The 576716-nt window shown below is 42.9% G+C and overlaps 9 protein-coding genes across 37 annotated transcripts; 4 read left to right on the top strand and 5 right to left on the bottom strand.

The window, feature by feature from the left end:
- Positions 1-34548: 34548 nt before the first annotated feature.
- On the bottom strand, positions 34549-42235 carry LOC146762591 (uncharacterized). The gene has a single exon (XM_085547862.1). The coding sequence runs from the start codon at positions 37885-37887 to the stop codon at positions 36370-36372; it is 1518 nt and encodes a 505-aa protein (XP_085403988.1). The 5' UTR covers positions 37888-42235; the 3' UTR covers positions 34549-36369.
- Positions 42236-74145: 31910 nt separating this feature from the next.
- On the top strand, positions 74146-119747 carry KCNE2 (potassium voltage-gated channel subfamily E regulatory subunit 2). Of its 5 annotated transcripts, none has more exons than XR_014946200.1 (3): positions 74146-74270; positions 75677-92444; positions 116665-119747. XR_014946200.1 is itself a non-coding variant. In XM_085547866.1 (2 exons), exon 2 carries the CDS (start codon positions 116680-116682, stop codon positions 117055-117057), a length of 378 nt encoding a protein of 125 aa, XP_085403992.1. In that variant the 5' UTR covers positions 92234-92444; positions 116665-116679; the 3' UTR covers positions 117058-119747. The 5 variants fall into 5 exon arrangements, 2 of the variants coding, with proteins under 2 accessions (XP_085403992.1, XP_085403993.1); XR_014946205.1 differs by having other exon boundaries at positions 76084-92444; XR_014946202.1 differs by having other exon boundaries at positions 76087-92444.
- Positions 119748-119961: 214 nt separating this feature from the next.
- Positions 119962-128147, top strand: SMIM11 (small integral membrane protein 11). Of its 4 annotated transcripts, XM_085547887.1 has the most exons (5): positions 119984-122177; positions 122271-122463; positions 123747-123862; positions 125375-125554; positions 127954-128147. In XM_085547887.1, the coding sequence occupies exons 3-4, from the start codon at positions 123842-123844 to the stop codon at positions 125540-125542; spliced, it is 189 nt and encodes a 62-aa protein (XP_085404013.1). In that variant the 5' UTR covers positions 119984-122177; positions 122271-122463; positions 123747-123841; the 3' UTR covers positions 125543-125554; positions 127954-128147. The 4 variants fall into 4 exon arrangements, with proteins under 4 accessions (XP_085404010.1, XP_085404013.1, XP_085404018.1 ...); XM_085547884.1 differs by lacking the exon at positions 122271-122463 and having other exon boundaries at positions 119962-120005; XM_085547892.1 differs by lacking the exon at positions 122271-122463.
- Positions 128148-135215: 7068 nt separating this feature from the next.
- Positions 135216-136128, bottom strand: C1H21orf140 (chromosome 1 C21orf140 homolog). The gene has a single exon (XM_015882036.3). It carries the CDS (start codon positions 136111-136113, stop codon positions 135352-135354), a length of 762 nt encoding a protein of 253 aa, XP_015737522.2. The 5' UTR covers positions 136114-136128; the 3' UTR covers positions 135216-135351.
- An 18561-nt stretch (positions 136129-154689) lies between these two features.
- On the bottom strand, positions 154690-172009 carry KCNE1 (potassium voltage-gated channel subfamily E regulatory subunit 1). 2 transcript variants are annotated; one of them, XM_085547910.1, is made up of 3 exons: positions 170835-172009; positions 170651-170752; positions 154690-157287 (listed from the first exon to the last, which is right to left on the bottom strand). In XM_085547910.1, exon 3 carries the CDS (start codon positions 157242-157244, stop codon positions 156864-156866), a length of 381 nt encoding a protein of 126 aa, XP_085404036.1. In that variant the 5' UTR covers positions 157245-157287; positions 170651-170752; positions 170835-172009; the 3' UTR covers positions 154690-156863. The 2 variants fall into 2 exon arrangements, with proteins under 2 accessions (XP_085404036.1, XP_015737535.1); XM_015882049.3 differs by lacking the exons at positions 170651-170752; positions 170835-172009 and adding an exon at positions 162917-163049.
- An 11196-nt stretch (positions 172010-183205) lies between these two features.
- RCAN1 (regulator of calcineurin 1) lies at positions 183206-221873 on the bottom strand. Of its 3 annotated transcripts, none has more exons than XM_015882068.3 (4): positions 221613-221873; positions 189093-189266; positions 187984-188143; positions 183206-185935 (listed from the first exon to the last, which is right to left on the bottom strand). In XM_015882068.3, exons 1-4 carry the CDS (start codon positions 221838-221840, stop codon positions 185772-185774), a joined length of 726 nt encoding a protein of 241 aa, XP_015737554.1. In that variant the 5' UTR covers positions 221841-221873; the 3' UTR covers positions 183206-185771. The 3 variants fall into 3 exon arrangements, with proteins under 3 accessions (XP_015737554.1, XP_085403886.1, XP_015737568.2); XM_085547760.1 differs by lacking the exon at positions 221613-221873 and adding an exon at positions 198902-199039; XM_015882082.3 differs by lacking the exon at positions 221613-221873 and adding an exon at positions 191350-192507.
- A 9285-nt stretch (positions 221874-231158) lies between these two features.
- Positions 231159-258527, top strand: CLIC6 (CLIC family member 6). Its single transcript, XM_015882093.3, has 6 exons — positions 231159-232784; positions 252221-252330; positions 252782-252907; positions 253986-254092; positions 254477-254658; positions 256588-258527. The coding sequence occupies exons 1-6, from the start codon at positions 231330-231332 to the stop codon at positions 256747-256749; spliced, it is 2142 nt and encodes a 713-aa protein (XP_015737579.2). The 5' UTR covers positions 231159-231329; the 3' UTR covers positions 256750-258527.
- Positions 258528-273677: 15150 nt separating this feature from the next.
- On the bottom strand, positions 273678-421365 carry RUNX1 (RUNX family transcription factor 1). 9 transcript variants are annotated; one of them, XM_085547776.1, is made up of 8 exons: positions 421030-421362; positions 420720-420833; positions 341232-341485; positions 337355-337511; positions 321636-321740; positions 306414-306605; positions 281371-281550; positions 273678-279009 (listed from the first exon to the last, which is right to left on the bottom strand). In XM_085547776.1, exons 2-8 carry the CDS (start codon positions 420772-420774, stop codon positions 278516-278518), a joined length of 1437 nt encoding a protein of 478 aa, XP_085403902.1. In that variant the 5' UTR covers positions 420775-420833; positions 421030-421362; the 3' UTR covers positions 273678-278515. The 9 variants fall into 9 exon arrangements, with proteins under 9 accessions (XP_085403902.1, XP_015737598.2, XP_085403890.1 ...); XM_015882112.3 differs by having other exon boundaries at positions 281371-281532; positions 421030-421353; XM_085547764.1 differs by lacking the exon at positions 421030-421362 and adding an exon at positions 353305-353429 and having other exon boundaries at positions 420720-420978.
- Positions 421366-489111: 67746 nt separating this feature from the next.
- Positions 489112-555210, top strand: LOC146762592 (uncharacterized). Of its 11 annotated transcripts, XR_014946168.1 has the most exons (7): positions 489112-489266; positions 499932-500053; positions 507691-507754; positions 509912-510029; positions 513480-513588; positions 549857-549935; positions 551017-555210. XR_014946168.1 is itself a non-coding variant. In XM_085547813.1 (6 exons), the coding sequence occupies exons 2-6, from the start codon at positions 500040-500042 to the stop codon at positions 551021-551023; spliced, it is 273 nt and encodes a 90-aa protein (XP_085403939.1). In that variant the 5' UTR covers positions 489112-489266; positions 499932-500039; the 3' UTR covers positions 551024-555210. The 11 variants fall into 11 exon arrangements, 4 of the variants coding, with proteins under 4 accessions (XP_085403939.1, XP_085403935.1, XP_085403927.1 ...); XR_014946170.1 differs by lacking the exons at positions 549857-549935; positions 551017-555210 and adding an exon at positions 507136-507207 and having other exon boundaries at positions 513480-516722; XR_014946171.1 differs by lacking the exons at positions 549857-549935; positions 551017-555210 and adding an exon at positions 507136-507207 and having other exon boundaries at positions 499935-500053; positions 513480-516722.
- The last annotated feature ends 21506 nt before the right edge of the window (positions 555211-576716 follow it).

Genomic DNA, 576716 nt, shown 5'->3' on the forward strand with positions numbered 1-576716 from the left:
ACCCTGCCCCTCTAGTCAGTGCAACATCAGTTATGAACAGCAATGTTGAACTGGCTGACACTTCCTAGTCCAGACTTGACTCATTGGATTTGGGGTTACACTGTGTTCAGAGGTTTTCTTTTAAAGCTGTTTTCATGCCATTACAGCCCAAGAAAGCAACAAGCTTGTAAGACGGATGATTCCATAAGATTTAACATTGACTTGAACTCTCATCTGACTGCTAATGGGATTTGCAATCCCTGAACTCCATAAATACTTCATTCTGATTCACTTTTGACCTAAACCTTATCTAGAGGCCCGAATCCTCCCCTAGGCGAGCTCTCTGCCAAACTCAAGCAATGGAAACTTTAGGTTACTTGGAGACATGGATATGGATTCACCGTAGCAGCAGACCAGCACTTTATTCCTGGATCTGCCTCTTTTCATTGAAGGCTGCAAACAAGACTGAAAAAATAAGGCTGTCCTTGGAAAGGATGTGTGTTTCTATTTATTTGTCCTTATCTTCACTAGCATAGCTGCCTGATGTCCAGAGAATGATCTCGTTCTTTTCAAAAGGATGCTTGTGCTTTCTTTTACAATGGCTTTCTGTTGCAGAAAATTCCCCAGTCTGGCTCTGGAGCTCTTTGAGAATCACTTCCTTTTGCTAGTTCCAAATCTATGGGACTGTAATCTCATCAAGTGTGTGCTTGTTGCTCTTGTGTGGTATTACGGTGCTTGGTAACATGGGTATTAATGTGGGTATTATTGTCTTCTGATCAGCAACAAAGCACAAATCTGTTGAGTAGCGAATTATTTTCTCCATTTGAATGGAGTTTTTCAATCTTTCTGTAATCCCTGTTTTAAATCTCATCAACCAGAACAACATTTTTTTTCCATTTTTAAAATTTTTTTTTTCATAAATTATCATTTTTATCTAGAAAATTGAAACCTAGAAAATAACAGTGACAAAATGCCAACAAACTGCAATAGTTAAGTGGGACCAATGTCATCTTACACACTTGTGCATACTCATGCCTCTCTTTTCAAACAAAGTATCAGAATGGACGTCCTTAATTAATTTGCTCTTGATTAAACTTGCAGCTAAATCTGTTTCTGATCAAACTGCATGGGCTAGAGGCAAGCTGTCTGGAATGCTCTGCACTTCAAAAAGGCCATAAAGAGCAAATCTCAATTTTTGATGCAATTGGATGTGAAATTAAACAGTAGGTTCAGCTCATTGCAATGTCATTTTAATGGGGAATAGGTCAAACAAAGAAAGATCTTCTGAACCCAAAGGCTTAAGCTAGGTTTCTGTTCAGTCAGAGAGCTTGTTCTCTCCTGTTTGTACATTAGAATTGTTGGCTTAGATGTGTCACATAAAATAACTGTGAAAAACCTATTCTGACATTTAGATCAGTTATGCATACAGCTTCTCTGCTGACTGAGAACAACTCCCGGGTAATTTCAACCATGGTGTAAATTTCATGTCAGCAGGGAGTAGAAGCTGACAAAATTGTCATAGTGAGCATGATCCACTGATTTTTCTTGCCCTGTTCTATGACCTTGCACTGGTTGTTTCTGTTTTAACTCAATCCTTTAATCTTTACAATACAGTAAGTATAACCAGTTTGGATTTATAGCATAAACTCCATCACATCTGTGGTCTGAGGCCCTGAAATCATGATGGTGAGCTACCTCCAGACCTGGATCTAGGATTTATCAAAACAGTGCTCTCTTTAACCTGGTGTATTGCCTCCAGCAGCTCAACGGCCATTTAAAATGCATGTAGGGATGGATTATTCATCAAACTTGCTATGTGCAATGACAGTGGCAGTGCCTGAATCTCAGATAGTTTCTTTCACCATAGTTCTCAAAATGCTTCATAGATGATGTCAAAATTAATGTCCTTTTTCCACAAAAGAGGAAAGGGAGACTTGGGGAAGTAGACAGCTTATCTGCACTTGCCATGATGGTATGGATGGCAACAGAACCAGGCTTCAGTTCACTCAGAAGTTAGGCATGGCCAGATTCAGTGCTGCTGACATGCCTATCTTGTGCAAATATACAGTGCCATGCAATGGCATCCTGCAGAGTTTTTAAACAGAACATAGTCTGTAGGGTAGGATTAATCCTCCAGAAGTGAATCATGCTGTAGTGAAGGAGACTGCTGCATGGAGACTCATAGAATGGACTGGGCTGAAAGGGACCTGAAAGTCAACCCAGACCCACCCCCTGCTGAGGGCAGGGCTGCCCCCCACCAGCTCAGGCTGCCCAGGGCCCCATCCAACCTGGTCTTGAACACCTTCAGGGAAGGAGCACCACAGCTTCTATGGGCAGCTGTGCCAGCGCCTCACTGCCCTCTGAGGAGAAAATTTCCTCCCAACACCTAACCTAAATTTCCCCTCTTTTAGTTTAAAATCATTCCTCCTTGTCCCATTGCTATCAGACCATTTTAAATGTCAGTCCCCCTCCTGTTTATAAGCTCTCTTTAAGTACTGGAAAGCCACAGTGAGGTCTCCCTGGAGTCTTCTCTTCTTCACACTGAACAAGCACAGCTCCCTCAGCCTGTCTTTGTAGGAGAGATGCCCCAACCTTCTGATCATCTTCATGGCTTCTCTGGATCATCTCCAACAGCTCCACATCTTTCTTGTTCCTTCACTTGTTACTGATGTGGGAATACCAGGTGATGGTGGGCAGCTGCTGGTATAGAAAAGCCTCACAGTGGCCTGCCCTAATGCATGCTGTTTCCTATGTTCCCTGCCACAGAGCCTCTAAGTGATCCTGGGACAATCATTCATGCAACCATAGGTGGTCATGAATGGCTCTTTCCTTAATTCCTGAATTACTGGCAAGCCTCGGGGCTCATTTGAGACGCATGCAGAACTGCTGCCAATAGTATGCTACAGAAAGCACATCCTGCCTATTTCAAATTAGGCACCCATTCTGACCAGACACTTTCATTACTTCAGTTTCCTAATGAAGGAATAATATTGTCTGCCCTGCCCTCCGGGAAGTGTTGTGAAAATAAATGAATTGATGTTGTGCAAGCACAGAAAGGCAGTTTTTCAAAGGTGTTTATTCAAATACAGACAAATATTTAGGGCAGTATACTCCCAGAAATACTGGTCCTAATTATTTAAAACTCTATTTAAACATCTGTCTGCATTCTTGAGCTCCTGAAAAAGCTATGGAGTCTTTAGGCCTTGGAAATGCTAACACTGTGAGTGCCACAGAAAAGGAAATGAGTAAGGAAGTGAATGAGGATATGTTTAAGGATATAAGCTGAAGGAAATTACAGTGAGATAATTACTTTTCATAGGCAATTTGAATTGAGTGTAGTGGATAATGTTTGCCAATGCAGTTTCACAAAAACAAACTATTGAACAGATATATATATATATGTATAATTACATATGCACTAAGAAAGTGAAGTGAAGAAGTGAGAATGGCATGTGGCTGTGTCATTGAAAGTTGTTCTCTGGGCCCAGAGATGTAAGAAGGGTAAATGATGGTTCTGCAGCAATGAGTTGCAGGTTCTAAACATAGTAATTTCATCTACAAATACCATGGTACCCTAGGAAAAAAAAAAGGAAAGTAATCTTGTTTCAAGTCCTCTGAATGCTAAGACCAGGTATTTTTGCAGCATGAGCACCTAGACTAACGAAGAGTAGAGGCCAGCTGCTGCTCCCCATAAAGGCCAACAACAATGTGCTTCACAGGTGTATGGAAAAGGCAGGTTGTGAGCACCTTCAATTCTGTTCAGTGCTCAGCTACATGGCAGTCCTTTCATAGAATCTTTCAGAGAGACATAGAATGGTTTGGATTGGAAAGGAGCTCAACCCTGCCGTGGGCAGGGCTGACCCTACCAGCTCAGGCTGCCCAGGGCCCCATCCAGCCTGGCCTTGAGCACCTCCAGGGATGGGGCACCACAGCTTCTTTCCTCCTATTCAGCTGTTTCTCTGTCTTTCAGTGGCTCCAGCTCCTGCCCTTACCAGACCCAGATCCTCTCCCTCTCAGCCTTGTGGCTGTATCACACACTATTTGCCCTGTGGTCCCAGCTCTCTCCCTTCCCACCTTGTCTCCATCACCTAATCCAAAGAGTTCTTTTCTTGATGTGCTTCAGTCCATCCATAGAATCATAGGCTGCCAGAAACATCAGCTGGCCAAGTGGAGGAAGCCTCTCCTAGGAGTGGGTGAACTGCAGTTTCTCTTAAGATTGATTGATGATGCAGAAGGTGCAGCCATAACACAAATAGGCTACATTTTGTCTTCTAAATTTTAACATTCTCTCCAAAGAATAATAAATCTCTTCAGTGGGAAGTTTATTAGATTATTATTATTATTATTTTATTTTTATTATTTTTTCTTTAGGCATTGAGATAACTTACCACCTCCAAATCTCATCCTGTGAAAGAACACAATGATTTTAGCTAAGCATTTTAAAATAAGCAACAGACAGAATCTCACCTTTGCTTAATGTTTGTTGTAGACAGTTCATCCCAACTTCTTAAAGTTGGTCTAAGTGTTCTGTATACAAAAGCAAGGTGTTCCCTTGGCTGTGTTTTGCTGAATCACTAGCTGGCAGTTCCTGCTAACCTCAGTTGGAAGTTGTTAATATTGTTTCATTTTCTAGCTTTCCCCTTTGCAAAACTAGTAACATTAGAATCGCATTTTAGAATTTGGCCTTCAAAAATCGTGGCACCAAATAGTACTGGCTGCCTACCAGGCGATGTGTGTGAGATTTTCTTTCTTTCTTTTTTTTTTTTTATCCTGTTTGGAATTTGGTAACTTTATAAGATCTCCCCACACCCTTTCTCTGCAGGAGTCACTTAATTTCTTTGTGAGCTTTGCTGCTAAACTGTGCATAATTTGGGGTTTTCATTGTTCTTACCCTGCTTTTGAAGTTGCTTTGTGATTTTTGAAAAGATGTTAATTTTTCTTTTGTTGTTTTCTGTTGGCCACTTAATCCTTTCCCATTCTAATTGTTATTCTTATTGGTCTCCTCAAACTTTTCTGTTGTTTGAAATGTCTGTCATCTAAAACTTGCCTTTGTTCTTCCAACAATGATTTTGGGAGCCTCCCTGCTGAGTTGCATTCCAAATGTGTGTGTGGCAATGGATGGGGGGATTTTGGCCTTCCTTGCTCTTTGACGCCTCTCTTTCCTATATCTGGGCTATCAACAAATGCAAGCAAATGCTCCAGTTCTGCTTCCTTGGACACTGATTTCCAGACAGCACGGAATCACAGAAAGTCAAATGTCACTTTCCAACATCTGTTGCTATTGGGTTAGACTCTACCTTGGTGTATTTATCAGATCTGTCCATTTCAACATTTGAGAGCAGATGAGTCTGACTGCAACTTAACTCAGACAATCCTGTTAGAAAATGAATTTCTTTTTAAGCCTCTTGAGCCTCCCAGCTGCTGCTCAGCAGCTCTGCAAACATTTAAGAGCAAAGCACTTATCCTTGCTGTGAAGTGGAAGCAAATCAAAATTATGAATAATTTATTTCAAAAGTAGTTTAATGATATAAAATACCTGAAAATGTCCCTGGAGTTTGCTGAAGGGGTTAGTGACTGGCTGACTACTGGCCTAGGGCAATGTTTGCTGGGCTCAGTGAGCTTTATGGAACAGAAAACAATGTCATGATGGCCAGGTGGCATACACAATTGAAATTTCAGTCCAAAATGTTTTATCTCCTGAGCAGGAAGTCCTGGGATTGACTAGGGAGGTTCTGTAGGTATATGTCTTTTGACCAAAATATATTGGACAGGAAAAATCCCAACCCTGAAGGAATTCTGCAGAACACTGAACATTTCATTCAGGGTCACTCTGAATATGGCTTGTTTTAATTGTATTGCTATATTAAATGAGAAAGCTTCTCTCCCACACTAAGGGCAACTATCAATCATGGGAGAAATCCATGGCAATTATGTCAGCAGTTCGTCTTGCTGGGATATGGGAGTTCACATCTCCTGACCATTTCAATGGGACGATGGCATAGTCAACTTAGTCATACCCCAGCGCTTCCCACATCTTCACAAATAGCAGATAAATGGAAATCTACCCTATCCTGTCTGCCACAGAGAGAGGTCATCCTGTTCTCTGTAAGTGTGCCAGTTTTCTAATGAATTGCCCAGTCCCAGTTTGGGCAATGGTCTGCTTTCAGTTCCAGGTATGGAACAACTGTCTTCCCTATGCGATAGATACACTAACATCTTTTTAACATGATGGAGTCTCTTGAGCTGGTGACAAATGGTGCTTTCATGAAGACCAACTAGTAAATTCTCAGCAAAGCTGGTTTGATTGGAGCTGATTTGCCCGGAACATGTTGCTAGGAATCAGTAAACTGCTCTATTTCAGTAGTCCATCTTTGTCAGATATGATCTTTACTTCAGTAAATTCATTAGCCTTACGGGGCTGCAATAACACAAAGACTCCTTTTTGACAATTAGGACCACAGGGGAGGGCTTGGAAAGATGATTGCTCCCTCCTGGGAAGAGATAAAAGACTACAGTTGCAAAGAGAAGAGATTTTTCATTATAGATCTTAAGATTAAACCTGAGGGACTGCTTGTACTGAAAGCCTGCCTTATGTTTTGTATCAATAAGTGAATTTCAAATGCTTGGCTCCTGGTCATGTTTTAAGGTAATGGTTTTCTAGTTTAGCTCACTCTGATTTCTTGGAGGTGGATTAGTACATAATTAAATATGTGGAACAGGCGTAACGAAAAACATGATTCTATCAAAGCAAATTAATTGCCAGGTCTGGTTTTGAACTTAGAATCACTACAAACAATGATCTTCTCCATCTTTCCTAAGTACTTTCCCACTGCTCTTTTTACTTCAGAGTCCTTGGTATTTACTGCAAGTAAACATAATAGTAATAATTTTCTTGGGGGGGTGGAGGGAAGAAAAGGGATTGGGGGAGACCAGCCTCTAATGGGTATTAAAGCTTCTGTGTCACCTGACAGGTACAGGTTGGTTATAAATTATATTTAAGTCCCTGATAGGCAACTATGGAGGCATATAATGGAGCCTTCTTGGTCTTGAAAACCAAGTCATTAATCATCTGTTTCATTTATAAACAGAGGGGTTTTTTTTGGTTTTTTTTTTCCTCAGATGGCAAAGAAACCACCAGGGCTGGTCTAATCATCACAGAATATTTGCTTTCATGATAAGTATTTCATGTGGAGATGGAAATTAAGCAGAAATCTCAGCCAGAATATGAGTCTTTTTGGTCGGTAGTTCTATGGGCAACTTCATGCTTAACCTGGCACTTTTCAGGCTTGCAAAAAAGGAACGATATGCTGCCACTATTCAGTACAAGGCAGGGAAAGGTATCTGCTAAAGGCATAGTTATAAACAGGAGAAAGGCTGAAACTTCAAGCAATGACTATGTTTGGTTTCTATGCTAAGAGGCTGACTTGAAGGTAGGTGAGTCTCCATCTGACTGGTATTCTGATTGGTACATCTTACACAAAGGCTGAAGGGTAGAGAGAACAGAAGAGAAAAGAGGATCTGGCTCCACTTTTGATTTGGATTGATTTTGATTGCTGGGATTTTGTGTGTACTTATGTACAGTTTTTAAGTGTGAGGTGTTTGTAATATATTAGCGTACTTCCTTGCATTTGGTTTCATTACCCCCCTCCTTTTCCCCCCCTTTTTTGGGGGTGGCTTGTTTCAGTTATTTTAAGCAGGAGGAAATGCTTGACTACAACAATGTGAGCCCTGTAACAGACCTGTTTAATCCCCTATACCTTGTGCATCAGTGCTGTGAACAAGAAGGGGCAGAGAGCCATCCTCCTTGGTTGCTGCTGCTATTTGACAGTTCTTGGCATGGCTGCTTTCCCAGAGGAGCAGCAGCCCAACTATTTACACTGTGGTTGAGTCTACAGTAGCATATTTGAGGAAATCTCCCATCGTTAGACTTCTGGCAAAGACAAGTAGCAGTGGGAGAGCTATCATTGGCAGGGTATTGGAGCTTTTAACCATATAACGAACTAATCCTCTGGCTATTCTTTATGCCTCTCTAAGTGAAAACTAGGGCAAGCAATCCAATCCAGTCCTGAGTGTGGCTTTGCTTTTCTCAACTTTTTTGCTGGGTCCACTTCACAGGTTCAAAGTACATAAATCTTACTGAATTCTGAAGGCTTTCTGTTGCTTCATTCAAAAAGAGATTTTTCTCCTGAATTTTGTGAGAGCAGAATTAGACTTTGATATTGAAATATTAGCTATTTAGAAGGGCAGAATCGAATTCTATTGATTATTTGCCCTTTGGTATATCCTTCATATATGCCAGAAGTGCAGACAGTTGTTTAACCCACTTTACAGAGCTATGTCCTCCAGCATGGAAAGGAGCAGCACTGCAGTGGTAACTTTTTTCAGCTTGTGGATGGAGTGTGTTGTTTTTCTGCTCTCTGAAAGGCTGTGGAAGTGAGGAGCTGAAAGCATGGCAGCTTACGAAAGAGATTCAGACATCAAATCAATCTTATTCAAGATGTTAAATCACAGCTTTTCCACTCATTTGTCTGATGTTTCTGGCTTGACGATATTTTCTTAATAGTTTATAAGTTTAGAAACCAACTTGTTCTTCAGTAATATCTGGAAGGAGTTGTAAAAGCTCCTTGGATGGAAATAAGAGCTCTTTGTCCCAGGATGTCTTAGTTTCAACTAACATGAGTAACTTCAAAGCCTCTCAGTCTGAACTGCAGCTGTATCTAGGCCCTTCTTCCTCATCCTCCCTATCCCTGTCTATATCTAGACACCCACTTTCCAGTGACTCCATCTGTGCTGTTCTTCCTTGCCTCTCTTCAGAATACATTTTTGGTCACCCCACCTGAGGTACCTTCAAGTCTAATTTTCATAGAATCAGAGAATGCTAGAATGGTTTGGAAGAACCTTAGAGATCAACTAGTTCCAACTCCTTGACATGGTCAGGACCACCTTCCACTAGTTTGCCTGAGGACCCATGTGGCCTGGCCTTGAACATTTCTAGGGATGGGGCATCCACTGCTTCTCTGGGCAGCTTGTGCCTCAGCACCCTGTCATGCTTTTATGATTTTTGCTTACTGGTATTCCACATCATAGCATCATGTAGTGTACTGGGAGTTAAAGTGTTAATGCTCCAGTTCCAGGTACCTGTCAGGAAGAGAAGAAGAACTACATTCCCCAGGGGGCTTTGTGGTCAGAGAGGAGATAGAACTCCTGGCAAGTTTTCGGCACTCTTCTCCTTTGCCTCTCCTCGCAGCTGCCCATCCCGACTGGTCACGTTCTATTTTCTGCCCAGCCTTTATTTTTGCTTGGGATTCTGACCCACTTTCAGGACTTTGTACTTGCCCTTGTTGAACTTCATGATGTTTTGCACAGGCCCACCTCAGAAGCCTGTCCAGGTCTCTCTGGGATGCATCCCTTCCTTACATCAAAGAGAGGGTTCCACACCACTCCAGACCCCTGGTTCAACTGGAGGCTGAGGCAATTACATCATTCCACCAATACACTTATCCCCTGAGAGTCCAATCTGCCTGGTTGGAGAAACTGGTAGCTAGTATGGGGGAGAGGTAGGTATGAGTCTCACTAAAAAGGGAGAACTGTCCATAGATCTATTGTTGAGAGCTCCATCTGTTCCTCATGGTGGTTGGGATGACAGTAGGACCCTATGCAAGAAAAAGATAACTTAGCCCTACTCTTTTGGAAGGAAAATATTGAGATGCTTCAGTTCAGAGGAGTCAGAGTGGAATAGCATGAAGGCAAGTACATCATACAGCCCAGAATAAGGCAGCTGAGCCTTGAGGTAGATGTAGGATGTGAATGTATGTCCTTGGCACTTCCTCTGAGCCATCTAGAGCATCTGTTATCCATTGAATGAACTCTTGTGAATCCTTTTGTAAGGGAAGATCCTTAGGCACACTCTAAAGAGTCTGGTTGCCTAGTTCAATGCTGGGAATCCTACTGTGGAGAATGGCACCCAAATATTAAACAGCTGCAGTATTGAGTGCTGTAGGCCCAGTTCCCTTTGTAATTAGACACCATGTTGGCAACCTAATTAAGAGAAGTGTAAGGCTCCCATTGACATCAGGTTGATTTGGAAGTCTTCAGGATATTGTAGCTTACCAGATTATATACATCCACAGCCCTAACTACATTGTAATTGTATAGTTATATGGGATATGTTGCCTAGGATTAAATGAAAATGCAACTGTTGTACACTGAAGATCTTTTTGCGACATCCCCAAACCTGGGTGCTAATTTTAACAAATAGCGCATACCAGCTCTGAAATACTTTCTCCTCATTTGTGTTACTAATTAATCCAGAGCTAGACTGCCTGTCATAGTCATACACCGTGTGATATACAATAAAACAGAGAATGGGGCTAACATGTCAAAAATATACCTTAAACCAAGTAGTTAGTCAGCTTTTATTATTTCAGAACTAATGTTACAGTTGCTGAAACTTTGCCTATTTACATGTGCACGATGTTCCTAGTAACTAAAAGCCAAAAGCTTAATAGCTCTACTCAGACTCAAAACATCTTTACTGATGAAAATGATGTATGTTAGCCTAATTTGGTCTCCCATCGTGGCAGAAGAATTATTTTCCACCAATGACTTGTTACGAATACTCATTGCAAAGCAATTAATCTACCTTCTTAATGCTCTCCAAATGTTAGTTGCATTTGTCTATCCAGTAAACTAAACATACATTTTTTACAGAAGGCTCCTCCTTCATTCAGCAGATTAATCTGTCTTGAGAAAGTGTGTCACTGAAAGATCGCATAAATCTATGCTTATTGTTTTCTTAGGTCCTAAAAATGATTCAGCATCTTAGATGAGCAACTAGCTGCCAGAAAAGCCAGCCTGAACATGTCAAATTGGCATTTCCCAAGGACCACAATTGCAAAGGTGTTTCTGCTGGGACTTTTTAAATTTTGATTTTCTTATGTAACTACAATGTTCTGCAGTGTGTGTTCTCTGCAGAACTGCTTGTATGGACAGAGTTTCCTATTGCTTAACTACACTGCCAAATCAAAGCATCTATTTCTTCATCTCCTGTCCAGTCTAGGTGTTTATACTGCACCACTGCCTGCAGCAGAAGCCTCTTTAGAGTGTCTTTTCAGTGCAGTTTTTAAGTTGAAAGGTATTTGTTTTTGTTTTTTAATATGAAAACTGTCATGTTAGCCAAAATGGAAATTTCCTTGGTAAAAATATCTGGGTTTAATTATATTTTCGTGTCTTCCATTGGAATACTGAGAAATAAATTGTTCATGTGTCTGGCAACGTGAACTTAAACAAATTGCCGAGCTGTCTTTTGACTAAATGAATTTTTTGAGTTATTTTTTTTGATTGCAGAAAACTGGAAAATATTTTGCTAAGTGGGGTGAAAGTCTGAAAAAAATTGTGGAAGAATGTAAATGAATTATGATATTTGTACTTAGCAAGTATAGACTTCTTTCTGCGTGAAACCCACCTGTTTCAAAGTCAGATGCTTTAAGATAACCTTTGTTGGTATCGCCTTCTGACTAAAAATGGGTTTGATAAAGAACAGTCTTAAAGTATTTTCTAGGAGTGTTGTGATTCATGGAATTAGCTGCATGTTTTTATTAACACGATTAGACTGGATAAAATTGTGTATGTACTATGTATTTGTATGTGTCTGTGTGTGCGTGAGAGAGAGAGACTGTGTGAATAGCTAAATAAGGTTTCTAAACATATTCCCTCCCCAGGAATACATGTGCTGGCTGTCTTTCCCTACCCATCCTCTTGAACTCAATTCTGGTATTTTTGTCCCTTGCAAGCAGTCTTCCCACAGCATCATCACTCCTCCTTTAGCCCCTCTTCCTTTTGTCTCAGAGCTCAGTGCATCCCTTGACATAGTCAGAATGTCTCCATCTCACTTTATTGTGTTTTTCTCCACTTCTCTTCAAACCCTCATAGCATCTTTCACCACTTCCCTTCTATTTCACTTTCTCCCCCACTTCTTTTCAAGACTTTTTTCACTAGTTCCCAGCATCCTTGCTGCAGAAACAAAGCTATATAAGGACCTAAAAGGCTGTTTGTCTGCTAACTCAGCTGCTTTTCTGGCTATGGTTTATTGCTGAGAGTAACCTGAGCCAGTGCAAAGTGAAGAGGGACAAAGATCATTCCATGTGGATGATAAAATAGTTTACTATAGAAAGCAAAAAATGCCTCTATTACAATAGAGAATAAAAAAAGAATCATAGAAAAAGTGGGCATCTTGAACAGCATCTTGAGAGGCCTTTTAGCCTCCTCTCTGTCTTTCATCAAGGGATGTAAAAATAGTTGCATTCTCATCAGATCTATTTCACATTCTGCCATCCTTCTAGAATGGGACTTGTTCAATCCAACCACTGGATGGCCTACAGCAAACAGTTCAAGCCCCTGTAGTATTTGGGGCCTGTTCCTAACTCCTAAGGAGCCCTCCTTTAATTTTACCTCAGCTGTGCTTTCAATTTATAATAAAAGAATGTTTCCATGGGGTAAGAGTTGGGAAATTGTGGATTTTGAAAGCACCTCTGAGTGGGATTGTTTTTAGCATTATAGCATGCAGCAGGCAGTTTTCTCATGCTCTTTCACAGCCTGTGCCATGATAAGATTCAGAAGGGGCATGGTGCTTCCTCTCCAGCAGACAGACCCAGAGTTGGACCTAATCCATACCATCTTTGCTTGGTATCTAGTGGCTAAACAATATCTTTAATAAAAGGCATAATGTCTCTGAATCCACTGGGTCTATTGTCCTTTCTAAGGAGGAATTACATTAGTTCAACACAATTTATTCTTGACAAATAATTATTTGTTATCATCTTCTAGGTACTTAAAAATGGTAATTTTACTTACTAAGTTGTTCTTGATTTCAGAGAACCCTGTTTTGCTGACTGGCATATAATTCATCCATCGTTTTTGGAGAGAAATACTGTGTTTTCCATCTACAAGTCATGCCAGGTGATCACAAAAGCTCTCACATTACCGCAGCTAGTTCCTTATTGTATGAGAGGAGAGTTCCTCAGACCTTGATGATTTGAATATGCTTAATTTGTCATTTTGAAAAGTGTTTTCTATACTGTAATCCTCCTTGACATTTCCTTGTTAATACTAAATCACAGTTAAAATTTTTATGATTACTGAAAGAAGGATGTAATCATATATTTTACTTCTTTGTGGGCTCTTCTCCTTTCCTGCTTGGAAAAATACTACTTTTTCTCATCTAATTTGCTTCTTATTGCCTTTATATCCTTTATAACTTGACATTCATTTTAATTCCTGTGTGCTTTATGCCATTCCACTTCACTCATCTTTAGTTTTGTGCTTTTATTTTCTTTATTTGTGCAAGATCTCTTTGATATTCTGGTAACTGAGGAACTCAGCACTTCAGGCTCAGAGATGGGATCAAGGCTTTGCTCTTGAATCTTGTGATTTGTCACAGCACATTCAGTACAGAATCCTTTGCTAACTCATAGCTATCCTCAGTTATCTTTCTTAGAAGTCTCTACCAGACACTTTCTTGGATAGTGAGATCTACTCTCCTGAGAGATATGATTCATTTTTTGCTGCTCTCATGTTTCCTTCTTCTTAGAATACTGAACTCTGTCATTTCATTCAAGTTATATCTCAGTTTGTCATGTGTCGGTCATAGAATCATCATGGAATGGCTTGGGTTGGAAGGGATCTCAAGGATCAGGGACACCTATAGCTAGATCAGGTTGCTCAGAGCCCTGTCCTGATCTTGGGTGTCTCCAAGGATGGGACATCCATTTCTTCTAAGGGCCTCCTTAAGGATCAACAGGTGCAGCTGACTGTGGCAATTTTTCCATCGCTGCCAGAAGGAGCTGATTAGGATCTCTATTCATTTGGGAACAGAGGCTCCTACAGTGGCAGGAATATTTAGATTCTTCACAAACTTTCCCCTTCTTGGAGATATGAAGAGATGCCCCACATATGTGCTTGAAATCTAAAGACTGTAGATGGATCTACCTGGAAGGAAGAGAAATACACATAATTGACAACATTGTCTACAGCAGCATGAAGACATCCTCTTTCGGTGCGGAGGCAGAGTTTAGTAACTGTATGTGTAAAAAAGAAGCGTGATATCTTCCATTAATCCATGTAAGAACTAAGGTGAACAAAAATTTCAGAGTTCAGAAGGCCAACACTTACAAGTCATGAACTCAAAGCAAGGTTGAAAGTTCTGACTTCACTCTGTCCTACTTAGGACCTTTCAAATGTAGTCCAGTTTGATATTCCTTGTTTCACATGCTCTGAAAGGAAATTTCAATTGTGAACATGGAAGCATTACCCATGCTCCTTAGAGATAACTCAGCTTCTGCCCTGGCAGGCTTTGGACATAAGAATGGTTCTTGTTGACTGCTGTGCTTCAAGACTGTCTAGAGATGGTGTGCTAGGCATCATACAAACACTTCAGAGGTAGTAATCCTTCTCTGAAGGTAAACACGATCCAAATAGCCTAGGCTATCTGGGAATGATTTCCTCAGCTCTACAGTTTGGTAGTCATGATGGGGACAGAGTGTTGTTCTACATGCTTTAGGAAGAGTTGAGGTCTGTGCTGAAGGGTGGCAATGTTTTTGATCTACCAACCTTTGGAGTAGCAGATCTGGGAAAAAAATATCTGCAAAAGGAGAGTTTCTTCTTCCACCATTCTTCTGCATGCTCACAACAAGAAATCACAGCATAGCCTATTTAATATGTGGGTAATCTTCTGAAAAGATCATAGCAACACTGTAGTTCTTTGCCTAGTGTAGACCTCATCATATGGTGTTCTGTGGCTGTCCTGCGTAGTGAGGCATGCATTGTAAGTTGTGAGAATATTTCTACAATCAACAACAATTTTACTGTATGCTAACAGTTATATATTCACACCAGTTTGCTAACACCCAGAAGGATCCTTTCTTTGTAGTGGCTTGTATCTCATGAAGAATTCTGCTGTGAGCCATAAGACATCAAAGTTTTTGGGTTTTTTTTATTCCTAATTCTTTCCCAGAAACCAGTGATCTATGATGTAGACTTCCTTAAAATAGAGTTGCCTTCAGGGCCCTACACGTTCATTATAAAGTATTGGTAGATGAAAGAACAAAATATATTATCTGCTATAATATTATCTGATTATGCATCTATTTTTTCCAATCTAACTTTTAAGGGGAAAAAAAGTAATGGTCAAACCTGAATATGCTAAGGACTACTTGTTTCAAAGCCCATAGTTCTCTAGCCTTTTCACTCCTAGTCTGGTTCAGATCACCCTGTTTATATTCTGGAGCAAAGGTATCAGCATGAGAATTTTTTCTTTGGTTTCTCTGGACTTTGGGCTGGGATAGAGGTAACAAGCCTACAGAGGCCAAAACAAGTGGCAAGACACTGCACCGTGATATAGTTAAGAGGGTAGTCTTAAACCTTAAGCTACTTCTAGTTTCTGAAACCATGGGGGTATCCAGGGTTCAGAACATGATATTAAAAATTACTTCTGCAGCTATATGGAACAATGCAACTATATGGCCTATGTCTGCATCTATATGAGAATGATACATATTTACTGTCTCAGCAAAGGCTAACAGAAAATATGGGAAGCTGCTGTCTGATAGACATTTGTAGAGAAAGAAGGGAGTATCCTTGAGACTGACTTGAGCAATCTTTCCCAGCTCTGCAGTTCCTAAATGCAATCTTGATTCATGTCTGTGTGTATCTTGACGATGCTGTGGGCCCAAGACTTGTGTGCAGGCATAGCATGATGGTTTTTTGAGTTCTTTGGGGCTACGTGAAATTTTAAAACCAGACTATTGGAAAGAAAGTGAATAGGAAAATATCAAAATCATCTGGAAAAGAACCACTAAATGAGGAAAGAGCCATATCCCTCATGGGCAGCAGTAAAATCCATTGTCAGACTTTATGATACAAGACATAAACATTTTGCAAAGAACTAAATCTATTTGTAATTCTCAGTGGGGTTTGCCTCAGTATGCCATCGCAGCAGCTGTGTGGATGAGTGTTGGCCACCTGCTGCATGCATTGCCGCCATATTATGCGCTTCAGCAGCTAATGCAATGGCAGAGCCTCACTGCTGCATCTTCTAGGGTCTCCAGGAGGATCAACAGTTGCAGCATGAGAAGGAGAAGATTAAGGCCTCTAAATGTGCACATTTTTATATATAGTATCCAGTGCTATTTGGTCTGGCAAACATTTGAAGCAAGTGTGGTTCCATGTGGCTCCTCCCACTGTGTCACAGAAGAGGGCTCTTCGTGTGCTTGTGAATATCGCAGATGTTGTGTGTTGGACAAATTTAGCACTCAAAATGGGTTGTGGCACCAGAGCACGTACACAGGGCTTTCCTGGAGGGGAACTGAGAAGCTTGGACTATACTTGAAAGTGTAGGTTGCTACGTAATCCATTTCACTTGGTCTTGTGCTGTGAGAAATATTTCTTTCTGCATGACCTCCACAGTGGTCATGACAGTGAACCAGGAGTACACAACATCTATATTTGGCAGAGCCCATAAAAATGGATCCCATTTTGTTTGACAAATGTCCACTGAGATGGGAAAGAACTTTTCCCTGCTCCTGAGGCTGGCTGGGGACTTCAGCAAGTCTCCTCCCAGGGAATCCTGGTGTTATTCTCTACTGCTAACCTCTGGTTGTTGTATTTTGATTCTCTGTTGAGAATTTGAGCAGTTTTTCCAAGCACTGAAGCAATGTCTTCATGCTTTAATCATCATTATTATTATTATTATTTTATTATTTGCTGTTATGTTTTTAATATGCATATCTTCAAGAGCTAATAATGGAGATCCTATCTTAGCAATCTACCAAATTTGTCCCTTTGAAGTTGCACCTGGCATTTTTGAGTCATTAAAGTAATGAAGGCTTAAGCTGGGAAAGAGCTGGAATGTAAATCTAATTACATTAATGTGAATGTCTATGTATACTGTGAAGAGGAATGGGGAGGAGACAGTGGAGAGCTATCCTTTTGAGACCATGTGGGTAACCAACAGTGGAATCTGACTTAGAATCATTGTATTATCATTGTTGGGAGAGACCTTCAAGATTATGAAGTCAAGCTGCCAACCTAAGCTTGGGAGTCCCACCACTGAACCATGTCTCTTAGTGCCACATCCATGTATTTCTTAAATACCTCTAGGAATGGAGGCTTCACCACTTCCCTGGACAGCCCATTACAGAGTTTCACCACTCTCTTTGTGAAGAAATTCTTTCTGATATCCGATCCAAACCTACCCTAGTGCAACTTGTGACCATTTCATCTTGTCAATTCACTTGTTACAAGACAAAAGATTCTGACACCCTCCTCATTGTAAACTTGTTTCTGTATTAGTAAAGTAAGGACTAGAGGGGGCTTGATACAGGTGCTGCAACTTAATTGAACCTGATCTTGAATTATTAATAATAGATCCTAGGGTGGTAGTTGCAGGGGGCAGTCAGTGTTTGCAGCACATGGAATTAGCTCCCTCAGTGCAAGGACCATTCCCTACAGAGAGTTAGAATGCATCCACCCTGATTTGTAGGCAATGAAAATTTGATGGAACACATGTGGCCAATCTGTTCCAGCTGACCTCAAGGTCAGTATGTGAATCCTGCCAGTATGCAGTTTACTAGTATGAGTGTAGCCAGAGATGCTGTGACAGTTTCTGTAGGTGACATCAAGATACTGAGCTATACAGTTGCTGTAATCATGAGGATTTTCAGGCTCTTTTCATGACTGCCTCCTCCATCCCAGCAGGGTTGTCTACCCCTGCCTTCAACTGACCAGCTTACCTGGCACTGTGGAAAACCCTGCTGGTGGTTACTACTGCATAAGATCCCTTTCTACCTCGGAGAACCAAGAATGTGCAGATTTTGCAGCATATGACTTTTCAGTTCAGCAAGACTTATTTTCCAAGCAGCATAGAGAGAGCTTTCTACAGACTAGACAGTTACTGCAGGGCTGCAATGGTACTTCCCCATCTTGGGTTATGCTGCTATTCTCACTGAAAGCAACAATAACTTCAGCAGTTCATGACTGGACCACACTTCTGGGATCGTCTAAGATGAAAGACACTCCACGTGAGTAGTTATTACTTGTTATTATCCTCTCACTGATCCACTTTGGAAGACAGATGTGCATTCTCTCTCCCCCTGAGAACTGATGAAACATGAAAATCACTTCTTAGATAAGAAACCCCCACAAAGTCAACACGATACATTGTGAGTTATTTGGTTTCTAATCTCTGAAATTGAGCCAGGTCAAACAGACACAGCTCCTCTGATAAATTGTTATTCTTAGAGATTTCATCCTTCCATGGAAAAGTACTGAGCTGGCTCTCTGATCTCTTCTTACACTGTCATCAGCATACAGCCGTGGGCCAGTGGAAAATTGGAGAAAACCAGCTGCATGTAGAGTGTTAAGGGCATTATTTTTAGATGCTTCGTTTCTTTCTGACTACACATACATCCCTGTGGAAAACAAGGCTGTCTATCCTAGTGACTTATTGGCAGCTGCTGCATTATGCACGTTGAAGATGCTTTTTAGAAATGGGATGCTAAAAAAAATAAATGGAAGAAAAAAGAGATACGTACATTTGTGTACAGTATGAGAGTTGAGGCAGATTTGAGGGTGAATCCAGGGGAGTCTATGGAAAGCATGCAAGTCCTCCTTTCAGTGGAGAAATGAATTCGAGGGAGTAATTCTGTTTCCCTTTTTCAATGACTGGGGAATTTCCTTTCTTATTTTCATGAGCTGTTTTGACATTTTAGCAAGTATCAACATTGAATACTGGCTTTCGTCACAAATACTGATCTACTATCATAACAGAGCTGCTAAAAATCTCCAGTCCATATCCACTGAAAACTATGACAACCAAATGCACGAGGACCCTGGTGCAGATGATACACTTGCACATGGGTTGCTCCAATGCTCTTGCTGGCTGCCTGCTCATTGTCCTGGAAAGGCAATTTGCCAGGTAAGCTGGATGCAGTTAGATATACAATTGTTCAACATGCTGAAAGGCTCATTCTCAACCCTTCTTCTGGCCCTGTGTGACCTCAACTGTGTGCAAGAAAGAGGCATCTCAGGGAGTGCCACAAAACTTGCACATCCAACACCAGATCATCCTCTGTATACCAAGAGCAACACCTTGCTTGAAAAAAGAGCAAATGTGAATCTGCAGGAGGAGAGCAGCAGCAACAAGCTCTCTCCAAATCAAAGTGTATATCTTAACAACTCACACTAGTTGTACCTGTTATAAATCTTTGCTCTTTCAGATTCATTAAGGGAAAAGGGAAAGAAGAGTGTAGAGTGGACTCCAAAGGCATGCAGCTGTGGTGGCTACAGGGCTGGATTTGTGGGGCATCCTACAGATTCTTGAAAGGAGTACAAAAAGCTCTGTGATTGTGTGATTTCACTTGTGCATATCTTGGATGTGGTTGGATACAGCTAAGATGATAGCTTGTCAAGGGCCTATTGTTAATTATGGTGCCCGGGAGATTTTTGGTACAAGGCAATGTGTTCTCTTTGCCCCAGAAGCAGTTATTTGTCCTAGAGAAAAATGTAACATTTTTGCCTGACTTCAAAGAAAGCCAACAGTGTGTTAAACCTCTTTGTTTCTTCAGACAGCCCTTCCTCATACTGTTTGGGCTTCTTCATCTACTTCTAAATTGTGAGCACTGGCATTTTGTCTTACCTCTGATCACATATCTTTGTGAGCATCCTGACAGCAAGTGGACATGAAATCTGGATGTGCTCCAGCCTTTCTTGCTACCCCAGGAGTCAGTTCTGATGTGAAACAAGCTAGAGAAAAACCAAATTGGTGCCAGAGCAGAATGATACCTGTTACTGAAGAATTAATTATTCTCTCCTGTGGTGCCCTGTCTGTGTGCATATCTATAGCACAGGTAGATCTCCTGGCATGTTCCAAAGTTTAGACCTACCTATGTTTCACTTTGCTTTACCGGTCTTGAACCATTTTAGTAGGCATTTCCTGGGTCAAGCCTACACTTCAGGTTAATGCATTTGTGACAGACTTTTCTAGATATACTCAGTTATTTCCAGAAATAGAGATAGAGAATACTGTTGTTCTGTCCTCGCTGCAGTAGAGAAAATGTCTTACTGAGATTTTAGTAAGAGACTGGTTTTTCCATGCTTAAGATTTCGCAATGGAATGCCATAGTGTCAGGGGCATGCCTTCTGCTCTTTTTACAAGATAAACTGACTTTCTTTGGCCTGCTTAGCAACTCTTGAAATTTGACAGTTGCAAGTAGTCAGTAGAGATATTTAGAAAACTTGGCACTAAGGCATGCTTAAGACTTGGACTCTAGAAGCTGTGCATAACATTATAGGTAACTGCTTGGTCATGCTGTAGTGCTAGGCAGAGAGACTGAGAGCAGCAAGACTCTTCTGTGGGCTCTCGGTACTCCAGAAATCATGCCAAAGAACAAAATGGAGGTTTTCTGTATTAGTACAAAGAGAATATGTGGGGTGGAGGAAAAGGAAGAGGCTGCATCAGTGAAGTTCACCAAGTAGTGGAGATCTTTTTTCAAAGTATGTACAGGCTACAATAAGCTACAATAGCTGGCCCCAGCATGGGAGATGGTGAGTGTTAAAGATAAGAAGGCAACTTAAGTTTAATACCTTTATGGGAGCACTGCTGAGCACTTGTGTTTATATGGGCTGTTTGAACATGCTCACTTCCCCTGGGACTCAGGCTCCTGGCTGAACAGGAGTTGCGCATAGACCAAGACTGGTTTGGGCTGCAGCTTTGCTTGGAGAGCTGGGGAGTTAGGGACGTTCATTGCCAGTGATGTAAAGGGTAGGAGGCAAAGAAAAAACAGTCTGGATCTCACTAGATGAATGTTGGCTTGGCAATACAAATTATCTCCCTGCTTCTTGAGCAAAGTGGCCAACATCCACAAAATGATGCTTTTGGCTGGAAGAATGTAACACTGAAAGCGTTTTAGTCTACCATCGGTCAAAGCCACTGTCCTTGGTGACAGCAGCCAGCAGCACCCACTCCTTATTTCCATCTCACTTTATGCACAGCAAGCCCATTCTATGCCCAGCTCCCTTTCTCAGTCTGCAGCAGGTAGAATCGATGAGTGGATAGAACTAGAATTCCAGTAGAGGGAGAATCTTGGAACTTAGGGCAGACTTGACCAAAACACACTGTGAGAAGAGTTTAATCACTCCACAGTTGATCACTCATTTGACACTCTAGGCCACACTGAACATACTGGGAGGTGTGGAAGCAGTAACCAAGAGGGATAACAGGTCCTATAAATTCATGGATAAACACAGATAATTCTATTTTTTGTTTTGTTTTGTTTTTCCCTATTTCCTTCGTGTATGGGCCTTCTTTTATTCAGTTTTTCATCTGTACATGGAATAGAAATCTTTGCATGCACAAGGAAACATTATGCACTTCTTGTCCTTCAGTGACTAAACTGTGACCTGGAAGTTATTCTCAAACCAGTTAAAAGCCTTCTTCCTCTACAATGCCCTGTAGTCATCATCTTGAGTTTGGAGAGGACAAAAACTCCATTCAGATCTCTATGGGAAAAAAGTAAAAAGCATCTTATTTATTTAGATGTGATATCCATGCCCTAGTATCTTAGTGTTTTGTCCAACTAGAAAAAGGTTTTAGAGCTCTCTACCTCCAAAGAAGATTCAAGGAGTTCAATACAAAGCAAATCAGTTAATGAAGGTGAGGGGCAGAAAAGACTGGTATTGTTTTGGATCTTATAGTGCCAGAGAGATTAAGCCTGAGCAATGTTTTTGCAGTTGTATCTCCGTGATAAACACCGAGAACTGCTCTTGCTGATAGAATATCTGGAAGACACTTTACTGTTAAAGTGCCCTAGGTCTTCATTTCATTATTTATGGCTTTGCAAGTGGAATATGGAAAGGTGAGAACCTGAGAAAGATCAGGGAGGCCTGCATGCCTCAAGGTTGTTCTGATTTGTTTAGTCCTCAGTGTTATACATACTGGGAACTGATCATATTTCCCTCCCCTTTTTGGTTATTTTTTTGTTCCTTCATCAAATCTCAGGAGCCTCTACCATTGTGTCCTAAGGGCAGCCTCCTGCCAAGAATCTGTTTATTGTGCATGGGTCATTATTTACAGGCCTAGTGTCTGCCTAATATGTCTAAGGCCTGATTTATACTTCCAACTAATGCAAATTTACAGCCCAGTCTTGTTTAATCTTCTCCTGCCAGGCTCACACGATTGTCTGTGTAGGCACAGAACAAATTTCTCTCTGTTTGATTACAATTTCTCTCCAAATTCAGAGCTCTGCAGTGTTCAGCACTTTCTAACTGCAAAAGCCAGAGAGCTGGTTGGATAGGTAGGTGCTAAACTGTTTGATCTCATGATTTGGAAACTTGTTTGGTTTATAATTCTGGGTCTGTCCAACAGCCTGCTGAGGATAATCTCATGTGAAGCTTCTGCTAATCAACAGAGGCAGCAATGTGATTCAGCAATAAAGGGCACTGTACATGGGAGAAGGCGATGGGTTGTGTCCTCTCAGGAGATGATATAACTTGGGAGCTCTGTTTAAATGTTCTCTTTCTTCCTGTGATGGAAATTTTGCCTGTACAGCTCAGACAGAGCTGCCATCACTGTATTTATGTTTCATTTCTCAAGATGAACTGGGAAGAACAGGCAATAATAATGCTTATTTGGTGTGAATTGCTTCTGCAGATCCTCACTCTTGGGAACATGCTTCAGCACATTCTGGCGCAGTGGTGGGGATTGATTCATGCATATTCATCATGCACTTAGATATCTTTCAAGTAAAAGTGCGAGGCGTGCATTATGTTATTTTTAAGATCTGGTGAATACACTGTTGCTATCAGTGCACATTGCTAGGCTGGGCTTTGATAGCCCATGGACTCAGAGCAGCTGGTAACAGGCTTTGGGAACTCACTAGGCAGAGCCGAGTCCTGGCCATGCACATGTGTAGGCCTCCACGTGCACATCCATCAGCAGAGTGCTCTTGGTGTCACTCATCTCTAGTATTTGCAGTCACCTGAAAGGAAATATCTGGCTATTTCTCTCCCTTCCTTCCTTCACATTGTTAGAAAAATGCCATCTCAGTCACTGGGAAAGAGCTAGTAATGAATAACTTCCTCTGGACACAAGTGGTGACTGTGGCCATATCTAAGGCAGTGGCACTGTTCATAAAGCCAGATGTGGGAGTGGAGTTGGCCCTTCTTTGACTGTTGGGCTGTGGAAAACCTAAGCTCTCCACTTGGTTGCTAGTGCTGACAGAAGAGGCTGGGAATTGAGACTCTGTAGGGAAGAGGGAGACTTGGGCCTGGATTTAGATTGTATTGCTAAAGTTCTCCTACTGAATTTGTAGTGGGACACGGTCCAATAGTTCAAGTGTTATGCTCTAACTTTTCCCTCATTTGATCATAGAATGGCTTGGGTTGCAAAGGACCACAATGATCATCCAGTTCCAACCCCCTGCTATGTGCAGGGTTGCCAGCCACCAGACCAGGCTGCCCCGAGCCACATCCAGCCTGGCCTTGAATGCCTGCAGGGATGGGGCATCCACAACCTCCTCGGGCAACCTGTTCCAGTGCGTCACCACCCTCTGTGTGAAAAACTTCCTCCTAATATTGAATATAAACCTCCCCTGTCAGTTTAAAACAATGGTTTTAAACATTCCCTCTTGTCCTATCACTATCAACCCTTGCAAAACATTGTTAAGCATGTTCTGTGATGTCTAACTAAGCAAACTGGTGCTTAATTACCCCCACCTGGAATAAAATTTAAAAAAAACAACACAAAATCAAACACTGAAAATGATATGGCACTGCACAGATGATTTTTGCAAAATTATATATGTGAGTATATATAGATATATATGTCTATAAATATGTATGTAGCATATGTATATATTTATGTATGCACAAACTTAAAAAAAGAAGTGGGATGGCTATTACAATTGTAAATTGCTTTCTTAGTTACATTTACTCTATATTTATAGTAGTACTGTTACATGTACTTTTGGGTTTTAGTGATGGAAGGACACAAAGTCTAGAAAATCTTTTCCAAGAATTTGGAAGCAAGTGTTGGTGGTATGTTGCTTGATCTAACTAGGTCGTGCGCCACAGACCTGACAGCCACCCCATCTTTGCTGCTGTAGAGCGCCTCAAGCTTACGCTAAATTTAGGCAGCTGGAGGAAGAGTTAAAACCTGGGCAGCTCATTTGCACTTTGACACTGGTGAAGTTTGTCTGGTCTGTTGGTCTCTGACTTTAGTGTTAATACTTGTTACTGCTTTTTGCTGCACTCTTTATACTGTTTTAGGACTAACAAGGAACTGAAGATAGGAAAATTTGGGGCAGTGCTTCAAGAAAAAGGTTTTGAGCAGAGAGCACAAGCACTTTTTTCGCTCAGGGATCAATCTGAAATGTTGGTAGGCCACTTCTCCACCTCATGGTTTGACAAAGGTCTGTCTCTTTTTCTAGTTTTCCAAATGAAAGTACTCCAGAAGGCAGGGCTGTTCATCTCTGGGGTGATGTGCTGGTGATACTAAATATACTGTTATGGGCAGGTAGTGCAAGAGGTGAAGAGCAATGCTCTATGCTCCCATCTGAGCTTGCTCTGGCTAAGGCATGAGGCATAAACTTGCATTTCACTGTGTGCCTGATGAGAAGCTGTTGTACCAAACTGGTGATTAAGTGATAATGGCAATATTGTCACTCCTCATTGACACAGGTCTTTTACAAAGAGAGATATGGGGAGGACTGTACTTGTGCTTTGAAATAGGTACCGATGAAAGCAAATTGGCTTATCTTATTAATGGAAAGCTAATATATTAGTGATATCACAGTTCTAGAAACCTACACAAGTAAAATGCGTGAAAACAGAAGTACCCTAATCAGAAGAGTGGCAAATTCACACTAGAAATAAGGTGCTCATTTTCTACAGTGACACTGGTTCTTCAGTTTTACTATCATTTTACATTAACAGAAACAAGCAAGAAAAACAGCTGCACACTTGTACCATTTCACTGCTTATTTCAGTTCCCAGACCACTCCTCTCTTGGAGACTCTGGCCCAAGTATTTTCAAGGCCATAAAGGGAACAGGGCTGGAAATTGCTTTAAGCTTGTCCCTCTCTTAGAGAGGAAAGATGAGTGTGCTCATTTGATTCATCATGACATCTCAAGCACATGGGATGATGGGAACAAATGAGCAGCATATGATAAGAAAGAGTAGCTGGAGGCTAAGGCAAGAATTCTTTTTTATGATCCATTTTGTCTGCCACTCATGGTAAAACAACAGCATAATCCCACCCTGATTCCATCACTTCTCTTGTACTTAGAGGAAAATCTTTATGTCCAGTCTCAACCTGGTAGGGCAAGTTGGTGGGAATCATTCTGTTTCTGTGGTATCCAATGACAAGACTCATACTTGATTCAAAGAGGTGCAACTCCCAGTGGGTTCATGTGTGATTCCCAAGCAGAAAACCGACAGCTGACAGTGACAGTTTCCACCTCATCCCATGGAAGAGGATTGCAGGTAAGAGATCGCTTTTTCCCATGATGGATAGAGGAAACCATTCTGGTATGAGACATTTAAAATAATCCAAGGAAGAATGCCTGAGAATTTACCATCTTCTGCCAAGCAGAGTGTAACAGGACATTAGCACTCCGTATTTCTCTGATAGTCTGAGGAATGACTTCTGACATATTTATTTGAAGATAAATGCAAATGCTCATGTAGTCTGGCTTTTACCCCCCTTTTTTTTTCCATTGGATTCCTTTTTTAGGAACAGAGAAGGATATTGCTTACAAAACAAATACAAAACAAAGTTAAGCCCCTTAAACAAACAAACAAAAATGTAACCTTCTGCAAACTAGAAGTTTTTCAATAATACTTTTATGCTCACCAACAATGAACTAAGATTTTAAGAGGTTGGGAAATCAACATTTTCTGTGCTTACTTGAGATGAAGTCAATTGTTAAAATAGAAAAAAAAAAGAAAAAAAAAAAAGAAAGAAAGAGTGCTTGGGTAATGAATGGTAAGTTATTCATGACTTTTTTGAAGAAGAAATAACAATGTGCCTTCTGTGAATATTAAGTAAAAGTAACCTTAGGGGGATGGGTTGGGCAGTGTGAGTCATACTCAGGTTTTGAATTATTGATGTTCTGTGATTGTCAGCCTTTACAAGCTTGCACTCTATATATCTTAATTCCTCTGAGGCAGGTGGAATAAGTTCCTGCAGATCCATATATGTTTCCACAATAAGGTACTATGACAGCACATGAAGAAATTTATAGTTGTGCTAATTTTTGAACTACCTCTCTGCAAAGCACAGCCTCTCTTGCAACACAGCATGTAACCATGCTTTTCCCAGGGGCAATGCGGGCATGCTTTGTGTGCTCCAGCCCAGTACATTTCCATGAACTACTTCCCATGCGCCTATTTTGAAAACTGTGATTGCTTTAGAAGTGCAGTTTCATTAGCTGTTCCTGAGAGCAGAGTTTGATGAAGCTAATGTTAGTGGTTAACAAGTCTATGCTCTATCACTTTATTGGTATCTTCAATCTAAGAAACCAGAAAATGTGAAGACTGGGACATAAAACACTCAAAAGTTATAAAGAGGAAGAATTAAATTGCTCACGTGTTATCCATTCCAGCTGCTTGTATGTATGCGGTGTGATATGGCTTCCAATTACACACTTGTGTGCTCTATTTTCTGTGACATGATGTCCCCTTTTAGTGTGCTGGCTGTCTGGTGCTCATTGATTGGGTAGCAATTTGTTATTACTGGTTCATTCTCAGCATTCACTGCATGGCCACAGGCCTTATTTACTGCAAACCATCTAAATCCTGCAGAGAGTTCACTGTAATGGATTTCCTCAGCTCCACTTTGACTTAATTTGTGCCACTATACAGTATGTAATCACTAGAGATAAAATTCAGCCTCTGCAATCAGTGGAAAAAGCTAATGTTCTCTCAATGGGATAGAGCTCTCTAAAGGGAGACAGAGAGTAAGTCCAGTGGGCTATAGTCCTTGGACTATAAGCCAACTTCATCCCTGTGTTCTTTGGATTGCAGGAGTGGGCTGGCATCACTGGGCTTTGGCCATTCTTAGGGGAATCAGTGGGACTGCCTGATGTGTGGTGGCAGAGGTCCTGGAGGTCATTTTGGCCTTATGGCTGGTGGTCAGAGAGGCCTGTCCATTGCACGTCAAGTCCTTCAACAGAAATATTTCTGTTGCTGCCAGGGTCTGTGCTGGATACCAGCATCAGGACATGCAGGTGTGGATGAGGTGGAGGGAGAAAGCAGAGGCCGTTGTTATCCTACCGTGCATGCAAGAGTCAATTTATACACAAATAGGTATGGTTTCATTTAATTGTAATTGTCTTAGTAGTGAGGCTATATTCAGGATTTGGCATGAGGTGCTATAAGAAGTAACACGCTCATATAATTACAATTAGAGACAAATTAGGGTAAGAATAAGAGTAGTAATTTAGTGCAGATGAATAGCTAATACGGGCAGCATGTGTCAGCATAGCACTGGATATGCAAAGCAGAGGTTAGGTGATCAGGAAATATCAGAGGTGCAGAAAAGGGCAATTGCCAAGAGGATGGGCTGGGCTCTTTTTGGCTGTGCTCAGTGGCAGGACAAGGTACAATGGATATGAACTGGAACATGGGAATTTTCATCTCATCATGAGAAAGAACTTCTTTGAGAGTGACAGAAAACTGGAACAGGCTGCCCAGAGAGGTTGTGGAATCTGCTTCACTTGAGATACTCAAGACCTTCTGGATGCTTTCCTGTGTGACCTGCTGTAGGGAACCTGCCTTAGCAGGGGGTTTTAATTGGTGTTCTCCAGAGGTCCCTTCCAAGCCCATATGATTCTGTTATTCTGTGATCAGACTGGGAGTAAGATGTTTCTGTAGACCACCTCCTCCCTCCAGAGATCCGGAGCTAGGATCTTTCTGCTCCCTGCCTTGTTCCCCTCATCCTCTTGGTGACAAGCAGTGCCGATGCTCATCTGGGGCCAACTGGAATGACTGGGAGACAGTGTGGCAGGCAGAGCAGCTCTTCCATCTCTTGTCCTCCTCAGCCAGGCTGCCAGCTACATGGAAACAGTGTGGGTATTCTGAGGAAGTTTACTGTTCAGCATGCCACAGGAGATGACCTGAGAGGAGCTGGCGGTCAGTACTCCCCAGCTATTAGCAAGGATGGAGACAGCTTCTAATAGTCTGGACACTCAAGAACATTGATAGTCCGCCTAAAATAGAGTGGCAGGGAGTTTTATGACAATCCTGTAGTCTCTTGGGAGACTCTCATGAAGTAAATGGTTTAATGCAAATCAAAACAGACAAGTCAGGAAGAAGCTTTTCAAGCATAAAATACCAGGCCCAGAAATATCAACAGAAAAATGTGCAAACTTTTTTTTTTTTAATACGAAATATGTACAAAATTGGATTTGCCACTTGTAACTGTTTCCTCAGCCCCCACACAGTAGTATTTGCTGCTATGTTTTGTTTAGATTCAAAGCTTTAATGGACTGTGATCTATCTGCTTTGTGTGTCTATAAAGCTACATATGCATCTTGGGATTTGTTGAAACAGTAATATTAAGTAAAGTGTGGGTAATTTGGGCTGAACTGATGCCAAATGTATACTTCAGAGTCTTGTAAGGTGCTTAGTTAAGTACACATTTGATTTGAGAATGCTTGTGTGTGTAAAATCAGATGACAAAGGTCCAGGTGGGATCCCAGAAAGGAAGTCAGAGGTGTTGTGAAGCTGGTTCTATTCCTATTAAACCCCTGGTGTGCTCTGAAGGGCTAATCTTTTCTAGACTTCTGTGGTGCAAGCCTGGAGTCTTCAATAAAAATACAGATCAAAGTGTCTACTTTTTGCTGAGGTCATTGACAGTTGTTGATAAACTGGGTTAGCTAAAAAGTATCTAGAGGTGGGATCCATGGTACTGAACTTTAAAAGTTTGGGGGTATGTATCTACATTAAAGCTGCTCCCCAGGGCCTTTCTTGCCCTAATTTAGTTACCTGCTTGAGAGTGGAATGAATCATACCCTGCAAAGCACCCCACCTGGCTGACTACAAAGGAAGCCTCACTCAGTGACTGGATACTGCATTGGGGGAAGCCTATTTGGGACAGATGAATCCCGAGTTGGAGGTTTTTATGCACAATTTGATTGATGTTGTAAAGGAAAGGTTTGTTTTCTTTTACCTCTGACAGCATGATGAAGGTGATTGCTGCTCTGGGAAATACAGTATCTTGTGTTTTCCTAGGATGCTTTTACCTTTCTGAGAAATCATAAGGAAAACTGCAACATAATTTTTTTTCCAGGGTTATATTTGAGTTATCATAAAACTTGTCAGAAGACATTTTTATATGGACAGGTACAGGCTAACTTTTACCCAGAAGTCAAATAGTAAGCATGCCTAGACAAAAAGCCATCCTGGAGAGCACAGAAGACCTGAGGTCTGTCTGTACATGTTATGATATTTAGGTTGACTTGTCTAGTGTTCTTTCTTTCATAAATACATAGAGCCATTAGATGTTTGGGTTGTGCTCATGGAAGTGATGGAGTTGTGGAGATGTTCTAGAGCCATGTGGTTGTGGCAGTGACATGTTCAGTGGGCATGGTGGAGATGGGCTGACAGTTGGACTAGGTCATCTTAAAGATCTTCTTCAGCCTTAATGAGATTCTTCAGTTCTATGATTCTGTGTTGACACAGGCACAGTCTGAAGTGATTGTCTGAGGAGAACAGCAAAAACTGACCCCTGCAACTGAGAAAGGTCTGGATCCAGCTTCTCTGAGGTACATACAAAAGGTTACTCACAGAGAAATGCTGGGGAACTAGAAGGGCCCTTGAGGTAGCCTGAGCAGCTATGGTACAGGAAATATTTTAGTGATGAGGAAGTAAGGGAGTAGTTAAGGATGAGAGAGCTGTGGAAATAGCAGAGAAGCAATCTTGGAGAAGCTCTAATAGCTGGACGTTACAGGGTAGCCAGAGTCAGGGCAGTCCAAAGAGGTGCAAAACCAGCATCTAGCTCCCAGTCTCTCTGCTGGCATTTCACTGTTGTTGGACAAAGCGAGTGGGGAGCTGAGCATGAAGCACTCTGGGACTCTCCTGGCAGCTTTTTCTATGGCACAAAATCACTGCTGTGTGATCTAGCTGACCATTCAGAGCCTGCCCACACAACCATGCATTCAGCTGCTACGTGACCTGGCAGTGCAGAGCTTTCACATGACTGAGGGATGAACTATGGCCTCAAAAGATGCAAAGAGAATATAGCATGTGACATTGAGCTGTTTATAGCAAGGTGTTACTGGTTGCCTTAAAGCAAAACCTTTGCTCCATGGTAAGGTCCTGGCACATTGAGATGAGGAGAAAAATAGATGAGGCCGATTCAGAAGTGAAAAAAGGAGAGCTGAGATATTCTCTAATTGCTAAATGGAAGGTCCACAGTCACAGGCAGGCACTGAACACGTGAGAAAAAAAAAGCCAGCTGTTATGTGTGTCATCATGAGAAAAAGCAGAACTGACAGAAGAGGGAGACTTAGTAACTGTGAGCAAGAAAATATTCTGCTGTCATTTGTTTCTACTTTTTTTTTTTTTTCTCCTTTTTTTTTCTTTTTTTTTCTGGGAAATAGGACTTTGTGGGCATACTTTGTAAATAAGATCTCATCAAAGAATATCTCTGATGCTGTCATTATTTTTTTTCTCCTTCCATAAACAATTCTAACAGAAACTAGCTCTGATAATATGGTAAAATGTGCCCTCAGGAAAAAAAAAGTTGCTTGAAGAGAAAAATCTCGGAAATATGATTTGCAGCAGAGCTTTTATTTAGATCCGGATGTAGAATAAGATATATCCATATTTGGCTCAAATTCTTGACATGAGATTTAGAAAAGAAAAAAAAGAGGCCCCATCTGAACTGAGGACCTGAGAAAACTGACGTTCCAGGCACAGCCACATGAGACTTTCCAAGATAAATTAGCAGTGGGCCAATTTGTAGATGTTCAGCTGGACTTAGCTCTGCAGACTGAGATGTGAAAGAAGGAGAAGAACACTTCACACAGCTGTGGAATTTGCCAAGGAAACTGAACCTTCATTTGTAACAGCCCACCAGAAGAAAACAAACAGAAAGGTAGAATTCAATTGCTAGAAACCCTCTTAGCCAAGACTTGCTTCTGGTAGGCATCAGAGACAAAAAGCAATTGCAGCTCGGTCTATGAGATTTTTCATCCCTGGGAAACATTATTGAATTTAATTTAGAAAGCAAGAAGATAATGCAGAAAATTCAGGGAGGCTGTTCATATAATTGCTGTTGTGGTGATCAAGTCATACTGTCTTGAGGATAGTTGCTCTCACTTTAAAGCTGGCCAGGAGAGAGAATCACAGCAGACTGGTGATAGTCCCTTGGAACCAAGATGTTGAAGTTCATCACTTGTGTCTAGTTCATCACTTGTGTCTAAAGATCATAGAATCTTAGAATGGCTTGGGTTGGAAGAAACTTTGAAAATCACTGAACTCCACAACTCCCTGTCATTAGCAGGGCTGCCCCCCACCAGCTCAGGCTGCCCAGGGCCCCATCCAACCTGGCCTTCAGTGCCTCCAGGGCACCACAGCTTCTCCAGGGACTGTCTGCTTCTGCTTTGGGTCTGGGAGTAGCAAGAAAAGTTGTACGTTTGTCTATTGGATGGGCAGTAAGACTGTGAAATGCAGGGTGATGATAGACAACACTCAGAACACAATATTTCCTAGAGCTTTTAGTAGTCCAAGAGAGCAATGTTCCTCAAGACCTTGAGTTCCTGCTGTGTCTTAGACTGCAAGTGACAACACAGTCAGTGTGAAAGATGGGGAAAGGTGTTTAAGCTTCCATGATAAAGCTTTAGGCCGTGAAAGCTTTTATTGATCTATTATTCCCTGTGCTTGTTATAGGCACACTGTTGAAACACCTAAGATTTGGTGGGGCAGGAGTAATCCTGAAAGCTCTGATTTCTCCAGGGTATGCAGTTCATTTCTGCACATAATTGGAAATTGACCATGACATCTGCTGTATCTGTCAGACACCAGCACAGATACTGGCAATTAGCAAACTTTCTCATGCAGTAGCTGAACACACTGTTCATCACCACAGAGGAGATTAGAACCAGGAACCACATGCTCTAGAGTAAGAAATCCACCACTGTATGATGTATGAAACAAGAGAAGTCTAACCTTGCCAGTTCTCAGCTCGCAGAAGATAAACTTGAGCTATTTTCTCACATTCTGAAATCCTGATGTTCTTGTAGGAAGTGGGAGGTCTAGGCAAATGAAAGATTTTAGGCACTCCTATTTGGGGAACACCCGAGGGAAGGACTGTTAGAGTGATTTGTTTGCACAGTGCCTAAAATAAAGGGGCCCTGATCCATAGTGTTAGGGGAATAGGAATAACAACAACAGTAGTCTTTCCCTTTTCAGTGGGGACTCCTTACAGGATGGACGAAGAACACAGTGGACTGGGATCTGACCTATGTCAGACTTGTAGCATTATGGTTTTTTTTTTTGTAAAGTTCTATGTGGACAGACCTTTTTTGACATCTGAATATGACTCATGCTCTATCAATGTGACAGGTGATGAGGAACTGGGAGAGTCAGCTCTGCCTCTGAGCATAGGCAGGTAGGTTTCCATTGAAGATTAAGGGTTGGACATATGTGTCCATGGAAATGTGTCCGTGGAATTAGGAGTAACAAAATTACATCCTGTAAATTCTGCATACGTAGTGAGCTGTTAGGATCTTCTTTTTTTTTCTTCTTATTTTTTCTTTTATTTTTTCCCCCAATGTAACTGCATAGCAAAGTAAATGAGTGCTTTCAAACTGAGCATCCTCTCACTCCTCAGGAATGATGATGCTGTTATGTGTGCTGCAGTCTTTTCCCCTTTCAGCCATGCTACATTGGAAAAGACCTTTAAAGTCATCTGGTCCAACCACCACCAACTACCACCATGCCCACTGACCATGTCCCTCAGTGCCACATCTCCATCATCTCCTCATGCAACAGAGTTCCTGAGTGATGGTTTCATAAACACCTCACCTCGGGGTCTTATAGAGACCAGTCTCATCTCTTAAGGTGGGCAGTATTAGTACTGTGGGCTAATGCTGAGATAAGATGCTCAGCTAACAAGTAGGGAAGGTTACTGCTGCCTTCAGCAAGGAAAAGTATCCTGATATTTGCTGTACTCTGATCCTTTCTGCTTTACCCCACAGCTCACTGAGCACTGATTCCACAGAGGACATCTTTTGCCTCTTTTTTTCTGATTGCTCTGTCACTGAATTATGTAAGTAATGACTTTAATATGGCAATCAAAACGTGAGGCAGTAACAGAGACACTCTGGCAACCAAAACAAGTGAAAACCCCTGTAAGATTAATGTTCTTGTTCTTTCTCCCATGGTAAAATGTCAGTATTTTAGGAGATAAAATGTTTTCAGCTGTGCACAGAAGGGTTTTTATTTAAGTGACCGCAATTTCAGACTTTCCATTGTGTTCTCCTTCTCCTCCTCTCTTTCTTTATGAACAAACTAGTATCATTTATTTAAAATTCTCCCTGTTTTCATTGGAATGTAGTTAATTGACTTGGAAGGAGCATAATCTCTTGAAGAAAAACATGCTTACCATGTAAACAGCTCTTTCTCAAAAGGTTTACAAAAAAGCAGATTATGTACAAATTCTTAGAATGCTCCTCTGTGCCAAATGCTGTTGAATTTTCTTGTGTTGGTCAAGTCCTAGCATCAAAACATGACATCTGTATGATTATTTATCCTGTTTATTAACTAACATATAGCTATGATAATCTGACTGCTAATGATCTTAGTATGGCCATATAAGCTGTTCACAGCAGTAGCACAAACCGCATGCAATTTGGCTGGTTTTGAGTTTAAGCAGGAAAGTAAAAATTACTGGGTTTCATGCAAAACTGTTTGGCCCATGAACCTTTCATCAAATCTGCAAGAATAACTTATTTGTTTTTGGTTCCCCCCCGCCTCTTCTCTCTACACACACCCCTATATTATGGAAAAGCTTAAATGAATGTTGTGTTTTTGTTACGTAACTTCAGGCCAGTGGCTGAAAATCAGGCATATGATAGGTTTCCTGGTTACTGATCTACCAAAATCAGTGTTTTTGTGTATATATAGGCATACCAATGTATCTCACTGCTGTGGCCTGTTCTTTATGAAATGTTGATAAAATCCTTGATGCTATGTGCTTATCAGCCAGACCAAGCTCAACTGGGCAGCCCAGGTGGAACACATCTGCCTGAATTTCAGTGTAAATGTTTGGATTCAAAATGTACTTCCCCTACTAAGTTGCCACAGGGGCAGCTGAAGTCTGAGTTCATCTGCATCTCTGATAAGAAAGCAGTTAAGTTGCTATTTTTGAGCATTATGGCAGTAATACTTTCCTGCTGGGACTTCTATCTCATGCCCAGCCTCCCTGAAGTTCATGCAGTCACCAAGCTGGTGTCTCGCTCCAATTTGTAGGAGGGAGGCAAGGTTCTTTGATATGTGTATACCCGGCATGAGATTAAGAAGCAACGGTTCAAATGTTGGTCCAACCAGTTTATTAAAGTATTAAAGTCCTAGCTATTTTTAGGGAGATGGGGAAGGGAAGGTAGGCGATAGAAAAAGTAGGAAATGTAAGCAAGGAGTCTTTGCAGAGAGCGAAAGAGATAGTCACCACCGTGGGTCCAGCGAGGTACACAGTAGGTCCGTTGATCTCAGGAACTCGTCTGATCGCCGCAGGGGATGGGAGACAGCCAGGGAGCTCCGCAGCAAGCCGGTCCCGGGGGTTCTTCCGACGAAGTTTCCCCCTTAGGGAATTCTCCGTCAAAGGTGTCTTTGGGAGTTTGTCTCCAAAGTCCCCAGTTTAGCGAGGGTCTTTTATCCCCCATTTCGGTGGGGGTTCTTCTTCTTCTTAACAAACGCTTCTTTGTAAGAAGATTTAAAACTAACTTTTCTGACATTCCTGCCCCACAGATAAGCCAGCAAGGGTTGGAGGTCTCTGTTGCCTGACACAAGATTTACCACCTTCTGCAGGGGTCTGCTCCTCCTAACAGCACCCCTGGAAAAGACAGCTTGTCTTGTTCCTGCTTATCTTTACAGTCCTAAGCAGGGATGGTATGATAACAACCATCATTCACCCTCCTGGATAGTTAGCAGTCGCCTGTCAGAGTCTTATCACCAGATAGGCCTCACGAAAGCAAGCTTTGAGACAACAAAAGAAAACCAGTTCTGTCTTTCACACCACCCCGTGGCTCAAAGGTTGCTTGAAATTGATGCGCAAATGACCATTCACGGTGGTGAGGAAAGGAAAAAAAAAAAAAAAAGTAAGCATAAGGGAAAAGCGGGATAGGTGATATGGGGGAATTAAATGTTACACAATTGCTATAAAGGATTTTTTGGGCTTGGTTACAAATGTTGCCCTGATCTGTTGGACTACTTCTTCATCAGTCGAAACAGTCATAAAGTACATAGAGGATACCACGCGCTGTATAAGTGTAATAAAACATGGAATCATACAAGGAACAAACATAAGAGTTACAACAACACATAATAGATAAAATAGAATATGTTTCACCCATGGGCCACCTGGAAGCCAGGAAAAGAGGTCTGTATCTAGGTTTTTCCAGGTTTGGACAGGAACATGGGCTATTTTCCTTATACCCTGGGCAATTTGCTTAACAATTTCACCGTTGTCATCAATTTTCAGACAACAATTGGAATCATTCAATTTGCCACAGACACCACCTTCTTCAGCTAGTAAGTAATCGAGAACCATACGGTGTTGGAGAATCGCTGTTCGCATCTGTGTGGCTTGATCTGCAAGGAGGTCAAGCGCATAAGCTGTTTCGTTAGTAATGATTTCAAGGACTGCCTGTAATCTGATGATGCGGTTCAAGTTATAAATAGGTTCTCGAGCACCGTTAATTATTTCACTGGGATTCCAGGTAGCTGGCCCATAGTATTTGATTATACGTTGAGGGGGCCAATCATCTTTGCCCCAAGTCTGGCCACTACCACTTGTTAGGGAGGTATCAATAGACCTCCGCTGTCGGCTGAGATCATCATATACTTTGATACCTAACTCATTGCCATGGCTTGAGAATGTATGCCACCCATTGCATCTGCTACAAACATTTTCCTGCGAGAAGGGGTTACACCAGCACGGTCAGCATCTTCTGTTTTAATAGCAGAAATTTGTGCTCCTGTATCTACCAGAAATGTCAGAGGAACTAGTCTAGGTTCAACAATACATGTGATTAACAGGTCATTTCCTTTTGTTGTGAGCTTTCTAATGTGCATCCAACCTTCGCCCCCCCGCTCACTTGAGAGGAGCGAAGGTATTAGTTTTCCTGTGGCCCTAGCATCTGGGCTGATTCCAAAGAGGGGGCACTCGGAGTTAGGCGGTTGCTCTTTTCGAGCTTTTGGTTCGGCCATCCATTAACTAACTTCTCTAACCTGTCAGTAGATAATCCATTCATTAAGTCTCGTGGAATGCCCTTCTGCCAGCCTAGTGTCCAAAGATTATTACGTTTATGATCTATATTTCGCCCACTTGGTTTCATAGAAAATGAGACCCCTTTAGATTCATTGTTCTCTAGTCTGGATAGTGGAGGGGTTGAATTGGCCACTGCACGCCTCACTCCTTTTGTTTCAAATTTACTGGTGGAAGAAATCACCGGCCCATATTTTCTCCCGTAGTTAATTAATTCTTGGGCAACCTCCCCCCATGTCCATACTTTATGTCCTGACTGCAGATGGTTAGAGGTTACAACTCCTTCTAATGCTGCCCGGGTTCTTTCTCCCTGAGGCACAGCCTGTATCTTTCCTTGCAGTTGTATGCCTATGGGTTTCAGTGATTCTGGAAGCCCCCTAATTAAAGGAGTCATCCTTTCAGGATCAACAGGCATCATCATAGGTGATTCATGGTGTGGCTGCAGCTTTCTATCATACATCATTTGCAGACAAGCAGCCTTTTGGACACTTTCCACTAATTGATCAACTGTTCCAGTAATGGCGAGGGGGTCTCCCCTTTCTAAAGGGTTAAGACCGCCTGCCCAATAGGCAGCCCTCTGTGTTAGGGACCAGGGAGCACGGTTGTTACCAGTAGTTAAAAATACTCCTGGCCCCCAATAACCTTCAGCTTCCTTTTCAGTTAACATTATTTGGTCTCCTCCAGTGAGACTAACCCTCCATACATACTCTGTTTCAGATTCTTTTGGAGAGCGGCTAAAATCTTTTCTCAGTTTAGCTAATTCAGTGGCAGAGAAGGGAACTTCTTTAACATTCATTTGAGGGTCTGGATCCTCACTGTTATCAAACGTATATTCAGTTTTTATCAAAGGACGCAATTGGGCTGGCAAGTCCTCTAATTTGTTAAGTCTGGACTTTATTTCTTTCAGTCCTTCTAGAGGGTAGATTTTTTCTTGAGGCAAATTATGAACAACACTGTCGGTATTCTCCCTACACCTTAATTGTTCCTTCAGAGCCTCTAGTAAAAGGGCTGCATCATGTTTCTCATATTCTAATTGCTTTTTGAGCTCCTCTGTCTGTTTCTGCAGAGTCCGAACTAATTCTTGCAGAGATTCTATAGTTTGGTTTTCAGCTTTAAGCTGCTGGTCTCGGAATTCTATAGCAGCAACCAGAGCAGAACCCAATACTGCACAAATAAACGATTTTCCTTTTCCAGCTCGGCAACGAGCATTCCTTTGCAGAACACTAATACGGTCTGAAACACTCTGCATGTTATACCAATTTTGTCGTGCCCAATCCACCCCTGATAAAGAGGGTCGAGCACCATGCTTTTCTAAAAGGTCAAATAACACATCTTCACTTTTCGTGGCGACAATACTATCACTCATTTTTCAATACCCTAAAGGACACACACTAAGGGAGGAGAAGGTACACTTAACTGCTTACCCCTCCCCAGGGGAGCACACACCTATTAACCAAAAGTAAATACTCAAATCGCTATTCCTTTTCTTTGTGCGGAGACAAAGAGGCTCAAACAACACTTTCAAAGGGAAACGCTTACACGCAAATCACTCCTCACTTCCCTGCAAGGCCGTAATGAGAACACCAAACGCCACACCTAGACAACAATACACTTCTAGGTTTCTTAAACAACTTTCTAGACTTCAGTGAAAGGGAATATACTTCTTGGAGAGGCACAAACGTCAAAAAACTACTTCCTCACTTCCCCAAGAGGTGCACACACAAAACTTTCAAATTCCAAAAATACGTTACTAGATACTTAAACCACAAAAATGCGAAATAGTCTTCCCGAGGAGGCACACACGTATAAAACAAGAGCAAATAGTCAAAATTAATTCATACGTCCCCGAGAGGTAAACACATAAGCAGTAAAATTTCAGAATATGGAGCGGTCTTCCTGGAGAGGTGCTCACATCTAAGTTACACAAAACTGTCGCTCCTTGCAACTCCAGGAGGTGCACACAGAAAAGTTTCAGACTATGTCTGGGAGGACAACACTCTCACGGCGGGTATCCTGCCGACTACGCCAATAAAAATGTCTCGCTCCAATTTGTAGGAGGGAGGCAAGGTTCTTTGATATGTGTATACCCGGCATGAGATTAAGAAGCAACGGTTCAAATGTTGGTCCAACCAGTTTATTAAAGTATTAAAGTCCTAGCTATTTTTAGGGAGATGGGGAAGGGAAGGTAGGCGATAGAAAAAGTAGGAAATGTAAGCAAGGAGTCTTTGCAGAGAGCGAAAGAGATAGTCACCACCGTGGGTCCAGCGAGGTACACAGTAGGTCCGTTGATCTCAGGAACTCGTCTGATCGCCGCAGGGGATGGGAGACAGCCAGGGAGCTCCGCAGCAAGCCGGTCCCGGGGGTTCTTCCGACGAAGTTTCCCCCTTAGGGAATTCTCCGTCAAAGGTGTCTTTGGGAGTTTGTCTCCAAAGTCCCCAGTTTAGCGAGGGTCTTTTATCCCCCATTTCGGTGGGGGTTCTTCTTCTTCTTAACAAACGCTTCTTTGTAAGAAGATTTAAAACTAACTTTTCTGACATTCCTGCCCCACAGATAAGCCAGCAAGGGTTGGAGGTCTCTGTTGCCTGACACAAGATTTACCACCTTCTGCAGGGGTCTGCTCCTCCTAACAGCACCCCTGGAAAAGACAGCTTGTCTTGTTCCTGCTTATCTTTACAGTCCTAAGCAGGGATGGTATGATAACAACCATCATTCACCCTCCTGGATAGTTAGCAGTCGCCTGTCAGAGTCTTATCACCAGATAGGCCTCACGAAAGCAAGCTTTGAGACAACAAAAGAAAACCAGTTCTGTCTTTCACAGCTGGCTGTACCTAAGCCAGACTCATGAGGCATTTCTGTGCATTGGATAAGAGCTGTGTCTGTGGTAAGGAGACCTGCTCTACTCTTGGATGTGTGAGGGAGGAGCAGTCCTGTGATCAGTGGTGGCATGGGGCTGAGACTTCTACTGGCTTGCACTCTCCTGGCATGGGCAGAGCTGGCATACAGTCAGTCACTGTGTCTGACACTACAGACATACCCTGTAAGACCCCAGCTCAGCTTTTCAGGCAATAGTTAGAGGAGCCCGACTGCACACTGTAGTGTTATTACTATTTGTATATTGAATAGGAAGACCAGGCACAGGCAGCTGTTGGAGGCATTTGGGGCAGCAGTGTATCTGGGAGGAAGGAAAGGGCAAAGTTCCCCGCTGTTCTTTTTGTCAGCTTCAGAAAGACTGGGCAGGATGCTGCTGCTCTTAGGAAGGAGTCTGATTGTCTGGGACTGCAACAATCCTGCCGGCAAGAATCACTGTCCATTTGTCTTCCTCAATAGCAGGACAAGCAAACCCTGGATTTCCAGTCTCTAGCTGATTCTCCATCTAGCGCTGCCCCTTTGTCTGCCCCTTCCCTCCACATGCTCCTTAGCTTTGGGGCAGCAAATTTCAGTTTTGCTGACACAGCTGAGAAGGCTTTAGCTGGCTTTGCCAGGGAGAGGGCTTTTCTGAAAACTGCTGATGGCATCTAAGTCCTGGAGAGGGTCAAGATTGAGACATACTCATGTTTTTGGCACTCCCGTGGCTGGCTCAGCAACCTGCACTTTGTGGCTCTTGCTTGAAGGCATGCTGCTCTCATGCCTCTTTGTGGGAACTGAGGCTCCCATATTTTGGATGCTGCGAAATCCCCATGGCAACCCAGCATCTGAAAATTAGGCATGGCCTTACAAAGTGTAGCAATGCCCTGGAAAGACTCACTCTAAGTCAAAGAATAATGGACAAAAGCAAGTCAGGGAAAGAAATTTGTGATGTTGGACTTACTAGGCTTTGACAGATACATGGTCTTTCCAGTTTTTTGCTCTCTGTTCCTTCAAAAAAGGTTTGCTCTACCATACTTAGGACATTGCATTACTTTTAAGGAGCAACGTAGCCTCGGGGAAATGAATGGATGGCTCAGAAGGGGAAGTTCATTCAAAGAGATGTCTGAGGGGGGAAATGAGAGCACTTGTGCTTAGTTTCTCACAGATCAGGGATGTATTTAGCTGAATTCTGCAGCTCCGCTGTACAAAAGTACACAAACAAACATGTTTTATTCACACACAGAATAACTGAGTTTTGGGTTTTTTTTGTGCAGTTCGGGAGGGAGACGGGCAGGGAGTGGCTGGACAGAGGAGGGCTTTTTGTTCTCATTTTGCCTTTGGCAAATGCTCCGACTCCAGCAGTGCTTGGAGAAGGGCTGAGATTCTCTGCTGAAAGGTGTGGAGGAGTGCTGGGCACTGCAGCCCGTTCTGCTGGCACAACATCCATACGTGTGCAGAGTGGTCCTAGCTGTACAACAGGCAGACTATTAGTACTTTCTGCCTAAAGTGGGGCTGTCTGAAAAGAAGAACAGTGACATTTTTAAACAAATCAATTTTAACTGGCTCAAGATAAAGCAAATTAATTCTACATGTTCTCAGTCCATTGCTTTCTGCCATCCATCATTCAGGATAATGATAGATTCTCAGTTTATAACTCAGTCAGTGTTTGTTGACAATTTTCTCTAATTAGTTTGAAATACTTCCTGGATCTTTGATTCTTTGCAGTTGCTCAGCACAGGGGAAAGGAGGGCAGTGCAATTTGGAAGCTTAGGAGAGACAGAAAGCCATTGCAGATACATCTGGTAGCCATACAAACTTCTGCTTCAGAAGAGGTTTTATTCACCATTTACCAGCCATGGGTACAAGCCACCTCCAACCTCCTGTGCTGGAGTTTTCATGCTGTTCCAGTGTTTAGATCCCTGAAACTGCAATGGAGTTGCCTATTTGCAAGTGTGGCATATGGCATATAAAGTGTCCTTTAGCAGATCCCCTTGAAGTTGGGGAGGAATGCTTCTTGTCCGCTGACAAACCTTTAAACAGTGTCTGCAAAGCAAAGTTTGAGAGCTGCTGCCTGTACCAGGCCCACTCCAAAAGCTGTCAGAGTGCAGTGTGCCACAGAACAGCATCATGTTTGGCCAAGTGGGCCATGAGTGTTCTCAATTTCTGCAGTAGCAGGAGTTCAGTATGGTAAAAAGCACAGCAACAGGTTGTCCACAGTGATAGTGGATTCCCCATCCCTGGAGACACTCAAGGTCAGGCTGAACAGGGCTCTGAGCACCTGGGCTGAACCAGATGGTATTTAAAGGTCCCTTCTAACTCAAATGATTCTGTGATTCTATGAAAAATACCCAGACTGTATGAGAAGGGGACAGCCTTTGCTGGGACAGAGGAACAGAAAACAAACATTTTGCTTTTCAGGGAGAAGATTCCTTACTAACCTGTAGTCTAGGGACAGAGAACAGATGTGCTAGGTACACCAACCAGGCTTCTCTGAGATGGACTGAGCCTGTCATACAAGTCCTGGCATGAGCAGGTCACTTTGAGGATGGGCAGAGTGGACAGAGGGGAGCATCTGAGAGAGGGGCAAAAGGATAAATGGCGGAACAGAAGGAATTAGGGATTTAGGGTACAAAGATGAGTGTTTTATTAAAGAGCAGTGGGAAACAGTACCAGGGAGAAGGATGGAGATAGCTGAGCCAGCCAGGTTGTTATGAGGACTGTAATGTTGCTGTGGAGCTAGCATACCATGAGGGCTGCCTTTTCTATTGCATGCTGCTTCTCTCCCCTTCAAAATTAAGCTTACGCGTGAATCATTTTGAATGTAACTAATGTTTTATTATTAGGTATTTTGGAAACAGAAACTGGAAAAAAAACAGAAAACAAAAAAACAGCAAAATCTTGACCTGGCTTTTCTCTTAATGAGCAACTGAGAACGCGAATAACATTTGCTGTTGATGTACAGCAGCGTGCTGGGAGTCTGTGTTGTCTGACTAAATAAGTAATTTATTGTGTAGGTTCATGGCATGCTGGAGGAAGAGGAGGTCAGGTGGGAGGAAGAAGGACACTGGCCAGGCAACTGCCAGCAAGACCTGAGGTTTTCAGGAGAGGAAGTATGTTGGCATGAGTGCAGCTCCATCCTTGGACTGCAGAATCCTGGCTTTTGTAACAGGATCCTCTTGATAGGTGATAAAACACAGTTTTTATTTGGAGTGTGAATGAACTTTCACAGCTGTGGCTTCCATCTCATTGTGTGCTCTCCAGCTTCCTGGCTTCTCCAGCTGGTCCCCTCCCTGGGAGTCACCTGTGTGCTGCTGCATGGAGATGTGGGACCACCAGTGGGAAAGCAATGAGCAGGCCAGACAGTGGAGAGTGCCTGATTTGTCCTTGTCCAGCAATAAGTCTTTCTTGGGGTGTCTTCTGCCAACCACTCTTTGGTAAGAGCTTTCCTGTGGAAAGGAAGCAGTGGGTCTAGCCAATTCATTCTGAATAAAGGACACAAAGTTCTCTAAGAAGTATGGGCAAGAGAAAGTATTTGCACTACAGCTTACAATGCAAGGACGAATTTGGGAATAATGCTCTCTGAGAACATTCCAGGTGGACACTAACGGACAGCAAATGGAGGTAGAATGCTGCCACAAGCCTTGACAGGCATCAGAAAGTGATGAAACAAATTGGTAAAACAAAAACTTTCAGGGGGCCATAAGGAATAACAACAAAACTATCCTCTGCCTAACTCAGGTGTAGCTTGCTAAAGGCTGAAAGCACATCAAGGAGTTATAATATATACTTCTCTTGTTTTTGTAGTTCTGTCTGGATTTATCCTGTTGGATGTTTCCAGTGCAAGACATTAAAATAGATGGATTTGTGCTCTGAGCCGGCATGGGCTGTTCTTTGGTTCTTTCATGCTCTCAAATTTCTACTGCACTTTTAAGTACAGTACTGCATCAAATCTTTATTAATCGCATCAAATCTTCATGAATTGTTAAAATAGAGTAGAAAAGCCTGTGAAAGAATCTAGTTATTACTATCCTAGTGGCAGAGCTCTGAGACATCAGTGTCAGTCAGTTCCTGCTTTGCTAGCCTCTGTTTGAGCATATATGATATATGTGGCTTGCACTAAAAAAAAAAAAAAAAAGAAAAAATAAGAGAGAGAGAAAAACTCAACCAGATATTGTTTCTAGTGTGCAATGGATGCTGAGGGCAGCTTGATGACCAAGAATCGGGATAAGGCTGAAGTACTGAATGCCTTCTTTGCCTTAGCTTTTAATAGGAAGACTTGTTACTCCCTGGGAATGCAGTCCCCTGCACTGTTAGATAGGGATGAGCAACAGAATAGGCCCTTAGCTGCTCTGATGTTCACCTGGGTGAGAAGGATGGAGCATCTCACAGGGTTGCATGGATCCTCTTAGGACTCCAGGTTCACTGTGCTCTGATGCTTGCTTGGAAATAGACTGTCTTACACCTCCTGTGGAACCTCCTGTGGCCTCTTGTTCCTGGGGGAAAGCTTGCAGCCAGACACTGTGTGGGGCTGCTGCAAACTACTACAGCAGGGGGTGAGCAGCCACTGGAGAGTGTGCCTGGGCACTGGGGGGCTGCAGTGATGCCAGTATAGAGCTCCTTAGGGATTAATTTAGTCAGCAGAGTAAGCAGCCACCTGGGTGGGTAAAGCCGGATGGGTGGAGAAGCAGCAAAATGGCTATTTTCTGCTGTCTATGCCTGTGCCAGAGCCCCAGGGAGGTGAGGCAGGAGCTGAATTATGTGGAGCATGTGGGTCCTGCTGGAGAGCAGGAGGTGGAGAAATGGGGAGCACGTGAAGGCCCTCCTCTGGCAATGGCAGATCTCATCCCTTTGACAGCAGCAGGAAGAATTCATTGGAGATATAGGGCTCTTTTGTCCTTGCCAGGATTGCTAAGTCCTACAGCCTGAGTGTTTGTCCACCCTTTCGTACAAGAAAGATGGAGGTTCTTCTTGCTCTCTTGAACAAGTCCTCATTCCAACAGGTTCAGCATACATTCACTTTTACCTACTGCAGTGGGGGGCCTTGAGTATTTAATGACCAGAAGGGCGTTTCTATATTGCAGAGAACTTGTTCTACCTGAGAACAGTTTGTGAGATCTAAGACCTTCTGCTGACAGAAGGTTCCAGGTTTGGGTTATCAGATTCTGCTGTGGACTTCAGCACCCATTTCATGTCCCTTCATGGCTGGCTGGCTGGCTGGCTGGCCGGCCTTGAAGCTTATGGGGCTTGACAGGATCCCAGCAACAGAAATCTCAGAGTTCCATAGGATTCTGGAAGCCTGTGCTGGCACAGTGAGATGCAGGCTCCCCTGTGATGAGCTCCCTCTTCTGTTGTCTCTGGAAGTGTTCAAGAACTGTGTGGATGTAGCACTGATGGACACGGCCAGAGGTCATGATGGTGATGAGCCAATGGTCAGACTAGACAATCTTAGTGAACTTTTCCAACCTTAATGATAGTAAGGCTGGCATCTGCTAATTGGAGAAAAGCAGCTGTGATGAAAGTGAGAAAAAGCACCTTCCCTGTACCTTTTGGAGATGCTGTGTATTGGCTGTACCAGGCTTATGGGCAAGCATCTAAAGTGGAGTATGTGCTCAAGGGTTTTGCTGAAGCTCTGCTTGCTCTTACACAGAGATGTAAAAAAATATCATATGATTAAGTGATTTTCTGAACCTGAGCACTAATGCCACAAACATATTGGTCAGGAAATAATGGCATTTTTTTTCTTGCAAGGTATGTACTTTGTCCCTCACAGTGTGAAGATTTAAAGCTCCATAATTTCTTGATTAGGACTAATGCAATAGGGCAAGCTGGGCTCTTGAAGAATGTATGTGATTCCCCTGAAAGGTAATGAAAAGTATATACAAGTTGAGTAGTTGGCTTAGCTTCTGAAGTCAGCTTTTTCATACCAAGACGAGTATTGCTGAATTTCTTGCTGAATGGTTTGTAAAGTACAAGCATGCTTGGCTTCACTCAAAAAAAAAGACTGTCCCCAAATTATGATTTATAATAATCTAGATTTATTTCATTTCATCTTTAAATTCATGTCAAATCAGAGGAGGGTGGTAGTAAAAAACAAACATTTTTCTGAAACAATAACAAGGACATCGTTATGATAATTGCAACATAATTTACTCCATCAATCACATAGTTGTGTGGGTTTTCTTCTTTTCTAAAAAAGAGAGGAGGATAAATGGTTAGAAAACCATGCAAAAACAAAACAAAACAAACAAACAAACAAAAAAAACCTCATGAATTTTTAGCCAAATGTTTGTCTGTTGTTAATTATAAGAATCTGAATTTGCTGGCTGACTTATGGCTATCTTTCCACAGAGACTAGCAAACCATATGCCCCTTAACTAGTACTAACCTGCCAAAGTTATGTTTTTTGCTGAAAGCAATCTGGAGTGGCTAGTGCACTCACTGCATCTGTTTTGCAGATTAAGAGAGAGGAGCACAAAGAAAACAATTGTGCTTCTGCTTTTTTTATGTTGGCATGTCATGTAACAGCCGGGAGGAACATCACAATGGTTAAAAACTAAGATGAAAGCAATGCAAACCTGGGAAGACTGTTTTTGTTAAGTTTAATGATTATAAGCCTATTAAAGCCAACACAAAGATCAGGAAGGTGTGAGACTCTTACATTCCTTTCAGTGTTTTCTCCAGTTGGATTTTGTACTTTGATGAAATTCCTGCAAAATGCTGTAAACACGCACAATTTGATATACAGTGAGTGCCAGCCCATGAGTCTGTGGTCCTTAACAAAGGCCAAGAGCATAGTTTTTTCGAGTTTGGTTGCTTTATTAGCTCCTTCACTGTCTCGTATTAAGCTATGGGCTTGACTTTTAATCTGTAACAAAATTCTTGCAAGAAATTTTACTGTCTCACTAAGAAATATTTCTTAGTCTGTTAAATTTGACCAAGGGGGAAATTGCAACATCGCTTAAAAAAAATAAAATCTGTTAACTTCATTTTATAAAACTGCTGCTAAGCATCATCAGTTCATGACAACTGAAAGAGAATAGTCCTGAAAGCTAAGCATGCAACTTTATTCATGTGAATGATTATCCCTCATGTATCAACAGGACAGCGGAGCTCTGATTAGTTCAACGGCGAGATCTGCAGGGATGAGTTTGGGTCCTTGCTCTTACACTGGAGCAGTCTTCTCTTACATAAGGAGCTCCATGAAATCCGACGGCCTCTTCATATAAGTGAGGTCTTCATAGATATGAGGGTCTGTATCTTTGGTGCAGACAGTAGTCAGTCTTGTTTTGTAGGCAGTCAGCAATGGCTTACTTCTAAGATTTTTTCATCTTGGACTCTTCTGTCCTCCCATGTATGTTATCCTTTTGTCTACTTTAAGCATTCTGACATGCTGATCCTTACAGCTTGTGGTGATGTGCATGGCTGTATGGTTTTCTCATGTTTATGTTAGTGAAAGGAGAGGGAAAGCTAGATTTTGCTTGAAAGGATTCAAACAAAGGCTAGCTCTTTAGCTGTAGGCATTTTCTTTATTTTAGTGTCATCTTTCCAAGATTTTTGTGGACCTTCTTGTATCAATACTTAAATGCTGCTTGAATTATATAATTGAGCACAAGGCAACAGAATAAAAAGAGTTTTTTCCACTTTTTAATCTCCATGGAGACAAGTAAGAGGACCAGAGATGTGCTTTTGAAAAGCTCTTTTAATTTTAGTGAAGAGCTTCTTTCCTGTTACGTGCCTCTGGATGGCAGATCCTGCCTCCAGGTTTTCTTCACACTTTTCTGTATAATCACCTCCAACCATTAAGAAGTCACAGACACACTGAATCATAGAATCCTTAAGGTCGGAAAGACCAATGAGAAAATACAAATACAAACACAGACACCCCACCAAACTTAACAGGAAGCCCTCTTCTCCCAGTTTGTTAATGCATTAAAGCAATGCTAGAAACTTCACATGGAAACAGGAGTGACCCATCAAAGAAGCTCAAGGCTGCACTGAGGTGCTATTAAACAATGTTAAGGGTGGATGACCTTTGAACATATTGGTTGTTCTTAGCAGCCTGACTAAATCAGATGCACAACACCTGTGCTCAGAAAGTTCACAAGCTGTTATGTTAGTTTACCTGTTTAAGAGCTCATCATATTCACAGACTCCCACTGGGGAAGTGTCCTTAAACACCACTCGAGAAGATTCCCATCATTATGATAAGCATGCCAGCTGCCTAAACTCTCTTATGTCTTAATCAAGGACTTCTTAGCTCTGATTTTTTATTTCTGTTTCTTAAACAGGATTTAATCCACTGACCCATGATGCTCTGTGCAGGGTTCCTCACCAAGCCCAAAGAAATGACAAGAGTGGGACTGCAAGTAGTAAGGAGGTGGCCTAGTGGAGAGGGTAACATGTGCCATCCCAGTATTTGCTCAACTCCTGTGGTCTGATGGGAATCATTTCCTTCTCACTCTGAGAGAAAGATGGAAATACCCTGATACACTGTTGGAGGAGCATAGTGATGTACTTTTTAGAGTCAAATATACACATGGGAGCTAGGTAATGATTCTCCTTAACAAAGGGAATGATTTCTCTTATCAAAAAACCCAACAAAACTATGTAGGGACACAAACAAGTGGTTATTTGACATACTAGACACAGGAAGAACAGTTTTCTCCGAGGCATGGTTTTGTGAGTGTGGTTTCTCTGGTGTCTAATACTACCTTGAAGTAATTTGCATTATAAGTCCTTCACTAGTCTGCCTATATTCATGAGATACTGGCTGAATGTATTATGTCTGAAACTTCTGTCAAGTTCTGTGAATCGGTCAACAGCTTCAAAGGGCATCAGTGAGAATGGGTAGTTTGTGTGAATATATAAACCTGATTTCCCTAAGAAAATCAAGATAAAATCCACACAGGAAAAAAAAAAAAAAAAGAATTAAATTGTACCTTCAGCAGAGCAATTTCAGCTAAGATGATTTAACAGCTAAGATAAACATGGTGTTTTATGGTTGATGCACTAACCACACTTCTCTAAAAGGCTTTTCTCCTGTCCTGAGTACCTAGCACAATTTTTCTTAGCTGATAGATGTAGTCATCCGAAGAAAATATAATGACAGTTTATGAAGCAAGGTGACATTTACAGCAAGTTTCATAAATTTAAGATACATCGTTGATTTTTCCCAAAGGAATAAAAAGAAGAAGAGTAGTCTAAGAAATTTGCTAAGTCACAGACTTGATGTTTGCCTTGTCTTTGCAAAATGTCTCAATTGTTTTGAGTATAAGCCAGATGGTCTCAACCTCTGCTTGAAAATAGCTTGCAGCAACATTTCATTCGCAAAATAAATCATTAGAAAGATGTATTTTAAAATATTTTTTGAAGGTGAGGGATGATCAGGTTTAAACATATGTTGCTTTTTCTTTTAATCAAATCAACTGAATCAACTTATTCTAGTTAATACTCATCATGGGTAGCAAATAAATGCTTTGTGTTTGTGTAGATTACGAGTAGCTCTTCTAAATCATAGTTTAGTAGAATATGTACACAACTATGTCTACCTCTAAGCAAGTGCCAATTTCTAGTGAAATCATTTATATGCAGAAGGGTCAGCTCATGGTGTTGATTTTTGTTTATCTATTTTTCTACTGGATCTTTGTAATTACCAAAAGGCTCACAAAGAACTGTGATAATCTTGGTAGCAGCCATGTTATAGGAGTTAGCCAATAAATAGCCAAACTGAGCAATACATTATTTAAGTCAACTTGATCATCATCTTCTTCATTTCCTTACTGTTGTAGCATGTGATTTTACAAATGCTTAGGATAACAGAATTAGGATGTATCTTCCAAAGTTTGACTCATGTCCTAGAACAACTGCTTTCTATTTAAGGTATTTACCGCTCACATCTTGCATTTCACCTTATTATTTTAAATAGGAATTGTGTCCATCCGGTTTGTAGGACTGTAGCAATGAACACTTATGTAAGCAAAGAACCTTATTAGAGAAATTTTTTACTTCTTGTTTGTTTGTTTGTTTAGGGGTTCAATTTTTGCCTGCCAGACTATACATTTTGCAACTTCTGTGACATTCTCTTAATTCTCTAGAACAGAGAACATCATTCTCTCCTGAATGACAGAACCAGCTGTGTGGGTGTAGGTCTGTGTGATGGATGAGTCTCGGTCTTACTCTCAAGCAATTTACTTGAGTCAGCATGATTTGTGTTGCAGCTGAGCTGATAGTGCTTTGGATGCTACATTTCCATACCAAGAAGGACACTTTAGAGATTGAAATTAATTCAGCTTTTATAACACAAATGCTTTTCATTTCATACAGCAGTACTGGTATGATGACCTTGCTGAGGCCCACCTGGCCAGCTGTCCCACATCTTGTTCAAATCTTAAAAGAGAAGAAGGATTTTGGTGTATACCTATGTGAAGAAAACAAAACAGATGGGAACACAGAAGGGTCATAAAATAATGAGCTTAATCTGGCCTGTCACTTAGAAGTTCAAATGTAAACTGGGTGTTAAACAGTGCAAATGAAAGCTCATAATGCTGGGCCTGGTAAAACCCAGAAAGGCAGTAAGCAGAAGGACTATTATGCTTTGAGAGAAGTGGATCCTGTAGACAGCTCGTTGCCTTACATTACACTACTGTGCAGAACCAGGTGCTTGAAGATAAACACTGTGCTGTGTAGGGACAAGGGACATGACATCACGCGATACCTTCATCTGTCATAACCCTGGGGCTACAGTTATAAGGCCGGAGCTTGATGGCATGTTTTGCACAGATCTTCAGGCTGCAATATTCTTTGTTTATTTATTTATTTTTTTAAACTTAATTCTCACAAGTTATATTGTATTTGACAAAGAAAAAGGATTAGCTCTACTTAAAGTCAAAGGACTGTTAAAAATCTCCATCATTGTCTGCTGGAGTTTTGTAACTTCAAATGCATCTGAGTACCCCTAGTAATAAGATCCTAAAAGCTTCTTGAGAGCAAAGGGGATATTCCTGGAGGAGCATGGAAAGGTGGATGTGTTTATTGAGAATTTGAAGAGAGTTAATGATAATCAAGAACTACTCCATGCTTGTGTGCATTGATTTGTATATTCATGTGTGTTTTTAATTATATATAGAATCATTATAGAATAATTTGAATCGGAAGGGACTATTAAAAGTCATCTGGTCCTACTTCCCTACAATGAACAGGGAGACCTACAGCTACCTCAAGTTGCTCAGAGCCCTGATCCAGCCTGACTTCGAATTTTTAAATATATTGGGCAAACTATCTTCCATCACGCCAACAAAACAGAAGAGAATAAAAATGTCCTTCTATAATATGAATTGGAAAGGTATAATGGTGTGAGGAATACTGCTTTGTACTTAATGAAGACAAAACCTAACTGAGTTAAAACAAAAACAAACAAACAACCACAAAACCCTCAACAAACAGGTTATTTCACATGTAACTATGTTTCTGCAGCTGCCATTTGAGAGTCACAAGAGATGGATCTTTTCCTGCTGAAGAGGGCAGAAGGCCTCAGTAGCATAAGCTTGAGTACAGGGTGTAGATAATCCCATTGTGGCGTGAGAAGCCTACTGCACACATTTCTTTATTTCTGTTAGAATAAAAGTATAGCTGTGTCATATTTACTGTGCCTCTCTTGAGAAAAGGAAGTGGACTGTCAATAAACAAGGAGAAAAACTGTATGAACCGTATCTGAAAGAAAAGAAGTTCACTAAAGGGTGTGCTGCTGTGTGATTAACACCAGAAGAGATGTGGTGTGTTTTAGCTTTAGGCTGTCATTTCTCAGCAAGACTTCCTACTAGTACAGAGTAAAAAAAAACAATAACACAGGTTCATGCAGTACAGTTACAAAGAAAGAAGATAAAATCATTGGCCTCGTAATTTTTGGCTCCCTTCCCTTCCTTTTTCTGCCCCTTCCCAATTCTCAGATGTGTTTCTGGTCATTGTCCAGCAATTCATTCTTTCTTCGCATCTGTTCATTGTTCATTTACACTCCTGGTCATTTTGCATTCACTTGTCTTTCCTTACAGTCTTACATTCTTTTCCTTGTTTGGTTTTGCTCACTTTTTCCTCCTTGCTTTCTAATTTTGCTTATGTTTAATTGCCTTTCTGCCTCTGTATTCCCCCTTCACTTTTTTCTAATCTTGGTTCTGGACTCTCCCTCTGATTTCCTTATGTGTTAACTTGAAAGTGGAGTCTCAGATAGTGTAAGTTGTCAAATCTGCCCTTCCTCTGACAGAAATCTTTGTGCTCCCTGCCTGAGAAGTCAGCTATTCACATTTCTTAGAAACTGCTATGATATGCTTACTGATGTGTTCAAGCACCTCATGGGAAAATGTAACCTCACATCATTTGTTGGATTCAGTGGAAATCCAGTACTTCATACACACAAAGAATACCTCATACTTCATGAGATTATGAATCACTGTTTAGCAATGAACGATGTTGGAGGCTCCAATTCTGATTCTACTCTGCGTTTTGGAGAGAGAAAATCAAGCAGCAGGCCCAGAGGGTCATTTGCACCAGTTTCTTGATCTGTGAGAGACTAGCAGCATAAAGTCTGTTAAGTTTATGGGAACATTTTGCTTCCACAGTTTGCTTTGCCAATCTCTGTAGCTGTCTCAAAGACAAAAAATTGTGCAGTACTTCAGGTAGTAGTTATCTCACTTCTGCACCATCATTTAAATGTTAGCTATGTAGCCTAAGCTAGTTTATTAGAAACTCTCTGGGGGTCAATAGAGAGAGATAACTCTGTCCTGGGATGCATTTGACTGCCTTTTGGATTGCTTTCTTTCTGTACAAATTACACAGGAATGTAGCTTAGCCTACATCACAGTTGTGTAAGATGTAAGATGAATCTCACTGTTTCCAAGTTGTCTTCAGTGTGATTTTCCTGCTCACTCAATACAATTAAGATTGCTTTTATCTAATTGTTGTTTTTTTTTTAATCATCCTACTGATCAACTGCTCCTCAGTTCTGAAATAAATGACATCTGAAGAACAAACAAACCTGTGACAGAAAAGAGTTTGGTGTTACATTAACCTTGAATTGGGCTTACAGTCTTTTCAGTTTTACAGTGCTTTCCAGTTGCATAGTTATATTTCTCAAAAAATAATATACATAGCTAGTAAAGTCATTGCTGATATCAGCTGGATTTGGGCCTCACTGTTCTTTTCTAGGCCGGTTCCTTGAAGGAATTGTTTCTGGTGCAAAATAATAGTTCTTCTGGTAGGTCTGTCTTGGATGGTACAAAAACTGTAGGAATACCCTTTGCCCTTTTCACTGGTCTCACAAACAGCTCCCAGAGAGTCTGAGCAGGTCTGAAAAAAGCATCAACTCAGATAAACTTCTTGAATAAAAACAAAGCCAACTTAGCAAGGAATTACAACGGGAATGCAATTGTTCTGTGCAGTATTGACAATCAACTTCTCCATATTTCTTTCACCGGAACTTAAAGTTAATGGCATATTGTACAATGGTGAATTCACATAATGATATCACCAAGCTTTCTTGCAATTAATCACATACTTTTCCAAACACACTTCAATGTAATTCTGGTACAAGTTTTGGAAAAGTTCTGGTCATTGTCTGAAAAGCCATTCTGCTGTCATGCCTGCTAATTGTAGAGCAGCCTCCTGGCTGCTGTCCCACCTGGGGAGTCCGGCATGGCTGACTTTGGGCAGCTCCCTGCAGCAGTGAGGCTGAGCTGCTTTTATTGGGGCACTCTCCGCTGCAATGATTTGTCCCTTTTAGTTTTGAAAACTGGTGTTTGGCAAGAGCTAAGGTTTTTTTCCTGTTTTTATGCCTTGGGAGTCTGCTAGATTGTAATGCAATAGCCTCCATTCATTCAGAGCTCCTCTCCACATCTGTGCCCATGTTCAACAACAATAGTAAGCCATGCTTACCTGCTCAAGGCTCAGCCTACAACAATCTTCCTCTTATTTATAAATCAAAGGAACTTAAACTCTGAGAGGAAATGGCTGGCACACAAGTAGGTGCAGCTATCCCGATGGATGCAAACTAAAAATGCCTTGACAAAGGCACACTGCTTGCCTGAGACAAGAAATGCCTGTGTTTGGGGAAAAACCCGAACCTCAATCTGTTCCCAGTAGAACAGTTATCTTGAGGATGAGTGGTCTGGAAGAGGAACTGGATACAGACTTAGATTTTGCCTTCCCACTGTCTGTCATGGGAACACCCCTTGGTGCTTCCCAAGGATAACGCATTGAAGGTCTATTGCTCTGACCCAAAATCTTGTCATTTGAGTCATATCTCTGCCTCCAATGATTGCACATTATACAGACCAAATATGATACTTCCTGCAAATAAGTAAAAGCTCATGTGAATGTCATCGCACGCATAAGTTATATTACATTTGCTGTCACCAGGAAAAAAGTGCCCCGAATACTGATGCATCAGTCTCTTTGGCAGGGACTGGTTTATCAGACCTAGTAGTCTAAATTTTTTCTGCAAAACGACAGACATTGTCCTGTCACTGTGTGTTTCCTTTTGATTTTATTGTACTGGAGGATGGACTTCTAATTTATATTTAATGAATATCTGCTTGTGTCATTGTTGAATGACTCCTCCTTTGGAAATGAAGAAAGTTTTTGTTGAATTCAGGTTGTGCCAATTAAGACTGTAAAGGTTTTCCATTTGTTTCCTGTTCACACCATCTGAGCACGGAAATATAAATTTCTTTAGTTGATGTATCTGAAGGCTTTTTGAAGCATAGATGAACCAGGACTGGCTCTCGCTTTTTCCTTGGTGCCCTTAGCCTTGCTGAAGTTAATGGGATTACTCTTGTGTAACCCAGAGCAGAATTTGGCCTTGCAGATGGGCGTAACTGCCTTATAAATTAGGGCATGATACAATACGTAACCATGACAAATGCTCTATTAGGAGACCAGACCAAAGTTTGGTGCCAAAGTGGTAATAATTTACCATCTGGCTGGTCACCTCAGGCATTTTGCAGCAAATTAAAAATATAAAACTTGTACATTTAATGCTAAGTGCTGGCCTGCTCTATTTGCATAGAAGTGCGTGTGCTGGGCTAACTGCAGTCTGACTGACAGCTGGAGCCTTGCTCTATAAACATCAACACAACATTTTCTCAGCGCTTCTATTCCACAACTGATGGGAAAGAATAGACTTGCAACTATAAAGTCTATTTTAAAGCCGTTTCCTTACCCACTGACCATTCCTTCTTCTGGGATGGGAGGGGTGCCTTTAGTGAAGGATGCACTTCAGGAGAGTGAAGCTCCTGTTTCTGCTGTTCAGGCTTTGAAAACCAGCCATATTTGGTCTGGAGGATCTTCTTAGGAATCCCAGACCATCAGTGCCAAACAGATCTTCTGTCCATGGGTAAACTGAGAATGGATCTACCCCACTGATAATACAAGTGATTTGTTTTTCATTGTCAATTCAACTGATTACAACAGCCCATTTGCTGTAAGAGAGAGAGGTGACCATGAATATCCTAAAGCGGACTCGTGATCTCTGAAAAACTGAGAACTTTTGAAAGAGATTAGAGAGATGATAGAAAGAATTCTTTTGGCAAATAAAAAGAGAAAATAACCCAAGCATTGCAGGTGTCCTGATTAAAGTTCTCCTGGCATTCCCGTCCAAGTCTACAGGAATTGCTGAGCTCTGTCCCACAGCTACAGCAGGAGCCAGGGTACTTCCAAAGGTAAGAATTATTATTTTATGCAAAAGCTTTACACATTTTCCACATAGAGAATGAAGGCTTAGCAGTTTCAGCTGTGTGTTCCAGGTTCTTGCTTCTAACCTTATGCAATGTTAGAACAGTATGTGCATACAGGAGAAAGGGAAAAAAAGAGAAGGAACAAAAAAAGAAAGTTTGGAGAAACAGCCAGCATGAAACTTCTTGATGATTTTAGCTCTGTGATGAAGAAATGGCTTCTGTGGTGATAGCATACCTGCTTGAAGTGACATTTCTTGCAGAGAGGCACAAAGTACCTAAAACATTCTCCTCAACGTGTCAAGTAACATTTTGTTCACATACGTGATGCCATGCCTGTATTCTCAAAGGCAATGAGGCACCATGACTTCCTTTACATCATCAGGGCATTGCTCTGCTTTGCAGTATATACTGACTCTTGTTCTACGTGTTTTTTTGATGGATTTTTTTTTTTTTTTCTGTGTGTGTGTGTGTATTCATTTAAAAAGTATTAAGAGCAACTTGGAAAAGTGATTTGGCTCAGCTAACAGCTACAATAGCTTAATCCAGGTTTTATTATACTGAGACTTCATTATATGAAGTGAGTCACTTTGCAGCAAGAAAGTGAACCTCGAGGAGTTTGAGGTTTTGTAAATCACAGAGTAGTTTGGGATTTGTGAATAGTGAGCCTTTTACCACTGCAAAATTCATCCATTTCTTTCTGCAAGAGAGTGGTGAATTAAAAACCCTGTGACTAAAGCAAACTCAGCGTGTGAGGGAGAAAACACTTCCTCACGGCTATGCTTTCAGAAACACCCTACGTATGATGGGTACATGGCAGTCTTAGATGAGAAGTTCTCTCTTGCTTCATCTTTTTTTCTTTCCTATTCAAAAAAGACATTGGAATAGACCATAGAGGGCCCAAAGGAGGTCTGCAAAGATGATCAAAGGGCTGGAGAACCTGCCCTTTAAGGAAAGACTGAAGGTGTTGAGTCTTTTCACTCTGGAAAAGGGAAGTCTCAGCTGAATCTTACCACAGTTCTCTAGCGTTAAAAGATTGGCTCCAAAGTAGACAGAGGCTTTTTATTTTTTCTCTTAAGGAGCCACATGAAGAGCACAAGGGGCAATAGATACAATCTGAAGTGGGAATGGTGTCATCTTGACATAAGAAAGACATTTTTTGCCATTGATCACAACTTTCCCAGAGAAGTGAAGGAGTCCTTATCTCTGGAGAATTTCAAGGCACAACTGGACAGGGTGCTAGACAGTCTCATCTAAACTCTCTTTTCCACAGAAGGTTGGACCTAATGATGGCCTTTCAAGGTCCATCTTCCAGCCTGGGCTGTTCTGTGATTCTCATTCTGTGTGCACTGACATTTGTTATACCCCCTTCTTGTTCCATTTTTGTCTTTTTTTTTTTTTTTTTCTTTTTTACATTTCCATGCTTTCTTCCAGCCAAACACCAGCTCAGTAACATTCAAACTTATTCAAGCTTATTGCGTACTACTAGTATGCTCACATGGATTACAGCTGAAGGAAAGTGTCTGAGATGAGAGGAAGGACATGACATACAATTCAGTGAAGCAGTTATGTACATACACATGGCTCATGGCTACAGAAACAATCCCAGGACAGAAACTGGACTGAAGCTGAAATACATACCCCAAACATACAACCCCTTTTAACTAGGAGTAAGCCCACAAAGCAGCAGCGTTTCATCCTTTCTTTTGCAAGGGCTGCACCAGCATGGAGAAAGGGATACTGATGAATCTGGGATCTTAGCAAAGTGACATTAACGTGTAGGTTGGAGCTGCCTTATCGCCAGGGCTGAGATATCCAGGTTGCCACTGGATTGAACTTGGGCTGTTGGGGAGCCTGGGCCTCCCCAAGTTCTAGGTCTCTCTGGGTGCTGCTGTGCGTCTCGCTTCTTTCCAAATCACTCCTGATCATCTTGATCCATCTCCCAGCCACTGGATGTTGCTGCAGCTTTGGTGACAGGGATTAAAAGTGCTGGCTGTTTTCTATGGTCTATCCATCTTCTGTTCCTGTGAGCTGGATAGCATGAGGTCTCTAAGACTGCCACTGCAAGAGTTATTTGCCAACTGCTGGATCATTCTCAGGCCCTCTTTTTTACTTCTGTTTAGCGTTCCCACATCTCTCATGAAGTGTCATGTCAAATTCACCCAATTCCTTTAGCCAAAAACACAAACCCCAAATAGGAAAAAAAACAAAACAAAAAAACATTTTGCTTCTACTCCTAAGCTGAAACATTCCCATATTTGAAATTCAGAGCAACAAACAGTTCATAGTGTGCTTGAATTTTATTTAAAAGAAAATGGAGATGTTTCTCTTTTGGTCAAATTAAACATCTCCCTTGGTACACAATGTTTTCTTTCCTCAGTCTTTAGGTTTACTACAAATAAATATGAGACACGATTACTATTTCAAATTGATTTGAAATGATATGAGGATTTTATTATGATCTGCTAGTTAAATGAAGTGTCAGAAATACACTGCCATTCTTGCTTGAAATTCTGGAGGACAGGGCACTGCTGTATTTACAAGATGAAACAAAAGTCTCCCTTATTCCCATCAGTTGCTAAAGCAGCCCAACATGCCTAGTCATCCTTACAGTATCACTCTGAGTTTACAGATAATATGTTTTATTTTCTGTGTTGCTGCCAAATGACCTTCCATTTCTGCTTTTCACTGATTTACCTGTCTGAGTTCAGTAAAAAGCAAATAACTATCCCTGCGGAGCAGAGCTGTTTCTGCTATTGCCAATAGTCCCATGAAGTTCACATAGTATGGAATAATTGACGAAACACTTTCAAGTTCTTCTCACCACATGAGAGAGGAAGCCATAGGGCACTGGTCAGTCATATGTTTTGGTACTTTCTTTATTTTTAGAAACTCTCATAAATCAAATTATTAATAAATAGAGGAAAGACAGACACCACTTTTCTTGTTTTCATTACTTTTTATCACAGTGGGATTCACATACCACGTTTACCCTGCAGGGAGAGAAGACACTGGGGCTTGGTGTAGCCTTTTGTGGAAGGTTTTCTTTCTCAAGTCCAATTCATAAAAGATATCCCGGCCTTGGTTACACACTGCCCAGATCCTTGAGAACTCTCATTCTAGACCTGCATGAGGATGGATTGTTCTCTACAGTGTTAATTCCTACCGTTTTGTCTCATCTGATTTTAAATATTTCAATCAGTAGGGACTCATGCTAATCCTTCTCAGTGTTTACTCATGAAATCCATGGCGGTGTTCTCTTTTCCTTGCAGGCAATAAACAGCTTGGTACCTTCTCTTACGACCTTGCATAGAGGAGAGAATTCTCAGTAGTTGCTGCATCTTCATGATATAGAAAGGCCTCCAAGCATAACTGCAGTTACTTAAGTTCAGTGACTACTGGCTGTGCCAATAGCTGAACATATGCGCGAGTGTTTTACTGTATTGTGGGCTTATTGCTGGCAATTTGAGGAAGGCAATGTAAGTGGGAGGTAAGGTAGTACCAGCTTGAGTTCTTCATTTGTGAATTTCTCTTTCCAGGTCATGATTAAAAAGTGTTAGGTAAGTTTTGTTATGCAAACCTTCAGAAGCGATCTGAATTTATATAGAGAATAAATAACTCTCTCCCTCCCTCCCTTTCTCCATCCTGAACATCAGCTCCAGACAATGAAAATATCCACACAGAGCAATGTATTTCTGGTACATTTCACACAGTATTATAAGGAGAGAGAAGGAAAGATCTAAATGCTTCAAAATGAAATACTCTGTTAAGCAGCACATGGTCTAACACTGATGTTTTAGGCATTGCTAGCCATACAGTTTACATGATGCTAGCTAGTATTTTTCTTTCCTATCTAGAAGTTCTGATACTGAAATAATTTACTGCCAAAAAACACAATTATTTTCATTATATTTTTATGGGAAAAAGAACCAAAACCATATATTTTATTCATGCTGGAACAAATGTTTTACTGTGAGGCTAATGCAGTTGTAATGCATGTATTGCTTTGTGTATTCTTACAGGCATTTTTTTTTCTTGTGTCAAAAAAGGCAGTCATATCTTTTTAAATGAATTTATTGTGCCATGTATTTCTCAATAGTTTGTTATTTTCCAGATGTTCAGTAATTTATTTTTCTTAATATTTGCTCCATTACTGCTAGATACAGCAGTCAGACTTACAAGGGGGTAATTTTGGGGACCATTCAATTTGTTGTTAATTGCTAGTAATTTTTGTTGTTTTTATTTTTAAAGCATCTAAATGCACCACCATGATCAGAACCCATTGTGGAAAGCACAATATGTACATTTAGGAGGAGACATGAGCAAGCTGCCCAGTGTAATAATAGAACCTCCCCTTTTATTGAAAAACTGCATTTTGCTTTCCTCTAGCACTCCAGTTCCTCCAGTCCCTCACAAATAAGGAAGAATTACTGGCATGAGCGATTCATTGAGTAACTCCCTTGATACATTAGCATGAACACCACATAGTGAAGAAAATGAGTTTGTATCTCGCTTAATCTCTCTCACATTCTTTTACAATAGCTTTTACAGCTTGATGAGCACATAAATGGATTTTCTTACCATTTCTAGTTAAACATGAATGTAAGAAGGGAGATTAGCACCTTTTATCATGTTTATGAATTCAGATCTACCTCTTCTGCTGTTGGTACATAGATATATTTTCTGTAGTATTTTCTTACCTCTTCCAGGTTGTCTGCTTGCTTGCATCTGACTTGGCTAGCTTCACTGCATAGCGAGGGGATCTTGTTTCTGACTCATTATTCAAGGCTATCAAAGAGCTTGAAATGAAGGGCACTGAAGAATACGGTTGTCCTAGTAGTGAGCCACAGGGTGATCATAAAAAATGGATGGCAGTGAAACACCAAAGTTAGTTCTGGTTGAGCAGTGTTCTACCTGGCCTACAACCTGGTTGTTCAGGGTCATTCAGGCATCACCATAGCTGTTTGTGATCTGCAGGGCAGAAACACTTTGTCTCTAACACCTTTCTTTAATTTTGCCTTTGCTTTTACCTGAGGAATATCCCCAGGTTACCACAACTGAGACCTAAGCTAGACACTGAGTGAATTTCATTGCCTTATAAAAGAGGGCTGTGACTTTCATTTCCCTAATTTAGAGCTAGAATCCAGAGATCCCATGTAGGAGCTGTTTGGAGTAAAGATGGTGCTGTCTTCCTCCTTTTGAAGCTACCATCCATCCCAAGATGCAGAGGAAGGAGCTTGGAATTGTGCTTCCCACACAATAAGAGATGCCAGTTTGCCCGGACTTGTCCTGAACACCAAGTGAAACACATGAGATTCATACTTGGTCCTTTCGATCAGTGCTCTTTTAGCTCTATCCATGGAGCCCAACCTTCAGCCTGGCAGGCCACAATAACCTTAACTACTCAGTAAGTTATAGTTTGCAATAGCCAAAACAGTTCTTCAAACTCGTGGACAATTCTTGGGCTGCTTCTATATTACTCAGCCCATGCATCCAGGCACGTCCATGTGTCCCTAAAAGCATCCAGGAAAAGTAGGAAGCTGACATGAAATTGCTACTTTGGTCTATTTCTGCTGGAGCAGACTGCGAGAAGTATTCTCATGGCAGAGGCCTGTGTTGGCTTCCCTTTTTCTCCTGGGAGCCTCTTGGAGTCAGCAACCGGGTGCATTGTAAGCCAGATGAATTCCTCTGGCAGTGGTGGTAGCCCAAGAGATTTCCTAGAGGCTCTGTATCCAATGTGTCCCCAGTAAGATGCAGTGGGAGAGGCTAGTAAATACCCCAGGAAGGAGCCATGTGAATCTCCCAGGAGCTGGCTGCAAATATTAAGAATTGTTCTGGCAGGCCATAGATCTTCATATTCTTCTACTGATACCCTCGGTTGTCTTGGATTTCAAACCTGTAATGCCAACAATGTGGGCGAAAAAATACTCCTCCTGGATAAATTTGGTGTGTGTTGACTATTGCTTGGCAATGTACTTGCAAGTGGGACTGTCACCAAAACTGAATGCCTGTCTCAGTATCCCAGTTCTGAGGCTATTTCATCAGAGGCAATGTAACAAACTCTTTCAGTAAAGGGTCTCACTCCACATCTGACCCAACATTAAGCCCACTCTGCCATGGTCCTGGAGAGTCTTTGAAATACGTTTTGACTTGAAATTATGATTAGTCTCTATATTAGCCATGTTAAATGGCAAATGGTTTCTCTTTCTTTCTAAGGTTTCTTTTTCTGAAAGAAGCCCAGTACTGAAGAGTTTCTTGTGGTCCCAAGAACACATTTTCCACATCTATAATTTTCACACAAAATGTGGAGAGGTCATGTAGCAGCACAAGTTTTGTTCCCCACAAGTTCTCAGTGGTGGTTTTACATCCATAATTAAGATGTCTGTTCTTACCACATAACTTGTTATATTATCTGCTAATGACCCAAATATTTCATTTTTCGGACATGGGACACAAGGATATCAGCATTATTATCTATAGAAAGCAGGAAACCACATGTGAGGCCTCAGAAATAGATGGGGTTTCTTCTCAGTTGGGCCTATATTCAAAAGATAAGGGAAAAAATGATTTCTTGTGTTGTTCTCAGGGCCATAAATTAGAGTGACTAAATCACAGGGCTGGGAAAAGCTGCTGTTCCTTATTGACCCAAGTGTGTGGTAGCTTGAGATTTGGGAGAAACTGACAGAAAAGATGCTCTTTTTGGTGTGAAAAGATTAATGGTGCCCATGAGCATCAGAGGCGAATCTGAGTTACCAGTGGTGGAAAAGGACATCAGGAAATACTAAAACTAACAAACTAGCAAATATACATTCCTTTGTAAATTTATTTCAGGACCTTGAAGTATTTATAACAAGGCAATATGTGCATGTAACTTTTTGAAGGGGCCTTGCTTTCTGCTGTATTACCTCTGATACGATCAGTGAGCATTTAGGCCTCATTCCTGTCATACTGTTGAGAGTGGGATCTGCTTCCAGGGTTACCTCTTGCACCTTCAAGAATCTGCTGAAGGTTTTCTCTGGGAAATGCATCTAGCAGCCTGGGATCCTTTCAGCTAATCCACTCTGGGCAGTAGGTATTTTTCTTCCTTGGAGATCTGGAAATGCACTCAAGTGTATGTTCCTTGTTTTGTAGCACAATACTCAGTGCCAAATTCTGCCTGCTTTACTTGTCTCAAGCTGTTACATGTTGCTCTCTAAGGGTTTGGATTAATGTTAGTTTTTAATTCCCCCTTCTTTTTTGTTCTTTATTTCTCTCTTTTTTTTCTTTTTCTTTTCCTTTTTCTTTTTCTTTTTCTTTTTCTTTTCCTTTTTCTTTTTCTTTTTCTTTTTCTTTTCCTTTTTCTTTTTCTTTTTCTTTTTCTTTTTCTTTTTCTTTTTCTTTTTCTTTTTCTTTTTCTTTTTCTTTTTCTTTTTTTCTTTTTCTTTTTCTTTTTCTTTTTCTTTTTCTTTTTCTTTTTCTTTTTCTTTTTCTTTTTCCTCCAACCTGGTTTGGAAGAAAAACAGCCACAGCGGTTAGAAGTATTGAATACCTTTTGTTGTTGTTATTTAGTTATGCAGTCTCTGCACACACTGTTTTAATACAAAATATTTTCAAATAATCGGTGATTAACTCAAGAGCTTATTTATATGTTAACCAACTGGGCTAGATATTGGCAGCAGCAGCTAATTGAGAGATTGCAAGGATATGACAAATACTATGGAGAGGTCATCTGTCTACTGAAATCAACTCAAATTATAGTAACAGCACATAATTAAATTTCAGCTTGCTTTCTTGACATGAATCCCTCTCTGGCTTGGTATTCATCTACTATTTGCCTGGCGTTATGCTTTCAGTGGTTTGTAACCTTGCTTTTCCGTCCGGCAATCACCTACTATTTTTCCAAGATTCTAAAAGACACCAAAGCTGTAAGGACTTTTTCTGGTTGCTTTTGTTTCTCTCTTACATATTTACACTTGTCTGACTGTAGCCAAAGAACCCAGAGTCAGCCTTTTTTCTCAGGGATACTACAAACTTTTGATGAAAGCTTTTATAGGTTATTCAATAAGTTAATTACTTAAAGTTCTACTAAAATAGAGCAACTCCTGAAGCCCTGCCCAGGTGTGCTTTCTCAACCTAATAAACCTAAGACCTTATTGTGGCCTTCCAGTACTAGGAGGGAACTTACAAGTTGGAAGGGAAACAATTTTTTACGTGATCTGATAATGATAGGAGAATGGTTTAAACTAAAAGAGGGGAGATTTAGATTGGGTGTTTGGGAGAAACTTTTCACTCAGAGGGCAGTGAGGCACTGGCACAGCTGCCCAGAGAAGCTGTGGTGCCCCATCCCTGGAGGTGCTCAAGGCCAGGTTGGATGGGGCCCTGGGCAGCCCTGCCCATGTCAGAGAGTTGGGGCTGGGTAGGCTTTAAGGTACCCTTCTACTCAAACCATTCTATGATAAACGGAGGTGGATTTCCTGTTTTTCATTGGAGATGGGTTCAACTAACCCATGCTGTCTATGGGAACAGCTCACCATGTGTGCATAAGCCATCACCAAAGAGCAGCTGAGCAGTTAGAAATACACACCTGGGTCTACATCTTGGTGACCATTACTGTGTATGTCTCCCTAGGTAATTTTAGGACCATGATTTTTTCCTTTTTCCCACTCCTCTTCCCTACACAGGCCTCTTGTGTCTGGGATCAGTATCTTGGCCAGATGTGGAGATCTGTTTTTGGGCTGAGCCTTCCCTCTTTCCACCCCCTCTCCTCTTCACCAGCACCTCATCTGTGTTGACATCCTCAGTCTTTTCTGTCTCCTGTGTCCGAGGCAGCTGACTTTCCTTGGTTTCCTTCCCACTCAAACCACTGGCTACCTTCCTTGCCTCCCCTGCAGTGCAGTGTTGTTATATTTCTTCTGATGTCTGTCTTTCTCCCTGCCTGGGAGAGTGGGTGTTCTCTGAAGGACAGTATGGGATGTCCTGATCCAGACTGGACCCTGCCTTATTGCCTTACCTCCATGGTACTGCCAACTTGGGAAAATACATGCATCACTCTGTCTCCTTCCTTTGCTCAAGGGCTTTTCTTTAACAGCCATCCTGACAGAAAAGCAACAACTTTGTCTCTGTTGTAAAGTTACTGAACTAGCAATAACTCCTTTATAGCTTTGCTGCCCTTGCTGTTAACAGAGAAGTGTTAAGTATCTGTATATTCTCACTTGGCTGCTGGCCATCCTTTCAATTTCTGGTGCAGTTTTTATCCTGACATCAGACCTGCTCATTGTAAAAACAGAACAGGTATGTTATGAGCTTTGGGATAAGCTTAAATGCTACTATCACTGTACAAGGATACTCCAGCCTTTATTAATGGACTTACTGTTTCTTTCCATTGCAGCTGTCTCCCTTTAGTACCTGCCAGTTGCTGATCAGCTCTATGCAACTCTCCAGCTCCAGCAGGAATTTGTTAGGTATTTCCTGCAAAGGGCTGAGAAGAAGCAGGAACAGGGGTGACAAGAGAGACAGGATGAAAGGGACAGTCGGGATGAAAGGGAAAGGCAAGAGAACCTGAATCTGTGGGTGGCCTGGAAGCTGCCTCTGAAGACATCAGAGCCAAGCGTGGGAGAGAAAATGTTTTACTTGATTGTTTGTCTCTGTAGCCTGCTGACATTTTGGACATGCCTGTGAATATCTTCTCATGGTGGCAGTATGGTATGAGGGACTTTATGCTGCAGAATACAGGGAGGCAACTAACCTTTAAAATTAAGATCAGCCAGTGAAGGAAAAACACTACTACTCTAATGTCTCCTAGCATCAACACAGAACTTCATTTTTGCCTCAGAAGTGACACTGTTTGGCTACTCTGATGCTGAGTAAGACTGTAAATGGGACTGGGAAGTTGTGATGAACCATCTTGTAGAATCAACAGAGAAAAGGATCTGCTAGTGTACCGCATACAGCATTGTCCATACCCTCTTCTTTCACCCACCATCCAGGGAGCCTGCAGCAAAACAAGTACAAATTCAGTGATGGTGGGTGCCCTGTGTCTCACTGGGATGAGTCAAAGCCCTTCAGTGCTGCTCTGGAGGGGTTGCTGTAAGACTTCAGCTGCTCCCACTGGAAGAGGTTGAGTGAATTAGTGCTAGATTTTCACTAGCCAGCCAGCTTGTGAATCATTTATAGCTTTTTGTTTCTTTTGTGTATTAGCTGATCTGGCAGATAAACAGGAAATAAATGAATAGTGACACTCCCATATGCAAAGAATTGGTACATCTGTCCCACTCAACATAGCACAGAGGATGACAAGCATTACAGTAGCTCACCTAATGCTGTTCTTTCTTAGATGGCAAAGGGGCATTTTCTCTTATCCAGTGATATAAAATAACTCTCAGGAAATAAATATTTATTCTTATGAGCAGAGATCACTATTATTTAAAAAAAAAAAAAAAAGAAAAAAAAAAGAAAAGAAAAAAAAGGATATTACTTGCATTAAGCTAAACTTTTTATTATTTTGCTTAAGTTTTATGTCCTCATGTACTTTTAGGCTTGTGCTGATTAGAGAAATATTGACAATTTTAGTGGCATTAAATTAACCCAGTTGCCATCAACTACATGAGAATTTGGGTATCTCATAGTTTTAAAATTTCAAGGAATATGTACATAAACAAATGCATATGGTGGAAAACAGGGAAAAAGAAGTATGTGAAAACTGGCTTCACTTCTGTTTCTAATAAGTAAGTGTATGGAGTGGAAGTGTAGGCCTCTCTAATTTACTGGTACCTGGAAATCTCATGCCAGACATCAGGTGTGTGACTTTCATCATCTCTTCCAATATTACATGGACAGGACTGTTGCAATACAGGTAAAGGTGATAAGTTCGAGTGTCACTCTAATTCTCCATACAGAAAGGTGAAGAGACTTAGGATGGAAACCCAGAAACAGTGATGATTTTCTATTCTCGCCACACAGGATCTACATTCTGCATGGTTTCCAAACATGGAAAGCATGGACATATGTCTAGAAGAGGTCATTTTTTGCTGTTTCTGATGTCTGTATTTTTCCGATACTAGGTGTTTCTATAGTACTGGAATGTTTCTAGTGTTTTTGGAATATTTGAAATCAGTAAGTTTCCAATATATGGAAACAGCTCTTATGTGACTGGATTTCGTTGAGTTGGGCACCCAGCTTTAAAAACAATAAAAATCTTCGTTCCACTGGGTAGTCCAAGTTAATTTAATGGAAGTCATGCAGTGTATGTAGAGCCATAGAATCAATAAGGTTGGAAAAGACCTCTAGGACCATCTAATGCAACTGTCCACTTACCACCAGTGTTGCCCACTAAACCATGTTCCTTAGTAACACATCTGCACGCTCCTTGAACACCTCCAGGGACTCCACCACCTCCCTGGGTGGACCATTCCACTGCCTGATCATTCTTTCAGAGAAGTTTTTCCTGTTATAAGGCAAGCAAAAATGATACTAATACTCCTCCTGTCCATCAAGATGGGAGGGGAGAAATCAGTTACATGACCCAGACCTTCAACTGAAGAAGCTTGAATTGGGATGTCTCATAAGGAGCCAAGGTTGTAGAGCCAGATATAATAAAATCCAATGTTATTTTGCTCCCTGCTGCAGTGATTAGAACTAGTCTGAAAGTTTCCTCCCACAGTTGCTTTCAGGGTTGGCTGGCCCATGGACAAGACCTCTGTGATCCAAAGCCTGATGATTGAGTTACTGGCTTGGCATACAAGAAATCTGGTTTCAAGTCCCTGCTTTGCCTGAAGCAGAGCTGACCTTTTTTTTTTCTTCCAAACCTTTACAGTGCTTCAATCGGAGGAACTTGAATTTAGGACTCCACATGCCAAACGCAATACCACAACCATCAGGGTATGGAATGTTTGTCTTGAAATGGAAATATTTCTATTAAAACCTTAGCTTTGCTGACAAAGAAACATACTTATATGAAGTGATATTTGTTTGATGAAGGTCAGTTATTAGATAAAATTAATTTCTTGAGAACAGAACCATTCAAGAGCTGGTACTCTCTGAAATAGAAATGCACTCTGGTCATGTCCTTTACCCTGTTGAAAGCAGACATGGGTTGGAAGAGCTACTGGCACCTGACATTACCCATTGCCCAGGATAATTTTTAAGAGGAGAAGCACCAATCAGCTGCAAGTCAAGTAATCACCTGTTCTTAGGTCATTAACACAGCTTTCTCTTTGTACAGAGGACCAGGCCACTGTACTGTTTATAGCCACGTGCATCGGCCAACTTACTACAGGGTAGCAAAAATAGCAGATAGATGAATATGAAAACAAGATATTTTATGATGAAATTAATTAGTACAAGTCATCTGTCTTAGAGTAAATCATCTCTGGACAGATCCTGAAGACCTGCCTCAGTTTGTTTTGGTTTAGCCTTTAGTGAGAAAAAACTGCTGTTGAAGCCAAGATCATTTTCTTCTCTCAGTGGAAAACTGCAATGATGCCTGGTTTGGCCCAATAAAATAATGATGATTCTCTACAAGCTGTGTTAAAATGATGACCTCAGTCTATTAAAACAATGTTAATCAATCTTCATTACCTGTGTGAGAGCTGGATGACAAGTGAAGATTTTTGCAAGCTAAGGCAAAGAAAGCAAAGAGCTATATCCGCGTCCATATTATGTGCTGCTTTTCAGTCATTTCTGCCAATGATTGATCAACTGACTTCAGCTATCTCTTCACAGTATTGGAAAGCCAAGGAAGAAAACATGAGGAAGTGTATATATATTTAAAAATACAGTGGTGGCTCAGCACATCCATGTACATATGGGTTTCGGAGAAAAATGTAATGATTCAAAGGGCCAATTTTAACTTTGCTAAAAGCAGCTAAATGATGCCCCTGTCCTACATTAAACTATGCTGTGATCAAAGAGGGCAGATGCCAAGTACTTGTGGTTTTACAGTTTTCAAATAAATATTGCTCAACCTCATAAAAAAGAACTTGAGAACAGTGAGTGTATTTGTCCTATTTTTTTTTTCTTCTTCCTGAGTATTTATTTCTTTATTTTCAGTATACTTTACAGGTATAGGGGATATTGCTGCTGTTCCTTCTCATGATTTCTACACAGAATTCAGCTGTGAATGCCACTTGACCACAAACCCAGCTAATTTAGATTGGCACGCTCAATCTCAGGATGTTTTATGGGCTGGCAGATAGAGAGCCCTGGCAGATCTGCTATGGAGCTGCAAAGTTCCGTACCCAACTGAAACTTTTAATTCAACACTGTCATTTTTAAATAACAGTGCAACTGCAAAACAAATTGGCAGGTACTTATGAACTGAATACTGCCTGAGGCTCTGTCTTTTCATTTTGCTGACCAGTGTGTCTGGTCTCCAATTTAGAAAGGCACTAGTGAAACCTTGTAATGCAGAGCTAACTGCGTAGTTCACAAAGCAGGAGATGCTTGCTCTGACTTGTTGATCCTTGCTAATTTCTTAGCTTCAGGAAGATGATAGAGGGCAACGTTTAAAAATAAAAGCACTCAGAAGCATTTATTGTAGTAACCAGTAGAGTATGAATCTTCTTTGCAAAGTTTAAGATTTCTGCCCTAGGTCCTGTATGAAGGTTGAAGGAGTTTTGAAGTATTAAACTAGAAGGGCCCTGTTGGGTAATGTACTCCTAGTGCTCTGCTGTCTTGGACAGCTACTTCCCATGATCTTTTTCGTGGACACTAAGTCACATCAGAGACATGTGGGCTGTCTGCTATAAATCAGCACAGTTCTGCTGAACCTGATCTGTGAAGCTCCAGCTTTTGTCTCGTTGTTTTGTAAAATACCTTGCTTCTTTACCTATGCTTTTGCATTGCTGCCTCCCTAGGCAGTGCAACCAGAAGTTGAATAGGATTTTTAAAACGAGTAGGGGCACACAAGTAATCTCACAAAATCCTGCATCACCATTGCATTAATCTTATTAACTGTCAATCTGCTAGCCATCAGTCTATGAACTAATCAGCTTATACTGCCATAAGGCATAGAAGTTGTATGTAATGACATGGCCCAGCAGCCAAAAATCATGGTTGCTTCACTTGTGCTGTGACAACCCAATGGAGAACACAGCTTTCATAGGTGGGTGTCTTCAATTTTTTGTTCTGTAGGAAAAACAGAAACCCAGAAAGCACCAACAAAAGCATCTTCAAAGGCATTTCCATTGCCATAAATCAGGATGTGTCTACTAGAAAAGAGAAGCAATCTCCAGACTTTGACCTTAAGCAACTTTCACACAACTTGAGACCATGTGCCAATACAATGTGGGCCTGAACCTTACACTGCTTAGGCTTCATTTTCCATTCACAGGATCTACCATGCAGTGGGCCACAGAACAGAGTGCCTTACAGACTATCCCCAGCCACTGGACCGTGTGAGCTACTGACATTTTAAGTGACAGATTACTGAAGATCATCTGGAAACTTGACCCTGCCACCCTTGATGAATGGAAAGGAGAGCATAAGGATGTTTTCCTGCAAAAATGTCTAGAATACAACACTGGCTATTCTAACCCAGGGCAGCAGAGGCAACATAAATGGCTGTTAGTTAGCTAAGAGCAGACTAGAGCAAGTAGAAAACAACAAGAGAGTGCTCTCTTCTCAGTTGCGTAGCATGTCTACAAGCAATGGAGAATCTAATCAGAGAACAGGAGTCTTAAGCATATTTGACACTCCCTAGTTTTTGCTGCTGGTATCTATGTTTATTCTTAAAAAAATAATAACCTACTCCATTTGCAAAACATTCCTTTATGAATCCATCTTGTGTGTGTGTGTCTTCAGGACTGATTTTTCAGAATGGCTTTGCTTACTCTAAAAGTCAATTACTATTAAAATAGAAGTTGAGACAATCAATATCATTAGTTCTACCTCCAGAAGGATGTCCTCCCTAGTCACATGGAAAGGAACTGTATTTGAAAGGAAGCAGATACATGGTTTCCCGACATAGAAAATCCATGGGAATAGGAGATACAACAGGCAAAAGTATCTTAGTTATTATCTTTCAGAAGGACAGAAGAGTTTCTGAGAATATTTGTGCAATAATTTTTCTGGCTGTGTGTGTAGGATGTTGAGGTTTTGGTCACCTGGTGTGTACTTGTCATTTTGCCAGTGCTGAAGGAAATATCCGCATACACTTGGAAGCAGTTTCTTCATTAATACAGTTATGCTTGTCTCTGTAATCATAAAAGTTCATGCAGTATGTTATGACTCTAAGAAAAGTCAAGCAACCCGTTGCTTTTTAAGGCAAAATCCTTTGTTTCAAGGCTTTCTCAGAAATGTGAATCATGTAGCATTGGGTGAGTCTTTTTGGTCACTTGTCTCTGCACATTGACCAGTTCAGCTGATTTATGGCCACACAAACTCTTTTTTAAATTTCTAGCTAAGTGCCATAGGAGTTCTAAAACAATCTTAGAGGTTTTGAGTCCCTCTTCTTCTCCTCTAGGGAAAGGAAGCTTGGGTATATGTGGTTATTCTGGGAAAGTCTGTGGTTTTCTTTTCACTCCCAATGGGTCAGAGATGTCTTCCAAACCTAGTACTGAGAAAAAGGACCACAATTCTACCTCAGGAAAGAAGATGTAACTTGAAGGCTGATCTGCATTTTCTTTCTCCAGTGACTTCTGAAGGAGAAGATACAAAGGGTGAATATATGGAACTCTGTCACCTGAACACTTTCTTTACTTCCCAGGGATCTTTCTTGCCAGTGAAATAATCAAAGCTAGCAAAGTCATTCCAGTGACTCCACAATGAGTGGGAGGAGGGAGGTATGCGAAAATTAGATGTATTATTTGGTAGATTCTCTGGATGCTTCTTACTTTTCTGTGGGGAGGATGGATCTGACATAGTCTGGTCCTATCTATTTTTTCCTCCTTAATCGGTTTCAAGATTTATCTATCATTTCTGTATAAGCAATGTGCTAACTCATACATACAATACCACATGCATTCATTACATTCCTCAGAGAACACAGGGTGAAGCTTGGAGTTTTGCAACTGTGGAATTCTCTTGCTCAGTCTAATCATACAATGAAGCAATTGCTTCCCTGTGCTTTGAAAATAGCTGTCAAAATGTTCTAGGGACTGCTCACCTAATCAGTTCAAATTACCTCATACCTTTAAATGATTGCTTCTCCTACTTTGTTGATGCTCTAAGTGTGACATCAAATGATGCTCGGAAAAGGAGTGAGCATTTCTCAGAAGGTTAATCTCTTTGCTGACTTGGGGCTTTAGGGATAATGAAAAGACCATGCCTATCTTGTAAACACAGGTCAGTTTACACCAGTGTAATCTCTTCTATGAACTGGAGAGCTTGGCCACAGATGAAGAAAATGAGATACATAAGAAAAGTAACATGTACTCAGATCTTAGCAATGAGCAGCTGTAACTGAGGTTGATACCCTTAACTGTACACTGGGGCAGTGGTTCCCTTCTCGCCTGGTGTTGCAGAAGCTACTAATGCAGTAGGTAAACAGAAGTATTAGCCTTATGCTATCCTAACACTGAAAAAAAAATTGTCTGGCCTACGATTCCAATCTCTTCCATCCTTAAAATCCAAGGCACTGACCTTCTCAAATACATGACTCATCTGTTGCCAGGAAGGTGAAAGTCCAGCTATTAATGAGTTGCTTTATTGTATACAGCTTTGAAAGCCCGGGTTCTGTTCAGCGCAGCTGAACGCTTTGGACCTCTTCCCATCACTTGATCCTAATCAAGCATCTGCACCTGGCCCAGCTTTCTATTTGGGACAATATGTTAAAAATTCATTGTTACACTTCTTTTCTTTCTTTCTTTCTTACTGTTTTATTTTTTCTTTTTTTCTTTTAATTGACTTTTTCTTCCTGTCTGAGTTAAATGAATGCTTTATAGGATGAAGACTGAACAATGTCAATGGAATGAATTGTGGAGGAGAGCCAGAGACACCGCTCAGATTTAGGAGAAAGTAGGAGTATTCAGCTGTATCCTGCTCACCCACTTTGATGTCTTTGGCTGAAAGAGTGACACATGATTCAGACCACCTACTCTCCAGGCCCTGGCTCCCTTGGTGGTCAAAGGGGAGAAGAAATCATGAACCCCACAACGCACACCTGTACCATGCCTCCTGCATCCTCCTTCACTGACTGCACAGGGATCAGGTGTCTGGCAGCTCTGGAGACTGTGTGGTTCCATGTGTTTGTCCCTTACTTGATCTTTAGCAGTGTAATATGGGCCATTGTCCAACTGAGACACCGGGGACACAGTCTGAGTGCACCTTGCAGTAAGCACGCTGTGTTTCTGTAAACATTTCTGAATAGGAATAGATGATATGTTTGCTTCATTTACAAGCATTAGGCAGCATCAGGACAAACTCCACTTGGCCTAGGAGGACCAGATCTGGAGCTGGATATGTCAGATGAGTCCAGGCAGCACTTCAACTTTCTTAGATTATCTTGGGCTTTTCATGTTGCTTTGTTTTAAACTCTACTTTTATTATTTCTTTTTAAAATGAGAAAGCTATTAGGAGATATGAGCAGGCTCAGAAAGCACAGCACTTTAGAGCTGATGGACACTTCACTTGTGGACTGCACTCATTTTGGACATCAGTGTGGACTTCAATTTCTGTCTTAAGCATCTCCATGTACTTGCAAGCAGAGTGAGTGACAGAAGTTTTATGGAACCTTCGCTGCAAGAAAGATTTTGAGGCTCTGGAACACATTCAGAGAAGGGCAATGAATCTGAGAGTGGTCTGGAGCACAAGTCTGGTGGGAAGTGACTGAGGGAACTGGGATTGTTCAGTCTGGAGAAGAGGAGGTTCAGGGGAGGCCTCATCAGCCTCTACAACCACCTGAGATGAGGTCATGGCAAGGTGCTAGTCAGCCTCTTCTGTCAGATAACAGCAGTAGGATGAGAGGTAATGGCCTCAAACTATGCCAGGGGAGGTTCAAGTTGGATATTCGGAAAAACTTCTCAGAAAGAGTAGTGCTGCAGTGGCACAAGCTGCCCAGGGAGATGGTGGAGTCACTGTCCCTGGTGGTGTTCAAGAAAAGGGTAGGGGTAGTACTTAGGAACATGGTCAGTGAGAAGAATGGTGGGAATGAGCTACCAGTTGGACTAGGTGATCTCAGAGGTCTTTTCCAAACTTTAATGATTCTATGGTTCTCTTCTATGGTTCTATTTTAAGTTGCTATAACAACTACAGATACCGAGAGAAACTATAGTCAAAGGCAGCTTATCTGCTAGGGCCTGTCCAGCTGCTGGTTATTGTTCCTGTTGCATCTGGCTTTTCACAGTACATCTGTTTAGCATAAATAACCTTTTTTATTGGAGTCCTATGGTACATCCAAACAATGAGCAAAAGAAAAAAGAGAAACTCTAAATAAGTTTTACAGTGTCAGTAAGAGCATTCACATTAAGGGAAACTATTTTGAGCAAATGCCAGTTCTTAATAAATTGCTATTATTCTGGTGTTTTTACAAAGTCCACAAGGGATTAAAAAAAAAAGAAGAAAAAAACCCACAGAAATTGTTGAAAAAATGGAAACGCTGAATGTCAATGTTCAATCACTCCTTTTAATCATAATATTTCTAGGCTGTTCTTCTAACAGATCGAGTGCCAAGATTTATTTATTTATTTATTTTTCTTCTTGTATCTATCTGAAAAGCCAGTGGCATAAAACAAGACCACAACTCACCTGGCTGAGCTCCCTTTCCTAAATGCTCCCTAGAAGGTTGTCTTTCAACCCATATTACCAACCCATGGTCTAAGCAGGCTTTCTGGAACCTTGAGGCTCTCCTGCACAGCTCAGAGCTCTACAGAAATGGCTGTAGTAAATCAGAACCTGCAAGCTCAGCCCTCAGAACAGGTGAGCCCTCCTACTGTTGCCCAGGTGATATATCACACTAAGAGGCAGCAGTATTTCTTAAAGACAGCAGGTTTTGCTAAGTATGCCCATAGTTTTCAGTCATGGCTATTGACTCCATTTTCTCGGTGTGATTTCTTAGAAATGGTTCCTTCCTGCCCACTAGCCCCTGGGGAACTCTGCTTGTTTCTACACTGATCAGGCTATTTTATGTTTGCATCTTTCACAGCTCCTGTGGGTGTCACTTGCTTAATTCCTGCCTGTGGTTATTCTGGGAAGCTGCTGCGTTTCCTTGGGATTTTCACACCTGGAGGAGCCCTTTGCTGATAAAAGCCATTGGCAGCACAAGAGTAGGGTAAGCAATGTGTGGCAGTGAAAAACAGATGCTTCACCTGGTGCTGGAAAATCAAGTGTTAGGCTGACTGTGACAGATGCTGGGTGAGGGTCATTTCCCAGCAGGAAGGAGCAGGGGAATATTGGAGACAATGGCAGGGGATCACAGAATGACAGTATCACAGAATTGCAGGGGTTGGATGGCACCTCTGGAGAACATCAAGTCCAATCCCTGCTAAAGCAGGTTCCTTATAGCAGGTCACACAGGAAAGCATCCAGGAGAGTCTTGAATATCTCCAGAGAAGAGGATGCCACAACCTCACTGGGCAGCCTGTTCCAGCACTCCATCACCCTGAAAGTAAAGATGTCTTCCTCATATTGCATAGAATGTCCTGTGTAGGATGTGGCTCTCAAGTTTCAGCGGTGCCGCCACTTGTCCTTCAACAGTTTGCAAAGCTTGCAAACACATTAACCGCAACAGGTAGCGCTTCCTTGCTGGGGAGGATTCGCTGAGCAAAGTGTCTGTGCATGACACTGAGCTCTGCGTTATCAAGCATCTGCAGATCAGAGGAAGCTGGGCTTTGTTGCAGTGACCAGGCTCTGGTAGGCCAGGACGTTTAGAGGGGGACCATACATTTGGAGCTGCAGCCAGAAAGTTTGCAGTCCTACAGGAGAGGCAGTTTTGCCAGTGGGGGAGGCTGGCAGGAGAGAGGACTTAACCCCCAGGAGCATTTGGGAGCTGGCTCTCCTGGCCATGGCTGGCTTTCCCTACCACAAGTTCACCCAGCCAAGGGATTGGGCCCTGAGCCTGAACCAACTCTTTTACTTTTCGGTACACACAGAAGTGCTTTTATAATGAGATTGGGCCAGAGTCCAGTGAGCCAGGGGGAATTAGAAACATTGTATGTGCTCTCATGCTTGCTTCATGGGGCAATTTTAATGAGTAATTGATTGCTAATTATATGTGCTGCTTTGTGGTGAAACATCATGGTACTTTGATATGGACCGGGAACCGAAAGTTGCAGTTGCTCTTGTTTTTGAAAAACATTTGGCCTGCTGATCTGTATGGGGTATTTTGTGCCTGATTAATTTAATGTATTGTCTTGGGTGAGTGTTGATTTACTTGCTGAATTCAAGATCAATTTTAATGAAGCTCTTAGAGCGTGATGGTTTGGGGACACAGGGTGCCATATTATTGGTTTGTTTAGATTGCTTACTGTTTTGTTAGATTTCAATAAGAAATTTTCTGGCATAGTGACAGCTTCCCACTTCCCTACAATTGAGCAGACAACAACAGAGCTTAAACAGACAACAAACTTTATTAAACTCACATGTACATACATAACAAGTACAAACTTTGGAGCAAGCAAGTCTGACCTATTTGCCAACAGCAACAAGAAATATGTTCCTTTTTAACTCCCAAACCAGGTGCAGTCTGGGAAACAGCAACTGCAGCTGAAGAATCAGACTGGAAATTAATTTGGAAAATAAAGTGCAGACATCGTGGAGGATATTAATACCTTCTCTGTTCTTCACCCCTGCTGTGTTCCTCCAACCTTTCTCTTAACGTTCACCTGGGGCAGGTCATAGAAGTCATCTTGGGAGAAGGATGGGGCAGGGCTCGGAGTACTGGGAAATGTCTTGCAGAGCTCTGTGTAATGAAAGCGTGGAGCTGGGATGCTGCTGGACTTCCAGTGTCCTTGGTGTGCAACTAGCTGTGGCACTACAAATCCACTGTGGAAATGTTCAAACCCAGAATGCTTGCAATAGCATTGCAACCATGACTACCTGTATTGATACAGCAGAAACCCTGGCGTTTGTTTTTATCTCTTCAGCAGGATATGGATGTGCCCCCTGGGTCCACTGCTGCATGTTTGGAAGAATATCCTGCTTCAACAAAGAAGTTAACTAGGACTTTGGAGTTGGTATTGGTTATGCTGGGAGCAGACCAAGGGGAATATTTGCTTTCCAATTCCAGAGGAAACTAAAAGTGGATCCAACTTGAAGGGAGTGTGGTGTGGGAGGACATGCAGAGACGTGGGAACAAGGAGACTCAGGAATGCTGTTGGAGAACTTTTCCACTCTTAAAATGCACGGCCATGGTTAGACTTGGTTAGCAGTGAGGCAAATCATGGCATTCCCAGGACTGGAAAGTACCCGTGAGCCACGCTCACCTTGGATAATGTCACTTGGCCCCTCCAGGCGAGACAAGTGGGTGGTGCTGGCAAGTACATGAACAACGTTTTTTCTTATTCTGCAGGGAAGGCACATACTAACTCGTCATGCTGTCTTTAATTTGATCTTGGATGATAAACAAGTCCAACAGTTTAATGTCCCGTGCAAAATAAATAAATAAAAAGCAATTATTATGTTATTTGAGAGGAAAAAGCCATTTGCTTGTTTGTGTTAGCAAAACATGAATTGGCACTTGCAGGGTCCAAAGGACCACAGATTTTTTGACGGTATTGGCTCCCACAATGCTGATTATTTTATTTTATTTTGTTTTGTTTTATTTATTTATTTTCCAGGGAGATTTAGTAGCAGGATGAGACAAAAGGATGCACAGCATGCCTGTAACATCCTTCCTCTCCTGAGTAGTGTCTGTCAAGGCAATGGGTAAACGCCTCCAGAAGAGGGACCACACCGAAGTTCTGGTGGTAGGTGAACAGCAGCACTTGCCAAGCAAGGCACCCCATTCAGTCTGTTTTCAATGATTTAAAACTGAACTAGAAAATGTGAATCCAGGCAGGGAGCTGCCATTTAAATTAAATTATCCACTTGAGATGACTGAGCTTTAAAAAATGATAATTCTGAGGGATGCAAAAAGAGTTAGGGCATAGAGATGACATGAAAGGAGTCCTTTCATGGCCTGCTTGACATTTCAGCAATTCTTCAAGCAGCATTTTAAATATCTTTTTAAATATAGTGCTTTCTCAGCCAAGTTTGCAGCATGAGAAAGCTGGAGTTTAATCTTTTTGATGTAAGCTGACTTGGTGTAGAGATTGTTCTTTCTTGTATGGTCACACTGCCTCTAGAGTATACACATATCCTCACGTGGCATGAAGCCAGGAAACACTAGGGTTAGAAATGTCACAGATAATGCATTAACTGAAACATTTGACTAAGTTATGTATTTGCATGATCTTGAGTGGAAAGGATATAAGAGGGCTGCTCCAAAAGTAATGCATTCTATTTTTATTATATTGGCCCACAATGTTAGAGGTGGATGTTAGTGATATGGCAATAGAGATTTAACCTTCCCACTCATATTCCATTACATTTTGTTGCCATGCAACAAATGGCAGCAGAAGGGTAATCTGGCAAAATGACATATGATATGGAAGTGCATACAAAATAAACGTGTGTCATTGAATTCCTCCATGTGGAAAAAATGGCACCCACTGACGTTCACTGACACTTATTGAACACTGATGGTGACCAAACAGTGGATGTGAGCACAGTGAGGGATGAGTGGTGCATTTCAGCAGTGGTGACAGTGATGTGAAAAACGAGCCATGTTGCAGGTGGCCATGGACCTATCTACAAGCATGGCATGCAGGCTCTTGTTCATTGCTGATGAAAATGCATGGCTAATGGTGGTGTCTGTATTGACAAATAGTGTTTTGTTGCTGAGAATCTGCTCTATTGAATAGTGTCAATCTGCTAATCCTATCTGTTGTAGTTTCCATGGGAATAAATAGGAGGTATTTTCTATCTCTCTACATATATAGATATACATCTATCTGTCTATCTAGATAGACAGAAAATTGGAGACTAACATACTTTGTATGTATTTACACTATAGGATATATACATAGAGTATATAAAATTATAAGTGCTTTTACAAGTTTTTACAATACTAACTTCCTACATGATTAGTAAGATTAGAAAGAAATTGGTGCAAATTGTCTTGTTCATCAGGAGTAACTTCACAGAATCACAGAATTGTAGGGGTTGGAAGGCACCTCTAGAGATCCCTTCATCGATTTGAAGTAATAATGTAATGAATATATATTAAAAGCAGAAAGATTAACAGAGTTAACCTGGGCCTTAAGAGCTTGGTCTTCATTTCCCTTCACTGTTATATTCTTCCTGTTTGGCTGCTGATTGTGTCAGTTCAGCAACTGAGTATCTGACTGTTAAAATCAGTGGCAGGTCATGCTCTTTTTGGGTGCTGCCAAGGAGTGCAGGAGTGAAGAACATTCAAGTGGTTGCCCAGAATTGTGGGCTGAGATAGCTACAGAATGTTTAGCCTAGAGAAGTTGATGTTCCATCTCTTCAGACATCTAAATCATTTCCTTTGGCGCTTGTGACAAAAAGTCACCTCTCTGCCACCATCTGACCATTATACACAGAGCAGGGTACTGCGCCTCTCTCCTACGCAGTGTCTCGAAGCAGCTAAGCTTCTCAGCCAAAATCAAAGCTCCTCCATAGGAGTCACAGTTTTCAGGACTTGAAAGGACTGCTATACATCTTTTACTTTTGTTATTATTTGTGCTTTATTTTTCCATCTGGATATGCCTCTCTTCTTTTCCCATCTGGAAATGCTAACTTGGCAGGTTCTGAATTTTTCTGAGAGCTTCCAGCTGTCTTGACAGCCAGAAGGTGCTACTTCATTTTGACAGTGTGATCATAGGATAGATCTGCACAAGAGCTCCTTGTGCTATTAGTCAAAATCATGGCTTTGTTTTGTTTTGTTTGTCCTTCTGCATTGACTCTGTGAAAGCTGTGTGGTATATTTCTATCACTTCAGGGTGAACTGGATCTATCTACTGCTTACATTCTGCATGTAAGTGCAAAGTTGAGCACGACTTGCTGTCAAGCACTGAGTAGATGTTGAGGCATCTCTGTCTCATGTTGATAGCTGTAATACTGGTCAGTGGCCATGGATCTCTGTTCAATGCACAAGGCATAGAAAACATCTGGGATTTGGGGACAGATGTCCTATTTGTGTTCTGCTTGAGCCCAGGCACACAGCTTTGTTCCTCTGAGACTCATTTAATTTGCTTTCAAGGCCACTTCCCAGAGCCATCTAATTGTCCCCAGGCTCTCTGTGAGGATCCTGTATGCCCAGGCACAGGGGTCTCAGCATGGGGGAGCCCACAAGCTGTCAGGGCCTCTCAAAGTAGATGTGACCACAGGGAGCGGCAACATGCCAGGGCTCAGCCATATGAACAGCACGTGCACGCCGTGCTGAGTGTGCCTTGTGATCAAGTATGAAAATGCCCCCATCCTTGGCTTTCTCCTTTTTTCCACAGTGGAGTGCCCTTCTGTCTTGGAGGCTGCAGCTCCAAGTAGCCCACCCAAAGGTCCCACCAGTAAGCTGGGTGGTCAGGGCCACTTACAAGAGTCATTGTCTGGTTCTGCTCACATGGTTTACTCTCCAAGTCTATTCTTCTTCTCCTACAGTCCCCCACTGGTGCAGTTTGTGCCACATATAAATTTAGAGAAATAAAACAATTTGCTTTGTTGAAAAGCAACCCATGATAGACTCGTTGCCTCTTCCTCTTTCAGTCTGCACTTGTTCGGTCCTGGCCCCTCTATGCTTTCTGCTCCATCAGCCTGACCACGCATCTTCATTTTTATCAGCATCTAGGGCCCACTGCTAACTCACTTACCAACACACCATCAATGCACAGGGGGAGAACAGAAGAATGTAATTCAGGGCTACGATACAGCAGTGTACTGGGAAGAGATGCTCAGATTGCTGTGGTGTGCCAGCAAGCTGCTGGCAACTGCGCATCATCCACCACACACCACAGCAAGTAGCCCTGCCAGCATTCGGCTGTACTGCCAGTGCTGTAACATGAGGTTACCATCACAAGAGCTTGTAGTAGCCATCTACCCTCGGAATCAGCTGCCTGGAAGATTCACCTCTCTGCTTTCACAGAAATACAGAATCACTTAGGCTGGAAAATACCTCTAAGATCACCCAGTCTAACCCCCAGCCCACCCCCACCATGCCCACTGCCCACGTCCCTCAGTGCCACATCCACACGGCTCTTGAACACCTCCAGGGACAGTGACTGCACCACCTCCTTGGGCAGCCTGTGCCACTGCATCACCCGGGTGCTTGCTGATGCTTTTTGGTGCTTTTTTTTACAAGATGTATGTTCCGCTGTGCATGGCAAGGTGGATTGATGTGGCTCAGCTGTTCCTCTGTTGTTTGACCGAGCTATATCCCACTCACAGCTAACCAGGAAAACTCAGCTCATTTAGCTCCCATGGACATCACTTTTGAATGCTGTGCATGTGAGCTTGAAACATAAGTGGATTTGTTTAAAAGGGAAACCAGAGAAGGGATTGACTAAAGTACTTTTTATCCTCTGTTTGTAAATGCACATACACCAATGAGTGTGAGACTGGATTGGGATTGGCTCCTCTTTGTCTTTGTCCTCATCCACATCCCCTACTGCCCCTGTCTCCTGCAGAAAGTCTCTTTGTTGGCATGCCAACCGTTGTTTCCCAGCACACTTCTCTTAGAAATCCCCGCTAAGTGCATATTGTTGTCTCTCAAAGAAGATATGAGTGTGGCAATGGGCAGTTATGCAGAAAGCCTGTGTGCACAGCAACTCATTAGCTAGGGCTTTTTTTCATAGAATTTTCAACTTTATTTTTGGTTGCTTCATCTGAAGGAAAGCTCCAAGGAAGGCGCAGAGAGAATGAGAAGAGTGTAAAAGGTGGGGAGACTGAACTGCATTGAGGAATCCTCTGTGACTTGCTTGTAGTGTAAGCCCATCAGATGGAGAAGGGGAATAAACAAAAGAATTTTCTTCTCAGCAGCGTGTGCTGGGACCCAGCACTGCAAATAAATTCATTGTTAGTTGGAGTCAGTGTTTTGGTTTCTCCCTTCCTTTGTGCGATGCTGTAGAGGAAGTAGATTAAAGATTGCCAGCTTTCTGGCAAAATATACTGGTGGCATCAGAATGACTTCATTATAGTCTCTAAATGAGCTAACAGACTAATAATATGTTCAGGAAAAAATACACATTATGAACATGCACACAGGTGTAGATTTAACCCCTTCCTTGGCACCCTTTGCTATGAATCCAGCTATTGCAGCTTAAGCCACAATTCAATGCTCTGCTAGCTGGGCAGTAAAGGATTTAATTCAACAGTTGCGTGCCAACTAATTGCAGCTGTATTTTCTTTTGAGTTCATCTACAATGCAAAGAAGATGGCAGCTGTTTGTTTGTTTGCTTGTTTGCTTGCCTGGTTGTGGCTGGGAATGCTGCTGCTAGGTGGAAATGCCAGCACAGTGATGCAGAGGCTCTGTGAGGCCATACAACTCTAATCTTTTATTTAAAATGCTTTCAGAAGCAACTTATACCTCACACCTCTGTTTGTTACCCCTGCGTAATGCCTGAGGTTTTCTGGGTGCAATAACAATAATGATATTGTGTTTCCAGAATGAGCCCATGGAAACCCTGGATGCCCTTGTATGTGCTCAACAAAGCCAACGTTTTCAGAATGTGTGTGATTTTTATTGTGTGTGAAGGTCAACTATCAAGCACTTGTTCAGGCATCTCTTATATGGGTCAGAAGACTGAACTTTGCCTGTCAGGTCATTGTCCTGATAGATGCTAGCCAGGTATCTGTGCTGTATGGTGGAGTATACTCATGTAATGAGTATATCTGTGTATATCTGTGATGTGTATCAGCTTTGCTACTCAGGTCTCACTGCATCTGCCAGAGGTCCAGGATTCCAAACAAACATAGGAAGTCCTGAAAATGTCCTGAAATATCCTAAAAATAGGAAGAATTTCCAGGTGGAAGAAGAGCAGGGGTTCAGGAAAACATGTCAGCAAATCCGTCTTTAACGTAAGCTATCTTTAATGTACAGACATTGCTATTCTGTGCCATGAATTTTTGAACTTATAATTCCTGCTTTCTGATGTATCCAGATGTATCTGATGTATCTGACTTTGGTATGCAGGAAGATGCAATGTTCGATGGAATCTCTTATCTCATGGCAATCATTTGTGTGGCCTTTTCTCTCTCATATGATGTTAACAGAGGGTGTTTTCATACTGCAGCCCATGGATAGTGTGATCAAGGCAAAACCTCTTCAAGGGTCTCAGTCTTCTGCTTGCCCACTATTTGCATAAACTGTTTAGGAGTGTTGTGAGCTTGATCTATGCTGCTTTACCACACTCTCTGCTGTCCTTGCCAGAACTGGTGACTATATGCAGATGTATGTGTAGGACGAGGCATCTGGGATTGGTTTATAAACAGTATATAATGAGCAGTTCTTCTGTAAAACAAGCTATTGTTTATGTAGGACTGCAACACCACTGCATCTTATTTTTAGGGTTTCTGTGAGAAGTGGGCAGTTGCCTTCAGCAAGCACATAAGGAGCCTGGCTGTTTGGTAAAAAATGGAAAACAGAGAAGCTTTTTGATTGAGGGTGAAATAAAAGCTATGAGTGGCTATTATCCATATCTCCTATTCCTCTGAGTTTGCAATAAAGCAGTCTCAGGGGTGTTAAGAGCTGTTGAGCTGGCACGAATGATTCTTTAGATAGTGTTCTGTTTAAGCCTTCACTCCTTTCAAGGTATTTTCTTGCTTTAAAACTGATTTATAATGTATGTGGTTTAGGAGCTATCAGAAACAAGCAGAGAACTCAGACTGCATGCAGGTACCATTCTTGATTCAACAAAGTCACCTTAGAAGAACATATGGATTTTCTATGGAGGTGCAAGGGGATTCTTTAGAAGGAACTCTATTGAAACAGATGATGTGCCTAAAAAGCAGAGAATCATTTTCTGCTGCCACTGAACACACTCAAGCCATTTCAGACATAGTCAGGTATCTGACAATCTGAGGTTACATAGAAAGTGGTGACCTGTATGCTTTAGTTAGTCACTAAAATGGTTGGGAATGAACCTGAATGTAAGTGGCCCATAGCCTGGACTGATTTTACTGGAGTAGCCCAAACTCATACCAGACAGATGTCTGGCTGCAAAAACTGAGTCCGTAGCCATTGATTGTTCAGTTGTTTTTCCTATTTGCTGCCAGGTCTTGAAAAGGCTGGTGGTGAGATCTTGTTCTCAGTTCACGACTGAAACGTGGGTGCGATGCAGACTTGATGGCTCACATCTTCCTTTTTTCCTGATATTTTTCCCCGAACTGTAGAGGAAAAATATAGCACACAATGCATCAGCTTTGTGTTCCAATACTGTGAATGTTTCATGGAGACAAGCCAGCTTTGTTCCCAGTAGCATTTTTGAATAGGATTTGGATGCAGAGTGTTCCTATAGGAGCAAATAATATGTCACCTGGAACAGCAGCTGGTTTGCATATGGTCACAACTACTGAGCTTTTTAATGCCAGAAGTGAAGAGCATGGCACCCCTAAAATGTCTTGTATTCATGCTAGGGTAAGGCTTAGCAGAAGTTGACTTTGCATGGTCTTGTCACCTTTCTGTTTGTCTACTCTAAAGGTAAAACCTGTCACCAGCATGGAGAACATATTCATCAGTGAACATTTATTGACAGGAAAACAATTGAAGGAACTGAACACTTTCCAAAAACAATAAGTGGGCTATAAAGAAGGTATATTTGATGGCTAAAATTCCACTTGTTACTGTGCAACACCCCTTGTAAGCATACAACACCCAGCAGAAGTATGCAGGAGTTAGTGGGAACAGGACTGTGCATGTAGGAGAACATGAAATGATCTTGTAACAAGCTATAATACAATCCTGACTCCTTTGGTGGTGATGTGTAAACTTCCACTAATTCTGAATAAGTTTGGTTGAGTCCTAGAGCAAGTACAAGATAAGCAGTATGGGGAATCCAGGTTCTAGCAATGCAGTCAACTATTTTCTTGGAACTGGAAATCTTTTTGGGAAAGGCTTCTTATTGGCTTTGTGGTTTAACACCAATAGGCATTAGATGGAAATGATTTCATTCTTGTTGGACTACTGTAGAAATTAAAAAACATTATTCATACAGATGAGGACAGTACAGATACTCAAACTCAATTACATGCTTCTACTGAGATGAAAAAGCAAAAATGACCTGAATTAATACTGTGAGTGTTAAGAGGGTATGAAGGAAAGCAAGAAAGCTGAAAGAAGACCTAGATGTACAAAAGTCATATACTTTATAGGGTATGGTTTAAGAAAGAAGTGAAGAACCCAGTGAAGCCTAGCAGAGGGCTGGGAAGATGGCTGGTGAGGGGGAGTCTCAGAAAAGAAAGGAAAGAGAAACTAAAACATTGTTTGGAGGATGTAGGACATCTGTGACAGTTCCCCACTGATTATACACTGTTAAAAATGGCAAGTCACTGGTTGCTTTCTATGTTTGATATTCAGAGGAGATTTTGTCTCTCAGCATTCTTTTTCTGCCTCCGTTGGACTGGCATAACTCTATAATAAAGTCACAAGACATCCTTCTAAATAAAACAAGGACTGAAGGCTTTTTGTTGTTTTTTTTTCTGGGTTATTTACTTATTTATTTTCTCCAGAAAGAGCCTAGCTTTGACCTAGGATGGTTCCCAGTGAAGTCAGTGGTGAAACTCCTACCATCATTTCATTAGAGAATGCCTGTAGTGTTATGGAGGCATTCTGAAAACTCTGCTTGCAAGACAAATCAAGAGCAAACAATACAAAATGGATCCTGCAGATGAACTTGTTTCTGTCACCTTTTCTGGGCCAGAAATGATAGGACATGTGTGCAACCAAAGTTTCAAAGTCTTTCAGAGTTTTCTGATGTTTTCTGATCAATGGACCCCAACAGTTTTTTAAAACATAGATAAAACATAGCATAAGCATACTGTCAGCCATGCTTCCCAGTCACTTTTCCCAGATCCTTGTAAGCACTTTACATGCTGTAACTGGCCTTTAGACCAGAGAATGACCAGTGCTAATAGACTCTCTTATGGCATCTGCCCTTAGGCAGTGTAAAACCACAGTGAAAGTAAGTGATATCCACTGCCCCAGACAAGTGAGAAATTAAACAGGGAAGACCTAGTAAGCATAGGCACAAAGGGGGGAACTTTGAACTCCTTTATTTGGAAATATTTGAAGCAACACCACAACACTAAGTCAATGATTTGTACATTTTTTCACATCCAAAAACTGTCCACAGTCAAGACTGCAGTCTAACATGCCTGAATGTAACTAGGTCGTTCTATAAATATATTGTGAATGGGATCTTGATTTCCCCATTTGTGTAAATACATACCTGTTTCATGTAAGTGCTGGAAATAAGTAATTAATTTATGCCAACAGAACACTCTGAAAGTCTGAAACACTGTGAGTGGCTCATATTACTATCATGATAGGTCAGGTCCTTCAATTCTGGTACATTAGTTGGCTTTGGGCAGATGTGGAAATGCTGCATGTTGTTTTCATTTCCTGCTCTCTTCTGAACATCCTGTCTTCCACTTATACCCCAAGGTGCTCTGCCAGGTAGTGCTGTTGTTTCATTAAGGCTGGCACTTTCATTAAGGCTGGCAGCTGCCTCCTCCTAGAAAGTCAAGATAGCACCTATTAACTGACTGACAGTAACTTCTTCCCATGTGAGGTCAGAGGGTGTTGATCTGGCTGAGATCAGGTCTTACTGGGGAGCCAGAAGCCTGAACATTGTCTTATGACCTACGAACCAGTGACTTCCCATTTAGAGCATCCTAGTGAACCCAGAATTTGCCCCCACAACAGCCATGATAACCACCCTGTGGCCTTCTCCCTAATGCTACCTACCATTTTTCAGGTATGAGGATCTCCAGTTGTTTTGCCAGGAGCCAGCCACTTGAGATCACCCCAGAAACCAATAGACCTTATTTAAAGCCTCTCCAGTGGGATTCCTCTGGATGAATGCCGAGGACGGTTTCTAATAGGAGAGTATCTGTTTTGGAGGGTGGGGTGCTTCTGGCTTCATTTCCCCTTGAAGTTTTCAGGTTAGTGCTTGCACACAGCGAGAGGCTTGAGATGAGATCTCATCCACAGTTGTTCATTTTATGATTCTATTTAAAAAAATAACATGGGGGAATTTTCTAGATTCCATCCAATCCATAATAACTTTTGAAAAGTTAATTTGGTGCAGCTGCTTTATAACTCCTCCTAAGGCCACAACTCAACATGATTACACAACCGCAGTAACTTTTATGGCTGAGTGGAAACACTATCTTGGTTTTGTTGTTCTACAAAAGCCAATATTTGGTTTAAAGTTTCCCTTGGATTTTTAATCCACTTTGCTAGGAAATCTCACTCACCACCAGTATTTTGAGATACTTCACCTGCTTTTGTACTTGCTTCGTACCGCATATTCACTAGGTCTAATGCACATTGGAAAAAAATGACAGCCTTTCTTCTTCCAGGGGAAGTTTCTGAACACGAAATGCATCATATTGATATCTTTTGTTAGGCTGTACCGTGCAGGTCTTTATGGGGACTCGGCTTACGTTCTTTATTCCTTCTTCCTGATAATCCACCCCCCTTGTGAGAATGGTGTCAAACATAGCATCCAGCTGGCTGGCCCCTGGGTATGCTAATAAAAGTTCTGCTTCTCCAATCATCCAGCTTTGCCCGAGGAGTCTGTCAGCAAAAATAAAAAGGGTATTTCTATTTAAATACCATACAGTGTCTGCTCATTGGAAATATTTTTACCGTGGTAGCATACATGCCACTACCAATAATGGTGTATTGTTGTTATATGTTGGCTGTTAAAATTCAGCCAGCACTAAAAATTGCCATAGAAAGTCCTAGTCTAGAAGGTATTTGTTTGTTTTGACAGGTTATTTAAAACAGGGAATGAAAAATAATTAGTGGTTTTGGACTTCTACCTTGCATTTTTTTTCTGTCTAAAAAGGTCTTAGATGATATTTGATGGTGATTGGATCCTAACAGAAGGCTTATATCCTGGGAAGGAGTGGGACTGAAGATCTATCAGGCAAATTCTGTGGTTCCTTTTTTTAGGGGGAAAAAAAACAAAAAAAACACGCTATTTCGTTTTCAGGATGAGAACAACTGCTACAGCTTTCTGCCCAGCAAGTGTTGAGTTTACACCACTAAAAATACAAAAGGGATATTTGATGACAATTCAAAATCAAGTATAATTACAGAGGAGTAATAAACATTAGTACTAACAATCATTTTTGCATTTCTCTGTTTGGACAAGGGATTAAAACATTTCTACCTATAACGTACTGAGCCTCTGAAAGGCCTCAAGTGATCCAAGTGTGCTCCAGGGTCCTCTTCATTCGTAGGTGGAAGTTATTGGCTCAGAGAGATGAATCCCCATATGGTCAGCCTTGTAACTGAAGACAGACGCCTAAATTTGTACATAGATAATTGGCCTGACAGCTAGAGAACACAGTGCTCTTCCCTCAGTTTGATACGAAGTTTGGCTGGCTGTACAGCGTGGCCATAAAGGTGTCCAAACTGAAGACGTATAGGCCAAAGATTTTATTTTTAAATGGCTGCTGAGAATAAGGGTCCTAAATCTATACTTAGACAAACAAACAAACACCTGATTTTCAAGCTGCTGAGCACCCAGTGGCTTGGCCACAGGTTTGAATATTTTGGCTTACGTGACATGTCCAAAGCCACACAGGAAATCTGCTGCAATTCCAGGAATAGAGCAAAGATCCTGTGCTTTAACCACAAGTTGGCTATGTTTTATTTGTCAGCAGTCATTCCCACAAGGAGACTAAACCAGGGATCTCACTGCATCTAAAGTCAGCAGGGTTACCTACTAGCAATGTAGCTAAAAGATATTCCTTGTTCTCTGAGCAGAGAAGCTGTATAGGGGACCCTGGAACAAAGGCTCAGTGCTTTGAAGAATCTGAATCCTTAGGACACACAGAAGTAGACATTAGGGATAAAGAATAGTATGTCTGCATCTGTGACATCTGCATTTCAGACTGCTGCGTGGGTTGAAACTGCAGATTGGAAATGCTGTTGTAGGAGGGAAGGGGAGCAGTAGGTGCTTAAAAAGCTGCTTCTGTGGTATGCAGCAGGACCGAAGATCCACTATGCAAAGCTGATCCTTTTTTGATCAAGGCACATGAAGGTAGCAATCTAATCCTACTTGTGGAAGTGAGTACACAGGACATTGCTTGTGTCCCCTACCTCATATGACTGCAGAGCCAGTATCAGCCTCTGTGTTGCTCTCTGACTTTGAGTCTACTCTGAAGTCTAGTCTTGCCCTCTGCCCACACTGCTTGCATACACATGGCAGCAGAGGTGGACTTTTGACTCTGTAAAGCAGAAGAGTTTGAAGGTCAGTGGCTGGAGCTGGAGCCTACATTCTCCTTTCAGTGGGCTGCATGCAGAAGCACAAAGCGCATCACAGGCCAGGTGTCAAACAAACAGCCCAAGTGTGGTTTCTCCAAGAAGGGCATGGAACAAGTTGCCCAGAGAGGTGGTGGATGCCCCATTCCTGGAGACACTCAAGGTCAGGCTGAACGGGGCTCTGAGCACCTGATGGAGCTGTGGGTGTCACTGTTCATTGCAGAGGAGTTGGGCCAAGTGGCCCTTAAGGTTCCCTTCCAACTCAAAAGGGTCTGTGATTCTACGATTCTATGAGTAGTCCTTGTAGCATGGATGACAAGTGTGCTTTAAGCCAGCCTGTAAGTCCAACTTTGCAATACAGGGATGATCTCCACTACCATCATGCTACCAAGCTGTGAATGCTGAGTGATACTGTGTATACTGAGACCAGTAGAATCCTAAGTCTAAACTGATGGAACTCAGGATTTAGTGATGCAGTACTGCTTTATATCAGCAAGGAATTACTCCTTCTTTTTCTTTTAAATGGAAGAACCAATTGCTGTCTCTCTGCTTACACGCTTAACTATATTTCCCATAAGTACCAGAGCAGACTTGAAAATCTGTTTTTGCACATTGTAGTTTATGCCTATTAGTATGAACTATTTTATATGGAGCTGTTTAGCAGGTGAGAATGTGCCGCAGGAAAGAGGCACTGAGCCATAACTTTTATAAGGAAAATGTTGAGGCTCTCTTCAGGGTATATGCATTTGACATTGTACAATACCAGACGGTGGTTTCTAAATGACATCTTATGTAACTCCTAAGTCAAGTAAGATAACAAAAAGGGCTGCATTGCAGTCAAATTACTATAACTAAAAACCTTCTCAACATGATACTTATATGCTTATTGCTAAATCGATAAAGACAATTACAGATTACAAAGTAGAAAATGTTCAAACATTCGTTACCATATTTTTTATCTCAAGGCAAGCTGCACATTCCTCTTAGACACATGCCAAATGTGTGACTTTAAACAAAACGTTTCTTGAGCTACATACGTATGAAGAGAATACGAGTCATTTTCTTAATTGTTCTGATCATTTGGTTCTATCTGAAGAGATTTTTTTCTCTCTCAAAAGGAAACATATTGAACTGTGGACAGGGCAAACACGGAAAAATTTAGGCCACGCAGTAATATGAATGGGAACCCGGGAATTGTGAGAGACAAGTGGGTTTCATTGGAAGTCCCATCTTGGTTTCAACAATAGGACTGATATCTTGTTACTTGCATTTAAGAAATGTGGATTTCCACATTCTAAACATCTTTCATGAATTACTGCAGATCTGACACATTTGAGTTATTACACTCCTCCTGGGAGATTTCTAAATCCAGTTGTAACAGCAGATTATATGAAACAGCTGGTCAAACAGAATGAGGAACCAGTTCATTGGCATCTGATGAATTAATAAAAACAGGCACAATACAAATTTCAGTGTATCTATTGTGTATCTATTCCCTGTATATATCGTGTACATATTGTATATCTATTATCTGTGTATATATATGTATATATATGTGTATATATATATGTATATATATGTGTGTGTATCTATATCTGTGTACATATTGTGTATCTATTCTGTGTATAAATTTCAGTGAATCTAGTGATTCTCCAGGTGAACAGGGAACAAGAAGAAAAGAGCAGGTACCAAATTACAGAAGCTGTTTGGCCAACAGGTAGAGGGTAACTAGTTCTTCATGGCTAAGGCTTGGAAGACATGTAAGAGATTCCCTGGGAAAAGAAGCACACTTCTTGCAGCTTATGCAAATAATAACAAAAGAACAGTGCTTACATAAGTTCATGCATCAGACAATCTGCTAATGCAAGTACAGAGAAGAACAGGCTTTGTTTTCTCGTAGGGGATGAGTAGCTTTACAGACAGCAATCCTTTGCATGTCACAGATCCAGTGGCAAGAAGAGGGCTGTGAGTTTCAAGACTATTTGAAGAAATGGGGAAAGGTGTTTCACAACAGTGATAGCACTGATTCTGTTTTCTTCATGGTGCTCTGTTTTCTTCATATGGAAGTTTCCATGCAGCATGTTATCTTTACAGGGAATACCCTGAGAAAGCATATTAAGGTGAAATGTTATTGTTCAGCTTGTTCAGAAGAAGCTGAACAAGCAACTTGTAAAATGAATAGAAAGGAATTAGCAGGGCTAGGTGGCTTTTACCCTGGACTGTAAAGGGAAACCACGTGGCAACAACTGAACTGGTGCTTACAGTGTGTGATCTGTCACCACATCTCTGGCATAAAAGAATCATGGAGCATGTAGACATGGTGACTGGGCTAAAATAGGGAAATGGTTTCAAACTTAGAGAGAGGATATTTAGGTCGGATATGAGGAAAAAGGTTTTTACAGTGAGAGTGGTGAGGCACTGGAACAGGTTTCTCAGATAGGAGGGGGATGCCCCCATATCTGGAGACACTCAGGGTCAGGCTGGACGGGGCTCTGAGCACCTGAAGGAGCTGTGGGTGTCCATGTTCACTAAAGGAGGTTGGACCAGATGGCCTTGAAGAGTCCCTTTCAACCTAAGGAAGTTCTATGATTCTATGATTCTAAAAAGACAGAAGAGAGAGCAATAAAGATGATGAGAAAAAAAAACAGGTTTCTGTAGGAGAGGAGACTAACAGATTAGAAAAAGGTGGATAGTAATATAGGTCCATAAAACCATGAAGAATGAGGAACAGGGAAGGATTACTCATTGTTTCTTGTAATAAAAGCAGTAAAGACAAGCTAGTAAAAGTATCAAGTAGAGGTCTTAAAACAGATGAGAGGAAGCACTTCTTAATGCAGTGAGTAATTAAGTTGTGATAGTCTTCATCAAAATGTACTGCGGAGGCCAAAGGTTTAAATCGGTTAGAAGACAGATTAAACAAATTCATATAGGACAGCTTTCTTTGTTGTTCATCAACATTGGCTGCAGGCTCCAGCCCAAAGAGTAAATCACCGATTGCCAGAAATGCGGGTGTGTTAGGGAAAGGAGTGCATTGTATCCGCTGCCTTCTATGCTCTTCCAAGTCATGAGCAAATACTGTGTTTTGGGAAGTGGACTCTTTCCCAAGGTAATCCTCAGGTTGTGCCTATCTCTGGTGGGGAGGTGGATCTTGAACCCTATGCTTGTGGCAGAGGCATGAGAGGGAGAACTCCCCACATTTAAAGAATGGCTGTTTGAAAGGACAGTTTAGTTCAATTCCTGTGGCAAAGTTACCGTTTTTGAGCACTCCACCACTGTTTGAGTGGTTGTGTTCATTTCTAGAGGTTTCTTGGATTGTCTTTTTAATCAAGTTAAAACAGGTAAACTTGTGTCTGTAACCTGTGTCCCAAGCTCTGCCATTTGTGGCTTACATGAAGGCGGTACAGATTGAGCTGGAGCAATAATCACAATCCTTGACTTCATCTGAGACAAATGAATATTAAAGGTTTGTCGGCTTGCTTTACAGGAAATGAATCTGGAGGGTTTGTTATTGAATCTCTGGCATTGCTATTGTGGAGGTAGCCCTCACTGACAGTGAGACTAGTATTAAGACTTCACCGGAGACTTAACTGTGGTGTTTATTACATGTACATTTTCTAGCAGTTCTTGCTTATGCTGCCATTATTCCTTACATTGAAGAAATGGCTGGGTAACAAGGACTGCCTCAGCTGGGGATAACATGTTATTAGTCGCTAAATGCTGAAGTAATCACAGTAAGGAAGAATCACAATACTGAGGTGCATGATGACTGAAGATTTTCTGTTTGTTTCTGTATGCTTCTGTCTTGTTCAGAACTGGGGAGATCCTACCATAACTCTGGACTATCTTTCTGCTAGGGCCAATACACTGGAGCCCTGTTACTATCATTGGTCTTAAATGCATGAAGACTCCAGAGAAACACCTTGGAATTTCTGGCAATTTGTTTAAGTGCATTTAAAGGTGAGAAGACATTTTGATGATAACAGATTTCTTTTTTCAAAGAAACGTGATGTTTTTTAGTTTTTTTGTTTTTTTTGTTTTTTTGGTTTTTTGGTTTTTTGTTTTTTGTTTTTTTGTAATGGCAATGCAGGCTTCTCCACAGTCCTTCAGTATGGTTAGCTCTGATCTAAAGCAAACCAGAGTTCTGCACTACTACTGCACTACTACTTTTGAGGCATGAGATTCTAACAGATGAAATTATTAAAGACTCAACTCAGTCTTCTGCAGTAGGGTACGCTATCATTATTACCTAAGAGGGAATAACAAGTGAAAGAGAATAAAAAGTTGTGTGGGAGTTGAAGTAAATAAACTTCAGGCTATTGGCTCTTTTGAATTCTGCCCTTCAACTGGTAGACATAAATCATCTTCAGGATTAACCTGGAACAGTTTGTTTGGTATCTCAGTGGAACAGCACTCCATCTCCCACCTGCAAATACCAAATGGTTTAGATGTTCTGCACCCACAAATCAAAGCCAAGTTTTCAATGGATCTCACACATATTACTTTTTGGAGGGCAATATTCTTTTTATTTTTCACTAGATGTAATGAGGTTACTTTTTATTCTTTTCTTTCCTTTTCTTTCCTTTTCTTTTTTCTTTTCTTTTCTTTTCTTTTCTTTTCTTTTCTTTTCTTTTCTTTTCTTTTCTTTTCTTTTCTTTTCTTTTCTTTTCTTTTCTTTTCTTTTCTTTTCTTTTCTTTTCTTTTCTTTTCTTTTCTTTTCTTTTCTTTTCTTTTCTTTTTTACTCAGGACTTTCTTAGACATTTTTTTTCCTCGCCAAATACGAATCACATGTTGTGATCTATTTGATAGAACTTGGTTGTGACATTAGCCATTTCCCATCGCCTATCTAAGATAGAAAACATTACTTGTCCCTGGAGTCTGAACTCAGTTAACAATAAACACTCCATTGAAATATCCACAAGATCTTTTTCAACAGGCAAAAGCCCAATAAATTCTCAGCTGTTCAAAACGTGCAAGGATGAGTAAGAAAGTGTGGCATAAAGGTTTTGGATGAAAACCTAAGTATTCTGTTATCATGCTGAATGCAAATTGAGGATTTTCCATGGGGAACTAAGCTGTTTGGCTGATTTACTGTATAGTAGTCAAATATTTCTGGCTTAGAGCCTTTTGTAAAGTTATTTTAACAGATTAAATAGGAATCAGGGAAGCTATTAATTTTTCAGTCATATGATCTTATATTTACTCTTGTAATCAAATCATATTCCCACCCCCACGGTTTTACTAAAGAAATGCGAATCTCATACTCTGCCTGGAGTTCAAAGAAATTAAATTACAGTGAGTTTACTTTATATGAAATTGCTTAATCAGAATGCAGAGTTCCACTAATCATATTTAAATATAGTCACTGTAAGCCAAATATTGACCTTAGGTTAGAAGATTTTTATGGCTTACTTAACGGAGACCCATTTATAGAGCAGCACGAAGAATTCTAAATCATGTAGATGCAGGGCAAAATGAGATGCTTAGAAATGCAACAATGAGCTGCCACAGCCATTGCCATTCTTTGGAAATGGTGTTATTTTAAATTGCTTGAAAGATACTGTAAGTCTAATAAAAATAGTGGGGAAAAGGCAAGAAAAGAATAATTTTTTGGCTCCTGAACAGTAGAGTTTTCTAGAAGACAAAAATAAAATGCAATTCATTTTCACCTTAGATTTTGACATTTCCAGCATAGTCTTCTGGACCATCAACACAGCGTGAGTGAAGGTAAATATGTATGTGTGAAGACATCTGCCCATCTCTGTCTTCTTAATTTTATTTCTTGTGGTAGTTACAGGGTCAACAAAGATTCTCAAGTGCAGTAGTGACAATTAGTGCTCACAACGTAAAGCTGTAGAAAAGAATTCAGAGGATGCTCAGGTTAGGACATACAGCTTTACTGGATGATAGGGCTGCAAGTGAATAAACTTGAACTGGTGGACTCAGTACTCTTGCATGGTGAGTTTCTTATGATGTCTGTATTTCCATTGCTTTTCCTTATGATTGCACAAGTATTTCTCTGGACTTAGTGGCAAACAATGGGCAACATAAGTCACTCTGTCATAAGCAGGACCTATTTTTTTTTCTTGTATACCATTATTATCCATTTTAATCTTAAAGTGTGTACACTTTCACATGCAGTTTTTACAATAGACGCATAAAAATCAAGCTTTCTTGGCACTGTAGCTATTTGCAACAACAAACTCCTTCCTTTGCTCTGTCTTTTTTTTTTTTTTTTTTTTTTTTCATTTCACTTTCAATTTAATACAGTCTGAGTCTTCTTTAAATAACATTTCTGAGAATGAGAGGTAGAGGTGAGTTGGCACTTTCTTAGGTTTAGACACAGTGGAGCAAACCAAGGGGTGAATGTGGGCCAAACAGCCTCAGAACTGTAGTGTTGATGGGCCAAAATGGAAATCCTGCATGCCAGCAGTCCCCTGCAGATGGGCTCACAGGAAAATAGCATTTAAATTCTCATCTGGGTTCAATCAAATCATTACAAGCTTTGTTAGTTCTGACTGTTTTATCTTTCAGTGCAGTGGCCAACTTTTCAAGGCTCAGACTGGCTCCTTGGGGAAGTTCATGTTGCAGCACTGAAACTAAGTGCAAACCCTCTATCTGTCTGTCTGCCTTTCTAGTTCTAAACCAAGATTTTTATATCCCATGTCTCACCGAAGCAGAGCACTGTGCAGAATTTCATGTATCCCACAAACTTGCATGGATGTGAGTAGGCAGAATTTGGCCTTGACCAATGTACTGTGAAGCTGAATCAGCCCTATTTCATTCCAGTCTTTCACAGATTTGTCCACGGGAATGGTTTCTGTTGTTCTGCTCCTCATCCAACCTCCATGGCTTTCTTGAGGCCTTGGGCTGTCATCCATTCATGGAAACAAGAGGCCAAGTTCCTTGCAGGGCTTAAGGAATGCAAGCGTGCAGTTGGTAGCTAATCAGCACAGACGATCTTAGGTCCAAGAGAGGGAAAAGGTGAGAGAGAAGCATGCAGTGTCTCATCCTAGTTTCTCTTCTGTATGGCATGTATGTCCACAGACTGGAAGGACAGTGAGCTGTTACAGATACACTTAGCTGAGATTAAACAACTCCTTGGCCTTTGCAGAGTAAAAGGAATGAATCTTAAATCCAGGTGAAGACAAGAAGAAAACATCAGACACTCCTGGTCTTTTTCTGTGCTCTGAGAATAAGAAAAGTGCTCAGAAAAGAGCTTTCCTCCACTAGAATGGCAGATACCCTATATGGAGCAGCAGCACTGCAGAAAGAAGAGAGTGACTAAGGATGGGAAAAGACCATTCTAAACTGGACTGACAAGTAAGAGCAATACACGTAGATGAATATGGTTAGGAAAGAATGCATCAGGAGGTGCAAATAGGAGGCAAAGGGGTAAATGTGTCACAAGGGGAGTCGCCTAGGGGCAGGGTTCCATGTTCCCAGGGAACTCAAGAAGAAAGGAGTGAAAATGAGCAACTGTAAATGCAGATTCCCAAGTGACACTATTCTTGTGTCCCATGATCTTCTGCTACAGTGGGAGTCAGGCCAGCAGAGACTTGTGCCATTATAGCACAGTGGAGTCCTTTATTCTTATGTCCCTTAAGAAAATCACATGTGCTGGGAAGAGAGAGCACAGGAGTCAGTGTGAGGACAGAGAGGGGAGGACGTCTCCCAAAGTTCTCACTGACTCCCAAGCCTTTCCTGGTTACCCTGGACTCCAGTGATCCACTACCTTCTATTATTTCCCTATTCCTAGAGGTGTTGACTTGAAGTTTGAAGAGCTCTACTGAAATTAATCCACTTTAAGGACTGCAGCATGGGCTGAAGGTCTGAAAGATCTGAACTAGCAAGACCTCTGTGTTAGCATTTCTTACCACAGAGCGATATAGAAACCAAATGCAGAAGAACAGAGCACCTGAAGAAGGGAGCAGAATATACAAGGATCTGCAACAACCAAGAAATAAATAGAAAGAAAAGATCATCCACATCTCAGTAAATACTGACAACTCCTGCGTCTCTTAAAGATAGTCATGACCAGTAGCAAATGGGGAAACCCTTGGTCACTGATGATTAGGAGCACACTGACATTTTCCTTATACAAGTTCCAAGGGTTCTGCTCCTGGAAATGAGATTTCTTGCATGAGGAAGGCTTAGGTTGAGACAGACCTTTCACGTTTCTTTGTGGTGTTCTATCTCATACCTCACTGTTTTGGGTTATTAATTCCCATTTATATTTTCTTTTTTCCTCAATCTCTCTTTCTTATGTCCTATAAAAATTTTCTTCCTGTGCTCAGAATTACCCATCTCCTCATTGTTCAGTCTGGGTTCCTACAGCAATGAGCAACATGTTATGCTGATTCTTGTTTACCTGAAGTAATCATCAAGAAACCATTTTATAAGCTATCTCTCTGCTTCATATTAAAAAAAATATAAAATCAACAGATTTTGCATAGTTGTCACAGCCCTCGTTTACTTCATTTTCTTTTTTCTAGCACTCAAATAAGGAACAGAAGTTAATAATAGTAACATGCTGCTTTGTAATATTTACAGTCGGGATATTATCTGTTAGATGTGGTCAGTGTCCTCACTTCCACAGAAAGCAGCACTAGGACAACATCTGTTCACGTGCAGATATTGACAACGTAGGCATTTAAAACAGGTCACCCTGCACATCCTTTGTAGTCAATAATGACAAATAAGCACTTGCAGAGCACATTTCATCTTATATTAAATCAATCATCTACTTTAGGCCAGATGAGTCACACCCTAAAAGCACTTGTTTCTAGCATGAGTGGTTTAATGCAGGTGTCCATACTGTTTTTGCTTAAGCTAAAGGGATTCATATCCACATATCTTGAAGCTACACAAACATGAATCCTAGAGAAAAAAATCTTTAGTTTTCAAAGACAATTGGAATACTTTTCAGACTAATCATTGTTTTGGACCAGGGTATGCACTTTGTGCATGGCAATCTCCAATTTGTACCAGATGCAAAGGCAAAGATACTTACTACACATGCCCCAAACTGCGCAAATTCCTTTCTCTTTGTGTTCACTTAACCTCAGCTTCCATTCCACATAACTTGTTTCACCTCAACTATGTTTCTTGGAATAACATTGAATTTTGGTCAGTTCATTATTGGCTTTGTTTGTCTTTGGTGCACTGTGCGTTGGCTTGAAACACAAAATACTGTGGTGAAGGAATCCAATATGGTAATACAATCGCTTGCCTACTATTGCAAGAATAGTTTCCATTATGGCCCCTATTTTTCACACTCTTGTAACTTTCCAAAACACTCACCTTTGGAGGCAGTTCTCCCTGCTTGATGTTTGCCTGGAGGTTAAACTTGCCTGTGAGAGCAGAAATTTTAACAAAGACTTCTAGTCACTTTTACATTATGGGAGAGTGGAAAAAAAAAAAACAACCTACATTTTTTTCTGACTTGGAAAGAAAAATGTCTAACCACATTTCTAAGGAGAGCAGCAGTAAAGCTGCTGAGTGTTGTAATTTGACGGATAAAATCAGTTGAGAGCCCAGCTGTATCTTATAGATTCCGCTTTTTTGACTTGTCTCAATGGTCCTGGTGTCCACAGAAGTCTATTTGTGTCTATTTACAGCCTATGGGATCAGAGCAAAAATGACCAGTCATCCCAACTGCTAGCAACTAATTTTTGTCCCTTCTTTCCCATGCAAAATTAGGAGCAGTACTAACAGTTTTGTCTGTGGGAATCTGGAAATTATAAAGTAAAATTTCTATTCATTTCAACTCTGTCTCTCTGAATGCAGGTAAGTTTGTGCCTAAATGAGCTGTTTGTCCGGTTGAATACAGAGAACTGAGTGGTATTGGGAGTTTCTGTCTTTCTTCTGTCATTTCTTTGCTTAAAAAATCTGCATGATCTGACTGAAAGACTTGGGGCTGGATTGTAATAGTTTGTGAATCCTACACGAAGTCTGGCTATCAAGATAGTTATTGTATGACTACATCTGGTTATTGGATTATTACCCATGTGTACAAGTTGTCTTAGCTTAATATTCAAGCCACTAAGGAAAAAAGAAGGAAAGAAATGCAATAGTTCCAGAAGAACAACTTCTTAGTCAACTTATATGAAACTCTTAAAACTATTACCTGTGCTGCAAGCTGTAAAGAAGCTGCATCCACGTGAGTCAAAAAGTCAGTAAGATCACCATCGCTGTTGAAAGAGACCTCACTGACAGTCACTGCCTGGTTGAGAAGGCCAAATTTACTCAGGACCATTACAAGTTTTAGGTAAGATAAAAGTGCAGGTTTCTTTACAATTCTGGGAATGTAAATGTGCATGGAGGCTGTTTTAAGCTTTAAAACTCAACATCATTCTTCTACTGCTGAGAAGACCTTTTTCAGTCCCCTGGGTTAATGAACAGTCGTTAGCAATTTGCTCTAAACTAGTAGATTCCAGTGGCAAAGGAAGTGCTAAGAAGCAGTATCTGGGAACTCAGGCTTGTCTCTGAGCAGGTGCTTGATGAGATTAGAGAGGGGCAGGGCTAGAGCTGGTACCTACCGCAGCTTTCATGCTCATAAGATGAAATGATTCCAGCAGTAATTCCAGTGCAGGAGCAGTGAATGAACAAACCTGCCTCACTCTGGCTTTATCTACATTGCTCTTTAAGGAGCTTCAATGAAAGGCTAGAACACCCTGTCAGTCTTCAGATATCACTAGTCCATAGAGTATGGCATTTCTGCCACAAATCCCTGTAGCATTTCAGGCAGCCCCCCCTTAGTACTTAACCACAGTCACAGCCTATCACAGCCTTTTACTATGCACACAATTTTTAGCTGACCATGTTTGAGAGCAAGGCCTCCTAAAGTCACTTTCAAACTTAACTATATTGTGATCATGGAATCACAGAAATATAGAATCATGAGGACTGGAAAAGACGTGAGATTATCTAGTCCAAACATCAGCCCACCCCACCATGCCCCCTAACCATGTCCCTCAGTGCCACATCCACACAGCTCTTGAACACTTCCAGGGATAGTGAGTCCACTGCTCCTCTGAGAAGCCTGTTCCAATGCATGCTTAAAACTTCAGGCTCAGATGGGATCCGTGCAAGGCTGTTTGAGCAAACCTTAGTTCTTTTGCATCCATATGCACTGTTTGGTTTTTGTATAGCAACAAGTAAACTCACGCTACAGCCCCTTTCTTAACAAGGACCTTCACAGAACCACCCTTGTTTTATCTGGTTATGCATTTTCTTGAAGCTGTTCCTATGACCATGCTGCAGAGCAGGCCTGCTTTCTGATTTTGACACGGAGCTTGGTAAAGAGAATGATGCTGGTGGTACATTGGCTGGATTATTCTTCTGTTCTTGCTGCCAGGAGATGCTGTGAGGGAAAACCTCTCCATTTTTGAGCTCACAGTCAGGACATGTGTTGTCCTCTGGTATTCCTGAATATGGTAATCACAAAATGTTTTCTTGTATTGGGGCTTCTCTGGTCACTGCAGGTGGCAGTGCACACAGGTCAGAAGCATCAGTTGTGTGCATTGCACCCGTACTTCTTGGAAGTCCTCAGCCTGCCACTCGTGACAGATGTTTACTCTCAACTATTGACATATCAGTCTCCACAGTGTGATTATCCCCACTTTCATCTTTATCAGTGCTGTGTGACCCTCCACCCAGATGACCATGGGGAGTTTAGTCACATCCCGAGTTCCTGCCAAATGTGTCTTTGGGTGCCCAAGAGCTGCCAGGGCACTCAGCTGGGTGCCAGCATGGCCAGTGCTTTCTCACTCTGAAGTGAGAGTCTCTTCACCTGGTGCTCCAGGATGAGCAGAGATCCTGCTCAGCCAAAAACAGGGATGGGACATGGTGAGGACACTGTGCTCATGGAGCTGAGGTAAGGGCCCTCATACAGGTCAACGAGTGCAGAGAAAGGCATGTGCTGCAAAAATACTTTATGGTTGTCAAGTGTAAAGCTTTTTCCTGTGGTCATGGACCAGCAAACTGCATTGGCCTCACACAGAGAAGCTTCTGGCAAGAAATCATTCCTGAAAGCCAGCTCACATTATACTGCACTCCTGGGACTGCTGGCTCCATGGACAGAGCACAAGGCCAGGGGAAATGTGCAGACTGGTCAGCCCTTTCACCGCTGCATCTCCCTGGATGTTGTGGACCAGCTTAGAGTGGTGAGAAATTGCAGCTGTTGTAACCCAGGCATGGTACAGGAAGGGAGAAGGTGAGGAGAGGACAGAGCAGCAACAGGCTTGGCATAGAGATCCCCTCACCCCACACACACCACATATGTCTTGCTCAACCAGAGGAGAAAGGATCAAGTCAGCTCAAATTAGACATCAAGTGCAGAAGAAAGCTCCCCATTGATTACTGGGGCAATTTGCAATCCCTGAGATCATTCATCTTCACCGTACCCAGAAGAGATGGGTCATGATGCTGGTAAAAAGGATGTGAACATAATCACAAGCCACATGCTGTCCTGGCCTTTTTTCTTGAAATACAAGTTAGGCCTGAAATCCCTCTGCTGATTGCTCATGACAGTGACTCCAGGCTAAGGGTTATTTGCTTTTCCACATGTTAAATAGTCTGTAGAGTCAGAGCTTGTCAAAGAAGGTGCACAAAGCATCCTTCCCTAAAAATTATAAAAATCAAGAGAACTATAAAATATGAAGCTGAAACAGAATCCCAGGGCCCTCATGGTGCACGGAGCCCCACAGGCTCCATTTCAAGGAGCTCCCTGACCCTCATGGCTTGATTGCCTCTGACTTAAGGGCTCAGCCTTGATGTTGACGGCACACAATTGAGTCTCTTACCACCTTGTCTGGCTGAATTCCTGAAGCTCAAGTCTTGGGGCCTCAAAGAGCATGCTGATGACCTAACCAAAGCAGAACCCCTTCACTCCAAGACCACTTGGTCTCCCTAATGCATTCCACAGCCTGTGAAAAACTTCTGATAGTCAAGCTTTTACCCGGTGAGCAGTTGGGAAAGACAGGATATGGAGTTTCTCTACATTTCACTTCTGGGTGGACATACATTGCCCACAGTGAACAGCTTCTTCCATCTGGGGTAAAACTATATGAAGCAAATTACTTGTATAACGCTAGGCAGGTAGAACAGCTATGATTTTACATTAGGATGGCATGCACAGTGCAGGAATCCATATTTTGCTGTCTCTCTAAGGTGAAAGCCTATGTGCTAATGGGGAGGGTAAACAATTATGCTCAGATCTGCTTTTAGGAGCTTATCTTCTGGCTTTCACTTCTGCAGCTAGTGCTGCAGGGTCATGTCCCATGTCTCTCCACTGGCCTCCTCCACAATGATTCTTCAACAGAAATTTCTTTGGTCAAGCATAACAGGACAGGTGTGGCCTTGAGGCAAGGTGTACATTGCTTTGCTCTGATCCCTCTGACATGGAGACATTGTGTTAAAGAGCAAATGGAAAACAAAACCCCACGTTGTCCCCTTATCACTCATACTTGGAACTGCAGTCCAACAGGGCAATACTAGACAGCCGGGTGCCTGATCTGGTTCAGCACCGCTACGTTCCTGCTGTGTGGTCTTGGCAATGGGCTCGCTTTTCCATCTGTGAAATGGAGCTAGTGGTGCTTACCTTTGTTTTCAGGACGTTTCAGGTCTCAGCACGAAATGTTTTATGCAAACTAGGAGGGTTTCTGGTGCTATTTCTTAGTAATGAGCAGCAGACCTTGAATTTTGACCTTTACATGTTGTTGCCTTTTTTTTTTTTTTTTTTTTTTTTATGATTATCTGTACTCGCCTCACCGGGCCTGGACTGAGTGGACTGGTAGCAACTGAAGGTCAGAATGATTTTCCTGCCAGCTCTAACCATATAAGTGAGGGTTAGAGCTGTGCTGGAGGGGGGTGTATTTATGGCCATGCAGATGCGCTACCACCGCTTGGACGCCTTTCTGTTGGGAGCAGAGGGATGGAAGTGCAGCTCTGTGGGGACACGGTGTGGTCACTCCTGAAAACGGCACCTGCATGAGCCGAGACTCGGGATTTTTCCGCTGTCTGGATCAACCTCTCTCCGAACTTGTTGACAAGCACACTCAGGAGCTCCTGTCAAACAAGAGGGAGAACTGCAGCTTGGAGTGTGCTCTGCTCTCCAGAATACAACAGCAGTATTTTGTTGGCATCCTGGGTCCCTCACTGTGACAGCTGGTTGAAGAAACAGAAATAAAACAAGGAGCTCAACAGCTTGTCAAAACATAAGGGTGAGATTTGGACAGGCCCATCTCACACCTCCTTGGTCACTCAGACAGCCTTTGTGGTTCCCCGTGCCCCTCCCCAACCACCGACCTGAGACTTCATTCCCTTTCCAGGAGGAAAATGAAATATTTCTGTTTTCTCTGGGGTGAAAAGCAACTGGATTTAGTAATAAAAAAATCTCGGTGAAAAGGAATTGCTGTGCTCTGCCTGCTTCTCATTGTGATACTGTACAGGCTGTGATTTTAGACCTCATTTTGCATATGAATTTGACATTGTTTCCCTTATTAGTGTTGATGGTGCCATAAAATTTACTAGGGACATTATTTTTGGGATCCTGGCTAACATACGGAGAGCTCACGTACACACTGATATGTATCAGGATCATATTCTATTGCAAAGGTGGCTCTGAGCTCCTGAATTCCTCTTGCTAAATGGGATAATTGGTTTCAATCTTGAATGGGATAATTGGTTTCAATCCATTATTAATGATACCTGACACAGCATCTGATCTCTAGTTTCACAAAGCTCAGGATTGCTCAGATGAGCCTTTGGTCCTTACTTCTCTCATGAAGTGAGCTTCAGCCACCTTTGATATGATATTTATGATCAATTTAAAATACTGGTTAGCTATAAATTAATACAGGGACCTTCGTGTAAAAGAGCAAGGGAAATTCTAGGGCCCTGTCAGGTTTTTGGAAGCTCTCAAGTGGAATTTTATCATCTGCATAGTATGGATGTTAGGTGTAAGGTGGGGCCTCCTGGGACAGCATACCCAAAGACAGCTCTGTGCTGGTAGCCATGCGTTGTCTCTGGGTGGTAGGTCTCTGCGTCCTTCAGAAACAATGCTCTCACTCTTTCTAAGTCTCATATTGGCTATGAGATGCTGCAGGGTACGGCTCATGCTGTTCCCTCTTGGTGAGATAAAGCTCCCTTCAAGGTTCCAACTTGTTGAAGAAAATCTCACACCACATGCAGTGCGTCTGGAAGCTTCCAGATTGTTTAGAGCCACGTGAGCAAAACCGTATCTGTATTTTCAGCAAATACTTTCAGAAAAGATAGAGCCTTAAAATACATTGAGGTTGTAAAAAGATTCCAGTAAAAAGTGTATAAGACTGAGCTGGTCTTGTGGTTAAAAAACTTTGACACAGAACTATATGTATCACTGCAAGAAATACAAACAAAATGCCTTTAGCTTAATCATAGAACATCCCGAGTTAGAAGGAACCCACAAGGATCACAAAGTGCAACTCCAGGCTCCACAAGGCAACACCCCAAAATCAGATTGTATGTCTGAGAGTTTTGTCCAAACTCTCCTTGAACTCCGGCACTGGGGGCCGTGCCCACAGCCCTATGCATCTCATTCCATACCCACGTCCCTCTGGTGCAGCCCCTTTCCCTGACCCCCAGCTGCCCCTCCCCTGGCACAGCTCCATGCCGTTCCCTCGGGCCCTGTCGCTGTCACACAGAGCAGAGCTCAGCGCTGCCCCTCTGTGAGGAAGCTGTAGTAGAGCATCATTTTTCCCTTTGTTGCCTTTTCTTCATGGCCATTTCTGCATGGCCTGCCCCTTTGCATCATAGTTTGCGTCTTCGTGGAGAAAGAAATGAACAGAACCCATTTTGGTTCTCACTGTAGAGTGCTGACTGACTTTTGCTATTGGCCTGACATCTGAAGGGAAAGATAAGCATTTTGCTATTTTAATAAGACTGCAATTGCCCCTTCCAACAGGAAATATTATTTAGAGCAATAATGCCAGAGGGGTTGGAAGGACCTGCAGCATCTGTTGTGTTCCGTGTACTCGGAGCGGAAAAGAAGGGACATCCCATTGTTCTGATCTATGGAAAAACATATCTCTGGAAGACATTTAATTCACTTTTGCTTCACTGGCAGGCACTCCAAAGACCCAGATATTTTTTATATCTAATTAGCTTCCTTGTCATGGATGATGATGTTCAGCCAGGGTTCCAGGTCAGGAGCACAGCTTTGAGATGTGCGCCAGATGCAGACAGATATGGAGCTTTTGAAGTGAGTGATCTCCTCCCCATGGGTTTGGTCCTCTTGATAAATGGGCATACAGGTGATACACTGCTCTCTTCAACCCATTTTGGAGCACCTTGCTAGTGTGTTGACTTTATGGTAATTCTCATCAGTGAGCACAAAGCTTATCAAAGCTAAAATCTGAATTGAGAAAGCAGAAAATAATCAAGTTTTACAGATCAGTTCTAAGAAAAAGCCTGTCTTTGTTGAAAGGTCAGAGTCTTGCCTTCCAAGAAGATGAAGGAGGAATAAATACAGCTGAAGTTCAGCTTATTATACAGATGTACAGATGGTCTGCAGAATCGAGCCATACCCAAGTTCGGGGAATTGAGGTCAGAAAGGTCAGGTCTGTCCCCATGTGAAGCAATGCACCTGAATTATGCCACAGAATAATTATTAAATGAAAGAAAGTAGGAGCCTAGCTCAAAATAGTGCCTATGGTAAGCATATTAACTGTATCCTGGATAATATATAACACAATATTAGTCATCTTTCTTTAGGATATAAATGCAAGCAATTTTTTGATCATTCTACATATCTGCTGGGCAAAACATAGTCACCCTTTCAGTCCTGAAAACATCATAACATTTCCTTGGAAGTTTGCATGGTACATTACCCTTTACTCCATGTTTCTGGGCAGAGAGAAATTTCCTTTTGTTGAAAATAACCCCCCCCCCCGCCATAGGCCAATGTGGTGTGTACAGCCTTTGTATCCCAGGGCTGTTATCTCCTGCTGTCACTGACCAAACTCTTGTGGCATTCAGGAGGCAGTGAAAGTTCTCATGTTGACTTTAGTGAGAGGAGGCTGAATTCTTGATCTTTCTTTAAATCTAAGAACCCTTTTTTCTTCTGTTAAAGCAATTATTTGCTTGTAGAACTCTTTAAATTGAGGCTGGAGTAACACAGTGCCATGAGGGCTTTGATGTGGAAAGTGAGTAAATATTACATTTAGGACTTGGATTAAGGTTTCAAGGATGCCCCCTAAGCACATTAATGATTTCTAAAGGTTGTTGCTTATGCTGACTTCACTGTAAACGTTCTAAGTGAAGTAAGTGCCCACCAGCAGATGGTGCTTCTGCCTGAGAATTGCTTTCTTTCATGATGGTTGAAAGACCATTTCCTCACTCACATCATTATTATAAATGGTCCACTGAGTGGCAAAACAGTTGCTATTACATCATATGGGTTCTATATTTGAGATAGTTCCTGTATATGCCTTTCTGTCCACTCATCCTTTACCCCTAGTGCTGATTATGTTTGTAGCGCCTTTAATTAAATGGAGAGTTTCAGTTTTAAAAAGAATCCTGTAAAAAGTGCTTATTAAGCAGATGTGGTATCTGGCTACAGAATTTCAGTGGTAGGAAAGACAGAGCAGAATGATGTTTATTTTAGCTTGGGATGCCTTCCTTGCTGCCTTCAGTTGAGACATGTACATTCAAAACTAGGCAGACAAGCTTTTTTTCTGCTGTTACCATAGCAGTAAGTACACTGAAATGAAGATATAGGACCCCTTTAATTAGACAATACATTATCATGTTGCACATAGGTGTCTTGATACACTTCTCCTCCAGCATTTAAGATACCTCGATGGTTGATACATCCAGTCCCATGGTCCACGTGCCACTGTTTATGCTTAGCATATTGTTGCATGTGGCAGCATATAAACTCAGGTTAAGCCAGTACGATGCCAGTTTTGGACTTGAAGGTTGTAGATAACACTGAGCTTGTGGGCGACACTGGGAATGGAGAAGGATTGGTGGTAATGTGAATCTCTGCAAGTACATGAGGTATGGTTCTCCTTGCAGAAGAGCAAAAACCAGGAGTCTGATTCAACGTTTTGAGTTGGATTATGGAACTACTCCTTGTCATAGAGATCACAGAATCACAGAATAGCTTGGGTAGGAAGGGACCTCAGTGATCACCAAGTTCCAAAATCTGCACTAGATCACACATTAGATTAGGTTGTTCAGGGCCCCATCCAACCTAGCCTTGGTACTGAGACCCAAACTTGCCCTCAGGCTGCTGTGCCCTGCTGCATTCTATGCAGCTGTGAACATGTTCCTCTCAGCCAGGAGATGCCAGGATGAGGACAGTGTTACCCCAGTGAGAAGGTGAGAACTCTAAATGGGTCAGGCAGGGTAAGGTATCAATACGAGATGGAAATATCGTAAACTCATTCTTACTTTAACCACAGCAATCACACACTTGCACACAGAAAAAAGTGCATACTCCAATAATGTTGGTCTGCAGACATTCTTGAGTATTATGAATAATCTGATTTGTTTTAGAAGTGATGCGATTGTTATGAAAATGGTAATTTCTTCTCTTTCTCTCATCTCAGAAAGGATGAGAGAAACCCAGCAGTAGATGTGCTAAATTCAGCTTTTCTGAAGAGGCTGCTTTGAGGAACTGCTACGAAGGCCCAAAACTAAAAGAAGGAAGGACCATAAAGCATCCTTATGATTTTGAGGGGATAAATGTACATTCCATGCCGCAATGATTGCAGCCTGATGAATTGATGAAGATGCCAGAGTACGGTTTCTAGAAGACTGGACATTAGCAGATCCAAGAGGCCAATTAATCAGATGGAATCCAGTAAAAAGATTACTCTCTTGTTCTCCAGAGGCTGCTGCATGAACAAAATATAAACATACATATATCAGCTGAAATCCCTCAGGCAGCTCACCCAGAATAACCTTCTTTTGGATCCACTCCAGCTCCAGGCAGAGGCTCTGATTCAGGAAATTCTTGCTGTCCGTGGTAGGTCTGAAACCACACCTGCGTTGCTTCCCAAAAGCATTGTCTGTGGACCAGGCCTTGTGTGGTCACCCATGGGATGCCTACTAATATAGCTGTGTTTGCATGGCTTTGGCTGCTTTGGGTACAGGCATCACTGCTGCAATAGGTCACTACGGGAGTACCTCCAAATGGAGATGCTTTCAGGCACACACTGACTGTGCTTTCTGCTGTGGGAAAGCTACTGGAGGCCTGCTTGGGAGGGAAAGAAGCGCTTTGAGGATGGCTCCCATGGCAACAAGATAAGGCCTTACAGAGTAAGCGTGTGCAGCTCCCAGTGAGGAGTGAACCCTAAATTGAAAGCAGATGAGTGAAACAGGTGACTAATACAGATAAAGCCAGTGCTACTGGAAGGATGGGGAGCCATGAAGAGAGTGGGAAACAGCCAGATGCCATGTATTTGGACCGTGACATTGCACAGGATAGTCTTGAGCTTGCCTTTACACTTAAGGCAGTGATGACAGAGCAACTGGGACCAGTGACCACCCTGTTATGTGAGGTCTGGCACCTCACAGAACAACAGCATGGTTGATGATGGAAAACATCTCTGGAGACTGTCTGATCCAACCCCATGCTCAAGCATGGCCACACACAGCAAGTTGTCCAGGGCTGTGTCAGCTCTCTAACTAGCAGGAGACTCCAACAACCTCTCTGGGCAGCTCATGCCAGTGCTCTATCACCTACACAGTAGGTGATGTTTAGACAGAACCTTCTATGCTTCTGTTTGTACTCATGCCTCTTGTCCTTGCACCAGACACCACTGAAAAGAGCATGGCTCACTACTCTCTTCACCCTCCCTTCAACTACTTGTACACACTGATGAAATCATCATCCTGAGCCTTTTCTTCTCCGGGCTGAGCAGTTCCAACTCTCTCAGTGTTTCCCCACAGGTGAAACACTCCAGTCTATTCACCATTTCAGTGGCACTTAACTCTCTCCAGTGTGCCCACACCTGTCTTGTACTGTGGACCCCAGACCTGGACACAATGCTCCAGGTATAAGACATGTGGTGCAGTACGGTGTCCTCAGGGTGCCACATCCTCCTGCCCACCACCTTCCTGGGCGCCCTGCCCTGTAACCCCAGCCAGCCCAGGACTTCCAGTCCTGTCCTGTAGTTGTAATGTGGTGATGTGGTCAGCTGGCAGGGATGATGCAAGCAATACTATACAGATAGTGTAAGCACTTGATTGCCAGCATGGTGAAAACACACACTTATGAGTAGACTTTGCTTGCCTCTCTAGTAGCATGAGTGCTTGCTTGGTGTGGGAGCTGAAGGTGGGCAGACTGCACAGCCAGTTCACATATCTGGATTTCAGCCATGTAAGTGAATGGGTCCAAGGTCAAGAAAGGCTGAGAAAACAAGAAATGTGACTATGTGCATGCAACACGCACCAGGTTGAATGAGCAATTATTTCTTACCTCATGTGCTGACTCACTTGTTTTCCTTCCCTGCCACTGGACTTGCAATGATCAGTTGTTATTAATTTTTAAAGCTCTTGGGGGGATGTAGGGCCTCAAGATATGTTTTAGCTTAAGTGACCTCAATAGATTGTTATGTGTAGAACACAGATTTTTCTGGAAAAGTAAATACCAGCTTAATATACCTTCCTTTGACAGTGAAGTCGGTGTAATGAAATGATGATATGATATAGGGTTGCGTAGGGCGTTCACTCTGTTTTTCTATTTTAGTAAAATCTCCTGGCTTGGCCTTTGCTTCCCCTTTCATTATCACTCCATGAGCAGTATGAATGGTGACAGAGCTTTATTAAAGTCCCCAGTATAACTAAAGAGAATCTCTACTTGGCTGCATCCAGGCAAACAGGTTGGGAAAAATAAGCAGCATTTTTTTTTTTTTTAATATGCAATGGTGGAGTACAAGTAAAACCCAAAATATACAGTAGTTCTAGGCCTAACTTGACTTTTTCTTTTCAAAAAGCTGAGCTTGCCAGCAGGCTGCACATAGGTCCAGTAGCCATGTGGTGATAGCAGAGCATTTTAACATGACCTTAGTTCACTGCTGTTCTCTTCCTGCCTGCATAATGATAATAATAATAATAGGTTAACATGGTACAGGCACTCAGTGCTGCATGGACCCTGCCAATAACAAAGCTGCTCAAGTGCAACAGGATGAGAAGCAAAGCCCTCAGCTCTTTTCTTCAGTCTTCCTGGGGTGGGAGGCCAGCAGCAGTTCCAGTGATGCTTGCCACTAGGTGCCTGGATGGGATGAAGCTCTGGTGCACTCCGTGGAAAAGTGCATTGGAAGCTGAGCTTGCACTGAGGCTTCTGCACACATAAAGTGGTGAGCTGATCTCTGCATTAATTAATAATTAAACATTATGCTGGGCTCTAGATGGAGAGCGAACAGGCATGCTATTGGGCAAGCACTTCAATTCCCATCTTCTGCCCCATGCACCAGCTCCTGAGGATACTGCTGGGAAGGTGTACTGCTCCAAAAGTGCTTCCTTGCATGGCTGCAGGGAATGGAGCAGCATTACTGAGTGACCTGAGAGATTTCCACAGGGAGCCAATTCTGAGTAGAAGCATTTTGTGTCTGTAGAAGGCAGGTCCTGTTCACTGGCCAAATGTATCTGGTAGGTGTGAGATCAAGTGTGAGATGAGGCAAGTCTTGGTAATGCAAGGAAATGCTTCTAGCAGTGCTTGAGAAGCTCCAGTGTGTCCTGTAATTTTTATGATTTAATCCTTGACTTCAGCCCTCTCTCTACTGAACAGCATCATTTAAAATCAGGCCTTGAAATACATTCTTTCTATAAGGAGCCTCAGCAACCCTCCTGGAGAAATGGTTGAACTCTCCTGCCCCTGTGAATCAGACCGTTTCTTTTGCTGAGGAGTTATAAAAAACAGATGATTCACTCATATGAGCCACTTTTCAGCAACTAGTCCTTAAGTCTGTAGATATGCGAGTTAACAAAATCAAGCCCTGCAGAAGGGGTTTTGACAGTAACTCCAGCTCCAGTTCAGGCCTTCCTTTCTGTGTTCTGTCCAAGTTCCATACCAACTTCTGTGGACTTTAATTGAGCCAGAGTGGAGAACCATCTCATTTATAAACTGGGCTGCTCTGGAGATGCAGCCCTTGGCATCAGATCTGGCCAAAGGAGCCACGCACCTGTGAGCTGATCCACATCTCAGCCGCGTTCTACACTGACATCATCAAAGGGGACACTGGCAAGAACCTCAAAAGCAGCAGGTTGTAATCTCCTTTAATTTTCAGAGGCTCTTCGAAAAGCTCTGACTGCTCCCTGTCCTCTTCATGTTTACATGTTTACCTGGAGCTCCATCAGGTCAAAGCACCATTGCCCCAAAAGGAGGAAGTCTGATGAGAGCACCCTGGTGACATCTACAGCCTTCCCTTTGTGTTCCGTGTTGTCTGCTGGACAGGCTTTCAGAAAGATGACCTCAAAGAGGCTAAGGAGTGAATCTCCTGAAGACATTAGAAGCTAAGTATCACACACAGCTCCTAGTGTTTGCTTTTTCATTTAAATGCTACAAGCAGGCAACACCTTCACATATCCTCTAAAACTTTTGCAATAGCAACATGTAAAACCATAGCAACAAAGCTGCATGATTGCAATCTCTTCCTGACCACAATTTTTCCACCCCTGCAGTTTTTACTGGAGGAAGCAATCCACTGCCTTGCAGGGTGGAAGGAGCTTGTATCTCGGTTGCTGTGCAGTCCTAGCACTAGACACAGTGCCCTGGCTTATTCTTCCCAGCTGTTTTCTTTTAAGCTTTCAGGATTGGAGGAGCTGATTAAGCATGAGTCCCTCAATGCTGAATGCATCCCCATGACATATACTCTTATCTCAGAGACACAATGGGTTTTCCTCTCAGCCTTGCTTATGCTTGTGCCGCATAAAAAATTTTGTTTAAAATTCACTTTCTTTTTGAATATTTTCCTCTCACTTTAGTTATGACTCAGAGATGTTAGTTTGCTTGAATATATTTTTCTTTATTCACACAGGACCATTCCAGATGGGCCATTTCACTGTCTGCACTACTTTCACTCTTCTTATACAAGGCATTAAGAAAAGTGCACCCTAATGTGGGTCTCTGATGCGAGGAGAGAGTGATCATTAAACAGTTATTATAATATTTAAGATAATTTTTGCAAGCTATCGTTTTGGGGTGATCTAAAGACCAAAGCAATAGCCAACAGTCCTCTTTAAATAATGGGCTTTGTGTAAACTTCTGCTCCGGAATCATTACATTGGTTTCAACTGTTATTTCTCTGTGCCCCTCTGTATGTGTGCATGAACAGGTTACTCAGCTCTGGGTGTTCCTGCTGGAAAAGGGGTTGGGCCAGATGGACCCAGATGTCTCTTTCAGCCTCAGCTATCCTGAGATTCTGTGATAACCTTCAGAATCAGGATCATAGAATGGCTTGGGTTGGTGGTGACCTTAAATATAATCAAATTCCAAACCCTCTGCTGTGGGCAGGGTTACCACCCATCAGATCAGGCTGCTCAGGAGCCTCTGCTTTGGGCCAGTACATGCAAACTCCCATCTCGCCAAGAGTTTTAATTTCCAGCTCTAAGACTTATAACCCCTCTGCTTTTATTTAACTTTACCCTTTACCCTTAATCTTTGACATGGCTGGGACTTGAACCTATGGCTTCCTTGTAAACTACCTTGAACTTGACCAAGGTGTTTCAACAAAAAGGCTGTTTCTCTGCTGAAATGACAGGAACAGCAATCCTGTGTGAATGAAGGGAGTTAATACTTTTTCAAACGTATACTCAAAGTGCTATAATAGGTATGACACATAACTAAGACTCAGGTTTTCACAGAAAAGCAGAAAAACACAATCATTGAATCAAAAAATGTATTTGCCCTGGAGCAAAAAAAAAGGCCCAAGAAAATAGGCTAAGTCTGAAAACTGTAAACATCACTCCCTGAAAGATGGAAGAACAGTTACATAAGAAACAAACAATTGAAAAAATGATTACCTGGCTTTAAAAGAAACTCCAACCTATACAGAGTGAGATATCAAAGCAGCTAGTAGTGCTGAAAGCCATGCTCTTTGGTGAGAAAGATGTACAAACCAGAACTACCTTATGCTGAGAAAGAAAACAGCATCCACTGTGCTTTGAATGTGTGCAGAAAGAGCATTAAGTGATAATGAGTTTACTGGAATGACAAACAGAAGCAGAAGGTGGAAAATAGGTAGTTAGCATCTACTGGCCCACTGCAGAGGCTCCTCACTAGAATGTGAGGACCAGGGAAGAGATCTAGAAGACAGGTGCAAAACAAGAGGTAAGGTAAAGAGGCAGTAATTGCCAACAGTGTCATGAGAAACCAGAAGAGATGGAAAATGTCCCAATATGTATTAAAAGAACTGATTATAAAGGAAAATCAATGTAAAGAAATAGTAAGTATATATACATATATATATATACTTACTATATACATGTATATATATGTAAGTATATATATGTAAGTATTAAATGTAATCCTGAGTAATTTTGAGAGAAAAGGCTCTGGCAGTCACAGTTAAAGAAAAACTATAATAACATAACGGCCTTGATAGGTCTCTGTTTAACTTGGGTGATCTTACAAAGAACAATTTGAAAAGGAGCACACAGACTTAGGGATAGAACCACTGATTTCACAAATGGTCTATTAAGCTAATGTATAAGTAACAGGAGGAATCTAGGAGGAAGGTACAAAGTTTGATGCAGTGGGGAAAGTAATGAAATGCTATCAGCACTTTTAAGTATCAGTAGTTAACAATACAGCATATCAGTAGCAAAAGGCTGAAAAGATTGTGGGTTAAGGCTGTGTATACAAAGGTTTGAGGTCTGAAAACAGTGACTAACACAATATTATGATTTAGCCAGAAGAAATACTGAAGGAAAATTACATAGGTAAGTATTAAAGGATACTCATATCTCTTCAATAATGATGCTTAACAACTATATTCTTTTGTTTCTAAGAATTAAGCCTATGCAGGCATTCTTAGAATTCATGAACTATATATAGTAAATTGCAAGGTGAGACAAGGCAAGAGAAGGAAACAGTAAAACTGGCATATAAATACATCTAAATCAGTATTTAAATACATTAGCTGTTGATTACAACTAAAGTGTAAGGTTTGATGCTTTACTTCAAAGAATGCATAGAAACAAGCAATGGAGAATCATCCAGAAGGTGACTGAGCAAACTTCTTTGAAGGGAAATGTCCAAGCTCATGGGACAAAGATCCCATTAATGATCAGTGAACCACAGAATAGCTTGAGTTGGAAGAGACACCTAAAAGCCATCTGGTCCACCCGCCCTGCAATGAACAGGAACACCCACAGCTCCATCAGGTGCTCAGAGTCCTGCCCAGCCTGACCCTGAGTGTCCCCAAGTACAGGGCATTGACCACCTCTCTGGACAGTCTGTTCCACTGCCTCACTACACTTACTATAAAAATTTATTCCTTATATCCAGTCTAAATGTCCACTGTTTTAGATCCGAACTGTCAACCTTTGTCCTATCACAGCAGGCACCGCTGAGTCTGTCCCCTAATCTTGTGTTAATCTTACTTCTCATTTGGTTCAGTTCTCATTTGGTTAACAACAGAAGAAGCAGTTAATGTCTGCTTGACAACATATGCAGCTTTTGTGTATGTATGTGTACCTGCGTGTTTGTGCAAGCGTGTACCTGCAAGCATTGGCCAAATGAGACTGGCCAGGAACAGACATCAGAAGAGGCTGGTTGAAGAGACAGTCTATTGGCAGCCCAGGGTAGTAGCTCCCAAGATTCTCCTCTTGCAGCCTAACCTCCAGGGCTGTGGTTCCTCTTTCAATCCTACAGCTCAGTTCATGGCCCTGCATTTGGGAGCTCCTCTAATAGCACGCTGGTGTCTCCAACTGCCTTCAAACAGCCAAGCAGAGCACATCCCTAGCTAAGTAACAAAGGAGGCTGGACTTGCAGCAGTCTGTCTGGCTCTCAGATTTCACCGAAGCAAAAAGCAGCAGCTTGCCAGCTACCTTGACTTCGAGGGCCCCAGTAGAGGGCACGTGGGAAACTGCCAAAGAGAAGTAGGGGATCAGAGAGGAGGCGTTCCAGCAGCTTGCCTCCATGCTGGGAGGTGTTTGTGTACAGAAAACCATCCAGAAGAAACGATAGCAGTAACCATGACAATGTCAGCATCATGGCACTAGCGGGGCTTCCTCAGGGATTAACACTTCCCAGTACCATGAGTGTATCTCCCTTTTTCTCATGCGTTCTGTTGATTCAGTGGTAGCCTGCGTTTGCTCTTATCTTCCTCAAAGCAGAGCTGCTTGTGAAACTGCTTTCTCTGAGAACTGCTGTGGCAGATCTACCTGTAAAATGCAGATATCTTTTACAAAAGGGTCTGTCCCTTGTGCTTGTGGACCACTTTGTGGACATCTGGAGGTTGGAACATGATTCTTGAGGTCCCTTCCAACCCAGGTCATTGATTCTGTGATTCTGTGATCTGCATCTCCACCCTAATCTCCTCCACTGAATGTTGCTACCAGAGCCGAGAACTACTCCTAACTAGAGCTGAAGTTGTGTCACTTCACTAAGCATGTTGCTACTTCTAAGGTGTGACTCAGTGCTTTTCAGTTAGGTGTCATCACGTACTGTTTGCTAGGAAATAAAATCAACATTAGTTAATTCTTCTCTCCCTCTTTTATAATATAGGTTTTTGTTTACTGCTCCAGATCACGGGTGATGTACACAAACAGCAGAGTTCAGGGATGCTGGCTGTGTTTGCAGACCTGCTTCTTGCAGTATAGGCTGCATGGTCACAGACAACCACAGTCCTGGTGAAAGAAATGGAAAACCAAACAACAGGAGGAAACTAGGAGAAAGGCAGAGAAAGCTTATGTTCTTTGTGTATGGCAAAGGATGGGGGAAACATGAAACAAAGCAAGGAGGAAAACAATAGAGAAAGAGATAGAAGATCCATGTGGGCAACCTAATAGGACTGATAGAGCACAAAATTCTTCCTTTTGGGTGCTAACAGCATGGAAGACCTTCTACAGAGCCTGCTCAGCACTCAGTCTCTTGTGCTCATGTCAACCAAGGAAATTATTCATTATTTTGGAGAGCACCCGTTTACTTTTCTTCTCTCTGTAAACCTCTAAAAATGTTTATCCTTAGCCCTACTGTGTTCTTTTACAACATATGAATTTGCAGTAATAAGAATAAATTAGAGCACTCGGCATCGGACAGGATGACTGATGTAAGCTGTCAGCCGATGTTTGACTTTCCAGGTGAGATTAGATTTAGCATTTACCTTAATATAAACAGAAAGCGTGCAGCAGAAAGCACTTAATTAACAGGCAAGTGCTCGAAACCTTGTGCAGGCTGGAGGCTACTTGAAGAGTAAGATAGCTCTCTTGCTTTCAAGAGTATCACAGTATTATCCCGTGGAGTTTCAAAATCCTGATTGTTACTGGGAGTCTCATCACTGAAGGAGACAGCAAAGGTAAGTTTCTGTTGCTAAGACTTTATTTTCTATCAAAAAACCTACAGATTTTTATTTATTATCTCCCCACTGAAAGGAAAAGCATAGAGATTTTGCACAAAACACAAGTTTCAGGTGAGTCTGGGTTCCTGTTTTCTTACAGCTTGCTCGCTTTCATTAGACTGCCTTTATCCCATATGTTTGACTGTGTGGGTATAATTGTACAGAGATCTACACACATGTGTACCCGAGTCCTTCTGTATGTGAATGCCTGTTCTGTGCATGCTGAAATCACAAGGCTATTCCAAGAAACAAAGGAAGGTAGATGAATATGTATAGCACCCCTTCCTGGTTGAAGAACATTTTCTTTAGTCTCCATCTCAAGAGGAAAATCAGTGTGCCTGGATGCCTGTAATATGTGTCAGATAGGCCCACACTCACTGAACTTCACGGAGGCATACTTGACTTCCACAGACTGCAAATGATCTGAGTAAGGAGTAGGACCTCCTCGGGTCTCTAAACATATTTAAGCACTCTGATACAGGGATTCTCAGCTGGTCCAAAATCAATACGACACTTTTGCTAGTAGGTATTATTATTTAATCCTTATAATGCAGACAAAATGAACCATTGTAATTGTTATAGCATAGATATTTCATTAAAATACATATTGTGTTGTCTCTGGTAGTTGTAACTTGCAAGAATGGCTGAAATACGAAACTTCACGTGGGCAGTGGAAGATATTTTCAAGGAAACTTTCCTCACTTACATGAATGGCTGGAGGAAAAACATGACGGAAGCAGCAAATGAACTACAAGCCAAGGTTGACGCTGAAAACTTTGACTATGTTATCCTTTATTTGATGGTGATGATTGGAATGTTTTCCTTCATTATCGTGGCAATCTTGGTGAGTACTGTGAAATCCAAGAGGCGAGAACACTCCAAAGACCCTTACCATCAGTACATCGTGGAGGACTGGGGCGAGAAGTATAAAAGCCAGGTTCTGAATCGAGAAGATCTCAAGTGTGTGGTCCATGAAAACTTTGGTGCAAGGGACAAAACAAGCCCCGGATCACCCTGACGTTTCAGAAACATCAGCAAAGAGGAAATCTTGAAGCCACATTTAGGGAACTCGCTCGAATTATAGACAGCTAAGAAATTGTTCAGTAGATTTACACAGGGTGATCGCTGAATAAATCAGCATCACTGTTTCCTCTGAGAACTCTGGCACAGCTGCTTTGAGGAACACCAAAGAAAAATGCATGACTGTTCTCTGCTTTGAAATTCTGCTATTCAGGAAAATAAAGTCATGGAGAGAATAACTTGAAATTTTTAGCAATTCTTTGAAATCCAGTAGCAGATCTGGATTACTGAACAGAAGACATCAGATGAACTGTAGGAGTTTTCAAGTGCTCAAAAGTGCTGATTCAGATCCAAACTGTATGACATAAGCCCATCTTAAAATAACAGGAAGCTGCACAATAAAATACCAAGCCCTCTATCTATTGATTGAACAGTGTGTTATGGTATGAATCACAGGAAGTAACCTATATCTACACATGTTCAAGCCAAACTGTTATTTTAATGACCTGGCTCCCATTTCAATTTAATTATTCACTGGCTGCAAAGAATGATTCATGGCCTTCTGAGGAGGCCTGTTTTATCGTAAAAGTATAGCCAGACTAGCAGTCTCATCTAAGAGCATGTCCTGGTTGTCCAGAGCAGCTTCTAGAGGGCCACCGTCTTTCTTGAAGTCCATAGCTGTCCAAATTGTCTCTTCTGCTGCTCCTCAGCTCTCCAGATTGATCTGTCTATCTGGGATGCAAGCTGGGTGATAGGGATTTCTTGCATTCCTATCTGTCAAGGCCCATGCTCCTGCTATGTGTCTTTCAGAGTAGGGGTTTCTATGACCAACTATCAAAGCTATTCCATTGCTGTGCTTCCTAAGGGTTTCCCATGTTGGGTACTAGTATCCATCAGTCAAAAAACAGGTTCTAAAGATGGTTTATCTTCTCCTGTGCTGCGAAAGTACCATGATGCTGGATGTCAGGGAATAATTAGAAGCAAAGACGGTACTACTTCTAGTATTAAAATGTGTTTCTTTTTGTAATTCTCTAGGTTTAGCTTCTATTCATGTTACCAGACTTTAACTGCTCAAAGTTCTCATTCTGGCTGTCAATTGCGTGGGCTTCTTGAATGCTTTCAGAGTTTCGTCTGAAACACTTCAGCCATGTCTGTGACTGCTTTCCTGACAATTTTGTTTTACTCATAGTAAGAGGAAATGATGAAGAAAAGAGTTTCTTGGGAAGCTTTGGCTTGTTTTGGAGCTTGGTCTTGTGATATGGCACAACAGCTGTTGTCGTGCTCCAGGACTCTTGTTATGGCTCTGATCTCCTCCGAGTGGAAGGACACTCCTTACCACTTACCCTTGATGCTCGCAGGCTGTAAGGTAACAGTTAATGTGCCCACCAAGCAGCTGGAGGGACTCTGGTAGCCATCTGGCCCACATGCTACAGCTATGTTTCAGCCATGGGAAGAGCATCTTTAGACATGGTATGGCAGCATGATGTGCCAACATCATGAACAGCTGCACCTGCTCAGGCTCTGCTCCCCACCAAAAATGATAGGCAGCTTCCACTGCTGGCTGTGCTCTGATCCTGGCTGCATGCAGGCATCTGTGACACTGAAATGGGGGCAAGCACCCGAGCTGACTCTGCCCTTGGGACATGCAGGCAATGCCTTAGGTCAGTCATGTCCAACCTGTGGCCCAACCCAGCCACCCCCTGCCCCATGCCATCATGGTGGCAGTTCTGCTCCAGCGAGCAGCCAGGCCCAGCCCTGGGTGCACAGCCATCATCTGACACCAGCCAAACATGAGTGTGAGATCAGTGCTGCCTGGGCTGAAACCAAGGCACAGGGAGGGCACAGAGTAGTGCTAACTCAAGAGATGGCAAATAAATGTATGCATTTTGATACACTGGTTACAAACAGCCCCATGAATGGTGAAAAATATGCAGCCATGCTTTCTGTTTTGGTAAAGGAAGAGTAAAACTTCATCAAAAATCTCTGACAAACACTTGGAGAACTCGCTACAAATTAAAACCACTGCCGTCAAACCAGACTGATGTGTCAGTTTCACAAAAATAAATATCCCACTAGCTTTATGTTTTTGTTGCTCTCTCTTACGCTTTAATAAAAGAAATAAATAAGTTTTGTGGCTTAGATACATTATTACATACAAGAACAGCTCCAAAAGCACTCCCTCCCATTTTATTATGTTGGTCCACCATGTCAGAGGTGGATTTTGGTGGTGTGACAGTAGAGGTTGGATCTTCCCACCCATATTCTATTACATGCTTTGTCATGGGACTGACAGCTGAGAATTTATCAAACAGTGTTATTATGCTCTTTGTATCTGTTGTGGTTTCCCTGGAAATAAGTAGCAGGCTCTACTTCTGGAGCAGCCTAGATAAAGTATATGAAGCCCAAGACAAATCCACAGTCAGCACAGCCCAGGCAAGCCCAAAAGTTGCCCCAGTTCAGCTGAAAAGAGACAGCCCACATAACACACTGTCTTAGAATCATAGAAGAGAATCTTAGGATTGCTCAGGTTGGAAAAGACCTTAAAGATCATCGAATCCAACCACAACCCAACCATGCTACCCTAACAACTCTCCGCTAAGTCATGTCCCTGAGCACCACATCCAAAAGGTTTTTGAACACATCCAAGGATGGTGACTCAATCACCTCCCTGGGGAGCCCGTTCCAGTGCTTAACAACCCTTCCTGTAAATAAGCTTTTCCTGATATCCAACCTAAACTTCCACTGGCTGCAGGCTCCCCGTCACGTGGGGTGGTGCTGCCTTTGAAGCTGTTGTAGGGAACAGCCATGAGAAAACGAAGGCGAAGCTTTCCACGGGGACCTCCCGAAACTGAAGTGCTCTCTTGCAATGTACACATCCTAGCCAGGCGCTGCTGGGAGATGTAGTTCTCCTTGCCGTCCCGCCCACAGCAATGGCCGCCCGCTGAGGTAAGGAGACGCGCTGTTAGGCCTTCCCCCACCGTCCTCTCCCTCTCGGCTCCGAGGCGGACAGGCCGGCAGGGCGGGATGCATTGCGGGCCGGCCGGGGCCCTGCAGCGCGGTGCGGGCACCCTCCCAGCCCGGCCTGCTCCGCCGCAGTCCCGCGGCCTGCCCGGCCCCGCACCGGCCCTGGGGAGCGTGGGGGGCTGCCCAGCGCTTTGGCAGCCGGGGCTGGGTTGATGGCCGCCACCCAAGGTGGAGCCTGCGATGTGTCGCTGGTGTTCTAGGGTGTTGGTTTGGTCAGGGTTTTATTCAGGTGCCACCTGAATGATGGGGGTGAGATGATGGGGGAAGTTCTTTCCTTAGAGGACGGTGAGGCGCTGGCACAGCTGCCCAGAGAAGCTGTGGTGCCCCATCCCTGAAGACACTCGAGGCCAGGTTGGATGGTGTTTCTTTATAGCCTTTGGGCTGTGCCATATTACTGTGTTTTCCGTCTGCCCAGTAGTCATCTTCTTCTTGAGGAGGAGGTGTTATCATACCTTCCAGATGGTAAGCCTGATGCATGATGCTTCAGGTGAAGTGTAGTGGTAGATCTTCCAGTGACTGTCCAGGTGGGAAGCATGCATTTTGTTCCCTGAAAAATATACAGCAAGGGACAGGTGATGAGCTCGCTTCGGTAGCTGAGGGAATATTCAGCCATCACTCCATTTAAATACCTCAGTATGCTGCTTTCCAAGGCCTTCCAGCTGATTACTTTTACAGTGTCTCACAAAGCAGATAAAAAGTGCTCTGAAATCCTCAGTCAATAGAAAAACATCACAGATCCCCTTTTGGAGGGTAGATGAAATTGTTAGTGGGTTGACTGAGGGTCTCAGCCAAGAATGCTTGAGTGGGTTTGTGAGTTCCCAGTTGCCTGGTAGGAGTTTTCTGGAGCATGCAGCCCAGTCAATATTCTGCTGCTGCGTAAGAAAACAATGGCGTTAGTAGCTGGGCTGTGATGTGGTTGCTGTGGTGGAGTACAGCTATAATTCAGTGGCTGAGAAACCTGGATTCAATTCTGTGCTTCGCCACTGACTGGGGCCCAACTCTTCAGTCCGTGTGGGGTGGTCTGTGTTGCACAACGTTGTGCAGAGATCTGGGGCTGGCACCATCTAAAAGCTAGCTCAGGGAATTGCTGCAGCCCTCCTCGGGAGCTCATTAGCCCTGCTGAGGACACAAGCCTCTAGGGCTGTGTTGTGACCCTGAGCACCAGCTCTGGACCCAGCAGACCTCACAGCATTCAGAACTGACAGGATCACTGATCCAGCACTGAGGTGTGGCGCGGGCAGACTCCCCTTCCCTTCCCTTCCCTTCCCTTCCCTTCCCTTCCCTTCCCTTCCCTTCCCTTCCCTTCCCTTCCCTTCCCTTCCCTTCCCTTCCCTTCCCTTCCCTTCCCTTCCCTTCCCTTCCCTTCCCTTCCCTTCCCTTCCCTTCCCTTCCGCAGTAGTTTGATCTGCTTTATGGAGGCCTGAGTGTAAATAGGGTAGTGATAGTGAAGAAAGCCACAGACATATGAGAGTGATGTCATTTTATCCCTGCCCTGCACAGGAGCATATGAGTGTGTGATGGATAGATCATGATGTCTCCAACAGGGCTTCAGGCAGAGCCTAATGCTCCTGCTTCCTTCTCACGTGGCTCAGCATGAGATCTTGCTTGAGAGAAGGTAACAGTGACCTTCTATGGGGCCCACACTCTGCTCCCAGAAGGGCTGTTTGCTAAGGGAGCTTGCATTTTCTTGAGGAACGAACAATGCCTGACCGTGGATGTGTTTTGAACTCCTATCTTTGCCTTATCTGCCTCTGAAAATGCAAACATGAAACTTCAGCTGCTTATTTGCCTGCTTGCTTTTAAGATATCACAACCTTGAAAGTGCAGCGCACGAGCTTTTTACTTCAGAATTGGCAACATCGTCGCTAAGGGGCATTGTTTTTCCAACATGAAGTGAATCCTGCCATTTATTTCTCCTTGCCCCATGCAGCTCCACCCATTCTTTTTTTGTCACGGGATTTCAGCTGTCTCTACATCGGAATGGAGACCACAAGACTCTAGAGGTGAAACTGAGAGAAGTGCTTGACTGCTGGAGGCTGGTGATATTGAGTGTGGGAATACAGAGAGCGGCAGCTTCCGCATTCAGTTTGAATTGTAAGGACAGTACGTAGAAATCTCTAAGCTCCATTTTGAGCATCATATGCCAGATGCATGTTTTTGAGTAGCTGAATTCATGCCTCTTTACAGCATGTCACAAAACTACTTCCATCTGAATCACAGAATTTTGAGCCGTTTAGGAGAAGAATGAAGACTGTATGGTGATGAAGCCCCCAGCAAAGTCAGGATGAAGACACAACCCCCCAGTTGGGCAGTTCAGTCCCTCCGCATCAGGCCAGGATTGTATAACTTGGATTTCTCTCAGAAGCTCATGGCTTAGTGGGTATGGTGGTGATAGGTTGACAGTTGGACTAGTTGATCCTAGTGATCTTTTCCAGCCTTAATAATTCTATGATTTTATGACTGTACACCAAGAGTCACGTCTGATGGTGATATTGGCTGTGCCCATCTGGAAGGGCTCTTTACATTTTAATGGTTGCTGAAATTCTGGAGGAAACATCAGAAGTTATAATGTTTTTTTTGGGGGGGAGATGAAACACTATTGACTTGTTACTTCACTTGTTACCCTGGCATTTTATCAACAGGAGACGGGAGCTACACTACTAAGGATCAACACAGTAAATACCTAACAATAAGCTAGCTGTATTATTGTTTAGATACAGTTAGATCTTGCTAGCAGCAACTGACCTCACAGGTTCTGCTGTTCCTGATTCTGTCCTGGTGAGATATAATCCTGGAACATCCTGCAGTGTGTGCAGAGCCGTGTAGTATTGGACAAGCTGCCATCTTCAAGCTGGGCAATGCTCCTCTCAGGGCTTCTTTAGGAGGACGGGTCTATGGGCAGACAGGAGAGCTTCCCTGAGCAGCTCAGGATGGCCAGCTCTCATGCTGGTGTTGGGCCAAGAGAGCCCTGCTGCTGTCATTTCAGCCATGTACAGTGCTGTCCTGTGCTCACAGATGTCTGCATGCAGGACATGACAAACCCTGGGAGGTATTTTATTCTCCTTTCCCTCTGCAGGCAATCTGGTGCTCTTTTTGATTAGAACTTACGCTCCTTGCTCAGTGGATCAATTGAGTTAAGTGACTAACATGGGATAAGTGGAGAAAAGGAAAGCTCACCGTTCTCAGCCAGGCAATGGCAAGGAGTGAAGCACAGGAGCACTGGGAGAGCATGAGAGCACACCATGCGTGGAATCAATCTGTTCTGACAGACAAAATGGTACTTCTGGGTGCTGTTTGTCTGCTACATCTGAGACATCAGTGAGGCAGCTTGGTGTGCACACTTGCCTTTGAAAGCAGCCGGTGCTTTGTTTTTGATTGGGCAGCTGCTGAGATCTGCTATGTGCAGTGAAAGCACAGCCTCCCCTCTCTGCAAGTGTGTCACCTGCCCTGGCCCATCAAACTCCTGTCCTTCAGCAGCACCTTGCATGGATGTTGTGCCTGTCATTCAGCTCCAAAAAGGCACACATTGGTCATTGCTGAGCCCTGCGACACAGATATCCTGCCACGCACTGAGCTGCAGATGAGCCCGTCAGAGAGTTGCGGGGTGCATGTGCTGAGTACAAACAGATGGGCTAATTCTTTTAACATTTCTGTTTCTTCAAGATGCTTCTGCCCCGGATTGTGCCTTTAGAAGCGTGACACTCGTTGGTGCTGGGTGCAGCTTGCTTCAGGACAGGCAATATCAGCCTTCAGCCAAGATGGTGGCATTTAACTTGAAGGTGAGCATGTTTCATGGTTATAAAACAGCAAACTTCTGATCTTTGAAGGAGTTGGGTTTAAGATGTGGTTGGGTGAGTCTTGTGTTAAAGTTGCTTCCCTTGTCTAGATGATGGTTTCACTACTACACAGTACCTCAGGCTCAGAGGACTTCCAGGCTGGGGCCTCATACACTGAACCTGCTCCTCTGGATTTCCTCTTTCTTGGCTTTTCTCAGGTTATTCTTTCCTCAACTCCTTTCCTTACCAAAGTGTGGTTTCCCTGCTTTAGCTTGTAGTGCACCAGGGCCATATGCATAAGGGTACAAACCTAAGGCTCAGAAATGTTTGAGCCTTGTTCACTGCCAATTGTAACTTGTTCAGTGAGTCTGTTTTATCATAAAAGTAGTGCTAACCACAAGCCTTGGCTTTGCCTTTCACAGAGCAGAGCTGTGGTTTAAAGATATTGCCAGTAAAAATGATGTTTTCTGCAGAATTGGGCTGAAGTGGCCAGATGTCAAAGGTAACATGCAGCTTGCATAGTGGAGTGCTTTAAGAGCCCACTCAGGCTCTATATTTGCAGACTTTAAGGGGGCATGCTAATGGAGTATGGATGCAAGGCTTCTTTAAATTCAGTATTTAAACAATGGGCAAACAATTTTATGAGGTGGTCGAGGTTACAGGGAGCTACTGGGATACTTGCTATGGGACAATTTAAGCTGTGAACCTGCTGTGCATCACTGAAAGGCCAAACTCATCCTGTTGGCCAAATGGCTCTTTGAAACAGGTTATTGGGAAGCTCAGGTACCTTCAGTATCCTTCTGAAATTGACAGCTTTCACTGAGTGCCTCTGCAGTTCTCATTGTATTTGAGTTCACAGTGTTACCTGTTTGCATTTTATTTTCCACCCCATATGCATTTAGAGTAGCGTGCTTTTATAACATTGAAATGTGTTGTGTGATTTTATTGGCTTCAAGCAATAAAAACTGCAGAAACTGAATCATTGCAAGCTGTGCCCCTTTTACATCTTTTGTGGTTCAGAGGCTCGCATCTATACTTAATAGTATAGACCTGGGCAAATTGCAGGACTCTTGGATTAACATTTCTAGGTGGACAGAAGTATATTCAGGCATTTTATCTGATAGCTGATACACATGCTTCCATCACTCCTATCAAACCTGTTCAGAAGCACTTTACCTTTTATAAGCATCCTACAGTCCTCAGTTCTTCCCCTTTCTCAGCTCTAGGTTGTGCCAGCATTACATTCACTGTAAAGACAACCAAAGCAATAAAGACCTGTTCAGAGGAGTTTCATATACAAACTTGAGAGAAATTATTTGGATTTTGGCCTTTTCCCTAGATCTGCCTAGCTTAAAATTCCCTGCAGAAAAAGAACACGCAAGTATGAACAGAAGAACATTACCACTGCTTTGAATAATGCCATTGTTGGAGGAAGCTGTATAGCATCCCTGTAGATTAATTTTTAATTGTCCGAGCGTTCCAGTAACCGCTTAAATATATTGTTTTTTATTACAGGCTTTGGAGAATTTCCCATTGCTGATGTACATCTTGGCAGCTAAAACATTGATTCTTTGCTTGGCGTTTGCTGGAGTTAAAATGTACCAGAGTAAAAAAATTGAAGAAAAATTGAAGAGGGAACGTGAAGAGAAATTGAAAAGAGAAGCAGAGAAGAAGGGTGATTAAAGAATCTCTCAGGTATATAATTCGTTTGATATCCTGGGGTTTCATAATGGCATTGCCATATTAATCCCATTATATTTTGGCTTCAGTACATTTGGACTGTGTGGTTAGAAGTATTACCATTATCTGAGTTCTTCCAGTACATCGCTCCTACGATGCTTCACTGTATTTGCCCACCCTTACCATGCCCATTCTTTGGAAGAAATGAAGTTACTCCCAGACAACTTGTCAGACACTGTTTGGGGTTTAGGAGATCTTAGCACAGTATTCTTTTTCTGTTCTTAATTTCCTTGAATTTTGTATGCCCAACCAATTGCACAGAAAGTCCTGATACATAAAGAAATCATTAAACTTGGGCAAAAACTGCGTGAGAAGCATGCCAGACAGGATGATGTAATAAGGTTCCTTGGCCTTAAGTCACACTGAAAAGAATCTCCAATTTCATGTTAGTTAAATACATGACAAGTTGCTGATAGTTTAGCTTGAAGGGCCAAATCTCATGCCATGAAGCTTCCCAAGGCAATAGAACTGCTTCAGGTTATATATCCATCATATAGACTAATAGAATCACTCAGGTTGGAAAAGACCTTAAGATTATTAGGTCTAACCATGACCCAACCATACTAACCTAACTAAAAGCCCTCTGCTAAATCATGTCCCTGAGCACCACATCCAAATGGTTTTTAAACACATGCAGGGATGGTGACTCAACCACCTCCCTGGAGAGCCCTTTCTAGTGCTTAACAACCCTTGCTGTAAAGAAGTTTTTCCTGATATCCAACCTAAACCTCCCCTGGTGCAACTTGAGGCCATTTTCCCTCATCCTGTCACCTGTCACCAGCGAGAAGAGACCAACCCTGCTCTCACTGTGAGCACCTTTCAGATATTGGAATAGAGCAGTAAGGTCTCTCCTCAGCCTCCTTTTCCCCAGACTAAACAGCCCCAGTTCCTTCAGTCTCTCCTCATAGGGCACATTCTCCAAGCCCTTCACAAGCCTTGTTGCCCTTCTTTTGACCTGCTCCAGCACCTCAGTGTCCTCTCTGTACTGAGGTGCCCAAAACTGAACACAGTACTTAAGGTGAGGCCTCACCAGTGCTGAGTACAGGGGCAGGATGACTTCTCTAGTCCTGCTCACCACACCATTCCTGATACAAGCCAGGATGCCACTGGCCTTCTTAGCCACCTAGGCACACTGCTGGCTCATATTCAGCCAACTGTCCATCAGTACACCATATATACTTCATTGACAAAAGGCAAAATGAACATTGTAAGTGTAGTGACATTTTAGTTTTTCATTTGCCATGTGCTAAATTCCTTCCCACTATCTTCAGAGCTTAAGCAATCATTGGATCGAGTCTGTTAGCAAAATGAGTGTGGTCTAATGCTAAGATTATACTCCCTGAGTTGTTTGGTGTGTGATTTATGTATCAATTCTTTCCGCGTTTCTCTGTTCTGCAGCAAAATGGGGATTCTATTCCTGCCTGCCCTTTGTAAACTCAGTGGGAGTTCGCTATAACAATGTTGCACTTTATTAAAGTAGAAAACTTTCTCCTTTTGAGGTCATCACCTCACATATGAAGATGGTTTCAGTTTCTAGCAATGTTTACTAGTTTTGATTTCAAACCTATCACTTTTGTTTCGTGCAACGGAGATTGGAAATTGTGACTAGAAACGGGGACTGAAAATAACCATGGGAACAGAGTGTTTCATTCGCGTAGGGAAAACAAGAAATACAGAGGTGTTTTTCAGGCTCCTGTTTACATCATATTGAGGATTTATGCCTGTGCAGACCTGTGTCATTTTAAACTTGTAATTTAAATTGGTTCAGGTAGCCACTGGAACATGCTGTGAGAATCCTTCTTTCAGTTTATGTTGAATAAGTCAGAGTAAGTTACAAGGGGTTTCAGTGCTAAACAAATGAGAGGTGGGCACAAGGGCAAGCTGATCTGCAAATGAGCAAAGCTGCTGCTTTTAATGAGCAGATTTTACTGTGCTCCATGTGCAGTGTTAGGCCCCGGGTAGTTCTGCCTGGCAAAGGCTGTAGCCTGGAGGATTGCTGCACCAGGGTAAGGAGCTCATCCCACAAGACCTCGTGGTCTGGCATGTGATGCTGACCTTGTTGAATGACTGGCATTAAAGCAAATCTGACCGAAGTCCTCTTAGTCACCCAGCGTGGCCCACCAGAGGCCAAGTCTTTCCTAAATTCTGCCATTTCTAGGACTGTCACTAAGTCTTTCTATAACAGGACTGCAAGAAGAGGTGACTTCTCCTGCCCTAAAAATGTTCTCCCGTGTCAGTACTGCAGAGCTGTGATTAGCTCCGATTGCAGCCTGCCACGTGGGCAGGCAGATTTAGTCCATGTGCTGCTAGCATATCATGCCTGCTGTTCTCACTGCTGTTTCCCCACCCTGCAGATTCTGTGACACTTGGCAGCTTGCTTGGATTCCTTTCCTGGGAGAACGAAGGCTTCCTGTAGATGAAGGATGTGCCAAAGGAGTAAAACCCTCCAGAGTAACATTCACTTAAACTGTATCTCAACTTTTTGTATGTACAGCGAAATATCGAAGCTTCTATTTATGCAATAAAGAAAACGTTTGTTTAAAAGTAACGGCCTTGGTTACTGCTTACTTCAATGCTACAGTTAGAGCTGCTGAGGAGGCAGCTTTTAAATATTAGCTGCAAGGAGGAGGCTGATTTAACAATAAGTAAAACACTGGGTCCATTATGGGTGTATACGGAGTTCATGGACAGACAGAAGGAACTGGAGAGGTCTCTGTGCAGCTTCTTCAAGTGACTGCAGGGGTACAAACTTAAGGCTTGTGGGCTCTCTACTGAATCCAAATGAAGAAAACAAAGAGCTTCTCAGAGCAGTCTCTTCCAAACCTCTTTTCATACCTAGCACTTACTTCAGAGTAATTTTGTTCTGTGTGGTGTCTGAGGACTGTGTATGGCTCTCTGTTTACCACTTGGCCTAGAAAATAGAGACAGTTTAATTACCATTACTGGCCATTCCTGCATGTTCAATAACTTGAAGTCTTAAAGAGTGAGCGCACTCAGTCACGGTAGGTTAATCAACAGAACAGGTGGTTTGCACATAAACAAAACCTTAGGAATGTGCAGCAGTGGTAACCAGGTATGTTTGCCTTCACATTTCCTTTATAAAGCACCTCTAGATCCTTGTGTTTGCTGGAAGTGAAGGTGAATGTGAAATCTGACAGTGGAGTGAACGGGAGAAGACTTGAGAGCCCAAAGGTTGTGGGAGGCCCTTGGGATGGCTCGCTCCTGCCCTCTCCCTGTGGCTACAGGCTGAGGTACCTGGTGTGGTCATGTAAACGTTTACTGCCGCAGTGCGTGTGTCACAAACATTATCTGGCAGTGCATGCAGCTGATACAGCTAATGCTCAGAGAGCTTTTAGTGCAGTGGAGTTACTCACCATGAACTGTGGTGATCTGTAAAGTCTCACCGTTCATGCAGTCACCTTGGTGACCAGAGAATGTAAGTACTGCAGAAGCCTTCCTGTTCCTGGAAGAGAACTATTTTTCCTATGGCAGCTTCCAGACTATCTATCTGACTGGGGAATTCGTAGTGTCATTGCAAATCTGCACTTTACTGTCTCAGCAGTCATCTGTGTATGCAAACATGGAACTGAATAGCAATTTAATTAAATGGCTCTGTGGTGTTCAGTGAGAAACAGACTCTGCTAACCACTTCCATTAAACAGCTCTTGAGTGAAACACACCACCAAGAAGCCACACACCCAAACTGCACGAGGAAAATGTCAGGCTTTTGCAGTGTTCACCAGCATCAGAAGTAACGTGTCGACTCCATGAAGCCAGGGATTGCCTCTAAGTATTGGCCTTACTTTTGATTTTTTTCAGTCTCAACCAATAGTAGATTTTTCTAGACCTATAGTTAGAATGTGTCATGAATTGAAAGTGAGGGATTCTCCCTTTCAGTACAACTACCCTGTAACCAGAATCAAAGGGACACTATCTCCCTTTAAAGCAAGTCATACAGCATCAAAGCAATTGAGCTTCATTTAGCACCCAAAGAAATGAAAACTGTTGTTAAAGCCTGAGGGGGACATAGCTTGCTAAACATACACAAGAAAGCAATTAACACCAGGAGTCTTCTTTGTTCTTCAATTGACTGTGGGCAAAAAGCAACTGAGTCTCCTCAGAAGTCCTCTATATCACCAGCTCTTTGCATCTACAGGTAGCTCAGAAAAATTCTTTGTATATTTAAGACTCCAAATCTGGTCCAATCTGGCTGTTTTTTTCCCCTTAGCTTTGGAGTAGCACTATGGCACAGAAAACCCCTGGAGGTTGTACTGGGTCTCGTAGCATGCTGATATTGTGGAAGTTCCAAAATACGATACCAAACCTCTTCCCAAATCTGAACCAATTTCTCTTCCCCAGTATATCTGGGTGGAGATTTGATCTATGCTACAAAGGCTATCTGGGAAGGAGAACACACCTGTGTTTTCCTTCACTGGGTAAGTTGCAGCAGGTCTCTTGACCCTTGGGCATGGTATGTGCCACAGTAGCAGCCTTGAACATGAGAATATGCTGACACTGGGGGGAGACAGCAGCTCAAATTTGTTTCAGTTTTCAGTTCAGAAGACAGCTGAGGATCTCGAAACCCGTTTCTTTTTTTACTGAAGGAAGAGTTGTATGATTAGTCCAGACAAATTTAAAAGAGGAATAGAGAATTTGATTCTATTGAGTTTCTGCAAGTGCAAGAAATTATTATCCATGTTAGACATTATTTGAAAGTAAGTCAGCTTGATTTTAGTTCCACTTAACGCTTTTAGTCTGAAGGCCATGAGTCTTTCACCCAAAATGCAATAGTAGTAGTTTTGGGGGAGACAGAGGTCTCAGGTCTCAGACTACCAGCTTCAGGAACCTCTTGCTATTTCCAGCATTTCCTTCCTCAGTTTTCCTCTTGGGGATCAGCTTTTCCAGCTGTTTTGTATTGCTTTTCTTACTGAAGGCACTGTGAATTCTCTATCTGGTTTTGAATCCTTCATATTTCTCCTTGGGTCCCAACTCTGTGACACAGTGTCTCCACCAATATCTGCTGCATTCATGTATGGAGACAGTTCAGATAACATTTCTGGAACTTGTGTTTACATCCCCCCTCAGAAAGGTGCCAGAAGCCATTTTCAGATGGGAGAGCTATAAGAGGCCACCTGGTCTGGGGTCTCAATGGTGGCTGCATGTTTTGTACACAGTGCACATCATTCCACAGCTTGGCTTTGACTATTCAAGCTGGTTCATCTTGGCTACCAAAGCAAGCTCAGTGTACCATCTAGGCACATCTGGACCTTGACTGCCATACGTGTGTATCAAACTTCTATCATGGGTATAATCAGAGCACCAGCTGCTCCTTTTCCACATCGTGATAGGGATACCTGATAGTGACCAGAATAGTTATCCCCATAGTGATGGATTTTTTGTATGTTCCTGTAGAGAAAAGAATTGTTTGGGCACAAATAAATGATTAGGCATGTATTCATGTGCATCTCCATATGGCATCAATTTCTTCCTCTCTGAGTCTGATAAAAGAGCTATTGAAAATATCTGTGTGTAATGGCATTAACAACTATGCCCCTCTATGAGATTAGTTCCAGTTTGACCAAAGATGGCTTTCACAGAGCAAAGAATGCACATGGTTGCTTCCTTTCAGACACTAGAAACACAATATAGATGACTGTCTTTTTTTCACTAATCTTTTTTGTTTTGGCAGGCTTGTTCTGTTTGTGTGGCACTTTCCCAGGTCCGTGGCTCTTTTGATTTACTATGACTCATATTCCTCTGGCCCAGTCACTGATTAGCAGAAGTTTAGCGCTAGCCAACTAGAAATGTCAGGCACAGTCAGTTAAGAGGTGTTGAAGTCATATAATGAGCCTGGCCTTTGTGTGTATTTGTCTTCTAAAGCAGTTTTGTTTTGGTTTTTCACAGAATCACAGAATCACAGAATGACCCGGGTTGGAAGGGACCTCAAGGATCATGTAGTTCCAACCCCCCTGCCTGGCAGGGCCACCAAACATACACATTTACTAGATCAGGTTGCCCAGGGCACCGTCCAACCTGGCCTTAACACCTCCAAGGACGGGGCATCCACAGCCTCCCTGGGCAGCCTGTTCCAGGGCCTAACCACTCTCCTAGTTTTTCTTATGCTTTTCCTGCATTGAATATTGTTGCTGTATTCTTCCTCCTTGTCTTGTATCCCAACATTACATCCTCCACGTGGGCCTCTTTAGGCCCTTGGCCTAAAAACATTTGCCCTGCCAGTGCTCTGGGTTGCAGCACACTACTAGTACTAGTGGACTTATGAAACTGTGTTGAGCTAACCCTTGCAGGCCTGCTTCATAGACTGGAAAAAGATAGATGTTTTTTTCCGTGAAGATGAATCTTGGAAAAGCATTTAGAGGTAATTAGTCAATGAGACGTCATGAAAATGCAGGTGATTTGCATTCCGGCTAGCTTAGAGCAGAGGGACATCTGTTATAGCTTCCTCATCAACATATGCATTTGCATCTGCCTCTCCTCTTTATGCAAAGATACTTTAATCATTTTATTCTAGTCGTGCATTTCAATCAGATTTGGGAGAGGGAACGAAGACATTTGTTTTGACATACTGAAATGGTCAAACATACTGGGCCTCACCACAACAGCTACTGCTAAAAAACCTAATAAAATGATAGCTATTAAAATACTATCAAGAAGATATTGGGCTCATGCATAGTATTCCAAATGCTTTTGAACAAGGTGCGTGCTATTTGCTAACATCCTCCTATTCAATTGTTTAGTCATATGTTTTTACTTGTCATCCTAAATTATCAGTTGAGTCAGAACTGCATGAGCCACCATATTTTTCTTCGGTACAAAGCGCTATAAAGTCTTTTAGAAAACATGGGTTGTAATTACCCTTCTGCAGCAGCAGAGGGGGAGGGAGGAAGGAAGGACTCATCTCAGAGGATTTTATACAAAATACCAAAGTTCATTTAGTTTCAAACTTAGTTCTTTTCCTACCCACAGGTTTCCATTCTCATTAGATATGACTGAGTAGAAAAGTTTCACCAGCTCTCAGCCTCCCAGGGGAAGGCAGGGAAGAGTGGATGTTGCCTGGGAAGCCTTCCCAGCCCTTCCCAGACCTCAGCAGGGAAAGGATGGTTTTTCATTTTTCTCCAGAAGGTCGGCCACCAAACACCTCTTCCCTCATTCTCATTTCCATTTTACCAAATCTAAAGTAGGACAAACAGATAAACTCCTGTGACAGACATTACTTCCTCACTGAACTTTCTTGTTGCTGAAATGGATGGAAAGCAGGTGATTCTGCACCTGGTCCCATGGCCTCCACTGCAAATTACAGATGACAGAAGACACTCCCTAGCAGCAGGTTTTGCAACAAGGCTCTCTTGTGTAAGACAGTAGAAGCAGAGACCCATAACACTGAGCTGTGGTGAGGTGGCAGTCTGGGACTCTGCTCTGTTCACTATTGATCTCACTCTTTTTCATGAAGTTCCAGAACAGAACAATGAAATCATCAGGTTTTTGTTGATTTGACAATAGCTGGCATTAGCCTACTCTTCTCCACAGCTTCATGCCAATATTATAGTGTGGGGTCATCAGGTGAAGGTAAACAGAACCAGTGCGAAAATGTGTCGTACATCATCTGTTTGTTAAGAAAACCAAGCTAGTGTGCAATTGCTGCTCATCCTTGTGATAAAGAGGGATCGGATTTATTTCTTTTCTTATGATGATTTCACACCACTTTGTATTCATTGATGTTCAGTGGCACAGTTCCTGCTTCAAGCCAATATGAAATTATGTTCAGGGCCATGATACCAGCACAATAAAATTCCTGCTCCTCTCTAATCTTTTCCCCTTTTCTCTCCTACTCTTTCATCCCTGCATTTGAAGCATGTAATTTTCCATTCTCTGCGACTTCCATATTTATAAAAACGAGCAGATGTTTTTCCTGATGAACATGAAGCTGAGAAAATATGGTTATTTTCTTTTGTATATTCATATCTCATCTTTAGGGAATTACGTGCATAGATTCTTCTGAAGGTAGAGACCTCTTTTTTGAGATATCTTTCTGCCACACCAAATTACAGTGCTCAAAAATTACAATTTTGATGATTTCCACACACAGGAGAAAAACAGCACAGACTTCCCTCAGTGTATCGAAACGTTTTAGTGAACTTGTGAATCATAACATTTCTTTCATGTTTCTTGGTTTTCATTGTCTGTCTTAAAAGTACAAAATAAAGACATACAAATTGAAGGGCTACATGGACAAAGTAAACTGGGGGCTACTTTATAGGGATGAGAAAGCATTCCATAACCTTGAAAAGCACCACACTGAAAACATGACTTTGCATCACTCATAAATAAACTTTTGAACTCAACTCTGAAATAAATCTTTACATCTCAGTGCCCAGCTGGATTTAAACGAGCAAATCCATGTCGGGAGTAAAGAAAGTCTCCAGTGATGAATGCCATGTTCTATTCTGAAAGACTGAACTCTTCATCCTTTAAAGCCTGAACCAACTACTGATTGTTAGGCTTCAGAAAGGAACTTCCCTTTTAAAAAAGATTACATGTCATTGGAATGTTTATTGCAGAGCATTGTTAGAAGCAAGGCACCAGACATAATGAATTAATGAGCTGATAACAGGTGAATGTCTGTATTATGGGAAAGTCTCATAAACCTTCCATTATCTGTGGTGTCTGGCTCAGTCACAGACCAGCAATACTCTGCTCTGGAGCTACATTTCCATGTGTGTCAAAGATAAGTCTGACATGCAGAATTAATTTTGCAGTATAAACTTTCTCAGAATGGAGTAGATTCACAACTGTGCCATGGTCTTATGATTCCTATGACAGAGGACTGGGCCTTAGGCATGCTTTTTTCACATTCTCATGGAGGAAAAGGATCTAGAGGTGTTAGTTGATACCTGTCTGAACATGAGCAAGCAGAGTGCCCCAGTGGCCAAGAAAATCAGTGGCATCCTGGTTTGTATCAGAAATAGCGCGGTCAGCAGGAGCAGGGAGGTGATTCCCCTGTACTCAGACCTGGTGAGGCTGCATCTCAGGTACTGTGTTCAGTCTGGGGCCTTTTGCTAAAGAAAGACATTGAAGCTCTGGAGCATGTCCAGGGAAGGGCAATGGAGCTATGAGGGATATGGAGCACAAGTCTGATGGGGAACAGCTGAGGGAAATGGATTTGCTCAGTCTGGAGGAGGCTCAGAGGAAATGTTATACCTCCTTACAGTCACCTGTAAAGAGACAGTGGTGAGGCAGGTGTTGGCCTCTTCTCCCAGGTAACAGTAACAGGATGAGAGGGAATGGCCTCAAGTTGCATGAGGGGAGGTTCACATTGGGTATTAGGAACAATTTCTTCTCAGAAGGAATGGTGAGGCACTGGACCAGTCACTGTCCCTAGAGGTGTTCAAGAATCATGTGGATGCGGCACTGGGGGACATAGTCAGTGGGCATGATGGAGATGGATTGTTGGTTGGAGGAGGTGAACTCAGAGGTCTTTTCCAACCTTAATGGTTCTATGATACTGTGATTTATTTGTAATAAGAGAAATTAACTGTCACTTCCTGGTGCAAGTGTAGCACATATCAGCCTAGTCTTGGAAAACATCTGGAATATGATATTCAGATTTAAAACGATCTCTTTTATTGGTACAATTGACATTGCTTTTTAAAGTTTAAATCCTTTGAACAAAAGGGATCACCAGAGCAGGAACCAGTATCAAAGCGCATCTGAGGCCTGAAAATAGGCAGAACCATTTAAGAAAGTGAGTCAAGGTAGTAGTTTTCCCATTTCTTCACTCTGTTAATCACTATCTTCCATTTGTTTGGGGTCATCTTCTCTATTCCTTTAATGATCAGATCACTGAAGAGGATACATCTGTAGGAGTGGGTATAGTCAACAGATCTCAGGGCAAAGTCCTTCCTGTTGTTTATAATAAACCATTTCAGAGAAGACCAGGCAACATCCATTGGATAGAGGTAGGTGTAAGATGGAGGCACAGCAAGAAGCTCATGGCCATTGGCTCTAGCAGTCTCAGGGCAACACTTGATGCTGGACATGTAGGTTACTGGTGGGACTGAAGTCAGCAATCCCGTCTCCTGCTCCTTGTTGTTCTTTGCCCCTAGAGCTATCAGCTGCCTTTTATCTCTTGTCACAATTACGCATTTCCCATAGCACGTGGTCAGAGAATCACAAAGCTCCTGAAAGACACCATTCTGATTTTGACTGAACAGTTCATTTCTTAACAGCAGTTTGTAATTCCATGGCACCCACCCTTGGCTGCTGCCGGCATGAACAACTGTCCATACTGGCCAACGTAGCCTGCCCTCCTCAGCTATTTTTTCTCCTGTTATAAGACTTTCTGAAATATCTGTTTCCCCTAAGAAGATAGTGTTGAAACCATCACGCTGCAGCGCCTTCAGAGCTCTTAAATACTGCAAGCACTGTGTCTTTGAAGCATCATCAAAGCATCCCCTAGTAATTGTGTGCCTGAGAAGCGGGTTTACAAAGCGCTGCATGTTGGCTTCCAAAGGGATACAGGAGTTGGAAGCTGCTGAGCTCACAATGTGTGTGGTTGACCTGATAGTGCCTGTGATGTCACACCCATCCAGCAGCAGCTCCGGAACTTCCTGGTGGCAGATCATAAAGCCACTGTCTTGTATGCAACAGGTATAGAGTGCCTGGAGCTCAACACTGCAGCCAGCCAAGGGAGGTCCACCATGTTCAACCTGCACATCTTCAGGCTTTGGAGGGGGAAGAAATTATTGATGCCTCAGACACCACTTCAAGGTGATGTATTTTTAGAACTAATCTGGTTTTTAGATTCTTTTCACCTTCTCATTTGGTGCACAAAGGTGGAGAGTGAACAAATGGCTGTGAGGTGTTTGGCCTTATTTCTGGGTTCAGCAACAACAAAGATGAAGGGTTTACCCCCAGAAAGAAGCATGCGTGACCTGTCCCAACTCCAAACAGGGTCAAGAAGCAGTAGTTTTCTGCTGTCCCCAGTGGGCTCCCCAGGAAATGAAAGCTGTGGTGCCCAACTGATTTCTGTGCTCTTGGGCTGCTCCGTGATGCAAAGCAAAGCACAGCTGCAGTCATCAGGAGGCTTGTCTCAAAAGCATGGTCATCCTCTCAACTGGACCACACATGAAGGTATAACTGCAGTTGCCTGCGAAAATTGGGTTTGATCTTCCTCAGATTAGGATCCCTACAGAGAACAGTCCTGAAAGTGTTCTTCTGACTCTCCAGGCTCTTGTATTTTTGCAATATCGGGTCAAAAGCTAAGGGACAAAGGCTATTTTTGCTTTCATGTGACAATGAAAGGATTTAGCAAGATGGATGAAGGAGCGACAGGCCAGCCTTTCTGCTTAGGAGGATGAACAAGGTCTGTGGCTCTGCCTTTTGCTGCTGCCCCAGGACACTGTGTCCCTCCCAACCTGTCAGGTGGCACCACTGTGCCTGTGACTCTGTTGAGCCCTGCTTCCATCAGTCCTCACAAACTGGTCTGTGCCTTAGTGGATAAAAAGATACAAATGATAGTGCTAGCTGCTGGCATTTAGTGAGACAGGAGTGATGAACTGCTCTCACCTCCTGCTCAAAAGAATTATTTGAGAACTGGGTTCCACTCTGTTCCCATCATGAACTCAGAAACCCATCTGCTAACCTGCTTTAAAAAACAATTATTCACAATCCCAGCACCTCAATGCTATTAAAAACACTTGGAGAGCAGGCAGAAGGCGGTAGTCTAAGACACAAACCCACATCTCTGTGGGCTGTGGATTGTTTCACAGGGCGTCCAGCCTCAGCGGCCTCCGGCTCCCCATCAAAAGAAGGTGGAGGCCTCACCTTTCTTCACACTCTTTCTGGGCGCTGTACAGAGCTTAATTGTTCTGCTTAGCAAAGTGACAAATTTACCAATTACCCACAAACAAAGTCCCTATTAACGAAACAATTAGGATAGCGATTATCGGTTACGCACCAATTACCCATTTCAGTAGTAATTATGTCATTAGGTTACCAGCCATCACATTTGCACGAGTTAAAAATCATCACAAATCTTTTATTTTGAAATCCAGAATAAAAACATCATGAAATATGGAACATAATGAAATACAAACAGCGGTGGGTATGATGCTAGGCAAACAGCAGGTGTTTCTGCTGCTATTTTCCACTAATATGCCATTCCCAATTTAAATAATCTGTTTTCACTTGTGGCTGCCTGATGGCATACTGAGCACCAGCTAAAGTCTCACACCGAAGCAGTGCTTCTGATATCAAAAGAGAATCTCCAGAAGTATGTCATTTTAGCTCTGGATCCATGATGGAGCCAATAAGAGAAGTACTTGCCAAAATCAGTGATGGCCCAAGGATGGAAACACAGGGAAAGGTAGAAACTTTGGAAAACAAATGGGGCCAGTATCTCAAGTAACAGTGCCAGATTTCTCAGAACAGATTTAGTACAACTGCTGGGGGATTCCCACAAGGAACTGTGAGACACCTTGTGAAAACTGATGAAATTTAGTTTTCTGCATTAGGGATTCTCCACCAAGGTTGAGCTTAGAACTTCCCCATTGCTAGCATCAGAGGCACAGCTCCCTCTATTGCCTGCAGTGTGTAGGAATGGGGCATCTTCAGCTGAACCTCTTTAGCAGATGTGGCTGAAATATCATGTATTGCAAGAGAAGATGATTGTGAGCAGGAACAGGCTCTCCCAAGGGGAAACCCAAGAGTATATCAATAAACACTACAGCCATACGTTAGCAATAAATTAATTTCCAGAAGCTGAGTTTTAGGGAGACAAACGTCAAGTTGGAGTTCACCCTCTATTCTGGCACTTCCTTTGCATCAGCCTGTCATGTTTTCATGGCAGAGGCCACTGCTGAAGGAGGTGAAACTTCACTGCACAGAACTCTGTGCAGTGATGAATGTCTGAAGCTTCTATCAAACACTCATGGAAAAAGGGATTTGATACTGCTTGCTGACACCATTGTGACTGGAAAATAGATAAATTGAGTCTACAAAGCAGGAGAAATTGTCACTGCTGCAAGAAGCCAGGCTAAAGCCTCTTCTCAGTGCTGGCAGCAGCCAGCTATTTATCTTTCTTCAAAATGGACTGCAGTGTTTGCCTTCTTGTGAAAAACACCCATGCTGAGTAGAAGGAACAAATCTGGAACTGCAAGTGCTTTTTCCACCTTCAAAACACCTCTAATTTTTAAGATCTGAATAGCTAAGTTGTGGTAATGGGAGCATGGTTACCAAGCGCTGTCAAGAGCAGTAAGCATACATAGCAGATTATGGTTCAAAGCACGCAGCTATTAAACCAGACGCTGCGATGAAGCCAAAGGTAACGGGGACCAAAACTGACAGAACTGCCTAATTAGTCACTGCTGGAGGTACTGTGTGAGGAGAATATGCACCTGTCCAAAAAGGAGATGCCTGCACTGGAAAGCTGAATCTCTGGAATTTAAGCAGGAAGTGCGGAAAGCCAAGAGAGTGGTATGGATTTCATCTTGGCTACCGGCTGGAAGCATCAGCCTTGAAATTTGTCTTACAAGATCAGGCTGTGGAAATTCCCTTTAAGGATATGGGCCACATGAAGTAAATTATTTCCAGGCAAAAAGTAGCAACAAACTCACAATAATAACAGTACACTGTGGCAGCAAATGATTAAAAAAACAAAATAGCAAACATGAAGCTATGGCTTTAGTAACACCCTGCTGAAGAAAAATTAGAGGAGAAAAGGAAAGGAATGCTTTTTAGAGTACCAAACTTCCTAATAATAACAAAAAGTAAAAACACACGGATACACAAAGGTGTATGAGTAGAACCAGCAACATCACCCCCACAGGATTAATAGGATTTTTGCTTCAAAATGCCCTCATGTTCTCAGTGTACTTTCACTACTAGTTTCCAGACCCCTGAGACTTTTCCAATGAATGCAAGGACCAGTAAATGCAAGCTGAAATCTGCTGCTGATGAGTGCCTCTCCAAAGCTACTGTCCTCAGCACCTGTGTGCCAGGGCTCTGCAGGACTTGGGATCAGCATCTTCTTGTGCCTACTGAGGCTTGGTCCCAGCATCAAGGCAGAAAGAACCCTCAAGCTGCCATGCCAGGCTCCTGCTTACTGGCTACCACCAAAGGAAACAGCAGAGGCTGGGGGCTTGAAGGATTTCATGTTGAAGGGATCAGCGCTAGACTGAAGGAATCAGTCTGGGATTACCGATGCAACAGCAGCACAGCCCTAAGGCTGTGGCTCTTAAGTCCTGATGTTGGAAAGGTAAGTCGTACTGGAGGCTTTGGGGAGACATCAGGATGTCTTGGACCACCTCATTGTCCTGGGCTATGGGAAAGATTCAATGTCTAGGAAGAGCGTTGTTGAGAAATGCATGACCAATGTCAAAAACCCACTGCAGACCAAGCCTGCCAAGCAAGGAAATAAGTTCAAGTTTTGTGTGTGCTTCCAGGTCCTTGAAGTAACCTCCTTTCCAAGAAGACTGAGCATGGGCTTAGCTCCATGGCTGCCCAGCACAGTGGTGTGTGTGGATGCAGAGGCTGCTGCAGCTCTCTCTGCTTGCAGAGCACAAACCCAATGGGTTCACTGACAGCTCCAACCTCCCAAATAAATAAATCCTTAATAACAGCAAACAGGCACAACAGCAATGCCCCAACTAAAAAGAATGCCCTGCTTCAAGCAACAGTCTTCCATTTTCCTGAGAGGGAAGTTAGAAAAGCACACGATAAATGCAGCCATGAAGGAGGTAGGCCAGTAAGGACTTCATTCCTAGCCTGTCCTCCAAAGGACCAGGGCTGAAATAGCACAGGTTGCTTGTTGTGCTTGGGAACCTTCACAGTTATCATGTGAGAAGCTTGCACACGACCAGTCTGTATCTGCCCTGGCACAGCTTCTCCTTTCTCACTTCCATAAATGAAAAAATATCCTTATTGGAGCTCCTCATGCACAACAGAATAGTAACAATAAAAAAGAAGTTTCATACATTCCTCAGAACTGCATCTGTGCTCGTTGCCTCCAGTCCAGTGATATACTTGATGTCCTGCTTTTGCAGATCCATTAAGGCAGCACTGTTGATGATAACGAAAGTGTCTTTGCTCTCCTTTCCTGAAAGCTCCACCTTGCTTCTCTGAGGATTAAGCTTTCCAGAATAGAGATAGTCAATGTAGTTTTCAGGCTTGCTGGAAACAATGTTGCTGAGCATCATGACAAACAGAAGGAAACCAAAAAACCCAACAATAATGAGGATGTAGAAAGATGCCATTATCTCTTCCTGCATCTCCAGGGCTGGGTTGCTGTGGTTGTTGAATCGAAGTGTCTTCTTTTGCTCTACATACATATGGAATAATTTCGGCATGATCGAACTGCCATTTGTGTGGTTGCTGAAAGCCATTTTCCCTTTACACTCTGGCTGCAAATCTAAACAAAACAGAACAAATAAACCAAATCAGCTGATTAAAGCACTCCTGATGTTTGTGTCCGCAAGCACAGGTCTTGCACATTGTTCCCCTCCTCTGTTGTGTAACTATCTGCACTCGGATATCTACTGGCTGCACAGCTTGCACGCATAGAGCTACTGTGAAAGTCAGTGGGAAGTTAACACAGGAATCAAGAGAATTAAGCACTGTTGTCCCCTGCATGAAAGATGTGCATGCACGTACATGGGCACGTGCTACTCCTGTATGCTGACTTTGTGTTGCTAGTGACGTAACATCAAAATCAGGACTCAGGAATAACACTATCAGTTCCAGCAGCTATCTCAGGGGAAAAGGGATGACTCACTCTTAGGTACCACCATAATTCAAAAAACATTGCCACAAAGGTGTTAGAGCACTGGCTCACAAGTAGAGAGACATTAAATCATCCTCAGTAAAAGAAGCTGAACTGAAAAAGAGCTGTTGCAATGAACTAAATAAAACCAAGCGGATATAAGTTTGTTATCTTGCTGAGAAGGAAACTTGAGAGATAAATAATTTCCTGCCAAATCACATTTCATAGGGTTGACTTCTTTACGATCTTCTTAAAAGTAATCTGCAGCACAAGAATGACTTAATATATTGCATCTGTGCAAATCATGAAGAAATTCTATTTTCAAAAATCTAAAATTTTGACTCCATTTCTCAACACCACATCCAAATAACAGTCATTTCTTTCTTTCTTCTTCTTTTTGAGAAGCGTATGTTAATCTTGGAAGAGCTTTGTGAAAATCTGCCCATAAGGTTTTTCCCTGCTGTAAATAGAAGCCAGGAGTTTTATCCCAAATATGTAACTTCCACTAATTTTAAGTCATTTACTTTCCTTATTTCTCTTTTCATTACTTTGCAGCCAGCACTGGCTGACCTACTAAGCCCTTCTGTTGCAAAGGGTCTGAACAAACTGCAACTCTAGAACTCTGGGGACTTACAATACTTGAAGACTGGACCATTTCCATAAATCTCATTCAATCATTTAAAGAGCTGGATGTGAATAGCAGAATAAAATGCTCTGGAAATTCTCTGATGAACTCTAGAACGTTACCCATGGAAAATCTCATGGCCTAGGTTCCCACCTGGCAACCTCCTTTCTTTTCTCATCCTGGTTGCTCTCTCCAGAGTGGGCACTGGTGGCAGTGGACCTTTTGTCCTTGCGCCTTGTACTGGGATGGTCAGTGTTCCTGACTCAAGGAAGGAAGGCATTTCCTCTCCATCTGGCTAGGATGAGCCGGTCACCTGAGCACTGAAGAACTGATTGGGTGTCTGCAATTGCTTGAACATCCTGGATTATTTAAATAGCTATTCCTGGTTAGGTTTCCTCCTCTTCGTAACTATTATCTTCTAATGAAGGTGTTTACTTTGCTGGCTGGGAGGTGACTGCTCTTCCTGGAATCTATTAATAGCCAGATAACTACCGTGGGCGGTTCCATGAGTTGAGCAAAAAGTTTATAGGAGACCCACTCAGACCCACTCACAGAGGCAGGTGGAGATTTACCACTGCAGGGTGAGAAGTGGAGATGTGGCCAGGGCCTCTTCAACCTGTTCTGTTATGCCAGTTGCCCTCAGTTTTGTACCTAATGCCATGGTGAACTGCAACACCTGCAGAGGACCAAAGCTCAGGGTTATACTAATGGCCCTTCCTGTGTGTGACAAAGGGACTCTCTATGACTGCAGCTGAGACTCTTGGCTCCCATAAAGATTGAGTCCAACTTCCAAGAGCACCATCCAAAAACGAGATGCATGTTGAACTCCAGTATGATTGCGTTCTGTTGCTGTCACACAGAGCAGAGCTCAGCACTGCCCCTCTGCTCGCTCTGAGGAGCTGCAGCCTCCATCAGGCCTCCCCCTCAGCTCCTTTGCTCTGGGCTGAACACACCGAGGGGCCTCAGCTGCTCTTTTCCTTTCCAGTCCTCTTACCACCTTTATAGCCCTCCCTTGGACTCTTTCTAATAGTTTTGTGTGTCCTTTTTTTGTACTGTGGCACCCAACAATACCGTTCTTTGAGCTCTCAAGAAATGAAGCTAATTAAACGTTGGATTGGCACTTCAAGTGTCTACAAGGAAGGGTATCACTGAGCCATGTGCCACCTCAGCACAGTAAAATCCTGCATGTACAGAAAACTTGTGTGGGGGATGCATTTACGTGTTGTAATGTTTTTTCTTCCTGTACAAAATACAACAGAATAAAACAACACGGCAGGTACCTACCCTCAGAAAACAATAATGAGAGGCCTGAGGCAAATGACATAACGAGCTGAAAGGGCAGAAAGTTGCCCGCTTGCTTTAATGGCCACCAAATTCTCCCCAGGCCAAGCACGCCGTACAGCGGGGATTTTTAACCAGCAGACAGTGGGGGCCAAGCACAACTGCAGCACCACAGAAAAAACAGAACCTGAGTATTGACCCAAAAATGAGAAAGAGGAAACCTAGAGTAGGATCTGCCTTTGGTGGTGGCTAGTGAAGGATTTGTGTCTGTGGTTGTGCCACACCAGGCCTGTAGGAGAGAGAAAACAGGTCTCGTGCTGTGTACCTGGTCTGCAGATCCATATACCCTTAAAGCCTCTGCTCATCAGCACTCCCCAAGACCTCAAACATCTGTATCTCCTTCCCAACCTTGAATTAGGACCAAGGATAGAAATCTGCCTTTCTTTCCATGGTGGGACTCATTCCCTTTCTATCCATTCCTCTCCCTACTGCTTTTCCACACCTTAAAGGCTGCATTATTTTTCATTTTGACCATTTTCTGTTTGTGTGGAAAGTTTTGATCCACACATACCAACTGTATATACAGGCTTCTGTCACCTGTCTCGTAAGCAGGCATAAATCCGTGCACAAAAATGCACATACACATACATGGGCTTAAACTTCTCCTCTCCCCACATACACGAACATACAAAAAGATACAAAAACACTGCGAGAACTGCATGCACTATGCCATATCTAGCTAATTTTCTAAAGTTTTTCCAAAAACAACCAGTATCTTAAGTGATAAACCTATTCGTTTTGAAGAGGACAGAGTTTTAAGGGAAAAAAAGATCCAGTGAGTGTACCCAGAATACTTGAGAAATCAAATTTCAAGCAGTGCCTATTTATCACTACACAGAGGACATCAAAACAACAGCTATGGAACATTGTACCTGCCCAGACAGCTTACTTACATGCAGCCTTTGCTCAGTCCTGGGAGCAGCACCTCTTCCAGATGTCAGGCTTGCTCCCAGTTGACCAAAGCATTTAACTATTTAAGGAGCAGAGGAGAGGAGTGGCTTCTGCTTCTTGCCTCTGGCAAGTAATCACGGACACATTATGCATGAGGGAGTGTCAACAAAGTAATGTGGTAACAGGATACTGTGTGCATAGAAGGCTTGTAGGATGTAGGGGCTCAAGGCAACTGCCTATCTGTGTACCTGTACCTCATCTTGCAGAGAGTGCGGGTAATGTTGACCAGGACTCAGTTGTCTCAGTATGGGCCACAATAAAGCATGAAGACTTTGAGGCAGGTGCTTGCTGCTAGACAGAACCCGTGTAACTGTAGATGTGGGCCTGGGGTGATTTTCAGTTATTCGTCATAGGTCTGTCATTTTAAAATCTGGCAGGAGTGGGAAGGAAAACAGCTCTGTACCTGCTACCCCCCACCCCCCTCCCAAATGTGTTTGGCTTATGCCACCTCACCACGCCAGAGGGAAGAGGCTGTGTAGTTATGTCTGCTTGTAGCGCACACCTACATCCCTGTTCTTCCTGCTCTACCCTCCTGGTGAAAGGATGGGGAAAGAAAGTAGATGGGAATAGGAAAGAGGATGCTGGATGAAGCAACCTTGCTATCTTTCATATTGCATCCTCCTGCTGCAGCCTCCTATATCCTGTTCTGCCAGCTGGGCAGGAGTGTTTTATTCCAGTCATTTCCAGTCATCCACCCTCCAACTGGCAAAACAGCACAAGCTATGCCCCTTAGCAATCAAGTCCCCCTCTAAGATCAACATACACCACCAGCCACAGCTTACAACATTGCAGATTTAATTCAGGCTTTGTGATGGGGGCCAGAGACTTCTGTCACTGGGTTGCTTTGTATGACCAGAACAAAAGTGAAGGCACTTCTTGGAAGAGTTAAGCTCATGCTAAAGTAGGCTGAATTTCCTTCCATGCCAAAATATGGGAGGGAACAGGAATGTTAAAGGCAATGGTAAGAAAGACCCCATGACAGCAGAGTATATCTGCCTTCAGCGGGCAGCAGCAGTTAGTTATTGCTATTAAATTGCAGTTAGCTTCATAAATCTTGCTGCAGAACTCAGTTCAAACTATTGGTTTTTTCATGTTTAATCTTCTCTGGATCAAACACAGTGCTTTGAACGTATCAGCAGCTTGTTAGATGAGCTGTACCTTTGGCTAACAAAGACAGAGCCAGAAATAGGAAGATAATCAGAAGCAGGGAGCTACTAGTTGGGGAAAAAGAGATCTAAAGGCTCCAAGAAGTAAGGCTGGGATGAGCTCCTTCCTGTGCTTCCCCTCATCCATGTATTACCTGCTTTGCTGCCAGACTGTGGGAGCTGTTATCCAGATAACTGCCAGCTCCAGAAGTGAAACATGGCACTGAGGGCACTTCTGGTCCAAAGTCATGATCTCTCCGTAGAACAAAACATAGTGAAGAACACAAAACACCCACAGGGATGTTTGTCTTGCCCTGCATCAGGCTGAGCTGCAGATGTGTGCTGGCTGTGTCCCGACCTCTCTCTCAAGCTAGAACATGGAGCAGCATTTGATGGCCCTTCTTCTTGGAAACAAAACCAAATGGAAACATATAAACACTGATAACATCTCCATTGGTGATTACATCCATCTGATCCCCTCAACAATATGGGACTGTGAGTGGGACAGGCTCAAATCTACACCAAAGGTGGGTTTACTTCACCCCCGGTACTGTGTTTGGAGCTTACCTGCTAATTGGGAGAGAAAGGTAGTCCCAAAGGCTAATGAGTCCATCCCTTAGCACAGTTTATCCTCCAGAAGGTCTCGCTTTCTAGTGACTATGATTAGTGTCAGCAGTAAAAGTGCTGTAAGACAGACACCCCTCATCCATCATACCAGGGCAAAGGATGTATGATCCCTTCTTGTCCTTCCCAAGACAGGACAGCAAGGATATCATGTCACTTGCAGGAAGAATTCAGGTACAATTCTCTATAAAGACAACAAAGGTGTTGAAGTAGACTAGATGTTTAGGTGAGGAGAAGGACGGGAGTGCTGGATCCCACTGTGGTGCAGATGGCAAGAGGTGGGCATGTATACAAACTTGTTCCTTCATTAGGAACAAGCACTCAGCACCTGCACAGGTGACATCTTCCTTCCTCCACCTACAGACCTAAAAGTCTGTGCTGACACCAGATAGCACCATTCTTTCTAAAAGGAATGAAGGGAAAAGGAATAGGTTTGGAGCACAAACAAAACAACAAGGCTGGAAGTATTAATTTGGTAGCAGTGAAGGCATATGGACCCCCAGATAAGCTAAGGCATATCAGCTGAGGATCTGATCCCCTTGTCACTCAAATTTCATTATCTTTAAAGAAAGCATAAGAAAATAATATGAATTAGTAAGGCTATTCTAGTCATATTTTTGAATTTTTATGGCATTTTAGTGTCACCAGCTCTACAGTGAGAATCAAACTCCCAGAGGCCGATTCAGTGACTGGTGAAAATTGAAATAGTCTCTGTGCTCCGAGCTTCCAGCATCTGAGGACACCTGGAAGTACATTATCAAGACTGCCATGACTGGGAATGAGTCAGGAATGGAAGATTCAATGTGCAATTGAAGCACCTGTACAAGCCCAGGGGAGCTTTGGACTTGATGCAACTCCACTGCACACTTTCCTCTGCATCGTGCTAGCTTATTTTCCACGCTGTCATCCCTGTGGTATATAATGTGGATCATGTCTTCAAGCAATATTTCCTGTTGAGCCAAGGTGACCTGCCTGTCTGGGAGGAAGTGGGATAAAGGAATGTCTGGATCTAAGATGAGCAACAGAACTGCACTGGTCATTGAGGACATTGGGGTACTGAGGATCTCATCCCCACATGATACCTCGCACACAAGCCCTATGACTTCCCCTCCCCAGAAATCTGGGTCATGCCCTGGCAGAAACAAACCAACATGAATTTACTTCAGGAATGAACCACCCTCAAGACAGGGAAGTTGAGATGTGCCCATTCCGCAACAATCCTCCTTGGAGGCCAGAGGGTCCTGATGTGTCTCAGGGAAAGGCCAAGAAGCACAGTGCCCAGGAAGCTGATGTATTGCTGCAGCACCAAGAGGAACCAGTACTGGAGGAGCACTATGTTGAATCTGCAGAGAGTTAGGCAAAAGCTGAGGAGGATTTGTTAGGAGTACAGAGTTATTTTATGTAGAAGAATCTTTTCAAGTACCATGGATGAGCAGGGCAGCCATCTATGTCCTTTTTCCAGCTTACTTGTTGGTGGCCAAGTCATCCTGTCTTCCTGGTAGATGCAGAGTTTGAGGGTGGGAGGTGCAGGTAATGGACTCATCTCAAGGCAGTACATACAGACTTGCACAGGTTGCAGCAAGCCACAGATTGCATTGCCCAAGTTTCTGCAGCTGAAGATGAGCCAGAGCTTTCATTTTGCTATTGCAATAACAGGCCTTGGGCTAAGACTGTCTTTCTGGTGATCTCTTTCTCTCCATGCCCAAGTGTAGGTGTGAGAAAGAGCTCATCTGAACCCCCGTTTCTGCAAAACACTGTTGCAGCCCTGCTCATATACAGTCTGTACTCATATCTATCATTGCCCAGCTCTAAGTGCAACAATTTGTGCTTGACCTTTTTGAACCTCACTGGGTTCTCATGGGCCCACTTTTCAAGTCCGTGATTCTGCTGATAAGTCTCAGGCAGTGAAGTTTAGGTTCCCAGTTGTACATTTACTTTCATCCCTTTTGGTGGCTTTTCCAGCATTTATTGTCTGATCATCCTAAGTGCTTTTAGATTTCTCCATACTCTAATGCAGAAGACCTCCACAATCTTTGGTGCTCTCCCACCCTCCTCAGACCCTTCCCTTGCCAGGAAGTTTCATTTCCTAATGCTATCTGAGTGCTGCACATTGCTGGGAGACACTGAAAGCTGCCGGGACCCATCCTCTCAGCACAGAGTGTGCTTCAGAACAAGGCATCTCACAGTACTGCTGCGTTATCACTTATTTCACGCGCAGTCTTCATGCAGTTGCAACCGCTTCAGGACCTGGTTGTACCAGAACCACATCTAGGTCTTGCTGCCTACAACTCACCTACAGGCAGTAAAGTCCTGCACCTGGGAAGCAAAAAAAATCCACATTTATTGTGGTCCAATGTTCACGTTTCTGGCTCCCGCCCAAAACACACAGTAATATGATTTGAATAGTATCACCTTCAGGACAGCAATAAAAGTAATTGCCACTCCCATCCTGTGCTTCACATCCTGTTTCCACCACAGGCTACACATTAAGGAGCTCTTGCTGAAGACAACATCACCCTGGGACAACCCAAGCCAGCCCGCAGCGGTGGCTACTTGCTGCTGGTGGGAAAGGAAGATAAGCAGTGCCCTCTCCATATGAGGAGAGCTAGATCAGGTTAAACCGAATAGTGCTGAAGACCAGCACCACCTGAGGTGAATGCTGATAGCTTGAAACCATTTCTCCTTATCCTATCACAACAGACCCTGCTAAAGAGCCTGTCCCCTTCTTCCTTACATCTCCCCTTTAGACACTAAAAGACCACTGTCAGGTCTCCCAAGAGCCTTCTTCAGGCTGAACAGCCCCAGCTCTTAGCCTGTCTTCCTAAGGGAGTTGTTCCATCCCCTGGACCATTTTTGTGGCCTTTCTCTGATCCTGAGTTGGACATTTCTAAAGCCATTAGCTGGGCAGCTGATAACTACCAACAAGAATGTGTACCTAAAGTCCCAAAAAATGGAAGAAAGAAGTGTTGGTCGAGGAGATGCATTTGTGTCAGGCTATGATTTAGAGAGGCACCCAGGCACACACACAACAGCAGCAGGCCAGGCAGTTTGACAGGTTACCCCATGTTGTCCCAGCCACTGTAATTGCTCATTTCCTCTTCCCCCTCCCCTGAAGAGTTCCAGATATAATACATTAGCCTGAAACACCTGCTCTAGGGCTTAAACATGTTTTCTCAGATGAGGCAAGGAGTATGCATCCATGCGGCAAGGTACTGACCGGAATACACTGGTCTGCTCCCTGCAGTAGGCGTGTGCTCGCTCTCCTTGTTGAGTGGAAACTGTAACATGTAATAAAGACACAAACACATCTAATAAAACCACAGCCAGGTTGCAAACATCCATTTTCTACTTTATTATTATTATTATTATTAATTTTAACAGGCTAATGAGTTCTCTGATGATCCCCAGAAGCACCAACTTCTCCTATGGATAAAGAAAGAGGGTAAATAAAGAGCATGCAGGGTATTACTCAGCTTGTTTCTCTTCTCATTGAAGGAAGGATGAGAGGGAATAAGTTTGCCTAGATCTGGAGGAAAGAAGGAAGAGCTGGTGCCACCGGTGTGGCTGTGATGCTCCTAGTGCCCTTGATCCTGGCTGTTTCAGAAGGAGAGCTGGGCAATAGGTCTGGTGTTTTAGCATGGCTGTTGATCTCTGTGAGCAGCTTCTAGATGGATTCACTGCCAGTTAGCTTGCCCAACAATTGTCCGTGCTCTTACTGTGGTTTTACCTTGGCATCCAGGTGCTGCACTGCAAAACACTGAATGCATACCATGGCAAAGTAGTCATCCTCATTCTTGTACACCAGCAGACCACAGGGGATCAGTTTTCCCCATGTAACGCCATTCTTTATACTTTTTGGGAACCATACAATCAGGTGACGCCCTTGTCTTTGATCATGGTGAATCCTAATTGGATGATGGCAACCCATTCACACTGCATCCAATGACAGCAGAGCCAGCAGTTGCTGCCACCTCTACCTGTGCTCAAGTCTAGCCAGGAGGGCCTCTGAGGAAAGGAGCTGCCCCACGCAGTCAGGGTGGATGTGGTCATGTTTCATGGGAAACCAGAAGAAAATAGGACAGAAATCTGAGCTGGGTCAACCTGCCCTTGTGATGGCGTGTACCTACCCAAGTCCTCTCCCAGGCAGTGGCACCAGTGAGTGCTCATGGAACAGGTGAGAAAGAAAATGTTGAGTTTGCCACACCAGCCTGTGCTACTCAGCAACTCATGCCCAATATGCAGAGAAATATCCTTTCTCAGCAACACTTCTGAAAGTTTGGTTCCTAAAATGGACATTCAGGAAAAGACCTATTGAGGTAAGGTTCTGGTCTTGTGGCACAGGACCTGAAAGTGCCTGAAAAAGCTTTTAAGTGTTTTTCTTCACGTCATGGAGCACAAAGCAAAACTCATTTGAAGGCTTCCTGTTTCCCTGCTTAGTCCAAGCAAACTCAGGTTGGACATTTGACATTTCCAGGCCTGCACAGAGTGTCAAGCGGCCTGTTAATTGCTGTATTTTGGAGATAAGATAGGAGGCTTAACTGATATTTCACCTGTTCTGCAGTCAGTTTGCCAGCACCACTGGAAATTTGATTAGCGTGAAGCACTATTACCTTTATTCAAATTTATTTTCTTTTGCTTACCTTTATTCAAATTTCCTTTTTCATTCTGCTACAATCCCTTTCCCAAGGCCAGGATTTGGACAGATAGTCTCTTGGACTACTGCTGATGAAGTGTGAGATCATAGAATCATAGAGAAGTTTGGTTTGGAAGGGATCTCAAAGCCCACCCAGCCCCAACCCACTGAATGATAGAAGGATGGAAAGGATTTGATGCTTCATTCCTCTGCTCTCTGCATGCAGGCCAGGGCCGCATTCACACCTGAGACCCAGGGAACTGAGCTGCTGTGAGTAGAGTTGCAGGTGCACCTATAAGGCAAGCTTGGCTCCAGCAGCCAGGAGAAGGGATCTGGGCTGCAGGTGCAAAGTTGGCAAGAGGTTATTGTTTGCACCCTTTTTCCCAGATTCTTTTTGCATTGTGAGGTGAGACGAGGATAATAAATGCTTGAGAAAACACTGCCAGGACAAAAAGTCATGTCAGATTGGAGTTTTCTAAGCTGGCTGTTGCCATGGACCTGAATAAAGACCATAGGTTTGAGGTTTATGTGCACAACAATGAACCAGAGCAGCTGCTGAATAACCGTTCCCCCTGACAAATTACCCTGCCACTGGAAGCTGGAGGTCATAAGGAAAAAGGAAATAGGAGCTAAGGCTTAGGGAACAATGTGCTAGATCCTGGGCTGATATGGCTTCCTTCAGCCAAAGCAGATGGGTTATACTTATTTCTGCCAAGCAAAGAGCTGTGGACCTATGGGGAAGATAGGGATGGAGGTCTGAAGGCCGTAGGCTGTGGTATGGAATAAAACACTGGAAAATGGAAAACATAGCAGTGTGGGGAGGCAGAATTAGTACTACGGATGGGGCTGTGCCCAAGTAAGAAGTATGAACTACATATTGGGTAATCATGCACTGCTGAGTCTTTGGGATCAAATCAGAATGAATGCTTTACAGCTGGACCAATGAGTCATGTTTTTCTTGTATAGAAAATTGAAAGCTACCTCAAAACAGCATCAGAATGAGAATCCAACTGGACCTTGGTCAAAATCAAACTGCATTTCTTTGAAGACCAGCTGTGCATGGTGTACCCATTCTCTAACTGCTATTATACAGAGTTAAGTGTTTTTCAGAGTAAATGCTCTCACATTAAGGTGCCACATTTTGTTTTGCTTGGCTTTAGGTCTTGTAAGGTTGGTGGCCCTACTCCAGTGTGTGGGTTTGTGGACTGAGTGGAAGAATTACTTCAGCAAAGCTGGGTGTGCCTGTGAAAATAATGGGCTGTAGCACAACCAGAAAATCCGGGTCTGATAGAGAAAGCACTGCATCAGAGTCATCATTCTTCCTTCTGTTAAATCAGAGCAGATGTTCACTTTTGATCAAACCGTGGTCACTTTTGTATTAAGTATTTATGCATTTTCCGTAAGATTTATATGAATCTTCCCTTTTCTTTCATCTGAAGCACATTCATAAATGCTGTTGAAGGCTGCCTTGCAATGCAACCACTCTTGCAAGCCCTGCCCTAGAACTACCATGAATTTAGTTATTTGCTAGGGTACTTTGGCAGGGTATGGGCCTTTGCTTCTTGCCATTGGAAGGCAGTTGACTCGGACCATTTTTCCAGTTGAACATGCCACAAGGGCCAAGCAGACAGGACAGCTTCGGTTTCAGGGAACACAATCCTGCCCGTTTCACTGGTAAAACACAACGTGACCTTTCCCAGCCTCCTCTGCGAAGCAATTGCATTTGTGCTGGTTCCTTGAGCAATTGCTTGAGAAAGGCTTCGTGGAGGTTTCACATGCGCAGCTGATGGCTCCAGCTGGATAAGGAGATTAGCAAGTGAGTTTGGCTCAGTGATAACGATGTGTAAAACTGAAACAGGATACCATAGAAATATGATATAAGATAATTTCAGTTATCAGCTGTAAAGAATGTTCTGCTTACTTCTGATTGCTCATATCTTCTATTTTTATCGGCTTCCTCCTGCTAGTCTTTGTGTGTGTTTCCCGGTGTAGCAGGTCTGACCCAACCAACTGCTAATAAAGATAACACTGATAACTATAAAGTGAGGTGGGGGAGCTCATTTCAAGCTTATGAACTGGGGTTATCTTTGACAATGAATCATTTTCCACGTGGAGTTTTTAGTACCAGGGGTTTGATCTCCTATACCAGCATTAAGGATTTCTTACATGTAGAACAAGTATCTGGTCATATTAAAGCTGAGCTTTGTCTGTCCATATATACTGAAACAGGTTGCCCAGAGATGAGAATGCCCCATCCCTGGAAAGTTTCAAGGTGAATCTGAATCAGGCTCTGGGCAACCTGATCTAGCTGTGGTGTCACTGTTCATTGCAGGGGAGTTGGACTAGGTGACCTTTAAAGGTTCCTTCCAACTCCAAGTATTCTGTGATTCTACAATCCCATACAAATATATCCTCAGATAAACAGATGAACATGTTTCCATTCAGGTAAATGACTGCATGCTGCTGGGGAAGGGCGGCTGCACCCTGCTGCACGCTGCAGCTCACACCATATATGGCTGGTGAAGGTCGTCTTTGGTAGGGGAACCGTAAGTGACATTCCTGTGACAGCTTTGCAAGCAGAGCCAAAAGAGGTGCTTGGAGCTGGGGAGCTGCAGCAATCACAGGCTAAGCAGTCTAGCCTAGTCTAGGTAGTCTAGCCAGGTTTCCAAGGCAGGCAGAAAAGGGAAGAAGAGGGACACCTTGGCCACCAAAGGCCACATAACCTAGTTACAACTGTCCTGGAGTTTCTTCCTCTCTCAGAGGTTCAACATAGAATCCTGTCCACATTTATGCTGTACTCCACAGAATTTTCCAATATATATGCAAGAGAGCACATGGTATATTAATTCTTTGCCTTTGGTTAAGATTTTTTGTGTGTTAGCATCACATCACTGCTAACAAAAGTCTTAAATTTGGAATGCCATTTGTACACAATTCCACATTTCAGAATGCCCTTTAGTGTATAATTCCTTTTATATAAAGCATAAGCAGCCAGTGAGCAATACCTATGCCTGGAGGTATGCTCACTGGGCCAATGAGCAGCAAGGCTGCCAAATGGAATAAGCCATAGGTGATGAAGCCAGGGACTTAAGCTACTGTGGTCTTGAGAAAAATAAACCTCTGACAGTTCCCCTGCCTATTTTATGTCCCCTAAGCAACAAAATTGGAATCTGAGGCAACATTTGTGCAACATTTGCCTAATGACTTTAAGCTTCTTTCATCTCTCTGGTAAAATAAGAAATTCTCCAGAAAATCAGAAAATATGATCACTGTTGTATTGGTAACAACGTGATAGGTTTTATCTATGGCAAAGGTGATGAGCAAGTGAACTAATCACACATTTGCAGGTACTCCTTGGCCAACCTGTGCTTTCGCTGCATGAAGTCAGGGACAGACTCAGTGTCAGCCTTCCTGTAGTAGTCAGTTGTAATGACAGAGGAAGTGGTGACTGTGTAGAAGTTCTGAATGATGCTCTGCAATGCAGGCTGCAGCTGGCTCTCGCTTCCCATCTCTAAAACTATTATTACATAATCCAGAAATTTCAGAGTCTTTTTCAAGGAGAATACTGACAGCAGGCTGACCCAAGCTCTTAAGAGCTTATTATATGCACTCCTATCTCTCCTATGATCAAAATGGCCCTTTCTAACCTTAAAAATCTGCATCCCAAGATGCCCTGTTTGGGTGAGGTACCCAAACAACACCTTGTGCAAAGCCAAAAGACCTTCCTCCCTCGTTGTACTGAACGCCAGAGTCAAGTTGCCTGGTGAAATGCAAGCACTGGGAGTTTACCTGAGGTAAAGAATTTGTGCCTAACATTTTATTGTTTCTCCAGATGTAGGTGTACTGGGACATATCCCAGCACCCAGGCTTGGCCTTCATTAACAGGGTGTAGAAATGTGACGGGTGAGTGGGTGCCCATCAGGTAGAATCAGTGTTCTTTCTGCAAGCTTATGAAACAGCTCAAAAGAAAAACTTCTAAGGCCACAAGCAACATTTGTAGTTAATATTTTATTGTTTTTTCACGAGTGAAAAATGTATGGGAAGAAGGAGAAAGACTGAAAGGTAATGTGAAGGTCCACTGTGGGAGGCTACAAGTGAAATAGAAAGGTGCTTTGTAACCTGGTTACAAAGAAAAACATTATGACTAAGGCACAGTGTTTCCTCACTTATTAAAATAAATAAAATGGGAGAGATAAAAAAAGAAAAGAAAAAAAAGAAGTGGAAGCTAAGTAATGCAGACAATGACCTTGTCACAAATAGCTACACTGGGCCTATTAAAATAAGGTGAACAGCAAGTGCCCCAGCCCAAAATACCTGAAAGCACCTGGAGTGGAAGGGGAGCTGCAGGAGGCAGACCTTTTGAAATGCTTAATGTTCAAAGGTTTTAGTGCAGTGAAGGCCATTTTCAACGCAAGTTTAAACATTTTCAGCAATGCTTCATGGGTCTACACCTAGATAACCAACAAGCGAGAGCATTTGCTCTCTCACTGAGGGTAGGAAGTAGAAGCAATATACAGACCACACGATGAGAACCCAAGAGAGCAATGCCCAAGCTAATAAGTCAACAGCTATCCAAAGCCTGGCCTGGTCTACCTTTCTCTAGAGGAGACAAAGTCTCAGATAATTAAGCCGACAGAAATATTCCAAGCTTAAAACATTGGCCTTACCCTCAGCTTAATGGCAGGCACCATACAAATCTATTTTTAAAAATACACCCTGTTTTCAGTTGTCCTATGTTTAAATATCATGGGAAGAGAAGCTTGGCTAACCTGCTACTTCAACGACAGCACAGTGTTTTGCATCCCTTGCCTATCCAAATACTTTGGTAGCGGTCTGCTGCCACTCTGCCTTTGCCTTGCCTTTGAACCAACTGTTTTGCATGACTTTTTTTCAAGCCTTTCCCACTTCTTCTCACTCTTTGGTAGCTAAAAATGAGATATACATCTGCAGAGTAGAAATAAAAAGTCCCCTCCTGCCCAGACCATTGCTTCTTTGATCCCATACAAGAAAACAGGCTTTGACCTGGCTAGGTTGCTATTTTAAGCAATGCAGTGTTCAGAGCAGACATATTTCTGCCTGAGAGCAGAGACACCTAATACTTGCTACCAAAGCAGCAGGGTTCAGCTACTGCCTTCTCCCTGCAGCTTGGTTTACACAGTCCATGGAAGAAGGGCATATGGAGGCCACAGGCAGGAATACCTTGCTGACATGGACCTCACACTGGATAGTGCAAGAAATAAGCATCTGTGCTAAGGGGGCTGCTCTTGGGACCTAGAGAAACAGCTCATGGGCTACAAGTTAGGCACACACATAAAGGTGCATCCATGACTAAACAGCAGAGACCTTGAGAAACTGCTTTTCACTGTGTGGAAATTCACTTTGCAACCACAGGCTAGCACCTAGGTCTTCTGCAGTCATTAAAGGTGATCAATACTCACAACACTGCATGTTACTCAGTCCTTGTACAAAGGTGGGTATTGCTTCTGAGATCAACCTGGATCCACAAGAAGGAAAAACATAAGTACTCTGCAAGTCTTATCTGGGGTACACAATGTGAATTAAGGACAGTCACTAAAAAAGTTCCCTCTGAAGTCCACAGAAATGTTTTTTCAGCAAAAAATAATAATAAAAGCACATCCTTTCTAAAAATTCTACCTCAAAAAGGTACATGATTCTCAGAAAAACTACTTATCCATAACACTGTACAGTTTATACTATGATTATTCAAAAATACAAAGGAAATCTTTCTGCTACATTTTCTTGGAAGACAATGATATTACTTGAAAACGATTGCCTAAACAATACTTGGCTGTTAATACCTCTAGCTTATGCTCGATCCAGTTTGTTTTGAAGTACACTGACTACTGCAAGAATTCATGCTGGCAACACCAAAATTTGTATTTCTCACCAGGTGAAGCTAAGAGTCCATGATACTCCCATTGGTGTGTCTCCTTCCCTGACCTTACAGTGACTGAAACAATGTGGTCAGGCAACTTTGCAGCACCCGAGCCATCACAAACCCATCAGCTTCATTGTCACCTCTGTAATTCTGCCTGTCCTAGGCCAGCACCGGGAGCTTGGCAGGTGGGAAAGCAGCTAGCCTGGTTCATAGCAGGTATCGCTTGGGTTGTCCCCATGCAAAGTTCAGTCCAGTCCTTTCTCCCATTTGGCTAGGAAGACTTCTCCTCAGGAATGTGAATGCTCGGCTGTTCTACTGCCAGCTGGTTTTCAAAGACACAGCACAGCTTGTAATTTTCTATAAGCTTGGCTTGAAAATACTCCTGGTCCTTCTTGTGCCAAATGTCTGTTGCAATGTATGTGTTGTAGGGGTTGTGGGAGTCATCCAGCCTCCTAGCACGGATATTGGTCACCATGACTCCCACTGTGAAGAAGCCAAAGAGACCAACCATCATCAGCAAGTAGATGATTTCCAGGCTGCCACCAGTGCTTCCAGCTGTAGAGGGAGCAGTGCTATTTGTCTGCTCCAGGTGGTCTTGAAGCAGCTTGGAGAGGAGAATGCTCAGGGCTGTGTCATTGGACAGCACCAACATCTTTTTTCTTTGGCCCCTTGCACTTCTTTCTTCCCTAGTTTCCCTAGAAAAGAAAAATAAATAGGGACATGTCATCAGACAAAGACATGATTTTCTCTGTTTGCTTTACTGGTTTCCCCCAGCAAGGAAGTTGTCTCAGGACATGCAGAGAGTCAGGACCTGAGAAAGTACCCGGGAAGCCTGCTCACCTTCTCCTTCCAAGCAAGGCCAGTGAGGATGCATCCATCCCCTGCAAATACTTGTCTTAAAAACCCTCCATGATACCAAGTCCTCAGTCTCCACACATAGCCTATTATGGTACTTTACTGCTCCAGCCATTGGCCACTCACCCAGCCCAAGCTTATGCTCATGCTGCTTACAGCCCATGGCTTCTTCCCCAAGCCCCACACGCACCAGGACAGGCTCACACCCATGCTACAGCAGCTGCTTTTGGCTTTGAGGGTTATCATCCTGGCTTTCCCTCTTTCCAAAACCAGAACTGAATCTGGAAACAAAATTTCTGTACCTGATCTGAAGTGGAAATAACTGGAACCTGCAGCAAGCATCACACATCCACCTCTGTTGAGAAGCTTTGCCTTCTGCAACCCTTGTATGGATATAGCATAGAGACTGAGCAACCAAACACTTGAGAGACATTTATCCTAAGCTTATTTAATGTGAATTCCCACTTGCCCAAGGATGGTGTTTACAGGGGGTATTCAGTGACTGCCTACCCAGCAGTGGCTGCTACCGAGGTGCAAGGAAAACCTTTTCCTTCTCCCCTTCCTTACAGGCAGACCAGTGCTTTCTCCCCCAAACTAAATTGCTATGCAACCCGCGTTTTATTGTCTGATTAGGAGAACTTTCACTAGCATTGCTGCAGATCAGGAATGCCATCAGGAGATGGATCTACCAAGAAGCACTGAACAATCAAAGCCTCCTAGCCACAGCCTACTGTGCTGACAACCCTCTACAATAATGCCCCTCACTACAAGAAAGACACTGGAGCCCTGGAGGATGTCCAGAGAAAGGCAACAACAAAGATGTGAAGGGTTTGGAGCACAAATCTGATGGGGAGTGGCTGAGAGAACCGGGGCTGTTCACTCCAGACTTAGGGCAAACCTCATCACTCTCTACAACCACCTGAGAGGAGGTCATGGTGAGGTGGGGGTTGGCCTCTTCTCCCAGATAGCAGTGACATGATGAAAGGGAATGGCCTCAAGTTGCACCAGGGGAGGTTCAGTTTGAGTATTAGGAAAAATTTCATCTCAAAAAGAGCGGTGATGCAGTGGCACAGGCTGCCCAGGGAGGTGGTGGAGTCTCCATCCCTGGAGGTGTTCAAGAGCCGTGTGGATGTGGCACTGAGGGATGTGGGCAGTGGGCATGGTGGGGGTGGGCTGATGGTTGTACTGGGTGATCCCAAAAGTCTTTTCCAAACTTTAATAATTTTGTGACTCTAAGAAGTTGAAGGGTCATTTTCCCTTTTTAATGTTATCTATGAATTTTTTCACACAGCCCTGTCACCACTGCAATCCCAAAGCCTCAACAGCCAGGTAACACAACTGAACAATCCCATCACAATGCCTAATTTTAACAGCTCTAGAAAATTAAGACAACAGTTTCTCCCTGCTTTTGCCCTTAACACTTCTGAATCAAGGTACTGTTATTCAAGGTGACTTCTGTCACAGCAATCTTTTAATAACGTAAGATGGCTGTCAGTGCTTTCTACAGTTTTAAATACGTGATAACAGGTCAACCTGTTAGCAAAAGCTTCAGCATGGGCTTCCTGATTTTGTGAGATTTTTGTTTGTTTTGGGCTTGGGTTCTTTTTTTGCTGTTGTTCTTTGGTTGGTTTGCTTCATTTTGTTTGTAAGAAGTACTGTTATGTTCATTTATAATACATCAAGAATGAAATGAACCCTTGGGCACAAAGTCACCAAAAGATCCAGGCAGCAATTACATCTCTGCGTGAGGGCAGCATTAATGATACATAGCTGTTGTGCAGGACCTCTATGAAATAAGGATGTTAGCTGTGTACACAGCCTCCAGCTGTTGTTAATGACACTGCAGTGGATGTGAAGTGTCTGGAGGTTTCTCTGAATTGTCTGCGCCTCGTTATAACACAAATGCTGTAGAAGGAGATGTTGAGTTAGAGGAAATGAGAACAGAACACTTATCTTGTGACCTCCTATCTCACATGTGGAGAGCAGTAATTTACTCTCTACTGTGCTTTGGCAGCTAAATGAAATATGCCATCAATTCAGACACGAATATGATCAAACGTACTTGTAAAAATTAATTGCTAATACAACCATCTATGCCGATTTTTGCACCAGATTTGTCCAAACCATTTTACTAGACTTCCATGCTGTGCAATCGTGGATTTGAGGCCAGGTCTCATTGGAAGTCAGATGCTCAGCCCGGGATGATTAATGTCATGAAGAAAGTTTTGCTTTCCTTATCACACATTCCAGAGCAACACAATCAGCCCACACCACCCGAACCCAGACTCCTACTCTTGGTGAGTGAATGACCTTGCAGGGCTCAGGTGAGGCTCTCAAGGGCTCAGATTCACAACATTCTGAGCACTTCCTGAGATGAGCTGCCTTTCCAGCAGGAAAAATGAGCACATGTGGGAGCATGCCTCGGTATTTTGGTTTTAAATAGAGATGAGCCTGGGGGTGGCAGAGGGAGACAAAATCCCCTCTACAAACAATATTGTGATCCAACTCATTTCTTTAGTTGCATGAGTCAAAGCTACAGGAAATAACATCTTGGCAGCTTGAGCTCAATAGTTAAAATCTATTCACTTTTCACAGCTGTTTTCAGATCCTTTAATAAGGGAAGGAAGAGAAAAAGAAGCCTAAACCTTTATCTGAGATTACTCCTCCTAAGTGCACAGAATGTGTCAACACTGTAAAATGTAAAACTGCTAATAAATCATTGCAATAACTACTTGTTGCCAGCCTGGCTCCATCTCCACAGCCAAATCAGACTTACAGGCTGAGGGAGGGAGGAGGCACATTCTGGTTTCCAAGGAGGACAGCTCCTCCTGAAACATCAGTAAGCCTAAAGGTCTCATCTACCACTCCACAAGCATAGTTCAACTCCACTGAAACCCATTTAGAGCTGCAGTACACAGGACTGGGAAGAACTGTCTGTATCACTGGTCTAGTCCATGATAGATGGAAGTCCTAATGTCCTCAAAACTTTGTTCCCCACTCTCTGCGAATGTCTGCTGATGGGCTGCAAATCATCATCACTGTCCCAGTCCCTTGTGGGGCTCCTCTAAGGAGCTCCATGTAAAACTGAGAGCATCCCAAAACCTGGTGGCCATGGGCTGCAACCCCTGTAAGCCATCTGGGTTGATGGTCCCCATACCACACTACCCAATGGGAGATGTGTGGCAGGTGATTACACCTCCTATCCCCTCTATGTTTTGGGGGACAGGCATTAAGCAGTAGTAGTTCTTTGCCTGGTGTTAAGAATGGCCTGAGGCAAACTTGTTAACAGTTCAGCAGTTCCCTTACTGGGCAGTGATTCAGAGGGAATTCCCTAAGGCTGATAACAGCCTGAGCTACATCCTGCTCTCAGGTGTGTTGCTGCTTCTCCACCCGTTACATTAAATGCAGATCAAATGTGCCTCCAAAGCAAAAAGTAGAGTGCTGAGTGCAAGTTTATTGTTAACACTAAAGTTTCCCAGCTGTGCAGATGTACTGCTGGCTTTGTTCAAGCTCATCTTTCATTGAATGTCAATGACGACCTGAGCCACTGCTCCACTGGCTGTGATCCACAGCATCAAGAAGTGAATGAACAGGCTCTCAGCAGGCGTAGAAGCATGCCTTCAATCTAAACTTAGTGCAGACGGGAGGATCCTAGGACGGTGTTTGCTTTCTCTGATGGTTGGAATTACTTGGGATGCTTTCAGCCTTGCTGCTGTTCTAAGCAAAAGTTTCCCCAGGGAAATATTTGCATAGGTTGGCTGTTAATTGCAGCTGGGGGCTCCACCAATGAGGAAAAAAAACCAAACAATTCAAACCCAAGTACAGCTTAGAGCTATGAAGTGCTACAGCTGCAGCATGCAAACCTATGTCTGTGAGATGCATAGTCTGACTCTGCTTTGGGTCTGTGGTGAGGCCAAGCAGAGCAGCTGGAAGATCGTGCATTGCCCAGCTGGGTGCTGAGGCAGCCGCATTCACCCTGCTGAGGAAGTAAGACTGTGACTTGGTATCTCTGCAGAGCTGTAAATTGACATTTGAGTTCAAGCAAGGCAATTAGCAACTGCAGAGAATCAGGCACTTAATATTACTTTTGTCTTCTTTATAAGCATCAGAACTGACTTATGTCTGGCTATTTCTCAAGAAAGGCAGAAGGGTACAGGTCTATGTGTTGCAAGGCAGGCTGTAGACTGCTCTCCCAGCCTAGGTGCCTCTGCACAGAGACCTGAACCAACTGGAGCTGCAGCCACAGCCCTGCCTGCTCCACCTGGGGCTGTGCTGGGCTGGATCCCAGCAGTGGAGCTTCAGTGGGTCCCCAAAGACTGCCAGGGTCTAAGAAGTAAGGAGGCAATTTTCTGTCACGTACCTAGAGGATGTGATTACTAGCTTTGGAGCCCAGTGGGAATTTTTCCTCCAGTACAATGTAGGCAAATTAGTTTGCTTTGGCTAGTGGTACCCCTCTTCCCTGCTGAGTTAAAAAGTGGTATTATGTAGGCAGAGGTGGATGTTAAATGACAGGTGCTTATCTCCCATTGCCATTTTCTCAGCTCTCCTAAAACAAAGGACCTACATTTTAATTTATACCAAGCAAACATCTCCAGCAATCTCTCACATTGCTGCCAAGAGCATCAGCAACCAAGCAGCAGGAACTGAGACTTCAGAGGCATTTATACCTTCAGAAAATACACTGCAGCATCAACTTCTCAGGAACTGATGACACACAGAAAAGTCTATTCTACACTGATGACAAAAGTCAGCACAGCACATTGCCCACCTCCCAGTTCTGTAAAGTGATTAAAGTCCCTCCAACATTAAAAGGTAATGGATCTTCTGACCTCATTTCCCTGCCTATTCATTACAGGGATGGGTAGTTCAGACAATAGCTTTCTGGAAAGCAGAGTGTTGCACAAGATAGACTCATTTGGTCCCTTCAGTTCCTGGAAATGTATGCAACAGAACAGCACGATGCAAAGCTAGATCTGAGATGGTACAGTAGAGCAGCCCAGAAGCAAGTAGGGTTCTGGGGATGGATTTACAGTTATGCACAAGTTGCATGCACCATCTGCAACCCCTAGCAAATCTTCAACTCTTCCCCAGGCCACCCATCACTGTCCACTTAAGGTTCCTGTGCTACTCTAAAACGCAACACTTGTACTGAGGGTACAACCACTTCTTCTCAAAAGCACCAGGTAGACATCTAATCCCCTTCCACACACCATATACACACCATACTACTTTGAAGTGAAAAACCCAGCAACCTCCCCAAACAGTAGGCTTCAGAGCATATAAGTTTATCTTCCCAGATGCAGCTGCCTTGGTCTCACACCCAGTCTGACAGAGCAGACAAACACCGTCGCAACTGCAACGGCAAACAAAACCTGTTGAGTGAAAGTCCTGCTCCCCCTTCTCCTTCATCAGTTCAGCCCTGCAACATTTGCAATCAACCCCTGCTCTCATCCCCAGCCCGGTACACACCTGGCAACAAACCTTGGCTGGATGCAAGGCTCCGAGCCCTCCTGGGGGAACTGAAGGTGTGAGCCCAGAGAAGAACATAAACTGTCTGCAAGCAGAAGTTGGCTTCTGGCTCCTCTAGGGACAGCAGCTAGGCTGTCACTGTCCCTATTCCTGGGATCAGTGCAAAAGGTAAGAGGCAAACAGGAAAATATACAGGCTGGGGGAGGGCAGTAGCCTGTGGCAAGGGCCAGCCTCCTGCTGCAAGGTGTGGGCACTGGCCGTGGGTGCCAGGTAAGTGGGAGGTACTGGGGGCAATAGCAGGTAGGACCCAGCCCTAGTAGCTGTTGTGGGGTGCTGGTGAGGCAGCATGAGTGGAAGCACTTCCAGGGCTTCTCCTTCAACACTACACCATCAGCTTGTTCCAGGGGACATAGGCTGACCCCCAGCCATCACCCCAAAACAGCTGCTTTCCATGTGAGAAGAAATGTCTGCCATCACCCCTTGGCTAAAAGGGAATCATTAAAGCACACCTGGAACCTCTGAAATGAATCTAATAGTTTTTCAGGGCAGCTGCATTTAAACGCATAAGAGACAGTGCTGGCAGTGTGTGATAATGAGCTCTGGAGTGCTAAGCAGGCTTCCCAGGTGTGCCCCAACCAGGGACAGCAGCAGCTGGAGAGAAGTGAGAACAGGACAGCAGAGGAGAAGTGAGAGGGTGACTGAAACATAAAAAGGAACAGGTAGAAGCAGTGTCTTAATATCTTCTCCTCTTTCAGGAGCTTTGTTCTATGCTTTTGGTGTGGTGGGGGATGTAGTCCCCACTTTCTGAGCAGCCTGATGGAGCCATAGGTGTCCCTGCCCATTGCAGGGAAGTTGGATTAGGTGACCTTTAAGGGTCTCTTTCAACTCAGACAATTCTATGACTGTGATTCATTGCTCATGGTATTGTTGTGTCCCATCGAAGAGAAGATTGTTAAAAGAAGATTCTTGAAGGTTGGGCAGTGGCTAATTAGGAAAGAAGTGCACTGCTTGGTGAACAAATTGATTGAGTCCTCCAGCTATGCAGAGGGATCAAAATAGGGCTGAGGGTGCTCTGTCTACAGGTGGAGAAGGTTTTGCATGCTCCCTTCTGTTTCTGGGCAGTGTGGGCACACTGAAATATGTGCTCTAGAACTGGAGAGGGTCAAAAAGGAGGTGAGGGAAACAGGAAGAGGAAAAGGAGGACACACATCATCAGAGACAGCAGACAAGGAGCAGCCAAGCCCTGCTTCCTCTTCACAGGAGAAATTTGGGAGAAAATTAGATCACTTCCTCCTCCCATGGCCGAACAGTCAGGAACATGTTGGGAAAGAGGAATGCTGCTCGGCATGGGTTGGCAGCTGTAACCTTTGTTTCAATGAGAGAGCTGTCTGGACAAGGACAAGGCACACAATGAAGCCATCTTGAGCCAAGGTTCGGTGACAGCTGAGCCACAGCACTATGTGCAGGTTTGGCACCACAGTACAAAAAGGACATAAAACTGTTTAAGGATCAAAGGGGGGCTAGAAAAATGGTTAAGGCTCTGAAGGCAAGGTGTGTAGATGAGGCCCCTCAGTGTGCACAGAGCAGAGGAGCTGATGGAGGCCTGATGGCGGCTGCAGCTCCTCACAGGGAGCGGAGGGGCAGCGCTGAGCTCTGCTCTGTGTGACAGCGACAGGTCCCGAGGGAACGGCATGGAGCTGTGCCAGGGGAGGGGCAGCTGGGGGTCAGGGAAAGGGGCTGCACCAGAGGGACGTGGGTATGGAACGGGATGCACAGGGCTGTGGGCACGGCCCCCAGTGCTGGAGTTCAAGGAGAGTTTGGACAACACTCAGACACAGGTTTGATTTTGGGTGTTGCTGTGTGGAGCCTAGAGTTGGATTTGGTGATCCTCGTGAGTCCCTTCCAGCTCTGGATATTCTGTGATTTTATGACAACAAGGATTGATTTTGAAAGATCTTGAGTTCTGTGTGACAAATCACTTCCACTGCCATGAAACCTCTGCTACAGCTGGGTGGATTGCATCTTTGTTACACAAGACCAAATCCATTTTATTTTCTTTAGAAACATCCACGTAACTTCTATTTGACTTTGGTGGTACCTGACAGGGTGATTATTTTTTTAATATAACAAAGGTAATAAACAAAAGCAAGGCTGAAAGCCACAGAACCACTTTGCCCTCCCTGATCTGTCAATAGCTGCAGGTTTCATTTTCTTCACCATAATGACAACATGTGGAGTGACTGGATCCGTCAGAAAGTAAATGCATCACATCTCTTGAAGGTGGCACGAGACGTTTCACAAGTACAAGAATGTGCAGATCTCTCAAATCCATCCTTCTGATGGTGGTAGGGAAAAATTTTTAATGGGTCTTAGCATCATTATGAGGAAAGAAATGGTGTGGCAGGTGTGGGATGCAGAGAATAGAGGTTGTTCTTTCAAAGATTCCATGCTCTGTCTTAAAAAGGTTGCTACTGTGGCTTTCGCACATAAGGAGATAAAGTCTAATATCCAAGAGATCAGTATCTTTGGCACTTTCCCACGCATATCACATTAATCTCTCAAAACCAGAAGAAACTACCGGAAAGCTGCACAAACTCTTAGTTGCTGAGTTTTACTGGGCTTGCTACCAAAGCCCTGAGCAGAAACAAAAGAGCTCAGAAGTGACTTGGAAGGTGCCTTTTGTCTCCTGTGGTCCTGCATTGACCTGAGCTGGGCTCAGCTCATCTCTGCTTCCTCACAGTTGGCCGAAGAGTGGTCAGATGGGACTGTAGTCCCATAGTCCATTCCAAGAAGGAATTCCCACCCAATGGCATTGGTCTAACCCTTTGGGACAACCTCTAATTCAACCCAAACTCTGTGGAAATGACTTTAGATAGAGGTTATCCAAGCCATATTTCAAAGTCTGGGTTTTCAGGGAAGCCATAGCATGGGCTTTCAACCAAATGAAGCTCAAGTTGGAAAGCCAACATTAAAACTACCCAGAATGATGTGTAATATTTAGCAAACCTAATTAGTGACACTAATTCAATTACTGCTATCCAAATGCGTCCAACTCGTAAAAGCCAGGACATGGACCACCTGCTTCCCACTTGTGCACAACTCTGCCATTACACAGCCAGAACACAGACAGAGTCTCTTGGCTGCAGGAGCAGGAGAAATGCCACTGTCAGACCCACAGCTGCTCTTGTCGGCATGGCTGCAGCAAAGTAGAGAGAGCTGCATGGATTTACACCAGCTGGAAAAGTGGGTTTGCAGTTTGCAGTCAGCCAACAAAATATAATTTAGACTTTATAAAGCCGCAATGTTACATTACAAATGTGCTGACACCTGCAGCATTTGGAAAAGACAGCATATGGAGAAGTTTCCAGCTCTCTATAGCAAGGTTAAACTCAATTCCCTTCCACTGAAGAGTAATTCCTGGATGCTGGTAGAGGCACAGTGTTACATTTTTATGATGATGATTCAAATGAGTCATCCCCAATCAACAAGCAATCATTGCTTTAATGACCAGACAGGGAAAATGCGGTTTAGCGGTGACCGACGCTGCAGTTTCTTCTTCTGACTGCTCATCAAGTGCTGTGGGAAGGCTGTGTTGTGAGCTACAAACTTGTATGCAGCCCAAAATGTATCTCTCCTGAGCTGGCTGTGGGTACCAGCTCCAGTGGGACCTGTGTGGCAGTTTCTGCTTCTTCCCAATGACAGTGTTGCGGGCACTCTGTGTTTCACCTCTGTGCTTGGCAAGCAAGTGGACGCATCCCAACAGCAGCACAGGAACCCAGCAGTGGGGCACACTGCTTTCTGAACATCCCATTCCCAGTTCTAGGGATCACAGAATCACAGAATTGTAGGGGTTGGAAAGGACCTCTAGAGATCATCGAGTCCAACACCCCTGCCAAAGCAGGCTCCCTACACCACGTCACACAGGTAGGCGTCCAGGCGGGTCTTGAATATCTCTAGAGAAGGAGACTCCACCACCTCCCTGGGATGTGGGAATCTTCCTTGACCAAGGAAGGGGAAAGGGTCATTTTTCTCTGAGCAGCCATGGAGCAGCACAGGCACACCCAGGTTAGTCTGAGAGGCACTGCCTTGGAAAGTAGGTGACATGGCTAACAACCCCGTGGGGATGCAGCCTGACCCTTATCTCCCATTTCTGATACAACTGCTGTAACCTTAGAGCCACTGCCAGCAAACTAAGAGCTGGTGACCAAAAATATGAGCTTCAAGAACTGCAGTCCTATCCATCATACAGACACCTACTGAGCTGCTCCCGGCTCCTCCAGGACTTGGGCTGAGGAGAGACAGGACTTAGCATCCTCAGAGCAGATTGGTCCAGTGCTCCCACTGATCACAGCTCAGGTTGTGGTCACTGCATGAAAGACCTTCTCTGCTCCACTGCTAAGAAGGCAAGAGGAGAGTGGAGAGCTCTGCACTGCCATGAGCAGCCAGAAGGAGTCTTGTGCACAAAAGGCTTCCTACATCTTGCTCAGGGTGTCTGCTTGGGATGAGCTGCTTGTTTGCTTTAAGGGCTTAAAAAAGGTGGGGCTACATACGCCTTCCAAAGGACTATCTTGAGATTCAGACACTCCAAGGGAGGATTTAAAGATGTTATCTAAAGTTTTCACTTAAATCAGGTGCAAGTGCCAAAGCTATATACTCATAAAAATAAATCATTATGAGCAAAGAGCAAACAGTGCAGTGGAAAAGCACTGAAGACCTCCACACTTTGATAACAGTGACATACTAACTCTAATTAGTGACTGGAAAATACTGTAAACTTTCTCCTCCTTTGGAGTTCACAAAAGTTGAAACTCATTAAGAAATCAAAATAACACACTTCCAGAGAGCTTATACGCAGCAGATGGTTTTATCTGCAACTCAACCTGCAGGCTCTGCTGCTGCAGCAGGAGGCTGGAGGGTGGTGGTGTGCGATGCGCAGTGCAGCTTGAGCTTAGGATCCAAGAGGAGCAGCAGTGCCCTGGCTAAGTGAGGGGCTCCAGGGGAGTCATAGGATATCCTGAGTCAAAGAGACCCACAAGGATCACCAAAACTCATAGGTTACACTCACAGAGCACTTATAAACAAGCTAGATCCCCTGGTATTTGAAAGTCTACAGCCCTTAATGGTAGGATCCTTCAAGCACAACCACTCAACCCCACCAAAACCCCAGTGGGCAGAGGTGGCTTTGTAAAAGCGATGACCTACAGGGAGCCACAGTGTCAGGAGGGAGGTTTTAGGAAGCCACAACAGTATCACTGCATTGTTGGAGGCTTATTCATTCTCCTGATGCTTAAGGTATTGAAAACCTGACAGGTTTGCATTGTTGCCCATTTGTCAGTGGGTCGCTTAAGCAACAACAGTATTGAACCTTTGGCTTTTCCTCCATCAAGTCCAGCCACCACAGGGAGAGTTTCATACCTATGTTTTTATCAGCAGGTTTCCTCATTCACCAAGTAGAGATGGTTTATGCTCAGAAACCAGTTTTGCTGGCAGTGCTGCCAAAAGAAAGCAAGACAAAGATCTTCTGCTGGTACAATAACACTAACTGTCCAAACATCCCTTCCAGTCTGTCAGGAATTTGCATGAAATTGCTAGGCTAAGGGCATGATAGGAGGCATTGCTGTGCACCAGGAAGGGCATCCTCAAAATTTCACCCGTTCAGAAAAGGTACCAGGTCATGAGGGGAAGGGAAATCTTGTATCTTGGAAAGCCAACATGCAAAATACCTTTCCAGTCATTTAGGTGAAATAACAAAAGCTATATCCCCACACATGCTACCCACAGCTTCCTATGCTTGCAAGCAGTGTGAAGTCCAACTTTGCTCGTGTTATCAAGGAAGGCTTTCAAAGGTAGTGCTATTCCTGGCTTTTTTGTTCTTTTCTTCTTTTAAAGAAGCTGTGTGTTTTACAGTCAGGTATAGATAAGCTTCTCACCAGAAGCAGGCACGCATATCTCCTCGCTATGCCTTTTTTCCCCTTGAGCAAACACCAGATGCAAGCAGCATGAGCAAACTGCCACCCTCCAAACCCTGAGATGCTTTGTGTTTCTGGCTCACTGACCGGTGGCTGCCCGCCCTGGGACATGCTCCCTCCAGGCTCACAGCTACACTCCTGCAGCCAGATCTGAAGCGATCTGAAGCACCAGCACAGTGTCCTAAGCCTCTCATCTCTCCCTACCCCAGTTTTGCTCATATTCAACCTTGTTAGCATGGACAAGCTTTCTCCTAGGGCAAGGAGCCATTGTTGTCCCCAAAACTGCCCAGTTGCCTTCTTGGGAAGATGCAGGAAGAGCCGGGCTTGTGTTTGCTTTGTGCCCAGTGGAGAAGGTGAGTGGAGCTGGGGACTCAGTTTTTCAACTGAAGGGAACCCATGTGGTTCTGAATATTAGATAGCTCCTTGGGCTACATAACAACTTACATGCAGCTTTATAAACTGAAGGGCAAGACAATTTCTTGTTTAGTATGTGAGCATAGATGGAATATGTTTCTTCTGCAATCACAGCCAGATAGAAGGAAAGGAAGTCCTGAGTCATAAGAACAGAAAGCATGGGAAAGGCAATATGAGAGTGGTGCTGCTCCACCTGGAGCCAGCACTTTTCATCAGGTTGCTCTTCACTCTGTCTAATACTTCAGAGTAAAAGGGTGTGGGGTGACTCAGAAGAAGGGCATATCTGAGAGGGCACTCAGCATCTGAAATACCTTGAAGCAATGTGATTCATTTCTTCCAGGAAACAATTACCAGCTCCTACATACAAACAGCTGTAAATGACCATTTCTTTCAATCCATTTCTTTGTCTTACAGTAGCCAGAGCACATGTTTAGGGAAAACTGGTAAGAAACTAGTGTTGGGCTATGTGTTCCTTGGTACAGGCCCTCAGCTACCAGCAGCAGGTTCTGCATTCATACAGCCACGTGCTGTTAGATGACTCCCTACGTCTTGCTGAAATCAGAGATGAGCACAACTAACACAAACTAAGAATGCACTGAAAACATCTAGGAATTTTCCTAACCAAAAGGAGTGTGAAACAACAAACACTGAGGTAGCATCAAACAAGCATGCCTCTGGTTGGACCTTTCAGCTTTGCTAAGGTACTAATCCCACTGGTGCATTCATAATAACATACCGCCACTTAACCATAAGGACACTGCAAATAATAAGACAATGACCATAAATTATTCTATGATAGCAAGACTGCTGCAGCATGTGTTGGGTTCCTTCCATGCCATAGGGCTTCTTACACCTTGCCAGTCCCCATCACACTTGAGCATTCCCAGCTGTGCTAACATGGCTGCTGCTACTTTGTTCTCTGGACGAGAGGAAAAGCACAGAATTATGGAATCATCTAGGCTGGAAAAAGCTTCAAAGGTCATTGTAAGTCCAACCATCCTACCAGAAGTCCCACCACTAACCCATGTCCCTTAGCACCACGTCAACACATTTCAGAAATACCTCCAGGGACGGGAACTCCACCACTTACCTGAACAGCCCATTCCAGTGCTTGACCACTCTCTGCGTAAGAAAATCTTCCTGATAGCAGATCTAAAACATCCCTGGTGCAATTTGAGGCTGTTTCCTCATATCCTGCCACTTGTCACTTGAGAAAAGAGTCCAACACCCGCCTCGCTGCAGCCTTTCAGGTAGCTGTCGAGCAGGCTGCAGAAGAACTGCTGGCCGTACCAAAATCGCCATCTAATTTCTCCTCCCTTTCAAATAAAATCACCTCTTGTTTGTCACCTACCTGCATTGGGCGTCCCCAGCTGTCTGTGGATTCAGGAGCGAAAGTCAGTGATGCATCAGGGGTCAGTGCTGGCTGTGCTGGCGTAGGATGGGTGGAAGGAGGCTGCCCATGGACACAAAGCATAACTAGACTTGCCGTGGGCTGAAGTTATGCAAATGTACTTAATCAGCACTTAACTCCTTACCTCAGAGCAGGACCCACAATACAGGGTGAAGAGGAGATCAGTGATATGAAGTTTAACACGAAGTCTATTACTCAGCCGCTCCTTTCTTCAAGGCAACTCCTTTTCTTCCTTTCCTATGTTAGCACCGTTTTAATCACAACTTCCTCATAGCAGAGACCTCATTTTTCATTTACCTCAAAAGCCTCTCGCAGAGTTTGGGCATGATGTAATTAGAGGCAATGATGATAATTAATCGATTTTGAAGTTGCCATCTCTCTTCAGTGCGTTTAATGAATGTCAGTGATAGAGCTTTCCAGAAGTGCCAGAGGCTGTAGCTCCACCTAATGACATTGCTGAAAGTGAACCTTGAATGCATGCTGAAAGAGATTAATGGTGGTAGATAGGCGGACGGCACTGCTCTCTGTCTTTGTTGTCAATGATCTGGAGATGTGAGTCCAAGGCTCCGGAAAAAGATGGAGCTGGAGAACATATAAGCTAATGGTTTGCGTGGCTGGTAGACAAGTGCAGTGATGGGGAGAGGCGTGTTGAAGTGTAGCCTAAGAGTTTCCTGCCAACCCACTGAAATGCACGGCTTGGTGATTAGCAATATCTCTACTGCCAGCCTTGAAACCTCAGCTTGTTGACCTGCTTGGTTTCTTACTGTGCAGCCACAAAAGAAAGAGGGACAGAGCTGCACCAGCAGCACCAGTGAGCAGCAGCCTCAGGGCGAGGACCCTGCTTCTCTGGTAGTTTGTTCTCAGCTGGGCTGACAGCTGTGACCTCAAAGGCACACCCACAGAACCTGGTGGCTTCCTCAGAGCTGCGGAACATTTTTATTCTGCACCACTGGCTCCTACCCTGGCAAGGGAGCAAAAATCCACTTCTGCTGCCAACCCAGAGGAGGGGTGTTGCTAGACCTCAGACTCCTGCTTCTACCACCTCCACAAATTCCTATCCCTAATAAAATCCACAACACCCAAATCAGAAATGCACTCACAAGAGCAGAAGCTTTGCGCCTGCAGGTTGGTGGGGTCTTGATGCAGAGCAACACCTGCCTGCTACCTGCCCCAGCTCCTTGTGCCTTCCTCACTCTGGGGCTTTGAGTATGCATTCTTGCACACATTTTAAACATGCACGTATGAACATTTATTTTGGTACACATTGCATATTTCTGTTACTTTGAGCATTTCCTTTCCTCCTAAGAAAACAATCCTTCTTGGGTTTTTTGTTTTTTGTTTTTTGTTTTTTTTGTTTTTTTTTTTTAATTCCCTCCCACTCGTAACAATGGACTAGGCATGGAGCGAAACTGTCCCTCCTTAAATCAGACTGTCATGCATTCCTCTCCCTTTAAATAAGGGGCTATTGCTAAGCTCACAATTTCCATTCTCTTGCAGCCAACAGCAAGGCTGAAGCCCATCCTGGCTCTGTCCTGGTGCTGTCAGACGTGACCTCATTTGCCCATGCCCTCTGTGTGCCACGTGGGATGAGCCACGCTCAGCCACAGCCTGTGGATAGTATGTCCTCAAGCAAGAAGAGAGGTGACCTCAGCCAGAGTGTTTGTGAAATGTTTCTGTCCCTGGAGGTGTTCAAGAGCCGTGTGGATGTGGCACTGAGGGACGTGGCCAGTGGGAATGGTGGGGGTGGGCTGATGTTTGGACTAGGAGGTCTTAGAGTTTTTCTCCAACCTTCATGATTCTGTGGTTCCCTTCTATGATTCTAAAATGTCTGGAATTGAGTATATACATTAGTAAATGTCCCCAGAGAATGCATTGCCATTAAATGCATTAGCCGGTAATTAGCAGTACCAATAATTTTTAGCTGGTAGCTAAAAATGGTGTTGCATAGCCACACACACACAAAGCTGATCAAAGCTGAGCTGCCGAACACTCCATCACACCAAGGTGAGACCCTCGTGCCAAGCAGCAGGCCCATTTTATTTAGAAAACTGGATGTAGTTCTAACATTTTCCTTGAGCAGTGGTATTGCTGACTGTGCCATTCATAATATAGTGACTAACTGATTTACTAATTTTAAGCCTACTTTGTTTATTCCACACCAGGAAATGGAAAATGTGAATTCCTGTTGTTCAGCTCCTGCACCAGATATAGTACATTATTCCTTTCATTTGGAAAGTTTTGTTTCCAAACAGTATCTGTTACTTAAACTGTATTAATACAACAAATGTACCATCCAAATAGTTTCCAGTAGATCTCACAAGAGGATGTTTTCTTGTTGGTTCTTTTTTTTTTTCCCCTGGTGCTAAGAGCAGCTCTACTCGTGACGCAAAGCTCCGGTCATTTACTGTCATCTTTTATCTCAAGTGTTTAAAAATAAATAAATAAATAAATAAATAAGATTCTGGTTTGCTCAGAAGTTATAACCACCACTGAGTCACTTCCTGCAACTGTCACATGGACACCTTGGTCATTGAGGACCTTGGGAAACTACTCAGTATTTCTTCTGAACCTAAAGCGCTTGGGTTGAGCTTTGTGGTGCACTGCGTGCTGAGTCCTCAGCTGCCTGAGCTTCTGTCCCTCCCTACATCATGCAGTCACCCCTGGACAGCCTGATCTACTGGGTGGTAGCCCTGACTATGGAAGTGGCTTGGAGCTCAATGATCTTTAAAGTCCCTTCCAACTCAAGCCGTTCTGTGATTCTGTGATGATTTCCTCAATGGTCCATTGATGAGCAATCAAAACAAAACCCCAGGAGGCCAGAGGCATCCTAGCAGCAGCACATCTCAGGGATCCCCACAGCTCAGAGAGCCCATCCAGATGTCCTGACACTGGGTCCCTACAACCAAAGCTCCTGGAGCCTCACCATGAGGCAGTGGAAGGCTGGGAGATGGATGAATGTCTGAAATCTTTCCATAGAAGGTACCAGTTGCTTGTAACTCCCCGCCACTCAGCTCCACTCTGGCAAAGCTGATATTTAATATCTTCATTGTTTCTCATCCTTCACAGAAAGTAATAATGCTTCTGATGGCAAATAAACACATTGACAGCCATGACTTAATTTTGGAGATGAGACAGCATCAAAGAGAAAAGAGTGCCTTAAAGTAGAGCTTTCCAAGACAAAGCAGCAGCGTGAAAACAATGCCTTCACTCACTCCATCACCATCGATATCATCTTAATACTAGCTCCCCAATTCAAATTAACTCCTTCAGGTTTCCATAGAAGAGAAAAATCTTCTTTGTTTTCTCTTAATCTCACCTGCCTAATAAAACCAGCAGATGCTTGTAGTCTGAATGCTGCTGTGTCATACTATTGAATGATCAAGGACATCAAAATCACTTAAAGCCAACAAGAAACAAAACCCAAGTTGACCCTGTCCCTCCTGATGAAGATAACAGAGCACATTCCTACCTGGCCAGTGGTAGATGAACGAAGATACCTATGAACACTGCAGCACCAAGCACTCAGGGGGACCAAGGAATAAATAGGTCCTAGGTCATCAGCTTGGGGCAACTATAAAGGTACTAAGATGATTCCACTAATGAAGCTACAGATGCTCCATTTGCAATAGCTGCTACGTTCTAGAGGAGGCGGGTGGTGGTGAAAGGACTTCACCCATACCATCTCCCAACCTTGGGCAGGGTGCCTTGGCTGCCACAAGCTGCTGCCATTCTGTCACAGCACCTTCGTGCGACTCCGCCCTTCTGTTTGAAGGTTTCCTTTCTTCTGCATGGCCATCATTAAATTTTACAGATTATAAAAGTTCATTCAAAGTGCAGATTTATACTTGCATTCCATTTATGATTTGCTGCATTCAGCATATCTTGCTGCTGGTAGGCATGACTACCACTGGAATAAAGATCATGGCCAACAGCTACTGCCAAGCAATGAAACATTGCATGGGCAAACTTTCTGGACAGACATGATTCTTCGGCTTTATTTATAGAAGAGGAGCACCAGGCAGGGCACTAGGTACTGGAGCACCTCCAAACAAGAAGGGCCTTTTACATCAAGCTTGAATGAACCAATCCAGTTGTCTGCAAAATACACAAAAGTGTGTTTTCTTTTTCTCCAAACCCCCAGGGCTGGGTGCCTGTGCCAGCTGTCACATGAAGAGTTCCCTCACCCAGAGCCTGGACAACAAAATAAAACTCCCCTGGTGATTCAGTTTGTTTGATAGAGCTCCTATCAACTAACGCTAAAACAATGGAAATTGTAGACTCAAGTGAGTGGAAGAGACCCTTAAATGCCATCTGGTCCAACCCCCCTGCACTGAACAGGGACATCCTAAGCTCCATCAGGTGCTCAGAGCCCTGTCCAGCCTGATCTTGAGTGTGTCCAGGGAAGGGGCATCCACCGCCTCTGTGGACAACCTGTCCTTTAGTACAAATATGTTATTTGGAACAAAAGGATTTCAGGCCTGCCTCTATCACCTCTTCCTGTGGTTACCCATGTGCACCTCTTCTGCTCCGTTTTCTGTAATGACAAAATAATTGTAAGGAGAAGAAAATAAGAAACAAAGAAAAGAGTTAATTACACTCCATCACCTGGCAGCCAAGACACTCCAGCCAAAAACCAGATGAATACATTCGATGGATCTAACCCTGACCCTTTGAGTTGTCGAAGGACAAACTGAATCACAAAATCATAGAACATCCGCAGTTGGAAGGGACCTGCAGGGATCATCAGTTCCAAGTCCTATGTACAACACAGGCACCTGATTTGCCAGTAAAGGGAAGGATCACAGGAGTCTCCCACAATGGCAGGTTTGGACTTCACCCAAATGTAAAGGCTGAGCTAAGATGGAGCTGGCTAATCGTGTCACCATGAAAGCCGGTGCTGATATGATTCAACAGCAGATGAGCTCAGGTGTTTAATGCAGTCAGATTTCGATTGTGTTTATGGTGCTCTGGTAATACCCTGGAAATATTACTGCTGCAATGGACAGACTGGGGCACAGAGCCTGGAAAGAATTTAGAGCTCTGTGAACACACCTTACAGATGCATCAAAACGTCATCTGATATTTTCTATGTTTAAAAAGCACTTTAAAAGCTTCAGCACAGCCAGATATCATTTTTACCTCTGAGAGATGTTTTAAACCACTACCCAAAGCACAAGAGAGGGAATTTTCCTACAGATACGCACCCCACAGCTGGACTTTTGGAACTGGAAAATAATAAATAATCCCCCTAAATGATAGAAGCATTGCAGGAAGGCAGGATGTTTTTCACTTGCAGTTCTCTCCCTTATTTTGCTTCACAGCTCCACATCAGTTTTCTGAGCACTGGTGAAGAAAAGGCCCTTTATTTCTTTGTCCTCCTTAGAGGCACTGTAGGCATCTCTTGCATCTGGCTATCATTTATCATCTTCTCTTGTAAGTTCCACACACCTGGCCAGACCTCAAGACTATCTGCTGCCTAAATTCCCCGCGTGGCTCCCGTCTGCAGCCCTCTTTGTGGAGTTTGTTTGTGGCGTTGGTGCAGAATTTGCTGCGCCATCTGGCATTGTGTAATCAAGTGGAGCACAGGGAAATTGAGAAGTCTGGAAGCAAAACAGCTAGCATCTGCAGATACCAGGCAGCCTCGTCGCCAGCCAAGCTGGGGTGTCATTGGCAGAAACCTGCCATTTTCAGAGTCAGGCTCAGAGATTTTGCAGTGTCAGCTGAGGAAGTGCTTGCTTTTAAGCTGACCGGTGCTGTGGGGCTTGATTAATGATGGCAAAATGGCAACTTTCTCACTCCCTTCACCCCAGGTAACAGGTTATAGCACCCTTGGTGTAACAAGCAACCCCACGGGCAACAGAGCCCATTTTCCTCTTCAGTGCATTTCCTTTTCTGCCAGTAGTCAGCATCTATTTAGATGCACAGACTGCACCACGAGACTCAGCTGACCGGATGAAGGCACCCACTGCAGAGGAAATGAAGTCCCTGGCACCCACAGCCTTGGCTGTCCTTCTTGCTGCTCCCACTGCCTCACATATCTCAGCTTGCAGAAGTGGCACAAAGATGGGCCTTAGATCAGTTCTCATCTGCCCGAGGGTATAAGAAATTCAAATCAAGTCTTATCCAAATGCACATAAGAACAGGACCCATTTTTAAACTGGAGTCTGAATCTGAACAAAAAAACCCAACCCAAAACCAAAACCAAAACCAAACCAAACCAAACCAAAACAACTTTTAAAGGTATAACTAGGAAAGGCCTAACCAAAAACTTCATTTATTAACATAATAGGTGCTCGACAAGCATTCATGAATTCATGAAGAGGCTGTAAATGCCCTGTCCTTCACAGCACCACAGAGATGCACACCTGCCCTTTACTGCCATTACTGTTGTGTACCCTCTAGTTTAGCACTTGTCCTCTGACTGAGAGGTGTCCCAAATACTACCTGTATGTCAAATACTCCCTCAGCCTGGAAGAATCATAGAATCATAGAATTACCCAGGTTGGGGAAGACTTTGAAGATCATCAAGTCCAACCGCAGCCTAACCAGTACCCTAACTCTAAAAACCCTACACTAAATCATATCCCTAAGTGCCACATCCAAACGGCTCCAAACACACCCAGGGATGATGATTCAACCACCTCCCTGGGGAGCCTATTCCAGTACCTAACTACCCTTTCTGTGAAGAAGTTCTTCCTAATATCCAACTTAAACTTGCCCTGGTGCAACTTGAGGCCATTTCCCCTCATCCTGTCACTTGTCACTAGTGAAAAGTCAGCATTGCCATTACTCCCTCAAGGAAGCCCAAACCAACGCTGCTGGGTGCAGTATCACTCACAGCAGGCCTCTGCTCAAGTGTTTAAGATACATTTTGCATCCCTTGATTTTCAGTAGACTTCATTCTTAAGTGTTTCTTAAATAGCTTCAAGAGCTTTCTGCATGCTGGGTAAGTCAGAGCCAGGGCACAGACCGGGGCCACTTCTGCGAACACCCTACTTGTGCTCAGCGACCTATTCTTCTTGGCCTCCTCCGCATCTCCTCTCATTCTTGGGTGTCCCATCTTCTCTACTCACACTGTAGCTCAAAGCTGTTCGAGGCAGAGACTTCCTTGAGCCTGGTGTTTGCAAAGCACATGCGTCATTGTGAACAATTAATCACAGCTTTTAATCTCAGCAGTTCTTCTTTCCTCCTCCATACAGCCCACACACCTCCCACAGATCTTAAGAATCTTGATGAGCAACGTCCCTAAAAAAAACCACAGTGACACTTTGCTTCTTCCTTACTGATATTCCCTGACATAGGAAATGGGTGTACACAAAATGAGTCCCGAATGGCTCTGGCAATTGGGTGTATAAGGTTGACAAGAGTAAAGAGGTCAAGTACTGAGCAGTGCTTGTGGAAACCTTTGGGAACAGAGAGAAGTTACGGGACACGTGGATGAGTTGGGCCATTGACATGCTCTGTGGAGGAGGACTGCGTATTTACTACCAAGCAACACAGCTCACCCCCCCAGACACAGTACTATTCTTTTCCTGAATGATTCCATAGACTGACAAAGCATGGAAAGTTCTTGTTAAACGTTTCTCCCACACAGCACAATTTGGCAGGGAGATTAACAGCGTAATGTAATGCACCTTCTTTTTAATCTCATATAAAAATTGGAGCTGCTGAAACACTGCTTAATCAGCAGCTTGCCATAAGAACCGCTCCTCAGCAAATGCTTACTGGAACACTGTGCCATGCTTGGGAAGCTTTTTGACCTAACTACAGGAGCTCTATTATAACAGCACTAGCCTGTAATTAAGGCTATATCAAAGTTCCTGTGCTGCAATATGGCCCTAGAAGGAGAAAGTACACAGAATTGCCTAGAAAACTCGAGGTTACACATGAAATTGCTCATGGTATCATTTCGTACAGCTGAGACTTCAAACTTAGTACTTGCCATGACTCACCCAAATGAATCCAAAACCTCACTGTCAGGTGCAGCAGCTCCTTCTCCTTTTTTGCAGTCTTCACACAGCATAAGCTATTTTATTTTCATGAGCTGTCATCTCACCTGTCCTCAAGGTATCTAAGGCAGTAGGTCTCCACTCCCTCTATCAGCTCTTCAGCATAGCCCAATTAGCTTTCCCCTCCTACATTTAAGCACATTTTCTCATATACAGCACTCTTTGATCCAGTCCATCAGACAGACCTAGATGAACCAAAGCACGCACATACATATATCTGCTTTCAGACTGAATTGCCTCCTCCATAAAACTTGAGGAGATCCCATGCAATGCTCAAGTCCTTAACTTTCAAAGCAAGCAATGAAATTACATTTGCTTATACTTCTTACAGGAATGCCATGGTTGCACCTTGAAAAATAGATCCTGAACAGTATGGTGGCTGGTAAGGTAATTAGACCTGTCCACTTGGTTGGCGTTCAAGTGGTGAAGCAAGCTCAGTGAACTGCAGATGTGCAGCTGGAGTATAAGAAGTGGAAGCTCGCTCTCTGCAAAGCTCAAAAACAAGGAGAAGGGTAGGGAGCTGAGAGGTACTTGGTGTTGCATGATGAAACTGGTGCTTTGGGAGAGGACACAAACATGTGCTTGTGCCAGCTGGAATCAGGGCCATTACAAGAAGGTTCAGCATGACAGCCTCTGTGGGAACATACATAGCGCCAGAGGGTATGAAGAACCTGGAGGACTGCTGCATCCAGAGTGGAGGCATAAGGCAGGGCACTGAGCAGCAGAGGGAGAGTAAATCTGAGCCCTGATGCTCAGCTCAAGCTCCCCTTGTACCTGGACTCCTCAGCTCAGCCTCAGGAACCTCTTTTCCTTCTCCTTCCCTAATGATTTCATGTAGGCTTCGCTCCAAGCTGTGGTAATGCTCTTATGAGCGAGAGAAACAGCTGTGGTTGGTGCTGGCCACAATGCTTAGGGCACAGGCAGAAGTGAGAGACAGACAGATGCCAGCACATAACCCGACATGCTTGAGGCTTGGACAACCTTCTTCAGGTCCACAGCTATCTGCTCTTATTTAACATCTTAACATGGATATCTCATGAAAAAACAACATCTGGAGCACTGGACTTCAGCATACAAAAACTTTCTGAAAAGCTTTTTCATCTCTTTAAATGAACAGCTGTGCATGGCTGAGGAGATACCAGCATGACATTTTCAGTCTTTGTAGCTCCAGTGTATCTATGAAGTGCATCTGAAGACAGCTTGGGCAGCTACTTGGTTCCAGAAAGAGCCAGCTTACACAGAATGGAAAAGCAATCAGAGGCCTTTTCCCTGCAGTGCTGTGGGTTGGTTTTTTTTATCCTTTACTAAAATAGAACTCCTTCCAAGTGTCCTTCATCACAAACAAGCCCATTTGCCTTCAGCCAGAATAATGCATGTTATGGCATGCAATAGGCTTGACCTTCAGTATCAGAACAAGGAAGATACTGCATTTCCCTCTCAGGACAGATATAGTAGCGTGTATTTTCTCTTTGCACGCTCTTCATACCTTTGAATGAGGTACGAAGTACACACTAGTCATTTAAAAGGCAACTCTGAGAATTACTTGGCTAAACAAAGATCTCCTTGCAGCCTTTAGATCATTGTCTGCCTGTGTCTGCAAGACTCGTGAGATCAGAAACAACATTTTTAGAAACATATGAACAAGTCAGACAATGTAAATACACTAAAGACACTGAAGGACCTGTCTGTTTATAGAGAAACAGGTGCATTATGTACAGAGGTCTGGTCTGCTTCGATGCCGACAGTCAGTTTATCTGTTTGTCCTCACTGAGCGAAGGGTATCAACTATAAACTAATGGATACCCTTGGCTTACTATACAGAAATACTTCAGAGCCTGAACCACTGCAGTCACTTCTTGCAGCTTCAAGCCACACGAGGCCAGCAGGACTGAATTCTCTACTCCATTATATTTTTTGCAGCCTTCATAAAATCAGTAAATTTATCATTAGTTTAGTCCTCACAACAGCGGCCCAAACAAACCCCATTCAGCTCCAATAGTAGGAAAGGCCAATAGTAAAAACAATAAAAATAATCCCACGATGCTGTTAGAAGCACTTTATGTAGCTGTTGCTCTTTGCGTTAGTTCAGCAGTAACTCACATTGAGAAGTGCTTTTGGATGAGCTTGTCTGAGTCAAAGGCAGCCTGTGAATTAGGAACATTTAATATATATGTAATAGTATTTAGATTTCACCTTTTACAACAAAAAGTGGCTGGATACAAAGGTAAAGAAAGGCATTAACCATCTCTACAAGCTTGCAACGCATGCTAGCTTTTCATGCCTTATTTTTCCTATTAATTGAGCACTGAAGTGATTATTGCTGCTCTCCTTCTCTGCCAGGAAAAGCTTTTCTCCATGAGCTGCTACACCCCAGCATGTACGGTCCTTGTACAAAGTGCTTTATCACCTGGATTAATCACATCTTATGGTATGCATGCTTACTTGCACACAGGGATACCCATACAGTGATGTACAGTTAACTGGAGGCAATCTTGCCATGATATATGACATCCTCATGTGCGCACTGTTTGTTTTCTATGGGTTAAAAAGCATGAAGGGCATATCAGATCTGGAAGTCTGTAGGTTGAGATTTTGGTTTTATCTGTGCTACTTAATGGCATTGCTTGATATTTAGCTCCACCTATTGGGCACATCCCTGTACCTCTTCCAATTCATCGGAATTAAATAGCAACTTATTTATGCTTAAAGCCTCTGATCATGCTTGTCTCTGGCCACTCTTATATATAGGGCTCTGCCTTGTAGGTGGTACACTGCGAACTCAGATATGAAGAGAAGATGAATCCAGTCCTGCCAAATCCACTGTATTGACTACTCATCAACTGAGCCACCTTTTTGGTCTTGCTTTACCAAAGTAGAGTATAGTATCCTGGGGGTGCCTTGAGCGTGTCTTATCTTCACTATTATTGCTTGAGTATGTCTTATTTTCACTGCTAGTGCTTGTATGTTACCAGTTGTTGTGTATTCTTGGTTGTAGACATCCAAACATGAATTATTAAAGGTCTTTGGTAGGTATAATTTTTATGTAAAATGCTTCTGGAATGCGTTGGACATAATCCAGAATAAAAGCAGAGATGATAGAGGAAGTGCAATAGCTAAATCTAAGGAGTGAATTTCTGAACTTAGTTCATGCCTAGAGTACAAGTCTATCCCTTGCTATCACTTCATGCTTGGAAATGGGAGAGGATTCTGGATGTATCACAGCAAGAAAGCAAGCTTCATAGGTACAAATCACAATCTCAAGTTAAAGATCATGTCTTCCCAAAGGCATTCTTTCTAGTGTGACAAAACTGAACTTGACTAGGCAGGTGATGATGCTTAGAGCAAAATCCATGCTGTAAGTGTTAAAACAGCATGAGAGAGTTGTTTCCCCACCCTTGACAAGTCTGGGCTACATAAGAACAACTAATATACTTGTCCAGTATTTTAAATATCAAAGTTACTACACTTGTTTTCTAGAGCAGCAACAACGCCCTGATTAGAAACAAACTTTAGGCTTGCATACTGTTGAATTCCCCTTGATAAGGTTATTAATGTAGTAAAGCGTGTCCACGCGCATAACCCAGTGATAGCAATGTGTATCGCTAAGCTACAAGTCTTGCAAGATGACAACAAGTGAGATCTTCCAATATTTGAGACAGCAGAATGCCAATAAGGAAACTGTGAACAATAGATAGAAAAAAAAAAAAGAAAAAGAAACGAGGCATTCTGTGTGAAAAACAGCTGAAACTGCTATTGTTTGAAACTGGAGCAACTTATTTTATTAGGTCATGTAAGGATCAAGTTATTCTGGTTACTCTACACAGGGATTCCCTTGGGTGGGCCTGCTATTGATGAGCAGCAAAACTTTGCTGTTTCAAATAGCTTCTGTTTATGGGGCAGTTTATTACAGATATCAATACTACTCAGTCATAAGTGCTGAGAAGAATGATGGGCATTAATAGCAGTAACTTCTTTATGCATGAGAGGATTTCTTCCATTCTAAGGAGTGAAACTTTCAAAGCATTTTTGCACATGCTTTGCAACTCACCACACTGGATTGCTGGATAAAGCCATAGAAACACTGATATTTTCAACTTGGAGAGCTTTAAAAATAGAATTATTCATGCAGTAGGTGAAAAAAAAAACAAAACAAAAACATGAGTAAAGACATAACAGAACGGTAAAGTGTTGGTACTGTTATTAAGAAGCATGTCAGCTTCTGCCACAGAACAATCAGTTTTTAACTGAAATATTTTGGACAATTTCATTTATTAGTAGATTCTCATTATTTGCATTAAGATCATGCGAGTCACTTAAAGCAGAAGGTTGGGAAATCTTTCTCTATGAGTAAACGCATTAAGTTGATAAGGATGTGACCGATATTCTTAATCAATTCTTACTTATCCAAACCAGCAGCGTTCAGAAGCCTGAAGTTCAGATCGCAGTGCAAAATCTTTGAAGAGTTACATGTACAAATACCACAGCGTTACAAGAAGACAAAATATTTTAATTTAAATATGCCCCACACTATACAATCGTATAAAATACCAATTAAACATTCATTTAAACAGTTTTTTGCTTGTTTTTTGTTTTTGTTTTCTAGAAAAAAACAACAGGGCACACAATATATTGTAGTCATGATAACAGAAGGTGACACACGCCAAGATATACAACCACCAGAAAAGACAGGCAGATTACTGTCTCACCATCTTTGTTTACAATTACAGTCAGGAGAACACTCTGCAGCCATCCCAAGTCTTCCATCCATGGTTTCCAGTGTCCACCTTTATTAGGCAGATATGAGGGTAATAAACTGGGAAGATCATACTGGTACTTCTTTAACATTCTTTATTTTTATAATTGAGTATCAGCACTGCTTGGTTTGGATTGCCAGGAAGCAGAACAGAAACTAAGTGGCTAATGCAAAACTAATGCTTCGACTGGTAATCATGGACAGACAGAAAAGGGACCACACAGGCATATTTCAACAGTTTCAAGTTGTATGAAGTAAAACGCTGAAGTCCAGTAGCAATTTGAGAAACATGGAAAAACAAATCTTGAAAAGGCTTAGAGACAGTGGTGGCAAACTAATAGGATTTCTCTCCTTTTTATTTATTTTAGGGTGTTAAGAAGCAGTAGATGTATTTAGCTGATTGTTACATATTAATAAGGCAAATAACCTTAAGCACCTTGACTTGGAGAGAGTGCCACTTAATTAGGACCAAGATAGACACCGACTGTCAGCGTTAGGTATGCCCCGTAAACTGAAACAAACAGACCAAGGTCATAACTGAATGACCTTTAAAATATTCCTGTTCTCTTTAGTCACAGGATATCAGTCTCTGTTTTGCTTAGTATAATGACGGGCCTTCAATAGACCACTTACATACCGCACCGCAGCTTGGAATGGCTTTGTTACACGACTTGCTTCACTATTATTTTGTTTAAAAATCAAGGCGTGAGCCCAGATGTTTAAGTCTACGTTTGCTTCAAATGGCACTGATCAATTTCTTTACATTAACTCCAGGTATAAAAGATCCTCAGACCAAGTGTGGCAAAAGTGAACCAACACGGAACCAAACAGCTTTGACTTCTAGAAACACACTGAAAAACTCCAGACATTCCCCTTCTAAAAACGTTTGGTGATATTTTCCCAAAGAGAGCAGTTACTATCTCTTAAAAAAAGAAATAAAAAAAACCAGACTTGCATCAAAGCAAAGATTCCCATTAAAAAAAAACAAATATGAAAATACACTTCTGCCATCTTTTGCCAAACTTGTTTGTCATGAGCCACAGCTTTTAAACACTAAATATTAAAAAATAAAACAACCCCTAAAGCTTTTCCCATGTATACCCAATACTTAAGTATGCATCATTCCTTGGCGTTAAGCATTTCTAACTACCAGCTTATTCTAGAAGCAGAGCTAAGAAAGTATATACTTATGGACATACAAAGCCAGTAGAAAAAGATACTGGTGTGCAGCTTGTAGAAACAGCTCACATCAGGAATGAATGAGGAAAAGGCACTCCATCTCTCTTCGCTGTTCTACACACCGCGTCTATTTTTTATTCCCTGTTAGATCCCTGTTCCAGCAGCGCAGACCTGCCGACGGAATAATGTTCTCATTCTCTCTCTGTTACCATTCTTCTCACTGAAAACGCACGCTGCTGCGAACACACGACATGAGCTTTGCTTATACGTTTCAGAATACTTTTCTTTAACCCAAATGAGGTTTAAAGTCACTGAAGAATTGTTATCGAAGATATAAATTAGTTTAACTTAAATAATTTTAAATCAACTATTGCACTTTTTTTTTCCCTACAGCTTTGCCTGACAAAAATCCTACATAGGCAGTTAAAAGAGTCAGATTTTAAAAGCACAAGTTACATAGCACCAAGGTAGGGTGCCAAATAAACTGTATGCCTGCTGAAAGATGAGTGCCCATATAAACAAATATAAATATATATGTATGTACACATCTAGTAGTAAATTTGGGATGCTGAGATAATAAATACTTGAAACAATTTCCTAGATCTCCAAAAGCGTGTGAGAAACTATAGAAAATAATGCAAAGTTACTTTAGAAGACCAAGAATACACATGCACAAAATCTATTATATGAAAAAGATTTACAATTCCAAATATTTTATCTTTAAAACCACCTCTGTTATCGCTATGTACACCACACAACGACTAGCCTATTAGTTTGAGGATTTATGCGAGATAGAACAAAGAAATCTTCCCCCAGCTGCTTTATAATGGAAAAGCCTACAGTACCCCCCGCAAAAGGAACCCGAAGTTTGTCTTATTAGGACTCAAAATGTCATCTTCTTCCTATCCCTCGTTCCCAGAGATCTGGGAACACACTCACGGTATCTATCAACAGCATTAAAAATAAGGATGAAACTTCCTTTACTTTTTCAGAGCAAACTTACATTGGAATTTCTCCTACTACAGCTGCTGTTGTTGCCACCAAACCTGCGACCTGCTGTTTCCACAGTAAATATTTCCTTCAATATGCCTACTTGTAACCCTTGAAAACCCATAGCAGTTCAGCTTAAATGGGAAGGAGTATAATCCGGTCTTCTTGTTTGAATAATTTTTGGTTTGGGTTTCTTTATTTCTTCTTCCACATCGTTTTCCTGGTCGCTCTCACATACATGGACAACAACACTAGGGGTAGTGTCAGTGGCAGCGTGTAGCTCATACTTATCTCCTGGAAGGTAGAAAATTAACAAAACTAGTTAAGAAGAATCCATTTTATAAACAGGTATGAAAGACGCGACTAAAACCAAAAAGGAGTCATTAGCTGTCTACGTAATACACTGATGCCACAGAGCATTAGATGGTGCTGACAGCTATATTTATTGTAAAGCATATAGAGCATCCACTGTATCATGTAGACAGTTTTCCTCAGTGCTGACAAAACCATAGGATTTTCCTTACTCCCCCAAAGTTTTAGTACTTAACGAGGCTGGATGCACTTTCACCCACCTCTCACAGAAGTGCTTTCTGATGCTGTTCTGGCATAACTGGAGCTACACAGCAGGCAATGTACAGGATGAGATATAATACAACCAGCGTGTAGGTGCGCTATGATATAAACTGGGTTGACTGCTGATTTGAAATCTGTTTTTGCCACGAGATAAATAATTGCATCTAAACAGATGTTACATAGTTTTAATCTTAACGTTAGATCAGGGAAAGAGCAAACTACTTCTTTCCTCCATTTCTTTCATTGGCTCCCCTTACTTTTTTTCTTCTTGTTACTTTAGATTCATTAGCTCCTAGGGGGGAAAACAATTTTCTTTAAGACCACTTCAGCTATCAGTTGTTTGAGAGAGCTATAATATAATATAATAGACTGCAGGCTGTGGCATGCCAAGGCTCTAAAGTGGTCTCTGCTCTGTTTTCTGGAGGACTGCAGGAGGGGGAAGAGGCAAGAAGAGCAGTTCCATAGAGAAAAAGAGGTAGAGCCTTAAAGGGCTTAACATTCACAATACATGTGAAAAACCTCATGGAGAAAGGGATCACAGATCTGCCAATGAGCTTACTGTAAGGCATCTTAATAACAAAACTTGCAGGGGAAAAAAAGCCAACCAGTTGTTTTTAAAGATTTCAGTATTTCAAGATTTAAATATACAAGACCTATATATTTCTTCCTGGTATTGCCAAAACTTAAAAGGAAAGCAGCAAGCAGCAAACAAGCACTGAACATTAATAAGAGCAGCAAGCTGTAGTGCTATTTATTTATTCCAAGCGCTTCATCAAAAACAACTTTTATTCCAATGAGCACCATCTTATGGGATTTCTGTTTCAAAAACAGATTTCATGAGAACCAAATTTAGGATGTCAGATGTACTCTTGAATGATGGTTTCAAATAACTATATGCAGGCTCACATGCTTTGTTGATATGCTTCTGGATAATCAAATGATTTTTTTGGCAGTATTTTACAGCTTTACTTCTGTGAATTTTTTTCCTATAAAACATTCTTGCCATTGTAATTCATATATTAATCAAAATGTTGTGCTTATTAAAGAATGGCAATAATCCACCCCAGTTTTCATCCCAGGATTAGCAAAGATATCTGCCTCTCCACAGGCCGCAAGGATATGAACTTCCACAGTTCAGAAAAATTCCTTTGTGGTCACATTATTTTCATTAGGAACTGTGGATTTCTCCTGCATGCAGTCAAGCTACGACTGCAAAGCTGATGCAAGAGGGTCTAGAAGTTCCTTCCCAGACCTGTCACTTGGACAGGGAAAGGTAGAAAGGAAGCATTTTTCTTCCCAGAGGAAAGCTATCTTAAAGCTTCCAATAAATAAGTAAACCTCAAACCACAATGATACTGAGAGAGCGGTATGCATAGGAGAGAAACTATCTCAGAATGCAAACAGAGGTAATTCCAATGCAAAACTACACAACCCTTAACTGTTTTACTGTCCTCATCTGAGACAGGATTTGCAGAAGGTGTGCAACAACCCAGCTTCCTCTTTATTTTTAGGAAGTTGCTTCTTAAAAATTTGGATGAACAAGCTCATATATTGTTGAAACAACATTCACGCTGTTGGTAAATCTCAGAACACCATATTATTGAGGTACAGGCCCTTAAAACGATCCTGTGGAGTTGGTGTGTGTGTAAGAAGTTTACAGCTTCCTTTTTCAGACATTACCAATGTAATTGGTAGACAGTACTTCATTTGGAAAAAAATCTAGACATTCATTTCAAAATGCAAACGTTTGTGCTTCTAATGCTTCTTACCTGGCCCTAACTTGGAGATAGCATATAAAAGGTCATAGTTAATCACGGGGGTAGCATCTTCTACTTGCTTCCAACCAACAGGTGGAGAGGCAGGAGGTGAAATCAAAAACTGCTTGTCTGGATTGGGTGGTGCCAAATGTGAGCTTCCAATGTGTAAAGTCTGCAAAAAAAAAAAAAAAAAAATAGCATTAAAAGACCAAAGGTATTCCACTGTTATCAATGAATTCATTATTAGTGAGGAATTTTACGGTTTGGATAGATGTTATGCTGTAACAGGCACTCAAGGTGGCAGCACGTAACAATAGTATTGAAGAGAGCTACATGAAAGACCCAGTATACAAAGTACAGACAAGTCATCACATCCATTTACTCTGATGGAACATGCAATGAAGTGTGCACATCTGCGTCTTCTCATTATGAAGTTTTACAAAACTTTCATCAGAAAGTATCTGCCCTTAAAATACTGAAATAGGAGGAAGCTGGATATGGGCTTTAAGGTAAATGGTGTTGAAACTTATTACCACAAGCGAGAGTGGTGAGAATTCTAGAAGGTATATAAATAAACTGGCTCCTTCAGGACTGTCCCTAGGGACATCTGAAATAGACACACATAGGTTAATTTCCCCATTAAATTTACGGAGGAAAATACATAGCTACCAAAAAGCACCCAGATTAGCACATCTTAAGCAGCAGATGCTAGCCAGTCAGAAAGCTGCACTGAATGCAATCTTGAAGTACAAGAGATCTGCAGTAGTGAGAGCCAGATCAACAGGTAGGAGTCCTTAACGTGTGCTTCTACACTTTGGATTCCCTTACATACTATTTGAGCATTTTATTGTGTCTGTACTGCTGCCAAATACACTTGGCTTCCCCCACCCAATGGAGTTCTATCTTTAACTATGTTGATTACTATCATCTACTCTTCTTTCCCCAAGGGCAACAAAGCAACAAAGAAAGAGAGATAAGTGCAGAGTATGCTACAGGTAGCTTTGGAACAACCTAATCAAACCAAAAACTAAGCATTCATTAACATGACTGGAGACCTGTGGAAGCTTACCACTATTTAGCCACGCTTAATTCACTCCAAGAATAATCACAAAATGACATACCTGAGCAAAGTACAGTTTTATTTCCTTTCCAAGGAACTCTGTCTTGTGCAGCTGGACTCTTGCATCTGCCGCAGATAAAGGGTTACTGAAGTTTATTCGTACTCTTTTGAAGCTCTTAAAATACTGAAAGGTGATATCTCTGTCATATGTTCTAAACAGCGATTCAAATTTGGCCTGAAAAGAAAGGATCGAGAAGAGTCAATATGCAACACTGCGCATTGTTCTGAAGAAACACAGACATGAATAGAAGGAACACACCAGTACTCCTGAAGATTAGAGCCACTGTTACACCTTAGGTATCTTTGTCTTATTATCTATTTATTTTTAATTTTTCTAGCCTATCACTTGTTCTTTTTATAGTAGCTTTCCCCTTCCTTATTAAAAAATAGCTTATTATCAATAAATACCTTATTTAGCAGCATAATAGAAACATTAGTACTGTTAAGGTGTCGAAGAGAAATGCTTTCCTTACAAAATTAATATTGAAAGGCCTTGAAAAAAAGTCTGTCAAGCATGTCTTTGTCTAAGTGTGAAATTCTCAAGGAAACCAATACGAGACTTTTAACAGAAAAAAAAGGAAAAAAAATCCTATTTGCACACTAAATGTAATTTTCTTCAGTGACTCAGCAGACATAATAAAGGTCACGAACATCGCCTTTTATAACAGCTGTTGCTTTCATTTAGAAAAATGAACGTTAAGAAAATATATTATTACTGAATGCAGATTTAATAGCCTCTTCTATTTCTGGAGCTCAATCCTAAAAAGGCTCCTACTACGTCTTCTAAAAAGACCTAAGCACTAACCACAGAGCTTCTGAAGGGCCTCTGACACATTTTGACTTCTGACTGAGCTGTAAGTACAGGAGTTAAACCAGAATCTCATACCTCTACAGAACTGCAGCTGACAGGACTTCAGTACCCTAACTGCATTAAAAGGCTAAAGATGACCAATAGCTGGTCATGTCCTTGTTGCATTGGATGCATGTGCTCCTAGGGCACCTATGCAAACTTGACCTGATTATTTTTACTACTATTTTTACTTTATATAGAATTTATTTATTTGAGGATGCCAAATCAAAGGAAGAAGCGTAGGATGTTTTGAAGCTGGCATACTATTGCCATTGCACATTAGGACACAACCAGTTACAGCGATGGAGATGGATTGAGCAAGCTGGTATTTCTGGTATTTTCTCTTCATAAAAGCTTGCTGGAAGTTGAATATGAAGCTAAAATATGCAAATATACACAACTGCACTACCTCATTATTATTATTTTACGGTTTCATTTTGCATTAGTAGGAAAAGCAACAGATTACATAAGGGAGCAGTGATTGCTTCAAGATTTTTTCATTTTCCTTTCCAAAGAGTTCTGTTCCACAAACTCATCACAGCTATATACATAACCACTACATTCCAAAGATATATTAAACTAGAGCTGTCCTACTTCTTGTTGAGCCATATTTAAGATCCTTCAATATGAGATCTGATTACAGGACCCTTTGTATAGAAAGTTTCTATGTGTTAGCTTCCTGTACTGGAAAGACAGCTAGATGGAACTATGAAAATTATCTCTGCATTTCAAAGCCTTACTCATAAGTTACTTGGGAGAAAAAGAAAAAACATGTTAGAAAAAAACCCAATGTCAGTGTTCACATTCAGTTCAGAGAGAACCTGCAAGAGTTGTGCAAAATCTTGTTTTTTAAAGAGTGGGGATTCTATAGGTCATAAATATCATGCAAACAGGAGGACATTGAACAAAATGTTACTTTTGTCCTTGAGGTATCTTAGTCAACAATTCACTGTATCAGGACTGTATTACTCATGTTATATTCATTCTAATCAGTGAAGTACAGATCCAAGATAAGTGCTTAACAGTTCTAACATGATTAACATATAGAATGCCAAACAGAAAAGAACACATGAGAAAGCATGAAATGTACTGTAAGTTACAAGACCCTTACTACTAAGATCATAGCCCAAGCATGGCTGAAAGCATATGAAAGTGAAGAATACACTATGCAGACAAGAAGTGTCTGGAGTTAAACTTCTGATTTTTTTCAAAACCACACAGCTTAAGATCTAATAATTTTGAGAGTGAGATTCATTCATATCAAAGCATAACACAGCACCAATGTGACATTTCCTTGTAAGTAAAAAAGCTCTCAAGGTAAGCTGTGTTCTAACCAGTTACAAAAACAGTACCCACAGACTTGAGCACTCTGGTAGTCCAGATAAATAAAGCAAAAGAGAAAGCATACCCTTGTCTCTGCTTGATTGAAGACATCGCTATCTGCCACGCAGGCAATCAGGGAACTAAAGCTGTAGTTAAAATTTCTAAAATGCATTTTGCGCTTTGCTGAAGCGATACCTGCTGTTCAGCAGAAACCAATTACTTTTAAGGGAGCTGCTGGTTCTGCAGGCAGCGTTTATAAGGGAAACAAGTCCAGCCCCTCCGAAGGGGAAAAAAAAAAAAAAAAAAGCAAAGCAAAGGTTTCAGAGCATCCTGTATGTGACAGTGAATTCCTGAACAAAGTCCTGCATGCTTTGAGGCAGTCAGGAACAAAATGTAAGCTTCTACTGGAAAGAAGTGACGTCAGCACATTAGTCAGCTTCCCTATGCTAATTACCAGCGCTCGGGAGGATGGAAAAAGCAGCTGAGGTTTGCACAGCAGCTGCTTTATCAAGCCTCTTGCAGCATAGTTTCCACTGGTAGTAATTCCATTCAGCGCTCAGACAACATGCTCTTCATTGGAATGGGACAACCCATCTTAAGATGGAAAATGTTACTGCTAAAGGACCAAAGTCTAGAGTAATAGGCTGTAATTAGCCAGGAGGAAAATTTCAAGACTTCGGAATGGAAAACAAATCCCTCAGGTCAGTAGCTTTTAGTAAATTTTGGAAAAAATACACAGGCTGAAACTTAGAGATTAGGAGGGGTTCATTTGGGAAAATACTTTTTCCCTTTACAATGAGAATTCATTTTGAAGCTTTCTCCAGTGCAACTGGCTGGATTAGTTTCCATTCCCACTTTAATAAAAACTCAGTCTGAGCCCCATAAAATGAATTCTTTTAAACTAAAAGCTTCATCAGAAACCTACTGACAGGCTTTTAAAAGACAACCTGAGCTACATCATGGCAATAATGAGCTATGAAACTAAAGTTCCTGAACATTTACTGGTTTATGAATTTGTATCCTGACTTCAGAATGTTTCACAAGAAGCAGCAAGAACAACCTATATGTAAAAAAATCATTATAATTTTGAACTACTTCATTACATTTAAACTGAAGCTTTTACAAACTGTTTGGAACCTTCCCACGTAGATTTAGGTCAAAATTTGTAAGGAAGTCAAATTTAAGTGCATTTAGTTCATTTGACTAGAAAATGAGGTTATCACAGAATCATGTATTTTCATAAAATACTTGCAAACAATAAGCAGTTGTTAATTTTAGACCTTATTTCATACACATTTAATAATGCATAATTATTCACACAAATAGCCTTCTTGACATCCTCAAGCTTTACTTACTTGCTTGAAGCTAAAGATGGTTACTGTGTCATAGGCCAAAACCCCTGCTTTGCAGTCAAATTATCTGCTACTGCATATTAGCTGGCATATAAGCTACCTCAGTGTGAAAGGTAGTGGGCTTCCTTAGAAATCCATAGTTTAAAACAAGCTCAGCTCCAGAAAGAGGAGTTCAGAAGAACAATGCAACATTTAGCATAGATGCTATCAGTGAGATTAAACTCAAATCCTCAAATAAAGTAATAGATAACAAGGATCCTGAGCTCCTAACATACAGGCTGCCTGACAGACAGAAAGAGGAGAAGAATAAACAGCTCTTTCTCAAAGGTCACTAGAAGATGGGATGCAGTGTCTAACCTGTGACCCAACCATTCTGAGATTTGGACATGGCACACGTACACTGAAAACTGGTTTGAGTTCCCAAAATCACCACACCTGTACCCAGAAATGCAGATACGTTAAGATTCATAAGGAGCCACCATACCAAGGTGTAAACTACCTGAGGTAACACAGAAAATCATGCAGAGTATTTCTTGAATCCTGCCCTTGCTCTGGAATTAGGTCATCAACTGTCCTAAAGACTTCACAAGAGGAAGCACCAAGCATGACTCCATAGACCAGTGGTCTAGACGCTCAACTGGAAAAGATGGCCGTGAATCATTTGGGCATACAAGGAAACCAAAAATAGGTTTTCCACATCCTGAGGTGAATGCTGTTGCTACTGATAAGTAAATAAAAAAGGTCCCTGTGTAACCTGATGTGGAGTCAGAGTCATTTGGCATACTCTGAGGCTACCTAGGTGAGTGTATTTTGTGGGTGATAGGTAGAAAGGATGCTGTTTTGGAAGAGCCTCGTTGGACCAACATTGGAGTTTTCAAGCTGCTCAACAGAAGGAAGCCTCCAGGAAACTCACTGCAGACCTTTATAGCAAAGTGTATGAAAGCCTCCTAGCAGTTCAGTGGTTAAAGTTCTGAAGAAGTCCTATCATGGACTCAACTTCAAGTAGGACAGGTAGATTCTAGGTATGTACAACCCTTTGTTATTTCAGACTTACATTTGAGTCCAAATCTCATGAAGAATTAAAAAAAAAGAAAACCCCACAAGCAAACAGACTGCTACACCCAAGATCATCTACATGATACTGAGGGTAAGGCACAAGTCTTCCTACAGCCATTTTTTCACATCTAACCTCATAATTTAAAATAGGGCTAACACACTAAGTTGTGAGCCTACTAAAAGCCAAGAGTCCAAGTTATAAAACCACCATTACAAAACCCTGACAGTGTTGCAATGTTTCTTCTGTGTTGCTCACGTTCTTTAACATTTGCTAAACCCACATACTAATAAATTACCTGGAACAAGAACACTGCAACACTGTCAGCGCATGGGGATTTATGATTCTGATGCTATCAGGGTAGTATTTTTTTCCCTCCCTCATCTTCAGAGAGCTTGCTGCTTTGTGTTCTCTGAGACTCCCTACTGACCTCACGACTACAATACAGAAAAGAGAACACGGGTAAGATCACCTGCTTAAAGATATATACCTTCATCCAAGTAACAAATAAAATATTTGATATTTCACTGACGCAACAGAATGCTGCTGTACTCAATGATGAGAAATGAAATAAATAAGATTAAGGTGAAGTGACAAGCACAGTTGGCATCACAGTTCACCTTTCCATTAAAGGGTATGGATTTTGGAGCTTAATCCTTCATATTTGAGATCTGTCTCTACAAACTGCAGAGGAGAAACTCACTAAAATATTCCTTAACCTCAATAGCTCCTGACAGATGCTCCATTACTAGCACTTTCCAGGCAGAGAAATTTGACAGTTCGTTTTTGGGCTTGTTTTCTGAGGGAAAGGAAAAACAATGATTGAATGTCATAATTAGTTCTATAATTTAATCTCCACTTGCAATAAAATAGGTAAGAGGAAGAAATGAGACCAAAGAAGTAGAAAAAAGGCAAGTCACAAAAATGACTGGTTGCTGCTGATACGTACATCAAAGCCAACAACCTAAGAAAGAAAATTAAAAGAAATATGTTGGTAACTAAGTGAGCAAAACAATCACCTTATAGACTATAAATCAGAATGCAGACCACACTTTTTCCTCATCACTGGCATACTTCAATTACCCTTGGCGGTTGCTCCTTTTGGAGTCCCTGTACTCCCACTATATATACTTGCTGATCCTCTGCTATCAACATACAGTTTCTATTCCTGTCTTCACGTTAATTATCTTGCCTTCACCCTTATTTAGGGCAGGGATAAACATCCTACAGTTACCTGGAATGAATAATCATACTTGTTTCATCTTCCTAGTAGTTGGGAAAGGAGAAAGAGGAGCAGACAGTAAACAATAAACAACTTCCTACACAGAAAAGTCTAGAGTCAAAAGTTGTTCTAGAGACCTCACCTATATTGCTCTGCAATTTAAAAATAGGAAAGCTGCATATCTGTGTACAACAGAATGTGAAAAGCTGATAAACATTCCTTTCTAGAATTTAGCAGTAATCTAAACTGAAACAATCACTGAGTATGTGTTCTCAACAGCGGATTTTTTCAGCTCCCTCTAAGCGTGTTCTTCAAACTAACAGAGCAGGGAGGAAATGGTAACATTCTCCATGGTCAGGAAACTTTCATTTCCTTGCTCCTAGAACTTGAGAAATAGGTTGTTTTTCTGGGGCAGCTCTTTGTGTTGTTCGCTTGATCTTTTGTTATGGTTTTGTTTGGAAAATTACTGTGGCTTCTCTTGCTCATCAAGTGTCAGCTGGCCCACCCAAAAAACCAGGACTGAGGGTAGTGAGTTAAGTCACTTGCCTTATGACATCTGTACCATCCTTAGTCTCATTGTGCTATCCAAAAATAACAGCAAAAACAACAACAACAAAAATATATCTACTAACCCCACTTCCCACTAAACAAAAAATTCTCCATACATGAAGACCAAAAGGAAAAGTGCATGTGATTTCTTTTTGCAAATCCAACAGCATTTATTATCAAGTAAAAACAACTGACAGATCAATCATGTTTGTCTATATTCCTCTCCAAAATCCTTACTCGAGGCTGAACGCTGCAGTCTGACAACCGTGGTATCTAATTCAGAACACCAAAATGGCCGCACACCTACTTATGCAATCAGGCACTAACTCAGTCCTTGACACAGCTAAAAAAGGCAAATCCAGATCAGAATCAAATGGAATATATAAGAAAGGCATGGAAAAAGAAGGAGTCAGAATTATCATACAACTAATTACGGACAGTTTCTTCTGCTTTGTGATTAAAAAAAACCTGAAGTTTTCCCACAAAGCTGTACTTGTTGTTTTACTCATTTGTGACGTTATCAGAAAGATATTACAAGCAAGTAAGTATATACATTGAGTAGTGCGTTAGTAGAGGAATGCTCAAAAACCTTGAAATAATCAGTATTATAAGCTGCAAAAATTATTTGCAAATATATATATACAGAAATCACAGAGAGCAGAGCAATGCAAGTACACAGACTGGTTTTCCAAATTGCACGGAGCTATGTGAAGTGCATTAAGACAAGGTAACACCCACACGGTGACAAAATGGAAAAAGAGGCATGAAGCATGGAGCTAAGACTCATCATCAGCTCCTCTCATTAACTTTGTTTATAATGTGGAACAGCAAACACATGACCCTTCACTATTTCATATGTGAATAAGCATTTTAGTCACAATTTCCAGGCATAAGAGTAGAGACAAAAATTTGTGCAGCTTCAAAATTTAAGCATCCATTATGGCATCTATATCATACCGCATAGTACGGTACATAAGGGAAAAACCCCTTTGTCTTCAGTACAAGTTATGCCAAGCACCATATGGGAAAGCCTTAAAAAAAAAGTATTAAATGGCCACAGAACTCTGAACTGCACAGTATTTTCAGACAGAAAAAAAAACAGCTTCTCAGAAATAATGCTTGAATACTTGTCACAGAACACTAATCCAGCACAAGTATCAGTACCACATTTGGCATGTCAGAGTAGATTTATTGCAGATAGACAAGGCTAAAAGCCACTTCTCTGAGTGTAACATCACCTCTGCTTTTGACTTAGCTGTTCTGGGAAAAGCTTTTCTTCTTTTAAATGGAAGACACAACAGAAGAGAGAGCGACCATGTTTAAAGATGTTAAGTTCCAATACTTGGAGGGAGCTTATAAGCAGAAGGGGGACCAAATTTTTGTATGGTATGTATCTAATAGGAAAAGTGGGATAAGCTTTGAACTAAAAGAGGCAAAATTTAGGTTGACCGTTGAAAGAAATCCTTTCCACAGAGGGCGGTGAGGCACTGGCACAGCTGCCCAGAAAAGCTGTGGTACCCCATCCCTGGAGGAGGCACTCAAGGCCAGGTTGGATGGGGCCCTGGGCAGCCTGAGCTGGTGGGGGGCAGCCCCAAAACAGGAGAAAGTTTGATTTTTTGATTTCAAACTATCAAAATCAACCTTCATAAAGATAAGCTGTTGCTTAAAAATGAATGAAAATGTCTGGAAAAGACTGTTCAATTCAGCTCACGTTTGGAGAAAAGGAGATGCAAGAAAAAAATCATTCAATCAGAAGTTAAAAACCACTATGAATCTTTAACTAAGACAAATGGCAATATGAGTATTCTCACAGTCAGATACAGTTGGATTGCTGATTTATTTATATTTAAGTAGAAAAGGGGAAGAAAAAGTAACAGAGACAATACAATCTAACTCATGGAATCAGTGCACGTGTCACACAAGTTGAAGCCAACTATGGAAAGGGAAGGGCAGGAAATCCTTACACAACTCATCTGTTTTTCCTTAAACTTTTTAAGGGCTTCTATAAATATAGGTTATCTATATAAATCTTTTCCTCAGAGCAGAAACTGGAAAGAAAAAAAAAAAAAAGCAAGAAAAAGGAAATAAATATAGATGATCTTTGGAGAATTTCAGCTGAAAAAGAACATGGACTTTTAAAACAAAGTGTATTATTAAATCAAGTTTGTATACTATAGAAAAAGTATCTGTAAACTATTTACAGCAGTTGGAAGCTATTGAAAAAGAAAAAGGCCCTCCCTTCCCCCATCATAAAGTGCTATATCATAAGCACTAGGCAACTATGAAGTAAAGGAAGCCACAGTAACTGGGAAAAGCCACCAACAGACTGACTCAGGGTTATTTATTTGAATACTAGAGTAAGAAAAAATAATAATCTAGAAAGTAATTAACAGATAGGTGGATCTGCAAGATGAAACAATTGGAGAAAGTAGGAGACAGACAAGTTATATGAATCAGCTACTAAAACAAAAATGGCCTCTCAATTATTTCAAGTGAGGGGGCACCTTCTGAAGATGAACACTTCGCTTTGTAAAGAACAAACAGCTGTAAAGTTATTTATAAGTTAGATTCAGTAGAGGGAGAAGTCCAGGGGACAGGGCACATGCTTACTGTTGGAATCACAAATTCTTCACACATCACACATACTCTAACAGTTACCACAGCTGGAGTGCTGCAACACTGCCTCTGCACGTTGCTCATGCAACACAGTGAGCTGAGGGGCATTAAGGAAACTTTGGTACTGGCCTTACACACTGGTATCTAAAAAAATTTAAATACCAAAGGCTGTCTTTTAAATAGCTGTTGGTTTTGTTTTTTCCTGTGAGTAACACATTCATGAGAATAAAATCTTCCTATCAGCACTTCATTCTTTATAATACCATTTCAGGAAAAAAAATATATGTGTCTGGCTCTCTAGTATTATGACACACACTGATCATCACACGTGCACTTGTGGCCAAGAAGGCCAATGATATATCCTGGAGCGCATTAAAAAGAGTGTGGCCAGTAGGTTGAGGGAGGTGGTAGTTTCCCGATGCTCTGCTCTGGTGAGGCCACTTCTGGAGTTCTGTGTCCAGTTCTGGGCTCCCCATCTTGAACAGAAATACAGGGATCTCCTAGAGAGAGTCCAGTGGAAGGCCTCAAAGACGATGAGGGCCTGGAACATTTTCCTTACGAGGGAAGGCTGAGACAGCTTGGCCTGTTCAGCATGGAGAAGAGAAGGCTGAGAGGGCACCTTACAAACACTCACAAATATCTAGAAGATGGGAATCAAGCAGATGGAGGCAGGCCTTCTTCGAGGGTGTCCAGCAAAAGTACAAGGGGCAGTGGACACAAACTAAAACATAGTAAGTTCCATTTAAACATGAGGAAAAACTTTAATGTGAGGGTGGCAGAGCACTGGAACAGGCTGTCCAGAGAGGTGGTAGAGTCTCCTTCTCTGGAGATATTCAAAACCTACCTGTATGCTTTCCTGTGCAACCTGCTGTAGGGAACCTGCTTTAGCAGGGATTGGACTCAGTGGTCTCCAGAGGTCCCTTCTTACCCCATGACTCTGTGATAACAACGACAATAATGCCACCATATAAACTGAAAATATTCTAAAACAAACCGAAGATTCTAAGATACTTTTATCTCACATTGTGTCTTCAATATAACAGAGATGATCACAGAAGACAATTTGAAGAAAAAAAAAAAGGCAAAAAATTGATATGTTATTATTATTTGTGTCATCATCTACTTATCTATTCTCCCTACTCAACATTGAAATCAAAAGTTACCATGAGACACTGGAACAGGTTGCCTAGTGAGGTTGTGAATGCCCCCTCCTTGGAAGAATTCAAGGTCAGGCTGGATGGTGCTGTAAGCAACCTGGACTTTGTTCCTGCCTATAACAGGGGGTTGGAACTAGATGATCTTAAAGGTCCCTTCCAACTCAAACCATTCTACGTTTCTATGATTATAAAGCATGAATCATTGCATGTTAAAGATCCACATAAATCAGTTTAAGAAGCCTAACTACTTTTTTGAGCAATCTAAGCTAAATCTAGTTTTCAAATCTGTTCTGGCACAGCTAGATAGTGTTTCAGAGGTTTCTGAATCTATGCACAATGATCTCTATGATTACTATTTCCCATCAACATGTTAGATTGAGTTCCAAAGTTATTTAACGCAAGAAAACTCTGAACTCTGAAGCCAGCTATCATTTCAGCTGATGACTTTGGAAGTTGCTAGTAGAACGCTAATCTTTGTTTCAGCAGGACTTAAACCATTAACCTTACTCTTCAATTTCAGAATGCAGTAAAATATGACATAACCTACAACATACTAAGTGAAAATTTCAAAACAAGTGATATCTGGTAGGGGAAAGGAAAACCCAGTCGTTCTAGTCTGATTAAACTCAAACAGAACTGAAATTTTTGAGCTGCAATGAAACTTCCATTATCACATTTGGGAAATGAAATCAGTTCACTATGGAGGGTGTTCAACAACAGCATTTTATCATCAGTTCTATCTGTATTTTCTTATTTGAGAAAACAAACCAACAACTAGGAATTCTGCAGCCTGGAAATTCTTCCAAAACCAACACACTCCTCAAAGTTCATGGAAGTAAGAAAAAAAAAAAAAAAGGCAGCCTGGTCCATTGCTGCAAGAAGAATTTTGTTTATTTTCCTATTCTGCTACACAGCAAGGTGCTACCTATACTCAATCTGTGGTGTTTCTTAGCACTATTCTTGTGGACATCTGAGAATTTGGGTATAGTCTTACATCCAGAGATAATACACCAATCTCATTATATGTACTCCCCCTCATGGATAGAGCACAGCTGACTCAAAATCTTCAAGAGCTATTATTATTCTTCGACGCCATTTGCTGAAGTAGCATTCTGGTTTGCCTGTGGTCTCATTACTTTATAGAGTGCTTTTGTTTGGTATCTCCTCAGCAGACACCAAAACCCATAATAAAGTTTTGTCTAATCAATAATTCTTTACAGCTACCACTATTTCTTTTCCCTTTACTTAAAATTTCTTAGCTTTCAAATACATGCGAACTGCAATCTACACTGGCTTCAGAATCTGTCAGCCTACTGCTTTTCTTGATCTTAATTCAATAACTTTTTACATAATAGAAGGAAAAAACTTGGCAGAAGGTTATCTGCATCTATTTCTATTGTTTCAAAAGGAAAATAAAGAAGAAAACCTGCTCAAATTAGTTCAAACAGATGCTCATAATTCCATTAAGAAGACTGAAACTACAGATTACGCCCTGAAGCTGCATGTCCATCACCTACAGCAGGGGCATCACACCAAGGATCCTGTCCTTTCAGCAGAAGGCATCCAAGATTCAGACCACAAGTGTGCATCACTATGGATGTCAGTGAGGATGTCTACAAAGCCAAGTGCTGAATTCAGCCATTTGTCTGCACACAGAACCTATGCACATTACAATGACTGATGTATTAAAAAAAAACAAAAATGCAAATAAACCACTGATTATTTCTTTTAGTTACAGATTCCAAAAGCATTCCCAAGAAGAAAAGTGTTGTTTTGTTTTGTTTTTACTGAACAGACTTATATATATATATATTTACTAGGAGCTTAAAATGCACTAATTGTCATTCTTACATTGCATAGTCTGCTATGTTCAAACAGAATATAAAGAGCTGTGCTCTATCAAAGAAGGGCTATTTACAGATCAAACGTGTGACGGTTTTCCAGCCAACCATGAGAAAAATACCTACACAGTGCACTTAATCCTTCCTTGGAAAAATCCATGACTTACACTTCCATTTCCAAGCATTAAACATTAAATTCCTGTTCACTGACTGGTAACATAAAAGTGGTAATTTGGAAATTCCACAAGAGAATATTTGAGTAACCAACTACACTCTTCTAGAGATATTTTTAATATAGCAACTATAATTCAAAATTTAAAAGCTCTTTGTAACCTATTTTTACTCCTGCAATGAATTTACTCAAACAACCCACAGTAGATGGATTGCAATTTTGCTCTCATTCAAGTATTCTGATGGAAATAGACGTCTGTCATACAGTATATTTACTGACAACTATTTTCCCATTCATATTAAAAATATCATTCCACTTGGAAAAATGACTTTGAAGTGCTGAGAAGTAGCATTCAAAATACAGAAAATTGCAGTGACTGAACAGAACAGTGGACTTCTGAATGAGGTATTTTAGAATCTTATATACTGCAAGTACTCATAGAATCATAGAATGGCTTGAGTTGGAAGGGACCTCAAGGATCATGAAGCTCCAACCCCCCTACCACAGGCAGGGCCACCAACAGCCATAACTAATACTAGACCAGGCTGCCCAGGGCCCCATCCAACCTGGCCTTGAGCACCTCCAGGGCCTCTAGAAGAGATAAACAACTTCTGTTCAATTATGTTTGTTCCATTGCAAAAAATATTTTTAAATAAATAGCAGGCAAAATGAGAATGAGTAAATAAGACCTCCATTGCGCTGTTGGTATACATGGATTGATTATACAAGCCAGCTATTCAAATGGCCTAACACCTGTGCAGAACCAGCATGAAAGTGGTCTTGAGTAAGTTGGCTGAGAACACATCTTCCTACATAAAAACATGGAACAAGTCCTTCTCCTTTGTTCAAGGAATGATGCTTACTGAGTGAACGTATTAACCTGAACTGCATGACCATGAAACAATTATTACTAGTTCTCCTGATCAGCACTAAAATTCCAACTTGCTCACCTTCACCTTAAAGCTATCCAGTACTTTGGAGCTACAAAGAGTCCAGTCTGGAATAAATTCTGTCTCTTTGGTAGAAGAGCAAGAAATATTTGTGACTGCTGTACACCTAGGAAATACGTCAGCAAGTCCACAGAGCTTTTTCACCTGGAAAGCAGAAAACAGTCATTATAAATACCACCTTAAAAGGCTGGGAATTTCTGAGGAATATTCAATAAGGGCCTGTAACCCTGTATCTATCTCTGAACAATCTCCTTGGGACATTAATTAGTCCTTCAAAAGAAACTCTGAAAGTCCATAATAAGCAACACATTCTCTTTCCCTCCCCTCCCCCTTCCAAGTTCCTCCACAAATGGATAAATCCAGAAGTCAAATGTACCTTACAGAGATAGGGAGAGTTTTTTCAACGTCATCAGACAAAGAAAAGAAGATTGTCTTGAGTGTCTCCGCAATCAAGGCACAGGGATAAAGACTTAAAGTACAGAATACAGTGATTAAAAATAGTTGTGCGAAAATACTGATGGGACAGAGCAGGAAGATGATCAAGAAAAAGGCATGCAAAGCCCAATTGCAAGATACTCTGTTTGGCATTAGTCAGCCAGTCAGGTTTTGTGAGCCTCCAGACAAGCTAGAACAAATACCAGTGTGTGCTGCCATACATAAAAAAGGGAGAATTCAGTGTTTTAGAAGGTGGCTCTCAGGAACACACATGCAGAGTTAAAACAGACGATTGTTCTCAGTCTGTGCAATATGCTTAGTGTATAAAGGAATCTGCAAGCTTTAGGACCTTCACAGAAGGGGGGGTGGGGGGTGGAGGGAGGACAAAACACAAATTACCATAGGAAAATCTTCATTTTCTGTTGAATTTCCAGAGATTTTTCAGAGCAAAATTTAGAAATGAACTGAGGCTAAAGATAGCACATACCTCAGATGATTTATAAGGACTACATCCTGACTTGTAACCTGGAAAGTGTATGCTCTTTAGTAAAGCCAAGAAGAGCACACATGCTAAGGACAGAAATAATTAACTATCCAGTAAAAGTGTACCAGAATCAGGGAGAAAAAGAATCCTGATAGGCAGAGAAGTACAGTTATGGGTTCAAGATTGGCTCTATATACAGAGACAAGGAGGATATCTTTTTCAGTGTTAACGCAATGTTACCTTGCATTGCTAACAAGTTTTTATTTTAAAAGCTTTCATATTAGAAAGATTAAATGCAGTCATCTTCGAAAATAACAGCAGGAACTGAGACTAGACAGTCAACATTCACAGCTTCACATCTGTGCAAAGATGTCAGTAACTCCAAGCACCAACAGCCCCCACCAGGCTTTGGAATCAGCTGGTGCAGTCACAAGAACTATGGTAGGATTTGCTCAAACAAAACAGGCTCCCATCTTAAACAGTGCCCACAGAGAAACGCAAGCAGAGGAGGAAAGTTCAGGAAAGCAAGCAAGAAAATCCTCTGAACACCATAAAAACTTGAAGATTTCCCAAAATTATCTACACCTTTTACCTGATACTACATTTCTCACTTGATTCAAAATAAGCATTTTTAGAAATGTTGCATGAGAGTCAAAGAGCTCATTTGCGATCACTTGCTATTCTAGCAATAACTTTTCTTATTTACGTATTTCCATGGTTTGTATAAAATCATGGAAAGTTGCACTATTTCCTGATAGCAGAAGGTGTAGACTGGTCACTCATCTGACTAACTCATTCCACTGGGTTTTCCATGTGATTCATGCATACTGTACTCTATTTTCCTGGAAAACATTTCACAAAGTCTGTACAAGATGTAAAGTACTATAGATTCATTGTCTAGTTTTTAAACTGTAGGTCTTTGAGACTCTCTCTTTAAGAGCAAACAGCATTCTTTTAATAAGTTCATGCTATAAAACACATTTTTGTTAACTCAAGCACTCCTACACCCAGGATGACTGCTATCATGATAAACATGCACACACTCGTTCTCAAAATGTTACTCGAGGCTTACACGCAGTTCTACTTAGACATATAACCAGACTTAGTACATCCTTTAATAGTACATTTTATCCTCTCTTGCCTGTCCTGATCCTGACATCGCTATTTTATGTCTTGATTCTGTTCCCAGTTGAAGTTAATGCCATAACATCGCCACTTTCCCAAACGAAAGGAGGATCAAGTCCTTATCTGTAAGCTCCTCTTAATAGGGTTTTATACTATTTAGATGTTGCCAACAAAATTATGGGGGCAGGGAAGGACTCTGAAACTACCAACAAATAAGGATTTAACTATTTAATACAACTGAAGTTAAAACTATAAGGACAGGCTGACAGCTGATTTCATAGCAACCTCAGATGCTAAAGACTGATAAGTTGCAGCAAAAAATAACCCTTAAAGACAACCAGGGCTGTAGGCAGATCTGATGTCCTCTCCATTAGCTCAACAAGGGCTACCACGTTTAAACAGCAGGACACTTTATCCTCTGTCAGTATATAGATGAGAGAGGGAAAAAATAATAGTCATCAATTTGAACCTTAAATCTACAAAACACCATTAGAGGAATTAAAGTTTGCCCATTAATAATTCTTGCTTCTTTACAGAATTACTAACACTGGCCACATTCAAGATTTAGATGATGTTGCACTTGAAGTTAAATTTTTGTGGGCCCTTAAGAGGAGCATCATCTCTGAAAATAATTCTCAACCAAATCCTGAGACTTATACCTCAAGAAACTGGAAATGATTGAGGGGCAGGAGGCAACGATTTGATTTGTTACAAAAAACAACAACCAACAAACAGCAACTACGAAAGCAAATCTAAATGCTTATTCTTCCTCAGAAATAAAACGAAGAAAACTATATACACGCTTTTCTACTTCATTTCCTGTGTAATCCCATTTACTAGAACTTCAGTCAGAGACGCACTAGGAAACAGGATGGTGGCTATATATATTATTTTTTTTTGTAAGGAATACCTGTGACTCTATTGTAAGTCTGTTCTTTTTTTGGAAATCAAAACATTACCAAGAATTTGTTTACATAAAGGAACCATAAAATAATTACAAGTTTCCTGAAACTACTTGCCAGACTTGTTTCTAAAATCCCTTCTGGTGTCAGGTCAACACAGTGGGGCTGTCTTCAGTACTTGGGCAAAATTCTGTGTACTCTGATCGAGTCTGAGTCAGGATGATACTACTTAAACAAATGAGCCTTCAAAGGAGTTCTCAGGACCCTCACCTCCTCTCATTTTCATTAAGAAATTTAAGGGAATGAAGTTCTGTTTTGTATGCAGATAAGCTCTGGGTAGAATGAAATTATATGTAATCATGTTTCACATTTATATGTGGGTTGCTCCGGCTGTGCAACAGGTTGGTTTCTCTTGCCAGACATTCCTTCCTGCTTAATAGGACAATCGATTACCCAGTTCTTCCTTGCCCAGACAGTCTGATGTAGCACTGCTCACATTTCTCACTGCTTGAGTTTGACTTACAAATTTCGTTTCCATGCAAGCTTTGCAGCCCTTGCTTCAGGCAGGCTTCATTGGACTTCCCATTAAGGTCCCCTTCAAACTTATTAGAAGCATTTTATCAGTTTTAGAAACATATTTTGCCTTACATATAAGTAAAAGAGTTCTATCAAAATAGGAATGATTTCCTCCTGGAGGTTAAACAACATTGAAACTTCAATGGGACACTGAACAGGTACATAATTTCTCAGGTTTCCGTACCGCTTTAAAACTTCTTGTTTACCTGCTTTCATAGTTTCCCCAGAGCACTTTTCTGGATATCACAACCATGAAGTCTTTTCTTGAGCCAAGGAAGAAAGGCACAGAGCTCCCTCCAGGGCACTGCCCTAAACTATTCTTAGTCTGCTCTGACTGCCACTCTCCAAGGTATTTCTGAGGAACTTCATTAAGTCACTGCAACAATAAAGCCTTAGTCAAAGGAAAGACTGCTATTGTATACTTAGCATTTAAATAACTACAGAAAGGGAGATATCTTTCCCATGCGAACTGTTAAGGCTTATCACTTTTCCAGATGAATTATGTCTTGATTACACTACTTCTGTAAAAAGCTTGGAGATTAAATGCTTTATTTCACAGTTTTGCTATGAGGAAAAAAAAAAAACCCAATGTACTTTAATACTTCATAAGATCAACTTGTGTGCAATTAATACATACTCTTTTAGGAGTTACGGTTTCATAAGCACTATTTTTACACAAAGGTCATTTCTCAAAGTCACTTCGTTTTGACGGCCTCTAAGAAAAGCAGTACCTTGGTTGTTTCTAAAGCCAACCGAGAAAATTTCAGCTGACATTTCAAACCTGAACAAGAAAGCTTACAAGTATATCCAGTTCCATGTTATGCAAACTAAACGTTAGAAAGTTTTTGCAAATTTAAATACAAAGTAATTACATAATCTTCAAATTAGACAATATGTAATGCAAAGTACTAACCATAGGAGTCAGCGAAAACAGAATTGGGAGGGATTAAACAATAATGCGTGAAGATGTGATGGGAAAAAAAAGATGTGGGTAGGTAAACAAAAAATTATCTTAAGAAATGACAGTCATGAATTTACAAGAGAAGCTGCATTGTCAGCTGTAAGAAAGAGTCATCTGTCTGCGTTAAGGCTCTACCAGAAACTACCAGTTACATTAAAGATAAATCAGCTTGCAGTAACAAACCTTCCCAGGGTATGTTTTTCCTCTGGCAAAGAGAGAGAGAAAAAAAGATCACAGTAATGCACTGTAATACTTGGGAAAAGTTCTTTAAATTACTCCACTGCAAGCTGTTTTTGTCTGTAATCACACCACAAGTGCAGGATGTAGCAATTACAGTAATTCCTTCACTGTCTGATATGGATGAGGCACCAATAAAATAAATACAATCAAGTCTCTCTGTTCAGTAGTAAGTTTAGGTGTCCCACAAACAGTATGTTAAAAATAAGACTATCCACTTCAACACTGGAGAACTAGAACTAGCTGGTTGGGTTGCCATGTTAAGACTTTTAAAGCCCCTATTTGCCTACGGTCATACTTTGTTTTTACATTTACAGATCTAAGAACTATTCTCCCCCCAAACCCTCACGAGGTATCACGCAGACAACTTCTCAGTTTTCCCAGCCTTTACTCCCACTAGATACATCCAGCTGTTCATAAAGAACACAGCTGATCTTGCTGAACAAGACCCCCATTCAGCATAACTGGCACCCAGCACTCTGCCAATTCCCCTGTGCCAGAAGCCACAGGTTTTCCTGCCAGAAAGTTGCCCTGCTGCACAAGGGCCTGAAACGGACCCGAGTTCCTTCACTGACACAACCCCAGTGCTTCTGGGCTGCATTAGCACAAGCCAGTGATAGCTGTATCTTTAAGTGGCCTTATTACACCATGGTTTTGAAGCAGTGAAGTTTTGCAGCTGTTCTTTGTTTTCTTTTTGCTCTGCTTACATGGGATCTTTTACCTCCTATTTAAAGCTTAGATTTGCCACAATATTGCTTGGGCAATATTTCAGGATTAAGTGACAGAACAAGTACACTTAAGATACTCAGTTAAACTATAAGTCTCAAACAGTGAGCTTCTAGATTTTAACTTAGGTTTTCTCTATGGAAGGGGAATATGGAAGCAAAGAGGTCACAGATTCAGAGATTTAAATCTCTGTTTTCCAACTGATCAATAGATACTAAGAGATCAGAAGCTAATTATTATCATTTAGTCTGGTTCTTCTATAACCTTGGAATTTTATTTAGAAGCTATATTAGATTTTCCTTTTTTAAAGCATCATATGCCTTCTGCTTCAGTACTTACCAAGGTACTTCAGAGAATAGGTCTAATACAAAGAACTTCAAGAACCAATGAACCGTGGGAAAGAACTCACCACCAACACCAAAACAGATACCACTGCTGTAATCTGATTTCCAGACCCAGGGACACCGTGAACACCATCAATTCAGGTCCCAGCTATGTCATGAGACTTCTTCAAGTGCCCATATTGCACAAGTTACCTCTGTGTTTGACTCTTAAGTTTCTCCATTTACTTCTGCAGTAATCTACAGTAGGATGGTCCATAAAATATTCCTAAATGAACAAAAATCAGCTACTTAAATAAAAGCTAGTTCAGAACATTTTTAGAGAGACAACCTTGATTCAGGCCACAGTGAGATGAGAGTTTGACAAAGCTGCAGAAGCTTGTTCATGCATAACACTTAATGCTAGGAATGCTGCAAAAGCCTGATGACAATTCTCTGATAGTTTCTAAGAAACTAAACTCTGCTATTAAGCAAAAAACAAAACAAATAATAATAATAAAATGCAAACCCAGCCTCAGAGGCTGCAGCAGATAAATAGCTACAGCCCTATTACTTTGCCCACTTCAGGGTCTTCAAATGTGAAGTCTCTGCCTTAGTGATGAGGGCAGCAGTGTGCAGAGCAACTGTTAAGAGAATGGCCTCCTCCAAAATTGTTAAGCCCGAGTGCCAGGATGCATCCACAGCGAGCAGCCTAACTCACCAGCACTTCCCTTACGCCACTCACAGCAGTCAGCAGGAGTAACCCTCTACTCTCACTTTCAGTTCTGTGGTTTTCGTGGCTTCTAAAAGCAAAGCAGGAGTTTGGGGCATTTCCATTCACTCGAGTAGTACCATCCTGATGCACTTAACATACTTTATATTTAAAATTCAGCCATATTCATGCACCAAATTTTATGTAAGTACAACAATTAGTCCTTTAAAAGACCACTATTGTTAAAGGGTGAAGCTAAATCTAGGTTTTAATTTAATTTAATAAATCTTGGCTTTAATTTAAGTGCAACAAGAATGTGTATTTTCTTTTGGTGTTAAGTCTTTACTTCCAACAAGTAAAAACAGGATTTGTCCCAAAATCTTTTCCCACTGTTTTTTCTCCTCCTCCTTTCTTCCCTCATTTATGCCAGGTACACAAGCTATGTAATACTGACTGAGGATATAACCATAATTATGAATAATTCAGTGAAGTCTTTGTGATTAACTATTTATTACCATAAAAAAAATGCAAAATTGCTATGCCAAAACTACTGCTTGAAGGAGTAGGAAGGTTGGGAAAGGTGAGGACTGCACTGTACGAAAGCAGAATGCATTCTGGTGCTTTTAAATGACTATTTCTTCATAGGAAGACTAACATTTGCATAACTTAAATATGCAATATTATCAAAGCTAGGTAAAGGTTTTCTATTCTGCTGCATTCATCTTCTGACCATTCTTCCATGTTCTCTATGAACAAGGGAAAAATAAAAGGGAAAAGAAATCAAGAGTCAATCAAGATGCAGGAGTCTTTAGAAAACCACAAAGGCTGTGGAGAAGCAGGCTGGTATTCTGTAAACTTTAAAGAATGAAATTTTCCACTGGAGTCAGTGAAGGAAGAATGGGAGATGGTTTCAAAATATTTTTAAAGAACATTCTGGGTGGGTAGCAGAAGAACAATGTAATTGCAATTAGAGATCGTGTTTCTAAGAACACACTAAGCATACTCAAGAAGTTTCAAAAGCATTTTTTCAGTATTCTGATAAAGAGAAGAAAATGAGCCACAGAAGAGGCTGGATTTTATCGTAATTCAGATGCATTTTTGCCAAGGTTAATGTCTAATATTTTGTAACTTTCTCGGGCATGTTAAGCTAATGACATGGAACAAGGTATGATAAATTATATAAATTATATTTCTGACCTTACTAAATAATATTGATTACAGCCTTTTAACAGCCAAAAGACTTACTCTGTCTGCCAAGTTTGTGAAGCTTCCTACATAACTAACTCTTTAATTGCAGCAGGCACAGAACAGCCACACAAAGGCTGAAGTATTTTAGCCATTTACAGAAACAGAGAGATTCAAAAACGAGCAGAATACATACAACCATCTGACCTAATCCTAGATCCTTCAGGGTAATTTTGCTATTGAAACACTACTGGTAACAATAACAACAAAAAAAGCAGTGGTGTTGCAAGCTTTTGCAGTACTCAGCAATAGAGCTTTCAGAATGCAGTCATTTTCCTTGTTCAGATGGAAAGAGCACACCTGCTTTGTGTAAAGGGAAAAAAAAAGATCATCTTTAAAAAATAGTTCCCGAAACTGTTTTAATTTCCTGGATATTCAAAGCAACAGTATTTGTTTATAAACTTATGCTTCAACTAATATTGCTGGGAAAAAAAAAAAAATAATACAAAACAAGTATGGTTCATAGAATCACAGAATGGCCTGGGTTGCAAAGGACCACAATGACCATCCAGTTCCAACCCCCTTCTATGCACAGGGTCACCAACCACCAGACCAGGCTGCCCAGAGCCACATCCAGCCTGGCCTCCAGGGATGGGGCATCTACAACCTCCCTGGACAACCTGTTCCAGCGTGTCACCACCCCCTGAATGAGGTTCCAGATTTCATTCTATTTTCTGTTTTCCCCTTCCTTCTGAAACGGCTGGCTTTCATGGGGCAGGGGAGATGAAAACTTCTTACTGATATTAGAGAGGAGCAATGATCACAAATTCTATTTTGGAATTTATTTATTTATTTATTGCAGCTCACCAGTGAAGAAACAAGAGACATAGCTGCACTTTAAGTAGTTAATTAAAAAACAATCTGTTCAAAAAACCCATCAACAATTAATGCACTTCATCTGCTATGAGCTTAGGTAACAAACACTGCTTTTAATATTTGCTAAAAGTTTGCCTGAAGTTATTATATACCTTACAGGTAACCCAAACCCCTTTCTCAGGAGGAAAGTACCTGATTCCTGATGCAAAGGCTTTATCTGTCCACGCCTAATAGGTGGGCTCTATTTAGCATCCTTAAATTATATGTTGTAATGGGGCGTGAACACATGGGCTAACAGCATTTTTAATAGTCAGAAGTCAATGATTTAACCTAGTCTCTGATCCGATCCGATTATTCTTTTGGTTATACAACCCCCGGCAAGAGTTATTCATACTTTCCACTGACTGCAACAGCAGCTGCTTCACTATCACTCTAGAGCCTCAGGAAAATTCAGACCCTTAATCACTATTTCCATTAGCCAACAGATCTTTGCTATCAGCTTGAAGCAATACAGCCAAAGTGCCAAGAAGCATACCTACAGGAAATTGATTATATAAATAAATAAATCTATCCTGCAAAGACGCTTCCACTTCTATCAGCAGCTGGAAAAGTACCAGGAATTGGTTCCCATTAATTCCCTTTAGCTCGTACAAGCCATACACAGAAGTTTTCCACACAATACCCTACAAGCACGTATCTCCTGAGTGACAGAAGAAAACATCTCATTTAATAAGATCACAATCTTGAGGACATACACATTCTAATTCTTACCAAATCTTTTCTCCCTTTGCCCATTACTTAATTATACCCTCCTTCCCAAACCAGGCAAACCGGTCTAGTTTACTACATACATACTCCCGCTATTAGATGTAAAGAAGTCTCAGCTTTCCAGGGTAATGGATGACTTACTATTTATTGCCTTTTCCTAGCAAGATCACCAGCACTGAACAACTTAGTAATTATCTCCCACCTCTGGGAGGGTTTAACATCTACAGCTGTTGGGTTGCCCTCCTTTTTTCATTTTCATATTAGCGCAGAATAGTTTGGGTTGGGAGGGACATAAAAGATCAGGCAGTTCCAACCCCCCTCCTATAGGCAGGGACACTTCCCACCAGACTAGGCTGTTCAAAGCCCCATCCAGCCTGGCCTTCAGTACTTCCAGGGATGGGGCAGCCAGCCACAACTTCACTAGTAATCTCACCAATGAGGTGTTTTATCTAACTACAGGATTATGGCTGGCTTTTTCCACTTTGAAAATTCAGAAACAGGATAAACCCAATTTCTTACAATACAACTTGAATTTACTGGCAGTTCACTAGCTCTGTTAAGTTATCTTCCTGTCTCCACAGAGGAAGGAAACAGTATGAAAGAAAATGAAACAATTCCCCACACCTTTCAGCCAGTCTTTATTTGGAAAGCATACTGACTTTCAGAAGTACTTTCCATCCAGACAAACCTTTGTTTTGAAAGCAAGCCTAAACCTTTACAGAAACTTCCAGAATGGCATTTCGTCAACAACAAAAAGATAAAGTTATTGTTCTACACACCTATAGAGCATCTAAAACAGTATTTCTTGGCAAAGCCTGACTCTGTTCTAAGGATACTAAGATTATCATTACAACGATGCATACATGCACAAATAAATCTAATCATCAAACAGTACTTATCTCTCCATTATCTTCATTCCAAGTACAATCCAGCATAACTATCTGCAGCTAAAAAAATGAAAGGACATTAAGCTTTTATTGCAACCTCTATGTATTCCTCAGGAAAGCCCTTCCCAGCATCTCAATAGCGCAACATCACTTTCAGGACAGAAGTGTCAATACTAATCTTCTTGCAAGTCTTCTGTCTGCTGGCTCAAAAGTTTACCCATTCAAAAACATCCTTCAGTCAGGCTAAATACAAATAGGAGGAAGCAATCATAATACTTTCAAATCTCTACTGTTCCACTCTTAAATTGGTCACAGTTATCCCTCTGAAAAATACATCATCTCACATCTTAGAGGGACTTTCGTACTTCTGTTATATATTTTGTACTTCTCAAACAACAAGCAACTAAAAGGCTTGCAACCTACTCTTAGTACAATAGCTGAAAGCATGTTTTCCTTCCAGGAAATCAGCCAACATCAAAATAACTCCAAAAAAGAAAACCTCAGAAAAGGAAAAAACAATTATCAGTGTCAGATCCAATTATTAGCTTCTGAGCTATCTGAAGGTCTGCAATTAAGTGGAAGAAGTTACCTTAAAGTTACTTTTTATTTTATTTCAATAAACGAAATCCAGGGACAAAACCCCTGCTTTTGTGTGGTATCAGTAATAGTGACTTACAGAGATAACAAAGTAAGAAGCCCTTCTAGTTATCTCTGGCAGTAACAAACGTTTGCAGGTAGAGAAAGGAGTTATAAAGGCAGGCAAACAGACTTTTCCCAACTAATTCTTGCAATGGCAAGTCAAAAACGTTGAGAATCAAGTTATACCCTAATCACTGTGCCTGATGGCTACTACTCATGAAACAGTTCTACTCCTTTCTTAATAGTAGGCTCCTGGCCTCTAACATTCTAGGGCAATGAGATCAATGGTTTAATTATGCATTACACATGCACAAAATAATTGTATTTGAGACCTCATTTCCCACTTCAAGTTCACTAAAGACAGCTGGATATTTCAGCTTCACTAATTTATTTCCAGTGTATGTTCTATGCTGGAAATTTTCCACGTGGTGGCTCACTCCCACACCTCCCCTCTCCCATGGGAATGAAAAAGCTTTGCTCTTTGCATTCTGTAGAATGTGATGGAACCTCCCCCCACCCCTCCCCAAGTCTGCAAATCCTTCATAAATACTAGGTTACAATAATTAATACTGCATGAATGATCTCTTCAAACTTAAAAATGCAGTTTCCATTAGGAGGTGCAAGCAGGTTCTGGCTATCTGAATGGAAAAACCTGTAACTAATTATAAAGCCATTCCTAGTTGCTTTGAGGCCAGATGTGTCTATAAAGCTCCTGTCACAAGGAAAGCAAAGTCCTTATGTTACTGCATCCATTTATGAGTTACTACTATCATCTGTTGTATCAAGTCTTTATGTTACTGCATCCATTTACTAGTTACTACTATCATGTGTTGTATCAAGTCTTGGGGGAGTAGAAACAAACCACAAACTGCACATCATGATTTTAAGACTATTTTACCTAGTTCAGGTCTCACTATAAGCGTGGCTTCTGAAATCTCTAATTCCTATAAACTACCCCATGCAAAATATTAATAAGCTTAAGAAACTGTTCTTTTACTTTCAGTCTTACTTGCTACACCCAAATCAAACAGCTTGTGGATTATTTATCAGAAGAAGCAATAACAGGAGAAAAACTTGAGAAGCATCTCCACACAAAGTCTGAACTACAGAAACATACTTAGAAGAAGAGGAAAACACCCAAACCAATTCCAGCTAAAACTACCTATTATCCCTATTGAAGAAGGGGACACATCTGATGGAATACAATTTAAGAAAAAAAGGAAAAAAAAAACAAACCATCACACACTAGGATTTACAGTATATTATCACATCTAGGAAATAACATTAATTTAGGCTTTGTTTTAGGACTTCATGTGCAATACATGAACTTTACAACTTGTTTATCTGCTTTTTAAGTACTTTACTGGGTTTCTTTCCAACCTCTTCTAACTCACCTGTGACCAGAAAGCCTTTTACTGAAGGACAACATTACTGAAAATATATACATTTATAAACATTTTCCATTGAAATGTGACCAACTGAACAATCATCTTCAATAACAAACTGCTGGAGACTTAAGCTTTCCCTATGACTGCTGTCAAAAAGAACATATTAATCATTTTAAGCCTGTTCCACAGAGGAGACTTTAGTTCATACTAATTAACAGAAGCAATATTTGCTGGTATAAGCAATAACAAAGTGTCTTCCTGAGAGGTAAACTGGGATGAGTTTCTAGTTCATTTCATACCAAATATTCCATAGTTATTTTTATACTTTTCTTTCACATGGATGTATTTCTGGAGAACAGACCTTAATTTGTTCCTGAAATACACCAATAACAAAGAAAACAAGGAAACATGCCCTTCAGCATTGCTACATATACTAAACTTATTGGCGTGATCAGAGCACAGTGATTTAAACCAGACAAAACTCTTCAAGGCAATATCTGCATTACCTATACTACCAATGACCATTTTAGAATGCTTATTTTTACTTTGTGCAAAGTAATTTTAAGCCACCTAAAAACCATTTATAGCCAAGCACACCAAATCTGAATGTCACTTTTATTTTCACCCTACAGATAAGGCTTTCCTTAAAATACTGCATAATAAAATATTACATAAGTGTACTACCATTTTATTTCTACATACGGAGTGACTTGCATTGCTACTGGAGGAATAGGATGGATGGTTGCTGCACTTTAAGGACTGCACTAGTACCAGGGCATCAGATGTAGAAGTCAGTATTTTACTTTTCTCCCCTGACCTAGATGACCTACAGAGCATGTAAGTGTGATACAAACCTCATTTGCTCCAAATATCTCCTCTCAAGACACTGGAAGCTGCGGCATGAGGTTTCTTTGCTAGCAGCTTACTTATTTCAATCAGTTTCAAACAGTGTTCATGTAATGAACTCTGAAATGCTTTGAGGACAACAAAATAAACCAAAACTATAGAAACAAAAGCAATCCTCCTTCCTCTTGTGAAATCACAATCTCTACTACTGTTTCACACCATCATCTGTGCTCTCACAAGAATAACTAAATGTGGATAGCATTTAAAGGAAGCCATTTGAATTGCTGTTCAATGGTTCAAAATTCAATCATATGAAAAAGCAGTCTAGCATTGCTTGAACAAACATCTTCACACTGTACTGTCTCTTCAGCCCCTTCTACTCCAGCTGAAGAAAGAGTATTTAGCTCAAAAAATGATTTCTCCAAGTCATCTCTGTGATGGGAACCAGAGCAGAATCACACATGGGCACTGAGAACTGCAAGAAGAAAATTCTCTCTGGTCTCACAGGGCCAGAAAAAGTTACTCAGGTGAGAAGACTGAGGACATCATCCTTAAACTAAACACTTATAATGACTACTACCAAGATTTCCATATAAACTCTATATACATAATGCTCACATTATTCATGAAGTACGCCAGCTTATAAGACAAGGTTTTTCCAAAGATTCTCAGGTGATTAGATATCCCAATGACTCTCAGGAGTTCTGCTTGTGCACTTAGCAGACTGGCTGCATCCCAGGAGCCATAAAACTGCATTAGTATGGTATTATGCTCAACAGTAACGTCAAAGATTATCATGTCAGCCAAAGCACTGCATTTATATGGGCTCCAGACTTCAGTCACTCAGTCTGTCTTAAATTGTTAATAGCTGCAGAATAAACATGTATATTCCAGAAGTAGAGCAGCTAAATACTTTTGGATCATTAATTTTACCATGATAACTTTCATCCTGGAAGATTTTTTTAACCACAGTATTATTAAGGCTGGAAAATACCTCTAAGATCACCCAGACCAACCATCTCCCACCATGCCCACTGCCCACGTCCCTCAGTGCCACATCCACACGGCTTTTGAACACCTCCAGGGATGGTGACTGCACCACCTCCCTGGGCAGCCTGTGCCACTGCATCACCGCTCTTGCTGAGAAAAAATTGTTCATAATATCCAACCTGAATCATGGTTAGTTATTTTATTGTTCAGTGTGTAAAAATAGGCCACTGGGTTATGACTTTTAATAATCTTAAGCCTGTGCTTTTTCAGAAAGAATAGAAAGAATTATAAACATTGTTGCAAAGATTATTTGAGGGGAAAAAAACCCAACACACAGGCAGAGAAAGAAAGAATGAAAGTCTTCATAGCACACAGAAAAGTATGGATTCCATATAATTTTCATTAAGGGGATATTTCACCAAAAGCAGTCTTGCAGTCACAAAAATGTAAGCACATAAAAACCACTCACCTTCCTGAAATTTACCTTTATTTATTTATTTTTAACGTAACTTAAGAGGTTTAACACACTAAGTAAAAGGATCAACAGGCATGCGACTGTAACAGGAAGAGATTACCAGAAAACCCAAGTACTATTTTGTAAGGGAGGTTTTGTAGGTATTCCTGAGATATTTGACTAAGTTCCTGTAAAGCAGAAGTAATTCTAAGCATTTAATACAAAATACATTCAGCATCTCATGATTATTTCAGTGGGCTGAAGGTCAATTAAAAGTTTCCAGAAGCATGGCTCATTTAACAATGAGTTTATTTTCAGATCAATTCACAAACAAGTTTTTTTTTCCATATTAAAACTATACATAGCTGAAGGAAGACTAGAATTGTACAGCTATGATAATCATTAACAAGATGCAGTTTATCTGCCTTTAGTGCTTTTCCTCTTGGTTATATTACTACTGCAGAGAATTCTGTACATTTTGAAGACCTTACTTTCAAGCACTATTATGATCTTTTATAACAATAATAATCACAGACAGTGTTTCACAGCCCATCTCATCCATGCTTGCCATTTAAGGTTACATGAGGACACACATTCTCTGTAATGGTTGTAGGAGACTGGCTTATTCCTACTAATACACTTAAAAGTGATCAAGCTAATGTCCTTTAAAAGTTCAGCTTTCAGCGATGCTTTTTTCTAGCAAGTTCTGGAGAAAAACCTATTATTGCAATATAACCACCTGTTATCTATGAATGCAAGTTTTCCATTAAGGGAAATCCACTATATTTCTTAGTTTGCAGTAACTTGAAAGATTTAGTAGATTAAGGCAATTATAGATACCCTGAAGTAATGCAAGGAATTCAATCCATTCTAAGGAAAAAAGCTGCAAGGAAAACCTTCCAGTTTCTTAGCACCCCTCCCCCCAAAAGAAACAAAAAACCCCATCAACTCAATAAGAAAAAGCAAAAAGCACAACCAAGAGTAGTTTATCAGTAGCCCCAAGCAGAGTTCTTTCTAGGTACTCTTTACATTTCTCTCCCTCCTCACAAGTTAAATGAGTGATACTCATCTACAGTTCAGCTAAAATAGAAAGCGGTCAGAACAGACCCAGGTAACCTACTTAGCAAGAGACTGCCCGGGTACAAATGAAGTTATTTAGCCCCCCTCGTGGCTGCACTCTGAAGTTTAAAATCAGCACTGAAGTATGCCACATCCCTCCAGGATTACAAGATGCAAGCAAGCCTATTACCTCCCACACTTGCCATGTGAAAGTAGAAGTTCTATTTAAAACACAGAGTGTCCTCTACTGACACAAAAAAAAGATTAAAAATATATGTATGAATACCAGATAAGGAAAACAGAACTGGGCAAAAACATAATTGCTGACTCTGGTAATTAACTACTGACCTTTTGTTGCTGTTGTTTAAATGAGTACACAGACATGGTTAAACCAAACTCATTTGTGTGCTGTATGAATAAATGCTGCTTTAAGAAAAAAAGAAACTCTCAAGCAGAAAGCCAACCCAAGAATTACCAAACAGCTTGGGGTGAAGTGGTTGAAGATGTATCAGAACATCAGACCAGCATTCTTTCAAGGTAATCAGCTCACCTGAAGATCAGATAAAGGCTTTTTACCAGAGATCATTTGTTTTCATAGTAGTGTACAGTAAAGGTAAAAGTATAAAGTCTATAGGAATTTCTCTAAGCGTACTTTGGAAGAAGCTTGACAATAAGTATTGCAGCATTCTCTGAAAAGATACTGGAAATGACACTGTAAAAAGCAACCATGTGGGATTTAAACCGCTAAAATTCTTTCTTATGAGAATACAGGAAAGAAATTGTCATTTACTAATACTATTAACTCACTTGATAAGATACTATACAGGGGATGCTCTGAAAGTATCTTATTATGTTGGCCTGCAACATCAGAGACAGATGTTGGTGATGTGGTAATAGACGTTGGACCTTGCCACCCATATTCCATTACATTTTGTTGCCATGGGACTGATGGCAGCCGAGGGGCAGTCTGACATAATGGTGTCCGACATGGAAGCGTGTATGGAGCAAAGCTGTGTCACTGAATTCCTCTGTATGGAAAAAAAAAATGATACCCACTGACATTCACTGATGCTCGCTGAACTTTTATGGAGACCAAACAGTGGATGTGAGTGCAGTGAGGGGTGGTGCATTTCAGTAGCAGTGAAAGTGACGTGAAATAAAGCATTCCCAATGAAGTATTCTATAAACAAACCACTGATTTCAAAGAACCTGCTCTGAGCAGCATCATTATTTAACAACTCTACACACGTGATTTGGTGGCAACTGTAATGTAAAGAAACACCGTAGCCACACACCAACCTAACCTTCAGTACTTTCACACAAGCACAAATCACTGTTTGGAAACGGGAGGGAAGAATGGAAATAAATGCTGCCAGCCATCTCTTTGCTGCCCTATCTCACCTTTGATTGGATCAACCCTCCCCAAATAGGGCAATCCAGGATTATTAACTGGCCTACCAGAGCGGAATAAAAAAAGAATCCACAACTATGTAGACAAGGTATTTTAAGACTGTTACATACACGCAATTTCCTACCTTTCCCAGAACAGATGAAAACACATTACACAAACAAAAATCATACATATTTCTAATAATTCCACATCTTGTGATGTTATACTTTACAATACCTTTACTTATTCCTTTAGCACAAAGAGAAAATTAAATGCTCTTACTGAATTTGCAAAGGCTTGTAAGTTTAAGCTTAATGTACAAAAAAAAAAAAAAAAAAAAAAAAGGAGAGGGGGTAGGAAGGTACTTTCCTAAAATTAACTCCTTAAAGCTTTACAGTCATTATACTATAATCATTTCCAAACACTTAAGTCATCACTCAAGACCAAAATACCTTCATTTCCCAGATACCAAAATCAGTAACTGATAATGGAGAATGGAATGGAATGCATGGGAGGCCCTGACCTCTTTCCCATTTCGGTATAACCTTATTCATTCCACAACACCCACCAGCACTATGTTAAACCCACCCTTCACTAACTCAAACAGAGACGTCAGTACCTCATTCCCACCTCTTCCCTTTGCAAGTGAGAGGTGGTCAACAGAACACGATAAAAACATAGCCAGGCCATTATTAACCTACTGTTCTCCTACACAGTAGTGATCTGTTTCTCAGCCACCTCTGTATTAAGTGGAGTTGTTATGCACTTTAATGGCTGAGGTTCAGCTAGCCAAAACTTAAGCTCTTCTTAAGCCTACTGGAAGATTGCACACCTACCAAGTGCCACAGAAATCTTTCCTGAAGGTTGGAACCTACATGATCCTTGAGGTCCCTTCCAACTCAGGTCATTCTGTGATTCTGTAAGAATGTTCCTCCCTGCTGGACACAAATATTCAGGTTCAAAATAATTCTTCCATTCTCTGTCTTTGGTATTTAATTTGAAGAGCAACAGCAGTGGCAAAGTAACCATACAAACAGGCATCTATAGTTAAGATCAGTTTACATAGAGATGATCAGCCTCCAATTAATTTGCCATTGTTTAAATTAATCTGCATTCCTTCCTGCTGCTACTCTTGGCAAGAAAAAAAAATAGAAAGCATTGAAAAATTATTGCAATTTCAAGGACACACAAGGCTTTGCTCTGATCTAAATTAAGGGTGTCACAAGACCAAGAATCTTTGGAACCAAAACAGATGGAAAAACCATTTAAGTATGTAAATACCTCCTGGTCTGGCTTGCAACTACGCATCCGTGTTGTCATGTATCTTACCATTTTCAAGCCATTCATTTTAAAGCTAAAGAATCCAGCCAAGAAAATACTACCTGCAGCTGAAGATACTACGTAGAACTGATTATAGATATATTTCCTCGGCATGTTTGGGGTCAACTCGTTTTAAGTAGGATAAATCCCTACAAGAGCGCTGTTCCTGTCACGCCAGCAGGTGCCCTAAGTGATACAGAAAAATCAGGTTGGCAATGTTGGTTACATAACTTGAAAAAGTAACAGTGGTGATGGAGCTACATTGTATTCCACTTCCCCGATCCTTTTTCATATGAAACTGTTGGTAGGGCAGAGATACCGAGCTACCCCTCTAACAACTCTACGCTGCCTTTCGCCAAGAGATTGACAATTATTTTAATAGCACTTGAAAAAAATTAGGAAAAGTGTGGTTTTTCAAGCATATTTCAGTTAATGCCTGTCTACTTAAAAAGTAAACGTTTTCTTAAGTATCAAAGGCACTAGAAAGTAAGATCTCAATAGCAACGTGGACCATGAGAGAAGCCTACAGCAAAGCAGACTTCACTCATTCTTTAATCCCAGACAGCGATGAGACAAATATAAGAATGAAAAACAAAACTCGGCTTGAATTGGTCTCGCCCCAAGAAAACGCCGACAAGAAGCAATTCTGAACCAGTTACATTCATGTATTACACTTAGAGCTGCGTTAGGCTTCAGGAAAACGAGTTTTTAATACCATTCCTCTGACAGCTGCTGCCACCCAGCTCTGGAGCAACGGTACGTCATTCTGTTCGCATCCTCCCTCTCTTAGCAGAAAAGCTCTGCGTCCCCACAGCCCCCTGCCTAACACCCGCTAATAATAATAATAATAATAGTCTCGTGCGGGTTGGAAGGGACCTTAGAGATCATCGAATCCAACCCCCGGGATTCGAGCCTCTGTGTAGCAGAGCGGCACTTCTACCACTTGCGCCACAGGGGGATTCGAACCCGCTCAGTGAGCCGCGGCCAGAGGAGCGCCCGTACCTCCCCCCTCCCGCCCGTCCCCGCCCGCCCAGCCCGAGGTGGCAGCTATGAAGCGGGAGGGGAAGCAGCGGGAGCGGGCCGGGACGGGCCGAGCCAGCGGCTCCTCGCCGGCAGAGGGAGCCGGCCCAGCGCCGCCCGCCTCGCCGCTCTCACCCGGCACTGGCCGTCCTGGAAGACGCGTGGGTCCAGGTTGCAGGCGATGGTGGCGGTGGGCAGATCCCGCAGCACCACCGCCTCCATATCGCTTCCAGCGAAGCTCCAGTCCGGTTCGGCCTCGGGCGGCGGCAGCGCCTCCGCCTCCTCTTCCTCCTCCGTCGCTTCTCCGAGCGGCGGCTCCTCCCGGCCTGTCGGGCCCCTCCCGCCGCCACCGCCGCTCTCCATGGCCGGGGGCGAGCGGAACCCCCGCGGGGCGGAGCCCGGCGGCGGCTGAGGCAGCCTCGAGCGCCTCGCTCCGGCGGCCTTTACCCCTCGTTTCCCCCCACCTTCACGTTTCTTAACCCCTGCGTGCGTTTAACCGTCTCCTTCCTGCTCCCCTCGCGTACGGCACACGGCGCCGTTTGAGCCAATAGGACGAGGCGCCGCAGCAACAGGTGGCCTGTACAAGCCGGGCGCCGCTGCCGCCATCTTGAGTGAGGGCAGGGGGGTGCGCCTCAGACGGCCGGGTGTGAGGCAGCCGCAGGCGTAGGGGTGTCACGGAGCGTCGTATCTGTGACCTAACATTAGAATCACGGAATCAGTAAGGCTGGAAAACACCTCTAAGTTCATTTAGACCAACCACCGGCCCATCCCCACCATGCCCGCTGCCCACGTCCCTCACTGCCACATCCACACGGCTCTCGAGCACCTCCAGAGACTCCATCGCCTCCACTCTTTCCTAGAACATACTCTTCCCAACATCCAGTCTCCCCTCATGCCACGTGAGGTCATTCCATCTCATCGCTGTTACCTGAGAAAAGAGATTGACCCCCACCTCAGCACAGCCTCCTCTCAGGCGGCTGTAGAGAGCAATGAGGTCTCCCCTGAGCCTCCTCTTCTCCAGAAGGAGAAGTTTGTGTCCTTTCCTCCTTACTTTGGACCTGCAGGAAGAATTTTCTTAAAATCATTCTCTTTTTCTTAGTGCCAGAAATCTCTAAAAGACAACTGCACCTTTCCTTGTGTCGTATCCCTACATAGAGAAACAGAGTTTACCTCATGCTGAGCTGCTTTCTCCAACACAGCTGACCTAGATAAGTGTTTTTCTTACACACACACACACACATATAAATCTACATATAGGCAGGACAATATTTTGGTGACGGAAAGAACATCAGATAAAAACCTAACAGCTTTGATAGTTGGATGTTTTGTGCCGCCTACTGATTTGCACTGTGCAAGTTTTACAGCAGAGACAATGGCCCCACTACTTGAAATATCACAGTTATCCATCTTCCATCTTTACTTGCCCCTGCTGGCCTTTATTTTTTCCCCCAACACATTGAAGACTTTACATTGATGAATTACTGGTCTCATAAATAATGTTTGTTTGCCTTCTTTCAGACATACAATCAAATCTTTGGGCAATCCTGTGTGGAGCCCAGAGCCGGACTTGATCCTGAATGGAAATCTGTTTTTACTCTTACTTAAAAAACTTGCAGAGAAAAAGCAAAATGTGGCAGCAACTAATTCTTATGATTGCCATTTACCATCTTACTATTAAAAAGCCCTTAAAAACCATTAATCTGGCCTCTATGAGTCTAATGGCATCATCGACCTCCACTTGGCCATGGTAACCAGGTACCAGATTAATGGATGAAAATAAGCTCTCAATGCTACTTGTATCATAACATCACATAAACCTCAAATGAGATCAGTATCATATTATACCAACCATTGTAGTACTTCACATCAAAAGACTTATCTGCCCAAAAGCTGTAAATTTCAGACAACTCAGAGAAAGAATCACTGACACTCTAGAAATATAGTGAACAATACCAGTATGAAATGAACATTATCACTACTACTGCTCCCTGCTTTATTCAGTCATGGACTTCGGAAGAAAAGTTAAGCTAAGATCTCCCTTACCTAAAGATTTAAGGCCAGGTTCCTCCTCTCGTTTTGTTATGTATTAATGGAATTGAATGCAATCTATGCTTTTGCCTGAAAGAGTTGCAAAGCCAGGAGAAACGACATCGCCACAATGCTCAGCCTTGAGAATGGAATGCATATTTAATATGAATGAGAGTAACTGATGATAATGATTTCCCTGAACTAAAAAGGGTTCAGGGAATAAATCGTTAAATGCACACCCACTGCCGTTCAAATGTTTTAAACAACGCACACTACCATCTAGTGGTAGAAAGCAAGGAAGAAAGCATCTCAAAAGCGGTACTTTATGCATGTTACACATATCTGCATGCAAAAATGCTCGCTACTCAAGTGAAAAGTAGTTATCTAACAAGAGAAGAAAACAAGGGAAGGGAAGGGAAGGGAAGGGAAGGGAAGGGAAGGGAAGGGAAGGGAAGGGAAGGGAAGGGAAGGGAAGGGAAGGGAAGGGAAGGGAAGGGAAGGGAAGGGAAGGGAAGGGAAGGGAAGGGAAGGGAAGGGAAGGGAAGGGAAGGGAAGGGAAGGGAAGGGAAGGGAAGGGAAGGGAAGGGAAGGAAGACATATAACTTCATCACAATAAAATGGAATATATTTGTAGAAAGATCTTGTGTCCCCATGGGTGACTTTGCTTCCTGGACACTCATGTAAACCATAAGTTTACTTAACATTCTTCAAACTAGTTTTTCAGTGCACCTATTTAGAGGCTGCACACAAGCAGGCATAGTTAGTGGTTCAAACACATGGCACTGATGTCTGTGACTGTACTTAGAAGACTTAGTTTTATTTTTCCTGAAGATAAGCCTATTCACTCAATGATACTGTGGTCATTCATTCACTGTATACACGCATCTAATACATGATGTGTAATCAAGATTATTTTGAGGTATCAATAATGCAGTTTTATTTTCATTAATATGATAATCTGCACCACAAGTACAAAAGCCCATATCCTCAGTTACCAGCCTACATTGAGACTTCGTACTGTTATTTTTTTGTATTTGTAGGAGAAAATCTTGGCTTTTTAAGCATTATCCAGATAACCACCTAAACTTTCAATAATGAACATCCAATCTGATTATAGACTTCAAAGCTCAAATAAAGCCAATCATCTATTTGAATCTAAAATATAGTCAAAAGAACCTGATCTGTATTCATGCTTTCCCCACAATCAAGTATGACGCAACAGTGTATGTCATGCAATTTTAGATATTAATCTTCATTGTTAGATCATATGAACTTCGTAAAAACCCAGTGGCCCAACAACACTGGCTTGTGAGGGTCTTCTTTATTAACAATGCCAGAGGAAGAAATACTCGAACACTCAAATGCACGGGTCACTTTCCAGTTAGTTTGCTCCAAATTCAGTTATTTTGCCAGAAGGGAAAAGCCCATCCCTGTTTTCTCCCCAAATTAAGGAAATCCAAGCTGTTCAAAGAGCTTTGCCTCTACAACTGTGTTGGAGTCCATGTTCTGTAGGAGATTTCGATAGAATCCACCCCAGAGAAGACTTCATTTTACCTCTTTCAAGTGCTTTTTATCTGCTGAGCAGCCCCTCTCAGTTACTTTATCACACATAGACACATTCCCCTTAAATCAGCTTCCCAGAGACAGTGTGAGGTCTGAGTCTCATTAAATCAAACCAGATATCTTAAAATGAACATATAAAGCATACAAAACATTATTGCTCTCACTTTAAATTCAGCTTGAGCAAACTACACACCCCAAAGAGAAAGCAGGTGTAAAGAAAATCCCTAGTCATATATAACAATTTGTTCTGATATTAAATGCTGTTAGAGGTACGTTTAATTTCTAGCTTAACTCTGCCTGGTTCTCTCTCACATCCATTTGTTCTTGTGACATTTTTCTTTGTTGTTATAAAAAAACTCTCCCAGTATTAGGTGTTTTATATTGGAGTCCCTTCTCACTATTCTTCTTGCTCAAGTAAGCAGATCCAGTCCTGCAAATCTCTCAAGATATAGTTTTCCTCATGGAGTGCTTTAAAGCAGTCTCACCCTTAATGCATGCCTTTTCCTTAACACGTTTTCTTTCCTTCCCTTGACTTGCTTCAGGCAGCCAAGCATCCCCTTCTATGTGCACCATCATCCCCAAAGCTCTGGTTGCTGTTGGTGCTGCTTGCCAGGTTTCTGCTGACACCCTACAGTACCATGTCCACATGACTTGAGTGTTGGCTGCCCGCAGTTCAACTCCTGGGCACCACAGCAACTACAGCCTCAGTAATTGGGTGCTCTGAACATTCATATTCCACTTAGGTACCCTTCCCCAAGCCTTTCCAGGGCAATCTTGCATCTCGCAACACCATTAGACAGGGTCTGATTTTTTGTTGACTGAGAAAAATTGCTTTTCTAATTGTTTTTTTTGGTCTTTGTAGCCAACAGCATAGAAAGAATTGCTGTGGTCTGGATCATACTAGCCATCAATGTGAGCTATTTCCAGCTGCATTGGCTGAAAATATGACTCTGGCTGTCATAGCAAAATATCTTTAACACACGACTTAGTGAGTCATTTCTGATAGCCGTTGAGTTCACTGCATTCACCAAAAGATTTTAAACACCAAGGAAGGTAACAACACACTACTTGCTGTTACTTAACCTTGTGCAGACTGACTGTCTTTGTCTTGAAACCATAGTGATGATAATTAAGTAAGGAGGCCATAGCCTCTTTGTCCCACATTGCATAACATTTGTGCGGAAGGCCCTGAGGGAGAGGCAGAATTACCTGGAGTGTTTTTCAGAACTGATGGTATTTGGAAGAGCAAGAATTGTCCTGGGGCAGAGAAGTTACATACAAATAAAAGGCTGTTAAATAATAAATAGTTGCAGTGAAGCTGAGGTGGCTTTACCTTGATGTTTGCGGGAGGCAAAGAATAAGCCTCAGGTGCAGAAGGTAAGTCTTGCTTAGGAGTCCTTGACGCAGCAGCTGATGTACAAAGCCCAAGTAACTGATTCAGACCAGTTGCTGTGTTGAATGCCTGTCAGCACAATCTCTTCTTTTCCACACTTATCTCCCTCTCCTGCCCTGGTTTGCTGCACTCCCTTTGTGCCACCCATCCTTGGTTACAAAGCAAGGTGCCATATTTGTGCTGCACCCGGCATAATTGGGCTCCCAAGGTCGCTGCCACCTTTGGGTGCACCCCGGATCTAACAATGGTGTGTGCCTCATTATACTGGCTCAGCAGGTCACCCTGTACCTCTTGCTGATTTTCAGACTGTGCTCTGGTTAAGTCATCTCCTAAATTAGGGAGAAAAGAGTAATACATTGGAGAGGTAAATGAGTCATTTATTTCAGGAGTAATGGGTAAGAAGAAGTCTGGTTACTGATTTACCGCACAGCTTGTTTACAAGTGCTGTAGAACAAATAGGTTTTTGTGAGTAGGCACATCTGAAAAGGAACAATGAATATAATACAATAACAACAAAACTGTATCAAAGCTTTCAGTAGAAACAGTAAGGTTGTCTGCCTAATTCCAATGGGGGGCGGGGGGGAGAGAAAGAGAAAGAGAAAATGAGAAAAGAAAAAGAAAGAAGGAAAAAGAAAGGAACAAAATACTAAAATGAAGTAGAAAAAAAGGGGAAAAAACACAAAGGCAAAGAAAAGGAAAAGGAAAAAGGGAAAGGGATTGTTGAAAAAACCTACATACAAGTAAAGTATTAGTTTAAAATGAACCAGGACTCATACAGAACAAACCATGTGTAACTCTCCTTAGGGCAGGTCATAAATGCCTTTTTCTAAAATTTCTACTCTTTCTCATTGCTTTTAGGGTATTACATTCCAAAACCTGCTTCACAGTTGCAGAGATACCATGGGAATTCCAAACTGGGATGAAACAAAAGAATCATAGAATCACAGAATGGCCTGGGTTGCAAAGGACCACAATGACCATCCAGTTTCAACCCCCCTGCTATGTGCAGGGTCGCCAACAAACAGACCAGGTAAGAAGTCCTTTTATGAGCATTTCCCAAATCTCAAGCCCCAAATTCAGTGCCACAGTTTGTGTCAGAAACAGAAGGAGGAACGATGAGGATGCCAATAATGAAATCACAGTTACTTAATAAGACCCAGATCCTTACTAAGACTCTTAGCTTTAAACATATCAGTAATCCTATTGAATCTCCTGCAAATTGTGACGGTCCTTTAAATAGTGGCATGTGTACATCCTAAGAAACAGTACTTGAGTGAGAGCATGGGCATAGCTGCATTTGAAAGCAGGGAGGGAGGAAGAGTTCAGTGAAATAAGTTCGTCCGGGGTTTCCCAAGCAGAATCACAGCATGGGCAGATGCCATAAAGTAGCTTCTGCTTCCCTACCCCACACACACAGCTCCTTGCCCAGCTAAGCAGCTGGGAGGGAGCCGATCACCCTAAGCAGCTTAGTGCCGGGCAGCTCAGAGCACTAAATACAGATGGCACCCCCAGCACTCCACACCACTGCCATTTTCAGGGGTCTCTCCAACTCTTAATTTGGCTTCAGCAGACAGAGCATCTTGCCAAGCACAAAGCAGTAGGATGCTACATTGGCCTCTGGGCAGGTGTTCAAAGAGCCAGGGGCAGAAAGAACAGAGGTACATGAATTATGATAGTGCTGAAAATCTCAGTCTTCCCATACATTTTTCCCCCATTTGTAGCTTTATCTTTTCCATGATTTCAATAAAATATATACATTTTTTTCCATCACAAAGGGCAAGGCAGCTGTATTCTTATAAAGAATCACAGAATCATCAAGGTTGGAAAATATCTCTAAGATCACCCAGTCCAACCATCAGCCCACCCCCACCATGCCCACTGCCCATGTCCCTCAGTGCCACATCCACATGGCTCTTGGACACCTCCAGGGACAGTGACTGCACCACCTCCCTGGGCAGCCTGTGCCGCTGCCTCACTGCTTATTCCAAGAAAAAATTGTTCCTGATATCCAACCTAAATATATAAAAATACAGTATTACACCACAAATAATTTGTGGGAATTCCAGCGAAGCCACAAGCTACAATGAAAATAACACAGGGTGGGGAGAAACTAAGGAATAAACATTCCTTAGTCCCAAACTTCAGTCTTGATGGGCATCACCTGAGGTATGATTAATGGCAAATAATTTTAGGTGGGTGCAGCAGAGAGTTCTTGCCATGCACCAATCACCACTAGTTTTTCAGTCAGTGAAATGGACTTTAATGCCATGGCCACACAGCCTATTTCAGATGTACAGCTGGGGATGAGATGCCATTTCACTAGATCTCTGCTGGACTCTTGGGCTTGCAGAAATGGAGACTGTCCATACTGACCATGATGATTGTCTCACTCAATCACAGAATTACGGGATTATAAGGGTTGGAAGGGATCCCTGGAGATCATCTAGTCCAATCCCCTGCTAAAGCAGGTTCCCTACAGTAGATTGCACAGGAAAGTGTCCAGGTGCATCTTGAATATCTTCAGAGAAGGAGACTCCACGGCCTGTCTGCTCACTTACACTGACCACCGAGTTCACTGATTGTTCACTGATCCTTGGATGGGGTCCTGGGCAGCCTGAGCTGGTGGGGGACAGCCCTGCCCATGGCAGGGGTTGGAACTAGATGATTTTTAATGTCACTTTCAACCCGATCTATTCTATGATTCTTTAAAATATAAGTGGCATTTTTTCCTGACCTTAGGATGTGAAATGATAACTGCATCATTCCCCATGCAGTGAAGGGAGGAAAGGAAGTGACAAGAATCCAAGTGAATGCAGCATAATTGATAGCACCCCAGGATGCAGCATGCTTCCAGCAGGCTGTGAGGGGATCACCATGCTGCCCACTAATGTCGAACATATGTGATATTTAATTACCTGCACTCAGCTTCTAAATGAAGGTGTGCAGTAATCCTTCCCGAAGCTGAACTAGGGAAATAATATTTATTAGCTGAGGGCCTATGTTAGAAACAGATGGGATGTAAAGAGCTTGAAGACAGTGTAAAAGAGCATGAAGTAGAAGAGATTAATTGTTAAGTAATTGCTCAGTAATTGAGAAGAGTGTTGGGCAGAGTGGCCTGCTGCAGCAGGCAGCACGGACTCAGTCACATGGCATTGCCACGTCCTAACTCCATCAAAATGAAGAAAGCATCTGTGTATATACCTGTGGAAAGACGCAAAGGATGGCAATGCTCGTGGCTTGCCTGCTCCACTGCCTCCAGCTCTGCTCTGTCTTACATGTGAGAACTATAAAATGCCATACACAGAGTGCAACCTGTGAGCCACGTGCTACGGTCCCTTCAGCAAGAACTGAGATGAGTGAACCAGCCCTATCTGTGTAGAAATAGAGGCAACCGAGATGTGTCAGCCTACTGATATTAAAACCCATAAGAGAAGCTTATGGGTCCAGCTACAAGACTGCTATTGCCAGATGCTAAGCCCATCATTGCCAAGTGTCCAGATCTCCCAGAAGCATCCCTGATGACCACATCTGCCCAGCAGGTCAGGCTGCATCTCCCTGTTCTTCTGCCTCACTAGCAAATCAACTTGAGGCAAGCACAACTTCTATGGAAAGTAGCTGTCAGATTATTATCAGAGTGGGTTATTTGTCTGACTGAATTATTCATTTTTCACTGTTGCCTGTCTCCTGTTGGCTGTTTACATCCACTCAAAAATCTCGTTTCAGCTCACTCTTTCCACATCCAAACATACAAAGTGGTTTTATATACATACACATGCATCGCAGCGCTGAACTGTGTGCTTTTTCTATCTTCTGCTTCCCCTTGGCAGCTCACTTTTCCACCCACTGCTCCCTCTGCACTTTAGAAAACTAGGAACTACCTTCTGTTAGAAGGGGACAAATCGGGATGGTGTGTGGCATGGCTTTGGGATGCCAATGGGGTTTGGGTCTCCATCACCTGACTCCATAGTCTGGATATCCATCATCCAACTCGATGCCATTGGGGTCTGGATCTCAGGCATCACTGGGATCTGGATCTCCATTATCTGACTCTGTGATGCCGCCACAGTCTGAATATCCATCACTTGACTCTACGGTGCCATTGGGGTCTGGATCTCAGCATCATTGGGATCTGGATCTTCATCATCTGACTCTGTGATGCCATTGGGCTCCAGATTTCTGTCACCCAAATCTGTGCTGCCACAGGAGCCTAGTTCTCCATCACACAAATCTGAACCAGACGATCTTTGGGATCCCTTCCAAGCAAAGCCATTCTATGACCAGCGAAATAGCCAGTGTTCTCTGCCATCAGCACCGCTAGACTTGAGGGAGTGTAGTTGGAGCAGACTGCACCTCCTATTAAATGATTTCCTTTTGCCTACAAGCAAAATCGAGAGAAGATGTTCTCACACCAGAACCTCGTTTTTATGCAAAGTTCCGCCATAAGCGAGAGAAATTTTCAAGTGTGAAAGTTGGAAGAGAAGGCAGACGGCGGGATGAACCTGAACCCACAGCCACCTTCCCCAAACCGGCAGCTCCCACAAGACTCCGTGCCGGTAACACGGGACAGAAGCCCAGAGGGTAGAAATGGGGCCGGAGGAGGGGGGAGCGAGCTCGGGCTTTCCGGCCACCCTGCAGGGTTGCAGCCACGGGACGAGCGATTTACTGGGATAGGGTGTCTGTAGAGGGGTAGGACCCGTCGGGGCAGCAAGGAGGAGGAGGAGCACCGCACCTGCCGCCCCTCGCCGCCCTCCCTTCCTCCGCCCGCAGCGCAGGCGCGGCCGTCCCCCCGCTGCCCGTAGGTGTCCGGCTCTGATCCCGGTGCAGTGGCTGTTGCTGCGCTGGTCCCGGCGGCGCCCCGGGGAGACGGCATGGAGGAGAGCCCGGGGCAGCCGGTAGGGAGCGATGAGCCGCGAGGAGCGGGCGAAGAAGGTGCGGAGGCGGTGGTGAATCCGCAGACCTCGCTGAGCCCCAACGGGGCGGCGGAGCTCTCCGACGTGTCCTCCGAAGGAGGAGGGGGTACCGGCGGGCAAGAGGCGGCCGCTGTGCCCGGTGAGGGGGGTGATGAAGAGCCTGGAGGGGCAGCGGAAAGTCCAGGAACGGGGCAACAGGAGGCAGAGCTGCCGGGACTCGGCAGGGATGGCGCAGCTCTGCAGGGGGGGGAACCGGCGGCGGCCGAGGGAGCGGACTCCGAGCCGACGGGGGTAGAACCCGAGCAGACGGCGGGGAAAGTGGCCCCGGTGGGAACAGAGTCCGAAGAGGCGGCGGTGGCCCCGGCGGTGGTAGAGCCCGAAGAGTTGACAGTGACAGGTCCGTCAGGGTCAGACCCCGAGGGTGTGGTGCAGGAGGTGAACGCGGTGGGAGCAGAACCTGAAGAGGTGGTGCGGGATGAAGCCCTGTCCGAGACGGTACCCGAAGAAGCAGTGAGAGAGGAAGCCCCGTCCGGGACAGTCCTCGAGGAGCCAGCGAGAGAAGAAGCCCAGTCCAGGATGGTCCCCGAGGAAGCAATGAGAGAAGAAGCCCCGTCCGGGACAGTCCTCGGGGAGCCGGCGAGAGAAGAAGCCCCGTCGAGGCCAAGCCCCGAAGAGGTATTGAGGAATGAAACCTCGTCTGAGACGGACCCCGAGGAGGCTATGAGAGAGGAAGCCCTACTGGGGACGGAGCCCAAGGAGGCTATGAGAGAGGAAGCCCTACCGGGGACGGAACCCGAGGAAGCTATGAGAGAGGAAGCTCCGTCGGGGCTAAGGCCCGAGGAGGGAGCGAGAGAGGAAGCCCCGTCGGGGACGGAACCCGAAGAGGAGATGGGGGAAGAAGCCCGGGCAGGGACGGACCCCGAGGACGCTGTGCAGGAAGAAGTCCCGTCGGCACCGAGCCCCGATGAAGGAGCAGTGATAGTGGAAACCCCGTCGGGGGCAGAACTTGAGAAGGAGGGTGAAGAGGCCCCAGCCGGAGACGAAGAGGCTCCCCAGCGCCCCGGGGTTGCAGAGGACGCAGTGCCGCCTGCAGGGGAGACCGATGGCGGCCAGCGGTCGCCGGCAGGTCCCGAAGGGGACGACGGAGCCGAGGTTCTGCCGGGGGCTGAGCGAGGAGCCGGCACCGGGGAGCCGGCGGGGGCCGGAGAGGAGAGCGCGGCCTCGGGGGGAGGAGGCGCGGCGGGGCGGCCCGGAGGGTGGCCGGGTCCTGAGGGCGGAGAATGGGAGTCGGCGGGCCTGAGCCTGAACGGGGTGCGAGGCCCGGCGGAGGACGAGGACGACGAGACGGGCTCGCCAGCTGCGCTGGAGGATGAGGAGGAGAAGCAGGAATACGACATCTCGCTCTTCGTCAAGGTAGGATGTGGGGCGTGGGGAAAGCCGGGTTCGGGAGCCCCCGGGCAGCCTTTGAGATGGGTGGCATTTAAATTTGGCAGTCAAAGCCCTGACCTGGATAAAGGGATTTGGTTATTAGCACCCCATATAAACCTGCCTCGCTTGGGGTTTCCCTGGCTTTATATGGAACACATATGCAAGGCTCTCAGTTCTGGTGGACTTGGAGGCATTGCGGGACACTGGGACCCAGGGTGGGAACGCATTGTGTGGCTTCTGTTTCAGACTGCTGGCTCTGATTTGTGATTAAGTGGCTTTTAAAGGATTTTGAGATCGTTAGAATGCAGTAAGAAGAGTATTCAGCACACTACATTGGGAGGGCTGAGGTGGAGGAAAATGGAAAACGTGTACTAAAATGGGATATTAGGATTTTCTAACATACTGCAGTCAGTGTTAAGATTCAACAGCTCTATAATCAGAAAGTCAGTGAGCTGCCCAGAAGCTTCATGTCTCTTGTAGTTGTCCAGTTTACCTGTCCAGTGTTTGGACAGGGAAAAAAAAAATGTACCATTTAATGTCATTTTCATAGTATAGAAAGCACAAAAATGTGCTTTCTTCTGTCCTGTGTCTGGGATTCCACTAGAGTCAGGGGTCTAGTGGTGGGACCAATATCCATCCACAGAGATGGAATATCAGATGTGTAATTTCTATAGGTAATAACCACCTTAAGTTGCTCTGGGACCCCTGTGAGCAAAGTGTGGAGCAGGATGGTTTTTATCAGTAGGCTAAAACTACTCATCAGTGAATACTGAGTGTGATCAAGGGACAAAATCATGAAGGCTGTGGGGGGCATAAAAGGAACAAAGTTCTCTACAACCATCTGAAGGTTGGTTGTACTGAGGTAGGAATCAGCCTTTTCTCCCAGGTTATAGTAATAGGATGAAGGGGAATGGCCTTAAGTTGCACCAGGAGAAGTTCGGGTTGGATACTGGGAAGAACAGGTTCTCAGCAAGAGTAGTGAGGCAGTGGCACAAGGAGGTGGTGGAGTCACTGACCCTGGGGATGTTGAGGAACTGTGTGGGTATGGTACTGAAGAATGTGGTCAGTGGGTATGGTGGGGTTGGGCTGTTGGTTGGCCTAGATGAACTTAGTGGTCTTTTCCAGCCTTAATGATTTTATGATTCTCTGTAACAGCTTGAAGTAGAGCTTAAGAGTACTTTAAGAGCACATGGATAATACTGTGCTTTAATAGTTGCTGCATATTAGTGATAGGGAAAAAAGGGGAAAGTGGATTCCAAAGTGAAACAGCATCAACTCTTACATGTGGAGATTCCCAAGTGCTTTTAAGTCACCAGAGAATTTGGTCCATGGGGTTTATGCTTCATCCTGAGCAATTGCTAGCACTGTGGGTTAAGGAAGTGAAGTGACAATCCAAACCAAATGTAAATGTTTGCTTGCAGCCTGAAATGCTTCTGTTTGTGTGTGTGTTTCTAATAAATGTGTTACCATCCCACTTGTGCTCCATTGTATCAGGATTACGTGCCTATTAACTCTTACTTGCTTTTGAGGTGTTGTTGACACCAGTCTCTGCTTTGCAAGTGCTGCTGACCTCCTTCACCCTTTTGTTGCATTTCTCAGCACTTTCTTCTGTGCTGCTGGGAGCTTCCTTGTAAATACTCATCGGCTCACTGACCTGCTTCTATCCTCTGTTTGAAACTCTGCCCTTCTTGGATACTACTGGGAATCTGGCAGGGGTTAGGCTGTTGAAAATAGTGAAATTGTTGTCTTTCCTGTTAAGTATGACCCCAGTTTCTTTGTTGTCCCTCTTTTCTGTTCATCCTCCTGTTGATTTTTGGCTAATTTGTAAGTGGCCAGGATACTGTCTGCCTGTTATCTGTGCATGTGCAGAGCTTGGCAGAGGATGTCCGTGCCAGGGTTTATCAAACCATACGAGTAGAGACTAATGTAACAAGTGCCATAATAGGTGAAAACTCAATAGAATATAATGCATTGATAGCGTCTGAGTGATCCACAGTTTCCTGCTAGGGAATGTAGGGAACTTGGCTTGACACAAATACTTTTGTTACTCTCTTAAGTTTTGAGAGCAACAATTAACAATCAGAACCATCACTATCAGAAAGAAAGCGTGCCATTTTCAGATATGGCAATGTGGTGACTGGTAACAGCACCTCTGCACTATTGCTGCCTGTTCTTGTCATTGTTGATCATGAGCTTATTCTTTTTCACTTGGAGATTTTTTCCCTCTTCTGCTTCCTGCTTCTTTGCATTACTTCATTTCCATTTTGAATGCATGTATTTGAATACTGTGTCTGTCGTGTTGTCTTGTGCCACTCCATTTGATGTAGCTGGCAAAGCTCCTGCCAGCTCCACAAGCATAGGTATCAGGAATTGTACACTTCGGCTGATTATTGTTGATGATATTTAGTTTGCACTTGGACACACAGGGTTAAGTTGGAGACCTTGTACTATCTGGGATGCTCTGGCACTCAGTAGGGGTAGCAGCAGCTATGAGAGATGATGGTATAGAGGTCTTTTCCAGCCTTAATGATTCCATGACTGTATGGTCACCTAGTCCAATTGTAAGCCAACCCCCACCATCCCCTCTGACCATGTCCCTCAGTGCCACATCCACACAGTTCCTGAACACCTTCAGGGATGGTGACTCCACCACCCCCCTGGGCAGTCTATGGCAATACCTTATTGCTCTTTCTGAGAATATATTCTTGCTAACGTCCAACCTGAACCTCTCCCAGTGCAACTTGAGGCCATTCCCTCTCACTCCGTCGCTGTAACCCGTGAGAAGAGGGCAACCTCCATCTCACCATGACCTCCTCTCAGGTGGCTGTGGAGGGTGATGAGGTCTCCCTTGAGCCTTCTCTTCTCCAGGCTGAACAATCTCAGTTCCCTCAGCTGCTCCCAGTAAGACCTGTGCTCCAGACTTTCTGAGCCAGCAGCTGTATGCCAGGTGGACCAGTCTAAGGCAATCTCTGAGATAACAGATGTCTGTCTTTAGGCATCTGGACTGTGCCTTTAACAAAGCTGAACTGTGTGAGGGCAAGATCATATAAAAAATGCTGTAAGTGTTTAATCAGGTACTTATTTGATTTCCACTCTTCTGTGAAGCAGAAATACCCTGTATTTCCATTAGATAGTGATGTTTGAAGTTTTTGGTGTTTCAAAGTCAAGTGTTTGTAAAAGGGCATCCAGATATACCTTCTCACTGACCATTCAACTAAGCACATTGGGTAGGACACCTTGTGGATGTTGGTTCTGGCTATTTGGTCTACTAAATGTTAAGCGTGTGTATGCTTTTTTCTTCTCCAGAGCTTTGACGAGAGCTTTTATTTGACAGAAAATGTCATTTATGTATCCTGCCACTTGGATTTAGTGGAATTTTTATCAGAATATTCAGTTAGTATGAAGTAATTTAAAGCTTATGTAGGATTTAAGAGTCTATTTCAAAAGAAATAAAACTAACAAAGCAAACAAACAAAACCACCAAAAGACCCAAACAATCTCCAAATTTACCTACCAATTGTATTCAAATTTTTCTTACAAAGAGACAACTTAAACACCAGAATCACAACTGCAGACTTTGTCATCCTAAAGATTTCCAAGGATGGTAATTTAACTGTAAGTGCTGAGCACAGGCAGCCAACAACCTGGCTTGAGCAGAAGGCCTTACCTGAGTTCATTCCTCTTCTAAAACAGTTCACATTTAGTTTCAGAATTGGATGTTTTACTGTAAAAGCTGCTCAGGAGCTTAAGGAAAATAGATTTTATTCAACCAAAAGTAATAGGCTTCATTCTGTTTTTGTGGCATTCTTGATCTTTAAATCAAAGTCACTAGTCATTTCATCTCCAGCAGGGAACAGCATTGCTTCACTGACACCAAATTTCCCCACGCCATTCCTGGGATATGTCATGTCGGTCAAGCACGCTTAGGGCTGTGCTGAACTATCACAAGTGCTGATAAACCAGAAAGTAAAAACTTCAGAAACTTTGCTGTGTCTGGAGACAGAGGAAGGAACAAGTGCCTCCATCTGTGCCTCCAAACACCACAGTTTACCTATGTGTCTTAAATGGCAAGGTGTGCTACGGACAGGAGAAGATCCTGCCTTGTTTGCTGTGTTCTGATGGAGTTTGTAAATAACTATAAAGTACATATAGGCTGTTCTAAAACTGAATTACTGGGCTTTGAATGCACGAGCCAAGAAGTTCATGGGCAGCAGGGGCACAGGTATCTGAAAAAGCCCTTGTGGTCTGTATGCCTATTCAATGAGCTCTGTTTTGTATCTCATGGTTGATATCTAACTATTTACAGCATAATCACAGTATAGTGTAGGTATTCATTAGCACTGGGTGAAAATTAGGTACTCTATCCAAGAGAACTGTCCAAAACTTGCATTGATGAGTGTGTTGGATTGGTGGAGGGCTGTGGTAAGACAGATTGCTGGGGAATGAGGTTTGGTCAATGGTAGAATAGCTCAGGAGAAAGCCAGTATGATGGAGCAGAGTGGGAGCACTGCTGAGAGCAGTACCTGGCTGGAGCTGGATGAGGCTGACTCTTGGGGCTGCCCCAGCAAACCAGCCCAGCCCTGATTTCCTGGCTGATGTGTTGTTTGTATGGTGATTTCGGTGCTTGGAGTGTATACAGCCGTACACCAAGAACCAAAGCAGGGGTCAGGAGGTGTGCTTGTTAAAACACATGAGGCAGTTCTTTTCCCAGGACTAGCATACAAGGCAGGAAACTGGCTGCCTTCCCCAGGGCTATTTGCCTTTTCTCAGCACCTTATGATTTTTTTTCCCCAGCTGGACTATGTCAAGTTAGGGTTTCCTAATGCAGCTTAAGAGGTCCTGGTATTATAAATTCCTTTCATACCTCCCCAGGCTATTTACTGCATCTGACCTGTGCACCTGCGGCAGGGTTTCTGGGATATGAGTGTTCCTTCAGAAGTCTTCCTTTCAGTAGAGTAGTGCTTGGGAGACTTTTGTTTGAAAGGCAATTATATCAATCTTTCTTTTCTTGAAAAGAGCTATGCAAACTTTCTGAATGCAGTCTTTCTTGCTTTAACTTCTGCTTTGGTTTTTGGCAGTTTGGGTCATCACCTTCTTACAGCTGCAAAGAAAAAAGGTACTTCAGAACCACTGGTTGAAAAATGGCATTGAAAGAACACCAGAATTGTTGTGGTGCTGCTCCTGGAGGTGTTCCTATAGGAGCAGTCAGGCTTTAGAGCTTGGAGTTCTAATCCTGTTCCCCAAAAACCCACAGTCCGACATACACATAGAAGGTCATAAATACAAAGGTGCATACTTCATTATTATTCTTATTTATTTATTTGTTATGACCTGGTCATACTCCCTGGAGTCCTCTTTTTGTTTAACTGGGTTGAAAGGCTTAAACACCTTCAAAGCTGCATTCCTAGACCTTTTCATATTAGTATGTACTCTCAGCACACTGATTTGGTAAAGGACGTCTGCATGTGCTTTCTTTAAGCATAGGCTTAAAATCATGTGACATTTAAGCCCTTGGCTAACCAGGGCTCACTTTTTCCTGATTCAGCCTCAAGGCCTGTCCTCTTACTCCTTTCTTCTTGAAATAAGAAACTAGTGATGAGGTCAGCTAGCTGCCTGAAATTCAGCCACCTGCCTCTGTTTCCTGAGCTTTATCATCACAGAGGGGTAGATCTTAACAATCTCACAGAGCAGAAGCAGAGCTGGCAGCCTTCTTTGTCCCTTCAGTTCATAAATTCTGCCAGATAGCTGCAGCTTTCCTTGGAAATGCTGATGATTGCTGCCTGAGAAAGCTGCTGTGTTCAGGGCTTCTCCCACTGACTGTTTTGTTGAGGCTTCTTTGTGTAAGAATCAGAATCATTTGAGTTGGAAGGGAGCCACCTGATCCAACTCCCCCACAATAAACAGGGACACCCTAAAGCTCCATTAGATTGATCAAAGCCCCATCCAGCTGGATCTTTGAGTTCTCCAGCAGCCAAACATCTACAACCTCACCAATGCCAACGCTGTACGCAAAGCTACGGAGCTGTTCCTGATACCTCTTTGGGCCATCAGAGTTTATTTTAAATACTTGGAAAGTGAAATAGCATCAGAAAGGTGGAATTTGAGGAGCTGGGAGTATCTGACAACCTTTTGGTTATGCAATGTATTTGCCATTATTTCCTATCATAGAAAGATGTAGAGTTTAAATGGTCTCTGGCTTGGGAGTTTCTTGCATGCCTTCATCCATCTGAAATCAGTTCTTTCCAGAACTTTAATGCCATAAGAAGAGGATTCAGCAATCCTGTGGGTTGCCTCATTTCTACATACAGTTCCACCTTCACCTTACACTTACAGATTTAACTATCATAGAGATTACAGTTTTAGTCTTTCTTTCACTTCTGTACTATTTTTTGTATTGACCCTTGCAAGAGTAAATTTCTGGCTATTTAAAGCAACAGTGAGGTTTCCGTGAAGGAAAAATGATAATGGAAATTATTAATGTGACTACACTTTTTCAGGATCTGAGGTGAAGTTACTTCGAATTGGTGTCTATGTACTTCTTTGCAGAAGAAAGACTCTCCTTGTCAGCCTCAGTAGAGGCAGTAAAAGCATGGATATGTCCATCGCTGTCCATTGCTGAGTGCATTCTGTGTCTTGATTTCTGGGTTAAAACAGATCCTACTGCTTCTTTTAAACATTAGAAATGTGTCTCCTTGAGTTCCAACCAAGGAGTGTAAGTCAATGCCATGTGAAGGTTGCACGATTATTTCCTTGCTCAGATAATGAAATGTCCTGCTGTGATAAGGAGTTGTGTGCTTTTCCATTTGCAGTATCTGATTATTTACTGATAAAAGAGGAATGATGCTGTCCAAGTTACTTTCAATAACGTGAGCACTAAGTTGAAATTGTTCTAATTCCTTAATAAAAATCTTCAGCTTCCCAAGCCCCAGAGCAGCTCTGTGCGAGAGATGTGTGAGCTGGTGTTTTCCCTGGGGAGGACTGTGGCTTCTTTTCTTCTGCAGACGCATCACTGTATGTGGCAAGCATGGTACAGGGAGTTACATGTATATATTTTTCTCCCTCGAGAGATGGTCATTATGGGGGCAGGAGTGTGAAGGTGGTATTTCCCTCTTTATTTTTCTTCTCCGTATGCTAAGATTTTGGCATATATTTGAACGCTCAGATTAGAAATATAACCGTGACGGAACAAAGTGAGTGACAGCAGGACTGGAGTCACAAGTGAATGTTCTTTTTCAAGTTATTAAAGTGGAATAGTTAACCATTTACTCAGATTTCAGACAAACTCTCCTGTGTGCCTTGGGGAATCATTGACATTTATGTGTTAGTTCCGTTTTGAAATTATTTTAAAAGCTATTACAGAACCTGAGCTAAAGAGAGAAATAAATGGTGGCAGAAGAAACTTGAAACAGGATCCACATGTACCCTAAAGGCTTAAAAACATAGGGGCATATGTGGATCCATGAGGACCTGTGGATACTGGAGCTGTTTGTTGTGCAGTACAACACACACAGTGTGTATGTAGCAACTACTAGCAGTGCTGTGGTTCTTCTAGTTTCCAGGGGCTGTGAATGGAAGCAAGGTGGCGGGTTAAGCAGGATGATGATGGTTGGCTGTCCTCTGCAAAGGAAGGGAACAGAGTCCAGCTCCTGCTCATTTGAGCTCTTGGGTTTGTGCTGGTGGACAGTACTGTACTGCTCTTTCAAGAGCATCTTTGCCAGTTCTCACTGGGCCTGGCAGGTTTTTCATTTAATATTTTACCTAGGCATTGGACATATTTTCTGCTTGGACCATGAAATCACAAACTGTTGGAAGGGGATGGGGGAACAGCAGAAAAAACAGATCCCTTACTTTCACCCTTCAACTGCCTTAATGAAGAGTACCAGTCAAAAAGTATTTTCTCAAGCCTTCAGCCACCTCCTCCCTGGAGCTGCATAAAGCAGCTTACTTGCTTGGCTACTTCTTATTTACTTCTTTGCTTACAGCACAAATTACAAATGTTTTCTGGGTATGTATGGTTTTTGCATTTAAATGGAAGCAGTGGGGCTGCGTGCTGTTAAGTATCGCACAATGAAGTGTAAAACAGGATGTGTCACGGAAATACCAGTTAATCTGTTTTCCCCAGACCTATAATGTGTTCTAGAGTATAATGCTCTTTTGTTGCAGTAATTCCCTGTAAGAATCTAAAAAGGATATAAGATTTTGGTCTCTCTGTAGAATGTTCGGCTGGCATCTTGCCTTATTATTAAATACGGATTAGAAATAGCATTGAGGTATTTAAACATAATTCTTGTAACAGGATAAATAGCTTAGAGCATTTGATTTGTTGCTTGTGCGCTTGTGACCTGGTAGCGTTCCCATTAACACACGCATGGGCAGAACTGACTCTGTGGGCAAAATTCATAGCGAAAGGAAATTCAGGCCTGTTTGGCCTGGTGTGAAATGGAGCCTGCCAGCTCTGGCTGTGACCAGGCAGCCCTCAGCTGCTCACCTACCTTCAGTTAAAGGCTGTTAGGCTGCTGGTGTTTGTTGAAACTAAGGGTGTGAAACTCAAAGAGAGAATGTCACATCCACCATTAAAAGAAAAACAGCTTCCATTTAAGAGGAGCAGCAATGATTGCTCGCAAAATTTTGAAGGATCTCAGTCACTCTGCATGAGTAATACCCACATAATTAATTGTCGCCATTATTAGCTTCTTAACGTACAAAACTAAAAGTAATGCTATCTTGAATGAGACCTAATTAAAGAATAACTAATGAAATATGACAATTACTTGTGTAGGATAACGATATTCCTAAATTGGCTAAGATTCATGTAAACTCTACTAACTTGTAGCTGAAGCTTTTCGTTCTTTGCTAGTCACTTGTTCATATTCCAATTTATTTTTACCTCGCTGAGTGAGCAAAGCAGTGGACTTCTGGTTGCTGGCTCCTTTTGTGTTATTACCACACACTTGTGCTGTGAATACCAGGTAGCTAGGTGTGGGTGTCCTGTATGTTTGATTAGTTGCCTTCCTGTCACAAGAGGTGTATCAGAGAATAGTGTGGGCTGGAAAGGACCTCAAAGATTCAAAATGTACCTGTGGTCCCACCCTGGAAGCAGGCACAGCACAGTCCCAGGTTATGCCGTGTGCCATAGCTACCACAGTGGTAGAGGTAGCTGTAAGAGATTTGAGGAAATCTGTAATTTACATTTTTTTCCTGTGTAATGGCACACATACATGAGTTTAATCTTTAATCCCTTTAATTTGAATAGGAGTGAATATTAGTGAAAGCACAGCCCCTATAAATGTATCACAGAATATTGCATATTTAATTTTTCACTCATAGCTGCCTGTGTTGTGTTTGCTTTACAGCATTATCACTTAATGGTTAATTTATTTATGATCTCAGTCAGAACCGGAAGGCCTGACTGCTGGCAGACCTGCTGCTCAGTGGGAATGCTGGGCAGATGCAGGCAGACAAATCAAAAGAAAATGTGTGTTTTGCCTAAATAATACCCATTCTAAAATCATAGAATGGCTTGGGTTGGAAGGAACCTCAAGGACCATAAAGTTCCAACCCCCTCTTCCACAGGCAGGGTTACCAGCCTGTAAATCAAGTATTAGATCAGATTGCCCAGGGCCCCATCCAGCCTGGCCTTAAACACTTCTGGGTTTGGAGCATCTGTGGGCAGTACCTCACCACTCTCTCAGTCAAAGGTTCACCCTGACATCTAATCTAAGTCTTCCCTCCTTTAGTTTAAAACCACACCCCTTGTCCTATCACTGGTTACCCTCATAAATTTCCCTCATGCTTATAAAGTCCCTTTAAATATTGGAAGGTCTCAACAAGGTCTTTCTGCAGCCTTCTCTTTTATAGGCTGAACAAGCCCAGTTCCTTCAGCTTATCTTCATAGGAGAAATCCTTCAGCCCTTGAATCATCTTAGTGACCCTCCTCTGGACCCACTCCAACAGCCTCACTCCTTGTGCTGGGGGTCCCAGATGTGGATGCAGTATTGCAGGTTAGGCCTCACAAGGGCAGAGCAGAGAATAATTACCTCCCTCACCCTGCTGGCCACCTCTCTTCTGGTTGAGCCCAGGATACTGTTGGCCATCTGGGCTGCAAGCGCACGTTGATGGCTCATGTTCAGTTTATCATCAACAAGGACCCCCAAGTTTGGCTGCTTGAATACCACATTCTGTACTTCCCAGTGGTTTTGTAGTTGTAGTCATTACAAGTTCCTGTAAGTGGATGCCTGTAACTTTCTGGAACAACATTAACCTTTTAATTGAAATAGCTTCTGCTTAATTTCTTCTTCTTCTTCTTCTTTTAATATAATACTTCCATTATCGCTTAATCTTTTTTGAGAGATGCAGCTATTAAAATAGAAAGGGGAGTACATTGTTTTTAGTGTTTTTCAGACCTATTAGGCTGGTCTAATTATTTAGAAAACAACTTGACAAAGGTAAAAAGTTTATTGCCACAAAGTTACTTCTTAATGAAGGAAAAATTCTGCCTATGCATCAAAAGTGTTTAATTACTTACTAAGTAATTAAGTTAATTCCAGCAATAATTACTTACCCAGCAGACCGTGGTAAGTAAATAAAGTAGCAGAAGTCAGAATAATTGAGGCTTTCTCTGTCCTGAAAAGGCTGCTGGCACATAGTGGGGAAAGAGAACAGAAACCAAAGGAAATTGCAGCAATTTCAGGCTTCTTTTCCTTTCTATCGTGGAGAGAGGATTAGAATTTCCTGATGTATACAAGCCCTTTAAGCTCTGACCACAGTTCACTGCATAAAAGCAGGATGGAGTCTAATGTCCTGCTAAGAAACTCCAGCATACTGTAAATTCCTCAGCATGAGTTGAGGACCAAAAGCAGAGAACTGCTTCCAGCAAAAAGTGAAGCATTCTGGAGAATTTGTTTTGAAAGAGCCTTAGTGAACATAATTATGGAATGAATGAAACCAAGTAGTCATGATAATGTAATGCGAATACTGCACAGAAGAAAGATTTAGCTAGTGTAATTTCAGAAACCTAACAGAATGAAAAGAGCCTTAATTAATAGAGTTGGTGGAGGATGTTAAGAAACGCTAATAGGTCACTGGTCCATGAGACATAAACCTTGTGAAGAGGGATGTCGTGGTTTCTGTGAGTGGGAGCGCTGCTCCAAGACACAGCCTGTTTTCTTACTATCAGTAGGAATGAATAGCTAGTTCTTTATTAACTAAGCACTAATGTACGGCTGCATCACTAAAAACACAGTAAACAAGTGTATGTCATCCTGTTTGTAGGTAGGCTCAACCTCTAACCTACTGCTTACACTCCATAGTCACAAAAAACAGGTTGTGTCCTGTGGTTGGTTGAAGCTGTGCAGGCAAAGGGTTAATTCCTTCTATCTCCTTTCACCTGAGCTCATTTCCTTTCATTCTTTTTCCCTTGGCATCTCTTTTTGGCCTAGCCTTAGCTAAAAGCTTTAATCCACACAGCATTTTATAAAGAACTTCCAGAAATTCTTTGGCATTCTCACATCCCTGCTGAAGTTCTACATACACATTTCCTGTTTATTCTTTAAGTTAGGATTGGTGAAGATAAATTGGTTTACAGTACTTGTATGCTGCTTTGAAGGTCAACACGTGCATGAATGGTAACTAGCTCTTTGTCAAAAGGACTGGCTGCCTGCTTGCTCTGCCCTGAATCTGGCCAGCCTCAAGTGCTTGGAGAAGCCTCCTGACATCTGGCTGGGCACTTGGCAACTTAGTCCCATCTGAAAGCTGCTGCTCCTCATCACCAACTTTTTGGGGAGCCATTAAGGTTCATTATCTCATTAACAACATCTCAACTTGTTTCTTACATAGTAGGAGATATTCACTATCCATTGCTGCTGTTCTGCGGGATGACATTTGAATACCATGTGTATGCCTCTGCCTTGTTTTGATGATTGTATGTCATGATCTAGTCTTTTTTTTTTTTTTTTTTTCTCTTTGCAGCAGCTATCTCTAGCTGTTGAGTAGTCTCAAAAGATAGATTTCAGCTCACCTAAGTTAAATTAGATGTCTAAACTGTATGAGGCTATTAAGGGCTGTACTTAGAGAAAGCTGCACTGCCAAAAGGGATGTCATCCCACATGGGCAAGATTAATCATCCTTGAGGAGCATCTGCCTGTCTCCACTGACCTGTAGTCTTTGGCTGATTCTGTGAGAGGTGGTTTCCAGCTTCAGTGTGTAATGTAACAGTTTGTATCTGTTCTTATCATCTTTGTGTTATCTCAGTGTTATTGTTTTGTAGAGTACTCAGTCTGTTCCAGAAAGAACCAGTGGTGCTGCTGTTCCTGCCTCTCTAAGGCTGCAGGCTCCCATCTATCTGTGCTTCGTCATCAGATAATTCTCTGGCATCTCTCTGGTTGAAACTCACCCTCAATTTTTGTTGAAATTCCAGTTGAGACCTCCAGGGTTTCTGGCTTCAGCAAGAAAAAAGGGTCTCACGAGTGATGCTAAAGAAGGGGTCTAAAATAAGGTGCATTTCTTTTTGAAACAAAAGTCCTCATGCTGCACTTTCAGTGACCGAGGTGCTAATTTTGATCCTAAAAAGAGAAAAGAAAGGGGAAATAGGTTTCTTTCCTGAAGCATCAAGTTGCTAATGAACACAGCTTCCCCTCTAGTTTTCACTAGTGGGAATGTCCCACACACATAGGAAGAACCTATCCAGGTGTGTACCAAATATACAGTTCATGTGCAGGAATCTCAACTACCAGACACATTTTAAATAGACATGTTTCTGTTATTCGGCTGAGACATTAAGCAGCAGCTGGAAGCATCTGTTTTAAGTGTTGAATATTATGCTGGCAGAACTATACGACCATTAAAAAAGAATTGGAATAGTTAGTGGCAAGACTTAGAATTTTTCTATTAAAATATATTTTAAATTATAGATGTTTTGCTTTAAAAATTACCCTGGAATTACATTTTCAGCATCTCAAGTGCTCTCAGGAGTGCTGTTAGCAAAAGACAAGGAATGTTGTAAGCTGCAGAGGTGTCTGAGGCAGAACCTCTCGTGATGTCTTTTTGCTCCGAGCTCCAAGAGCAAGACAAGATTTTCATGTCAAGTCCAGTAGGTGGCACCAGAACAGTTCTGTAAAGTTCAGCATTTGGGTGCTCGTGCCCTTGCCCTAGGCCATAAAATGAACAGTGTTTAAATAGAGAAAATTCCAGGTAATCTGTTTCTTCCTGACGAAAAAAAAAAGCCTTGGTTTGAACGAGATCTTATCCAAATGACATGCCTGTGGTGTTTCTAGTGCACATCACAGTATATGGAATGTGTGTTGTTTTAGTATATTATAGCTACCTTTGGCGAGGAAGGATATCTTGTAAATATATGTCTTTATTGCATTCTCAACAGAAGTAATATCTAAAATTTTGCCTTTTTCAGCGATGTGGTACTAAATAAATCTGCAGGAATATTGTAGCAGGCATCAAAAGCATAAATTATGCTTTGTAGACTTATGGCAGCACGCTGCACTGTAGTTTAACCCAGTGCCTCTAAGTAACTATATGATTTCTAAGGTCCCTTCCAACCCGCATGAGACTATGATACTATGATTGCTAAGCTATGGGCTTTCAATGCTTCCCTCCATCCTTCTGCACTTGATCTGGGCAGCTTTGTTTCCTAAAGTCTGTGGGCTGACTTTAAGATTTCGCTGCTGCTGAAGGTCTTTCAGTAAAGGCCTTCTGTGAATGCACTGAGAAAGCTAATTTTGAGAGGTTTGTTGTTTATGTTCAGGATGATGTGAGTAATATCAGAAGTTGACTTTCTCTGAAGAAACATAAGGAAGGAAAGAAAAATGGGTGGTTTCGTCTACTACTTGTATATGAGTGCGAATAGGTTTGGGCTGAACAGCTCAAGGCCAGGCTGGATGGGGCCCTAGGCAGCCTGATCAAACTTGCTTGATCAAACAGTTGGCAACCGGTTACTGGAACTTGGTGATCTTTGAGGTCCCTTCCAACCTAAGCCATTCTGTGGTTCTAAGTAGAAGAACATGAAACCCTGCCAGGAGGCCCTGACCAGGCTTGAGCCCTCCATGGTCGTCCAGTGGGCAGTGGGATTTCCTCTCAGGAGGAGTGGGAAGCACTGGAAGCTGCTCTCCTTCCTGTTTGGCCACTGTACAATACCAAGGCTGGTTGGTTGGTGCAGCAGGATGGGAAGCCAAGCTTTCCACCACAGGAGCTGTGATTGCCTTGCTGTTGTTTCTTGGCATGGCTGCTAGGCTGGCACAGCAGAGCTCAGCCCAGAGCAAGATCTCTGCTGGGCCCACTAAATCCCACCAGTACAGAACAAGTTAGTCTACACAAGGAATTAAAGCGAAACAGTTGCTGTTCTCAACTACTGCACCCTTCTCACAGCTGCTTCCTGTGCTGGGCCCTAGTGTGTGAACCTGTTGTAGTTTTCCAGGCCAGCAATTTGGGGCCTAGTTCTTCTTGACTGATGGGAAAACAATTGCATTATGAAAAAGGAGAGGGGAGTTGTTAGTATGATATGAGAAAGAAGAGCACACAGAACCAGTCTGATAGCTGGGGTTTAAATGTGGAAATGTGCAGGCGAGCTGTGATTCCCTGAGGCGTCTGGTCCAGCAAGATGGGCAGGGGTGGATGTAGGATGCTGGCCCCAGGCTCTGGCCCTGGTAAGCAGTGGTTCTGCTCCATTTGCTAGGTAAGCCTGTCTCTTGGCCAGCATAAATATATGCAAAGAGAAACTTAGCGTCCTTGTGCTGAAATAAAAATGGAATTGAAGTTCAGCTTTCAGGGGAAAAAAAAGTTATGCTTACTGATCTCCTTTTTTTTTTTTTATTATAGCTTCAAAGGGATTATAGAGTTATATAAAAACAAGCAAAAAGTCTCGTCTTCTTAGCTTCTTCTGAACAGTTTCTTCTGTGTTTAACCTTCATCAGGAAACAAAAAGTCCAGGAAAAACAAATTCCACTCATCAAGATTTTGGAGGCACAGGACATTTGAGGTCAATAGAAGAACTTTCAAAGCCCCAGTTCCTGAGATGTTTGGACAGAAACTGTTAGAAAACAAAATTTTTCAGCAGTTCCAGGGACAGAGCAACTGCAGCTCAGGGAGGGCCCAAATTAGTGGTTTACAACTGACATTCGGTATATGACTCTTCTGTTGAGTAATTACCCTGAAGATAGAATGCAGAGGCAAGTGACCTTTTAAAGGCCTCTCAGAGCTACCAGACAAAGATGGCGTAGTTCTTCTGTGACTCTGATATCTTGTGCGTGAGGTCCTGTGTGTAGGAAAATGAATACCAAGTGTGATGGTGCTCTTAACTTGAGAGCTTAAGCAGTAAGCAGTAGTGGAAAGGTTATGGAAAGTTCTTCCCTTTCCCAGATTCTTTGAGTAAGACTCAGTACACAAACCAACCAACAAGCAAACACAAAAAGAAAACCCACAAAAAAAGTCTGAAGAGAGTGTGGAACAGTGAAAAATGAATGAAAATAGGGAGTGTCAGCTAATAATCCCATTAAGTAATGGCACATGGTTATGGGATTATGGAGAGCTGTAATAAGTTGATACTGCCACAATATACAATTGCTGCCTAGGGCCCTGAAGGCTCTGAATGAAAGCTTCTATACACAGCTTGAAAGTTTTCTTGTCTGCAGCAATGGCTGTCCTAATTGTTTGATTAATGAACTCATTAAATCTCAGTATTACTAGAAGAAGCACATTGACCTCCTGACTGATCACAATTAAAACATGAAGGCCATTTACTCAAGGCTCTGGTTAGACATCTGCTTAGCAGCAGAACAGCCCCAAACACAACTTTGCACTGTGGTGATTCGGCCCACTTCACCAGCAGGATCTAGAGGTTAGGAGAGTATCACAACAATTGCAGGTGGAGGCCAGGCCATTACCTGCAATTATACCAGCATTTGCCTGGTTATTAAGGTTATAACCAGTCTGGAAACACAATCCTCCATTGAATCAACAGCCAGGCTCCCGCTGACTTCCCTGGAGTTAGGATTTCACCCTGCGTCATCTCAAAGCACGGCAGTCAGGAAGTGTAATTAAACCCTGCGCACAGACCAAGCCCGGCTCAGAGTTAAACATCCCAGAATAATACTGTGAAGGAAAATGCAGGGTGTTTCGCTCCAAGCCTGCAGCAACCCTCGCTATGCTGTCATCCTGTTGGTATTAACTCATGGACACTCACTGTTGTATTGTGTTCCTACAAGGTGAGATACTGACCCACCATCTCCCTGCTGTAAAAAAACAAACCATGCTGACTTTGTTGGGAAGTACATTAATGTTCAGTGATGGCATGGTTCAGCTATCGTGTTGCTCGATAGACTGCAGTAAAGTTATTTCAGTACCTTGACTCATGATTTTTGAGTCAACATGGCTGAGCCCCTGTTTGGGAGCTTGAACAAATGCCTTTGGCATGTGTCGCTGGTGCTTTTTTGTCCATCAGGAGTTGCAGCTCACTGGATTCAACGAACAGAGGTGTCTCCTGGGGGCCAAAATGCAAGCTGACGTGTCTGAAGTCATTTCAGCTAGCTGTATTCACCCTGGCTTCCTCAGTAGGCCAAATTATTAGTGTTCTAGACTTTTACCCAAAGTTATATGTAATTGTATCTTTGAGATACAGAATGTTGTCAAATTCCAAATCAGATTCAGTGTTCAGGCTCTTTCGGTCATTTCAGACTGCCCGTCATTGCTATAGCAGGGAAAGTTTTAATCACTGCTTGTGCTATTGTGTGGGCTATTGTAGTTTTTCTGTCACTTGCCTCCAGTTCTGCAGAACTGAGAGAAACGCAGGGGTACACACCTCCAACTGTGGCAGTGGGTAGAGCTGTCAGTTGTTCCGTTTCATTCAGTTCTGAAGTGTTCAGATAACTTTTGTTTTTCTTATAGGTTGCTAGCAGGCTGAGAGACTTGAAGGTCAAAGGCTAAGAAACTGACTGTTTGCTGCTTTATCCACAGTGAAATAGAGAAATGGTAGTGCTATAGTAAATTTTCCTCCCACACAGGCATGAAGTTAAAAAGTTTGCACTCAGAAACAAAGCAGGAGGTTGCTTCTGTAACATCTCCATAGCTGCCAGTCCTTCAGCTTCCTATGTGGCCTTTGTGTCGCTCCAGTTAATGACAGATTAGGACTCTGCCTGCTTCATATCTTCATTTGTCATGGTAACACATCTGTCTGGGCCTGCATCTCTGGTTCCATCGTTATGATGTTTCCCCAGAAAAGTAGGCTGGGGCTCCCTGAGATTTGCTGTCACCATGGTGATGTGGGACAACACAGAGCAACAACCTCATTTCCCTAGATCCAAAAAAGTTAGAGGCAGACAAAAATTCAGTATTCAGTGGCCAGCAGAAAATAGTAACCAATCAGAAAATGTCAACTTACTGTCAGTCTTGATCACATCACTCTTGTCTGGAAAGTTCTCTGAAAGATGCATGAACCCTGATGAGATAATTTATTTTTTCCTGTCCAAGGCTGAATAAAAATACCACATCGTTTGTAGGAACTGTGGGAAAGGTTTGTGGTGGCACTTTGAAATGACATCCCCTTGCTGCTGCTGCTTCTCTCCCAGTGCCACCCATGCCAGGGTTGGGAGTACCACTACATGGAGGGGTTGTGCTGATGCTTGTCACTGGAGGAGGCGAGTCATAGAATCATCAAGGCTGGAAAAGACCACAAAGATCATCTAGTCTAACTGTCCACCTACCACCAGTATTGCCCACTGCCCACGTCCCTCAGTGCCACATGGCTCTGGAACACCTCAAGGGACGGTGACCCCACCACCTCCCTGGGCAGCCTGTGCCACTGTCTCATTGCTCTTGCTGAGAAGAAATTGTTCCTAATTCCCAACCTACACCTCCACTGGCACAACTCAAGGCCATTCCCTCTTGTCCTATCTCTGTTACCTGGGAGAAGTGGCCAGGTGAAACATGATGTGAGAGACAGGATGAGGTAAGATGGTGTAGATTTAGGGATTTTTTAAGCACATGCTGGAAGCAGGCATAGTCTTGTTCTTAAGAAGTTTTTGATCAAATAAGTTGTACAGTGCTGGAAAGCAGTGCTCTGAGAATAAGCAAAACCACAACAGCTTTCATTTTTACCACTTACAGAACAGGTCCCATTTAACACAGCAGCCCAGCTATTCTTAGCATCTCTATAATGCTTAAATGCTAAATGAGGCAATAGGCTGTTACGTTTTTTCTCACCAAGGAAGCTTGTAGTTGGCATGGTACCAGAGATAGAAAGTGGCAGTGGTTGGAAGAGGATCCTTCCCACTGACATGGAGGACTATGGCCTGTACTATGCTGCATTGTGCCTGCTTGAGGCCAGGTGCTTATTTCCATCCATGGAGCTCTTGGTGAAGGTGAGAAGCTTCAGGCAACCAAACAGCCGTGAGTGTTGGTGGAAAGCTTATTTGAGATTCATCTGATAGCACTGAGGAGGGTGATGGAGCAAGCAGAACTGGTTTCATTACTGTACGTTGTTTCATTGTATGCAGTCCACAAATATTCATGAACTAAGTATTAATGAATATAAATGACACACTCACGTTTTTATTTCTGTACCCTTGCACATAAGTGAAGTTCTTAAATTGCACTTCAGGAGAATGCTGTGGCAGGCTTAAAAACTAGGCCTCTGAGCTCTTAAAGTGGGACACAAAGTCCAGCAGAGCTGCATCGCCATGCTGAGCTGTGCCTTGTGCATTTGTTTGCTCAGAACAAGACCACCATGAGAGGCACGGTTACATGCCTTGGCCAGGGCCGAGTTCCATTAAGATGGAAACCCACATGTTGTCCCCGACCCCATGCCTTTCCTCCAGCCATTACCCAGAGGTATGCAGTACACATGCTTCGTTTGCCCCTGGTTCAGCAAAGCATGGAGACCGGTGTGCTCAGCTGCTTGGCAGCTTCCTTCCTGCTCTGGGGCCCCCACGATTGTTTAGTTGAAGACTCTTTAATTTTTTGATTTATTCTGTTTATTCCCTTAAGTGCTTTAGACATTACATCTCGATTTATGCCGCTAAATCTTTCTCTTCTTGTTTCCTGTGATCATAAACTGATTTAGGCTTGTTTTAATCTTGTGGTGACTCAGGTAGATTTATGCTCACGCAGACAAATGAGGTGGAGACTATTTCCTCTGGAAGGACTGCTGTGATTTCAATTTTGTTTTCTAGCTTACGGTAATGTTCATTACACGTTTTAATGAAAAAATTCATCTCTGAGATGACAGAATTCTTCATCACATCCACGTGCATGTTCAGAGAAGGATGTGAAGAAATTTTGCATGAAAATATGCGTTAGAGATGAGTAACACACTCTGTGTACATACAGCCGGTCTGGACTTTCTGCTTACCCTGCTACATCTGCTATCAAAATTTGCTATCTCAGATATATGCATACTTTTTTTGTTGTTCTAATTGTAGGCTGGCAGTGATGGAGAAAGTATTGGAAACTGCCCGTTCTCGCAACGTCTCTTTATGATCCTGTGGCTAAAGGGCGTCATATTTAATGTCACAACTGTGGACTTGAAAAGGTGAGATCATAATAGGAGTTCTCATTTTTAGAACAACTTTACCACGATGGTGATTTGAAAGAACGAGTCTCTTTGATTTGAAATGCATACACACAGGTTAGTGCACATTACTTATACTGCAACTTGGCACTGTGCTAACAGGTTGTGTGCCTGGTGCCTCTTTCAGGTTCACTGATACGAGGTGAACCAACTCCTTTGAAACATTTGAGATTTTAATCTGTTTTCCAGTACGTCTCTGTACCACAAGCCTGAAATTGTAGAGTTTCAGGGTTCATTCAGATAGGGGCTAGGTAATTCTGACACGGCCAACACAAGGCAACTGAACACACTGTGCTTTTGCAAGAGGTGTAGTAGCCTGCTACCATGAAGTTGAAGCAGTTCAGTGCAATAAGTGTCAGAATTGAAAGAGTGGTCCCTGGTGTGATTAACCCAGCCTCCTTTCTTCCTCTAGAAAACCTGCTGACCTGCAGAACCTTGCCCCAGGGACGAACCCACCCTTCATGACATTTGATGGCGAAGTAAAAACTGATGTCAATAAGATTGAGGAGTTCTTAGAAGAAAAGCTAGCGCCGCCCCGGTACGGCATTGCTGTCCCCTCTTCCTACTCATAGCTCCAGCTGTGACAAAGTGTCTGTGGGAGCAATGCCTCCAACCTGGTTGCTAACTGGGGAGGACTGGCAGTGTGTGGCATGTGTCCTGGGGTAGCCTCAGCTGCTGGCTGTGTTCTTCTCACTGTCTTCACCTTCACCTCAATTTCATGCACTGCTACAGTCATATTCAAGGCTTGAAATCTGCCATCCTGCAGCAAGTATATGCAGAAACCTGCATACCGCTGCAGAAACCTGACCTCTTTTCCTCTGCTTGCGTTTATTTGATGTTTCCCTCCTCACAACTGTACAAATAATTCAGGGAAAGGGTAGGTAGAAGGAAGCAGCAGTGGAATCCTCCCACACTGCAGGAGTGCTGCAGGAGTCACAGACGATTACAGCTTATTTTGAGTGGCTAGTTGGGATAATCTCAGCATAGGCCACAGGCTGGATTTCAGACCTGTCTTTCCCACCCCAGGAGCAATCCTCACCTCTCCCCACATCCTCTGCCAAGCGGCATCATTCCCCCACCCAGGCACCTTTTCCTCCCCAGGACAGCAGCTGCCCCCTCAAGCAGCCAAACTTGACTCAAACTATGTGAACCACTAGCTATGTGAGCAGCTACCTTTTCCCTCCTTTCTGCTGTGGCAGCAGCAGCGGCTGGCCTGGCCACTCCGAGCTTGCTCATGCATGTTCAGGATAAGTGAGGAGGCCGGGAGGAGCAGCAATTGGCACTAGTGGGGACTTTCCCTCTTCTCCTCCTCTCGACTCTGCTCAACCTCACCTCCAACAGAGGCAGCCTGGAAGAGGCACTGGGTTGCTTGGGCAATGGCTGCAGCACGAACAGCCATTTCCCTCTGCCTCATGAAGGGGAAGGTAAGCCACATGGTTTGGGTAAGGGGTGAAATTCACACTTGCAAACTGGTTTTTAGCTTAGAGTGCTTCCCTTATAAAGCCCTATGTAGCCATATATTGTAACACTTCATTTTCAGTAATGTATATGAAGTAATTAGTGAAGGTGAAAATAAAGGCTAATCCATAACTTCTTGGATTCTTTCTACTCCTCAGGTATCCCAAACTTGCACCGAAGCACCCTGAGTCTAACTCTGCAGGAAACGATGTGTTTGCAAAATTCTCTGCATTCATAAAGAACCCAAGAAAAGATGCTAATGAAAGTAGGTGTTACAATCCTTCCACCTGCCCTGATAGTTACTGAAATAAATTAAGAGTCATGCAACTCCTGTGTCCTCCAGCTCCATCTTCACCGTTGCACACCAGCCCCATCCCATATGAACACCCCAGCCAACCCTTGCTGAGCCCTGCTGTTTGTGGTAACACAGACCCAGTTTGGTTTTTCTCAGAACCCCCTTTAGCTACTTAGAGCTCTGATCCCAGCATTATGTTTTAAGCTTAGGATGAAGGAACTACAGGAGTTAGCACGGCTGGGTATCTGCAAGCTGGGCTAGTGCCAGGAGACAGGATGCAGTAGGAGACTTTCTGCTTGGTGTCAGAGAGACCTTGGTACAGGCTTGAACGATCTTTTTATTGTCTTAACCTAGATCTGGAAAAAGCTTTGCTTAAAGCCCTGAGGAAGCTGGACAACTATTTAAATAGTCCTCTGCCTGATGAAATCGATGCTTACAGCACTGAGGAGATCACTGTGTCCTGCCGGAAATTCCTGGATGGAGATGAGCTCACCTTAGCAGATTGCAACCTCCTACCAAAGCTCCACATAATTAAGGTTTGCATTTGCTTTTCAGCCTCCTGAAGAGAAGAGCAGCCTAGAAGCTTAGTCTCTTTTCTAAATGGCAGAGGAAGTCTGTGTATTTTCTGAAGCCAGACAGTAGCTGTGTGGGGACAAGGAGTGTTAATGAACAAAGCTGTTTCAGTGCAGCACAGTCAGGCAGATCTTCACATTGACAGCTGGAGCTGGAATATCTGGCTTCATATTTGGACTGTGACTACTTTCTCTAGGCCTCTCACAGATGTTAAATGAGTACTATATTCAGTGCTGTAGAGAAATATTTCTATTTGCATTTCTAATGTAAAGTGACACGGATCAATAAGATTAAATGATCTTGCCCTGCTAAATCAAGAAAGCAGCAAATGCTGGAATTTGACTCTCTCTCCCACCTTTAATCCAGACCTCTTTGTTGAATATTACCCCCAATACCAATAGCGCTGGCAGCCACCATCTCCCTCCAAGTGCTCCAAAGCACCCGTATACTCCTAAGGGTGCTGGTGACTGAGGTGTCTGGGCATTGTTACAGCCTGTCCTGGGCTACCCTGGAGCCAGCCAGACTCTGGAAGGGAAGTGGCCACACTGAAAACTTGTGTAGTTTCCAAACAAATGAAATCCCTTCAGAAAGTTTTATTCTTGACTACTATTTTGACAGAGTGGATGGAATTGGTTTCAGACTCCCTCAGGGGTGAAAGCTTTCCCTAGAGGTGTCCTGATTGAATCTATTGCAGTGATAGGAGCAGGGCAATGAGCTCTATCCTGCTTCCAACCACAGTTCAGGCACAAGGAGAACACGTTTAAAGGATGGTGGAGAATGAACATCAAGTCATCCTTGCAGAACCATGTGAAGGAATTAGATTTCAGCTGGTAGTTGTTTTCCCGAGCCACTCAAAATCTAATATAAAGGGGAGCTGTGAGAAAGAAGGGGACAGACTCTTCTTGCAGGGTCTGTTCTGACAGGACAAAGGAAAGTGGTTTCAAGCTAAAAGAGGGGAAATTTAGATTGGATATAAGGAGAATGTTTTATACTCTAAGGGTGGTGAAGCACTGGCACAGGTTTCCTGAAGAGGCAGTGGATGCCCCATCCCTGCAGACACTCAAGGTCAGGCTGGATGGGGCTCTGAGCACCTGATGGAGCTGTGGGTGTCCCTGCTCACTGCAGGGGGCTGGACCAGATGGCCTTGGGGAGTCCCTTCTGCTAATACAATTCTGTGATTCTATTAATTTTCTAAGTGTGAGTCAGTTTTATTACTGCACGAGAGGTAATTCTGTTTGATGCCAGCTGCTTTGATGCTTTATGTCCGAAGAGTAGATTCAGTTACATTTAGGTCATGCTCCTCTCTACTCTGCCCTCGTGTCCCCATCTGGAGTACTGAATCTAGGTCTGGGGCCCCCAGTATAAGAAAGATGGGGAGCTGTTAGAGAGGGTCCAGAGGAGGGTCACAGAGATGATCAGAGGGCTGGAGCACTTGCCCTACAAAGACAGGCTGAAGGTGCTGGGCTTGTTTGGCCTGGAGAAGAGGAGGCTCCAGATTGCAGTCTTCCAGGACCTAATAGGAGCCTATGAACAGGAGGGGAGTCAACTCTACAAGGGTAGATAACAGCAGGACAAGGGGAAATGGTTTCAAGTTCAGGGAGGGAAGATTTAGGTTTGCTACGAGGGGGAAGTTCTTCACAGAGAGAATGATGAAGTGCTGGCACAGCTGCCCAGAGAGTCTGTGGATGCCCCATCCCTGGAGGTGTTCAAGGCCAGGTTGGATGGGGACCTGGGCAGCCTGGTCTAGTGTTACATGTGGAGGTTGGTGGCCCTCCCTACAACAGCGGGGTTAGAACTTTACAATCCTTGGAGTCTCTTCCAAGCCATCCTATGATTCTATGATTCTATTTGTGTAATAATTTTTTTTTTTCTTTTATTTTCTTTATAAAAAGGTTGTTGCAAAGAAATACAGGAATTTCGATTTCCCACCTGAAATGACGGGGATTTCAAGATACCTGAATAACGCTTATGCAAGAGATGAATTTACAAACACTTGTCCTGCTGATCAAGAAATTGAATATGCATATTTGGATGTGGCAAAGAGAATGAAGTAAACAGAAGATGTTTCCCTTCTTTATTGCATCTGAGATTTTATGGGCACCAGCCAATATGGAAACAAAACAAAAAAGCCAGAATGCATTCTGCACTGTAACTTTAAGTTCTGTTATTGGCCAATCCTTCTTTTGTAATAATTGTGTAGCATTGTTTGCTCATTTTTAAATGATGTGTCTATGTGTGTGTCTGTACAGATGTACGCACACATGATTGTGTGTTATGCACTCCAAGTTGAAGGCATCAGTCGGTGCTCAGGCTTTTGCTGAAGTTAGGGAAACAGCATAGGTCACACAATTAGGGCGATATGACAGTCTAGTGACATGCTAAATGACTGAATTTTGCAAAGAAATAACCCCGTTCCTAACACACATGTAACCTGTCATTACTGCTGCCTCTGATCTGTGTTTCACAGCTGTTGCCAAATTTCGCAGTTCCCAGGAAGGTTTCTGCTTGCTTCTCCCCAGGCCCCGGTGGCCCCACGCCAACAGCTGGCACGCACACAGCAGCCTTGTTAATCCAGGAGAGAAGCCAGCCTGGAGGTGGGACCACACCTGGCTTCCCAGAAGCCCTCTCCTCTGTGCTAGAGACCTGCAGGGTAGGTCAGCAAAGAACAGCTTGTCCTTACATTGCATGAACTGTCTTTGGTATGAAAGAAAGTCATTTAGGAAGATCCCGCCTTCTCCTCTCTCAGGGCTGCGTAACCCATCCAGCTTCCTTCAGACAAAGAGAGGAACACAAACTGTCACTGGCATGTGGATTATCTGCTAATAAATATCTGACAAGGGAGGAGGCAGAGGCTTGGTTGTCACTGCAGACTCAATAAATGAGTGAACATCTGCCCCCTGCTACTGGTGCAGGATCCTTCTCTGTCATCCTTTTGTGACCCCCATTTGGTTTTGGAAAGCGAAGAGGAGGGTCTAAGAAAGAAGTAGTGCTTTTTTTTGCTTCCTTTTCTGGATTTAGCTGCAGGGTTTGGATTTTTCCAAGCAGCCACAAGGACTTCTTTGTCCTGAGAGATTTCCAAATGTCCAGGTGTTGTCCCACTGAGGACAACAGAGGCATAGCTCCTGTCTGAGGTGGGGGATGGATGAGATGAACCGCTCCAGGCTGGCATGACCCTGTATTCAGGGAGTCAGTGCTACTAAAAGGTATTCATGGAACGTGCTGTTGGAGATGCGTCACCTCTTAAAAGTCACATCCATGGCTGCTTCTTGCTGAGCAGGCCCTCAGCAAGCACCTAGGAACAGAGGGTGCAGCTCTTTAGTCATAGGGGCACCTGGAAGTTTTCTTCCGATGCGTTTTGCCTGTATGTACAAAATAGACATGGAAACAGCTAAAAGTAGCTTTTTTAGCACCTACATCCCACAAAGACCGATACAGAATAGCCATTCGTCTTTGCCCAAGTCAAACATAGGCTTGCTTTCTAACAATGCATTTCTTAGGGTACATGGTGTCTGCGTGGCTTCCTCTTACACACTACACGGTTCTTTTGCAAATGTCCTAGCGTGATTATTTGTAAGCAATGTCAGACACATGATTTTATTTTCTCTAGCATCTCTACAGAGAAAACAGGCACAACGCCTTTCCCTTCCAACCTCAGCTGTGAAGTTATGCACTGGGGTTGGTAGCTGAGCTGTCACTTGTCGTTTCTTACTAACTGTTACTTTGTATTTTTAAATGCGTACATGAATATATAATAATATATGAAATAAAAATCTGCATACTCTTTTCATATGCCTTACAAATTTAAATAGAAAATATACAAATCCGTAAGTAATTTGAGCAGTGTTCTGTCTTTATTCCCATTTATCGCTATAATTTTAAACACAAATGTCTATACTTCCCCTTTAAACATCTACTATATGCAAAGAATATATGCTCAGAAAGTTAATTCTTTTCTCTCACTTCTAACACTTCCTATCTATAGGAAATTCTTCAGGGTTTGAAGATTCTTTTTGTTGGCTTTAGTATCTCAGATAGTCTTTGGAACGACCCATCTACTTGAAGGTTAAATACTACTTGTGTTCAGTGCAGTACTTCCAAAAGCAGCCTGGAATACAATCAAATACATGGTAATTAACTGTAACATATTTCCCCCATTGCAATGCATTTTTGAAATGGCTTCAAAGCAGTGAAAAACAAAACCTCATGAAAGCAAACTGGTATCCATCGTCGGTATCAACACGCTATTTGTTTGAGTATAAGCAAATATGTAAATCCCACGAGCTCCTTACAGCTGGTTGAAGTTTAGCTTAAAAGCCACACCTGCTGGTTATTTCTAAGCTGTCAAGAACCACTAATCAACTGCTAAGGTGAGGCATGACCCCAAAAAGGTCAAATCAACAAAAACTAACAAAAACATGGTAGAGCCTTGACTAGGCTGAGCCTTGACTACATTATTAAACTTCCCTCTGAGCTGGCCACCTCAAGTGCTGCTATTGCTCAGTTACTCTCGGCCTTACAGATGCTCCCTGTGGACCCTCCAAAGCTGCTCAAGGAACACTCACCACGACTTTACTGATCACGCATGGGACATGCTGCCCCAAAACTGAATTTCCTGGTGAGCCATTCTGGATGCCTGGCAGAGTTGGGAGAGCAGAGGTTTGCCACATGGCTCTCTACTATGTTCTTTAGACAGTGGTCTTAAATGGCATCATATTCCAGAGCCACCCTCAGTTTTCTCATGAGACAGAAATATTGAAAACATTGGGATCCGCATCAAACCACTCACTTCACTAAGTGAAGAAAAGCTTCACTTAAGTTGAAAACTGCTACATTTTTACCTCTTATGCCCTACTCACCTCAAATATTACAAGGAGTTACACCTTGCACATGTTGTAAGGGGGATGCTGTGCGTCTCTCTCCTCTGACACAATGTACAAACTCTGTGTGCCTCATATGTAACCATGCTGTAGCAGATAAGAGTGTTACAAGCCCCTCTGCCTAAAGATGCCTGAGCTAACAGGCACCTCCTCCCTCCCTCCCTGCCTCCCTCCCTCAACCATCTCGTTCTAAATCAAGCATGTGCCTTAGGAAATGCAGTAGCAAAAGCACACTCAGATAACTGCATCAGAGCACTGATAAAACTGTCAGTTTATCACCCAACACAGCTGGTTGGGTGGCAATTCCTGATCAGGCTTCCACTGTGTCTGCTGCAGAGTCGAGAGCAGCTACAGCTGTTGTCCATATTCCTGCATACTCAGGATGCCAATTACTTGCCTTGGCTCCTACAGAAATACAGAGGAGCCCCAAATTCACCAGCCCTACAGCGTGTTTAGTAAGTGAGGTAAACATCTCCTGCTGTGATCGAACTCTACATTAAGAAAGGCAGATTGAAGAGGTTCCACCCAGGTGTGGCTTCAAGCAGGACTGAAGGATTTTCAGTGTGCATAAAAGGACTCATGAACCCTTGTCACAAGTGGAAGACTGTTAGGCTCATTTCATATTCACGGAACTGAAAGTGGTACAAAGAAAATGCTTCTTGTCCATGGACACATGAGACAAACTGTGGTGAAATTAGGTCTCTTATACTTCACAACCAGGCATTGGAGAACTTTCCTGAGAGTGACTGTTATAATTACATGGGAAGCTGTGCAGCTTTTCTCTTTGGTAATATAAGGTCAGATTTGATTCAGTTTGGTAATCATAGGAACACAGAATGGCCTGGGTTGAAAAAGACCACAATGATCATCCAATTCCAACCCCCCTGTTATGCACAGGGTCTCCAACCACCAGCCCAGGCTTCCCAGAGCCACATCCAGCCTGGCCTTGAATGCCTGCAGGGATGGGGCATCCACAGCCTCCTTGGGTAACCTGTTCCAGTGCGTCACCACCCTGTGTGAAAAACTTCCTCCTAATATCCAACCTAAACCTCCCCTGCCTCAGTTTAAAATCATTCCCCCTTGTCCTGTCCTCTCCTTGAGTTGAAAAGTGTTCCTTGTTACTTTGTTGAAAATTTTTATGAGAGGATTATAGACAGATACTGATCTGATTCACACAAAGCTCATGGTTGAAATGGAATCCATGCTTAACATCTGAACCAGGCAGAATGTAGATCTTACAAACCAGAATGGATTGAGGAAATGCTTGTTTGTAGCCTGACACCATGGCATACACGAAACAGGCTACAAAGCATTCACCTTCTGAAAGAAGAACGTGACCTACAGGTGTCAGTAAGATAAATTATTGAATCTCCTCTAAGATATAAAAGCAAAAGATGACTAATCCAAATAGATGTCAATAGAAATGCTGTGGCTTTGTCTCTTGTTTAAGCCCCTCCACCCCCAAGTGTGTCTTTGCTTCTAGTCATGTTAAAACGTGACCTCTACCCTACAGATATTATTCTCTTTTCAGTATCTGAGTCATGCTGTGTCACCAGTGTTGAATGATAGGGCAAGTTGTATTAGAAGTAAAACATACAGAACTAACAAATGAGGTGGCATTAAAATAACACAAAACCTATCTACAATGACATATTGCTTGCAGTAAACTTCTTTTGTGATATAGTTTGCTCTTCTATCCCATTTTAAATTTCATCACAGAGAAGCATCTCCAACAGACTGAATGCCTTCATGCTTTTAAGACCTTCTGGTGGTGAGTCTTTCAAACAGATCAGTGTCATCATTTCTTTTTGTAATAGAATCAAGATATTTTGCTAGAGAATACATGTAGGACTGAAGCTTCCTTCATGTTCCTCGTTCCACCTCTTCTTCCCAAAAAGCCCTTCTACAACACACAGACAGACACACGTACAGGATTTTCTAGATGCCTAAGCCTTTATAGATAATGCCCTCCTACAAAGCTTGTCTTTTCTCTCTGGCTGAACAAACCATCTCATCTCCTGCCTTATAAATGCTTGTTCTTTCCTCACTACCCAGAGAACAAATCCCACATCCCATTCCACTTCAGCAATCTGCATTCTGATATCTGGTGATGTGTCTTCTTTTGTTCTCCATAGTTTGCTTTATGCCACTCAAATAATAGAGTCACCAACGTCAGAAGCCTTTTATCTGCCTGGGCAAACACATTAACTGGGTGCTATCACTGCTTGAGCAGTGATATCTCAAACATGTATGCAGACTTTGGGAATGAGTACAGTCATTGCTAACAGCAGCGTGGAGATGAACTCCTTGATTCACACAGTCAAGGTGCAGAAAAGAATTGGGAGCATTACTTCAGAAGCCAAGATTTCTAACACACCAGTGATGCTAGCTGTCAGTACAGCAAATAGTGAAGAGCTAGATACATAGCAAAGCCTGCAAACTCAGTCATGTGCTCCTGGGGACTAAATCAAAATGTGAGAATGAAGTAAGATCATGGTTCTAGATGAACCAGAAGGACGGTTCTGGATGACAGCCCTGATGTCAGAAGCAGGGCTAAGTCACAGAACCACCGGTAGCCAAAGGTGAAACAAGAGTGATATACCACTGGTTCAAAAGTTTGCCTCTGCTTGCAGGGAGGGAGCACTGGAACAGGCTGCTCAGAGAGGTGGTGGAGACTCCTTCAATGGAAATACTCAGAACTCAGCTAGATGCTTTCCTGTGTGACCTATTCTAAGAAAAATGCTTTAGCAGGGGCTTGGACTAGATGATCCCCAGCAGTCCCTTATGATTTTATGATTCTGCATGTATCTAACTCCATGTGCCCGCTGTCTAATGGGGATTCTCTGATTCATAAATGGCAGCCTTCTTGGCTGTTTGCTTAGGTTGTGGGAAAAAGATGAGAACCCAAGTGAGATTCCCCAAGTAAAAAGAAAGAGCAGAAAGCAGTGCTGGGGACAAAGCACAGCTCTCTTCTTCAGTGTCATCACTACAGACCTGTTCTTCCTTTCCAAACACATGTAAAATGTGTTGAAAGTACATCGTTCGGTAAAAGGTTGGACTTTGTGAGAAAAGAAAAAAGCTGAGCCATCCTGGAAAGATGCACATGACCCAGTCCTTTTTGAGGATGAACACTCCTTAGTTCTTAGCTTAATCCTGAAGAAATCACTCTGCCCCAAATTTCCTCATCCGGAATTCATTTACAAGACTGAGTCCAAGTAAATAGTATATCACATCTGGACTCATCTCTCTCCAAATGGTTTCAGTGGCTATTTTGTCAGCCTTCCACCAGTCACTTGCGGCCGTCTCACTTAAGCCAACGTTTCAGCACTGCCTCTTGTTTGTTGGCAGTTTCCTGAAACTAAAGCTTAGGCAAGTGGTCAAGTTGAGCATGGACAGATTTTGGCTTCGCTTTCGGCTAAGGAAACCACAAGAAAGAAACTAGTAAATAGTTTTAACAAGATCCCACAATGCCTGCATGTAAATTACAAGCTGAAGCTGCTGTTTGAGGTGCTGAGCAGGGAAAGGCTGAATAAAATTCATTTATTCGTATAACCTTTCAGTTAGAACTTGACTGGCAACAAGGGCTGAGTTCAAATGCCACGGGTCACTTCTAAACTCAGATGCCCATTCAGAAGCTTAAGAAAATAAAACCTAACCTTTCTGGTGCTCAGCAAGCAGATTTTCCTCATTTGCAAACATGACTCAGTTGACTTAATGCAAAATGTTATATTAATGGCAGAAAAGGTAGATAAACAGCATAAGGGATTATATTTAACTCCTGGTGTATTACTGCTACTATTTCAGTTTCTTCCCAGTCCCCTGTAGTAACCTTCTACTTCCAGCTTGTGTTTGTCAAACCTTGCTGAGCAGTAAACTCTGATTAAGGCTGTGGTCTCCATTAGCTATTTCCTCTTACCAGCCCTCACTTTCCAAGCTAGCATTGCTAGCAATTTCTGTTTTCCCAGATCTTCAGCTAGACTGCATGCAACATGTTGGATTACCCTCATCCCTGTGCATTCAGGGAACCCTTCACCCTGTTCTTGTCTCTTGCTTTGGAGAAGACTTACAAATGATTTCTGCTCTGTATTACCCTTCAAAGAAAAACTTTTAATCAAAGCCTTTTCTGTTTTGCTTCTTTTCCATTTTGGTTTTGGTTTGCTGTATTTTTTTTTTTAATTATTATTATCATTATTTTTTGAGGCTATAACTTTTGCATTCCAATTCTGGAAGCGATTGCCCAGGTGAGGCTGACCAACTCACTCCAGGGACAACCAAGTGTAGCTCCTTGGCCCAGACTTCTATCCTTGGTTACAATTACAAACATTCTTCCACTTAATTATGCTCCTCCTTTTACCAGAAATTCCTCCCCACCATAATAAAATATCACATGCAAAATAAACATGTCTCAGGCCTGCCCATCGGTTCATTTCATTTATCTATCTCCCCTCTTCTCTACCAGAAGTCAATGGAGTACTACTTCCTTTTCCTGCTTTTCCATGAGGTGGTGAGATAATTCTTCTCTCTTTCAGGCCACATGTTAAATCAAGGTTGACAGTTGTCAAATGACATAAAATTTCCTGACAACATATCTGCAAATAGGACTGCACAGCCAGGGGCCATTTTCACTGTTGTATGAATGGCTCAGGTCAGCAGTATTTCCGTGTAGAAACCTCGGCACCTCTGGAACCTACTGATGAAGGAGCTGCCCAGGCCTGCATCGTGTATGGCTCTAAGTCAGTAGCAAGAGTTGCTCCTAGTTATTATGCAGCTCACAGCGCTTAAGATTATGGCTCGTGCCTATCTAATTCCCAGGAGACCAATGAAGATAAATGCATTAATAATTCTGCAATACCTTGCTTACTAAATGTTGAAGATGGGCATGTCTGAGAGAGAGAAGGAATTTCAGCATGCAGTATGTATTCTATCCTCTGAAAACATGTAGACTCCATAAAATGCACTCATACTTCACTGTACAGTTTCTTTTCCAAGGCATAATTCAAACGAATGAATGCAGACTATCATGCACAATTACACAGACATTATGACAAAGAAACACAGCATCCATCTGTGTAGGTTCTGTAGGTCCTGCCTTTCCTTAACTCAGTGATTATCAGAAACAGGTGTGGGGTGAGCTAGGGCCAGGGTCCTTCCAGGCAGGGCCAGCAGCATGGCTAGAGATGAGCACAGCTGCAGCACAGCTGAGACAGGACTCAGAGCCGGCTAGTTCCCTCAGGGCCACACAGGAGATGGACAGCCAAGTGTGTGGAAGACAAAATACCAGTGAGTCAAAGAAACACTTCTGAACAATCCAGTTTGTTGTCTAGTACCTTCTTATGATCTTTAGAGCAGCTTGTATTCTACCAAAAAAAAAAAGCCATAAATCTGGGGGGGTAGCTCATGAGATGTGACTGGAAACATGCCGTCACAGGGCTCAAGCGGTCTCACAGATGAAGCATGACTAAGCATTTGGCACTCCGAAAGTTTGGATATGAAAGAACAGGAGGCAAGCAATGAGTACTAATGTTCTGCATATTGTTGATGACTAAGAAACAGCCTGCCTCTGGAATAGATGGCTTCGTATCAGCCAGCCAGGGCTCCTGATGCAATGTTGAGATTACAGCCATAATACAACACTGCAGACAACCCAGCATATTAGCTTTGAACCTCATATTACAGTCAACTTTCAACATTTTCCAAGCTTCCAGGTCTCTGATGTGGCAATGGGAAGTTCTTCTGAGCTATTTCCCATCTGGATGCATTTACAGCTCCTGACAGTTTTGATCATGACTTCTTGAAATTTATTCCCCATAAGCTTTTATGGATCTGTCTGCTGATAGTCATCCTGGCTGTCTGATCTGTACACAGCTAGCCCATCTGTCTGGAAAGGTCAGAATTTCTCTCGGAATGGGCCTTAACTGCAAGCCTCAAGCTCAGATATATGACATTGCTCTCCTTTCTTCCAGGTCGGAAACCAGTTAGAAAAGACTCTTATAGGAAAGCTGAGTTAATGATTTTTTTAAAAATTATTATTATTATTTGTGTTTTGAGACCTGCAATTGCTGAGAGCTCTGAAATAATCCATCTTGTCTCAGTTACACCCCCGAGCCTTTTCTTCTTGGGTTCCCCTCCCCTGTTATCCCTGGCAATGTGTCCTGGTCCTTGCTGTATTGCTCGAATGCCCCACAGGGTGGCAGAGTGGGTGACAGACTTTCTCCCAGATGGAGAAGTAAGGAAAGGGTCAGCTGATGAAACTCTTAAAAGAAACAAATGCCAGATGGACATATTCCCTTCATTTCCACTGGAGATATATGGCTATGTACACCCTTGGCAAGGCTTTGAAACTCTCATCCAACAGCAATGAACACAGCAGGTGAAAATGTCTTGCAGACAAAGTCAATGGCTTTTTAAAACATCCCTTGTGTCAGAAAGGAAAGCACATTGCTGTCTGTCCTGCAGGTACAACCAGGTCCTATTGCCATTCCTCCTGGCAGCGCCCAATTGCTGCCTTGATGAACTGAAGGGCTATCGGCTTCTGAGACCCAATGGGTGGTTGAGGCCTTTCTTGCACACACTTTCCCCAAGCCTGGCACTCAATTGCTACTTCATAAAATGACCTTTCCAATTTGAATTCAACAAGCCACCTCCACGCAAACCAAGAACCTCTTCACAGCACTGTAACCCTCATCACTCCATCGTGCCAGCCCCTCTCCTGCCAGGCTGGAAGGCTCTCAGCCATCTGCTGGCACAGCCTCCATTACCCAGCGTTGGGAAACCAGAGCCACAGGTATCAGATGCCTCCAGATCCTGCAGGCCCAGCAGATAACCCTGTCACCTAACCCTGGACGGCCTACCCCGCCCCACACACCCAACCCCAGGATGCCCCAAATGGTGCCTCCCCCAGGCAATGGTGGGACCCCTAGCGGCCTCTCCCCGAGGCCTGAGGGGGCTGGAGCTGATGTAGGTGCCCCAGACCCCTCTTTGTGTCAGAGCTTTTCAAAGACAAAGCCAAGAACCAACCATACCACTCCTGGTAGTGATCAAGTTTTACAGCCCACGCCGTGATAAATGTGCTTGTGTAACTAACTGAGTGACCTGCTGCTTTCAAAGAAGCTTCGCTTCCCCTCCCTAAGCTGAAAGGCAGGCGTCATTGCTTCATCACTTGTAAAGCTTAGAAGGACCCATGACAATTCTCCTGCCCAAGCATTTTCAGTGCAGGCCGGCCGTCGGTGCGGTTTGCATTTAGCATTTCATCGAGAGGCCACATGGGTGTGGTAACAGCCTGGATTTTTATGTTCTCAGGGCTCATGTCCATGACAGTCCCAGCCTCCGCCTCCTTCCTCCGTTAAGTCCCTCTCTGCTCGCAAACAGGGAAAAATGAATCCCTCTTCCATGTGCCCTGGCCCAGCCGTTCTCCAGGAAGACCTGAGTCAGATGTTTGGTACCTAAACCAAATACCTGAGGAAGGTGGGGAAGAAGGAGACAATTGCTGGAGGGAGACACACAGTTACTAAACCAGCCTAATGTAAACAAGATCTAAAGCAAGAGTTCAAAGTTATTAAAACTAGGGGAAAATGCCAAAGAAGGAAATTCTTCTCTGTTCAGTCACCCAGCTCCAGAGCCAATGAAACCTGCTTTACCATCCCTGAAAGATGATTTATGAGCGTGTTTTTACTCTGCAGACAACAATAACAACAAGGCTGCTCTCTGTGGACTTTTTCTTCAATGGAGCTCTAAGTGCTTCTCCAAGAAGGTGTCGGTGTCACTGCCCATTTGCAGATGAGGAAAATGAGGCATGGGAAAGAAGGGATTTTGCTACAGCAATCAGCAAGTGAAAGAGCCAGAAACAGATCCTCCACCAAGTACATTCACTGCTAAATTGTCACTCAGAAACCACAAGGGCAGATATTGAAAAAGAACTTGTGACAGGACTGTCTCAGCAGGGGCTCATCTCTAATCTTGCTCTCTGTATGGCACATGGACTCATTCGAAAGGGACACACACCTAATTACACCACACAGGCCTGGATATGAGCTGGAGGTGATGGAAGAGTGCAGTTGAGCAGGACAAATGGAGAGACAGCAATTCCAAGGGCCAAAAAAAGGGGGGAAAGTTCAGGAATAGCTGCATTCAATATAGCAGCCTAACAACTGGCAGGGAGATAAGCAACTTGTGGGAGCTGTGTTAGTTTAATGACGGGTTGTAACCAGCAGCTGGGAGCTCTAGATTGTAAAGCTCCGCAGTGTATGAGCTGTGGTAGAAACAAGAAAAGAGGCACTTCAGAAATTTAACTCTGAGGGATGCTGAACAGTCACTGTAAGATGAGGTTATTCTCCTTGCAGCATCCATATCTCCATTAGCATCATGGAGGAGGACCTCATTCCTAGGGTGGTTTAGCCCTATCACACTAGACTTGTTTGTTTTATCAGGATAAAAAACAAAAGTTAACAAGTTTTGCTTTTTCAGTGATTTACAGCTTCTTGCAATGGAAAGGTAAATAACTCTTCTATTCTGGCACCTTGTTAATGGATAATGAAAAAAACTCATTTTCTTTAATAGTATTTCATATTTCCCCCCCCCCTCTTTGCTGATTGCAAAATCCGGGTGGAAAGGAAAGCAGGCAGGAAATTCGATGTTGCTTATTTTAAGATTTTGAATAAATTTGACTTCCCACTTGCCTTTCTTTCGCCCTGCAAAATAGGCCGAACGCAACTCATTCTTCGCTCATGCATAGTTCCTGAAACCACCAGGCTGCCCGTGGGAGGCAAACCTCAATACATCTGTAGATGTTATTGCAAACAGGGCACAAATATATCCCTTACAGAAGTGACTCTTCCACCCACTCCTGTCTCGATGTGCTGTTGTACCAAAAGCCTTGAAGAGAGGTGGAATTCACCCCCTCGAGGAGGGGACCTCAGCAAGGGGTGATGCTTCTTTCATCTTTAATGCAACCACGCTGTCTGAGTGGACACTGGAAACCTCTTGACCATATATCATAATTGCATATGTGGTTTGGAAAGGTCTGGATAAACGATGCATCTTAGACTTCAAAAGAGGCATAGAATAATCATCCTGAGACCCAAGTTCCCTTGGTGCATTTACCCCCTCCCAGTTTCTCCAGCGTTTCCTTTTCCTGTTGTAGGTTGCCTTTGTGAGAATGAGAGGATGCAGAAAAGAAGGTAAAAAACCTGCAGCAGAGTCATTTTGAAGAGCAGTATTTAAGAGGATTTGGATAGTATTGGAATTACCTGAAGGTTCAGGTAAAGAGCCCGAGGGCTGAGGGAAAACAGGCAAAAATTATTGTGACTTGGAAAGATCTGAGAGCATTTTGGACAGTGCTGTCAGACACAGGGTTTGATTTTGGGGTGGTCCTGTGTGGAGCCAGGAATTGGACTCAATGATCCTTGTGGATATTCCATGGCTCTATGATTCTGTCTCCTGTGAGACAGGCACCAACAGAGACATGGCAACAAAGATTGCTCAAAAGACCATAGCTTGAGACACATCTGTAGAACAAATTTGCTTTATAAACTTGGTACATACCTGTAGTGTGATCTCTCAAGTCATGCTTTGTGTTTTTCATAATTTTTCTTCCTTTTAATTCTCTCCTCATTTTCTGACCTCTGTTCCCAGCCACGTACTTATTAACCTTTCTTGAGGAAGCAGTGCAAGCAAAGAAAAAGAAGCCACCTCTTTAGGGATGAGGAAGAACATTGGCAGATGTTTGTCCTGGAGACGGCAGCTGAAGCCAAATACCAGTCCACTGAAACAGGACAGCCTGCCACCCTTTAAAGTCGCCTGTGTTCTGTTCGTGGGTAGAATGCACATCTGCTTTGCAGGGTTTACTCCTTGTTTATTAACTTGAGCATTGTGAGAACTAAGAGAGGTGAAACCCAAAAAGTTAACGTCTTAAGGAGAATTAATGTGCTTGTAAGGTTTCAGAAAGCAGAAAATGTCAAACTTAGCTGCAGCACAATGAGAGGGACACAATTTTTTTCCAGTAGGCGATATGCTTAGAGACCCAGGGAGGTCAGAAGATATACAGAACATTACAAAACAGCCTCGCTAACTTCAAAGAGATCACATTTGGAAAGAGGGGACTACAAGGCAAATTATCTGCCACTTCAGCACTCTTGGACTCAAGTCTGCAAGGCCATCCAAATGAGATCACAGGCTCAGTCTTAACAGCGGTAAGCAATAGCTTAAGTTCCTGTGTAGGATGAGCTTGCTGTTGACCACTCATACCTGGAACTTGTTGGAAATACTTCTGATAAACTGTGGTGCAGCACACTGACTCACCCCTACTGTATCCCCAGCGGTACTGCCTGCTCCCCACAGCCCAGGATTCCCAGCTAAGCTGGCAGGCTGCAGCCCTTTGGCAACTGGGATCATTTCAGTTTCAGTACTTTCAAACGGATACAACTGAACATTATTTCAGGACCACACGGACAGATTTTTTGTTGTGTGCTGAAACTTCTGGAAATGTGCCTTTCTGTTCCAAAACAGAGGAAATCTTCCTCTCATCCAGCCCCCAGATCATAATGCCCATGGGATGGACATGCTGGCATCTGCCTGTGTGTGCTCAACACCCTTTCCTCTCCCACCCCTCCCCCCCCATCCCTCTTCCCAAGTTTTATGTACTGAATTGACATCATTGAGCTCCCAGTCCTGCAGAAGGCTGGAGAGAGATCACATTCATGACAGAGAGGAGGGAGTAGAAAAGAAAAAGAAATGGAGGAGGACAGTTGCTTAGTAATAAACCCATCCTTCCACCTTCTTCCCCCCCCCCTCCCCCTCCCCCCAACTCCCCCAGCTAAATGTAGCTGCTTTTTTACATGGGAAGAGCAAAGTATGACACTTTCCCCATGTAAAATAATCCACATTGCCTTGATTCAGAGTAATTCTTAATGGTTGTATTAGATGATTAATAATTTTATGATTCTGTGGGTTCTAGCATCCCTCATGCTTCTGCCTGCTGAGCTTTAGGGGCCGGGAAACCTGTACTCCTGTACTAAGGATGTTCCTGCACACGGACTGAAGCTGCATTTTGAATCAATGGGTCTTGGAACTGAGGGTGTCTGATTTGAGAATACACTGGCAACGACAATATGCAGCTAAGAATATGCATTCCTTAGGTATAGCTTGTGGATGGGTCAAGTGCAGCAGCAGCAGCAGAGCGTGGCATGAAGGCTGTAGTAGCATTGCCTCTAAGCTTCCACAGAAAAGCTGCAGATATTGCTGTATTTGGGGTATCTGAAAGTAAAACAGCCAGAGGCATTTTTTACATGCTGCAGGGAACAATTATGCATCAGCAGGGAACAGGTCTCTATCTTCTGACAGCTGTCCTAGCCTTTGGAACCAGTGTTTATGAAGTCCACAAATCAGACCTAACCCCCTCTCTGCTCTGCAAGCAGGCTATGTTTTAAATCTGTGTATTAGATTTTCTTTCTAAATTGTTTTATCCTCCTCTCACAAACCCAAACAATTCCCAGACAGTGACTCGTGCTGACTAATCCAGTCTGGGAGACTTCTAGGTGTCCCTGTAACTTAAAACCAGAAAACAAGCTTCCTAATTCAGTAGCTAGACATTCCAATGAAGACCTGCAGGTTCTGAGCCTTCATTTTCTTTCTCCTCAGAGTAAAACATGCTTTTATCTGTTTGGAGTCTCCCTCCCCCAGCAGACGAGAGCTACGATGAGCTGCAATTCGGACATTCCTTCCCTGAAACGCTGTCCACATTAGGATTTCTGCTCCACAGGGCATCCCAGTGGCAAAGTTAATGTGTCTTCAGCAGAGTTAAGCAGGATAAAATGTGCTGTCTTCCTGCAAATGGGGGGTGCCTAAGAAGATGTGCTCCCAAAGCATCTTACAGACCTGCAGATACCCTGTGTAGTACAAATATGGTGGGACACCATTAAATAAAATTTTTGGCCCATTTACTGTTCTGGACTGAGTCATACTTCAGTGATGTCTGGAAACCATAGTGACATTACAAGGTCTTCCAGCACTGTAGCAGTGGCAGCGCTGATAGGATTATAAGCTATGAATGCTGTGAACAAGATCTGTCTCAGAGCAGCTAATGCAGAGTTTACAGTCAGTTCTGCGACTGCACACATAGCACCAATACCAAGATTTCTGTGTCTGCTTGGGAAAAGGGTACAACTTCTGGGCACAGTACCACTAGTCCAAGCCTGTTGTCTTGCATGACAAGCCACTGAAAAGAGGGAAAAAAGCCATGTAAACCAAAGGTAACACACCTGTGTTGTCTTTCCAGGACAGCTGTGTTGAGTCGTACAATGCCTTTCAGGCGGATATTATTTAATAAGCTGCTTTAGCTCTGAAGCCTGACTCCAGAGGGAGGGGTTTCCTCATTGCACAAGTCAAACAAAGCAGCACAGAGAACACCCATGACAATGGCCTTTATAATTAAAGCCCGTCCAAAGCTGTCAGTCATGGTGTAAGGGTGCAACAACAAATCAACGACTGCGTGGGTTCACCCCGCCAGCCCCTCCTCTCGCAAACAGCAGCTTCCAGCCTTTGTATTCCTCACCTTTTTGCTCTTTCTTCCCCCTCTCCCTCAAAATGCTAGAGGTGGGGTTGAGCTATGCCAGTCTCAGCTACCAGAGGAAGGCATGGCCAAGCCACCTGCCTCACAGGGATGCCCAGGGGCAGCTCCTAGGAGACCAGAGGGTCCAGGAAAGGCAGCTGCCCCTGCTTCCTCCCCTCACCCTGTGGAAAGCAGGTAACGTTGGTCTCCACTGCAAGGGAACGGTGGAACATGTGCATCGTGTCCATGTGGCCACTGCAGTCCTTTGCCTTCCCCTCCCATACGAAACAGAAACTCTGCTCATGGGTCCTCCCTATAGCCTTCAAAATCTAGCTACAAATATTTCTACTGAGTTGCCCTTGGGCGTAATATTTCTGGTTTTTGTTTTGACTGTCGCTATTTGTAGCTTCTCTTCCTGCTGTGTTTAAGCAGAAAACAAAATAAATCTGTGCTCTGCTTGACCATCTCCCTCTGAAGAAGTGCTCTTGGGTTTTGGGGGCTAAGGAGAAAAATCTTTGTGGTAGAGCCTTGCAAAACTGTAGGTGAAATACTGTTAGGATAATGTGGGACTGTGCCAGAAAGAAATGTCATGTGCTCATACTGAGCAGTAACCTTGTCAGAGGCGTGTGTTAGCTCAGCCTAAAGAGGTTAGAAAGAGGTTAGAAAGAGGTTACAAAGTGAAGTGCTTGGAATTCAGGAACTGTTTTCTCATAGACTCTTGATCCCAATTTTAAAATGATAATATGAGTTATCATTTGGGAGATGGAATGCTACCTGACGAGGTGTTAGAGAGACTATCCCTCTAATAGTGTGCTTTGCAGCTGGTTTTTCCACCGAGAGAAACAGATGAAAGGTAATCTTTGCATACATATATTATTGTATAGAAGTAGATTACTGAAAACGTCAGTGTGATGCAATGTATTCTGTCTGGGCTATACAAGAAGATTTTATATTTAGGCGTAGATACAGAGGCTGTCAGATTGAAATTTCACTATTGGCTCTTCTTTTTCTCTTTGTGAAAGCTTGATTTTTCCCTTATTAATGATTAATTAACAATACCATTTTATTATTTATTTAAAGAGAGAAAAAACAAAACCCAACAATGTATCACAAAAGTAGCACGACTTCAAATTATCTGTTTCGGTGCTCCTAAAATGAGGTTCAGCTCATCAATATGGAAGAGGATCCAACCCGAAAAGTGTAAAATGAAGGAAGAAAAAGAAGAGATATAGGAGATTTTAGGCCATTCAAGAATTTAATCAAGACATTGGAGATACAGTTCAATTACCAAGCCTCTGTACATGCAAAGTCTCATCTGAGTCTTGTTTTGATGGTCCTATTGGATAGCAAGACAGGTCATTCTGCATCAGAAAAACATCAATTTAATGTTAAAAAAGCAATAAATAGACTAAAAAAAACGCACACACACACAAAAAAATCCCACACAGAAATGTATTTTTGATGTTGTGAGTGATACACTCTCAGTATCCTTTTCTGATGGGTATTCTTCCTGTGACAGTTGCTTTCTCCCTGATGAAAGAACGCACCAGGCCGATGTGCATACTTGTCAAACGTTTTATTTGTCATTCACACTAATTATGATATTGAATTTACAGAGGAAACTGTGGTACAAAGAAAGAAAGAAAGAAAGTCTTCATTAGAACTAACGCAGCAGTCCAGCTGCTCTGCGTGCTCGTTGTAATGAGTTTTCCCGTGGCGCTGGACACGTTCATCCATATGTACAGCAAGAGTCTACTCTGACGCGGTATCTACAGACTTTCTGTAGTGGGGGAAAAATCTACTCTATTCTCTTTTCCTATCTGGTTCCAAAAAACAGCAGCCCTCCCCCCACTCCCTTTCCCACCCCCGGAAGAAAAATCCCCTGTAATCAAAACCCCCCCAAAAAAGCAAACTTCCAGAACCTGGTAGTTTCCCCTTCTGGAAATGTTCAGCATGACAGTGTCAAAGGAAAATGTGACTGTTCCAGTATGCTGCAGCATCTGGTTTGTAAACAGATCCAGTAAATGCCAAACCAACACACTTCTTTGATGCCGTCCCAATAGGAGCGTGTCTCCCGCTGTGCCCTCCCCTCTGACTTGCCATGCCACCCCCTCAGACTGAAAGGTTGTGTTTGTAAGCAAGGTGTGCAACTGTCATAGCCCAGGATACCACAAATAACCCACAGGTTTTTGCACATTCGTTTCTCCCCTACCACAAAAAAAGAAAAGAAGAGTGTGTTGAATAAAGCCCGTGCTATAACTGTTTACAGAAGTGAATAAAATGTAGTTAATCTCGAAGCCTAAAATAACTAACTTGGAAAGAAAAAAGTCTCCATAGAGTATTTAAGCAAACAAAGGTACGTTCATTAAAAACACTGAAAAAAAAAAGAAGAAAAAACAAACAAACAAAACAACAACAAAAAAAATGCAGAGTAATTACAAGCACTAAATATTTTGCTATGAAGCTTCTGAAATCTATTTACATACATAAATACAAGGAACTCCATTGATGCAACCCTCTTAAGACAAGGAGAAAAATGCCAGGTGATCAGTACTGACCAAGCAAGGTTAACAAAAATAAAACAGGAGAACGTTACAATGCAGGAAAACAAGAAAGTGTTTTGCCCAAACTGAAAACGATCCACTTTTTATCCTGAATCTTCAAATACACTGATAGAGAAGGTCATCCAGAAAGCAGTAATGAATGTTTCAAGAGTGCAGGCAATTCGGAACACTCTGACAAAGACTGTGGGCCATTTGGAGCAAACCATCTTTCTCCTTTCCAGAAGTTTATCTGGCATAATTCTGCTAGTGAAATCCTTAGTAGCAGCAACACTCCCTGCGTCTGCCTCCCCTTGTACTAAAGCTCCTTTACTTTGCTCTGGAAGCCAAATGGGAACTCTGGAAGTGAGCAGAAACGCTGAGAGCAAAGTGAGGGGTCTTAATGCAAACAGGAGGTCGGCCCAGTGTTTACTTTGGAATGGCTTGCTGGGGCTGCCTCTGGATAACAAGCTGTGTCTTGTGAGAGGAACACACAAGCTGATAGTAGGGACTGACATTAACTACTGCATGTCAGTAGGGGAAAGAGCCTAAGGCACTCTGCTGACCGCGACTTGCAAAGGGAAGCACAACAGTGCTATTCCATTCAGCTACTGGGATGATAAAACTATATACATATATATATATATTACATATAAAAATATATACTTATACACTATAATTTGGAGGCATGTGAATGGGGAAGTGTTTTACCTAGCTGTGGGAAATGCTATGTTTTGGTTATGTTCCAGAACAGGGGTTAGTGCTGTGACCAGCTCCGCACCTTCTCAAGCCGTTTACACCAGGGAGTGTAAAATTAAACTTCCACTTCAGGGCAGGTGTGAAGAAAGTACACGTGTAGCCATAAGAAACGTTAAACGTTAGGCCTGACCACTGGGCTGCCAGACTGGGCTCACTTTCCCCTCCCTGACACTTCAGTTTCATAAGGGGGTGGTACAGCGCTACGGGCTAAAACAGGCAAAGGCTTCAGCAGACAGCAGTCGCGGTTGTGGGGAGAGCAATGTGGGAGACTCCTGACCACAGCAGCCTCACCTCTGCCACTGGGTCGGAGTCACCCAGCCACCAACAGCTGTGCCCTGTGGGGAGGTCTGTGGCTCCTCTGTGGTTCCTTACCCTCACCTTTGGGTTCCCACTCACAGTACTATGTGCTTGGGTGGTCCAGACACAAGGCAGACGTGAAAGCTACAGCCAATGGGGATTTGAACTGCGCGGCAACAGAGAATGCGTAAAATGAATTCTGCAACAGAGCTACTGTTCACTGAGGAAGGACTTTTTTTTTTAGGCTACCGATGAGGTGAGATTCCAACTATGTAAGGGCAGGGTCTCTCTATTTCCATATTCAGCAAGGTCTTCGTACTTCCAAAATACATTTTTAACTGTTCTGATGCTGGTTTTGATGCTTTCTGCCTTTTTTGATCAGAGCAAACTCTAGAAAATGATTAATTATACTGCACTAAATAAAAGCACGAGGCCATGTACATATTTTAGCAGAACCATTTTGAACTTTTGCTGAGATCTCTTGAAACACCCCCTATTTTCTGCAGAGAAATGACCTTGTCAACAATGCAAGTTCTTCAATGTGTAACTTCTCAATACCAAAGTGCTACTGCATCTGACTTAAACAAAGAAGCAAAATCATATATATATATAGAAAAAAAAAAAAAGAAAAGAAAATTTGAAAAACAAATGGTTTTAAATAAGTCCAGCTGTTCTGCTGCCTGCAGCCAAGGATCTTTTTAATTTGAATCCTTTTCATTTTATTTTTTTTAAAACATCAAACACTGATCTGAAGTCCTGCTTTCAAATACTCTCTGAGTTGACCTGCAATTGTTTCACTCGTTTAAGACGTACATTAAATAATAATTGGATCATTTGGAACGCACACTTGTCAACATCAGCAGTCTGTAATTAACGAGTAGTACAACAGCTGCGTTCAGACCAAACCCTCAAATAAAATAGTGCCATAAACTTTACAGTGACATCTGATATGTTTGTGCTGTAACGATGGGCAATGATGACGACCCTGTATTAACATGTTCCTAGTACAAGCCATCCATATTTGCTAAAGGACCAAAGAGTTTGTGCATGGGTTTTAAATCTCCTACCTCTTCCCTCAAGATATGGTGATGGAAGAACCATTAAGGCCCCTTCCTTGCTGACCTGCTTTCCAGATGAACTTGACTCTGTTCAGTCTGAGCTATTTTTGTGATGCAAGAATTGATTTCTTTTCCAGTACTCTCGAACATGGCTCTTGTACTGCACAGAAATCTTGGCTCCATTGAGCTGGGAGCAAGTCTCACACTGATTCTATCACAGTCCTCTTCATTTCACTCCTGCCATGCTGTGTGTTGGCTCTTGATTTGACAGACTGTGAAGACTCTGAGTTGTTAGGAAGCCAGGGGAAGCTCAGCACAGAACAGGGCTGTATGGGGACTTATGCAGTCGAGGGAATACAAAAGACTGCATTATGATATAGGTGCCTCCTGAGTACTGATCCTGAGCATTGCCTCTGGTGACTATGGAAAAATGAGGAAGGGGTGTGGAAAGATGACTCCACTGGGGAGAAAGGCCGAGTGCCTTCACGAGGACTCTGGTGCCTCAATTGTTTCAGCGAGAGTGGGGCATCTAAACAGCTGTGAGGCTCTGGGCTCACCTAGCTGAGTAAAATGAGAGGGAGATAATTGTAAACAACATTTCTAGGTAATTAGGAGGTCCCTTTACCCATCGTTATTCCAGCCTTTTTCGATGTGACAAATTTGACTTTGGCTGCTACTAAAAAAGGCAATTACCGATCTTTTTTAATATAGGCATATTTAAATAATAAAAGTATCAACAAATAAGAAAAGTCTAAATATCAAGCATAAATATCATCAAAGTAGTACAGTAGTTGAAAATGACCCAAGGCTGTAGCCATTGTATTAAACAAACAAAAAAAAAAAGTCCAAGAGAAAAAAAAAGTTAAATTAACTCATTGAAAAAGGGGCCGATTCTTTCAGTTGACAAAGCAAGAAAGAAGCAAGCGTTGAGTAAAACTGCAACAAAAAAAGTAAAATCTCTCTCTTTTTTTTTGTTTTTTTGTTATTTTTTTGTATAAGGTGCCAAGAGGAATTAAACAAATCAGATGCAAAGCAGGACGAGTTGCATCCTTCAAAAAAAATAAAATAAAATAAAAAATAAACCCAAACCAAAAAAACAAAACCCAAAACAAACCAGCAATAAAAAAATTCCATATTCTTTGGAATATGCAACATGGTTTAAAAAAAAAACCAACACACACACATAAAACAACAACAACAAAAAAGGAAAAACTGAAGTCCAACATATAAAACCTCTCATTCACAGCATTGCTAAAACAGAAGCATTCACAGTTTCCCTCTGGGAATCTTCCTATACTTCCTTATAGTTAATATGTCCATAAGATGCAGTAAACTCATTAAGTTTCTGTTAGGTCTTAAGTCTTAAAAACAGAAGTGAACCGAAACTCTCTTTAGGGCTGTGGAGACCTTCAAACCTGGGCATGTTTGAAAGCCACAGGTCTGGGAACAGCCTGGATATCTTCCTACCCACCCTCACTACCTACAGGCCACCAACCTGAATGTCCTCCTTTCCAGAAGCTCAGCCCCCGGAGGGTACCTTGCTGGCGTGGCATCGCTTCACCAGCCCCGCAGCTGGCCCAACTCATGCCACTGCTCCTGGGACCGCTGACTTCTGGAGAGTTTGCTTCTGGAAGTGACGTATGAACATGGCAGGGCCCATAAGAGGACAGGTGTTTATGGGATACCTACAGGCATCGGTACATCGAAAGCACATTAGTCCTGGCCCACGACTACTTAACATGGATTCAGTATGGCCTCCAAACCGCTTCCTCTAGCCTTCCCGTGGTACCCATGTTGGTTGGGGAGTTGCTGTGGCTCCCTTCTGCCTCAACCACATCACTTTGGTTAGGAAGGTTGGGGTTGAGGAGTGTCGATCCTGTGGAAGCATTGGTGCAAGGGGGATGGATGCGCGGGGGGGACCGGTCTCCTCCTGAGATCATGGAGAATTGATAGGACCCGGCAGAGGTTCCGTAGTAGAGGTGGTACGAAGGTGAACTGGTCTGGAATGGGCTGCCTTGGGCCTGAGAGGAGCCAGGGTATGGAGGTGGGAGATAAGTGTGGTATCTGGTGGCTGTGGACATAGCAGACATACCGATCCCTATCCCTGAACTGACGGGTGTTGGCGTGTAGGTGAACGCTCCCGGGTAATGCATCCGAGGATCAGAAATGGAAGGGAGTGCAGAGAAGGAGCGGTCGATCCCCACTCTGGGGTCACTGAATGCCGTCAAGTCAGAAGCACCTGGATTGCAGGAAAGGAAGGCAGAGACCGTCAAACTGGCAGAGCAGAAATTCACCTCTGCAAGGCAATAATCAACATCAGAACCCCATTCCACAATTAACTAAAGTAGCGTTGCCACGGGAAGAAGAGCTATCCCTCATCCCATCTCTAACACACAGTGCTGGCAGGTCTGGATGTTTTGGTATAACTGCAGTAAAGCAGCAATTAAGGAGGAGTGCCAAGCTCTCACCATGTTTTGTAGGTGTATGTGCTTGCTCACAGAGACCTTACAGCACATGAGGTTTTCACTTCCAGAGTGCCCTCATCCTCAGCAGGTGGGTGGGGAACATGGATGCGGATCTCAGCCTTCTTGCTTAGAATCACAAGTCACCACAGACACCGACAGGACCTAAATACAGATTGCTCAGCTTCTGAGTAGTCTCTCCTTGCTTCCAGTTTTATTTGCTGACTCAAATGGGAAGCTCCTTTGAGCACACACTGTCCTTTCAAAATACACAGGCGAGGTCTACACACACAGGCTTAGCCCAGCTGTTAGCACTTAGCAACACAGTTCCACACTGACTCTTGACACTACCAAAGTCAGAAAAAAAATCAGGTTCATTTGAGGTCTTTGTATGTGGGTCTTCATATAATGTCTACATAGCTGTTACTAACTTCCAAAAATCTTGGCTCTAGTAAGTATATAAAAAGGGATAACAACAGCAATGCCTTTTGAGAGCAGAAAGCTACATTTGGGAGTTGGGCTGTTTTTCCCCTTTTCATTTGTACTAGAAATCTTTCTCATCCTAAGTGAGCTTTTTATAGGATGACCAAATTATGCTCTGTTTTGTCTGACACAAGTGAAAAGATGCCCAGTCCCACCATCTCCTTCCCTGACGTGCACAGATTAAACAAGCAGAGCAGATAATGGCCTCTCTAGAAAGGAACTTCACATTAATGGAAGGTGTCAGTCCCTAGAGCTAGAAGCTATGTGTGATTAAAATTCCTACAATCATAATTAAGAAAAAATGTTTCCAGAAGACAAATTCTTCTGTCAGACAAGGTGTGGAGTCTGCAGAAGAGGAGCCATACACTGAAGGAAATACTCATGAGAAGTAGAAGAGGGAAAACAAAGCTCTTGGCTCTGGCCAATTTTAAAGCTAAAGCAGACACACTCCAGAGCCAAGCTCTGAAAGCTCGTCAGCTGCACAGCCAGCACTCTTTGATGAATTTATATGAATTTCTTAGAAAAGCTCTGACGCATGCGGCATGCTTCCTTTTTCAGTTTGTCTTCTGTCTTTTTGACTTCTGGATCAGTGGGACCCCTGGACGCATTTCCTTCCTCCACACCATGGCACCTTTAGATTTAATATGATAAGACAGACCATGGTGTGGACCGGTAGGAGCCTGAGGTTGGCCGAGGCCAAAGGTGACATCTGATAACCTTCCAGATTTCAAATGGTGCTCCCAACACCTCATTCCTGAGAAAGAAATCAAACTTCTTAAAACTGCCTAGACACAGCACTCGTCAGAGGAGGGCTTCTGCCGCCTAGTCTGGCAAAAAGCAGAATGACAGAAGCTAATGTCAAGGTGTTTCAAGTAGTATGCCTGATATCCCTTGTCTTTTGAGGCACCGTGTCTAAAAACCCTGCAACCTGTTGTTTGTTTAGACAAGAAACATGAATTCTTAAAGTAAAATCCTTAATGAAATAGTTTGCCTTGATTATCCAAATGAGAGTAATATGAATGGCCAAAGAATATGCTTTTTGAAAAAGCCACTCATTCATTTTAGGAAAATTTCTGCTATTGAACACACACATATTGGTCCAATCTGTGGGGTTAGAGTAAGCAGATGGTCAGCTGAGCACGGTGCAAACCAGGGGAGGTAGCTTTCACTTCCACACTGCATCTTTATGTTGGCTTGCAAAGCTCTGTAGTATAATTCCAGAAAGATGTAAGAAGACAGTACAGTGTAACACTTAACATGTCAAAAAACACCAACCTGCATGCAGCGTGTCCACCCATAACCTGTTCTACTCTGGTCTGAATTTTGAGAGAAGGAAGGAAACAGAACCAAAGTATCTGTGGCATTAATTTCTTGGCAGATAGGACAGTTTCCCAGCTATCTCAACTATTTTTATAGTTTCAGACATCTTCGAAGTAGCCACTTTCTCCTGTTTCTTTCTCTTTTGAGAACATCACGTTGGGACCCAAACCTTATTTCCTCACTCTTTGCACAAATCCCAGTCAACCAGTTGAAATAGCTCTCTGCAGAAGGCTCAGAATGTGCTTCACCAGCAGCAGGGAAAAGCTGCGGCAGCATCTGAGGGCACAGTGATTGCTGCATGGGCATCCCAGCACTAATGATTTACAGAGGCTCACCTGAGAGGCGGCTGGAAAGCTCTGCGGTGAGGGACGTCATGCCGCTGGCCCTGCCAGGCGATATTGGCGTGGCAGGGTGCACCGAGGGAGTCGCGATGGAGCCCAGGTACTGGTAGGACTGGTCGTAGGACCATGGAGGGGACGGCTGCACTTGCCTCGTGTCTGCAATGAGAAAGAGACCTATAGGCTGATTTGAACGATAAAACTTTGCGATATCCAAGATGTGAACCAAACCACCTGGTGGATGTGGAAACTTAAATGGCGACGCAATTACATTTCGGTTCCATAATCCCCTTTGCCAAGAGACCTGCAGATGAATTGCTTCCTCAGATAGTCATTGTACATCTGTGAGTTTTGACTGGTTGATTTTTTCCTAGCAAAGCATTCTACTGTTTCATGTCACTGGGAAAAGAGGCCATGGAAAAGGCTTTGCCAGGTGAAAAACCTGCTCATTACTGAGCACCATTAGTATTTCAGACTGTGCACTCACAGCCCTTTTTTGCCAAAAAGACACGTCCTTTATGGCACCATGAAGACAAAAACGCTGTACTGGGAGTGCTTCTGTGAAAGCTTCTAAGTAGAGAGAGCAAAACAAGATGGAAATGTGCCAGTGTGGGAGAGACAGAAAGAGGGAGTGAAGCTCATCTCCTCCAGAAGGCAGATTCCTAATTGGAGGAACGGGACTGGGGAATTTGACTTCCTTCATCCTTTGAAAATCTCAGTCTGGATTAAATGAAGGGGTATTTTCTTCATCTTTTTTATTCTTCTTGGTATTTATTATGTATAAAAAACAGAAGTGCAACTCAGAGGGATGGGTGCATCTACTAGCAATGGCTGAACTTTAGAAAGAGGAACCCCTGCTCTAACTGTGGAACTGCAAAGCTGAAAGTGCAGATGCCCGGTACGTACAGAATTTCAGGAGAAACTTCTGGTTCTTGGAAGAAAAATCTGAAACTGCATAGATGCATAAAACATTTACTTAAATATGGAAAACCACTGAGCTATTATTTTCTAGCCTCGAGATGTTTGAAATCAAAGATGCATAGCTGGGAGTTTGTCCAAAGCAGTTGTGCCAATGTAGAAACAGCCCTCTTTTGCTTCTTTAATATTTGCATTTGAAACTGGCATTTTTGAGTGTATAGAAATGTCTAGTTATTGCACAACTCAAAGTGAGAAAGATTCCTCCTTCCCTCGCCTACCCACAGCATTTTTTGCTTTTTTTTTTAGCAAAATCTTTTTCCATATCCCTCTGCACTAAGCGCAGTCTCCTGCAGCTCCATCTATAGCTAATTGTCTTCTTGAAAGAAGCCAATGTTGGGACGGACTGCATGCAGATAAAACTGATACCAGCGTGGAAGGGAAATTTCCCAAGTCTGAGATGAAGGACTTTGATCTTCCATCAGAAAGCCCATCTGGAAATTATTATTTTGTTGTGCTTTATGGAGATGAGTTTTACATTTTGTTTGTTTCACCCGTTTAGAAAGGAAGGTTTATACAAAACTCAGAGCCTTTCAAAAATAGCTAGCAAAGGCAGTTACAGAATAAAACGAAGTCTGATAAAGATTTCCCTGCTGAGTAACATGTTCAAAATCAGATATTATTAATATTTAATTTTTTCCTTTTTCAGGCAGACTTCCTTAAAAACAGATTCAGTTGACTCATGTTGTTTTAAAAGCAACATCCAATTGGATTAAACAGACTTTAGTAGCAACAAACAAAAGGGCACAGGCACAAAGCTTGCTGTGTTCTGAACTGTAACATCACCTCGTTGTTAATGTATGGCCAGTGCTTATTAAAGACGACGGGGAAAGAGACAGGGGAATTCAGTCTCTAGGGGTAGTGTTAGAATAAATACCACAAAGCTTTGGAACAGTGAACTTTTCAATGGCCTGACCCTGTGTATTTTAGTTCTAAAGTGGGGTTAATTAAATGTGGTTGGATATTAGGAAACATTTCTCAGAGCAGTGAGGCAGCGGCTCAGGCTGCCCAGGGAGGTGGTGCAGTCACCATCCCTGGAGGTGTTCAAGAGCCATGTGGATGTGGCACTGAGGGATGTGGGCAGTGGGCATGGTGGGAGATAGTTGGACTGGGTGATCTTAGAGGTCTTTTCCAACCTTAATAGTTCTATGACTCCCTTACTTCAGCATCAGTCCCACTGGTTTCCGCTCAGCAGCTCTGCTGAGAGCTAGAGCTGTGATACATGTGCTGGAGGCAACTGGTCCAGCATGGAGGCTCTGCAGAGGCAGTCCCTGCCTGAGGCCTTGTGGGAGCCAAGACTGCTCAGCATCACCTCTCTCCAAGGGTTTTGCCCAGTGCTGTCATTGCAGCAGGAGGTTCCCATTGAGGCCATGGCCTCTCTGTTTTCCTGCCTTGTCAGGAGGGAGAGCACTCCGCACAGCTCCTGTTTTCCCTGCTTCGTTGTGGCGGGGAAGCTGTTTTTCAAGTGAGGAGTTGTGGAGCACATCCCAAGTTGGCCGTGTCCCCAGTATTTGTTCTTGTTTGTTTTGCAGCTGAGTGCCTTTGACTGGAAATGTTTTATCACTTGCTCGCAGGTCCTCAGCTCCCAGCACTGAAGGAAAGAGGGGAGAAGTCACTGCCACCCACCCTTGTTTGTCAGCGTGGGGGAGGACACACTGCCTATTCCCTTCTGTTACAGTTTCCATTGACTGGCAGGGAAGTTCTACCCTTCAATTTTCCTCTGTCTTTTCTGTTGCTGGCTCTTCAGGACAGGGCTATGGATCTGTCCTGTACATTGCTCAGCATGGCTCCCACTTCATAAAACAGCCCCTGGTGCAATAAGCACCCTGACAGTATAAGAAGATGCAGGAAAAGCCACAGGAGCAGCTGTAGTGGCAGAAAGGGAAGCAAGACCTTGTCACAGATTTATTAAGTGAGGACAGAACAAAACAGAATCTCTCCTCGTTCTGTGGTACTACAATTAGCCTCGTGCTATATCCAATCCAGAAACTGAGCAATGAACCAAACACATGTCTGCTAACATCCAGAGAGAGACTACTGGGACACCTGACCTGCTTTCTCCATTTGCTATCATTACCAACCCCTGGGGTATATGCAGCAGTGACGGCCAGCCAGAGAACCCCCATCATTAATCTCACAATCCCATTAAGTCTTTCATAAGTGAAAGTTCTACTAATCAATTTTACATCTTGTTACCTGTATTCCCAGTCCCTGTATTTGCTGTTAGATACTAAAGATCAGCTTTCTGACATCAGGTTGGTTAAGCAGCAATCTATTCATCGATGTTAATACCGCGTATTATGTTTCACACACATGAAAGCAGGTTATATGGACTGACCCCAAGTGTCACTCTCAGGTCTGTTGAGAAGGGTACCACAGAATCACAGAATTGTAGGGGTTGGAATGGACCTCTGGAGGGCACTGAGTCCAGTTCCCTGCTAAAACAAGTGCCCTACAGCAGGTCACATAGGAAAGCAGGTCTTGAGTATCTCCAGAGAGGGAGACTCCACCACTTCTCTGGGCAGCCCATTCCAGCACTCCGTCATCCTCAAAGAAGTTCTTGTCTCATGTTCGGATGAAACTTCCTATGGTCTAGTTTGTGCCTATTGGCCCTTGTCATGTTGCTGAGCTCCCATGATAAAGAGCCTGACCCCATCTATTTGACTCCTGCATGTTAGATATTTACAGTGATGAGATCCCCTATTAGCCTTCTCTCTTACAGGCCAAGCAGACCCAGGTCACTCAGCCTTTCCTCATAAAGGAGATGCTCCAGGCAGTAGCATTTTTATGGCAGCATTTCAGCACCAAGAGGCAGATTCAGCTCCCACTAAGAGCAAAGACTTGCAGTCAGAGCTTCTTCAACAACGGGAAGCGACAGAGCTGTAGGCCCACACCGTCTTAGAGCTCCAAAATCATTTTAAAGCAGATCAGAATAGCATGAAACCAAAGAGGTTGCTCCGGTCGGTGAGCTGTGCCCAGTTCTCCCGGTATTTCTCCCATTAGCAAGTACTTTCCATTTCTGCTTTTTATGGTGTGAGAAAATGTATTTAAAAACATGAAAACAGTTATTAATTGCAATAAAGCACTCCAGGGCGAGAATTATGGTGCAATAATTCACACCTTGCTGCCTAGTCACTAGCTCTTCAGCCTCCAGCCTCATGCCTAACAAGCTATTAAGCAGAAAGCATGGAACCATCTTTCATGCCTCGTCATGTTTTATTGCCACGAAAAGGTTGTGCTCGACTCCTTTTAAAAAACTTGTAATTAAGCTGTACAAACGTTGCATAACGCTTAATAGCTGAAAGAAACGAAAGCTCCGGTGTGAGACTCGGGATAAGGCCGCTCTCCCCCTCTCGGGATGCTGCTGGCGGTCCCGGAGCTCTGCATTCCCGATGGGGGGAGAAGGGCAGAGCAGTGTCGGGGCGAGGCCCGGACGGCAGGTGGCGGTGCGGGGCCGCACAGAACCCGGAACGGAGCCCGCACGGAGCTCCGTACAGCCCCGCAGTCCGGCCCCAGCCTCACAGCCCACCCATCCCCAACACCCGCCGCCCCCACCAGCTCAGGCTGCCCAGGGCCCATCCAGCCTGGCCTTGAGCGCCTCCAGGGATGGGGCACCACAGCTTCTATGGGCAGCTGTGCCAGCGCCTCACTGCCCTCTCAGTGAAAACCTTCCTTAACATCTAACCTAATTCTTCCCTCTGTGCATATTCATAGATGCATAGAATCCTTTGAGTTGGAAGGGACACCTAGATGTCACAGTCTCACAGTCACCTAGCCCCTGTCCCCCTGGACAGCTACAGAAAGAGCAGTGAGATACGCTATTCATAAAGTAATGCTTAAAGCTTCCAGTTCCATCCAGATAACAGGTCTCCTTGCACCTGTGAGCCAAAAAGGCTATGCTCTGGGATGGATCCCACACACCCACCAACGTGCCCTCAGTCCCACAGCAGAGTAGGCAGCTCTCTGTGCACCACCGCAGCTGGGACACAGCTGCCAGCTGGTTGCTGCGTGGCCAAAGCTTGGGGTGATGCAGCACGTTGCTGGGAGCTGCGGAGGAGCAGCAGGATGTGAGTCAGGAGGATGGAGCTGGCGGGTGCGAGGCAGCAGGTACGCCTTGAGTCAGCCAGGCCCCGCAGGCTAATTGCCCTGGCTGCCAGGCTGCGGTGCCACACACACTGCTCTCCCTTGCAGAGGGCATCTGCCATCTAGAAGCACGGCTGCCTGGACAGACCACCCTTTATAAAGCCACTGTCAGGGAGCTAAAGAAGTCGCTCCAGGTGCTGGGTGGTGACAAGCCACCAGCCAGAGCGGTGAGGATCCTGTCATTCTCAGCACAGCGCGATGAAGACAGCATTGCGAAACGGCTGCTCCTGTTGCCAGGCTTTTTTCTCAAGTTGCAAAAATTGCTGTCAGTCAAATGCAACAAAGCCCCAAATCACACAGCACTGAACTCTGCAGTTCCTCTGCCATCCTGGTGAGCACTTTAAAGGCACCAACTGGCAGAAGGGATGGGGTGAATGAAAACTGGGATTAGTTTCCTGGTGTCAACTTGGAGGCAGACAAGGGAAGAGCAGGATCCTTGAACTTTTTTGAGGCTTTTTTGAGTCTGGGACTCATCCGCTCCGCCCCCCCCCCCCCCCCCCCCCCGATTTGCTCATCTTTCCAAAGGGAAACAGTTTTTATAGTGTGACTTTCCCATCGAGTGCAAGGCAGGAATGGTCTTGACTGGACTTGTTCATTCAGAGAGGCATCTTGCTTAACAGGGGAAAGGGACTGTGAGCACAGGAATACTTTGTGCTCAGGAAAAGGATGCCTAAAAGCTGCTGTTCATCCTTCACCCCTTTCCCAGCATCTTTCCTGTCAGCCCCTCTCTGTCTTTTCTTCCTGCGTGCTTTCTCTCGCCCATCCCCAGCTCCAGAGGCTGCAGGTGATGGTTTGAACAGCGCATGGTGGTTCTACTCGAGTTCAACCGGGCCCCTCAGTTGCCCTCCCTGGCTCAAATGCCAGCAAATCCTCAGCTGAACGAACAGCAGCACCGTGAAAAGGCGTGTCATCCGCCGGCAGCTGAAGGAATTAGTCAGGAGCACAAAGAAGGGGGACTTTCCAAAGGACAAGTTCATCCCTGGCAGCAGCAGCGGCAGCCGCGGCTGCCGCACAAGGCTGGTATTCTCATACCTCTCAGCGCTGGAACACGAGGAGCTGGAAAATTACAGAGCAAACTGTAAAATTCCACCGGCAGCAACTGCAGCCCGCAGGGTGGTTTCCCTCCACGCGCCGGGCTGAGGAAACCGCTGTCACAGAGCAGTGTGCACCCAGGTGGGTGCGAACTCTGCTTTGCCCCCAGGGAAAGTTTTTTGAAGCCTTCTAATTCCCACTGGAAATGCATAGGGGATGAGCACTTTCTCCTCTCCGCGGCCTTGAAAAGTCCTGTTTGGCTTGCTAACGGCGGCAGAACTTAATTCGGTCAAGAACAACAGTGACAGATACGTCATTTGCCTGGAAATTTCTAAGCTATGGTGAGGGGAAAAATGACCACCCAAGTCCCCACCTGGGATCCCCCTCACTGGAGGACAGATCTTTGGCAGAGATCTCCTACCTATGTTTGCTTTCATTTTAGTTCAATATTACTGTGGTTTCGTGGAGTATGACGAAGACCAGAGAAGTTCTGGAAGCAAAACATCTGCTGTGGGATAGGAGGGTGGGAGAATTTCCCCACACTCAGGCATCAAACTGTAAGAGAAAAATATGAACCCTGAGGAGCAACATTTCCCAAGCTGCTGTCGCTGTTGGTTCTAGCTGCCAAGTTTGGTGGTGATACAACACTCTCCAGGGTACAGCACTCCAGGTATAGCACAGCCATATAGAAAGATGCCAAGCCCTGGGAAAGACTAACTACTGACGGCCATGAAAACCTACAGACACAGCAATGTGAGCAGGCACTGAGGCGCAGAACGCCACTTCTGCTCTTCATTCCCTTCTCATTCCATTTCTATGGACAACCTACCTCCCACTGCTCTATGTGTCCCTTGTTAGCAAGTTAGCTCACTCCTTTCCAACACTGTGCCAGAAGGGGTCTCGAGGAAGAAAATACAGAGCTTCTGAGTGTATCGATGCTGAATGTGGTGACAGAGCAGAAATCTACCAATAAGGTTTTTGCTAGTTTTTATTTGGAAATGAATGGCAGGGGAGAAACAAAAATCACTGCTTCCTCATAATTCATCTGAATTTCCTTCATACTCTATGTGTCCACGTCAAGAAATTAAGAACTCCAGTAATTTTAAGATGCCTGGAAATGCTACCAAGGGTACCTGGTTTAGCTGTGTATACAGGAGGAGGAGAAATACACATTGCTTCAGGTTTAAAGCATCCCTAATGAACTGTCTAGATCCAAAACTGCACTTACACAATGCACAAAAAAGAAACAGCAGGTAGCAGTACAGTCATAGTAAGTAACTGTGAGGAGGGGGATCCTAAAAAACAACCCTGGGCTCACAGCTAACTTGGTGTCAGAATCAGGAAGTGCAGGCAGCTCCAAATACCAAACTGTGAAAACCCTGATTTCACAATCAGCATATGTGCTGTCCTAGCAGGTTAGTACATAAGCTGCTCAGATGAAATATAAACCATCTCTCCTACTGAGTAAGCACACTCCTTCTGGGCTGGCGTCACTGCTGCTTTGAAGAACACGATGGCGTTATGGGCAAACTGCAAAGTCTCTCAGTACCAGTGACACCCATTAGGTGGAAAGCTGAGTTTTGCAAATTAAGGATGCATTGTTCTTTGTCTAGCAAGGTATGAGTCACCCCGCAGAGCTGCAGCTATTTGTTCAATAGGGAGACTCCATTCCCCCCACCCATCCTCCTCTTCCCTCCCTCCTGCATCTACAAGGAATGAAATGAAACAATTCAGCCCTGACCTTCCACTCTGTTGGCTCCTCTGTTACAGACAGGCAGCGAGACTCGGTGCCGCTGCAGTGCTCTCCCCTATCTCTAAGCACTCTGGTAAAGCACAAAGTGAAACGGCGAGGAAATCAGGGACAGATACAACGTGTGTATTGGTGGTGAGCAAACATTGCCCTTCCTCCCAGTGTGCCCAGAGCCGGAGGTCATGCCATGCAGAGGGCTGAAGGAAGATGGATGGCATGTAGGGTGACAATACATGGATGCACACATCTGTACCTATGCGCATGCACATGTGCATGCACACAGGAACAGACAAACAGAGAATCACAGAAGAGTTTGGGTTGCAAGGGGACTCAGAGCCCACCCAGCCCCAACCCCTACTATGGGCAGGGCTGCCACCCACCAGGTCAGCCTGCCTAGGGTCCCATCCAACCCAGCCTAGAGTGCCTCCAGGGATGGGGCACCACAGCTTCTCTGGGCAACATACACTTGTCTGTTTATTTGCTGTGCATCACTGAAGTTCCTGGAGCTCCAGAGACACCAGGGAGAAAGCTGCTGGGATGGCATCTTCAGGGACTCAGACAGGCAGCAGGGATGAAAACTGCTGGGAGGGTCACTGCTCTCTTATCTTTCTTGATAAACCTACACCTCGAAATCTAATCTCCAAGCCTGGAGGGGAATCCCTAACCTGTCCATATGGCAAACCCCATCTGAGAGCAGAGATCCCCTGCTCCTATCCTTTCTGCCTGCTCCCTTCTCCAATCTGATGCTCCAGATCCTGGCTGCTCCTCTCCTCCTTGCTTTCCCTGAACCACTCTGGTATGTGAGTGCCTCCCAGCTAATTAATTACTTGATCCTCACACTGCCCCCTGAGGAAGGGTAGCATTACAACCTTCATTTTAGCAAAGGGAGAACCAATGCACACAAAAAGCAAGGCTGCAGTTCAGCACAGCACTTGGCTGAGTCAGAGCACATGTGAATTACCTGATGTCACCCCAGCAGGGAAAGTTAACCTGTAAAACTGCTTGGGGGAGATGTATCCACTTTATTCTAGTTATCCTGAAAGGAGTCTACCTGAAGCACAGGGCTCAGGTGGGGTACAGTGCTCAAGCAGAAGCCCATGAACACTCCTCTGTTGCTGCTAGGAGAAACAGCTGCCTTCAGTCTGCCCTCGGTCGTGCCCTGGAAGCCCAGATGTAGAAGCAGGGTGCTAATTGTGTACAGCATGTCATGTTATCTCCTGTTGCCTCAGGTCCTGGGGGGAGGATTCTTCCCACTTGAGTGATGTGCAGTGTAGCTGTCTACCTCTGAGCTACATGTCTAGACTCCCTTCGTTGCCAACAGGGTAAAAGAGACACTGGTGGGGTGCAAGCCATTGCAACCTAAGGGAGACATCCAAGCCAAACCAGGTGAATCACACCCAAGGAACACCTGTTTCTCTCTCCACTCAAAGATTCCAGACAACTGTGTCAGATGGAGACATACAACACATGGATGTTTCAGGCTAGGTGAAATGAATCCCACCCTGTTTACACCTCCACAGTTTCTCTTTCATGGGTGGAGCAAGGTGAGAGGAAGTGGCACAGCATTTCTTGGGCCAGGACCTGGAAGTCACACTGAGTCAGTATTTGCAAGATTACCTGCCTCTCCTCTCCAGGTCAATGCCCTCCATGACCTAGGCTACTAATATCCTGATGTCCAGTCCTTGCGACACTGGACTCTACCTCAGGGTGTTCAAAAAGATGGTCATAAGTTTGTGGCACGGCAAAACATTCCCTTGCTCTCTGTCTACTGTTCAAGACAATTAAGTATCAGGCTGAAAAGTGGATTATTCCCATTGGAAAACAAGTGCCATAAATAAAGAAGCAGAATTGAATGAAGAAGTCCCTACAGTCACATGGGAGTGATAAAGGAATGACTGTAGCATGGCCTCAGGTATCTTAAAAGTTGCTCCTGATTATGTGGACTAATTACACCATATTAAAACTTCTTTAGCCCACAGATAAACAAAAAGTCCTCATCAATCTCTTCTTCTGTACTTTCAGTGCTCCCTCCCCTTTTTCCACATGAAAGTAGTAGAATAAAGAACTTACTCTCTGGAGTTTACAGTCATTTTATCCACCACAAAACACTGACCTTGACGTGAACTAATTAGGATTGCAATAGATTATTAATACAAGTTGGTAAGGTGGAGTTCTGTCAGTATAAAAGAGGCCTTTGAAGATAACAGCCATTTACACTTTCATGATCTCATCCCAAGTGCTCAGAAGAAAGCCTATAAACTAATAAAGTGGAATTCATCTAGGGGCATTCTACACACGCAACAGAGCATCACCCTCCAAACTCTTATTCAGGGCGGCAAACGAAATCTGCTTGCATTCTTTTTAAAGCCAACACCAATCAGGATTAAAACAACTTTTGGTCATAAGCGGATCTCTGATGATCTAAAGACACGGGTTCATTTATTTTGACTTAGAGAAAGTAAGTGACATATCAAATGCAACCTTCATACTTCAACAACTGCGGTCACCTTGAGAAAAATGATACTGAGCCCCATGGTATGAAACTTCTCTCCAGAGTGAAGCTTTGATTTACAAGGTGAGCTAAGGTCTTCTTCATGTGAATGTATATTCGCAAAGCGAGTTGGATTTAGAAAAATGCATTATTATATTTTATTTTTTTTATATGTTTTTTAAAGTAGGTGATTAAGAAACTATTGCTCACTGCAGCACTAAACCAAAATGGACTTTATGGTAACTCTGTTAAATGATCCGCTCCTCTGAACTGTCAAAGCTGGTTTTGAGGAGATCTGCAAAACCGAAATGGAAAATGAGTTAAGCCCAGAAGTATGTGCTGAAAGCCCCAAGTCCCTGGATTGTCGGGGGCATTCAGTCCAGAAATGCATTTAAAATACCTTTTAAGAAATGCTCTGCTTCCTGTATGAAATCCCCTGGCACTTCCTGTTTAGCCGAGGAATGCATCATCCTGCACCGGCAGCCGGCACAAATCCTACACAAGCTGTGGCACCGGCTGGCCTGGCCTGGCCCTGTGGTGAGTCTGGGAGGCTGGAGGAGCACACATTACAGAAGGATTTGAAGGAAAGTAAAGTCTCATCTCCTTGTTCAACCTCTCTCCACTGTCTGGAGAGCTCAAGGCATATGCTTAGTTTAGTTCAACCTCCATGTGAGTTCTATGAGCTGTATTTAAATGTTATACTGCTTGATCTCAGAGCAAGCTGCATCCAGACCTAAATGGCAAACAGTACAGGCAGCCTGAGCTGTGAAACCAAAGGTGTTTCCCATGCCAACCAGAAGTTCCCTGCCTCCTCCAGCACAGCAAATCTACACCCACATCTGTGAAAGACCGACCGTAACCCCAGGTTTATGCGCAGGTGGTGCTACCAGTGGGTGGGGTAAAGGAGGAACGACGTTCAAGGAAAACTGATCCGGTACAGAAAAGAAGTGTCAACACATGTCAAGTGTTGCAAAATGGCCCAGTACGGAATAAAAAAGTAATTTGCAGTATTAGAACAAACAGCTGCTGTGTTGCCAGGCTGAAGAAGATTCCTTCTGGGTAAATGCAGTGAATGACTTCTGATAAAAACAAGAGCTTTGTTTCACATTCTGCATGAAACATCTTAAAAATTAATCATTATACCTTTCCTGGATTGGATACTTTCAAATCCAGCTTGCTATAACCTCTTGTCAAACAGCAACATGTGACCACTCACTGGGAGACTGGTTAGGCCCTGGAACAGGCTGCCCAGGGAGGTTGTGGATGCCCCGTCCTTGGAGGTGTTCAAGGCCAGGTTGGACGGGGCCCTGGGCAACCTGATCTAGTAAAGGTGTATGTTTGGTGGCCCTGCTAGGCAGGGGGATTGGAACTACATGATCCTTGAGGTCCCAACTCGGGTCATTCCATGATTCTGTGATTCTGTGACCAACCTGTCTGCTGAGAAATATCACATCAAATTATTGTTCTCCCTGTTAGCAGAATGAATGGTATGAACCTATGAAATAGTGGCACGTCCAAAACTTTCTAGAAATGGAGCTAAACACAGCTGAAGGCCATTGCATGTGCTGAGCTGAACAATGTTATACAACTGTGGCACAGCGCGTAGGATCCGCAGTCATTACTATAAGCAAAAAAGAGCTTTTTTTCCATTTCAGAAACTATCTCAAAGCTAAACATAACCTTGATGTGTTAGCAATCAAATATGAAATAACTATTGTTTTCTTTCATAAAGAACACCAGTTAAGATAAACCAAACAACGACACGTACATTTAATCTAAAAAATCCAATGTGATGGCAAGAAAGGAAGTTATTTTAGGTTATAAGTCACTGGCTTTGTCAGAAGAAAGTTGTTGCAGTTGTTGACATTTTGGAACTGCCAGTACAACAAAACAAAACAAAAGCCCTTCCATTTAGGCATGCAGCTCTTTAATCTGTTCAAATGAATATGCTGTATTACTCATTTTTTCCCTGACGTGATCCTAAAATGATCACCTACTGTTCTTGCATCAGTCCCTCCTACCAGTGAGTTAAATATGAAATGGTTTATTCCCCCATCCTCCAGCAGCTCTTCCCCCATCCTCACATGCTCATTCAGCGGGTCTGAACTTACAGATAAGCTGATGATGAGACACTAGAAGGCAAAAACAGACAATTACCCAGGCAAATGTTTGAAGGATTAGGGCCCTTGGGCAAAAATGCTGTTTACTAAAGACTGAAAGCGCCATTTCTACTTAGTGCAATGGAGTGCGTCTGAACTCAGCAGTTCTGGATAGTGGCCACCAGTGGACTCGGAGTGAGGTTTATAGGTGTGAGATAACATCACGCTCCTGTCTGCATTTCATCACCGCAGGGCCTTTCTCTGTACTCTGAAACAAAGGCATGCAAGTACCAACAGAAGTATACTTTATCATCTGACTTTATGTTCACTCGTTGCTCAGTTAATCATTTATTTTTATGCCAAAGACCACCCCAACAAGGTGTGAGGGCAGATCCTCTGTCGGCCTGCTTGCTAAAGCAACATCAGCTTGGCCTCGATGGAGATCTGTCTCTGGGTCTGCCTCTGTGCTCTTCAAAACTCAGAGAGTATGAGAAGTCTTGCCCATTTTCCTTCCTAATTGCCTCCTCAAAAGATGTTTTGGGGAAAAGAAATGTAAGAGACAAGATGGGGAGAAATATAAATCAACCATTCCCAAGCAGGGACAGATCAGTCACTGACAGCTTGCATGGTGCACATCTGCCAGCTGAGGAAGCTCAGCAAGCCTTTACTTATACAGGGCAAACAGATATGTGGAAAGAGACTGGAAAGCCACTTGGGGGGAGAATAAACTCCTGCTTGAATGAAAAACTCAGCCAAATGCTTCCTCTCTGATTTTGGGAAAAACTACTACTAAATGATTCAGTGGAAAAAGAAACTGTATGGGACAGGACCCTACATCCCTTGGTGGGAAGAAGGACACAAGAGAGCCTGGAAGAGGCTCCAGCTTAGGGCCATAAGTATCACAGAATCATAGAATCATAGTTTCATAGAATCATAGAATCAAGTACCACCTGCCCAGAAGAGAACTAAAAACCAAATCTGACTCTGTTTTGAAACAACATTTGGCAAAGAGATAACCAACAACAGTTTTCAGAGGATGCGCATCTAAGGTTTCTGAGCAAGGAGGAAGACTGGATGTAGGGAGACTATAACAGCAAGGGCAGATGACCAAGACAAAAATCAGACTCCTGACTTCACTTCAGGAGTTAATGGTGCCTGAGCCAGGCTGATCCTCCACCCAGGCTGAGCCGCTTCAGTGCCAGGACGTAGAGGATGCCATGATGGCATCCAAGCCCAGCACCTTGCACAACCTCTGAGATCTCAAGAAATGCCCACAAAGCACTGGGTAAATGACACAGGTTCCAGGCAAACTGATAAGAAGCTATTAATAGTGCTGACCCAGCTGAAGGGAAACATCTTAGGGAGTCTGTGAAGGTGCCCATCTCTCATGCCAAAGTCCTCGGAGAGCAAACCTTAGTCACATTTAACTGGCAAGACCAAGCAATACATTTCATAATCACTTCACTGCCTTTGTTTTGTAAATACATTTTCCCCTGAAGAAAAGAAGGGCATGATTGCCTCAAAGCACTGGGACTGTGTCCTGTGAGGAGACAGCATGTCCTCAGCCCTCCCTTTATTTTTTTTTCCTCCTCCTTCAAATGTGAAAAATAAGTCGTATGACAGCCTTTAGTGGAGATGTGTGCAACAAGGCCCTCATTGTCTCAGACAGGTGTGAGATTGGAATTGATTCAGCGCCAACAAGCCCAGTATCAGAGCCAGCTCTGTGAGCTGAAAACATACACCAACCATCCAGTAATACCACTGCAGCCAGCCAGAGACTCAACAATTTAAGGCTTAACACACACACAACATAAATCAGATGAGGATGTACCAGCCAACCGTCAGCTTCTTGGGCAGATGCCTGCAGACCGTCTGTGCAGATCAGACCTTGCCTGTTTCGGTTATTGGAAACATTTTTATTTTTTTTTCTCATATAAAGATGAGAGGCTGGGTGGAGCAGCTAGCTCAGACACATTTACATTTGCCCTATCTTGCCCCAACAACCCTCCTTTGCTTGCTGTTTGGAGGTGGGACTTCTTGTAAAGTCGCTTTATTCCGAGTGCAGGAGGGAACGAATTACAACTTGGGGAAATGTTTAATGTACAAATACAAAAATCACATGGACATGCATTCAGTCTGCACCACCCTCACGGAACAAAACCATTCCCTTCCATGGGAGTCTAGGAGGCTCTGAACATGATCAAACAAGCACAAGAATTTGCACAGCTGGTTCTCTTTTCTTTTTTCTTTTGTTTGTTTCGTGGATATGTTTCCTTCACTTCTCTAGGAAAACCTGTTTTTGTGCTCTCTGCCTTTCCTTCTTTCACCCGTTTCATCCCAGCAGTCCCTGTGCTGTGTCTGGCAGTGTTACTCACCCGATGAGGGCATGGGCGGGCAGTGCAGGTGCAGCTGATGGCTCAGCCACATGCAGGAGTGATCCCACGTGCCACCCCAGCCTCAGTCACCCAGGGGTGACCCAGCACAGGCCCAGCCCTCTTGCTGTGCCCAAGGCTTTGCTCTGCCCATTTGGGATGGCTGCAAGCACTCATCTCAGGCATCACCAGTTTCTCTGTCCTGTGAGCAGATCACTCAGTTCTTGCATTTCCCAACACAGTCTCTTGCCAACTGAAGTCTGCTGACAGACTACCTGGGACTTGGGCTGGCTCCTGGCCCTGACACAGCTGCAGGTCCCAGGCTGGTTCCCTGCCACATCCATCTGTAATCTTGTCCTCTGGCTAGGCAATGGGAGGGCTTGCAGGAGTGGTGGTTGGGGAGTGCCACCATCACAAGAGCTTGGCTCAATAGCCTTGGTAGGTGCTTACAAGCTGGAAGAGGGGTTTTCAGAACAATGTTTGCAGAGGAGGCAATTTGCTAGCACTCCATTTGTATCTAGGTGAACGCTAGCTGGCTAATCCTCATTTGCACTCACCTGAAAAGTCCCTTTTATGTGGTTCTTTTTCAAGTTAATACAAGTGTTCACTTTTACAGTGTACAGTAGAATAGTACAGTTTTCTGGTTGATACTTTCCCCATAAAGTCATTAATACAGGGTCTGAATCTGCAAGTGGTTTTGCGTGTAAAATTGCTCGTGTACACGTAGGTCTCAAGGATGTCAAAGAGGCTGCTCTTTTGAGCAGCTGTTCTTGTGCTTTACTGCTGAATGAGGATCATCATTTGGACTTCGGAGATTTCAAATTAAATGCACTTCAGTAAGCTTATGCGATGAGAACTGAAATCATGATAAATGCCATACTTGTTCAGCTAGTTATAAATCATCATTATACTAATAAAAAGCATCACTGCTGACAAAATGTTGTCTCTTCTACAGTTCAAAGGACATACCAATTTACAGCAACTTCTTTGAATACCGGGAACTTATAAATGAATAAAGCAGTGAATATACACATTTTTTTCAATAAGATGGATTTTGGCTTTGGTATTTTTCATTCATCACCTGAACTTGATCATCAAGAAATGAGGGAACCTAAGCTGGCCAAGTAATTCCTAAAAGCTCTGATAATTGTACTTACTTTAAAATACAAAGGAAGTAAACCACAATGGTATATATTATAAAGCATGCCTAGTGATCTAGTTCCATTTTTAGATACCTAATCAAAGACATTCAAAGCTACCCTTTTTCAGGAATCCAGGCTCCTTGAAAGTGCTTGGAGTTGAACCCCAAGACCTGCAAGCTCTCAGAATCACCAATATTGAACTGATTATGTTGCTCAGTATAGATTAACCTCTGAAACAGACCTAGATATTTACAGTTAGAAATCAAGCTGACCTTCAGAGCAAACCCACAATTTTTTAATGGATCAATTTCCCATGCTTATGTTTTTCAGTGCTTTTAAGTGAAGAGATGTATATACAGAACAAAATGTCAGATAGAAGCAATCCTCTACTGACTATACAGTGTGGCTTCCCCACAATACTATTTTACAAAGCATATCCAAGAACACTGTTCTCCGCATGCAAACAATCTCCATTTGTAGGGGTTATAATATACTGAATGCATATAGGGAAAACCCACGAATAAGTTTACTAAGGGTGTATTGTGTACTCAGTCATGTGAGAAGAGCCCTGTGAACCCTTGACACACAGGGGATTACTGGAGAAGAGTGGCTTGACGTAACACCATCTTAAAGACATGGCAGTGGAAGAGGCAAGGGCATGCCTGCACTTGATGCTCTGAGGGAGCCCCTGCTTTATGGATGAAATCCTACTGGAGCTGGAGGGCTCAGCCCCACAGCCTGAATGAGGTCCACATAGAGATCCAGCATACTGAGTGGAGTGGAAGTCACTGAGATGAAAAATGAGAAGGTCTGGTGGATTCACATCTGTCTGGGCACAGGGACCAATGTGTGTGTTAGTCTTCTCATCTGTTACCTTCTTTGTTTTCTAAATTGCAAGTCTGGGGGGTGCCTGTGGACACTGTAGCATTTTGGGTTTGGAAAGGCTCAATACAGTATTTGACGGAAAACAATGCATTCAATTACTAAATCAAAGCAATATCTTCTGGCACACAGGCAGCAGCAGCAGCAGCTGAATAATAAGCTGGTTTCAGTGGGTGTTTGTTTTTAGGGTAAGGAGTTCTTATTTATTTATTTTCTTGTTTGTTTTATTTACCATGGGAGGTAATTTGAGCTCTGGTATCAAAACATGTCATGTTCTGCCAAGAGGGGATTAAAGAGAAGAATGCTATGGAAAGAAACTGGATTTGTCAGTAAAGAACTAAGAGATTTTATTTACCAGAGTTTTGCAATCAGTGCTTTTAATCTTCATCACAATTGGGCTATTCAAAGGCCAAGAATTTCCTTCGATGGCTAGTGAGGAATAATCCCAAAAAACAAAAAGCATCTGCCTCAAATGCTAGAATGCTGTCAAGCACACAGCCACTTTCTGCCCTCCAGGGTTCAGGGCAGTGGGGCAAGCAGGGATATTTGCTTTAGATAGCTTCAGCATATTGCTGCAACAGGTGGGCCTTTGTTGCTGAGGAAGAGAAATGGTGAGCTGGGATAAGATGTTCCCATGGAAAATCAAGAGAGCTCAGTGACACAGCTCATCAGTAGATATGAAATGTCACAGAGGTACAATAGAGCATGGCTCAGGGGAGGCTGGATGGAAGCTGCCATCCTGAAGGATGCTGAGCCTCTCCACTGCCCCAGAAGTGAGCAACCAAGAAGAGGACCCAGAGGCAGCAGCTCAGAAAGGTGTCTCCAGCACTGCTGTGCCATGGGGGAGTGAAGGAAGCAAGAAATGAGCCCAAGGAATTCACTCTTGTCTCTGACCATCACAGTGACCACTGAAAGCACTTACATGGGGTAATAGTAATGTACCTACAAGTTTCTTGTACCATGTTAAAGAGTGCCTACACTTTTGCAGTGGAGTGGGGAGTTTGGATTAGTGATTCAGAAATGGCAAAACTAAGTAAAACGGAGAGATCTGCTGTGAAACTGAAGAGGTGAAATGGGGATACTTGTTCCTGCCCACAAGCTCAGTTTCTCTAGTGGCATCCATCAGCTCAACATAGCTATCATGTGGCAAGAGACAGTGGACTGACTAATGAAAAACAGAACTGTGGCTGCCAAATTTAATCACCACCCAAAAGATTCAGTGAGGCAGATAGGGGCATTTCCAAAGGTATCTCTGTCATTGACACTGATTTCTCTGGGTCCAAGATGCTCGGCCACCTAACTAAAATCTTGCTAAGACACCTTTCTGATGTGATGAGTTTTCCTAATAACTCTTTAAAGTTTATGTGTTCCAAACAGCTTGCCAGAATGTATGCAGAATGACTCTGTCAAACCTTAGGCAAAACCTTCAACAACAACAGCAACAGAACACTATTAAGCTCCTTCCTTCTGCTTAAAAACCAAGGCTGTCATGTCTTCAGTAAAAGGTGCGCTTTAAGATGTGCCGTGTTGAGGATATAAAAGAAAAAACATAAGGAAAATTCGTGTAAGTGGAGATGTTGTTTGGGGACTGAGAACATATTTGCTGCCTTATCTACTGCTTTTATAACCTCAGGAAGTGCCAGGCAATTGGAATACAAAGATCGGTATCTTTGATATATATCGACACTTGGAAATCTTCTGGATTAAACATCATTACATAACTCTTTCCATTAGGGTGTTAAGTTGATGAAAAAGGGTTTCAAGACCTATTTTTTTTAATTTTTTTTTTATTTGAGAGCTGCATGCAAAGAGGCAGGCAGGGACTCAGAGCAAGGCTGGTGCCCTGCAGCTGTGCATGCTGCTTGGGGCTGAGGAACTCAACTCCTCGCCTAGCGCTGCCTCAGCTCTAACAAGCTGGGAAGGCTCTGATATGTGGCTGGGGGATCCAAACCCTCAAGGATGGCTTCCTGCCACAGGACTGGGGGAGGTCTTCTCCTCAGTGGGACAGGTACAAGGTTTGCAGCCCTGGCTACCCACATGCAGTGCTGGTGCTGGGGAGCTGGCTGAGGTCTGTCCTGGGACTGCTGGAGACATGGTGATGAAGGTGGGAGCCAAGAAGACACTGGGAATCTACAGGCAAAGACTGTGTCTCAGTTCTGAGAGGTGACTGAACAGAGCACTGACAACATTCCTGAGTCTTCCATTGCCTGTTCCAGAGAATGAACTGTTCCTCATTTGGTCTTGTTGAAGCCACAGGTGCAGGGAATTGATTGAACAGAACAAAATATAAGCCCCGAAAGCATCTCCGAGGTCATGCAGTCCAGCCACATCCTATATTGTGCATTTACATAACAGTAAGATCTAAGATATGTCTTAAATTACACCTTTTTGTCTCTAATCACTCCCTGGAAGGCAGCCAGCACTGCACAAATACCTCAGAACCATCTTCCAATTTCCTGCCTAAATTCATTGATGGCCAACGTAGAGAATAACCACTTGCTCCCAAGACAGCGTGGTCCTTCAGCACAAACAGGGCTCCCCCGTCCCTGGTGTAGAGCCCTTTTGCTGTGTTCACTGACTGCAACTATCTTTGCTCACAGCCTTTGTTTTGATGCCCTCAATAAACCCAACTTCTGATCTCTTTAGGGTAAGCTCTGTGCTCCTCTTATCATTCTAGTAGTTCATTTTGCACTCAGTGCTTAATTTTTCTTGGACTCTGGGTGATCGTGGATCAAACCGCAGATGAGATTTGTCTAGACATTTCTGTCTTGCTATGAATGAAGCATCCCACCTATGGTACATGAAAATGGCAAAACAGGGTCCTGCTTCAGACAGGTGAGAAGATGATGGGGAGGTGATGGTGGAATTAAAGTTTCTAATGCCAAACTCAGGGAATTCCTTGAGACCTCTTGTTTCTGAGCAACTTCTGGCTATTAACATCTCTCTTATGTCACACAGAACCAGCCCTGCACACAAACAAAGGCTCAGCAGGTAACAAAATTTTATCCCTGTCAAAATTAATAATATTTGGAAAAAACCTGACAGGTGTTAAGAACTTTTGAAATCAAATGAATGCCATACATCTTGATGCAAGGAGCCTATTTCCACAAAGGATGAAATGGCAAAGTGAAAAGCCATGTGAAGGGCTGGAGCCAAAAAACAATGAACCCAATGAAGCTGAGGGTTATTTACTACATACCTCTCGCTTATATCTTTAGCAGAGATATTTACAACTCATCTTCTTCCATTCTATAGAATACATTCTATACACACTACAACTTCACAAACATTCTCCAAGATATAGATATGGAAGGTGTTAGTTCCGCAGCAAAATGAGAAGTCTTGCTTGGCCAGAAGTGCTGCACAACTTAGTTTTCTGCTTCAGCAAATGGCAAAGAGTCATATTAATGATGTTCCCTTCTAATTTATGCTTTCAAGCAAACTTCTGTAAAACATGCTCCAATTTGGTCAACATGAGTAACTCTGGACAAAAACAACAACACCTGTGCCTTCAGAACTATGGGATAGGCTTGGGCACCCTTCAGAAGGAGGTTTACACAGATTTGTTAGTAGGGGTCATGAAAGAGGAGTGATTTTTTTTCCCTGAGTAGAATTCTATTAAACTGAATGAGAGGAGAATGGCTTTCAGTAAGCTAATTTGCATGGTTCATGCATGGTTCATGCACCATTCTGCTCATCCCTTCACATGGAAGCTGGTTTATGACACAGCAAATAAATAGTAGGGTGAGTCTGCTACTAATGATACTGTATCCTTTAAAGAGAAAAGCTGCTGAGGTTATTCATGGCAATATTAAAGCATTATCTGTCGAGACATAAAGATGAATCAACAAAACCTATTGTACTTCAGTGAAAAGGTATTTCTCCTTATAACATCTCCCCTTGATAGAGCCAGCTAAATAGATCTGCTTTGCAAGTATTTTGTGAAAACACCACTCATTCACCAAATTTCCTCTGACCTCCCAGTGGTCTTGGCACTCAAGCCTATGGGTCCTCGGCACCAGGGTGGCTTCACCTCTCCTTCACCTATTGCTCTCCTGCTTTGTGCTTCCAGGATGTTGCTTGCCCACCCCCAGTGTCTCCATTGAAGGGATGTGCCCTGGCCACTCACAGAATCCAAGCAGCCTGGCTTATGGTACAGAAATGTTGCTCTGGGAGTGGGGAGGTGAGCTCTGGGCATCCAGGAAAAAGCACTGGAGCACTGCATCGCTGGCTGTGTTGCTGGGAGATGACATCAGGGATGGCCTCCTGCCACAGCCCTGCTGGTCAGGGAAGGTGCTGATAGGCAGGATGCCAAGTTCTGGTGGAACTTGCTTGAGATACCTGAGTATATTTAGGGATGGAGAGGTCAGGTGGTTAATCAAGTGGAAACACGATGATGATATGCTGAGGGAATGGCAGGGAGAGGCAGACACAGCTCCACTGGATGTGAAAATACAGGCATTTAGCATACTGCACAGGGGGAAGTGCTGGCGAGTCTGGGATCCTGGGAGGCCATGTATCTGTCTTGGATGAGAGCTGCCTTTTACACGCTTCTGACTCTGCTAACCTGCAGCTTGCTGAGCTGATTCAAAATGGAAATATTAGGAACTGGGGCAGGATGCAATCATAGCAAGAACAAAGCTGCCTTAATTCCCCACGCTTAAACACCGCCCTTGACTCCACTAGTGCGTTTCCCTCGTTCATGGGAACCCAGATAAACTCAGGCTGTTTTTAGTAGAGCAAGATTACGATAGCAAAGACCTTGAAATGTCTCCTCAACAAAGCGCAGTGCACCTGGAGGAAGACAAAAGGCTGGCCTGTAACAAAATAATCTCTCCATCGTTAAGTTTTTTGCTAATTCAAAAAGCTGATCTCAACACGATCTCTGTTACTTCGCCATCGGTGCAGGTTCTGCTGCTTTGGTTAAAGATCTGTCAGCAGTTTTATTACAGACTCTCGTTTCCAGGGATTTGAGTCTTGCTCATAAAAACACGGTCCCAGCTGAAACTTAACATATAAGGTTACAAACCTTAAAAAAAAAGAAAGAGTGAGCAAGAGAGCTCAAATATTTCTAGGGCTATAAAAGCATAAACAGAAACAGAAGCATACAGCTTCCGTACAGACAGGAAAAATAGCTTTATTCCATCTATTTTTCCAACTCGCAGGTTATTAACAAATCACTAGTTGGAAGCATTCACTGGGATAATGTGAAAATGAAAATGGTTGAAGTAATTTAATTGCAGACATTTTAGGATGACATTCCTAACCTCCTAATTTGTTTAGGCTATTTATTAGCTCCGTGTTATTGCCTTAGAGGAATACCTTCCGAGGCTGATGACTTACAGATATAAAACATTTCTATTGGCCCTTAAAAAAAATCATACTCCAAAGGAACCATATGAATTCATATTCTTAAAATTCCTGCATTATGGATCTACCTACTCTAGTTAACATTAACCACTGTAAAATTACAAATTATATATTTACCGTCTGGTTCAGACCAGGTATTAGAAGAAACTCAACCATAATACATATAAAGATTTACATTTATTGCATGTGTAAATTCCAGTGTTCTGCAAGGGTTTTGCCTAAACTTTCATAAATAGCAACCCAACCCAGATGACAGAGCTCTATTTTCTCCTCCTCTGAGCAAAGGAAGGGGTGAGTTAAGGATGAAGTGTTAGCTGCTGTCTGAGCTCTAACTGCATTTCCTTATGCTGTGAGCTGGGTCAAAGCCTTTGACATGATACGCTCAGTACTTGCACAAAGTAATCTTTCAACTTAAAACATGTGTGATGTGGTAGAAGCCTTCTCTCCCCTTTTGTTCCCCTTTTGTCTGTGAATTGGTTATGGTTAGAAGTTTTAAATGAACAGGTGTACTCGCTTGCTCCTTGTGATATGAAAGAAGCATAAAACTCGATTATAGCGATTTATGGTCTCTTTACTTGCTTGGACTTGTATCCATGACACAAGCAGCTTTATGCTCAGTTTCAAGACTGGGTAAAATAGGAAGTTAAAATTAACCTCAATCCTTTTATAGACAAAAACCTCAACAAATAAACAGTGGTTTAGTGGCATGGCAACCTGCCCCTTTAAATCCAAAAACTATTCTGAGACGTCTATTTTGAGTTAGTTTTGCTTTTTTGAAAAATACAATTGGGCTTGAATGAAGAGAGGAGTAACCTGTGATTCATAATGGTGTGAGTTAAAGCACGATGTGACACTGCTCCATTGCTACTAGCAGTGCACGGGCTTTTTTGCCTCCTTCCCACATATAAAGCACCCCGTGCTCTCAAAGGATAGGAAGCATATCATTTTGGGCATCTCGTTCTGAAACATAAAAAAATACAAATGGAAACACCCCAGCTCTCTAGATATCCCCCAACAGACCAGCCTGACAGCCAGCCCTGCTTTCGGCACTAACAAATATACAGTGGTGGGGCAGCTCAGTCACAATCCAGCCCCTTTGCCCTGTTGCTACAGAAGGGCAAAGATGAGCCCTGACAGCCAAAAGGTGCCCACAGAAGGAGCCCAGCATCACAGAGGATTTGGACTTGAGTTTATATCACCAGCAGAGACTGCAGCTTCAACAAGTTGCTCAAGGAGGTCCTAGCATAACATACAATTCTGGACGCAGAAACTAGGGGGAACCCAGAGGAAGTTTTGGAGGACGGCACCAATATGGAAACGCTACCAGACCAGCTCAACTGCTGCCGCGTTCAGAGCTACATCTGCAGGTGACATGTATTAAAACCACATTCACGGAGAGTAAAGTAGAGCAACATACTAAATGTATTTCTGGAGAGAGCAGCTGAGTCCCCAGAAAGGCGAGAAGCTGTCCCAACAAGGGACCTCCATGCAAAACAAGGGAAGGGGGATAAGCATGGATGAACCTGATACTCTGCTAAGCATATAGAGTTCCGAAGAAGCCAAGGAATGCAAGTCTGTGACTGATACCTCCACACACAGAGCTACAGGCTGAGAAGTCACAGCAGCATGTGCATTAGCTTTTGCAGGAGCTGAGTTGTATGCAGAAGTCCACAGCACAGACTGATCTACAGCTCAGAATGGCAAAGGAGGTGAGAGCTGTGGGATGGCAAGTTGAAGGATTAGATCCAGGGAGGGAAGGTGCTTTGAGGTCCTCCTCTGTTGTTTGTTTGTTTGTTTGTTTGTTTTCCCTGCCTTTTACAACAATGTATACTTCTCAAAAATGCCCACTTCTGCTCCCTGTGAAGTCAACAGCAGGTTTGCAATAGATGTCAGTGGGACAAAGACCTCCCTTGAGGCAGCATGCATTATATTCTATAAGCAATAACATTTTATGTATGCACAAAAGTAAACCTCGACTTTAAAAACGAATACCAAAAAAAGAGCCTGTTGAAGAAATCTCTCTCCCCAGAGCACCAGCATAGAACCTCAACTATGACCGATTCATTCTGGGCAGAAGAGCAGAGGAGAACTACACTGGGAACAACTCTCACTGTAACAAGTACCATGCTCCATCCTTCCTTTGGCGCATCTCACTGTAACCTGCATCTTGATATGCATTTTGCAAATTGTGTTATCAGCTGACTGTAGCGATCTGATCCTTTGCTTACTATGTTGCAACAGATTTTGGTGGCAGATTTGATCTTAGCAGTGACAGATTCAGATCCAGCGGAGGCAGATAAGGTTTCCAACTGGGTTGCTTGGTTTCACTGGCATATGTGAACCTCCATCTCAGAGGAAATTGGGCTTCAGAGTCATCATTTTATAAGCTTTCAATCAAATACAACCCAGTGGATAACCACCAGCCCCGGAAATAAGTTCAAACCAGCCCTCTCACATTCAGGTCTTGGCTCTAAGGTCCTTTGCCTAAAGCTTACTTTGTGACTGCCTCCCTTGAAAGGTCAAATAAAGGCCTTGACAGCACATCTGTCTCATTCAAGCACACAATTAATTGATAACTACCCATCAAGTAATACACCTATAAATATTAAAAAAGCCTGTGATAATGCATCTTTGCAAGAAAACAAAGACTTGCAAGGTGTCCATGCGTCTTGGGACAGCCAAAAAAGGGAGATGGGAACAAGGCAGGAAGTGCCTCTGAGCCCAGGAGCTCTCAGCAGGGCTGGGTGGGTGCTGAGCGAGCAGGGGAGGATTTTGGGTACTTACCCTGAATCTGACTCTGAGGCTGAGGGTTAAAAGCAGTGGTGTGGTTCAAGGAGGCTCGTGGGTTGGGTGTGGGGGCTGGGTGGTGTGGGCTGACCCTCATGGCCGTACGACGCAACTGCTCCAGTTCACTCAGGCGCTCTGAAAAGGACAAGCTCCCGGGCTTTGTCTGCTCATCTAGTTTCTGACGATGTCCTATTGTGGGAGGGGGGGGAAAAAGATCAGAAAATCTCACTGATACATGAGGTCTGTTGACTTTTCTTTCAATTTTACTTTCTAAACCCCTCATCCACTGGAGAAGTATCTGAGTGGCTATCTGAAGTTATACTGAAAATACCTCTCTGCAAGGACAGGAGAAACAAACAGTGCATTGAAACCATATCATAGGGCAGCCCATGACATGGCGTACTCTGAAGAACCAGGCCCACTGGAAACAGCAGTGCCTCCTTACTACAACTCACTCTGGGAGAGGAGGCTTTTATAGAAGAAGTAACATCTGACAGGATGAATAACAGAAGGAAACTTGTGCTGGTCCCTGTGCTAACCCTGCATCAGAGTAACTCATCTGAAATGCAACCCTAGACTGTCATAAAGTACTGTACTCAGTACTGTGGGGCTGTAAAATAACAAACCCAAATAAATCTCATTTTTGGACTCTTTAGCAATTGCTTTCCAGACAGAAATAGGCAAGAAACACCAGTAGCTGGCAGAACTGCAGCTTCAAGGTCATGATGTCTCCCTTAGCAGCACTAGGAGTTTCCAAGACATGAGGTCCCACCAGACATCCAAATATAAGAAAGCAGACCCTAACATGGCAGAATAGGATGAAGCACAGTGGCACTGGCCTCAGCCATGAGGGAGGAGCAGGGCCTAGGGCCTGGCCTAGGGTAGGCCTTGGAATGCTGTCCCCATGGCACTCTGGTGCCATGACCTCACGGGGCTGCCAGGGGACAGGAAAGGAGCTGGAAAGGCCTTGCTTCCAGCATGGCATTGGGGTACATCCAGGTTTGTCCGGAAGAGCAGAGATCTGTCTTGCCACAGGCAGTACTGGTTTCAATATAAGCTTTAACTAGGAGCAATGAGCAGTATGCAAGGTAATGCATTTCTAACTGCTGCCCATCAATGCTCTCTGCTTTGGGACCCTCAGTGTAATGCTGCCACAAAATGTAATGTTGTTCAGTAGCAATGTGCACAGAATACACGAAGGATACCTCACCCACTGCAGCACTTGCTTTCTGTTTGGCACGATGAAAACATAAATTTTCTATCCTCATTTGCACCTTTTTAGGAGTTAACCTATCACCTTTTTCTTCTTACAGTTCACAGGAAACAAGCTGTTAGCAGAAAGACCATAAGAGGATTGTCTATGAAACACAAATTGTCCTATCAAAGATGCTTTTTGAAACAGAGAGCAAGATACTGATTGCAGCAGCAGTATGAGAAACCCAAACCCCACCTGTATTCAGTCAGTGGAATAGGATCCTCAGCTCCAGAGAGAGCACCTTCTGCTTTGGACCTTCACATGGATGCCATCAACCCTCTTTTCCCCCCAGTCTCAAATCTGCACTTTGCATTTGTCTCAAGAAATCAGCTGCCCTGTGAATCTTGTTGCTTATTCTTTCCCTTTCTTTTCTACATGAAAGCATGTTGTCCTGATGTGAATATATCTCAAATGTCTAGCCTAGAGGTCAATGAATGGACATCTTCAGTTCTACTTGCTCCATTGAAGAAGGTGGTGCTATCCACAGTTTTTGCCAAATATCATATTTCACTGTCTGTCTGCTCCCGATTTTCATCATCTTGCAATAAAAGGTTGCTTTTGGCAGCTCTCTGGGCATTTCCACCTCCTTTGCCTCTCTACCTCCTGTGCTCCTTTGGCAAGTCCTCCCTGAGCTCAAAGCATCAGCAGTGAAATGGACTGATACAAAACGTCTCCAAATAATCCACAAATTCCCATACTATTTAACATTTAAACATTTATAAACACCCAGCTTCCAATTTCGCATATCGGTGAATAAGCAACAAAAAGCTCTGTATGTCCTTTACTCTACAGAGCACTCTTTCATGCCAACCTAAAAGCGTAATCAAGACACAAGACCATTTTATGCACTAAGGGGAAAATGTACATTCAAAAACAGTTCCCAGTAGCTGCATTTCTAAAATTAAATTTTATAACTCGTATTATGGTTCCAAATCTCAGTGGCTCGGCGTTTCTTCCTGTTGCCAGGCCCTTTGGCACAGCATGAACTGTCTCAGATTCCACACTGTGCTATAAATTATCCCAAGAGGGGAAAAAAAAATTAAAATATAAAAAGACATATTATATAGCAGCGGTTTCACTGTTTAAGAGACCCATTAGGGCTTCCAAAAAGAAAAAGGGAGGCGGCGGAGGGAGGGGAGAAAGATGAAAAAGACTTCTATGGGATATTCTGGTGGGCCAAGAGCAAGCACTTCAGTTGTCAGCAGCACGGAGCTGGATGCTGCTCCTGACACTGGACTTAAATGTGAACACATGGAGTCATACAAGATGTGTAAAATACCTCATGCATTTGGATTAGCTTAAGCTTCAGCAGTCTGACCTGAGGTCTTGCAGAGCCAAGATTTAGATCCTTCCAAATTCATACCCCCAATGTAATTTACTCCTCATCCTGAATTCAATTCAGCCATTTTCTGCTGTTAAGTCAGCAGCCTGACCTCTTCGTACCCTGCTTTCTTCTCTCCTGGCCAGGCTGCTGCAGCTCCTGTCACGGCCCCAAGCTATCCTAAAGCCCAGCAGCCTCATGCACAGGCAAGCAGGTCCTACAGGCTACGTTCAGGCCAACCAGGCAGCAATCAGCCTTCCCCTCTGATGCACTGCATTTGTGTCTGAATTAAATTAACCAAAGGTGCAGCATCCCCCTGGGGTTACCACAGGGCACCCCTCTCCTGAACATACCTCTACAAGTCTCTTCATTGCCCATCCACCAACTAAAGCCCCAGATTTTAACTATCTGCGGTATTGACAGAGGGTGCCTCAGCTTGTGGCTTGCATGAAAACCCCACTTGTGTCATTGGAGGTCAAGGAATCAGCACCTGCAGGCTCTTCCTCGGGACAGCTCAGCTATTTATTTAGGTCTATATGTGGTGGCTTTGTGGTGGGAACTGCCAACAGATATCATCAGGGAATTGTCATCTCAGATGTAGCTACATAAGTGACCTTTGTTTATTTTTTTTTCCCGGTCAGAAGAGCTATCCAACCTTTTCTCCTTTGCCAGTTGCTATAGGTAGCAGCACAGAACCTGTTTTTGTGGTAGGAAAGTGAAGAGCCGTGTCAGAAAAATGTAACAAATATAAATAGTTTTCCCAAGCCACTATAAATGCACAGGCAGTGGCTTGCTAGGGTGACTTGTGTTTTTGTGTTTATTAGCTTTACTTTGAAGTTACCCTCTAAATAACTTGCTTAAGGAGCAGTCAAGTTGTCCTTAGCTCACCTCTGTAAAGCACAGGTCTATTATTATCCCCATTTTACAAGTGGAAAACTGAATCACGGGGAAACAAGGTGGCCTGCCCATGGTCAGACAGTGAACCTGCGGTGTATGCCTACCTCTCTCAGCTCAGCACTGTGCCCAGTCCACTAGTCTGCACAGAGCCATAGAATCACTGAATCGTTAAGGTTGGCAAAGACCTCTGAGATCACTCCCACCATGCCCACTGCCCACGTCCCTCAGTGCCACATCCACACGGCTCTTGAACACCTCCAGGGATGGTGACTACACCACCTCCCTGGGCAGCCTGTGCCACTGCAGCACTGCTCTTACTGAGAAGAAATTCCTAATACCTAACATGAACCTCCCCTGGAGCAACTTGAAGCTATTCCCTCTCATCCTATTGCTGTAACCTGGGAGAAGAGCCTGACTTCCATCTCACCACAACCTCCTCTCAGGTGGTTGTAGAGACTGATGAGGTCTCCCTCTTCTCCGCACTGAACAACCCCCGTTCCCTCAGCTGCTGTGCACCCCAGTAACAGCACACCCAAAACCATGCAGGGTGAAGAGAAGAGCTGGTGGCATTTTTGCTTCTTTCTCCCTCAGGGAAGTAGAGTTTGAGCCTTTGCTTACAATAAACAGGATATCCAGACTGTTTGGCTAAATTAAAGCATCGGGGGCTTCTTGACTTTTTTCTTTCTCCTTATCCCTTTAAAATACTGCCTCAGACAGGTCAGATACTTTTGTTTTAAACACAGAATATTAATCAAGAGAAAACATTAGTTTTTATAATACTTCTACATCAACACAACATGAAAGTGTTTTTCCTCTTTATATGAGGGAAACTCGGTTTTATAGACTTCAAGAGGCAGCGTAGTGCTCAGCTTGGACAGCAGCCACCAGCTCAGAGTGCTGGATGTGGAAGCAACCAGAATGATGTGTCTGGGCAGCCCTCATCCCACACACATCCAGGGGAGGTGTGAAGGTCTCCATGCTCTGCTCTGCCCATTGCAGCTACCTAAATCGCAGTGGGTGCTCAGCAGCAGATGGCCGCAATGAATTTGACCACAGCCCCCTGTCCCCAGAGGGAGCAGAACACCTCACTGTGCATCTCTTTCCTCAGGATGGAATAGGAGGCTTTTCACTCCCTGTGCAACCCAGAAGTGGAAATACACAGGAAAAGTGTCTGTTCAGGCTTTGCTGAAGCAGGGAGGTCCAGTCAGACCCAATGACATCTCACCACCTTAGAACTGCACTGGAAGCTGATCCAGGCACCTTCACTTTACAGGGCTGTTTGTGTGAGCGTCTTTGGTTTGGCTCCAGCTGTAGCTGGGTAAAAAATAAGCCATGTTTCATTGTGCCCAGCTAATAAATAGGGAAATGTATTTTACCATGGAGTTAAAACATATTCAATAATTCTGTATGCAGTGAAGACTGAGAAGAAACTATATTATTTCACTTTTTTTCTGGCATGAGAGCACACGCTTTTTAGTGTAAAAAATATATAGTCTTGTAAACAAAAATGTGTCATAGTACTTCCACACTATGACAAAGCTGGGTAAAGCAAAAGTTTGAAAATCAGCTGTTCTGCTTGTAAAATAAATTATATACACACACATATATATATATATGTATATTGCTAAAAATGGAAATAATGTCTGAGTGAATAATATTTTTCTATGTCTCAAGTGTTCCATAAAATAATTTACATAATTTTACAGCAACCAATGCAGCACCATTTACTGTATGTTAAATCAGACATGATCTGATCATGTACAGAGGTATGCACTCGCTTACAACTTCACAACTTCACTAACTGTTCTGATATGGCAGCCTATGGGGCTGTAGAAAATGACACTTGAAAATGAAATCAGACTGAAGAGTGGTTTCCTCCAGGGCCTCCACCACTTGGAAAGGACTTACATCACATTTGGGGATTGCAGAGGCTGCTGCAGGAGCACACTGAAGCGCACTAACCTCTTGTACAGCATTATAAATACTGTGTAAAATGCTACCAGTAGAGGAACTAGACAAACTATAGGATGTTTTCCTTCTCCTCTGTTAAAAAAGTGCTGCAGCAAGGAGAAATAAGGGCAATGGTAGACAGAGCTGAGTAGACTCATCAGCAATTATATTTTTTGGCTGTTTTTCTTAAGTACCGTGTAAGGAAAGCCTTATTTCCAGACAGTAGGAACATCACGGCAGACAGGATATTATGCTAAACATTCTTGTGCTGTGTCTGTAATTACCAGCAGAAGCAGTGTTGGTCATCAGACCCAACGTGACCTTAGGCACGAGGTACTGGGAAACGTGAGAATGAGACAGGGCATTATGCACATGCACCACTCCTGGCACAATGAACATCCAGATGTCCTTCAAAAGCCAAATGCCAAGTAATGCCAGCACCATGTAATGCCAAACACAGACAGGCTGACAACAGGAAATCTTTCCAGCTGTGTTTCTTCTATCAGCTCCCTGGCAAACCTTGGACTTTCCGTGCCTTTATGGAAAATCTGTTTGTTGTTCTGACTAACTGCAGACAAGCTAGACATTTCAGGTGTCATCCTTTGCTCTGTATTTAATTTTTCCACTCGATAATCCAATTTGGCTGTGTGTTAAGCAAGTGTCTGGTGATGCCAAGAAGGCAAACAAGGATTCATGTGGCACATTCACTCTCCAGCAGCTTCAACAGTGCAGACCCTTCTCTGTGGGAAATGTGAGGCAGCTGATGGCCTCTCTGATGGGGCTCTTCACCCCACACTCATCACAGAGGAGTAACACACAGTAGTAACTTGCAGCTCCTGCTGAGCAGCTGGGGCACTTTCTTCCTATGCCTTTTTTTTTCCTTAATAGGAGTTAAATATTCCTAGCAATGCTATTTTTCTTACTACTTCTTTTTAAAATTAGTACCCCCATCTGAGAGTCAGAATCAAGCCCATCTTGCCTGGGCTGTAATAAAAAATGAACTTCAGTTTCCTGTTTTGCAGATGAGAGCCCTAATTACAAGCTATGAGCCCTTCTCTCTCCATTTCTATCCATATTTAATTCTCCAGTTGTACTGGGAGCGTCCACATTTTGAGATGAATGTTGGTGGGCTGAAGAGTGAACCCTTCCTGAAAAAAGCCACAACCTTTTGGTCATTCTCCTTCCAGCCAAGCATGCTGAGTGCACAACTACAGGCCTTTCTGATCCTGACAAACACCTGAAAAGCTTCACGTTCATCCTGAATTGCAACAGCCAGAAAAAGCAACCTTGGAAATTGCTGCAAGACAGGAAAGATGCTTCCTCCCCTCCAGCTCTGCTGGTACAGCCTGTGCTGTACTAACAAACAGCAAAGCACAAACACACCTCTGCTTAAATCTTAACACACATTAAAACAAAAGCAGAAACAAAAACATACCAAAACTGCACAGCTATTTTGCTTGACATGTGTCCACCAAAACGTCTAATGAACATGACATATAGGTGTCCTCTATTTTTGTTGTCAAAGGGCAATTATTCAGCGGGCTCTTCTCTGGAAGAGACTCAGTGAAGTAAAAGTAAGGGAACTGAAAGTTGAGAGTTTTGAGGGAAGTTGCTCATGAAGTTAAATTAGTCTGCAAAATTACACCCTTTGCCTTCTTTTTCCTTTCCCCCATGTTGATGTATACGCTCCAAGAATCCTGACTCCTTGACAAAACTTTAATGACTCTCAAGCAGCACATTGCCAAAATCCTCTTTTGTTTCTTTATAGTTTGCATCTTCCCACATGTACAAACTGCCTTAAGAATACCCTCTAGACATGGGCTGAGACATAATAGTTGAAGATAGGGATGAGAGAGGAGGTGCAGAATTAGGAACAACCAGCCAACCAACAAGTACACCAGCAACCAAGAAAAACACTGGCACAAAAATAGGTCTCTGTCCAAGGAAAAAGCTGCAGAAACACAAGTCTCAGACTGCAAGGACTGAGCCACCATTTGAGCAGCCCTCTGAAGATGGTTGCACACCCACTGAATTAAGGGGATGAGGCTCCTAATCAAATGCACAGACTTAGCTGGGATGAAGCTGAAGCCCTGCCCTCTAAGCCAAGGCTGTGCAAAGTGGGGATGCATTTGCTCTCATTGTGCGCCTTTGAGAGGCCAAATGTATGGAACAGTGAGTTGCACCAACACGGTAGTACTGAAGGATAGGAACTCACTTGAACTAAAGACCTTCCCCTAAGGCCAGTGGGTAGTGTTTTCACACAGCAGCTGTGAATACCTGCTTTTGCAAAGAAGTGAGGTTGAATCTTTTTATCTGTAGGTTACTAAGTAGTCCCTCCTCTGTACTAATGTGCCACTGTGCCTACAAAAGACTGCAGTTCACTGAAAGCTCATAAATTCATGTGGTTCTGCTGCGTCTTTATTTTAGGTTCTTGAACCATTTTTTGTTTTCCTCGTTTTCTTTGCAGCTGCAGAGAGATATAGTAAGCTACTGTATAGCATTTTGAAAGCAGGGCCTCTGAGAAGTTTCCAAACTGCATACAAGCAGGTTATTCTTTGGCTTGTTTTCTTTGGCTTGGTGTTAGCAGTGCAGAATGAGTCAAACAGTATTAACTTTCAAGAGGGAAGTGGTGTGGTCAACCAAAACTGTTTGCGGCTAGATTGCAAAGATAGGTAGAGCAGGTAATGAGGAACAGCCCATAATGCGGGGTGCAGGTAGGAAAGGCAGAGAGACTCAGACAAACAGAATCCTCAATAATTAAATCGACACGGTCATCAAAAGTTTTGTGCAGCTTTATGTGCTGGGGTTATGACACCGTCTGACTCCTCCTGACTGGTCAGCTCGGAGAAGGCAGCCTGGTGTGCTTAGTGCTTAATGGACTCCAACAACATCACTCTGCCAGGGAAGAACAAAGGGCTGAAGCCATTAAAAAAAAAAAAAATAGAATTGTATGAACTCTACTACTAGACTTTACTACTGTGGCCAGTTAAATTCTTTCTCATGTCTCCTCCCATTTTCACAGCCTGTTTCTTATCTACTCCACAATTAAAGAAGGCAAGGGCCGTGTTTTCATTCTTCTTGCTCCTGAGGGTATGTTTTAGTCATTAAAAAGCACAATGTGCTGTAGTACAACAGATAACCCTTTCTCCTACAGTGTAGAAGATCAGTGGACACAAACTCACCCAAGCACTGCTCTCCCTCATGCTTTACAGTGACCCATGCAGCACCAAGGTATGGACAGTCTGACTGAGATTCAGTGAGTGAGGGCCTCAGAGGGGACAAGGACAGTCACATTCCCATTGACAAACCTACCTGCCAGCACACTGCATGTCAGTGCTTTTCTCACATACACACTCACACAAATGCATGTTTCTACAGAAAAAAATATCCCCCCCCCCCCCCCCCCCCAAAAAAAACTTGTCTATCAATCACAACAGAGATAAATTCTTTGTAGTTAAGTGCACTTGACAAAAGAATGTCAGAACTACTGGCTGCCTTGGAAGCATTTCTTAAGTTGGAATGGGCTGCCCAGAGAAGCTGTGGTGCCCCATCCCTGGAGGCACTCAAGGCCAGGCTGGATGGGGCCCTGGGCAGCCTGAGCTGGTGGGGGGCAACCCTACTTACAGTAGGGGTTGGGGCTGGGTGGGCTTTGAGCTTCCATTCAATCCATACCATTCTCTGATCCTATGAATATACATTCATCTAATTCTTCTGCCATAGTTACAGAGGACTTTCCCACTGACTTCAGTAGAACTACACCAACGGTAGATATACTTGAAAATTCCATTGTGCAAACATAGATAAACAAAAATACCACCGTCTTTGTTGCTGTTCAACAATTACGACTGTATAGCAGTGCTTAACACAAGATTTTGTACTGCGAGTATTGTGGCAATTTCATTTAACTAAAATGACCAACTCACTGCCCCCATCACCCAACATCAACTCTCCCTACTGTCTCAGCAGCGAGACTGATAAATGTTGTGGAAAATAATTTCAGTCCTTCTTTTCCAGGTGGAAAGGAAGGATCTGCACCATGAAATCTCAAGAGTGCTGGTATATAAAACGAAAGGTTAATAATGAGTGAGATAAAAATGATGTCCCAACAACTAGGGCATGTCTGACACCCACTAAGAGACAATCACATTGCTTGAATTTTGGCTAGAATGTTCTGTTCGTTCACACAGCTGCTGTAGGCTTGCACATTGCCATTGCACAAGCTGACTATGATGCCTCCAGAGCATGCTTGTAATTTAAGCACCCATCCACCCACTCATCAGGCAGTGTCAATAAGACAATGGGACGCAGGGATGCAAATACACTCAGAGAATCAGCGCTGCTCAGCCATCGGCTCTTCTTGCAGCCCATCCCTTTCTTTTGTCTATACAAGATTTATTTAGATTGGAACCTCTCGGGGGCAAGTGTCTAAGCCAAGATTTTTAAACAGTGATTTGCAAGTTTGGGTTCCTATCCTCAGAGGGCGGTACACCATGGAGTCTGTGACATGTAGCTAGTGTTAGCAAAGGGAAAGAGTCACAGCCACACTCGCATTTCAGTACAGGGATTTTGCTATATAGAAAGGAACTTAAAAATGTCACAGCTTCCTCTATGCACTTTCTGCCAAGAAGCTTTTAAGCACTGTACATCTCTAGGTGAGTGAAAGGATCTGAAATGCCATCATTTGAATTTATATGGTGGGTCTGTTTCAGTGATGTGATGGTTCATTCTCTCATGGTTTCTAAACAACTCTTTGGTACACATAGTCTCAATTTCCAGCAGATGGAGGCATCTGCAGCAGCAAACAACCAAGAAATGAAGGCGTTTCATGCTATTTCAGGTCACCGAGACAACAAAGGTTTGGAGAACTGCTTGGCTTTTTCTTGCAGGAGGAGGCTGAAGGCAAAGATGCTCCTTCTGAGAAGATCTGGGCCAGGAGCTTCTTTTTTGAACTGCACAAGTGGGCCAAGACCACTCCAGCCAAGGTCTGACGGTGCCCTCAGCTGTGGCAGACCAAAGCTATGCATCCCCATGGCTATCTCTGCCAGAAGGCAAAAGCCAGCAACTGTCCCATGAAAGGCATTTCTTTAGCCAGCAGCCCCTAAAGCTCCTTCTCCAACCCTATTTAGCAATATTATTCCCCGTCTGCTTCACAGTATCCTGCCGTTTGATACAAGGATGCCAAAAAAGCATTCGGGAAAACCACAGATCCAATATGGGATAATCGCATTTAATGCACAGCTTAACCTTGGACAGCTCAGGGATGCTGGGGCAAAATCTGTGCAGCCCTTTCATTTTGCACAGTCTTCAGGCACCTGGTCCATTAGTGAATTTTTTCAGAGCTATGTAGGTTAAAACAATTCAATGAGAAAAACAGAAAGAAGCAGTCAAAAGAAGAAAAACCTAATTTTTGAGCAGACATACACAGTAGGTCAAATGGCCTAAGGGAAATATTTAATTTAAGAGTCATACTATTTCTACCAAGTTTCCTAACCAAAAGTATTTTCATCAGGAGCACTACTCTTGATCTGGTTACTGCTAATGATTTTCCCCATGGACTTAGCTCATAAAAACATAAATTGCTTTATGAATCATAGAATCATAGAAGTTGGAGAAGAAAATGATGGGTTAGGTCATCTTGCCCTTCTCTCTGACAGTGCAGTAATGTTTCTTTCTATTAAAAAAAAAAAAAAAAAAAAGAAAGAAAAGAAATGAAAATGAAAATGAAAATAAGCATTTCTGTAAAGCTGGAGAACGAAAACACAAAGTTTAGAAGAGATCTTCAAAATACATAATGAAGACAGTGGAGGAAGAGCCAGATTCTTAAGTACCTTGGCTCTCTCTAGAAACTCTGACAATCTGATGAGAAGAATCATCTGGATAGGCACAGTAAGAAATTTGGTGGCAAAAAAAAAGAAGGCAGTGCTGTAAGCAACGCGCCCAAGATGTATATATAGTTATATCGATACGTATGTGAATAGGCTGATGGGCAAGGAGCTGCCTGTAGATTGTACACTCTGACCAAATGTACAGCATGACATGCAAGAATCCAGGGTCTGAAAACCAGAGACAGGACTTGGTTCAGAGAGGGGCGACGCTTATGCACAAGGATACACATTGTGCTATTGTCGCCTAACGTGACATCTCCACACATCAGAGTGAGCCAAAAAGTCTGTGCTTTGTATGCTTGCCTTCAGAGCCCTTGGTCTGAGAATTCTTCTGCTTGCCAAAAAGTGGCTTCAAATGCTGCTCTGCATTACTTTCTGAAGTTTTTTTCTATTCTCCCAAACATGCATAGCTTAAGAGGCTGTCCAGTATCATTAAAAATCATATTTTAGAACCCTTTTTAATTCTGGCACAAAAACTGCTCTTATTTCGTCAATCTCTAAAGACAAAAGAACGTGTTTCTGTTATTTCTGAAGTTAATCGCTCTAAAGATTTGGGGGTTTTTTAATTAAAAAAAAAAAAAAAAAAGATTTTTCTATGATCTTTTATTTTCACTGAAAATTGCCTGGTTACAAAACTCTAATTTTTATCTCAGAAATGGCATCTTACCTCCCAGTATTTTTTACAGGCCATGTAGATGCTCATTAGAATCCAGCCTATCTGCAGCCACTACAAACTTAAAGTAAATGAATCAATGTTTGTTACTGCAATTGGCTTTGGAGGTAAGCATGGTTTCTCCAGAGGTCTGCGAGACAGCATTAACTAATTTTGTTCCTAACACTTTTTTTGCCCACATTTCTTTTCAATCAGGATATCTTAGAAAACACAGGTCAGTATTTCTGTAATTCCTGCAGCTCAGGTGAGAGACTGAGTTATGAATCCGTATCTTAGAATCACAGAATCACAGAAAGGCCTGGGTTGAAAAGGACCACAATGATCATTCAGTTTCAACCCCCCTGCTACATGCAGGGTCACCAACCACCAGCCCAGGCTGCCCAGAGCCACATCCAGCCTGGCCTTGAATGCCTGCAGGGATGGGGCATCCACAGCCTCCTTGGGCAGCCTGTTCCAGTGCATCACCACCCTCTGTGTGAAAAACTTCCTCTTAATATCGAACCTAAACCTCCCCTGTCCCAGTTTAAAACCACTCCCCCTTGTAGGCATGTGAGTTCCCAAATATTGATCAGCGATCTAGAAGCACTTCTCTCCCAGTTTTATTTTGATTCTAGCCTGCATGCAAGAAGGCTGATATCATCTTAAATCCATTCAGTACATGGCATGCATGTACTGATACGTTCAACCACAAATCCCGTGCAGGTAACAGCTGTGCTATCTATTTTGGTACAGGCTACAAATGTACCTTGATCTAATCAGAGCAGCGCAGAACAGCATACACCCACTGAGAGAGGGGATAAAAAAACACGTATAGCCCCAAACTGCAGGTCTCTCTCAGAGACATCACAGTTATTTTGAGAGAATTAATTCTGAGTTTAATTACTAAAAAGTAGTGAATGGGTGACAGCTGGGAAAACTGAGCTATGGTCAGGGTTGTTCCAAACATGTGAGGAATACGTAAGGGAGAAAGGTCTGGGTATTGCTTTTTCCTTCCTTTGTAGCACTTCATCCCTTCGAGCCATGTGGCATTTTAGTCCAATGTGGAATTAGGACAGCAGATACCATACTGAGCTTGGAGATGAGAAGGTTTCAGGTAGACCTCACTGTGTCCTTCCACTACTGCAAGGGAGATTTTAAGTAGGAGGGGGAACAACTTTTTACATGGTCTGACAGTGATAGGACAAGAGGGTTTAAACTAAAAGAGGGGAGATTTAGGTGAGATGTTAGGAGGAAATCCTTTCCCCAGCAGGCAGTGAGGCGCTGGCACAGCTCCCCATAGAAGCTGTGCTGCCCCACCCCTGCAGGCACTCAAGGCCAGGTTGGATGGGGCCCCAGGCAGCCTGAGCTGGTGGGGGGCAGCCCTGCCCACAGCAGGAGGTGGGGCTGGGTGGGCTTTGAGGTCCCTTACAACCCAAACTATTCTGTGATTCTATGACTACAACAACCACCACAGTTCCAAAGCTTGAGCCCGGTCAGCCTAGCGGACCTTGCAGCCCACTTAGGAGTGAAAGGAGCAGAATCCCTTCTGACGTTGCGTCATGAGTGACTTAGCAATAAATGGAGCTGTGCACTCCTTCCAAGGGGAGCTGACCTCTGCTCCTGGCACATGTAAAGCCTCCTTGAGTACGGAACTCCTTTGTACCTCTGGCTTGCCTACGACAAAGTGAAATCATTTACAAGGAAGCTTTTACATACATTTGAGTCAGGAAGATATGAGTGTTGCTTCAGTGTGTATTATATTTCTACTTCCTTTTTGAAATGCAGAATCTTATTAAATATTAACTACTATACCAACTGAAGAATTGATTTAAAACAGTAGGGTATGCCTGCAGGATGATTTTGTGTCCTACTATTCTAGCAGACTCATATTCAAAAAAAACAAAACAAAGCTTATATGTTGTATGCAAACTGTGAACACAACCAGGTAATTGTATATGCAAACCTTGCATATACAAATATCTGTTTTATGTGCACAGCTGTGAACCTGGTGCCTGGTTCACGAGGGACATTTTTCAGGGACAATTTAATCAGTTTTCAGGAAAAAAACAAAACAAAATCCACAAATGCAAACTAAAGAAGAAGCCTTATCCTGGCAGCACTTAAAAAATACACGTAGATCAGATTTTTTTCCATTAAATACATGCAGCATCATGATGCAACTCAGGCAAATGAAGGCTCCATTACAAAATGCATATGAAAGATAACCGTTTTCTAAGTTATTTAAACTCAAGTTTCAAACCCTTCTTCTCTTGCACCACTCAGTTAAAGTAGCCCCGAGCTGCATGTCTCATTCCCTAGTGGGTGTTTGAATCTTACTGCTTTCTTCTCCCAGGACGACTCCACTTAAGCAACAGCCAGAACTTCTGCCAAGTGTGCAGGAGTGAAAAACTAACCACAAACCTCAACTTACATCAGGGCATTTTGATAGAAATATGAAAATTCCACATTCTGAGGTTAAAGATTGCCTGTGGTAACAGGCAGAGCATATGCCAGAGAAGCACCTACATCTGCCTACCTGTGCAATCCTCACTTCCCTCAAAACAAAGCAACCTTCTCCCTCTAACCTAACGAAAACAACCGTATGTGTGAACGGTGTGAATATTCCCCTGGGATATCAAATCATTCCACTTCTCCTTAAGCTTCATTCTTAAAAAAGAAAAAATAAATAGGGAACACTGCCCATCTGTGAAAATGGGTGTCCCACTGTGATAACTGCATTCGCTTGTTGGAAGTATTGCTCTCAGCAATTACTGCTTTCCCAAGTTGTACAGTAGAATGAGGCACAGTGAACTCTACAGAGGAAAAACCAGGTGCTGCCTCTCAGGCATTTATTTATTTCTGCATTGTGGCTGAGCTTGAAAACTTAGATTGATGACGTATTGGTTTCCAATACTTTAAAACCCTCTTAACATCTGAAAGACGAGACTAGCAAGAAATAATGCATAAGGTATATGCTGCCCACCTTTTACCAGCATGCCTTCTGTCAGCTTTTGGTTATGATCCAAACCATCTCTAGGTAGATACTTTATAAATGCAAAGTAATTCACGTTCTAGATCAGCTGAAAAATAAGCCTTCAGGAAGGCATAATTAAAACCACTCATAGGACAGCCTTGGCTTGAGGCACATCCACTGATCCACATGCACTGGGTGCTGTTGCACTGCATACAGCTGGTGATGGAATGCCTGAGCTAAGTAATCAACAAGACCTTCTGCAAATGCTCTTTTTAGTTCACTTACTTCTGGGTTCGCGTGGTCCATCCACCGTTATCTTGATGGCTCTGTGGTACGTGGCTACTTGTGGCGGGTTTGTGAAGACTGTGATAGTCAGTGTGAAGCTTTTCCCTGCAAGAGAGAAGGTTACTGAGCATATGTACTGAGAACATGTTGTCCTTTCAAACAGAATCAGAACACACCAAATGACGCTAACCACTAGCTGTTCATATCTGCAGACAGATATGAGGCAGCATGGGCTCACTACTGTCTGCTGCTGGATGCATTCCCTTCATGGCAACTGCTCAAAGCATTTGGGAAAAAAAAAAATCAATTTATATGTAAATGTTCTACACTTTGTTTGCAAAATAAGGAGGTTACCCTTAACAGTTATAGTTTATCTGATCTACTAGACTACTGGTGCATTATCTGAACTTCTGAAAGGCGGTTAGTTCAGAGAGGCTTAGAAATTGTAGTCGACTCTTCCAGAACTGCCACGGGAATTTGATCAACAGTGCTTGTTAAAATTAAAGAGAACTGGCTACTCATGTCCCCGAGGCGGATCGTAAGATTCCATGCTTTGTGGCTGAAGCTAGCATTAGATCGATTCCATCTTATGAAACAGAATCCTTGAAAAATAATCCGCTCCAGCAATGCCAAGAAACAAGGGAATGGAAAAAATTAAAAAATCCCTACAGCCTGTCCGCAGAGAATTAAAGCATTTTATGAAGACACAGCAGAGCATTACGCTCAGTTTCTCTATTATTCAGTAAGAAAACTGTGAAAGCCTTTTCAAAACTGTTGCGCGCATGCCACAGCTCTGAGTTCTGAAAAGTGCCCATTTGGATGGCTGCTGGGGAGGCCGGATGGTTTTGTATCCCCCTGTGACCATGAGGCATTCAAATCCTGCTGCCTCTGGATTTGGTTTTGGATAACACCAGCACAACTTCAGGCATCTTTTTCAGAAACAAAAGTAATTTTCTTTATCTTTGATAAGACCTTGTGTTTATATTTATTATGGCTTTGGCCTGGACAGCGATAAAAACATTGGCTGTTGGCAGGTTTAACATCCTTATCTCAGCATCATGGAGGTCTCAGATACTGCTATCTTTATTATCAGTCAGAGACAACGAGGGCCATCATCCCAAGTTAGATTACCAGGAACTGTTGTAAGAAAATTCAGGTTCTTCTCCTCTGGGCACATACAGATCTGCCTGGTTTATTTCACTGCCTGACTCCAGCCCCCCTGAAAGCTGAGTCTCTTCCTTTATAAAAGCCCTCCCATTTTTATAATTTGCTTGGTTTATCTGTATAAATATAATTGTAAATACAAGTATAAATGCCTGCCTCTAGCAGCAACACGCTCTTTCCCCCCAGACCTCTCCCCCCACCTCCCCGCCTCCCCGCTTCTACCATGTGCATTTACTTGCAATTCAATACTTCTCTTAATGCAGTTCCTACTTTGGTGCTAATGGTCTGCATCAACATCGCAGCGGGCACACACACACATAACTGTTACTGGAAAGTGTCCTCATCACAGCCCAGTGAATTAGAGAGGTATTCTCCCCACTTTACAGATGAGGAACTGTGGGGAGATAAAGTGTCTTGGCCAAGATCTAACAGGAAGCCTGTGGCCAGCGATGCTAACCACTTTGGCTGCTGCAACTAAATCCGACAATAATCCTGAATCACAGCCCTGAGAAAACAGAAGCTGAAACACAACCCTCCCGGACTGCAGGCCACTATCTTCCCACCTCCACATCCTCACTAGAAAGCACTCCCTGAGATCAAAAGAACTGCAACAGCAGCAGAAGTAATTTTAGATCCCTGTTTGAGGGTCCTTAGCCCTCAACTCTTGGGTCCTACATCTACCAAGACCAAAGATCACCATGCTCCTGGCTATTTATAGATGCTAAACTACAAGATAAAGCTTTCTTGCTGTTTTTCCACCTGTAGACCAGATTCTTCTATAAGGTATCATAAGTAAAGTTCAGTAAGCTTCCTTCTAAAAAAACTCTAATCACACTCATAGCATTATGCCTAACAAATATCAAAGAGGCTCCTGTAGATCTTCCTTCTAGCAAAAAAATACTCCCTGTATTATTATATGCAACACCTAGAACACCAAGGCTGTAAAAAACTCTGAAAATATATATTATTCCCTTTACTAATTGTAGCATTTTCATCTTGATCCCAGTTTTCTTTTTTGACAACTGCTGATGCAGTCGGTAAGGGGTTGCTGCTGTTCTGCTGGAATATGTAGTCAGTTTATTTTTTTCAAAGGCCCTCGTGGTCCTTCCAGATAGAAAAAAAAAATACAGAAAAAGAAGATCTTAAGATACTGAACTTGAAAATGAGGACACATTACCAAATGAGACCAGAATGAAAAAGAGGGGAATGACGTTACTTTCTAGATCTTCTACAGAGCAGACAGGATCTCAGAACCAGTTTAAGGTTGTGATACAAGCTGGCAAAAGCAGGAAGATGCTTAGCGTACTTCTTGTTGACAGAAGAGTATTCATTAACCACATACTGGTTAACCACAGGACTATATAACCATAAACCTATGTGTCACTCATTGCTGCTTACCAATAATTCTGGCTGTGTTTTTCTCTGGTGGTTCTGTTTCATTTACATTTAGTTTTATTAAGTGGTTTTATTATTTTTATTCATAGCTTCTACATTATTCATTCATGTGTCTGGCTGACAAAGGTAGGTTTAGATTGGAGGTACTGTTAGTGAAACGTGTTTTATGGATGTACCTGCTTTGGGATTATAGCACATCTATAAACTATAAAGGAACAGGTGCCTCCAAGGCTGTCAGACAGCCTGAGTGAAGGACTAAGCTCTACAGAGACTGTAGAGAGGGGTCTCACAATGCAAGAAGACCTTCTGAAGTGCTGGCCTGGCTCAGATGCTTCAAATAATCACAATGACAATTTGGTTATGGTCCAGTAGTGACAGCAAGCTAGCATGTAGCCCTTCACTGACTAACACCAAAATCTGAGAGCCTCTGGTCCCATAAAACTCCAGGAAATCCCGCAGAGCTTATTTCAGGTCCATGATATATGCCTCAGTATGTTTAAGCCAATCCCTATGCCCTCATTCTGGGAGTCTTTGCTGATGGTGGAACGCTTGAAAGGCAATGTCCATGCCAAGCAGTACCTTGCTGGGTGCAAGAGTCCTTTCAGAGACTGCTGCTCTCCATAACGCCCACAGTAGCACTTATTATTAGCCACAGAGCACCTGCTGAGCCCGAAGATTAATTCTCCTTATGTAGGACAGAGCTCTGCCATTGAAAACCCTCCTGACAGACATCACACATTCCCTCACATGGGTAAGGAAAGAGCACGAGACTCACTGCTTCCATCGACTCTTCCACATAACTAGGATAGGAAAAATTGCCTGGTAATGTTTATTTTGCAGGAGCATTAAAGTCAGCACTCTTTCAGAAAAAAAAAAAAAAAAAAAAATGGAAACAGTAGCAGTTCTGGCTAAAATACAGCACTCACTTTTGAAAGAGAGACTGGAAACTGTCAAAGCGCTGGTTAGAGACTGGACTGTAAACTGTGCCTTCAAGAATGGCTGCTGACTTGACAGCCAAAGTCAGTCAGATTAAATCAGTTGTCCCCAGCTTCTTACTTCACAGGATTGCTTACAAGATCTTTTGATGCTGTGCAAAGCTGTAAGAACTTCAGAACAAGTGCAGAGCGCAATGCCAGCCAATGCCTGCTCAGCAATACCGCTCCTCGACCAGCAAAAGGCAAAGATCAGCCTCTGGTTCCCAGGCACATGAAGGTGTTGTGCTCATGCTGCATTGCAACACAGCGACCTGAACTTTGCATTCAGCTGCATCACATCTGTCTGAGTCTGGAAGCAAAGAGAGCCATGAGCTCACACCTGGCAGGGAGAGGGATTTATGTCACTCGTCCTCCAGAACAGTCCTGCACTGGACTGACGGGCTCTAGAGGGAGCAATAGGCTTGTAAACAACGGCCCCTGGGAATGTCCAAGAGGAAATGAGGGAGAAAAAATGAATCCTAAGTGACAGCATGGTCACATGAAGCTCGTGTGCGCTGCTTTAGTCAACTCTGAACAGTGTCATGGCCAAATGCAACTGCGGGGGTGGCGGGGAGGAGAAGGCATTCTTGAAATCAATGGCTGCATGGGCAGATGCAAGGGGGAATGGGAACAGATAGTTGAGTCCACTCCTCAAACCTACCCCTTCACTTTAATCCATCCCGTACCTACAAAAAAGATTGATTCCACTGAAGAAGGGTTAACCAAATGAGGACAGAGTGAAAACAGAGTAAAGGATTCAGAGGTTTGTCCATGTGGAAGGGAGCCAACAAATGCTGTGATCATGATTACTGCACTTTGCTTTGGAGATTTTTTACTGCCGATCATAGATGTACCATATATATATATATATATATATATATATATATATATATATATATAAAGAAAAGGGGGGATGGTTTTAAACTGAGGCAGGGGAGGTTTAGATTCAATATTAGGAGGAAATTTTTCACACAGAGGGTGGTGATGCACTGGAACAGGTTGCCCAAGGAGGCTGTGGATGCCCCATCCCTGCAGGCATTCAAGGCCAGGCTGGATGTGGCTCTGGGCAGCCTGGTCTGGTGGTTGGTGATCCTGCACACAGCAGGGGGTTGGAACTGGATGATCATTGTGGTCCTTTTCAACCCAGGCCATTCTGTGATTCTATGACTGTGATATACATTGTAAGTCATTATGGTAAAATATTAGATAAAACAGAATGAGAAGGGAAAGAAGCCAAGAATGCTTGTGCTGATAAAGACAAAAGGCATGGGTGGAAAAATATGAAATAAAAAGATGCAATGCAAATTATATTACAGACGTTTCTATGATATTAGTGAGAGACTTCTAGATCTTTGTAAAGGAGATTATAGGACTATTCATTCAGCTTCTACTTTTTAGTACTTATGCACTTCCTTGTATTAAACCACACTAAACAATCCATTGAACACACCTTTACAATTTCTCGCAACATCTTCCTGGGGGTCTGCCAAAGTAAAGATACCTGCTGTGCTTTAATAACATATCGGACAGCATCCCTGGGCAGGAAGCAATGCACACACATTCACTCTCAACAGTTGACTGCTGTACACTGGGGCCAAATTTTGCCATTTTTCTCACTTAAGGCACATTATAACTTGAATAATTCAAATGTAATCAATAGGGCGAAAAGGGCCAACATATTTTGACTTTGCCTGTTACGCTTGGTCCAGTGGCTATTCTATCAGGAAAGCACTGCAGCTGAAGTAGGTGGCATAAAGAAAACAGAGCATCATTTGTTTACCAGCAGTACCGCAAATGCCGCTGAATTTAAATATAAGTAAAACCTGTTATGAACCTCACGCACTGCAGCGCTATAAAGAGTTTGCAAACTCCGACCACCACTGAACAACAGACTGAATGTATCAATGAGCACACAGGGAAATGGCAGCAAACCAGGGTCGTAGCCCAAAGCAACACAGGGACCGTGCATGCAAATCAGCTGCATGGACAACCGATCCCTTTGCATATTTGCGGGGTTATCCTGTGTGTGTGTGAAGCAAGTATGAGATATGGGAAATTCACCTTCCAAACCAGACTGGGTCAGCATGAAGGTGCACTTCTGAGCATTGCTGTCAAGTGCCTCACTCCAGGAAGTTCTCCTATCTGTGTTTACACAGCATTTACTTGCACAGAATGAAAACTTGATCCTGATACATCAGTAGGTGTTTTGTTCTGGATTTATGTGAGACTAAGCCTCCACGCAAATGGCCCAAAGGGTCCTGCTACATGCTTGGCTCCAGTGCTGAACTTTATTTGCTGCACAACAGCTGCTGTCAGATCTGCAAGCAGCTCTGCTGAGCTGGGCAGGGCATCGCTGCAGGGCTCCTGCCCGTCTGCTTCCCTCTTAACTTCCTGCAGTACAGGCCAGCACTGAGGAAGGACGTGTGCCTCCTCTGCTTCTCCTCACCTGTTCTCCAACCCCTTTTTCACCACTGATTCCCTGTGCTGGAAGGCTGGAGGGAGGTTTTATCTGGGGTGAAATCATTTCAAGGCGTTATTCTGGTGAAGTGTACACATGGCATTTAACCCAAGGCAACGCAGGGACCACGTTAAGCAACCAAAATTACATAACTGAAATCTGAGCAATGTTAATAGAGGAACTGCCAATATCAGCAGGTGCTATAACATCTACATTTACTCTAAAACTGGGTATCTGGGTGATAAGGACAGTCTCTTTTTTTGGCCTGTTGTTTACATTTTAATTTGATGAGTTTGTGTGCAGCTAGTTTCACTTCTGCTCTGACGATGGGTTTCACTTCTCAGTTCCACTTGCTGTCATCACGATATCCACACCACCTCCTGCAGCCTTGCAGGGGCCTCCATGCTAATCCCATCCTCAACAGCCTGGCAAAGTGTGTAAAAGTGCAGCCACCACCACTGCTGTTGCTGCACTGTGAGCCTGCAAGGTGGCCCCGCTCTGCTCAGGGATTGATGTCCATGGTGTTGCATACAAGTAATCAGTCTCAATTTTGATCCCTTCAAGTTCCTTCCCTTGAGTCATTACTTCTACTACCTGCATCCTATTTTTTCATCACACAAATATAAGGAGTGTGGTTCAGCAGACAACCACAAAAGCACAATTTCAACTGTTTAGAGACAAAGCTGTGGTAGTTCAGTAGTAGGAGATACCAGGTATAGATACCAAATTGTCATGGTCATTTATCAGGAAGGGAGCTGCAGAAGATATGTTCCTATCTGGAAGACATCTCTGAGCTTTAATCAAACTCACTGAAGAGGGAAAACATGCAGCCAAGTGATTTAAGACCTGGGTTTTAGGAAAGAGGTCTCTGAAGGCAGGGTGTTTTACCAATAGCAGCTTCTACATTAGTCACTTCTGTACAGCAGTGTCAGCAATCCACAAACACACAAAACCACCAGGAATTCCCCTATACTGTGATGTTGTCTGATTTCTGAAAAGTGACTCTTTCAAACTACGGTAGGCATTTGGCTGGCATAAATGTTATGTTTATGTCCTATGTATGTTCCAGCTTTCAGGCTTTGAGACCGAGGTTGTGTGTGCATGCGTGTGTGTGAGTGCAGGCACCAGAATAGCAACCACATCTGTCAGTAAGACAAAAAAGTATTTTTCCATCCTGTTTTGAAAGATGACCTGAGTGACCTATTTTAACTGAATCTTGAGGGTGGGATGCCTTCTTAGATTGAAAGCCTGCAGATCAAGTTTGCAAAATGGATTAAAGCATTAAAAGATTGGGTTGAGGGGGGAGCAGAGAGAAGACCTTTTAATGGAAAAGCCAAGCAGCCTCTAACTATAAGTGGAGTTGCTGCAGTAACCACTATAAAATTCTTATGAACTTGGGTGGAGACAATAATTACAGCACAGGAAGAATGAGATGCTATGGGGTGCTTGGCCTCTGCAGCAGAGCTGTAGCTCAGAGAGATTACAACCCGAGTTTTAAAATAAAGGGCTTCTTGCTACAGTTTTAAGACTTGAAATGTGTACGCACAATTTACACAAATATATGTGCCGCCAATGTTTGAACACAGGTTTTGAGAGGGTGGAATTAAAGTGTCAGTAAGAATTAACAAGAGCTATTTTTTTTCCCCCCTAAGATGACTCTAATATAAATTTCTGACACTCCATTTGAACTGGCCACACCAAAAAGTGAACTTCTGCTTTCAAGTTGTGGCTTACCACATATCAAAGAGCTGTTTTCTTTTTTTTCACTGCGGTATCGTTTTAGTTTTAAACACAGCGCTTCCCTAAACTCAGAGCCTACGGTAACTGTACATAAACATACATTCAGAGATGACAGCCTCCTGAAGCACATCCAGCTCTGGTAGAACAAAACCACCATCGTTAAGCCGAGTGCTGTGTCACTGCCCAACAGTTCAGGGAAAAAAACAGCAATGGGAGCTCAAAATGGAAAAGACACTTCAAAATGAGATGACTTAAATGCAAAGCTACCTACCACCTTCTCACTGAAAATGCCTTGGGATCCTTAAGCCTAATAACAGTCCTTAACTTAGCTATAATTTCAAGCCATTAATAAGCTTTTTAAGGTAGAAATTATCACCCACACTTTAGAGGGGATGAGACAGACATGAAAAGGTGAAGGCCAGATTCACAAGAGGATTTAGCTGCCTGAAGTGGGATTTGGGTTTGATTTAAATGCTTCAGCCCCAAATTACACCCCTTGGCGTCCTTGTCCAGGCACCTTCTGTCTGAGAGAGCTTCCCCTGCTGCATGGCCCTGCTGTTCTGTAGCCACAAGCTCAGTCCCTGGGGAAGAACAGCTCGGCGTGGCCGGTTGTGAGACCACTGGTGTAATGGCTGTTGTGGTTTGTGGCAGATGCTATTCTGAGGCACCTTCACCTCATGGTGCATGGTCCCATGAGCCTTGAGATCTCATGGTACCATAAGCCCTCTGATATCTAAGTTCTGTGGGAGCTCCCTCTGCCTTTTTCCACTACCTGGCCTGGCCTCCTCTACAGATAGATGCTGGCACACCTAGGTGCTTTAGCCTGCTGCTGGGGCCTGAGCCGAGCACATTCCTTGCCCTGCACAAGAAGAAGGATGATGGTGAGGCTGCAGGCACAGTGAGCACTAAAGGCATGGGTTCACTGGAAGAGCAACATGCTGCTCTGAATGCGGCAGGTGAGGAGCCCTTTGTGATCATCACTGCCAGTTCAACAAGGGCGACGTGGTCCTGCAGAGGCCTCAAGCAGGAAAGCCAACCTGACAGGTCACCTCTCCAGCAGCAGCCTGAGTTTGGGAGTGTGCGTGGGGACTGTTTACTCTGCACTCATTTTCTTAGAGGAAGGACTCCTCCGTGCTGTCATTACGCTAATGCAATGCGCATTGATTTAAGAGCTCAGCAGAAGTCTGGGGTCACTTGATGGATATCCGTGCAGTCAGCGATGGGGAGATAACACTGCCATTATGAAACTGGGACCTGCCAAGCTCCACCAGGGACAACTTCCAAGAGCAGAACGGCCTCTGAAGCCTCAGATATGGACACAGCTTTGTCAGAACTGCAGTGCATAAAGTCTGGCCTGTGGAAACACTGCAGCCTTGCCAAAGTATTTCCTTCAGTTCCTCCCTAAACTTCAGGGAACTGATGTGCGTATGCTCTGCTCCAAGCACCGCCCTGCTGAAGAGCACTGATGGCATCAAGCCTTCAAGACATTGCTTTTCTCCTTGCCTTCCCTCAGCCCTCTCTACCAGCAAAGACTGCATGGCATGGGCGGGCAGTTCCGTGTAGGAGAGCAATGGAGGGGATCAAACATCCATCCAAGCACCACACCATAGGTCAAACCTGGCTCTGGTTGTACAAGCATGAGGCCCAGCTTGCTTGTTGCCTGCAGGCACCACCATGATACACACAAAAGCACCTCAAGGCACTGCACAGCTGGATGTGACCTGGCCTCCCTGGCATCAGTGAGGGGCTCTTGGTGACTGACTGCCTCAAAGTGGACAGGCACCAATGGGAGACGGGGAATATGGTGTGGAGATGGATGCAGGATGCAGATGAAAGGAATGAAGCTTAAAAAAAAGAGGCTAAGAAACTGTATTGAAATAGTATGATGGGGAAACTGGGCGAAGCAGGCTGGGAGCAAAAGAGTAGTGAGTCAGCCAGTATCAAGGTAGAAGAAATACTGGTGGGTGTTTTTTTTTTGTTTTTTTTGTTTTGTTTTGTTTTTTGTTGTTTTTTGGGGTTTTTTTGTTTTTTGTTTTGTTTTGTTTTGTTTTTTGCTGTTGCTAAAGGACTTATTGAAGGGAACAGAGACTGATTCAAAGTGCTGAGGGTTTATGCACATGACTATGCTGGAAAAAGAAGGCTCTGCTGACAGCAATTGTAAGCCACTGATTTGCAGCATCCTCACTTTTGCTAAGGCTGAGTGAGCTGACAAGAAGTGCTTGCCACAGGACAGTCATCTGAAGTTCCCTAGCCAGCCCTGAAGCCAAGATTCTAATTAATATCAGAATGACTTCATTCTGAGTACAAAACAGCAGTTGTTACTTGGGTTGCATATGTACCTATCTACCTACACATAAAAATAAACATGTTATTTGACCAGAACAACCAATGAAAGGGGGCATGCTAAAACACAAAGCAGAAAAAAATTGATCAGAAAGAAAGAAGAAAGTAAGAAGAAAGAGCTCAAGGGCAAGTAGATCACTTGAAACTATGTAACCTCTTCATTTAGAGAGATCCTTTGTCTTCCTGACACAGTATCCTGGTCAGCCCCACTTCTTTTATCATCACAGAAAAAAAGAAAATGCTTGGAGGATAGTGTCTGCCTCATCCTCATCCCTACCCTGCCTTTAAAAAATGTACAAGCACAGCTCTGCACAACCAAAAAATAGATTTATTGTTATTGGAATGAGGGCAGTGGTTCAGCACTTGGCATGGTCACTGTTTACAGCAGTAATGCTCCCGGAGACAGGAAGTTCTCAAAATCACTCTGCCATTATTTTTCTCCTGTTGACGCTTTCTGATTGAGAGCTCTTTCACCCAGACCAAATTTTAAGTAACCCAGCAGAGTGTTTGTGAGCTGGCAAAGATATCCCCAGTCATGCTCAGCCTCGCAGACCACATGATGTTTTCGATGCAGACACCCTCTCTGAGCTGTATCATATACTTTCTTACACAATCAGCAATTCAGAGAAAAACGGCTGCACGTATTAAGTCTGCACCCACGACGACTGGGGCTGAATGCTGGCAATAAGCAAGCCTGCTCCCCTGCCTCCTTCAGCCAGCCCCTGTCCAGGGCTTGCGCTGGGAACAGCTGTGCTTAAAGAGCTGGCTTTGCTCAGCAGTCTCACCGTGACCCGTGCTGACTGACCTCAAAGACGCTCTGACTCGTGGGCATTAGGGTCAAGAGTCCTCTCGCTGAATGCTGGCAAGGCTGCATCATTCACACAGAGCTCTCGATGAAATGAATGACGCAGCCAAGCACCCATGTGTCACTCAGGAACAAAATGACCACTTCCAGTCCCTGTCTTTTAGAGAAAAATTCACTTGGGTCAGACAGGATGGCAGTGGAGATCCCTGTGATACACATCTACATCTAACCAAAGCAGGGTGAGGATTTCTGCACCAAACACCTCTCAGTGGCACATCCTCTATTGCTGTACACCCATGGCCTGAGGTATCGATAACCAGTTGTTTTTCAGCTCTACCAACTGACTCTTTTTCAGCTCTGATTGCTGCTGTGTTTCTTCTATTTTTGTCCTGCCTGGCAAGCGTGGCAAGTCATTACTCCAGTATCTGATACCACATCCCCTAAAGCATTCCAATGGTTTGGACCCAGACCCGTGTGGCTGCTTAATGCTGATTTTACGATCCTGCTGAATAGCATCCTCTTCTGTTTTGCACATACTTTTGTAATTTTGAATGCGCTTAAGTAAAAATAAAACAAATTTTAACTAAGTGCCTACATAACACAACCACAAGCTGAAGCTACACAGAAGGAGCAAAATTCTGACTTCAGAAGAGCAATAAAAATAATTGAATTCAGGATCCAGGCCAGTAATTCTTGTCTTTGGACTATTTCTGAGATTCCAGCTCAAACTGATTTTTCTTCCCCAAAATCATATCCAGAAGGAAGACTTCTGGAGGCAGAACCTTACGACTCTGCTTGGTATCCCACCTCCTGTGCTCTCCTACCGGCTGCTTCTGTGAAAAACGGGTACTTTTCTCAACTCCAAAGAAAACGATTGTGAAATTTATTCAGACAAGCTTAATCCCAACAGCAGGCAGAAAACATATATGCAGTCTCGGTGTTCAGTCCTTTCCAAAACTCAGTTTTTAAAAGGACCCTGCTGGAAAGCTCGCTGTATCACGAAGCTCCAGCTACAGATTCCAGATTTAAACTGAGATCTTCTATGGCAAGCCAAGACAATTCCTCATTAGCTACTATTATGATAACCTGTTAATAATCATTTTCATCTGGAAAACATGTTTATTTGTTGTTGCTGTTGTTGTTTTTACTGCAACATTCTACAAAGAAGATAGTTACTGGGATTAATGATTCCAAGAGGAAAATATGTAATGCTTACTGAGCCATGAGGCTTGCCCTCTCCAAAATAACTATTTATTTTTAATTTTATCCAATGAACTTCCATGGTGTCAGGCTTTTTGCACTGGATTTATTTCACCATCGTTACACAAACTCGTTCCTTACACATTGAGAAAACAGGGCACTCTGCACTAGCAGCGAGTTTGAAGCTGAATATGTTTATGAATGGAGGGAGGAAAAAGTGTTTTTTAAATAGGTAAGCAGGCACGAGGGGCTGAGATTGGCTGAAGTTTTAAGCGACATTTTTCTTTCAGAAATTACTTACTGGAGTTTACAAGCCAGACAGGCAGGTTTTCCCAGTAGCATTCTCAAACCAGGGTGAGGAATAGCAATTCTGGACCCCAGCCAATTCCAATGTAAATCTGTTTTATTTGGGAAAGCCAGCCAAATTGCTTTCATACGGCATCTCTGTTTTGGGAGACGTGTGATATTCTCAGCTCCCATCCTTGGTGTCGAAAACGAGAGTGACTTTTTAATCCTGAACTGCAGGCACAGCCCGAGCAGCACAAGGCCGGTGCTTTCCCGTTCAGTATGGAATGAGTGCTGAAATGCCATGCGGTTCTTTGAGGTACAGCTGATATCTGGTCATGGTGTGATTTCACGGATGCACAGGATCAGGTCTCTGGATGGAGTGAATTTTAACGCTCCCGCGGAGCTGGTTATTTATTGGGATGGGACAATGGTCCTCTGCAGGAGCTTGTGAAGCAACTGCTGGCTGCCTTGCCAGACCTCACTGAAAGCCCACAGAAGAAAAACTGAACTATTTGTCAGGAATGTCAAGAGCGACAATTTTCTCCCATTTTAAAAGAGAGAGGGAAGTGGCTCGCTGACAGTTCAGTGAGGCTTTAATGGGGATCTTTACACCTGAGCAAGAATTAGTGTGTAGTGAAATATAAGCATGGAAGAGGACTGTCACTCAGCAAAGCTGTTCCTTGTTCTCCAGTAGTGATTTTAAATCACCCAGGTACACAAATAATGCCCACTATACCTGCAACCAATGTGAGCTCTCAATGGCTATTCATATAATATTTCTGGCATCTCATTATCACTGGTGGCAACCGAACTTATTCAAACTCAAATATTACACAGCAAACAAAGTTTCAGTTAATTTTCCTCTACCGAAGTATCAAAGGCAGCAATGCCCTTTGAAGCAGCCACCTTATGCTTCAGGCTTTATACAAATTCAACAGAACAGCACCTCAGAAATCATGTACCAAATGCAAACAATCCACACCTTTGGAAAACAATCCCCTGTTGGAGGAGTAAACACAAGCATACATTAGTCACTGGCTCCAAAGATGGACAGCCAATGGGGTTCATGAGATTTAACCTACAGGACTGGCTAGCAGCATGCAACGCTCCCAAATCACTCTATGGCCGAAATGATCCCGAGCACCTGGGTGTCACAGTGCACAGCATCCACGTCCACATGCACACACGTCCATGAGTGACAGCTTCCAGCCACTGGCACCTAGCAGGCAAGGGGCTCAGAGAGGCTCTCTGCTAAGCCTGCTGAATGAATAGCCACTGTTCTCCCTCTGCTGCTGAATTCTGACCTTGAAAATCCCACAGTTCACTGTTATGATTTCTAGCTTCACTACCGTGGCCAGGAACTGAACTACAGGTTTGTTTTTATTAGCTTCTCAGCCACTTTGCCAGCTATTCATTTGAATCTTCTAAACAGTCATCTCTGAATCATAATGCAAATTCCATTTACTGAAAAGGTGGAACCTTTAATATAACAAATGAACATGTTTAATGACTGATACTTTTAGACATTACAGCATCTCTCATGTTTTCAGTAAATGGATATAATTTTCTCTGCATTACCCTATTATTATTCTTTGCTAGCATTACGAAGCTATGTTCTCAGCTGCGGGTGTTTTCCACCAAGTACATTTTGAAGACGGCCTAAACAACATGATTTAAAAGACATCACCCTTCGTACCCTCAGCTAAAAATGCTGCAGGATACAGAGGGATTGGATGGGGATTTTACACTTAAAATGTACTTGCTGCTTGCATCCGTGTTTCAAGAGGACCAAGTTCTTCTAAAATTGCAGGCTGTACTTACACTAGAAGAACACCCTCAAATGCATTTGAATTCAAAGGCAAATAGAAGCTGTTGTGTATAATCAGAATGACTTCCTCAGCCTAAAGCTTGACCCATCTGCCACTGCGAGTAAGAGATTTTGAGAGAGAGAGCAGAAGTGGGTCACCTTTGAACTCTCCTGAAGTGTGCCTGTAGCTCAGCGTGTGCTTTTAAAGCTGCACGTGCCACCACCACGCATTCAGAGATGGCCCGCGTGCTAAAGGAGCGCCCATATGAGAGGGGAAAATGGTGAGGAGGGGTTTGTGAGCCCCAGACTATTCAATCTGGTTGTGAGGGACAGCAGCAGCTCACAAAATGCTCCGAATAAATGGATGGTATAAAGAAACCTACGCAAGTGCTGTAGATACTATCGTTTTGATTTGTGAATGCTACAGCAACTGAATTGTCCTTAGGTAACAATGTTGTCTTTAGAACCCCATGATATTATGTCCCGATTTTACTTGAAGATATGAACTAGACAAAAGGAAAATACATAAGCAAATAGCGTATGAAGTCACATGAAAGATGCGATGATTTTTGGTCTTGACCTTAAACCTGAGAGGCTGATTGTTTCCCTGCACTTTCTCTAACCAACAGTTCACTGGCTCCAGTGGGTTTCCTCTAACCACCCTGACCATGCCAAGGTGCTCAACTCATGGGAACAAGGGCAGTAATGCAGGAGGAGTGCTTCAAATGAACTCATAACAGAAACATGACTGCTTCAAAGCCATGGTTTTCAAGATTATGGGCTTGAGCTGAAGAGTGACATTAAGAAGTATCCTTCTGTTGCTGTGACGAGCTTTTGGACCAAGCTTTGGATGCCTACTTGTACACACAGGAGCTTTCCAACAACCGTCTTCATAAATACAGTCTAAGTCAGCTTTGACTTGTTACTTACACTCTTAAGACGTTTCTATTTGTATCAGTAATTCTCATTTATCGCAGAAAGCCAATATTAAGCTCGTCCATTTAGTTCTGCTCTGTACTAACCCACCCTTATGCACCCTGTAATACATTAAATAATGACTACTGTGTATAGTTCTACAGCAACTCCAGAGAAAGAAAAGCCAGAGAAACACTTGTCAGGTCCAAATAAAACCTGATAAAAATTCAGAACCATGTGGGGATTGTTTGCAAGCATAGGCTGACTCACACCGTTGCAGAGATCAGCTTTGGAGAATTGGTATTTTAAATTGAAAATGTGTTTTAATTTAAACTTAAACATGGGCAATACTGCGCAGGTCCTAAATTGGTGGGAAGAATTCTGGAGTCACAGTGAGCCTCACTGACTGTGATTTGTTTAGTTGTTTTTAATGAGATCTTATGGTATAAATGTTGAATGACTAAAGAATAAACCGAGAAAAACACACAGCTGATTCTGCACCTTTTAAACTGTCCTCAGGTATCCCCACTGCAGAAAGCTCAACACATAGCACTCCAATTCTCTCCCCGGAACCAGAGCTGGACACAGCTGGTAAAGATGACCGAACGGTGGCTGCAAACAGATACGTACCTCTTCCACTCCTACCCACGAATCTAAGGTCGTTGAACCTCGCCACTTGGTTTTTCATGGCAGCCGTCGCGTTTCTGAGTTCTGCAGAGTAGTTCTCGTCGTTTCCAGCCATCACCGTGACCAGCGTCCCATCGGGTACGTCTCCCAAAGCCACCACCTACCAAATCAAACACAGAAACCTCAGCATCCTCACGGGATGTGTGTTTTTGGGAATAGAACATCAACAAGTGATGCGACAAAATAGGAAAAAGCAGCAGCAACAAAAACAAATGCAGACTAGAAATCGTTCGGGGAAAACCATGCAGACTTACGGCTACATTTTCTCATTGACCCGCATCCAAAATACAAAGCATAATGTGCACCTCGGTACAAAATAAGCCTTCCAAAATATATTTTTGTAATTGGCAGCGTATAAATTCAAGTAACAGGAACTGATTCTGATCTGATTTACTTCAGCAGCCTTACTTTTAAGCTACAGCAAAGTCAGCACAAGCATCTAAACGTAACATTTGAAAGAAAACAAACCCAAGCCAACTGCCTCGTGGATGCAGAGGGTCAGGCTGCCCACAGGTGCATCCATTTCCTCTCTGTTCATCCCACTGATCTGAATATATAAATTCAGAATAAATCCATGGAGAAGCAGGCCTCAACTGAGGGCTCAATCACAACCTACTGAACCTTTGGAAAGCAAATCACTGACTTAAGACCTCACCTGCAATCTGATGGGTGGAAGCTGCAGCCCGAATAAAGGAAACCTGCAACAGCTCAGAAGCTTTCACCTCATCCTAAATGTTTGCAATGTAGCACCCCAGTGCCAGTATCTTTAAACTAATATTCAGAAACACAGCATCCGCATTTCTTACGTTGGGAGATGTACACATTTCTAACGCTAAGCTTTCAGACTCGTACCTGCAACGTTCACAACTTTTACACTAACAAAAACTGTATTTTATCTTATCTTCCTCATCAAGACTGAATTCTCACTGCAGTTTTCCTTTGCAATGATCAAATGCATGTCTGGTGTGTCTCTTGACTGACTCTGGCAAAAGTAAGAGCTCGAAATAGGTCCTCTGTTGCAATGTTTTAAGAACCTGCTGCTCTTGCTAAGATGTTTCCCCCAGTTAAATCTACAAGAGTGACCTCAGGACTGCAACCAAAAATAAAGCAGGGGACTAGGAGTGGAGAAAAAAAAAGTCGAGTTCATTTCTATTTCCTCTTTTACATACTCTAGGAGGAAGTAGTCCTGCAGCAGGTCCTCTGAGTTGCTATTTGATATTTTTCCTTCCTCTTAGCATTTTCTAGCTTATGTCCACGCAGTTATAATGGGCTCCAGCTAGTCATAGCTTGGGCTGACCGCTGTTAGTTTCTGTTCACACTGCTCTTTCCAAACAAGACCAGCAGCTCCTTTGCTCACTCTGTCTCTGATGCTGACCTTCCAACAACAACCATTCCCCCCAGCACGACAGGAGTGGTATTTTAGAGCTTTTCCTGACGCAGGGCGCCACTTTTCTCTCTTCAGTGCTCTCCCTTCTGTCAACCTATCACCCTTATTTTCACTTCCACATACAAAGTTAAAATCACTGAGTCAAAATTCCCACTTTATGGCTGTATTTCAGCTTCCTCTTTCCCACTCCTCCACGGCTTATGCTTTTGTTTTTTCTTCTCCTCCGCATGCCACTCGCTGTCTCTGTGGCCTATTCTGGTTTCTGCTCTGCACTCAGCATTGTGCCTTTCATAAAGCCCCGATCTTGGCATCAAACAGTCCCCTCACAAACTTTCCTCTTTCCACAGCGCTGTGCAATGAGTCGGGCTAGCTTAAGCCAGCAGCAGCTGTGAAGTCAAAACATGCACTTCTAATGAAGTGATCAGAAAACCTGAATACATGCACGTAGAGTAAGGACAGAAGGAAGGGAAAGGGGAAATGTGGGCATCACCCTTGGCTCCCCGCGATGCAGATGGTGCTGGCTTGTTCAAGGAAACACCTGCCAGCATTTTTAGGGAGAAAAACCTTCCCGAATCCAGGATCAGTCGGCTCTTACAGCACCAATATTGAGAAGCACCGTTTTTAAAGCACACTGCGAGCAGCCTCAGTGATAAGAAATGCGAAGAAAACGTTAGAAACATGCATAAAAAAAAAAAAAAAAAAGAAAAAAAAAGAAAGGCACGGTGCAGAAAAGAAACCAGAGGTAAAAAGGCACAAACAATAGAAGCAGAAATACAAACACTGACGTTAGATGGGGCAAAAAGACTAAACAGATAAGTTGGGACTTGCTGGCTGCTGTTATCTGGGCTCCTAAAAGACGTTTGCTTCCAGAGAAGGGAGCAGCAGCGCTGCAACACCGCCGGCTATCGAAATGCTCACTGCTGGCGCAGCAATCAAACCAAATCGCCCTTTTTAATGAAGACTGAGCTGATTTCCAAGCCGCGTTTGGACGAGGAATATGTATGGCTATCTGTGAGAGCTATCGTGTATTTTTCTCTAAGTTTCTCGGAATTCTTCCTTACTTCAGGAAAAATAAAAAAAAATAATAACATGCATGGAAAAGGTCGTTGCTTTTGGGAGTAATATCCCAAACCTACAGATCGAATGTAAGGAGACGATTTGTCTGAGGAAACGTGAGGAGAAACCTCTCTGCCTCCTTTATGTCGGTGCAATGTTTGTTAGCAATGGGAGATAATAAAACCCAGCGCTTTTTGTGTCGGATGAGAACATCAGACACAGAGGAAACAACTGTGTTTTCGGGTTTCTCTTAGTCCCAAATAACCGTAAGAATCGCTACTTTACCGAAGCCTTCTGCCCGGCGGGCAGGTGCCTTCACCGCGTCCGGAAACGCCCTCCCGGTTTTGGTGATTTTTACTTTTTTTTCCCCCTTCATTTTCCTTTCCTTGCGTATTTTGAGGGCAAACCACGACACGAGCGCTTTCGGCTCTTCGGAGGAGCTTTAACTCGCGGCTCCAGCGGGGCTCCGCGCAGCTCTGCCTTCCAGGAGAGCTCCCAGCGATGAACGAACTTTGTGAAACGCTCCCGAAGCCCCGGGAGCCGCGCCGGCTGCCTGCCCCCAAAAGCCGCCTGAGGGACCGGGATGGGGCGAGGGGGATCCGGCGCTGAGCGCTCTGCGGAGCTCTGCTGATCTCCCATCCTAACTCTGAGCTTCGGACCGCTCCTGCCTTGAGGGGATAAGTAAGAGCAGCACGAAAACCGCTCAGCCTGCGGCAGGCCGAAGTGAAAAAAGCAGAAAACGAGCAAAGCGAGGGGGGAGAGTTTTGCCTACAGTCGGCTAACGGGAAGCGGGGACGGGAGTGGGAGGGAGGGCAGCGCTGAGCTCCGCGCCCGTGTCGTGGGTGCCGGCCCGGTGGCAGTGGGGACGGGGGGAGAGCCGGGATGGGAGCCCCGTGTTGAGTCGCGGCTTTGTGTGGGCTCCGAGCGGGGATTGAGGGGGAAAAAAAAGAGAGAGAGAAGAAGAGAGAAGGAAAAAGAAAAGAAAGGAAGAAGAGGAAGAAAGAGAAAGAAGGAAAAAATGAAAGAAAATAAAAAAGGAATTTGATTGAAGTCTGTTTTTAATATTTTTTTCTCTTTTTTTTTGAGGGTTCGCCCATCGCTGGCACCCCAGCTCGATGCTGCTAGTGCTCCTCGGGTTCGGCCCTTTATTTTTCCCCCCCTCCTCCCGCAGAGGTTCCGTGCCGGCTGCCGCGGGGCAGCGGCTGGGCAGAGCTCCCCGGGTCGGTCGGGTCGGTCTGTGCGCGGCGGCCCCGTGTTCCCCATAGCGGGGTCGCCTCCTCGCCCGCCGTCCCCACCTCAACTCTTTTCCCGTCCCTTTCCTTCTCCCCATCCCGTCCCGTCCCCTGCCCTCCCCGCCCGCCCCCGGTGCGGCCGTACCTTGAAGGCGATGGGCAGCGTCTTGTTGCAGCGCCAGTGGGTGGGCAGCACGGAGCAGAGGAAGTTGGGGCTGTCGGTGCGCACCAGCTCCCCGGGGTGGTCCGCCAGGACCTCCACCATGCTGCGGTCGGCGGCGCGCAGCTTCCCGGCCAGCGCTCCGCTGTGCTCGGCTCCGGGCAGCGGCAGCGGCTCGCTCATCTTCCCCGGGCTCAGCGCGGTGGAGGGCGGCGTGAAGCGGCGGCTGGTGCTGGTATCTACGGGGATACGCATCACAACAAGCCTGTTGAGTGAGGGACCTCCGAGGGCTTGGGGCAAAACAGCGAAGCGAGAGGAACTCTTCGGCGAGCCGCTCTCTGGGGAGCGACATACACGGGCGCGGGGCGGGGAGCCGGGGGCAACTCGTTGGGATGCCGGTGCCCGCTGGTAGTTTGTAGCCGGACGCGAGGGCGGCTCCGAGGGGCGCTCAGGGTTCCGCCGGGCACAGCTGCGCGCACGGCCCCGGACGCGCGCACACACACGCGCAGCGCGTCATAAAGTATTGACGGCTCGATCCGCCGGGGCTTAAACACGGCGGGGATCCATCAGTGCTCTGAGGCCCGGCTGGTCTATTTGTTTAGATTGCTTTTTTAAAGATATATATTTCTATATATTTTTAAAGCAGCCTCGAAAATCAGCTTCGGTCGTTTGGTTCGCGTCGATGTGCGAGGGCTCATGGCCTCGCCATAATTCCCGTAAAAATTTAAAAAAAAAAAAAAGAAAAAGAAAAATAATAATGATATAAAGTTCAATGCATGGCTTGAGATGTCCCTCTTTAGGTCTGTCTTTGGGACAGCGCTCTGCGTAAAGCCGCGGCCGACGGCTGAGGCCACCCCAGGGTGTCGGTGCGGCTGCGGGCGCTCTGCGGTCGGTGTGCGCCACAGCGCTCCCTCTCTCTCACTCCCGTTCCCCTCAGCACTCAAACCCACACTGCAACAACTTCGTCACTCGTTGCCAACTCGGTTTGCTTTTTGTTTTTTGGGGGTTTTTGTTTTGGTTTGGGTTTTTTTTTGTTGTTGTTGTTGGTTTGTTTTTGTTTTTTTCCCTTCGGTATCTGAGGCGCTCTTCCTCTCTCCCGGCCGCAGGAGAGGCTGCTTAACACGATGTCAACCGCAGCAGGTGGAGCCCCGCCTGGGGCAGCGCGGCTCTTCCCTCCGCCGCCTGCAGCGCGGGGGTCGGGGGGAGAACAGCGCGCAAAACCCGCGCAGAGCCGCGCAGACACCCCGCAACCGGCCGGCAGCGCTCAGCCCCCGTTTCCAACAGCCCCGCGTCGAGTCGCTGCGAGTTTCCCTTCCGCCAAACGGGCGATCGGGGTCGAAGTGGGTAAGGGGTGGGGGGTGGGGGGGACGGCAAAAAGCGGGGATGACCAAAGGCAAAGTTCCCAGCCGGGCTCGGCGCTCACAGCCTCCAGCCCGGACGGCCACGCGGAGAAGAGCACATTTCCACGGCGTACAGCCCTCGGGTCTTCACGTGGAGAGCCGCCTTCCTGCCTTCCTGCCCTCCCGCACACCGCACACCGTGTCCCGCCGGCTCCGCTCCGCTGTCCGCTCGTCGCCCGCCGCCGCCGGGATGAATGGAGGCGGCCGGCAGCGCGTCGGCTGCGGCGGGCGGAGTGCGGAGGAATGTCATCCCCCCGGCTGCTTTGCATACGGGGAGGGTGCCGGCCAATCACAGCCCTTTCCGGGAGCAGCCAGGGCGCGGCCGCGGGCCAGGGGCTCCTGGAATCGGCGTGGCCGCCGCTACTGTGCGGGCAGCGGCTCCGAGTGCGGTTGCGGTTCGTCCGCCGAGGGTTGAGCCCCGACAGCCGGCACGGCCGCCCCGGGGCTGCCCCGCATCGGCCCCCGGGGGAGCAGCAGCAGCAGCCGGGCTCCCCGCACGAGGCGGGCGGCAGCGGCGTGCCGGGTGGAGGCGTGGCTGCCCGTGCGGGATGGGTTTGGGCTTCCTCGTTCTTTTTTCCGTCCCCCCAACCCCCTAATTTCGGTGCCGGAGTTCCCCGTCCCGAGAGCCGAGCCGCGCCGCTGCGGTTCTTCCACCTCGTTCCCCACCCCCGGCTGCCCCCTCCCCGCGGTCGCCTCGGGGACTCCCCTCCTTCCTGCCCGGCAGCGGGGATGTGGGCGGCGGGCTCCGAGCCCCGGGGCGGCCGCCGCTGCAGCTCCGCCGCGGGGCCGGCAGAGGGGGCGCGCCGCCCGCCGACGGCGTTCCGACGGCCGCGGAGCAGCTCCGGGGAGCGGCTGCGGGACGGGAACCGCCGCGGGGAGGGCGGGGGGAAGGAGGAGCCGGCGGCCGCTTGGAAGCGGTGAGGAGGCCGAGGAGAAGCGGTGAGATCTGCTGCGGAGCAGGGCAGCGTGTAGGGGGGAAAAGAGCGACTTCGTGCGCCCCGCCGCCCGCTCCGTGCGGCCCGATAAAGCGGCTCCCGCTCGGACACCGGGTCCGTGGCATCCCCTGACCGTGGCACCTCACAGAATCACAGAATCACACAGAATCACAGAATGACCCGGGTTGGAAGGGACCTCAAGGATCATGTAGTTCCAACCCCCCTGCCTGGCAGGGCCACCAAACATACACAGTTACTAGATCAGGTTGCCCAGGGCCCCGTCCAACCTGGTCTTGGACACCTCCTAACCGTGGGGTTAAACCGTGGGGTAACCTCCTAACCGTGGGGTGTCTATGCCCGCCCGTGCGGTTGGCTCGCTATAAGCCCGTCCCGCACGGCTGCTTCCCTCCCTCAGTCACTTCCCGTCGAGTTGTTCTTTATATGAACTTAGCTCGAATTTAAATTGCCGTGGGGATGTTTTCTACCGCTCGAAGGAAAAACAAAACAAAATAAAAAAGAAAAACAAAGCAAAACAAAAGCGCACTCGAAAACTATACGGGCGAAGCGCTGTTACACGCTTAAAGCCACCTGGGGAGCACTGTGGCCGGTCGGTCTCTTTTTACAGCCATTACCGAGATCGCAAGGGCTCTGTTAGCGATGCGCACACATCGTGTAACACGTTAAAGTACGCACAGAGCGTCTGAGGGGTTTTTCTTCCCTTCTTTTTCTTTGCTGTTTCTCCTGTCCCAGCCCCGCGGCTGGCAGCTTTCTGTGCTTCAATAAATGAAGGCACGGGGCTGAATTCCGGCCGACGGATCGCACCCTCTCTTCACCCCAATTCCTCTCTATAAGAGCAAACTAAACGCAGTTCACAGAAAGGCAAAATAAACACATGCGAACGACCATAAAAAACCCAACAACGACTACAAGCAACAACAAAAAACCCCAATCAATGCAGCAAAACGAAACGCCGCTATTTTACAGAAGTCGGGTAAAATAACGCCACGCTTCCCGGTCCCTATAACCGGGCACCAGCATGGAGGCCGGCTGAATGGCTGATCCTGGCAGCAGGTGATGGTGTTCCTTCAGGTCGAGCAGTGAATGGTCCCTATCCGTTAGCACCGACCGCACACGGGGGGTTCTGTACTTCATATCTAGCACAGTCTACCACCTCCCTTGTGATTTTCACAGAATCATAGCATGGCCTGGGTTGCAAAGGACCACAACGATCATCCATTTTCAACCCCCCTGCTATGTGCAGGGTCGCCAGCCACCAGACCGGGCTGCCCAAAGCCACATCCAGCCTGGGTTTAGTTTTACATGACAAAGAGAGCGACTCTCGCAGGGGTTTGCCGACCCCTTACTGTGCTCTGGGTGCACTCTGGAAGAGCAAGAACTGCCGAGTGAAGCAGCCGGAGCACCCACGATTATTAAGCAAAGGAAGGCAGCGAGGGACAGCATTGTAAGTCAGCGTTCCTCCCTCCCGCTGCGGCTTTTAGCGCGCCCGACGCCCCGGCTCATGCTCGGACAGCGGCTCCTTTGTGCCAGCATCTCTTTGAAGCGTGAATCGCAACTGGAGTCGGAACTTGACCCGTTCACATGCAGCACCGCTTCCATTTAGATGTTGACATCAATTTCTTTTTTATAGCCATAAGCAAACCGCAACGGATTCTCTTTCTGCCACGCGTTGCCTCTGTTGTGTGGGGTTCGCAGACCACAAAGCACCAAAGTTTTTACTTAAGCAAAAGCTTCGGAAATTTGCGAGGGGGGAGCAACAGCTTTGGGATGAATTTTCAACACACCGAATTGCAAAAGGAGAACGAGAACCCGAGCACTCTGCGAGTCCGTGCTGACAAGGAAACCCTCTGCAGGCAAACGGTTTACTCAGTGTGTCATTTCCTCCCTCTTGCACCCAAATGACTTTAATGATAGAATCACAGAATGGCCTGGGTTGCAAAGGACCACAATGATCATCCAGTCCCAACCCCCTGCACTGTGCAGGGTCGCCACCCACCAGCCCAGGCTGCCCAGAGCCACATCCAGCCTGGCCTTGAATGCCTGCAGGGATGGGGCATCCACAGCCTCCTTGGGCAGCCTGTTCCAGTGCGTCACCACCCTCTGAGTGAAAATACATGTATTAAGGCCGTCCTGAAAATATTTATGATGATGTGAGTGTGCCTTACTTGTAGTGGCAATGAATCACTGGGTTAATGCTTGTAAATAAGATTTGTAGGATCAGGCTTCTGAACTGCCCCTGCAAGTATTTATTGCATAACAGTTATCGTCGTGGGTAATTCCACTGACTGACATGAAAGCAATGACTACGGCGATGCATTAAATTGTTTTAAATCATGTCGCATTATTCCAGCGCACGGAGAAATGCAGCTGCCTGTAAGTAAAAAGGTGAGGTCGGTGCTCCTTATTTCCTGCACTCATCTCTCACACAATGAAATCTGAATATTTCACCCAGCACATGAAGCATACATATGTTGCCACTGAGAATGAGATGTGAGATGCCAGCATCATGCTGGGGAGCCTGGCTCTGTGGGCCAGCACTGCACAGGTGCACGATGTGTGATCTCTCTCTGTTTCAGAGAGGGAAGTGCCTGAGCCCCTCCGGCAATCTCTTCTTTAATCTCTGTTAGCTGATATGAGAATATTTGCTCTGAAAAAGGGGAACTGGCTGCAGCTCAGTTTATGCTAAACAGAGGGGTTGGGATGAATGACAACATACCATGTATCCACTCAGTACCTTTAGTCTGGGCACCTAACTACCTGTGACCCAGCTTTAACACTGGAAAAGGACTCTGTCTTCCTCAGAACGTTGTGGTAGTAACAGAGCTCACAGAAGTTGTGAGCCATTTCCCATTCAAAATAGACTGAACATTCAATAGTCTTGTCATTCTAAATATTTTAGAGGGTGGACAGAGATGGAACGGACTGAGTCTTTGCTAAAGATGTATATGCAAAAGGTAATCAACTACAACTTCCAGCATCCACAGAAGACAGCTATGCCGACAGAAGTAAAATGTTCCTTTGTAGACGTGCAGTACAGTCTGTAAACCCTCTTTGAAACATGTCTCTAGTTTGATTCTATGCTTTATCAGTCATTTTATAGTTGGATTTTTGAGTGGTCCTGTGTGGACTCAGTGATCCTTATGGGTCCCTTCCAACTCAGGATATTCTATGATTCTAGGACTCCCATTCTGAGGATGTGAGGACATGGACCTACATAAAAGGGAGTTGTCTTCCACCATTTTACCTCCTTGGACCTTCAGAAACTGCAGTCCAGAGAGCTGCACCTCTCTGAACTCAATTTGTCAGCTGGTGGGGGCAATGGGCAGGGAGCAAAGACACCTTTCATGAGAAGCTGAACTGTGAATCTGCATCCAGCATTAAGCCCAGATCTGCAAGCCTGTGGGTGGCTGCAAGTCTTCCTAGAGCTTTGCTGGGAGAACAAATGAGGCACAGCAGCTGAAGGAAGAGCTCAGAGCAAGCAGAGTCCCAGAAGGATGGGCAGTGGGAAATGATTTGGCCAGCTCTTCTCACTAGCACAGATGTTATCGCCGTACCCAGCAGCATAGGGTCACAACTTTATGACCAATGCAGCATCCCACCAGCACCACCAAGCCTCAGAGGCTTTTCTCCATCACGCCTTATTTCCTCCTTCCCCATTTCCTCAAGGGAAAGATTAATAATTGCCATGAAGTTACTGCAGCAGCAGCTGATGTCAATGCCCCTTCTGTCTTATGCCACATAGCCAGGCCAGCTCAGCTTTGCTGAAAAGTTTCAAAACCTCTTTGCTTTAGAAGTTCTTGCTGTATCAGGGCCAGCAAACCAGCTTGCTGTCTTCACTCAGAGAAGCTGTGGATACCCCATCCCTGGAGGTACTCAAGGCCAGATTGGATGGGGCTGTGGGTATCCTGAGCTGGTGCCTGCCCATGGCAGGGTATTAGAACTAGATGATCTTTAAGGTCCCTTCCAACCCCATGCATTCTGTGTTTCTACGACTGAATGAACTTCACTCCTTGCTCTTGCAGCAGTTGGCAAACTTGCAAGTAGGAGTGGGACTGCGTTAAAGTTTCCACTACAAAAATATCTTTCAGTGGTTTGCCTTGGGTACCTTCCCCATACCTGTGGACTGGGAGTGTAAAGTGCATGACTCTGACATTAAGATCCATCTCATTTTGCCTTCCTCAGAATGAAAGCTGCTTACACAGTGCAGAGGTGCATGATAGACAGGAGAGGCTCCCCGAGGTGCAGGAGCAGGGGGTCACATCAGAGCCAAAGGAACAGGCTGGCTTATTTTCCCAGAGCTTGAATCCCAGTGAGAGCAGCGGGTTTAGTCCTGGCCTCAGTGTTATTGGCTATATATCAATGAATGAGAGAGATTACAGAGAAGGGCAACTGCTTTGATTAAAGGTCTGGAAGGAACTACCTATAAGGAAAGATTAAAGGAATTAAATACATACATATAATTTGGGGCAAAAGGGAAGCCAAGGGGACAGCATGACTGCGGTTTACAAGTACATGAAAGACAACTATAAAGAGGAAGGGGAGGAACTGTTTTCATTACTTAAAAATGATAAGACAAGAAATAACAGATGCCAACTGAAGTAAAACGAGTTCAGTTTTAAGAGCAGGGGCAACGTTGATCACAAGATCAAATAGGCAGGAGAAAACGCTCCCAGGGAAGCGGCAGAATCAACATCGCTTGAACTTTTCAAGTCAGAGCTTGACAAGCACCTTGAAGGGGAAAGTTTAAGAAATAGTAGAAACAAAGCCAAGAAGCGCAGGGATGTCTTGCCTGACCTAAAAGTCCAAATGATTTTGAGGCTGTTCTAGAGGGCTTCGAAAAACAAACATGAACCCAGAGCTTTTGGATGATTTCTTTCTCTGCGTAGTTCAACATTAAAAGAGGGGTGTGGGAAGAGAAAGGGTAAGTGAGGAAAATTAGTCACTTAATATGGTTCTACTGTGGTTAATCCCTAGAGAAGCAGCCAATTACTTGAAGCAGTTGGGAATATGGGGTGGAGAAGGGAATGGAGATTGTTGAAAAGCTGCCATCTGGTATAAGTACTCGTTGGTGTGGAGACTTAAAAAATACGCACTGTGTGCCATTATACCGTGCTCATTACATGTCGAGATTAATGCAGATAACATCACCCACACCTTGTATTTTCTGCACAATTTTATATATTCAGGTTCACATCATAACAACCTCCAGCACTAATTGTAACATTTGGGCTTTTGATCTTCTGCTCTGGTAGGAACACTATGGATACCTTGTACCAGCAAATGGAAAAAAAATAATAGGAAAAAAACAACAACAAAAAAGACAACCTCCAGATCCCTTTTGTTCCAGGACACTTAAAAGGAACAGTAAATCTAACCTGCAGGAGAGCAGGGAACAGTCCTGCCATAAGGAGGAGACTATTGATGGCACTGAATTAATGTAATTGTTATATTCCCCACACCTGTCCCACTGGGACATGCCCATGGGGCAGCATCACTACTGGGCTGTCAGCAAGGCCCGGGTTCTCCAGACAGTCAGGCTGTTGTTGGAGAGGCCTTGCTGATGTTTTGATTGATGCTGAGCAGGTAAAGTTCCCCCTCCTGTGCCCCCAGACTTTCTTCTTGCAATTAGTGGTGACTGACCAGCCAGAATCAGGCCACTGAATATGTTCAGTCTAGGGGGACAAAAATGCACTACAGGTACTGTGTAATAAGGAAAATGTAGAGGTGGCACGAATGCTCATTTGGTGCAAACAGTGTGGCATGGGTCTGCCTTGCTTGGGGTTGGTTTGCTTCATTTTCAGTCAAAACTGAGAAGGAATGATAAATGGTTGCCAAAGTTCCTATAGGGAAGTTCCCATAGGAATTTCTGGCATGTAACAGAGAGGAAGATGCTTCCAAAGGAGGCTCCTTCCTCCCAGGTTTGCCAGAAGTAAAGCTGTGCTCTTTCAACACTTTGACTTTGGACTGGAGTGAAAAAAACAAACACCCAACTAGAAATAAGGATGATAACTGCTTCCTTTTTCTTCTTCCTACATTACTTTCACCATTTAGAAACTGTGACAGGCTTGGATGATGAAACAGGAAGGTGAAAAGAAAATAATGACATTATTCCCAGCATGACATTGCAGCACTTGTGTCGGCGGGTGGTATTATTGGCAAAGGCGTTCAGTGAAGGAATGGATTCTCTGTTCCTCCTGTGCCTGTTTTTAAGGGCCAGGACAGATTGTCCCTCTCCCTGTTTCCCCTTGATGAACCCTTCAAGGCTGGTGGGTTAACTGCTGAGAGCTCATGAAGCTCCTCGTCCCATGGTGAGTAGGAGTATTAAATCCCAGGCACCTTATTTCTGTCTCTATTTGTCTATAAATTGTTCCTCATCTGAGACCAGGCTTCTGCCAGAAGGCTGCACTTAGCAGCAGGATATGGTGTGGGTGCCTTCAGCCAACAGCTGGGCTGTCCCCTCCATGTCACTGACCACTGGCTTTGTACTTAAATGTATAATTTACATTTGTATGTATATATATATATATGTTTGTATATATATATATACAATGTATACATATAAACTATGTACTCCTCATCATACCTGCCGTGAACATACAGCAATGCCTTCATGCAGAAAAGGATTTTGCTTACAGGGGAATCCTGCCTGGGACTTTCACTGCAACACCACTCAAGGGCACAGGAAGGAAAGGCTGGCTGAAACGCCAAGGCACTATTAACCACGCGCAGCACCGCTAATGCACTCTCACAGCCACAAACGAAGCCACAAGTTAATCTCATAAACTGTTTCTCCTCCACTTAACATCCCACCTGTGACTGCCTCCACCCATGCGGTGCAGGTCTGGGCTTGGGCACGCTGTGCTCCAGCAGCCGTGTGCCCAGCAGGGAGCACCCGCATGGTGCTGTCAGATGGATGGGATAGGCTGGTGAGGGAGACAAGGTTGCAAGCCCTTTAGGTACAGACCTGGATGGCAGCAATAGGAAAAAATATTCGGATGACTTTGAGCCTGATTAGCCATAAAACCTGGAGTCAAACCCCATAGTCACAAGCAGGACCACCCAGGCATCCCCAGAGCCAAAGGCACCAGCACCACTATGGGCTTATTCCTCGTCTCACTCTTAGTACGTAGACCTTTCCTAAGTATTATTTTTATCAGTTGAGGAACAATGACATTTTCCAAACTGTTTCATTCTATTTATTGTGTACTTTCCCAAATCACTTTGTTTTGGTACTACAATTAAAATCTAAACCTATTGAACTGTTTTACAAAACACTTCTACAATTTGGTTGTTTCAGGAGACTTTCAGGGTGACACAAACACTTGCAAAGGGAGATCTGTGGGGTTCTTTGTGATGGAAGGAATGGGCACTGCTGAGACAAGGCAGCGCTTCCCAGGATGTCAGTCTGGTACCTCTCACCTGCAGTCATAGCATCATAGGATTATTAAGGTTGGAAAAGATCTCTAAGATCACTCAGCCCAACCCACCCCTACCATGCTCACTGCCCACATCCCTCAGTGCCACATCCACACGGCTCTGGAACACCTCCAGGGATGGTGACTGCACCACCTCCCTGGGCAGCCTGTGCCACTGCATCACTGCTCTTGCTGAGAAGAAATCCTTCCTAATATCCAACCTGAACCTCCCCCGGTGCAACTTAAGGCCATTAGCACTTATCGAGTCATTGGATTTGAAACACATGTAAATAATTGCTACAAAAGTAGTACTTGGTTTTAATGGAAATCACTGCTGCTCCTCTTGGGTGGTTTTTTTTTCTTAAGCATTTTTAATTTACCAGGTATGTCATTTACCAGCTTTCATCTCAACCACAGATCTCCCTGAGGTCATAACAAGGCACAACTTCATATCAAAGCCTCCATGCTCACCTGCCTGAGATGAGATCTGTGCATAAGCAAGAGAGCAGCATGTGCTGTGGGGAGAGGGAGGGAGCAGCCAAAATCAGCCCGTGGAGACACCACCGCAGCTATTCAGCAGGGCGCAGGAAGATACCAGGTGCGTAGGATAGAGTGTAAGGCCTCTGCCTTAAGCAGCAGGAAAGGTGGTCCAGTCCCCTTTGTGTGTCTCTAGCTCTGAGCTCTCAGAGGGGCAATGCTGGACTTGGACTCTTTGGTCCCATATGTCATGTGGGGGGGTGGGGAAAGGGTAATGATCAAGCAGAACCCCCCATCTCCCATCTCCCCAAGCTGCAAAGCCTTCCCTGGTGATGGGCTTGTGCTTATTTAGCTCTAGTTGCAAGGCCCCTGCTTGTGGCAGGGAAGGTGAGAAGAAAAGCTGTAGGTCCAGGCCTTTAACATCAGTCTCATTGCAGATCTGTTTTGAAATATACCTTACAGAAAACCTGAGAGCGTGAAACATTCTTTCCAAGGCAGAAAAGATATTCTTGAACACTAGCTAACATACACAATGTTTCTAAAAGGAAATCTGTTATAAAGAGAGCAAAGTTTAGCAAGATTAGTTATATTAGTTATATATATATTAGTTATATATTTGTTCCAATATTCCAATTCCAGCTACAGATGTTGCCCACGATGTGCTGAAAACTGGTGAGTTCATTTTAAAGACGACAGGCTATTTAAATCTGTTTTTCCTCTAGTTCATTTACACAATTAGGAAATCAGGGATTGTAAATGCTTTACTTTTGGCAACAGATAGAAGTAGCAATATATTTAAGCCTTTCTTAGATAAGACAATGCATTCTCACATTATTTTTAGGTGTGAAGTAATACCACTAAATCAAGTATACACAGGACAATCTTAAGCAAAAATAGTTGCTCTTTTGGTTTACGCACTACACAAACCACTACAAACGCATTACAGTATCAAAAGGGAGTTTTCTGCAGTGTCCTGCAGAGCAAGAATTATATGCATCTGTTAAGAACAAAGTCTTAAATACAGTATTTTTTTCTAACTTTTATTTGAACTGCCTTCATGTACTGCTGCTACACAGTGCTCAAACACTGACCAAGACTTAGGATGCTGCTTCCTAAACACTCGTGTCTCATTCTTAATGGAGCCACAGGGGAACAGACTGCAGCAGGGTCTATACTAGCGGTCAACTGGGTGCATTATTTAATCCACAATTTCTTTGGATAAAAAGTCATCTTTGGATTTCTGATGAGAACATCATGATTTCTGAGGTATTAAAAAAGCACGTAGCATATGGGTCAAGCCCTCAGTTAGCACAAAACAGCATCACTACTGACCACAACTAACACTTTGACTCAAGCCAACCGACAACATCCCTTTACGCTACCTTGTCCTCCATGACCACTTCGCTTCTGTGGGGCTGCAGAGCACAGAGCAGTAGGTGCCATCCAATAGCCGTCACCTTGTGCCCTCATGCTCGGCAGCAGGACGCCCTCCTGCCTCCACCTCCATGCTGAACATCTCAGTGGAAACTGTTCTGAAGTATTTCCTCTGAAGAAACCAGTTCAGTTAAAGAGGTTTGCAACATGTCTAACAGACCAGTGAAAGCTCCCTTACAAATTCAACCGTCTCCTGGAACTTAATGCACACACGCATGCACGCAGTGATGGATTTCCTTACTTCACTCCAACAGAAGCTACATTGCCTTAAATGTTTTCTCCACTAAATACTTCCTATTACTTTACATACAAGATTTGTATTGCATTATAATGAAAAGAAAAATAATAACGATGAAAAGGAAGATAAAGAACTCTTTACCAAAAAAGCCAGGGGCTGCTCTGTTTTTCCTCATCAGGTACATGGTCCAGGAGAGAGAAGACGACACACCAAACTGCCCGTGGTTCATGTTTAAGTCTATATGAGAGCCAGGCAGTGGCCAGACACTGCAAAAGATGAGCACAAACTGAACAAGATGAGGGGAGAGCTCTTCCTTTTCACTCCACTCCTTCTCTGCCCTAGAGATCATTATTTAACATGAGCAAATTGAAAAATGACATGCAGCCATACTTAGAACGTGTACTTTTTTTTTTCTTTCTTTCTTTCTTTTTTTTTTTTTTCCACTAACCAAACTCACATGAGACCTCCCATCCTTTTCTCTCTCCTCTCTCTCTTTTTCTTTGCCTCGGGCATTTATAGACTAGTAATTTTCATTTAGCTTCTCAGATGATTTTCCTCTGCCCAATTAGAGTGGAAGCAGATGAGGATTTAAGATCACAGTTTTGCTGTTAGAAAACAGGTTGGGATGCTTCAGTGGGCTGCTCTCCTGTTGTTTCAGCTGATGTTCTGTTTCAAAGGTATGAGGGTCTACTTTCAGTAAATAGAATGATGATATCGGTAATGATTCAGACTTCTGCTCCTGGTATTTTACAATTGCTAGCAACATATAGAGGTACCATGGGAATCCCCCTGATTACAAAAAGGAGATATTTCTTTTCAGTAAATACATGGGATGGTTTTAGCTCAACTTCTGTACTTGGGAATAATGGCACTGATTTCCCCAGCATGGAGATGCATATGAGAAATGGTGACATGAGTCAGCTGCTCTGCTCTGATAAGTCAGCAAACGTGAAACAGTATCTGCTAAGCGTGAATTTCTTCTGTAGGTGAAGTGATTTGCATTTTGGTTCTCTAGTATTTAAGAGGAAATAATCTTTCCTAGGAGCTACGTACTACTTAAAAGCCTACCACATTTGTTACCAAGTGAGAAATTCTGCAATTTTATTAAGAGCTCTGGGAGAGATGAATGGGCATATGGGTGGGTGGATGGATAGATAGATAGGTAGAGAGATTCTTGAAAGTTTATACCAGATTACAGAGTTTAGTCCAGTTGTTTTCCAAAGCATAACAAAGTACTGCAGTCCCTGAGAGACAAGAAGTTGGGAACCATGCAGACCTCAGTGTGTAATGCAGATTTACCAAACAGCCCTTATATGCAGTGCTGTAGAAATCCTGCATGTGCAGTGATTCCCATAGCAACACCCTCTCTATTCTTTTCAATTAAAGGAAAGAAGAGATGGCGTTTGGCAACATGGTTAGTGATGATGGCATGGTGGTGATGGCTGGCCTGGATGATCATAGAGGTCTTCTCCAACCTTAATGATTTATGGTTCTAAGAAATGTTTTTCCTCTGCCTTTCCTTCAACTTTTGTAATCCAAACTTCGTAATCCATTTCTCCTTGGAAAACAGGGGCTTATAGACAGAGATAAGAAGTACAATCAAGTAGTGGCAGTTACACCTGGGCAGACAATAAGAAATATTACTTAAATGTATGGCTGCCAATGTGATGTATTTTGTATTTTCCAGATTCCGTGATAGGATGTTTCTAATGAAATCAGGCAATGTATGTGGAAACAAAAGGCTGTGAGATTTACTGGGGATTTGCTGCTGGCCAACTTTAACATTTTCAAGCAAAGGCCACTGTTAAGGTTTTAAACATTATATTCTCACTCATCAGCACATGGCCACAAACCTATAGGCCCTACAAACACTTCAACACGTATAACACTGCCTGTGAGGAAAATCATGAGCATGCTTAAGCTGTTCAAGGGATGGCCAAAACTGTATGTCTGGGAGAGCAGGTTCTAATTTCCTGGGATCACAAGAAACCTTGCAGTGCAGCCTCTGTAAAAGGAACAATGAAATAAAATTGTACTTCTGGGAAAGCCTAATCTAGAAGGCATTTAGGGCTGTTGGTCCATCAGTACTACATGTGAAAACAAGCAGCATGTTGTTTTCCTTTCTTCTTGAGTTTTGTGTCATCAAATAGAGAAAGACCCACACCAGAAATGTAGTCCTTTTTCCAAGGACAATAAGGGAAAGAGAAAAAAAACAACACACCAAACCACAAAAAGCCCTGTGCTCTGGAATGAAGCAGCACAATCTCAACCACTCCAGCAGATGTTGCACAACCATGGGTTATGACATTGTTCAACCGCCACAGGAGGACTGGGAGAGACTTCAGGCAAGTGTTTCATCAGTTGCAAGGCAAGGTGTTTCCTGGGCTTTGCTGACAGTGGTTCGGCGGAGATGCAATAGCCCCTCTGTGACAGGCCAGATAAAGCACCCTGCAAGGCACTATCTAAGATGCTAAGTACACCGAGGAGGTTCCTTCTTTCCATCCCTCCACCCCACACTAGATTTGAGCTTTTGAAATGTACAGACCTCTAGTCTCCGACTCTTTCATGACTTCTTATTATCAGTTTTCACCTTCCTTTTCCTATTGCTTTTTGGCCATCTATCAGAGCGTGAGCACCTTGCAGACATTTATGTAAAGATAACAAATGATGGAGCTATGCAAAATATCTATACGTTGACATGAGAAAGAATGGATTTCCCAGAAAAGCCATACCAAAGGCTGGGATGGATTTGGGATATTCTCTAATATAATACTTTAGCTGATAAAGAAGTGAGGAGATTACAAAAGACTTCCTCTACCTCTTAAAATACCTCTTATTTTAATTTGGCATTACAGGTAAAGCTAGCAGTCCTCAGGGGCTGTTTTTTACTCACAACACAAAGATGGCCTAATGAACACACAGACAAAATACCAGCTGTTTTTTTATAGTATTCCCTGTCCAATTGACCACTTCTCAGCTGTATGACAGACTGAAGTGGTGGGAGGCAGAGAAGAGAGCCAAGAGAAGCACTTCATTTGCACTTCATGTTAACAGCAAAACCTTCGCTTCACCAAGCATGGAAGACAGGGATGCTGTGAAGTGAGTGGGTTTCCACATGTGTCCGTCATCTCTTCATGCACCTTGCAAAGCTTTGATAACACAAGGGTATCTGTTACCTGTAGGCATGATTCTGTGGCTTGTTACAAGACATGGGAAGGGGACACAATGTGATGATTCTTTCCCATCTCAAGATCCAACTCTGTCAATCTCTTTTTTCGGACTGTGCAGGAAGATTACCTAATAAACACGGAGAGCTCTGCTTCTTTATGAAGAAAGTATTTTTAGGTTTCTCAGAAAAGAGCTAAATGACTGACATATTTTAAACAGCATAACACAGACAAAAAAAAAAAAAAAAAAAAAAAAGAAGAAAAAAAGAGGCTAGTAAGAATGAAACAGGATGGAGCACACGTCCTGTTTTCAACATACAACATCATCATTAACTTGCTCTGCAGAACGACATCCTCTTTGCAGAGTGATTAGCAAACCCCTCCTAAAGCAAGTTTTGCTTGAAGCAGAATGGCACTGTTTTGCCTGTGTATCCGAGGGAACTGCTAAACTAGTGGACAAGAGTGGATTTCACTGAAACTCACGTGGCTACTGGGAAAATTCGAATGCCAGTTCTTTCTGGATAAGGATAATATTTACATGCACTTTCACCATGCTGAAGCTGGATGTGTTCTGCAGTGAAACTGAACCTAGTGAGACTTTTGGAACAACAGCTAAGATTTCATTTGTTTTGGAGCTGCCTAACAGACATTTGAAAGCTGTCAAAGCAGCATGTTTATCTTTTTTTTTGTTGTTGATGTGAACAATCCTTCCATCACGGCCTCCTTTAAATGAGATCGCAGAGTTGTGAAGTGCTTCTAGACAAACACAGACCTTTGCAAACAGGGAATACATTGCCAGCAGTAAGACCAGTGTTTGGTGGCAGAGTGGTGGGTGCTGCCCCACACCAACAACCAGTGCCATATCTACTCAGCCACTGCCACAACAGCAGAGTCATTGCAGGCCCTGCTCAGCTCCTAGGGTTCTTCCTGGGAGCACTGTGGTGGGTCATACAGGCACAATAGCAACCCAATGGGTTGGTGCCATGGCCCACCGCCAACTCTTTATCCACTCCATGTGCTTGGGCCTATGTCCTGCTTTGTCTACACAAACTGTATCTACATTGCCCAGCAGTTTCTGTCTCTCTCCCCTGCTTAAAGCTACCCTACTTTGTCATGGGGAAGAGGTGAGACCGATATTAACTCCCCCACCCCGATCCACCATCCATGTGCTGTAGACAAAACTGAAATTCATTAAGACATGCTCTCCCAGCCAGAAGTGCTGCAGAACCGATGCTCAGTTTCTCTTCTCTCCCTGGTGTTTTATCAGTGGGGAAACCAGCCCATGGACTCTGACAGCTGTAAACTGATTCAATCTGAAATACCAGACTACATGCAACATGTGTGCCATCGTACAGCCAAAATGCTGACATGACAAAAAAATCCACACCTAGAAACCTAGCAGATTGATCAGCCTCTGGTTTGACCAGACATCTCCCAGCTCAGGAGCTGAGTGGTGTTTTCTGGTCTAAATCTTTGCACATGATTTTGTCAAATGCTTTAGTTTTGAGGAATGGATATTTTCTTATAAAAAAAAACAAGAACAAAAAGCACCCTACCATTTCTCATTAGGGTGGTGAGGCACAGGAACAGGTTGCCCAGAGAGGCGATGGATGCCCCGTCTCTGAAGACATTCAAGGTCAGGCTGGATGGGGCTCTGGGGCTCTGAAGATGGAGCTGCAGGTGTCCCTGCTCACTGCAGAAGAGTTGGACCAAATGGTCTTTATGGGTCCTTTCCAACTTAAATGGTTCCCTTATTCTATGATTCTATGATCTTAGCCAGAAAAATAGATGTAACCAGAGGAGTCAAAGAAGCACCACTGACTGTCCTGACAGGTAGAGGTCATAAGTCTAGAAGCCAGCTCTTAGACTTCTCCAGTGCTGGCCAATTGCCTGAAAATCACCAAACCCAGGTTCCTTGTAACATAGGCCTCCAAAGCAAGAATCCCTATGGGTCAGGCAGACAAGGGAAAAAGGCACCACAGAGATGTCACACTTTCTTGGTTTTCAGAGAAACGTATTTCCTAGATCTCCATGTAGTATTGGTCAGGCCTCAGGTGCTACTGGAGATCCGTCTTAAGGCAGGACCAGAAAACCCTGTCCAAGCACACTAATGTTCCTTGCCCACATCCCAATTGTTTCTACAGCTCCTGGCAGAAGAAGGGTAAGGAAGAGGAGGAAAGCAAAGGATGTCCTTCACACACTCAGATGAGATACATTAGCAAATGTATCTCCGAACTGAACCAAGAGCAGAGTTGGTAGACAGCAGTGGGATGGTCCTCTGGTGTGCTTGCACCAGCTAGGCCTACTTGAGCGTGCCAGACCCTCCTCTGAGGAGCTTCCTCTCCACAACACAGAAAATCATAAGGCTGGGCCAAATCCCACCTCAAAGTCACCTTTCCATTTTCACCGATTTATTCACCCATGTACCATCTCCAACAGACCAAGGCATGAAGAAAGCAGAAAGCTTTATGTCAGGGTCCCACTCTGGACATGTTTCCCTTTAGCATGCCAGAGGAGAGTCCCAGGCAAAAATCTATAACAGACAGTGACATGGGAGGCACAGTCTGAGCAGGTCCCTTGGTGAAGTGCCCTGCAGGAGGAGACAGAAAGTCCTTTCTGCCCTTCTCACACTGCTCTGCTAACTGTGACTGCCATTTTTCTCATCTGGATGCTGTTGCAGCTCCGTGAAAGGAATGGGTTATTGGTCAGTCTTCTCAGCCATAACCATTGCAAACTCTGGTGCCTGTGCTTTGGGATTCAGCATCCTTCCATTTTCATGCTCTCCACCACTCTTTTGGTTCCCGTTGCTTTGCCAATAATGTTGATTAGGCTTCAGGGCAGAAGCAGCATTTTGCACTTTCTTCTAAGACAGGGTTTCAATTGCGGAGAAAACTCAACCTTGCTTTCTTTAATAATTCACATGGCAGTATTGTGTGGATACTCTTAACTGCTACTTAAAAGTAATTAATTGATTTTCTGACATATCAGTTAACAATGTATTGCACTGACATGAAGTTGTGATTCTGCTGTTGATTGGGCTGGATGACTAGATGCATCATACTCAGTTCAGTAGCTGAGCTTAAAAGACTCTAAATATATTCTGCTATAAAAGGAAAGGCATTTTACATGCAGTGTTGTCTAAAACTTGAATCCATATGCTGCCTCCAGTGCTGTCAGAGTAAAGTATTGCATTATTATTTACAATGGGCCAACAGTATTTAAATTTAGAACATCCGGTAGGTATGAAAACACAGCTGCTGTCAGCTGGATATAATGGCACTGAGCTGCAGGATGAGTGCAGTCTGTAGAAGTGTGCCATGTGCCAAGGTACGGTTGAGCTAAGAGGTCACCGGAGCATCTCCTGACCCCATAATAAGTTGCCTACCCTGTTTGTAAGCTCATGAGCGCTACAGACATGTATATGAATGGGTCTGGAGCAGGAAGGCAAAACGACAGAACCTGATTCTAGAGATTAACAGTATTATATACAGCATTTTATCTTTACAGTAAGTCATTGATTCTAATGACCTCCAGGTCTGGGTGGCCACGGCAGGTTAAATAAACTACTGCAGTCAAAATGTTCAAAATGGACATATTCTGTCAGATAACTAAACAAAAGAAGTCCACCTCTTACTGATTTTCATGAAATTTTCTAAAGAATTTGTGAGCATTTATCATGCTCCATACTCAAAGATTTAGAAATCTACTATTTAATTGCTTAGGCTTGAAAACTGTGACCTGGGTAGTCAGTGCTTGGAGGAACTACTAGAGATATTTTCATTCATTATAGAGGGTATGAGCTTCCTTGCTGGTGACCTCTGCTTTGATATAGGTAATCCCACTGCAGATAATACAAAAGGTCAAATCCCTGATTTCTGTATGTTCCAAAATGCTTCACGTGTTGAACACCCTTTTGCTTCTCTTCTGAAAGAGACTTTTTTCCCTTCTTTCCCTTGCTACAAAAGAGCTACAAAGAAGCAGCAGATAAAGAACAAACCAGTTCTCCTTCAAACATCTTTTTTTTTTTATAGATATTTTATGGATGTAGTATGTTAAAATTATGGAAAGTAATAGGTGCCTTTATTGCATCTGCTGCAAAAATTGGAGAAAACCAAGAAGCCTTCCGGTGCACAAACCCTTCTTCATCTATTTATATCCATATTTACATCAAGAAAATCTGCTATTTTTATCTTTTATTTGTCAAGAATATGAGAACACTGTTGATACCCACTCATTCTTGTCACAAAATCTAGAAGCTTCTACAGGAAATTAATTTCACCGAGACCATCCTGTTTATGCGATTGCAGTATTAGCTGACTTAGCACACAAGGCACAGAACAGAGTCCCACACTTTGTAATGATATTAACACTCAGAATTATTCATCATCAATCCCTCTCTGAGATTTGGCCATTAAAAGTACCTGTTCTGGCTTATTTCAGCTTTAGAAGATGAGAGATGCAAGAACCAGGGTGGATTCAGTAGTGAGCATGCTGTGAGGCGTTTAGGCTTGGAATAAACGAGTTTCGATGAAGAAGAGCAGTCGTGAATTATTAACGGTCCCTTCTGCTGATGGGAGAAAGCGTCAAGATTTTGCTGAAGTCACGGATTGATTTTCTGACACAACAATTGAAAGGAGGCGAGAGCAGCCACTTGGAGGGTGGTGTCAGATATACGATCTGCTGTTAAATGGCATTCCTCCTCTCGCCTTGCCAGTGCTGCACGGCTCCATTGATCACTCTGTATTACATCGCCCACACTAATACTTACTGGGAAGAAAGAGTCGGACTAGTAGGCAACAAATGATGGGGCTGCAGGATGAGTAAAGGAAAATGGACAGAAGAAATCCTGCTTTATAGGGCAGGAGAAAAGGACAGAATCTTCTTTTGCTCTCTAACCTAATGAAAATTTAAGTTAGGGAGGTATTTCATGAATTCATGCCTGCTGTTCAGTGTGTTTTGCTCAAGAAATTGGAAGTCTACACATAGAATACTTTTCAGTTATTTTCAGAATGAAATTTTTTTTAATCAAATATTTTTACCTGAAATAACACTTCACTCTCAACTTCGTTTTGAAATTGTTTTAAAAGCCTTGGCAGCTGAAGACTTTGATCTGAGGGGTTTTGCTTGGTTCTAGAATAATTTTTCAAAGCAGTTTGCCAAAAGTTCTTAATGATTTGCTTTGAGCCAATTCAGAACAGAGCATTTCCTGAGGTTTTCCAGATTTTTTTTTCCACAGCTAGCATTGGCAGAACAGCTCCAGTCATTTTATCTCAAAGCAATTCACCCTTCTGCGATACCCAATTTTGTATGTTCCTCTCACCACCCGTCAGCCAGAACAGGGGTGCTGAGCACAACTGGTCTCATTCTTTCAAAGCACCGCTTTCTTCTCTCCTCTTAAATTATAAGTGTAAAGAGAAGGGCTTCCTTGCCAGCCTAAGCAACAGCCAGAATGAAAACTGAGCACCTTTGAAGCCTTTACCTTGGTTTATTATTTCAAACACATAACTCAAAGGAAGACATACAAAAATTCTTTCACTCCACATCAACACAAGTACCAAAAGCTGGAATGTTTTTCTATTATGTCACTTTGTATGGGAGAAAAACTACATACCCCTTTCTACCTTGCTGTCCAAGAGCTGGGATGCTAAGCCCCTGCTTTAGCCTTTGGAGACTGCAGTGATGTGCTTTTTCTCCTCTCCTCTCCTCTCCTCTCCTCTCCTCTCCTCTCCTCTCCTCTCCTCTCCTCTCCTCTCCTCTCCTCTCCTCTCCTCTCCTCTCCTCTCCTCTCCTCTCCTCTCCTCTCCTCTCCTCTCCTCTCCTCTCCTCTCCTCTCCTCTCCTCTCCTCTCCTCTCCTCTCCTCTCCTCCTCTCCTCTCCAAAATTTTGGTGGATACTCTTGAGATGATGATCCATACTAGAGTTAAGCCTAACTTTTTCAGTGCAGCACCTTTTTATATCAGTGATTTATCAAGTTTGGTCTTCTTGTGGCAAAAATGATCTGTTTCAGTCAGTCTTCTTTGACATATTTTGAAAATAATCTGAAATGGTAACACTTGACAATCTGCTTCCTTATTTCTAAAGAAAGGAAACATTCTTTCTGGTTGGAAATATTTTTAAATGAGGTTCACAACGGTATTTTCAGTGGTTTAGCATTAAAAACAGTAGATAAGTAAGAGTGGCACCTCGTATTTATTTTCTGAGTTATTTCACCAGAAATTTTGTTTTAGTGGAAATGACATGTCTGGATAGAAACGTGGAGCAAGAGACTTTTTCCTTATGGTGCCCTACACATCTCGACTGCCTGGAGTTGTGCTGAAATGTACCAGGCAGGGTGATGTGAATGGAGGCACTGACTCCTATGGGCAAGCGGCTGAGGAGCCCTGTCAGAAACTGGAGGGATGCTGCTGACTGCTTTGTGTGGGAAGGGATTTGCTTGGCCCAGCCCCAGGACAGCAGTATCAGACAATGGTAAGCTTATCTGCAGCATGGGCAGCTGGGGATTTTGGCACCATTGTGGTGAGAGATAAGGGCAAGGCAGAGCCAGGCAATAAAAGTGAAGATGGTCAGGAACAGTTCACAGCACGCTTGGAGGAATCAGTTACTGCCGACTTTACACGGAAGTCTGCTCTCTACGAGCAATGCCATGTCAGATACTTGAGCGCTGAATGAAAGATGAATGACCGACCCTATGTAGAATTTTTGGAAATGTGCTGCTGAACTCCAGCAACAACAACTGCATGGTGAGGAAGAGGCAGACTGCTTGGTGTTCTCATCTTGCAGACAAGCTGCCTGTAGATGGGTATATTTGGTGGTCTTTGCTCAGATTGTGGTGGTTTGTACTTTACCACACATTTGGCTCCTTTCCAGTGGAGCCAAAGTACTGAAGAAAATCATTTAGGAATTAGTGTGGTGATAGCGATATTTCCTCCTCCAATTGGGTGGTCCACTTTATAGCCCAAGTGAAATTAGAGCCAGGAAGTGACAGGTATTCCTGAGGCTGAAGCTTGATAGTGCCAAACAGAAAGTTCAGACAGATGTGTTGCAGAATTCCTGGGAAGACAGAGGCTGGAGTTTGCAGTCACATCCAAAGCAAGGAAGAGAGGAAGCAGAGAGAAATATCGCACTTCTGGAAACAAAAACAGGGTGCTGACATGTGTATCCATAGCATTTCTGCATGTTTTCCTTGGTGAGAATAACCATTCAAAATCCAGCAGGGGCTGGGCACAGCAAAACATTATCCAGTTTTTTTCTTGCTGCATTTTTTTCTTTTACCATGATTGCTTCTGTGGAGGTATGGTGAAATACCACCTTCCCAGCAAGCGATGGTGGTGGTGGTCTTGGGTGAGGGCCATCTGGTGCTCATGGCCACGGTGACTGAGCACATCTCTGTAAAACAGAGTATGCACAAGTGACTGTAGCTTGTGGAGGAGGTGGAATGGCTGTTGACAAGGGTGGATAGTGATAGAACAAGGGGGAATGGTTTTAAACTGAGACAGGGCTGGATATTAGGAGGAAGTTTTTCACACAGAGAGTGGTGAAGCACTAGAACAGGCTGCCTGAGGAGGTTGTGGATGCCCCATTCCTGGAGGCATTCAAGGCCAGGCTGGATGTGGCAGCCTGGTCTGGTGGCTGGCAAACCTGCGCATAGCAAGGGGTTGAAACTGGATGATTTTTGATGTTCTTTTCAACCCAGGCCATTCTATGATTCTATGATTTCCAGGTTATACATAGCAGGGAGCTTCCCAAGGTTTTCCATATAAATACTCCTCACTTACGTAATTCTGGAAATCAGTATGAAAAGCTCTGTAGTGAGAATCTCTGCTTCTGAGTACAGCACTGTGCAGTCTGCCAGCAAGGTAGCAGCACAGTCAAAAGCAGGGTAAGGAGGAGGAACTTGTGCACTGATGGGGCTGAAGCTGAGGGACCTGCATTTAATTTGTCAAAAGTGGTTGCTGCCCATTTTGCCATCCTAGGAATGAGGAGGGCATTAAATTGCATCCATACAGAGAGGGAAAGATGAAAACTTGCAAAATATGAAACACACAGGAGTCAGCCTAAGATAAAGATACTGAATATCTGGAGGAGCTGGGGAGGTTTTTTACGCATGCACGTTACAGTCTGATTTCTCAGCAGTTTTCTTGTAAGCAGGGTTTATCTTTCAGTTTGATAAAAGCTGAGGGACAGATAAGTAAGGCTGCCAGGACTCTCGGCAGCAATTTGTGTTTGAGTTTGTGCCTGCATGCATGTTACTATGGTAAATACATACACTGAAATTCTGAAGTCATTTTCATGAATGGCAAAGCTCCAGCCACACTGAGGTGATGTTCTATCATCAGAGACGTACCAGGGATATTCAGGGTGGCTCAAACTGGTGGTTCCTGTGTCACTGGCAGCTCTGGGGATGCACGCAAGGCATACTACATACACATACTACAGCAAGGAGCAACTGCACAATACCCCATTCTGTCTCCATGGACTAGTTATAGAAACATCCCCTGAAAGTGATATAGGTGAGGCTGGTCTTTCAAGGGACAGGGAATGGATGGGGTGACCTCTTGAGGTCTCTTCCAGCTCTGCTCTTTTAAGATGCTGAGAAACTTTCTTATCAATCCCATCGGCTGGGTTTTGACCCCCCTCTCCCAGCTCAGTGAATCAGAGCTGGCTGCTGACAGCAGTATATAAACCACTGTGTGCATGTGTGTGGGTGCACGTCCACGGGCGTGTGTGAGCATCCCAGCATACACATGTGTACGCAGAGCAGACTACTTGATCTTGGTTTATAGCAGCCTTCGCCCGCATTCATCAAAGATAGGGTGGTGAACAGAGATATGATATAAGGGACACTGTGCTCACTTATTTTATACATTTGTAATCTCTACCCAGAATGCTTTTTTTAACAACAGTGTCATTTCCATAAAATGTTTCAGATTAGAGAAGATCTTGGCTAAATTTAGCTTTTATGGAAGAAAGAATAAAACATAATTAACTGTTTAAAGAACAAAACAGAAACCACATGAAGCAATGAAACTTGTTGGCGAGAAATCTAACAGTAGTGCTTGGTAGCAAACCCCACTCCTGTGGGACAGATGTTTGGGATTTTACACAAAAATAGAAACTACACTAATGTCAAACGCTTTAGTGCCTGAAAAGCTGACAAACACTGCGTGCTGCTCTTTGGGCAACACAAACTTCCAGGTTGTGCAGAGACGTCATAGAAAATGGAAAGAAATTAAAGAAAAACAGCAGTGAGAAATATTGACAGATTTTTATTTTTTTTTTTTAAAACAGCTCCCCGAACTAAAAATGTCTCTGCGCCTTCAGGCAGCTTTTAGTGCAGTCTGAATGGCTAATTATTGCCAGCAGTGGTGGAAAAGCTGGTTTGCAGGCACTTGATTACTCTTGAAGTATTGGGCTCTGTTTTCAGTAGAGCCAAATGTGACGTACTATAAAGCCTGTTGAAGTAAGACTGGTTTGCCACTCATCCTCCCTATTTTATAAACAAGCATTGGGATTTCTGATATGGAGAAATTAGGAAAAAAAACACCAATAATTTGACTCTTTGCATGGCTGCCACTTTTCTTGTTGTGAGAAGGGAAAACGTGTGCCTGATTCTCAGGGCCAACACATGCAGTGAGCCAGCTCAAGCCATGTCTGCCGCTGGTTTAGGCAGGCAGCAGTCTGGGATGGGAGCCACACAGCACCAAGCCTGGATGCTTCTTGTGATGTGTTCTCAGAGCCTGAATGAATTCATTAGGAAGAATTCATCGTAAAGAGGCTTTAAAAACATCCCGGTTTTGGACCATTGGTTCACAAAACACCACCAGTGCAGAGCTTTATTAAGCACTTTATTGATGGTGAAAAAGACCTATTGTGTATGTACCTCACGAGCTAAAGCCACCAGAATGAAGGGAGATGAAATACCGCTCAACAGGCACTGCGTGAATTTTCTAAGTGGGTGTTCGTGCTTTATATCTCCATATGATACCGTGCAGCCTTGCACAAAGACATCAGGCCCTGCCACACACACACAGACACGCAGATGCTCCCCAAAGCTGAACAGATGTCACACTAAGCCCATATCTCACCAAAATTTTCCAATAGTCAAAATAGAAAACATGAGGCCAAACATAGCCCCCTTTGACATGCGCACACACACACACCACTTTCACTTTGATTCACTTCTCTTGACATATGGTTTCCTCTCTCCTCCCACTTCCCCTCCCCTTCGTATTCTAAACTTTAAAAAAGATAATAAATTGGATTTAAATATTATGTCTGCAGTGAACACCAATGGAAGAGAAGAAACAGAAAAGTAGAGGGGAGCTTTCAAAGGGCAGACCAAGGACCAGTTCCCACCACACAAGCAAGCAAAGTGTTCTACAGGTGTGAGTCAACATTTGTTGTTCTCTGCAGCACTTGCACAGTCTACCATGCTCACAGAGACTAATCTGGAGTGAAATTTCCTCTCCTCTTTCATATTCTTTTGCTTGGGATGCTGTTTATTTATTTGACTAAATGGGTGCAAAAAATCCCTTCACCCCTCCAAGGTTGAACAGATATTTCTTGCACTTAAGTGGAAGATTAAGCCACAGAGTTTCCTTGTTCTCATGCCCAGAGTGCTTTCATGCATTCCAGCAGACACTGATATATCTCTCTGTGTTCCCCTGGATAACTGGAACAGTGCAGAGCCACCAGCATGATGCTGGTCACGCCAGAAGTTTCCAAGACTGCAGAGGTCAAACACTGCATGCTCTTCAGCAGGCATATGGTATATTAGCAAGCCTTATAGGACTAGCCTATGGAAACCAAACCAGAAGTGGAGGCACTTCTGGAAGTAAACCACTCGAGCCTATGAAGGGAATTAGGATTTGCCCATGCTGTGGATGTGACAGGCTCCCTGAGTGTTGTTCTCAGACTAGGAGATGTTTTTGAAAAGCTTAAATCTAGCACAATCCTCATCTCTTTTTAAACCTGGGGAACAAGGCTTGGGAATTTGCTTCTCACTGCTTAGGTTCAGCTTTCCATATTTTCTGTACACCAACTTTTTAATATTATGATTGGGGGGGAAAAAAATAGTGCAGCCAAACCCAACTCTTTCAGCAAGTCGGTAGAATTCCAGTCAAGGCAAGTTTGTACATACCGGTGCTGAGTTTGGTTCATGTTCTGTCTAATAACGAAGCAATTAGGTTATATTATTAAATTATTTAGGATTAAATTTCTGCTTGGAAAATTATTCCTATTTGGCTGCATGAGTAAGTCTGAGTCTATTTTACACTCACATTTCAATTTGAATCCAGCAGACTTTGTTGAACAGGGAGAAATGTGATTCCTTCACAGTGCACACTCTCGCTTCCTCAACCTGGAATGAAGCTGTACACATCCATCTTATTTTCCAAATTAACGAGTAAATTAAAAAACAAAAAAGCTGTCAGCACAGAACTGTACCTCACTGGAGATGAATCCTATAATGTTGATTGTAAAACATGGTAAATTCTTGAACATTTCGTTCAACTTTGCTTCTTTCCATATGCAAATTTTATATTTGTGCATGTTTGCTATTGCTTTATGTCCTGAACATGCATTCAAAAGAAAATTACATTGGCCAATATAGGTTGTATTTTCTACACCCTGTTATTCACCTTTGAAAGTTAAAGATCCTTTGCTCACTACTCTAGTAGTATACACGGAAATAGACACAACTTTTCCTTTACGCAGCTCTTTTCATCCCAAAGAATTCTGCTGAGCATTTCTGATAATAGGGAGTTTCAAAGTGCAGTTTCACCCACCAAAGAAGTGCAACCACATCTGAGCACCCAGCAACCTGTGGGGAGAACTGAGGGCGGCGGCGGCGGCAGCTTCTTGTCCCTGGAGCAGGGCTGGTTGAAGGCAGTGGCCCAGTGAGCTCAGTGCACATTCATTGCTCCTTCAAGACCTACGTTGAAGCACTTGCAAAACCACATACTGTATAAGAGATCAGAGGACTCTCACATGAGTGCAGCCTTTGCCTGGATTAGCTAAAAGGATGAAACCCTGGCTTGCAGGCAATAAAATACCTGCAATCCTCTCTCTATCACAGTGTGCCCCAGTGTTTACATACATTAAACCTTCTTTGCTACAGTCCCTTACACAACTATTCTTGCAGTGTCCTCCAGGCTTAGGGCAGGGCTGGCAGCACCCAAAAGGACGGTACCCTGGCAACTTGCTTCAGGGCTCCAGCATTCGGCTGTGCCCCAGGCAAGCAGAGGTTGCTGATGAGTTGAGAACACCCAATGAATGTGAGGATTTCAGTGAGCCCAGATGTAATTGAGAGAGAAGAAAAAAGAAGAACCCACTCTAGCTTAGGCTCCAAGTCCTTTAGATGAAAGGAAAAAATAACATGTGGTCTGCCTTGTGCTAAGTATTCGCCTGTCCTTGAATGTCCTTGTTAAATGTGTTCGGCATTAAAGATATCTAAACACCAGAAGTACCGCCTTTTATTGTATATATCCATTAGTAACTAAAAATAATCAGAAGCAATAAATAATCAGGTTGGAAATAAAGCCAAGGTCAGCTTGAGGGAGGCTGTTTGCATTAAGAGCAGAAATGCCCATGTCCACAGCCCTGGTGCTGTTACCTCAAAGCTGATATGCTTCTGCCTCCATGCTCATCACAAACCATTTTCACCAGTATGCTTTTGTTTGGTGACTTTACTGTCTTAAGATGATCCAATGTGTTTTCCACTACACTCTGGACATTTTCTTAAATGTTTTCAAGCTCTTTCCCCTGAGAACAGACCTTTTTATCTCCCAGGCTTACTTTTAAAATCATTGCTTCTGCATGTGTGATGCTATGTTGATTACAGTAAAACAAGAGAATTCTCTTAAATGTCAGGCTGTCTGCTCTGCTGCAAATGCTTCAGTGCTTTATTCACCCAAACTCTTTTTGAAGGTCACTTTACTAAAACCAAATAACAGCAAGATTAATGCAGGGATTCTCATTTCGTAATGGTCTAGAAAGCTAATGATAATTTTATTGTTTGATGTTTTGCTATAGACAATGAGTTTTGGTGTTTTTTTATGAAGATCAGGGATTGGATTCTTTAATGAAAAACACATGTAGTAACTTAAGCTTAGTAAGCTAAGACTGTCTCTGTGTCCTACAAAACTATGCTAAATCCTTTGATTTATGCATGGTATTTTGAGCCATGCAGTACAATTATCTTACCCATTCTCGAGACAGCAGAAAGAAAGAGAGAAAGACTACAGAGTTTATACATCAAATGGTACCAACTATTCTACTTGCAAATATCAGCAAACATTCATTACTCTTCAGGAGATTCGCAGATTTTTGTCATCAGTGTGACAAAAATATCAGCTGATTACCACAGTAACCACACTCCATTCACTTGTCCATAGTCCTGTTACCATAAAGGCAGTGATTCCATCTTCACAGTCTCATTCACTTTCTGTTTTAGTAAAGACAGAGGCTTCTCAGGATTAGAGACTTATGGTCTGAGCAGAGAAGGTAGAGACTAAAATAGGGATGTCAGTCCACGTAGGGCGTGAAAGTCCACCAACAAGAGTCATTATTGCACAGAAAGCGCAGTAGGATTACATTACCTGAGCAGAATTTTCTAATGAGTTCATCAACCTGATGATGAGGTGCTTATGTACTGATGCTAAATTTTTGTGGCACAACTTCAGCATATTAATTTGAAATGCCGTGCGTGTGCCATACTTAGCATATATGCATTCTTCTGATAAAGCTTGGAGAGTCTGGCTGGATTCCACGGCTCTGCTGAATCTAGCATTAAAAAATCAACAAGATTTTTGTTACGTTACCTTCCTGAGTGGAAATACTTCCTCTTTATCAAAATATATGTGAGTGCAATGTTTAGGGATTGTTACAGAAAACTGGTGCAGAAGGAAAAACACAGTAAAGTGACTGGAGTAAAAAATGTTTGAGGGAATGACAGTAAATATCATCCTGTGATTACTCAGTGCAAAAAAATCCCTACCCGAGTCTTCACAAATTGCAAATGCCTCTGTAGTCCAAGCAGACAAAAACTGCTGACCACAGCAGAAAGCCTATGAAACCACAGTAACCAATTGACTACAAGTCTAAACCGTAACTTAATTGGCAAAAGGCTTCGCCCACAGCACCCAGTGGGCAGCATTTGCAATTTGTCACTCGTGGTGCATTCTTCCTGACTTTTAGGCTTGATCCAAAGCCCATAAAGTCAATAAGACCTTCCCTGTTTACATCCTCTGTCTTAACTCAGCCATATTTAGCATGCTTTGGCACAAGGCTACGTTCAAATCTGTCATGAACAGGAGTGACACCAATGGGGAAACCACTGGCTTTATCCACCCTGCATGTTTCTGTGCATTGTGTTGAACTTCAGGAAATAAGGAATTTAGGTTGCCTGTGTCTACAGAGTTAACGTTCCTGATGATTTGCTTCTAGGAATAATAATAATGATAATAGGCTAGTAAATCCTCCCTTATGGTCAGATGTTCCTGAGGTTTTGGAACCATCAAGACTTCGTGGAAACCAGTGGGGACTCTGGCTGAAGCCTAGCAGAGCACTTACGAGTAAAAATGAATTATGTGCTAAGGTTTCATTGACTTCAGAAGAGGCTTAAGGCAGCTCCAAGCTGCAGTGCTGCACAGTGCTGTCCCAAAGAACATTATTGCTCAAGGCTCTACACCAGTGACTCACTTTCATAGAACCACAGAACCATTAAGGTTGGAAAGACCAATAAGATCATCCATTCCAACCATCAGTCCATGCCTGTGACCACACTAAACCATGTCCTTCAGTGCCACAACCACATGCCTCCTGAACACCTCCAGGGACAGCTAGTCCAACACCTCCCTGGGCAGCCTGTGCCACTGCATCACCACTCCTTCTGAGAAGAAATATTTCCTCATATATTATCTGACTTCTTCTGGTGCAACTTGAGGACATGTCGCTATGTGGGTGTCTCGGCAGTACAGTTTATGCTGTGCTTCTTATGGCAGTGCAAGCAGCATCATGCCATGGCCAGGGAGCCCAGGGAGAATAGGGCTGTGCAATGTACCAACTGTGCCAAGCTCTTCTTTGAGGTCTTTTTTCCCCCCCCCCCTCTTCATTCTGCTTTAGAACATGGTAAATTGCTAATGTTTGAAAAGCAATTGTCACACGGTGGTGCATGTGAGAGGAAACAGCACAGACCACATGAGTCCAATCCTTTATGTGGACATTTAATCTCCTCCAGCGACATCAAAGCCCTTGCTCTGACATCCCGTTGCATTTCCGCATGTGAGGCTTCTAGCTCATTTTCTCTCTCCCATCCTCTTTCTCTCCCTATTTGCTCTGCTTAAAACTAGTACCCCAAGGAATGATCTCTTTTTTTCCCCTTTCCTTCCTCCCCAAATGGAAACTACTCTGTATAGTTACAGCACTTGCATATTGCCTCCTTCTTTTCTGACATTTATCCTCCTCTCTGCCAGACACCATGCAGCACATTGGGAACTGAGCCCCTGGAGGGATACAGGGAGTTGGGGACTTCCTGCGTGGGCCACCCTGCTGCTTGTGTTTGGAGATCCACCACATGCCTGAAGCTGAAAGACAGAGATGAAAAGCCTCCCCAATTGAAATGGGTTGGGCTTCAGCACTTCAAAAGCATTGTACTGCCTGCTTTTTGGGGCAGGGAGCTGCCACGCTGGTTGGGGGGAGGTGAGTGCAGGACCTCTAAGCAGTACCATGAATGGGGAGGATGCTACAGTGCCTAGAGGGAATGGCCAAAGCACCTCCAGCTTCAGAAATGAAGGGGACATTTCCTTAGGAGAATATCTTAACAAAATATAATATAATATAATAATAATAATAATAAATTTTTTGTTTGCAAAAGGAATACTTTTCCAACTGGAAACCAGCTTTGAATTCCATTGCTTTTAACATGCAGTCACTGTACTGTTTCAGTGCATAGTACCCAGGCATGCTGAATGGAAATAAAGCAGCTTTCCTCACGTTTGCCGACAGGGAATTATAGAATCATAGGGTGGCTTGGGTTGGACCTTAAAGACCATCCAGTTTTAACTCCCCTTTTGTAGGCAGGGTTTGATCAGGACTAAATCAGGCTGTCCATGGCCCTGTGCTACTTGGTCTTGAACATCTCCAGGGATGGGGCGCCCATGGCTTCTCTAGGCAGTTTAAAGACTTTTCTCCTTTTCCTATCACTATTAGACCGCATAAAAAGTTGGTTCCCCTTCTGCATATAAGCTCCTTTCAAGTACTGAAAGTCATCAGTGAGGTTTCTCCCAGAGCCTTATCTTCTCCCATGGCAAGTCTCATATTTGCAATGGAAATAGCTGAGAAATACATGAGATATTGCAACATGGAATTCAGTCTCCTTTGGCATGCTTTCCTCTTCCATGATATATGATTCTTTGTGGCAGTGGCGTTTCACAATTTCAGATGAAAAATAGATGTGGACTGTGTCTTGCTGGTTTTGTGTGTACAACCTTGGACAAGCACACGTTACCTATATGCAATACACACACGTATGCATAAATACGCACAACCCCAGAAAGATAGAAAAAGAGAAACCAGAGCCTGTGATAACATAGCAAAATTTCTAGAAAGATTATGAGAAAAGAATACTATGCAGCTGAATTCCCCAGTGGTTTCATATGAGGTACAGCACTTGGTGATGAATACAAGATATGAGTTTGATATCTTATGTACAAAAGCAAATTCCTAGAAATGACTTATGCTAGATAAAAACCCAGACACTGCTACCACTGTCATATCTGACTCAGGAGTAATGAATGCAGAGACCTTCGTCCCACTGCAGCAGGCCATTTAGCAGCATGTTACAGCCAAGGCTGCAACCCCAGGCACTGCTTCTCTAGAGAAATGAGTTCTACCATAATTCTTAGCTATTGCAAATGAATAGACGTTTTCTCAGCTACAGGTTGCAAGCATTACTGTATGTGCATGTAGAGGCTGTGTTCCTAAAAGACAAACAACAAATATGGGATCTACTTTTCCTTTTGATCTATGCTTAGGATCAGAAAGGAGAGAGAATTTTGCCCTCAATACACCAAGTAAGAGAATGAATAACACATCAAGGAAAGCATTCCTGAATTCTGTTTCTCTCTGGCTGTGGCAATAGATGTGTTCAAATTCCTTTTGAAGTGGAATTAGAAAGCAACTCTAGCATGTGGTAAGGCAGTGAGTGCACACACTGTCAGGGCAGAGGTGATTTTGCTTTTCCATGTCTCAAGGCTTCATAAAGTCACCCATGCCCCTCAGCACTCACTGTCTCAGTGCACTGAATACAGTGGAGGTGCTCCTGGCTCCCCTATATTGCACTTGCCCAGGTGTGTTGTAATTCAGCAATTCTGATAGGGACAAGGCAGGAGGGTGAGAAGCAGGGCTGGGAGGCCAGCTGCAGCACTGCTCGCTACCTGTTGATGGACATCAGCTACTTGAACATGCAAACAGTCCCATGGAGTGTGAATCAGTGCCTTCTCCTCTTCAGGGCAGTGAGGCGCTGGCACAGCTACCCATAGAAGCCGTGGTGCCCCATCCCTGGAGGCACTCAAGGACAGGTTGGATGGGGCCCTGGGCAGCCTGAGCTGGTGGGGGTCAGCCCTGCCCATGGCAGGGGTTGGGGCTGGGTGGGCTTTGAGGTCCCTTCTAATCCAAATCCTTCTGTGCTGCATTTAGTCCTTGTAACAGAAAACTTCCCAATTGTTAGCCAAAGCTGATCTGCACCATATACTTCAGCTTGGACACTGAAAAATTGTACTTTACAGATAACCACAATTTTTTTCTAAAGGAGAGTTCACTCAAAATCTTAATACTTCACAGTGTCAGTGTGCAACAAGATGCGCAAATGGCATGAAACACCCTCAGTTCTGAAATTATTATGGTAAAGTTCTGAAGACAATTTTTTTTTCCAATGCAAGATGGTACTTCACGGGAGTGAACCACAGTTCACTAATTAGAATGAAATTTGCATATAGAGTCAATCCAGAAAAATGGGGAAATTGTTTTGAAGTGGTTAATTCCATTTTGACATTTTTAAAATGGGCTTTTAAAAGTGTCACCGAGGCATTTTTAAAATGAATACTTTGGCTCCTTATTTTGGTAATTTTTGCTTGTCTGTTGTATGTTTGTTTGAAGACGAGTCCACATTAAGAAAATGAAAGGAAAAATTATAAAAGATTCGTAAATCAAACCCAAACCAAACCATTTACTTTCAGATTGAATAAATATATTTTTTTCACTCCCTTGGATTAGTATTTTTTAGGTTTTTCATTTTGCTACAATGCCTTCTCTCTTTGTGTATTCTCTAAATGTGGAAATTAACTCCCAAACTCATAAGCCATCCATGAATGAATGACTTCAGCTGTGCTAGAGTTTTGTGAGATGAGTTTACAGCAGATCTGGCTGTTTCCTCCTGCATTGTGTGACCTGGACATTGAGAGGGGATGAGAAAAAATCTGCCTTTAATTCTTCCCCATCCTTTCAATAAACCCATGCATGTGTATTACTCAGCCCAGGAACCAGCCCACTTAAAAGAAAGCATTGTTATTTATACCATAAATGATCTTAAAGACATCAATATAAAGCTGAGGAATGTAGCAGACAATACTTATGTACAACAGTACACTTAAGAGTCTGTACTTAGAACACGTGGTCAAAACGTCTTCTTTAGTGCCGCCGACAGAATGTACTTAGAAATATGGCTTAAGTATGACTGATGGATGAGGGAAACTATTTCATCTTCTATGGAAATAAAAATGCTCCTGTTTTTCTGTTCTGACTATGGATTCAGCCTCACCACTCCGTAGATAATTTTAAAGCAAGGAGAATGAAGGTTTCATGTGTATCATTTTAGATACATAAAGTTCATCTCTTCATGGCAAAGATAGCCTTCAGTATGTACTTTGGTTCTTCTGGCATCAGAAAGCCAGCTTAGGCAACAGCACTAGGTTTGCAGGCAGAAACCAGTGGTGCTGTAGATCTGACAAACATACTGTTTATGTTTTAAAGTGCTCACTTGAGGCCATCTGATTCCCTGGACTCCACTGTTCAGTTGTGTTTCAGTAGAAAGGGTCCCAGTCCACTCTCACTGAGACCACTCCACAACACACATCACAGTGTGATGGAGGATGATAGAGAGATGCCCTTCAAAGGTGCAATACTGACCACACTAAAATGCCCATTAAGTCCCATCCTTGCCCAGTAGAAAACACTACAGAGGACAAAAAGCTGTCTTTTTAGAAATTGAACCGCACTGCCTGAGGAGCTGGGCACAACATCTATTTGACCATCACCTCTCCATTATGTCCTTGCTGCAACACCAGTCACAAGAAAGACAAATCCCTCTCTCTCTTGTTAGAGTGCATATTTTGTACAAGCATTTGAAGGCCTTACAACCCACTGAAAGTGCTTTCGGATGGAGAATCACCCCACTTACTCATCAACCCCTGAATGTAAAAGGCAGCCAGGATTGTAGGCTGTCTCAAAATAATGTGATATGACTTAAATGGAGAATCGATGTAAAACATTATGATTTGCTGCATATTCAGTAATGAAAAACATCCTGGAAACTGATGAAGGAAAAGGTCACTCATATACTGCTGAAATCCCTCAAGAATCTTAAGGCTGTGCTGGGTGCATTGATGGATATGTGCTAATGACCATGCAAAGATGTGGTCTAAGGCTGACCACCAGCTCTCAGCCCTCACTGCAAAATTATCGACAGCTATATTGCTTATTCTTGTAGTGGTTAGGAAATGAAATGCCTTTCTCTAATCAAGTAATTGCATTAAGCAAGTGCTGGGAACATTTGGCTGCTCCTGTTTAACAGCCTAGAAGTCAAGAGTATTTCATATTTGTTAACTGTCAGGAGTAGTTTTGTTCACATTTATTTTTGATCTAAAACACCACTCTTAACTACTTCTGACTTTTCATGTAAAAGTTGTTTGTGGTGTTGTGTTTTTTTTTTAAGTCAGCTAGTAAACACATGCAAGTGAAAAGTTTGAGCAGTCTTCAGCAGGTCTGCAAGAAGTAACCAGGCAAAGAAAGCTCTGGATAGAATTTAGCACCAAAACAGTGAATCTGTTTTGGTGCTAAATAATAAATAATAAATAATAATAATAATAATAACAATGAAAAGATACAAAAACAAACCTGGCAGAACAAACCAGTTATAATTGAAGCCATGCAATTCCTGGCAGACTGGAAGTCAGAGAACTTTATTGTCTCTCTTTCCTTCTCTGCCTGTGGCCACTGGTGCAGTGATTGCAGCCCAGCAAACCAATGAGAGCTGGATGGGCACTGCTGCCCTTCTGGATGACCACCAAGGGACTTTTTGACTCAGTGATACTGTGGACTTGGATGATGAATGTCAAAGGAAGCAAGGGAGAAGCTGCTGTTCTCTGGCCCATGGTTCCCTCAAAGTCTCCCTTGCGCCACAAAGCCTCACAGCACCTGTGGTCAGCCCTCCCTAGGTGCCACCACTGCCAACCCTACACATTGCCACAAAACCTTGATGTAATGGAGGGGTGCCCATGAGTTATTTCTCTCCCTGAGGTGCCAGGAACTAGAGCTGGAAAGATGGCAGCACTTGGTTGTCCTCAGAATCAAGCCCACCAGTCTCTCTCTTACATGCAATACATCTGGGCCTCTGCCTGCAGATTGGGGTGGATGTGCAAGATTTCCAAAGTTTCCCAGGCTTTCCTGGGAGCCTAAAATGCCAAGTACTGCTCCCATGGAGGTTTGGGTTTCTGGTTCACTTCACATGCATACTTGAGGATCACCAAGCCTGACTGATGGGTGTGGCCCCAGCCATCACTAATCTGTCTGCACTGGTAATGTGTTGCTCATCTTGCCAATAATGATACAGCTATTTTAGTTGGAGGAGAGGTTAATAACAGTGTAATAACCTCAAATGATGAAGACAATAAATCTGTCAAAGATAAAGGCACAGGGATTTGTAGAGCAGCACCAGCATCTTCTGCTGCCCATAGGAATTCATCCAGAACTGACAATGACCTACTTTGAGGTATTCAGTTTGTAAAATGACTGAAAAGGCACACTACAAGGTAGCTGTCCATTACTGCTGTAGGCTCAACTCATCACTGGGATTGTCCATTCCTTTACAAAAGGGATGAAAAGTAAATAATGACAATCAAAGTGAGAATAGAAGGGACTCAGAATGCAAAGTGCGGGCCGATAATGATGTGTAATGTCATGGCAATTGACCGCCCTTGTAGTTCAGTAGCGTGCAGTGCTGAGGTTTGACAGTGGATCAACACAGCTGCCTTTGCATTGACACATGAGGAAAAATGATACTATGATCTGCTCCCAGGACCTAATACTCAAACCTGCAAAAAGCCTATGTACATGAAACAGACAAGGAAATGCACGCTCTTATATCTGCCAAAAGAAGAAATAACCCAGAAGCTCTGCTGACAGTCCTTGCTTGTGTTCTTATCATCTCATTGTGTGAGTTTGTCTAATTTTCACCAAAAGAGAAAGTCAAGGGAAAAAGTGTTTTGGGAACAATCAGACTTTTCCATTGCCCCTTGCAGTATTATTCTGCTGTCTTATTTAACAATTGCAAAATCTGTTGTTTTTCCTGAACTCCATTTTCAGCACTTATCTTGACAGGGCCTTTTTGATTTTATTTTCCACTCACACATTCTGTATTTACTGTCTCCAATGTTTTCTTTTATGAAATCACCCAGCTGCTCCAGAGTACCTCTTGCAGATCAAGAAGCAGAATTTAAGGCTGAACTTGGAATGCACAGTGAAAATGCTGTGCAGCTGATCTTTGCTAAAAATACACATTATTTAGTGTGTGTATTCTAAAGGCTATTTGTTGTTGCTTTTGTTGTTGTTTTTTAAACTAGGTTTCTATCCTGAGCAATGATTTGGGAATTCTTAACTAGCAAGCTTATTGGGTTTGCAAGGACTGCAATGGCAATTGCTCCCATAAATGCTCTGGTCAAGATACAGTTTTGTGCGCCAGCACAGCTACACCCACCAAACCTCTGCTGCTCTGTCTCTGACCAGAGAGAAAGAGCTTTGGGAGCATTTTTTTCTGGTCATAGCTGGGGAGCTTCTGTGTTTGTGGTCAGAATTTGAGGGGAAAAAACAAACAAACACCTACTTTTGTTCTTCACCAAATGTCAAATCAGCTTTCGACACTGAAAAGATTTCCCAAGCTTCTCAGAGATGAAATGTGGAGCAAAGTCATGTGTCTAAGAGTGTAGTAAGTTGACTGACAGTTCATATTATATTAGAAGGAGCAGGGTAAAACTGATCATTTCCATAGGTCTCAGCCCATGCGCTAAGCATGCTACAGCTGGGGCTCAGTGATCAATTAAGGCATTTACTCAGCTACTGCTGGCCAACAACCACTCACTCCTGCAGCTCTCTCCTCTGTCATTTTAAAGTGCTTTTATGCAATCGTGTGGGACTGATGGCTCTGGAGCAGTGGCCACCCAGCAGATAGAGCTGCCGTCAGGTACCTCTTGGGCTGGAGGCCTGCTTACTACAGAGGAGTGGGCCATGGGTGTTTAGTTGCTTCAGAATCTCAAGGGCTACTCCAAAATGTGCTGTCAGGTTTTTCAAAATGGAGATTTCATATTTTTGGATGAAATCTACACAAAATCACTGAGGGAAATGCAGCAAATCGAATTACATGGGCAACTGTGAAGTATCTAATTCCATCCATGAAACCAACCACGAAATGTTCTTGCTGTGCTATTTCTAGCAGGGAACAAAAGCTCTCTATTACTGCTTAAAAATCACTCAGCTGAGTGAGTGCTCAGGTCTCAGCTTCTTGTATTATGAAGACATTTGGCTTGCAAAGAAAGTTCAGGGTCCTTTTAGCTGGTGTATCCTTAGGAGCGTAAGCCTCTGTCTTTGTAACAAATAACAGAGAAGAGACGCCTGGATGAAAAGGAGACTGTTGTTTTTAAATCAGGCGTGATTCTGGAGAATGCTTACGATAAGTTCAGTGATTACAGTTTTGTAAAGTCTGAGACTTTTCTAAGAAGACATTCTCAGCAAGTCTAGGAAAGTCAGTCTGCTGGCAGGGAATCTGTATAAGCAGCTTATGCTAAGGGATGACAGGCAGAGGGGGATTTTGAGGAGAAGATGCAATTCCATAAGCCAAGCTCTGCTTCTAACCCTTTTGCTAACAGCTGATTCCAGGTCCTTGGATCAACCAAGAAAGAGAGAAAGAAAAGATGAAAAGAGGAAATATAGGAAAAGGAAATGAAAAGAGCTTTATTAGTACGGTTCTTCTCCTGCCTGACCCAATTATCAGATTTTGCATTTAAGTTTAAGACAGTAGATCAAACAACAAGAGCCACTTTGTACTTTTGCCAGGAGACCATATGATATCTCTCAGTGACTCTCCTGCATGCCAGGAATAAGAAACTGTGCCTCTAAGTTAGTTTGTCTTACATATGGTGCAATGTGCAAAAAATAGCAAAATTCATAAATGACTGCACTCATGGATGATGTCCAGGATTTATGGCACTTTATCAGCTGGGGTGGAGGGAGAAGAAGGAAGAGGAAAATCTAATTATAAGTTTCCACAAATAAGCTAAAAAGGAATGAGAACTGAAAGAAAGTCCAAAGGTTGGTGTCATGCTAAGTTAGCAAAAGCAATCCATTACAGTTATTTTGAATGAACAGTTTACAATGTTCAGATCCAAATCTGCTCTGGATATCTAGGCATTTTTTTCAGGGACTAAATCTGTTATAGAAATTAACCTGAAAACACCCATGGTGAACTGCAGTCATTGCTCTGTGATATCTTTCAAACACTAAGGCCTGCATCCTCACCTTTCTCTATGCTGTGGCATTTCGGGAACTGTTTGTTTTAAGGGTGCAGTAGAATTTGTGTGCTGGATGAAAGGAAGTGTCCTGAAAGGTGTGTGTCCTCCACTTTATCTCCTTTTGGCAATTTTGGTATCACTGGAAAACACTGGAGCCCCTTCCATTCTGCAGTGTGGGGGTAAATCTTGCTCCTGTGCCACAATGTCCGGCAGTTCATAAAATAACATATGTGGCTTTCACTTGTGCAAACAAAAGAAAAGAACTGTAAGTTAACTGTGCTTAAGCATATCCCTTTAAACAAAAACAGAGGCAAATGTTGCGGAGAGTTTTTGTATTAGGCTCTTCTTAAGATGAGGTTACTCACTTACCTCCCACAAAAAAATACACTTGATTTTAAGGCCAGCACTTGTTTTTCAGCAGCTGATTCTGACACTTTCGCACATTTGTTTCTATGTTATTTTTAGTCCTGATGCATTTCATCAACAACTATGTTTCTGAGCGTAGTACCAGCTTTGTTTTCAACAGACAACAATATTCTTGCATTTATTATTCCCTTTGGGCTGGAAGCCACTTCTAGTGGTCTGTATTATTATGCACCACGTTCCTCAGAAGGAAACATCTAGTCCGAACTTGGCCATCTTGGTCCCAAACTTGTTCTGCAGATAATCTTTTTGTACAGAGACCAGGAATTTCCATCCTCCTGTTTTGCCTACATAATCTCAAAGGAACTGAAACGTATTGCTTCTTTGCTCTGACTTCATTTACCAACAACGACAACTGAGCCTTCTCGATTTTATAATTTCCCTTTACACAGTTGTATACGCAAGAGATATGGACAGCATCTTGCTCTAACTATTCCACTCATATTCTTGGTGACTAGAGAAAGTTGTGCATATGTTAAGCTAAGCTGAGCTAAGGAAGGATTTATACATAGCTTATAATGAAATTGTGCAACTTATGCCACAGGATGCTGTAGAGGCCAAATTATAAATTAATTCAAAAAGGTTTAAACATGTTCACAAAGAACATGTTTGGTGAACCCAAGGAAGTAAAGGTCTGTTACTGTCTGCTAAGTGCAACAGTCTACATACAATTTCCAGCCCAGGAAATCCCTACAGTGCTGACAGCTAGAAGCTGTGAAGGGCCAGGAGTGCCAAGTCAGACAGACCTCTTTAAGCATGTGCTCCTAACCACAGCTGGAGACAAGATGGCTCTCTTGTCTCATCACTACATACCGATTTTTACAGCTTTGGGCAGTGAAGAAAGGATAAGACAGACGTGATGTACAGAATGAGACAACTTCTTGGGCTTCAGCAAAGCTATAAAGATCAGTCCTGCACTTTACTCTTACAGTCTGAGTTGGACCAAAGAGGGAGAATTTTCCTTTTCAGTGATAAGAAGTCAGCTTCTGCACATTGGGTTTCACATTAACTTTTTCAGTTTTACTCCTTCCAGAGCAAAGACTATCATCACGTCCCACCAGTAGGGAAATCTTCCCTTTAGCTCACAACAGCTAAGCTAACACAGAATTGTCTCCCAACAACTAGTCTTGAAGAAAACTTCTGGAGCCCCTTCAGACCTCTTGGCAGGTGGCCTGGCATCAGTCTTGAGGGGACGTGAAATGTGGGCTCTGATGGCAGGGACAGAGGGTTGCCCTGTGAGCAGAGGTGATGCTAACAGCTACAGCTCCCCATCCCACCATGGCTTTGCTGAGCTGGAAGCAGATGTCTCAGGGAAGATGTAACGTGCATGTGTGACAGTACTGCAGTTGAGTCATCTGAAAGCGAGCACAGCTTTACACCTAAAATCCAGGAGCTGCTCTTTAAGGATAAGGTCTCCCTGGCATGATGTGGAAAGCTCTTATTCTTCATTCACTCTGTGGGTACCAACATACTGAGCTATTACTTTGCCATCAGGAAGACTGACTGATAACTAACAATGTATGATTCTTTGCAAGTCAGCGTGGATTATTGCCTTTGCTCTTAATATAGCCTCAACCTGCTCTGCTTTCTTTCCACCTCATCCATAGTGGCATCAACACTGACGTGGGTCTGGGAAGGAAATAATTTTTCTTGGAAAGATTCTGGCTAGTCTGAGACAGCTTCTTGTGTTGCAGAGTATTGTGTTTCTCGGTTGAAAGCATGCTCATCATTTGCTTTTTTTTTTTCTCTTCATAAGCCACGTTTGAATAAGGAAACACAAATATATAAAAAACAGCTGTTGAAATGTAATTAAAGAACAGACAGGGCCTTCTGCCAGGTCTTCTGAGAGAAACGAGAGCTTGCTCATTACTTGAACCCTCCTCTGTACCACGCCCAAGCGCTAGGATACCTCGCTACTGAAAGCAAGCTCTGCTTGCCTAGTGGGAATAGACAAAAGCAGTCACACAGCGTGTGTTAGCAGCACTCCCGTCATCTGACTGACTTCAGTTTGATCAAAGGAGAAATATATTACAATTTCATTTTTGCTGAACAACAGGACTGTTTTCTTCCAAAGCAAATATCCAGGAATCACTTGCATAAGGGAAGCTGTATAGTTCCCCCTCTACGCTGTTTGATACTTCACTGTGACTTCAAAGCTGCAGAAAGCAAAGCTGTTGTGAAACAGCATGAAATATTCCATGTTACCTGAAGAAGTAAAGATGACTGGAATTTTGCTATGCCACAGGCTCCAGCCTGGGGCCATTTACCACATAAATTCCTTTGCTTGAGAAGAGCTCTTTCTTTGAACCTTGTGTCTCCATGAAGTCTTTGGCTGACAGCAGTTGACCATGCTGGAATACTAGGACTAGTCTAGAGAACCACCACAGCTGTGCCCTATGAGAGGCCTTAAGGAGTCCATGATGTCCACATGGCATAAAGCAAACATCCTACATTACCCATGGGGAACCATGACATAGAGAGCCATCCCTAGTGGCTACTGGAGGCCAACTGGAAGATTCCAGGGCATCTTAAATAGCACCAGATGTCTGTGTATACACGACGGAATTGAGAGCCTGGTAGCATTAGGAAATACTTATATAGAGACAGCCATCCCCTAGAGTAATTTATAACACTGTCAGCTATTGTATGTTGAATGCAAGCTTCAGCTGGACAACACATAGTCAGTCACTGGTAGCTACACTTCCATGCCCCCGCAGCAGAACAGAAACTTTTGCCTAAAGCTCAAGGGAATGAAAGCTAGTCTCGCAAAAGATCAGAATGCAATTTGCAGATTCACTGAAAATAAATCTGAATGAATAAGCCTATGCCTGAACTACACACTATGTGGACACAGGAACAGAGTTCAAATACCATGGGGAGAAGATAAGCTTATCCAAACTGTGAAACTGGCAGAGAACTTGCATGAAACTTTTCTAAATATATCTATCTCACAAACTATCTCTGAAACAACTTTCTGTGAGAATCCCCAACCCTCTTTCACTTAAAGCAAGACAACTGAGAGGGAAAGTCAGTACTGTAACATTTAAAGATTGCTTTGCTTTCATAGCTGTACAACACAAGGTTTTATGTTCCACATAACACACACGTATATGTTTATCTTTTGACTGATGCTACACATTTCTCCTGTCTGCTGCATATCCAGAACTCTTGGCTATTACAATCAATGCACTAAACTTGAAAAGGCCAAGAAAATTTCAAAAACAAGGTGTTTTCTCAAAAAAATAACCCCTCCAAAGAAAAAGGGCTGAAATTCAAAATGAAACAATCTGCAATTTTGTTTCTGTTTAATGCTGTCTTCCAAGCTTACCTCTAATATTCCAGAGGGAACAGTTTTCCTCATGACTGATGGAAACTTAAATCTCTTCATAGGAAGGATTTCCCTTCCAGAAATTTAGAACTTTATAAAAATAAAATAAAGTAAAATAAAAAAAATAAAATAAAAAATAAAGTATCAGACAACACAACACTGTGCCAGAGAACAGAATTTTCCAAAGATTAGGATGGAATAATCACTTTGTTTTACATGGCAGACAGAATTTCCACTGAAAAGAAAACACAAAGATGTGGAAAATACAGAAACTGGACTTACAGGTTTAATAATCAACCAATGTTATATCTTCGAGGTTGGAAAGCCAGAATCATCCCTATGCTAATAACTGAAAACTCAAAAATTTAGAGTGAAACTCAAGTATTTCAGAAACATTCAGATTAAATTTAGCCTAGAGGTTAAACAAAAGGGTGTGGGTGTCATTGAAAAGATGCAAAGGCGAATTTTGCTGGAAAATATTTTCTGCCAGTTCATTAGACTATGTAGTAGCAATGTCATCCTTTCAACACCATTTTTTAAAATACACTTCATTTGTGGTTCTTTCCTTTTACTTAAAACCTCATGCGTTCACGATTAAATGTAAAGAACTAGATCCTCAGCTCGGACAAATCAATGTGTTTCCATCCTAGTCGCTGATACAGGGCATGGTTTCATTCTGCCTTGTTCAGGTGAAGTAGGAAGCACATTTAACCGCTCCCAGTCACCAGGAAGTCCAGATTTCTTGTGTAGAGGCTCAGGCTCCAGGAACAGCAGGGATGCTATCCCTTACAATTATTATTCTCCATGGAAAAGGTGTGAGGCGAATTTTATGCTTGACAATCACAAGTATAGAAGTTACTGTTTTACAGCAGGCTCACATTTAATTGCTTAGACTATGGTAACACCCTTAGCATGTATGTAGGCAGGGAGAATGAGAACCTATCTATCTCCCTATTGTTCCAACTCTTGTACTAAAATAAATGCTCCAATACTTCACCCTGTCTCTTCTCTGTCTTCCCATGAAGCCAGCAGCAGAGAGACAGCAACTATGTAACAGCAGAAAATACCTTTCCAGACCTCTTTCTGTACTTGCTGGTGTGAGAATGTGTTAATATTGATTTATTCAGAGCCAAATACAGACCCGTTCTCTTATAGAGTGAATTCTGAGTAAATTTGCAGGTATACTGCAAACAAGGCAAGCATCATTATCTCTACTTTACACATGGGAAATTGAGTTATAGGAAAGGGGATCTTATTCGCTCAAAGTCATCCACCCATTGATTAAAACCAGACTATCTGTTAATATGCGCTATTCAACAGTAACAGAACTTGATCTTTTAGAGTCTTTCTTCAGGAATGTTACTTACGCAGGCAAGAAATCATTATGGGCTTACTCCTGTGAGGTGCTGGGCTCCCTGACTCCAGCCCCGAGCAGTGCTTGAGAACAAGCCTGACTTTGAGAAAGTGAGTTGTCTCACTGACTTGTGTGAGATAGAATAATGTGCTGGAAGTTAAACATGTGCTTAAACATGTGCTTTTGCAGGACTGAGCCTTTATGAGTCACCAATGTACTGCCACACACACTGCGGATTGAGATAAACCCACTTCAAACCATGGCAAGCTCACTTGATCGATATATGGGCTGGAGCGATCCTAGTGATTGCTCAGTGAATAAACGCATCCCAAATGGCAAGATGCTAAGCTGCACATAATGTCCAAATCAGGGTCCACTACAGTAAAATCATTTCAAAGTACGATTGCTGCCCTCCTTGTCAGATGCAGTGAGATATGAAACCACAAGGAAGAACAAGAATTTAAAGGGAAAATGTGTGAAAATCACCTCTGATGTACTCAGTTAGTTCACTCTTTCCAAGGGCTTTGAGCTCCCATTTGTTTGTGCCAGAGACACGGGGCTTAAATTAGGTTCCTTCCGGCACAGATGTTCTTGGAGGGGGAGAAAGGGGCAGGAAACTCAGCCCCTCCAGTGTATTTATGCAGACCAGACATCATCTACCCTCTGGATATGACTTGAAGAGTGAGGTGAGGACAGAGCAATGCCAGCAGAATGCACACACACATTGGGGAGTGCAGGCATGGCTCCAGTACACTCACAGTGCACCAGCAGCAAGTGCCGACACCATTACGAGTGTGCACAAGCTCCCTGTGTGGGTGCTGCTGCTCACTCCACTTTTTCTCTCACATCTGACCGCTCCTGACTATCAGCAGGCTCATGTGTTCAGCAGAGTGGGTGGAGAGGGGGCTGTGATGAAGGGGTGGGCCTTTGGTTCGGTTGCTCATCCTGGATCCACAGCTGGTGTGTTTGATTCCTCACATCCCATAACACAAAGCTGAGATGCACAGAATCAAGCTACCCTGATAAACAGGGAAGAAAACACTTCTAAGCCACTGATGAGTCTTTTTTGCTGAAAGCATGTGCACTGAAATGGTGCTGGCTACCAGCTGGCAGCTCAGACTTCAGGCTGAAGAGGGGTAGCTACAGAGGGCCAATTTGGACAGCTCGCTGCAAGCCAGCCACAATGCATTCATAGAAAGGAGGAGGAAAAAGAAGAAGAAAAAAAATATGTGCAGAATGAGAAGAAAAAGCTTCAAGAAGAAAAATTTACAGGCGTAGCTTTGTACCAACATAGTTTATTTGCTCTTCTGGCTTGTAAGTACAAGCAAGCTCTGTACAGAAGTCCGCTACGGTCCACAGAAAGCCAAAGGGAGAGATCTAAAAGGGAGCACAGACTTATTGCAGCCTGCATCAGGGAGAAAGAAAACCAGGACAGGCCCAAGTACCTCAGGTATTGGAACTTTTTCTCCCCTCGTCCCAGCCCCCAGAAGGAGCTTGTAGCCGGTAACACACGCTGAACCATGGTTTATACATGGCCCCAGGCTAGTTGCCTCGTGCCTCATCCTTTTTTGCTCTGTTTTTCCCCAGGGAGATAAGATGAGGTCTTAGTGGGGTCTGTGCTGAGCACGCTGCCACCTGAGGACCCCAAGTATCCCAGCCTGGCCTGCCTTGCAGCTGCAAGTGTCCCTACTGGTTCTCAGGCACTGCCACAGGGAAAATTGACAGCTGGAAAACAGCCCCAAAAAGACAGCACTGAAACAAGCGCTCATCTAAAGCTGCCCCTGCACCTCAGGTACCTCAGGCATGCTCACCCACCCTGACCTTCTGAGGTTATCCCTCTGGCAGCTGACCCTAAGCAACCCCTGCTCCACCCATCCTGCTGAAACCCCACTAGGGTGTGTGAGGTGACACCTCCCGTGCGACAACCTCGTGCCACAAACACACTCTGTTTCATTCAGGGAACTGTAAATGCCATGCTTTGTCAGGCCCATAAACCAGGAGGCGCTGATTTGACATCCTAGGAATGTGCTTTGGAAACGGATCAATATAAATGTTTATTTCTGCATGAGGAAGCTCAGGTTAGGGGCTGACGCCTTCCAGCCTTCCAGCCTGGCTGGTGCACTGCTGGCTGCTGACCTGAGCAGGGGGGATTACCTTTGGAAACTCCCATACCACAGGAGGGAATCTCCGCGCTATTTCTTCAAAGTGGTGACTCTAGTAAAGAGAGGGGGGACCCAGCTCAACTGAGAATGTGTGTCTTTTAACTGCAAGCTCAACATTTCTGCTGAAACCCGCCCTCCAAACAATTCAAAACTAAATCAAACCGTGAACTCTGGTTGAAGACCCTCATTCTGGATCATTTTTTGCTTCTTCTAAAATGGGCACTGACTAGCAGCAGTAAATGCAACTTGGCAGAGTAAAAATCAAAACAGGAAAACACAGCCACAGTCTTCAGGAGACTCTCCTACTGCATATTTATTTCCTAGACAATTAATAGGTAGGACTTTAGTTAGGCATTTTGCTTTTGTAACTGGGGTATTGAGTAGAGCTTCAGCGAGACCAGTGCCCAGTACCCACTCAGGCTTGTAAAGGGCCACTTGTAGCCAACACTGGGGAACAACTGCAGTGTGAGCCATGTCTGATTCCTGAACAGCCTTCGTGGAGCTCAGCAGCTCCTGGAAGTAGTACAGGGAGAAGGTGGATGTAAAAGCCACCATTGGATTTGTGAGAGAGAAACAGCATTCAGGAACCAGTTTCTGGTCCTGAGCTCAGGTCAGATTTCAGTCTGACTGGCACACAGTCTTAAGGGAAAGCAATAAAGAAAAGCAGGAAAACAACCACTTTACAGAAGGTTTGGGGCTTGCCTGCTTAATAAAATAACGTAATAATAATGAAGTGTAGCTCTATATAAGCACAGCCATTCAGGTTTTGTACTCCAAAGTCAGGTCAGCCCGAGAGTTTCCTGCGCTAGCACTTGGATGTGGAAAGCAAAGTTTTTTGGACAATAAATGACTGCCTCGCAAGGAACACAGTGTGCAGTACATGTGCAGGCACTTGAACAAAAATGCAAATACAACTTCACAGTCTCCAGCTATTCTGGTCTGAAATAATTGCCAGCAAATAACTCCATTTAGTGAAAACAAAAAAGATGCTGCTGCTCAAGAAATTCTCTTAACAAGTTCATGGTAAAATTACTTGCTTTTTTGGAGTAGTCAAAAAGAATGTCTACATGACCCCTGTGCAGACAGACCCTTTTTTGCTCTACCCTGCCTTGGGGCTTGCCAATGTCAATCCAGACAGAGTCAAAAGGCATCCCCAGCTCAGCAGGGTACACAGACTTGGGGCAAGCAATGTGGCCCTAGGGTTCCCTAAAAGCAGTGAAGAACCAGTGTGGGGCTGTGCAGTGGCAGGTCTCAGAAGGAAAATGCAAACTGGACACTGAGATCTTTTTTTCCTTAGAGAGCTTAGGAGTAACTTTTCATTCAGGATAAATGTGAAGACAGTGCTATGTTCCTTTAGGGCTGAAATAAGAGGAGCCCAGAGCCAGAAGAGGAGGGACTATAGGAGATGAAGCAGTAGCAAAGCACTGCGATGAAAAAACCCACAAAAGCTTTCAGAACCAGTAAGGCTCAGAGAGGCTTGGAGCCACCATCAAAGAAACCATGGCCTGTTTGATTCTTGCTGCATTCAGGGAAAGAAGGCGTTCCTTGCTGTTTGCAAACAAACAGGATTATAGCAAACAAATATCTGTCTCCCACACCAGCATCTACTCCTGACAGAAAAACCCCCTCAAGGCCCCCGACTGCAGGCCTCCTGCTCATCTCAGAATGAAAGGAAGGTGTCACGTCCTTGCACTGCCAAGGTCAGCCCAGTCACACTCAGTAAGGGTGATCCTGAGCAGGGGAAGCTCAAGGCCATTCTCAAAAATGAAGCTGCCTATACATCACCTTCTTTAATCACACTGAAACCTCCTGAAGAATCTTCTCTCATCCTGTAAAGTTTCATTAAAACATTCAGCAGAGATGTCCAGAATGGAGTCCACCAATAAGCTAAATATATCAATTCAATACTTGATGCTGTCCCTACAGGCTTCTGTGTTAGCTTACAAATCAGGGCATCTAGCAGCTGTTGGACAGGAACCCTTAGCCAAAAACTTTCTCCTGATAATGTTTAACTCATGAAGCATTTAGTCTGAGTGTTTTACCTCTCACTAACTATTAGGATATCGTGTAGGGATAAAGGTGGTAGCTAAGAGAGTGGGATCTAACTCCTAAACACACAGCAAACCCCTTCATCTTGATCTGGAAAGTGAGTGAAGCTTCAGTCAAAATGTAGATCTGAGCAAAGCTAAGGAAATGCCAGTCATTTCCTGTAATTAAGAAGAGTGCATCCAAAAGCCTTTTAATCATTTTCAGAAGTGTTAAGAAAGCTTTACCTACTCTCATTAAGCATTAAAAGGTCTTTTTATTTTTATAAATACAAAGAAAATTCAAAACATTTGGAGTCTAATTATTTAAATGGCTGTTTTGAGTATGAAATCCATAAGCTTTACAAAATTCACCCTGTACTACTCACTGAGATGAACTGATCAGGGAAATCCAGATGACTGAGACTTCTTTCTTTCCTTCAGAAGAAATGTCTGGCCACAAAAAAGAGCTGTTCTCTATGGACAGGCACAATTGGCTGCTCAGTCTCCCTGGTAGCCAGTAGGCTATTGATATATACACTGTAGTCATCCTGCTAATGAGCTTACACTAATGGAAATGCATTTTGAGTATGGTTTATGAGATCATATCGCAAAATGCAAGGGTAAATGGAAAGCACCAAAAGTTTTTAGATAACTCAGCGATTATAAAGTCTCTGCTGTTGTTTCACAGTAAACATGTCTCAGACTTTGTATAAGAACTCCAAAGCAATCAAGAAACGAAATGTTATTTCAAACTAAGTTCTTCTTGTGGATGCTCTCATTGGACATCAGGGCAAGGCAGCTTGCTTCCATTTCAGCATGCGATGAAAACGCATCCCTTAGTTACCCTAATGGTGCCTCCTCTGCAAATGGGGTTTAGCACAGAGGGAGAAGAGCACAGCTATGAAAAGATAAAAAAGGGAATAACACAACTGGGCAGTTGTCATGTTAGCACAGCTATCTCGTACCTACACAACTGAAGAAAACACAGCAATTTCAGATGGTGCTTTGTAACGAATAGCTTGATTCCTCAAACAGCTACTGCAATAATCTCAATGTGGACGTAACAATAAATCTGAAGTTATGCTGTATCTCTTCTTTTTATAATGTCAAAATGAAAAGAACAAACACCAGCCAACTATGGAAACTGTTTAAAAAACCTGAGATTAAAATACAGAGTTTCCAAAGTGGAGTGGTTATTGCTGCAGTCCACCACCACACTTAGTTACAAAGAAATTTCTAACCAACTAGGCATTTTTATAGTACATTGATGGTAAATCCTTTCCTTCTTCCCAGGGTTTCCTAAAAGTAGCATCTTAAAAATGAGAATGCTTTGTGCATGAGGAATCAAATAATACTGCTTTTAGATTCACTGAGTTTGTGCTGAATACACTTCATTGCTAGAAATGCTGACATCTTATAAATACTTCTAAGCTTGCTTTGATCTAAAACAAGAAAAACATAGAATTTCCATCGTGCAATAAAAGTTTTGCTCCGCAAAATTTCAAGAATAGAAAGTGCAGAGAAAAGGTTTTCTAACTGTGTGAGTGAGCCTATTGCACTAAGCTGACATTAACTTCATCTTAACTGCTCTTGCTGCTGCTTGCACAACTCTGGATGGAGAGCTCTTGCCAGACCAATAGTCAGGGTGCCAGACCCATAGTCACAGACCATTGAGCCCTCCTGACGTGGGAAGTGCTGGGGAATGAAGTACCCAAACAAGATGCTTTCTAGAACTGCTGGCACTGAAAGGGACACATTTCAAGTGTCACTTTTTTGTTCTAAGAAACAAACTGTTGTAAGTGTAACCAAAGTTGCATACTGGCAGAAGTTCTGCAGTTCATAAGGGTGTTAGTCCAGAAGATAGCAGTCAGTAACGAGAGAACAAAAGTCACAAAGCCAAGCAGTGAACAGAGATATGTTTCCTGGAAGCACACTGATATAAATTGGCAAGTTTCACTACCTGCCTATACTCCTCACATCTTAGTGCTCCAACTCTACCGCTCTGGGATGGCTTCTCTTGAAGTAGTAGTAGTGGAAGTGAGTCAATTATGAAGTGATTTAGATAATTAACTACTTTCCTAGAACTACGCAGGAACTGTCAATCTCTGGAATCCTATGCATTTTGCCTGCAGGGTAGAAGTAGATAAGATGAGAGAGAAAGAAGGTGGACCAATCTGATCTTAAAGGTTTTTGTATCTTTGCCAAAGTTTCCTTTTTTTGAAAGCCAGGGGAAAACACTGGTAAAAATCCTTATGATCATCCTATTGAAATCCTGTTTTCCAACATTTCATAGCTTTCCCAGTTGAAAGAACAATTACATATGTAACTTATTAAGCAGGATCATAGTCTTGATTCAAATTTAGTAGTCAGTGGATTCCTGTGACCTCTACTGGGTAGGGCAAAACTCCACGATCAAGATGGTAGCTCAGGGATGACAGCGTATGGAACCTAAGTGGTCAGCAGTCCCAACCTACAGTCTCAGATTCCCTAATCATGCTGATGTACAGTAATTTGTCTGGGTGCAGAACTTAGGGTGGGGATTCATCTCACCTAATTTTAGCTTTGTCTTGTCTAAGCCAGTCTAAACTATGCTCCCTTTATAGTCACTGGATGTTAGAAAGGCACTGCCAGAGGGTGATTCAACCTACTTATCTTAGAGACTTATCTTTTGCTGTTAACCAACCCTATATGGAGGTATCTCTCTCACTTTCTTTCCACCCATGAACTAGAGAAGACAGAAAAGATTAACCTGAGCTAGATGCTTGACAGATAGATAGGTGAGATGAGCCACATCTCCATTCAGCTTGTTTCTTTATCCGTCTCCCAGAGTAGCAGTCACCTTTTCCTAAGCATTTTTGGAACTTGCAATCTTTTTACATGCTGATGTGGAGTGCAGCTTCCAGACATGCAGAACTGGCCTGAATCTGAGATAGTTACTATCATATCATGCTTTCTTTTTTTTTGCTTTTTATTTTTAGTTTTATTTTTTTCTCCCCCAGCAGTTGTACAAACCAATCTAACAGCTTTCATGTAATGACTAGAGGACATTTGTTTTTTGACCTTCTCTTCCTAAGGCTTAACTTCATCATGGTGATTACAGCTACTAGTAAAACAATAGCATAACTTCTCAACCAGTAGATAATGTAATAAATTCCCCTAAATCTTCCAAAGGAACTGCACAAGGCTTTAAATATGAGCCCTCCATTAAAGTCAATGGGAACTGCATGGCTAATGCTCCACATGCTTCGTTGGAAATGAGTATCCTAATCATTTTTCCATTCTGCAGAAGCAGTTACTGCACCCAAGTTTAATATTTAAAAGAGTAAATGTCAAAAGGCTGAGGTGTATCCTAGGTTATACGCACAATGTCAAAATGGCAGAGATCTCTATCTAATTCAGGGAATATATACACAGATCCCATTTTAGACCTTTTGGAGCAGTGAGACAGCTGGTAGTGAAATCACTGGTACACATGCAAGTGAGTCAGAGAGGAGAAAGAGTAATGGGAGACTCCCACAAGTGGGAAACTCAGTAGATGTAGACACAACTATGCCAAACCAATTTACAATTGCACATAGTTAAGCCATGATTTGCACTTTGATGATGAGTGAACAAGAAGGGAAAAAGCTGCCTGTAAGAAATTACTCATCCATTTCTTTTTCTTAAAAAAAAAAAAAAAAAAAAAAAAAAAAAAAGAAGAAGAAGAAAAAATCACACCCTTATGAAAGAGAGTTGCTGCATGACATCACCAATGTTAGGAATATATTTAAAAACATTTCTAATAAGTGTCAGGGTCATGACTTTGCCATCAGCTGCACCCAAAGGCACACAGCCAACTTGGGGTGGAACTGGTGGATGCTGAACTCCAGGCATGACCTATTTATGGGACATGAATAGACACGGAAATAAATGAGGGACTAATATGGTATGTTAACATACCTGAGAAAAAAAAATCCAACCTTTCCTCCTTGGTTTTTTTTTGTTTTTTTTTGTTTTGTTTTTTCCTTTATTTTTTTTTATGCATGGAAAGAATCACCCAAAATGTTCAGGAAATCCTTCCCAACTTTGCTTTGGCTGATATTTCTATCCTAAATAGTGTGAGAACCTTGGAATCATGCAGAGACAAATGTATATCTTCCTTTTGAAAGCATGAGTAGCATTTCAGAGAGTAACTGCAAAGCCAGGAGTGTGTGTCCCACAGAGAAACAGAGGATCTGACAAGTTCATCTTGAAATACCTTAAGTGACCGCAAATTTAGGGACCAAATCATAAATACAAGTGAAAATTAAAAAGAAATCATTAGGATAATTTCCTAAAGGCCTTTGCTAACTCAGGTTTTAGGTGCCAGCCATCTCAACTGGCACATTGCACGCTGCTACCACTCCACGTTTCAGGGCTTTTGAACAGGGAATATCTGCCAGTACATATGCTACAGCCATACAGCCACTATGGCCACCTGGGGAAATGTCTGCATTTGGGCAGGGCCTATGGGGCATACCTGGGCCTGTGGGAGGAAGCCTGTCCCCAGCATGGAGCTGCCTGTGTCCTTTCCTGGTGCTGCACAGCAGAGGGCAGGAAGTCACAATGTACTGCCCTGGGGCTGGAGCTGCACTATTATCTCCTTCCTCTGTGACCCTGTTCTTCAAAACCAGACTTGGGACTGATGAAGACCACAGTGGAGAAACAGATCTCCAGTCTTGTCCTCCTCTAATGCAGTGAACACAGGGCCTCCTGGGGGTTAATGTCCACTTCTGTCTTTTTTTTCCCACAGACCTTCCTGTCTCTAGAGAAAGTTGCCAGAGAACCATTTGTAAGACCTTGGTTAAGTTACATACATGGCAGAGGGCAAGGCCAGGCATACGTGTATTAAGTACTCTGATTCCATGCAAAGAATGCCAGCAGTGTGACCATTCTCCATATCCTGGGCCATAGAGTAGATGTGATTTTCAGCATGAGATGGTAGAAGTTTGGTGTAAACAGAGCAAACAAGAATCCTGGTTTATCTAGTCATATTCCCCTCCCCTCACCTCAGCCTCCAGTGGTGGCCCTTTTCTTCTACATGGCTTTATGTTGTCAGACTGCATGGTAACAAGATCTTTTTAGCAGGGGTAATTTCAACTGGAAACTAAAATGAATTTTATGACAGGTCCCCATCCATGTGCATAGTCTGCTCTTCTCTGAGTGTTCTCTCTTGCCAAAGAGTGGTGTAGTGTATTCAAGGAAGTAAAATGAAACCCCTTACATTATGGTTGGGATTTCCATTTCCAGGCATAAAACCAAGGCAAGCTGCACTTGATACCTGATACCCAGACACCATAGGTACTCTGAGAGATCTGTGCATAGTCAGACCAGAGCTGCTGGGTAATCAGTGATGACTAAAACGTAGTGGTGAAAGTGTAAGAGGGAGATCAGAAAGGACCCTCGGCTGGATACCAGTAAGGCACACCATGGTGTAACAGCCAGCACATGGCTGGGAACCAGTTGCAAGACCTAAAGTTCCCTTTGCATCATGGACACGCACCAGAGCACAAGGCAGCATGAAGAACAATATTTCAGGTGCTTCTTTGGAGCTTCCTCCATAGAATAAACTTTCCCCATGATCTCGAGGATAATGCATGGGATGTATGTGAAATCAGATGAGGTGGTGGTTATTTCTGTACCATGGAGACACTCTGGGGTTTAATTGTGATGACCAGTAAGAAATTACAGCCAACAGCAAAGACCAAATCTGTTTCAGAAAGTATAGGTTAGTCCGAGGTGTGAGAGTTGCTTTATTTAACTGTATTTTTTTAATTAAAAATGGAGTCTCTGGGTTCATTCTGGCATTTTCCTTCTCCTTCTTATCTTAAATGCTTTCCATCAGATGGCTTGGAAGCTCCCATATTATTAAGAATGTTTGTGGTGTTGGCACAGGCTGCAGTAAGAGATCATCAACAATGGCACCAAAGCATTAATATATAGCAGCATTCTTGTGGCTGCGTGAATTTATTGCTTGTGAAGGGTGACTCACTGATAGCCGTGGAGACTGAGATCCTCTGTTAATCCTCACAAAAGGGAAAGCAAACAAATCTCCCACTCAGCATCCCCCACAATGCCTTTCCTTTTGCAAGGTCCGGCTCCAGAGGCAAGAGAAGACGCGGCAAGACGTGCAGGCAGCCAAGGCTCTGCTGGAACTGCAGTGAGTGAGCAGATTCACAGCAAGGACATGAAGCAGCCCACTCCTTCCAGAGGTTCTTTGGATCCAGCCATCAGCCTGTGGCACTCAGACATTTCCAAAACACTGTAGCTGTAGAGCCTCACACCAGTCACACCATAGCTGTGATGGCTACTGTTCCTTGTCCAGCATACTCTGATTGCTTATTTGGAAACATCTGCTGGACAGACAAGGAGCAATGGAACAGGCTGAACAGGGAGGTGGTGCAGTCACCATCCCTGGAGGTGTTCAAGAACCGCATGGATGTGGCACTGAGGGATGTGGGCAGTGGGCATGGTGGAGGTGGACCGACAGTTGGACTGAGTGATCTTAGTGGTCTTTTCCAACTTTAATGATTCTGTGATGCTATGATTCAGTTGTGTTCTGTCCCTTGCTGGAAAGCTTGCAGCAGACTGAGCCAGAAGAAACGTGCTGGGTGCTTTGCCTAGTTGTATTACTACGTGCAAAAGCAAATGTGCAATGGCTTGCGTATTTGAAGCGCAGCTAATTCCATCAGCCACTCAGGAAATAACATCCTTATTTTTAAGCACTCCACAGGCTTATAGTGATGTACTCGGCTGTTGGGCTTCCCCGGATGCATTTCACTGCTATTCTGGAGCTCCCTTTTCTGCTCACAGCTAGAGCTTTCCCTTCGCTCTCTTCATGCAGAGATGCAGGCTCCCAGGGGCTCTGGGGCTTTGAAGTGACTCTCACAGGACATTACAAATCTCCCTGGAAATCTGCCACAAAATCTAGTTTATTTTTAAAGGTTTTACTTTTTGTCTTAAGAGCAACAGCTTGTCTGCAGTCCTGGAAACACCATTAGGGGTCTGTGTGACTCAATTTATGACTCAGGAAACTGCTTATTCTGTCTTTCAAAGCACCACATTTTTAGTTCCAGACTTCACTCAAATTGAAGTCAGATCAAACTGATTTTTTCCCTTCTCTGAGTAATTTAATTAGTCTGCACATCTGAAGAAAAAAAGAAAAAGAAAAAAAAAAAAAAGGAAGAAAAAAAATAAATCCTCACATCTTACAACAAATATCCACTGGGTTACTTACTGGGCCTAGAGATAATATGGTTGTTTATCTCATGTTTCACTTAGAGGCTTCTCTCCTTCACTCTGGCTGCTGGGTAGCTGTGGGCACTTGTGGGGTGTCCACGAATATGTTGGATGTCATTGTGGAGTTTTCATCCTTTCCTTTCTACCTAAGACAGTTTCCACAGTGTCCTCTATCCTACTGCAGGGAACCTGCTTTAGCTGATCTCCAGAGGTCCCTCCCAACCCCTACTATTCTGTGGCTCTGTGAATGTTAGCACAGAATATGCACCGGAATACTATCACATTGCATCAGGGATAAAATGAATTGTTAGCTAGCAGCAAGCTTGCATTAGTTCTGAGTGGCAAAGCCCTTGTCTGAGGCCACCTCCATCTAGTACTAACAGTGCACTCACACCACTGATGTGCTTTCTGCACAGAACACACAATTTGCATGAAACCTGCTGTAAGACAACCATTTTGAGAATCACTTCTAAGCAATAACCCCCTCCTTTTCAGTTCAGACAGATTCTCTCTCTCTAATTTTTTTAATTTGACAAGTTCAGAATGGAGAGAAACCCTTCCTTTCCCCTCACTTGGGCTGAAATATTTTAGAAAGCTGTACCTGTGGCCTACAGTAACTTTTTTATATGACAACAGCGGTGTACTGAGTTTAGGTGATGTGCCGGGGAGAACAGATGGAGGAGTGGCACAGTGTTTGAAATGGCAAGCAGTGGGAAAGCCATCCATAGTAGGAAGGTAGTTAAAAGCTGGAGGCCAATGCACAGCACAGAGGCGAAGTGGCTTCCTTTTGCATGACTGAAGGAAAAGAAACTGTTGGAAGGAGAGAACACAAGACTGTGGTAGGGAAAGCCCTGGCTTTGCTCTCTATTACTTTCTCATGATGAGAGGGTAGCAGGGGGCTTGGCTTTTGCTGTCTTGCCAACACTCAGCCCCAGCCTCCATACCCGGGAGCAGCCCGGAGCTATCCTCGCACCCAAGCAATGCACCTGTGTTATGACCTGCACTCACATTTTCCATCACCGAGAGGTGCTGGTGTGAGCTGCTTCCCCCTGCTCCAACAACACTGCCTCTGTCTGGAATAGGCATTATGGGATGAAAACGAGAGGAAAAAAATTAAGCTGAATAGGAGGAAAATTTGCTACCATATAGCCTATTTAGACTGCAAACTTGTCTCCCCAGGGAAGTGGTAGGAAGCACCATAGCTTGAGTCACTTATAACTACACAGGACTAAATGATCAAGAAGGCAGAGTAGGAAACTATCCTGCCCTGGCAGCAGGGGACCTTGGCTCACTGCAGATGATGCAGTGCTGAGTTTCCAAGTGGCTGTGAAAACAAGACGAGGCCAAGAGCAAAACATCCACTCTTTTAAAAACAGAGCAACTAAAGCCTCCTGATGATTCCCAATGATTTTTTCTTCTTTATTTATTTATTTATTTATTTTCTGGCTAACCTTGCCTGTGCAGACTGCTGCCTACACTTCAGCTGCTCATTGGAAAACCAAACAAAAACCCAAGTGTGAAATTCTAAGCCGTACACTTAATAGCTGACTGGGAGGGAGTCATCCAGCATTGAGTCAGGGCTTGCAAGAAGTATTCCCCTTGTACCCTGCACAAGTCTGTGGCCCTGAGCTTCAGAACAGACCCAACATCACCCCCTGCTCTGCACCTGGGTCTTGCTATTATTTGGTGTTCCTGAGTGCATGAGAGACGTTCTGGGATCCAGTTCAAGGTATCATTCACGTTCAAGAAGTTCTACTTCTGCTTCGGTGGAAAGAAATAGAATATGATATTAGATTCTATATAAAACACTTGGATTTTCATTACAGCTTGGGCAACCTGAAGTGGAATTAAAAAGAAGAGAGGGATTTGAACACTTAGTCTATTTTTCATGCAGCTTGGCTCTAGCTCTCTGATTCACACGAACTTCCTGTATGACTTTGCAGAAGGCAGTTATCCTCTCTATCTCACTTCCCCTTCAGTAAAGTAGGAGGCAGCAGGTCCAGCTTGCCACTCACTGTCTGAGTGGCCACACTGCAAGATAAAACCTGTCCTAAAGCCCTGTCACACAGGGAACAGACTCTTGAGCCCACTGGCCCCCATCTCTGAGGCATCCAGGGAAAAGGAGTTAAATCCCTTGCACAGAAATAAGCAGAATGTTAGATGTCTATTATTTCCCTGTCCCAGCATACACCTCCAGCCCCTGCCTCTAGCTTCTTGGCTGCAGAACCACCCACTGCAACCAACGGTGCTTACCACAGTTCTTGTCACCCCTGCTCCTCTTGGGCTGCTCCTTTCCCGAGGAGCATCCCCCTTTGAGAGCCAGCAGAGCCTTCATCAACATCAGTACCCATTCTTCACAAAGTAATAATGTAATTAGTGCATACTCCAAATAGCAAACAAGCACTTGCTGTTGAACCAAAGGAACAGTCTCTAGAGATTGTGGTGTGATAATTAATAGTTATGAACAGGGTAGGCTTAGAGGGCAAGATGAAGTTTCACTGTTTTAGGACATCAAATACACACACACTTAAAAGGAGTCACTGGTCCAAATAAGAATATAAATTTGATGATGGTAATTGAGAGGCAGATGCATGGCTCTTGAAGGGAAAGTTGGTCGTGTGTACACTGAATAACAGGCAATTATCAGTGGTTTTTCCAGCTTGCTCTGAAGAACATAGAAGAGCATCAGATGGAAACTTGATCTACAAGAGGGAAAAAAGCTGCTGCATTTGCAATCATATGCCAGTTTGGCTGGACCGGTTTGCCTCAACAGTTAGATTTGTAACAAAGACTCAAGGAAAATTTTGCTCATTTGCCTCTGTGATTGCACAGTTACCTCATGCAAACTCTTTTAGGCCAAACAGTCAGAAATTCAAGAGAGAAACACTAGGGATGAGATGCAAGTGAGAAAGCACCCACACTGCTTTCTAGTAAAGCTGCTGTCCTCAGTTGTTTTAACACTGGCACAAATGCTCAGAGAAGCTGTGGTGCTCCATCCCTGGAGGTGCTCAAGGCCAGGTTGGATGGAGCCCTAGGCAGCCTGAGCTGGTGGGGCCGGCCCTGTCCATGGCAGGGATTGGGGTGGGTGGGCTTTGCGGCCCCTTCCAACCTAAGCAACACTATGATTCTATCTTTTATGTTTTTCTGCCAAGAAAATAAAATTCTGGGACTGGGAGGGCTTTGAGGTCCCTTCCAGTCCAAGTTATTCTGTGAATCTACAACACGTCTCTGTGATGAGGGTCAACATGCTCTGGCCAGATGGGAGAAACCATGGGGAGCACTTTTGGGCCACTGAATCTCACACTGGCACTGTGTTGCTACCTGACAGCTAGAGCAACAAAACCTCTTTGGCCTCTTGCCACAAAATGCAGTTATTTGCAGCATCTGCTACCTGAGCTCTCTCTACCTGACAGAAAGACCAAAGTATGAAAGCTGTGATTATTCATTTTTAAGCAACGGCCTGTGAAATAAATCTAAAGGGTGTTTATTATGAAAAGTTACAACAGAAAAAGTACTTAAAGAAGCGTATTTCTCACACAGGTGAGTTTGTTGCTCCTTTCAGTACTTCTTGGTACTTCTGAAGTTCAGAATAATATTTATTTTCAAGCTACTAATGCAAATATACATAAATTAATCTTTTTCAATGTTTTCTGCAGAACATGTCACTGTACACTGACCTTAACAGCGTTGCCATTTATTAACAGCAAATATACATAAATTAATCTTTTTCAATGTTTTCTGCAGAACATGTCACTGTACACTGACCTTAACAGCGTTGCCATTTATTTTCAAGTAGCAAGGTGCTCAGTTCATGGACTGATATGATGCCTCTGACAAAAACTCCAGAGAGAGCATGTATCAGGATTCATTTGCTCCTAACCGCAAAAATCAAAATCTAGTCCAGACATTCTTCTCAGCTTGCTTACAAATGAACTCTTCTTCTGCACCTACATATACTTTATATATTTCACAGCTTGCTTACAAACTAAGACTTATTTTTCTGCACCTACATATACTTTATATATACAAATATCTAATGATCTGAATGAGCAGCTGGCCTGTAACATGAGTCCCACTCAGCAAACTCCCTTTGTGCACATCCCTGCAGTTAAAGAGGGGGTTATTGGGTGTCCTTTGGCAGGTGCTACTGGATTAAAGGGTGCATGCAAAAGTTCTGAATTGGAGCTTTTTGTCCAAAGTAAGTAAATATCATGTGTGTAATCCTGTAATCCTCTTTCTCTCCTACCAGGGATCCGGGATCTTGTAGCAGAGTTTTTTGCTTTGTTTTGTTTTGTTTTTTTTTTTTTTGAGTGTGTGTGTATTTCATTAAATATATATAGATCAGTTTTATTTTCTGGAATGTAATTGAGAAATAGCACACTTTAACTCTGAATACCTTTTGGGACACTGCATTGTCAATTCCCCCAACAAAAACATCTCCATATTTCAGCTGGCACAACAGTTGGTTTTGGCAGGAAACATCCCAACCCATGTTCAAAGGGATTTCCAACAAAGGCTCTTCTACTTTTCTACTGTCTGGCACAAAGAGAAATGGACTGAAAGCAGTAGCACATCTCTGTCAAACACGGGATGCCACTTTTTTTGTAAGGGCTAGGAAGCCATGGCATCAGAGTGGTAGAATAATAGGTACTTATCTCCTGCCAGTATAAGCATGCCAAACCCATAGCTGAGGACCTGTGAATTAAAAGCTCACCAAGATCCCTGTAGTCACAGCAAAGACCAACATTTCTATGTAGCGGCAGAGCTGGAGCAGACGAACCCGCTCTGCCAGGCTTCCAACTTCAAAGAAGCAAAAGCCTGGAGGGGAAGTTTTGTGCTGGAGATGCCAAGAGGAAAGGCATAAAGGTGTGCCCTGACTCCCTACTGGTTCTGGGGTCCTCATTCAGCAGTTTCTTCCCTCTTCTCCTCCCCACCTTTCCCATATCTACTTTCTCTCTTCTGCTGATAATCTCTTTTCGTTAAAGCTGGGCTCCTTTTGCCCCCTTTCCTTCCTCCCCTACAAAGCCCTCTCTGCACTTTGCCTCTACACAGTCACCTTCTTCCAAGCAGGAACTCATTTAGAGGAGAAGCTTTGCTCGAGCCACCTCATCCAGCCACTATCACTTGCTTTTTTTACCACTTCGGGTTTATAGCTTGCTTCTCTTCTACTCTGAATGCAGAATCTGAAGAAGTGAATATGAAGATTTGACCCGAAGACTTGACCCGCAAATTCATAAGCGGAGGAGTCATGTCAGAATTGCTGATCCTACAGAAACTTCTGCAGTGTGAGCTTCACAGCTATTTGTTGTTCTTATAGCAAGCATGTTGTTTGCATTAGGGAAGGAATTATTTCATACTGAAATATTAGAAAAGAGAGCTAATTCAGCAGAGTGGGAAAACCATTTCATGGAGGTCAGACAGACTTTTGTTTGTTAGCTTTAAAGTAGGAATGCCAGTTTTTAGTTTTCAGCTTACATCTTTTGTGCCTCTTTCTGCTACAAACATATGACCCTCCTCTTTATTCGCTGCAACACTTTGCTTTGTAGTGCGAGCACATGAATGAGGCAGGCAATTCCTGAACAAAGCCAACGCACCTGTCCTGAAGGCAAATGAGGCTGCACCCAGCTGCTTCCTCCTATACAACAGGAGAAATGCTCAATAACCCAGCTGATGTCATCAGATCAGTTATTCCAGGGAAACAACTCCATAGGCCCCAGTCTTGAGGTGTGACAGCAGTAGGGTGAGCCCCAAATCCTTCATGAACAGTGGGTTTTCCATGCCTGCTGGGCAGCTCATAGTTTATCTCATGATCACCTCCTCTCAACCAAGAGCTTGCCTGGTTCCACTCTCACCCACAGCCTGCTTGTCAAATGGCAAGGAATAGGCCTGTGAACAACCTGTTGGTGAGTAAGGCATTAGCTGGGCTGTCTGGTGTGGGATGGACACTTGCCATTTCTGTTTCACCTGTTCATTACACAGAGGATTTGGACTTCCTGGTTTGCCAACGCTGGCAGAATCTTTGTGGCTCCCATACACTGCAATGAACTTCAATAAATGAAGAAGGGATCCATCCACCCTGTTTTTTACCAAAGAGCCCTGAGAAGCTGGTTTAGAAGAGTTGTCTGTAGCAGCTGCCCAATATCCCACATGTACCCATCCCCCAGACATAGTCTGCCAGGGGTGTTTTTGCATGTAGAGAACCAGGGATACCTGCAAATAGTCTAGGAGGGATTTACTGTCCTTTAAGGAACAGTCTGAAACTGCTGCACAGTCTTTGTGACAAATTCTTCAGAAAAGATTATACCTCTTGGATTATAACGAAGTCCCTGTGGAATGGTTCTCACATGCTGGTCATTAACACAAGTCAACCTCTTTATAGTTTTCTGCTAAGAAAATAAAATATTCTTAGGCAGAACATATTACAGTTGTGACACCCATTCTCCTTTAGCTGGTCCTGCAAGGGAAGTAGACCTATTTTTGACAGAAGCTCAGGTTAACAAACAGTAGCTTTTGTGGTTGTGAGTGGAAAGCCCTTATCAGGAGAAATCCATTTGTATTGCAAATTAGATGGTAGGGAGTAGAAAATGAACCACCACTTTGTCTGTTTTAAAACCTACTGATGGAAGTCCACAGTTGATGTCTAAGCATTTTTTTCTCTGGTAGCCTAAACACCAGCTGCAGCTTCTTCCCTACAGCTTATGTGGAAGCTCTGGTCTGAATTTGCCATCTTGAACCCCCAGAGATGAATCCAGCCATTGGGATGCAGGACTTTGGTCAAATTCAGAAACACTTTCAGCATGATAGATCTGTATGAAACAAAACTGTAGTATGAACAGCACACCGTGGCCAAAAGCAAACACAGCTTTCTTTTGCTTACAGCAGGCTTTGTCTGAACTTTAGCATTTAAGATTTGTCACACCTTTCTGCAACCCCATTGCTGCATTTATATAAAGACTTTTAGGAAGAAAATACAATTAAAAAAATAATAAAAGGCAAATACACAAGTGCAGAAACAAGCTGTTCCTATTCACTGTCAGCTCTCCAGCCCAGCCTCTTGCAGAGCTGCTGATTTTGGGAGCTGAGAGGTGGCACCTCTGCAATTCTCTGCTGCTCTGTCGGATGTAAAGAAGACATGTTGGGAGTAAGACAAAATAAATCTGTATTGCTGGAAGAAATGAGGTCAGCTAGTGCTATCTGCGACTTAGCAGAGAGCCTCATATACCTCCATTCTGCCTATCGTCAGCAACCAAGGAATGGTTGTGGTGGAATTAGTGGTGTACGTGGCTTTTGCCTTCCCACAAGAAAAAACCTAGTGCTTTCTGCAGCTTCACTTTCTATGAAACTCATTGGGGCAAGCAACATTGCACTCACGCTTCTGGTAATTACAAGATGAAATCAAAGCTAATCAAAGCACCACAAAGTGAAGCTGCTGACTACAGTTGACTTCTAAAGAGCAGCCTCCTCCACTGGTAGAGAATGAATAAAAGCAAACTGAACTGATGCTGGCAACAGATAAGGACACCAGCAGACTCCTGTAGGGGAGTGGAAAGGCAAGTTTCTGACTCAGGGCACCGGCAGTACCCACGCACAGCCTGGCTGCTACATCACTATAGGCATGGCCTTGGATAGCCCCAGTGCCATCAGGAAAATGAGGAAAAGCATTCACATTGCCTGCTAAAAGTGTGGTACCTGGCATATGGTGCTGTCCTAATCCCCACACAGATCCCCAGTGCTCCTTTGAGGAGCAAAGCCAGTCCACAGCCTGCCCTACCCTGCCCTGCCTACCACCTGACTTTAGTAACAAAGGGCTGAACCCACCTCACCTGTGTGTCCCTGCTGTTCCCCAACTGCTTACCTGGCTTTCAAGCAAATGTCTCTCCTCTTCCTTCCCTGCACACTTGTGATGCTGTCTTGCTCCCCTCTCTGCGTCCTCCTTAACTGTCATACCCACAAAAACTTGGCACTGGCTGCTGCATTGGAGCTCCAGTATTGCTGGCAGCCTGCCTCTCCTTCCTGCACGTCCATTTGTTGTCTCTGGGCTGGTTTGTGTTTTCCCTTTTATCCTAGAAGCTGGCTGAGGCAGGGTTGCTCTCTTTCATCTACTCTTATGCAGAACCTAGCTCTGCAAGGAGACCTGGTCTTGTCCTAGGCTCTGAGTTCAGAATAACACAATGATGACCTGCTCCAGTCTTGGAAAAGTAGACACAAATGAACAAGAAGGTGTGAAGAACAGTGGCACATAAAACAGGTTATTGGGAGTTGTGCAAAGTCCATGTCTAGCCCACCCTGGTCTCAGGCCCCCTGGGCACAGTCACCTGCCTGGACAGAGGTGCTGGGGGAGCAGAAATCAGAGGACAGCTGGCAAGCAGTAATTACGTGGTATGGTGAGCACATCCTACAAGTGCTCAGAGGGTGTCATGCAGGAGAGGCATTAAGGTATAAAGTAAGTGAGCACAGTGTGTGTGCAAGTGATGTATGGACATGCCTAAGTGGTGTACACAGTTGTGTATATATACCTATATCTTGCATGCTATGAACATGCACTCATAAACTATAATAGTCTACAAGAACCAGGCAAATTATGTGAAAGGAAAGTTGCTGAATGCTATGGAAAAATCCCTAACCAGACATTCTCCCAGTGAATGGCCTAGGGGGAGGGATGGAAAGCATCCATATTACTTTAGCATTCAGAACTGATTGCAACGAGTATGCTGCTGGCCCAGGAAAGCTGCTGAACTGTGAGAGAAGCCCTTCTCAGAAGATTTTGTTGTTTCCAATGACTAAACTCCTCACTGCTCACTCTGATCACTCTGTACAGATACGCTCCATGGCACAGAAAGGAAATTTAGAAAAGAAACTTTGTATCCTAATACAATCTTTTTTCAAAAGAAACTAATGCAGATGGGTTACAAAACACAGAAGGTGAAGCATGTTTCCATGATTTATCAATAAATGACACGGGGAAATAGATTTTTTTTCATTTTTTGCCACACAAAAATAGACTGAAACAGTAAATAAGTTCATGTTGGTAACTCTGATGCTGCCACAGGCTCTCAAAAAACCCAGCTTCATTCTCTGATCACAGTTTGCTGTACTGAGAGCACCACAGGGAGCCTTGGAAGTCACTGGCAATTGGATGTGCAGGCTGCTCTATGGTCTAGGTGTCTTGCCTTGATTTGATTTGGTTGGAGCAATCCCAGATATGTATTCAGACTGGGAGAAGAACTCATTGAGAGCAGCCCAACAGAGAAGGATTTGGGGATTCTGGTGGATGAAGAGCTCGACATAAGCTAGCAGTGTGTGCTCGCAGCCTGGAGGGCCAACAGTATTCAGGGCTGCATCATGAGAGTGGTGGCCAGCAGGAAAAGGGAAGGGATTGTCCCCCTCTGCTCAGCCCTCAGGAGGCCCCATCTGGAGTACTATGTCCAGGTCTGGGGGCCTCCCAGCACTAAAAGGATGCTGAGCTGTTGGAGTGGATTCAGAGGAAAACCACAAAAATGGTCAGAGGGCTGGAGCACTTCTCTTAGAAGAAGAGTTGAGGAAGGTGGGCTTGTTCAGCCTGGAGAAGAGAAGGCTCCAAGGAGAGCAGCTTTCAAGTACTTAAAGAAATCATAAACAGGAGGGAGACTTAATTTTTACACAATCTGATAACGATAGGACAAGAGGGAACTATTTAAAACTAAAAGAAGGGAGATTCAGTGTAGATGTTAGGAAGAAATTCTTTCCCCAGGCCATGAGGCGCTGGCACAGCTGCCCAGAGAAGCTGTGGTGCCCCATCCCGGGAGGCACTCAAGGCCAGACTGGATGGGGCCCTGAACAGCCTGAACTGGTGAGGGGCAGCTCATTCTGTGCCTCTGTGATTCTATGAAAGCCCTAGTCTCTAAGCTTGCTAACATGTGAAGATTAAAAAAGTTTAGTCTGAGCTATGCGGGAAGATTTTGTGACTTTCACACTTAAGAGATGAAGAAATATCACAGATGTTCCCAAGGACAGGGCAGCAGGATAGGCTGGGGTACACAATCCCAGAAAACTTGTAGCCTGAGGGGAGGGGGAAAGAGCAGGCACATCGCAAGATAATAGGTCAGGGGTGGCCTTGGAGGGGGATGAGATGTTGCGTCCCTTCCAGAAGAGGGGCCCTAGCAAGGGACTAGTGCTGTGAAACTTCTCATGCTGGAAAGGAGCAGGGAGAAAAGAGCTGAGGGATCCCAGGCCTTGGGCTGAAGCAAGATGGGCTGCAGTAGGGCTGGAAGTATAAAGACACAGGATCACTTCTGCTGCAGCTGCAGAGAAGAAAAAGCACGGGCAGAGAGTCGCAGCAGAGAGCGTGAGTTGACTTCAGGCAGAATTGCCTGCCAGTGGTCTCTCCAACTTCCTCCCCGCGCCACTGCGATTGACGTTAGTTCTTGCCAAAACCATTTTTATCTTTTTGTTTCATTTCACGCTTCTCACGAGCAAAGTTTCGAAAATACTGATAGAGCAAGGCCATGTGCTGTACCCTTTGCCTTTCTTCCACTTGACTTCTTGCTTACAAACCCTCTGGGGTGCTCTCCTTAATGTTTGTACAGCTCCCAGCACAGTAGACTCAGCTTTGGAGCATGAGAGTGAAACAAAAAGCATGGAGTCATAGGGAGAACTGTGAAACTCTAATGTTAGTTAGGCAGTATTTAAAATTAATGTGCTGTCCACCTTTGTATTATCTTTAGTTTTTTAGAATAAAGTGTGTTGGCATTTTATTCCCTTGAAATCATGAAAGCCTGATAAAAAGGAATAAGTTATGGGGATTATGTGACTGATGCTGATAAGAGTGCTGGTCCAGCAGTAGTAAAGAAGCATGTCCCTAGATATTTTTTGCGACTAAGAGCACTCTGATAATATTCGTGAATTGTATGCAATGCTCAAGAAAAGTACAATTCTGGTTCCAAAAAGAAATCCCCGTTTCTGTTGAACTGAGCATTCTGATCAGGGGTAAATAACTGAAATTGATCTATGTTAGCGCATGGCTGATTCTTAAGCTGAAACATCCCAAATCTGAGAGTACTTAAGCCATGGAACTGTACTTAAGCTCAGGGAACGCCCTAGCATGACAACTCATGTCCAGCACCTCTGCAACCATGCACCCCTGAGCTTGCACGACTGCAGCTCGTGCAACTGGCTGACAGCCTACAACAGGAGCGCAGGATTGTGCAGGCATGAGCAGCATCACGTCCACACACATGCACAGAGTCAGGGCCAAGGTGCTGCACGCAAACCACAGCCTCATGTACACGCAGGGCTGGTGCAGGTCTGTGCTCCTCAACAGCAACCTGGGGGAGAGCCACCCGACCCCTCGGACGGAGCAGCCCCTTGGGCCATACGGAGAGAGGGGAAAACAAGTAAGAAACTGGAAAAAAAAAAAAAGAAATAAGTGTGTTGGAATTGAACAGCAAAGAAACAGCAGAGTCGAAAAGCGAGAAACAGGAAAGCGGCAGTGACACTCAAGCTTTTTTTGTGTGTGTGTCCCCCGCCCCCCTAGCAGGGACGGAACTGCTGCAAGCGTAGCACAGGCTGTTATCAGCCCCGCGCAGGGGCTGCGGTTTGCTCGCTCTCGCAACCCTCCTGCAACCGTCGCTTGTTTTCTGACAAACAGGATGCCTCCATTTCGCCTGGCAGCTTCCCCGTGCTTCGAGGTGAGGGGCAGCCCCGTGCCGTCCCCGGGGGGAGGACTCAGGTGCACCCCAGCAGTGCAGGGAGAGTGCACAGAGCTATCTCTTTCCTTGCAGCCCCTGCTAATGGCAAAACAAGAGGCATGTGGTGTGGGCTTGGCTGTACTGGAGAGGGAAGTCTGAGCTTCCATCTTGCTCACTTTTTTATTATTTCACCTAAAAGCAGTTATTACAGTAATGCTTGTGAAATGTTTCAGCACATCCAAGCTACTTGCCTCCTCTCAGCCCATCTCCCATTGTGTAGTGGCTGCAGGGAGGGGCATAGTGCAATAACATTGCTATGCCGTGTCCCCCACAGTCAGGATCGTGGGTGTGAGGCACAACCATTTAGATGGAGATGCAATCAGAGGAACAACAGTCTCCTTTCAGGTGTTTGTAAAGAGTGATAAGGTCTTCACTGAGCCTCCTCTTCTCCACACTGAGCAAATCTAGTTCCTTTAGCCACTTCCCATCAGACCTGTGCTTCAGACCCATCACAGCTTCGTTGTCCTCTGGACACGCTCCGGGGCCTCGATGTCTTTCTTGTAGTGAGGAGACCTACACTGGAGAGAAGTTAGATGCAGGAAAAGCAAAACCCTCTCTGACTCTGCTCTGGTAATTGCTTGGCTGAAGGTGAGCCTCTGGCAGCAGAGCTGGAGCCCACACCAATAGCAGCACAGACTTACTGATGTATCATTTCTCCACACATCTCCCAGGACAGCAACCTCCAGCTCTGCTACATGCCTGGAGCTTCCTGGGCAGTCTCCAAGTTGTGCAGTCTCCAGCTGGGGTGGCCTGTGCTCTGCTCCTGCCCTCCTCGCTCTGCAGGCGCAGGAGGCACCAAGCACCACTAACTGCCAGGATGGTGCTAAGCCAGGATGGAGAAACCCTGAACCCTCTGCTTTTCCTGGAGTTGAAATTCTGATGAGCTGAACAAATGTTGTGTCACAAAACAGTTTCTCAGCTAATCTTATTTCTTTTTCTGTTCCCAAGTTGCCCACAAACAGCTCATAACACGTTCAAGTTAGCCTGCTGCTCAAAAAAGTCATAGGAAAACATCTCTTTTTTTTTCCTGGATTTTCTTCATGGTTTGCTATTTGAGCTGGATGGCCCACTTGTGGCTAGAGATGTACGGTAACTGTGCCCTGAGAGAATGAGCACAATGCTAAGGCATCTTTCTGACAAAAACATCTGCCTGGCCAAATGTACAAATCCAAGTGAACAGGAGATCATGTTGTGCATAGTCTGGCTCAGAACTGCAAGACAAAAAAAGAATAAAAATGAGGTTCTGCTTCCACTGCTCTCCCCTGACTTCTGATATGACCCTTTTTCATGGTTCTTCATCCATGAAAATGAGGATCGTGCTCTTCCCGCAGCTGTTTAAGCAGTTTCTGGAGATGACTGTATTTGATTAGTGCCTCTGTATCACTTTGGCCCAGTGTATGCCGAACGGAACTGCAAAGCTTTTATCAGACTGCTTTTCTGTGAAGACAGAGCTTATGTGATAGCTCCCACTCCCTCTGTGCTTCTGCTAACTTTTCTGTCTTGTGGGCCAACTTCAACTAAATTCCATAGAGCAGTAGTGGCCTTAAGTTACTACAACTTTCCCGAAATAGGGAAGTAGCTAAGGTTGGTGGTGTTCCCTGCTCCAAATCACTCATCCAAGAGAGACTTCAGAGATTCCTCGAGAAGAGAGGAACTTTGGATCAGATTAAAACCTTATCAAGTGTCAGAAAACACAGCCGCAAGACCTATGTCTGTAGGAAACCAGTCAGCACTTCTGCCTAGGACAGCATGACTTATCTTTTCAGATGCACCAAACTAGACTTTCCTTGAAAGAACACGACGCGTTACAATGAGAAGTTTTCCACAACCTGATTGTAGAGAGCATGAACAACCTGCATTTGGATTTCATAGAATTAATATACACAGCAAAGTTTCCCGTGCTGTTTGAAGCAGATCTCTATTCATCTTCATCCTAAGTGCTGCCCCAGCAATTCATTAGCAACATGATAAGAACATTAATGATGTCACTGATCACATTATTAGCATCTGCCCTGGCTGGAGGCAGCCTCAGTATACCCCATTTCCAGTTATCTCCCAAGTAACAACACTACAAAAGGCCTGTGCTAGCAGCATGAAGTCAAGTGGGGTAAGGCACAGAGACACAGGCCCGACATGAATGCTTGCACAGAAAGCAGCTACTGATGTCACAAGGAATTTCTATTTGGGTGCACTGATGTCCCCTGCAGAATGCAAGCCAGCACGATTATTGGTCTACATACTTGTTGTAAGGCACACTGAAAGGTGATGCTGAAGAAAGACAAAAGAAAAATAAAGAAAGATAGAAAAATAAATCCCACAGGGTATATTAGTACTTGAACAAGCCTTTCAACTTAACATTCTCTCTGCTGCCTATTCACCATGGTATAACTTGTATTAGAATCCTGGCACAAGCTGCCTACCAAGTTTCTCATTTATTAGTATCTGCTAAACGTGAAAATGTAAAAGGCTCTGAAACTACTCAAGAAATACTTCTTCTCACATTTCTTCTTTCTCTCCCACCTTTCAGCTTTGCATTGATTTTGTGGCATTATTATAACTGTACCTGTAGGCTAAGTCTCATACAGAGGCCTTCTGGAACAGAAGAGTGTGGAATGAGGCAAACAAGAACCCACTGAAACGCAAACCCAGCAATCCCGTGGGCACCTGATGCAACATACTAAACTTGAGATTTCAGAAAAAAATCCAGAAACTTTTATGTGTATTCACTGTGCACACAGAAAAGATGAAATATACACAATTTGTTGTCCCAGGACTACCCACAGCAGCAGGGCAGCCCAGCAGCAACCAAAAGCAGCCAGCTCTTTCGTCCTTTTCTGTCCTGTATCCGTGGGGAAGGGCTGATCAAAGGGGGCTGGTACCAGGTGTGAAGCACAGAGCAGGCTGTCTTCTGGCCACCTGTATCCACCTAATTCTAACCGATGTGGAAAGCTACCAGGGAAGAAAAGGTTGATGATTTAATAAGCAGGTAGGGTGGAGGTATGAACAATAGGAGACTTAGTTCAGATGTTCTGCTTCTTAGAAAATGAACATGTGCCAGTGGATTATTCTGGGAGCACAAGTTGTGGGAGTGACTGATAGTGCGTTATTTGGTTTGAGGCTGGCTAGCACAGCACCTGGGGCTCAGATGTCAGCAGCTGGGGCTGTGGGCTCTGTCATCTACCGATCCCCTGAAATCACACTGGCTACAACTGCTTGCAGTACGTAAGCAAGGGAATGCAGTTCCCAGTGAAAACAGCCCTAAGACCCAGAGCTTTGCTGGGGAGAAGCTCTGCTGATACAAGGGATTCTACTGCACAATAAAACACTTCTTCCTCGCCCTAGTCACAGAATCACTAAGGCTGGAAAAGACCACTAAGATCAGCAAGTCCAACCATCAGCCCATCAACCCATTTTTTCTCTGTTCTGACTTCCTCACCCTCTCTTCTGTGCTGGCTTCTGTTCATTGTTTGCTATGGTTTTTAGTTTTTATTTTGTTTCTTTTTGTATCCATACTCCTTGGCAATCAAACACACAATCCAACATTTTTTTCTCCTCCATTTTGTGATAACTGAAGACATTTTGGTGTCCGGATGCCAAAAGGAAGGCTAGGAGAAGAGTTAGCAAAACAAGTCATGCACTAGAAATGTTTGGGTTAATGTGCTCGTGGTGAATGTTGCAAACAGCAGCATTTTATAAAAACCTCAATGACAAGGTAGCTTGTTTTCTCACCAAGGAGAAATAAGAGAGGGAAACTACGCTACAGCCAATTATCTCCTAAAATAGGACGGCTAATGCTTTTATATAAGTTATTTTCCTAAATCTTATTTCAATCTCTCTTTGAACAGCAGTTTTCAAATAAGGCATTCTTTAATGCTGCAGGAATAAAATAATAATCCAGCAAGGCCTTGCAAAAAGAAGGGCTCAGACCTGAGCATGCTAAGGGTTCCAGGCAGAAAGGAACCTTAGAAAAGAGAGATAGGTACAAAAGCGTTAATGCTGGTAAAGCTTATTTTTGTGCGCTACAGAAAGGAGCACTTCAGGACTACTGGAGCTGTGCTGCTACATAGTGTAAAACAGATAGACTTGAAAATATCAGTACAAATAGCAGCACCCTTCAAAAGCAGCACTTGAAATTGTTTGGACTGTGTAGGAAATTGTAAAAAAATGGCAATTTTTTTGCAACCCCTATTAAAATAGAACACAGCAATAAAAGTTCTGAGTGTTACAATAAAATGTCAGTGGTTTATTTCAGTACTCTGGAGCTTAAGAGGTTTACTCTATCATTTTTTCCTTTCATCCAGGCAAATAATTCTTTAGCTTCCACAACAGTGCAACACACTGCAGTCAAAACAGCCCATTTCATTGAGGAAAGGAAACCGCTTTCCCCAGCACAAGCAAGTACAGACAGAATAATCCTGTGTTTGTGTGGAAGACGCGAGTCTTGCGGTCCATCTGCAGATGCTACCAGCTTGTTGGAGGACCCCACATGATACGACACGACCTCCACAGCAGATGGACTAAGTGGCAGTAAATCTCTTTGCAAAGTGTGTGGTGCATGTGTAGAAAGTGCAGAATATAGAAGAGCAATTAAACTACCCCGTATTGCAACAACTGATTCACTGACCCCTATGCAAATGAGCTTAACAAAGTTTTAACTTGAATGTACCTTCTAGCCATGAATTCTGTTACACCCAGCCCATGCAAAACCCCAAGCTCATTTACACATAGGTCCTGAAAAACAGAAGCATTTTACAGAAGTCTGATATTATCTAGTAACTGTGTTGTAAAATGAATTGTACTTCCTACTAACTGGGTGCAGTACGCGCTCTTGTACCAGTACCCTGCTAAAAATGATGTGCAGTGTTGTCAAACTGTCAGCACCCACAGTGGCTGAATGACCACGTAGGTGAGACCTCCTCCTCACTGCCTCCTATGGAAAAAATGGTTTTCAGGGCTGCTTTCCCAAGCTGTGGTTACACATGTATGTCCTGTCCCACTAGATGGTACATGCTAGAGTGCTTCTCTCAGAGGCTCTCCTTATTTCAAGAGGGAATGCACCGCTTATCCGTTCTTACACTCCTGCCATACATGCTATGCAACCAGAAAAAGACTCCCAGCTGACACAGAGTTCCTTCCACAACCACGTGTAATAGGCCATAAACCATTGTTACACACCAATATTTCCAAGGTAAAAGAGACAAAAACTTTCTGTAGTTACAGTTCTGCTAAGTGGAGTCATATGAATTACACCTGCACCTCAAAGCAATGTTTTATTTAGCCCCTAGGTCAGCAGTGGCATTCAGAGTACACCTCCTGTGTTATTCATGACTTCATTCTTGAATTAGTCTTTGCCCCTGGGGGGACAGACCCAGCCTTTCACAGCTGGTGGCCATTTTGTCACTGCCTGGGAGGAAGCAGGATGTTATCCCAAGAACTGCTTTTTGCTCCTGGCCATCCCTATGGAGACAGGTGGAAATGCAGCTGCAGGCAAGTGGGAGTAAAGCAGTACTGCCTTGAACCTCTCCACGTGGCTAATAACAGTAGTGACAACCAGAGGTGCACCTGCCACCCCCACACACCAGCACTCAGCACACCTACACATCTGAGGGTTTGCTGGTGGTGACTTGCATCTGTCAGTGTCACCGCACGAGATGGAGGGAAGCTTTCATTTCACTCTGCCAGACTGCCTTCCACTACCTTTTGGTACCACAGCACATAGATAAAGACAGCCAAGTGCTGACGGGCAAGGAGGCTCATCTGTCCCCTGTGCAGCCTGTGATACCCTGTTCCAGCTGCTCGGTTTGCTCACATTGCATGCATTTGCTGAAGGTGAGGACAACTCTGTGCTTCAACAGTGGTGACTCAGTACAGCTGAGTGAAATGTTTATAGCAAATCACATCCAAACCATCAGGTTGCGAGTTCTCTCATGCTGCACTGATGGAAAAGATTTGTATGAGAGTTCAGCCTTTCAACTGGCAGCCAAAACTCTGCCAAAGGGCAGCTTCCTAGCATGTCTCGGTATCACAGCTTAAGCATGATTGATACCAGCCAACAGAAAGCACTCTGCAAAGCAAATACTTGGAAGGCAAAAGAAAAAGCCCCTACCCCCTGATTTGGGCTGCTTTTGGGTTCACTGGAATCAGAAACTCAAAACAAAAAGCACAGGCTGAAAAGTCCAGCCAGATCAAAGGCGGGGAAAATGTTCTCACAGATCTTTGTGAAGTGAAACTACCCAATTTCACAGAGTTTCACTCACAAGCAGAAGTGGCAAGCCCTGCAGACAGCATTAAGGATGAATTGGAAACTCTACCAGGTAGTGTCTTCTGTCTCTCTCTGTTGCTCTGCTTTCACAGCCAGGTCTTCTATTCCCTCTCTTTCCTTTCCTAGAATAGCATGTCCTGCAGGCAGTGTCACTGTGAATGTGTCAGTGCTTTCATGGACTTCTCCAAGTTACTGCAGACCATTATAGATGCTCTGCTGCTTTAAATTTCAGCACAGTGGTCTACCAATCCAGTTCATCAGTATACTTCATGGAGGAGATATCCAGGCTGCTCATTTATTATTTGGGAAGCTGACTCAAGTTTATACAAATATTATCCGTTCTCATAAGATGACAGAGGAGGTAACGAAGGTACTGCAATATTTTCTTATCCCTCTCTCAGACCAGTGAGTCACCTAGCCTGTGGCCTGTCTCTCCCCTCGGCCAGTACCAGATGTTTTGGAGGAAGCCACAACTCATTTTGCAGATGACAGACCAGCTCACATGGGAAGCTTTCTCTCCGAGCTTTAGCAGAGAATGGTTTTTGCTCTGAAATACAGCAGCGAGAGACGAAGGCAGAAATTAACCTTACAAAAGCTTCTTTCCTTTTTACCTGGCTGGTACATATCAAAAAACTGTTATCTGTTTTAAAGACTTGGTTGACTTATGGATCCCAATAAACTCTTGGTTTTAATGGCATTGTATGGCAATGAGTCCTAGGCTGTAATCATCTACCTTACGTTGCTCCATTGACTGAGCACAGAGAAAGGAACTGGAACAGGTGAGCTGGCTGCCACAGTTGTTTTAGAAAAAAACAGAAAACACAAATAATATATGTTATATATTATATAATAATAAACAAAATTAAGGGGGTGGGGGGGTGGGGAGCCTACAAATAAAACAACTGGGTAGAGACATATTTGCACACTGCAATCTGCTAAAGTACAGAACATCTATCAGCATCACATCCCTGGTGTGAACTTTCCTGAGCTCTCCCAAGGCATGGTGTCATACGTTTCCCAGCTGTTAGCACATGCGTCTCAAGCCTTTGACAGAGGTCTTACTAGCTACATGGGGCATGTGGCCTGGCATGTTCAGTCTACAAGCCCTTGTCACTTGTAGGAGGAAGACCGGTTCCATACCTTGTCACAGGGGTGATCAACCTCATGTTATCCCTTATGGAGGTATCACAGCTGGCAGCTTCTGCAGAGTACTAGCAAGACGCATTTCCGTTTGCTCTTGAACCTGCTCTGAATCTCACTTCTGTGCTCCACATCCACATGAGAGGACCTGGTTCCAATATCCTGCCCAGAACTCAGGCAGCCCCTCTAGGAGTGCAGCTGCTGAGACCAGTGGGGCCCTGCTGTGTATAGTGGGGTCACACAGTGGGGTGAGTTTCTTCTATTGGTGGAAAAAGGTCACATTTGGGCATGCCAATCCTGGGTATCTGCAAGCCAGTTGTAATCCTGAATCCTTGCTGAGACTAACATCACAGTCCATCACTAAGCTGAGTGCTACTGGTTAAACACACAGTTCACTATTTTGGTCTCAGATAAAATCTCTTGATCTTACCTAAGCAATGTATTCATCTCTGCCAGATACTTCACCCCACCACGTGCTTCACAGGAGTTCCTGTGTTTGGGTTTGGGTATCTCAGCGCTTCTCAAGGCTTTTGAGTGAACAAGTCTCAGAGAAGGCTGTGTAAATCTGACAATGTTCATGTTTTTTCTTCCAGTAAGCTGAGGTTTTTAGGAGCTTTAGTTCAATTTCCTATTCACAAGACACAGTATTTTTTAATGCTGACACAAATTGACTCTGTGCAACAGTTCAGGCAGTCTGCATACAGACTGGAAGAACTCCCTCTCTACACAGTCACCACCCAGCCTATGCTGCTGCAAAAAGAGCTATTTCTTTTCCTGGGTGAGGGAAAGAAAAGCCTTTCCAAGCACATGGCACTGCCGAGTGCTGTGCATCTCCCAGAGGAACATGTCATTCACAGAGCTGATTCTAGCATGATTACTTATGCCAAAGTCACACACCCAGACATGACGACACAAGTTGTACTTGCAGTAAATGTCTTTCTGCAGTGCCTGATGTCCCACTAGGACCACACAAAAGCTGACAGTGGAAACACTCGGCACAGAGGTGAATGCTTGCTTTGATTTCAGCCTGGCAGTACACCCTGCTGAAGGATCACAGAGACAGAGGGAGCTCTGTAGAGGAATGAAGCCAACCCTGGATGGGAAGAGCAGTCACACCATCCTGCCCCCCACCAGCACCCTCTGCAGACAAGCACTCACCCTAGGGAGGTTGCCTATGCTGAGGGTGTGAACCTGTAGAGCCAGACATGAATAGCAGGGAGCTTCTGGACAGCTCATTTTCCTACTCACGGGCTTTGGGAACAACCTACCTGCATAAATCCTATCACAAAACAAGCCAGAGCAACCCAAGTGCAATGAGAAACAATACACTTGTATATTGGTGTCCAAAGAACCAGGCATAGAAGCCCTTCCAAGCAGGAGGAGCTTCTTGCAATGCTTTTATTTAGCACGTGCGAAGGAGGAAACCCACGATGGCTGGTCACTACAGTGTTAAAACTAAGAATAAAGTACACGTGGTGTGTTTTTCCATGCTATAAAAGTGCTCTGATGGAGTTTATTTCCATTTGATAAGAAACCAAGAAAATGCTGCACCGCAAAGCTTCACTGCCTTGATTAATCAACACAAAAATTCTACAAAGGGAAAACCAGGAGCAACCTTCTTTGCATACTGAAATAATTAGACCTTGTAGCAAAAGGGAAAATGAGGAAAGTACCTTCCTGGAAAATATTATGCTTCATAATATTTAGAACTCCATAAAAAACAAAAACAAAACCCAATGTTTTTGTAAAAGGACTAATTATGCTGTCTTCTTTTGCAGGCAAAATCATTAGGAAACCTTACAGGACAGCCTAATGTCTCTAAGAAAAACAAAGATATTATGGGGTTAGTGGTATCATGTAATTATCTAGGCCTCTTTTATAAACTGTACATTCACTCTTTAACACAAAACTCTCCAAATGGGTCTTGCTTTGGTCCTACCCAAAAGATACCATTGCTGTGACCCAGTCTATACACGAAATCACACCCAACCCCTAATAAAGCCAGCAAACCTGTCCTCATTCTACAGACCATGCTTGTGTACAGGTTGAAATGGAAGCCTTGCCGATACGGACCCAGGTTTGAGAAAGGTATGGTGTGATGTTTTATTGAGGGCTGTACCACAACAGAACAACCATAAAAAGGTTCTCATTTTGTACTCCTAACACGCAGCCCAGGCCATAAACTGAAAGAGGCCATTAGGAAAATGAGGCCATCATTAAAAGCAGAGCTGGTAAACATGTAAATGCGTTCAGCATGCAGAGCACACCACTGGAGGCTTCAGTGCAATCCTCATTTCTTTACCTAGTGGCAGAAGCAAGGACCTGGTGTGGTGTGATAGAAAGAGGGCCATATCCTTTGTGGTGTACCACATTCAATTAATATGTCAGGTTTTCTATGTCTGTCACTGCTCACAGGGGCTGGAACAATGGTTCTGCTTCCCCATTCCCTTTCTTTTTTCCCAATTTTCACATAGTACCACACTAAAAAAACAGTAATGGATTTCCTTCTCAGAGAACTGCATGGGCTGATAAAGTGAAATCCACAGCAGAAAGCGTGTCACTTTTCCCTTTACCTCCAAATTACAGTTAAAGGCAGTAAATTCTGGCGGGAAAAAGAAAGAAGAGACGGTTTGGGACATTTCTAATGGCTGGTCTGTGTAAACACTGTTGAGAAATACGGCTGAGAACAATCTGCCCTGGGATGATTATTTTTCTTGCTCCGAGGCCCGACCATTACTCTTCTTGTACCCAGGATTTTGAAATTGTCCGAAGTTCATTTGAGCAAAGACAGGAACAAAAAAGGAACGTTGCAGCTTTCCATGTTTAAACGCAATATTCTTTCACAACGATGAGGCATCTGCTTTATAACCCAACCAAAGCGCTGTTGCCCAAGCTCTTCCTGCAATGTACAGCTGCAGTTTCACCTCACTTGTGCTGGATACCTACCAGGATCTGTACCTTAAAGTACCTAATATAATGGAGACCTTATCCATGAAGGAGCACAAATTACTACAGTGTTAACAGTAAGAGTGCAAGTAGTACCGAGAAAGATAATAATATGCCAATAGTGAAACACTGAGGTAATCCACTGGCTGGATTAACCAGCCTTAGCAAACCTAGATGAGAAAGAATCAGCCCTTGGTCCACATGTAGTCGCTCCCCTGCACTTTAGGGGCTTCTACCTGCAGGATAGCCTCAACTGTCCCCAGCCCATCCCACGGGCTGGCTGTGTCCTGGCACGCTGCAAGGGCTGTCCCGTGAGGCTCACTATTTTGTATTTTATCAGAAGTACAGAATTTCCTCAAGTCTTCCTGTACTGCAGATTAAACAGCAAGCAGTTGAGTGAGTTTAAAAAAAAATACATACACAACAAAACAAAACAAAAACACAACCAAAAAGAGCTGATGAAATGCAGGAAGATCCTTCTTGCTATTCTAACAGTATTGCTTCCTTTGCTTGGAAGCGGAGCTGGCAATACATTAGCACGGTGAGTGCTGGGAGCAGCCAGCTGCCTCCTGCCAAGCCTCCGGCATCTCCCCTTACAGGCTGGGTGATGCTGCGAGCCAGGATGTTGTGAGCCTGCCTGACTCGCGCAGCTCGCTGTGTTCAGCTCCCCGCCAGCACCAGGAAAGAGAGAGGCAGAAAAACTTTCATCACAGGAGTGGGGCAAAAAGAAGAAAGCAAAGAGAGATGGTGGGCGCTTTGGCACCCTGCCCTCATCCCACAGCGGTTGGTGGGAGCAGCGCAGGGTTCATAGAGTTGCTGTGACACAGCAGCAGGGGTGAGCCTTCCGCATTCCCAACTCGCATATTAATAGGAATAACGCGTGACTCACGCTGACAGCAGCGGCAAGGCCGGGAAGCTGTAGTCTGCAGTTATAAAGAGCTACACAGCGCTGCTGTATCGCAGAGTGCCGGCCAAGTCTGATGAGCCGTCTGCACGCCGTCATCCGGCAGGCACGGCACGGCAGAAGGGGCTTGGATGCTCAGAGGGTGTGCATAGAAGGGGAAAAGTTCAGCTGCATCATGAGCTATTTGGGAAGGCAGTTACAAGAAAGTGAACAAGTTTCTCATGCCAGTCCCAGGCTCACTCATATGAATAATCCATGACTGAGCAAGCCTCTGAATATGCTTGGTCACAGTGAAACAAGTCAGATTGCTGGGGGCTGCACTCCAATCCCCTCCCAAGACCGTACAGGACTAATTCATTTCTCTAGGACTGATTGCAGCCAATAATTCACAGTCATCAGAGACCCACGCGGCATCAACAGAAACCCTGAGTTTACCCACATCGCTTCTCTGGAGCCATGTGAGTTGCAGCCAACTTTAAGCAGGTTCCTGAGCTTTCCCGGCTTCTCCCCAGCGAGTGTGCCTTCACCCAGGCTGACAGCACAGTGTAAGTGAGCCAGCATCACGCTCCGCTGGCTGCCGGCACGAGCCTGCTGCTCGCTCGCGGGGGTGCAGCCTGTAATGGGTGTCGTACGCAGCTGGCTGTCATTTTTCACGGCCGTGGCTCAAAAAGTCATAATTCTGCCAAAAGGAATCAAAAGGGGCTTGTGCTACTGCTATTGTATCTGCTGTAATTCATGTGAGCTCCTCAAACAGACTTTGATTTATGAAGAGAAAATTCACAAGTATGCGATGCCTGTTTGAACAGCTTAAATGAGCCCGTGTTCTAACCTCCTTAATGGATGATAAGTAATAAGGTGGTATTCCTATGAACTCGGATACTAGCTTCAACAAGAACGCCTTGAAGAAAATTGAAGTAGGTAAAAGCATGTACTACAAGAAAGACCTCAAATTCTTTCCAGACATGTATTTGCTTATGTATGGGATAGCGAAAAGAATATTTAGAAAGTATGAATGGCACTTACCTCTCAAGAAGTGCTGGTAAGAAGGAAGTGAATCAAATACGCTGTTTGAAGCCATTGTTTCCTCTTTAAAACTCACTTTCTCTTTACAGTGAAGGAATATATGATTTCTTCTACCTTGGGAAGTGAAAAACGAAGAACGGTCATTGTTACCACCCTCTGCCCAGCCATCACTCCGCTTTATCCCAGTGCCTCTTGAGTAACCCAAAGCAAATAATAGGGTTCTTTTGCTAAAAGAACTCTGAAATTGTTTCTTAAAAAGAAAGAAAGAAAAAAAAAAAATAGCGGATCGGTTGTGGTTGATGATGCTTACCACTCTACGAAACTCTGTGGTTTGCAGTCAAAGCGATTTGCCCTGCCTGCTGACCAATATCCCAGACCCGCTCTTGTGTGACTGCCTCTGTACCCAACTTGTGGTTCTGTGGTTGTTTATGAGGCCCAAAGAAGTGTTTCACACAACCAAAATTACAAATTTAACTGTTCCCCTTTCCATAACCTGCCTCCATTGGTCCCTTTGAGTCACGTGACCTGAGTGATGTCAACTTTCTTTCTTTTTTTTTTTCTTTTTTTTTTTTAACTTTCTGAAGTCATGCCCTACCCCACTCCACCTGCCCTCCCCGGGGCTGAGCGAGGCAGCCATGGAGGTTGCTGAGGGAGGGAAAAGAGAAATGACTCACCGGCCCGTGTGCAGTGCAGCAGGCGGGCGTGCTGAGCTGGTGCAACGCTGCTTGTTTTGTTGTTTGTGGTTTTTGGAACTACTGATTATTTTGATAGGGATTTCATTGCTGCTTATTCAATAGTAATTCAAAGCTGGGTATTAGTTGGCTGCTGGGGCAGGATCATCCTGTATAACATTAGGAATCAGCTGTAGTGAAGACCACTGACTGAGGAAAGTGCACTGCAGAGAGGTGTGAGAGAGAGAAGGAAAGGAAGGAAGGAAGGAAGGAAGGAAGGAAGGAAGGAAGGAAGGAAGGAAGGAAGGAAGGAAGGAAGGAAGGAAGGAAGGAAGGAAGGAAGGAAGGAAGGAAGGAAGGAAGGAAGGAAGGAAGGAAGGAAGGAAGGAAGGAAGGAAGGAAGGAAGGAAGGAAGGAAGGAAGGAAGGAAGGAAGGAAGGAAGGAAGGAAGGAAGGAAGGAAGGAAGGAAGGAAGGAAGGAAGGAAGGAAGGAAGGAAGGAAGGAAGGAAGGAAGGAAGGAAGGAAGGAAGGAAGAAGAAAGAAAGAAAGAAAGAAAGAAAGAAAGAAAGAAAGAAAGAAAGAAAGAAAGAAAGAAAGAAAGAAAGAAAGAAAGAAAGAAAGAAAGAAAGAAAGAAAGAAAGAAAGAAAGAAAGAAAGAAAGAAAGAAAGAAAGAAAGAGAAAGAAAGAGAGAAAAAGAAGAAGGGAAGGAAGCAAGGAAGGAAGGAAAGAAGAGAGAAAGAAAGAGTAAAGAGGAGATCAAAGGAGAGGAGAGAAAAAATAAGCAATTGAGAAAAAGGCATCATTTTGAATGTCTATGATGGTAATTTCTGAGGGAGTGCTTGAAGGACACAGGTATCTGCGAGCTCACAAGACAGCTCTGTAAATTTCCCATAGGTTCAAGTCCAGTAATCTCTGTTCAGCACAATGCTGCTCCTGTCAGAGAGAGTCTTTCCCAAGAGAAAAGCTTAGTAAAATGCTCAGGACGGAGGTCAGCAGTGATACAGTAATAACAAAAATACTGGTAGGTAGAACACTGCAGTGATGTACAGTGCATAGTCCACGCAGGTTACTCCTGGTGCTGGATGTTGTGGGACTCTGAGGTTGTTCTGGTATTTGAGACCAACAAGCCCTTGGCAAAATTAGGCACTTCATGCATTGCTTCCACTTATAGCAACCTTGGAAGTTGAATTCCTGACTTTCATTTCTAGTGCAAGTGCAGTATACACACTGGCTACCTCTAGAGTGAGTGGGGGAGCTGTGTGTGCATGGGAGATAGATAGGTTTCCACAGAAAACTTCAATTTGCTGAAGCTGCACAAAGAGCATTTCTGGGCAGCGAGGACTGGAAGACAGGGGCACTCTGCTTGGATGCTGTGAGCCCAGCTTACACTCCTGCTATGCCTCAACTATGCAAGCTTTGGCTTTTTTGTGGCTTTTTTTCTGACTATCCTTCCCAGAGTCTCCCAAGATATGACCAATTTTCAGTCTGAGATAAACCTCACTTTGTGGCAACATAACTCAGAGATCACCAGGCAAAGGATAAAAACCTTCCCCTGCTAGAACAGGGAGAACTGGGCCCAGGCCCTGTGCCCACTAGAGATCAGAGCTTACTGCCTATGAGATCTGGGGGTACACTGCCTGCCAGGCCTGGCTAGTCTGTGCCGGCAGAGGGAGCACCAGCGGGAGGACTGGAGTTTTTAAATCACTTTTTTTTTTTCCTCTTCTTTTAATACTCAAGGGGCAGGAAGGCTGCCAGAGTGGAGGCGGATGCCCAGGCAGGCAGAGCATGTGAGGCAGAAATCCGCTTTGCTGTGGGCAGAGAGCAGAGTGCCAGTGAATGTCAGCAATGCTTGTACTTCACCCAGGTCATCTGCCTTGAAGGCCTGAGCATCGCTGTGCTATGTGAGAAGCAACAGTTGGGCTGCTTTTGTCGTAGCTGAGGAAGATGATGCAAGGGAAAAGCCTGACTGTTTCAACATGCAGCCTGCCACTCCAGGCTCTGCTCTGCCTACAGTCAGCTTCAAATAGCATGCAGGAATACACTTCATTAGGGTTTGACCACCTCAAGTTTTCAAGGAACAGTCTGAGCTATGTGGGTCTGTGCTATACCCAAAGGAGAGGATGGACAGCACTTATCCCTACCACTGCTACACATGCCAGAGAAGCTGTGAAACCCACTAACATGGCAGGGGTTGCTCGTGATGCTGACTGTACCACAGTGCCATTTTCTGCTGGGTGCACATCAGCTGTTCCTGCAGCCATGCAATTAATCTGTGTCAAAATTTACTGCCACACATAGCTGGCATTGTTCAGAGGAAAGGAATAAAGTGGATCATTTCACAGTTCATGTCCCAGCGACTGAGTCCAAATGTTGCTGTGTGAGCTGTGCCATCATTAATGACAGTCCCTTTTTTTTTGTTTGCTTGTTTGTTTTGTTTTTTTAAGCTGTCCTGTTGTTAGTGTAAAGTGCTGGAAAAACTTGTGTTGCTGGTACTTAGACATTCTTTGCTTTGTAATGAATAAAATGCAAGAAAACTGTGAACCTCCAGGAAGTAATATCGCTCTCAGACCTAGAAGCTGACACATCATGTAATAAATTAACAAGAAGCTACTGGATGATGGAGAGATCAAAGTGTTGTGCCAGTAGTCCTCTTTGTTGTAGTGGAGTCAGACATTCAGGGATGCTAAGAAATTTGTTTTCCACATTGGTTCTGCTGAGTATGGTCCCTTGACTGGATAATAACCTTGAGAAAGCAGACCTTGAAACCAAACATTTATCTACACCAGAGTCATACTCTCAGTCAATAGAACTCATTTGGAATCTCATAAAGTTGCTAGCATTTGGAAAACGACAATAACAACAACAAAGCAACCAACCAACAGGCAAAACAACAACAACAATAAAACACACACCACACAACCCAGGTTAGAGACCTTTGAGCCTGAACTATGTGCTGAGTGGATGCTGAGAGGCTGAGAACAGCATGGAACAGGCTCAAGGTAGCATACCGCTTGTCACTGGGCAACACATTGACTTAGTAAGCTGGTAGTGCCATCATCAGGGAGCTCTACTATACAGTGGCCTCCCAAAACCTTGTGAATAAAGTAACATCTATGCTGATAATATTTAAATGTGGAAGAGAACAGGGATGTAGTTTCAGAGGAGCTGTATCTGGCTGAAATGAGGCTGTCGGTCAACGTAGCAGAGGGGAGCATGGAAACATTTTTAAATACCCAAGTGTTTTAGTCCACCAGTTTAACAAAATGCTTTAGTCTTTCATTTCAAAAGTGACCCAGATTAAATAGCTAAGCTAAAAGAAAAAAAGGACTGACCTAAATGAACTGTTTCCTTCTGGTCTTCCTGTTTTGCAGCTATACCAAAAATGCTACATCAGTGCTGCTGCAGAATGTTCTATTGCAGCAACTCTGATATGCAGAACCTCACCACTATCACTCCATCACTTCTAGTCCATACGGGAGTTCCTTTATTCTTTTTTTTCTAGTAATTTATTGTCACTAAGAGTTTGGAGGTCTTTTCACCAGTGTTTTACTGGTTGTATGAGTTGAATGCTTGTGGGTAGTGGAGGAAAAGACAGAAAAGTAGGGAAAAAAAAATACTAAGAGTGTTTCAGGGAAGGAGAGGAAAAGGACAGGCCTCAAATAAGGCCTCCAGATAAGCACCTAAGGTTGCTAACACATAGAAGCTGGCATCAAACTTTGAAGCATTTTGAACTTGCTTGCAAACATTACAGGCCAGCCCCAGTTCAAATCTGTCCTCCATACCCCAGAACTTCATGTGATAACCAATGAGTTTCAGGTTTATGCTATTCTCTTGTGACATACAGAGCACCAGTGATGCCCAGAGGTAACCACAAGTTGACTTTTCCTTTTTCCCTTTCTCTCCTACAAGGGGAGCAATTCCAGCCAGAGTTCAAGCTTGTCCTTCACCTTGGCATGTGTCACCACTGTATTTTGTCTCAGTTTCTGCATCAACAAAATACTTTTTGGATGAAAATAAACTAGAGAACCAACTTGAGCTGGCTCAATAGTGCCCTGACACTAACCAGTAGCAAGAATTGAACTTGGATGGAGTCTGTATGGGCTGGATTTGTGTTCTCAGTAAAGTCACAAAGCAAGCACAGTGAAACAGGTAGTAGACACTCATGTTTCTTCACGTGAATCATTTTACTGAAGTCAATGGGATTACTCATGAGTTGGGGAGAACTTTTAAGGGTTCACCATCTCTTTGGTTTCTTGTTTTTAGGCACTTCAGTAGGAATGAGAAAGTAAATGACTATTTAATAAGAATGAGCTAGTTTAAAAGAGAAGTCACGCAAGAAATTTAGCAATAAAACTACAAATCACTTTTCAGATATGTGTTCACAGAATAATGCTTGGCATCTGTATTTCACAGGGAATCCCAGAAAAAATGCCTTATTCCATCTAATTGCTCAGAAAATACTTCATCATTGATGGTTAGGGACCACTCATTCTTAGAACATCAACATATTGCTTATGATGGATACAACAGACCTGGAGTTGGTAATAGGTACTCAGAGAGTGCTGCTGTCTTTATAGCTGTTGCATCCTCTTTTGGTGTGGTACCATGTATAGAGGTAGCTCAGGGTGAGCTAGCCAGTGGCCTGGACTTGCACCTGGTAACTGCCCTCTGCCAAAATAGTCTGAGCTCCTGTCAGATCCAGTATGAAGGACTGATGAATGTTCACTCAGTGCATCCCTTGTAAGAAACAAGATATACAGAGAAGATTTTCCAAAAGCTGTACAAAGGGTGCCCAGTTGCTAAAGGAACCTGGCTAAAAAATGCACACTAAATTTATATGTCTTCACTAAAAATCACTGCTAACAAGCTTAATTGCCCCTGGCTGGCCTTTGTTGCCTTATGGAAGATGCCCAAAAAGCAGGATCTGAGAGGATGTTTGGGATGTAAGAGGCAATACAGACGAAAGACAACTGGTGTAAAATAGTGAACAAAAGATTGGGGAGCATTCATTTGCAACAGCAATTGGACAGCATGAAAAGCAGTTACAGGAAGAAGGAAGGAGAGGGGAGGAGAATTCAGAAGTGTCATGGAGCTGAGGACACAAGCAATGCACTTGATACAGTAAATGTTATGTCAAAGATGAGTGTAGAGAGGGAAGACTGATCAGGGCAGTGAGTGATTCTTGCAGGCATTGCAACAAGGGCAGACTGACTGTGTTAGAGAAAATAGAGGCAGACATTCATGAAAAAGGTATGTAGTTTCATATAAATGAGCCCTTCCCACTAAATAAAGCAGAAGAGCGCTGTTGTTCATCCAACCTTAAATGAAAGAGAGTGGAATTGACAATTTGCCCTGAACTGATGCAAAAGAGATATTTTCTTAGACTTTCTGAGGAAAGGCTGCATCCTGGGAAACAGCTTAACAAAAGAAGAAAGGGTCAAATGGGTTGTTTGCCTCATTTTTCCATGCTGGATTCACTTGCATTTTCTTCCATATGCAGTCCTCATGGCAATGTCTGTGGCTTTTTCCTTTCCTCAACATGAAATTCTGGGATGTCTTCATTACTGGCTTAGATGTGTGCTAAGTTAAAATGGAGAGCAGTTGAGAGTTAGGCTCATCCTGCAAAACAACGTTTGAGTTTCTTGTGCTGCCAGTCACAGCACACCTCTACCTGCACATCTGCTGTAATCATCATGGTGGACCTTGTCAGAACAGAACCACATCTCAAGACCCAAAACTGTACTCTCTTCTGGTTGGAATAGGATCTGTTGTGTCTGGGAGACTGCCTGTATCTGAAGGCCTACAGGCTGGCAGACAGGCTGGCAGACAGGCAGGCCCCTGCCACAAGTCACCATTCCATGGCAGGCATGATTGGGGCCAATCCAGGCTCCACTGAAAATGGCTGCTCCGAAGCAGCCCAAAGCTGCTTGCATTAGGTTTGCTTTTGTGCTGAGCAGAGAAGGCATTTGTTTTCCTAGAGACTACTGTCTTCCTGCCCACAAAACATCCACATCTTTACCCACATAACAGATTAAAATACTGAAAGAAGAACAGGATATAGTCAGGATTCTCCTTAAAGAGTAGCTTTGGTTTTGCTGTATGTGTTGATTGTCCTATACTGGGCTATGACTTTCACTCATAATAAGCTTATCTGATAATGCAGATGCAGTGGTGGTGTTGTAATAAACGTATCATTTCTCTTAGTCTTTAAAAAGTGCTCTCAGTTTATGAATGTCTGTAAGTGGGATGAGGCATGCTGTAGAAAGCCAGTGAGAATTAACTGTGATGTGAATTTCCTTTAAGGCTCGCTCCTAACGGAAAGAAGTACTGGTGAGTCACAGGATGGGAGTCTGGGTTGATGAGAGGTCCAGTCACGAGCAATAGCACTCTGTTCACATCACTTAATAAGCTTGTCATGTGTTGGCCAACTTACAAAGATACAGTGACAGCTGTACAAGATTCCTTGTAGCCTCAAGGTAGTTTCTAGCAATAAAAAAGCAGGCACCAGAATGGGAGGAAAACCTGCAAGTGAAAAGTTTTATTCTGTTTTTACAACCCTTGATTCCTCTTCAACCCTGTCTATTAAATTTTACTTTTTGCTCAGCATCTAAATATAGGCCAATGCCTCATTTCCAATGGAACTGTATTGTTAGATATTGTTAGAAGCTTACAGTTACCGAAAACAGAATTTCACCTTTGTGTCTGCAAACCTTTTATGCAGAAGTCTTAGAAATTACAAAGATCCCTCCCTGAAATACCATACCAGAACATTCTTACCCCAGGCTTCAGGCAAGTACATAAAACAGATCGTACCACAACACAGAAAGCAACAGTATGCAAAACTGCTTTTCTGTGTTGACAGAGGTTTAGCACTGTGACCTTAGTACACCTGTAGGAAAAATGTGCAACTACGTTCAGTTTGGGAGGGAGGGTGGTCTTATTAAAACAACCCTTCAGTACCAAAGTCTTCTATAGATGTGATGGTGAAAGTCGTCAACGGTGATTGACAGTTTTCTACACCCTCACTGTGAGCTTATGGAATCGTTTGGTAGTAAGAGGTCTGGACCCAGATGAAAGTTACATTCGTTCAATTTGGTTCACAGTTTCTGATGTGGCTTCATGCACTCAGCACATCTACCTGGTTCTGAAAATCTTGGACATATTGTGTACCCATATATCACATTTTTTGAAGTGTCTCTTTCGAAGTGTTGGTGCCCAATAGCATTGTAATACAAACTGTGGCAACAGCATATGCTTGCCTAAATAACTACTCACACATTTCTATTTAAAAAGTGGTTCCCACCGGTTCAGCTTCAGAGAGCAATCAAGGCAATCAAGTAAAAGCTGGCAGAGGTTTCCATTTTGCTTGAGGGGTTACTATGTCTCATAGCCTGCCAGGACCTGGATGAAAAGAAAGTAAAATGGAATAGAGACCTGGCATGAAAAATTGGATCCTTGAGGAAGAAATCTTCCCAAATCCTGCTGCAATCAGTAGCTTGACCACTGGAAATTTTGGATATCCTGGAGCCCTGTTTCTGTTTGTTATGTCTGCATGTTATTCTCTATCAACAGTAGTTTCAAAGAGTGATCTTGCCACTTCACCTTGCTTGACAGGAGCAAATCCCTTGGAACAAGTTGATATTGCCATCTTTCTGGGCCAATTTGCCAGTGGATAAATGATAAAATCCATTATGCTGTCAATCTACATCATAAAAGTTTCTTCTCGTGGGATTTATTTTGGGGAAAAAAAAAATCCAGCACTGTCAGTATAGCTGAGAAGTCGTCAGCCTAAGGTGTGGGTGTGCATGTTTGGGAAGCTGCAGTAAACCGAGCAGGGATGTCATCCCCAGCCTGAACTCTGTATCCTACTTGCTGCTTGCTCACCTCTGGAGGTGTACAACCACATAGCACTCAAAGGTTCTCTTTCCCTGGAAAGGTCTCATGCCAAGTACCCTCAAGGGAAACTATTTGGGGAATCCTTGGATCTCTTCTGATTGTGACAGCACAGCACGCTGAACTTCAGAGCAGACCACACAGATGGATAAAATGCCAGCAGGAGGAAACTCATGAAAGGAGGCTGCTAACTGAGATATCAGCAGAAATCACGGTTTCAAACATCTGAAGGCCTAACCTAATACCTACGGAACTCACTGGAAAGAATGTCATTGGAAGCCAGTTGCTGGGTTTTGAACCATAGTCTTAAAATAAACACATTTTTAGGTTTATTGATTTTCTCTTTGAGTGCTGACAATAGCTTATTTGCTTGAAGCTTGCTCTGTAGGATTTGTGTGGCTGTCCCCATTATCAGACATGACGGTGCTGTGAACAACCCACCCACAGAGCTGCCATTCTTCATGAGTTCCTGGCATGTCCTTGGTTTTGCTCTGCCCCTTTAAATACCAGGACTGTCTCCTTATCTATACATTTATCTGACTTTGAGGTCATATGACTGCAAATGCTGCAAACAACAAATGCCTTGTTCCTGCACACATTCAAGGGAAGGGAGATTTTTGTTCCTTACAGTGAATCCTGGAACTTCCACAGGAACTGAGCACAGCTCATTTCCATCCTCATAAAACCTCACCAGCTGCTGTCACTTGGTTTTGTTTCATTTCTTCCTCAGCACAGTCTGAGGAGGGGTAACATGTCAGCTTATCATGAGCATATCAGCTTCTACATGTTATCTCCTCTTGTTTTCAGTTAAACTACTGAGAAATGTTGTCTGAATAACCTCTCAGCATTAAATCTCTCTCTAGAACCAAAGGGGCTAGAAACTTGACATTGGCTGTGGTAGGCAAAGGAAAGGTGCTCAGTTAACGCTGCACATGTTAAAGCTAAGTTACTCTGAGCTCTCTGGAAGCCCTTAGCTGTGACAGCACATCCCTGCTCAGGAGTCCAGAACCAGAATCTGCTCAGGAGATGGTGCCCATTCCCAGCACAGCTCCAGAAGGGCATCTCTGATGTTCCCAGCCACTTTTCAGCTCTTGGAACAATTTAAGAACTCCAGATGTACATGAATTATGACTTGACGAGATGGAGGCTATACAAACACACCCCTACAGCTATGCTGTTTATAGGAGATAAGAGGGACAGAGTTAGAGTTGTCCTGTGATTTGCATATGGCGGAGTGCAGAAAAAAGTGTCAAGACATGCAGAAATGTTCACTCATACACCTGCAAAAGATGACAGGAAGGGGACAACAGAAACATAGAGACCAAGGAATGAGCCTTGAAGAACAGTTAAAAGAAAAATAAAAGGGGAACACCACTCAAGTGACAGTGATGCATTTCTGTAGTTGTGTATTCCTAGAAACTGCACTGCCAGCCTCTGGGAGTTACACACTGTACATAGCACTGCATAGCAAGTTTCAGCTCGTGCTCTGAACAGTTCACAGCCTCAGTGGTATACAAAACTACTGATCTTCCCTTCAGGCTTAGATGGTGACGTAGAAAGTGGCAGCAATTTGCTAAGGACATCTGAGAGAGGCCAAAAACCCCCACATCAGAGTGGTTGAGCTCTACTCCAGCTGCTTTGAGAATAAACCAGCTTTCTAGAGGTTGACTGTCATTAAAAGGGCCAAATAAATGCCATCCCTTTTCCTTTAAGTTTGCTTTCCCTGTCTGCTCTTAATAAGCGTCTCAGTTTGTTTTCTTTTCTATGATTTTTAATGATTATAAAACAAAGGATGTTTCAATTCTGTCTTCTTCCAAAGAGCAGCACAGGATGAGCTAATACACATCATTGGAGGCAACTGGACAAGAACCACTGAAATGCTGCCTGGCTTCCAGGGCAGCAAGCAAAGTGAAGAAACGCTAGAGCAGGAAGCAGAAATTCACCCTAAATGCAAATTGATCTGCGGCTCTACAAAGTAGAAAGCAACTACTGTGATAGACTGGAGCTCTATCTTTTAATTTTACTTTTGTTTGCTTGTACAGTGCAGGTTGTTTCTTTATTCCCTTTTTTCTCTTTCAGAGCAGAGAATAAATTTGCTGAGAGCTTGAACATATGAGCCTTTGAAAAAAGCAAAATACTCATACTTAGCAAAATACAACCATATCTTACTCATGAGTGCAAAGTACAAGACACTCCATTACTTTAGCTTCATTAGTCTTTTCTTCAGACATTTCTGTGGCATTCAGTAGAAAAAAGCAGCTGTTGAACGGGCAGCACAGTAAATGCTAATTGAATAAAGTATTAAAACAATCTGCATCAAAGTTGGGCAGCACTGATCAACAACAGACTTCCTCCTGTATTCCTTAGGAGCTGTGTGCATTTCTGTATCATTTGGTAATAATGCATAAAGCACGTCCTTTATGTGGTGTTGAAATATTATGCCACGGACAATGACATAATATCGTAAGAAAAACCTCAAATAGCATTTCCAGAGGGTAGCACAGTTAGCCAGTTATGTCTTGACATCAGAGCCTGGACAGCAGCCCTGAAATTGTCTAAGTTTAGGAATATGTGAGAAAACCCACTTGGGTCAATATCCTAAATAAAAATCAATACTCATTTATATATCTTTCCTAAGTGTCTGTCTGCTTTAAGTTACCTGCTCAGGCTCATTAAGAGACTTTGGCAGCATTTAAAAGTCACCAGATGAGTGCCTTTCCTGGGAGTGGAGGTGTGGTTTTAGGAAGCATGCAGTCACTTCTACGTCAGTGCAGGCAGAATATTTTTGTCCTCTCCGAACCCTTTAAGTAATACATGCCAGTGATGACTCCTGCAGACATGTTCAGCCTCCCTATGTTTAATGATGGAAATAGGGAAGAAAGGATTTTTCTTAGAGTTCAGTTGTACCTTAATGACAGCCAGATGCCTGGCTGCAATGGGTGTTTTGGAGGAGCAGTACCACAGTTGGGGGAAGACTCTGTGCACAAATGTGTCAAACAAGTCGTAATCTAACACTAGCCCTCCAAAGAAAGAGTAAGTCTGTTGTTCACTGGGGAGGGAAACTTGATAACAGAATGAACCAAGGAAACCACATCATATGTTATATCTTTCATGCAAGTCTTTATGGATGTGATCAAATACAAGGAGCTGGCTTACATGGCTATGCTGCTGTCAGTGAGGCAAGAGTATATAGAAAGGAATTACTGGAAGTAATAATGCCAGGGAATGGCTGGTGCTAAGGATCTGACCCCTACATCATTCATGTTTCAGGAGGATTTAGGTCAAATTTCTGTTAGTCTGACCCATAGACTGACTGGGACCAGAGCATACCTCCCACTTTAGTGTCATCTGGAAGTCATTGTGTTCACACATCCTGTCTGTGCTCTATGGTATGAGCCGAAGTGCTGTCACGGACAGGAGACTTGCTTCGAAAGCATGCTCCTGAATCAAATTGAAATGCTATTGGGGCATGCCTGGATGGTTTGGCAATGGGTTGAAGCTATCCTAGGACTGTTAGCAGCCTCATTTGGCAGTCTTATGACAGTAGATAAATTCCCAGCAGTCTGGAAAAGAGGGAAGCTAGCTACAGGGAATCCCTGATGCTTTCCTGGTCTATCTACCTGCGAGTGCATAGAAGGTAAGATGGTGTGGAGGAACAGCTAAAAGAAAAAGAAAACAGTCATCAGGTGTGATCCCACTGTGTTAAGGCCTTTGGAAAGGAAACACAACACTACTACTGATGCTACCCAAACAATGGAAACCACAAACACATTGGAAGATAGGACTAAAATCCTGGATGATCTTGACCCAGTGAGCAACAGTGTGAATAAAGAAAGTGAAATTCAGTCAGTGCAAGTTCAAGGTCTTATATTTAGCAATAATCAGCTATACAAACACCAGCTGGAGAAACACTAGCTCAGCAGAAGTTCTGCAGAGGAAGACATGGGGCTGGTAGTTGACAGTGCAAATATGTTATCTGCCTACAGAAAAAGCAAGTGCTGAGTGTCACGAGCAAGTCACGCAACTTAGTCTTTCTGTTTGAGTTGTCACTAACAAAACCCCAGCTGGTGGACACAGCCCTCCACAGTCCATCACAATTTGAGAATGTGGGTAAACTGGAGAGAATGTCAGAGAAAAACTTGAAAAATGCGGTCTATAGGTGGATTCAGTTGAGACTGTCTCACAGTCTTCCAAGGGAGAGTTGATACTAGTATTCAAAGTCATCACAGGCCAACGAGAAGGAAAGGAATAAGCTGTGCTCCATATATTCATTGTAGAAATGGGATTGATGGTCTTCAGCTGAAGACAGAGACTTAGATAAGAGGAAAATCTTACTGTTTGGGATTATTAAACACTAGAGTAAGCTGACTAGGAAGAAGACTGTAAAATCATGATCGCTGGAAGTTTTGAAGACTGTGAATGCTTGAAATACTGGTGCTACCTGTTGATAGAGCTGGTCCTGCTTACATTTTGAAGATTGAAATGATGACTTCCCAAGTTCCTGCCAGTCTCCATCTCTGTTTCTATCAGACGACACAGCCTAGCCTACCCTTCCCTCTGTAGAGCTGGTCTGTGCTGCTGGCCAGCCTAGCCCCAGGGAGAAGTTACAGAACTGGGTGTCCTGATTTCCAGAAGAAAAAAAAAATCATTCTCCATTTCGGAAGGCATAATGGTGTTGTACATCTGTGTCAGGCTGCAGCTTTTGCAGTGGTGTTTGTACAGTACCTGAAATCTTCAAGTATTACAAGGACACTCTTAATGGTTGCAGGGCAGGCTTTGAAGTATGACCAAAGAGAAGAATCTTTGAAAGTGATCCTCCATCACAAGTGACACCACTTGCGTCGCTCTGCTATTTCAAAGGGTTCGTGCCCAGGTGTAGCAACTTGGAATGATCATTTGGCAATCTCATCTCTTTCCTTTTTTGCCCACACTGCTCTTGCATGTGCAGTGCAATTTAGCTGCTCTTGCAGCAGCATCCATCTCCACAAACACCTGGCACGATGTTTTGCCACTGTGTTCTATAAATATCTGGTTATTTTTATTATTCTTCTCCACTCAGCGCTCACAAGGCCTTCAGAGGAAAAGAAGCTTGGTATGAATGATTTCTACAAACTGCAAGTTAGATAAAAGTCTGGTAAAGGCTAGCACTATTCCTGTGTTCATGGATCCAATTCAGATGCAAACAGTAAACTATCAGCAGATCTGGTAGGTGAAAAATATGGGTCAAAAGAGCTTAATGGGTATGTCTCAGTGGCAGTTTTTCATGACATTTTTGCACATTTATTTTATTCTTACATAAGAGTAGAGGTTTCAGAAGAGTATTTGGCCTTCTCAAAGATTTGGGGTATGACATTCTTGTATTGAGTTGTGTTTAGTTGTATAAAATAAGCATGTACACTTCAGAACAGAGGCAAATCAAACACTCCCCTTAATAAAAAATGAATAAATAAATAAAGAAAACCCACTGCCAAATCATTACAAGATCTTCCTGAAGAGCATCCATCAAAACTTTCTGTCTCAAGCTGGATGCTGCCCAGCATGGGAGCAGCACACAGAGCACTAAACTACTGCTGGCAGCACCTCCTCTTACCTGGCCTCACTGAAGTACTCTGCTCTGCTGGGAGCCATGCCGGGCTGACCTGACCGTGTTGCAACAGGTTCTACCTGCAAGTCATTGTGATCCCACCTCCCACGTGCTGCACTGCTGCTGGGGAAAACCTGGTATCATTGATTACTTCTCAGCCTGCACCGATCATTGGTGTGTGAGCAGGGAAGAGGGTAGGGATATGTCTCTTCCAGTGGCATCTACACCAGTGGCCACATCAGGACAGCACTTTCCAGACAGGACATGCAGCTACACTGGCTGCAGCCGCATGAGGCTGGGAAGGGCAGAGCTCTCCCTTTTTCATTAAGTGTATTTATAAACAGGCAGTACACAAGCATTTTTCCTTTCTTTGCAGTGACGGGTGATTATATGTCTATGAAATGTTTTCATTTATTTGGCGCCAGGGTAATCAAAATCAGTTGAAACTGTGGCAGTGAAGGGAAGGAAAACAAGTAGGCGTGGGACCAACTGTGCCTCTCGCTCCCTGGGCCGTCCAAGGGTAGTAGCTGGCAGAAGTGCACCCCTTGCAGATGAACATCCTATTCAGCTGGTAATTGTTCCCAGTCGAGCTCATGGCCTCTGTCCATTAAGGATGTAGCCCTGCATAACTTTAAAAGCAGTCAACTCTGCTCTGGAAGTGCTGTGGGAGCGTCTGAGCCAGTATGTGCGTGACTCCGCTTAGGCAGAAAAGAGCTGGTCCCAGAAAACCTTTGTGAATGAAATTTTCATGCTTTCATGTCTGCCCCACTGCAGATTCTGGGTCAGTCCCTGTGATCTCAAACATCCGGTTTGGATGGGTGTTTTCCACTACACAGATGCAGAAATATTTCCATTATAAGCTTTCAGTGGCTCTGAATAGGCAAGAGAAGGGGACGAGCAGAAGACTGGAGTTTAGAAGGCTGTTGTAATGGTGTTGATTAAAACAAAACAAAACAAAACAAAACAAAAAACACTTTCAGAAACATAAAAACCACCAAAATTCTCTGGCTGTCAGTTGTGAAAAAAAAAAACAATCGAATAACAAACCAACGTTGTATGTTCATCTTCTCAAAGCCAGATGGCAAAGATTTCAGCAGTAATGTTTCTGTTGGCATTTCTACCCTCCTCCTCCCCCTATCTACTCATCACTGAAGCTAGCTGTGCCCTTTGGCTTTGGCCAAAGCTTTGGCTTCCCCAGGGACTTCCTGAAGCATCCCCAGTTCCCTCAGGAAAAGGTATCTTCCATGTACTCCCTCTGTCATCTCACATGGATGATAGAGATGGTTGCTGATCACATTTGCAAACCTCCTGCCTGCATACCACAGAACCACGGAAGAGGCTGCACTGACTCTGGTTGCAATGCAGTGATGGGTAAATGGGGCTGCAGAGGTCACTTGCCTTTTCTCCCACCACTAAGCAGTTGGTACCATCTGAAACTCTCCTGGTCTCCAGCGGTAAAAAGTGGAACTAAGACAGTAGCTTCAAACACAGTGTTGTCATTGCTTGAACCACGAGGGATAAGCAGAGAAAAGCTGGGAATTCATCATTTTTCTGCATTCAAAAGATAACAAAATAAAGTTAGTGATTCAACCACTAAGGTTGGAAAGGTTTGAGGAAAATACCTCTTCTCTCACTCCCACTCAGTCCCACTCAGCTTTTCTTTATTAGGCCCTGGGAAGCAGCTTAAAAACACCCCCAACTTCCCCCTCAAAACAGTCGTTCCTCTTCCATTTCTCATTACTGTATATACGTATATATATATACATAAATATATATAAAACAAGCCTCCAAGCTCTCTAAAATGACTCTTTTCTGCTGTTCTCACACCTCATTCTGCATTAATAGAAATCATTGAGCGCTTCTATTTTTTTTCTTTCTTTTTTTTTTTTTTTTTTATTAAGAGCGCAAAACCACATCCCTGAAAAGCAGCAAGAACATGATGTTCACAGCCATTGCTGTGTTTTTAAGAGAGGGGAAAAAGCAGAGGAGAAGAAAAAAACAAAAACCTGTCTTTTGAAGCTGGTTATCTTCTCGCTTCCGGAGAATTCAGTGAACTATCGCATTTTCTGGGTAAAACTCTTCCTCAGAACACAGCGTGTCATCTCGCTGAGGCAGCCGTGTTGTTCCAGAGCAATGATGCAGATGCTGCCACTCAGGAAAACTTGGTAGAACAGCTGGCAAGCATACTGCCGCTTCCCTGGCCAGCCAAGTGGATGGCTAAATGACAGGGGATAATTTATACAGAGGGACTTTTCAGCACCTGATATTATTGGCTAGTAGTATGGATGACCGCTTGCAGAGAATTGACTACACTTCCTCTTCAAGGATATATTAGCCAGCATGTGCACACCAGAGGCTCCTGTCCAGTCTGTTTTTCCTTCTGATAGCCTGCCTTTTGGCATAGACTTCTAGGGACTCTTGTCCCTGTGCTCACAGCTTTCAGGGTGACAAAGCTGTAGGAGCAGGGCACACCAGCAGCATCCCAATTGACTCCACTTGTCAGATCTCTGCATGAAAGCAAATGTATGTTACCCATCTGGTGACCTGCAAGTGAATAATCTATCCATCTGTCTATGTAACATTAACTGGTTAACTTCAGGTTAAAGAAGCTTTGGGTTGTCTGTTGCACAGCCAAACACAGTGCCTGCACAGTTAGCACGGTTGAAATGAATGAGACTTCATGTGTGCATGTGTGACAGAGAGACAGTGAAAGCAAGAGTGAAACCAGTTAGGCTCCAAAATATGTCAAAATACAGCATGATCGTGTCAGCACATCCAACAGCCCACTCGACAGCGGACAGCCATGTTTGTTCATATGTTTACAGATATATATTTACATTCCTCTAAATCTTCTCTCTGACTAGGTACAGATGATGGGATAAAAAACACCAGAACAGTTAAAATTGACATGTACAAAAGAGAGCATCATGAGACAGTCTGGTATTCAGAGTAGGAAGATTTCAGCCATCCTTTGTACATGTCAAAGCACAGAAACACCTGTTTCATTACCCTCACATTGGAGCTGGAGCAATTGCATGGGAGAAAGCTCAATGCATGGCTAAGGACAGAGTCCAGCTCTCCCACCACCTGTGCCAAACTGCAAAAGACGCTCATATAGAAGACAACAGCTAAAATATTAGGGCTGAATTTTCTACCAGACTAACGTAAAACAGCATTGGCTATGCTGACTTGCAAGCCTTTCCACTTCTCTGTCTTGGCTCCTTCATAACTCAGATAAGGACTGCAAATATTTCTGCTTCATACAGGAAATACATTTGTATTCACCTGGAAAGTGCTGCAGGTGTTATGTATTACCTGTCAATCAATTAATTTTAAATGATGCATGTGTAATGTTTACAGCAAGGGAAAATACTATGGGGGCAGACTGAACTGCAAAGCTACGATGGCTCTACTGGCAGTATGACAGATTGTTTCAGCTATGAAACTGTGTTATGTTTCTTCCATAGTGCACCAGAGATCTGCAAAATCTGGTCAAAAGCACACAGGTTATCCATGAGATTTTAAGTGTTTAATTAAACCCCATATTTATAGGTGTTTAATTAAAATCGTGGTATCACTGTATTCCACCAGCATTATGGTCATGGATTACTTCTCCAAAGGTAACCCGTTTCTTTATCACTCTACCTCTCTTGCAGAGGTATGCAGATATCTATTGAAGACCCAAAAGCATTTTCTGTTGACCTTGTAGTCAGTTAACTTTCATGAAACTGTTGAGTGGGATGAAGATGAATTCTAAGACAGAACATTGCAGAGCCTTGTCTTGTGGATAACCAGACATTTAATGTTATCTGAATGTGACTACTTTGACTAAGCATCTTTCTTATGATGGTGTGCAGGAAGAAAGTGAGGCAGTGTGAGCATCTCCAGCAGCACTGCTTGCTTTCAGCAAGTGGTGTCCAAGGGCAGCAGTATGCAGCATGCAGCAATCTTAACACCTAAAGCCTGCATGTGACTTTGAGTGTTTTACAAATTGGTTTACTCCACGTCTCTGTGAGATATGTAGAAGTTATCCCACCAAGAGAAAAGGAAGCGATTTGCTAAAGGCCAGAGGGAAACTCGTGTTTGAACTCTTTAAGCAATTACTGGAATAAAAGCAGCCTCCCAAGTGCCAAGATTTTCTTTTAGATCCCTGAAGCTCCTGGGAAACCATGCACTTCTCTCATAATGAAACTATACAAAAGCTGTCACCAGTGTGGAGAAGTCATTACTGAAATGGTGTTAAAGGCAATTTTTTGTAAACAGTTTTTGTCTTGCTTTTATTCTAAGACAGCCATCATGTTACATTTAAGCTGCAGGCAGGAAATACTATTGCTGTAAACCACTCCTTGCCTAGAGTTGTAAACTACAGAGACTTTCTCCTTGCCTTTTTGCAATCTAGAAAAGCCTGAGCTGAATCACAAGTGCAGCCCAATGAATATTTTTGCAGAGTTTTTGGCATTTCAATACAGGGATAGAGGGCAAACCAGTGAGCAGTGTGTCCTCATGAATTACAGTACATAGGTGTATCAAGATTGGTTTTTTTTTTTTTTTTTTTTCTCCTGACAAAGCAGTCTTCATGTTCCTTAAATTCTTGATCTTGTTTTTATTTCTTATTTCACCCTCTTTCCTGTCCTACTTTTAGATTCCTTTCCTCCTCTGGTGGGTCTCCCGTTTCCTTTTCTTTGCAGTTATGTGTTTATTTTTCTCTTTTTAAATCAACCTCTATCCTGTCTGGGGCAAACTTCTGTGGTGGGCCATCTGCTGGGATGAAAACCTGTGAATTGGTCTGAGAGATCCTCTCAAATAAATACCTCCACTTAAGGGAGCACTACAGAATGATTATAGGGTGGGCGATTTCATACTTTCCCAATACTTCAGTTAATGTTATCCATGAGCTCCAGGCAACCTAATTATACTGCACTTTGCCTTTGGAAGATCTGTTCTGCAATGAGAAAGTTATATAAAAATAAATAGATAAATAAAGGTTATCTTATAGAAAGTGCAACTGTATCACTTATATACTGAAACACACTGAGTGTGCCAGATGGGGGCTAGAAACCATGTGTCTGAAATCTCTGCAGCAGAGGAGTATTCCCTCCTGTGTTCCTGCTTCAGGAATGAACTCTTTTGGGATTTGCTTCTTCACAGAGATCACTAGATCTATACTTGGGGATGTGGAGGGCACCACTGCAAGGAGACTTGCCTTGGCAAGTTCCTAGGTTCTGCTTAGTTCATTGTTATGGGGAGACATGACAAATAAAGAAAAGTAAGGTGGTTGTCAGGCTGAAGTATACATGGCTGGTTGTTATTCAGTTGAATTGTGAAAATGTATGTTTAAATATGGAGAAGTGCCCAGAAATGGTTTGTCCTGTTCAACTTAAAGGTCCTAACACAAACATAGATACGGTTGTATAAATGTACATTCACATATGCATATCCTTTTCTGCTGTCTGTCCGTCTCCTCCAAAAATGACTAAGAGTTCATGAGAAGGAGAAATCATTTTCATCTTGTGCTGGGTGATGTACATTAATGATACACATCTCTAAGAAGCACCAGATCTTTTATATAGAATAGTCTGCTGTGTTTTTCTGAGTCATCTCCTGGTTCTCAGCACCAGCTTTGTGCCTTGTAGTCTGATGCTCTTCTCTCTTCAAATACCTTGGCATTTCTCAGCTTGCACCCCTTCTCACTTTCATGTCCTCCAAGTTCTGCCTGGCAGCCTATTTCCTCTGAGATCTTTCTGGTTACGGCCTGGGTCATATTATTTGTTTTGTGTTGCTGGGATTACACTTACAGTTGGCTGTTCTTCACCAGGTCCAGTTTTGTTCCAGATTCTGCCTTAATGGCATCACTTCTCTATCCTTAGGCTGAGAGGAGCATATTCAAGAAGTCAGTCATAACCAAGTCAACAGAACTGGGGCAAGTTATAGCACCAATTAATTTGCTACCTCTTCATTTCCAGGTTCATTTTCAGGTTGCACACCCCCCTTCTTTGCCTTGAGCCTTTCTTCCATCTCATTTGCTTGTAGGAGTCAGCAACCTCAGGAAAAATCTGGGGCCCAGTGTCTATAGGAAGAGAAACTAAGCAGAACCGGTACTGTAGCCATGTGAGGTAAATGAAAGGGGAGAAAGAAGGAAGTACTCACCCACATTTTGTGGAGGAAATGGAGGCAAAAAGAGAGGAAACCGCTAATATGTGGCTGTATGGGAAGCAGCTTGACAGGACTTTTTGCAAGCTATCAGTGAAGCAGACTGTTGTCTGTGTTGTCTGGCCTCCTGTTGCTACCTGAAGCTTTGACAGACACAGTGGATTTAGTCCATACAGCCACCAGATTATAACCAAAAGACTTCCCATAAGATGTGTTCTAATTTTTGCTGTCTTTTAATGTTGCTGCTCTGCTTTTTGTATGAAAAGAATTAGTGCAGGCTCTTTCTGTGTCTCTGATGAAAGAGATGCAAACACAAATACAATAGAGGTCAGAATTTCACAACCAAACTCCAACACAGAAGAAAGTATTGTTAGAAAGCAGGATGTTTACGCACATATTTGCATGGTCATGATGCAAATGACCTTAGGCATTTTGCTTAAGGAAATTATAAATTGCTAGTATAGAGTCACAAAGCAGTCAGGGAGAAAAAAAAAAAAAAGAAAAAAAGAAAGGACAAATACAATTCTTTTTAACACACTTGCACCCAGGGAACCACACTTGCAAAAATACTGTGAAAACTGCAGGCCAACTACATACTAATGAGAGAGGTGATGTTTCCCTGAATACCTTCTGGGGAGGTCACTCTGGCTCACATCTGAGCAACAGCTTGGGTAGGGCTAAGATTCTGCTCAGCACAAGCTAAAGCAACAGTAGTTGTTTCCAATCTGGTCTCCATCCCACTAACTGAATGTGCAGGAATCTGTTGCAGCTCCCCAGTGCAAGGCCTGTGGGGATCCCTGCCTCGTCTTTCCATTCCTTTCCCTGTTGTTCTAGCGTCCAGCTCCAGATAACTTTTCAGAGAACTCTCTGCTTAGAATAGTTTAAAACTGAATGTTTCTCTCATCCTCTAGCTTGATCTAGGACTTATATGAATTGCTGGATCTGTTTCTAAAGGAAAGTCAGGAGGTACTATGGCATTGTGATGGCAGCCTTTAAAAAAACCTGCTCTGTACAGTGATCTGTAGGGGATATATTTGACTTCTGCAGTATTGCTCTATTCCCCCGCTCAGCAGAGACATACAAACTGGATGTTCTGCACCTGAGAACAGAGGTGATTCAGTGGCTGCCATTCATGATGGCTCAGTCTGGAAAGCAGCCAGACCTTCTCCATCAAACACACCACAGTCATGAGGCAAGCTCTCAAGAGAAACAGGAGGGAAAGGAATGGGAAGCAGCTGTTTGAGAAGGACTGAAACTGAGTGGATGAAGGAGGGCGTGAAAGGGGAGACCAAAATCGTTGTGGTTCTGCTTCCATTAGGTTTGTGGTCTAGACAAATTTTCTTTTCCTACATATCCAGAATTATCCAATGCTGATGAAGCCAACACAACAGGTCTGACTTTTCATTTAGTAATTTTCTCACACCAAATCTTACAAACCTCCATGACCAGGGCAAACGGATAGGAAATGGATGGGAAATTTTCCCTCACTGACTCCCATTCATCTCCTTTAACAGGGTTTAGCAGGTGCTGATGCTAAGATGACAGGGGTATCCCCTACCATGGAACCTCAGTGCAGCAGGACTGGGACATGACTGAGGGCTGCCACTGTAGGTGTGAACCAAGAAGGAAGAGGATAAGGAAATCTGCCAAATATTCTTTGGGATTTGGCTAGTTGTTGTGGATGGCAATATAAAAGGTATGATCTGCTCAAGATATCCATGTCTGTGCCACCTGTCTGTGGCAGTGAGCGATACATTCTTATCTCAATCTATTCAGCCAGAATATGGGGACTACAACCACATAAAACCTATCACAGTTGGATGAATGAAGTCTTTATTTCTCTACTGCCTTTGTGCCACCTGACTGTTTTGACTGTATTTTCCTCCTGATCCTCATTTCTTTCAAGCTGACAACAGTGCATAGGATTACTTCCTCACCCTTGCCTGGCAGGTGAGGAACATCCAAATCTTATTTCTTTCCACCTCCAGAGCTAACCCTCAAGAACTGGCCAGATAAACAAAAGTGCAGCTAAATGGTCTTTTGAAGGAAAAAATAAGCTATAACTTGACGGCACTTTATACCAGATGGATGCCATGGAGATACATTAGAGTGGCAGGGAGCCCAACATACTATATCCTGCCTCTTAGTCCAGTTTACAAGTTTGAGCATGGTATACACTAACCACAGCCATGCGGTTTCCAGTGCACAGTCAGCTTATGAATACATAGCTAAGACCATGAACAAACCAAATTGTGTCTGTCTGAAAGAGACATAAAGAGAGAGGAAAAAATGCATTAAAAGCCCTGTCACGTTCATAACAAAGATTCCATGTCTTCATTTAGCACCTCACTCCTTTGCTGCATGTGCAAATTTTACTACTGTGAACTAATTGAGATAGAAATTTTTTTGGAATGGAGGCTACATCTTCCATGAGGATAACTGGAGCCTTCATGGTCAGATAAGATATTCACCAAGACGGTACTGGAAAATTGTCCCTCCTATATCTCCATCAAAGAGGTATCTTTAACTGCAGCTGGCCCACTTGTGCAGCAAATAAGTTATGCCCTTCATGTACCTCTTACATATTTCAGACCTGAAGAAATAAAGTGAAAATCCTTTATCTCTCACCATAAAACATAGAGAATGAAGGAAGTTACCTGACTGGGTAGCTTTTTGAGAAGTGGGAAAGTTGTATGCAAGATCTCCCGTGGATAGCACAAATGAAAGGATAAAGGAAGCAGGATGTACCTTTATCTTTGCCAGGCTCTAATTTTCAGCAGGGAATTTAGAAATCCACACACCTAATGCAAGGAGTAACAGTTCCCTGAGTGTCAGGAGGTTTCCTTGAAGACTGGGATTGTTCTGGGGTGTAATGAGCTCAAAACTAGTGATGATTTTCTCCTTCCATGTGTCTCAGAAAAACTGGTAGCCTGCCAGTTAAAAAAAAATAGAGAAGATTTTCAAACTGAGGTAATTCCCTCAAGTGGTTCTTGAGGCATGTTGGGACGGGTGTGCTGCCCTTACATGAGGTATATCCCTGAGAGTCCATTTCCCAGAAAGTGAGCTGATAATTAAAAATAGATTCAGGAAGGCTGAGCCTCTGCTCTGCTCCTAACAGCAGCTATTACTTCTCACGAGAAGAACTTCTGCTGTGTGACAAAATCCCGAAGGCATCAATTTCTGCCTTAACCTTGAACCTCCAGCTGTACTTGAATTATAAACGCCTCTTTTAGGCTCACTGTTGCTCTCTATCAGGTACTCCAGTTCTCTGGGAGTCTCTGCACTGGATGAAGAAGCTCACTACTGGAAAGGAGTTCCCACATCAGGGACATATGACCTCCAGTGCGTGTGAGGCCCTCAGTAGCCCACAATGTGTTTGGTAGCACTCCCACCAGCACAACTATCGGTAGTTAAGTCTGGGTTTAAGGCCCACACTGCAGCATGACTTGACTATGAAATTATGCACAAATGGAAATAAAGAGAAAATGAAACCCTTGCTCATACTGTACAGTTCACTTTCTACCTCCTTTGAAATATCTGCATCACTTTTCTTTGCTGTTCTCTTTCACCTGCCAGATGATCATTCTTACTGAATGCTATGAAATGAAGTAAATAAAAAGCAGCCACAATTTTATTTAGAATGACTTCTGATGAAAGAGGATCACGGCTAATAAATTACAGATTTCCTGAATGCCGCAATTGTTGATGCACTGTTATGCTTTACTAAACCAAAGACACAGTTTAACACTTCAATAAAAGATCTGTGTTATTGTGAAATCCTTTAATAAAGCATGACCCTTTTTTTTTTTTTTTTTTTTTTTCCTCTCTCCACTGTTTATTTTGTTACCTTGCACATCTTCAGCTTCCCCTGAGGACAGCACCCTGACCATTTAAAGTAGACATTTTCTTTTTCGAACATCTGAAAAGATTTTATACAGAATGCATTAAAAACAAAAGAAAAGCCTCCGTCCTAATATTTTTGGTTACTAGATCTGTGTATCTGATTTACTGGCAGGCCTAATAACTGGGTTGTCCATCAAAATGTAAACTTGATCTGACTGAAGGTTTATTTTTGCAACCAAAGGACAGTCCACAGGCTGCTGCCCTCCCTCGGTAGATGTTTTCCAAAACACCATTAGAATTGTAGAATTGTAGAATTATAGGATCCTTAGAGTTGGAAGGGACCTCTGAAGGCCATCTAGCCCAGCTCCCTTGCAACAACAGGGACATCACAGCTAGATCAGGTTGTACAAGGCCTGATCCAGCCTCACATTGAAGGTTATCAGGGATGAAGCATCAACCACTTCTCTGGACAACCTGTTGCAGTGTCTCACCACTTATTGTAAAAAACTACTTACTTCTGTCCAACCTAAATCTCGCCTCTTCTAGTTTGAGCCCATTTCCCCTTGTCCTGTCACCCCTGGGGGACACCACTGGTCACTGATCTCCATCCAGACACTGAGTCATTGACCACCGCTCTCTGGGCTTGATCCTGCAGCCAGTTCCTCATCCATTGAACAGTCTGCCCACCAAATCCATATCTTTCCAACTTGGAGAGAAGGATGTTGTGAGGTACCATGCCAAAGGCCTTACTGAAGTACAGATATATAACAGTAGCTCTTCTCTTGTCCACTGATGCAGTGACACCATCATAGAAGGCCTCTAGGTTGGTCAAGCAGGTTGGTCAAGCATTACTTTGTGTTTGTGACTTGGATCTCCTCAGTCATGTTATGGCTTTGATCTCTGTCTTCTAATAAAATACTAGAAATACTGCAATCTCTTATATATATTTTGTACAGAGGGTAAAAGCAATCCACTTCAGTACTCAACACAAGTAGTCAGTGTGCTAGTGGTAGTAATAGCTGTTTAATAGGCAGCTTTGCTTTGGAGAATGTTTGTATTTCCCACTCATTTTAAGAGTGTTTTGTTTCTTCTGATGACTGGAAAACTTGTGGAGTTCTAAAATTAAACATTTTAAATGCATTTTTTCCCTTTTTTTTTTTTTAATATATAAACACACTTATTTCTGAGCTGTACTAAATCTGTTCCTACCCAACCATACCTTCCTTCTGCATCAAACATGTTCTACCTTTAAATATTTGTCATAAGGCCCTCTCCTTGGGAAAGTGTCATAGGGCTCTCTCCTTGGAAAGAGATTAACCATAATAAATATTCTGGACAGAAATGATGTTCTGTAACTATTCTATGTTGTTCCCCACGTGGAAGGTACTCTACAATAAATATAACTTTATTATAGAATAGTTTTTTCGTGTTTCTGCCATCTCAGTTTTAATGAATCAATATTGTCTTTGACTCTGGACAAATATTACTAGTTAGTTTTTGTGCCTCTTATTCAGACTGCAATATTTGTTAAGTAGATAGCAAGCAACATCGAAACTGCAGCTTCTGATACTAAAATTAATAAATGAACTTTCACTGCTCAGTAGGCAACACCTACTGAGTGTTTTGTGTTTGTTTACATCTTAGCAGAGAGTCCACCCAGAACCACTGAGGCCATCTCAGACTTCTCAGTAAGTCAGTTTTAATTCCCTGCTGTCCTTAGAGCCTTACAGGATCTGAGTCACTCAGTGACATCAGTCTTAGCAGACCTAAATCTGTGGAATTGTCCTGATCTCCCTGATGAGGAGGCCAAGTCAGTACCAAGAGGTCTGGGAGTTCAGGATGGTGGGATTCCCAGCACTGAGTAACTTGGGTATTTCTCAGGGATATGACCTAGTCAGCATTGCTGGAGCTGTCATCACCAAAGCTGGTTACCAAAGCTTGTTGGTGTTCAAGTTTGTTTTCCTACATGAGAACTTCTAGGGAGGTTTCATCCTTTCCTTCAGTGCCCACAACTTCTCTTGTAAAAAATACCTCAGAGCCTGAAAAGTCCTGAGCAAGAGGTATCTATCTTGCAGCAGCACTGGTTGTATAGAGCCCTGCAGAGTGTCAGGGCACTATGGTTTTGCAGAATGACCCTTCTTGGCATTGATTTCTCTGAGATTACATGTTTCGAAGGGCAGAGTTCAGCTGTAAAATGGAGTTTTTCCTCTCCTCTCCTCTCCTCTCCTCTCCTCTCCTCTCCTCTCCTCTCCTCTCCTCTCCTCTCCTCTCCTCTCCTCTCCTCTCCTCTCCTCTCCTCTCCTCTCCTCTCCTCTCCTCTCCTCTCCTCTCCTCTCCTCTCCTCTCCTCTCCTCTCCTCTCCTCTCCTCTCCTCTCCTCTCCTCTCCTCTCCTCTCCTCTCCTCTCCTCTCCTCTCCTCTCCTCTCCTCTTCTCTCCTCTCCTCTCCTCGCCTCCTCCTCTCTTCTTCTCTCTTCCCACTTCTTTTTTTTTTTTTTTTTGTAGATGTCATGTGTACTTGTGAACTGTTGGCCCCATCACTGCTACCCTGAAGTGTGGAACAGGCAAGTGGGAACAGCATAAGCATCCTGGTAATGTCTTCGTCTTGTCAGGGGACATCATCAGTGCTATAAGGGTGTGTGGCTCTGGGAAAGCTGGTGACACATAAATATGCAGGGTCTGCTGAGTACATAGGTGTTCTGCCCAGCTTGGAACTGTCCAAACTGAAAACGGCTGGAGTCTAGGGGCAGCCAGGAGGCTGCATCCTACATTTGCCTCTTCTTCATGTCTACCCAAGGAGACTAGTAATTGCTACAGTCAGAATATGTATTGCTATTCTCTGACTCAGTGCAGCCACCATATTTTCTTATGATTCCACAAGCAGGGGCATCTTTCAACCAGTTTCTCACATTTTATTTATTCATACTTCTATATTTTGCAGATTGTCATCCATACTTCACTTCCACCTACTGCCAGTGACCCTACCTATATTTTCTTGACCTGGTCTAGAGGCTTGCAAAAGTAGCATGTCAGTTTTAGAGAATGCTTTTCTAAAGCTCCAGTTATTCTGAGATAACAAAGTTGTGAGAGTGGCTTGGTGAAAATTCCTCCCTTGCTCCCACAAACCCCAGGTTTAGGAATGTTTTAGAACTTAAAAAATAATCATCAGTCTCCTGTAGCATTCTTTCCTCTACAGACAATTGTGATGAGGTTGTCCAAGCTTTCCACATCTGCTGCACGACTCCTGTAATTCAGGTTTTCCTTAGAGCAAGCTGTCATCACACTCTGATAACTATAAGTAAATCCCCAGTTTGTGCTGATTTCAAGAGTGGGCCAGCATTGCTCAGAGCTTCTGACAGCCTTGTTCCTTTCAAACTAACAGATGAGTATGGACTTCCAAGAACAGAACACACAGTGCCTCTTGTGAGTAATGTAATATATAATTTCCTTACTGCTGGAAATAAATACCTTCATACTGTCACTCACTATAAGGATACCACCAGTTGCAAATCTCAGCTGTAAGGGAAAACCACTTTAGGAAATCAAACAGGTGATTTTTAGCTTTAGACCGAATCTGTGGAAACTATTGAAAGCATTCATCTGTAATGCATTTCTCTTGTCCAAATCCCCCTGACAAGGAATTCCAAATTTAGCTCTGTGCAGTTTATTGGGGGGAATATAGGGGTACTGGTCTGAAAGTAAAATATTGTGTGGTATGGAACTGCTCACTTCATCACTGCATCTAAGTGTTACAAGATGCTTATAAGTGTCAGGAAGAGCAATCCCTGTAAAGCAAACTACTGTAAAAGCTCCTTTGTAGTCTTTGATTACACAGCTTTTGCAGTCATAGGGATAGCTATCTTCATTGGTGGGATTTTGCTCTTCCTTGCACTCTGGTAGCTCATCTTTATTATGCAGCTTGAAAAGTGCCACACAGCTCATCTTTACCCATTCAAGATTTTGATTTTTTAAATCTCCCCCTGCTTTCATTTGGAAGTTCTGAACATCAGAGAAGATGATGCTGGGACAGAAATAATCAGTCAGAGAACGAAAGTAATTAAGTGAGTGTTTCAGAAGCTGTGGTGGGTCTGGGTTCCCAGAACTCAACAGGAGGTGAGCCTAACGTACAGCAACTAGGAAGTTCTTATTTTTTTTCTACTATCCTTCCCAATTACATGATCAAGTCTTGTAATGAACTACCCAATTAAACTAAAGAGATAATCCACTCCAGCATGGGGCTGTCTGCCAGAGTTCAAGTTGTTAGAAAAGTGGTACTGCACTCCATGCTGTTAACATGCCAAAACAACAACAACAACAAATCTTTTCTCATGGTCCAGAATATTAAACAGACACAAATAACTTTCATTAAAAAGCCACATTTTCTGTACAGAGTTTTCCCCAGAGAGAGCAACGTTTCTTTTCATAAGTAGGATGAATTTTGCACTTCATTAAATGTCTTGATCTTTTCATCACATTAGCCTTTAATGCAACAACATAATCTTCAGTTTGTCTGGATTAACGATTAAAACAAATTCGTGTGCTGTGTGTGCATGTGTGCAAAATCCTTAACTAGTCTTTACAAACTAAAACATGAGAAAACCACTTTCAGCTCTCGGTTTTCTCACCAAGTTATTGATTTAAAAGAAACATGTATGCATTTTTCACTCATGGCTAAAAGCTAACTATTAAAACTTCTACCTCTTCCCAGTTGAGACCATAGCTGAGCAGGGTGATTACTGGGCAACTGAGCTGCATTTCTGCCCTCCAGATCCAGTTGTGTTAAAAGCATGCTTTGTTCACTCATATTAAAATCTGAACACTGCATTGCTGGGCCTCATACAACCCTGTAAAAAGAGATAATCACACCTCTGTTAGCCAATGCTAACAACCAAGCAGTGAGAAGGCAAGGCTTGACCAGAGGCATTGGATGAGTATCCATACTCAGCTGTCCATTTCTCCTGTTGCACAGGTGCCTGGGAGGTTCAGGGATCGGCTCCGGCTGTCAGAGCAGGAAAGGCAAATTTGGTGAGGATTTGTCTTAATCCATCTTTCTGTCAATCTGGCGTTTGTGCTGCTGATTCACTGGCAGCTCAGCTGTTCCTGCAGTGGGGCAGGATGTACAGCTGGGTTCCCCGGCCATTCGTCAAAGAGAAATGGTTGCCAAAAAAATGAACGTAGGAACTGTGGGGACCAGAAGTCAGAACATATGACTATAGATACATTTTTGGCAGAAGATGGAACAAATGATGTTTCCTTTCTGTGGCAATTTCAAAATATACTGAATGAAGAGAGACTAAGTTTTATGTCACCAAAATTTACTGGAGAGATTTTGGTCTGAAAAATTAAAATCATTGAATAGAGTCATAGAATAGCTCAGGTTGGAAAAGACCTGAAAGATCATCAAGTCCAACCATGACCTAACCATACTACGCAAACTCTAAGAACCCTCTGCTAAATCACGTCCCTGAGCACCACATCCAAATGGTTTTTAAGCACATCCAGGGATGGTGACTCAACCACCTCCTTAAAACTGTATATTTTGTATTATGAGCTCCATTCATGCAACCCAGAAGCAGAGAACTCTTTCCTATCTGAAATCCTTTTTAAAAATTATTTTGTTTTATGTTTTTTAGTTATAATGAAAGGCAGTTACAATGAAGTCATGTCAAAGAGGATACATTATAATCATGCAGCCTTTTAATTCATCTTAGATATGAGCAATGTGGCAAACCCAACATAAATGCCCTGGTAGAATTTAGAATTTCACGGCATTTATTTTTCAATAAAAGATTTTCAGATGAATTTCTTTACTCATTTATTCTGAAGATATACCTGGAAGATGCATTGTTCCAGTTCAAACTCACCCACAAAACTATTAAATATCTCTCTTTTTTTTTAGCGATGGTCAGAGATGCAGGATAAAATCTGATTGAAGTTGCTGGGTTGTGTTTTTTTTTTTCCCCTGGTGTTTTCAAAACAAAGCTCCGGATGACATATGGAACTGAATACCCATCTGCTTCAGAGACGGCATCAAAATATCAAAGCCAAAACTTTATGCAGAAACTGCTGTCTTGTCTTACAAACATGGGAATACCAAATTTCAGAAACTCACAGCACAGATCTGACACTAACATATGCCCCACACAATCCCTGCGATGTGTTTCCAATTTGGGTACAGCGGGGAAATAAAGATATAGAAAGAACTGAAAAGTCTCAATTCTGGAACCACTTAGGTCCTGCAGTCTCAGAAGTCATGAAGGGCAGGTTTGATTTCACCCAACTTCAGCTGTGTAGAGAGAGGCTGTAGTCCCAGCTAATTAGCTGGGCTCCCTGAATGATGCATACCTCTGGATGGAGGCTGTGGATGAGCTGCCAGAGCCAGGAGGGTTAACCACACACCTCCCTGTTAGGGGGCCAAATTAGGCTAGAGGAGCCTTATCCCAGCTGCTACAGTGGGATGGAGAGAAGCTCATGAGCAATTAAAGCATTCAGCTGGTACCAGAGCAGGGCTGGATCTCACAGTAGCATGTGGTTTGCTGGGTGTATGAGGTGCGCTCAAGAAGCATCAGGCAGTTCCTCTGCAAGCCTGGCATGGTTGTGGAAAAACTCTGCTGAGCGAGTTGACTGCTTCAAAGTGCCTTCAAACACTTCAAACTCTGGCTGGTTGTGACTGAAATGTAACCACAGCCAATCCCGCCTTGCTGAGCAGTAAGCTATTTACACTAGGTTTAAGGAACGTGGGCGAGTAAACAGCATCTGACAGATGCCTTAAAAGTGATATAACTGTTGGTGAAAATCTGTGTTCCTGAAATCTTTCAGTTCCCCATTTTCTATCTCTGCCAGCTGCTCGTAGCAAAGCATACATGCACAGGAGTGGTTTTGAAGTCAGTGAAAATAAAACCTGAGCAAGTTAGTTTCCAGCAAAATGTAAAAGACTGAATGCTGAATGCTTGATGCACGCAGGCTTCCAACTAATAGCCTTCTACCTGACAGTGTGTGATGTGAAATGTTCTTGGAAAGCAGCATATGGATGGTTGTTTTACAGGCTGCAATGCAATTTGTGATTGGGGAGTTTGGAAAGATCATTTGAAAGTTTCCTGCTGCATTGCAGGATGTATGAATAAATCAAAAAGAGATTTCTGCAGTGATGCATGATACCTTTGTGACTTAAAATACATTGCGTAGCTGATGGAAGTTGAACTACAAAACGCGAGCATTTGGAAAAATAGCCCTTTTTTCTAAAGGGAAAGCCCTCATGTTTTTTTTCCATCCACACTACATACAGTAGAAAGTGCTCCCTGCTATCACCGTTTTGCTATAGATTAGCACTAGGCCTCCTACATTTTTTTATTTAATAAATGATTCTGTGGTCCTGATCTGCCACAGTAACTGTACGGTAGGAAGGGAGCTATCCTTTCTAACAATGTAATACCACCAAAATCTCCTACTATAGATTCAGGGTTTTTGTTGTTGTTGTTCATTTGCTTTGTTTTGTTTTATTTGTGCGTTGTTTTTGGGTTTTTTTTTCTTCCTGTAATATCTCAGCTAACACACCATTCTGGTATAAAAATGCATATGATTTTGCGCTTCTAAACAGTGTTACTGCCCTGGCAGGCACTTATGGGATGAATCCAGGTGAATCTTTGAATGAAAGTGCTGGCTCTTAGAATCAGCAACTGACTGTACAGACCTTGACACTGAGCATATTTAAGCCCCATCTGAGTCACGAAAAGATGTGTCCCAGCAGTTTGAAGCCCACTGTTGATTGAAAGCTATTTTGGAGTACTTTGTCACTATCCAAACCCAGATGTGAAGCTCGCTGTGTTAAGCTGGCTTCAGATCAGATCTTACAGAATCCTCCCATGCTAGCAAAGCCAGGACATTTTTTTACCAGCAGTATTAGGCACTCAGCAAGTGTGTTAGACAACTAGACTAATTTATAATACTTTAGGGTGTGTGTTTGTTACAGGTATGTCTGCTGGCAACCACGGTGATTCATCTAAACAGATCCAGTACACATAATGCACGCTTTTGATGTCTTCTGCACTCTCTGAGTGAAAACTCAGGAAATGTGACTCTTTCTTCCTCTTTTTCAACAGAAATCAAAAGCACTGTTGGCGTGGGGGTTTAATGAGCCAGATAAATAGGAGGTAATAAAATGAATGCTATTGAGAGTGGCAAGAGAAATGACAAGAAGGTGGAGACCTGCCAATACAGAAAATGGAAACCAAATTAATGCCATTGGCTGGAAGCTGGAGCTGACCGTGAGCCTTAGGGGATCAGTAGGGTGACGGCAGACCTTACATTTGGGTAAGAAAGCAGAAAACACAATGTCCCCCACTGCAGAGGGAAGCCTCGGAGCAACAGTGAGATAAGTGAAGGTGCAGTATTGCTGTGCCCATCTTCTCTTCAGCCTGCCATTGTTGCCTCACTCACCCTTTGGGTTCAAGTTGGGGGAGCACAGGCCAGCACTACAATGCCTTGTTTCATTTTGTCTCTTACCAGCTCCTCATCCACTGCACACTCTGAGGACAGTGTGCTCTGAGGACTTCTTCCTTCACCTTGTCTTCCTTGGTTTCATGCAGCTAAGCTGATCTGAATGCCTTTTGTTTGGGCTCGTAGCTTGGTGGTGAGTCAGAAGCCACAAGCAGGGCGAGTGGAGCCGGAGCAACCAGTAGGCCTCAGTGACCACCTGCTCCAAGAAGTTTCCTGTGTGGGCGGCCAAGTTGGAGACAATATTTGAATTACAGTAAATTTTATTTAATCTTGCATACGGTTTGCAAGCACTCAGGGCGGTTAAAGCTGGATGATGCTGACCTTGGCCTAGTGCTCAACTCCATATACAAAAAGCTTTGCTGTGAAGCTGGCTGCACTGCTGATTTCATAGAATCACAAAATGGTTTGGGTTGGGAACCAGACTCAAAGCCCACAGCACCCCAACCCCAGCTGTGAGCAGGGCTGCTGCCCACCAGCTCAGGGCTGCCCAAGGCTCCATCTAACCTGGCCTTGGGCACCTCCAGAGATGGGGCACCGCCCACTGGGGAAAGGATTTCCTAACATCTCACCTAAATCTCCACTCCTTCAGTTTAAAATTATTTCAAGGAAGATCAAAAAGTATCTTCCCTATTCGAGCTATTTACTCCATTCATCATCAGGCACATACTTGGTGAGCAATGACTTTGCCCTATTTCAACTCATGAGCACCAGAAACTGCTTTCAGTTCCTCTGGACTTTCACTCCATGATGTCTTTTCTGAGAGTGCTGGGCATTTTATTTATTTATTTATTTATTTATTTAGTAGGCAGTTTCAAGATAACTGTTAGCAAATACAGATACTTGGAATTTAGAATGCATTATTTTTCTCCCTTGCTGGATACAGAGGCGGAAGATTTCAGAATCTGAAATATTTATGATGTCTTCTAAGATACAAATTCCAAAAATTCACATGAAAGAAAAAAGCTGTGAACAAAACTTCAAAAAATACTAAGAAAATGTAGAATCATAGAACCGTTTGAGTTGGGAGGGACTCTTGAAGGCTGAAGAATAGGATCCATACAGATCCTATCCCCTTTAGAGAGCAGGGACACCCACAGCACATCAGGTGCTCAGAGCCCCCAGCCAGCCTGACTTTGAGTGTCTCCCTTATTTCTTACATCCCCCTTTGTTTTTTTTGTTGTTTGTTTGTTTGTTTGCTTGTTTGTTTTTTTAAATGATCTGATGATCCTGAGAATTCCAGGGTGACTTTTTTTCCCCTGTGCACACATTTTCAAAGCAGAAGATAATGTGCTGTGCATAATTTGCTTTGCTCACAGGCAAAGAGCTGGGATCAATTGCTTTTAATTATTTGTTCCTCTTCCCCAGATCTCAAATGGTCACTGGTGAGGTTTCTGTTAAATTCTGGCTTTGAAAGCAGTACGCTTCTCTGCATTTGATGATAGGGCATGGAAGGGATTAATTTATGTGAATGCATGACTACCAGCCCATTTCTAAGACATTGTGATGGTGAGCACTGTTGAACATTTCTCCTTCTCTCCCTGCTCTACACAGATAGCAAATCAGTCATACTTTGCAGAATGAAGGTAAACTGAAGATAAGGTGAATTTCAGTAGTGTAAAGTGATGACACCACAGGGAAAAAAAATAAATTCCTAATTTTAAATATTCAGAGCTTGGTCTCTGAGTCACTTGCAGCTGTCCAGGAACAGACTCCTAGGGCAACAGTACTGTGGAAATACCAGCTCCGTGCCTAGGGAAAGGAAGAATCACACCAAACCACTGTCTCTACAAGCCTATATAAAAACCCTGTGTGGGTTTGCCTAGAATGCTGTGAGCAGTCCTGCTGCTCCTTGCAAAAAGTCCATCGTGGGGCAAGTAAGGACACACAGGAGGACAGCCTGGTTCATCAAGCATAGTCAAGCATCTTCTATGCAAAGAATGACTGGTTGGTTCAGAACCCATCAGCATAGCAGAGAAAGATGACACAAAGCACAGCGGAACAGTACAAGCTGGACAGTGGTGGATCCATGCCCTGTGCTGAAGATGGCTGGGAAAGGAGAGAAAAGCTTCATGAAGAAATGCGTAGAACTGAATGCACCTAATGTGTATACTTCAGTATACAGTACCGAGTCTAGCTGACAATCTGCAAGGACTAATTTGCTGGGAAAGGTCTTGGCTGACTCTTTGTAGGGCTCTGATTTTGCTTCACTGCAACTTGATCCCAAAAAATGAGACCCTGATCTAAAAATGACTGATTTGTGCAGATGAGTCAGAGCAAGTTGTGTTTCACAATGTGGAAACTGTAAACCTGGTAAGGGAAGTTTTGTCAGTCTGAGAAAGAATGTTATAAACCTGACACTGAAAATAAAGAGTTTTATTTTGTTTTCCCAGGTAGGATTGTAGGCCACATTTTTCTTAGATCTTCACGAGTACTTTCCCTCGTTTCCATTTTGTGATTTAGGTCTACTTCATTCATCCATTAAACTATCAGAAATGAACATGTCCAAGATGTTGGACTGAAGGAAAGCAAATAAGCTTTTTATTTTGTTTTGCTTTCCCAGAGGTACTTGTGCTCAATGAGGAATAATGTTGCTGTAATGTACGTTTTTACATAGATACAAGGACACAAACACAGAATTTTGCTTGGGCAGTCTGATCTTCAGTGAGATGAATTTGTCAGCTTGGAGGAGTCAGAAAACAACACAAGGCACACAGGGGACTTTTATCAGCAATAGATAAGTGAGTGGAAGGGATCCCACACACCTATGGCATAATACCACTCTCACAATAGCTACCCAGGGCACTTCACAATAAGCAGATGCAGACAGATGCTGTATCAAGTGCCTTAATAGGGAAGATACTGTTGACTTTTCACATCCTTTGTTGTAGGGCTGGCATTCATCTTCTCACAAGCTCCTCACCTCCTGCTGCAACCCTCAAATGCTTTTCAACCATTTTCCTCTATCTTCAAGCATTAAAGATTAAGTTAGGGAAAAAAAAAAAAAGAAAAAAGAAAAAGAAAGATGAACCATTTTGATACAGTTTACATGAGTCACCCTGGTCTCCAAAGAACTGGATGAGGCAAACACCCCAAGAGAAGGGGTGGAATTTAAGGAAGGTTTTGTTTTGTGTTTTACCATGATGAGACATTTTTAGCACATAAGAAGGCTACCCTTGGGAAAAATATATTTATACATGAAAAACAAATACACAAGTTCCATTGCTAAACCACAGCAAAAATGAACTTCTGTTCCTTTTAAAGATAAGGCAGTCCCAGGACGCTGCCTGCTGACAAATCTATTCAACTCTACATCAGAAAGAACCAAAAAGAGATACTTTCTTGCTTATCACGTATCAGTGTCACCACCCACCTCTGAAGGGGAAAATAGTTTCTGTGGTGCAATCCCACAATCATCCTTAAAATAATTCTGCCACTCTGATCAACTACTTGATAAATGCTGTATACACATAAGGGCAGTGTTGTGTATTATTCCTTATGAGCACTTACTGCACATACATGTCAAGATCATGCACAGATTTTGGTACAGGTTTACAAACAGAAGGAAAAAAAAAAAAAACAACCCTACCTGTTACTCTTCTGTGGAAAATGTGGATTTTTGTCACCTGTGTGTTTTCACAGGGCATGCCTGCACTCCTTAGACTCTTGGATATGTTAATATCTTTGCTTTTTCATGATGTAGGGACTAGTTGTTTTGATAGATAAGGCTGTAAGTGATAAATTCCACGGTAGAAAATAATGTGAGTTTTCTCTTTAGAATAAAATAAAAATGAGTCAAAAGAACAAGCTTGGTCAGTCTGAAACTTCATAAATTTGAGCTGAATTCAGTGGCCAGTTTTAGAGGAGGTTAAAAAGCAGCAAGAGAAAAAGTTTCAAGAGAGTGTGCATTGTTTCAACACTTCTGCAGAGAAACTTCCAAGTTTTTATCTTATTAACTGAACAGTTAACAAGATTTTTTGTTGTTGATGCTTTAATGGTTTGTTTCTCCTTTGTTTCTTACAACAAAGTGCAAAGTAACTTAAAAGAAAACACTATCCTCTCCTAAACACTTAGTTTTGGCTCAGCAGAATCTTAGAGATTTATCTAAAATAAAATATGCTGCATTTGGATTTGCCAAAGTTCAAGACATTTCCATTGTGAGACAACTTGTTTTCTTAAATCCTTGTTATTATGACCTTTCAGTTCAGTCACCAAAGAGAAAACTCCATCAATCAGGCAGCACTACACCTCATACTTAGGCAGATGTGAATCGCTACAGAAGTGAAGAATTAGGTTGTTTGCAGGAGCTCTACCCTCTGGTTCTACACTTCAAATGAACAGATTTAGAGTAATGCATAATACAATAGAAGTATTAAAATAAACATATCTGCCATGGGGTTTGGTCTTCTTCCAAGAATGGAAGCATGACTTGTTCTATTCAGCTCCTTCTTTTCATTCATGTTTGAACATGAAATTGCATACTTTTTTTTCTTCTTTTTTTTTCTCTTTCTTCTCCCCCTCCCCCCCATAATAATTGGACTACACTGTCTCCTGCCTGTCAAGGGCATTTACTGTCACCCTTCAATATCTTAGACTCTTTATGTATAGTTCACACATTAAGGCACTTTGTGAAATTAATGTCCAAGAAGAAATAAATCCAAACTCTTAAGAAATTGAGATTCCCAGCAGTAGCTTTCCATTACAGGAAAACAAAAGTTTATATGGGATTAGACCAGAATCCCACACTAACTCCATCAAACAGCATGAGGAAAATCCTTGAGTGGCCTATTTGCTCTCTCCTGTTCTATGACTTACAGACTTCCATGACTTACAAACGTATATATATATATATATATATGCCTGTAGGTACATCTGTGCCTACCATACCACCAACACATAGCAAAAGGACCAAAGACTGAATTCCAGTGAATTAAAAATACTTTCAAATAGAGCACCGCCTTTATACTGTACATTTTTGTCTGGCCACACCTATCTTTTCAACATACCAAGTAACTCAAGAAAATACAGAGCTAAATAGTTAATTCCATCCTTGCTAAACAATGATGCAACATGGTGTCTGCCCTCATTCTTTAACAAGGTTCAAGCCCTGGCTGACTAGCAGCAAGTTACCCTGAAAAACCTCCGCAGCAAACAAGTCTCATCACCTTGGAAGGCCAGCAGGCAGAGGAGACGCTACGCAGCCAGGCTGACTTCTGCACATAAGTGGGTGGTACGAACATAAAAGGGATGGCATTAGATTAGAGCTGCTACTTTGATCTCCCTACAATAACAATAAAATAGTCATAAAGGACTTTCACTATGTGGATCTCAAAGCACTGGGCGCAGCGTTAATAAACCTCACAACTCCCCTGTGAGGCAGATATTATCAGCTTCATTTTTGCCAAACAATAAACCCAGCCCAAAGCTCTGAGATGGTTTTCCTCAAGTGTGCAGGCAGTGTGCCTCTGGCATGTGACCTGGTTCTCCTTGTCCATTCTCATCCCTTGTGATGGGGCTGTAGCTACCACATACCACAAGAGATGGCCACCATTGTCATGGCTTTCTGGTGGACCCTGTATGACTGGCTTGTCTTGCATCCTAGGCCTCACTTGCTCACAATTGCCCTGTTGAACCCATCAGCTCTGCCTTGATTGAGGAAAGTGACGTTTCTCACTTGTTTGTTAGCATTCAGAGCACTTGACTCTACCTTGGTCTTTATTTTGTTTAATTTTCACTTGTCTTTTGTACGCATGTCCTCAGTGGTGTTTTTGGCATGCCTCAGGGATGCCCAAGTCAGAGCCAGAGATCTGGATCTGAACAGGCAGAACAGCACAAGCCTAGCTCTCTGCTCTGCACGTGTTTGCACTTGCCATTGCCTGTGGATTTTGGGCTTCCCACTCCCTTCCAAGTCTCCGGAGAATCAGCTCCCGTCCTAAAAGTCTGGATGCCTGCTGCAGAAATTACCATAAAGCTCCTTTTTCCCAGACGTGTCCGCTTTTTCTTCCCTGCAGGCTCAATGCAGGTGGAGCACTAGCTGAAGCTCCTGTCTGGATTTAGGAAATCAGTGCCAAGATCCCAGGCAGCTGGCTCCACAAGAATGGAGGACGCCGGTTTGGCTGGCTGAGGCAGGCTCAAGTGGCCAGCAGCCTGTGGCTTGTGGGATTGGGTTGAACCCTGCACACACAGCAACATCCCAAGGGTCTCTGGTGGGATTGTGGGTTAAGGAGAGGGGCTGAAAAGAGAACAACCTTGCAGTAAGGGGGGGGGGGGATAAGGGTGGAGAGCCAAGAGTAAGCATTACATCAAGGAGGTAGGAGCATGAATTAGTGCCTGCACTTGTCTTGGTTACCACAGGAAGACTGGAATTAATTATATTAATTTTAATCTTCTCCATTTGAGGTCAGCTTCAGGGATGGGGAGAGCTTGGAGAAAGGGAAATAGGTTCTCATACAAGTGGACACAGGGAGTTTGGGGAGAAAGACTAAGTGCTGGGGGCAGGGGAAGATTGGTGGGCCCTGAGGGATGATACTGGAGTGGGGTGGAGGCATGAGGGGAAAGGCATGAGGTGGCCCTGAAGTAGGGAAGCTGCCCAGGGTTGGAGGCTCTGCTATGGCAGGGCAGAGGATTTAAACGCACAAGATTTGAGGTAACTTTGAAGTTATTCAAAAGTCATCCAGACAGGATCCTGGGCGAGATTGAGCAAGGACCTCCAGAGGTCCCTTCCAGTCCCAGCTATGCTGTGACTGTAATTCAGTGAAGTAGGAGGATAACTTGGGAAGTCTGGGAATCCCTAAGACAGGAATGGAGTTAGAGGAGCATTGAGAGAGAGGGCTAGTGGGATAAGTTTTGAGGGCATATTTAGGAGGCAGCCAGGCTGGAGCTGGAAGCCCTGTTACAATGCTTGAACTACCCATCCTACTTCTACCCCTCTCTCCATCTTGTCGGAAATGCAGAATAGCAGCTTTCTAAGGAAGCACTCTGAAGCACTCTCACGATTATAATTAAGGATTAGTATTAGAGGCAGTCATCAGAAAAGGAGACTGGAATTTACGTCTTTATTAATAACCATTTGAAGAGTACAGTAATATTACCCCTTGTGTATTATCATGGTAAGATCTTCTTTATCACAGGGATCAAAATCATAGAAGCTACATGACATGTCATCTTGCAGCCTGAATCTGCTGCCCATATTTTCCAGAGCAGATCTGATTTTCCTGAAGCATTCATGACAGTGGCATTCATATTCTTTGTGTTCACCATACCTGTGTCTGGACATAAGGTCAGGACTGTCTTTTCTTACTGTGATTACTGTGGATTTTTTTTTTTTTAGAGTTGGATTTGGTATGTTGTTTTTTTTCTTTTTTTTTTTTCCTTTTCTTCTGTCCCATGGGAAATTTAAAATATTTTGCATATTACTATCTTGAATTAGGAAAATCCATTGAAGTCAGGACAAATAGCTAAAATATCAAGTTGGTATTTTTTTGCTTTTGTTTTGTTTTAATTAAAAGCAACAAAACAAACCAAGTTTCACTTAATGACTTTCAAACTTTTTTTTTTTTTTCATTTTGCTTTCTGCTTTTTATTTATATTACAAAATGAAAAGGGCTTCTAAAGAGAACTTCCCTCCCCCACCCAAAAATTTCCTTTGAAAGTACAAAGGGAGACTTTTAAACTACTACTAATTTTTTTCAGTACCTTTCTCGAGGAGGACTTGTCTCGGCCAAGTCTTTCTTGAGAGGTTTTGATTCAGAAGTTCTAACAAAATTCTTTCTGTTGATACACTCCCAAGAAGATCTGTTCTGGCTTTTGGTCCGTGGAAGGTTCTGTGCTTGAGCAGTAAAAGGAACTCCACTTACAGCAGTGATCAACCCACTATAATACAGTACAGTATATGCATATATCCAACTGTTGCATATAACCAACAACACCCCCAAAAAGCCTGAAATAAGGGCTGAATAAGATGTGGGTACCCTTTTGTTCAATTTTTTTAGATGTATGAAATGACCAAATATAGGTTGAGTTTTTTGTTGTTGTTGTAATGTTGGCACTTTGTTTGAAAGCTATAGGAATATGAAGAGTGATAGCTCAAACTCTCTGGCCTTCTCATCATCATGACTGAGAGTTCACAGTGAAATATGGCATATTGTGCCCTTCAAAATGAATTTCAAGATGAAAGCATTGTCCTGAACGGGCAGGCAAGCATTTTATTCACTTCACAGCCTCCCATAGGTTTAATGTTCAAAGATGGGATTGTAGTTTCAGTTACTGTTGAGTTAGGTCAGTCTTTACAGTTAATAATGATCCATCAGATTTGAACAGTAGGAACTCACAAAAATTCAACAGACATGTAAGGAAACAGAACAATATAAATCCCTCCCTATGCGGGAGGAAGCTCGTGAAACACCTCTGAGAGCATCAGAATTAATGTAACACAGTAATAGTGCTGTGACACTCAACTTTCTTCATATATGCCATCATCTCCATTCTTATATACTGGAATGCTCTGCGTGGATGCACACATCCACACACATCATTTTTATAAAGCTTAACATCGAAATGTGGTGGTATTTCTTGTGGTTAATTCAGCCAGTGCATTTTACTGCATTTGGAGTCTTTCTTTTTAACTCTGGACTCTTCCCCTCCTTCTCTCCCACCTCCCAAATAAATAAATAGATAAATAACAAAACAAAACAAAACAAAAACAAAAAAGAAACCAGCATATCCTCAAAAGACTCCTGGTTTCCTGTCAGCAACCAGTATCTTCTTGACAGATTGCCCTAGGGGGAAAAAAAAAAGCTAACACCAAACCTGACTCTCTCACAGAGTTCATGTTGCTCTCATTTACCTTTTGCATAACAAAAGCTCAGACTATAATTCTGAATAGATGTTTTGTGTAGTTGAACCAGGTGTCTTGCTTGGAAAGACAGTACATTAAAAGTCAGCAAAATGCCAATTTGCTTTGTTTCAAAACATTTTGTTTCAATCGTTGCCAAGGCCTCGGGCTAAACACTGCATTCTGTTTTAAGTGTCTCCATTCTGCAGTCAGCGAGTTTTGAAGTTTTTCTTGTTATTTATCAGAGTACTCAGACGAGAGTCTCACCTAATCCTATTGATCTGGAATTGATTTTAGAAAGGAAAACGTTAGCTGCATACAGTCATGACTATGACAACTTGATGCCCACAAAATATTTCTTCCCAATTAATGTGCCCAGTGTGAGGAAAGATCAGAAATAGATGTCTGTATTAGAAGTTTTATTCTTCTCTTGTTGTGTCAGTTGAGTTCACAAACTGGCACCTGCAATGTGTAAGCCATACATTGTACCCTGATGTTTGTTCATGTAATCAGACTTTAAACAAATAACATGATTTTATTGCTTGCATGCTACATGTTAGTAAATCACTGGTTTACTGTGGCCATGAGGCTGTGCCTACTCAGCCAAATACACCAAATATCTTTAGATGGAGCTTAAGCACATGCTGAAGTGCTTTGCTGTACTGGGGCCGCAGTAAGTGCCTTATAAGTCCCTGCACCTGGAAGCATTTTCGCACATGCCTAGTTTTATGCACTTGAGCAGTCCAGGAGAATTTAATGGGGCTACTTATATGTGTGAAGTCACTCTCATGTAAGTCTGAGTGACCAGGGCCTAACACTAAGCTGCTGTCCTAAAGTGTAGTAGGACATCTCCAAGTAAATGCTTACTCCTTAAGCCTATAATAAGCACTGAAGGGCAGTCACAGCAGATGGAGCAGAGGTCCTTTAACTCACTACTTTGCTTTAAAAAATGGTAAGTAGTGGACAACTGGGGAAATAAATGAGAAATACAGTGATGGTGTGTGTATACTTCTTGTATCCTCTCCCTCCTCTCCACCTCTGGCCATCAGAGCTATAGGGAGATCCTGAGCTGGAGGCTGCACTTGGTCCATTGTGTTTCCTCATTCCTGATGGCCTTTTGTTCCCTTTAGGCCTTGGCTTCCACAACAAACACTAAAATAAACTTCCACAGCTTTAAAAAAAAGGTGTGGGAAAGCAGTTGTGTGGAAAGAGTGCTTCCTCTGGCACATCCCACACCAACCTATGGTGGCTGGCTGTATGGGAGGCTGCCCCTAGCTCTCACGTGATGGCAAGCTCCTCCTCCCATATTTCCATATGCTGTAGGCGTCACTGCATGTCCCTTTTCCATCACACCTTTCCAACTGCCAGCATCCCAGTGTACAGCTTATTTATTCTCTGTATGGGTGCTCATCCATACCACACTCTGTGCATCCTTCCTGAGATGGGGCCAAGAAGAGCTTCCCAATTAAAATGTGTCCTGATAATATTCCCTATGCTTTCTTAACAAGAGAATATTTCTATTTGATTGCTGCGAGAACTGCCCACGATGGCTCAACCGAATGTATCTTGGCATTTCTCTCATGAGAAAGACTGTGTGAATGTTACTGGCTTTAGTCTGACACAAACGAGAGGCTCTTTGAACTGCGGTTGAGTCATCTGTGTCCTGTGACTTGTTTAAATATCACGGTGAGGGTGCCACGTTTATCACTGGAGTTGTGACAAAACTTGTTACTGCTGATGAATGAATAACTGAAGAAAAATTTACAGATTTTCTTCTAAATCCAACAGCTAATTTCAGTTTGACTGAGTTTCCAGGGCTGTTTTTTGTTTGTTTGTTTCCTTATTTGTTAATACTTTGAAATTGTAGTTAATGCTTTCATCTGCAGAACTGTTAATTTCAGCTGTGCACTGGTTAGTCAGTTACACAAATCAATGTGCCATTATTTCTGTATCCTTACTGGATTAACTCTTCAACAAATCAGAACAGCAGATGTTACAGTCAGAGAGGCTCCAGCTATGGCCGTGTGAGTGGCTTAAGTAATATCCTACTTGTGATGTTGTGCGCTATATCTTGAATGTTCCTCTACAATTGCATGTTCTGAATGAGCATCATTTTTGTTGTTGTTGAGAAAATGTAATGTTTTTGAAATTTCAGTGGGCACTTTGCTGTGAATAACCCGGTGTCACCCTAATGCAAAGCAAACCTATGAAAGGGTCCCTACAGTTTCTTCTGTGACTGAGTTAGGCAGTCAGTGAATGCAGCATGATGAGCATTTAAAATAAGAAGTGAGTTGAAGTCACTCTCTTGCTCTTACCTGTAGTTGACCCTAGAGCTCACTCCCGCCTGAAGGTGAGTAAAGTAAGTGAAATAACTTCATTGGGGTTGGGATTAGCCCAGGAAAGGTAGCTGCCTTGTGTTTTGGAAGAGGGTATGGGCAGGAGCCTCAGTGTGAAGCATAGTGTGTCCAATGCTGGCAGCTCCACTGAGTGGTGCCATCAGACACATGGCTGCTCTGCAAGTCCAGTATCCATTCTCGTTTAGTCATCACCCAGCATTACCCTGACTAATGCGCCCCTTTAGCCGAGAGCCAGAGTTTTACTACCACTCCAGTTTGCTCCTAAGAACCTTTCAATTTAAATGTAAAGTGCAATTATGGCATGTTAAGTATTGATTGTTTAAGAACCGCTTTGTAAAGTGTATTAAACAAAGCAGACACCTTCCATCCAACCACCTTTATGAATATGAGAATTCAATACGCTTTTATACATTTATTAACACATTAAATATGACTTGCACATGGCACTCTGTATGCCCTTGATGTAAAAGCATATGCTAATACTTAATCTGACAACAAATGTCTCAGTGACACACGTAGTGGCTTGTTCAATTAAACACTAGATAACTGTAAAAGCTCTTTAACCTTCAACCCCCTAATACTTCCTGGTGGACTAGAAGAACCATTTAATAACATTAACTTGACAGCTGAATTGTGTGTGCTGAACTCCAGACCTAATCAATTCCTAATCCCTGCATGGCATTTTATGTTGCAAGATACTTGAGAGGAAGCAAGGTATAGGAACTAAATGTTAAGGCTAGACTGAATATACCAGATAGGAAAACAGTTTATCTTGGTGAGGGCAAGGGGTGAAGTCATTCTTGCCTGTATTCATGTAGAATTAAATATACATATTCTTTCTAAAAGGAGCTGAGATGATAGTTTCTGAATTGCTGTTATTCACTAGGTCAGAAAGAATCCAATGATGACTCCACAGCCTTGGGGTGAGCAGAGAATTGACTCCATGATCCTACACCAAGTCTCAAAGACATGAGATTTGAACCTGTAATTTACTTATCTCAAGTAGATACTCGAGGTAAGAGCAACCTTACTGTTTTCTCCTTATTTATCTTTCTGAGAAAGGACTGGTTCCATTCTCAGCTGGATGTTCAGCCCGACCTCAGATCCCAAGGGGAGGGAAGAGTAGCAGTAGCTGCGGCCACAGCATTTCCTACAGACTATCTTAGGTGGCTCTCATTCACCAGTTCCGGTCTCTGAGGATTCTGCCTTAGGGAAACAGCTTTTGAATGTATCAAGCAGCCCATTATGTCCATCCAATTATATGCCTCTGCTGGCTCTGGACCCACGTCCTCAGCCTGGCTATGCACTATCTACCCTCAGTAAATGCTGTTTTTCAGTGGAGCTGGAATGTGACGTGATCCATTTTCACAGATTTTGCTTGGTGTCTGAGTAAGGAGGCCAATGATGCTGACTGAATTTAGAAATGTAATTGAAGTCACAGAAACAAAGATCAGAAAAAATGCATTAAGTAAAAATAACTGTTTACAAGACAGTAGAACACTTTTGATGGATTGCATAGAAATAGTAAATTGAGCAAAAATTCCATTGGAAACAGGACACGGCTCTTTATGAATAGAACTCTGTAGATTCTAACCAAATCTTTTCTAATAAATCTAGGCCCTCAAAAGTATAGAAGCATAACTACTTCTGGCCGTTTTTCATTAGACTGCTGGTGTGTAGAGAACACACATGACTGTTGTTTACTCATTGTCAGCGCCCATAAACTTTGCTTCTTATCTGTAATAACGATGTTTGAGTCTCATGGAAATATAATAGGATTTCACAGCAGCCACATCCTTTGAACTAGTGAGAGTAAAAATGATTTTTTAAAAAAATTTTTTATTATGTTTTTTTTTTAAATAGCAATAATTTTTTAGGACAAAAAGAAGAAAGAGCAAAATGTTTTCAGCTGCATAGGTAGTTCAGGTTCCTCATTTCCAATAAACTGTTGACTAGACATCCTTGCCAGACCGCATCTCCCAGCTTACACCACTAATGAGAAGAAGGTGAGGGGGCAGGGTGTATGGTGGGAAATCCCCCATCTTGCATCACGGTACATGGTAACCTACTTGTGAAATTCTCACGTACGCTAAAGTAAGACACGGGGCAATCAAACCAGCTTGACTGTGAAGCAGAATATTACTGACTGAAATATGCTTTTCTTTCAAACTTCGGAGCTTTATCTGGTTCTTTTCTTTTAACTTCACAGAGTTTCCTCACCCTTGATAACGCAAGCATGCCAGCGAAACTGAGGACTTAGAAAATATCCTACATGTATTACTTGGAGTAGCCACAGGAGTGGCCCCACAAGTTTCCACTTGTCCTCACTTTCTCTATTTCTGGTGAAGTACTTTTTCTAAAGGCTGTGATCTGAATGATTTTCTAAATTACATCTTAAACCCAATACAATAATAAAAAAAACCTCTCAGTACAATGCGTTCCTGCATGTTTTATTTGTTGATCTCTTCCCCAAAGAAACAGTGGGAGCATTTTTTCTTTTCATTTCTTTTCAGCGCTGATATATCATCTATTAAAATCAGATTGGAGATTAAAACCCATTGCACACACACTGTGGAAAATCTTCCAGCTGGTTGCTGCTGAGCCTAGTGAGCTTTTAAGTAGTGCACTACTGTGCAACGCGGTAACTCAGTACATTGTACTGAAACCTCAGAACCATTCAGTCTTCCTCTGTTTGCATTTTTAGCTGAACTGAGAACTTGACTACTGTGAATATGGCTAGAGAAGTTCTTCCTATTTCACTGAGTGAAGGCACAGAGTACTCTGAGCTGAGGTGGGGATCCGATAACCTTGTACAGTTTTTACAGAAGTCCAAGGGACTGACAGCATTCACCTTCATATATTCCTAGGAAACATCTGACAGCTCTTGAAACCCTAGGGCTGCAAGGCAAGGGATGCTGTCTTCCAGGCAGGCTTTGGGGCAAGAGCAGCCCCCGAAACAGACCATGTGTTGGTGTAGAGTGAGAGCATGGGAAACACCCATCCCAACCAAAGCTTGTGCAGGAAGGATACAGAATCAGATCACAGGCAATATACAAAGCAATGACAAACGATTGAGTTGACCTAATTGGAGTGCTAATGATGGACTCGCAAGGCTGACCTAGGTACGCATGGGTCATGTGCCATAAATTTTGGTACAGCTTGGAGGAATGAGCCTACTCCTCACATCTGTTTCTATACAGAGATCACATGGTACTGAAGCTTCTGCAAATACTACAACTCATCATGAAGAAATGGGCTGCAGTGCCTGAGAAAGCTGGGGGGTGGGCCTCCAGCAGGCATCAGTAGGAGCTTTCAATTAATGTGGCAATACTTCCCAGTTTTATATTCTTAATTAATGTAATGTTCCTAAGTGGTGTCAGGCAGACATCAAAGCTCAAGGCTTACTGCAACAGCAGCCCAGCTCAGACACCACAAGGGGAAATTGCTTCCATTGCCATTAGCCATGACTATCTAGCCTTCTCAGGATAGCTTGTTAAATATAGCTTCAGATACAAATCTGAACCAATACAAACAATAAACAAAATGTTGATTGGCTTTGGGAAATTCCCTGATATTTCGTTTATTTAGATAAACGAAAAGGAAGAGATTTTCTGTATTTAAGTTGATTTAATTCTGCAACATGGTAACTGCTACATTCTACTTTAATAAAATAAGGAGGAGAGAGAGAGAGAGAGAGAGAAAGAAGAATTTGATGACTTACAGCTAACTTATTCTTTTATTTAATCTCCCCCAAGTACTGATATTGCTTTGTTTGGGTTGGAATAGATTCTTAAAGAAAAAAAAAAAAAGAAAAAAAAAGTGAAAAATATCTTAGAAAGTAATGGAATACCTCTCCAAGTGTGTAAGGGCAAACCTTCCCACACAGAGAGCCCTGTTAGTTTCAAAGGGGAACACACCTTTCTTCTTTCTCAGAAAACCTGAGATGCTCGCTATTTTCCAAAAGAAAACTAAAATGGAAAGCTTGTCCATTTTGGAGGTCTCCCACACACTGAGCTCCATAATCACACTTGCAGAGTGGTGCGTCATGGTGCATTATTCATCAAATACATTTGTTCGGATGATGTCATATATGTCTCCCTAATGGGCTACATTACTTAATAACAGATTTTTATTTTCTGTTGGGAGGCTGCTTGAGGATGTAGAGAACTTTTACTGGGCTTCTGAGTCTTGTAAAATAGCATGGCTTTTCTCAGGCAGCCCTGATCCATCTGGGGGGCCTCTGCCTGTGTTCCTCAGTAGAAATGTTGCCTTACTTACCAAACTCGATACAAGCATTATGCCATAAACATAATATATAATGCAACCTTATTATACATAGCTATAATAATTAAAGTTTGAAATACACACGTGCACTGTGGAGTCATGTTTTGCAAATTAATATACATATTACATTGACCCTGCACAGAATATTGAGTAAATCTATTTCTGCTGCATCCAAAACAGACATTTGAATGTGTGAAGCAAATAGGAAACATGTTTCCCAGTAAATTTAGAGGCCATATTTCAGGAAGATCTCCATATGTCTTAATTCATCTCATGTTTCCATGGCCATTTGCATTTCTTCTCTCTTCCTTTTTGTTTCAGAACTGGTATGAGTTAGTCTGTTTGTAGAAACAGTCAAGGCTGATATGCTGTCTCTCCACATTGCCTTAGTAAAATTGTCAAGGTTTTTTGCTTCTCCAATATTGTTTTGTGATTGCTGTCCTCTCTTGGAGAGAAAGGCAAATGGAAAAGGAAATTTAAATATGAAAGTTGTTTAGTCCTCATACAGAGAATCAGGATCTTTACTTAGTATTAGTTGACAGTGTTTAGGTAAATAAAAACAAATACACAGTCCCCTAGGCTAACTACTGTAGGGGCCAGATCAAAAGGCATATGGCCTTTCAGTAACTACACAGCTGTAGCACATATCCTACAAAGTAAAAGAACCTGTACCATCACTTTCAGCCAACATCCAGAAAAAATGTTATCTCAGCTTTGGTTGGAATCTTTGTTCACCTATGCAGTCCAAAACCAAGAATTACTTTGCACACTTTAGGTCACAGATTTTTAGTTAAAATTTAGCATTGTGAAATATTATGTCAACTAACGTATGGGAAACTTTTTGTCCTCTGGGTGATTTGGAGATTATTATTTCCATAATGTTTTAAATGAAAACACTTTTGTAACTAGAAAAGCAAAAATGGTTTTGGAAGTCTTATGCAGCTGAAGCCTGGGTACAGTTTCATTTATTAGCACTGGTATGGAGCTACTGGTAGGCAAAAGTTAACTTGAGTTTCTCTTGTTTCTTCTGCCTCTTCAACATGAGCAAATATGGAAATAACTGATACTGCATTCACTAATGACATCTACTCTTTTCTGTGGTCGTTAACATGCAGGATGATGTATACCAAGAATTCTTTTTATGTGGGAAGCTATAAACTGCTCTCCAAAAAGCACCCTTTAGAGCTTGGTTGAGGGTAGCGGCAAAGAAAAATGTCTGGTGACCAGAAAAATCAGACTTTCAGCACCAGCAGCACTGAGCAGGTTATGTGAGCACTGACTACATATTTATCCTTCAAGTGTGGGAGTGCAGTCTTTCAAGATGTCCACACTGTTGTAATTGTAATAGGCATTTATGTAAGTTTTGTTCACACCTTGCCTCTTAAAGTCTTTTCATGATAGAGCATCAGTAGTATGATTATTACTGCCATTATTGCTGTTCTTCACAGTGAAGAGAAATACAATGAGCTGCCAAGTAAACCTATCTACCACAGTTTGTTTCCTTGTGGAGATGAGTTTCTCCACCCTGGAGTTGAAATGCTCATTGTTGATCAAGCCTGCTTCACTTAGGAAAGCGATAGCATGTTTTCTTCTTCTTCTGGATACCCTTCAAAATGGTTACATTATGTGCACAGCCATCATCAATATTAATCTGGGGATACAGTCATCTCATTGCTTGAAAACAAACTCAATGAATGTTGTCCAAAATACAGTGCAAGGCAACACAATAATCTGCTGCTTAGTACATTCATAACTAACTGCTTCTGTGCTGCAACACTTAGAGGGGAACAACTCTACATCTATTTCCTCAGTTCCAGGTCCTTAACTACAAAATGTTTACAGATGAATTCTACTTTTTGAAGTCTCAGCATCAGAAGAGATCTATAGTAGTAGCTACACCAAAAGAAAGAAGTGGAGCAATCCAGAGAAGCCAATGTAAAATAAATAACCAGAAACAAATATTGTGCGCGTCACATCTCCTTTCCTCAGTTCCTTTGTATTGCCTCTGGCTCAGGCCCACCCAGAAGAGTTTAAATATTGGTTAATGTGTCACTTCTGAAAACAGGATATATTGCAAAGAAGTTTCCCTCCTGCCAGAACCTGGGAACATAACAAAGGGAACCCATATGGCTGAGGTGATCAACCTGAAATCTGTTTCCAAGACAGTGATTTAAATAAGAACTTGAAACAACGTGATGGGAATCTGTTCCTGAAGCAAGACTTGAAATGCAGAAAGTGGGAAGGTGCAAGCCTAGCTTATTACTGTTGCAGTTTTAAGATTACAATCTTGTGGTCTCCATGGGATGTCATAACATGCTTTGAACTTCTAGTCAAGATATTTCCATATTCATTTGCTTACTTCCACAAGGACAGACACCAATAAGGCAATATGCTACAAATAATTTTGTCTAAAGTTACTGAAGAGGGGGAAGAAAAAGGAAAAGAAGAAAGAAGGAGGGGGAGAGAGAGAATATTTGGTCTGCTCTTAATTAAAACCAGCCGATGACATACAATGATTTGTCTGAAGCACTTCTGAGCTGTACCCATTTCTGTTTACACTTGACAGCTGTACATTCTTTCCTGCCTGTATTGTTTGAACTATGGCCAATGGTACAATCATTAAATCTTTGATAGTGTTTCTTAAATACAAAATTGACCTTTTTTTTTCAGACAAAAAGAGAGGTAGGGAAGAATAGCTATGTTACATTAGAGAGGTTTGGATTTACTAGGTCGTAGACTCTGTATTGCAAAATAGTGCCTCTGGTCATTTTTGGATTGGCTATTAAGTTTTTTTTTTATTTTTTTTTTTCATGTTCCTCACATCTGCTTACAAAAAGAAATCATCATCCTGTTAGCCTTCCTCTCAAAAGATGCCTGTTTTGGGTAGAGAATAAAACATAGCATCCGTGATTACTGGTTCTGATTCTGCACTGTGGGAGGCTGAGGGTCTCACTGGACCACTACAGGTTTTTGCTATGCACAGAAAGTTCCGGAAAAGAATCCACAGATTAAGAAAAACAGGAAAGAAAAATACAAGACATTTGAAACCAGCTGTCAATCCACTACAAATGGAGAAGCTGGAATGTAAAACTTTGTCAAGGCCAAACATGTCCTATGCACTCCGTGAGTTCTCTCTCTGAATCCAGACTGCAGCCTCCAAGATCAGCGGTTATTACAAATGGAAATGCTTACCTAAAAAGGAGAGAAAGACTATTAGCATATGCCTTATCCCTTAAGTCTGAGCTAAACCACAGAACTGATTTGATCCAGATATCACCAGCTGCCCCTGAACTTGCTCGAAGCTGGTTTTGTTGCCAGCTTTGGCAGAGGTGGATGGTCAGACGATGCTGTCTTACTAACCAGAGCTGTGCAGCTCCTTCTTGGGCTTAGACACCAGAGATGCATTTTGTTTCATAGAACGGAGTTTAGTCTAAAATCACACAGAGTAAACAGGAAGGATATATTTAGCTTCTGCAGCTTAGTGGGAGTGGAAAACCTTCACTTGACTTTAAAGTCCTGCAATTGTCTGTAAAAACCTGCAAGATCCTCGTAACTACCTCTGAGCCCCCTAGGACTGAGCTGGAGGGGGTGTCTAAGTCCTGATGCTGCAGCGGTACCTCCTGCTCCTCTATATATTCTGTTTTATGTGGAGAAAGCCCTGGTTTACCAGGAAGGGTTTATTTGTTAATTTAAATGTGCTATGAAACTGAAGTCTTAAGAGTTTGGTTGGTTATGGCAGCACTTAACTGCCTAAATTAAAGTTAATGAACAGGACAAAAGAAAGCAAAGTCCTAGCCTTGAACAACTGCATACCTGCTTCCTCTGCCTCTAATTTCCAGACTTTCTGAAAAGAGGGACTGCCAAAGATATGTAAAAACACGTTGCACAACACTGAATGTATTCAAGTAATGCCACAGCAATGCTGGGAAGGCATGGAGTCAGAGCATGACAGAGTCCCTGCCCCAGGGACCTTCATGTGAGATTTTCAAAACTGCTCAGCATTGGCCTAATCGAAGTCAATTGGAGTTTTTCCCTAATTTACATTCAACATTAGACCAAAGCTAGAATGTAAAAAAAAAAAAAAAAAAAAAAAAAAGTTCACTCACATTCTAAATTATTAAATTATTTAAATTTTCAACCAGTTTGGGATTTTGATAAAGAAAAATGGTATTTCAGATCTTGCTACCCTGCCCTGTCATTATAAGTATATACTTGCTAGTTGCAATAGATCTTCTGCTTTCTTCTTATTTTCTTCTGTGCTTCAAAACATACCAGAAAAAATGCCTTTTCTGGGAAGCCACAAACACAAGAGGGAGTGATTGACAGGCACAAAAGCAATCACTACATCAGCCACAAAGGAGGACTGAGAGTCAGTGTTTCTCAAGCTGCTAAGGGACGCATTCACACTGTAGGATTCAGGCATGCTTCCCATCACTGATCCATATGAGGAACCTGGTCTGCTCCAGATGGACTCTAGGTATGTACCATCACCTTTGCTTCTGCCAATGGCACATCATTCCTATGAGCAGAAAAGGAAAGTTTCAGCATGTACCTACAAATCCCCATTCTTTCTTGATACCAAGATTTGTCTTGTAAGTCTGACCCTAGGCAAACCACCAGGAGGAATCTCACTTTGCCCTGCAGATTCAGCCTCAAGTTTCTAGGTCTTTGAAGAATACCTCTAGACAAAACTAGAGATGAAACATCTGGAAGACTCCACATTTCCTGCAACGCATTATTTACATCCATTGAAAACTGGATGTACTGTGCTGCCACCATGTCTTTCTGGATTGTGCCTTTCTGTTGTACTGGTTGATCTGACTGTCTTCCAGGATAGAAGTTTGAGTTTCCCTCTTTCTTCCTTTCTTCATTCTTCCAGCAGCCATAAACCTTGTTCTTGCATGAACTGTCCCCAAATACGACCTACTATTACAGTATTTGAGAGGTGAAACTTACGGTAAAGTCCATGCATACATTAGTGAGTCAGTCCTGTAGACAGCTCCCTCATCATCCCATCCCAACAACTGTCCTTCCACTGCACTGCTTTTTTAGGATTTTCACTTTACAGTTCAGATACACAAATCTCACTCAGAAATCACCATCTTGCTATGTATTATAATGCTGCCTTTGGACTTTGAGAGTAGAAAGAAGAACCTTAGCTGGAGAGTCTTGTCTCCTGCTTTGAATCGCTGATTTTTCTTGCAGTGTGTTCATGGCAATTCTCAGTACAGTTGCCATCTAACTACCTCATCATCACCCCTGACTGATACAGAAATTTCAGAGTCTGCCACCACTGGCCTATGTAAATACAAATAAATCAGCACCACTGAGAAGAATAAAGGGAAAGGAAAATAAATGAAAGAAATCTCACAGCACAGACTTTGAGAGGAATAGATTCTGTAAGCATGCCTACCAGCAGCAATGAAATCTGACTTTTTGCTTTCTTAGCTATCTAGCATGTCCCTTCTTGTTTGACTTCTCCTTCTCCCTCTCTTCCTTCATTGGAATGGAAGGATATTTTTAAAATAAATCATGACAGAGTCCATTTATTTTCATTTGTAAGGGTACTTCATCTACCTGCTCACATGTATAAGTCACTCTTGAGTGTCATCTCCTGTCTATTACACTTTACTGAGAGGTGAAGCAATTCAGCTACCTCCTAGATTAACACTTATTTAGAACTGCTCTGAACTGGCAAGTCATGAAATACAAAACTAAGGACAACAACCTACTTCCATAGTGTCAACAGGCAGCATGTGCTGGCCCAGCTGGGATCCTCAGTCATTTAAGAGAGAGTGGAGTTACACCACAGTTATGCCCCAAGCAGGTGGACCTAATGAGCAGTGAGATGAGTCAATCCAAGGGGGATTCAAGGGGATTCCTTACAGAGCACTGAATCATCTATCACCAGGTCTGTAAAATAATTTCCACAGCAAACTGTTGAGAACAAACAGTTAAAGCTGCAAACAGAGGATTTGGGTCCAATAGCAATCTCTTGGGATGTTGCTGAGTCATATGCAGGTCTTGGATTAAAAAAAAAAGTGGATGTCACAGCTGGATGCATTCAACTAGGAAAGAAATCAAAGAAATGATCAGTTCTTAGCTGATTATATTTATTTGTAGTTCATTATTGTATTTATATTCCTCCTTATGAAGAGTGTACAACAATCAGCCAGGCTGGCCCTTCTGGGGAAGTACTTCTCAGAGCCTCAAACGCAACAGAAATGTAGAGGGTCCTCATTAGCAGGCAGGGAAATGAGGCCCAGGGAGAAGTCCCTGGGGCACATGAGCTGCCTGGCTAATGCTGTGTTGCTTTCCTGGACAGCTGGAGTGTGAGGGGAGCAGAATCTGAAGTCCTTGTTCTGCTCAGGAAGAGCAAACGGTGTTATGTATATATATATGTATATGTCTCAGCTTCATGTCTTACAATAATCCAGCTAGGGCAGTTTTCTGCAGTTTGTGAGCAAGGAGAGTGAAGACATGGTGAGAAGAATGTGAAAGAAGAGATAATGAAATATGGTGTACCCTGCAAGGGAAGACAGAGTCTAGGCAAAAAAGCACAGCAGGGGTACTCATGTTGGCCAACCTCAGGTGTCTTGTCTAGATGCCTACACTGAGTTCCCCCATTAGCCATGGCAGAGGCAGGCATCTGAGAAGTAAAGCCACTAACAAGAGGTCCTAAGGACCGATAGGATGCTGAGGCTCACTTGAGCACCTTGGTTGGACATTAATAAGTTGGATGCGCCTTTGTGCACCACCAGGTCTTATCATATCACTTTGTGTTTGGGGTACTTGGCTAAATGGGAGACCCACACACTCTAGCTGAGCCCTGTACCCCAGGATGGTTTTCAAATTCTTTCTGTCTGAAGGTCTTGGGACAGATCTAAGGAAGTGACAGCAATCAGCCTGTGGGAGATAGAACCTAGGCTTGGTGCCAGTGTAATTAGTTGACCATGTGCCTATGTCTTAAATGCAGTCTTCAGTAATATGTGGATTCAAGGGATCAAAGAGTGGGTGAGCAAACCCAGCCTAAACAGGTTAGCTGAGGGGATTTGCCCTTTTTTTCCCTATAGCCTGACAGTACACATAAGGAATGCCACATCAATAAATTCCCATTAGGCTGCACTGCATTACAAAATTCAAAACAGAGATGTGTCTTATTGTGTTTTAATATTATTAAATCAGCTCCCTCAGCTTCTTTAGGGCTATGCCAGTTTACACCAGCTGAGGATGCAGTGCAAGCTCTCAAGGAAGTTGCTTAGTCCTAAGTACAAACACATTGCCTGCTAAGATCTCACAAGCCATGGCAAAAACTCACCCGAGATTCATGTGATCTCTTGCTGCTGTTCAGACTGAAGAACTGAGGTATTAATGTAATATGAAGAAATAAAAATATGTATATTTTTAACTGAGCTAGATTTCCATGTCTCTTGATTTTAGGGGTATCATATCAACACCTGTTACTTTTGCCCTGGTCATCATTTCCATCAGAAACTTATTGTTTCAGGAGTTTTATAACTAGTAAAACTTTTATAAGTCAGACAAAATGTGCTTTAGGAAAAAGCTAATCTTTCAGGACTTGGTGTTGGAATGTGCTTTTATATGCAACAAATGTAAAAGAGAGTAATGGTTGTAATGGTTTTTATTATATTTAGAGGGAGAAATAACTGCAAATACAATCAGATATCAAATCATTCAGACATTAATTTTACACTGAGAGTCTGGGCAACGCTCACAAAATATCTGTCTGCAGGCAGCAAATAAAATGAAAGGCAGACAGTAGGGAAATTCTCATCCCTCACTTCTGAAAAGAACTTAAGCACTTACTTAAATCCATTCTTACTTCAAAAGACATTTAAGCATATACCCAAACCCCTCTTGCAAAATGATTGCTTTTCACAGTGTGTGCTATGAACCCAGTAGTCAACCCACTCCACTCATTACTAATGCTCTTGAAATTACTCATGGGCATAAATATTTGCAAGAATGAGGCCTCACTTAGGAGCTGTGTCTATATGAGGCATCATGGCCAAACAACACCAATCCAAAGAAGAATGCTTCCAGACTTGCTGTCTCCATCAGAGAGCCATTACCATCACAGAGTGAAGTCAATACTGTCGCCCAGATGGCAGAACCCGGGAGCATGCCATGCCCCCTGGCAGCAGGCCACATCTCAAAGGGGCCCACTGCATCTCCTAGGAATGCATCTCCAAATGGACCTTGGGAAGAAGAGAACACTCCCATGGCTGGCAGCTGCTTGCAGAGGAACCAAGATTTCTCTGAAACCCCTTTGACTCTTTGTGTTTGCAGCACACAAGCCTGACCAAGAGAACTGCAGAGGTCCTCTATAAACTGACAGTTCACCTAGCCTGAAGGTTTAAGGGGTGAACAAATGGCACCTCAACTCAAGGCATCAGTGAATCTGGAAGGATTTGCATTAAGACCCATCACTGTTCTGACACCATCCAGAGGATGACTGCCCTTCCAGAGGTAGCTCACCCCTTGGTGTCTGCCAGTTGCTGAGACATCCTCTGGAGAAACACCAACAATATCTGGGAAAGGAAGAAATCATAATTTCACAGGAGCACAACAGCATATTACACCATTCCCTTGGTCATGATATTTGTAAGTTCTGAGCTGAAGCATCCTCAGCTCATTCCCACATTTGAACATCCTAGGCAAAGTCACCCTAAATCTTAATGGTTCAGAGCTCACTTTCCATGAAATAAATAATTTAATTCTAACTGTGTGTGATGTGCTCTTGCAGAATTTTGAAATAGCAGGAGAAGCAACTTGCTGCACACTCACAGATAATCACACATATACAGTTATTGGGATGCAGCCAGTGTTGACAAACTCCAGGTTAAAAAGAAGAATCTGGTATCCAGCTTGATTAAATTTGAGTGTCTGTGGTGCTTCTTGAATGTTTTGCTCAATTTCTGTTTGGAGACTCCAGTATCCATTCCAAGTTTTTAACTTCTGAAAGTTTTGAAGACCCTATTTGAGTTGGAAGGGACCCTTAAAAGCCATCTGGTCCAACTCCCCTGCAATGAACAGGGACACCTACAGCTCCATTGGGTGCTCAGAGCCCCATCCAGCCTGACCTTGAGTGTCTACAGGGATGGGGCATCCACCACTTTTTTGGGTGACCTGCTCCAGTGCCTTATGACTGACTTATTGTAAAGAACTTCTATCTATCCAAACTAAATCTCCCCTCTTTTAATTTGAAACCATTTTGCTGTATCCTATCATCACAGACCCCACTAAAGAGTCTGTCTTACGTGGGAGATCTCATACAGACAGGGGATGATGATGAAAATACTGTGTAACAGAGGAGCAAAAGAGAAGTGAGATGTGTAAGTGTAGCCTGCAGCTCTGCCATATTTCTCCAGTACTGGGGAGAGACAAAAATTTGAGCCCCATCAAGATTTACTTGTCCTTACCATTCCCTATCATACCTTACAGCAGCAGGGTGCCAACCCAGAAGAGTTTCAAATCCAAACACCAAAATGTTAAAGCTTCTTGGCTTTATCTTAACACCAAGAACAAAATAATCTTCCCCGTTTCTAACTCAGCTCACGCATATAGCTGTGCCTTCAGCAGGAGCTGGCGACACCTTTTTGTGATGGCAGGAAGCAGAGGACAGCCTCGTTACCTAACAAAACAGCCACGAAGTTGATGTTGACAGGCTCTGCTTTCCTGCTTTCCTCCCCCAGTGCTGGGGGGGACCTGTGTCCCTGCAGACTAGCTGGGGCTGGCTGGGGCTTCCTTCCGTCAGAGGGCTCCGGCTGCTGACTCCATTTCTGGGCAAACGGCCACCGCTGTGATGCTTGCGGCAGATAGGCCGCAGTTGGGCCGGGGGGGCTTGGGGTAGGCTGCATAGCAGCACCCGGCCTCTGGTTCCTGGTAGAAAGAGCTTCCTGGTTTCCTTCAAGTCAGAACTTTTCCTTTTGTTGTTGTTGTTGTTTCAGTTTTTGTTACTTTTTAAAGAAAATAAGAGCTGCCCAACTTCTAGGCAGCGTAGTAGCAATGTGTGAAAGCTGCTGTGCATCCAGGAAGGCAGCCCACCCAGCCAACGCACCCCTCTGCTCGTCTTCCTCTAAGGCAATAAACAGCACTTTCTCTCTTTCCTCCCTCTTTTTGTTAGGATGAAAGCCAGCGGTTCATCCTCTTTTCTTTCAGAGCCGTGCGTCTAAAAGCAAAACAGCACTCAGGGCTGCTGGCTACAGAGCAGAAAGCGTGCACACAACTGGTGGAATTGGAGGAGCAGTGCCAAGGAAGCATTTATCTTCATGTTATCTCCTAATTTAAGATCCATTCTGGCAAAACTTCACTTCTTCTGCTTAAGCTGCAATGTCAAGCTGCAAATATTCAGCAGCTGAGGAGCTGGTATGTGTATATATATATGTGTGTGTGTGTGCATGCACGCGTGCACCATATGTATTCATGTTTATGAAGTTTTCTACTCAAAGCAGTTGGCGGAAATGAAAACCTGATTTTGAAAGGCTTCCACTGCGCAGTCAAATATTCAGCTTTTCCTTAAGGGAGTCACTGTTTTATGCACTGGGAAAAAAAAACAACAACACAACAACCATCAAAAAACCACACACACACACACACAAAACCTCCTAAAATATTATTTTTTTTCTTCTTCTTTTTAAGTTTAAAATAATTTGCCTTGAAGTAGAACTAAGCAATGATGGGAAACACAACTGTTCATTTTGGATGGGAGAGTGGAGCAGCGAGGAGAGGGGAAATAAAAAGAAATCCAACAGAGAGAGCAAACTGAATGGAGGGATTATCAGTTCCTGTGTGTGTGTTCATCTATTTTTGTCCTAGAAGTGGCTGTGTATTCTTTCACACTGCTCTCCTTCCTTTGTGGGACTTACTGAATCCATCACAGCACCTGGTTTCTCCCTGAGTTAGATGTGTTATGCCTACAAGACAGGACAAACTTGGCAGCTGTTGCACTGGAAGAAGGAGGGGAGCAGCACAGCAGCAGAGCCGGATACTTAGTATGTTCAGGGACGCATGAGGGATGACATTTATTTCTTTTGCTTAGGATTTTGCTGGCAAAGCTTACTGCTTTCTTTTGGCCTTGACTGGGACATCCAGACATCCAGTGGGAAAAAATTTTTTCTTCCCCTTTGGATTGTAAGCGTATCATTTCTCCTAACACTTCTGTTGCTCGTGTTCTTATTTGGAGAAAGCTTTTCTTTTTTCTTTTCTTTTTTCTTTTCTTTTTTCTTTTCTTTTTTCTTTTTTTTTTTTTTTTTTTTTTTCTGAGGCTATGAGACAAAGGAAACATTTGGCTGGAGTGAAGTGTTCTTAGAGCAGAAAGGAAGCAGAGTCTGAGGCACAGAACTTCAAACATTTTTCCATTAGCAAAGCAGCACATGGCCAGAAAGGAAAGACCACATCTCAGCCCCACAGCAGCTGATGGGAAACACGCCACCAGCTTCTATGGGATGGGGGAACCACCTGAGGAATCCAAACGCACTGGCCTGCCCCCCATAATAAGGGCTACTGATTATGTGTTGTACTGCTGTAGTAGTTCGCAGTCAAGGGGCAAGATGTCTTCTGTCCTTGGGGACCATGCAAGCCCAGATCAAAGAGACACTCCTTGCCCTGCTGATCTTGAAATCAAAGTTTATGGCTCACCCAGTGGCTTATCGAAAGGCACTCTGGCCTTGCAGCCGTGCCCTACTGCGTTCCTAGCCAGGCGCAGTATTTGCCGAACAGCTATGTGTCTATGCCTACCTGTGCCAGACCAAATGTATAATGCTAGAACAGAGCACAGAAAGCACCCTGAATTTAGCAGCATGAATTTAGCAATTTACAGAACCAGATGACTCAGTATCAAGGGGAATGCCATCATTATCTTTGGCATCAGATCCTCTAAATCTAAGCTGAGATGCTGGAAAAATAAAAGTTGTTGTAATCAGAATCACAAAAGAGAAAAGGCCTTTTAAACTTTGTTGAGATGCAACTTGGCTGGAAATAAAAAGAGTGGAACCCAAAAGAAAGAAATTCAAAAGGGAAAAGCTTGAAGCAAAGTTCCTTCAAGCATGGGTGGCCGGGGCCATGTGAGGAGAAATACACATGTAAACAGCTCTTCATAAAGTCACATACCTTACACTTATTCAAAGGTTTTATCAGACTTTTTCTATCAGGAGTGATGGTTTCTCAGAGCAAAAACAAAGCACTGTGAACACAGCTTTTAGGGGAGATGGTCTCAGAACAAAAAATGTCCTGATCTGCAGACTTGTGTTCACTTGATGAGAGAATGGTCAAATGGTCCGCATGGTCAAATGAAACCTTGAAGAGAACAGCCATTTCCAGTCAGCATCTCTATCTCACACTACGGGATCAGAAATTACTCTGTATGTTTATTTTTTTTTCCTAAGTAATTTACTGAATGAATTTAATAATGATGAACTCAAAGAGTAATCCTATTTCTCCTGGAGAAACAGGATTCTCTTGGAGAAATAGGATTAAACATAATTCCCAGTATGAAAACATGGCTGCTTAGGTGGGCAATGGTTCTGTACATCAAAGGCAAAACAAGAATCTCCTTACACAGGCAGTTCCCAGATTCTGGGGTGTTGCCTGCGTGCAGCCATTCCTGGCAGCAGCAGCAACAGCACTGGGTGCTAGGTGCAGAACTTGTCCTAGTGCCTGGGTACTGGACTTCAGTGACTTTTTCCCTTTCCCCTTTCCTTTTTTTCATGGTGAAAAAGAGATAAAGAGAGGCTAAGGGTGCATCATGTCACCCATTCCCAGAGTATAAGATGCAGCAGGTCAGTAGAAACAGTGCTGGTGTGAAGAGCATTTGGGTCCTGTGCTCTCTGCGAGATCTTTATGACAAGTAGCAAATTGTCTCCAGGACAGGGGTGTTCTCATTTCTAATCAGTCAGGTTGACAACTGCATACAGGAAGACCATGACATAGGTCTGTTTAGGTAGGCTTCTGAGTTCATGGGGTTTGCAGGCAAATCTGAAATAGCCACTGGTTTCATGGGAAAGATGTGTGTACAAGAAACTAAAGTGTGGGAGTCGTGTCACTGAGGGAAAGAATGACTGCAGATGGGTTTGTAGGAACATCTGCAAGGCATCTTCATGACGAGTGGCACACACCCATGCCTTCCACAGCTGAAGTTATCTCACAGTCATTTTCTCCCATCTGCTATGAGCTTTATCTCAAGTCTCTCAGGGACAGTGGAGAATATCATAATGACCTCTGAATCAGGGTTGGTGTGCACCAGCCTCTGTGGAGCATAGAATCATAGGATGGCTTGGGTTGGAAGGGACTCCAAGGATCACAAAGCTCCAACCCTCTTACAACATGCAGGGCCACCAGCCTGCATACCTAATACTAGACCAGGCTGCCCAGGGCCCCATCCAACCTGGCCTTACACACAGGGCATCCACAACCTTTCCAAGCAAATCTGATTCTTGATAAATGAGCCACATGTTTTTTGTCTTTCCCCTTCATCCTCTGTAATTCCTTCTTCCCTACTGTGGGAAAACTTGATTTCATGATACCATCTTGGGGGCACTAACCTGTTTCATTCCCGAGGCGTTGGGCCCCTGGTAATGTAAGTGTAGCCATACAGGGTCAGACTTAAGGATTTCTGCCTGGTAACTTCCAGCATGACCAGGAGCAGATGCTTAGACATGTCAGATGTGGTACCTCCTCTGCTTTCTTGTGTGTGGGATCTTCCTAAGCCATCCTGGAGCACCATTATTACTACCACAAGTACAGTCAGGCATAACTTCAATAAGCCCATGTAAACTTCCATTGCAATAACTTGCTAATGAATTCTGGCAATGAATATAAAAATGTATTTACTTTATATATATATATGTATATGTAAAGCATATATATATTTCCTCCCCTTGCCTTGAAAATGCATCTAAAAGATTATATCAGAAGAGCATTGATAAGCTGTTCAAGTCTGCCATGCAACTGCACCTCTTTCTCTCCCATATCTCTTGGCCTGTCTTTTATTTGGCGGTTCTGATTTATAAAGCAGCTCTGGGGTCGCTTCTTTCAGATCATACAGCTTACAGTGCTGTGCAGCTCAGGCAACGACAGCAGCCATAAAGTTGACCACAAAGGTTCTGCAGTGTCGATGCTGGGAGCCTTCAGCACCTGCAAAGTCTGCCTCCTCCACAGCAACCCCTCCAATTGGCTGCTGGGCTTTTCTTAATAGTAAAATCAGCAGCCTCCGGCTTTTAGCAGCAGACTCAAATTCGGGGGGGGGGGGGGGGGGGGGGGAAGGGAGAAGGGGGAAGGGGGGAAGGGGGGGGGAAGGGGGAAGGGGGAAGAGGGAAGGGGGGAAGGGGGGTGGAGTGGGCAAGGAGAAAGAAAGAAGGAAAAAGAGATTAATAGATTAAAAATAGTAATAGAATAATCCCAAGCAGCATTATAAAAATAACTAACTAAAATTTAAAAAAAAAAAAAAAAAAGGAAAATCAGTCCATAACAGCTGTGCTTTGACTCAGTGGCTGACTTCTGCTTCCAGTGGGACCTTGCCCAGAACCTAGTGATGGTCTACACTGGTCTTCCCCTCACTCCACCCCACTCCTCCCTATCAGCTCATTGGGTTCTTGAATGCAATCACCATCATCTACTTGGCTTGCTTACATCATGAAGATGTCAGCCAACCCCTTCATTTCAAATTTGGAATCAAATATAAAGCCACGTCTCAGTCAGTCAAGGGACAGAAGCAGGTTGGCTGGCAAAGAGGAAAGAGTAGGAAAAGCCTGAGGGAGGGGAGGTGGGAGTTCAGAGGGTTCAGGAGGGTCACAGACATTTTGAATGGCTGTTTTTCTCCTCCCTGCAGCATCTCAGCCCAGCATGGGATGGAAACATAGCAGGGAGTTGGCTGTGCTCCTGCTCCTACCATTCACTCTCTTCAGCTGGGATTACAAGAGCTGAGGAAAAGCAGATCTCAGTCAGGCAATAGGTATGGAGAAGCTTTGCTTCTTCAGGCTCTTCCTTACTGCTCTTTTTTCTTCTTTCTTTCTTTTTGCCTCTCCAATATCTGTTTATATATTCATTTATTTTTGTGAGTATCCTTCTCCCTGACTGTCACTGCACAAAAGAAGGACAGCTTATACCTCCCACTCAGAGAAACCAACATCACTGAAATAGAAATTCCCATTTCTACTGGGTTAGTAGTGTTACTCGTGTTAATTAATCTTTATTATTTTTAGTGTATGTTTATGAACTTGACGGAAAAGGCTGTAATATTATCTTGTGGATTCCCTGCTCTTTCATTTTGAATTTCAGTATTTTCCTCAAAAATTCTGAATGGAGGATTTCACTGGCCCCACATTTCCCTCTCTTTTGCAGTCACTTCCCACTGCTGCTGCTATAGTGGAGATTTACAATCATAAGGTTCTGAAAAAACCTCTGCCCTGCCCAGCCAAACAGGACCAGCAAGCACATCCTACATGGGAATTCCTCCCTGACACACTTCCTTGTGGACACTGGAATTTAAATGCTGTCCTCAGAGGACAGCCTAACACTGGTCTCACTGGTTTCTTTAGGAGCAAAGCTGAAACACTTAGGAAAATTCCTTCCTTCAGCTCCAAGAGCAGACTTTGTCCAGTTCTATTGGGCGGGTCCCAAACATGACTATTTAATTAGGAGGTCTAGACCCTGCAATGCTTATGCTCACTCTGAAGAGCCAATTTCAGATATCCAGTGGGGCCAAGAGCAAGTATGACTATCAAAGCCACGTAAGCTTTTTGACATACTGTGCTAAGGTAGCCAAGTGGAAAAAGTAGGCTGCCTGTCTAGTCTCAAACACAGACAGTAGCCACATTCTTGTAGGGAACACAGAGCATGTTCGAGAAATGCAGGGAGTTTAAATGAAAACCTGTTGCTGTCCCAAAATGGAGCTGTTTGACTTGGAATGGAAAGCTTAGTCATCCGTCCTGCAGGGGTTTGCCCAGCTCCTTTGCTCTCTCCATCTGGCTGATTTACTTCTTCGTTTTTTCCATTCTCTTTGTTACTTTGTTCTTTAGGGTCTCAGACATGAAAGTGCTCTCTTCTTATGGCGATGTCACCAGTTACACAATTCCCAGTGTATTTCTTCTCAGTTTTGGAAGAAGGCATCAGGGCAATGATGCATTACAATGGCATTCTTATACCTGCATGTCATATGGAAATGTTTAAGAAGAAAATAATTTTCAAGTAGCCCAATTGTCGTTGGTTATACTGCAGAACCAGCATCAGTTCTCCCTCCCACTTTGCTAACAACTCCTGTTGCATTGGGTTCCTATAATTAGGAGATAATTGTAGGCTCTCAATGACCTCTTTTGTGTTTCAGGGGATATCGTGTATATAAGTTATATCCCTATTTCATCAAGTAATAAGGTAAGTATTAGGACGCTGAAGTTCTTGGCAAAGGCCTATATCCTACCAGCACTTATGTTTGGCTGCTATATGCAACTCATTACATGGAGGTGGGTAGGTGACATCATCACTAAAGGGAAACACATGATAAAGTGAGGGTTCAAGGATTTAAAATTCAGCTAATAAAATATCCAGACAAAGAGGATTAGCTCTGTTTGCAGGAAGAGAGTTTGCCTCTGTCAGGATCAGAGTAGTCCAAAGAGAATAAACTATATCCGTTTTCTTCTTTCAGCAAGCAGTTTCTTGTCATGCTGGAAAAAATGGTTGAAAAAGAAAAATTGAAGAAAAAAAAAGAGAAGAAAAGAAAAAGAAACCAGTTGCTTTTCAAAAGGATGTAGAAATTACTTCAGCTTGTGCATTTCAGAAGCTTTTTAAAATCACGAGAACTTTCTGTTTTATATCCAGGATTTGGATTTCCTTTTCTTAAAGACACGGGGAGATGTAGAGCTAGACAAAACAAAAGTAGCTTAACACGTGGATCAGTATGCACAAATCTACCCAGGGACCAAGCTGCTACTCCTTCCCATTGTTACAGGCAGACATTAATTACAGGTCTACGATAGGTAGTTGTTAGCATGATCTGAGCATTTGAGGCTCTAGACGGTAATGACAGCATCCTCACCCAGCTGCCCCATGCTGAAGAGAAAGGTGGGTGCAGGGATATGAGGGCAGAGAGGTGACCAGTCCTGGATGGTTTCACTCCTGTGCAGTGGAGGTGGCCTCACTCCCAGGCAGGTGCCAGGGGCCTCCTCAGGAGCAGTGAGCACTTTCTGCTGTCAGAAAGCACAGAAAAAAAAAAAGTGACACTAAGTAAGTGAAAAGACAATTCTGTCCAGGAGCAGAGTCAGCAAATGGTCTTTGGGAAAGCATGGTAAAACATAAACCAGGGCCTTCCCAAGCACCTTTTCAAATTCAGTGGTTGGTCACTTGCAGCTGTTAGACTGGATTGCAAGAGGAAACAGTCACAAACCTTCTTTGTTATTGCTGGTTTTGTGCCAGAGCTGACAAATTTTGATCTGAAACATCCACAGACATGACAGCAGTAGCCTCTTACTAAAGCTGTTTGGAGCTGGCCACAGATCTGGGCACTCAAGGCTCATTTAAAACTTCACTCAGTGGACTCTGAGCACATGTGCCACCAATACACCCTGGGAACAAGTCACCTTGATTCACCCTGTGCTGCTACTGTACTGGTTCTGCAGCCACCAGCTACACATGCCAGTGCCCTAGAGCTGTGGCAGGAGGTTGCAGCGGTAAGCAAAGGTGAAAAACATCTCCTAAAAGTGAAAATTGATTTTGCTAATGTTATCCTGGCCAGAACTCTCAGCTCACTTCTCCACTTTAAAGAAGGATATTATGGAAGATACAAGCACTGTAATGGCTTGTTGCCATAGGCAGTAGGGGATGATCACATTCCATCATCTTGATCCAGGAAAACTTCATCTGCTCACAAGCTCAGGTAATGCAACAGACCAGTGACTGACTTACTTAGGCTCTTTGCTGTGCAAAGCAAGAAGTTCTGCCACGTTTTCACTCTGAAGTTTTTACAGTTTCAGCATTAAAATGCTTCACATGAAAGGATGTTCACCTTTTCTTTCTCCACAGCGTAAGCCACAGCTTGTGGGAGCCAAAGGCTTCAAGCGTGATATAGGACTACATTGCTATATCTCTTGTCAGCTGAGGTTTGAAAAAAAACAAATGCACAAAACCCAAAACCTTCCCCCAAACCCATAAACATAACCCACTGCAGTCTGCAAAGCAAGGGTTGAAGTGTGAACTTCACCGTTCTCATGGTGGGGAGGAAAGGAAACAACTTATACCATTGCTGTTAATGCCAAGATTCAAAGAAAAAAGAAGATGATTATGATATGTTGGACAGGCTCAAAGATCTGCTTCTGTCTCTTTCTGCTACTGGTACTTGTGTTTCATAGTATATTGAGTGTCCATGTCCCTGAGAGCTTGTCCCTGTGAGAGCTAAAGAGCTTGTCTCCACACGATGACTGATAGTAGACATAATATTGTCTGTTCTCCTACAGTCTGTTTTAAATCAATATTGCCCAGAGAAGTTGTGGATGTCCCATTCTGGAGATGTTCAAGGCCAGGTTTAATGGGGCTTTGGGCCACCTAGTGTAGTGAAAAATGTCCCTGCTCATGGCAGGCAGTTAGAACTAGGTGACCTTTAAGTTCTCTTCCAACTCAAACCATTTTATGGTTGTATGATATCCAAGCTTTAGTCATTGACCTAAACCATTCTAGGCACTAGAAGGCAGGTCTTCATTTAACTTTACAGTTCCCTGCTTACTTTTCATAGCATGGTGGATTTGGAATAGCTTTACCCTATGCCAACAAATAAATCTTGAATTTTGCTACTCATTGGTTTAGAGTTTAGTTTTGTGGGTTTTTTTTGTTCGGGGCTACTCTTATGCAGAGCGTTGGTGTGTTGCCATGTAAATCAAAGGACACATCCTTCAGTCTTACAGTAGAAAATAAATTTATATACAAATATGATTTCTGATTTTTTAAACCAGCTATGAGAACTGGGAACTGCTCGGCCTACCCGCTCCTGTGCCTCTAGTTTCTTCTGCAAGCTGCAGGATGTTTTTCTGTGCTACTGAGGTATCACGCTGCCTCCCATACCTGCTCATGTCTTACAAGAACTGAAACCAAAGACTGTTTCCTGACACCACAGCAACTGAGCCTAAAGAAAAGAAACTATCAGATGTTTCTGCGTAACAGCTGCATGTCAGAAATAGTAGGCTAGCCAACAGCCTCTATATGCGCTGAAGCATAGGAAGCATGCTGCCTCTAAGAAACATGTTTCTCATTAATTGGAAATGGGCAAGTGAATCCTTTTTCCATAATCACAGACAAGTGGGAACTGAAACTCTTAGGTACAGAGATCTGCATTTGACATTATAGCTGGCTTTTTGTTACTCAGACTCTGTGCTAGCAGATACAGCCTTAGAGTTGGACACTTCTTTCCTGACAGAATGAGTATTTGCCATTGTACATATTATTTGGTCACACTGGGAGTACAGATACTTATGTGGATACATCCAGTGAACTGAATAAAGAAGGCTGTGTTTTGTTTAACCACATCCATCTCTGGGAGGACCTGGCTGTGTGTAACACAGGCATATCAGGCTTCAGGATGTTGCTCAGAAAGGGACAAGACATGAACTCAGAATTAGGACAAAGCACTCACAGTCATTGGGAATTTCCCTGTGTGTGGTTTGAGAAGGGTAACTTTGCTATCATTATCATTCCAACCTTCCAATTCTAAGAAGTTTATTTCACAGGTACGGTGACAAACCTTTGTGATGAAGGCAGCAAGCAGTGTGTGAAGCTATGTAATTACAAGACTCTGGGCACCTTGAAGGGATTCTGGTACCATAGGAGCCCCAAGGCAGTGTCCTGGTGCAAGGCTGTTTGTACAGTTATCATCTGCTGCTGTTTCCCAATATAGCAAAGTTCAGATGTCTGCATGATACGCGTGCAGCACTTTGCTGTCTCCCTCATGTTTTCAGCTGCTCTAGGGAAATTTTCAGGGATGTTGTTTGACTGAATTTAGACACACACACACACTCACACAAATGTGCACGCTCAGTAAAACAGCACTCTTCCCTTTGCGGAAGGGTCTTGGGTTTGCCTTACTTCCCTCCTCCCAGATAAATAAGAGGATTTTTCTATAAGAAATCACAACTGTGTCACAGATTTTAGACAGTTGTGTGGCACAGTGAATGCTTTTTTCCTCCCCCGGATGGTGGGAAATTGTTCTCCAACTGCCTCCCACTTGGTCAATACATGGGTGGTTCACTGCCAATGAAAACCCAGGTGCTGTTGAATTCTTGTGAGTGATTCAAGCAGCAGTCTTCCCTCTGAGTCAAGAGAAAACCAATACCCCCAGAACGGTTTTAAAAGGGGCTGTGTTGGAAGTTGCTCAGACAAGACAAAAAATAGAGGTCCTGACCACGTCTAGTCATTAAAGATCCTGTAGTGCCATTTGTAGAGGTAGGAGCATGAGTCCTCATTAACTTCCTATTCCCTCTCGCCTATATTTCTGCCCTCCTTTGCTCCCTAATATTGATGTAATTGTATGCTGTCCTAAATGATTAGGGACAGACCTGCTTTTAAGTGGATAAGGCCTTGTGATGGTATTGTTCACCGCTTTCTGCTTCCTTCCTCCAGACTTCTAGATTTCAGACAATCCTTCATGTGTGCATGCAAGTGTACGCATTCAGCATGCACATAGATAAAGCAAGTCTCTGCATTTCAGACATTGGGGAGGGAAGTCTCAGCCCTAGGCAATCTCTGCAGCACAAAGCACAGGAGCCTCTCAGTTTACAGAGCCCCTGCCTGTTCAGCAAAGCACTGAAAGTCTCACTGAGCTCTGATCCCAGAACCTGGCTCAGAGAGTTGCCAACCTCTGTTGCTGGCCATATCTCTGCAGGGGAGGATGGGCTGTGCAAGTGAAGAGAGCTACAAATGCTGGGGTGAAGTACCTCCGTGAGGTACCTCCTGCCTTGCAGGGGAAACTCCTGGTCTTTCTGATCTGGGTTGTCCTGCAGCCATCCCCTCTGCACAGACCCAAAGCTGCTTCTCCATCCTGGGCTGTCAAATGGCATGGTCCACACAGAAGATGTGACACCAAGGCGGGTAGGCTCAAGACCCTCAGGTTATGTCTCAGTGAGATCTTGGTGGCACAAAATGAAGCACCTAACCTCACTCCTCTCTGCTATGTGAGCAGCCGCTGAGAATGCAGTGCAGCTACATGGCTGCCCACCCAATGGTAAGACTGGTTTCCTTGTCCCACTGTGCAGTTTTCCCCTGCCCAAGGGGTATGGCTTTCTGACAGCATCTGCAGCTTCTTTAGATTACCAGAGGGAGGAAGGGGAGGACGTGGCACAGACCTCAGGGCACCCACAGTACTGAGGCACATGCCTCCTGTGACAGTAAACACCTACTGCCAACAAAGCCAGTCATGCTCAGTAAAAGAAGATAAGCTGATCTTTTGCTGCCAACTGAGAGGGACACAAAGTCTTTATAAAGGCTGACCTTGAGTAAACTGCATCCCATTTCCCTGTGGTGCTTTTTGGTATGGTGGCCTTTGCTGTTTGGCCTCACACTATTCTTGGCCAAGATGTGGAAACTGAATTCAAATGTAAAAGGGGCTTTTTTTTATTTCCTCTCCACACACACAAACACACACAAAAAGATGTCTTTATATAGATATGCTCTGCATCTGGCTACCTCACCACAAGTTACAGGAAATTGGTTGGCTGCCACTTAACACAGCTGTTAACACTTTGGACTAGCAGTAGCCATTGTGCTGATACTGGTTTAAATGAAAAGGATGAGGTATGTGATGGTTAGAATAACAACTGTCTCATGTTCCACAAGGAGTATAGACAACGCTGGGATAGCAGCCCTGTGTGCCTTACCCTGCTGCTACAAACATTACTGGGGATGTATAATTCTGCTTCACAGCTTTACCCAGCATCAAAGAGATTCCAACACATTAATAAAACGTGTCATAACAACCTGATGATACAGGATTGTTCTATAAACATGACTAATAATTATGGCAGTGTCCGGGGACCAAACAAAATCAAGACTGTTCTCTGTACAAGGCAGTAGAGTCAGTCCCCAAGAGTTTTGAATGTAAACAGAAAAGATGGATGAAGGATGGGTGGGAAGGGAGTCTCAGCCCCGATTGACCAGATGAAGGGGAAAAAAAAGAGCTGAGAGACCTCTGTGCAGCCCTTCTGACGTGGATTGAGATCTCTACAGAGTTCTTAGCAGCAAATAATGACAGAAATTGTTCGTGTGGGAAAGCTCAGCTTCTCAGAGGTAGGCTAATCACAGCAGGATTCATATGTCCTTGGGTATGATTGTTGACGGATCTCTTAATATGTGATTGTTGACTTGATTTCATCAATACTGGTGCCATTTTGGAAGGTATGACTGTAGAAAATTACCTTAGGAATGACTAGGAATCAATTCAGTTCTCTTAATAAGATCCTTGATCTAAAAGGGTAATTTTGATAAAGTTAGGGAATTAGTGATTGAAGCCATCTGGACGGAGCAGTTCATACCCCATGTAAAGTCTAAAATTTGCCTAATAGGTGCTAGCAAAATGGACGGTGGCATGGGGGCCCAGTGCAGAAAAAGGCAATACTCATTTCAGTGCAAATAACCACATGAAAAATGTTGAATGAAAAGCAGGGTCCATCAGCAAGGAAAAGTACATCTTAGAGGACATAAATAAATGCACAGAAAGAAAACAGTCATGGACCAGGCCATTTTAGATCTTTCAAAAGAGATAAAAAGAGTAACCTAACGTTCTTCAGTTACATAAATAAAAAGAGAACAAAAAAGAAGAAGTGAGGACACTATTCAGTGAGGGCAACTTAGAGATCACAGCTACACTAAGCAGTTGCATCCAAACTTAGTGAGTGTTGTACCTCGTGTTTCAGTGTGAACACAAAGTGTGGTGGCAAGAGCAGGGTGGCAAATGGGAGTGGAAAAGGTAGAATTGGAAGTGGTCACATATGAGATGGAACCAGCTTACAGAATTCACAGCCTTTAACTGGGGGAACTGGCAATTCTCCATCTTCATCTCTGAAAGAATTTTGCCTGTGAAACTGTAGGTCTGCAGCACAGATTTGTAATGACTCTTTTGTGCTTGGCTAGAGCCATTGGACTGGGAATCTGCAAATGTAGTTCCTATATTTGAGAAAGGCAAAAAGCAGACAGGTAACCACAGGTCTGTTAATCTGATCTGAGCATCTGAACTGAAGTTTTATGTGTTATTGGTGAGTTAAAGATAGCAGTAAATGGAAAATGAAATGAAAAAGTCAATAAAAATTTACCAAAGTTAAATTACTCCAGACTAATATCTTTTTCCTTGACAATGACTGGTTTTGCAGACTACAGAAATGCAGTAGAATTCATTTATCTGGACTTTAGAAGGACAGGCACTTGATAGTTTGTTTTATGGGGAAATTAGTTAAAACAGAGAAAATGGAGGAGAGCATAAAACTGCCAAATCATTTAGGAGACATGCATACATGCACAGAGCGCATCCAGACTGGTGAGTACTGGGTACCAGCGTGAATTTCTCTGGGAGCCAAAGGATGGTAGGAAGTAGAAATGATGTGAGGCTGGTGCTGCCCTCTTCTTCCCAGCACTTCTGAATCAGGAGAACTAGGGTATTTGGGTAGAATCGTGTGTGTCTTGAACACGTGGAGGGGAAAAGGCAACACAACCTTCTGCAAGAGGAAGCTGGCATTTGTAAGCAGCTTACAGCAAGCACAGTTCTGATGCTATTGCTCATTTCCAAGGGGGGTGGTATCAACGCAGAGAGGATTTTATACCCAGAAATTATAAAAATCAAAAGTTCTACATGTCCATTGTTCTACATGTCCACTGTTTAGATGCTGGTAAATTTGTATCCTTTGCCTTTCAGTGTAGCTGCTCATTGTGTCAGATCATGGCTTTGTTTTGCCAACACCTCCTGTGAATGCACAGCTAATCAAGCTCAAAGCTAAGCTGAGATACTGAATATGTTTGGTGCCACAGCCAAGTGGTCAATGCTCAGTTTATTTCCACTCCCTGGATCACCTCACATATATCCCTTGTGACTCCTTAGCCAGGAAACTGTATGTTGGAAGCACGTTTTTGGCTTAGTTGGGGCTGTTTGTCTGAATCTGATAATTCATAAAGGGAACAAACAGACAAGTAAATAATGGAGAGATAATAATAAATAATACAGCTTCTGTGGAGAAGAGAGCTGAGATGAAAATAGAGCAGCTTCCATTCCTTTGGTCGTCAGCATCGGCTCTCATGGTGGAGAACACCCGAGGTTTCAACTACAGCTGAATTGTACCATCCTTTGCTGAGCACTGCCTTGAAATGTTTAGGGAACCATTACTGCACATAGAAATTCTGCCTCCTTAATCCAGTCTTAACTCCTTAGACTGGGAAATTAGCATGAAAGCCTAATAATCATGTCTAGGATCAAGAGAGACAGACAGGTATTGTTTTATATTCACATTCTAGCAGCATTAGTAAGCAAGCACAGGGGAAAAACAGTTCTCTGTTGCAATGCATAAGGATTTTGGCAGGAGGAATAAATACTGAAAGCTCTGCTTGTAATTAACTAAGCTGTATCTGCAGCTTGTAGCATTGTCCAGAAGAATTCCCATTGCTCCAATTGAAGGTGCTTCAAAGTCCATTGCAAAGAACACACTATTGAAAAGTTTTGCCAGTAAGGTCTTTAATTATGGCTTTGTTATACATTTAATTTATAGATGAAAGGACTGCTATTCTGTTTGGCTGTTAAAATCATATACATTGCAAGTTGTTAAATAGGCTTCTCGCTTTTTGTTAATTCCCAAATATGTCAAGAAAGTCATTTAATATAATGCATGTGGTGCTTTTTCTTTCTTTTAAAGTTAGATTTAATTGGACAAGTACTGCAGTGAAGCAGAAATAGTGGCATGCATTTAGAATTAAATATTTCAGGATATGATTTTAGATTCTAACTGAGATATCTGAAAGAGGCAGAGTTTACTTAAAACCACTGTGGGTGCTTTAACCAGCTTTGGATTGCAGTAGCCTCTATGATCACTGTAACCCAAAGAGACTGGCAGACATTTTTTCTCAGTCAGAATGTGACCTAATGCTGTACCTAAGCACTCCTCAGTGAAGACAAAGGGAGACCCATCGCAAGGCTGGACTCTGCCATTGTTTCCATGCCAAGACTCGTGCTGGAACAAATGTCTCACACCAAAAAGTTCTATACAAAATGCAAGAGTAAAAGAGTACAACACATGCAGGAATGCTCTGTGGACTATGCCTCCCTTTTCCATCATCTCCTCTTCCCTTGTAGACCTATGTTTTGGCTAACTCTCATTACATAGATGGTGCAAAGAGATTCATAGGCAATGCTGTGGCTTTAGATTTTCTCTTCATGTTGTGTAAGAACATAGCTGTGTGATCAGAAATGGATGCCTAGGTTATTTTTTTCCCTTTGGCATCTGAGCTGGCATCTGGAAGTCCCAGCTGACCCCCTTAGCTGGCAAGCTAAGGGCAGCCCTGATGCTTGCCAACTTGTCCCTGTCCATGCATGTGTTAGCAGCCCTGCTCCTCTATAGGGAACCCAGTAGATCTTGCAACCTCTTGCTCAGAAATGGGCTTATAGAATCATAGAATGGTTTGGGTTGGAAGAGAGCTCAAATCCCACACTGCCACAATCTTTGCTGTGGCAAGAGCTGCTCCCCACCAGCTCAGGATGCCCAAGGCTCCATCCAACCTGGCCTTGAGCACCTCCAGGGATGGAGCATCCATACACATCCAACACATACTACCCAACCTCTGATGAAGCAATGCCATCAAATGCCTTCTGACCTTGAGATCTGCCATCTGCAGAAAGAGCAAGAAGGCCCTTGAGCCACCTAATGATCACTCAAGTTGGGAAACTCCATGTTCTGAAAATGGCACACTAGTGGCTGGGCTTGGTCATTAATTGAGTCTCTCATACTGGGTTAGCAACAATGCTCAGCAGGCAAGGAAAGAAAAAAAACATCAGAAATAAGTCATCTGCTTCATTAACCAGAGCCAGAGCAGATTAAAGATTACTTTTTCCAAAGAATGCACATTAACAAACTGTACCAAATATTACTCATAAACAGTTGGCAAATCCATGTCAAGTAATTTGCAACCTGCTTGCAGACATTTTCTGAGCAGAAAATGAGTCCACATTCACAAAATAATTCACTACAAAAGATTCGCCAGCTTTATAAATTACATAACCATTAATCTTTTTTTCCCAAACATAATGGATGAATTTCTGTAGTTTGTTTTCAGTGTCTATCCCATAAACTTAATTCTTTTCCAGCTTTTTTTATCCCTCATTTGGTTTCTATTACATTTTTCTTGCCTGCTATCTAATACTAATGAGAATGGTTTCCTTCCTGACTTATTCCCTTCCAGTGAATGCCTCTTTAATTGTTGTCTTCTGTTTGCTAAAGTAACTTTCTGGGTCCTGGGTATTGTATAGACTTTGCTGGTTCACCTCAACCCTCTTCATTTGCATTCTCAGTCCTCATGGTCTCAGCAGAGACTTTCTGTGCTTCTGAGCGGTATGCTTTCAGCCACTTGCACAGCCACCTACACCTTGCATCTCGTTTTCTCCCTTTTTGAATGCCACAAAACCACCCTTTTACCATTTCCCATCCACTTGGTGCGCAGACAGCTGAGCAAGTCCTTTGGGACACGTCACCAACTGCTGTCACCATTCACAGAGCATGGGTTGTGGATTGGGATGTTAGGGTCCAGTGCTTGCACAGGGTAGGAGCAGCCAGAGGGACAAACACTTGGGCAGGCACACATCCTTGCCATTCTGGAGCTGACAGCCAAAGGCAATGAGACACCCTGGATGAATTACTGCTGTCAGTTGTGGTCAATCTTGGGTGTGAACTGGGCTCCTTCAAAAATGTGCTCTGGTGTTGGAAAGTTTGCCTGTGACTATCCTCAAGCTAAGCAGAGCACAGACACTGGGATGCCTTAGAATACTTTATGTGTGATTTAGACTGGATAGAAGAAAAATGTTTTTTTTTATAATAGGGGTGATGAGGCAGTGGAACAGGTTGTCCAGAAAGGCAGTAGATGCCCCGTACCTGCAGACACTCAAGGTCAGGCTGAATGGGGCACCTGATGCATCTGTAGGAGTCCCTGCTCATTGCAGGGAAAATGGACTAGATGACCTTTAAAGGCCCCTTCCAACCAATGGGGTCTGTGCTTCTATGCCAATCATACAGCATCTCTCTCTTTATCTCATGCTACCCTTCTGAATTGGACTTGCTTTATAGGACTGAGACATTTTCCACGATGGCTGCTAAGTGACATGAGGTGCCACTTTCTTGTCAGCTAAAAGTAATGCTGTTGTGAATAAGGGTTTTCCAGTGATGCAGAAACACCACATTAAAATCTGTGCATGCTCAGATGTACCACTTTGTGGTACAATTGGCAAGGCTTTCTCAGCTGCATCCTTGCACAGCAGACCGGATTTTTCAGTCTTGCTGGTTAGTCATTTGCTCCTCAGCAAAATGAGTGTAGAGCACTGCCAGATCAGAGTAGCTCAGTCTTCTGTTCACTTTTTAAATGAGTAAATGGCTGAGCACTGAGCAGAGCCATCGAATCCAACCTTGGGCAAAATTTTCAAAGCTTCAGAGAGCTGGGAGAGTCCACAGATCAACTTCTGAGGCAGCAGCATGGTTTTAAATAGCACACTCAAGACTCAGTACTGCTTTGTAGCTGCAACCTTCTGTGCCCAGCTGCAGTGCCAAGCCTGGCTGCCAGGCCAAGTAGTACCATTCCCGCCTAGGGCCAACATGCATAGTTAGCCACCCTCTCTGTGGCCATTTGTTTCTCTGCCAAGTCAAGAGGTCATTGCTCATAGGGATGTCTTAAAAAGCCCCTTTTACCTATTTGGATTTTTTATCTTTTTTAGAAGGAAGAATCTACTTGCATTTAGTTCATAAATAGTGAGAAAAACCTAACTGAAATGTAGAAGTTGCACTGACTTCCTCCCAAATTATCAATTATCTATAGTGCTGGAACAGAAACACTCTGTTGTTCTGGTAATAGGCTTTGTATAAATGTGAAACAAAATTGCAAGCAATAGAAGGGAGTGACTGTTAGCTTAACCACATCTTCTCTAAATTGGTGACACAAGCCAAGGTCCTAAAAATAAACATTGTAATTGCGGTTTTGGTTTCAGAGCCATAGCACAGTCAATGGCTTTTGAGCATTTAAAGGAGAAAAAAATAATAATCTCTCCTTCCGAAATAATGAGGAAAACTGCTCACACTTTCATAGTTGAAGCAATTCCAGCCTAGATATGCAGCCGTGATACAAAACTGTTGTGATGGAAAGATTTGCTGAAACTTACAGACAGCCAAAGCAGCAGGCACAGCTTGTCACTGATGACCACAGAGGAATTGCTTTAGCAGGGCTGTGAGGATGAAAGTGATGTTCTGGTCCCTGCTGAGCACAGCACTGAACTCAGCCTACCACAAGGTGTGTGCTGAAGGATTTTGTTCAGCCAGGGTTTAAGTGACCAGCTTTCCAGACTTCCCTGGGTCAAACTATCACTGATGAAGCTCTGAGGTTCCTCCTGTTCTAGGCCAGAGCAGAGAAGCTTCTAGAAGCCAACTCTGATGCAGTCAGCAGGCGCATATATGCCTTTCTGTTACTTGCATCTGTACAGGAGTTAATCTGTACCAAAGTTGAATTCCCCAATGCTGAGCCATTGGAGTATGAAAGGCAAGCTTGCCCTGTGACAAGGACTTTCCTCGCACTGTGCATGCATCCCAGCTTTGCAACAGAGAGGAAGGAGGAAGACAGGTAGAGTTCACAACAACCAGCTCTTAATTAAGTTGAGCTGTTCTGTTTCATTAGAGATTTTCCACATGTTTAAATGAGGGGGACGCTTGCTTTTACACTCTTTGCCTTTATGAACCTAAAGGAGCAGACAGTGTGCTAAAACAGCAAGAAAGAAAAGAACCCTATTGTTCTCTCTGGACAGGATGCTTTCAATTAAGAAATGTCATTCCATTCCTTTCATTTTGGTCGCTACATTCATTTTGTTTCTGTTTTTGGCCAAGAAAATGTCACTTGGGAAAATTTCCAACAAGGCCAACTCTAGATGGAGTAACAAGACTGGAAACTATCTATATCTGTATTGATATCAATATTGATATAGATATAGACTTTTTTTTTTCTTGTTACACTCCCCACACCCCCACCCCCCCCCCCCCCAAAATGCATTTTTAAACACCAAGGCAGCCCCGATAAATGGATTCTATCTTATCCCACTAATAGTGTGGACTAGGGAACTTGTAGTGTCCAAGAAGACTTGGCAGATGAGTCAACCAGAACAGAGAGTGTGGTGACTTCAGCTGTCCATGTACATATCGGGTTAATTCTAGGGGAAATTTTATATATCTAGAAGAGCTGCTACACAGAAAAACTGTTTCTATGGCACAACCAGTTTTGGCTTTATAAGCAGTTCCAGTTAAGTCAAAAATTATCTAACCACAGAATACTTCAGTACTACCTCTGGAAGGGAAGCATCATCCCCCAAAACTACATTAGTAGCAGTGAACTTTGAGCAGGGGGATTTCTAAAAATGGAGGAAGTTGTTGAGAAAGACCCTAATGTCAAAAAGAGGGAAACTAAAATCTTCAGACTCAGCAGGGTGAGTGCATGCCCTGCACAGCCCATAGGAGTGGGTATGCGGCTAAATTGAAAAGGAAGCAATGGTCAAAAAATAAAACAAGATACATGGGATTAAATGGCAGAGTTCAAGAGGTTATGCAAACTGTGCTGGCATGCACCAGAATATGGAAATCTGAAGCTAGTGCAGCTGAAAGAAAAAGCATAAACAAACAGGTAAGTTCTAAAGATAGAAGAGAGAGGAACTGAGTCAGGGGGGTGAAGAGAGAATGCAAACAGAAAGCAGGCCAAAATATTCAACAAATTCATACAAAATTAAAAACGTTTTTACATGTGTCAAAAACTGAAGTCAAAACAGTGTTCTGACTGTTCACTGGGAAATCACTGGGCTAATTCAGGTTAATAAAGACACTGAAGATTTTTCTACCACATTTTTTTTAAATCTGAATTTAATGGAGAGATACCCTCCTTATGGCCATTCTTTCCAGATACTGAAGATGATGCTCTGTTGCAGTTTGTCAGCAATGGAAATAACAGGACCAAGAGAACAGAAATACTTAAGAATGAGTGACACAGTAGGTGAGGTGCTTCTCTGCCTCCTCTTACTGAGCTAATGCCTTTCTCCAAGAACAAATCAGCAAATACAGCAAATGAAAACCAGCATTTCCTTTTCTCTGTTAAACAAAGGTGCCACTGGAGATGTGTATCATGGTCTTGAGGTACCTCCAAACTTAATAGAACTCATGTTGAAAAATAGTAGCCTCTTACACTGAGGTAATTAATCTGAATCAGTATGTGAATATGAGGAGGGGAATTCTGTTAACTTCATATCCTTCAGAGCATGCACCAGTGACTAACTGACATGAGTGGAAAGGAAGTTTCCGTACATACAGATAGTGCTATAAATAATGTCTCCAGGACTTGGTGTACTGGTTTCTTAGTGCTACCATTGTTAGATACAGGATAGAACAGAGAAGAAAGAAAAAAAAACACTGCTGCTTTAATGCAGCTCTGTAAAATTCCTGTGCCCCTAAAGGAAAACTTGAGATGTATACTGAAATCATCTGGTTCCTATGTAATAATACAGCTTCTGTCTCACCACCAAACATGAATTTTGTGTAGGCATGCAGAACAAATAGCAAAGCATCCTGGGGCTTGGCTAAAGCACCTCTACAGTGTTTTCCAAACTGCATCTGTGCCTGCTGAAGTTTGCCTGGTGCAAACTGCTCTGTTCAGCAGAGCAGTTACCTGAACTCTCCACTAATTTCTTAATGTGCTTAATGAAAATAAAACTTGACTAGACAAGAGATGGTAAAACCTGCTAGCAACAAGCACTCAGAAAGAAGAGATTTCTAATTTCTCAGTACCACAGAGATACTGTTTGCTGACCTCTGACACACGACAAGAGTGCTCCTGACATTCTCTTTTAATTAGCAGCACACGGTGGAACACTTTGCAGTACATCAGCAAGCTCTCCTATCTGCCAGAGGCGCTGCTCTAACAGAGACTGTGCTCCATCACCCCTGCCCTGCTTGCTGCTTCATGGTGCTGCACAGGTGGGTATCCAGAGAAGGAATTTGTGGGGGTCCATGTGTGGGAGATGCAAAAAGGAGCCCTGGAATATATAGACAAAACAAGATCCAAAACTTAACTAAAGAGAAGTCTCTGGGAGCTGGGGGCTTAAATCCTGATGATCGGATCTTCAGCTCCTTCAGGCTCCTATTAAAACCTCAGCTTAAACTTCAGCCAGCCAATACCAGCTTAACACTGTGGGGTTTCTTTCAACACTCAGGATTAAGTGATAGCAGACTACAGGGGTAAAATAAATAAGTTAAGATGGTGGATTTCATTTCTCCAAATATAGTGAGGAGGCATCTGTGAATCATTGAATCACAGAATCATAAAATCATTAAGGTTGTAAAAGACCTCTAAGATCACCCAGTCCAACCATCAGCCCACTCCCACCATGCCTACTGCCCAGTGGCCACATCCACATGCCTCTGGAACACCTTCAGGGACGGTGACTCCATCACCTCCCCGGGCAGCCTGTGACACTGCATCACTCCTCTTGCTGAAAAGAAATAGTTCTTAACATCCAACCTTGCCTGGCACAACTTGAGGTCATTTCCTCTCATTCTATTGATGCTACCCAGGAAAAGAGGCCAACCCTCACCTTGCCACAACCTCTTTTTAAGGTTGTTGTAGGGAGTGATGTGATCTGCCCTGAGCCTCTTCTTCTCCAGATGGAACAACTCTAGTTCCCTCAGCCACTCTCCATCAGACTTGTGCTCCACACCCCTCACAGCTTTGTTGTCCTTTTCTGTACACGCTCCCAAGCCTCCAAGTATTAAAGAGAGCGGCCTAAAACTGAACACCATGTTCAAGTTGGGACCTCAGCAGTACCAAGAACAGAGGGCAGTTCCGAGGGGGCTGCAGGATTTTATATTATTTTTCTACTAGTGTCATACACTTCATCAGGCCTTATATCACATAAAAAATGCAGAACACTTTGTAATTTCCCCCTGGTTTTTGTCTCTAAGGATTTCCACTTAAAACTAGACAGCAGTTAAGGAAGTCATCTTTTCTGTGCACAATGAAACACTTAAAACATTCCTAGGGTGTCTCTGAGAGCTGTTGAGCTGTTTCTAGCACTTATTTTAACCTCTGTGTGAATTAGAATTCCCAGCAGAGTTACAGCTCCACCACCTAAATTAGACCTTCAGCAGATCCTCCATTCGCAGGCAGAAGCTTCACCTCCCTGCAGCCTGACACAAACCTGTTGCACGTACAACCGGGTGCTCATTGTTTTGCAGAGCGCTGTTTACCTAATTAAGAGCCTCAGTAGTCCCTGGGTAGTTAATTGTGCCATTAGCAGCAGCTCTGACATGAGGAACCATGTGCGTGTGTCTGGAGGACCAGGCTGGCTTCTGTCTGCAGAGCCCTGTCGAACATAGCCCCAGAGAGCTGGCAGCCACCCACCTGCAGCAAGGACAAGTAATTGGTCCCAGGAGTGGCTGCCAGAGGATCATTGCTCCACAGCAATAACATGCCATGCTGCCATGATCCACTGCTGCATGCTTGTTGGGAGCTGGATGCACGGTGCCTTGTAGGTGCCTTGTAGGAGGGTAGGAAAGGGAGTGAGAGCATTGCAGCTGTCCTCCCCCTCACAGTTCAGCAGAATATCATCAACTTCAAGTTAAAAATCTTGTAAAACCATATGCATAGACTAAACAAAGAATAGGAGAACACAGCAGATTTTTGTTCTCATTTTGACTACCTTTTTTTTTTCTGAGCAGGAACACTGTTTTTGGCAAAACAGAGATGTATTGTAGCCTGTTGAGCACAACAGAAATTTCAGTGTGGAGCAGCATCTCCTTCCCTAGAGACCGGAGACCAAGTCACCACCCTGTTCCTGGTCACAGCACTCTCTCTGAGCCTGAGTCAATTCAGTTTGTGGTTTGAGATCTGGGATGGGTGAGAAGATAAGAGCATTACAGTCTACCTCAGAGAGGCATGTACGAGCTGAGGTTAACACAAGTACAAATATTTTCACGTTAGAGCTGTTATGGAAACAAGGTGTCCCAAGTCTTGCTGGGATAGAAGAACACCTCAAGCAATGAGGATGCAAAATACAGATCTATACCATAAGCTTTGAATGATAGAATCACAGAATCATTATAGTTGGAAAGACCACTAAAGATCATCCAGTCCAACCATCAGCCCATGACTGTGACCACTTCAGACCATGTCCCTCAGTGCCACATTTACCCTTTCTTTGAACATCCCTGAGGTCAGTGACTCCATCACCTCCCTGTGCAGCCTGTGCCACCGCCTCACCGCTTTCTGAGAAAAAAATGTTTCCTAATATCCAGCCCAAACCTCCCTGACACAGCTTGAGGCCATTCCCTGTCATCCTATCACTAATATGTGGGAGAAGAGGCTGACCCCTACCTCACCACAATCTTTCAGGTGGTTGCAAAGAGTAGTGAGATCTCCCCTGAGCTTCCTCTTGGTGTTCAGGCAAATGTAGCACCGGGGTGTGGGCTTTTTAAAATCAATATGCCTATTAGAATATAAATGCAGTTTTAAAAGGAATTGTTCGTTTATCACCATTGATAGGCCAACAGTCAGTTGATGATCCCTTGATTCACATAAGTTGTGGTTTGATTGTGTTTCATGACATTACACAGAAAGCCACATTTTTGATGACTACTGAATTCTAGAATAAAAAGTCAAATTTTATTTCTAACAGGCATTCTGTATGTTAACTATTCTCATCTCCGGATCCATAAGTCCAAAAACTCTTTTAAAGTACTTTATAAAGTAAGCAAGGGCTGCTTATAAACAGGCTGATGTATGGACTACTAATACTTTCCTTCAAAGTGGTCAAACCAAGTAGACCAGTTGGCTTTCTGAGCTCAGAGCAGTACTAAACAAAATAGGCATTTGACAAAGCAGGCAGAACTGTCTGGTGTGAAGATGCAACAGGGTTTTTTGGATGGAAGGCTGAGAAAAATCTTTAGAGCAGCTCTAATATTAAGTAATTTACCAAAAATAAAATAAATAATAATAATAAAAAAAAAAGAAGTAGAGAGAGAAAATGAATGAGTGGGAAGGTCCATAAGGCTCAGATTTAAAGGCGTTTATTTAATGAAAATCTTGCATAATTTCCATGGAAGACAGTCTAGCAGGAACAAACCATTCTTTTAAATAAAAAGTGATGAGAAGTCACACACGTGTTAAAAAGCAATCAGCTTTTGCTGTGATACTGTTGACGTCCATAGGAAACCACCTGGAAAGCCCCCACACAGATTGAAATATTACCAAAATATTCAGAACACAAACTGCTTTAGTTTTCAGTCTTAGTTTGATGTTAACCTCCTATTTTCCACAAATATACACAGTGATCTGAAGATCATGAAAACAAGAGAGGAAATGGAATACTGAAAACAGAGAGGATGAGTTGGGCAAGGGACAAACTGATGTCCAGCATTCAAACATCAGCTGAAAAGTGTCAGAATGCCTCTTGAAGTGTCTACACTTCATTTACTCTCCAATGGGCTACAGCAGTGGCTAATGGGTGTTTCCTAACTCAGACATAACGGATTTCTGTTTCTCTCAGCATGAGAAAAGAAGTCCCCATGGGAAGGTAAACTTGTGTCCTCTGGGCAGAGTATGTTGAAAATCTTTGTTCTGTTGAAAGAAGGTTTGGTAATCCTAGAATCCCAAGAAGGAGTTTAATGTAAGAGCAAGGAGCGTGGGCCAGAAAGGTTGGTGCCTGCACTGAAGGCATAACAAAGACTTCCTGTTGACTCAAGAGGGTCTATGATCTGTGTGGACTGTGCCTGCAGAAGCTGACCCAGGCAAATGTTCTGAGTCATGGAGAAGTATCCTGCACGATCCCAGAGACTGGGAAAAGGACAGCCACCAGCCTTTTACTGACCCTCCGGCCTAATTGTCCAATATTCTTTCTGCTGGTCAGGCTTAAGGTGAAAGTGTCTTCATTAGAAAAGAGATACTTCGAGGAATGGGGCCATTCCTGCCCATGAAGTTCACCCTGTGTCACACTCTCATATCTGGGTGTCTTGCCCTGTCACTGGGAGAAGACTGATGCAAACCAGCACGTTCTTGTCATGAGAAGATGTTTCTATAAACAGGTATCTCCCAACATCCAAAGTCCAGGAGGCAGCAGGATATTCCCATTTCTTACCGCATTAGCAACTTGCTGTGCTGGACTACAATGCAGAGGATTGCATGCTGGTGTCCCTCATAACTGAGGTCTTGTTTCTTGCTTTCAGTGGAGAGAAAAGACCATATTCCCACGTGTTTGAGTTAAAAGCCCACAACACAAGGAGGAAAACTCTCCGTTCACAGTACTCTTTCATACCTGCTTGCTGTGGTAGGAAGCTTCAGACAGTCACACCTGTTGCCAGAGTGCCCTCCTCAATTCTGGCTTACTTGCCCCTGAAGGTGTTTCAGATATTCCCCACATCTCAATGTCTATTAGGTTTTAAAGAGATCTACAGTACAGATGTCTGTTTATGTAGTGCCAGCAAAGAAACTTTTACGTTTTACACCAGCCAGACTGTACTTACAAGAATGATGGGTCCTTTCAAAGACAGAAGCTGATGTGTGATATCCAAAGCACCTGCCAGATCAGCCCAATCAGTAGCAGAGAAGATGGCCCAGAACTCTTTCATCAGAACTCAGTATATAAGACAGAAGATGGAAAAAAGGCTCATCTCAGTTACATAATGTTTTTAGACATCTCTTATGTCTTCACCTAAGTACTCCACTAGGAATTAGACGTATCTTTTATCATATTTTCTTATATTTACAACTATGTCATGCTTTCTTTTCTGACACATGAATAATTCCCACAAATAAATAAATAAATAAGGGGAACTGAGTAACTACTCAAAGCCAACAGTGAAAGTGATTACACAGACTACACAATTTTTCCTCTAATCTTTTTCATTTCTAATCGCTATATGTCATTACTAGCATACCCAGCAGCTTCTAAAAATTACTCATTCTCTCCCTTTAATTAATTATATCACCATGAATGACTAACTTAAAACCTCCCAATAGCATGGAAGGCACAATGGAAGACTTTCTCCCTTGACACCTGCCACAAGGAGCAGGGCAGTGCATGCACTTCTTCTTTCTCTTTCTCTCTCTTTCATTCTCTTTCTCCTTGTTGCAAGGCTTGAGTAGCACTGAGCAGCAGCTGCTGGAAATGCTAACTGTAAAGTGTGACCGTCCTGGCTTGTCTGGGTGGGAGGCAGAAAAGAAACCACTTCTTCAGGAACATGGCAGGTCTCAGTGTGCTGTATTGAGTCATCTCACCTTCACTGAACTTCACTTACTGGCATGGGTGATCCACTTCCTGCGTCAGATGGATAATTTTACACTTGCAAGCTGGCGCTCAAAATTTGCAAGGCCAACTTGTGTTGACTTGAACATCTCAAGATACCAGTTCCTCTGCTGCTATTTCAAGTAGCAAGCAGCTGCCTCTGCTTGCACTTACCATTCTCCACGGAAAAAAGACACCTCCTCTTGCAAACCCCACTGCAAACTGAGACCGCAAAGCCATAAGTGCCCATGAGCATGACTTTCAGCATAGAAACATACTGACCCCACTGGCACCCTGCCAGCACTGCCTGCTGAGGACATCTTCACCTGAGGCTGCAGACCAAGGAGCACCACTAGTGGCTGAAACAATGAGCCCCTTGGCTCCACCAGCTCCATGTGTTGTGCTACAGGAGGCTGTCAGTGAAAAGAGAGGCAAAACTGAAGCACTGTGCCAGTCTCATTTTCTCTACTGCGCCCTACGAAAACAAGTGAAAACCCACCCTGGCTGTGGTTCTCAGTCACTCACTTTCTCCCTTTCTCATCCTCTCTCAGAAACTGAGAAAGGCTGATTTTGTTCACATATTATGGGAAAAGCATTAGGTTTTACAAGCCAAGAAAGGAGGATTGAGATAAACAGGTGCAAAATGGAGGAGGAAAAGATAAATATTTTACTCTGAGTCTCCTTCTCCCTCCCTCCCTCCCTCCCTCCCTCCCTCCCTCCCTCCCTCCCTCCCTCCCTCCCTTTCCTCCCTTCCTTTCCTTTCTTTCCTTCCTTTCCTTCATTACCTTCCATTGTTCCTTTCCTTTCTTTCCTCCCTTCCTTCCTTGTTTTTTACTACAATACTTTGCACTGGCTGCTCATCACATCAGCACTACTCCTGCCTCTACACTTCTTTGCAGTCATTGCCTTTATTAGTAATGGCCACAACATCCAAACTCATCAGTGATGAAATAAAGAGAAAGAAAATAAGTAAAATCTGTGAGGTACAGATTTTTGTACTGGTCAGATCATTACACTGCTGTACAGAAGTAGTGCAAACTTTGCTTTTTTTAATGTGTGCTTTTCTGTGAGGACTTGGCTGTACATTGTGACTCAGACCTAAGACCAGGAACTGGAGTAGTGTGGTTGAAGTGTGAAAGTAAAGGTGCACACTGAAGAGCATTCAACCTGGTTCTGAAAGACACCACGTAGGAGAAGTGAGACATAAATTCCTAGAATTTCCCCTCCTGACAGGCACTTGACTGTGGAGTAGGTGATCCTGTGCTCTCACACCAGGTCTGAGCATGTGTACCACAGGAATCAAGAGGACAACTTCATTAGCAGAATTCATCAGCTCTTCCTTCTTGCTGAAGGATGACTTCAAATCAGAAAGAAAATTAGTAAAAGAATGATTTCTTACTAACTAATAAGAGACTTGGAAAATAAGCATGAGACACTGCTTTCACCATCTCCATCTGTACCAAACAAAGCCAAATGGGCAAAAAACACAGCACAATGCTTTTGACAGTGACTGCAGAGAAAGGGCAGAAGAACAGATGGAGTGGCTCTGAATAATGGCAACTAGTGATTTTGAATACATAATAGTTGACCTTTCATAAGATGAACAAATGTGCTGAGGGAGGATTTAAACTTTATTTAAATGGTTTCACTAAAGTAAATCTGGGAGATGGAACTGCCTGAAGGAAATAAGATGGCCATTAGAAAGGAGTCGTTCATCCTCTTAACAAAATGAATGTCACAGTCTTCTGGGGGTCAGTTTTTTCAACTCAGTTCTCCTTTCAGGTCGGTGGGGAATCCAGCTGAAGAACCAGGTGGTAAAAGAGCAGTGAGAACAGCCAGTGCCTGAACATGGAAGTAAATGTGGTAGCGCCTCGCCGCTGAACTATACTGGGACTTCATCTTGAAATTACTAACCAATTTGCTAGCAAGCTTGGAATATTTCCAGTGAACTGCACTAACCTGTTTCCCATCTCCTCATTTATTGTTGTAGCTCTTTCCATCTGCTCTTCCCACTAAGACTCCAGCATTTATTTGTTTTACTCAATTCAAAGACAAGGAGTGTCACATCTCTGCCTAGCTTTGTCAGGGAAGTACTGAGCCACAGTGAGAGCAGCAACTATGGAAATAAATCCATTTCTTTGAATAGTGAGAATATTCTCAAAGACCATCACTGGTTGAATAGATGAACCTAAATAACAGGCAACTGGGAAAAAAAAAAAAAAAAAAAAAAAAAATGAGTTTATATTTTTAAGTTTATTTTATTTTATTTTATTTTATTTTATTTTTTAAGCAAATTTCTCATCATCCCCACTTGCTGCACATTGTTTTGGTTCACAGGACTCTTTTAGCACATGCAGCTGGATTCCTTTCAGAGGCAACTGATCTGGAAGCTGTGCCTCAGGTATGTACCAAATGTGCTCTTATCCCTGGTTGGTCAGGAGAAGTCAAGCCCAGAATGAGTCCCATAGACAGCTTTGAACCACATGTTTGATAGGGATGCTCGGTCTCCAGAACCAGACCCAGTATAGTTCAAAGAAGAGCCCCTAACTGCACATTGTGGATATGTGACTCAGCACCAAATGCTCTATCTACTGACATACTTCTACTGTACCAAATTACTTGCTAGTATAAACATAGCAACAGATGTTTCCAGACACTGTCGTGTCTTGCCAATGCAGCAAAAACAGATCCAGTGTTAAAAGGAGAAAGACATTTCTTTGAAGCATATGAAATTTTAGTTCTTTAAAGAACAGTTCTGTGTTTTTAACCCAAATTCTCAGTTTTTGAATACTGGAATGGACAGTAGCAGTGAGCAGCTGTGTCCATAATACTGAAATGAAGGGCCATTGTGGTGAGTAGAAGTGCTTTATAATGATGAGAAGGGGAATCAACTAGGTTTCTTTCATGTGTATATACACTCATTTGTCCACATAGTTAAATTCTATGTAAAAACAGACACCATTTGCTCTGATCATCACTAGAGCTGAAGCCCACTGATTGTGCAAAGCAAGAGTATCTTCTGTGTTGTGTTTTGCTTCCAGTATTCCCATCTTTTATGCTTTCTGACCTCTGCAGAGGTCAAGGACTGCATTAATCCTCACTTCCATCTCCTCCCAGTCCTACACATTCACACGAGTAGACACAACATCAGTTTTTGGCTTGCCAAAGGCAGTACTTGCCTTGAATGCACTACAGGCACTGGTGGGGGCAGCCGGGAGGGGACTGGGGTCTCTCAGTCTGGCTCTTGCTGCTGCACCTGTGCGGAAGGATCTCCAGTTTCAGGGCAGGGTCTGGCACCCGCCTGACATCCACTTGTGCAGCTGTACATGACTCAGCAAGGGCCTGGCAGCGCTCTGAAAGCTGAACTTTACCCTTTCCTTAGGAAAATAAAGAGAAGTGAGTGTGAGTTTGAGTGCTTATGTGGTGTTTATTTGACTCCAAATTTATTTTGAGCGCTTTGGCCAAGAAATCAAGCTGCAAGGTCTGAGATGTATATTTTTGGTTATTTTTTACCATAGTCCATGGTCCCACCTGGGTTAGGTGTTGGATAAAACACTGCCTTTGAATATTTGAAAATTTTTACTTGATGAAATGAGGAGCAGAGAAGCTTTCTTATTTTTTTCTGTTTCAAATCAGTCTGACAAAGATTTTAGGAGTGGAGGACTTTTGGGAAAATGGGTCTGGACAGATCTTCATCGATGGGGACACCATCACTTCCCTTGACAACCTATTCAAATTCTTCCTAAAATTCACACCAATTGTCCAGTGGTGCAGCTTAAGACTGTTTCCCCACATTTTTTTAACTTCTTTGTTCTGTCAGTTTCTTGGTAAAATGTTTTTCCTCAGAAACAATACTGACAATTCACCTGTATGCAAACAGAGGCAAATCATCCTTTGGACAAAGTCTACCTTGATGAATGGAGATCCTGAGCTCACTGAGTGCCAATCTCACTGAGCTTAACTGTAAACTTACAGCAGTTCATGTCTTAATGGGGACTTAATGTCCCAAGTGACTGTGTGAGAAAGGAGGGCAAAGATGCTGCAGCACCCCATCCTTTCTTGTCATTCACACTGACTAGCACAATACAAATTCCCACATTGTCTGATGCATCTTAGATACATGTTTCTTCACCTGCCTCATGCAGATCAGTGCTGCCTGTGGCCCAGAGGAAGGTTTGTTTTTAATTTGGATCTCCCACTATGATGACCTTTTCTTCAAAGCATCTGAAGACATATTTTCGTTCTATCCCATTTCCAGTTCTCATTAATAGTTCTTAACTTACAAAGCATCTTTCATCCTTTTAAAACTCTTTTGGCAGCAGGTCACAGAAACTGAAGCAATGGACTAGGAGAGAGGGGAAACATACATTATTGATTTGTTATATGAATCATGGTTGGTTTACTGTAGATACAGACACAGCTCAAATATCTCAGTGGACTCTTCAACAAACATGTAAATGACTCTCAAGTTATCCTAAGTTGTAGCTGCTCAGCTTTTACATTAAGTTTCACGTCTAGTGGATGTTTTGTTTTTTTTTTGACAACGAATTTTGCTCAGTTTTTTCCAGGTATCTTGTTATCTGCCTTGAGACATGTGAGGACAAATCATACATCCAAAGAAAAGAACAAAGAATACACAAAGCAATATCTGGCATTTCTGATATCTGGGATACAGAGTGAGTAATGTTCTCCTTTAACTTCAGAAAGTGCTCTGCTTCAGATAAGAAAAGGTCATGAAAGGCCCAAACTTCTTTAACATGAGTTCCAGAAATCCACTATGAACAATGATGAACTTGTTCTGTAAGAAGATACAGTGAGCTTTAAATAGGTAGAAATGGTGTCCTTTTATTGCTAAAACTAACCTTACATTCCAACTTGTAATAGCATCATGTTCTAATGTAAACCACATGAGATTTGCAGCTGGAAGTTTTAGATCAGTGCTTTGAAGACTATGAAAAGCTTCCCATTACTATTTAAAATATTTACATTGACTGTTGCTGACTACAACAAACTTGTGTTCCCAAGGAACATCATTTCAAATAGAGCGTTGTGGCTAGAAAATGCAGCACAAAACCAGCATGGAGAGAGGGTAGAGTGGTCCACCCTGAAGGTGGGAGCAGAGCTGAATGCTGAGCTTTGTCTGGCCAAAGACAAATAGAAAGTAGTGAAGGGGGCCTGTGGGCCAAATTCATGATCCAAAACCTGAAGCTCACTCATGGCCTACTCATACTGGAGTCTCTAACAGGGTCTAGAATAAACTCAGGTTAATTACCTGAGGACAGATGTGCACCTCAGGACATTATTTCTGACCAGCTGTCTGTCTGAAGCACATGTATTCCCCAAAAGATTGAGAGTTCATAGTTCAGAGCAACCCCTGTGGCAAGGCATATGTTGTTCATAATGCAGTGCTTCAGGTCTTGATCCTTTTCTGCAGCACCACAGACCATAAGCTTATCTGCTACAAGTTTTGTTGAGAAAAGGCAGCTCGGCTGTTCATGTGGTGAGGAGGCACTGCTCAGAGCAGATGTGTTCAAACATCTGAAACGAGTGTCCCTGAAATTGATTTTCACTGTTCAAGGTGCTCGTTGTAGATCCTTGTGCTGAATGTTGGCCATATCATCTGATTACTGTGGTTAAAGATTCTGTATTTTGTGGTTATAACTGAGGCACTCTCAGTAGCTATGTACTGTGGATTCTGTGGTTAAACTACACTATATCTGCTGCTATCTTTGTTGGTAGTAAATTTTGCTTTAGCACTTGTTCCTTTCCTGCCATCCACCTACTCTTTTCCCCACCCCAAATGGTAGTGACATGCTTCCAGAGAATTAACTTTTGCTTTATATTTGCCTTTGTTTTTTTCCCCCTCTTTGCCAGTGCAGTGAAAGTGTCACTACTGGTGCTGGGATACCCCTGCTCAGGTTGGGTGCCAGCGGGCAGCTGGGGACAGCTGGACCACTGCTCACTCTTGCGAGCTAGGTACTACCATGAACCAGAGCTCCTAAGCAGATGAAAAAGTACTTCCACAAAGCCCATTCTACTCTAGACATCTTCCTGATGCATAGATTTTGTAACGTCCCGATGGGCTAAATGAAAGTAAAATTCTGACTGAAGTGTTCAGAGATTAGCATGGTGACTGTGCTAGACTATTACAAGTAGGCTGTTAGAAGTGAGCATATACTCATATGTCTTTTTAAAGTAGTTGCTGACATCAGTCATTTTATCTCCATTACCAGCTGGTCAAAAATAGTTCTAGTCCCAGTAGTTATCTTCTCATATATAATGTTTTAAAGCTCAACATCCTGAAAACTCACATATTTGTGCAATGTGAATCTGGTGATGTTGGCTCTTGAAGGAGCTTTCTCCCATTGAGGATTTTCCCAGAGAAAAGCTTCTGAAATGCCTGGAAAGTCAGAGATGAATATTTATAGCTCACAACTGCCTTGAATTCCTTTCCTCACCAGGATACTTGTCAGAACTCAGTCTTTCTAAATCCTCTCCTGCTTCAAAACCCAGTGGTTGCCTTGCAGTTATTGAAATGCAGGCCCACTTTCTAGCACACAGATTAGTTACTTACATGTTGGAAACCTTCTTAGCTTGCATGTGCTACAAGTAAAAATTTTGTTCCAGCACAGGGCTGAGTATTAGATCGGGTGCACTGCTAGCACCTAGGTGGTGGCTGATGTATGGAGTGTCCCTGTGGTATTTCAGGTGCATGTGGCTACACTGCAAAAGAGGTTGGAGACTCGTTGCCAGGCATCAAGTGGAAGACTGGAAAATGCATGTATTGATACGAATGTTAATATTGCCTACCCCTTTGCTGCCAGACTGTAACACTCACAGAGATGTAAAAAGACCATTGGCAAAAAAACTCTGTCATATCTACCATATTATTTAACTGTATTCTCTGTTTGATCCCTTTGCCTTCATTCCTCTTTCAGACATTTAATATGCCAAAGAGGCAACGCTAATTGAACTGAAAGGATACGTTGGATGTCGATTCAAAGATATTGAGGGAAAATTCTGTGTAGACAGACCTCATTCTGCTGGAGCCTGGCTTACAACCAGGAAGACTGTATTCATAATTTTACCACTGAATTTAAATAATTAAGAGAACCCCCACGCAGCTTTTGTACCCACTGAACTACAGCCAGTTTTTGAGAAAAAAAAAATAATTCTTTAATAGGTGTAGCTTTGCTTACTGAAGTTCAGAGACTATAAATCTTCTGGGTAAGAGTCTGCTGAGATTTGCACAGGGTTCAGCACAGCACATAGTTCTCATACAGGTGCTGCCACATAGACATCATAACCATCACAGCAAGTGGTGGCCAAGTGCTTTGTCTCTTATTTTGTGGCTTCCACGGGCTGGGAAAGGGGGGAAAGAAAGCACCTTTTTTGGTTTTTTTTTGGTCATCATTTTTATTTGTGCCTGGCAAATGAACTGCAAGTGTTACATACAACACACCTGATGAGTATTTGATCTTCTGGAAGTGTAGAAACCACTGCTACTGAATCTCTCTATGATGTGAAAAGGTATATTTTACAAGTGCAACCTGTTTTTGCGTGTTGGTTTTCAGCTTCATCAGGCAGCAATGTAACAGAATGTGCATTATTTGCATTTAAGACAGAGATTTGCAATGTAAAGAATATATGCAGAGGCAGAAAGTGGATGGAGTCCAATGCTTGCTGTCTGTGCCACTGTCCTCCGCCACATCAAAGCCTTCACCTCAATACTTTTATTCTCTTATGCTGACATCTCAGTTCAGCAATTACACTTTGTTGCTGCTCTTCAAAAGTCAAACAATGCACCTATTATATTTTTGCAAGAGATAGTACAATTATCTCAACTGCCAGGTGTGAACAGTGAATTTTCATAGACCCAGCTGCAGTGCAAGTAAAACAGCCCAAGTCTTTTAAGGCTTTTGCTGTCTCAGTGCCAAATTTCGGCATTCTAACTCTTGGCATGGGGCACATGATTAACTTCAAAATCACCAGCCTCCACAGTCAATGCTGAATGGTTGCCTCATTATCCTAAACTCCACCACACACAGGCTTTCTTAAATCAAATCAGATTAAATATAATAATTATGTAGGACTGGTCTTTTATCATCCTCTGCTTTTGTGCACAGGGAACCAAACCATGGCAGGGGATGAGGCTGTATGTGGGCTGTCAGCGCAAGTGCCTGAAGAAAATATGGGAATATTTTCTAATGACAACGTTATTTTTATCTTTACCAAGTAAGTGAAGTGCTTTTCCAGACTGAGGCACCGTACTTCTCAATGACTGTATTTATTACTGAGGAAATGGGGGAAGCCATTGTTCTCTTAATAAGTTATCTGTTGTTCAGATCATCATATGTGGTTTTGTGGAAATCTTAGCACAGCATGATGTGTAGATCATGGCTTTAAAGTTTAGTTGCAACCTAGCTACTTATGGTCCCCACAAAGCAGCAACCTTGCAAGGGATGCAGTGATTGGTGCTGCCATGACCCAGCATGTCCTTTCCCAGCAGACATATACCAAACTAGTGATTGATCTCCACAAATGTTCAACAACTGTCAATGAGTTGTCAGTGGATGCCATTTCTTTCTACATGGAGGAATTCAGTGACACACCTTTGCTTCAAACACACTTCCATGTCAGATGCCATTGTGTCAGACTGTCCCTCCGCTACCATCACACATACACAGCAACAAAATGGAACAGAATATTGGTACGAAGGTTCAACCCCTACTTCTGTACTATCAACATGGGCCTCTGATGTTGTGGGCCATCATCACAACATTGGAGGCCCTAGTAACTTAAGAAAAGCCAGGGTGCTGAATTACTAAAAATCTTGTTTAAATACCTCAAGAGATGCTTGTGAAATGACAACAAACTGGAGCAGCTGGTGACTTGTCAGGCCAACAAAAACAAGTGGAGTGACAGCATGCCAGTAGTTTAAACCAATCTCTTCAAGTCTCTGTAACTCTGGAAGAAGTGGTGATAGACAAGATGGTGCAAGGACTAACATTTGTCCCAGTCATTTGTCCCAGTTCTCAAGCATTTAATATTTCATTCAAAAAGAAAAACAGAAAGGAAAAGCTGCTTTACCACCAAACTACTTTTGAAATGTTAGATTGAACTCTGAAGCCAGATTGTATTTATTTTATAACACTGAAAATAGTGGTAAGACTTACAGATTGTAACCCAGAAAAGAATCTTGTTTGTTGAAGAACTTAGCAAAAAAAAAATAATTATAATTTATTCAGGTTTCAAATTAGAAAAAGCTCAAGAATATTCTTTAAATGATATCTATCCAGGCTAACACTGAAACTTACCATTAGAATCACAGAATCCTTAAGGTTTGGGAAGACCTCTAAGATCACCTATTCCAACCATCAGCCCCTCCCCACCATGCCCACTGTCCACATCCCTCAGAGCCACATCCATACGGCTCTTCCAGGTACTCCACCACCTCCCTGGGCAGACTGTGCCACTGCCTCACTGCTCTTGCTGAGAAGAAATATTTCCTAATATCCAACCCGAATCTCCCCTGGTGCAACTTGAGGCCATTACCTCTCATCCTGTTACTGTTACCTGGGAGAAGAGGCTGACCTCCACTTCGCCACAGCCTCCCTTCAGGTGGCTGTAGAGAGCAGTGAGGTCTCACCTGAACCTCCTCTTCTCCAGACTGAACAATCCCAGATCCCTCAGACATTTCCCATAAGAATTGTGCTCCAGACCCTTCACAGCTTTGTTATCCTTCTCTGGACATGCTCCAGGGCCTCAGTGTCTTTCTTGTATTAGCTGGAAATGTGAGATTTAAACACACACTAAGCACTTCCCTGAAGTGGTTTTACGTCCTCTGTTTTTGTTTGACTGATGAAGTCTCACTACAGACCACATAGTTGAGACATCCCCATAAACAAAATCCATGATAGATCTTCCTCTTTTCGTTTGGATCTCATTCCACACAGAAGCAACGCATGCTGTGCTTTATTTTATTTCTTTCCCCTGTTGATCAGTCCGTCTTCAAATTTAGTACTTGATCTTGAAGCACCTTGATAGTAACACAGCCTGTAACTTCTCAGAGACACATATCTTGTCTGAGACCGACTGAAACTTACTCTGACAACATCTTCAATTTCAAAAACAGCAGCCCTATAAGATTAGGCTGTGTGACCAAGAGGGTGAGCACTAGCAAAATCAGAAGTCTTTGAACAGGCAAACAATCATTCTCCATCTCTTCAAAGTGTAAATGGGCACAGAGAAATGGGAAGCATTTTTATTTTAATATACTTTCACTGTGGTTCTCTTTAGGCTACATGAAAGCTTGAGAAAAATTTTTTAAGGTAAGAGAACACTTCCATGATTCTCTAAATGTTGTTTTTACAAAAAAAAGAAAGCATACACAGGAAATTTCTGCTCCCTAGCACCTACACAAACATAAGGCAAGAAAACATAAGCACGATTTTAACAAGCCCTTGGGAAAACTTTAAATAAAGCTATGATGAGGCCAGGTGGACCAGAAGAAAGTGCTTATGTTGGATGCTTAGCTGAGAGCCAAAAGAAAACAAAGTCATTTCCTCCGTGAGTTGATGACTCAGAGGACTGGCAATGACATGGAGGACATCACGTACAGAAGTGCTGTTGCTTCAGATGAAGTGGTGATTAATACTCTTAAAACAAAACTTTCACAGCAAGTTCATTGGCTGCCATTCCCCCAAGAGTCACCAGAGGATGAGACCGGATGGTGAGTGGAGTGCTTCCCAACTGGCTGCCTTTCTCCTCTTCAAAGTGCCTGCACAGCACCCAGACAACAGCCAGCAGGGATGGGCAGCCTGGAAACACTAAGAGCATGCAAGAAGGGTGCCATGCAGAAGATTATGAGGCTGTTCATGGTGTTATCATTCCTGACAAAGCACAGGACTTCACCTGCTGATGTTATTACTGGCCATACATAAATCTGGTTGTAGACTGACCTGTCTATTCTTCAGTGTACTCTGAGCACCATCTCCCCTCTCCTATATGGCTACATTTACTCCACAGGGATGTAAATTTCTCACATGGCTAGAATATTCCTTCAACTTAAACGGACCAGTCAAGGTCACTGAGGCATTTCTTCCACGTGTATTAATATAATTGAAATGTCTGTAACACCACAGCAGCCATACAGAGTTAGTACAAAAAAAACTCCACCAATGTAGAGCAACTATTTGCCTGGTATCACCTTCTCTATCTCTGCCACACAAAAACTTATTGTCTTAAAGCTTATATCTGTACACTGTGTTCAATAACAACTACAGAACCTAAAAAGTATGTATGTATTTATGTATGTATGTATTTATTTATAAGGATTATGCCCACAATATCCTCTTAAGTTTCCAAATAATTTGGTTACAGTGATTTCCACAACTAACTTTTCAAGAAGAAATACTTCCTCATTATGTTTGTTCTAAATCTGCATTTGTTAGTCACTGGACATCCCCTTCCTCATGAGTCGTTACAAGGAATAATCACTCCTCCATGACTGTCCTCACGCTTCACCTTATTTTATATTATATTTTTTTTATCGGCTCCAAGATGATGATGTCTCAGTACTTAGTCCCCCTGCAAAATCCAGTAACCTTGATTTACTGGAAAATGAGCTGCATGTTCATAAGTTTTGACCAGTGTGTTGCTTCAATTGTTGAATTTATGGAAGAGAAAAGAAAAGTTGCAGGGGGATGGATTTCTTTTCCAGCAAGGTAAGAAATATTTCTTGCCAGCATGCATTAAAGCTCCCATAAGATCTATTTGATTCAGCTGATAGTCCCTGATAACATGCAGTATAGTGATGTTTTTATACAGAGTTGACATAGCCTTGGTTTGAGTCTCCAGCTTGGAAACAAGCCCAGCTCTCAGCAGGTCCCACATCAGCCTTCTTGCCTGTGCTGTTCACCTACATAGGAAGTCCAAGTCTTTATCAGATGTGCTGCCCACTTGGCCACGCTGGGCCAATGCCTGGTGAGGGTGGCCAGGCTGAAATCCAACCAGGGATGCTCCCCATAGAGCTTGGTACCGAAGTGGCCCCTCTACAAATTACCTTTCACAGAGAAATATTTTTTTTCATTTTCACCATGTTCAGAACTGCGTAAGGACAACTTCAGAGATGGCTGTATATTCCTTCGATGATGAAAGGAAAATATGATGTCAGTTTCCCTCTGGAAAAGGAAATGTAAAATATTTGTCTCACTATTAAAACACCCAAAGGGTTTTCTTTAAACCATGACAGCTAAAACCATGCAGAACCAGGCCAGGAATCACGAAACCATACCTGGTCTGCTATGCATGCCCAAGCTGCACTACAGTTCCACATTTGGACGAGCTTGTTATGTACAGCTCTTTGCTCAGCTGCAAAAATAAATGGGACTGCAAGGTCTGGGAGGAGGGCTGAGCTCAGAAGTGCCTCACTCTGGACAATACTGGATGAGAGCAGCCTCTCTCTGGGCTAACTGTGTGCCAGTGGACTAAAGCACATCAGCTTATCAAGCACCATGAAGAGTCCTCCCACTGTGGCAGTTGCTAAGGGGATTTCCAGGTGCACCGAGACTTTTGTTAGACATCTGCAACCTTGACACATTAGCTAGTGACATATATCAAGGACAAAAATATAAATGAAAAGGGTCTCAGTCATCCTAACATCCAGATCCCAGTTCCCTTTTCTTCAGAATTTCTTTCTTTATGCCCTCTCCTATAATGAACCTTGGCTTCCTGGTGATATTTCTACAAGTCAGATCACGACTTCCCAGCCTACTTTACAGGAAACTCTCCTCTCCCCAGTCTCCAAGGAATCACATTTAACAGGATCCTGCTCCTCACACTGTCAAGGCCCATCAACAAGCCAACAGCAACGTCCAATCTTATCCTGCCACTGTCATCTGTTGCAGTGAGCTTGCTGTGTTTGAGGGCTAAAAACTTTTTATATTCACGGAATAAAGGCAACTTCAGTTAAGCCCAAATTTCTTGGTAACATATTCTAAATCACATCTTTTTGATAAAACAAAAAGCACGCTTTTCACATTTTTTAAAAATAGTTTATGTAACACCTGCCAAAATAAATACATAAAAGAAAAATTTTTGTTTTAAACAATAACTTTCTTCAGCTTTTGTTTAGCGAACACTCAGAGAAGTTACTTGGTAGGTCTGAGAACACCCAGTGATAAGAAAGTCAAGTAGAAAAAAAGTACAAGGAACTTGGAGATAAACAAGACACTTGACTAAATGTTTACCTTCAAAAGAAAATTGACTGAAACCTAGTAAGACACTTTTCTTTCCCTGCCTAGCTATTAAACTGCAGCCAATGCAGGTGGAGAGAGATAACAAGGAAAATAAAATATTACAGGGGATTCCCTGATGCGCTTAAGTCAGATATCACTTCCAGATTTTTAGAGAGTCTTACCATGACATACTAAAGAAGATCAACTATTGCAAGTCAGCTCTGATAGAGATTGTTATGAGAGCAAGGAAGTAGGTTTCCTTTGAAGAAACAGCACCGCAACAGTGATTGGCTACTTTTCGAGGCAGAGAAGGAAACCAACAGATATTCATCACCCCAGTTCTGGAGACAGTGTTCTGGACCAAGGGAGTCAGAGTGTAATTCTGTCTGGATAATTTCCTGATCCAAGTCTTTCAGCTGTTTATAGAAAAAGTATCCATGGGATGACACTGATCCACATCATTTTTGCAAGCTCCAGGGTTTGTGCTAGGGCGTGTGATTTAAATAACAGATGGGTAAAATCACATGTAACCAGGCAGCTCCCTAGTGGCTGTATAGATGTGGATGTTGGAGAGCATATGATTTTCCAAGCTAAGGTCAGCACTAACCTGAGCTCAATTTTTCCTCCAGATCTGCTTTTTTTCTAGTGCTATCATGCTGCTTAATTTTTTTGGCTTGTTTCGCCTCCTTCTGCTGAAATCACACCCCTGTGAAGGATCCTTCCAATGCAAACAGGGGAGTCACATGGCTCCAGAGCTGCACCATTTCTGGAAGATGAGAACATACCTCTGTGAGGTGTGGAAAGTGCTGTCTGCCACATTAATGAAGCCAAGTTGCAGAAATCTGCAGTGTGAATCAGATTGTACCATCTGGCCCTTAGCATAAAGGAGATAAGCAACCTGGTTTATAAAGAGTTTAATAAAGCTATTAGCTTTGGAAACCACTCACCAAATAGTGCACTTTATACATGATAAACAAGAAACCTCTAATACTTTTTTTTTTTTTTTAACTTGCAAAATCTGCTACCATTTTTATCTTAGCTTCAGTATATACCACATTTGACTGCTTTAATATGTTCTGTATTTTTACCTTGTTTATATATTTATGATTCTTGGATCTGGCTGAAGATTAGAGGCAAGCCACACCACAGACACAGCACAGGGCTTGGATTTCATGGGATGAAGTTGGTGCAGTGACTGTGTGAGGCTGGTTGTCGGCAGCACCCCCAGAGCCCCTCAGTCCCAAAGGAGCATCCTCAATTGGAAGGTGCATTTCATCGACAGTGCAATGGCTGCAGGGGACATGTCAGCCAATGAGGCTGCAAGAGTAAATCTTAGTGGACTCCCTTTGAATATCTTTGGGTTAGGCCTTTGAGTCCTATGGTTTCTTGCTCTAGTTTTATCCCTTTTATTTTGTACATACAAGGGTACGTATTTATGTCTGGTGTCTGAGAGAAATTCTTAAACACCAAAATGAAAACACCTTAACATGAAATGAAAACGCCCAAATATTTTTTACCCAGAACACACCCAGCAATGTTTCGGTGTTGTCTGAATGCTGGGATGTGGGGCTTTCCATTCACACTAAATTCAAGAAAATTTTAAGGAGAATTCCAACAGAGCTTTAACCTCTGCATAAACCGATTTCTCATTTGACTCTCCTGCAAGACCTAGGCACATCCTAATTTCCATTCTCCTAATTTCTACCAAAGCAAACAACTGTGTGGGTATTTTAAAGCATACCAAAATTGCTCTATGACTACAGGCAATCCTGTGCTCCATGGATAGCACTTGGGGACATAGGCTCTTTCTTACTGCCTCCACCAGTTCCCAATGTTTTGGTAAGCATTCACCATGGAGAGAAAAAAGGCAATGGGCTGATGATCTTTGTTAATTGAAAAAGAAAAAAAAAAAAAGAAAAAAAGTGCAAACTGATTTTTGGGCATTGTACCTAGGCAGGTCTAGTAACTGTATAACAAATATGTATTATGCTAGAAAGAGTAGACTCACAGGCGCCAGGAGTGAAACATTATCCTTTTCAGACAAAGTCTCAGACGAAGATCTTTATCTCGGGATGATATATGGGATATATTTTTGAGATGACTCCACATAATACCTTTATTATTGTTGAAGTTTAACAACTTAAAAGGAATTAAAAAAAAAAAAAGAAAAAAAAAAAGGTCATATTTGTCCTTTGTTACATATCCAAATATGGGCAGGAGGCTTCCGATGGGGCTGGGCTTATAGAGAGAAACACCATTAGCCTAAAATAGCACCAATATTTATAGCATTGCAGGGGGGATATATGAAGCAACTGTAGAATTGGTTTGAAGAGCCAGAAACTGTTCCCGGTTACAGTTTGCTATTGCAACTCCATTGAATCAGAACAATTACTCTGTGTGTACTCTGGTTTGCAACAGAGGGAATTAGGACTGAAGTTTCTGACAAAGATGAAAAATTCAGATTAAACTGAAAATAGTAGAACATTATTAATTATAATTCTTCAAGGCAAAGTTGACAAAAGTCAACTTTCAGGAAATGTACACCTTACAGAGTGTTAACACTTTGTGGCTCTAATTACAGGAATATAAAACAGTTTTAAGCCAGGACATTGGAGACAACATCTTGAGGGCTCACCTTAAGAGTTCAATTCTTTAGCAGCATTTCCTGGAGGGTGGGCAAACTTTCACAGGAAAATACTACTTAATGATCCTTAATTGAGGTTAGAAAGGAGAACTAGTGTACTGATGGTCTTTTTGCCTGGACTAGGTAAGGCAGACTGATTGCCTTCTCACTTCTCTAAGCAGCAGCCTGGACACAGGCCAGGTGGTGAACAGCAGAGACTATACCTAAGCACAGCTTTACCACACAGCTCTTCACATCTGTGTATTTTCTGTGTCTTACACCATTCTATTGGCAACTATGGGACATGGGCTTTCTGATGTTCAAGATCTGCAGCACCATTCTGCAAACAAACAAACAAACAAACAAAAAAAGTGTTGTCCATCAAACAAGGCAGTGAGGTTATTCAGCACAAACTCCTTCCAGTCAAGAAAATATCTGACAGCACTCCTGTAGTATCTGTGAACCATCCATATTCCTGATTTGCCTTGCTCTGACACATCATGCCGTACCATATGATACTATGTCATGCCATGCCATGATGGTTGGAAGGGCTGTCATTCTGTCATTTTTTGGGACTACTTGATAAACACAGTGAGAACACCTATGATGGGAGACCTTGTAGACCTTCTCTCCCCGTTTCATGAGAGTGCCCAACCCCATATGGCCTAGTCACTCTAATGTAAAACGTGAAGACATACATTAAAAAAGCTTCTTCAGCTTTAAGACAGACAATAGGCTTCTCTGGGCTAAATAAATCTGCAGAAAACAAGGCTGCATAGGTGGCCTATGTGGTAACTATGTGGTAACTGGCCAGGCACAAAGTAGGTGGAAGGCCCAGGCGAGCTTCCTCTGGAGCAGAACAGATTGGGGCCCAGGGTCAGGGCCTCTGCTGCTGGCTGTCTATGGGATGGGGTTCATCACACCTTTTCAATAACAAAACATAAAAGCATGTTGCTGATTAGAAAGGGAGTTATTACTCATTTACATGTGAATGGGGCACGGCAGAGGAAAGGGAGCTAGGACATTTCCCAAAGCTACTTCTGACTTCACAGGACCATCCTCACACCTCACACTCATTTTGCAGACATCAAAATTTGAGTACAGGCACCAATCTTGAGGAGGCATGTGGCTGTATGAGCACTTAATGTCAGAGACTGACTAGGGCAAAGGGGGCCAAGTCCTGCACAGCCCATCTCTGCTGACTGTATGACCAGTGAACTATTGTTTCAGCAGTTCTTGGTTTTCCTTGCCAAAGATACTAAATACTTAACCCCGATTTGATGCATCAAGAAGCCTAGTGTGAAACAGGGAGCAAACTAATTTAACACTACAGACATCAGCCTAAAGTGTCTCTGCAGGCACTTCTCTGGAAAATGAATAGCCAGTACTTCCAAAAACACATCATTCACTCATCTTCTGCAGAAGGGGGGGGAAATCATTAAAAAGAAAAAGAAAAAAGCACTCTTAATTGCACAGTTCTAAAAAATGTCCGCATGTGAGTAGTGATAGTATCTGATTGGAACCCTGTTTGTGTGGGAAGTGCAAGGAGGTGCATAGGTGAAGTTGTCACAGTTCTTACTTTGTCCCAGTGCCATAAAATGTGTCCGAATAAGGGAAGAAGTGATCATGTGCTCTGGCAAGTTAACAAGTAGGCTGTAACAGCACAAGCCAAGAGAGATTCTGCAAAGCAACTTCTGAAAGGCATAAAAATTAAAATGAAACATTTCTGAAACACGTCACATGCAGACAGTCTGCCAGAGAGTCATGGGGGTTGATAGATGACTTAAGGTGTAAACCATTGCTTAGGGAAGGTGAGAACACAGCTGGAAAGCTTTGTGTCCACTTTTACTCACCAGGGTTTTCAGGCTTGAATCTTTCTTTTTGGGGGATGAGTCCAAGAAGCTTTCTCAAAATGAGGTGTCAGTAAGAATGAGCTGAATGTGCCCAGGCGTGGAGCTGCTGAAATGCTCGCTATGATCCATAATCTACCATTTAAATCTAACACAGTCTTGCCCCAAGCACTACACAGGCAGCTGGACTAGACAGTGGCCTGACTTTTTATTTTCAAGGTGATTAGCTTATTTCATGGAGGAGAAATGCAGTGTAGATGAGTTCTGCAGTTCTCCACAAGTTATCCTTCAATGTTACTCACATCTCATTCTTCTTAGGGGTCTGGGGGAGCAGGGACTTCTCATCTTTATCCAATAAGGTGCATGACATGTCTTGCAAGTGGTAGGAGCCTCTGGTCAGGTACAGTAAGTACTGAACAAATATTGTGTTTACAATGATGGAAGCAAAACAAATAGGCTAGAGCTGGCCTTGACTAAACTTGCCTTCTTTGCTTTCTGTGCTGTGTGAAAAAGACTTTGATCATTTTCCTGATAATCACTTGGGTCTTGCAGGTGTTTTTGTAAGTCCAACTCGATAGAACTTTAAACGAAGAGTGGAAGCATGCAAGCTCTAATTACACAGTATTGCATCAGTCTATATGTAGACATCTCCACCACCAAACTGTTTGCTCTGGACACAAAGAGCTACTGTTTCTCTGATAATTCTGCAATGACACTCTTACACTGCTGGAAAATAACATTTGACTTGGTGAGGATGAAAGTGCAGGAAATCAGTGTATTGTGGTCAGCTCCTCCACGGTGAGTACTGCCCCACGTGTCTTGGCACACCTCTTTGCTTTGTGACATTTCAAAGCTGGGGTTAGTGTATGCCTCCTGGCACAGCCCTGAGCAGAGCAGTAAGGAAACCACACCAACATGGTGAAAAACCAGGGGAAATCTCATGCCACAGAAATAACCCTTAGATGTGCAGATTTTCCTTAGCTGCTTTCCTCCTCTGGCTGCGCCTGAAATATAGTGAGGTAACATGACTGCTGCTCTGAAACCAAGCTTTATACTAACTAGGTCATGAACCATTAACACGGAAGATATAATGTTATGGCATATACAGGAAAAAACCTCCATGAGCACCAAATATCTGTGGCTGAAGTCTCTGCTGCAAAGATGTGTAATGCTTTGATATCCTCAGTGGCTAAATTAGAGCTGGAGTGCAGTCACACTTCTGACTGCTGAGTGAAAGCATATCCAACAGCTATATTTCCAATTTGGTTGTCCATCCCATACCCCTCAAATTGCATTGGCCAGTAAATACAGAGATCATAGAATCATAGAATCTTTGGAATTGGAAGGGAACATTAAAGATCACCTAGTCTAGCTCCCCTAAAATGAACAGGGACACCCATGGCCCCGTCAGGTGCTCAGAACCTCATTCAGCCTGACCTTGAGTGCCTCCAGGGATGGGGCATCCATCACCTCTATGGGTAACCTATTCCAGTGCCTCACCACCCCCATTGTAAAAATTTTCTTCCATCTATCCAATCTTATCCTCCTCTCTTTCAGTTAGAAACCATTTCTCCTTGTTCTATCACAACATACCCTGCTAAAGAATCTTTCCCCTTATTTCTTACAGCTCCCCTTTAGATACTGAAAGGCCGCACTCAGGTCTCCCCGGAGCCTTTTCGTCTTCAGGCTGAACAGCCCCAGCTCTGTCAGCCCATTCTCAATAGTGATGTTCCATCCCCTGGACTATTTTTGCAGTCCTTTTCTAGATGTGTTCCAACAGGTCCCCATCTCTCCTGCACTGAGGACTCCACATCTGGACACAGTACTCCAGGTGAGGTCTCACCAGTGCAGAACAGAGGGGCAGCGTCACCTCCCAAATCTCTCCATTTACTCTTGATTTATTTGGTGCACAAGTCCCTAGAGATCTGGGGAACTGAGTGGGACAGTCGTCCAGTATGGCCACCTCAGTTTTGTGCTGAATTATTTAAGTCTAGGAGTGGGCATCCACTCCTATTACTAGCTGTGTATATTCACCAGCAATGAACAAGAGTCTGCATGCTGTGCTCGAAAAAATCTACATGGCTACCTGGAACGTGGCTTGTCTTTCTTTGGTTCTGGAACATTGCTGTCACCACTGCTGAAAAATGCCACCCACCCCTCACTGTGCTCACTTCCACAGTTAAATATTCAGCAGGTGTTGATGAATGTCAATGGGTAGCATTTTTTCAACACAGAGGAATTCAGTGATACGCCTTTGCTTCATCTGCACTTCCGTATCAGACACCATTCTGTCAAACTGCCTCTCTGCTGCCATCTGTCACGTGGCAACAAAACTGAAGAGGACATTGGTGGAAACGTTCAACCTCTACTGCCATGCTGCCAACATCCATCTCTGATGTCACAGGTCAACATAATAAAACAGGAGGCATTACAATCGGAGTGGCCCTTGTACCAACATTACATAACTATAGGTGATCAAGTGAGGTCAGGCTTAACAGCTTTCAGACCCTGGCCTAACAAAGCTGTTGTAACTCCCTGAATACCCACAGAGAGCTTTCACAGTCAAGTTCTGACATGCTATCTCATGGTGCCTGATAGTCTGCTTAATGCAGTTCAGTGAAGAAAACCGCTGCATGGAAGCTGTGTCGTACCATCCAGTCCTGTAGGTACAGGAGGCAGTGGGACACAGAACATGTCACATGGCCCACAGTTCCAAAGACCTATACTGATTTATTTTCTCATGTCTACCCAGACATTAGAAGGGGCCTTCCATTTTGAATGCTTTTTCTGCCTTAAGAGCAGTTCCCATATTTTAGACACTGCAGGGGTAGTACGTCTTTAGATGGAAGAAATTTCTAAGTGCAAGAACTGTACAAGGGTCCTAGGAGGTCAGAGGGTGTGGCATTGATGGGCATCCTGGAGGCAAAGCTTCTCAACTCTTCATATAAATGAGGCTAAGAAGAGAGGTTAAGAGGAGGGATAATCCCTTCCCAGTCCCGGCACACATCCTGATCCCATGTCCTACCTCCTGTGGCAGTTCTATGCTGGTGCCTTCTTAGGAACCCAGAAATAGGTTTTAGGTATGGTTATTGTACTGTGTCCTCTGGGACTGTGCTGGAACTGCCAATTTGAATCACTTTAAGCTTTCACAGTTATTTTACAAGTCCCTGGGTGAATTGTTTTACTACATTAGGAACCAATCAACTAGGAATTTCTTCTTACAGTTCGGTGTGTATTTCTTCCCATGATATAGCCACAAACCTGTCTTTCATCAGTTGCCCAAGGTTTTTGCTTTTACATCCAGTTACCACAGGGGCTATCAATATTTGCTTTTAGTTTCTTTAATATGTGCACATAGTACTCAAATTTAGTGTAATTATGATTATATGTAGCAAATTTAAACTTCAGTTTACTTGGCTCAGGGCAGGAAAGTCAGGGTAATATAGAGGTTGTTAAGTCATTGGGTCTGCCTTCGTATTTGATACATAGGCTCCACAAAAGAATTTGTGTGCCAAAGGCCAAGAACGAAATCCTTCAACCTCCCACTGAGCTGCCACTCTAAAAGAAAACTGCCTAAACTAGCTGCCCCACTTTCATCCAATCATTTTTTATATACCTAGGCCATATACCATAGAGGTACAGACTCCCACGTGGCTCTTTATGTTTTAGCTATAACAAACAATCTAACAAATGAAACACTACTGCTGTCATTCATGAAGTGAGTGATCTCCACCAATTGCAAAGTTTGGGCCCTATCCCACCAGTATTTTATGGGTGCATCTCTGAAATTTTTCCTAGGTGAAGGTATAGACAGGAGGTGAGGAATGTGCCCTTTTCACCACTCTCTATTCCTTAGAGCAAATACAAGGATGAAGGAAACACAGACTTAAATCCTGTTGCTTCCAGAAGAGTAAACCTTTCCTTCCATCTTCTACCTCCCAGTGTATTGACTCTGCTTCTGTAAGGGAGAACTAACTTGCTTACTTGCTTACTCCTTCTACTATTGAGTTGTTCTGCCTTGTGTAAAATGTTTTCATGATCACTCATCAGCCTCAGAAGCGCAAGTTCTCCTTTTCAGCATAAGAAAATTCACCACAATCTTGCTCTCTCTCTGTAGACTTCACAACATTTCTCAGGGTATTCATATCTCTATGTAATCTCACTACTAAATAACCTGACTGGTTGTTTATCTAGCACACTGGAAACCCAAACACTCTAATTTGGAGGACCTTCTCTTGCAGATCCTCAGGCTTAGATGTTTACCTGGAATATCTACGTTAAAAACCTAACTGAGCTAGATTTTCACAGAATCATAGAATCATTAATGTTGGAAAAAACCTCTAAGATCATGCAGTCCAACTGTCAGCCTATCCCCACTGTACCCACTGACCATGTCCCTCAGTGCCATATCCACACAGCTCTTGAACACCTCCAGTTGACTCCATCACCTCTCTGGGCAGCCTGTGCCATTGCCTCGCCACTCTTTTAGAGAAGAAATTACTACCAGTATCAAACCTGAACCTCTCCTGATGCAACTTGAGGCTATTACTTCTTGCCCTGTTACTACTTGCCTGGGAGAAGAGACTAACTCCTTAAAATCTTGAAAAACACTAGAATCCTGAAAGACAGCAAAGTCTCCAGAGGAGGATTCTGTCCTCTGACAGACCAACACACAAGGGATTTGCATCTGAAAAGGGACATCGGGTTTCCAAATTCTGTTCTTCTGTGTGGTGCATGAATAGAAGCTAGGTCTCATCTTTGGCAGCTGTACAAATGCAGTTCATCAGTGGAAGTAATTACCTCCTTCCAGAACTCTAGGGACTTACAACTCTAGCTTTCTTTACCTGTTGCCCATGAAAATGTACAGAAGCCAGTGCATGGTGGTGTTCTCTCTGATTCATCAGCCACCACAAACTCTTGGCTGGGGTAATAGAATCATAGAATCATCAAGGTTGGAAAAGATCTCCAACGGTATTCCCTTCAAGCCTGAAAAACATCCAATTGTTTGGTTTTGATCAGATTGCTTGGGTTTGGCAGCAACAACCACCACCACTTCAGCTATCTTTAATAAGGAATTTCATCTCTGCCCTGCTCCTCTACAGGATTCTCTGATGCAATTCTTGCTTTAAATCTGTGTCACTGCTTTCACTGAAGTCTTCATGGTATGACCCATGGCTGGGTGACTGGAAATGAGATCCTTGCACAGTGCAGGAGTTTCTTTCCTCCTTAGGAGCTTTTTGGAGGCTCACACCAACCAGAGCTGATGTACGCCAGTGCTAGTGTCTGTAATGATGGGTCTGTGGCATACACAAAGAGAGCTGTGGGGCAATATTTTTCCCTTTTCACTGACAGTGGTAGTAAAAGTACTCTTGCCTCTGCAGGAATCAAGCTGCAGTGCTACAGACAGGCTTTATGCCAGCATTGTTGTCTGCTCTCCAGTACTTCTACTATGGTTGCTCAGATAGTAATTATGTCAATACAAAATAAAACCAGAAAGCCCTATTTAATAAAAAATATATATTGTTTTTGAGTTATTCTTCCTCCTATCACACAGCCTGAGCAACTGCTATTTTTTTCCCCTTAGAGTCTAGTTGCTGGTGTGGTACTATATCAGCGTGACTACAGTTTGTCAGTGCATTAACAATTCATGACCAAAGGATGAGCGTGAGAGCTTTAGCTTTGGGGAGAACTCCACCCAGACAAACACAACTGCATTTCCCAAGGAGAAAGGGTAGGAAAGCCAGCCAGAGATCCACCAGCTCACTGAGTCAGGCAGATATTTATAGTCCAACCTGCTACTGCTGTGCTGAAGAAATGGAAATATTGTTAAATCATCCTGATCAAATACTCATATGCTCCAATCACCCAAGCTGTTAAAAGAAGACAGAAAAAAGAAAGGTCCTGACCTAGGATGGTTCAGTCTACCTGTGAGGCATATAACACATGAATATAGGGAGATGGAGAAAACAATAACAGGATAACAAAACAATTGGGATCACAAGCCATGAGATTGGTCTAATCTCTGCCCATTTTTCCACAGGCATTGCAGTGAAGGGGAGTTTCAATGCTACCAATAAAAATAATGAGGTAACATTCAGGGTGTTTACAGAGAGTTTCTCCAATGCATGAGGGGCAGCACTGGAAAAAAAAATGAAGTCAGCTTCCCAGAGGATGGTGTGACTTCGCTTAGGGAGAAGGCTCTCTCTTTTTTCTTTTTCTCTCAGAGAATGATGACCTCACTTAAAATGGAAATAAGTCTTGGTTCCCCATAACTGCCAGGCAGTTGGGTGGATGAGGGGTGTCTCTGTACCCTCATTTCCAAGCAGTGGAGTTAGTCTTTACCGCAACAGTGAGGATTTGCTCTTTGAATACACAAAGAGTTAGTTTTCCTTTCCGCTAACTCCGCTGAGAGTACTTGAAATTTCAGCTGCCAAGAAATGTCAGCCCAGAGGTGTGGAGAAAAATTGTTTTGTTTCAAATCCATTTCCTCAGCGCTTCTAATGAATCTTTTTTTAAGGAACTTTATGAGTATGTGGAAATTTCAAGCAGTTGTTGAGAACAACAGTTGTGCTACTAGTGGGAAGCTGAAATTGTTCTGTAGAATGACAGTGGATGTTGTACCCTGCTGTTCTCAGGCTCTCACAATTTGTTTCTGCCTAATGAATTTATGTTATAGTTTGGTAAAGTTTTTCAGAACACAGAATCAAGTATGACAAGGTTGTTCGTATGGGCAAGAAACATAACTTACTCTTTCTACTATTATTTTTCTCATGTGGACAGTGCAGGTTATAAAGCTACAACAGTCTTCAACAAAGCCTATAGGTTGTGAAATTCTTGAGTTTACTTGTTGCCAAAAAATCCCATGCAGCTCTTGGCCTCAGCTATAGATCATCCATTTCCTATTAACCAATCTGAGAAAAGGGACCAGAGGCTGCCACCACCTTGTCTCCTCCAGTCCATCATGGAGCTCTAGTGGGTAGGAATCACCAGTCTGTTGGCAGGTGCAGAAAAAGCTGCTGAGGACTTTCTGACACGCAGTTGGGCTGCCATTGGCTCTAGTCAGTATGAGAGACAAGAGCCTTCAGCAGGATGTAAAACACAAAGTAGGAAATAGGCAGAAGGCATTTGCTTTGTCATTCTCAAAGTAAAGCTAAGCTGAAAACAATTCTTATTTCAATAAAAACATCTTCCCAAGACTTGTTTGCTGTTGAGCTATAGTTTCAAATAAACCTTCAGTCTATGAACATCTGTAAAGAAATTAAAACATTTCTTGTTAAAGTGGTGTTAAATAAAGAGACCTTTCCTCTCCTTCCTCTTCCACTTTTTTTTCCCCCTCCAAGACTGTCTTTAAAAGAGAACTATAACCTTTCTTCTTTAATTTATCTTCAATATTCTAATTGTTCTTTGTTATATATGGAAGAGATGTCTTTATTCACTTGTTTCTTATGGACACTTTTTCTTTAAAAGCATTGGGTTGTGTTCCTTCCCTTCTGAACTTCTCCCTCCTCTGCATATTTTTATTTTGTCACTGCTCTGCAAGGCATTTAAGTACATGCTTAGCTCCAGGACTGACAGTGCAGCTACTCATGTGCATAAGTATGTGTTTAACATTTATGTTGGTGAATCAGATGTGGGACTCCCTCTGTTTTACTTCCTCTTTCTTTCTATCTCTTTTCACTCCGGACAAAAAAATACAATTACTTTCTCGTTCTTTGATTTCTTCTTGTCAACCATATATACTTAATATTATCTGCTTATGTTCTTCTCTATTTATTTCCTTTTTTTTTTTTCTTCTTTTTTTCTTTTTTTTTCTTCTGCTGATATTCTTTCTTACTTTTCTGCACTTTTCCCTTCAACAGTCTCATGCACTCTGGTTTTTCGGTTCTTTTTTTTTTCTCCTCCTTGATTTTTCTTCACTGAATGGTTAAATTTGAAGAACTACAGGGATATCTCATTTTCTACAGTATTCTATTTCACTAGAGCTTGCTACTATTGAAATCAATGGCAAGCCTCCTATACAATCCCAGGAGAGCTGGAATGGATCCGAAATATTTGCTATTTGCCAAATGGTGGGAGTCTCTGCGTCCAAAGCTGGTCTGTTTACATCAGGATCAAATACAGGCTCCAATCTGAATCAGAACCATATGCTCCTTCCCAAATTATGAATTTTCATAGTAAAATAAGCTATATAATGGATACTGAAGGACAATAATGTATGTTCCTGTTAAGTGCTGACTCAGCGCCTTGGAAAGGGAGAGAGTTGCCCTGCTCTGGAGCCAAGGCTGCACACAGTGCAGCTCAGAGATGATGGAGTGGAGCATAGCAAGGGGGAGACAGGAGTATATGGAAAAAAAGTTGGTTGTTTTTAACAAGCAAATACAATTAGAAAACATTTCACAATATCTGCCACCAGATGCCAACTGAAACTCCAGCTCCACTGATGTCAATAGCAAGCCTCCCATTGACTTCAGGCATCTGGGTGTCCACCTACCAAACATTCAGTCTGCTGCTAAGAGTGCATATGAATGAGATAGCATCCCCTGGGGATGAGGCAGTCCTGTAAGACATCCTGATGATGCTACATTTTGCAATTGCTCACTTTCTTAATGTATTTTATTATTGTTGGAGATTCTCAAAATACTTTGATAAATCACAGAGGAGAATCATAGAGTCATAGAATGGTTTGGGTTGGAAGACTGCTTTAAGATCATCTAGTTCCAGTCCCCCTGCTATTGGCAGGGAAACCTTCCTCTAGATAAATGCTGGTTTGGCTAAAATAAAAAAATACTGTGCTTTTGCGTTAGACATGGCTTTAACTTTTAAAAATACTCAGAAAATTCACAGCATTTGTAACCTGTGCTTCTTCTCAGTTCACAGGGTTTTAACACCCGTGCTGTTCCCTCTGTGGCTGAGGTGGCTCAGACACTGTGCTGCAAAGCCACAACTGGGCACAGGTACCTCTTCTTCCTGGAGACAGATGTACTTACTGGGTTATTTGCAGAGAATTGACGTTTGATGACCTTGGCAGGGGCTGCCAGCCCTGGAAGGTCTGGTGGCAATGGGAGCATGGGGATACCAGTCTCCGGGCAAGCTCTCCTCATGGTCCACAGCCTCATGGTTCACAGTATAAACTTGAGTATGTGAACTTGTTATTGCTGTCAATTACAGTCCACATTTTTAAAACCATTATTCAATTAAAAAAGAAAGGAATCTGTTTTAATTGCTGAAAGGAAGCCTATGAATCAGGATGAAGCACCCTTCCATTCAACCCCTACCCAGGACACAACATAGCACTAAATTTAGATTATTATTAGAGCTTTTCCTTCTCTTTGGTCTCCCTGTCTTCTAGTACTGTCTTTATGTTTGTTTTTCAACTGCTCTGCTTGTCACCTTGTAATGCACTGGATTACTTTCTCTCTATCACTCTGGATTTTGTTTTTCCCTTTCTTCTCTCTCTCCCAAGCAGAATGCAAACTCATTAACATTCCCAGTTCCCTATGAACAACCAAGCCCTTCCCTTGCCACTGCATTTAAAGTGAGCTAAGGCAAGTTTGTGTGGAAAAAAAAACCAGACAGACACAGTCCTTCCTCCTTCCCACATATGCAGGACATAGAATTGTTAAGGTTGGAAAAGGCCTTTAAGATCATCCAGTCCAACCATCAACCCATTCCCACCATGCCCACTAACCATGTCCCTCAGTGCCACATCCATAGAGTTCTTGAATTCCTCCAGGGACGGTGACTCCACCACCTCCCTGGGTAGTCTGTGCCACTGCCTTTCTGTTCTTGCTTAGAAAAAATTGTTCCTAACTTACAATCTGACCCTCTCCTGGTACAACTTGAGGCCATTTCTTCTCATCATTCCTTCTCCTATCACTGTTACTTGGGAGAAGAGGCACTACTGCTGTCCTCTCTGGCTTCTTCCACTCACTGAGGCTGGGATGTGCCAGCTGAAGTCCAGATGCAGGCGTGGCTAAAGACCACCTGGCTGTGACTGGAGGCCCATGAGCCCTTTCCACAGCAGACAGAGGAACACCTCCAGCAGGCCCCCACTGCTGCTCCTTCAGGTAGCACCAGGCAGCACTTCCAACCAGGCACAACTTGAGCGGTCTACAGAGAGAGTGGACAGGGGACTCCCAGTAGTCACTTCCCAGCAGACCAGGTACAGGATGATTAACCCCTCATCTCAGACAAGAATGAACACAACTTTCTGGAATGCCACGAAGCACTTCTTTGTTTGACAAACCATATTTTTAGTCACTAAATTCATTTACATTGACTGGCCAGTGGCTGGTTGTGGCAGTCATTCAAAAAGCGACCTAAAGATGAAAAATTGTCACTGGGTCCATGAAATTACTTTCTCCGATTAAACATATACACTAAGAGCTTTCAGGAAGAAGAATTTTTGGCAATGCTGGTTTGTTCAGTGCTGTTTTACAAATTACTGCTTCTTATATGCTGAATTTTAACCCTCTGTCCCTCAGTTTTAAAGCACATGTCAACTATATGCTAAAGAAGTCAAGAAGATAGGCTTCAATTATTTCATTTTATGGAGGTTAAAAAGGTTCTTGTAAATGACTGATACAAATAACTGGAAACCCAGTTAAAACAACTGGATAACAGATGGCAAAGGAAAGTGGTTTACTGTAAAGTGTTGCAGACTAGAAGATCATTTACAAGAAGCAATTACACAAACATCCCTAAGCATCCAAGATCCCATAAAAGGGTTGCTGAGGTGGAAGCACAATTTCAGTTGTGGATTTTTGTGCTTGAATAAAAATCAAATCTTTTATTTATTTATTTATTTTTCTGTTCTTACTTGTTTTCCCCCCTTCCCTCTTGGTGTTCCCTTCCTTGTCAAGGGAGCTTTAGTGTTTCTCACCCTGTACAAGAAATGGAAGTGGACAGACAAGTCCTCCCTCCAAGAAAATCTTGTGCAAGAAAGGTTTGTTTTTCCTTTTATTTTTTTCCTTCTTTTCATTTTATTTCCTTTGAGGTTAAGGATCAGTTAAAGACTAAAGAAGACAATGCCTGTGTGGTGAATGTAAATAGTTTAACAAGTTAAATTATGAGAGTAATAACATATTTTTTATGAGCATGGCAGAAGAGAGAAACTGCCACATTCTGACATTTAGGAAACTAAATGTTTGTCTGTATTTACCTTTTCAAACCTTTTTTTTCACCCTCCCACGTAATCCATTATGTATAGATAATAGTAGCATGACTTTTCCTGTTGGATCTTGACAGGGTGTTGAGCTAATAAAACCAAAGATTTACATAGTGGATTTCTGCAGACCAAAATACTTTCCCTCAGTTGAAAGAAGAGCATTTCTAAAGTTAGCAAAGGCAGCTCTGGCCTTTGCCTGCTGTTTATCTAAGATTGGAGACTTAGTAGCTCCTGCAGTTCCTAACATTCCACTGAAAAAGGAGGGATGAACAGGCAACAGAAAAATTATAATAATAAAAAAATCCCAGTTTTTCACTACTTGTCACTGCATCCATTGATTTTATTTAAACATTTTGGCAATCTGAACACTGCTAGGAATGCTGGATACTTTCTGCACTTGAAAAACTATCTGCAGTATTCTGATATGATATTTAATGAATCCCCTCCTTGTCCAAGAGCTGGTATGAGTACAAAAGAAATTCATCCCACTAACCAATATTTCCCACAGCCTCCCTGTGTCTTTCTGCCATCCCCAAATCCAAGTGCAAAACACAGACTTTTCCTCCACATTATCAGCAGGGTGAACTTTCTCCTCTCCTGTAACTTGCAGGCAATAACATATATATGTGTATGTGTGTATCAGATTGTCCTCTTGCCAGTTATTTTCATTTGATGTTGAACTTACAGACATTGGATTAGGAGAGAGACAATGTGTCTGCTGCCTTACATACACATTCATAACACAAGGTTTTCTTGTATAGATCTAACACGGAGGTTGCATTTGTAGGCCAGATTTTTAATAATAGAGCAGGGCAAAGTGGTCCAAAAGACAACTGCAGAAGTGGGGTGAGAGTTTGTCTCAATGTGAAGGCATGCCAAGGCTCATTCTAGGCACTTTCTAAGAGATCCTGCTTGCTAAAACATAGCTGGGATACAGAAAATACATGTGGCATCCCTAGGTGCTGGAATATCGCTTTGAAGTTGAAGGCATAGAAGTGTAAATTTGATCAGCCTCAGTGCTGAGGTTTAAAAAGCCATGAGGGGTAAATGCAACACTGAGCCTTATTCCTCCAGTCCCAAAAGGTGAACAAAGCACAGCTCAGAGACATCTGGAGATGTCTGGAGATCCCAAACCATTGCACCCAGGCACAGCATACACCACACAGGTGTAGCTGCTTGTCTACTTTGAGCTGCTGCAGATCTTAGCAAATTGCACAAATGTCCATGTTGTTTTCTTTGTGCACATTGCATGCTTTTTATCAGCCCCAGAATCAGTGTGGCACAAATCTGCCTATGTTAGAGTTTTTCCTGAGGCTCACTGGTGCTAATGATATCAGAAGCAGGATGGCTATTGGGTTGATATGGCTACCTCATTGACTGATAAGGCTGTACAAGTCTGAGACTGCTGAGTACAAGAATTACTGAATGATGCTTGTACTTTCTTCTTGCTCCTCCTGCACACACACACACACACACGCACTTCCTACCCTGCCACAAGTGACTAATAGCCGTGAAACTGCAAGCAAAATATCACTGATCTCATGGAGATACCACGAGATTCATTGCCTCCTGCTTTTGGGATCAGAGACGCAGCTTCCTGGTCTGAACTATCAGCGCAAAGCAGGAACACAGCAGACCCATCATCGTCTCAAAGTAACTTCACGCTGTCACAACAGGAAGGTCTCTTTGCCCCACTGATCTGCAGCTATCTGCAACATGTGGCCTGCACATGACCTCACATTAAAAGCTGTGTGTATGGCCTGGGTGTCTGGAGAATGACAGAAAGAGAAAAACTCTGCCAAGGGACAGCTTGCCCCAACCTGAATTAGTTCTGGACAGGTAAACTGAGTTGCACTTGTTTCTTTCTACCTGATAACAACAGAGGGAGCCTGGATGACAAGTTCAGGGAGGCACCTACCTTCCAGACAGCTGGGAATGTGAGGTCAATTCCTGCCCACTCTGCTGTGCTTCAGGGACTGGAAAAATGTCATGTCTCTGGAAGGAGAGAATAACATTAAGTGGGGAAAACAGTGTTTGCCAAGCTGGACTAATTGGGTCTCTAGTTAGCTACCAATCAGTGGCCAAGAGTGCTGTGGACTTTGGAGAAACAGTTCCAGATTTCGTTTGAGAAATGTGCCAACAGCACTCCATTCCCCAGGAGGTGTTACGGAGGGGTGAGCAGTGCTCAAAGGGTCCTGCAAACAGTCACTAGAGTATGAAAAATAATCTGGTGCTCCTTAAATGGGCACCTTCTGCAGCTTTCCTAGAAGGAGAGGTTACTGACAGGGGTATTTACTGAAGCAATGAATGAGCTTCATATGAAAGACTGAGCAAAGCTTGCAGAAAGATCTTTTCTGCACTCTGACATGATATGGCTCCTGGTCTGAATTTCATCTTCATTAGGTACCTGACACATCAAAGCCACAATTTCCCTGGTACTTAATAGACGGCTTATGTGGTCCTAATAACATATCAGCAAGTGTTCAGTATTAAACATACATCATCTGCACAAAGAGAGAAAGGAGGACTGAATGACCTCATTTTAATTGAAGTGTCTTAACTAAGCCACTAATACTGCACATTCCATATGTTAGTTACGTGCCTAACTATCACCGTTTGGCCTACTCATTAAATTGCATCTACAGTTAATTGAGAGCAAAACATTTCATCCGGAAAATTGCAGGCTAGATAGGGAAAAAAAAAAGAAAGAAAAAAAAATACAAAGGAAAAAAAAACCAGGCTAAAGTCTGAAAAGGTCCATAAGCAATAGCACTTATTATGTCTCAGTGGCAAAGTACATTTTTTTTTAATAGAGAAAAAGTTATGTTTCACAGTAAGCTCAGCACTGGCAGCACTGCACAGTGGCATATGGGCAATATGAGAAGATGCCAGCTGAAGATGAGGACAGAGGTTATAGGGCATTGTGCACACACCCCAACACCAGACCATCCCTGCTGCAGAGGAGGTCCAGGCTACAAACTAGATGGTACTCTGCCACCTTCCAATGTGGGCAGGAGACAAGCATCCACCTCCAACATCAAGAAGACATCAGAGCCAACATGGCTGGGTGGCAGGGCCTGTCACGCTTTAGGCTCATCCCTTCTGCAGGGCTGCCATTGACACCTCCCTGAGCACCAAATGCATTGCTTCCTCCTAACATGACAGAATACTTGACTGCATAGTATCATTCACAGTGTCATTCCCCAGTTTTCTGATCACTACTTGCAGAATCATCTGTCTTTGATCTGATGGAAAAGAGTTTGTGTTTGCGCTTTACGTATCTAGTAGGATAAGAGCAAGAAGAGAGCCTGGCTTCTGAATAACATAAAGCAGGTAACCAAATTTAGAACAGTTGTTCACAGTACAAGTATTTTTGGCAGCTTGCTCCTCTAGCACAGATTCATGAGTGCAGCTGTTAACATTTTCTCACCCACCTACACAGTCAGGACAGCCAGTGTTATTTTTTTTTTTAATAGGATGAATTGTGTCCATTGGTGAAAGAAGTTTTGTTGGAATCTGCTGCCTTCAGCAACCATACTCACAAGGGATTTGATAGGAAACCCCTCTTAAAGGAACATGAGTCAGTTATGAGGGTTTGAGGGTTGGTTTTTTGTTTTTCTTTTCTTTTTTCTTTCTCTTTTTTTTTTTTTTTCCAAGCTGCACTGAAAGAATTAGTAAGGAGTTTTCCATCCTTTACTTACATGGACAAGCTAAGTTTCAAATAGCTTTGTAATGAGGAGATTTTCAAGGAAATCTTTTGCTTCAATAGTTTGAGAACTTGGCCCGGGAATTGCTTCACTACTTCCCTCCCTCCTCTCTGTCTGATCTCCCACTGAAGCAGCCCCACGATGAATTAAGCATGCACTGCACTCCCTGAAGACTGAAAATGCAACAGCTGGTTGCTCTTCACCCAGTAGAGGGGAAGAGGCTAAAACTGAATCTCTCCTTCCTTCTTTTCTTCAAGCCAATGTCTTGTCTGGAATAGGGCCACTGTTTTTGCTCTGAGTTAGGAAGTGGTGCTCCCCTCTGCCTCCCTGCCATCCTTTGGGGTCCTCAGATATTTCTGAATTGTCCAAAGGATTTCCCGAATGGTCCAGAGAGAAAGTATGAAGGTATGCAGAGATGAAATAATGTTCTATGTGGCGATGTTCTTATTTCACAAGTATGTCTGTGAAGCAGTATAATAATTTTCCAGACTAGAGCATTTCCCTTAAAAGACTTCAGATCAGAGGCCAAGACACATGCTGCTTCTGACAGCAGGGAAAGTATTCCAGGGCTGCTTTGACAGCACTGCCATGGAGGGCTTTTCTTATCTGCTGCCTCAGTTAGACGCACGGTCTCACTGCTTTTTGCTTCAATTTTTACACTCTCCGAAATTGGACGCAATGATGACAACTGCACTTGGAATTTGCTCTTCTCCCACGTATCCTAAAGCACCCCAGAGAAACTGGCATTCTGTGTCCTAGGGAATTTCCTGAGATAAGAATCATGGAATCATAGAACCATAGAATCATTAAGGTTGAAAAGACCTCTAAGACCACCCAGTCTAACCATCAGCCCACCCCCACCATGCTCACTGCCCACATCCCTCAATGCCACATCCACAAGGCTCTTGAACACCTCCAGGTACAGTGCCCACCTCCCTGGGCAGCCTGTGCCACTGCCTCATGACTTGTCTTAGGAGAATTTTTTCCTAATATCTGACCTGAAGCTCCCTTAACTAACAAGGATTATAGACTAACTTCACTTCATTACACAAGCAACTCAGGTAAGTGAAGTTCATCGGGTTAATGAGGTACACAGATAACCTCTTTCTAACCTGTAACAAATAATGCCTTCATTTTCAGAGCACTACTGAGCACAGCGGTGGTCAAGTGTCTCACACAGTTCACAGGAGTGAAGTTTGAGCTGATTTTTAAAAGAATGTCCAACCATAAGGAAGCTTTTGAGTAAGCACATAGAGGGAATGAGGGGGCAGAACTTGGACCTGATGTACAGCGGCCCACCAGCCTGTGTAGCACAATGCAGCACAGGACACCACAACCCAATGGAGAGGGAAAAGCGGCTTTTGTAAGACAGAAGCTGTTTTCTGTGCAATATTTGCATTACATTTTGCGACATTTCTGACTGTTTGAGGAGCAGAAAAAGCAGTGTTTTGTGAGAACTGACGTACATGTTAAAGTGTGAGCAAACTACAATAAAAATGAAACTCGGATATGATGGAATGATGGAAATACACTACAGCATATCAGAGGACATCCTTTGAGAAAACAAAACGAAACAGTGAGTGAGCAAATAATGAGGCCTTAAAGAGTCTCTTCCTGCAGACTTGCACTCTGAATGGGAAAGCAGAAAGCGGTGGGTAACTGTTCCTGAACCACTTCCAGTTGCTGACTGTACCCTGGGGATAACTTTTAGTGTGGTCTGGGTTGAGCCTCCACTGCAAGATGCCCACAGAAACTTATGGCCTGGGCAGTGAGGAAAAAAAATCCTGAATGTTAAGAGAATCTGGAGGAGATTTTGTTCTGTGTTGTTGCATTTACAGAAAAGGTAATCAGCACTTAGCTATCACAGGTGGTCAGGAAGATCTTTTCCCCCATAGACACACGTGCACACACACACACACACACACACACATACATATTTTACCAGCTTTACTAGAAGGGTAAACAGGTGGGAAGATGAGTAGCCTTTTGCTGTGCTATATTTGCTTGTTCATACCTAAACTTGGTTTCAGGCTGAAACACAGGAAATGCTGGTGAGTTCCATCTCCTCCCAAGGCTGAGCCTTTGAAAGATTGGCGGAGATGTTTTTCCTTACCACAGGGTGGGGAAAGACATTTCAACAAAATGTTCATGTCATCCACAGACCTCTGGGTGGGAGTTGCATTTTCATGTTTTTGATCCTAGTCATAAATGATCCTTAGACATACTTAGCTCAACTATTGACCCTCCTGATTTCATGAGTATAACATTTCCATGGATGTGTCGGTCTGACTGATCTGCCCAATGAAAAGTCACATTTTTTAAGCTCTATCCACCTTGGAGACACTGACAATACTAAGAACAAAGAGTTTATGCTGACAGACTTAAAAAAAGGCTTCATGTAGTTTATCTGTGTTCCAGAAGCTGCAAAGCCAGCTACTGTTGGTTTAGTGTGAACCTTTTCACCCTGCTCCCTTTTTATGTCAGTTTGGGAAGCACTAAACATGAAATGTCTTGAACACATCTTTCTATTACTTTCCTGCCATGTTCTGATGGTCTTTCTGAATCTTTGGGCTATTGCTCATATTGTTCACTGAGTAACGTAGCTGTCAAGCCATCAGATGCACTCAGAGCAACAGTGGAGCATGATTCACAGTACGAGCATTCTTGGCTTTGGAGCTGGCCCTCAAGGCAATGAATACAATTAAAATCCAACTCTGCTGCTGGCCTGCAACCCTCCAAGGGACTCAAAGGCACCTCAGGGCTCTGTTTCCCAACATAGTTCAGCTTGTGCGGGATAAGAAGGTAGTGATGACTGAAATAATTTGTGTTTTCTTTGGCTTTTGACCACTGAACAAAAACATGCCTTAGTCATTCATCTCTACCAGTTGCTGCAATGAAGGTGCTGCTAATATCATTAGCAGTCATGCACGCAAATGTTCACTGTTTTAAATGTGAAATGGGGACTCCTCACTGCATTCTGGGGCAGCATGATTTTTTCCACATAGCAGATGTGGTACACAATACCTAATACCTTCAAAGAGGGTTCATGGTACCAGCCAGAAATACGTCCTATAGACAGAGGGTTCCCAACGACCACAAACCAGTATGGTGCATAAAGAGGCTAAGCCACAAGGAGAAATGGAGATAAATACAATCCCTATCTTCAGGTGGAATAATAGGAATTTTGTGGAGTTTCCTGCATGCCTTTTATGTCAGCCCTCCAAATAAGAAAGACCTAATGTCATATCTGCCTGCACCCCACTGCGAAAAAATCTACAGTATAAGCAATAAAACTCCCATGTAACAAAATCAGAGGATATAATTCTGCCTTTACCTTCGATTTGTCCCAGTGTAATTTGCTGTTTTCAATGTATAGAAGAAGAGTTAGGAAGTGAGAACAGACTTGGGCCTGTTAAAGAAGAGTCAAGTCTTGGATTAAGTCCTTTAAAGATACCCCACTGGAAGTCATACGCTTGTGCAGAAAATCTTTCTTTGTCCTGAATCACCCCAGTATTGATATATTTTGAAAATAATGTTTTTCAAAGTAAATAATAAAGGAGAAACAGACCAGGAAGTGCATGGGAATTGCCATATCAAACATTTTTGCCTAGCAACTGCTATATGCAGAGAATATTAAAACAGATGTTTTAACAGGAAGATCTTCATCAATTGCAGTTTTTGCAAACATGCACCCAGGAGCGGCCTTGAGAAAAGCAGCATATCTTAGAAAGCAACCTTTTAAATGAAACAAAAATTAAATGTACATGTGCAGTGTAGCAAAGAGAGATCTGTGGCTTTCTTCCCCAAGGAGGCTTCTTTTTTTTTATTGTTGGAGTCTTCTTAAAGAAGGCTTCGGTATGTCTGGATGCTAATTGTTGAGTTGTCTAGACGGTGATGATATTATTACCAAGTTATGCACAGATACTCACTTTGTCACTGTTTCCAGCGCTGCCTACACATATTGCTTCACTGAGTACTGTTGACATGTGCAAAAGCTCCCTAGATATTTATTTTTCTCATTTAGACAGAGATACTGCATGTTTCTGAAAACCATTATGCACTGAACCATTTCTAATGTTTGAAATGTCTTGTGGGTTAGAACTGAGGAATAATAAAGGGGATAAAAGGCACTGCAAGCAGAATTTGATGGGCTTGCTCCTGATACAAACCAAAGAACCTGGTTAGAGAATGGGGATATGTGAACATCTTCCAGATGTATAAAACTATCAGCCCCAGATCTGAAATTAAGCTTTACTTTTTCCCATGGCTTCTCTTCCATAGGATCTATGTGCAGCTGGGAAAAAAGAAAATCAAAAACCAAACCAAAACAAAAACCTAGAGCAAAAACCTTCTGAGATTTTAAGTATATTTGATATATGATATTCTTATGGCCATTTAGGGTGGTTTACAGGGGTAAAAATGATGACTTGCTGGAGTTTTACTATCAGACACAAATGTATCCACATGCAAGCTGATCAAGTCACCAAGGAGGCAGGGCACCTTGAACAGGCAGTGCAGGCTTCCCAGGTCAAGTACGTGCCTCCAAGTTCTTTGTCCATCACATTCTAATGTGCCTACAGCACACAACTTAGCCTGCTATCTCTCTGTAAAGCTCATTACCTCTGTCATATGCTTCAGCTCAGACCAGATCTCAGACCTGGACTTTCTGAGGCATCCTCTGGCATCCTCAGCATATCTCAACAAAGAAAAGGAGTGTAGTGAAAAACACAGCAACCACTGCAGCTTTCTTTAGAAAACGCAGAAGTAGCTCTGCTTCTCTGCAGTTAAGGCACTCGTCTGGAGAGGGAGAAACCTGGGATTAGTGCTCATCTAATCTTGAGAGGGTTTAAACATACACCTCTTTCCCAGAAAAAAATCCAACAACGATTGGCTGTTGAGAAGAGAAAGGGCCCGTCTGTGCCCTTCTCATTAGAGCTAAGCCATCTGGATATATAAAGCTGTTGCTGCAAACTGAAGATCCAGCAATAAATGCACTCACTTCACAAAAGGATGCTTCAGATCTATTCTCAGACTACTTCTACACTGTTCATCCATCCTTACTGCAAGAACTAAACTCAGGGCTCTCCATTGCCAAAGCAGTGGCCTAACCACCAGGAACCATGAAATTTCTTGCTATCTCATCCTGACGTGGTGAATCTCAACATTCATATTTGCTTTGCAGGACATCATTTTGTAGATGAAATCTCTCCAGCCAGAAAGCCAGGACATGCCTACAGGATGACAGTATGGGAATGTCAATACACTGACCTCTGTAGATACCAGTCTGACTTACTCTGTTCTCCCAGACATTGTGTTGGGAGTCAAATCTAGAATGCTGAGCTCTTCTCTGTATGTTGAACATTACAGTATTTTATATTTTGTTTTAGTATAACCCCTAAAGGCTAGTTACTCAGCCAGCTTTCAAACCATCTCACTGTTCATTACATGGGCCATATTTATCACTTTATCTATGAGGATGGTACTGGACACAGTTCTAAAAGCCCTGCCAAAGTCCAGTTAAATTATGTTCACTGTCATGTTCCCATCCAACAAGCTATTCATATCATCATGAAAGCTGCCAGGTTAGTCAGGCATCTTTCCCCTTTGTGAATCTATGGTGACAATAACCAATTACCTTTTTGTCAACATTTAGAAATGTCTTCCAGCCTACAGCTCGTACCTATAGTTCTCTGGATCTTCCTGTTTCACCTGTCAGAAGACTGAAATTTTCTACAGAAATTATGCTCAAACATTTCTGTACAGGTTTTTCATTTGACCTGCAAGAGTACCTTTTGGGGCTGGTCTGGGGAGATCCAAACTGAAAGTCTAGGGGAGAAAGCCCGAGGGAGCACTGTGCACAACAGTCTCCACACATCCTATGAGTCCTATTATCTGTACTACTCTATTGATATGAAGCAGAAAAAAATACCCACAGTCTGTCAAAGAAAAGTCTCTATGACACTGACATCAAAAATAGATGGAACACATTAAATGCAGAATATCTACAAGTCACATTCAAGCTTGTAGAACAATGTGATTAGAATGACTTTGGATTCAGGTCCTTTGTACCTCAGTTTTCTTGTTATAAAAAGTACACATCATGTCATCTCCTTGAGGGTGTTGAGAAAATCCATGTTTTGAAGACTGGGAGGAGCTCAGGTTTTAGGAGTATAGGAATGGTATTGCTGATGCAAGAGTATAGCCAACTTCAGTAACAGTGGCAAGTCCAACAGCTTTGACTGTAATAATTTATCTGAACTTTCTGATGTTAAGTCATTCAGCAAATGTAGCAAGACTTCTTTAGCTGATTTCAAAATACTTTTCATGCCCTTGCTTACTTTACAGACAACTGTGCAACCAATAAAGAGAGCTAGTTGCAAAACAACAGATATGAACAGTCTGCTGCCAGACTGTAAAAGTTGGCCAGAAAAAATGAACTTACATGTTCTATACAGCAGCTTAGCTAAATGTCACTCACTGGAAAAGGCTTAGGGGTTCACACAGGAATAATTTATTTAAAATAGTGCAATAAATGTCTTCTTTTTCAGATATATTACCTACACAGACATCACAGAAGGAGCCAGAAAAGACGGCTTCCCTTCAGGCCATTTCTGTATATGATAGTGTTTCAAAGTCTACTGGATGTTTGTCTGCTTTAATTACTTTGTCAAACTTCACATTGACTGGATACGAGGATGTTTTATAAACAAAAGTCCTGACAGAGAAGAAAACTTATTTCTTCACAAAGCAATAAAAACAGAAGAAAGGTAAAAAGGAGATATGCTGTTCTGTCTGTTTTTCTACATAGATTTGTCTGAGCTGTGGAACATTTTAGTACAGTTTAATCAGATATCTGTCAGGAATAGGTTAAGCATAGCGCTGTGGCAGGAACAGTCCAAGTGACCACTTCAATCCCTATGACTTCCTGGGATCCCAGCTATACTTTCTTCTGAGTAACTTGGTCAGAACCCAATCTGACAGAGGCTATCACCAAACAGCTGATGTGCACAGTAATTCTGCACATCTTTTTAGGCAAAGGTTCCAGTTAAGTTTTGTCTGTGCGGTTCTTGATCTTCAATGTAATTTTGGCTTTTGAAGTGCAATGACAAGCTTACTTTAACTGAGTCTGTGGATTCTCTTATAGTGGAGGCTTTGCCTATGATTTAGAAAAGCCCCTCAGATTTTGAATCAATGAACTGCCAAACAAACATACCGAATCAGTATTTCCAGAAATATTTCTCAAGTTACCTTTACTTTCTCACTCTATCCTCTTAAGTTGCTCCATAAAGGATAGTATTGGGCCATGGATGCAGGGCTGTAGCAGCTGGTAATATCTGATCGGTTCTTGATTCTTGAATATGACCAAGAAGGATTGAGAGAAACACATGACAGCAATACCAGTAGCTTCAACACCTCCTTTGCGATTTGATTCTCCATTGCTTTAATCATTTGCTGATCATTGTATACGTGCAGGAGAAGGGCTGAGTGAGCAAGATTGGACATGACCGCAAACCTAGTGCTTAAAGTAGGACCTGTGTAATCAAGTGCATGATCTGGGCTGCAAAGGTGGGACTGTGGGCATTGACTTTTGATGGACACATCTAACAATTGCACTGCAGAGGCTTAGCAGGCAACTGCTTGTCAGCTGGAGGTAAAGCAACCTGTATTAGAGGTGAAGTTCTGCAGTCACTTTGCTCTGCAGAGATGGCAAGCATGTTATGACAGTTCTACTAGCAGGCAGCAGTGGATTAAAGTTGCCATCATGATAGTTTCTGCATTTTACAATGGTGAACAGTTGTACTGGTGAAGTGAAGGAGACCAGCATCCTTGCTAGCAGCAATGGCATCACAATACAGGAGATAAATGGAGACACTGAGAATTATTTGTAGCTCTAAATATACCAATGGATAAGATGTGCTGAGCATGCATGTGAATTTTTACTTTTCAAAACAGAATTGTACTTGAAGGGTTCAGAAGGATGGCACTCTCCCTAGGATATAGTTAACAGAATTTAAGCTTTCATGTTTTCTCAGTTTGCTGATCTAAATATACAGAAAATGACCATCTGTCTTTTTTTCATAAAAGGCAGAAATTGATACTTCTCTCAGTGAGTGGTGAAGCAATGATCTTTTGTTTTGAAGAATGCCCCCGCAAAAGCATTAAGTCATATCCTTCTCAACAAGACGGACCTTGAAATTGCGGTTGCAAAACTGAATCATAAGCTCTACTTTACTAACATACTCCCTATTTTTATGTGGGATTTTTTCTCTACTTACTTTCATTTCCCCTTTTCCCTTGCTATTTCCTTCCCTATGCCAAGCATGCAAAGGTTATTATCCGATACTGGAGGAATACAGCACTATGTCCATGCTATTTCTAACACTGCACTGAGAGCGCACAATGTATGCAATGAGAGCAGAAAGAGGCAGTGAGGCCCTCATCCCCCTCCCCAGTCTAGATGAAAGTCATGCCTGATGCTGAACTAAGCTGATAGTGAGATGGCAGGAGTTGAAACTAGCCTCCTAGTCATTAATGTTTGTCTGCACTGGATTGGTTATAAATTACATCACCATTTCAGGAAAGCACACGAAATACAGACCAGTGTCTGTGCAGTCTGGTGTTGTGGGGCTTGGGATCTGGTTTCTGACTGGGTTGCTGGTGCTGGAGGAGGCTCACCTTCCCCCCATATCCCTTCCCTGCCTGCGTTTTACCTTACCAGTTCTGTGCAATGGGTGCAATAGGGATCACAGGTGGGTGGGGAGGTCCCAAATGTTAGCTCACCTGAGCAGTGCAAAGGGTACCCAAGAGAACCTGTGCATCCCTGTCTACCTGCATATCTGTGTTTCTTTTGTACCGCGTGACTGTACCTCAGACAGGTAGCTGCAGCATATTCATTCATGTAAGGTCCTTAATACCTTGCTTATGCACTGCTTAAAGGGAGTTTATAATCAGGAGGGAGATCAACTTTTTTCTTAGGGCAAGGGAGAATTCTTTTAAACTAAACGAGGGGAGATTTAGGTTAGATGTTAGGAGGAAATTCTTTACTCAGAAGATGCTGAGGCACTGGCACAGGCTGTCCAGAGAAGCTGTGGGTGCTCCATGCCTGGAGGAGCTCAAGGCTGGGCTGGATGGGGAGCAGCCTGAGCTGGTGGGAGGCAGCCCTGCCTATGGGTTGGAACTAGATGGTCTTTAAGGCCCCTTCCAATCCAAGCCATTCCACAATTCTATGATCCTGTGATTCTACAAGAGGTTATGGTGCTCCTTGGTGGGCATTTCCCAGTGTGTGCAGTCTTGCAGCCTACTGAGTTCCTTGCTGTGGGAACTGTCTGATCACAGAGTTTCCTTTTCCTGTAGGATTCATGGGAACAAAGAAATTAAAGAAATGGGTTCTGTACTCACACACCAAAACATTAGGTGATACAGTGCCCTCTTGTCTCATCTGTGGTTCATTCTCCCATGCAGCAGCCTTGTATGGGAGGTGTCCCCTGAACCTTCATGGGGTGGCATCAGATGGACTGGAGAAGGCTCAACTACATTGAGACTTCAACATCACCCCTTGCAGACACTTACATCAGAGGTATTGCAGATGCCACCACTTGCCCTGATAAGCCTTTCCAGTCAAGGGCATCAAGCTGGAGGGAGGCGTTCAGACAACAGAAAAAAATGGGAACTGCAAATTCCCATTCCCTTTTTATACTTTGTAGTCATATTTTTTCTTTCATTTTTACAACTCTCCAGGTGAATGTACTATAACACTAAATCTCTTGTAATTACATCAAGACCAACAGGAAAATATCAGAATATTATAGAAAGAAAAGTAGAAACATTCATCTTTAAGCATCTCATTTTTTAATAAAGTAAGGAATCTACATCAGAAAAGTCAGAACTGCTTTTAATTTGGAAAAAAAAGCGTGGTTGTAAAATTGTCTAAATAAGACTATGAAAATTAAGCCTGTATATCTCTGTTTCAGTGTGGTAGCCTTGAAAGCAAGAGACAAGAATTTCTTCACCATGAAGCAAGGGAAGCTTTGTGCTAGGAAACCTTTGCTGCTATTTTTTGCTTATTTGGAAGCTACACAACCTTGAAGTCAAAGGTAGATTTTCTCGTAAATTCAGTCAGGCCAGCACTGATGTCTGTTCTTTTTGCAGTGAGGTTGGTAGGCTAGGAAAGAGAGCATTTGAATATTAAGAATGTTTTCCAAATGTGTTAAGAATAGTTGTATCAACAGCATTGCCGACTAGTGTTAAAATCCTGTGGTTAAGAGCTATTGGATGGTTTGTGACTAGTTTGTTCCACCCATGTGCCATGTATGTAAAGGTATTCCCATCTCATAATTCATTTTTTACAGTGGTTTATTTTGTGGTTGAGCTTACTCAGTTTCAAAGAGCAAAGGAGACTCCTGCTAAGGTTGACCCTTCCATGGCCTTTGTTTTGTTTTTTTTTTTCTTCATTAAAATACTGTAGAAAAAATGAGCAGGGACGCAGGGCTGAACAAAATCTGCAGAATATCGATAAGGGTGTTTTAAAGCAAATATAAATTATATCAAAATGAATGGAATGACAAGTTCACAAAACAAGTAGGAAATGCCAAACCTGCTCTGGTTGGGTTAAGTTTAACCTACTTCATTGATACTTCTGTGATAGGCAGCCTGGTATTGATTAAAAACGACTGGAGAGCAACACGTAATTATTTTTGTTTGACGAGGAAGAACTAAAAAAAAAAAGCTTTTACAAATGAAATGTATCCATAACAATTTTACAGTTAGTGATTAGGTTTATGAGATTTATGAGGTTCCTGAGTTTGTGCTGCCTGATTTCAGAACAGTGAAGTTGCAATTGCTTCAAGGGCACTGATGTTTATCCAGCTTTTTTTGTATGTCTTAAGCCTTCTGCAAAAAAAGTCATGTTTTGAGCCTTAGAAACTGAAAGCCTGGGATGGTTTCAGAGCCTGCAGCTCTGAAATCTTTCATCATTTTCAGAAATCAGATGTTTTCAGACAAAAAAAAAAAAAAAAGAAAATAAGAAAAAAAAAGAGTTTGTGTGTGTGTGTGTTTGTGTGTGTGTGTGTGTGTGTGTGTAAACAGACCATTAAAATAGACTTTAACTTTTAATGAAACCAGAGGCTACAATACCCATAGAGGCTATGGTAAGAGTTGGGTGTGCAGGCCTCACTGTAGTGCTTAATAGGACCAGCTGAAAGAAATAAACTTCATTCAAACACCATTCTAGCAAAAAAGATATTTCTTTCAGAAAATGCTCAAATGCTTTTTCAATATTTTTTCAGCACTTCTGAAAATTTTAATGAGTTTATACAGAACTTGATTTTTGAAAAGAAATGTTTTTTTACCATAAACTGTTATTGAAATCCATACAGCTCACAAAAACAGATGCTCCTGCCAACTCCCTTGTCATGCTTTTTTGCTCCTTCTGCTGCCCAGTAGTGTTCCTGTACTCTGGTAAGCAAAGTAGCTGGTGTTGCTCAAAATCAGCTTCATTAGAAGTCTCAGCAGTGTGTATACATGTTGCTCTCTCACGGACTTTTCCTCAGAAGAAATGCTGATCTTCAGCTAACTTTTCCAGTTAAACTACCTCATAGCACTGACTAAATGTCTTTTCAGCTCAGATCAGAGAGCTGCCTCTCCGCCACATCCCAGGGAGAGCATCTGGCTGGGTCACGCCGCAGTTATGCATCACATATGAAACACAAGAGTAATGTAAATATTTGCCCTGCTGTCAAGACTTAAGAGAACTGCTTGAAAAAGTGAAATGCACACCTCTCTTTGCTTTTTCCTACTGGTCCTTGTCAAAATATTCAGTGTTAACATATATCAGACTCTTAATGTTTGCTGTTTTCTACTGGTGATAATTCACCACTGCGACAACCTCACATTTTTTATTGCTGTTCTCCATAAAACAGGCTGTTTGGAGGAAGTGTTTGAAGAAGCCAACAACTCTACACTCCACAAGCCTTTATCTCCCGCTGGAAATAAAAACAAGTGAGTAGAACTTATGGCTGCCCCACGTCAAATCAGCTGCTTGCTTTTAATTTGCTTGCAAAACATGCAAGCATCCACTCAGCCTCTGCCACAGAGGTGCCTATGTTGCAAAGAGCATGTTTTCATCCCAGTGTGTGGCTTCCCACTGCCACCACAAACTGTGGCATTTTGTCTCGCAGTGATGGCCTTTTGGACTGCAATTACAGTATATAGCTGTGCTTCTCCCCCTGTCACCACTCTTATTGTACTCTATTGGTTTGTGGTTTCCCGGCTGAAACTTTAGCTACCTACTGGTTAGAAGTTGCACATTTTAATGAAGTACAGAAATCACATGCCACCGTGGAGCTGAAAGACTTATGATATTCGCAGCAAAATCAACAGGCACAGATTTGCACCACTTCTTTCTCTCCTGGCGAGGTGTTAATGTCACAAGAATGGAAAAATAGCTTCTCCAGGAAAACCATTACTGGCTGGATAAGGTTATAATTTCCAGCACATCCCACAATACTTGTGCATGTTAGGAGGATGCAGAAGGACTGTAGTGTGGGTATGCCATTATCACAGCACTCTCTCAAGTAGGGCTCTGAAGCTCTGGATGACATGTCCCTGTGCCACTCACCCCACCCCTTCCCAGTCACAGAGCCCTGAGTTCAGCTGCAGGAACAAGAAGGCAAGCTAGCCTCCTAGATCAGCCTTCATCCCCCAAGAGAAAACCTCTGCCACTCTCAGTAATGTGTGTTGGCCACATTGACTATGAAACTATTATTATAGATTCAGCTCCAATTCTAGCCATGCAACTTGAGACGAACTTCAGATCTCATACTAAGATGAAACACGTGTCCTAGATACACAGACATTACAGCAAAAGCGTTTAGAATTATAGTGCATGAACTAATTTCATTTTTGTTTAATACAAAACCCACTCTAGTGTGACTGTCTAATAGTTTGACTCAAAATTAATAGATCTTTACATAGTTGAGGGGAGAGTATCATTAAAGTCCAGCACAGCTTGAAAAAGTTCTCAAAGATTTATGTGTGCATATGTGCAGCAGCTCTTTGTAACTGCTAAATTCTTCTGCAGCTTATGAAGAAAGAACTTATACAGGCAAGAGAAGGAAATCACTCCACCTGAACATCCTAGCAGAGGTCACTGGAGCACTCAGCCCTTCCTGTTACCCAGTGCAGCCACAGGACCTGCAAATTAACTGTACATTAGCTTGGCCAGTAGCACTGGGTGTGATTCTTATTGTTGTATCTTTTCATAACCAAAACTCAGTCCTTTCATCCTGAAGGAAGGAGATCTTAGAAATCAAAACATGGAAGAGCCACATGTTGGCTGGCAATGGACTCTACATAGCTCCAGCTGTTTTATATTCTTCAGTGCTCAGTATCAACTGGAGAGACAGACATCTTGTTGAGTACATCAAGCTTGCAAAGTTGGTCAGAAAAAAGTGCATTCTCATGTATCTTTCATTCTCTCAGTGGAGAACTCTTTTTGGGGAATTATTTAACAATAATGGTCCCTTTTCTATTGACCTGAAGAAATCCTAATCCACACTGAAGGAAGTTCACATACCAAACTGCACACAGGTTCAGATCAGCCCATGGGCATATCACTGCCAGCCAGCACATTTTTGGGGACACAAAATAACACTCTCTTTCATTACACCCCATTTTGATGGGTCTAATTGTCCAGCCTGAATAATCCCACCGGCACCTCCAAAATACAGTGATGCCATCTGCATGGCGTCTGCCATCTGTAGGCTGGTGCCTGGAACCGGGCAGTCCCAGGGGGGTCAGGCAGCGGGGGCAGCTGGTCGGACACGGGCTGAGCCCATCGCTGCTGGCAGCAGAAAGAGGTGAGTTGGCAACACCATGTGCTCCTTGTGCCAGCTGGGCCAGAAGTCTGCAGCACTTGAACGTCTGTCAGTGTCAGGGCTGACCTCCTGCGTTAAAAATAGGGCTGACAGGAGAAGAGAGAAGAGAGAGCGGGAAAGGGAGAAGACGCCCTAGCTGAGGTTTGCAGTGCTGTCAAAGGGAGAGAGTCATCTAGTTTCCCTTTGGATTAGCAGTGGTGGTTTTCCGAAACTCGGGTTCTTAAAAAAACAATCCACAGCTATTTTTTGAAAGCTGCAAATGCAGAGGTGGGAGAAGGTTATATGAAGCAGAGTGAAACTAGGGGATTATACTCAGCAGAACATTAATTCTAATTTATAGAGGTTGAGTTTGGTGATAGGGTAAATTTTCAAAGCAGATGTATGTACTTTCATTTGCAATTAATCCAGTACAAACATATTTAATCCATAATAAAATCAATTGTAATTTAATCCTGTCCCACGGTGATAGAAGGAAAAGAAAAAACTTCCTGAGGCCACGAATCAATACCCAAAACTGTAGACAGCTTTAAAGATATCAGTCTGGAAAATAAATACCTCTGTTTTGTCTCAGCTGAGTCAGAGATGATTCATATTAAATATATGCTCATTTCATTAAAGAATGATCTTGCTCTAAACTTCCAAAGGTTTCCTGCCTTCCTCCCCAAGCCCGACATGCAGGATTTCAACCCCCATCCCTGTTAGAAGGCCACTGGATGGATAGAGCAGTATATTTGAGTGTCAGCATCAATCTAAATAATCTGTCCCTCTCATTTTCTTACTCTGTGTATACATTCATGCATACAGTTCTCCCTGGGATGACATCCAGATGTACTCCAGTATAGATAGCTGGAGATACAGATGCACCCACCAAGAGAGGTGTGGGAACCTGGCTTGGCACCCCTGCTTCTACCTTATAGAGCAGCAGAACAGCTCAGAAGTAAAGGCAAAATTTGTCCCTCTACTTTTAAACAAGATCCATATATACAGATAACTTATAAAAACATGTTGGGAAATAACCAGCTAGAAGGTGCATCATGACCCCCAAGGGAGTGAGTGGATTAAAGTGAAGATGTCTACATTGAGACACGCAACATTTCTGAACTTGATTTTCTTGTGCCATCAGGAGAGCAGTATGCCAGAAACCTGATCCCTGGGGACCATTCAAGGTTGAGCTCCTAAGGAATGCCTCTCGTGCTGGCTGTGGCTGCAGATAGTATGGCTTGTTTACAGTCTGGAGTCACTCCCCCATTCCTCTGTCTTCTGAAGTTAAAAAAGAGCAGTGCCAGTAATAATTTGTTTTGCTTTTCCCATAATTTTGCTCCCTAAACTTAAAAACAGCATTCCAAAACGAACCAAAATATCACTGAAAACCTCTGCTCTTATCTCCTCACTGTCTAGCTCTGTGGAGCGCTTTCCATGACAACCAGTAACAGCAAGTCAGCCAAATCCTGAGACAGCAGCAGGGTGTGTGAGCACCAAAATAATTACAGAGAAACACAAAGAATTTTTATCTATGAAAAGCAACTTCTTAAGCAAAAGATGCCACTATAAATGTTCTTTCAGATTTTATTAACTTCCTACTGAGTAGGTATTCTGGAAATGCCCCTTAAAATAATCTATCTGACTGCCTGCATATCTATTAATGTAGACTGTTAATAAATAATCACCTTTTACTAGAAATGGGAATACTTAATATTCTTTGCAGCTTCATATATAACAATTTCTATTAAGCAGCTCTGTTAAGTTGCTCTGCTTCTTGAATACAGCTCTTGTGTTAGAAAACAAATAGTCTCAAAAACACTTTCTCAAACAACATTTTTCAGTCAGATTTTGGGTTTGGTTTCAGTTTGGTTTGTGAGAATGTGGTATTCAAGGCAGCTGTGGAAAGAAAAGTCGTTTCTTCTATCACAAACTGACTGGTTTGCCGCTCGTCAAGTCTAGAATCAATCTTGATGATACCAACAGTCACTAATCACAGAAAATGCCATCACAAACTATGGTGTGATATTACTGAAGATGTGGCATTGATGAACATGGTTAGTGGTCATGGTGGCAATGGGCTGACTAGGTTACCTTAGTGGTCTTTTCCAACCTTCATGATCCTGTGATATGAAAAGATTTTTCATTTATCAGGGTATGTATTGTGAGATGTTGCTGTGCCATTGCAAACCCTCATAGATGCTCCTTTTGACCCCAGGGCTTGACTCCTGTTGGCCACTTCCAACAAGATCTTCCTCCAACAGCTGTTTAAGTGGCCACACACAAACTGCCTCATGCTCCAGAACAACTGGCCAATTTATGTGGGGGGAAAATACCTTTTAATACAGCTAGCAGCCAGCACAACTGTCAGTTAAACTTGTTTCTGCTGGTGCCTTGAGCAGCTCCTGCAGCACTCTATGGTGCTGCAAGAAACTTACACTTTTAGAGGGGAATTCACCCTTGTGTAGAAAGGCATAATGAGCTTATGCAAGCAATTTGCATTGTTTTGGCAACACTCAGAGAACAATTTTTTTTGTCTCCTTGTCATATCAAAAGGCTGTATGGAAAGCATGCCAGATAGGTCTGGTCTTGGGCCATAGATTCCTTTTTAAAATTCTAAATTGATCTGAAAATTTGACCATTTACAGGTTGGTTATTTCATGGATCATCAAAGACACCTTGTCCAGTGAGACCTGAGAGCAGTCTTTCAGTATCTAAAGGAAGCCTATGAGAGAGAAGGGGACAAACTCTTTAGCAGGGTCTGTTGTGATAGACAGGACAAGGGGAAACGGTTTCAAACTAAAAGATGAGAGATTTAGGCTGGATATAAGGAATAAGTTTTTTACCATAAGGGTAGTGAGGCATTGAAACAGGTTGTCCAGAGAGACAGTGGATGGCCCATCCCTGGAGACACTCAAGGTCAGGCTGCTCAGGGCTCTGAGCACCTGATGGAGCTGTGGATGTCCCTGCTCGCTGCTGGGGGGGTTAACTAGAAGACTTTGAATGGCATCTTTAAACTCAAATGATTCTATGATTCTGTATTTCTCCAAGCAAAAATTGGAGCCCTGTAAAATAAGGATTTACTACTTTGAGTTTGAAACCTGCCTCACTCTACATGGTGATTAAGCATGAACAACGTTATAGGAATATTGTGTATTTCTTTGTTTTTCTTATATAATGGAAATATTTATTCCTCACCATTAGGCACAGAGCGATACTGTCTTTTCCTACCAGAGGATGCTCAATTTTAAAACCTGAAAACACAGATTAATTCAGTGGTTTCTTCCCTGTTTGAACAAATTAATATTTTTATTCAAAAGAACACAATCTAAGATGATTTTGCAAAAGTATTGACCATATTTTCAATAGAAGCGAGTCATGGTCTAACTCCTCCAAAAGAGCATGTGTGCTGGGGGGTTGGCGCAGGCCCTAGGCACTGCTGTAATCTGTGAAGATGCCTGTAACAACCAACACTTTCGCTAATGAGACCTCAGAATGTCTTGATGATCTTCTCTAATTGCTCTGTATAATTGGAAGATGCTGCAGCCCCATCCTCTGTGCTAAGAATGTGCATTTCAAAAATGTAAATTGTACGAACACAGCTCTAATTGGGCTGGGGAGTTTGGTGGATTCTGTTGTAGCCTTGATTATTTAAGAAAGAAAGGAATGTGAATCAGCAGCCAGAGATATCGATCATCAAATTGCTCCACTGAGCGACAAAACTGCCTGTATGGCTGCATTAAAAACGCTTGTTTGCTATCAGAATTTTACAGGACATATAGTCTGTACTGAAATTGTCCCACTAAAACAGTTATGCTTCAGGGTCATGTTAAGACTTGCATTTTTAGGAGGGACCACCAATGTTTCCCAGCAGTACACTTGCTCCCCCTAACTGACTGGATCTCATCTAAGTTCTCATTTTGGGGAAGTTATGCCAGTAACCAGAAAGGTGCTTTGTAGAAGTAGCTTTAAAAATGTAAATGTTAGCAAATGTAATTTTGAGTGTCACAAAAAGTTGTTCTGAGTTCACCTGCGCCAAAAGCTATCCCCTAGATGTCCCTGCTTGAGCAGGAGGTAGAAGGTTGATGTTTATTCCAGACTTGTTTGACTCCATGCTGCCAGCAGGACTTTCGGATAGAAAGACTGAAAAGCTGCACCATCCCTACTTACTAGATTTAAGGTCCTGATGGTGTAGGGACAACTGATCTAACTTTGACACCTCTTTGGGTCACCACGTTAGGAAGCCAGTCCTCTTCATACTGGTGGTGGGAGAGAAAACCCTCTCAAAAAAGAAGTGTATACCAACCCAATGGACACCCCAGCCACACTGTGGAGGAAACACGGTGGGATACACTCCCATTGAGACTTACATCAAAATACTTCCCATCGTGGATACCTCCCATCACTGCTTCAAGCTAGAAGGGGGATTTTTAACTTAAAGAGGCTACCACATCCTTTAATTGGTTCACAGATGTGTTCAGCCGCCAGTCATACATTAGGTTGCACTTATCTCCCTGCCAGTAGTCACAAAAGATGTGTGATATGAGTTTTCTCTCAGGACTGGATTTCCTCACTCATTAGCAGTGTGCCATTTGGACTGTGTGGCTGAAAGAATGATTAAAGATACTGTTGTTCTCTGTGTTTGCTACTGGAAAACCATGAAATACAGAGCACTTGTTTCTAGCATGTGTATAAGTAATAATCAACAGAAATCTTGAGTTTTGTCATGGAAAATGTCTCAGTCCTATTATCTAACGTTGCCTGCTGCATCTACACTTCCCCAAGTAGCTGCACAGAGGGAGAAGCTCAGCAAGGTGAACCACATCTGCAGTACACTATATGCATACAAATAGAACAGCTTATTTGCTGGAATATTGGCCAAAAAAGGATGAGGAAACAAGTGTGAGCACAGACAAGGCAGCCTTATTACCCTTTCTGATCACTACCATCAGCAAAGCTTTGTGGTGTTCGCCCCACTCTTTTTTTTTTCTTTTTAATGATTTTTCTTTTAGAGCACAAAAGATGCAGGAGATAGAATCTGGCACTTCATCATCTCTCTTGTAATCTCCTTTACCGAAAATGTGTTAATTTGGAAAAATAAAAAGGAGGATAAAAGGATGATTTATGAACACACATAGTCTAATAAATAAGCTTATAACATTGCAAAAGAGCCATTGTTAAATATGTTTTACATTTGAACAGCCATAAAATTTTTAAAGAAAGCTCTGGTGAGTCTGGTTTTAATGAAGTCTTTTGTCTCTCCAAGGCAGCATATTCCATGTGGAGGAGGTTATTTTCCCCCCATTTCGGAGGTAGTTAACTCTCACAGAGATGGCCAGGGCACTAGTTATAGCTGCTGTATATTGCTGCTTTCAAAAGGAACAAGAAATCCAGATATTCAGCACGTTCCCTCAGCATGCACTTCAGGTAGTGGCTGCCAAACAAAGTGTTAAGCATCCAAAGTTGGGATCTCTCCTGAGCAAGTGGCCAGTGCCAAAAATACAGCTAGCAGCCTCAAAGGGGTGTAAAACACAGGATCTGTCCTCTGAGCCCATCACTAGCAATCACATGCAGACTGATTCTCCTTTCCAAAAGCTTTGCTTTTCATATTCTGGAATCCCAGAACCTCTCCTTTATTACTCTCTACCATCATCACTCCCCGTTTTCCTGCTTCTTCTGCTAGCTTCCCAGGGATGTCCTTGACACTCTGGTGTATGACTTGCTGGCATGTTTCTCTCTGTGTTCTGTTCCCCAGGGAAAAAGAAGCAATTTATGTGCCAAAGTTTTTCTTTTTTTTCTTTCTTTTTTTTTTTTTTTTTTTTTTGGTGCAGTGCTGGTCAAAATAAATACAAACACAGCCCCCTGAGGGTATGTATGCATTCCAACATTTGAAAAGGAGCAGCACTCCTCAAAGTGTTAACTATATTTTAAAATTAAAACGTTAACTGAGCTGGTTACAAAAGCATGTCATATGATGAAAACCAAAGTCTGCTGCAAATGTCGAATGTCTGTAACTCATGTGGAGGCTGTTTGTCTCTAGTTTTTAATTAAAGTCTTGAGTTCAAATTGCTGATACAGTCCTGAGGACCAAAACAGAAAATACCCTGGGAGATGTAGCAGCATGAGAGGTAGAAGTTCAAGGTGCATTTTTACTTTTTCTCACTGTAAAGAGACAAGCTATTCTCACTGGAACTCAGGTAGTAAATAGTCCATTGATTCCTTGACAGCTTTTCTTACTTGCAAATAGCAGACAGGGCCTACACCGGAGAGATTCTGATTATCCTCCACACCCTTTTCAGCTGGTCACTCATGCACCTTTTCTTGCAGCCCTGAGCCTTTTTTTTTTTTTTTTTTTTTCCAAGTATGCTTTGTGCATTCCATTGTGGGATAACTCCACCCACAGTTTCTTCTCATTCACACACTCTGCTCATATTTTTCATAGAACCAGCGAGTCACAGAATCATTAAGGTTGGAAAAGACCACTAAGATAATCTAGTACAACCATCAGCCCATCAACCCATTTCCTATTCCTTCAAATGACAGTCTTTATATGATCCTTCCCACAACTAACTTGAAAGCTCTCAGCAAGCAGTCATGTATCTTCACACCATCCCTGTAGCCCTTATGCGTCCTTCCATATTATTGAGCAGGAAATTCCTTTGGCAGAATGGGCTTGAGGATCAGCTCTTCACCTCAAAGTATAAGACAGTATTGAGCAGTATGTCCTTCACTCCTTTTGTAAGCTTCTGGGGAAAAATCAGTCTTTCAAAGACACTTAGTTTCCTCTTTCTACTGCAGACTTCCCTAAATCTAGTTAAAGGTCAGAAGTAGCCAAAAGCGCTCTTGTTCCACCATAACTGAAGAGAATGATATTTTCTACATTGTTCACTGACTCTGTGTTTGACTTCTTTGGTCTTCCTGGACAACACCTGTGTGAGACAGATTGAGCTTCAGTGACTGAAGGGAGAGGTGGTGATGCTTCTGGTCCTGAAGAGGAAATATAAGAGGAAGAAAGCAGCTTTAACTCAAAGATGTATGCATTGAGTCATAAAATCTGAAGAAGTTTCTGAGGTACAGCACTTCATGTGTCATCCTTCATTGGTGGCTGTGGCTGAAGTAGGGAATCTGGTCCTGCAGGGATGTGTAGCAGCTTGCACTAATTGGCTGTAAAATGAAGGGTAGCCTTTGGCGTGCTCCAGCACTCATCTGCGTGGGTGTTAGCTCGGCAGTGACTTTAAACTACTTGCACACCCTAGACCTGCTCCTTGCCCTTCCCTTTCTCCTTCTAAAAAAGAATGTGTTTATTACCCTTTGGCATGCCCAGTGATGGCTCTTCTTCAGCTGAGCTTGCTCTTTCTTTGGCCAGAGAAGCGCTTGCTCCTATCCTCCAGATTTCCATTTGGAGCACAAAACGAGTCACTCATGTTGAGCAGGTTTCGCTCTATCCCTGTGCATCACATGGGAAATCTACATTAACATGAGGTAAACATTCACTGGACCCAGTTCCAAGTCTGTGAACGGTGACCAAGTGGAGGCTGCAGTGGGGAAACAGCCATGGTTCACAAAGCCAGCATCCCACACACCTCACAGGCAGAGGGTCTGACGGGCCATGCACTGGAACATATTTTCAGCAGCAGAGGCCCAGGATAATTTATGAGAGCTTATAATGCTAACTGCTAATGTTAAAAATGCTATATCCTGTGCAGAGGTGGGCAAAGTAATGAAGCATAAAGTCTGACTGCAGCTGAAAACCTGGCTCTGTCTCGGCTCCGTGCCCATGAATGAGAAAGAAGTCGGGACAGAGCCAAAGTACTGAAAAGCGTCTGGCACCGCTTCCTGGCGGTCACCGTGACCTTACCTGCCTGCACTTATGTGTGCTTGTGCACACCCGCATGCATGGCACACCATAAGCTTCCCATGTTCTGCTTCGTGCTCCATTCCAAAGATCCGATGATGTTTTTGCCTCTCGGGGCTAAGACAAATGTTTGGCTTGTCACAGCCTTAGCCATACCTTCAAACCTTTTGGCTCATCTTGGAGTAATGCTTAGGCATAATTGGAGACATCTTTCAGCAGGGCCTATCTCTGGGACTGCAACATAATGAATGGATCCTCCTCCTCAAAAGGTAAACTGTTGTTGAACTCTCAGCACCATGTTCACCTGCCTGATGAAACATGTTTCAGATTACATAAGACTATGCAATGTTAGTTTTCCAAGTGGCAGCGAAGAGAGGTTTGTACCTAACAGGAGATTATCCTTCAGCCACATTGGTAGTTGAAGAAGGTGTAAAATGCAAGAATTTACATCGGATTTTGACCAGCTCAGAGGTTGGGACTAACATTTCCACTATATTCTTAAATACCTTGTAGAGATTTGCAAAACCTGGGCCCAGATTTGCCCCAGCTTGGAGCAAACACTGATTTCATTTCCAGTTCAACATGATGCTTCTGTACACTTTCACAGGCTGAGGGAGGTGCTGATAATTACACAACATGTGTTTTTCAGCATATCTTGGGGCTGTTTTTATACTCTATAGAACATATAGATTTGATACATCTCTACTTAGAATAATAGAATTATAGATGCATAGAATCATCTGTGGGCAGCATAGCATGCTGAGAAAAAGGCAGTCTGGATTTCAACAAATTTCAGCCGAAACAAATTGAAGTTGAAATAAGGACTTGGCGTGCCACATTCTCAGGAAAACATTTAATTCTTTTTTGTTGTTGTTGTTGGGTACAACAGCAGACTACTCTTAAGAAATCAAATAAAAAAACTGAAATTTCTTAATGTATGGGAAAGCTTTGCTTAGAAAACAAACTTTCCATTGTGCTTTAATTGTCTGGAAAAACCTGTGGCTATTTCTCCAATTTCCACTTCAATCTTCATTTCTTCCTGCCTAAAGGTGCACTAATGTTGTGGCCAGTACACTTGCTCAGTCCTGTCTGTATGCTGCATTCACAGGCAAGAGCAAATGGATAGTTGGATATTTGGAAAAATTTCTTCTCAGAGAGAAAGGTGTGGTGGTGGACAGAGGGAAGTGGTGGAATCATTGTCCCTAGATGTGTTCAACAAACATGTGGATGTTAAGCTTAGAGACATGGTTTAGTGGGCAACATTGGTGGTAGGTAGAGGTCTTTTCCAACCTTTATAATTCTGTGATTCCATGATCTCTGAAACAGGGACTGAGGAACAATCAACAGCTACTGAATGCATTAAGAGATATTAACTCGGCTTAAAAGTTGAGAGCGGGGAGTTATTAACATGAAAATATTGTTGTCACAGTATTTTTGGTTTGGTTGTTTATTTGTTTTGGGGTAGTCTGGGTCTTAAAAGTCACTGCTGTGAAAAACTGCCACATGACAATAATGTTTGGGTGGCTGAAAAAAAAAGCTGTTATCCAGTCAGTCAGTACAAAAGACAGGGTGGGAATCACACCAATCTCATCTCTCTCTGTCACTCCATTTAGACCCCAATTACTGTGCAACAGGGGTAGAACAGGGGCAATCTGGAAAGCATGACAGAAGAGTAGCAAGTCAAGTGCATGTTTTCCTCGTAGTAAATGCTGTTACAAGCAGGTATGCCAGACAGTCGTATCTAAGCCAGCTAGAGCCTGAGAGAGGGACTCGCTGTTTGCTGAGGCTGAAATAACTCAGTGACCGCTAGTGCCTAGGGCCAGCCCTGGGGTCACCAGGCAGTCCCACCAGCTCCTGCAGCAAGCAGTCTATGGGACATCATATGCTGCTTTGCATGACAGGCCTAAGATTTGCCTGCCATCTATTGGTCACAGGCCTGAAGAGTTTATGCTCATCTTTACAGCTGCACAGATGGACACAGGCCCTGACAGATGCCTCCTGACTGGGCTGTCCCAAGCAGGACCCGACTGCTTGGATGAGTAACTAACTTGTGGGGGACATGGAACACCCACATTTGCCCTCTCTCCAGCCACATGTCATACAGCCCTGAGGAGAGCCTGGCTACAAGCCCTTTCATTGCACTGTTCCATACTGGTTTTCGGGGCTGGGGGGCACTCGAGGGACAGCAAGGGCTCCTGCCTACCAAGGCAGTGGGTGTCCCTGGGAATGCTGCCTGGGGCTCAGCCTGGCTCCATCCCAGCACCCATGAGCTGGGGTGGAAACATTGCCAGCGGCACATGGGTTGGGACCATGAGTATGCTTTGATGTCCCCTGAAAGGACAACAGAGACATTGGCCGTTTGAGTCTCCAGCCAATGTTCTTCTCACTAAACCATGCATTAATGAAACTTTATTTATTTGGTGTTATATTTGAATCTGTATTCCCATTCTGACTCCTTACACAATAGTTTTTAGGCCAACAATCGTGTACCAGGGTAAATATTACAACATCTTTTGGCCGGATTCAATAAGAAATGCCTTCTGAAACCACGCCTGGCTGTTCCTTGATTCTTGAGGGGAAAAAAAAAAATGCCAGTGACTGCGTGTCATGGAATGGTTGCTTTGTGTTTTTTTTTCTACAGTTCACTTTCATGGTAAGCCAAACGTGTTTCAAAGCCAGATTTTCTGATTTTAAAATTCATGTAGTATGAAAGGCTGTGGACATAATTTTTTTAACTGAATGAGACTGCGATATACAATGAACATGCTCCCAACAGCACTGCATGGAAATGTTGATTACAGAGGAGAGGTCTTGGTGTTACTGCAAAAGAAATGCTATTCCATCTCCTGGGACCCTGTTCCCACATCATGAGGTCTAGACCCACATTCTGCTCATTGTAACCTTGGCCTGGTCTTCACGGCCTTGTCCCACCACACTGCTTGCTCCAAACTCACTCCTGGAGTCCGGTGATTCACAAAATGGAGTTATGCAAATTTGCCTCCTAAATATATCAGCTAAGAAATTACTTCCTGGTGGTTGATAGTGCACTGACTTTTTATTTTATTTTATTTTATTTTATTTTATTTTATTTTATTTTATTTTATTTTATTTTATTTTATTTTATTTTCCCCAGACTTATACTTTTGCATTTTGCTGACTTCTCTTCAGGTAGAGAGTACTTGTGGTTCTTTATGAATATGACTATATACTATTTTATATCATTCCCCATTTTGTAGAAACCAAGATACAAGGAGCATGACTCATCCAGCCTGCTGTAAACAGCTACTTTGGGGTGAATGGAAACACATGCCAGAAGGGTTTCTTCTTGTAGCTCCCTCTAGTTCTGCCTATATTGCCAAACAGAAGAGTCAGGGACCAGTTTCTGTGCTTTGGCCAGATGGGTAAGGCTGCTTGCTGTCCACATGGCTTAAGACTAACTCCCCTATAAATAGTTTGCCTTTGAGATAGCTTGAATTTGTATTCCATATTTTAGCGGCATATTTTAGCGGTATTTTCTTTGGTGCCTATAAAGGGTATCAAAGGTGAAAAGATTCAATGTAGATGTTTACATATGACTATGTGGCTCCTAGACAAAAGAGTTTTTCAAAATCATGTGCTGAAAAAGTGGTAGTTACAAACTGGGAGCCTGAGCCACATGGATTAGACCAGTATTCCTATCCCATAAATACTGCCATCAATGCCTGGAGAAAGTATTGAATATATAGCATTATGCATAAGACTCTGAAACCTCACTAAAAAAGTCTATTTCTTCCTCAGTTATCTTCAGATAACTTCAGATCTGTCACTGATGTCTATAAAAGCCTTGAATTTAAACAATGGGCTAAATGTAGAATCTCCAAAAATCTCATTTTATTTTCCTTAATTAGAGAGAAAAAGAAAATCCTGGGTTATTGTTACATCCTTATTAATCACTTATACTCATTACTATTAATATTTAAGTACACTGTTTTTCCACTCTGTGTGTGTGTCTATGTGTGTGTGTGTGTGTGTGTGTAAGTTACAGGGTGTGTTATGCTGTTGTCCAAACCTTGATTCTTTGTTGCCATTTCTGTTGTTATTTAACGGCTTAAAAATGTATACTGAAGAAGGTTCTGGGATAAAGTATGACTTTATGTTCTCTTTCATGTTCTCTTTTCTTAGAAGATGCACCCAGAAAAGTAGTTCCAGGAAAGCAAAAGGAGGGTGCTTTTCTGTGAACAGAAAGGCTGGTGCAGTTAATGCAGCATCAAGAAAGTACGTTGAGAAATCATTAATCCGTTAAAATCTTCATTTAAGCCTTCCTGATGTTATGAAGGATTAATATGTGAAAATAATTGTGGGTTGTTTTTTGGGTTTTTTTTTTTTTTTGACTGTTTTATTTATTTTCTTTTTTACTACTAAGCAGGCCAAGTAAAAAGATAAAATCTTTATCTCCTGCCTGTTTTTGAAACCTGAGTAAAATAGAATCTTCCATGTTATAGTTTAAACTTTCATGCACAGAGAGAACAAATTTTGTGGGATTTATTTATATATTTCTTTATTGTGTGTGTGTGTGTGTTAGGTTTTTTTGTTCGTTTTGTTTTGATCTTTTTTTTTGTTGTTGCTGTTATTTTAAGGAGAACAAAATCCCTTATTTTAATAGTCTACTTGATAGTGTTTGGCACTGGGATGTGTGAAATGAAAAAGGTTGCCTCCCTTTGGTTCTTGTTTTTTCATGTTTCTGTAGCCATATAAATATATTTCAGAGCAGAACAAGACTAGACCTAGCTAAAATGCAGGATTTAGGGTTAATGATACTTTTTCTACTCTTTCTTCTTTATTTATGTGGTTTTGTTTGGTCAGGACCTACATCAATTCTTCAAGACCTTCTCATGACCCAGAAATCCCCAAACACTGTTTCTAAAAGGAAACATGCATGGTGTTTCTGAATATATCATTTCCTGAGACTTTCTTATTAGTTTCACCTCTGCTGGCCTCCACTTCCACAAACACTGAGTTCCTAGCAGTGCCGTGTGACATGCCTGAAAACCCTGCTTTGGTGAGTCAGCCCTGGAATCACCAGAGCTCAGGAGCCCAGGTTCCCCAGCTGCCTGGATGGGAAACCAAACAGGGCTGATAGACCTGCATCCAGTTGGTATTTTCATCTGAAAACTTCTAATCGGTGCCCAATAAAGAGAATTATCTAATCAAGACCATAAGCTCTACTGCAACTTGGAATTATGAAGTCATGAATTCATTTTACTCTATTGTAAAGAAAATAGTGAACTGCTTTAGCTTGCTACAGACTTCACAGAGTGAACTTTTAGATCATATAATCTTTTATTTTTTTACAAAATTTCAGACACAACGAGAAGAAGAAACACTAGCAGCTTTGGCACTGGCTTGTAGTGACTCCAATTCATGGAAATTCTTACTTAGTACTACACCTGTGTAAAACAATATTTTATGGGCTACAATAGCACAAAACTGATTTACTTTCAAAATCAGACAGTATGCATAAGTGCTTTGGTACTCCTTCAAATACAAAGTCATTAAATGCACTTTAGTGATCACAGTTCAGAACAGAGTATGGACTGAACACCTGACCGATGTCACCCAAGACTATCTCTCTAAGCACTCTGCACTGCACTAATTGATCTCTTAATTGGCTCAGTCAACACAGCAGTCTCCATCACACAACAAGCACTAATTGCTACAAGCTCGCTTCTGAAATGTTAAGCACTTTGAAGACAAAGTGTATGTGCTGGAATCGACTTGCACAGTGGTGTGGGGCTAAGTGAGGGCTTTTCTGGGAGCCCCATCACCAAGTCTGGCTGGTATTCCCCAGGGCTCCTGGGGTTAATCTCTAGGACAGCTGTGGTCTTTATAGTCTGGCATATATTTGCAAACTGAGTCTGGTCCAAAGGCCAGAAACCTTTTGTAAAGGATATTAGCAGTCACCTAGACCCACACAGGAAAACTTCTGCTCTGAGGTCAGTAACTGTATGGATGCGTTAAACACAACCAAATGGATGTTTGCTTTCTTCAGGGCCCGGTTCAGAATATAATGAGCCAAAAAGCTACTTTGCAATCACTTAGACTATATAATGTACCTGGAGACTAGATAATTATTTAAGTGAGGGCAGTGTTATGGTATCTCTACTCTGACAGATCTGAATATTAACAGAGAGGAATCTGTTGCTCCCCTTGAGGCAAGATAGATTACCTCGGTAGGTGGATTAGTGGCAGTATGCCTGACAAAGTGCCTCTGAGGGCTTGTCTACACAAGACAGCTGCACCCATTTAACTCAAGGTGTGATTTTAAACCAAATGAGTTAAACCCAAGCAGAGGGCTACCAATACGATCCTTCCTGAAGTGAAGCATGTTTAGAGTCAAATTCTAAGAAAATAGGCAATAAATAAATAATTAAATAAAAAGGTCTGAAGCCAAAATAAAATGGTTTGTGTAGCATTTGGCACAGAACTTTTTTTTTTAATTATTTTTAATTAGGAATTAGTCAAATGTGATACTTTTCTCTTACCAAGGCCCAAGAGGTACCATAGTGTCTTCACTTTGGTGGTGAGGATGACAGAGACTCTTACTCTCTCCTCATTCACCAACTATGACAAGTTTTTCTTTGCATCAACCATAGAAATGCTCCAAAAAAAAGCAATGGAAAGCAGAAGCAGCTCAAATTTTACAAAAGACAAACCAGAGATGAACAAGAAATTTTAAGGGATACAGAAGCTTCCACAGAGAAGTAATCCTATTTCCAATGGCGTTTCCATTGGAAAGCTGAAAAAGATACAGAAAGAATAGTTATCTATTTTAGCCTATAGATTTTAATGTGGTAAAGGCACTTGAGACCTGGCCTTGTTTCTTTCAGAGGAACCTGTGATGAAAAATTATTCTAATTCAAACACAGAGGCTTCCATTATGCAGTTACATTGACTAATAAGTAGGTGTGTACAGCTGAAAATCTAAAGCCTTGGCCCAGAAGGGTATTTTGACACGTTCTATTTTTATAAATATGTTTCAAAATTTATTTTAATTCCAGTATGAACTCAAAATAAATTCTGAAATCTGCCACACAAAAAAAGTTATACTGAGAGGTCAGGATAAGTTTGGTCTGCAGTGCATAGTGCAGCTGGACAAAGACTTTACTCAGAGAAAACACTTTGGTTTTGTATCAATTTGGTGGATAATGTTTTCCTAAATTTAACAGACCACAGTCATTATTAAATTGGTAAAATTGGTAGGTCAGTTTCTGGAAATCAAGCTTCCAGCATTAGATCACTGACCCAGTGTAAGAGTGAGCACTTAGCATTAATCAAGACTAATAAGATATGAAAGGAAAGGAAAATGTTGGAAGCTCTATACAACCTAGTGGAAAAAAAAACAAACTGAATCAGACATGCAAAAGTGAGACAGTTTTAATGTGATTTTTATAGCAACCACTAAAATCACTAGCATTTGGATCAGCGGAGAACAGTGCAGACAAATCCTGCAGTGTGTCTGTATTGGCATAATACTCATGCGAGCAATATCTAATCCTTATTGCTAGGAATAAACACTCTTCCTGTGCTGTTAGGATGAAGAGTTTTGAGCTTGCTCCCTAGTACCTATCTGCATGCCTGAGAATAATTGGGCTCACTGAAAGGCACTGTGTTTTCCTTTTTTTTTTTTTTTTTTTTGATGCCAATACAATTTTCAGCTGCATCCAGTTGGTCTCTTCACTGGCAGGTGGGAAAAGGCATGTAAGACAGGGTTTTTACAAAACTATCATTTTTATCATTGTTTTACTGCACTTCTTAACATGTTGTGTTCTAATTACATTGGAAACACATGTTAAAACAAACAAACAAACAAAAACAAAACAGAATTACAAATGATTATGAAAGATTAAAGTGATGAAGTAAATATAAAATCACCTTTTATCTGTTTCTGCTAATGTTAAACCAGAAATCTCTCTCCCTTTTTCATGGCAATAGTCCGGTACTTGACATCATGTCCATTTGTCAGGGACTTGACCTTTCAGTATGTCATGTTGCATCTTGTAGAAAGTAGAAAGTCCAAATCTTCCAAAATTCCAAAAGCACTTAAATGCTGTGTTTCAGATGGAAAACTGAATTCTCTAACCAAGAAGGGAATCTGAGATTTTTGTAATGCATTCCCTCTTCTAATAATATTTTAATCTCTGGACCAGACAATTTTGTCAATTAATAGAGTAGGTTGGACAAACTAGTGGAGGGAGCCACACAGGAGTGCTGGGTTTTTTTAATTAAACATAATATGAAACCAGAAAGATATCAGATGAGATTGTGAGTAGTTCCAGGCATGTTTTCTTCTTAAGACTGCATGAACTTTGAGCATGTTACCTAAAAAAGAAGTGCATAAACCTGTTTTATGACACTGTGCTTTGATGAAGTGTGTTGCTTTAGTTAGAAAACAACATTTAAAGTTACTTGTGTTTCACACTCCTTTCTCCTCCATGCTCTTCACATTTTCATCATAGATGACAGAGTAGCATAGATTTAGGGATCTATCTGGAAAAGATCAGTCTCAAAAAAAAAAGCATGCTAGAACTTTGATCATTCATTTTCTCCATGTAGTCTTCCATTGTATTATGGTTATTCCAAACAGATGAATGATAAATGTCCTTTAAAAAATATATATAATCAAATCAATTTCTCAGAAACATTACATTTGTTCAAAAATCTCAGCCATATTAACATAGTCTCCAAAGATGTGCTGCAGATAAATACTAGTCTCTCCATATTCATTGTTAATTGCTATTTCAGCTTCATCCAGTGTTACAAAATCCCATCCATCTGCTAGATGTGACAGGCTTTGCTATATGAAGTGGTATTTGCTATCCTCTTCAATTTCTCCCCATCTCCATTTCATAATTTTGCATTAGCACTATTGGCTTTAGGCCTGATCCTTGCCATACTCCAAATTTTAATGTGTCTTTCCCACAAAGACAGCAAGGCATCTGGGCTCTAATCTGCAGGTGTATTATCACATATCTGCTGTACTAGGTGGGTATGCTGGGAAGAACACAGACTTTGGGTAGATATTCCACCTTCCTTAGGCAGAGATGTTGGATTATAACATAGTGGGACTATTCCAAGAGTATACAATACCTATTTTTAGTTTATTTCCTGTCAGAAAGAAGGAAGAAAGGAGAAACAGTGACTCTGAATCTTTGCTAAAATATTTTCTCATCACAGAAAAATGCCTACTGGTAGGAAGTCTGTAGCTACCACAAGCTTTGATGGTGCAAAACAGTGGATCAGTGTGAGAACAGAGCTAGTGCTGACTGATCTGCTCTTTGAGACAGAATTGGGAGAGAAAAGTTGGTTTAGGTTGACCTCATCTGTGCCTAGATATGGAATATATGATATATGTATTTTCCCTATAGAGGAAACTCGGCTTTATGGAAAAATTCACGCACACACAAAAAATGCTCTAATAACAAGTATGTGGTCGAATGGAATCTGACATTGGAAGACATAAGTTTAATAGATCAGGTTGAGAAAGTCTTTGTTAAAAGGAGGCAGGTTACATGAAAGCAGCCATTGTGCTAACAAGGTGAGGGAGAGAAGAAGGGACAAGGAGAAATCCGGGTCTCCAAGGGAGAAGGGACTATAGAGAGGAGTGGACAAAGAATGTGACTGCCAAAATTAGAGATGTCAAAATGGTCAAAAGAGGTAAGCAGGGGAACTGTAACAAGTTTCTTTTTAGATTCCTGTTGGGTTGATGGTACCATATTGGGGTATTTATTTTAATATACAGGAGTCATGGAAATTCCAAAATAAGGACAACAAAATTTTAAGAAGATGATGGAGACCAACATGTGGTCCAAAGACTCAGCTCTGAGGAACCATATAACTCTTCTGAGGTGTTTATGGGAACAAGAGTTTTTTTGATGATGGAATGTGATCTGTGAACATTTAGTCTTAAATTTCCTTACTGGCATAAGCATCTACCATTCTGAACTCAAAAGCATGAAAATCTCTTGACAGCTTCTTAAGGAATACAAGATTACTTATTACTGTATTCTTAAGGAATACAGGCTTACTGGTGTGAAACCAGCAAAGGGCCACTAAGGTGGTTAAGGATTTTGAGCATCTGACATAAGGGAAATCTGACAGAAGTGGGACCTTACACACTCAAGATGGAGTCAGGGAAATCTTATAAATATATTGAAATTCATGATGGACAAATTAAAGAAGTCCCAGTGAGAAGAAGTGGGCAAAAGCTGCAACAGAGGAAGTTGCATTAAAAAAAATCAAGCGTAAATTTTACCGTGAGAATGTCCAGACTGGCTGTAGCATCTCCATTCTCAAAATAATCCAAAACCCTACTGTATAAGGCTCTGAGCAACCTGTCATAACTGACCACACTCTGAACAGGGATTTGGTCTAGATGATCCCTACAGATCCCTTCCAATCAGTGCTCAGCAAATCTATGAGTCTTTGAAAACAAATGTAGTAGAAGAGAACAGAATAAAACATGCCCTCGGTAAAGCAAGATACGTGTGGCATACCCTCCTCATGCCTTTGTTTAAGATTCTTCTTAGACAAGGTGTACATGTGGTGGGTGTAGTTTTTATGATCTTTCATGTCTGTATTGCTACTTCATGGAAAATTATTAGTTACTGCAGCAGGAACAGGCAGTACAGGGGATAAATCATGGAATTTGCTGGAAGAGGAATCAGAAGTATCAAAAAACCTGCTGCTAAAAGTCTGTTTGATTGTTGTTGTACTCTTCACATGGGCATAGGCAGCACAACTCATCTGTTTAATGACATGCTGCAGCTCTCCCAGTACCAGGCAGTGCAATTAAAAACGCCATTCAAGCGAGCATCCCAGAGGAGGTTCTGTGGAAGTACTGCATCTATAGTGTAGGTGAGGGAGGGGGAAAATACTACAGATATCCAATATCCATTAGGCATAATGTTAATTGGACTCTGGGTATTGGAAAGCATTAAAAGATTACAGAAAAATCTTAGCAAATGCCATTCTCAGGAATTTTAGCTATTATGCTCTAAAGAGCAGAATACTCTAAAAGACCAAATAAAGGCATTGGCTTTTGAAAAAGCCAGTTGTGAATTCAAAATGAAAGCCTGATGTTATGATTCATGTCTCTTCCTTTCCAAAATCTAAGCTGGAAACTTGTGAATTACTGAGAACAATGAATAATTTGGAGGGGGCATCTGAAGACGCACCACTGTGTCTTTCAGTCTTTCTGGTATTGGCCTGAATGGCTAGCATTATCTGACAAGGCACGGTGTTTGTTAATTATCCTCTTCTAAGGTGCCACTGAAAAGTAGCCCCACTTTATCTGCTCCCATTGAGTTGAGGTGCTCTGCTGTAGCTGGAACAAAGCAGTTAGTCAGATCCTCTGATAAGGACTCACTTCCTGTTGAAGTGTTACTTGTATTACACAACACGAGTGTGAAATTCAGTCCTACCTTATTGTGGAAAAATAGAGAAGCACTGTCTTCTGCTCCATCACATTTCCACTTTGAAAGCACTATTGTTTCTTTCAGTTCCTCAACCCCACATGACAGGTGCAACTAGTGCACTTGTTTAACTTTTGCCTTCAGCACACAAGGTCCTGGAGATATATGCTGCTAGGAAGAGCATATCTATGCCCTCTTTCCAGGACAGAGGGTGGTGATATGACACAGTTCAATATGGCATATAGTATTTCCTAAATGGAGAGAGTGCTTCTTGCCTTTATCCCATTACAGTTCATTCTTCTTAAATGAAACACTGAAATGTTGTGGCTATGGAGCTAATCACACACACGTAACATAAGTATCATTGTTAAACAAGGGCCTGGCATGAAACTCTTGTATGTGCTCCCACTCATTGTGAAGTGTAAAGCAGAAGTACCTCCAGAGCACCAGTCTCTATCTCTTTCCTACACATGCTATCCCACATCCCATCATCTCAGAACTGACAGGCCATAATCTTTCCCATTGCTCTTGATGCAAACAACACACACCTGAAAGAACTGTCACAGGAAATCACTCTGGGGAGATATTTACAGAGCTTTTCTCTTTAGCCTCAGATTCTGCATGGTTGTATTATACCAGTTCCTCTACAGTAATGATTTCCAGAGTGCCAGGCACAACAGTATCTTTGCTGCCATCAGTGACAACACCAAAGGCAATAATGTTACAGATATGGAAACCTATAGTTCTGGGAAATCCTGCGGGTCAAATGCATTTTTGTGTAAACATAGAGAACTGATTAATTTCAGCCAGCCTACTTTTACATATTTTCTATGCTAGTCTGTATTGTTTTCACAGTTTACTTCATGAAGACAGACATTATTTATTAAGGTGTTGCACCTGCTGCTTTTTTAGCTTTGGGTTTTGGTCGTCTTACTCTTTGAGAATAGAATAGTATAGGAGCATATAATTTCTTAAAAGTTAGTAAATTAGGTTTTGAAACTCTAAAAGGTCTAACCGTAATAACAAGTGAAACATAATCCTAATCCTTCCTTTTATGAGGACACACACTAAGTTGTGATAAAAACTCCACCAAAGGCTGTAAATAAGACTGCCTGTTTTGAACAATATCTCAAAAATACCACATATTTTAAAGATACTCTTGTCTCTACACTCCACTTGAATTATTCATGCAAAATCAATCCCTGAAATATCTGTAATGATTCTATGTTAGATGCTCTGGTCCATTTAGAAATTATTTTTAGGCTACTGTTTGGGTCAAAATGTGCAGCAAAACTCTATGAAGCTAATTGCAAAATGTAGTTCTGATTGGCCTTATTTGAACTTTATCTGAGCTCCTGACTGAACTGCTTGTCTACATGAGCTAAACTGAGACTACAAGGATCCAGGGTCAGGTTTTGTCCTGTAATGTACTCCATGCTGAACTGCCTCTGAGCTGTGGGATTCAGTAGCCAAACTACCCAAAATAATCTGGCACTTGTACTTTCTGCATCTCAGGATTTAAGAGAGGCGTGGTCCATTCTGAGAAGAGAATAGGTCAAGTTAAGAACTGGCATTGAAAATGAAGAATGAAGGGAATGAAGACACTGGAGAGATGAGATGTTTGCTTCTGCTGCCACTTGGGGAGCATGAAAAACAAGGCCACAAATATTGTTGATAGAAGATGCTTTGGCCCTCCTTGTCTAGATCTCTGTCTGAGAAAGAATAGTAGAGCAAGGCCACGACTAACTCACAGACCTCAGCAGACCGTGATTCTAGCAGGCTGCCTAGTTTGCCTGTAAATGTGTAAATAATCTGAGATCAGATTACAGTCTCTCCAACATTAGATGAAAGATAAAGTAACAATTTTTTTTTGACAGATTGAGGCAAGAAATACATAACTGACTTGAAGCTATTAACCATAAAATATAGAGTATGAAGTACCAGACTGTCTGGAATGAGTAGTGAGATTTGATCAAGATGACAATAAACACCTGAGTGCTCCTGTGAAAGAAGTTTTCTAAAAGTTTCTCCTGCATTGCCCTGAAGAATAATGTTTGTTTTGGAAAGAGCTTTCAACCCACATGATGGTAACTGGGGAAGTCTTGGTGAAGATGACAACCTCACTAAAGCAAGGAGACATAATGGTAGCAGTAAAACTAGAGTTAAATTTCATTTACAAATTCTAAGAAGGAAAAAGTTGGACCAGCAGCGTAAGCATTGTAGGCAGATGTTTATTCTAATTGTTCTTAAAGGTTTTCAGTGAAGAAGACTGAAGAAATCTACTCAAGTTATTTAACAGCCTAAGTGGAAGATTTTCTTAATGCTTCTCCTGAATTTTCCTTGTTGCAACAACCCTTAAGTCTTAATTATTATCCTTCTCAGCTTGCAATAGCTCAAACATAAGAGTGTAAGAATTTATATGTGAGATCTAATCTTTCATCTCAGCCAACATTCAGTCTCCAGATGAGTCAACTACCATTAAAGATGGTTCCTGCAGTAGATTATCACAGTTAATTGACACAAAATAAAGATTCTTATGAATTTACATCTATTGGAAGAGGTTTTTATTCTGAAGGTGTGAGATGTGGGGGGTAAAACGGAAATAATAATAATAATAATAATAATAATAATAATAATAATAATAATAATAATAATAATAATAATAAAGCCTCTAGTTCAAGCCACATAATGATTTGTTTTGTTTTACAGGCTCAAAACAACAGCTCCTGAGGCTTTACAAAGCCCAGATATCCCAAGTTATGCATTACAGGCAGGGAAGGGAAACAGTCTTTCACCTAACCCACAACCCTGAAAACTTCGGCGGTTCAGAGAAAGTTGAACCTGAATCTGAACCTATGCTGGTTTACAAACCTCAGACTAGCCTCGCATTATTGCCAACACCCCCTTAAGGCACTGTCTTGAGGGCTGCCAGCGATTTGTGGTGTCTACGCTCCATCAGGTTTCCTTACAGCAAAGCCCCAGAGATTTTGGCAATTTGGATGTCTAAGTATGACCCAAACATTAGCTACTTTTGAAAGAGTACAGCATGAAATATCATCTGTGACTTCCAATAAGCAGTGTCTATGAAGATGACTTCTCAGAACTGCGGAACTCTTTATGGGCATTTTAGCAGAGATGGTGCTTGTAAGTAATCTCATTGTAAAGCCACTCGTCTTCAGGAGTACACTTACAGCACTAATTGTTTCCACAGAAAGTGGTGTTTAATGCAGCAAGATCCTCTCACTTCCCCCTCCCCTCCTCCCCCGTCTCACTCGAGAGCGTCTATCTCTTTCCTTTATGAAAGCCACCTCATCCAGACCTGAGACTTGGAAATTCATCATACTCCGTGAATAAAAAAGCAAAATACAGTAACAGAGAAGCAAGTAGAACAATATAAATGACTGACCATTTTCTCAGCTTTTTGGCTGAAAGGTGGCTTGTGAAAGTGTTAAAATGATTGTTCTCTATTACAGTTGTTTGAAATGGTCTGGCAAGATAATTTGTCTGTAGAGAAAGACTGATCTCAGACAACTGGTGATTTCAGATGTGTGACTCTAGATCTATGAAGAAAGGAGTCTAGAGTCATATCTTTGAGCTATACATCTTTTTTTTTTTTTTTTTTCTTTTCAATTAACTGTTTAGAGAAGGAAGATGGGTTGTTACCCAGGGTTAGGTCACCAGGATATTATTTCTATGCTCTGTATGACTTTGAGGAAATTACATAGGTTAAGGTTTGTAACGCTGAATGGAAAAACTGAAGCTGAATACGATACTTATCTTTTAAAAGTTTATTCATTATGTTTTCTTGATTTTGCTCTTATCATTACTGCCTTTATTATTTAAATTGGCCTTATGGATACCATTCAGACATCGGGACACCTTGTACTAAATTCTAAAAAGTCAACAAGAGCAAGTAGATATGTGTCCCTCAGTGTAAGAAATGACAGGACCTGAGACAACAGGTGAGTGTCGTGCAGAAAGAAACCCATGCTGGGCAGCAGGTTAAGCAGTAGTCCCTCACATCGGTCATACACCGTATCAAATGAGGTTGTTTCAAGAGGTGTGCAGTCTGGTTGGAAGGTAAGTGTATCTCTAAGGATATTTAATGACAGTTTTCTTCTGTAACTCAGATTTCCTGTTTGAAAAAAAAAAAAAAGACAGCAATTGTAGGCCTTTGCTCTGTAGATGCTGATCTTGATTCGCTTGATAGTATGCATCTTGCGTGGAAGAAATGTGACTGTGGGTCTACTGAAATTTCTTAATATAAACTCAGTCAGAATTTAAAACAGGTTATTCATTTCAATGGGAAGCCTGGATTATCCATCACTTGTTTCCTACATTTCAGATAGTCTGCCTGTTCAACATGTTCTTGACTACAAAATCAGCAACCATCATTTGCTATAGATGATCTGAAAATTCATTTGGAAGTCACTCTTTCCAGTAAGACCCAAGTCAGAAATAGAATGAAAATAGACACATTGGAGAGATTTAAAGAAGAAATTCTCACTGAAAACTTCATGTGGACAAGCAGAATGTATTCACGTACAGACAACAAAACATTTTTCTTCAGGCTTTCTATTCCTCTGGGCAAAGAGCCTTTATGACTGACGCTCTGGTATTGGGAAATGCAGCTTCTTTCTGTTTTTACCATAGGGCAAGCTATGAATTTATGGAATCAGAAGTAAAACTCATCTATCAAGCAAACACTTCAGACACTTAATCAGAAGCTCCCTAAAAGCATGGGTGCCAGGGTAGCTGGTATTCTGTCAGGGACAACCTGTTTTCAGAAAGCAACTTTATTTTTGTACACACTTTCCAAGCATTATTACTCCTAACTGGCTTTACACCTCCACCAAATACACTTAACTTTTGAAAGCTGCCTGAAGAGTCCTTTGGCTCTCAAGTCTAATGAGCATGGCAAGGAGCAAGGAGGTAAAATGTCAGTAGGTTTGAAGTCTTGGTGTTTAGCATCAACCTGCTGACTTCCACACAGCTACACAGATTTGCCAGTGTTATGGTGCCAGAAAATAACACTGGAGAATCAGATTCTTTGTAATGACAGATATCTTGGCTTATTATGAACTGTAAAAGAAGGATTACAATATTTGCAAAGGAAATTCATTGTCACCACCCAGTGTGGTCTGATTGGGAATTTCAGTGATTGATATCTTCCGTCTAATCCCAGCACTAGATCTCAAGTAACAGCACAGAATAATTTGGCCTGAAAAAGCCTTGAAAACTTGAGCCAATTATGTTAGCACTTGAAATGTAAAAGAGAACTGGAGGGGGAAAAAAAGCGACAGATAGAGAAAGAGAGAATTTTTAATTTATTAAATCTTTAGGGAAAAAAAATGAGTATTTTTCATTCTGACTCATCTGAATTCTTTGGGCTGAACACAACAGAAATGGTATATTCAGAAGTATTTGGTCATCTATGGAGAAAATAAATTTTTTTGCTGTTATGTTTTTTGAAATGCTCTCTTTAGTCTAGAAATTTGACCACTAGTGCTTGGTCAGCAAATTCCACTTGCTGTTCTTCTCTGTTTCTTTCTCTTCATGACAACAGCTTCATTTTTTTCCCTGCCTGCTTTTCTTGTGGCACAAAAGCCACACGAGATAC

This window comes from Coturnix japonica, chromosome 1 (genome assembly GCF_054131305.1).
Source record: "Coturnix japonica strain WE chromosome 1, WE-NBRP24, whole genome shotgun sequence".
In the NCBI taxonomy this organism is placed as follows: domain Eukaryota; kingdom Metazoa; phylum Chordata; class Aves; order Galliformes; family Phasianidae; genus Coturnix; species Coturnix japonica.

What these genes read in the sequence shown, in the direction of transcription:
- LOC146762591 (XM_085547862.1), bottom strand. Translation starts at nt 37,887, where the DNA reads ATGAGTGATAGTATTGTCGCCACGAAAAGTGAAGATGTGTTATTTGAC.
- KCNE2 (XM_085547866.1), top strand. Translation starts at nt 116,680, where the DNA reads ATGGCTGAAATACGAAACTTCACGTGGGCAGTGGAAGATATTTTCAAG.
- SMIM11 (XM_085547884.1), top strand. Translation starts at nt 123,842, where the DNA reads ATGGTGGCATTTAACTTGAAG. An exon ending in TGGTGGCATTTAACTTGAAG is followed by an intron (nt 123,863 to 125,374) that starts GTGAGCATGTTT and finishes TTTTTATTACAG; the next exon opens with GCTTTGGAGAATTTCCCATT.
- C1H21orf140 (XM_015882036.3), bottom strand. Translation starts at nt 136,113, where the DNA reads ATGCAGCGCTTTGTAAACCCGCTTCTCAGGCACACAATTACTAGGGGA.
- KCNE1 (XM_085547910.1), bottom strand. Translation starts at nt 157,244, where the DNA reads ATGTTGGTGCTGTCCAATGACACAGCCCTGAGCATTCTCCTCTCCAAG.
- RCAN1 (XM_015882068.3), bottom strand. Translation starts at nt 221,840, where the DNA reads ATGGAGAGCGGCGGTGGCGGCGGGAGGGGCCCGACAGGCCGGGAGGAG. An exon ending in TAAAACTGTACTTTGCTCAG is followed by an intron (nt 188,144 to 189,092) that starts GTATGTCATTTT and finishes TTTTTTTTGCAG; the next exon opens with ACTTTACACATTGGAAGCTC. An exon ending in TATCTCCAAGTTAGGGCCAG is followed by an intron (nt 185,936 to 187,983) that starts GTAAGAAGCATT and finishes TCTACCTTCCAG; the next exon opens with GAGATAAGTATGAGCTACAC.
- CLIC6 (XM_015882093.3), top strand. Translation starts at nt 231,330, where the DNA reads ATGGAGGAGAGCCCGGGGCAGCCGGTAGGGAGCGATGAGCCGCGAGGA. An exon ending in AAGAAAAGATGCTAATGAAA is followed by an intron (nt 254,093 to 254,476) that starts GTAGGTGTTACA and finishes GTCTTAACCTAG; the next exon opens with ATCTGGAAAAAGCTTTGCTT. An exon ending in CAAAGCTCCACATAATTAAG is followed by an intron (nt 254,659 to 256,587) that starts GTTTGCATTTGC and finishes CTTTATAAAAAG; the next exon opens with GTTGTTGCAAAGAAATACAG.
- RUNX1 (XM_085547764.1), bottom strand. Translation starts at nt 353,392, where the DNA reads ATGAACCACGGGCAGTTTGGTGTGTCGTCTTCTCTCTCCTGGACCATG. An exon ending in AGCAGCCCCTGGCTTTTTTG is followed by an intron (nt 341,486 to 353,304) that starts GTAAAGAGTTCT and finishes GTATCCCCGTAG; the next exon opens with ATACCAGCACCAGCCGCCGC. An exon ending in CGCTGCCCATCGCCTTCAAG is followed by an intron (nt 337,512 to 341,231) that starts GTACGGCCGCAC and finishes TTGATTTGGTAG; the next exon opens with GTGGTGGCTTTGGGAGACGT.
- LOC146762592 (XM_085547801.1), top strand. An exon ending in ATCTGGAAGCTGTGCCTCAG is followed by an intron (nt 507,755 to 509,911) that starts GTATGTACCAAA and finishes AATTTTGCTCAG; the next exon opens with TTTTTTCCAGGTATCTTGTT. An exon ending in TCTGATATCTGGGATACAGA is followed by an intron (nt 510,030 to 513,479) that starts GTGAGTAATGTT and finishes TTTTGTGCACAG; the next exon opens with GGAACCAAACCATGGCAGGG.